This window comes from Schistocerca americana, chromosome 6 (assembly GCF_021461395.2).
Source record: "Schistocerca americana isolate TAMUIC-IGC-003095 chromosome 6, iqSchAmer2.1, whole genome shotgun sequence".
In the NCBI taxonomy this organism is placed as follows: Eukaryota; Metazoa; Arthropoda; class Insecta; order Orthoptera; family Acrididae; genus Schistocerca; species Schistocerca americana.
Window position 1 is genome coordinate 332591994 of NC_060124.1, and position 505001 is coordinate 333096994.

Genomic DNA, 505001 nt, shown 5'->3' on the forward strand with positions numbered 1-505001 from the left:
CTGCCCATCTCTAGAATGAGCTACCCAGCAATCCGCGCACAGTTCAGTATCCTGCTGCATTTGACTAGCTGAGAATCAGTGGAAATTTACTGCCTATTATTGCCATGTATCAATATGAACATTCCGTCCAGAAGGGGCGGTATCATGAGGGCTGTGACTGTTGGTAAATGCAAATACAGCAATTTCTGCGTCAGTCACTTGTTTAATTTGCCACTACACGTTTCGATGGTCCACACCATCGTCTTCTGGTGGAGACTTGCTTATTTACATAGCTGGTGATGCTGAAGAGTGCAGACGTCTTTTCTCAGTAGCAGACAAAGTGCAGTGTAGGTCATGTTGCTTCTTTTGCTAATGATAAAAACTATTTATTTAGAAAAGGCACTTTTGAGGTTAAAAAATTCATTGTCAGAAATTCATGTCTCATCCACTCCCCGCAACAGTCCAACGACTCTTAACACTGTATATTCGCTTCCGGGGAATACCCTTATCGCCTAACAAATATTGTTTCACAACAATATGGGCTATTAGGGCTAGGCCATCGTCATCAGTTGCTGCTGAAATTGGGAGTTGAATGCACGGGTCTTTGTGCTCTTAAGAGAATATTAATTTTTTGTTCTTAAGGGAAATTAAAGTATGGTGTTCTTTAAGTAAATACTGTAGCAGTGTATTCAAATATAAATAATGGAAAGTGAGAACAGTGATGTAGATTCTCCGCGGACCCCACAGAAGATATTGAGGCTGCGTGGTGAGTTGAAATTAAAACGTTTGAAACAGAAGTTCAGAAAGGAACGGTTGACTGATTTATCTTTCAAGGATTGGCTACAACCTGTTAGTGATGATACGTAGAAAGCTCGGTGTAAAGTTTGTAGAGGTGAATTCAGTGCTGAGTTGATTGTAGTGAAAAATCACGCTAATGGGAAAAAACACTTAAGTGCCGTAAAATGTATCGGGCCTCTACAAAATAAACTTAACTTTTCATCACAATCAAAGTCGTCTGATACATTTGATAAGCAGGGCAAGAGGGCTGAAATATTGCTATGTGGATTTTTGGCAGAACATAACATCTCTATTAATACAGCCAATCACTTAACAGATGTAATTAAAAGTGCCTTTCCCGATTCTAAAATAGTTGAGAACTTGCAGTTGGCTAGAACAAAAGCCACAGGGGTGATAAAGAATGTCATAGGTAAATGTCATTTGGGTGAACTGAATGAAGTTTTACGGAGACAAAAGTTCAGTTTCATAATTGATGAATCTATCGACATTTCCGCTACGAAAAATTTGTGTATTTGTGTGCGGTATTTTGATGAAGATAGCTCCAAAATACATACTAAATTTTGGCAGTTGTTACAGCTGTTTGACGAGAAAAATGCAGAGGCCGCTCATGAAGGTGCCACTGCTAATCGGTTGTACGAACTCGTACATAAAGCCTTGTCAGTACATAATATTCCTCCTGAAAATTTAGTAGGATTTGCTTCGGATAGGTGCAACACAATTATGGGGAAAGATAATTCTGTTGCCAGTCGAATAATTAGAGATTTTCCTGGTATTTTTATACAGAAATGTATATGTCACTCATTGCACCTATGTGCAAGTGAGGCTTGCAAACAATTACCAAGACTATGTGAAGACACAGCAAGGGATACATGTTCATTCTTTAAGCATAGTTCAAAAAGAATAGTCCAGTTTGTGGAATTCCAACAGTTTTGTAATGTCGAACCTCACAAGATACTGCATCCGTCTCAAACAAGATGGTTATCTTTGTTAACTGTTGTTTCACGTATTCTAGAATAATGGAATGCATTGCAATTATTTTTCACTTGCAAGTGGGAAGAAGAAAGACTGTATGCAGCTGAACAGTTAGCAAAGGCATTCAGGGACAACTTCGTACGTGTAGTTTTTATATTTCTCGAGTGGATTCTACCGAAATTTGTGTCTCTGAATCAATATTTTCAAAGCGAGAAATTAGTAATTTGCTCTTTGCATGATAGAATGTGCAAAACGTACAAAGAAATCCTTCTCTGCTAATGTCTCCCGATTATATCAATAAAACTGATTTGACAGACATAGATCCAGCAAACCCAGCCCAACTTGTGCCTTGTACGCAAATGTATTTAGGTGTAGGTGTGATGGATTTCATGAGCCAATCTGAAAACATCTCACAAAAATCTAAAGTGACTGATTTCTATTACAGAGTGCAACAGTTTCTTATAGTATCTTGTTGTGAGATAAAAAAGCGGTATGATTTCAACAATTCTGTTCTAAATATGTTGAGTTGGTTAACACCAGAAATAGCATTGTCAAAAAGTGCTGCAAGGCCGTCAACGCTTGTTCCACTTATAAAGTCGGTTCAGAGGATTTCTCCAAAAGACAAAAGACTTATGCAAATGATTGATGATCAGTGGAGAGCATTGCCACATGCAGAATTTCCCGAAAATGTACGGTCTAAAGAGGTGGACGAATTTTGGATGTTCATAAAGAACGCTAGGGACCTTCATGGTAACCAAGAGTTCCACCAAATAGGAATCTTTGTGCTAGATATATTAGTTTTACCACATTCTAGTGGTGATTGTGAGCGGGTCTTTTCAAAAATGAATCTAGTGAAGACACCATTGAGAAATAAGTTACATTCGGGTACAGTCGGTGCAGTAATGCTCACTTCCCAGCGTGTGAAGAATTGTGTACAGTTCGAACCAACCAGTGCAATGATTGCATCAATGAACACGTCGAACATTTATGCTAACAAGGGAACCTCCCCCTCGCACCCCCCTCAGATTTAGTTATAAATTGACGCAGTGGATAGGCCTTGAAAAACTGAACACAGATCAATCGAGAAAACAGGAAGAAGTTGTGTGGAACTATGAAAAAATAAGCAAAATATACAAACTGAGTAGTCCATGTGAAAGATAGGCAACATCAAGGAAAACGTGAGCTGATGAGCGCCGTGGTCCCGTGGTTAGAGTGAGCAGCTGCGGAATGAGAGGTCCTTGGTTCGAGTCCTCCCTCGAGTGAAAAGTTTACTTCCTTTATTTTCGCAAAGTTACGATCTGTCCGTTCATTCATTGACGTCTCTGTTCGCTGTAATAAGTTTAGTGTCTGTGTTTTGCGACCGCACCGCAAAACCGTGCGATTAGTAGATGAAATGACGTGCCGCTTCAATGGGAACCGAAAACATTTGATCGCAAGGTCATTGGTCAACCGATTCCTCCACAGGAAAACACGTCTGATATATTCTATACGACACTGGTGACGGCATGTGCGTCACATGACAGGAATATGTTGTCGACCCACGTAACTTGCACACTTGGCGAATGGGTAAAAAGATTCTTCTACCTTGCCCGATTTAGGTTTTCTTGTGGATGTGATAATCACTCCCAAAAAAGTGATGAAAACATAAGAGTTTGTCACATAAACTGCAACAAATGAATGCAACAGTTTCACAGTCGCACAGTTTTCCCTGTGTTCTGTCAAAACATATGTTTTTTACGTTTTCAAATGTTTCCGTGTGTAGACCGTCAAATCCTGCATATGTCCAAACAAATCTAAACATGTCCTGGAATTTTGGAGAGCGAAGTTGATTATGTGTGAGTGCCTGAACTTTAATAATTGTCTGAAAATAAAAAATTAAACTTTTTACTCGAGATAAGATTTGAACCAAACACCTTTCATTCCGCAGTTGCTTACGCTAACCACGGGACCATGGCGCTCGCAAGCTGAGAGTCTCCTAGTTGTTGCTAACCTTGCGCATGGCCTACTCAGTTTGTATATTTTGCTTATTTTTTTCATAGTTCTACACAACTTCTTCCTGTTTTCTCGATTGATCTGTGTTCAGTTTTTCAAGGCCTATCCCTGTGCCAACTTATAACTAAATCTGAGGGGGGTGCGATGGGGAGGTTCCCTTGTAAGAAGAAGGAATCTCATCGGGATAGTGACGCCGATTTCGCCGATGTGGAGTTCGACAACGATGCTTATTAGGGTGAGTTTAATTATATTATTATTTTTAATTATATTACGTACACAGTGCTACTTTTCGATCGGGGTTAGCGAATTTTCCTTGCATAAAATCTGTGATGCTTTGGACACTTCCGAGTTTATCTGGTTCTGAACGTATTTTTAGTACTTAGCATCGCGATTAGAGACGTTTTGGTTCGTAATTAGGAGGTTTTATGGATAAAAATTTTAAAAGATGAGAAGACTTTGCCATTCGCGATTGAAAACAAATATTGTGTACGTCATATTATCAGCGTTATTGTTTTTGTTTTTTTAAGATTATCAGTATACGATAATTTTGGATAAAAAACGATAATTTTAAATACAAAATGCCATAATTTTATCTTCTGCGGTTGGCAACGCTGCCTGGACGTTACAAAAGGCGGGACATGCCTCTTAGTAGGGTGTGCGTTCACCATGGACGGCAGTGTATGCTGTGCTATGTGCTCCCACGATAGCCCCAAGGTTCCTGGAGGCGGCCCGGGCAGCGATGGGATACCAACCTCACTGCCGCCCGCCATACAGCCAACCAAGAGTGATGGTCTAGAGTGCTATTTCTTTTCGTAGCAGGACCCCTTTGATCGTCATCTGCGGTGCCCATGCAGCACTGCCGTACATCAACAATAGCCTACGTCCCGTTTGTTGCTCTTCATGCAAGCTATCCTGGGGTCACATTTTAGCAAGATAATGGCTGCCCGCACACCGAGAGTCTCTACTGTTTGTCTTCATGCTTGCGAAACCCTACTTTGGCCACGAAGGTCGCCAGCTGCCTCCCCAATTGAGAACGTTTGGCGCATTATGGGTAGGGCCCTCCATTCAGCTCGAGATTTTGACGATCTAATGGGCCAGTTGAACAGAATTTGGAACGATACCCCTCAGATGGACATCCAACGACTCTGTCAATCAATGCCAGGCCGAATAGCTGCTTGCATAAGGGCCAGAGGTGGACCAAAGTGTTATGACTCGCTCAATTTGTGAAGCTCTTTCGCTTGAATAAATCATCCAATTTTTCTGAAATTGCGACCATTTGCTTGTATGTACACGTACATCACTGCCACCGATTTCCGACCCATTCGGATATATACTACTAACCATTAAAATTGCTACACCAAGAAGAAATGCAGATAATAAACAGGTATTCATTGGACAAATATATTATACTAGAACTGACATGTGATAACATTTTCACGCAATTTGGGTGCATAGATCCTGAGAAATCAGTGCCCAGAACAACCACCTCTGGCCGTAATAACAGCCTTGATACGCCTGGGCATTGAGTCAAACAGAGCTTGGATGGCATGTACAGGTACAGCTGTTTGTGCAGCTTTAACACTACACAGTTCATCAAGAGTAGTGACTGGCGATTGTGACGAGCCAGTTGCTCGACCACCATTGACCAGACGTTTTCAATTGGTGAGAGATCTGGAGAATGTGCTGGCCAGGGCAACAGTTGAACATTTTCTGTATCCAGAAAAGCCCGTACAGGACCTGCAACATGCCGTCGTGCATTATCCTGCTGAAATGTAGGGTTCACAGGGATCGAATGAAGGGTAGAACCACGGGTCGTAATACATCTGAAATGTAACGTCCACTGTTCAGAGTGCCGTCAATGCGAACAAGAGGTGACCGAGACGTGTAACCAATGGCACCCCTTACCATCAAGCCGGGTGAGACGCCAGTATGGCGATGACGAATAAAAGCTTCCAATGTGCATTCACCGCGATGTCGCCAAACACGGATGCGATCATCGTGATGCTGTCAACAGAACGTGGATTCATCCGAAAAATGACGTTTTGCCATTCGTGCACCCAGGTTCGTCGTTGAGTACACCATCGCAGGCGCTCCTGTCTGTGATGCAGCGTCAGTGGTAACCGCAGCCATGGTCTCCGAGCTGATAGTCCATGCTGATGCAAACGTCGTCGAACTGTTCGTGTAGATGGTTGTTGTCTTGCAAACGTCCCCATCTGTTGACTCAGGGATCGAGACGTGGCTGCTCCGTTACAGCCATGCGGATAAGATGCCTGTCATCTCGACTGCTAGTTGGGATCCAGCACGGCGTTTCGTATTACCCCCCTGAACCCACCGATTCCATATTCTGCTAACAGTCATTGGATCTAGACCAACGCGAGTTGCAATATCGCGATACGATAAACCGCAATCGCGATAGGCTACAATCCGACCTTTATAAAAGTCGGAAACGTGATGGTACGCATTTCTCCTCCTTACACGAGGCATCACAACAACGTTTCACCAGGCAACGCCGGTCAAGTGCTGTTTGTGTACGAGAAATCGGTTGGAAACTTTCCTCATGTCAGCACGTTGTAGGTGTCGCTACCGGCGCCAACCTTGTGTGAATGCTCTGAAAACTTAATCATATCACAGCATCTTCTTCCTGTCAGTTAAATTTCGCGTCTCAAGCACGTCATCTTCGTGCTGTAGCAATTTTAATGGCCAGTGGCGTATATATCCAATCTTGCTTAGTGCTGGCTTGCCATCTGATCTCTTGATATTCATATAGGCACAGGCACTTCTTTATTCCGCAAGGATTTCTATAATTTTCCTACAGGTGGCATCTATAAGTCTCCTAGTTATGCATGCATTTGTTCTCTTGCCGTTCCTGGTTTTAGACGTCTGTATTCTGCTTCTATGTTGTATTTTCTTCTTTCGTCAATTAAGTTCAGCATCTCCTACGTTACTAAGGATTTCTAAACGCTACCAATTCGTCCTCTATTGTATTCCCTTCCCTTGTTTCAGTCCATTAATGATCTGAAATTACATCATCATGCAATTAAATCCAGCGTATTCAACAAGTTTACCGAGTGAGATGGTGCAGCGGTAAGATACAAGACTAGCATTTAGGGCATCAGTTTCCACGATTTCACTTAACAGCTCAAAGCGAATGTCGGAATAGTTTCTTTGAAAGGATATGATCGATTTTCTTCCAATCCTTTCCCAAACCAATCTTGTTCTCCGTCTCTAATGACACGTCTTCATCGATTGGACATTAAACCTTAACCTTCTTTCCTACCGAGTCAGGAACTAAAGCTAGAAAATCTTCAGAAAAAATTAACGCAATAAACAGTAATAGAAAACAAGATCACAGAGCAAGTAGATTAATTTAAATTTTTTGAGACGATACTAACAAACAAATGAAACCAATATCAAAAAGACGAAACGGAGAAGTACCATTAGGGTACCTAAAGGGCACCATTCGAAGATCTCTCCAAAATAAGATAAGAACAGAAACTTGTCTTAAATTTTGAGTCATGTCGGTGTCAACATTGTTCTGTGGGGGTGAATCTTGGATAATGAAAAAAAAGGTGAAATAAGATTATAGGCCATTGAAGTGAAATTCCTCATAGCAGGGTATACAAAGTTAGATTATAAAGGAAATATCAGTAGGAAGGACTGAAAATGTTTGATACGAACGAAAAGTTTGAATAAAATCGGTAAAGATGGGCATCCCATCTGTTGCGAATGGAGGAGTCAAGATTACCACTACAACTTTGGCAAAATATTTCGCAAGGTAAAATACGCTTAGAAGACCAGCAAAGAGATGAAAGGATCAAATGTAGCAGCAATAAGCCGAGAAAGATCTAACGCATGACAAAAGGAGAAGATCGTTATTCATGTCTTGTCCCTACTGACAAACACGATGTACAAGAGTGTACATTTCTGAGTTTTGTTTAGCTTTCCTTTGTGTCCATATCAATGTCATTCTCTCAAAATTGCCTCATTTCCACTCGCCAGACCAAGATGTACAGCTCTTTTTGGGTTTTTGTGACAGGTCAGCTGTCCAGTTCTGAGTATTTTTTTATATTCCAATAATGTTAAGCTGACACTGAAAATTAAAAATCGAAATATACAAAAAGAATCAGATCGATTGAGGATACTGTGTACCAGCAAAGCAGATTCCTCAAAGTGAAGAAATAGAAAATGAACTCTAAAAAACCGTTATTCAACTCTTGATGCTATCTATAACATTTTTTGCTTCCGAAATTTGACGTCTGATCTGATTAATTGCATTTTTTCATGTCTTTTATTTTCTAACGTCGATCTGCGTGATAAAAGTTGAACAAAGTGTGTTCTGAAAGCTGCATTTTTTGGGTTATTTGGATGACTTGTAAGCCAGCGCCAGTATTTGAGATAAATGTGGGAAAACATCTACAATAACCCTCAAATTGTCCGATATAATCTGATCTTAAGAGCCTATAACTGAACCAAGACGATGCTGAACTATCCAATTTGAGATATTATTGCGCACTCATGCCCATATGGCTACAGAATCCGTAAATTAGTCTGCATATAGCCCTGCGTTACACTTCCCAACAGTCTGACATGGGCCCAGCTCCTGAGGAGAACATCTTTTCGCTCTTGAAATTCCACACTTTCTTTTTCTCACTTCAAGAAGATATAATGATGTTTATTTTTTTTAGACTGACAAATCTCTGTTTGCAATGCGAATTTTGTCAGACATAGGGGATATAAAAATGAAAAAGCTGGCATACTATGCTTACTTTCATTCCATAATGTCATATGGGATTATTTTCTGGGGTAATTCATCAAGCCAAGCTAAAGTTTTCCGGGCACAAAAACGTGCAGTAAGAATTATATGTGGTGTGAACTCAAGAACATCCTGCAGAAGCCTGTTTAGGGAACTAGGGATACTAACTACAGCTTCCCAATATATTTATTCCTTAATGAAATTTGTCATTAAAAATATATCACTTTTTCAAACCAACAGCTCAATTCATGGAATCAATACTAGAAATAAGAATAATCTTCACAAGGATTTAAAGTCACTTAGTCTTGTACAAAAAGGTGTGCATTATTCAGGAACACACATTTTCAATAACTTGCCAGCAGCCATAAAAAGCTTAACAACCAATGAAATTCAGTTTAAGAGAAGCCTAAAGGATTTATTGGTGGCCAACTCCTTCTACTCCATTGATGAATTTCTTAGGAAAACCAACTGATTTGTATATAAGTACAACATAACTTCTGCACAATTTCAGTGCAGTAATGTGTTCACTGAAAATTTGTGTGTGTGTGTGTGTGTGTGTGTGTGTGTGTGTGTGTGTGTGTGTGTGCTTGGGTGTGTGTAAGTGTGTAAGTATAATCTAACTTCTGCACCATTTCAGTGCAGTAATGTGTTCATTGTAAATAAGTATTACAGTAGTTGTATTACATGTTTCTTACCTTATAAATAAAAAAAAAACTTTTTTATTTTAAATTCAGTGCAATAGTATTTATAAAATGACTCTTAGTGTTCATTAAAAAATGACGATCATTCCACTTGGGACCTGTGGAATGGTACATTAGCTTATTTGTTTTAGTTGTAAATATTTGTCATGTATTGTTGTTTTTCTGACATGTTCCACATCCTGGAGGACCTCCTCACTACGGATCAATTGGAATGAAAGTAAATCTAATCTAATCTAATTAGGGTCCATAGATGAAGTACAGACGAATACACTCACAGTACAGCACTGTTGTATTTTCAGAGTCTAATACAATCGCATGCCGTGTTGGACTGTATATAGGCTCAGCAGCCTAGATGTATCTTCTTTCTTTATGGACAAATTGTAAATTACTGTCGAGGTCAAGCTGTGCAGCAGAGGAAGGGGTTATCCTCATGGGAATTGACATTTGAGAATGAATGTCGCGCAGGAATACTGCAACAGTGACGTATTTTGCGCTACGTTTTGAAACTGCAGCTGGGTGACGACTGCAGAAGGAAGCGACCGAGGAAAGATTGGTAAGTACTTTGCCAATGTTCACTTGCGCCAAAACTGTAGAGTAGAGTAGCGCCGAATCCGCCGTCGCGCCAAGGAAACTATATTTTACTGTGGATAGCCTGACCCCATACACGCTCAAGCTATGCAGTATTTGCTAAGCCTCAATGTTCCCCGTCGCACTCGGGAGTGCTAAATATACAGTTTAGACAACGATTTCTAGAAATGCGTGAGAATTCTGTAAAGAATAAAAACACTACACTCAGATTTCTGGAGGAGGTATGTGCTAGCTCTTATTCTCTCCTACTCTTCCATGGACGTTATGCCACACGTAATTGTTATTTATCTGCCATTAAGATAAAGCCATAACTATCGATATATGACAGCTATCTCGTTTCATTTGAAATACCATCGCAAAGAATATGTGTTACACAGTAAAGAATTCGATCTGTTGAAAAGCAGGTTTAGCTGCGATGGATAGCTTTTTTACATATAACTATCGATATTTATTTGGATGGGTGACACGACATTAATGATTGCTTTTTTTTTATTTAACTTCGAATCGGATACCTCCGTTGTTTTATTTCTGTATTAATGTAAGGTAACACCTACTTAAAAATAGTATATTATTTTAGGATCTGTTTGTTCTCCTTATACCATATCGATAGAAAATTGTTTCTTCCTGAGAACGCAGTGCCAATGTTCTTGCACCGGTGATTATGACTTCCCTTTTCTCCTTATCTTTTTCTACATAATATACATAGATCTACTGTTTAGACATTCTAGTTATTTTTACACTCGATACAATTGCGTCACGTTATGTGTCAATCTTTCCGTAAAAAAAAAAAAAAAAAAAAAAAAAAAAAAACTTTTTATGCTTTCACAGGAGAGTAAATAAGTTAAAAATCGAACTTGTTGCTGCAGCAGCCCTTCTGAGACTCAGCAAATTTACTCTTCATATTACAGCTGAAGTCATCACTGTATGCAACCACAAAGAAAATCACATTGAATCACCGTAAAATCTCGCTCTGGCGAATGCTATAGGTACCATAATAGTTACACATACGTTCCAAAAACTTGGCAGTAAATAGAAAGCTTACTTCTTCATTGACAGTGCAGAAATTATTTCGTAAATGTTGCTCATATCGGAATGCAAATAGAACATTGAAACCAGATAGACTTTAACAGCTAAGTACACTATATATTGGGAAGCGTATTGGTATGTGGGTGCTCGACCACTATCTAGCCAGTATGAGGCAAGTAACACAAATCTATTCACATGTCACGTAGTAATGCTGTTTACAGAAATAGTTGCTTACCGCATATTGTTGATGAAGGTATTCACAGACTCCATGTTCAGCTTCCAACAATCTCCACAGCGTTCTAACTGAACTGACAAGAGACAGGGCTCTTGCGCGACTGTCTGAATGTAGGTCTTGCGCGTGTGTAACTTAACCTACTTAGCGTGCACCTTCACGAACAGAATATGAACACCGAGGAAAAGGGAAATCTAGAGTGATTAAATATAATTTATACGTTCACAGGCAAGGAAAGCGTTGGCTATTATTAAGTATTTACCGATAAAACATTCCAGCTGATAGCCTACGGAGACCCTCATTTTTTCGAGGTCTGTTTGGTGTCGGTCGTTTCCGAAGATGTGCGTGTAATCAAACAGTTGAAAGTCATTTGGTCAAGAGCGACGAAGGGGAATTTATTGTGATTGCACCGCAGTTTCTCGGGTTTATTTCCTCTGTGTTTAGTTGAGAAATTACGTATATTTGTTATGTCTGACGCATTCTTGAAAGGTTTTCGAATGAAGGGAATTATGTTAACACGTTATTCATAAGAGTATTTTGGAGAATCTGTGGACGTTGTAGATAGGTATAAAAGTATATATTTGTCGGTGTCAATTTCATAGGTCAAAACATCGTCGTAAACTCTGTCAGTGAGTTTAATTACAATATAGTATTTGCATCGCTGCAATCGAATAAATACAAAAAGACGTTAAGCTGGCGAGTGATCAACAGGTCAGGAACAAAAGTGAGGGTTACCAAATTTTCTTCCTCTGTCGCCTCATGAGCACGTTAGAATGAAAATGTTTTCAATTGGAATGGATTTGTCTTTCAGATTTAGGGGCTTAAAACCTGAGAATTTTAGTAAGAAGCAGTTATTACAAAAGCAATGAAGAGGTGTTCCAAGTAGCCGTTATAAAAACTTTTGCATGGGACATGTCAGCATTAACTAATGCTAATTTCAGTTTGTGTACGACAAAAGTTGTGCCCTGTACTAATTACATAGCCTATTATGTATACCCAACTAACAAATATTTTACGCACAATTGTTGATCATTGTAATATAGTGTGTTACCACTGAATTACGGATACAATTGTTTATGCGTCTCATGAAGTGAGGGCATAAGGCACTGTTGATGGTGATGCGTCTGTCGGATAGTGTCCTTGATGCTATTTGAGAGGAGTAGGCTATGGGCAGCAATGGATTTCACCCTTCCTTTCTCTGATCACCACCATACGACACAAACATAATGCTACACTATACACATATCCATTACATTCACCTAAACTCTACAAATACACATGATGATTCTCACATATCTGCAAGGATAGGGGCCAGTGTGTGCAGAGGAAGAACACCATTTCGGACAGGTGGCTGAACCTACCATGTGGGATATCCCAGACAACAGTGCATTATGACATTTACATTTACCACCATATATGGTGATGTATGACAGCTCTCTCATATCTGCAAGAACTGGGGCCAGTGGGTGCGGAGGAAGAACACCCTTTCTGACTGGTGGTTGATCCTATGGTGTGGGATATCTCAGACAACAATGCAATACAACATTTACATTTACAACTATTTATAGTGACAATGTCACACTGAACTTGGATGAGGGTACTGTAGATATGTGGTGCATTAAAAACCAAAGGATTCAAAGATTAGTGTTAACCCCATCACTGTTATTATTAATTCAGTTTATTGCAATAGAAGCTTCATACATTTGAGCTGGTGGAACATTTTTAAATACACAGATTATAAAAAATCACTGAACAGAGTTTTTCCTCTTTGAAATTAATGTAGTGTCTCAGGTCAGGGGATTAAGATCTCTTGTGGTAACCTGTTGTACTTCCTTCTACCTACACATATCAGAAAAATTGGCCAGTAACTCATTGCAGTGTAGCACATGTATTTCATGAGCAAGGTGTAGCCTTTGGCTTTCCTTCCATTTGTCACATTCACCTTGTTTTTACTATCAGCCCATGAACTGCAACTTCCGTATCTCTGAAATTTCTCCTGACTTTTAGAGAGCCCAAGTTCATGTCCTTTATCATTTCAGTGACTCTAGTAGGCTTACCACTCTTAAAATTTCTAGTAGTAAATCTTGCCACTCTGAAATGATTTTCTGGTAGCTACAGAACATTTTAATATTTCTGTAAGAAGTGACTTCAACAAACTGTTGAATCCATGCTACGCTGTAGTCAATGAGCAATATGAATTTTATAAGTACGTAGTATCTACCAGAACCACTTCTTGAAAACTGGCACATTGGAAATGGATAACATTTTTTGTATCCCTTAAAGCCAACTTCTCTTTCTTCAAATGTCTCCACAATCCTTACAACTCTGTGTAATTTAACACTTATTCATTTGAATCAGATCTGAAACACAGCAGTTAGTTAAGTACACAGTAACATGCACTGGGAAGAAAATTGCTTTGACTTTTTCAAAGAAACTATTCCAGTGTTCATCTTAAGCATTTTAGGAAAAACAATTTTTTTCCCTTTATTTACTAATGAGATTCAAATTTAAGCATATCAATGCAAATGACATCATTATTTTGTGTACATACACACATACATGTAGAAATACATTTCAAGAGAAATATGATAAAATATTTATTCACTCATTCACCCTCAGGGAAGTGGAACAAGTCAAAGTATACATTAATATTGGCATTCAGGGATGTAGGAACAAGTCAAAGAACACATTAACAAAGAAAAAGAAATCATAGGCTTAATCTGTATGTACTGTATTCTCAACACACTTTCTCTATACTATATGCGATTCATGTTTATGCTATCTAGATTTAAGTGAGTAAATTTTAAAGAAAGCTGCTACTTTGAATGAAGCTGTGGATGCCTTCTCAGTTTTACTGTCATTTATTAGAAGCTTACGTTACTAGACTGCAATGGTATTTTTCAAAGAAAGTATTTTCTTACATCTGTAACTGCCGAGTCATATTTACAACACACTACTACTTGTCATGCAGCTTTGTAACAATACTACTACTTGCTATGAAATTAATAGAACTTCTCAGTTGCACAGTGTGCATGTTCGGATAATTTATTAGAAAGAGTGGCTAATGAACTAATGATGTATGTTATTAATATTCTTTTGAAGCTGTAGAGATTCCCATTTTTTTTTATTTTATGTCAGATGGAAGCTTGTTAGAAATCTCCCCACCAGAGGATGTAACTCCATTCTGAACCCTAGACAAGGAAGCAAAGTCTACATGAAAATAATTTTTGTTGCTTGTATTGAGCCTGTGTAAATCATAATTCAAGTGAAACTAATTTTTTCTATCAACAACAAAAACCATTAAAGAATAAATTTATTGTGAAGTGAGTAAAAGAAATCCAAGATCTTCAAAAAGGATTCCACAAGACGTTCAGTTATCAGCGATACACAATATTGCCACCGCTTGCTTCTACTAAATAAGCATTTTATTAACTTTAGATGCACTGCCTGAGAAGATAATTTCATAAGACAACATATACAATCGTCCCTTACTGCTACTGATCAATATACAATTTTTACTCTAGATCAGAATGTTTGCAGATTTTATGCATCCTGGCAGACAAAAACTTTGTGTCTGACTGGGATTCGAACCTGGGACCTTTGCCTTTGGTAGAAAGAAGAGAGGTATACTGGAAAAAAATGAACCTCTGAGGGCAGGCCATGAGTTGTATGTGGAAAGCTGTCAGTTGAGTGCATACAAACCAAAAGCAACAGTCACAGGTTTGAATCTCGGTTTAGCATACAGTTTTAGTTAGCTAAGAAGTTTCAATACATGACATATTCATTACATATACACGTACGTATACCACATAAATGAAACAGTATTAGTACTTAAGATCATGTTTAGGACATCACATGAATTTTTCTGTTGAATAAAACACCTTTTCTCTAAGGCATTTCTCGTATGGTGTTTCTGAAAACACTAAATGACTCGCCAAATGCCTGTGCTGGCAACACATTAAATTATTGTACACCCATGTGTGTGTAACTGTCCTGAGATTTATTAAGCTTGGCTGCTTGAATTTCAATCTGCTGTCTTTGGAGTGTGTCATGTTGATGAGCAGTGTTATGCTCCTGTTATTTTTGCTTACAATAAAATGGGCCATAATTATTGGTATTCTGGGATGGTAATGAGAAGAACAGTGTAACCAAAACAGTTTCCAAATCAAGGGAAAAGGTTTGCAGAAAACAACAATATATCAATAAGGTGTAAGTTGATGTTAGATAGTTGGCAAGAAATAAGAGCATGCTAGGTATCATTTATTCTTAACACTATTTACTCCTTCTTATCTCTGGCTCAATCAGTTTCCTCCTTCACTACATTAAATATATACTTTATTTTGTTCCCTGAGTTGAATTTTGCCTTCTCATGATGTGCTTGCTTCACTGTGTAGAATACTTTCTTCAGCATTCTGCAGTATGCCTTAGCATGAGTTACATTCCCAACACCAAATTCTTGACTAATACAATTTCCTTTCTGAAACAAAAGGCACTGTCATCCCTTAAATTATTCCATTTATTCTATATATATTTGTGCTATTATTATCTTTTTGTATACCAAAAGGAATTATTTGAGGGAAACCATTTTGTTCACACATGATACAAGGAACAAAGAGAACTTTATGCTTTCCACCTATTGCCTCAGACCTGTATGCTCAGGCACCTCAATATGTGGGAATGAACATTAAAATGGAACAAGTTAATGCAGATGGATTTAGGCCCACTTAAAAGGGAGCTATACAAGGTGCTGATACTGGAATGCTATTACTCAGTAGGTGAATTCATGCAGGACAAACTGGTAATTTGAGATAGATACAAATTGTTACATATACAACTAATATATATGTAATCATTTTACTGTTATATTATTTGTGTAAAAATCATTTTAATTGTGATGTTAGTTTTTGACATGACTCCTGTATGCAAACCATATGGATTTCAAAGGTATGAGATGAATAAACCGCAGTTCACAATACTAGGTAATAACACGATAAGCCTTATATAGTCAGGAATGAGCAAAAATTTAAAGACACTGTCTCTGTTTATTGTGTTTAAAATATAAACAAAATTTATGTTTAGGACTCTCTAAATAAATTTTTCATGTCTTATGAGTAATGCATAAAGAAACATGAGACTTCAACAGGAAGTTTAGAATAATTAATAATACATTTATCTGCTATATACAATTGACTAATAAAGTAAAAGTAAATCAGTTATCAATCCAAAGATTGTTTTGGATATTACAATGCGTTGCTAGGGATGGTCCTGTTGTACGTAGGATGCTGTTGCCTTCCTCCGACCTTTGAACTGACTTACCAAGCCAGTTATAGGGGACTTACAGTTTGTTGTGGATCCCAAACCACGATGCAACTCGGCATTTCTCACATCACCAAAGATTGACAGAGGGGAAAGAAGTGATACGTGACAGATAAAAATCCCAGAATTATACTGGGGATCGAACCTGAAACTTTCGGATTTGTAGCCTGCCATTATATCCTTCTGCTCTATACAATTCACTAATATATTTGTTGCTATGTTCTAATAACCTACTTACCCCAACAAGAATACAGAAGCATGACCCAAATATCAAAGAAAGAATTTGAAGGCAGCATATGTTCTGTATTTCATAGAGGTTGGAAGGGTGCAGGAAAATTGCTCTAGATAGAATGGAGAGAATTGTGGATAGGGTGGGCCCCATTTTTAGGTTACTTCAGGAAGGTGCACTGTCACAATTGACAAATGTCCCATGAATATTGATGTGCATCACAATTTGAAAGAAAGGTCTGAGTGAGGCCTATACTTCCTTTTCAGTGTTACCCGAACTATCCCTCTTTCCTCCGTGATGAAGGAACCAATCATTCTGAAAGCTAGATAGTGTGTCTATTTGACTTTCATATGTGTCCGTCGGCAGTGCTACACATTTCACCTTCTGAAAGTAAGTACCTGCGGCCAGAAATTCTGTCTCATAATTTATTAGAAAAAAAAGAGTCAGCCTGATATAGACATAAATGTCCCTGGAACTGAAAAATAATTAAAAGTAGCTCAACTGAAAAAAGGTCATTAGATCTGGGATGCTATCGTATGGATCCTGTATTGCTTGCACAGAACTGACCATTTTTCTAAATGCAGTTTATAATAAATAGATCTTTGAAAGGGATTCACTCAAGATTGAACAGCCGGCCGGGGTGGCTGAGCAGTTCTAGGCGCTACAGTCTGGAACCGCGCGACTGCTACGGTCGCAGGTTTGAATCCTGCCTCGGGCATGGATGTGTTTGATGTCCTTAGGTTAGTTAGGTTTAAGTAGTTCTAAGTTCTAGGGGACTGATGACCTCAGATGTTAAGTCCCATAGTGCTCAGAGCCATTTGAACCAAGATTGAACACAAATTCAGATGGATAAAAAGGGGGACGGAGATCAGCTGCTTTCGCTTTGAAGGAAACACTTTGGGATCTATCTGCATTCACTGATCCAGGGACACCACAAAAAACTTAAATCTGGGTGGTCAGTGTCATAATCACTATGCCATGGTTCAAATGGCTCTGAGCACTATGGGACTCAACTTCTGAGGTCATTAGTCCCCTTCACTATGCCATCACACTTGCTCATACTTTTCTGGTACAATGGAGTGGCCCACACAACTGCCTAGGGACATTGGTTCATCCAGCTTCTTAACATAAAATGGAAACGGGAGCATGTGCATACAAGTTGAATCCATGATGATGTTACAATCTTTCAGGGATGATGGGAAGGGTAAATGTGTCAAAGTGAGGTAAGGGATCCTGGTCTGGAAACGACTGACTTTAAGGTTGTAAGAAAAAATCATTCTTATACCTCTGACAGTGGAATACATGTGCTAGTACTGTTGTTGCTAAGATTGTATGGTAGGTAACTTTCAGAGGACCCAAGCAAGAAGAAAAAATATAGTAAACCTGGGCTCTGAAACGCATACCTCAACAGCTATGACCACTTGTTCATCTTCAATAATGTGATACACATCTCTTCTGCTGCACACTCTTTGGTTTGCACATTTTAGTGGTGGTAGTATGGCCCAAAACAAGAAAAAAAGTCAAGTAAGTATGGGCTGTAAATGCATACCTTAAGGGTTATGGGTACTTGTTCAGCAGAAGAGATGTGTGTCACAGGAGTGTAGATAAACAACTGCTCATAGCTCTTGCGGTATGCACTTTAGAGCCCATATTTCCTAGACTTTTTTTCTTTTTTTGGTCCATACTGCTTCAAAAAATATGGAAACCAAAGAGCTTCCAGTAGAAGAGATGTGTTTTACAGTAGTGAAGATGAACAAGTGCTCATAGCTCTTAAGGTATACATTATAGATCCCATTTTTACTAGACACATTTTTCTTATTTTGGTCTATACTACCAATGCTGAAAGTTGCCCGTCTTGCAATCTTAGCAACAACAGTATCATTACATGTATTACACTTTGAGTATGTCCATTATGGATAACAAACTGTAACTGTGATTTAAACAGGTGATTTATTTGGGTGTAAATATGCAGCCAGTCACTTTTTTGGATCTTAGATATGATTTATTGTACCATTCTCTAGTTTTTGAGACATTGCAGACACATTATCAGATGGAGATGTTGCTTTAACACCTCCATTCATAATGAGCCTGCAGTGGCCTGAAAAGTAGTTAATTGTACAATAAATCGTAGTACCTAAAATCCAGAAAAGTGACTGGTTACATACTTATACCTGGATACATTGCCACTGTATTCCACTGTCAGAAGTATCACAATGATTTTTGTGAATAATTGTAAACTCAGTCATGGTTCCTTCCCTCAATTGATACCCTCTGCATCTTCCATCATCACTGAAAGTTAGTAACATCATCATGGAATCACCCTGTAGTTTAGAATTATGGCACTTGCTTATGATGACTTTGTTTAGAGAACAGGTAAGTCCACAAGAATTTAAGTCTTGGAAGACTGTACAAAGCATGACACAAGTTGATATGGTGTTTGTTGACTTTTCAACATTTGATGCTGTTCTACCCTTCGGTGAATAAAACATGCTTAGGTGATGACATAACAAGTATGTGAAAGGATGGAAATCTTAGCAAACAGTACTCAGTTCACAATTCTCAACAGAGAAATCCTCAAAAGTGAAAGCATTACAAACATTCTTCAGGTAAGTATCATAGAGTTATAATTGGCCTGTAAGATACCGTCAATAGCTTTCAGATGCTGTTCATGGATAGTGCAGTTTTTTAGGGGAAGCTCATCTCATTAGATAACTGTGCAATTCAAGAAAACCTGCACAGGATCAAAATTTGTTACACCACAGACTGACAGTTGACACTGAACATAGCTTATCATGTATTACATACAAATGGATGAAAAAAATCACTTGACTATGGAATCAGAAAGACAAACAAGTACATATTAGTATCTGTATGGGATGGGGGTATTAGGAGAATCACCACATAAATATAGATGTACGGAACTGTACACCAAACAAATTTATTCAAAGACTCCTGTGGAAGAGTAAATCATTCACTAATTACATTCCATAGAAAATTCTTGTTTGACCTATTCTTGAATTTTTTGTTTGTTTGTTTGTTAATCTGGTATCTTTACTAACAAGTAATGATGCTTCTGTTCACATAATTCACATGTAATGATCATGATGAAATCAGATAAATTTTGGATTACATCCAGATATATGGACAACTGTTCACCGACTGTAAATGAAACGGGTAAAATAACACTGGTGCACTATGTATCTACACTACATACCTTGTGGTTGCTTAAGAGTACAATGCACAAGGAGGCAGTGGTAATTTCCCTATCCTCCAATTTCATCTTTTGGTACAACACTGCTCTAAAGCAATTACAATTTTTTTACGTTTGTGCACACAAAAATGACAACAAATTATCTTGAGTCTTCCTGAGGTGCCCATCGCGCCTAGAATAGCTTTTCATCACCGTCCCAATCTGCACAATATTCTTGCCAGACCGTATAATCCTTCTGCACCCATGTCTGTACCTATAGTTCCTACCCCTGTGACCATCCCCTCTGCAAAACTTGCCCTATGCACCCTCCTACCTTCACATATAATAGCCCTGTAACTGGCAAAACATATACTATCCAAGGGGGAGTCATCTGCAAAACAACACGTCATGTACTGGCATTATGAAACACTGTTCAGCCTTCTACATCGGCATGACTATCACCATATTAATTAGGATGATTTGGCACAGGTAGAGGGTATATACTGGCAACTCACAATATCCTGTTGCAGAGCATGCTCTACAACATGAGATTCATGACCTCAGTGTCTGTTTCACAAAATGTGCCATCTGGATTCTTCCCCCAGACACCAGTTTCTCACAACTCCACAGGTGGGAACTAGCACTGCAACATATCCTTGGTTCTTGCCACCCACCTGGCCTTAATTTATATTAATTTCTTTCGTCTCAGTGTTTCTTCACTGTAACTACTCTTTGCTTCACTCCGTTTTAGTTTTCTACATCTTTCATTGTCTTTCCCGTCTATTTTTCACCACCACCTCCCACCTCTGTTATGTACAATGCTCTTATCTTCACACTCTTATTAACTCGTGCACTATGTTTTGTAGTAATCTCTGTTTTGCTTATTACTCTGTCTTCCTCCTTTAAGTTCTCAGGTTTTCAAATCGTGTCCAATGCACTCCCCAACAATCAGTCTTTCCTTCTCATCCTGTACGGTAACTCTCCCCTGACCCATGGTTCTGGGAGACTTTCCCAAAATCTACCCCTTTTCCTAGACCTCTCCAGTCCTATTCCTTCACCCTTCTTCCTTCCCCTTCAACACTTCTGCCTGAAGGAGGAGCCACTGGCTCTGAAAGCTTGCCAATCACAACAGTCTTTTATGTGTATGTTCTGCCACCGCTTGGTGAGCAGATTCTTTATCTATCCCGTTAAATAATATTATCAATAATTGTTTTCTTTTATTTATTTATACTTAATCACTTGAATAAATATCAGTCACTGACTTTTTCCTTAGGTTTCCCAGATAATCTTCAGTTGATTACATTAGGGCATAATGTAGCAGTGTACTACAATACCCCTATGACTATAAATGAGACATCTAGGTTGCACTCGCCCTATGGTGGATGTGCAGTTGTAGAAAGTTACCAAAACCCAACCCCCAGGTATGTGGCAATGAGATTTATAGAACCCAATGTGTATGAATGCACAAAAGAACTGAGAATAAAGTGGAACCAAAAAGCCACGATGATTGTTCAACTAGGAGGGGAAAACGGGGTGGGTGGAAGCTAATTTCACTACTGTTCAGTGGGTTCTAAAGTAGAATGTCAGATTCTTTATGTAAAAGAACATAAAAGAATTGGCACTAATTTTTATTAGGGTCAGGAACAAAGTCTTTATACCTAAAACAGTATCGTGACTATGGTTTTGTGATTAAGGCCTTTAAGTTGCATATGTTTACTGTGTACAAAAAATTGTGATCCATCAAGCCATGTAGTACCACATATGACCTCTGATGCCCAACATTTGGAATGGTATGTCTCTTAGCAAAGACAGGAGCCTATCAGCAGATGACTGATTGAGGGATCATAGTCGTGTGTAACAGATTAGCATATTGTACTAGGCTTATTTTTGTACATTCACTTAAGCAGCTGCAGTGACATTGTCTGTTTATGAGCAGTTGTTTTGTCAGACCTCTGTGTGTGATGTTTTGGAGGAGAGGGTGGGGGGCTGATAGCAGAAGATGCGAGGAAGCAAGACATGCAGGAAAAAAAATGAGATGATTCAGAAATACTGGGAAGCAGGAGAGGAGGAGACAGATGGCACATGGCAGCAGTGGATTTATCTTGGCCAGGCAGTCAACAAATACCTGTTTCAGACAGTCTTTTGTTTCCATGACACCAACAAATCAATATACTCCTTACCGCTCAGAACTTTTAAAACCTCAACTACATTATTTATCTGTGTTCAGAGTGCTACTTGTTTTGTCCTGAAAATGCCCTACCAAAATCCTTTCCTCATTCCACAAAGAACTACATGAGAATCCACCTCTGTGCCACTCATGCTCCTAGTTCTGCACCACATAGGTCACTTCTGTGGGAACAACACAGGTGCAAGACCTGGACCCACATGCATATCCATCACTTCCTATTGCTGTATTAACACACACACATTTTCCATCTGATCAAAAGTCCCAAAGACTGAAATTACCCAAGCTATATTATGGGTGTGCTGCATTTACTTAGAAATGTCCTAAGTGCATATGTCAGTTAATAAGCAGTCAACACACATGAATGGTCAGTGGCTAACTGCACTTTTATCACCTAGTTGCTGAATATGCTGTGTTGCCCACAACAATGCCAACTCCCTCCAGCGTATCCTCCATTCCCACAACCCTCTGGCTTAAACTTCAGTTATGTGTCTGTCACCGGGATTAATCCACATTTTTCTGCTTCCAATGAGAATTTCTCTGCTCCCACTAAGAGAAACCTGTTTCCCCTTTATCTGCCTCCCAGTATTTCCCTGCTTCTTCCCAGCTGCAATAATCCTTCCATCTCTCCTACAGCTGGCTGCCTGGACTCATGAGCAGCCTGTGTTGTTACAGCCATGAACAAGTGAACTTGAATAGGTATATGTACTTATACTAGCAAAGGGTAAAACCATAGGTCAAAAGCTAGTGCAACTTTCTATTTTTTTTCTTTCTAGAGATTGTATTAACATGATAATTGTATATAAATGCTATGTGTGTTCTCAGACCAGCCTTTATCTACAAAATAATGTCCTGTTTTTAAGTGGCACCAATGGCCAGATCATTACATTCAAGATACTTAATATGCGCATGCAATGGATAAATTGTAACATGCTTCTACATGGCATACTCTAAAAATTTTTTGACGATAGATTCTCTGTTGTTCAAGATAACTCAAAATTAAGTTATTGTTACAACATTACACTGACACAACCAAAGCATTATGACCACTGCCCACTGCAATGTTGGATGCCATCCTGGTGACGCTGTAGGCATGTGACACAGTAAAATACGGATGTAAGCGGAGCAGACACAGATGGGGGAACATATGGGCTGCAAATGGGTAATCCATTGAGATAAGTGACTCTGACAAAGGGCAGGTTATTATTATGCCAAGCTTGTGAATAAATATACAAAAAACGGTGAAGCTGGTTGAATGTTCATGTTCTACAGTGGTGAGCATCTGTGGAAAGAGGTAGGTGGGCAGTTAAACTACAACCAAGCAGTAGATGTCTACACAGGTTAAGTAATCTGCATAAATAATGGGCCACTAATTTGCATATGCGGCGATGGCATCCGACAGTGACCCAACTGGGTCACGTCTACGACTTCAAAGAACGCAGGGTTCAGACGCTGGTCTGCTCTGTAAAGTAGGATAGATGGTGGTCTGTGACAATTGTGCCAAAAGAGCACAATGTTGATACACGCACAAGTGTTTCGCAGTACGCCGTTCATCATATGTTGTTCAACATGCGGTTCTGCAGCGGACCACCCCTAAGTGTTCACATGTTGACCAAACGACATTGTCGGTTATGATTTCAGTGGACACGGGACTATCGGCATTTGATCATCGAACAATGGAAACATGCTGGCTCTTTGTTTGAGTCACAGTTTAGCTACTCTAGGCCATTACTGAGGTAAGTGGTGGCTCAAACGTTGCAGTGTGCCATGGACGCAGGCTGGTGGGAGTCATTCTCCTGTGCTTGCATGGGACCTGCGGTAGCAACCAAAGACATGCTGATAGCTGGTAACCACCTGCATTCCTTCATGCTTGATATCTTCCCCAACAGTGATGTTATCTTTCAGCAGTATAATTGTCCATGTCTTGGAGCCAGAACCATGCTGCAGCGGTTTGGGAACCACTATAGTGAACACATGTTGATGTCTTGGTGGCCAAATTTGCCTGAAGTAAATCTTATGGAACCCAGCTGTGTCACTGTCGGATGCCATCGCTGCATATGCAAATTAATGGCCCATTATTTATGCAGATTACATAACTTGTGTGTAGACATCTACTGCCACATACCTCCACAAATCTATTAACAAACTGTTGGATCCCTGATAAGCAGAATCAGTGATGTGTTTCGTTCCAAAGATGAACAAACAAGCTATTAAGCAGGTGGTCATTATGTCTTGGCCCACCTGTTTATATGCCTGTTACAAGTCATTTTCAAATTTCATTCACATTTTTTGGCACAATTTATTCACGAATAATTATCTTGATGTAAATTTTCACAAACTTATGTTCATTATCTTTGTTGAAGATGCTACTGTCATTAACTGTTTGTATGAAATGGAGAGGAAAAGGGCACTGAACCAACATTTTTTCTGTCATAAACATGGCAGTATCATATCTAATAAAACTGGTTATATAAAATCAGTTTTAATATTACACAGAACACAAAATTGTGTGCTGCTGGTGTAATCAAAAAGGTGTTTACAATGATAACACATACATAAAATTTAATTTGTGAGACACAGTCTTATCATCAAAGGGCCACTACTATACATTGTTCTGAATAATAACATTTCAATACTTAGTGCAAAAATAAAACGATTCTTACTGCTATAAATACACTATGTCATTTGTAGCACAAAATGTTCTTTACCGAACACGAACACAGTAAGTAAATTGAAATAACATCAACAATAAGGACAGGTTAATTGATTACAATTTGAATCATAAAACGATTCTGGGGACCTATACACGTGACACTGCAGTCACATGAGAAATTGTCTTTTAATACAGTCACAGCCTGTTGATGGACACATAATGCTGTAAAATACCAACAACAAAACAGCTGGAAATTATATCATACACATTCTACTGAATTTGTATCACACATATTCCACTACAGATTTCACATAGTTTGGGAGGGGGAATTGGGGGGGGGGGGGGGGGGGGGGCAATAAGGGAATGCTTGGCACCGACAATACACGGACGGAAATAGTCAATCCACTTTGTTATGTACATGTCTGTCACTTTTAACAACTAATCATTTACACACAAACACTTGTGATGTTACATTAGGAATACTACTTCAATAGACATGTAAATATTATCACAGTCCTTTCTACTGCATTACAACAATACTGATAAAGCCTGTAGTAAGTTTAACTGAAAATATGGACAGAATTGAAATAACATTAGAAAAATATATTTCTTACATAATAATTGAAATCACATGAGAAACATATATTTCTTACTTGATGATCAATGTAGTTTCTCCTTTCCAGGTGTACTTTATTTTTAAATGTTGCCAAGTTAAATTGTCATTAAAAGTTCTTGAACACAGAAAACACTTGTTGCATGGGTACTTCCATGCAAGGACAATTTCATTAAATTTGTATTCATTAGAACTTCCACTTCATGCAAAATTAATTTTATATTGCATGTCACAGTTGTAGCATAGAATTCCACATTAGCCACTATTAACTAATACTATTGACATAATAAAAAATCATGTCTTTCCTGATAATCACTAGTCAGGAGACAATTACAATTATTTCCACTTTAATATAAAGTATATTAAACGATTTTCTGATTTCTTGCCTTACAATAAAGGGACTGAGCATGTAAAATATTATATTTGTAAAAGCCAAGATAGTTGACTTACAATAGATGTTCTTTGGTACATAAGTATATGAAAATAATTTTAATTTAAAAAAGTATGATCCTCCATCAACAACATATGTTGTAACAGAAAGCTGCCTCACATCACTGTTCTCCTTCTAAATACGCGTTTAGAGTATTTACACAGTAATCACGGTGATCTGATACAGTCTTCTCAAAACCCATTCATTAAAAATCTATCAATTAATAACATTCACAACACAAGCTGAAAAAATTGTGGAGTCCACCAAGCACAATACCAGTGTGAGCAAAATGTTACCTTATTACACAAGAATATCAGCTACGATGACTAGCAAGGGAACATAACCTCCTCTGGTGTGCTTTCTGAAATGCCGGAAAACCTCTGTATATCATTCATAAATTTGAGTTTCTCTCTCAATCTGTATAAACATATTTGTGTACTTATAAACACAAATGGTTGTTCAGGCTAGGTACTGATACACATGACCATGAACAACCAAGTTAAAAAACTAAAGGCAATGATGTAGAACATATGGAAGTACACATGGCAGTGATATGAAATCCTGAAGAAAGAGAGAGAAGTAGGCACACTATTTTTCACTTGTGGGACAAACACCCCTTTTCATGAAGAAGAAGAAACCATTGCTGAATATTCTTGCTGAACATGTCTTCACATTGCTGTCTCCAATGGCTGGCTGTGGGCGCGTGCCAGCGATTCTGTGTACTGTGGCACTTCTTCAAGGAGTGCAGCCTCACTGCGTGAACGCGGTGGTGGTGGTGGCAAGACTGCATCTAAATCTGTTTCAAGAAGTAGAGGAGTTGGCTGGACTGTGTATGTATGTGGCAGTGGTAGAGTTTGCGTGTGTAATGGCAGAGGGCGTGGTTCTGAAATAGGCAGTACTTTTACAGGTTCCAGTGGAAGAGATTGTGTATGTGGTAAGGGTAATTGTTCTGTATCAGCTGGCTGTGTGCTGTGTACTTCTGATAATGGTAAGGTCGGTGAACGTGAAAGTGGTAAAGTTGCTGTTTCTGAATATGGCAGTGAATGTAGCTCTGACACTGGTGTCAGTTTTGGCTGTGACAGTGTCACAAGCTGTGGATCTTGTCGGGGCAGGGGCTCTGGTGTTGATGGAGGAAAGCCACTGGAGTCCGAGTCGTGGTCTGCTGCCCGGAAAGGAGGTAGTGATCTGTCATGGAAGCCTTCATTACGGTACATGAGGCCACCGGGGCCACTATTTGAGTGATTTAGGAATGCGAGGCTAGGATTGCTAGCTTCATAAATGTCATAACTGTAACTGCGTGAGTCATCAACTGAAGACTCTAGTCGAGACTTTTCAACAGAATCGAGGCTGCCACTGTCTTCTTGCATCTTGTGATATTCAGCTGCAGGAACCTATAAAATGAAATGGTTTCATTAAATATACAAATTCATGATGGTTTCTTTTTTCTGAAATTCTATATTTAAATTTGAACTGTTGAACTTGGGACTTTTTTAAGTACAGAAAGTTCGCTTTTTACCAAGGAAAGTGTTCACAAACAAGCTATACAACACAAAAGGGAAAATAATGTTTGTATAACATCTGTTAATTGTGTACGTGTACTTGTAAACACTGACAGAGGAATTTACACAACAGAATTATCACGAGGAAATTGATACTTGAAGTTTTAGTATCTGGACATTTAATGCCTGACATGTAGCACTGATGAAAACTGAAGCAACAGAAACAGGGAAAAGAGAGCTGTGATGACCACCTTTGTGAGAAATAGATTAATGAAACAAGACAAAACTTGGAAAGGAGATAAATAAAGTCAACTCAAATCAAAAGCGTAAAAGACAATTTGAAGAAATGAATGGAAATGATGTAGTTTAGTACTTACAGAGAAATTAATTGCTACTGAATTATTTATACACATATATTCATTTTACAAGCAGTGCTGATACGTACAATGGCTGGTCTTGGATCAAGCTCAGTAGTGGAGGACATGCCAACAGATCGTAAGGACCTAAGAGACTGCCGGATGGAGTTGCGACGTTCCAGGCGTTCGACCCGGCGATGGCGAGATTTGGCCCACCAGCATGCAGCTGCCAGCATTACCAACAGCAATGCTACACACACAGCACCCAGGACAGATACAGCTAGTGCATCACGTCGCCAGCTTAAAGGGTCTACATGAACCTTTGGATCTGTTACAAAACAAATCACAAATTTTAATTACAAATTAATATCAAATTTCATTTTGTAACACAATAATGGGATCTTATAAAAAAAATACATGCATAGAGATTGGAATTAATAATAGGTAGGAGCACTGATTACGTATGGAATTTATGCCTGACATTGTTACTGAAATTAACACAACTAAGGAGCTTTATCTATGAATCCAAATGTTACAAAATTAAGCCTGTCAATTCTCTTATTTCAATATCATATGTTTCCAGAACACTGAGTTCTAGTTGAAGATATGAGGGGCGTTGTACATGAAACTGGATAGTAGTGCAATGGAAACATTTCTTCAAAAATAATTACACTGATAGTAACAGTACATTAATTCAAACTGAATGTAAGGTAATTGCGGCAACCAATTAAAACAATACTGCATTGTGCTACAAATTTCTGTTGTACGAGAAGACGAAAAATTTTGTTACGTACCAATCTCACAAAGAAACGGACTGGAATAATCACAGTCATCTACTGTCACACGCTGGAAGGCAAAAACTGTGCATTTTCCAATGCTGTCAAGATGCTGCACCCATGCTCTGTCATAGTACTGGAACGTTGGCTGCTGTGATCTTATGAATTGGTACAATGAAAAGTAGTCGCCCGAAATATAGGGCATGGAAGCATTCAGCAGCTGCAACAGAATAATTTCTAGTAACTCCAAGGAGACTGTGAAGATTTATCAACAGTATATCAGATAAGCCAATCCACCAGTCATCATCATCATCATCATTTATTGCATTAAAAAGCTTTTACGGCCTACAGCAGAAAAGAAAAGAAAAACCATGCTACACAAAGAAAATACAAAAACTGCAGACTATAAAAAATATTATAAAGAAACACATTCAAAAAGCACAATAAAAAGGGGAAATCAGTTAGTCACAACAGAGGAGGTATCTATTGCAGATGGAAGTTAATCATTGCCAGTCTCTAGCTTCACCTTCCATCCTTGTCAGCTTCAATTGTTTAAGGGTTGTTAATACTTTATCCCCTTGGGCATTTTCCAGAAGGTTGAGAATTTAGGAGTCAGGGAGGGATCCATTAGATCAAAAGATGTGGCCAAACCACTGTAGCTTCTTTCTGCTCTGATATTCGGCCAATGTGTGGCTTTCTAAACCACTAGTACAGGTCTTCTTTCGTTCTTCATTCCCATTTACCTTCCATGATATTGCAAATGGGACCACAGATCTTTCAAAATACTTTCCTCTCTAAGGCACAGATTGCTTCTTCAGTTGTTGCTGATGTCACCCAGGTTTCACAATGATATAAAACTATTGGCCAAACAAAACAAGATTAGAATGGACTCCAAGTAGTCCAACTGCTGTTTAATCACTTCAAAGGACTACCAACTGTACTTCAGAAGCAGAAATGTGAAAATGGTGCAGGGAACTGTTTTAATAAATTAATTTAATTTCATTTAATTTTTTTTTTTTTTTTTTTTGCAAAATCTTAAGTGGGTATTATGGGAACTTTCTTTTCACAAACATGCACTAGCAAATAAAAAAAGGAGATTCACTGATCAGGACTTCTTGTATTAATCTAAATATATAATTATAACAAAATTAAATTACTGGTTGTGGATGATGAACGCCATACACAAGCAACCACAAGTTGAGGTTTCAAGAAAAGCTTGCAACTGAACAAGAACAGGTGAACATAATGAACAAAACAACTAAATGAAGAGCAATGGAGCTGTAATGAAAAATGAGTGACCATCTGCAAAAGAACAAAACTAACTGAATGAGACTGAGGTGTGAATGAGGCCGATGTGATGGAAATGGTGAATGACAGTTCCTCAGAAGTCATTCCTTGGTCTTTCTGTTCAGTTTAATGAAAAGTTCATTTGAACCCGTTACTTCACAAACAACCCATCTCTACCAGCTAGCATTTCTAATGAAAGAGCAACATTCAGAGAACAAAAGAAATCCATTTCCTTCAGACACTGATTTTCACAAAATCAGTTCAAAAAGTACAACTATTGTCCCTGTATGTGTGCAAGCACATTTCTCTGGACCAACTACAAAATAAATTATGTACATGGCTATATATGTGACTAAGGATGGGTGTAATGACGTTTCTAATTTTCAAAATATGAACTGCAAACAACAGTAACACATAACTCCAAAAATTAATAGGGGAGAACTCACCTTGCAGAATGAGCGAGCCTCCTGGAATGTGAGTGGGGCTCCAATATATGCAAGGCATGTTGTTGCATGCAGCCCCCATCCAGGAGGACACTTGCCACCACCCAGAAGGCTCGTATTACTGGTGTAGAAGGGCTGGTAGTCAACCTGTATCAGCTGCGGGTCATCCTGGATGTCCTTGATACGAGCACTGACAGCTGCACTCACATTTGTTCCCCACCAGTTATAACGAGCATCAATCGGTGCTTCCCACCAGTTGTTGGGACGTATGTCTCCAGGAAAATCTTGTACATCACTTGTTCTGTTAAACAGAGAAAGAAATTGGATGAACATAAATGATAAAAATTGGATTATAAATTACAATTTTATTTAAGAGAGACAGAGGGAGGAAGGAGGGAAGAGAGAATGTCACTCACTCATTTAGTGATAGATGTTAAAATAATTCTGTTGCTTTCATTGCACGTTTCATGTAAGAGTTATAAATCAACTGCAGTGCTAGCACAAGTTTCTTTCTCCATCATCTGACTACTTTGATGCAGCCTACCATGGATTCCTCTCCTATGCCAAACTCTTCATCTGAGAGTAGCACCTGCACATTACATTCTCAATTATTGCTGCATGTATTTCAGCTCTGTCTTCCCCTACAGTTTTTACCCTCTACAGCTCCTTCTAACTACAGCTAAAAGAAAAAAAAGAAAGCTTATTCAATTTGTTTATGTGTCTCTTGGTGGTTCGGTCCTCTACTGTTTGGTGAGTTGTTATCTTTATTCCTTAAATTATTTACATTCCACCACAACCTGCCATTACTATTTTTGTCATTTAATTCCAATTTCTATTCCCTTGCATGACATGTTTGGTGATTAATCAGCATTGTTCTGAATGGCATTTTTTGGTATATTTTCTTTGGTTATTTCCTCTGTAATTATCAGTATTGGGGCTTTCAATCATTTTCAGAATTGTTATTCATATATTTTTCATCACTACAGTGGTGAAAACTGTAGCATCTCACTGTGTTATCTCCTTCAGTTATAGTTTCAACACCTATTAAATTAAGAGTTTATTAATTATATGTGATTCTGTATTTTAGCTGCCAGCATAGAACTTCCCAGCACTTCAGGGAATGAAACACAGCAATAAACAATGCATTTTGGAAAGATCTTTGACGTACAGCAACATGTACAATGCATATTTTGTATTACAAAAGTATAAACAGGAATTCTACCAATAACGCAACAGTAGTTTTCATAGCACTGACATCGAGATTGTGATGCGCGTTTGTCAGCCAATCATAGCTCATGATATGTGATTCACCAGCCAACGACATCAGGTATTCAGAGTATAGGACTTGTGATATAGTCAGCCAATAGCAACATCACTGTTAAGTAGCACAATCAGACAAACAGGGGACATAAATGGTTTAAATTAATATACATTCCACACGACAAGGTTTCACCTGTAATACTGGTATTAATATACATTCTACACGACAAGGTTTCACCTGTAATACTGGTCATCACAATCCCCCCCCCCCCCCCCCTCCCCCTCCCCCCGAGAGCGTGGTTTGGCAGGATTGTAAGAGCACACTTAAATTGCAACAGCTCAATATTTCTGACAAGCACTAATATAAATTTCATTGTTGTGCACTGAACATTTTGTGTGGTACCCGACTGAATATATGTTCTGGCAAGCCCTTCGACTTTTCCATAGAAAAGGCAGTTGCACATGAAATTCCTCAAGAATTTACCTCACACTTTTTTTTTAAGGATAATGACAGTTTTTGCCATTGTTATTGCTTAATTTGTAATCTTACAAAAAACGAATGTTAAAGCTTGATCTTCTTTTAGCCATGTTACTCTTTAAGATAATAAATGAAAAGCACCAGTTTGCTTTTGTTCTACAGTATTACTTTCATTGTGTTAACCGGATTTTGGCCTACAAGGACTTCTTCAGACATTTACAGAGTATAGTCACCAAAGGAGTAACAATGTTTGTAAACAACATTGGAAGAGAAGTTACACATATAGATTGAAGCAGAAACATACAGTAAGTAACATCTTTGACAGTGTGGTGGTAATGCGATGAAAAAGTAAAAAATTGAACAGTAATTTACTTTTGTAAATTGTAATTGAACTGTAAATTGTAATTGAACAGTAATTTACTGTTCAATTTTTTACTTTTTCATTGCATTACCACCACACTGTCAAAGATGTTACTTATTGTATGTTTCTGCTTCAATCTAGACATGTAACTTCTCTTCCAATGTTATTTACAAACATTGTAACTTCTTTGGTGACAATACTCAGCAAATTTATGAAGATGGCCTTGTAAGCTGAAAACCAGTTAACACAATAAAAGCAATACTGTAGAACAAAAGCAAACTGGTGCTTTTCATTTATTATTATGTTGTTCTACCAAGAACCAACAGAAGATTCAGTTACTCTTTAATATATGAACTCCAAATATGCCGTTAAGTTTTAAATAATGGCATAAATCGTTGGGCTTCTGGGCCTCAAATTTTTCTAAGCAGCTGGTCCTCAAAGTGTTAAGTTTCAAAAGAGACTCAATTGCTCTGTGATTTAAAAAATTAATTTCACATTCCCACATGTAACATAATTCATCTTGCGTAAAAGGAAATTTACTTTGAATGTAACGCTTCCCAAACCACCAATCACAATATTTTCCTATGAGCTGTTATAAGTGTGAACAGTTGTGACCTCACATTCATCGAAAGCAGTTTGTTACAAAGTACTGCACAGTCTCCGTCTTAAAGCCTTTGACACATTTCGCAATCGGCAGATGCTTGTGTGCGCAGTTAGTTTTCTTTACAACTAAAATTTTATTTTGGTGTTATTCTCTTGTTTATGTTTTCTTGCTGCAGTATTACACTGCAGTAGCAGGACAAAGTAGCTTTCTTTGTTAGTGTATCAGTTCTTACCAGCTAAAATTACAAAAATTCAACTGGAAACTAAAACAATAAAAAATTTCCAGAAGTCTAAAAAATAACAGGGTTGTTCTAGTATTATTCTCACATAAAAAAATTCCCAGGTTTTTCCCAGATTTTCCACGGCATATGCACCCTTTACTTACTGTACAGAAGACATGTTAAGTTGCAGACAAGCACAATTAAAAGACATTTACATAAAGCTTCCGGCCACAGCCTTCATCATTAAAAATGAGGCACACACCATTCATGCACACAAGCAAGCACACCCCATGCACACATGACCACCAACTCCAGCATCTCGGGCTGGAATGCCAATTCCGTAATAACAAATACAAATTGTCTTTAGGTGACAGTCATACTTTGACACAATTTGGGGATATAATGAATTCTCTTGCAGAGGAAATTTTTAATGGTCAAGTGGACGGGGTGGGGAGGGGAGAGGAGGAAAGAAACTAACAGAAAGAGCGAGAGAGAGAGAGAGAGAGAGAGAGAGAGAGAAAGAGAGAGAGAGAGAGATGTTGCACAGAAGCCTGCATATGTGAATAGCCTGACACTTAACTCATCCACTAATGAAAAAGTAGCCCTGTCAAAAGACAGTAGAATTTTTTTGCTTATAGTAATATTATGAAGACTGAGAGGATGAAGATGGACCTAATTCAGGTCATGACTTTAGTACTATTAGGCAAAATCTTACTCAGCTACCTACGCAGTACCTGCATTAAAAATAATAATCGTGAGATATGTAGACAATAAATCCATTACCCAAAGGGTGATGTAATAATAGTGGACAAAGACACTGGCAGTGTCAGTGGTTTAGTTTAGAGATTTTTGTCTCAGGACAAATCATATAGCATGATACCGATAATAGTATTCTGTAGACAAAGGAATCTCAACAACGGAGCTATGATAAAATGAGAATTACAAAATTTCTGCATTTCACCCCTTAGTAGACACATACATTAAATGTACTGCCATCTGTGAATCAGAAGTATTATTCTATATTCACTAAAAATAATGATGCTGTGTTCACCCAATTTGTTACATTTAGTAATATGATGATTGCTGTTAACTTGGAGATGATATTTTAGGATAGAGATGATATTTTAAGACACAGTGAGGTGCTTACAGTACAATGAAGCAAATTTTATATGAATGCATGGTGTCTGTTCTTTCGGACATGTCGGAATTTTCTCAATTCAGTGCTCCATGTCTGAAAGAACAGAAACCACACATTCATATAAGTGATTGACCTATCTGGACAATGGGCAGATGCACAAATATGTCCAACCTCCTGTGGGAATCTCAGAGTAGTGAACATGGAGGAAATGGACAGATTTGTGGCACTTGATGGGAATGTGGATCGGCTGTGAGGCCTGCCAAGATAGTACTCGCAGTTGCAATGGTGCTGTGTCCCGGATGGGACAGTGGTTAATGCACCTGCCAAATAAGCAGGAGATTCCAGGTTTGAATACTGACCCAGTACACGTTTTCACTCATTGCCGCTGATTCCACATAATGTCCCGATGCAACTGACAGCAGTGATCCCCCTTTCCTTTCTTTTCTCCCTTCTCCAATTTAAATATGAAGTAAATGTTATATGGAAAGTGAATATATGCATTATTAAACAGAATACCTCCAATTTCAACCAACAAAGTCACTGTAACAAAGCCAATTATGTGGTTTAAACAATACTCACAATGATCTGTTAACAGTAATAAGCTCGTAATCATTGTCAGGATTCCAGAAAACATTGTCGACATAATGCTGTCCAGCAGTTGCAGCAACAACTGTACTTCTTGATTCTCGTTTTGTAGCAGCATTCCTGTAATAAAAACATTTATAATGAAAGAAACCATACACACAGTACATTAACTACAATCAGGCACCAAGTAGTGGTTAATAACTGGTTTGTGTGATCTGAACTGGTTTCTTTTCTCTTCCTGCATTCTCTTACCTTATCTTGTTCTTTGTCTTGAGTTCCTTAATCCTACAGCATAAATATAATTAGTTACTAACCATGAAATTTTGCTTTTAATCTGTAAATCTTAGTAGTAATTTGGTTTATATCCTCTCACCATTCTTATTACCCATGTTTCTATTACTATGAAATGTCATTATTAATGCTTTTACCATTTTCTTAATTCAGTGCCCCAAATCAATAGGTGCTGTGTCAGCTTCTAAAATTGACAAAGTGACAGTATTGTCAGTATTTATTTTCAGGGGGTGTAGTTTCTACTACACCTACCATAGCAGATACTATGCATTCCAGCCCTAAGGGCCAAGTAATGCTAACTGGCTGCCATGTCTTCCTCTGCCAATGGAGTCACTTGGATGTGGTATGGAAGAGCATGTGTCATCCTAACCCATTATCAGCTTTCCATACCTTGGAACTGCTACTTTTCATTCAAGTAGCTCCTCACTTGACATCACAAAGCTGGATACTCCCCAATCCAGTCCTCCCATGAAGGAAAAGGCCACTTGTAAAAGTGGAAGTTATTTACAAAAAAATATTACTTTCTCATTCTTCAGACAAAAATTGAAACTGATCCTTTTTTTCCTATCACTGGTTAATTTGTAATTCACGTGTTGAAATGCCCATAGAACATGCTTGATCAGTTGATAAAAGGGTTTTTTCACTATTTCTAACTCTTGAATGTTTTAAAATACCTCTTGAACTTTTCAAATAATTTTTGGCTTTATTTATGACTGCTGTGTGATGGCAGGCATGTGAAAAGTAACACTACATCTATCAACGAATTTGCCACTTCACTTTGTTCACTTGATGCATTAGTATATTTCCTCTCTGAATCATACTTTCTTTAAATTAAATGTGTTTTAAGAAACAGTGTGATTAATAACTGTGAGAAAAATTCAAATTAAATATACCCTATTTACCCAATTATAACACAAGGTTTTTTCCCAAATACATCATTCGAAAAATACGAGACCATCTTATATTCACAGATTAAACTGTGAGGTCAATGTTTTTATTGTTTAATAGATTATTATAGAGGTTGTCTTACATTCACAATGAAGCTTTGGCTATTAAGGTTTGGTATAAATTTATTTTGAACAATCCTGAAAGGAAGGTCATGCCAAGCCATCGGCCTTGCCGCAGTGGTAACACCGGTTCCCGTCAGATCACCGAAGTTAAATGCTGTCGGGCTGGGCTAGCACTTGGATGGGTGACCATCCAGTCTGCTGAGTGCTGTTGGCAAGCGGGGTACACTCTGACCTTGTGAGGCAAACTAAGGAAATACTTGATTGAGAAGTAGTGGTTCCGGGCTCGGAAACTGTCATATGGCTGGGAGAGTGGTGTGCTGACCACATACCCCTCCATATCCTAATCCAGAGACGACACCTGTGGGCTGAGGATGACATGGTGGCCAGTGGGTACCTTTGGGCCTTCATGGTCTGTGCGAGAGGAATTTAGTTAGGTTGTGCCAAACAAAACTTGGTTTTACTTGCATTTGGATAGGCTCGAGATTTCCCAATACACCAAAGCGCTCTCGATACAGTATCAACCTCGGTCGAGCAGTCACATGATATTTGACTCATGACACTAGAGCAAGGGATACATGAGGAATATGAACTAGCCACTACAAGTGTCTAATGCTCTGCTTAAAAATTGACAGTTGTGTGAAACACAAGAGCAAATAACATTAAATTATATCAACTTGCAAACTTTTGTTGTATTTCAAAGGATTTGCAATAAAAGTTCTCATAAATGAATGGATACCATATACCTACAATTCTGCTGCTTTTTAAGTAAAGGCAACATACAAAGGTGAAAATCTTATCCTTCAAAAACCAGTACTTGATTATGAACGCAAGGCAATATTTTCTTTGGTTATGAGAAACTAATGATTTACCCAGTCGGCTGCAAATGAGAAATTCGGTCACTGTAAATGTATTAGAATATCAGAGAAAATCATTACCAGCTTTTAATCAGCTTTAGAACAAAATGACGACACATTCAGATGAAACGAGAAGGAAAATTAATCCAGAATGAAATGTCTAACAAAATAAATCAGATTAAACTGACTGTAACTGTTGTCGTGAGAATAAAGCACAGTGGAAAGACCCCAATTTGGAGACAGTACAGACGTCACTAGATTGCGGGAGAAAGTTCAAGAACTGGACTGAATAGTAGCTGCGATCTTTTATTTATATATTATTTGCTGTTGATACATATGACCTGCACTCTATAAGATATTGCTGTCCATTTTTCACTGTTGCTCAAGTGCAGAACTATGGAAAGTTGGCTGATAAATACCATGAGTGTGGAGAGGACAGTGTTGTGCAGGCATAAATTTCATCGTGCAGCCAACCACGGGAATGTATACTGCGTACTTTGGCTCTTTATGAACATCTACCATCTGTTTACCTGAATCCATTTGCAATCAGAATCAAATAGACTTAAAAATTGGACAAATACTCAACAATAGCATACATTTCTGCAGGAGATGTTAAAACCCTAGATGAGGGCCAGTAGTGTACTTCCATTTAGTGCAACAACATTGTTGACATTTACTCTTTGACGTATAACAGGAATGATTTTTTTTTTTTTTTTTTTGTGGGGGGGGGGGGGGGTGGGGGGTGACAGGCAGTGAGGGAGCGGCAGGCAGACAATACATTTTGAAGCAAGAGACGTGCCCAACATTCTCATGTCAGTATGGAAGCGAAATATGCTCTGTGTTTAAAAAAAAAACCACACCTGTGTTCTCGGGTCCTACGGTGACCAGCACTTCAGAACTCGCAACACATTCAGAAGAAACAGCCAAATATTTGCGACAACAGAGATAAAGTTTCACAGTTTTCCTGTTAGGATGAAAGACAAAGATCAAAAGTGGTGGTGATACAACAGACAACAAGCTAAGTAAACAAAGAAGGCTGTGAAACAAAAATTGATGTAAACAATTTCTTTTTGTTTATTTTATTTCTCCTTGCATTATCAAAATGAGGCAACCAATAAACAGCATAAATTTAGAATAGATGTAATGTTAACTTCTTAGACAGGTCCCTTACATCAATAAAAGTTTGGAATTTTAATGAGTCAGAATATGTTAAAAAATAAATTTTCTCAAGGAGCCTCTTAAAAAAAGGGGGTCGTCTTATATTCAGGGTCATCTTATACTCAGGAAAATATGATCCCTCCCCATTATCTGATTCGAGTGCATAGTTCTTAATGATTTTATCACAGTTAGCTTGTAACTTTTGTAATGTTATCTTCTGATCTGCTTGTCCTTTATTTCCTATCTCTGCAGTCATTTCATTCATTTTCTTCCACAAGATCCCTTGAGTCTGAAAGACAAAAAATTTGATATGAATGCTTCATTTTCCATTATAGAGTACTGTTTATACCTATGGTGTGTAATCTCTTGTGTAACTTCGTAGAGGAATAACTTTCATTTCTTAATGCCATTTTTACATGTTACGATGTGTGTCCAGTTTCCTCCAGAGGCACTATTTCCCATACCTAACAGAAGTAAAAACGTTGCAACAAAACAATAAAAAAGTGAGGCACTAAAAGTATGTCGCAAGATCCATATATCTATTGGGCAACTTTTCTGTTTTCCTCAAATTACGTTTCAAAGGAACTATTATCCAAACATTGCCTGCATATTACACTTTGTTATTAAAGGCTACAGTGGCTATGCTTTCTAAATTTATAGTGTTCCACTCTTTAAAAATGAGTATGTGAGATTTTAACATTCCTGAATTTCCTATTGTTCTTACCTTTTGCTACTTTATTCCACTCTAATTACAATGGGTTCTGTAATACACATGACTGAAAACAGGTGATAAGGTGTTCTGTTGCCAGACAGTATTTAAGCCAGCACTCTGTCATCCATCTGCTGTTCACTCTGAGCCAGGGCTCCAATTCAGACATCCAGCTCACGCAGCTGCCACTACGGACAATGCCCTGGGGCACCACATTGCCATGACGGTTCTGTCTTAGTAGTTGTGGAAGTCATAAACTTTGCCTAAATTATTCTTGTAGTACATTTACCATAGACTGTACCAAGAGGACTTTTAATTCCATACCTAGATTGAAGAACTTAAACCTTCTGTGAAATTTTAACTCTGTGCACTGATGGAAGAACTAATGTTTAGTTGAACTTTGCTTCAAGACAGTCTCCATGAGACCTACCATTTTCATTATGTGTGACCAATTTGTTTGTTTCTAAATTATGACTTTCAGCCAGTGACTTTCAACCTGCCAATCTTGTGTTATTATTTGTTGGAGAAGACAAACAGTGTTTCTTAGTTTTTGTGACAAACCTTTTGAAGAAATTTTGACATTGATTGTTCTTCAGTTAGTGTGTGGTCTCCTTATTGTGCTTAAGGAAATGCTAAATGCGGAAGGATATGAACACATTGCACAGCAATGTGTACTGTGTACAATAAAGGAGCAGTTAGGAGATAATGACAGTATCATTATGACTATGCCTCCTGTCATAAAAGGAGCATCACTGAGGCAATGGTTAGTGAACAATATCATTTCTGAAATGGACTGGTCTGCCCGGAGCCCCAATCTGAACTCAATGAAACACATTTGTGATGAGTTACAACGTTGATATCATATCAGAATCTGTTGCCCGACATCCCTACCATCTCTGGTTTCGGCTCTTGAGGAAGAAGTGTCTGCCCATCCTACACAGACTTTCAGGCACCACTAACAAATGAAAAGATTCCATCAGTCTGAACTTCTACTACTTTAGATGCAGTTCTAGGTGTAAATTTAGAAGATCCAATAAGTTCTAACAATATGAAAACATTTTTATTCCAGGCTGTATGAGTATTAAACTGTTAATTATGCCTGTGTTGATGTATTTTCAACAAATACTTATGGGACAGTGGGTCAGCAACCTGAGCTTAAGAAAAGAGTTAAAGCAAGAGATGAAAAGCTCATCAAAATAACATACATATTGTACGTTTTTACGCGTGATTAACAGCAAGCAAGGAAATAACACCATTATCCTGACAGCTGGAGAACTATTAGTGAGGGGCAAAAATCTGTCCTACATTGCACAGAATTCTCATGAGCTATCGTTAAATCTGTAAGTAATAACTGTTTAGTGAACATTTCATTTACACTCAAATATCTCACTTTATTAAATTTTCAAACAACGTGTTATCAAAAAATTTTCAAACAACATGTTTACAAAATTTCACTGTCCGAATGCATCAGAAATGCAGAACCAACTATGGAATATTAAGCTATTAGTATCTTGTATGAAATACTGAGGTATTACGGGCTTGCATAAGGAAAGCATGGTTTCTAATCACGGTGATTCATCATAAACAACTGCATTTTTATCTGTCACCTACAATATGGAATGAATTTGTGTAAACATTTCTAAGCATATCAGAAATGAAAATTCTTACAAAAGAAGTATTTTTTAATTATTAATGCCTACAAAAATAACATTTAATATCAAAAATCAAATGTATCTGTATAGCCAGGAATTTGGTAGCAAGAAGGAGAGTGTACACACTTACCAATAAAAGCTGTTATTGTATGTTATCTGATAAATTGGAAGTCGGACCTTCTCAAAACCAGACACTTCTAATATATGACAGCCAATATTATTTTGCACAAAGTTATATGAGAAGTTTGTCACAACCTGCAAGAAATACAAATAGTAATTACCAAATTTATTACAAATGACAAACACAAATAATTATTCAACATGTATCACAAACAGCTTTCATGACTGCAAATCACATTCACTAAGAGTATATGTAAGATGATAACATGCTGGTGGTGAACACAATACGAAAAATCCACATAAAAGAAATAAACATTTGAAAAGGAAACGTTCTTGTGTGTGTGTGTGTGTGCGTGTGTGTGTGTGTGTGTGTGTGTGTGTGTGTGTGTGATGACACGTTCATGCTGGGATCTTTCTTAACAAATGAGATATCACATAATTAGAGATCATTTTAAGTGATACAATATTTTGATTTTCTGATGATTTGTTAAAATGCTACAGGTCTCTCTAAATGAGAATATATGTGAAAATGTCATGACGAAAGGGAAAACTGAAAAATTGTAATAAGGAAACTGAAAGTGACAGATCTGAATTTATTTTCAAGAAATATTTGTTCCCAATACTATGAGACATGATTAATACACACACACTTCTGAGCTCTTTTCCATTTTTTTAAAAAATAAACTGTGTAAATTTGTAGCTTTTTGCGAATTTCAAAATTATGTTTTGAAAACGAATGGTCACAGGATGTTAACTGTCTTGAGAAATGATAAAGTGGAAGGACTGCTAACTGTCAGCTATGACATTAATGCATGAAATTCTTAAACTGTCAAAATACTTGTACATAAACAGAGTGTATACGCGAACAAGGGAAAAAAAAATTCCGGATATCCCGGTTAAAAAATAGTCCCTTTCCCGTGAGAAAATACACTTTTGCCATGTTAAGTGGCAGTAGATTTTTCCCTTGGAACTGTAAAACTTGTCAATCTTTTGAATGGTTGATGTTTCGTTTCCCTGCGTCAAATTTCCCGGCACTTAAAAAAACACGGATGGAAAGACCTTTGATGTGCAGCAACATATATGCTGGATATTTTCATATTATGAAAGTATAAATTCAAGTTCCACGAAACACACCACATTAGATTCTGAAGCATTGACATCGAAATTGCAATGCCCGTTCGTAAGCCAATCATAGCTCATGTCACGTGATCTCTCCAGCCAATGACAGCAGATATTCGGAGCATAGTACACGTGATGTAGTCAGCCAGTAGCAAGATCACTGTTAAGTAGCATGAACACACAAAGAGGAAAAGTTGTGGTTTACAGTAATATTCATAGTGTAGCTACAAGAAAAGATAAGCTTATACATATAGTATTGGTATCAAAGATTAATAAGCTACAAGGGAATTTAAGTTTTCATATGTAATACTGGTCTTTTTTTTGCATGTGTTACACTTTAAGACACATCACACAAATGTGCCAGTAAAACTTAAAATAATGACTTAAATGTATGGTCTTATGGGCTCAACATTCTTCTATGGGACTGGTCCTCAAAGTGTTAAGTTTTAAATGAGAGTCAAATGCTCTGTGATTTAATAAATTCATCCCACATTTTCACAGGTAACATAATTCATCTTGTGTAAAAAGAAATTTATTTTGAAAGTCATGCTTTTCAAACCATCATTCGCAATATTTCCCCGTGGCCTGTTGGAAATAGGTTCATTTTAGCAGGTGCCAGAGAGCGCCAGAAAACAGGCATTATTGCACATGCATTGCTACGATGATGTAAGAAGCCCATATGTTCATCTGTATAAAGCTTTAAGAGAAACTCCAAGAACATTGGAATTTCGTAAACCTTACCAAAATTCATAATTCGGCTTGAAGTGCACACTGGCTTGTCCAGATTCACAATGAAGTAAGTCCCACCTGATATTAAGCTTTTCTATGTGGTTTTTGGGGTGTGAATTTTCTTGAAGTATTGGTACTTTACTATCTCATGTGTGGTTCTTTATTACAGCATTATGCCATACATATGCCAGAAAATGAAAACGTGCACTTGAAAGTAAGTGAACAACTGGAACTAGCCAAACTGTGAAATGAAGCACTTTGTTTCAAATAAATTGACTGCCTCAGTGTAAAAGATTAATAAAAGCCAAATTTCTTTAGCAAACCAACAAAAATAACTTCATTGTTCTGCAAGGCGATTAATGCCTGACTGCCAAAAACGAGGAAATAAAATAAAATCAGAAAACCGAAACTAGTAATATAGTCTTGCCTTATGTAATTATGTGAATGTATTTTAACTTACTCTAGCTCCCAGCTACAGAAATCCATTTTGTTTTCATTTGACATGGGAGCCGTAAACGAAGAGGAAACAGTGAAATCACTAAACATAAACACGGGTCATTTGGAGACTACTCCCCTCCCCACTACAACTCAGACATCTCTGCGCATGTGCGAATCTGGCAGCTAGGGTACGCCAGAAAAATTTTTCTCGTTGCATCTGGCTGCTTGCTGCTAATGCTGATATAGCTAGCAACCACACTCCAAGTAGCTGCAAGTGGGAGAAGGTACAGCTCCTATGTGACTCAGCTGCACATGCACATGAGTCAGCTGGCAACTGCTCAAACGAACCTATCGTAAACAGTTTTGATGTCATGCTAATAGCAGTTTATTGTTACGAAGTACTGCATAGTCTTCGTCCTAAGGCCTTTGACATATTTTGCTGTTGGCAGACACTTGTGTGTGCATGGTGTTTTGTTGTAGTAAATGGTGCATTTCCTTTGCAACTCAAGTTTTATTTTGGTTTTTTTCTCTTGTTTATGTTTTATTGCTGCAATATTATTCTGCAGTAGTGGGATGCAGTAATATTCTTTATCAGAGTAACAGTTTTTAACCAGTCAAAAATACAAAAATTTAACTGAAAACTAAAACAATAAACAATACTCAAAATTCTGAAAAATTTCCAGGTTCTTTCCAGTTTTCTCCTGGGTGAAAAATTTCCCGGGTTTTTCCCAGATTTCCCGGGGCATATATGCCCTGATAAAGCTAAAAAAAAATCTCATTTTTTTTGGTTATTTAGAAATTATTTTCTCCAAAACCTCCATCCTAAATGTTCTAAAAATTTCATGGTATGTTAGTTGGTCACTGTACTTAGGGAATGTACAATCAGAGTGGGCAATACTTGTCTGTACAAAATGTGACAAATTTTTTAGGTAGACCTAGCTGTACTCTCAAGATCAAAAAATCATGGACACTTAAATATTTAAATTGATTGCTGAGTTTAAGTAAATGTCATGCAAAACTGATATTTCTGAATCAAAATAATTACTATGCAACACTATACATGAATTGGAAAACAATTCATAATTTTGTTCAAAACCATTTTATAACAAAAATGAGATACAGAATATTTATACCCTTTTTTTCCACCTGCTCTCATTGAATTTGTATGAGTGAGCTGAATTTGCACATGGACAAAGATGATGCAACAACGGCAGTACTTGGGAAATGGGAATTGCACACTGATCTTTTGATGATGGCCATCTGAAAGCATTAGCAGGACCATGAGGTGTCCTAAAGGAGATGGGTATATATTGCAACTCATGAGTGACACTTATTATCTGTCTCACCCACCACTGATTGTCATACACACAAGAAATGAAGTGGCTCACTAAAAAGTCTTCTAATGTATACTGTGGTCTCTGCATTTCACACACAGTAATAGGCTGCATTTCGTGGAGAACTGTTCTTGCAATGTATGTGCCACTCTGGGATGCAACCCAGTAGTGACTTGATTGAATTCCTACCACAGGCTTCATAACACACCACTCTTCTCTCTTTTTTAAGCAGAACTCCCTTAATGTACTTTCAACAGAATTAAGAGTTTCACATTTGTTACTAATGGTGATATGGTGTGTACAAATCCAGTAGCATCTCTTATAGCATCAACAGGTTCATGCCGGAGATTAAATCTTGTTGCAAGTTGTTTACGGAGGTCTCCTACCCTGTCACATGCACTTTTTCCATGACCTGTTGCTGAAAATATCCATTTTTTTTGTCTTAATTCCTGTACTACAGTATTGACCAAGTTCATAAAGCTGAAAGTGGTTTTTAAAATGAGATGCTGCACCATCAGTCACATACACAAGTCTAGGAAATGCATGGCCTCTAGATGCTAGGCTTATGTCATCAATTATCATGCTGACAGTATAGCATGCATGTGCACTGCCATGAATGAGATCATCACTGCCAATAGTAATATAGTGTGATGTTCCAAGGAAGTGAGAAACACATGTGAATATTGATATCTGTTGTGGGTGTCAGTGGTAAATTTTGAATTTTGTTCTGCAAAGCAACAGACCAGGTCTCAGCAAAGTCTAAATGAAGAACTAATGTGGTTGATTTTACTTCTGCTATGGCCTGTCTCTCAATCCTTTGGATATGATGGTGAGCTATTCCTTTCATGACCCAAAGCCTAACCTCTGTAACAAACTTCTCTGGCTCTACTGTCTTCATAACCAACTTTCCTCCCTCCCCCAACACTTAGGTTACATCACTGTCAGTATCCTGAAGATGTTATGCTTCCACAGTCATCACTTCAGCACCAGGACACATCACACATTCCTGCAACCAACATTTATCTTGCGGCTCTTGACACATACTCAAAAGCATCAGGTCCATTTCTGTGTACTGTGACACTGCTTATGGCAAAACAAACAAGTTTCAAATTAGTGCAGTAAATACATGTGCATACTTCCTTCAACGGCTGGCATTTTACTCATTTTGGTCATAAGGAGTATAATTTTGTGAGACCAATTTTTAAATTTTGGTTCTCCTTTTTCATTACGAGATATGCTTCTCTTATTGATCTTGTCATATATCTTTTTCCTTATTAACTTTTTCATCATTTTTGCTAATAGAGATAATATCAGCCTGATTAGGACTTTGCCTGCTGCAATCTTTGCCGTCAAATAAGTAATATTCCAGAACAACAGTAAGTGAATCATCTTGCAACAGATGCCCACAGTAAGAATCTGGGCATGCCCAAATACATTTCCATCCTGGATTTTCCATTGTTTGATTTTTACCTTTCTCATTCTATATTTTATGAGCTTTTGAAATTGAATAACATGAGGAAGTGGGTATGTAGTTCTGTATCTGCTGCTTAGAGTAGCTACCTGGTATCAGTGTCCGTTAATGTGCCTTCTCAGTATAGGTGGTTGCTGAGATAGCAGTATTTAGGTTTTGAAACCACACATCACATTTCATGCGCATATCACTATCTTGAGATTCTGCACCAAGTGCATCTACATTATACACTTCGCAAACTTTTGAAGATGTTGCTTATGTAAAATTTGTTTCAATTTCTTCCACTTTTCTTTTTACATACTGTCTTCTTCTTGTGCTTTTTACCTTTCCTGGATGTTTAAGGTGGGATATAGTAGAGGCTACAGCAGAAATGCTAATATTCAACACATCAACAACATCACACCCAGGAATATAAACATATGCACTGTCTTGTTGTTTCACATACGGGTGATGGTGATCGTTCAGGTGGGTTGTCACTAAAGTCCTTCTTGTAGTGAGTCCAGCAATTCCTGCACAATGGGTGTGATGCTAATACCGTTACTTAAGGACCGATATATTTCTGCAATACATCTGACAGTTTCCAACAACTGTGAAGTGTTTCTTACTCTTCTTAAACACCACCTTCTTGTGTTTTTTTTCATAGTCCACCCACTTCACTCTTTCTTTACTGTTATTTCATTACTGGCATTGTACCTAACAAAAAGTTCAAACCAAACACAAAACTCAATGCAGAGTAGTTTATGTGCAAGTTCTCACTCATTTGTTATAAACAGAAGAGTGCTGGAAACAGTGTTGCCAACATGTATATTTTGCACTAGAAATTCAGTGACACGAAATATGCAGAATGATGAAAAATTTTTAACACTTTACACAGAAAAATATTGCCCACTGTGTTTGCACTGACTACTAACACATTAACCAAACAATATTTTTTGTAATTCTCAAAAGTTTTTGAATGGGGGTTTTTGAATTGTGGGAACAAGAGACTGACCAGTGACATGCATTGTTTGTTCCTTGGATGAGTAGCTGATTTCAATGGTTTGATGTTTATTCTTTGTTCTTCATTTTTGTTCCGGTGTTACTCCAAGTATATAAATGTCTCTTAGTATATATGGGTTTGGTTTCTGACCTACATAATTGGTGACCCCAAAAACAACACCAGTTTAAGTTGCAACAACATTTTTTCGGATTACATTTGCTACAACAACATTTTTTCGGATTACATTTGCTACTCATGGAAGGCGTAAATAATTTTTCACAAACCATTGGTGATGAGATCCTGCAGCTGCATCAAGAGATTGAAGTTTTAGAACAGTCGGTACTGAGAAATGACAGCAAGACGGACACAACGAGATCACAAACTCCAGCGATAACTACAGTGCTGAGAGCACACACCCATGATAAAAATTTTCTGCATGCAGATTCATTCATGCCAACTGCACCGCACCTACAATGGATAAATTCAATGGATAAATTCCTGCAAGTAGCTGATACAGCATGTGCCACATTGGAGTCAACCACTGTGACAGGCGTAGTGGCCACAAATACAAGCATCAGAACAGAAGGTGACAAACACGCATTGCAGTTTTTTTTGGAGCCGATGCTGAATCATGCCACAACATCTTGTCAATAATCACCAGACATCGTTGGGCAACTCCGAGAGTTACGGACCACAATGGGATGAACTATCACGCAGTTAAAGAACTTGGAGTTACAGACGGTCGCTGATAAGAGGACGTAGTGATCCCGTTCATCCAATCTACAGCCATCAGACACCATTCGAGGTCAAACTACTGCCGATGCTATCTGCTGGAACCACAGATGGCTCAGCACCCGTGCTACAAAGTGCATGAAACCATGTAAATGCCCAAATGGCAGCAAGGGCAGTTAGAATTAGGCGTCACGGGCTGTAGCACTCACAAACAGTGCTGTCGATATAACTAGGGTCAAATTGCAGCAATGCACAGATGGACACATGGGAAAGGTAAGGCCCATGATGGCATGCTTATTACTTTTCCGATGAGTCATGGCATGACATCGCATCGGTTGCACATGATTGATAAGGTTTCAGGCTTAAGATTTTTAATAGACACTGGTTCAGAGGTCAGCACCCTTCCAGTCACAGGCACAGCTAAGACAACAATGCTGAAGCCCTTACAGTTCATAGCTGTGAACAACTTCAGCATCAAAATGTATGGGCGCAAAGATATAATGATAGACATTGGTTTTCCTACTCCATACAATCGGAATTTCAAGGTGGCAAACATTACTCAACCCATATTAGGTGCTGATTTTCTGTCACACTTCGCACAGGCTGTAGACTCGGCAAATGCCTGCCTTATAAGTGGTACACAATATGAAAGGGTAAAGGTAATTAAGAGAGGTTCTTTGGACAAGGTAATAGGAGTAATTAATGATGCAAGTAAACAGTGGAGCCCGGATACGTTGGTGCAGCCAGTGTTAGGCATCATACAGTGCATTATATACCCACAACACGAGGTCCACCGGTTTCACAACGCATTCATAGAATAGCTCCAGAATGGTTGGCTGAGACTAAGGCGATATTTGAGGATGTGCTCCGTGCTGGTGTTATACGAAGGTCAGACAGCCCACGGTCATTCCCATTACACATAGTGCACAAAAAGGATGGCACATGGTGCCCCTGTGGCAATTACCATAGGCTGAACGCAAGAACAGTCCCAGATAAGTACCCGATTCCTAATATCTAAGAATTTACCTATTCTCTGTCTGCCCCGATAGCTGAATGGTCAGCGTGATAGACTGCTGTCCTAAGGGGCCCGGGTTCGATTCCCGGCTGGGTCGGGGATTTTCTCTGCTCAGGGACTGGGTGGTGTGTTGTCTTCATCATTTCATCCCCATCTGGTGCGCAGGTTACACAGCACAAGAGAGAGATCAAGAGTTGCAAGACTTACTAACAGACTGACACGCAGGATTGCGGCTGGAACACATAGAAGTGCCAGGAAGCAAGATCAAAATATGGTGCAACGTATCGCAAAAGATGCTGGAGTTGTTCACGGCTATGAACCATAAGGGCTTCTGCATTGTCGTCTTAGCTGTGCCCGTGACTAGAAGGGTGCTGACCTCTGAACCAGTGTCTATTAAAAATCTTAAGCCTGAAATCTTATCAATCATGTGCAACCGATGCGATGTCATGCCATGACTCATCAGAAAAGTAGTAAGCATGCTATCATGGGCCTTACCTTTCCCATGTGTCCATCTGTGCATTGCTGCAATTTGACTCTAGTTACATCAATGGCGCTGTTTGTAAGTGCCACAGCCCATGGCTCCTAATTCAAACTGCCCTTGCTGCCACTTGGGCATTTACATGGTTTCATGCACTTTGCAGCATGGGCGCCGAGCCATCTGTGGTACTAGCAGATATCATCGGCAGTAGTTTGACCTCGAATGGTGTCTGATGGCTAGATTGGATGAATGAGATTACTGCATCCCCTTATCAGCGACTGTCTGTAACTCCAAGTTCTTGAACTGTGTGATAGTTCATCTCATTGTGGTCTGTAACTCTTGGAGTTCCCCCCAGCGATGCCTGGTGGTTATTGACAAGATGTAGTGGCACAATTCGGCATCGGCTCCACAAAAAACTGCGATGTGTGTTTGTCACCGTCTGTTGTGATGCTTGTATTTGTGGCCGCAACGCCTGTCACAGTGGTTGACTCAATGTGGCACATGCTCTATCAGCTACTTGCAGGAATTTATCCAGTGATGTCCTTCATATGCTATTAATGTCAACTGTACTTGAGACAGAAGCTGTTGTCACCAGATATGTAGCAGCAACTCATTAGATATTACTCTGCAAACCACTATCACTCGCAAATGTCTCCAAAATTACGACGCGTTTCTGTCCCCACATTTCTCCTGGTAAAGCACTTGTGAAAGCCTCTGCTCGGGTAGCTTTATGCAGTGAGCGATTAGTGAAGTCTTCAGGGTGAGGTATGCTTGCTGAAGGGGGAATCACATCGAAAACTATTGTCACTCAAACACTACACAGCGATTCCACAAAGTGGCTTTTGACAGTGTCCACAACTTAGCACACCCAGGTGCAAACACCACTATCAAGTTGCTAACTGAGTGGTTTGTGTCGCCATTGATTAAAAAGGACGTCAGGAGTTGGAGTCGCTCATGCTTTCAATGCCAGTATTGTAAAGTAGGACAACATGTTCATGCAGAGGTCGGAAATTTTGCAGGTTCACCTGCAAGGTTTGGTCACATTCACCTCGACATAGTGGATCCACTTCCACCCTCAGAGGGTTATAAATACTTGCTCACGGCAGTAGACGGATGCACAAGATGGGCAGAGGCTATACTAGTGACAGACATAGCAGCCGAGACAATAGCAAAGACATTTGTTGCATATTGGTTAGCACTTTCTGGATGCCCCCTTCATATTATATCAGATCAGGGTCAACAATCTGAATCCAATCTGTTCAATGAACTGGCCAGACTATGTGGATTCCAGCGTCACCACACAACCAGTTATCACCCGGCAAGCAACAGGATGGTGGCACATGGCACAGAAGGCGGCCCTCATGTGTCAGCGAGAGAGTTGGACAGAGGCGCTATCACTAGTAGTACTAGGTTCACGGACTGCGTATAAGGCAGATATTGGCACATCAGTGGCGGAGATGGTTTACAGAGAACCACTGAGAATATCGGCATCCCGCCATGGTAAACATCTGGTCTTCATGCACAAAGTGTTGGCGGATTGCTTGCACGTCATGTTGTGCACAGACATCATACAGGCTCCCCTACAGCCTCCTTATACTGGGCCCTGCCAAGTACTGTGATGTAATGCCCATACTATACACATCTTGCAAAATGGAAAAACTGTCAGTGTGTCCATTGAAAGAGTGAAACCAGCATGGACCTTACCATCACCGAAGCACAAAAGCACTCTTCCAGTTCAGGGTGATTGAGGGTCAGGCGAGCCTACACCTAGTCGAACTGAAGGGGCAACATCAAGATGCCAGAGGACTATAGAACAGCCAGTCACACATGTGCTCACACTAGCACATCAACCGGTCGTCCGTACAAGAGCTGGATGACAAGTCAAATTCAGGTACCCCTACATCTCAGGTGTTTCGCACTTTAAGGGGGGGGGGGGGGGGGAGGCTGTGTGGTAACAAGAGGCCGACCAGTGAAGTGCATTGTTTGTTCCTTGGATGAGTAGCTGAGTTTGATGTTTACTCTTTGCTTTTTGTTTTTGTTTAGAGCTGCCCTTCCGATGTTACTCCAAGTAAATAAATGTTTCTAAGTATATGTGGGTTTGATTTCTGACCAACAGAATAAATGATTCATAAAAACTCATAAAAGTGCACTTTCCTACATTTTTAATAATAAGTATTAATGTAATATAAACAGCTGGAGCAGAGAAGATACTGTTTATAATAACATAAGTAGTATCTGGTAATATAACAGAAACGATAGTGTTCTGTGACTTTCCAAATTAGGAAAAAAAAAGTGGGAAAATTAACTTAAATTTAATATATTCATCTTAAATATTCAAATTAAAGGAAGCCTGTAAGTTAAATTAACACTTATGATATAGAGATCTAATATATATTGTTTCCAGAGAAATGCATGACCACAAGTTGACATGACCTGTATGATTTGAGACGAAGTCAACCAACAGTACCCAAAGGCATTTGAAATGTCTACGGCCCACAGAGAGAAACAGGAAAAGCAGTGCTACCAGATGAAGGAAAGTATGAATATGCTTGCCACCTCACAGCAAGAAACACAATTATCAATGCCAGCACGATCGTGTTAGTGCAATCAATGGGTGAATGTGTCAGTGTCAAAATCAAGAGTTATCTTGCAGTGTCCTGCTAATGATTTAGAAGGTGGAACCCTGCATACTATTCCATTTTCCATCTTTTGTGGATAACCTCTATGTACACTCTTTCTCTCTTTTCCCTCCTCCTCCTTCTTCTACAGAAAAAAACTAAGAATGCTGTCTTTATCATCATTACATACAATACATATAATCATTGTAGTATTTAGCTAAACAATTTTGCTAAGTATGAAGTTAATAGTGAACAGTCTTTAGCTTATGTTTTTCAAATAATTAACGATCCATAGCAAACACAAGCAATGCCTATAGGGAAACTGGTGAAATAAATCAAATTATGTGCAACTTACAGCAGTTTATCTGTACCCTGATTTCAACAGTCTCTGTTTTTATATGTTTCTTGTAGCAGTTTATCCATTCACTAATTACGAGGTCTACAGAGACTGTTGTAATTAGTGTACAGATAAACTGCTACAAATCACATATAATTTGATTTATTTGACCTGTTTCACTTGTCAGATGTAAACATCCTCAGATCTTCATTGCCTTGGTGGCAACAAGTTAGAGGTTTAAAACACTGCTCCGCACCATTGTCAACACAGAGAGGTATGCACAGGATCTAATGAGTGGAACTAATCAAATATATCAAATAATACATGCCCTGTGGCAATATTAATTAAAGATTCTGATTTCCTGATTATGTAGCCCAATAACAAGAATGGTACCAGTATATAAATATTAATATGCAGGGACTTACATTAAGACATGTAGAGTTAATACCTTTACAATCAAAGAAAGTCTGTGGTTTTGTACAAAACCCATTTATGATGTGCTATGTAAATTTCAAGGCTTCACTTCCTCACTATAATTTTTTACCTGACAAAAATAAATCCATTTCAAGAAAATCTGACAGTTTGTAGCCATTATTTGCAACAGTAAGTTCTGCACAGATAGGTAATGAAGATCTCACCTGGCGGAGAAGGATGAAATCCCTATAAGGCACTTCATTACGGGAAAAATAGTTTCTATAAATTGTGAGTTGCTGGTACGGACTACTCTGCCTGCCCTCCGCTCTCAGAGTTGGTTGTTGCTTGTTGTGTGCAAAGGCGTTGTGACCCACAAAACCACGCAGTGCTGTTGCAGAGCCACGTGAGTCTGCACTAACTGACAGGCCACCCACATTGCCAAGGACTGCATTGTTCTGTGAACATTAGTACAGCATTGTTAAACAGTTACATACATATGGAATGATAATGGGGAAAAAAGTAGATGAAAAAAGATAGGCCAACAGCTTATTGTCAATAAATAATAGTAACATCTGCTCTAAGAAGGATAATGAAATTTGCAAACAGCTTGTGGACAAAAACAAAAGCAAAGCACAATAAAAAAATACAAGTGTTCTACAAGCTAACAGAAAAAGTCTACTGATAATAAACTTTATGAACAGTGTGAAGAAAACTGCTACTACATAGAAAATTAATATTGATATGTGGGTTCACTTGCACACAATGAAAATGAACAATAATATTCACATTGGCAATGTGTTGAAGAGTCAAACTAGAGCAAAAATCATAATTGAACACTTGGAATTAGAAGGCAAGATGTTGCATGGAAGTAACTTCATTATCTGTATAACTGGTATAAATGATGTGGCCTGTAATGAAGCTGCTGTTTGTATTGGAGGTTTGACAAATTTTCTAGATCAAAACAAACTGAAAAATGCTATTGTTGATACAGTTACAAATTGGCATGATTTAGTTTATAATTCATGTGTTACCAAAGGCATGAGAAGCAAATACTGGAAGTAGAATATGTTAATAAGTAAAGCTGCCTTCGCCACATGACAGCATAACATGAGTTGACAACACCACACAAACAAACAAAATTAAAATAAATTTCAGATTGTTTCGTACAATAACAACAAAATAGAATAAACTGATGAATATTGAAAAAAAAAAAAAGCAATCTCATATTTATATACTGTTAGTGACATTGGGCGCAATACTGAAGAGACTTATTACATCATTATAAAATACACTGTAGAAAAATACACAAGGGTGAAGGTATTGGCATCTGTCTTAGAAATGTTTAGTATGAAGTGAATGACTGCATACCTGGACTTTCTGTGACCGACAACAGGAAAAAGAAAGCTATCCAAGAACAGTTTGATTATAGGAGGCCTGTAGAGGTTACCAAAGGTAGTACACTGTTGAATTTTTATGACTAGAGGAACTAGGCTACTCGATAAACTAACAACAAAATTATAGTAACAGCAGATGTGAACTCATACCCTTTAAGCTAAAGCAAATTATCTCCGGCATTTTAAGATGCTACAGTCATTCAACCATATCCACATCAATTCATCACCACCAAGAATAACACCTTGTGCACAGACTTGCATTGACTACATCCTAACAAATTTACGAAGGGAAAAAATTTGTTGTCAGAAGTATAGAAAACAAATTCTTTGATTGTAGAGCTATATTAATGGAAATTAATACTGATCAAAAATATGTACCATACAGTAACTCACTAATTCATAAAAGAAAATCTGACTTAAATAATTTAAGGAGACCCTTGCACATATAGAAACCCTTGGATACACAAAAAAGCTGCAAGTATAAAAGCAAAAGTGGGGACTTTTTTGTTTAATATTTAATCATAGTTTAAACCATATCGCTCTCCTGGTCATATGTCAGTTTACAAGACCAGAGCCACTACATCTCAATCAAGTAGCTCCTCAGTTTGCCTCCCAAGGGCTGAGTGCACCCCACTTGACAACAGTGTGCAGCAGACGGGATTGTTACCCATCAAAGTGCTTAGTCCAGCCTGACAGCGCTTAACTTCAGTGATCTGACAGGAACCGGTGTTACCACCGCAGCAAGGCTGTTGTCTCATATTAAATAAGCATTTTACAATTGTTATGAATGCAAGGTCAGAACACCAGAATGATGTCAAGCTTGGGATCATAGCGCTCCAGCTTTCCATACATCACTAGGGCCACATTGCTCCTCTGGACTTGGAAGATAAATGGGTTATGGCTTAGAGCATTGGGAACTCTGATTACAGTTACTAAGAGCCACACTTCACAGATTCTCAAAACCTTGGGCTATCAGTTGTCTGCTCAAGGCAACATGACTATGCACAAATATGGTAAGTATTATTTGCTCTGTGATAGATTTTGTGTTTGCTAATGAAGACTGTGTACCATATCACACAGGAGTGATAGCTATTAATTCTTTTTGTAAAATGTAATGGTACCCTATCACAGGGAAATCAGATTAAGACAACTATTTAAAATTTCAAAACATTCAACTTTATTTTATAGCACAGTTGTCTTATTGCTTCTGAGCCAAAAAGAGAGAGAGGACGGGTGCTGGTAGCGGTGGTGGTGAGAATGTGCCTGTTTTGTGTGTGTGTGTGTGTGTGGGCGGGGGGGGGGGGGGGGGGGGAGAAGAAGAAGCAGAATTTGTAGCTGCTTACCCTGGTATGAGTTAGTTCTTACCTTAAAATATAGGCCTTCCATATTTTGCACATCAATTTCAACAGCAGACTGACAAGTAGAGAAATTCCCATAAAGTTGCAAGCAATTGTTCAGAATACGACACTTGTCTATTGCCAGAAGTGGATTGACTTCACCAGCACTCTGGTAACGTATTGCTCCTAATCGGCAGCCTGCCAAAACTGATCCTGTTATGTTGTGCTGTGCATCACGGTCTGTAACATTTAAAATATGTTTAGAGTTCATTCAAGCAACAGTGATTACAACTGTGGTACAACATATTTATCAAAATAAGCTACCCATTACATATTTCCTGAATGATATTTTTCTTATGGAAACTGCTTTTGAATTTTTCTACTACAAAAACAACAATAAGTAAGGGGTATTGGCATGAGTTAAAGAACAGGTAAACTGTAATTCTTCTACATTATGCATGCTATGAGTTTTAAACATACATTGAAGTAAGAGTAGCCCTGAAGAAATGTTCACAATACACTTTAGTATTTATCTCTGTTATGCGGTTACATTTCATTCAATTAGGTAAGTGGGAGCATTATTCACCCGAAAGTCAATTTTTTTAGTATTATCATAATACCTGATCGTTCATTTATATGATGTATTTAGCATGCAACAGATAGTCAATAAGTGCCGAGAATATACTTTCAAGACAGACATTGCAGTCACTGACTTAGACAAAGCATTCAATAGATTTATAAGACAAAAGCTACAGCAAATACTTTCTGACAAGGGCGATCCAAGCCACTTTATAAATAAGCAATACAGTCTGAGTGTGGAAAGCAGAACTATTTGCTGGGATTCAGCTATATCAACCAACAGTGAATACCATCTTATCTGCAGACAATTGAGCAATAGCAACATATAGAAATCCCTTTACATGCTAAACAAAATTTCTGGAACATATAAATGCAATTTCTGATGGGAGCCTAACTTTATGACATTTCATGGAGAAAACTACATCAGATTAAAAATCTGTATCAATAATATGTTATAGATAGAAGTCATACAAAGTATGACTGAGACTATGAAAATAAAGTTGTGATTTTTTATAAAATCTATAGTGCAAGGCGTAACGTACTGAATAATGGAAGCACTACAGAAGAGAAATAATGGCTGCCCATCTCTGTTGTAAGGCAGTGAGACACAGATGAAAACCACAGAAATTAGTCTCAGATCAAAACAATAGAAATGAGATTCCTGTGTGAAAATAAGGGCTGCTCCAACATAAACTACAAAATAAATAAGGATATCATAAAAGAACTAGAGATAAGAGAATTCTGTGGTAATGTGGCATTGCTTAGAGGGACAGTTGCCATCTGCATAGATCAGAGAGGCTACTGCTAGAGCTGTAGTGTGATGCGCATCATGTAAGCAAACAGTTGTCTAAGTCTTCAGTTGTCAACAGGTTGTGACAGTTGCCATTCATGCTTGTAGGCAATTGATTGGCTTTTGTAGCCATGTAGAAAACTCCAAAGCAACTGTAACGCAGCTGGTATATGACACCACTGGTTTCAAACACTGTCCTAAATTTGATTGGATAGGAAGTAGGACTGTTGACATTTTTAAAAATATCAGGAATCCAAAATATCGCAGTTTTAGAGTTGTATATTTAAGTATACTGATTTATTATTAGATACTCTGTAAATCAACAAGCCAGCAGCCTGCTTATCCCCCTTAGAGCAAGAATTGGAAGGAAAACAATGCATATTCACACTTGGTGATAACCACTTTACTAATAATTGTAACTGCATGTAAGTGGCACAATAAAAGGTGTCCGATGGGCCTGTCATTCTGTTTCGTCACTTATCAGATTTGTCCAGAACACTTCATGTCTACTCCCTGTTTCATCATTTTTGCAAATGTCAGCAAACTACCAACTGTAGTATCAAAATTTCATGCTAAAGTTAAATGTTACAGTTTTTGTTGATAGCGCCGATTACGTCAGCATGCATGGTGAAGTTAAACATTGCAGTTTCTGTTGATAGCGTCGATTACATCAGCATTTCCCCTCATACGTCTCCCCCATCACAAAAGCCAATCTTGTCATTTAGATTTTTATTCATCATTTTTCGCAACTGTATTTGAAGAATGCCATTGTGGAGAAATAGCACACCAGTTGTGCTAAAAATTGTTTTATAATGCAACTGGTGTGCTATTTCTTCACATTGGAAATCCTGTTATTCCATTCACACTGTCACCCCCCCCCCCCCCCCCCCCCCCCACCAGTGTAGTCGGACTTCTTCATGCCACCTATACTTGCTTCACACAGTCAAAGAGAAAGACTGGATGTGGTGAAAGCTCAAAAAGTAGAAAGACTCCTTCACACAGTGAAAGAAAAATTATTTTTGGAAAAAATATTGATATATTGATATTTTATCAACAGCCTAATAGGAACAGCCTCTGAGTGAAACAAAGAAGCAGGTGGTGGCTTGTTGTGTGGGGCATGTATTGCACCTGTATCTTCCATACCAATGAATTGTGGGGCACTGGGTTAGGAGAAGATTTGACAGAATGGTGCATCAATACATTGTAAAGGTTATGAGGCTGACAGAATATTTCTTTGCATGGTGAGGGCAGAATTGTTGACAGAATATTCCTCATTTCAGGACATTAAAATATGTAGCTAAAGATCTGGCAATGGATGTCATTAAGTTTCTCAAGGCCTGGACAGTAAAGGGGTGCATGTCTCATTCACAATTACGAGTTTTTTGTCATCACACTAAGAAATGGATGGGCACAATTGTGTTTGTGACAATAATATGTTATCAGAATATAAAAAAAAGGTAGACTGATTTATTATTTGGGACAGATTATTCCCTGTGGCCCCTGTTAGTTATGGGTTTGTTAAAAGTTTTCTTCGAATATGATTCTGAATACACAATTTGCAATCAGTTATAAACAGACTTGGTGCTAGGTACTGTGTCAGATAATTTTTCTCAAACTTACCAAAACCAACTGCTGAAACCGGCAATGTGATAATTTCAGCAATGAATCCATAGTCGCCACCACCGCCTGCTGATACCATGTGCAACCCTAGAACAGCTCCTCTGGTGCGATACAAATGACGCCACCTTGAGGGCTCCGTTGTAGCCAACAAAGTTGCTAATGGTGCAGTTCCGTTAACATATCCCTCAAAAAGAGTCAGAGAGTCGGGCCGGACCACAGATCCATTTTGTAAATTCACCTCCAAAAACCTGAACAAGAAATTTTATCAAATGTTATGGTAGACAACCCCTTGTAATTATTGTGTCATATCTACTGCACAGATTGTATGGATGAGTAATTTATGAAGTAGTACTCTCTTTTCTATTATCAGAACAGGGCATAAAATAACAAACACCCCTGCACATATATTTCTTTATGATACTGTTTACTTGTCTTCCTTATACTCTATAGGTATATAAAATAAAACATACCTGAAACCAAACGGTTTTGAGTAGTAAACACTGGAAAAGACCTTAACACAACTGACTGGTCTGTTGTCGTACTTGAAGTATACAAGTACACGCTCTTCGACTGTGATATGCTTGTCTGGTCCACAGACATCAATAGCACCAAAAAGATGTCGTGGTAGAGATGAGGCGTCGGCAAGTGGAGCAAAGGAACTTGCACCTTCATCTCGGGCCTCTCCAGTCAAGGACAACACTGTGACACCCACTCCAAGGACATTATTCACTCTGAAATGTAACAAAACAATAAATGAATTCAATGAAACCTGAAGTCAACTGTTAAATTCAATGTTTTTCTGGAAATGTGTAGCTGAAGCTCTTGGCTCCTTATCTTTCTGAAAGGGCCCCAAAAAGAAAGTGTGTCTGTACAGAATTCCTCCATAGAATGTAATGCCTTGCGTGAAAATTACATCATAGCAATTACCTAACTGTCAAAGTTTAAAGATCCCCCCCCCCCCCCCTCCCACACACACACACACATATGCACACACTAGAGACCAGCAAACTCATTCACTTTGTGAACTAGTTCACTGTTGACCGGCCCTTTTTGGGAACCATTCACTTTTACTCATTCGCCATTGCTTTTCCTTTTTCTAATTATGTAATACTCTACATCTCCACAAAAATACGAGCACACAAGGCAAGCATACCTCATCCACACAAGACTACCATCTTCAGTATCTCGAGCCAGAATGCAACATCATGTGGGATGCGAGCAGCAATCTGGAGAGGGTGGGGAAGGGCAAGGGAAAGGGATAGTAGAGTACAGGTGGGGAGAGAGATGAACGCTGTCTGGTGGAGTGTGCAGGGACTAGGCTGCCACCAGGTGCAGCATCAGGAGGTTGTGGAGCAGAGAGGTGAGCAAAACAGAACAGAAAAGGAGAGGAGCAAGGAAAGGCAGGTGGATGCATTAGCAGAGAGCTGCAAATAAACAAGATGGTAGACAAGAATGGGGAGGAGATGATCAGACAGAGGGTCAGTGAGAGAGCACCTCGTGTTCCTAGTGCCAAAAAGGCGAGTACGTCATTCGTTTATTACATATTTTTATGAGCTTCCAACAGGAGAGACTTATTTACAGATAACTGTGTAGTTACTATATTATTTTTGTAATTTCTTGCGTATTCGAGTGCTTACTAGGCACAAGCTTTTATTTTAATAACAGTGTAGTGTATAGTACTGCCATTGCTATCAACCCTCATATTGTACAGGCTTTTGTTTGTTTTGGTTAGTATAGATCAGTGTCGCGTAGTCTGTCAGTGAGAGAGCACCTTGTGTTCCTCTGCTGCTAAGAAGATGAGTACACTGGTTGGTTTTTTTTTTTTTTTTTTTTTTTTTTTTTTTTTTTTTTTTTTTTTTTTTTTAGTGACTGCAGTAATGGATAGGAACTGTGATCGCTGTGTACAGACATGAGATGAGTTGGCGACCCTTCATTCGCAGCTCCAGGCTGCGTTGGCTTCTGTCACACAGCTTTAGGCTGCTGCCAAGGGGCATCACTGTGGGGGGTCAGATGTGGGGATGCGAGGGACGTTTAGCACATCCCACGTGTCGCCCGTTTGGTCCACTGTTGTGGCCTTTACTGAAGTTGACCCCTCACCCAAGGTCAGTTGGGAGATAATTCCAAAGTCTGGCAGGCAGCAAAAAACATACAGAGGGGCCAATTGTAGGTCCCCCCCCCCCCCCCCCCCCCCCCCCAGTTCGTTTGATGAACAGGTTTTGGGCATTGGCCGTGGCTGACAATGTCTCTGAGCCACATGCAGTCGTCCACCCTGTTCCAGAGGAAGCTTCTCGGCCCGCAAAGTCGGGGCGTTCACAGAGGGTGGGTTTGCTGGTAGTTGGTAGCTCCAACGTTAGGCACATAATGGGGTCCCTTAGAAACATGGCTGCCAAGGAGGGGAAGGAAGTTAGCGTGCACTCCGTATGTGTACCAGAGAGAGTCATTCGGGATGTGGAAAGGCTGCTTCCGGATGCCAAGAAGAGTACAGGGTGCAGCCAACTACAGGTGGTGGCTTGTGTCAGTACCAGTGAGGTGTGTCACTTTGGATCGGAGGTAATTCTCTCTGGTTCTGGGCAACTAGCAGAAATGGTAAAGACTGCCAGTCTTGCTTGCAAGCTAAGGCAAAGTTCACTATCTGCAGCATCGTTGATAGAACCGACTGTGGTCCTTTGGTGCAGAGAAGAGTGGGGGGTTTGAATCAGATGCTCGGGCAGTTCTGTGACCATGTAGGCTGCAGATTCCATGACTTGCACCATTGGGTGGTGAGTTTCTGGATTCTGCTTAATAGGTCAGGAGTCCACTACACACAGGAAATGGCTACAAGGGTAGCGGGGTCTGTGTGGATGGAACTGGGTGGGTTTTAGGTTAGAGGGCCTCAAGGAAGCACAGGAAGGGTGTCTGACTAAAAGAGGGCAGGTAAAACACAGTAAGTTAGTTGTAGAAACAATTGGTATTGTAGTTGTAAATTGTCATAGCAGTGTTGGTAAAGAACCAGAACTCCAAGCCCTAATAGAAAGTACTGAAGCACAAATAGTTATAAGTACAGGAAGCTGGCTGAAGCCGGAAATAAGTTCTGCAGAAATTTTTTCAGACGATCTAACAGTGTTCAGAAAGGATAGATTAAATACAATTGGTGGTGGAATATTTATTGCTGTCAGAAGTAGTTTGCCTTGTAGTGAAATTGAAGTAGATAGTTCCAGCAAAATAGTGTGGATAGAAGTTATACTTGACAATCGGACTAAACTATTGGAAATGAAATGAGCGTTTGGTGTCATTGGCCAGGAGGTCGCTGACAGGGCAGGTCTGGCCGTCTCGGTGCAGGTCATATTACATTCGATGCCACATTGAGTGACCTGCACACCGGATGGGGATAAAATGATGATGAAGACAACACAACACCCAGTCCCTGAGTGGAGAAAATCCCCGATCCAGCCGGGAATCAAACCCGGGCCCAGAGGATGGCAATGCATCATGCTGACCACTCAGCTATTGCGGCAGACACTAAACTATTAATTGAATCATTTTACCAACCCCTCGACTCAGAAGATATAGCTGCTGAACACTTCAAAGAAAACTTGAGTCTCATTTCAAATAGGTACCCCACTCATACAATTATAGTCAGTGGTGACTTTAACCTACCCTCGATATGCTGGAAAAATTATACGATTAAAGCCGGCAGCAGGCATAAAACGTCATCTGAAATTGTAGTGAATGCTTTCTCAGAAAATTATTTTGAACAATTAGTTCATGAGCCCACTCGAAGGGTAAATGGTTGCGAAAGTATACTTGACCTCTTAGCAAGAAATAAACCTGGACAAATAGTGAGTATTGTAACAAATACAGGGATCAGCAACCACAAGACAGTAGTAGCTAGGCTTAATACTGTAACTCCTACAACCATCAAAAAGAAACGCAAAGTATATCTATTTAAAAAAGGTGATAAAATGGTCTTAACACCATTTTAAGAGACCGTCTGCACTCCTTCTGATCTGATCATGTAAGCGTAGAAAAGCTGTGGAATGATTTCAAAGAGATAGTATTGACAGCAGTTTGAGAGATATATACCACATAAATTAATAAGTGATGGTACTGATCCCCCATGGTACAGAAAATGGGTCAGATCGCTGTTGCAGATGCAGTGTAAAAAGCATGCCAAATTTAAAAGAACGCAAAATCCCCAAGACTGGCAAAGTTTTGCAGAAGTTTGAAATATAGCGCGTACTTCAATGCAAGATGCTTTTAATAATTTCCACAACGAAACTCTGTCTCGAAATCTGGCAGAAAACCCAAAGAGAGACTGGTCATACATAAAGCACACCAATGGCAAAAGCGCAATCAGTACCTTCACTGTGCAATAACAACGGTGCCACTACAGCAGAGTTATTAAATACAGATTTCCGAAACTCCTTCACCAAAGAAGATGAAGTAAATATTCCTGAATTCCAATCAAGAACAACTGCCAAGATGAGAAACATAGAAACAGATATCATCTGTATCACAAAGCAGCTTAAATCACTTAATAAAGGTAAGGCTTCCGGTCCAGATTGTATACCAGTCAGGTTCCTCTCAGAGTACGCTGATACAATAGCTCCATATTTATCAATTATGTACAACCACTCATTCACAGAAAGATCCATACCTAAAGACTGGAAAATTCCTCAAGTCACACCAATACCCAAAAAAGGAAGTAAGAGTAATCCGTTGAATTAAAGGACCATATCACTAACATCGATTTGCAGTAGGGTTTTGGAACATATACTGTATTCGAACATTATGAAGTACCTCGAAGAAAACGATTTATTGACACATAGTCAGCATGGATTCAGAAAATATCGTTCTTGCAAAACACAACTAGCTCTTTATACTCACGAAGTAATGAGTGCTATCAACAGTGGATGTCTAATTGATTCTATATTTTTAGATTTCTAGAAGGCTTTCGTCACCGTTCCTCACAAGGATCTTCTAACCAAACTGCATGCCTATGGAATATCGCCTCAGTTGTGTGACTGGGTTCATGATTTCCTGTTAGAAAGGACACAGTTCATAGTAATAGATGGGAAGTCTTCAAGTAAAACAGAAGTAATATCCGGCGTTCCCCAAGGAAATGTTATAGGCCCGCTATTGTTCCTGATCTATATTAACAACATGGGAGAAGATCTCAGTAGCTGTCTTCGATTGTTTGCAGATGATGCTGCTATTTACTGTCTTGTAAAGTCATCAGATGATCAAAATGACTTGCAAAATGATTTAGATAAGATATCCATATGATGCGAAAAGTGGCAATTGACCCTGAATAAGGAAAAAGTGTGAAGTTATTCACATGAGTACTAAAAGAAATACACTAAATTTCAATTATGCGATAAGTCACACAAATCTGAACGCTGTAAATTCAACTAAATACTTAGGGATTACAATTACAAATACCCTAAACTGGAACGATCACATAGATAATGTAGTGGGTAAAGCAAACCAAAGACTGCAATTCATTGGCAGAACACTTAGAGGGTGCATCAAATCTACTAGATTGCTTACACCACGCCTGTCTGCCCTTTTCTGGAATATTGCTGAGCGTTGTGGGATCCACATCAGATGAGACTGATGGATGACACTGAAAAGGTACAAAGAAGAGCAGCTCGTTTTGTTTTATCATGAAGTAGGGGAGATAGTGCCACAGACATGATATGTGAATTGGAATGGCCATCATTAAAACAAAGGCTTTTTCATTGCGACGGGATCTTCCCATGAGATTTCAATAACCAGTTTTCTCCTCCGATTACGAAAACATTCTGATGACACCCACACACATATGGAGAAATGATCATCATGATAAAATAAGAGAAATCAGGGCTCGCACAGAAAAATTTAAGTGCTCAATTTTCCCGCGCGCCATTCAAGAGTGGAATGGTAGAGAGACAGCCTGAAGATGGTTCATTGAACCCTCTGCCAGGCACTTTATTGTGAATAGCAGGGTAATCACGTAGATGTAGGTTTGGATGTAGATGAGGGTGTGGGGACAGTATGTTACCGTAGGTTGATGCCAAGATAATTTTGGGAATGGAGAATGTGTTGTAGTGATAACTTCCATCTATGGAGTTCAGAAAAGCTGGTGGTGGAGGGAAGGATCCAGATGGCTCGGATAGAGAAGTATCCATTGAAATCAAGTGTGTTATGTTCAGCTGCATGTTGTACCACAGGGTGGTCCACTTCGCCCTTGGCCACAGATTGGCAGTGGCCATCCTGGTGGACAGCTGGTTGATAGTCATACCAATATAAAAAGCTGTGCAATGATTGCATCAGAGCTGGTAAATAACATGGCTGCTTTCACAGGTGGCCCAGTCCCTGATGGGGTAGGATAAACCTGTGACAGGACTGGAATAGGAAGTGCTGGGTGAGTGGATTGAGCAGGTTTTGCACCTGGGTCTCCCACAGGGATATGATCCTTGTGGCAAGGGGTTGGGATTGGGAGTGGAATAGGGATGGACTAAGATGTTGTGGAGAATGGGTGGAGGACAGAACACCACTTTAGGAAGGGTGCGAAGTAACTCAGGTAGGATGTCCCTCATTTCAGGGCACAATGGTAGATTATTAAAGCTCTGGTAACGGATGTGGTTCAGTTGTTCCACTCCAGGGTTGTATTGGGTGGCGAAGGGGACACTCCTTTATGGCTAGTTTTTGGGGGTGGTGGGAGGATTGCAGTTGTGAGGGGAAATGATGTAGGAGATCTCTTTGTGGACTAGGTTTGGGGGATAGTGCCTGTCTGTGATGGCCTTGGTGAGCATGCTCGGCAAGGGGGTTTTGCCACTGCAGACACATTGTCTTCAGGTATATATAGCCTGGCTACAAGGGGACAGCTGAGTGTCTCACCACACCCTCCACCCAACAGCTTCCACCCCCTCTGTCCCATCACCTCCTTCCCATTCTCGTCTCTCACCTTGTTTTTTTGCAGCCCCCTGCCAATGCATCTGCCCGTCTTTCCCCACTCCTCTATTTTTATGTTCGATTTCTCCTCACCTCCATGACCCACAACCTTCTGATGCTGCACCAGTTGGCAGTCAACTTCCTGCACACTCTACCAGACACTATTCATCTCTCTCCCCACCCATAAACTACTATCCCTTCCACTTCGTCACCCGATCCTGATGGCTGCTTGCATCCCATGTGATGTTGCATTCCAGCCCGAGATGTGTGTGTGTGTGTGTGTGTGTTTGTGTGTGTGTGTGTGTGTGTGTCTTTATTGACAAAGGCTGTGGCCAAAAGCTATATGTGAGTGTCTTTTAAGCAACTTGTCATGTCTTCTTTACAGTAAGTAGCAATCCGTCTCTTCCTAGAGTGTTCAAACTTGATTTCAATTATGTTTCCTCATCATCAGGCGAGCTTCCAAAATCAAATATTGGTTTGTAAGGTATGCCTAATAGTAGATAAAGACTCAGATCACAATTTCATAATGATGAAGAGCAGGCTGACATTTAAGAGACTAGTCAGGAAGAATGATTGCAAGGAAGTGTGTTACAGAGTACTACAGAGTGAATCAAGAGACACTCTTGGAAGTTCTCCAGGGCTACAGATAATGCGGTAATGAAAAGCTCACTAGGCAGTATAGTTGAAGAGGAATGTACATCTCTAAAGAGGGCAATCACAGAAGTTGGAAAGAAAAATGTAGGTACAAAGAAGGCATCTGTGAAGAAACCATGGATAACAGCTGAAATACTTCAGCAGATCGACGAAAGAAGAAAGTACAAAAATGTTCAGGGAAGTTCAGGAAAACGGAAATACATGTCACTTAGAAACTGAATAAACAGGAAGTACAAGGAAGCTAAGGCAAAATGGCTGTATGAAAAATGTGAAGAAATCGAAAAAGAAATGGTTGTCGGAAGGACGCACTCAGCATATAGAAAAGTAAAAAACACATTCAGTGAAGTTAAAAGTATGGATGGTAACATTAACAGTTCAATGGGAATCCCACTGTTAAGCATAGAGGACAGAGTGGATACGTGGCAAGAGTACACTAAAGGCCTCTGCGAGAGGGATGACTTGTCTGATGGCGTGGATAGAAGAAGAAACAGGAGTCGACAGGGACAACATAGGGGATCAAGTATTAGAATCAGAATTCAAAACATCTTTGAAAGACTTAAGATCAAATAAAGTAGAAGGGATAGATAATATTCCATTGGAAATTACTGGAGAAAGGGGCAGCAAAATGGCTACTGACGTTGGTGTGTAGAATGTATGAGACTGGCAATAGACCATCAGACTTTCGTAAAAACATTATCCACACAATTACTGAGACAGCAAGATCCAACAAGTGTGAGAATTATTGCACAATCAGCTTAATAGCTCATGCATCCAAGGTGCTGACAAGAATAATATACAGGAGAACAGGAAAAAATTGAGGATCTGTTGCATGACAATCGGTTTGGCTTTGGGAAAGGTAAAGGCATCAGAGAGGCAGTTCTGATGCTACTGTCAATAACTGAACCAAGACTGAAGAAAAATCGAAATACAGTCATTGGATTTGCCCACCTGGAAAAAGCGTTTGATGATGTCAGATGGTGCAAGAGGTTCAAAATTCTGAGAGAAACAGGGATAAGCTGTAGGGAAAGTTGAGTACTATACAATATGTACAAGAACTAAGGGGGTACAATATGACTGGAAAACAAAGAACAAAGTGCCTGGATGCTAAAGGGTGTAAGGCTTGGATGTAGCCTTTCACCCCTACTGTTGAATCTATACATCGGAGAAGCAATATGGGAAATAAAAGAAAGATTCAAGAGTGGGGTGAAAGGATATCAATGATAAGATTTGCTGATGATATTGCTATCCTCAGTGAAAGTGGAGAGGAATTACAGGATGTGTTGACTGGAATAAACGGACTAATGAGTACAGGATATGGCCTGAGAGTAAACCAAAGAAAGCAATAGTAATCATCGTAAGACTGACGACTCAAAAAGGGACTGTATTTGTTAATATACGTGGAAAAAAAAAAAGTTGCTGCTAGTGAAATTCGAACCAGCAGCTTTTGGTTAAAAAACTACTGAGCTACACACTCTGCTATTGACAAACGTGGAATTGTTTTCTACTTAATATAGCTCAGGAGTTTTCCGATAATTAGTCAAATTATCGAGCTTTTCTGAGAATTGCACTATGCTCCTTCAGAAAATTGATGTCGAGGCACTGACCTTCAATTCCTATAAGGATGAACAAAAATTGAAAACGGCCAGTTGTATGGTCCCCTTGTTAAATACTGTATATATGTCAAACTGCAATGGTATCAGAAATTTTCAAAACTTTAACTAAAAAAGTTGGTGATTCGAGTGACCAAAACACATCATAATGAACACCACCTAGTCCACCTGCTGTTCAGTACCTTCAAAAGATTGCCAACCATGTCTCAAAAGCTGAAAAGTGAAAATAGTGCAGGAAACTGTTCAATTAATTTATTTAGTTTCATTTTTAAATTTTATTTTTAACATCTTTTAGAAGATATTTATACAAAAACTTATATATTGCCACTGACAAAAGTTATTTGTGAAAGTTGGCACGACAATTATGAGCACTTTGGTCTCAAACACTAGCATATTAAAAAATGAGTTCTAGCAAATCAAACCTTCTTGTGATAAATTTAATCTGTAATTATTATAAAGTTATAAATTTCTGGTTGTGGATGCTGAAAAGCCTAAGCAAAGAACTAGAAACAGAGATTTTCACAACAGTTGGAAACGGAACAAGAACAGATGAAATGGATCAAGAACAGATAAATGCAATGAACAAAAGAAACTACCACTGAATGAAAAATGATGGAGCTGATAATAAGGAACAGGTGTCCACATGAAAAAGAATGAGACAGCATGAACAAAGTCAAGGTGGGAACTACAGAACTGGAACAAGACCAACCAAACGAGACCAATGCAGGAATGAGCAACAGTGGAAACAGAATACGGAATAAGACAGTGGAAACAGAATACGGAATAAGACTGACCGTACAAGGCGAAGGCAGGAATGAGACCGACCATAAGGGAATTGTGAATGACTGTTCCTTAAAAGGTGTTTGTTGGTCTTTCCATTTGTATTAATGAACCATTTGGACCTGTTCTTTCGCAAACAACTCACCTTTAACACAGACAAACACACGCACACAACACCACCAAATCATTAATATGGTGAAGTTGAGCGAACACAGACATTCAAAGAGAGGGTTGTTGGCACTGTGTCACTCCCGCAATAAATATTAAAGCATTTTTTTTTTTTTGCTGTTGGTTTGATACTGTTATGGCTGAATTAATATCTTTATGGGACAAAGATTGCTGGAAACTGGAATGTGAACTGACAAATATCTATTACATCATTTTCTTTTAAATAGAAAACTATATGCATAAACAAGAAGATATACTTTCAAACCCAGTCCTGGTGAAAGAATAGACTCAGTATTGATTTACTAACATTTACAAGGAAAAGACTTTATAATGTAGTAAAATACTTTTCAAGTCTCAAGTTGCAAGAGAGTCTCAAGTATAAAACCCTTTGCAAGTGATTCATTTATTATAAAAGGTGAAGCTACTAAAGTTTCCAGTCTTAGCAGTTGGGATGTTGTTATTTTCACTGAACAGTCTTTACCAGAAATAGCACACCCACTGAGGTTTCAACTTAAATGGAATCTGCAATGTATAATTCAAAAGTTCATATACTTCTTTTCATTTTCTGTATTACTGCCCTTTTTTTACAAGACTTTAACAGGTGCTTGCCACCATAAATCAGGAAGTTGCTGTTTTACTTCTTATTTTAGTATTATTATAATCCATACTAGTCTTATGAGAGTTTTGATATTTGGATCAAAGTTCTGGAACAAGCTGTGGAACAAAGAATGAGCGGAAGAAACAAGAAGAAGGATAAAATTCGGTCTTTTGCACCCTATTTATTTTGTTTCTCCATGACTTTATTTTCATTTGTAATGTACAGTATAGTTGAGTCCCATTAATCCGAACTAATAGGAGCTGGACCTTGTTTGGATTACCGATTTGTTTGGGTTAGCTGGAATTACGGTGACGAGTTTTTAGAATGAAGTACACCAAGCAGATAAGTAGGTACACCATGGTAACAAATGGGAACAAGAGTGGGAACAATGGCTCACTCTCACTCCTTGCCCTTGTTCTTGTGCATTGTTGAGACCTTTGTAGTGTCTGAGGTCACTGCACTGCCAGTTGGCTCGCAGAGCACTTGGTTATGTTAGTTATCGATCGCTAGCACGCATAACAGTGGTATTGTATTCGTTCAGGTTTAGTGGTGTACGTATTTTCGTCACGAGTAAATGAAAAACATACAAAGTTAACCCTCAAACAAAAACTGAATGCCTTTAAGCAGACAGACAATGGTGAGAATGTATCTAAACTGGCAACGGAACTAGGTGTTCGTGAAACAACCATTTGTGATTGGAAGAAGAACCAAGTGAAGCTTGAACAGTCCTGTGCAACGTCTTCGGGTAAAACACTCGAAATTTGGCAGACTTTGAAAGAGTCCCAGTATGATAAAGCGAATGACGCTCTTTTCCTTTGGTTTACGTGGGAAAGAGAAAGGGGAACTCCTTTGAGTGGAACACTGGTTCAGGAGAAGGCTGTTTACCTGAACAAGTTAATGAATGGTGATCAGTCTTTTAGTGCGAGTATGGGTTGGTTGGACAGATTCAAAAAACGTCATGGAATCCATCAGCTAACAATTACTGGAGAGAAGCTTTCTTCTGACTGTGATGCAGTGAAGGAATACTTGGGTGAGTTTGAAGAAATGATAAGAGTATTCTCCCCAACAAATTTATAACACTGACGAGACTCACCTTAAGTTTAGGGCATTGCCAAAAAAAAGCTTGGCATCAAAAGCAGGAGACCACGCTCGTGGTTTTAAAATGCGCAAAGATCGTGTGACTTTATTAGCGTGCAGCAATACTGCAGGTAATCACAAACTGCCTTTAATGCAGGTCAGCAAATCTGCTAGGCCCAGCGCTTTTAAAAACTCCAACATGAAGTCCCTGCCTGTATATTATCACAACCAGAAAAAAGCAAAGATGGATAGTAAGCTGTTCAAAGAATGGTTTCACGGCCAGTTTGTTCTCTCTGTGCAATGGTTTTCTAAGGTAAATAATTTGTTTCCCCGTGCAATCCTTTTGATTGATAACGTGCCGTCTCACCCCAGCACTGAGGAATTATGTGATGGAGAAATTGTGGCAAAGTTTTTGCCGCCAAATGTTACACCACTTCTATAGCTGATGGACCAGGGTATACTGCAAACATTAAAACTGATTTACAGGAAACAATTTTTAAGAATGCTGATCCAAGATGATAGTATTCCTTTAGTGGACAAAATAAAAATGACAAATGTGAAGGATGTTGTTTATTGGGCCGCTGAGGTGTGGCAGAAACTTTCAGAAAATACTCAGAAAATCATGGAGAAAACTGTGGATATCTCTTGAATTTCAGGACACCCTAGTGGAAAATGAAGAGGAAAATCCACTGGAAAATCTGAAGGAGACGTAGATGAGTGAATGGCAGCGGATGGGGCATATGTGGAGAATCTTACTGATGCTGATTTAGTTGCTACTGTGATTCAAGACCAGGAAGAAGTGGACTGCTGTGATGGAAGTGACAGTGAGTCTTAAGGTGACAAAGGAGAGCTGGTGTCATACACTGACACAACAGTAGCCTTTGACCTCGCGCTACGTTACTTGGAGCAACAGCCCACTGCTACCCTGCTGATTTGATGTTTATGAGACGATGGCACAACTATGCATCATATAGGCAACAAAGGACTGTCTCCATTACACCAAAAAGCAATGACTGAGTTTTTGTCATCTAAAATGTATGGATAAAATATCCGCTGTATTTTAGTAAGTTTGACAGCTTTTCTTTCATTGTTATGCATTGTTTAAACCTAATGTTTTCTTGCCAATTTTTCTAATACATGTTTACTGGACTGCGTAAATTAAAACAGTGTGTATATGCAGCAGTTTACTGCACAGTTTTCCTTACTTAGACTAACATTTTTCATGTTCGGATTAGCCAAACGTTTGGATTACCGGGGTTCAGATTGGTGGGACTCTGCTATACTTTCATGTACCCCTTTTCCATAAGTATTCACCCATTTCAATCTCACGGTATCAAAATTAGCATTTTTATAAACAGCTCTGTCACAATAAATCTCCAGTCTAAGTAAAATAGTTACATGAAACTTTGCTGAAATCTATTGTTACTGTTGAAGACTGGCCAGACACAAGGAAGAATCAGATATGAAACTATTCTTTCTCTTTATGTCTGTGCTGGAACTTCAAAAACTTGTGCAGACTCCAACCAAAATCACATAGACAACAAAAGTGAGTATCTATCCTTCACAAGTGTAGTTTAGCCAAAATATCCTCAGAAAGTGCACCAGTGCTTTTTCTCACATGAAACGTATAGGGGAAAGAAAACAGTCAACTTACCACGAGACACCCTTGTTAAAGACAATACACATTGAAACACATAAAATACATTGTACAGGTTAATCACAAGTAACTATTGAAAAATATAAGCAAAATAATCAAACTAATTTGAATTGCAGAATCTGGTTGGCTGTACAACTGGGTTCTCATTCAATCCACCTGTTACAGCTGTGTTATGCAGGAACTAGGATATAAATTACATATGAAGCCTGTCTAGCACTAATAACGTACTTAGCACGCAACAAGAGGCACTTCTTATAGGAGCATTTTAAGTAATTTTTACGAAGAGAAGTGGAAATAACAATCATTGCAAAACGTCATTGGAAACGATTATTATCAAAGAAGTGATCACTTGTAATGCACCAAGATACTTTTACAGGGAATCAGTTTGATATCAGTCCTGGGAAATGTTAAGCCGCCACAGTCCAGAAGTTGTTCACCACACCTTTACTTTTATGGGTTAAACAACGTTGTTTGTTAATCCAGAACAGTAAATCCATTTGTGAAGTTTTCAGAGTTAGTTAGGGATGATGATCTGTATGGCCAAAGGAAACATTTCAAATGTACCTAAAGATCCTGTATTAACATGTTTTCATAATAACATCAACAAACCTTCCAGCAAAATGGGAAAAAAAGGGAAACAGCATATGTGCCCTTGAAAACATACTCACAAATAGTTTCTATGATTCTGCCACTCTCAAAACTCACGACATATTTACAAAATCCTTAGGTGAGCTCATTTAATGACTTACGTAGCATGCTGAAGACGAGCAGATGAGGCAGGTGCAATCAAAGAAATTCCATCAGAAGCCGATCTCTCTACTGTGACATGTGCCATTGAAGGTGTTCTACCAATGGCAAGTATTGCAGGTGATAATTCTCCATGTAGCAACCCTGCACCAGTCAAATTGACACCTTCTAAATAAGACTCTTCACGTGGTGAATGAGTCCATTCTAAATCAGGATTTGCAAATCTGAAACATACAGCCAGCCATTTAAATGTTTATATTAAAATTATGAACTTTATACAGTTTTGAACAAGTCACACAAGAGAATAGACATTCTTTAAATTCTGAAAATAAAGCTTTAAATAAGTCTAAAAAAAAGTAAGGAATTAAAAAGATTTTGTTGCCAAAATGAGACAAGACAAGGACACACAAAATGAAATTTAATATTCTATATCATATTGTGACTTGAAAACATTTGAACTAAACCAAATGCTAACTACCTATTTACATTTCTGAAAATAAATGTTAAAGATATAGTGCCTATCGAATGTCGTCACCAGTTAAAAATATACAGCAGGGCACACAATGAAGAGCCATGACACATAAAATCATGGGTATTATTGCCTACCTGCTATTTTTAACTATGGTGTAATTTTGTTCTGTATCCTGCAGGTATTTTTTAAATCTTTCTGTAATTACAATATCTTAAGTACATAATGAGACATAACAAGTAACTTGCATCTAGCATGTAACTTGGAATAAATGATACTAATAAAGGAACCATCACACACTGGACTGATATAAAACAACTATTACACACACAGTACTGTGCTGATGTCATTTAGCACACTCCACCTTCTGTCACATATCACTTCCATGATGGACAAAGGCAAGAAAAGTTAGTTTTTATACCTTTATTTTGTGAACTTAAGTTTGCTGTTATGAACACTAGGGACAATCTTGACAACAATATTAATTAAACCAGTCTAGCACATGAGTATATGTAGATTTATGAGCCACCAGGCTCATAACTGCATCACAAATGATGAAGGTGAATCAAAGAGCCTTTGCACATATTCTTCGTACAATGTAATTTTGTTCTGTATTCAGCAGATATTTAATAAATCCTTCTGTAATCACAATATCATGAGTAAATAATGCGACGTAACATGTAACTTGTGTCTAGCATGTAACCTTGGAGTAAATTGGATTTTTATGTTTTTCCCAGTTTTTGCCTTGCTCTTCTTCTGTTTTGCTGTCTTTTCCACCCTCTGCTTATTTATTTATTTTTTTGCCACTCCCTTAATTCCTAAGTCTTCAAAATGTCCTCTCTTGCCATGATGAATCCTATCTCATATTACATCCGTTCTTTTTGAAAACATGCTTTTGCATTATCAAAACTAAGGTCCCACATTCTGTTTCTTGGAACCTGCTTGTCCCTTGGAGTTACTCCAAAAGACCTAACATTGGAAGTCCCTGTTTCTGGATGTAATCCTACTCTACACCAGGCTCTTTTACAGTTTCAAATACAGCAATCTCTTGCTCTTACCTGACTAATCTGTGACCTATATGCCTCATCAGCCAATTTCCACTTCATCAGACTTCTCTCCTTCTACAAAATCCTGCTTGTATCTGACCCTCATGTTTTCTTGGATGGTATCATCCAAGAAGCCAACTTCAAACTGCAACAACGTACCAGACTTCACCTCAAAAAGCTATCCCAACTTCTTGTAAACAATCTGAACAGTGGTGTTTCCCTTCCTGCCCTTTGCAGCTCCCTAAACAGCCATACCATCAACCACCATTCCTATCCTACAAGCCGAGCTTGGCCAACCTCTGTAACATCCCACATCCTTCACCACTGCCTCCCAGACCAAGAATTACCCATAATCACAAGAACCAGTCACAACAGTACAGTGTTCTTAACCTCTCATCTAAAGCACTCTCCCCTCCTGAAGTATCTGTGTTATACAAGGGTCTCACTTTCAGCCCTAAACATGCATTTGGTCATGCAGCTTTGGTGAAGGACCTACTATCTTCACATGTAATATCAATGGATATATCACTTTGCAACACATCCCAAAACTTTTCCAACAGCAAATCTGACATTGAACATTGCCTTGAACAGCTCAAACCACAATCCCAACTTGATCCACCACCACTGCCTCAAAATCAGCCTTCGAAGAATTCCTCACACGCAGCATTGCTTCACAACCCTTCCTCAGGTCCCTATAACATGTTAGTGAAGGTCTATGCCAGCTCTCTGACACCTCTACACACAGCGTCTGCCACCAAGATCCCATCCCTGTGACTCAAACTGACCTGCAGTCCCTCCTTAAAACCTCAGGCTCTTCAGAAGGACTAACACTTCAATCCATAGAACTTCTCACCCCACCCAAATCACGCACCCCCGCCTTTTACCTTATTCCTAAGATCCACAAACCCAATCATCCTGGCCGTCCTATAGTTGCTGGCTTCAAAGCACCCATCAAACATGATAGTGCAAAGCCTCACCTCCTATATCAAAGATACCACAATTCCTTGATCATCAGAAACACATACCCATCCCACTCCCACCACACACCTTGCTTGTCATCACTGATGCCATTTCCCTCTATACCAACATCCCCCATGTACATGGTCTGTCTCCTGCTGAATATTTCCTCAGTCAGCACCCACCTGATTCCAACCCTATGACATCCTTCCTACTCAGCTTAATCAACTTTATACTTACTAACAACTACTTCATCTTTGGCGGGCAGATCAGGGGTACGGCCATGGGAACCAGCATGTATCCTTCCTATCCAAACCTTTTCATGGATCGGTTGGAGAGGGCTTTCCTGGGATCCGTGAGCCTTTGGCCCCTGGTTTGGTTTAGATACATTGATGACCTCTTTACCGTATGGACTCATGGTGAGACTGACCTGTTAAAATTCCTGGAATCTCTGAATACCTTTTCCCAACTAAATTTCACATGATCCTATTCTGAATCCCATGTCCCTTTCCTTGATGTTGATCTCGTCCTCACCGAATGTCAGCTACACACTTCTGTCCACATTAAACCTACCAACAAATAACAGTACTTACATTTTGACAGTTGTCATTCTTTCTATGTTAAACATTCCCTTCTGTACAGCCTTGGCATTCGAGGCAAACGTATTTGTTCTGATGCAGACTTTACAGCAATACACCACCATTCTCACCTCAGCCTTCACTGCACGTAATTACCCCACCAGCTCAAAGCAGATTTCCCAGGCCATCACATCCAATCTTTTACTGCTGATCCCTCCAAAACAACAACTTCGCAGGACACCATTGGTGACTCAGTATTATTCTGGTCTGGAATGTATTAATCAGCTACTTCAACATGGCCACGACTTCATAAAATCATGCCCTGAAATGAGATCCATTCTGTCTGAAATTTTGCTCACCACTCTTAGAATAGCTTTTCATTGTCGTCCCAACCTCTGCAATATTCTTGTCAGAACCTACGCTCCTTCTGCACCCATCTCCCTACCCTATGGCTCCTATCCATGTGACCATCCCTGCTGCAAGCCCTATGCACCCTCCTACCACCACCTACAGCAGCCCTGTAACTAGCAAGACATATACTATCAAAGGGAGAGCCACCTGTGAAACAACACATGGCATATATCAGCTGTTATGTAAACACTGTTCAGCCTTCTACAATGGCATGACTACCACCAAATTATCAATTAGAATGAATGGGCATAGGCAAAGGGTGTATACTGGCAGCACAAAACATCCTGTTGCAGAGCATGCTCTACAACATGACAATCATGACCTTGGTGCCTGTTTCACCACACACGCCATCTGGATTCTTCCCCCAGATACCAGTTCCTCAGAACTCCGCATATGGGATCTAGCACTACAACACGTCCTTGGTTCTCACCACCCATCTGGCCTTAATTTATGTTAATTTCTTCTGCCTCAGCATTTCTTCACAGTAAATACTCTTTCCTTCATTCTGTTTTAGTTTTCTGCATCTTTCATTGTCTTATCCATCTACTTTTTACCACCCCCCTTCCACCTGTTACGTACAATGCATTTGGCTTTTCACTCTTATTAACTCATGCATGATGTTTAAGCAGTTATCTCTGTTATGCATATTTCCCTGTCTTCCACCTGTAAGCTCTCAGGTTTTCTAATCTTGTCCGATGCAGTCCCCAACAATCAGTCTTTCCTTCTCATAAGGTTGCATTAAGTCTCCCCTGACCCTCAGTTCTGGTGACTTTCCCAATATATAACCCTTTTCCTATACCTCTCCAGTCCTTTTCGTTCACCCCTCTTCCCTCCACTTCAACCCTTCTGCCTGAAGGAGCCACTGGCTCTGAAAGCTTGCCTAATTACAACCTTCTTTTATGTATGTGTTCTGCCGTCACTTGGTGAGTAGATTTTTTATTTATCCAATTAAAGTGATTTATAGTACATAAGACAGAATGCTATTTCTCTGTGGTAATGGTCTGCTTTCATGCAATGAAACTATACATCATATTTTTTAGCACACATGTTGTGTTTGGAAGATCAATGAGTGTTTTGTTGTCCATGGATGGATCAAAAACTTGAACTTTGAAGGAATCATCGAGAGTGCTTGGATTTTGTGTCACATATGAATAATGGTGACAAAGTTATGATTTATACCTGTACAACCAAATAAATGTCACAAAATCTCTATTTTGAGAAGATATGATGAGTTGAAATAATTTTTTTTTTACAGGTCATGACATCAACTCGAAGGTAGGTTTCATGTCTCTCTGATGTATTGCTTGTCAAACTGTTTCAACACATCTCTACATTTCTATTGATGAAAAGTGATTGACCATTGCCAAGCAGCTACAAATTCCTCATGTGCATTTACTGACGTATATCACAAATTCTGAAGTTGTAGGAGAAGCATTTTCTAATGTGAAAGGTGTGAGCATTCTGAAGATGTGTAATTGGATGTTTTCTAGTCGGAATTTGGTGTCAATAGTTTTCTGATGAAAGGATGGATATGACTTCAGTAATTTCTGTTGGACTATCCACAATTTGTAACAGTCATGACTAAAGGTGATGCTAAGTCGCATGCTCCACATGACGTGCTGTGCTGTTGGGTACTTCAGATTCCAATAAATGTCAACAATCAGTGACACTTGGACTGACAACATACCACAATATACTATAAGTTTTATTTATGGTAAGTTAGAATCATGCCCACAAATGTAACAGGTGACCAGTACAAATCGAAATCAATTTTGGAGGCTCACCTAGATGCATAGCACATTTGACAATCCAAATATCAGAATCAATATAAACTATTGCAAAGTTACTCAAATCAACAGGTATATCTGGGAAGTTCCAGCAATGGTAGAAGTCAAGTCATTCTTCCAGCAACTGTTGAGCCCATATTCTGCAAAGCCAACACCAAATATTGCCTGAAGTGTGGAAGTCTCCTTCTCTAGATTGTATATTGGTCTGATACCGAACAGACAGTAAAATGCTTAATGTAAGTTCACCAAAGAGTTGCAACCAGAAGAGAGTACTAGTAAATTTACCTGATGTAAAGAATGCCCTGTTGCAAATGTTCACTTCACCACAAAACCATTAGGGTCCAGTATACAGTGTTGATGAGGTGTCCATGCGGAATCAGTGCGCAGCAGAAATGCGAACAATCTGTTAGCGCCTTGTGCAAGACAACAGGGTGTGAACCACTATGCGCAGCCATAGCCTGTCAGATCTTTGGCATGTGATCCTGAATCCTCTGTACCAACAAGGGTAACTCCGTTTTGTCTGGCAACAGCACAGAGGTCAGAAACTCTACTGGGATCCTTAACAAGTCTCCGTATACCATCTCAGCCACTGAGGTGCCAATATCAATCTTGTAAACTGTTCATAACCCCCAACAGTACCACAGGCAGCACTTCAGTCCAACGTTCTTGGTGGCACATGAGGGCTGCTTTCGGTGTGCAATGCCACTTTTCCACCATACCACTGCTGGCTGGGTGGTAGCTGGTAGTGTGGTGGTGCTGGAATCTGCATAGTTTAGCCATCTCACTGAACAGGGTAGATTCAAACTTCCTACCTTGGTCTGTCATAATGTCCAGGGGACAGCTGAAGTGTTCCAGCCAGTGTCTGACAAATTCCTCTGCAACCGTCTCAGGTGAAATGTTTGGCAGTGGTACAGACTCTGCCCATCTTGTGCACCTATATGTCAATATGAGTATCTGTACGCATCAGAAGGCAGTAGGGGACCCATCATATCAAGGTGGATATGTCCAAATTTCACTGGTAGACCTGAGAAATGCCCAACCTCAGCATGGACATGATATCCCACTTCACATCACTAACAGTGGAAGCAGGTGTAGGCCCAGTTGTGAGCGTCTTTCTTAACTGTCGGCCACACAAAATGCTCCATTATCATTTTGACAGTGGTGTTCGCCTCTGGATGTGCCAGACTGTACCTGCTGTTGGAACTTTATCTTATGAAACTGTGGTGTGATAAAGGCCCGTGGCACGTGCTGAGAGATGTTGCACCACAACTTTACACCGCAACCTGGTACTTCAATCTGCTGGAATCGCAGACTTGAAAACTGATCCACCAGTAAGTCTTGCAGCTGATGATCTGCCATTTGTGCCTTAGTGAGATCTTCATACTTCTGAATGGAAACCACACTACACCCACAGGAGAGGTAGAAGGCCACTATGTTTTCAGCACCTCGAATATGCCGAATATCCGTCATGAACGGTCTAACAAACTCTGATGTACCTGAACTGTTGAGGTGAAAACTTATCCCTTGGGTTCTGAAATGCAGGTACAATTGGATTGTGATTCATGTAAATGGTCACTAGATGGGCTCTGACATGAGGCCAGAAGTGCTTCACACTCTCATAAATTGTCCACAATTCCCTATCATAGGTGCTCCAGTTCATTTGCAATGGCAGTAGCTTCTTTGAAAAAAGCTTAAAGGCAGGACACAATTGTTGACTGTCTGGTGTAGTGTGGCTCCAATTGCAGTCTGACTGGCAGTGATGGTGCAGATGATATTGGATGGGCAAGTGACACTCCTTGATCGAGACTGTTCTGCAAAGTACGGAAGGCCTTATTCATCTCTAAAGTCCACTTCAGTACATGCTTCCCTTTAATGAAGTGTCCAGCAAATGGGTCTGTAAGAGGTGTCTGAATAGCCACTGTTGCTGGTAAATTGTGGCGAAAAAAATTCACCCCGTCTAACATCCATTGCAGTTGTCAACAATACCTTGATGTGGCAGGTCTTGCAACATAGCCAACTTTTCCGTCGATGGGGAGATTCTATCTTGTGAAACTCTATAACGGAGAAAGGTCACTTCACTTTCATCCATCATGCATTTGTCTTCATTCAGTACCACACTGTAGTCTTGCAACCTTTGCTGTACCTAAGCCAAATGCCTAACATGTGATTGTGCATCAGCAGAGTATAACAAAATTTCTTTGAGGTCAGCAAACGCAAAATGGCAATCCCTGCAGCACTTCATTGATGAACCTTTACCACGCCTGAGCCATATTTTGAAGTCTGAAAGGCATGTGCAAGACCTCAAAAAGGATGAAAGGCATGATCACTGCTGTCTTGGGAACATCCATAGGTGCTACAGGAACCTGGTTATAGGCCTTCTGGCAATCCAGGACAGTAAAAACTGTTGCACCAGCCAAAGCATATGTGAATTCTTGAATATGTGGAATAGGATATTGTCTGGAATGGTCCTGCTATTTAATCCCCAGTAAACCCTGCAAGGACACCATGTGCCATCAGTTTTCCTTAGCAAATGTAGTGGGGACGCACAGTGATTGTCTGAAATCCATATGATACTGGAAAGCAACATCTCTTCAAAAACTGCTTTAATTTTCAGCATTTCATCTGGCACAATTCTACAAATGAGCTGTGCAAGCAGCAGCCCTGGGATCTCATGTATGTAGTATACCATCTTGTGCTTTATACTGTGCAGTGGTGTCGATAATGGTAGAACAGGCTGTTGATGTATATTGCAAACACAACATTCCTACCATTTGACTTTGCTGCTGCTGGGGCCACTAAGAGCCATGCCTTAGACAAATCCACGGACTGCCTAAAATGTACAAGGAAATCTGCTCCTAAGATAGATGGGAAAATGTCTGCCGCTATCAACTCCCACTTGAAAGGACTAGCACAACCCAGGTCAGTTGGCAGCTCCTTACGACCCAGTATCCTGAAACTAGAATTATTAATGGCTAACAGCTCCAGCGGCTCTGGAGCTGCCATGTCTGTTGTGTACGAGGTCGTCAGAGTGCTGACTTCCAAACCAGTGTCCACCAGAAGTACTAATGCAGATCTTCTGTTGGCAATGTGCAACCAGTTCGATATCCCCATACATTTCTGTTGAACCACCAATTGATTTGCGATGGCAGTTGGTTATACCATCTCCACGGGTATATTAATATTGCACTGTAGCGTGGGAACTATGGCCAGTTAACGTTTCATACACTGTTGGTGCTGCTTGGAGATGGCATGGTCTGTGGTGCCTATTGTGGACCACTTTTGCCGTTTGGGTAATCGCAATAATGCACTTCATAGTCTGCAACCCAAAGCAGCTCACACCAATAGTGCTCGACATGGTGTCTTGAGTTTGGGCATTGCAGTCCAGAGCTGGCAGATTACTAGAACGTCATGCCTGTAGCCATCTGTCTGAACCCATCCAAAGCTTCAATGCTTGCAATCAATCGGCAATCTTTTGCAGTGTGGTTTGTAAATCTTGATGAGATCTGGTCTTATACTCGGCATTTGCCAAAATGACAATGTAACACAACATTGTGTATGTTCTTCTGGCATCTCCGATGGCTCACTACTACATGTGGCATTAATGTGCACTGGCATTACAGCCGCTACGACTGCTAAGTCTACTGTGCTGTGTGAGCAATCAGCTACCCACAACAAATTATCCAGGGGTTGTCACTCATGCGCTATCAGAGTTAACTGCACCTGTGGAGATAGCTGGTGTAGCCAAATGTGGAGTAACAATTCTTCGGAGACCATACTAACTTTCACCATAGCCTGTAAATGTCTCCAGAATTACAGTGGGGTTCTATCACCTCTTTGTCCATGATACAGCGCCTGCTTAAGAGTTTGTTCAGATGACTTAATGCAAGTTATCAGTGCCATCTTGAGTGCATGGTAGATAGATTGGTGTAGAAGTTGTGGCATAATATCTATAACCAACATGGTTGTTCTCTCGTGTAAATTACTGACTGCCAACAAAAATTGCTCCTGGTGCTCTATGATCCTCTTCTTGGAGAAAAAACTTTCTAAAATCGCAAACCAAACGCCTAGTTGTGCTGACAAAATGGCAAAGCCCTTAACTGTAACCATGGCACAGATGATGCTAATGAGATGGCTGACGGGCAGCAAGCAATGTATGGATGCAATCACAGCATTGAAGCTATCTCTGGAGCTGGTAAGCTGTCTGTACCTGTGCTGTCATCATTCCTCTGTAACTGTTGGATCTCCCAGCCACCCGTAAATAACAATTTCACCATATCTTCCCTGACTATGAAAATATAGTACAAAACTCGACCATGCTTTATGTTCATGGACTATTTTTGTCTTAGGGTCACCTATTATGTGAGCAAATAACAATACCCACATATAAGATACCTCAGCTTTATTGTCAACACAAAGCACCTGATTGTGTAATCAAAGAACAATTACAGTTCATCACTGGCACGTTCCAAAGAGTATCTATTGCATTTCACTTGTGGAGATAGCTATTGCCACAATATAATAGTATGGGAATAGGGATTAAATATACTTAGCATTGTATTCATTATGTTGAATTGTAGTATGTAGAATACAGGGTATACATAAAGTCCAGGAACACTTTCAATTATTTATTGTGCAAGAACTAAACATTGTACAGATGTCATACATGTTGCATTTTGAAGAGAAACTCTGAAAGTTTGTTTTTACAAACATTCAATATGCAAACCATGAGTGACCTGGCAGATGTCAATATGGTAATCAAATTCTTGTCATACCCGTCCCAGCATGGCATCGTTAACTGTGGCAGTCACTTCCTGTATTCTCTCCCAGAGCTCTGCTACATCACGCAGTAAAGGTAGTACATACAGCAGATCTTCAATGTGTCCCCACAGAAAAAAGTCACACTAAGTGAGATCTGGTGATCAGGGAGATCATTTCATGAAACAGCTGTCCCCTTCTGTAGCATGGCCAATCCATTGATGTGGCAGCTTCGTGTTCAGGTACCCACAAACTTCATGATGAAAATGAGGTGGAGCCACATTCTGTTGAAGGATGAATAGAAAGTCTGATTGCATTTGAGGCATCAGCCATTGCTGCAAAATGTCCAAGTAGGAATATCCAGTGAGAGTGCTCTCGGCGAAGGAGAATGGTCTGACAAGGCACAAAAAACATTTACCTTTGAGGAATATGTTGTGCCAGAGGTAAATGGCCTTCCTCATTGGTGGCTTCTTACCGTACTTGGTTCTAAACATTCACTGAACAGCTGTAGCACACTTGTTTTTGTCAAACTCCAACACACAGGAAGCTCGCTCTGCACCTAAACCTGCCATGTTTGCGACTAGCACTGCTGTGGCAGTATACATGGAAAAAAAAACTTTCAGTTTCTCTTCAAAATGACATATGTATGATATCTGTACAATGTTTGGTTCTTGTGCAATAAGTACTTGAAAGTGTTTCCGGACTTTGTACACACCCTGTATATCAATCAATAAAAGCATTTTCACAAACATGATAAAGTCAACAAGTTGAAGAGAAATATATTTTTGAAATAGTAAATATTTTCTGTAATTCGCATAATATTCTTCAAGTCAATAAATATCTCGTACTATCCACTTTCTAAAGTAGTCTATATTCTTCCTTAGTGCTCAACCTATTCCATAGCTAATTTCATCAAAATCAGCACCGTGGTTTAGTTGTGAAAAGGAAACAGTTGAACACATTTTTGCATTTATAAAACTTTAAATTATAATATATTTTAGAATGATCCCATTTTGATGAAATCAGACCTGTTTGTTGCACCAAGCTACGCTCACGTTACCTGTGAAAACCCCATGGAAAGTCATCAAGTAATTTTGGAGAGTGTCGTATTCAATCAGATACACAATGGTTTTACAGTTGTATTATTAGTATAATTTGGCTACCTGACTGCTATTATTTTTTATTTGGTTCTTTCTTTTAATAACATAGTCCTCACATTCCTTAACTGATTGCCCCACTTCTCTTTTGACTACTGCCCATATACATTTAATTTTACTATTTGAATTATTAACACACTCCACACTGCTATGTATGCGCCTCGAGTGTGCAGGTGCACTGTCAATTTTTCAAGCAACTTTAATTAATAATATTACAATAACTAATGGCCTCGAAGGTGCATTTCTAGCATCACATGAAACACCATACTTTATAGATTAGGTAAAATGTAAGCTCATACATACGCTTGCATCGGTGGAGGTGTACCAGAATTTCCCAAAATCATGAGAAACCTTCACCCGCAAAAAACTTTTACATTTCCTAACATGATTTCTGGTGTCCATAACAAAAAGAATTTGGTTCAAGAGGTTTTTTATTTAATATTTTATGACATAAAATGTTTACATATATATTTATACATAAACACTTTCAAGTGGTAATTCTGAAAGCACTGAGGTACACAGTCCTATGTTGCAGTCTTTGCACCGCCATCTGCTTTTTTTCTTATCCACTTGCCAGTCTCTTTCTTCCCTTTATCAGAGCAAACTTTGCAGTAACACATAGTATTTACTTTGCTGGTAGTAGAAGGTGCTTTTTCTGGAAAGTAACAACCAAAATTTCTGTCCAGGCTAGTGCTTGGGGCTGGTTGTAAAGATCAAAAGGGTCCTCCCATTTCTACCAATTTCAAACCAACTTTTTTTATAAATTCCACAAGAGAGATTTTCTGTTTACTGACATCTTTGCACAAAATAAAACTGTTCACGACAGACATTACAAAAACATGAAAGAAAAGTTTTTTCCACCACTTCATTGTTTTTCGTGCGAATGGGTAGTAACTGTATAGCTGGTGCATATTGTTCATATTGTCTTGTTCATATTGTAGCCAATTACAACATCTGGTTTCATTACTGTTGTAATACCACTTTTTAAACACACTGGGATGTCTTTGGTGGTAGCCTGATGTTTTGTGGATAGACAGTATACATCACGCTTATTTTTCCACTTCAGCATTAGAATGGTCCCATTCCTCAAAAATATCATTTCATTTTGCTTCAGCTTCTTTGTTTTGAAGCTTGTTGGAAAGCCTTTTCTGTTTTTCATTATGTAATGCTGGAATACGGTTGACAGTTGTCCCTGCTGATCATCTGTAAACACTGCAGTTCAGGACATAGCCTGTTGCAGCATCACAAAGTGCATAAAGCTTCATGCCATATTTATTGGGTTTATTTTTCCTGTAAACCCTAAAGCCAACACGTCCACAAAATGGATAAATAGCTTCATCTATAGTCAAATTTTCGTATGGCATGAAACTGGATCTACATTTGTCGGCAAAAAAGTTGTACACAGGCCTATTTTATGAAGAGGATCATGGTTTTTCTCTTCCTTTTTTATGTACGTTGAGTTGTCATTGGCATGCAGCATTAACATAATACTGGAAAACCTATCATGGTCCAGCAATCTATTTGCAAAGCCTATTTATAAAAATGGATCAGTTGACCATTAGTCACTAAGCTTCGGTAACTTAATGACACACATATGCAGAACTGTTTCAAAAAATCAATGTATTTCATGTAGTTTTACCGGATCCCATTTGTGCCACATAGAGTTCTTTTTTATTTCATTTCGCTGTTCCAGTGCGGCAATTTTTGTATCTGCATATCAGTTTGTCTCAGTCTCTATGTTTTGGAAAACACTGTCACTAAAAAATGTCAAGAAACAGTCATAAACATTAGTTCCTGTTCACAAACAAGTGGCTCCATACACTGACTGAAATATGGAAGCTGAGGCTGTGCACCATGCTCCTGCCAGTCATCAGCATTGTGCTGAGTAAGACCTACCGTCACATTTATTGGTCGTTGCAGCTCCTCATCTAATTGAACTCCATAATTCAAATTAGATAAAAAAAGATAGTGTGTTTTCTTTACAAATTCTCCACATACATTAGCAACAAAATTGAGGAAAAAAAAACTATTACCCGATTCATCACTTAAAACACTTTCTCGCTTGTAATTACTGTTGTCATCACTGACATCAATATCAGAGTCATTTTCACTGAATAAAATGTCAGAACTTCACTTTCCCAGAGGCCTCTAGCTGTCATTTTCACTCAAAATGCCCATACACAGTCGCAGATTTATGGTTGAGTGCCAAGCGAAAATGTCATCATAGAACCAATCACTATACTGACAGACATTCTACTCATACAACTGATACACAGAACTCATCGACTGCTGCTGCATCTAGTGGACATAGCTGCCAGCTATGTAGCGTGGTGAAAAACACCTTTTAGGGACTGTGAAAGTGCCACCTGCATGGGATACGAGCGCCGTCCACACAGCCGAAAAATGCATGCCTGTATGGCCTACGGGCATAGTGTTGAATGTATTAATTTCAGACATTATACAAAAGCTTTTTTTTAAATTTATAATCACTTTCCTTAAGATAGCACAGTATTTCTTGTAAAATGAACTCAATGCTACTTTTCTGTCTGGTCTAGCCATTTCATGTATCTTCTTTTGTGCACACGATATTTTGAGTCATTTTGTAATCCATGATTTTTTCAGTGCCTTATTAGTACCAGTCTTCATTTTCTTGGGAACCACATGTTAAAGATTTATTGAAAACCATCTATAATTACATTAAATTTGGAACTGACACATGCTGCATTATGTACTTCCCTCAGTCAGCTTCCTGTAACGTTGCTGTAGAACTTTAAGTTGCCTGTTTAGTAGTGACTTTCCCTCCGGTTTCCATGACATCGCTTCACTGCAATCAATAATACCACTTCTCTGCAATCACATAAGTTATTAAATACGGCCAATCGTCTATCACAGCTGGAGAGGCATTCGCTGCTGGATAAGCATTTATATCAATGATGAAGTGTTTATCTATAAGTGTGATGTCTATTAGAGTGCTGCTTACCTGCGTAAATCTGGTGGGAAAACAAACAATAGAACCCGGGTTGCAAGTATTTAGTATCATTTCTAAACCACTTATTTTGTAAGACTCTTTCAGGGAATTAATATTAAACCCTCCAGAGACCACAATTTATTTTCTTTTGTTACCTAGGTGGCAAAATATTGTCTCAAACTGCTCTAAAACTATTTTAAAATTTCCCAGTGGAGATCTACATACTATAATAACCATAAATGACTTTCCTGTGAGTAACAATTTGCAAGCACAGGCTTCCAATTATTGACCTCAGCAGAAACTATTGGCTCTAGTAGATATGAATGTGATATTATTCTTAACACACATGACAAATCATCTTTTCTCCATATTTTCCCTACAGAAATAGGATGCTAATTTATAGGTATCAATTCAAGTAGTTATAATGGTACTCGGACAGACATTTCTCATTCACTTCCCTTTGGCATTATAGATCATGTGATGAGACAAGAAATTTACTAACTTTGGTTTGTTTCTCCCCCTCTCCCTCCAGTGTTTTGATGCATAATGATAAGCTATCACAGCACTGATATGAGCCACACCTGAAGTTAAGACCAATCCAGTTTCTTCCCAGTTAGTTTCCCTTAAATGGAATTGTAACATGGATGCTACACACTGTGCATGAGAAGGGAACACAAACTTTTGAAATGTGGTGCTCCCGAAAAATGCTGAAGATTGAAATTCAGCTTGACTACAGTATGCAGGTACATAAGGGGATAGGATGCAGCACTTGTGCAAAAATGGAGATGTTTTAATGAGATACACTAATGTGAAAAGAGCTGCATCAAACCAGTCTTTGGGCTGTACACATGTGGAGTACTACACCTAAAAACCAAAATGTGGGAAATTACAGTGTACACATTGTTTTGATTTGATTTCAGAAGAAAGTTTGGCATATGTCATGCACAGTAGGTCTCTTGAAAAAGTATATGAACGTTTCACCTAAACAAAATGCAACCTTTACCCTTAATATTACATTTATGGATATTAAAATAACAATGTAGGGAAAAATAGACTGCTGCTTACAATAAAGATGAAATGTTGAGTTGCAAGCAGGCGCAATTAAATGACACTTACACAAAGAGCTTTCAGCCACAGCCTTCATCAGAAAAAGGGAAACACACACCATTCATATACACAAGTAAGCATACCTCACGCACTCATGACCGCCTACTCTGGCAGCTCGAGCCACAATGCCGGAGCTGGCGTCATGTGTGCATGAAGTGTGCTTGCATATGTGTATGAGTGGTGTGTGTTTCTCTTTTTCTGAAGTAGCAATTTTTCCTACATTTTTGGTATTCCTACCTGGAGTTTCCATTGTTACATATTATAATACTTTGACATAATAAAACAGCAAAACCATTTGTGCTGCTATTATATTTGAATTTATACACTGCTAGTGTCCTATTAACAGGACTGTTTTAAATGGAAAGTTTATAGTCTTAGAGAAGGAAATTACCCACAAAACATCCACATACAGTGATGTACTTTTGCATGTATCTAGTTATATGCCAATATCCTACCTGATGCCACCCCAGTATGTCAGGCCTGCCTGCAAATTACGCTGACCACAGTGTAGAAACACAAAGTCACCATCCCAGCTACAGCGATGTTCTGCAGCTCCTGGGGCTCTGCCATCCAAATGAATTCGACAGTCCTCATAATGAAGTTCATCACCTAACAAACACAAAGGGAAAACATAAAATTTCATTTAAACATTTCTATTGTTTTAATTCACTCTACAGCCTTATTTCGTGAAATAAGAGCTTGATATTTCTTTTTAAAACATTATGGAAACCTTGAAAATTGTTCTTGTTTCTTCATCCTGTCTGTAGGCTTGTGGGGGCAAATTCAATGAAACATAGAAGAAATGAAGTGATAAGTGATAGAAGTTAACTAACTGACAGAGATAAAAAAAGAAAGACAACACTTGATTTCTCCAAAAGAGAAGAGATTTATAAATGCTGTACTTTCATGAATCATAGTGCATCTCATTATTATGGCAGCATTTTGAACTGATGAACTATTATCAAACTATCAGTCAAAATCATTGGCCACAGACAAGTTGTTTATACTCGGAAATTCAATACCCTATTTCCGAACATATTACAGGGCACAACAGCAAATATAAAATTTGGGCTTAAAATACATTTTTATAAGTAATTTGTGGATACTGATCATTTGATAATGACCACAGAGGCCAGAATTACTGAGTTAGAGATTTAGAGTTTTATGTAATAAATTCAGCTTAGTTAAGGATAAATTATGTCATTTAATAATTTTCTACTGATTCTGTTCTAATAAATTATTAAAAACTGTGAAAACTAGTTTTGAGCCAGATTTAGCACTTACTCTCTTCCAAATAGTCTTAACTCTAGCTTTCCTTTCCTTCCTTAATTTTTTGTTCATTCAAAAATCTTTCTTTTTCTTTTTTCCATTTATATTGTGCATTATCATTCTCTGTTTTTCTCTGACTACATTATTTTTCTTTTCAACAATATGAAAGGATAAATTGCTACTCACTATATGGAGAAGATGTTGAGTCATAGGCAGACAAATGAAAACACTTCTATACATTTTAACTTTTGGCCAAACAGCCTTCTTCGGAAGTAGAAAACACAAACACATTCACAACTCACACACACACAGTCTATGGCTGGCCACAGCAACCAGACAAAGTGATCCTGTGCTTGTGTGAATGAGTGTGTGTGTGTGTGTGTGTGTGTGTGTGTGTTCTATTTCAGAAGAAGGCCTTTTGGCCAAAAGCTAAAATGTATAGCAGTTTTTTCGTTGTTCATGCCTGTGACTCAATGTCTCCTCTACATGGCATGGTGAGTAGCAGTGTACCCTCTTGTTATTCCATCCTGGACTTTCCATTGCTTTATTTTTCCTTTCAGTTATTTCCTTAACATTATTTCTTCCTTCATCTATTTTGTATCAGCTAATAAGGACTACATTCCAACTTCAAGTCCTTAATTTTCCTTGTTATTTTATGTTTCTCCAATATTCTTTTATTTTCCTCTTCAAATTTTTTTTCCTCCACTAGCTTATACTGTTCTTAATTCCGTTTTTTATGCCACCTTATAAATTTAGTATTATGTTCCTAGAATTTCTCTTTGTTATTCATGGTTCTTGAGTGTCATTTGTTTCCAGACATTTTTACATTTCTGTAATACAAGCTAGATTTTATTTGCCCCCTTCCACAGCCAGAAGAAATTCCCATAATTAGGGCTACTTATAATAAGCTGTTAGTTAGTTACTTCTTGTTTTGTGGTCTTCAATTCTAAGATTAGCTTGATGCAGCTCAATGCTAGTCTATCCTGTGCAAGTACCTCTGCATCCATTTGAACCTGCATACTGTATTCAAGCCTTGGGCTTCCCCCACCCTTCTTCCCTCACTTCTTGCCATTACCAAAGTGATGGCTCCTTGATGCTTTGGACGTATTCTATCATCTGATTCTTCTTTTGGTCCAACTGTGCCACAAATTTTTTCCACACAGTAATTCAGTACCTCTTCATTAGTTATTCGACCTAACACTGTAATCTTCAGCATTTTTCTGTAGCATGGTTCTTAGTACAGCCTGTGAAAGGAAGCAGCAGTGGATGTATAACTTCTGTTGTTTCACACTTTTAACAGGTCTCCTTCATGACAGAATCGGCATAATATGATGTCTAACTCAACTAATTAATGTACCTGTTCTCTGCCTTTGTTTACATTCTGTTTCCACTCACATCCTATTATTTCTTGCATGAATGTTAGCCAGTAGTTCATTCCTATTTCCGAATCTGTGTCTGCCCTTGTCCAGAGTATCTTTATACACCCTTTCAGTTCCTGATCACATCATCCTGTTGCTTTTGTTTCCACATTTCTGTTCTCTTGATTAAGAATTTTTAAAAAATCTGATCGTTAGAAATTCTATTTTGTAGCTAGTAGTAGACACTGCTTTCCACACAAATATTGCTTGATTAGGTTTACACAGTTAATAGTTCAATTGGTAGGTACTCAGAAATAAGGAAAGGGTATTTTACAAAAGGTCAGATTTACTGAACTTTCAGTTGTATCCTTACCAGTTAGGACTGACAGATGAAATCAATTCAAAAAAGAGCAGCTCATTTTTGTATTATTGTGAAATAGGAGTGTGGCACAGGTGTCATGGAATGATTAGTGAGTTGCGGTGGCATTAATTAAACCAAAAGCATTTTTCATTGCAGGAAGATCTCTTCATGAAATTTCAATTGCCAACATTGTCCCCTAAACATGAAAATATTTTGTTGGCACCCACTGAGTAATAACCATTATAATAAGATGAGAGAAATCAGAGCTTGCATGAAAAGATTTTAAGTGTTCATTTTTCCCAGACACTGTTTGGGAATGGAATAGTAGAGAAATAGTCTCAAGATAGTTCGACGAACCCTTCATCATGCAGTTAAGTGTGAATTGCAAAAGAGCCATGTTGATACAGATGTAGATAACAAATTGTAAAAAATGCTTCTTTTAGCATTATAAATTTAATTTTACAGCATTTTTAAGAGTATAATGGTACATTCCTCTAATCGTCAATGTTCATCAATTCCAACAAGCCTGTTCTCCCATAAATGGGATGTTTGTTTCCTCTAGTGTTGGGGAGTTGAGTGACCAGGTGAGCTGGTATTCTTGGGAAACCCCTAAGTGGTTGGTCCCCCCCCTCCCGCCCACAACACTGTCTGCCTGGGTAGGTTTTGAACATGAGATTTTTTTCACATCCTATTACAGTCTTACTGTTATGCTATGTATTTGATACTCCCACATTTGTATCCTAACAAAAAATTTTGTTAATGCTGAATGAATGTGTGATTGGAACATACATGTGAAATCTTTCAAAGAAATGATTTTCTACTTCCATGCAGCAGGTCATTTTAACCAGGTTAAGAGTGTACATCTGCACTACCAGGACATGACCAGCCTAAAACACAAAATGGATCCCCAGGGATTTCACAAATTCACAGCTGAAGGCTACTTAACTACTTGTGGCACTGAAAAATTCTGGTTGGACATCTAATCAGACATGATCATAGAGTATTTCCCAATTACTACAGTGAGGAGTTATAGACAACAGCCTCACAGTCACGGCATAATGGATAGTGTGCTACGTAGATGGATCTTGGGCATGCTGTGAATCCAACACATATGTATATAAATAAACAAACTCCTTACTAAAACTCATTTCCAGCTAATGTATGCTAGGGCATACCACAGAGGTGACCAGCTCCAAAAAACAAGATTCTGGTGCTCTGTCATTTATATAAATTGTTGTGGCAATGCATATGAGAATTCTCCCAACCTCAAGAAGGAGGATACTAATGTGGATTACAATGACGAGAAAACCCTTACTGATGACATCATCACTGAGGAGGAAGAAGCCGGTGCCTTTAACTTAACCATATGGACAAAAGAGGTCAAGGTGTTAACTTTCTTTGTATGATTCTGTATTCTGTTACATGTTTTTTTATTTGTAGTAATTTTCTATTTTTAAATATACCTTTAGCTTGTAAAAAATGGTATTCTATTAGACATGATGGGGAAATTTTTATGAAATATACATTGTACAGATAAAAAATTGTATTTTTGTTTCTGGTTATATACCTGTAATGAATGAAGTACTCACCGAAGGCAGGGAAGATAGAGGCATTGTGGTTGTTAAGCACTGACACTTACATGCACCTACCATGAAAAACCACGATTTGTTTTGCAACTTTTACACAACCTTAGCAGAAATGTGCACCCCACTGAGTATAGGGAGCAGTTTACTTGTGGCACTGACTGTTAAAGGCAATTACCATTATCCTCTTGAAAAATATGTAAAATAACATTACAATGTTAAAACCTGAGGTTCTTACAGCCTTTTGATAATTTTATAATACTACCATTCGTTTGGATCTCTGTATTGTGATAAATATATGTTGTAGAAATATGTTTCAGCAGTAAAAACTACAGAAACTTTTATTTTTGGGGGATCCACTAGAAAAAATTGTAGGGAAAAGACTGGCAAAATTTCATGGTCTTTTGGCTCCTCTAAGTTAGTACATGATTCTCAAGATCAAAAGCTTGGATTCTGCACTACACATCATCTACATACAACACAGTAAAAGTTCATAAAATTCTGACCTTTTGTAAGGTCCACTGTACCGGCCAACTGCAATATAAAAGCAAATATCATGTGCATAAAGAAAGTGCAAATGATTGAATACCTCGACACTGCAGTGGTTCAGGCCAGGCAGCGATGTGTGCTACTGAACCAGCATGATAGCTATATTGTCTTCCATGACTGACAAACACCACATTAGAGTCAAATCCCAGTTCTCGGCACACAACCTGTGCATCACGTTCACAAAAATGTGGATCACATATAGGAACCCATTGCAGTGATGTTCGATTATAACGCTCCAAAAAGCCCTCTGCAGTTCTTGCTTGCATTGACCCTGTAAAAAAGATTCATTATACATACGAATTTCTCATTTAAGAAAGAGCCTAGGTTTATTGGCGTTTAGTTTTTAAAAAAGATTTATATAAAAATGGTTACAGTTTAAGAACAAAGCAATCTGCTAAAAAAAATGTCACTGTGTGTGTGTGTGTGTGTGTGTGTGTGTGTGTGTGTGAAGTGCAAACACGTGCATGTATGCATGTGTGTAATTTTTCATATTCTTAAACTTATTTCCCCACAACATTAGTTTTACTTTTAGAAGTACGAGGGTAATCCCAAAAGTAAGGTTACTATTTTTTATAAGTACAGAACTCTGTTTGCGTGACAGTTGATCACACTGTTATGAAGAGTGCTTCAGGCACTGTGTGTAAACATGCGCACGCCGCGCTGAGGCGCTCAGTCTTGGAAGCATGCGTGAAGATCGGCGGATCACCCTGGATGATCTCTGCACGTTGGTTCCTGAGGTGTCCCGAAGCCCTGCTCACAGAATTTTAACGGAAACATTGAACTACCGGAAGGTGTGCGCAAGATGGGTGCCACGCATGCTGACTGAGGACCACATGCAGCAATGAGTTGCTGCTTCTCGCGCATTTCTTCACCGCCTTGCAGCCGAACAGGACAACTTTCTGGACTCAATTGTCATGGGTGACGAAACCTGGCCACACCACTGTACATCTGAGACCAAGCAACAATCATGCTAGTGACGGCATCCTTCTTCGCCAAAGTTGTGAAAATTCAAACAAACACAGTCTGCTGGTAAAGTCATGACAACCGTTTTTTGGGATCAGAAAGGGGTATTGTTGATCGACTTTATGCCCACTGGGACCACAATCAATGCTAACAGGTACTGTGAGACTCTGAAAAAACTAAAACGGAGAAGAGGAATGTTGAGCAAGGGCGCACACATTCTCCATGACAATGCTCGCCCACACATTGCTCGGCAAACCGTTGCTCTCCTGCAACAGTTTCAGTGGAACATATTCACCGACCCACCCTATAGTCCTGACTTGGTGCCCAGTGACTATCATCTGTTCCCTACATTAAAAGAACATTTGGCCGGAAAGTGATTCAGCTCTGACAACGAGGTGAAAGAAGAGGTTCATAACTTTCTGAACAGCATGGCGGCGAGCTAGTATGACATGGGCATACAAAAACTGCCACAGTGTTTACAAAAATGCATCGACAGAAACAGTGATTATGTCAAAAAATAGCTAAATGTTCAAGCTGTAAACTGATGTAAACCACTGTAGAAATAAACAGGTCTATGTGCTTATAAAAAAATAGGAGACCTTACTTTTGGGATTATCCTCATATTATAAGTAAGGAATAAATTGCACTGATGAGAAATTAAACTACAACCAGATCAATAAGGAAGAATCCTACAGAATCAATATAAATAACACACTAAAATATTTGAAAACAGTGTTTTAATTAGTTAAGCAGGTAGGTGAAGAATAATTGATGGTGGAAAGGGGGGCAGAGAGCCAGTGTTATGAAATAGTAACAAAAGAGATATGTAAAGATACAGTGATAGAAACTCAAATATATACCTGTGACCAATCTCCTAGAAACATTACTCATGCTTCAAGAAAGAAATTTCAGCAGAAAAAAAACTGAGAAACAACAATTTAAAAAATGAAACTGGCAAGAACACAGAGAATCATGTTCTTTATTTTGGTGCATGCACTCTCATCTATTATTCTGCATAACAGAACTAAATGGTAGTGTTTCTTGGGGTCTTTGCTAGTGTAACAGTCAGTGATGAACATAAATGAATATTTTAAGATTTCCAATGATGCAGCTGCTGTTAAAGAAGTCTTGTACTTTCATTAAGTTTATACCGACAACTTTCACGATATGACTGAAGAAAAAAACAATCAGACATGATTTGGATTAGTGGTATCTTTTGTGTAATGAAGCAGAATCTACATTAAAGATAATGACATTACAATAATTGAAATTACATTGAAATTACAGGCTGGAAAAAATAATAAAAAATGAGAATAGTCAATTACTCATGTGTAGGCAGTTATAGTTATATGTGGTATGAAGACATACATAAAATAACAGATTTGTTCATTAACTTTCAAGCTAATACTTTCTTCCAGTTTAAACACACACACACACACACACACACACTCACTCACTCACACACACACACACCTGACAGAAAAGATATATCTTACAATATTTTGAAATTATTAAAGACACAAGTTTTATACCTAGGATGAAATATTCTCCAACTTCACTGAAAAATTTATTATCTATTCAGGCAAAAATTACTAATTTTAGCAGATACTCTAACTGAGCCAGCAGATAAGATTCACAGAAGATTTTTGCTTAGTCATAGTGTTTCAGAAGAGATGTGAACCAACTATGGTCAAACTGATTGGTCAGTTGAGTGCCTAGTGGAATTGACTCAGATTTTAAATTTCCGATATCAGAATTGCTCTCATTCAGTAAGTTATAAAGTCTGCTTGAAGGAGAAGATGTTATGGGAGAGGATATAAATTGTAGACCCAGCAAAACCTTTGATCTCTACTCTAATCCCCAGGACCATCCCAGAACCTTCCTCCAAATTCAAATCTCTCCTCATGCCAATTACCTCTCACATGTTCACCTTTTATATGCTACCAAACATTCTTAAACCTAACTATCTTATATGTTCCACTGTGGATGGCTGGCTACAGTGCTCCCACAGAAAGAATCTTGGCTCTTGTTAACCAACACCTCAAACCTGTTGCCTACAGCCTAACCTCTCACATCAAGGAAGGAAACCATTTCCTTAACCATCTGTCAATGATTTGCACACCATTACCGGTGGGATCCCTACTCATCACTATTGACACCACTTCCCTGTACACAAACATTCTCCATGTTCTTGAACCTACATTTATAAAAAAAGTATCTCTCCCTATTGATTCTGTGCCCACCACATCTTCATTCCTTATACTCACGATAAATTATATCATTATCAGTAAATTCTTCTTCTTCTTCAAGGGAAAAAACAGCAACAAAGTCAAAGCACAGTCATGAGCTCTCACATTCAAATGAAAAGCATCGCCATTCTCACCACAAACTGGTCAATCTGAATGCAGTATGGAGTAGTGTGGGGTCAGCACACTGCACTCTTGAATTATCAGACCTTGATTGCACAATTTCTCATTGAAATAGTTCCTCAACAGACATCATGAACCTGAGTGGACACCATTCCAGTCCCCCTACCAAAGAAAAATCACTGGCAGGACTGGAGATTGAACCCATATCCAGCCATGCTGACCAGTCAGCTAGTTAGGTGGACTGTGAGCTCTCGCATGACACTCTCATATAGTAACCTTTTCATGACTCATCTAGAGGCAATCCCAGATTCTGAGCCCCTTCATCTGCTTTTGGTTCATGGTCTTGGCCCAGGACCACAACAGTCTATCATCATTCCTCCACAGCCTTTTCTCCCAGCAGCTTCATGTGATTTCCCCAAGCCCACTGTTCGTCTTCCTCGACAACAACCTCCACCTCTCCAATGGCCTCATAAAAACCTCTGCCTGTATGAAGCTCACTATAACTAGGAAGCAGAAACCTGATTGTGAGGGAAAGTCATCTGTCCCACCCCTCGTCTTCCCTTTGAATGATGAGAAGCCTCCAGCCTTGTCTGGCTTGATCTGTGATTCCTAAGTGTGTTGTCATAGCGCCACTTCTGCCACAGCTTTGCAACCGAGTTGCTGCCAATCATTCACTTAAGCATTCACTCTATGGAAGTGTTGAACATTTGTAAAGAGAGTCCTGATTTTCACTGTGCACTACTGCTAATCATGTTTGCTATTTAAGACCATTCAGTTACCAGACATAAAGAGCAAAACAAAGGGCATCATATACAGTGTATATGAATCTCTTCATGATCTTATATATAATCCAAAAAAAAAAAAAAAGAAGCAAAATCTTATCAGCACTACAGACTGCAACAGCAAAAGGGGAGGTGTTTCACTCCAAATAGTAAAGAGAATATTGCAGAGTTGGTCAAGTAATGAAGTCACAGTCTCCGAGGAAAGATATTAGTGAAAGAAGAAGTCACTGATTTGTAAAATTTCCAGGACATGGTAAATCATACTGTTATCAGATTTTATGACTGTGGAAAGTACCCCACAAGGCAAAAAGTTGCAGATGCATTAGATGACTAGCTTTGTTTCATAGGGGACTGCCATTCATTTCTTAATCTTTTGAGCTTAAGGAACAAAAAATGTAATGATAGAAGACTAATTCTGATGGAGAGATCTGACATTGTAGCAACTAGGGAAATTTTTCTGAGAAAAATTCACATCACTGAGGAAGAAACTCATCACCACCCTGATATTTACCTCAATAACTCATTCCAGGAAGCACATCTGGTAGGATTTGAAAGGTAATGGGGGTTTGAAAGTGCTGACTAGCAAAAGAAACAGACTTGTTGTCAGCCATGCAGGATAACCTGAACATGGCTTCATCTAAAATTCACTTCCAGTGATTATCATGAAGCGACGAATAGTGATGTGTCCTTTTAGACTGTCATTGCTGCAAATGACTTGTAGATCCTGTGTTTTGTGATGCATTTAGTTCTCCAGAAGAGAGCAATAAATTAACATTACCTGGTATGCTTCTTGTCATAACACTCTTTCCTCTCTTGCACTCTCTCCTGTCACTTCCCCTTTTCTCTCTCCTTCCAAAACTTTTCAGTACAAGGCAGGATGGCCGCCAACAATACAGCATTTGTGCTGGCATCCGTGAAATTTAACAAATGAGCAGTAATAACATATTTAGCTACAATATACATTATAATTTACATGAGAATACATTAACATGTAAAGACCCAAGAAGGGAGCTATGGCTGCTATTTCCCCACAGTGTATTCAAAACATTTTCTTGATATATGGTACTACAGTCATAAAAAATTGTTTAAAGGAAACCACTGTTTGCATCTGAGTGTAAATTTTTTATTGTAATGTATTGTCTACAGATTTCGTCACTCATGCCATTTTCATGTGAGTCTTATGTAAGCACAGGTGTCTGACAGGACTGTTCAAGGGCACAGTATGCTGGATATGATTCGACTGGCGCAGGCCTCTAGACTTGCAACTTTGATGAAAGAAATATACACTGAGAATAGGAATGGGGGGTGGGGGGGAGGAGATTGTGCATAAAACGAGGAGGGGTTTACCTTCTATATCTGCCATTCCAACTGCCAGTCTCATTGCTCTGTAGTATAAACACCAATAGTAACAACACTTTGATTGCTGTTATCCTTTTGCATTGAGGAGTCTCTTTCATAAAATCTGGCCATCCACAGGTGGCACATTTGCCATGATGAACAAAAGGTCTTACCAAGGCTTTTGCAGACAGAGGCAACCCTCCAAACCTTATCCACAAAGAGATGCCCCAAGCCGTATCCACACATACTGCTAATCCTCCAGTCACTTGCAAATGAGCAGTCCTCTCACCACCCAGTATCATCCTGGACTGGAACAACAATCAGGGCTTCAACTGCCTACCTTCATCCAACAAATGAGAAACATCTAAGTCATAATCCTTCCCAGCTCTCTGAGTCTGCTGTCCACCCAGTCTATGAAATAACTTGGTGCACACTTCTGGCACACCTCTTTACACATAAATCACCTCTTGGTGGAAGGCCCAAGGGCAAGATCTGTCTGTCAGCACATCCCATCCCACTCCCATCAAAGGTACAACCCTTGTTAGAGGCAAGATGACCACCAATCACCTATCTACCTGCATGAATGGCCACTGCCAAACTGTGACAAAGAGCAGAGTTGACCACACAAAGGCTGAACACAATGCTGAGCAGAAAGCATTCAACTTCAATGGTTTCTTCAGAACCTGGGCCATCTGGATATTCCCCCTCCCAACTGCAGCTTCTCTGAATTATGTAGATGAGAACTGTACTTACAACACATTTTTCAACCCCACAATTGTCTTCAATCTTCAGTAGGCCCTGTTCCACAGCCACACCAATCCACATGGCTCCCATCTCACTCATACTCTCCTCATTTTCCTTCTTCCTCTGTTGTATCTCCACCTTCAAGTCCATTCCTCCAGTCCTTGTGTGCAACATACACCAGCTGCCTGCACCAGAGTGAGCTCACTGTCCCACATTTCTATCCAAACCCCTTTCTGGCTCTTTTTGCCATTTGCCATACATCCCTCTCTCCATCCCTCCGACTTTCAACCCATCTCCTTTCTCTTTGTATCAAACCTACTTGACTCAACCCTACATTCCTATTGAACAACAGCACCAGTATAATTTCATTAGCTGTGACTGTGTAGACAAGTATGTGTGTGTGTGTGTGTGTGTGTGTGTGTGTGTGTGTGTGTGTGTGTGTGTGTCTTCTGTATCGGTTAGCTCTGTTGGAGAACACTGCCTCAAGCTGTCTTCATATGAAGTTATCAACTTCTGCTTCCTCTCTATTTCGTTCAATGTGTCTTGCTCACCTTGCATATTTGCTTCCCCTGTGCAATTATTTGGCAATGTGCACAGGCGAACTGTAGGCTGACCTTGTACCAGCACAGAAGCCATCTGAGTTTTCACGTCTGAAGAAGTCTGATGTGTCAGAGGACGCAGTATAACTTCTTGACCTGGTCTACCATTTGCCTTAAGTGAGCCCAGAACCAGTATCCCCACATTTGGTGCAAATTCAATCACCACACCTGGAGATAGTGACAGGGTTACCTGTGGACAAACAAGGTATTTAAAGGAAAGATACTAGCAGAAACAGCTTCATTATGAAATCCTTTACACAGTGTGGGAAACATTTCACTACTGTCACAATGTGTGTGGGTGATTACAATTATATTTAAAAAAAAATAGTTTTCCATCTTTTCACACAAATGCATATCACACTTGAACATAATTGATGGTAATTATACTTCTTCATATATCTGATAACATTAAATGTTTTCTACTGAGACACCATAACGCACAAACCTGTGTGAGTAAATGCAAGATATTCGCAAAAGACTGTAAAAGCAAAAGTAACAGGGAATTGGAAGGTTGTATGTCTACTAATGGACTTATATGTTTTAGCAACAGATAAAGAAAGAGATAACAGTAATAAAGCTTCTACATGAGAGGAGAGTGAAGAGATGTGCAAATGAACAAAATTTACACAAAAAAATGCTCAGCAAAATGGAACTACCCATTTAACAGTTTTTTTGCTCTTGTTCCTTCCTTCTAATACCACATAGTCATCTTTGTCCCTTGTTGCTGCAGCCTGATTGGAGTGAGTAAAGACCTTGGGTACGTGGATGATGAGAACACATTTGGGATATAATGTAGAAAAACAGAGGAATAGGTCAGGAACGGTTTAGAAAAAATTCTGGTAGTGTAGTTCATGTAGATGTATGAAAGGGAGGCATCTGATCATACAGTCATACAAGAATGCCATATTGTGCTACATGAAACATATACAGAATTGTTTGGTACTTTATGAAATTAAAGGAAGCTACATAATACTTGTCATTTTTTTGCGTAAAATAAGCCAAAGGAAACCACTCACCTGTAGCAGATCAATCTGCGGATCACAGTAACGTATAAGTAGCATTCGCACCCACTTTCGAGCACTAGCTCTTCTTCTAGCAATAGTAAACACATTCATACAGGCACCCAAACACACACATCTGTAAAATCCTGCCATGGCCACAGGAGTGTGCATTTGGGTGTGTGTGGTTATGTGAGTGAATGTGTGTACTATTGCTACAAAAAGAGCTACTGCTTGAAAGCTAGTGTGAATCCTGTTTTCTGTTGTGTTACTATGCTCCGCGCATCGATCCACTATAGGTGAGTGGTTACCTTTTCCTCATTTTACATACTGCTTCATCCAGGAATTTCATCTTTCATAGCCCAAGGATAGGCCATTTTTATTGCTGACTGGTACACGTAACAGCACAATTGTCAATACCTGAAGAAGATGACTAGTTCAGTCATCAAAATATTGTGCATGAAATGGAAATAATAACTTGGCTGAACACCTGGGAACACAAGCAATGTAACTGGTTGGAGTCTATGCATTGACTGCATGTAACAGCAAAATTGTCAGCACCTGAAGAAGACGTCTGAGTTGGCCATCAAAATACAGGGTGATTTAAAAAGATGGACACCACTTCAGTTGGCTATATTTCCTACACTATACACTGTACTTGAATTCTGCCAAGTATATTTGTATATTTGAAAGACGATATCGTAAAGTTTCAGATGCTACCACTGGAGCACTTCAGCACCATATTGTCTGCAGCATATACTGCATCAGTTGAAAGCAAGATGGCTACTACGTAACACAGGATTTTTATATTCATATGTTCAGTAACAGCAAGTCTGTGACTGCAGTGCAATGAGAATTTTGCCATAAGTTGCACCACCAGTGAAAGAGAGCACTGGTTGTTGGAATAAACAATTTTGATGAAACTGGCTCTCTATGTAATGGTAAAAGCCCAGGCCAACCATATGTATTGGAGTAACATGTGGAGCACATTCCAGTGAGCTTGGAACATAGCTTGTTCCTCAAATGAATGAAGGTTCAAGAGATTAAATTTTAGAGCAGGGTGAAACTCCATCCCATTGGCGTCTGAATGTTCGATGTTTCCTGAACGAATATGTACCTCAACAATGGATAAGTCTCACAGGGAATGGAGACTTAGTACTTCACTTCTGGCCACTGGTGCCTCCTGATCTCACACCCTGAAATTTTTTCTTATTGCTGTTTGTGAAAGATGGAGAATACATACTATCTATTCCCACAGATTTGAAAGACCTCAGAAAACATATCACAGCTGTGGTGATCTCTAAGACAGTCATCATCTAGTGTGGGATAAATTCAGCTACCTTCTGCATCAGGGGTTCCCAGATACTGGTACACGTACCACCGACAGTGCACAAGTACATTTCAGGTGATATGCGTACAAGTAAACAAAACATGAACTGATACAAGTAAATTTTTCTCTTACTTTATTCTTGAAGTAAAATGATAGTGAGAAATTTTTAAACTAAAATGATAGTGGGAAAACTGATTGATAAAGAGTAGAATATACAGGGTGATTCAAAAAGAATACCACAACTTTAGGAATTTAAAACTCTGCAACGACAAAAGGCAGAGCTAAGCACTATCTGTCGCCGAATTAAGGGAGCTATAAAGTTTCATTTAGTTGTACATTTGTTCGCTTGAGGCGCTGTTGACTAGGCGTCAGCGACAGTTGATGCTAAGATGGCGACCACTCAACAGAAAGCTTTTTGTGTTATTGAGTACGGCAGAAGTGAATCGACGACAGTTGTTCAGCGTGCATTTCGAACGAAGTATGGTGTTAAACCTCCTGATAGGTGGTGTATTAAACATTGGTATAAACAGTTTACAGAGAATGGGTGTTTGTGCAAAGGGAAAAGTTCTGGACGGCCGAGAACGAGTGATGAAAATGTAGCACGCATCCAGCAAGCATTTGTTCGCAGCCCAGGAAAATCGACTTGCAGAGCTAGCAGAGAGCTCGAACAAGAAGCACAACAATTCATATTTCAGCAGGATGGAGCGCTACCACATTGGCACTTATCTGTCCGTAACTACCCGAGGCGATGGATCGGCCGCCAGACAGAGCACTTCATCACTGGCCTCCAAGAAGCCCTGATCTTACCCCCTGCGATTTTTTCTTATGGGGGTATGTTAAGGATATGGTGTTTCGGCCACCTCTCCCAGCCACCATTGATGATTTGAAACGAGAAATAACAGCAGCTATCCAAACTGTTACGCCTGATATGCTACAGAGAGTGTGGAACGAGTTGGAGTATCGGGTTGATATTGCTCGAGTGTCTGGAGGGGGCCATATTGAACATCTCTGAACTTGTTTTTGAGTGAAAAAAAAACCTTTTTAAATAGTCTTTGTAATTATGTATAACAGAAGGTTATATTATGTTTCTTTCATTAAATACACATTTTTAAAGTTGTGGTATTCTTTTTGAATCACCCTGTATATAATGTTAAAGAAAACAAATTTGCTGCAGAATGTTTGTTCCGGATTGCATGCAGGACACAGGAAGATCTGAATGTACCCTCCTCACCCCCTCCCTTCACTAGCCATCACTTCCTTGGACGGGAATGATTAATCTTATTTTGATGTTGGCAATATTTTGATAAAGTCTTGTTGCTTATTTGAAAGTTTTTGTGCCACTTTGCAACTGCTGCCAGTGTAATAAGGTGTACCAATTTTTTGTTGTTATCGTTGCTTTGTTGGGTGTTACATTACAGTGACGAAGGGGCAAAAATTATTGCTCCCATATCATTCCTCACTCCTGCGGCAGTCATTGCTCAGCATTTTGCAGACCCCCCTCCCCTTCTCCTCCTCCCCCACCTCAGGATTCATTAAAAGGTGAACAAGCTATAGTGGTGTGACCAATTTTCTAAAAATGTCAAGTGGTAGACAATGGCAAAAAGTCTGGAAATCCCTGGTCTAGATGTTACTGGTGCAGCCTGAGGAGCCCACATTGAATATCCAAGAACTTCCATGTATGTGGAGCCAAATGTAATTTACAGAATTAAAACACAACATATAGTTCAGGAAATATAGGCAAGTTCAGCTGAGCACATCATTAACTTACATTTGTCCCTGGAGCTTTGCCATATGAGTTAGTCAAAACCACATGTGAAAAAATAAAACAATCAAGGTAAACTATGAAAATATGATGACCAGGGCTATTTTAATATTCATGGTAACTTACATCTGAGAAGTGACTGAATAGTAGTTAGTAAGCACCTTAACTTTTGATACTGGCCAAAATATTGGTAAAAGAGTTACATGAGATATTTCAATCTAGTTTTAAAAGCCGGATAGCTTTTAGACTACGTGTAGAACGTGGTAGAAATATAACTGAGTTGGCTTTTTCTCTGGATGACAAACAGATGAATGTGGCACAAAAATTTCAAAGATATTCCAGTCAGTGTAAGCAAATTTACTTCATTATTATTCAGTTTATGTAGAGAACTTATCATTTAATGTACTCTTATGAAGCTACAATATTTTTGGACAAATATAAATTCCACTAATCTTATGTGTTATAACCTGCACTTTGCTATAAATTTTGCTACAATCTTTCCTCTCTCTAAATAGATTGTATGTCCTCCTTGTCCTTTCACTTTCTGTACTAACCAGTGTATAGGTTTGAGTACCACATGTAACATAAACAATGAATAATCAATAAACAGGTATAACCTGTTACTGACCTGTGGTAAAATTGTGAGATCGGATCGTACAATGTATGGTTGTTCTCTGTAATTCAGTGTCATTGATTTATCAAGTCGACCATGCAGGTTGTCTGTGTCAACAGGAACTGGTGTTTCCCATGACACTGATACCGATGAGTCCAGTGAGTCTTCAGTAAGAAATGGTCTGAAAGAAAAAAATCACAAAAACTGATATATAAATTAAGGTAATGTAGATGCAAACAATTTAAGAACCTTTAGATTGAAGGCATTCATGGAGTATATCAAATATCACAAAACTTTTTGGATATTTGCAATGTCATTTCTTCAACTATCTTCTACTAATGTTTTGACAGTGATGCTGCTGAATGAGCTCAGGAACATCGCGTTATTTTTTCTGTTCCACATTTGGTAAGCCAATGAAAATCTGAGACTTCTGTGTGTGTAGGGGGGGCTGGTACCACATTGTTCCATTTAATAATTATTATGTGATATGTCAAGAATACACAGATATTCTTCATATGGTTCAGATTCACTGATGACATCTTCATGTTCTGGACCAAGAATGAGCACACCCAGGACCTCCATACCTTCACCTTCATTCACTTCATCTGGTCCTCCCCAGCCCAACAAGCCACCTTCCTCAATGTCAACCTCCAGCTCAAGGATTGCTATATCAGTACCTCCATCCACATTACGCCTACAAACGACCAACAATATCTCCTCTTTGATATGTGCCACCTATTCCACAGTAATAAGTACTTTCCATACAGCATAGCCACCTTTTGTTGTCACAACTGTAGTGATGATCAGTCCCTCTCCAAGGGCAGTGGTGTCACTAAGGCCTTCAAAAACCAATATTACCCTCCCGACAATGGTATTCTGCTGCCCATCCAACTTATGCAATATCATTATCTGACTTATTCCAGTAAGACCAGTACCACACATCCTCCCACCATCACCTATTCCAGGCCAATCACAGGCATCTCCTAGCCCATCTAAGGCACGGCTGCCTGTGAAAGCACCTGTGAGATCTATTAACTTAGCTCCAAACCACTGAATGGCATTTTATTGGGCATGACCAATAACAAGTTGTCTGTCCATTTGCATGGCCACTGCCAAACTGTGGCCAAGAGACAGATGGACCACCCAGTTGCTGAGCATGCCACTCAACACAATGTGCTTGATTTCAATGACTACTTCACAGCCTATGTCATCTGAATTCCTCCCACCAACACCAGCTTTTCTGAACTGTTTGTGCTAACTCACGATGCAACACGTCTTTAGTTCCTGTAAACCCCTGGCCTCAATGTTCACTAGTCTCTGTCCTCTACCTGCCTCTATCCCATTCCCTGCTCCCACTCCAAACCCACAGTCCTTCATCCTTGCAGCACTCCTGCATAGCTCTTTCCCTTTCTCTAGCTCTCTCCTCACCATTTTCCATTTTGCCCCCCCCCCCCCCCCCAACCTCTCCTGAGGTGCTGCACCTGGCAGCCCACTATCCTATGGAGAGTAGATCCTCCAGACCTAACACCTCAGTAGAGTGTTTATATTTTGTGGCGTACAGGTGCAGCTGTAATTGTTATAAAGCTAAGTACTGACAAAGTTATTTGTGCACTGTTATACAGTTATTAAATTTAATAGTTTTCAGTGGTGTTTCATGCTGTTTGTGGCAAAATAACGATTTAATAAACTTTTGGAAATGTTCATTCACTATGTTTTTTAGAGTTGTCTGTGTATGGAAGTTGTTTAGTAAATTTTGTGCTTCAGTTTTCAGCTGATGTTTCTTATTGTTTCTATTGAAATATTTCAGTAAAATTTTCAGTCAGGGTTTTAACTTCGTTGAGTGTTGAATTTTTGGTTTTAGCTAATAATTTTTTGAATTTTTGTTGGTATTGGTATTAGCTGTGGTGTAGTAGTATTAATACAGGTAGTTGCTTTCTTAGTAGACAGAGAATTTTGAGACCACTATTGTTAGTTCTATAAATAGTTCTACTGGCATAACTGAACTTAGGTAACAAAGACATACAGTTTTTTTCCTGTGACTGTAAAATTTTACCATGAGTGAGCAGTGTGGGTTTCTGTAAAGAATTAATGTTAGTATTTTGCAGCTGTGACTTATTAAACTGATAGTTCGGTAATTTTCACATCTGTCAACACCTGCTTTCTTTTGTATTGGAATTATTATATTCTTCTTGAAGTCTGAGGGTATTTCACCTGTCTCACACATCTTGCTCACCAGATGGTTGAGTTTTGTCATGGATGGCTTTTACGAGGCTATCACTACTTTTAATGGAATGGTGTCTACTCCCGGGGCCTTGTTGTGACTTAGGTCTTTCAGTGCTCTGTCAAATTATTCATGCAGTATCATCTACATCCTGTTCAATTTCTATAATATTGCTCTCAAGTACATCGCCCTTGTACAGACCCTCTATATACTCTCTCAAACTATCTGCTTTCCCTTCTTTGCTTAGGACTGGCTTTCCATCTGAGCTCTTGATATTCATACAGGTGGTTCTCTTTTCTCCAAAGGTCTCTTTAATTTTCCTGTAGGCAGCATCTACCTTACCCCTCGTGAGATATGCCTCTACATCCTTGCATTTGTCCTCTAACCATCCCTGCTTAGCCATTTTGCACTTCCTGTTGATCTCATTTTTGAGATGTTTGTATTCCTTTTTATCTGCTTCATTTACTGCATTTTTATATTTTCTCCTTTCATCAATTAAATTCAATATCTCTTCTGTTACTCAAGGATTTCTACTAGCCCTCTCCTTTTTACACATTTGATCCTCTGCTGCCTTCACTATTTCATCTCCCAAAGCTACCCATTCTTCTACAGTATTTCTTTCCCCTGTTCTTGTCAATCATTCCCTAATGTTCTCCCAGAAACTCTCTAGAACCTCTGGTTCTTTCAGTTTATCCAGGTCCCACCTCCTTAAATTCCCACCTTTTTGCAGTTTCTTCAGTTTTAATCTACAATTCATAACCAATAAATTGTGGTCAGTGTCCACATTTGTCCCTGGAAATGCCTTACAATTTAAAACCTGGTTCCTAAATCTCTGTCTTACCATTATATAATCTATCTGAAACCTTCCAGTGTCTCCAGGCCTCTCCCACATATACAACGTTCTTTCATGATTCTTAAACCAAGTGTTAGCAATGATTAGGTTATGCTCTGTGCAAAATTCTACCAGGCGGCTTCTTCTTTGCCCCCAAGTCCATATTCACCTACTACTTTTCTTTTTCATCCTTTTCCTACTATTGAATTCCAGTCCCCCGTGACCATTAAATTTTCGTCTCCCTTAACTATCTGAATAATTTCTTTTATTGCATCATACATTTCTTCAATCTCTTGATCATCTGCAGAGCTAGTTGGCATATAAACTTGTACGACTGTGGTAGGCATGGGCTTCGTGTCTATCTTGGCTACAATAATGCGTTCACTACGCAGTTATAAGAGTCGAGGAGCACGAAAGGGAACAGTGGTTCGGAGGGAAGTGAGACTGGGTTGTAGCCTACCCCCAATGTTACTCAATCTATACACTGAGCAAACAGTAAAGGAACCAAAAGAAAAATTTGGAGTAGCAATTAAAATCCATGGAGAAGAAATAAAAACTTTGAGGTTTTCCAATGATGTAATTCTGTCAGAGACAGCAAAGGACCTGGAAGAGCAGTTGGCAGTTGAACAGAATGGACAGTGTCTTGAAAGGAGGCTATAAGATGAACATCAACAAAAGCAAAACGAGGATAATGGAATGTAGTCGAATTAAATTGGGTGATGTTGAGGGTATTATATTACAAAATGAGACACTTAAAGTAGTAAATGAGTTTTGCTATTTGGGGAGCAAAATAACTGATGATGGTCGAAGTACAGAGGATATAAAATGTACACAGGCAATGGCAAGGAAAGCGTTTCTGAAGAAGAGAAATTTGTTATTATCGAGTATAGATTTAAGTGGCAGGAAATGTTTTCTCAAAGTATTTGTATGGAGTGTAGCCATGTATGGATGTGAAATGTGGACAATGAATAGTTTGGACAAGAAGAGAATAGAACCTTTCAAAATGTGGTGCTACAGAAGAATGCTGAGGATTAGATGGGTAGATCATGCAACTAATGAGGAGGTACTGAACAGAACTGGGGAGAAGAGGAATTTATGGCCCAACTTGTCTAGAGGAAGCGATCAGTTGGTAGGATCAGTTGGTAGGACTAAGCAGATTCAGAAGAATGTAGGGTGCAGTAGTTACTTGGAAATGAAGAAGCTTGCAAAGGATAGAGTAGCATGGAGAGCTGCATCAAACCAGTCTCTAGACTGAGGACCACAACAACATGCTGTTCATAGTATCTTATGCGCATTCCTATTTTTTATTCATTATTAAACCAACTCCGGCATTACCCCTATTTGATTTTGTATTTATAACCCTGTATTCACTTGACCAGAAGTCTTGTTCCTCCTGCCACTAAACTTCACTAATTCTCACTATATCTAACTGTAATCTATCCATTTCACTTTTTAAATTTTCTAACCTATCTGTCCAATTAAGGGATCTGACATTCCATGCTCTGATCCGTAGAATGCCAATTTTCTTTCTTCTGATAATGATGTCCTCCTGAGTAGTCCGAAAGGAGGACTATTTTACCAAAGAGAACGCCCTCATCATTTAACCATACTGTACGGCTGTGGTTTATCATTGCTTTCAGCTGTTCACAGTACCAGCACAGCAAGGCTGTTTTGGTTGATGTTACAAGGCCAGACCAGTCAATCATCCAGACTGTTGCCCCTGCAGCTACTGAAAAGGCTGCTGCCCCTCCCTCTTCAGAAACGACATGTTTGTCTGACCTCTGAACAAATACCCCTCCTTTGTGGTGGCACCTACAGTATGGCTATCTATTTCGCTCAGGCATGCAAGCCTCCCCACCAAAGGCAAGGTCCATCGTTCATGGGGGTAGGAAGCTCAAATGCATAGCAGCCTTTTTGTTCTGTTGATCTGCGACTCAACGTCTGCTTTATAGGGTATGAGTAGTAATCTATTCTTTTCATGACGTTGTCAAATGACTTAATCAAATTGTAATTAATGTTAAAAATAGAAAAGAAACGCAAAAAAATCACAGTGAATGTGTATACTGACAAGAACAGAAAAAAAAAAAAAAATCACTGTGAATGCATATATTGAGAAGTGTGTTCCTATTGTCAGTTTATTTTTCCTCATTTTATACACGTGTTACTCATTTTTAACTTCCATCTCTGCTTTTATCAACTTTTGAAAAATTTGGAAACTTTCTCCTTCTGCTCTGATGTAAAAAAATTCTAAAGTGTTCCAATGATAATTGTTTTCCTTTTTTTCCTTGTTTTATGAATGTGTTAGTTGTTCTTTCCACTATGTCTACATTTTATTTATTCTGCAAGCAAGGGTACACTCTCAAGTATGTTGGTGATCTTTATACAATACAATTCTGTGATTTGTGAAACATACACACATCAATTGTTACAAATGGATTACTGCTTCAGAACAGGATAGTGCAGTGTTCTGAGAATTTCCGCAAAAATTCGAGAACCACTCAGCCTTCTACCATCTCAAACACACAATATTTTAAATAGAAGTGTGAGAGAGTCTATTTACTGCGCATCACCTGTCTGTGTGTGCAGGTTTGTAGTTTATCGTGAGACGACTATTGACGAGGTGGTCGAACGGCACCGAGAAGTGTTTGGCAGTCGCGCAATGGAAGCCGTAGTGAAAGAACAAGGAGTGTTTATGTATTCTGTGCTGTTTTATATAACTTTGACGACTGTAGTGGAAAAAAAAGAACAGTTGAGATATTGTCAATTAATGATCAGTTTGGACTTAGAAAGGGTAAGATATGTATTCAGATTCATATTGAAAAAGGACATGGTTATCAAGCCAACCCTACCTTATGTGTAAATGAACTTTGTTTCTACATCTACGTTTACATCTACATACATATCTCACAATCCACCATACGGTGCGTGGCAGAGGGTACCTCGTACCACAACTAGCATCTTCCCTCCCTGTTCCACTCCCAAACAGAATGAGGGAAAAATGACTGCCTATATGCCTCTGTAAGAGCCCTAATCTCTCTTATCTTATCTTTGTGGTCTTTCCGTGAAATATAAGATGGCGGGAGTAAAACTGTACTGCAGTCAGCCTCAAATGCTGGTTCTCTAAATTTCCTCAGTATCGATTCACGAAAAGAACGCCTCCAGAGACTCCCACCCGAGTTCCAGAAGCATTTCCATAACACTCGCGTGATGATCAGACCTACCAGTAACAAATCTAGCAGCCCGCCTCTGATTCCTTCTATGTCCTCCCTCAATCCGACCTGATAGGGATCCCAAACGCTCGAGCAGTACTCAAGAATGTGAAGAGACTTACCTGATAGTGTTTGTTTATGTGGAGAATGAGTTTTGTAAAAGTTTGATGTTCAAATATACATAGTGAAGTTAGGCAAAAGAAACTGCGTACATCTGCTTATTTTTATAAGTAGAAAGAGTCTTGAGAAATTCCTGTTCCTAGTAGATATACTTCAGAGAGAAAGAGGAAAGGAGGTTGGATCAACTGAAACATTTCATGTATTTTGACTTGGCAGGACATTAAAAAAATTAAAAGGTGGCAACATTAACACCTGGTATGAAGGATTATCACTAGTATATGATTACATGAAATTAAATATTACAAAGTATTACTTACAGAAAATGAGCAAGAGCATGGTTGTTCCAGTCATCAAAATCAAAGATCCGTTCTCGAATCTCAGTAGCATTTGTTGTTCCCCACCAATTCTCTGCCACATCCACTTCACTTTCCAGATGAGCAGTTTGCACTCCAGCAACCAGCTCAAAGTCCACTGTGTTGTCCCCAAGTAAATTCCGTCTCACTTGTACCTTCTGCACGCCACGAAATCCAATAGCAAATGATGGGTTGCTATCAGTGTTCTGTAAAAAAATAATGACATCCTTTCTATCACTGAAATTCTAACAGCTGTCTAGTTTCATACTGTCCTTTGACCCTTTAGAATTAATATTCATATCTCACAATTATAGCAAAATGGAAAGTACTGCTTAATTCTTAAATTTCAAGCTTTTTGGTAGTCAAAGTTTCTATTATATGTCCAGAGACTGCCACTTCATGCAGACACAGGCTTTATGAATATATCATAAATCTAATTTTATTGATGTTTTTGAAGTACATTCATTTTTTAGATATTTATTTTCAACCTTTTTCTGTAATTTCTATTCACATTGTGTGAAATGTGCACCTAATTTTAGTACTGTGTGACTGTTAGACCACCATATGCAAAGAGCTGATAACGCTGTTAACAGTATTGAATTTATTGTGAAGCTGCTCCTTTGCTTTGTGATTATGTTCTCCCCCAATTACGGTGAGATTTTTGGGTTCTGCTGATGACAGAACAATGATGTCAAAAATTATCTGGGTGAGTACAAGAAAAAAATGGGATTGTGATTCACAATCTTCTGAACAAACGTTCAATATAAACATGCAAATACTGACAAATATTGTGGTAACTCAAGTCCAATATAAATGTGTAGTCTGATAATAATCACTGCAAGAAATTAGTATGTGGTACTATCTCACAGTTGAAGACAACAGATGATCTAAAAATTTTTCATTTAATTCCAAGCTTCAAAATCAGTTCTTATGTTTGTTAATCAAACACCATGTCCCTATTTACTCTTCGCCATTATAAATGGTTGTGAGTTTCAGTATTAACATCCCCTTCTTCGTTAATCTTACTGACTACAAATTCAACCTCTATTCTTTTAGATACTGCTGATGCTAACAATGCATATTTTTTAACAGCTATGTAAAGTATGTGTTACTTAATAGATGGATAACTGCCAAACAGATAATGAAGATTTGGACACCTATCATAATATATACCTCTGATGAAACTTGATACGTAAGTGAAAACCTCCAAGTTGTGCCTTGATACAGATTTCGTATCCAGTAGTAAGTCTCTCAATACCTGGTTGTGCCAGTTCTCAGGATCAGAGGGAGGCATGATCATGTTTAAATGAATCTCTGTGTTGCAATCAAAGAAATAGTTCAAAACGTTTTTAATGTCAAGAGCTGTAAGTACCAGCATTTCCATTTAAAGAAAACAGTCAAAATGTTATAAATTATGAGCATGAGAAATAGAGGCTATGGTTACCGTAAGTCCTGAGAAGGGATATAGGTGAGAAGCGGAAAGAAAATTAAGCTGCTTGAATAGTTTGTTACCTTAACATCAAGAAGAGAAAGGAAAAATGGATGATGAAGGGAAAAAAATAGTTAATTGTAAACAACAAAGCAGAACAATAAAACAATAAATTGAGTAACAACTAACAGACTGTACTACTGAGTGCTGTAATATAGTCCAGTCCAACAACAAAGAGAAAAGAAAATCACAGTTTTTAAAGTAGTACACTTCAGCCTTTCCGAGGAGATTCGTTAAGTATATGGCACTCAGAACTGCTTCAAGATTACACACTGCAAATTCCATCAATACTCAATTGAGCTATCTGTTTGAGTGGTGACTGATGGTATGCAGAAACTACCAGGGTTCAGACCAGAGTTGTCTCATTATGAAGGCTATATGAACAAGTTGGGCAGAGATAAAGATGCTGCTACATGATGGTGGTAGTAATATTTTGAGAGATCTCTACTGGAGCTGAACTTAAGCTTCTGCACATGTAGAAGATCACTTCTACTTCCACCTGAAACCAAACCAAAATTGGCTGCTATGTGAATTCTGTACAATCCTATGTCGAGAACACCATTACAACTTTCTGTCATGCATCTGGTAGCAGTGCCTAGGTCCACACATAACTAGTTAGAAAAAATCCATTGTTGTTTTGCCAATATAATAGAAGAATATATTAGAGAGTGTAATTTACAAAGTCTGGAAGGTGGAGCTGCCTTTCCAAAATGAATTAATTTAATAATAAAATTGTTTCACTCTTTATAATTAGAAATTTTACACACTTTAGTACATTTTTTTGCCCAAATTTCAGTTTCTAGGACACAGTTTTCTAGTATTAGGAGCATGTACTTAAGCCGCAAAAACAAGTTTTATTGCAATTACAGCAGCAAGACACAGCAACAGACACATAAGAAAAAAAATTTGCATTGCCTTGGTTCCGAGAGTTCTGGAACCTGTACAGAAAATTGGAATAGAGATCAACATAAACATCATTTCCACCCTTTTTATTGCTGATTAAGACCACACATTGCATGTTGTACGACCATACAACAAGATCTTCAGAGGTAGTGGTCCAGATTGCTGTACATCTATACCCCGTAGCACGTCCTCTTGCATTGATGCATGCCTGTTTTCATCATGGCATACTATTCCTAAATTCATCAAGACTGTTGGTCCAGATTGTCCCACTCCTCAATGGCAATTTGGTGTAGATCCCTCAGAGTAGTTGGTGGGTCATGTCGTCTATAAACAGCCCTTTTCAATCTATCCCAGGCCTGTTTGATAGGGTTCATGTCTGGAGAACATGCTGGCCAGTCAAGTCGAGCGATGTCATTATCCTGAAGAAAGTAATTCACAAGATGTGCAAGATGGGGACATGAATTGCCATCCATGAAGATGAATGCCTCGCCAATATGCTGCCAATATGGTTGTACTATCGGTCGGAGGATGGCATTCACGTGTCGTACAGCCGTTATGGTGCCTTCCATGACCACCAACGGTGTATGTCGGCCCCACATAATGCCACCCCAAAACAGGTGGGAACCTCCACCTTGCTGCACTTACTGGACAGTGTGTCTAAGGCATTCAGCCTAATTGTGTTGCCTCCAAACACGTCTCTGATGATTGTCTGGTTGAAGGCATATGTGACACTCATTGGTGAAGAGAGCGTGATGTCAATCCTGAGCAATCCATTCGGCATGTTTTTGGGCCCATCTGTATCGCGCTGCCTGGTGTCATGGTTGCAAAGATGGACCTCGCCATGGACATCGGGAGTGAAGTTGCGCATCATGCAGCATATTGCGCACAGTTTGAGTCATAACACAACATCCTGTGGCTGCACTAAAAGCATTATTCAACATGGTGGCATTGCAGTCAGGGTTTCTCCGAGCCATAATCCATAGGTAGCGGTCATCCACTGCAATAGTAGCCCTTGGGCGGCCTGAACGGGGTGTGTCATCGACAGTTCCTGTCTCTCTGTATCTTCTCCACGTCCGAACAACATCAATTTGGTTCACTCCGAGATGCCCGGACACTTCACTTGTTGTGAGCCCTTCCGAACACAAAGTAACAATCCAGACACGATCAATCCCTGGTATTGACCGTCTAGGCATGGTTGAACTGCAGACAACATGAGCCATGTACCTCCTTCCTGGTGGATGACTGGAACTGATCAGCTGTCGGACCCCCTCCGTCTAATAGGTGCTGCTCATGCATGGTAGTTTACATCTTTGGGCGAGTTTAGTGACATCTCCGACCAGTCAAAGGGACTGTGTCTGTGATGCAATATCCACAGTGAACACCTATCTTCAGATGTGTGTGTGTGTGTGTGTGTGTGTGTGTGTGTGTGTCTCTCTCTATATATATGGCTGACAAAAACGCGAAGCACACAGAAGACATGGCCAGATGTCATTGTAACTTCTTACCCATAATTGGCAGGTATGTAAACGATTAAAGTTGCAATTCTCTGTGACAGGCAGAACAGCCACCAGAGTGCATTAGTATTGTTTGTGTTCAGTTCTGTTACCAGACCTGGTATGGTATATAGTGGGAGTGAAGAGTGTCGGATGTTGAGTGATCACCGCAAAGGACACAGAGATGCCAGTGTTTACTTGTATGAGACAGAGTTATCAGAAAGTGACACAAGTTTGAAAGAAGTCTCATTGTGGGTCTCCACTTGGCTAACTATTCAAATTATCCAGATTTGTGGGACATTCTGTTGTGACAGCACCTTGAAGTTGAATTGCATGGGGACGTGAGGGCAGGCATACTTGTCACCAAGGTTCTGGTCAACCATGTCTGACCACCACAAAGGAGAATCGCCATATTGCGCACCAAGCACACTGTAACCCCTTCACGGCCAAGCTTTCCGTATGAGGACAAGTACTGGACTGCCTGCAATATTCATGTCATCCCCCACCAAAGGTCAGAGACTAGTAGAGGCTGGACCTGGGAACTGCAGTCCCATGAACAGGCTGCTCTTAACACTACAACACAAACGACTATGTCCAGAGTGGTGCCATGATCAGGAAGCATGGATTGCTGATGAATGGCATTGCACTGTGTTCAGCGATGAAGTGTGTTTGTGCACTACCTCAGATGACAATTGTCAGTAAATATGGCAGCGTCCTGGGGAGAGGCCCCATTCTTCTGTCTGGAGAGATACAGCTGTGTTACTCCGGGTGTCACTGTGTAGGGAGCCATTGGGTATGGCTTCAGGTCACAGCTGGTATCATTGAGGGAAATCTGACAGCACACAGAAGGTCATAAACATCCTGTGTCCTCATGACAGTATCATGGTGCCGTTTTTCAACAGGACAATGCTCATCTGCATATGGCAAATACCTCTATGAAGTGTCTGCATGGTGCTGAGGTAGTCCTGTGGACAACTGGATTCCCAGGAGTCTTGAGAGTGCTGCTGGATCAAACAATGAAACTGGAGCAGAGCAACATAGTGCTGCAAGAAGTAAGGTGGACTGGAAGCGAAGGCATAGAAAAGAGAGAAGTTAACATATTTTACAGCTACAGTGGGAGGAAGCACGAGTTTGGCACAGGTTTCGTGGTACATCACCAACAAAAACATTTAGTAATCAGGTTTAGACCTAGTAGTCCAGGCCTGGCCAAACAGCACTCTGGAAGTGAAAGTTTTCTAGCTGCGCTCCTGGCTAGTGCTCTGAGAGTAGTGGTGAATTTGTACTAAGGGGTGAGGAGCAGATACAGCTGGACATCACTAAAACAACACAGTCGGCTGGTTACAGTTCACTAACAAGACCAATTATGTTAAATTAGATTGAGATCTACATTAAGAATACCATTGTGTCTGTACACTTATCCAGAAAAAGAAAAAGTGGAGAGACCACATCATTCAACACTGAATGGTAGTTTGAAGGCTTAATACGTCACTGCACTGTTATACTTTCATTAGAACATCCTTACAACACCAGCCACACAGATGATATAATGCACTTGCCTTTCGATGAATGATAGTGAATGCTGGCTGAACTTAATGCAAGGGGAATATCATTTGGTAACAGATATCATGGACAAGATTGATGCTATTAAATAAAAATGAAATGAAAAAAATCAGCTTCAAGTTCATGACATGGAACATTTATGGAACACGAGGCAGTCATTTATGGACAAGACATGACTGACTGTGTTTCAATAACTGAAACATTTAATTATGAGTTCTCAGGAGCTTCTAAGAATTTTAACATTGAAGAACGATTCTGATTTACTTGTCAGACCATTCTCGCTTTTGGTTGCTGAAGTACCTCCATATTATCTCCAGTTTTAGCTGGTAGACACACAGTGTAGCACTTGGCTCAATGATCAGTTTGTACAATCTATATATTTACAAGGCTCTTATAAAATATTACCCCAAGAGTAAAATTCTTGACTGCACAGACAAGCCACTATAGTCATTTCATGTTTTGTTCAATGTATGTGTGCAAATAGGTATTTTCTGTTGTGAAACTGACAAGATCCTGCCAATCTTCAGATCTGGAAGATTTTAATATGCATAAGTCCACATGTTTGCCTGTATAATACACCATAGTTCTACCAATGTACTTATTGCATTAAGAAGTAAAGTTGCTGATTTAGTAGAAAAATAAAATGTTGAAAATAAACTCTAGTGATAAAATGCTGCTTACAAAATATGCTGCAACATTTGCCCCTTAAAAGTAGTTCGATTACACTGCAAATACATCTTCCTAAGTTTCCTGCATCTGCAACCTTCAGCATATAACTGACACACACACACACACACACACACACACATGTGCATGGAATAGTGAAGTGGTTGAAGTGCTGAGCAGACTCTGCTGCACTTGCAGAGTGCGAGCGCACTCTGGGAGTGCAAATCTTGGCCAGGTCTGTATTATTCTGAAATTATCAACACTCAGAATAAAGGAAAAATTCTTTAATTATTCTATAATTAATGCCCATGTATCAATGGAAGAATCTGAGGAAGGAGAAAAGAAGTAATCCATGAACTTTCAGAAAGAACATACCATGGTTGTCCAGAACACAAGATTAAAATAATAGCTGGTGGCCCAAATGCTAGAATGGGGAAAGAACAGTTCTTTAGACCAACAATTGGATTTCACAGTAAATCATGAGCAATGATTATGCAATATGACTTACATTATTTGCAGCACCTATAAATATGGTGGTGGGTTCAACACTGTTCCCAAATAAAGTCATACACAGAGAAACATGGACATCACAAGTCGGAAACTTAAAAAATGAAATTGACAGTATTTTGAGAGGGATAGACTGCTACTCACCATACAGCGGAGATTTTGAGTCGCAGACGGGCACAGCAAAAAGACTACTGAAAATGTAAACTGTCAGCCAGAAGGCTTTCTTCTTATATAGATTCTCTCTCTTTCTCTCTCTCCCTCTCTCTCTCTCACACACACATACACAAAAGCAGGTCACACACATAACCTGTCAGGGACGGGGGCGGTAAGGGGTGTGGAGGGGGGAGAGCAAGCTGATAGATGCAAGGCACAAATCAGAACTACTGGATGTGTGGAGCCTTAGAGATACATACGGGGTTATTACAAATGATTGAAGCGGTTTCACAGCTCTACAATAACTTTATTATTTGAGATATTTTCACAATGCTTTGCACACACATACAAAAACTCAAAAAGTTTTTTTAGGCATTCACAAATGTTCGATATGTGCCCCTTTAGTGATTCGGCAGATATCAAGCCCATAATCAAGTTCCTCCCACACTCGGCGCAGCATGTCCCCATCAATGAGTTCTAAAGCATCGTTGATGGGAGCTCGCAGTTCTGGCACGTTTCTTGGCGGAGGAGGTTTAAACACTGAATCTTTCACATAACCCCACAGAAAGAAATCGCATGGGGTTAAGTCGGGAGAGCGTGGAGGCCATGACATGAATTGCTGATCATGATCTCCACCACGACCGATCCATCGGTTTTCCAATCTCCTGTTTAAGAAATGCCGAACATCATGATGGAAGTGCGGTGGAGCACCATCCTCTTGAAAGATGAAGATGGCTCTGTCAGTCTCCAGTTGTGGCATGAGCCAATTTTCCAGTATGTCCAGATACACGTGTCCTGTAACGTTTTTTCGCAGAAGAAAAAGGGGCCATAAACTTTAAACCATGAGATTGCACAAAATACGTTAACTTTTGGTGAATTGCGAATTTGCTGCACGAATGCGTGAGGATTCTCTACTGCCCAGATTCGCACATTGTGTCTGTTCACTCCACCATTAAGAAAAAATGTTGCTTCAGCACTGAATACAAGTTTCGCAATGAACGCATCCTCTTCCATGAGCTGTTGCAACCGCGCCGAAAATTCAAAGCGTTTGACCTTGTCATCGGGTGTCAGGGCTTGTAGCAATTGTAAACGGTAAGGATTCTGCTTTAGCCTTTACCATAAGATTTTCCAAACCGTTGGCTGTGGTACGTTTTGCTCCCTGCTTGCTTTATTCGTCGACTTCTGTGGGCTACGCGTGAAACTTGCCCGCACGCGTTCAACCGTTTCTTCACTCACTGCAGGCCGACCCATTGATTTCCCCTTACAGAGGCATCCAAAAGCTTTAAACTGCGCATACCATTGCTGAATGGAGTTAGCAGTTGGTGGATCTTCGTTGAACTTCGTTCTGAAGTGTCGTTGCACTGTTATGACTGACTGATGTGAGTGCATTTCAAGCACGACATACGCTTTCTCGGCTCCTGTCACCATTTTGTCTCACTGCGCTCTCGAGCGCTCTGGCGGCAGAAACCGGAAGTGCGGCTTCAGCCAAACAAAACTTTATGAGTTTTTCTACGTATCTGTAGTGTGTCGTGACCATATGTCAATGAATGGAGCTACAGTGAATTTATGAAATCGCTTCAATCATTTGAAATAGCACTGTATATCAATCACTTTCTCATCTAGGCATAAGTGAGGGCTAGGATCTCCAACAAAGTGCAAGGAACACAACCCAGTAGTCCTAAATATGATATAGCAGCTTTAGAATCAGCTGAAATTACAGAACAGTATGAGCAAAGGATAACACAGTGACATCAGGAAATGAAACAAAGTTAAGTAAGGCACATGAGATCTCCATGGTTTGACCCTGAGTGCAAAACTGAAATGGAAGAAGAGAATAAGGCATATAAAAGGAGACATCAATCACAGTGTACAAGAAGGATGGTATAAGATATATATATATATATATATATATATATATATATATATATCGAAAACGAAAGATGATGAAACTTACCAAACAAAAGCGCTGGCAGGTCGATAGACACACAAACAAACACAAACATACACACAAAATTCTAGCTTTCGCAACCAATGGTTGCCTCGTCAGGAAAGAGGGAAGGAGAAGGAAAGACAAAAGGATATGGGTTTTAAGGGAGAGGGTAAGGAGTCATTCCAATCCCGGGAGCGGAAAGACTTACCTTAGGGGGAAAAAAGGACAGGTATACACTCGCACACACACACATATCCATCCACACATACACAGACACAAGCAGACATTTGTAAAGGCAAAGAGTTTGGGCAGAGATGTCAGTCGGGGCAGATGTACAGAGGCAAAGATGAAGTTGAAAGACAGGTGAGGTATGAGCGGCGGCAAATTGAAATTAGAAATTAGCGGAGATTGAGGCCTGGCGGATAGCGAGAAGAAAGGATATGCTGAAGGGCAAGTTCCCATCTCCGGAGTTCTGACAGGTTGGTGTTAGTGGGAAGTATCCAGATAACCCGGACGGTGTAACACTGTGCCAAGATGTGCTGGCCGTGCACCAAGGCATGTTTAGCCACAGGGTGATCCTCATTACCAACAAACACTGTCTGCCTGTGTCCATTCATGCGAATGGACAGTTTGTTGCTGGTCATTCCCACATAGAACGCTTCACAGTGTAGGCAGGTCAGTTGGTAAATCACGTGGGTGCTTTCACACGTGGCTCTGCCTTTGATCGTGTACACCTTCCGGGTTACAGGACTGGAATAGGTGGTGGTGGGAGGGTGCATGGGACAGGTTTTACACCGGGGGCGGTTACAGGGGTAGGAGCCAGAGGGTAGGGAAGGTGGTTTGGGGATTTCACAGGGATGAACTAAGAGGTTGCGAAGGTTAGGTGGACGGCGGAAAGACACTCTTGGTGGAGTGGGGAGAATTTCATGAAGGATGGATCTCATTTCAGGGCAGGATTTGAGGAAGTCGTATCCCTGCTGGAGAGCCACATTCAGAATCTGATCCAGTCCCGGAAAGTATCCCGTCACAAGTGGGGCACTTTTGGGGTTCTTCTGTGGAAGGTTCCGGGTTTGAGGAGATGAGGATGTGGCTCTGGTTATTTGCTTCTGTACCAGGTCGGGAGGGTAGTTACGGGATGCAAAAGCTGTTTTCAGGTTGTTGGTGTAATGGTTCAAGGATTCCGGACTGGAGCAGATTCATTTGCCACGAAGACCAAGGCTGTAGGGAAGGGACCGTTTGATGTGGAATGGGTGGCAGCTGTCATAATGGAGGTACTGTTGCTTGTTGGTGATCTGGACTCACAGTGAAGAAGAACTCCAGAATTTCCTCTCCAACCTTAACTCCTTTGGTTCCATCAGATTCACCTGGTCCTACTCCAAATCCCATGCCACTTTCCTTGACGTCGACCTCCACCTGTCCAATGGCCAGCTTCACACGTCCGTCCACATCGCTGCGATGGAGCACTTCCTTTCACGCCGATCACCTGCCGCCCTACCTAAAACCTCTTTCCTCATTACCTTAGCCAGCTTCATCCTGACCCACAACTTCTTCACTTTTGAAGGCCAGACATACCAACAATTAAAGGGAACAGCCATGGGTACCAGGATGGCCCCCTCGTATGCCAACCTATTCATGGGTCGCTTAGAGGAAGCCTTCCTGGTTACCCAGGCCTGCCAACCCGAAGTTTGGTACAGATTTATTGATGACATTTTCGTGATCTGGACTCACAGTGAAGAAGAACTCCAGAATTTCCTCTCCAACCTTAACTCCTTTGGTTCCATCAGATTCACCTGGTCCTACTCCAAATCCCATGCCACTTTCCTTGACGTTGACCTCCACCTGTCCAATGGCCAGCTTCACACGTCCGTCCACATCCAGGGCCTCGCTGCGATGGAGCACTTCCTTTCACGCCGATCACCTGCCGCCCTACCTAAAACCTCTTTCCTCATTACCTTAGCCAGCTTCATCCTGACCCACAACTTCTTCACTTTTGAAGGCCAGACATACCAACAATTAAAGGGAACAGCCATGGGTACCAGGATGGCCCCCTCGTATGCCAACCTATTCATGGGTCGCTTAGAGGAAGCCTTCCTGGTTACCCAGGCCTGCCAACCCGAAGTTTGGTACAGATTTATTGATGACATTTTCGTGATCTGGACTCACAGTGAAGAAGAACTCCAGAATTTCCTCTCCAACCTTAACTCCTTTGGTTCCATCAGATTCACCTGGTCCTACTCCAAATCCCATGCCACTTTCCTTGACGTTGACCTCCACCTGTCCAATGGCCAGCTTCACACGTCCGTCCACATTAAACATTGCACATCAAACGGTCCCTTCCCTACAGCCTTGGTCTTCGTGGCAAACGAATCTGCTCCAGTCCGGAATCCTTGAACCATTACACCAACAACCTGAAAACAGCTTTTGCATCCCGTAACTACCCTCCCGACCTGGTACAGAAGCAAATAACCAGAGCCACATCCTCATCTCCTCAAACCCGGAACCTTCCACAGAAGAACCCCAAAAGTGCCCCACTTGTGACGGGATACTTTCCGGGACTGGATCAGATTCTGAATGTGGCTCTCCAGCAGGGATACGACTTCCTCAAATCCTGCCCTGAAATGAGATCCATCCTTCATGAAATTCTCCCCACTCCACCAAGAGTGTCTTTCCGCCGTCCACCTAACCTTCGCAACCTCTTAGTTCATCCCTATGAAATCCCCAAACCACCTTCCCTACCCTCTGGCTCCTACCCCTGTAACCGCCCCCGGTGTAAAACCTGTCCCATGCACCCTCCCACCACCACCTATTCCAGTCCTGTAACCCGGAAGGTGTACACGATCAAAGGCAGAGCCACGTGTGAAAGCACCCACGTGATTTACCAACTGACCTGCCTACACTGTGAAGCGTTCTATGTGGGAATGACCAGCAACAAACTGTCCATTCGCATGAATGGACACAGGCAGACAGTGTTTGTTGGTAATGAGGATCACCCTGTGGCTAAACATGCCTTGGTGCACGGCCAGCACATCTTGGCACAGTGTTACACCGTCCGGGTTATCTGGATACTTCCCACTAACACCAACCTGTCAGAACTCCGGAGATGGGAACTTGCCCTTCAGCATATCCTTTCTTCTCGCTATCCGCCAGGCCTCAATCTCCGCTAATTTCTAATTTCAATTTGCCGCCGCTCATACCTCACCTGTCTTTCAACTTCATCTTTGCCTCTGTACATCTGCCCCGACTGACATCTCTGCCCAAACTCTTTGCCTTTACAAATGTCTGCTTGTGTCTGTGTATGTGTGGATGGATATGTGTGTGTGTGCGAGTGTATACCTGTCCTTTTTTCCCCCTAAGGTAAGTCTTTCCGCTCCCGGGATTGGAATGACTCCTTACCCTCTCCCTTAAAACCCATATCCTTTTGTCTTTCCTTCTCCTTCCCTCTTTCCTGACGAGGCAACCATTGGTTGCGAAAGCTAGAATTTTGTGTGTATGTTTGTGTTTGTTTGTGTGTCTATCGACCTGCCAGCGCTTTTGTTTGGTAAGTTTCATCATCTTTCTTTTTCGATATATTTTTCCCACGTGGAATGTTTCCCTCTATTATATATATATATATATATATATATATATATATATATATATATATATATATATATATATATATATATATATATATAAAAATAAAATAAAAAACAGTGGATTGAGAAGAGGACCCATCCAAGAAGCAAGATAAAGTGGATGAGAGCAAACATTGAAGAATGGAGCTTTTGAGGAATAAGGATAAGGTAAGGAAATATTATAGAGAAGTAAATGCACCACAGAAACACTTTGGTGGTGAACAAATCTGATAAAAGATGAAACAGAAAAAATTACAAGTGAGGAGAATGAGATATGTGAAAGATAGTGCCAACACTTTGACAAACTCCTCAATCCCACAATAATAACATCAAGACATCTAACGGACGTACATGGAGAAAATTACTCTGGGAGTATAGATCCACCAAATTATAGTACGAAGGTCCTGGTAGAATGTAATCATTTCAGGAGTAAAGGAGACCACTCACTGAAAAATAGAAGCACTGAGTTGACTTTTATATGTACACAATCTGAAAAATGAAGGCAATGTATCTCCCATTAGCACCACCTGTCTGCTACCCCTTGTATTTCTGTAAGCTTTTGAGCCTGTTGTCAGCAGACACCCTCCTTAGGCAAAGGTTTCAGTGAAACTGCCACTGACTTGTACAAGTTCTAATTTTGATTAGTGAGTATGCAATTTTTTAAACTTTTTAATATTTATCTTTTGTCACCTGGTAATGTATAACTAATAACTCTTCCTTCACTTTTGATGGCTGAAACTGAAACACTGTTAAGAGTTAAAGATATATATTAACTCTGTAAGTGGACATGATAGACATATCCATTCATAGTCCAATTTTTCTCAGTGGATTTGACGGATGTATTCGTCAGCAGCATTCCGTGGCTTGCAGCTAATGGGAATGATGAATTTCAGGCCAAGAGGTGTTACAGTGCTATTAGTTCGTGCTTCCTCTAACAGTTGGTATCCCTTATCAGCCAAAATAATGTATTCTTGGAGAGTTATAACATCTGTCCCATGAGTGCATTTTTTGCGTCAAGTGACAGTAAATCATGATTTTTGTGCTGTTAGCTTTGAGTTTACAAGTTGGTTACCTTTCGTAATGGTAAAAAGAAGCCATTTGTGGGTATCAGAAATAGAACAGCTGCCTTAAGCTAGTAACAATAACTATTAACGGCTCTGATACTTGGCAAAACACAGATGGTGAAAAAAATTACAGTTATATGCATCATTCAGAAGCATGTGAGAATGATGCAGCACTGTAACAGATGCTTTTGCATGTCAGTTCAGCCCACTAGCACTTTTTGTTTACTGGTAAGAATGGCATAAATGAATAGTTTTCAATGTTGTGTAGAGGACTGTTTTTGCAAAACAATAGCTAACCAAACAAACTTATATGCACATTAGTACACAGCTTCTCATCCCAATTTAGCAGCAATATCTGGGGTTCACTGCTGTTAAGGCACAACAAGTGATGAGGTGAAAATACTGACTGGAATATTCATTCTTCAGGGAATTTTGCACAAGTGAGAACACAAACTGTACTTTTCCAAGAGGAAATCACTTGATACACACACTGTTTAAGAAATTTACAAATTAAAGAACATTACATATTTTGTCACAATTTCTCCATTTTGTAGATAATAAATCGTATGATCCCTTAGATGCCATGAACAGAAACGTATTCGAAGCTTAGCAGATTACGGAAGTGCAGTCACAAAGGGACATTACTGTTGATGATTTTCTGTTGCTCTAGAAACTTCATCTTGGATGAAAGGAGTTCCTTGACTTCATAAAAAAGAAAAAACTGAAGAGCAAATATGCCACAGTGTGGAGAAACAAGCAGAGGTCAATGAAATGGAAGGACAAGTGAGGTGTTGTGATAGTCAGCATATACATTTCAGGAAGTACATCCAGAGAATGGCATCATACAAAAGCCAAGTGTTCTCATCACCTACAAGATGAATACAGGAGGCATGGATAAGAGTGATACCCAATTGCAATGCTACCAAATGGTAAGGAGCAGAATGCAAAAACATTATCAGAAGATTTTCCCCATTTATTAGACATTACATGCTTCAGAGCACACTTTCTTTACAGAAAACGTGGCAGCAAAAAAAGTAATTAGTAGTCATGATTAGTCTCTGGCAATAACTACGGGAAAAATAAAATTTCATTTTCTTCTGTAATACATTGGTCCAAAAACTAAAATCAACAGAAAAATGTTTTAATGAGTGAGCAAGGCATGTGGCGCAACTGCATCAGCCAGAGCTAGGGGAAATAATCCACTGATAAAGAGTGCGCATAAAAAATACCCACTTAAGGGTTAAGCAATCCAGACAGCTTTAATCACAAAAATTTACATTTATGCTGCAATAACCAGCGGCAAATATATTTCCAAATGTGTAAGCTATGTTTCATAGTCATGTGTTGTGACAAGTATGCTAATCCAACTTTGGTCTCATTCAAGTAATTAACTGTGTAGGCAACTGATGTGCTAAAAAGACAGTAATGGATTAGTACAAGAAATGAAAACAGATTATGTAATTTGCTTGTAAGTAGATGCAGTTCAAATAACCTGCTGCGGTGGTGCTGTATTTCGTCGAACTTCATTGAATATAAAAAATGCTGGAACAGTGCCCAAAATCTCTGACTGGCTATTAGCTCCAAATTCTACCAGATAATGGCAGCGATTTCCCTCAATCAGGTTACGATTCAGCAGCATAAGTTTTTCCATTCCTCTAACTGACAGGAGGCCTTCACTTGCATGACATACATTTTCACGGAACATGTTCTTGGATACATTCAGCCTGAAAACACAATTAAAACCAAAGTACACGTCTGTTGCTTACCAAAACATATCTACATCATACCAGTTAAAAGCAAAAAATTCTGTTCATAATTTTTTATTGCTTCTTATATCATTTATTATAATTCACCTTACAATCTAAAAGTTTCAAAAGGATGTACCGTTTACAGTTTAAGACTCAAAAGAGGAAATAAGGAGTTATAATTAAGAGGAAATAAGGAGTTATAATTACCCTACACGTCACTAGAGATTTGAGCACAATGTAAATATGACCACGAAATTTTGGTAAGTAAAGCTAATTCAGTGTAGATTCAGGTTTGTAAAGGAAGACTTATCCATGTAATAGATAACTTTATCACAGCCTCCCAGCACCTGAAGGACATGTGACACAATTAGACCCTTAGGCAGTTAGGAATGGATACTGTCAGAGACCCATGAGAAGTAACACCATAATCATATGACACTACAGGCAATTTAATGACAAAATGTTCTAGTATGTATGATGAGGAACATACTGTCTCATTGTCCTTAGCTGTGCCAGAAGTAATGATGAGGTTGAAACTTCAGAAACTTTTCCATTGTCCATGCACAACTCTCCAGAGCCCTTGGTGCATAAAACTATCATCTCCGGTAAAAGGTAAACATTACATGAATGTGCAAACATTGGTGATACAGTAAGAGACTAATACGCATCAAACAGATTATAGCAATAATAAACAATGAAAGACACATCAGTTACCATTGATGTATATATTTTAACTTTTCATCTATTTGATTTACGCTCAGGGACTAAAGGTTTAAGATTTAACTTCATTCTATACTCCAAAAAACTTAACCAGGATGAGGGGAAGAAAAAACTTCTTACCTGGCAAAATGACCTCCAATTTCAACAGCAAAATTAAAGTTGTTTCGCCACGTATTGTTCATCAACACAACAGAATGTGTGAAGTTTTCATTGTATTGCCAAACATATGGCAGCTCAATAACAAAACCACCAGCTTTATTGCGTTCTACTGAACTGTCCTTCACTTGCCAGTGGAATAAATTTGCCGAGCCTCTTAGGTCTCTGAAATAAAATCAGCACACAGTTAACTGCTGAAGCTATTACTATTTCTTACCGTTAAGAAAAGTGCTGCACTTCCTAATACACCACATTAGTAGAATTACACTGTGTTTAAGTAACAGTGATCTAGAAAAAACATTAACCAATACTACAGAGACTCAAAAGTAATGTACTGAACATCTAACAAATTACAGGCTATTGGTATTTTCTCCATGAGATATAATAAAAAAACACTGCATGAATTTCCTATCAAATCTCCACCCACTTTAGGCTTTTTATCATTTCCTGAAATCACTTCTGGCATATGTCACTTAGGCTCCCGAAAAGGGTCACAGTTGATTTTTTTCTTCATTCTTGACAAGCTGGTGTTCCATCTCTAATAATGTCATCGGGCTATGACACACAAACCTATCTTTCTTCACTTTAGGTATGATTTTTTCAGAAACTAATGTTCAATATCACGAACAAGAACACAATTAAAAAAGGTTAAATACAAATCACATTGTCTTGTTGGGCATAAAAAGATATGCTTAATATTAAATTACATACTTGCCGTGCTGGTGTATTCCTGCTCCATTATCAGTCAACAGTGTTGAATCAATGGTGATGTTGACTTCTGCCAAAGGTGCTGTATCTGTTTGCTCAGCAGTGCTATTCCTCAAGAACCTTGGAGAATCAACCAAAACAGCTTCACGTTTATTGAAAGTCACCTCACTTGACATAACTTCCATGGTTTCATTTCCTGTGCGTAAGTACAGTTCTCCCACATCACCTACAAGTCTGAAAAATATCATTATGTATAAGTTGCTTGCAATTTAGGCAAAACTGCATATAACATTACCTCTCACTGCAATGACAATAATGTATGTCTGCTCCAGACTGCTACTGTGCTGGAATGTTGCTTTGGATCACTGTGTTGTGGTGTTAACTTTTTGTGCAGAAATGCATAACACAGCTTTCTTTCAATTTGTCTACTAGATGAAATAAATGTAAAATTAATATTATGTGAAACAGCAGAGGAGGTTTGAACACCAGATCCATAACTAGAGCAAGGTTTACAAATAAACAAACAGAAGTATGCTGTGGCACTACATTGGAACATTTGTAAATACAATTCTCACCAGGAGGGAAAAGCTTACAGGAATAGGAGACATATGGGAGAAAGTAACAACTGAAGGAATAAACAGTAATACAAGGAACAATGCTTTCATCTCATTGAGGTTTGTTCCAGTTATCCAAGCGTACTGACAAATATGCCTTTTTCTGCTGTCCCCATAATGTTTGGTTGGATTTTCTTTTTCTAAAAAATTTAAGATAATTTAATTTATATGATACAATTAAATAACAGCTGGATATGTGAAGAATGTGAGAAATTGAAGTCAACTGGTGCATAATATGGCTGGAGCCAGTTGCTGGTGTGTAAACATCATTGCAAAAAAAAATAACTGTGAAGACATGTTTTTGTTTCTGTTTTTGTGTTCAGTGTACCAGAAGTTGATGAAACACTCTCATATTGTGTAATTTATAGTGCATAAATCATCCAAACTGAAAGATGATGTAAATTAATTTGTATTAAATATTTCTGATCAGAGGTTACAGTCTGCCTCCTAACCTAACTGGTATATCCATAAAAACCTTATTTGAAAGGATTGTATACTGCACAAAATAATGTACCATATCAATAACATATGGATGTCTGAAGATAGCAGCATGCTGGCAAAACAAGCTGCGCTAAACTATTATTGGAAATAAAAAAGTTGTTAAAACAGGAAATATTCTATAGCTAGTAAATTTTTTAAGACGGTTACAGAATTCAACCAATTTCATAGGGATAATTTTAAGTGTCACAGCCAGTGTTCACCATTTCACCTCATGTAGGAAGTCAATGATCATATTTCCCTTTCTGTCGCAGAATACTGTAAACATCCAATTCTCCACTGACACAATCTGCCCGAATTTAGTCTTGCACAAGAGTAGACTGATGCCAATTTATTGACTTCTGCATGGTTGGAAGAGAAAGTGAACATAATATATACGCAAATAGTCTGCACCATCGAATAGTCTGCATGCCCTACTTTTAAGGAAGACGGGGAAAAAAAGAAACGTTGGCTTTAATGTGTGTTTGTTTTATTTACAAAAATATTATTGTAACATAATAATTCTATTCATCTTCACTTTTATTGTCATCACTAGTAGAAGAATCATTGTTGTTGTCCCCATCTCCACATAGAACTTCGTCCTTGGTTCTGTCCGGTTATAACGATACAGCCTTCCCCAGGATTTATATGAAATGTCTGATGCCACCTTCTTTTATATGCATCCGGATAGTTATTTTAAAGACATCACTTTTAAATATGTCTGCTTGTGTCTGTATATGTGTGGATGGATATGTGTGTGTGTGCGAATGTATACCCGTCCTTTTTTCCCCCTAAGGTAAGTCTTTCCGCTCCCGGGATTGGAATGACTCCTTACCCTCTCCCTTAAAACCCACATCCTTTCGTCTTTCCCTCTCCTTCCCTCTTTCCTGATGAGGCAACAGTTTGTTGCGAAAGCTTGAATTTTGTGTGTATGTTTGTGTTTGTTAGTGTGTCTGTCGACCTGCCAGCACTTTCATTTGGTAAGTCACATCATCTTTGTATATATATGGTTATAATAGAGGGAAACATTCCACATAGGAAAAATATATCTAAAAACAAAGATGATGTGACTTACCAAATGAAAGTGCTGGCAGGTCGACAGACACACAAACAAACACAAAGATACACACAAAATTCAAGCTTTCGCAACAAACTGTTGCTCTTTCCTGATGAGGCAACAGTTTGTTGCGAAAGCTTGAATTTTGTGTGTATGTTTGTTTGTGTGTCTGTCGACCTGCCAGCACTTTCATTTGGTAAGTCACATCATCTTTGTTTTTATATATATATAACACACACACACACAAGACACGCATACAAGACCTTATATATAATAGAGGGAAACATTCCATGTGGGAAAAATGCATCTAAAAACAAAGATGATGTGACTTACCAAACAAAAGCACTGGCAGGTCGATAGACACACAAACAAACACACAAAATTCAAGCTTTCGCAACAAACGGTTGCTTCATCAGGAAAGAGGGAAGGAGAGGGAAAGACAAAAGGATGTGGGTTTTAAGGGAGAGGGTAAGGAGTCATTCCAATCCCGGCAGTGGAAAGACTTACCTTAGGGGGAAAAAAGGACAGGTATACACTCGCATACACACACATATCCATCCGCACATACACAGACACAAGCAGACATTCTTTTATATATATAAAAAAACAAAGATGATGTGACTTACCAAATGAAAGCGCTGGCAGGTTTATAGACACACAAACAAACACTAACATACACACAAAATTCAAGCTATCGCAACCAACGGTTGCTTCATCAGGAAAGAGGGAAGGAGAGGGAAAGACGAAAGTATGTGGGTTTTAAGGGAGAGGGTAAGGAGTCATTCCAATCCCGGGAGTGGAAAGACTTACCTTAGGGGGAAAAAAAGGACAGATATACACTCGCACACACACACATATCCATTGTAAAGGCCAGACAAATGTCTGCTTGTGTCTGTGTATGTGCGGATCAAGAAATTGAACTAATAAGTCCTTAGAAATAAATAACTAGAGACTGTAGAGATGTTAGCATGAAAAATAAATACTTCTAATTAACAAAATGGTAACCTAAAAACCCAGTAACAGAATACCTCACTATCTTGAGAAACAGCTTAAAAATTATTAGCAAGTGATGTATTTTTATTTGTTATTTATTTTTATGCCTTCCTCTATAATTAATATTCTCTGTAATTACATTTCTAATTAACTCTCCAATTGTTTACATCTCATAGTTTCCCAATTTCCAGAATTTGAGGCCTTATTTGTGCATTTTATATATGTAATTTTGTGAAGCATGAAAATTTCGCATTCATTCATCAATGGACCAGGCAGGAGAAACTTAAGTTAAGTAACATCCACATGAATCGTTACACAGTGAATCTGTAATACCACTTTTTTTTGAAGGATTTTTCCACCACTGGCAGCAGAATGGAGTCCCATGCACGTTTTATCCATCCACAAAATCTGCGTCAAATCTAGCCATTTAATTCTTCCACTCGGTGTGAACTTGTGGTTTTCATCAGCCATCCATTGCGTGTATCACTGTTTAAGTGCAGCTCTGAATGGCCGATTTATACATGCATCTAATTTTTGCAGGATGGATGTTAGGTCTCCAGGGATAATGACCATGTCAGTTTCTTCTTTTGGTAACTTGTCTTCCACTTCCTCAGCTGTATGTCTTCAGAATCTATCCAGGACCAACATATTATGTAAATTGAGTAATGCATCAGGGAAACGTTACCAAACATGTGCCACCCAATCAACCACAAGTTTATTGTTCATCCAACCCTTTTGATTCGCTCTCACCAAAATCCTTTTCTCAGATATTTTTGGAATAATTTTCCTTTTAAATATCATGTAAGACAGCAGCTTTCACGCATCACCAGTTACAAACATCACTGTACACCTTTGCTTCTCACTGCCACCAGTTTCTATGATGACACTGGATTCCCCTTTTCTGGTCACCATGTTGTTGAGCGGCATCTCAAAATAGACTGACATTTAAGCCGCGTTACCAATTTTGCGATAATATACAGGACTGTCCATGGTGCAAATTTATCACATAGTGATGAAAATTTACTGTTTTTGCCTTGTAATCACCTGAAAGCCATTGAATGATGGTAGCTTTCCTCTGGGAACCTAATCTGTTTCAACTGAAAAATCTTGATAGCCAGCTCTGGCTAGCTTCAAAGCTGGTGATGACTAGTTCTTTTGCTAAACCCAATGCTTTGAGTGAGCACATTTAACTAGTCACCACACATCCCTATTGTCACTTCTCATGTATGTCAGTGGAAAGCTTTCTTTTTGAGGACTAGATGCTTTGTTTTTTGGCTGCAAAATGCCCGGCAATTACTGTTCATTCTTGAAGCCATCTTTTATTTTTTCATCAATCGCGAATACAACCCTCACTCACATAGTACATTCTTCTCACTGCACAGTTTTCAATGTTGTCTGCTTTTTCAATAATTTTTTTAAAAATTTTCCTTTAGTTGCATATGAGTAACAATGAGAATTTGTTACCATAATTAGCAAGTTAACAAGTAGTTAATACTTGGCTTCTAATGTGCTACTGGTGCATCACAGTCTAAGATCGCAACACTACTCTAGAGTAATGGGATCTATTTCTGAAGATGGAGCAGTGTACCGACCTTCTTACAATTAATAAAAGGACCCCAGTTTTTCATCGTTAAATTCAAGAAAAACTATGTGTATGTTATACAAGTTAATCTTCATTTCACTGCCTGTAATGATCCTACCCAAGAACTCTTCATCATTATCATATGACTGCAACAAAAATTCAATAACCAGTTTCTCCATAATGAGGATGTGAGTTACTACAAAATTGTAGAACAATAATGAAGAACCAAACAACTCCATTCTTGACGAAGGTCTTTGTGCCAAGCATGTTCTATTGCTACTTGGAAATGGCTGTACTGAAGGTTGAAAGGAATCTGTTAACACTCAGAACTGAATGTGCTTTGATCTTCATTGGAAATCTCTTTACTGTTTCTATGTATTAGTTTTGGCCCTAGTAAAAGGTTTTCAGCACCACGTGGCACACAGTTTCTAGAAAGAAAAGTGCTTCACAATAATGTTGTGCAAGGACGGGGATGCCTGTGGCTGCTAATTACTTCACAAAGTTATCATTGATAAGGAGTTGGAAAATAGCTACACAAATAATGCTCATGTTCTTGACCAGCAAGTATAGCATAGCATAGCACACACTGTGCTAGCTTGCGAGACAGGTAGGTGAGTCAGGACTGAATCAAATCTGTGCAGTGGATTGATGACTATGGGTGGTGCACTGACCAGTCTGAGTGTGGTTTTTAGGCAGTTTCCGACACTTGTTCAGGCAAATGCTGGTCTTGTCCCCAATTTTGACCTCAGAAATCACAACAACAAAACAGTTAAAACACAGTACAGTATAAAGTTCACATAATTCACAGACAGGTGGCACACACAACTTACCTCCCTCAGGTAGCTGACAACAGCAGCGACAGGAAGGGCATCTGGCCACAAAGTTAAATAAAGTAAATTTCCCAAATATTGAGTACAGTGACCCCATATTAGACAGGATTAATGCTAGGAATGAGAAGGAGAATGTTCACTGCTGTTTGCCATGATGTACTAAACATCAGGTGCTGACAGCAGCATCTTCTACATCATCTGGGTTGCTGTGAGCTCCGCCCCCCAAGTATCAGACACCAAAGGAACTCTGAACTCCACAAACAGACCAGAAGGTGACAACAATAGCATTCCAGCCACGCCACCAAGTGGCGTTCATGGTGACGGCAGGGGTTGTTGATGTACCGTACCTTCTCCTACATCCGCAGGGTCACGAGCCTATAATAGGCCTGCATGTATCCTTCCACAAAGCAGTTAGTTAGGCTGGCATGTGAACTTAGCAGAACAGTTCCACTGCAGTGAGGAACTGACTAGAAGATCTCCACTATGCCTTGCTCTGAACTCTGCCACCATCTTCATGGACAGCATGCCATCTCCTCTGTATGGACTCTCAGTGTGATCGGCGAAATGGCAGCTGGGACTTGGCATAATTTCTACTGTTTGTTTTCTTCACTGACAAGATAGTGCCAAAACTTGACTTTATGCTTCCATCCTTGCTGGACTTAGAAATTTTTCTAAACTGTTTGACCGATAGTGCCTTTCCTGTGAAGAACTTCCGTCTCCGCAGCTTAAGCTAGAGTGTGGACTTTGTTTTCAAACCCAAGAATTGAGGAACCTGCTTCATGCTGAAATTAACTTTATTCACATTTCAAGATCTGGCTCATCTTTAAAAGTGGATGTCTCTGTGGACCAAGATATATCACTGTTCAGCACATACACAAAACAGGGCTGACAGTAAGTTCCACTGTGCTATACTTAGTGAATTCAAAATCCTTCAGATTGGAGGGAGAATAAAACAGAGTTTTCCTTTTCAGTCGCTATAAACATAACACAGTGTGGAATTGAGAACTGCTACAGGTTACACACAAGAACAATATCCTGAATCCTTTATTTATGCAACCTTGTCTTTCACATTCAGGGTGTATACGTGGACAAGGAAAAAAATTCCTGGATTTTTCCCGGATTTCCCGGTTAAAAATACACTTTCTCCCAGATGAAAATACACTTTTTCCATGTTAAGTGACAGTATACTCTTCCTCAGCACTGTAAAAGTCATCAATCCTTTGAATGTTTATGGTTTCATATACCGATGTAGAATTTCCCAGCACTTTAAAAAACGAAACTCAGGGGGAGAAGCACGTTTTGAAAGACCTTTGATGTGCAGCAACATGTACACTACATATTTTCGTATTACGAAGGTATAAATTTGAATTCCACCAAATAACGCATGTCACTTTCCGAAGCATTGAAATTGAGATTGCGATCTTTTGTAAGCGTCATAGCTCATTCACGTGATCTCGCCAGCTGATGACAGCAATAGGACACGTGATGTAGTCAGCCAATAGCAAGATCACTCTTAAGTAGCGCGAATACACAAATAAGAAAAGGTAATGAATTAAATTAATGTACATAGCATTCACATATAATATTGGTCTCGAAGGTTAATAAGTTGGAAGAGAAACTAAGCTACCACATATAATGTTGATCTTTTTTGCGCGTGTTGCACTTTAAGATACACACACAAATGTGCCAGTAAAATTTTTAATAACGACACAAATGTCTCCTCTTCTGGGCTCAAAATACTTCTAAATGGTCATCCTCAAAGAGCTGATTTTTAAATGAGAGTCAAAGGCTTTGTGATTTAAGAAATTCATCGTACATTCTCGCACATAATTCATCTTGCGTAAAAGGAAATCTGCTTTGAATGTAATGCTTTTCAAACCACCATTCGCAATATTTTCCCGCGACCTGTTAGAAATAGGTTCGTTTTAGCAGTTGCAAGAAAGTGCCAGAGAACTGGCATCACCGCGCTTGCGCAGCTACGATGACGCAGGAAGCCCATATGTTCGTACGTGTAAAACATTAAAAGATCTTACACTATGTCACAAAAGAAACAAGACATCAAAAGATACTTCAAGAGCATCAGGATTTCGCGAACCATACTAAAGTGCATAATTCGGCTTAAAATGCACATCCGTATGTAAATTTTCTTGGAGTACGAGTACTCATGTTTGGTTCTTTATTATAGCATAATGCCATACCTGCACTTGAAATGCAGCAAACAGTTGAAACTAGCCAATAGTGTGAAATTAAACACTTTGTTTCAAATAAATTGACTGCCTCAGTAGAAAGGATTAATAAAAGCCAAATCTCTTTAGCAAACCAGCAAAAATAACTTCATTGTTCTGTAAGGCGATTAATGCTTGACTGTCAAAGGTGGAAATAAAATAAATATTTTAGCCTGCCATAATTATGCAAACATATTTTAATTCATTTGATAGCTCCCGGCCACAAAAATCCGTTTTGTTATCATTTAATGTGAGAGCAATAAATGAAGAGGAAACAACAAAATCGCTGAATGTAAACACAGGTCACGTGGAGACGACTCACTCCCTACCACAACTCGGACTGCTCTGTGCATCAGCCCCGGATCTACAATATTTCCGAACCGGGAAAATATTAAGTAGTGGCGCCCAGCCACACTTCCGTAACCAGAAGCGGGAGGAGGTACTACTCATATGCGACTCAACTGCGCATGCGCAAGAGCCCGCCCGCAACTGCTCAAATGAATCTAATTTAAACAGTTGTCACGTCACGCTCATCGGAAGCAATTTGTTGTTATGAAGCATTGCATAGTGTTCCTAAAGACTTTGACACACTTTACTGTTGGCAGACGCTTGTATGAGCAATGTTTTGCGGTTCTATATGGTGCATTTCCTTTGCAACTTAAGTTTTCTTTTTTTTTTTTCTTTTTCATGTTTTGTTGCTGCAGTATCATTCTGCAGTAGCGGGATACAATAGAGTATTAGTTCTTACCAATCAAAAATCACAAAAATTTAACTGAAAACTAAAACAATGAAAAATTCCTGGAATTCTAAACAATTCCCGGGTTTTTCCCGGTTTTCTCCCGGATGGAAAAATTCCCGGGTTTTTCCCGGACCTCCCGGTTGTCCCGGGTCGTATACACCCTGACATTATATCGCCCAACACATTTTGACAGTTTGGGAAACTATCTTTCTAGACAGGCTTCATGTATAACAACTTCTCACTGAAACATCACAAAAAGTAAGGGACAGAAATCGTGTTTATACACTCCGCCTTACAAAAACAACAACAGCTACCTCCATTGCTGAACACTTTTACAAAGCACTGTGACTGAAGCACAAAAATGTTGTCTTCATTGGTAAGATCTGACATTGTAGAAAGAAATGTGAGTGCACGTAATACCTGCTATAATATGATAGATGTAATCCATTGGCATTGTGACGAATCCGTGAGGCAACAATTGTCAGCGTCGGTGGTGGGCCACGACGATTAACAGCTGTGGCAGCTGGCGCCCTCACAGCTGACACTGCCAGGACCATTCCTCCCAGAGCGGCTTCACCACTTCGATACTCAAGAACAACAGCAGATGACGATGACAGCATGGGAAAGTGTGTGCGGTCTTCTCTCAGATCCAAAATATCAGCAGCCAGTACTCGACTGGGTCCGTCCACCAAAGATAGACGTTCTGTGCTGCGCTCCAAAGGCATGTTCAGCAACTGTAGGCCTAATACGTAACCCTCTAAGACCTAAAATCAAAATTTCAAAATAATGTGTTTCATGACAATTGGTACCACATCCAAACACACAAATGACATCTCCATCTCTGAACAACATAAACAACTGTGATACAATCATAAAATATGGGTCGAGCAAGACGGCGCAGTGATAAACGGCACTGAACGTGTATTGGGGAAAAGCAGGTTTCCAATCCATATCTAATTACCTTGACTTAAGTTTCTGTAATTCACTTAAACTCTCTCAAGCGAATGTTCAGCTGAATCCTTCTACAACACCACAGGCAGATCCTTCCTTCAGCCTCGTGGAATTGAGTTAATGCTTCATCTCCAACAACTTTGCAAGTAATGGAATTGCACACGTTCTTTTTGTATTCTATTACTTGGCGGATAACAATTACAAGGAATTCTTAGGTCTTCCTGACATATAACTACTTAAATGCTTCTTGGGAGAAACAAAAGAATTAGTAGCAATTGAACAATATTTCTACAAGCCAGTTGCTCCTTGTCTTAGAGTGTTAATGTTGTGATGAATAGATTTAAATAAATATGCTAGCTCATTAGCTATCCAGACTCACCTCCTGGAGAAACATCTACATCTAGATGGCTACTCTGCAAATCACAGCTAAGTACCTGGCAGAGGGTTCACCGTACCACCTTTGCAATAATTCTCTGTTATTCCACTCTCAATTAGGGCTTGAAAAAAACGGATACCTATATCTTTCTATGCAGCTCTGATTTCCCTTATTTTATTATGATAATTGTTTCTCCCTGTGTAAGTCGGTGTCAACAAAATATTTTCACATTCAGAGGAGGAAACTGACGATCGAAATTTTGTGAGAAGATCCCACCGCAACGACAAACGCTTTTGTTTTAATGATGTCTACCCAAAATCCTGCAGCATGTCTGTGACACTCTGTCCCATATTTCTTGATAATACAAAACATACTGCCATTCTTTGAACTTTCTCTATGTACTCCATTAATTCTGTATGGTAAGGATCCCACACCACACAGCTGTACTCCAAAAGAGGACAGCCAAGCGTAGTGTCTGCAGGTTCTTTAGTAGATCTGTTGAACGTGTCCTGCCACTAAAATGCAGTCTTTGGTTCACCTTCCCCATGACATATTCTATGTGCTTTCCAATTCAAGTTGTTTGTAATTGTAATTCCCAGGTATTTAGTTGAATTTATGCCCTTTAAATTCAATTAATTTATCGTGTAACTGAAGTTTAATGGATTTCTTTTAGTGCTCATGTGGATGACCTCACACTTTTCATTATTTAGGGTCAACTGCCAATTTTCGCATCAAACAGATATCTCATCTAAATTGTTCTGCAATTGGTTTTGATCTTCTGATGACTTTACTAGACGATAAATAACAGCATCATCCGGACAGCTGCTGAGATTGTTTATATAGATAAAGAACAACAAAGGGCCTGTAACCTCGGGGAATGCCAGAAATCACTTTGGTCTTACTCAATGATTTTCCATCAATTAATACAAACTGCAATCTCTCTGACCCCAGTCACATACGGTGGACATTGAGTGGTGCAGAGAATGTGCAAAGTGCATAGTCACTGCCTAACCCAGCTGTCCTGGCTTTCAGTGTCATTAGCAAGTTCTCAGAAAATTCATGTTTCTGCAACTGTTGTTGTCTTAGCACTGTCAGTGCTGGTTCCCATTATTTAATATGGTGGTATCTGACATTCCTGTTCATTAAGCCATATGCTACGATCTTGGTTTCTTCACACTACAGACACTGCCCCCAGTCCAGAGACTGGTCAGCAACAGCACATTTTTGTCAGTGACCTAATATAATGTGATGTTGATATTCATGACAACTGTCATTAAGCATATGTTATGTGAGGTCAATGTATGACTTCCCGTGTTAACGCGGAATCTTGTATACACCTTGCTTTCTTACATTTTGACTGGCTTCTTTTGGAAATTGTATTAACACTTACAGCACGGTGCCTGTACGCCATACGGGCGCGGCCGTCTTGACGTTGACGACGGCGCCCGTATACCGTACGGGTGAGACTTTATTTGGCTCCGTAAGCACGTTTAGCGCGTCTCCGAATCAGTTTCGTCAACTAATGTGGAGGTATTTCATTCTTCTTCTGCAAGAGGCAAGCACTTATCGGCTATCTCATCCTGAGAGCAGCTGTGAGCACTGCCAAGACGAAGTTACCTGCAGTTCATTCACAGGTGTTTACGATCGTGAAAATATCGCGCATTGAGTTGAGGGAGGCAGAGATCTTAGATATTCCTTATGGAGATGCAAGATCTGAAATTGACGATTCTGACAAAGAGGATTCGTACTCTCCAGGCGAAAGTACAAGTGATGATTCAGGTGTGTATGTCTCAATTGCCCATAAAGTGAAGAGTTCATTACTGCATTTTGTATTGTGAGTAATGTCCATTACTTCAATTGCATTTAGTACCTTTTAGGAGCAATCTTAGCATTATTTTTTTTTCTATGCAGACACTGGTACAGACCATCAGTCACCATCTGTGGTACCTGGTCGTGTGTGGCTCACTGACCACAAAGAGCATGATTGGTCGGAACTAGACGATCAGCCAGTACTGCCGGATTTCCAGAAAGCAGTCGGCGTAGCATCGCGTTTTTTAGATGCCACTGAGGAGCTTTGGTGTTTTAGTTATTTCTTTGATGACGACCTTATTCGGCTCATCAAAAGTGAAACGAGTCTGTACGCTGGTAACGTTATTACGACAATGAAATGCAAAGGTAGCCTCAAAATAAACTCTGTCTGGTATAAGTGGTCTGCAGTAAAATTGCAAGAGATTTACTGGTCTCTCTGTATTATTTTGCATATGTGCATCGTCAGATTGCCGAAAATCAGTGATTATTGGTCAACAGACCCGTTTCTGCAGACAGGATTTGCGATTAAATTGTTGAGTCGCAGTCGATTTCGTGCTACATTGTCAATGTTACACTTGAATGACAATGCTACGTTCATTAGCAGGGGCGAAGAAAAGCACGACCCACTTCACAAAGTGAGCCCTTTGTTTGATTTCTTTGTGAATAAAAGCAAAATTAGTTTTCGTCCACGCATGAATCTGGCAATAGATGAGGCAATGTGTCCCTTTCATGGTAGAACAAGCTTCAGAGTATACACGAAAAACAAACCCAATAAATGTGGAATAAAATTGTATGCTCTCTGCGATTCATCAACTGGTTATATGCTAAACTGTGTTGTATATACAAGTTCTGCAGGCAGTGTTCACAATAGTATCCAGGGCCTTGTAAAAAGGTTGTACCTGCAGTTAGACAGTCCAGTGATATTTAGTTTTAAATTTAGATACAGTAATAATGGCATTACTCCGGAGAGAGATCATGTAAAATCTTTTTATCCACGATATTTTTGTGTTTCCTTTTTTTAATTATAACACCCATTTGTATTTTATATTGTAAAATAAACTCACATTCTTGTAAAGCCCTTACTTTTACCTTTTAAATGATGAGAGAACCATATTCCTATCATTTTTCTGTTCTTTGCAAACTAGTTTCAAACATCCATTAAATATGCCAGTTCACAGCCAAGTGCCGGGTGTAAAGAGGGCAGTGTTGAAAGTGTTTAAAAACACATTCCATTTGGTGTTTCCTGTAATTTTTCCTAGCATTTAATGAGACACTTTCAACATAGGGCAAGAAATCCATTGTAATTAGGTTCAACCATATCTTCAGGCTGCTCATATCATCTAGGGCACGAGTGACAAAATGTACAGCAAATTTGCTTTCTAGAATACCCATTCAGAACAAATACAGAACAGAGATGGCTGAGCTCTGTTAACGAGCTTTCAGGATTTACTAGAGATCGTGCTCTGGGAATGTGCTCCTGCAATACCCTCTAGTATTGAGATGAAGTAAGACGTCAGGTGAGTGTGTGTTCATTTGCAATTCAAACCGTCTTCTTTTTTATGAATCCCAACACCAACTCAACCAAGTGCAGGAACAGCATTGGCAACAGAAAGACATCGTCAGTCACACAACAATGCATCTGGTAGAAAACTCTGACTAAAGCTCAAAGAGAGGACAGCTTTGCTGGGCACTAAATATTTTCCCTGTTGTCTTCTGCTAGCAGTTTGGTTTTGGATACACTGTAGCACACGGTTGGCAATTCACACTTCAGCATGAGGGTCTGGATATATACTTCCCTTGTGGCTACATTACTACCGCTCCTCTCCTACATGTGAATTTGCTTTTTTAGCAAGATACCGTATAAACTGGACTGTCATTACAGCTCTCTATAGTCACATTAGCATCTCAAAGTGTCAGGCAGTTAATTCAGAGAATTATGGTGCAGTTACAACAATAACAACAACTCTTTATGTTCGAGAGGCATTTCATCAATTTGAAGAAATGAACCAAAAGAAACTGCGATCAAATACAATAAACAATGAAAAGTCCAGGTTAGAAAATCAACAATATGGTTTGGACTGTTGTTATTCTGATTGATTACAACATTTAAATAGCATTTACAGTCAATATTCTCACAAAACACCTGTTATTTTTTTGTAATTGAGGCTTAAAAATCATTAAATATAAAAATCTGGTCACGTGATCAAAAATGCTCTGTTATTTGGCTGATGCTCTGGTAAAGTCACAGACTAGGAGTAAGACAAAGCTATACATATGTTATAGGAGTGTCAGCTGAAGCTAAGATGTTTTTATGTACTTTTTCTGGAAACAGTTTACCTGTTTAGTGATGGAAAACACAATTACAGATTTTAAGTAACAATAGAAAGGAATTTTGTGAGTGCTGATAGTGGAAGCCTTGTGAAAGTTAATGTGTTTTGCTCCACCCATTTAGAGCAGTGATATGTGCACTCAAAACTAAGGTATTGTATAACTTTTGCAAATGGGTCCATATATTGTAACTAGATTGTTGACTATGAGTCATGAGTTACAACTGAAAGCACAATGAAATTATTCTTGGCAAAACTTAGAGCTGCTTTCCTTTCTACAAGACACACACAAGAGAAAATGCATCCAGTAGACATTTGGTAGCACAATGGATTACGCAACCAACTGAAGATATAGAGCTCACGTCTTCAAATCCTGCAGGGGACATATATTTTTAAAAGTTTTACACGAAATACAGTGTTAATAAGAACTGATTGCAGCAGTTTTTTTGATTATGCGGTGTACTATATATAGCTTCACATTAGTGTTAGTCTGAGAAATGAACACAAAACATAACCAATTCATTTTTTTGGAAAGTATTGCTAGTACTGAAGATATCACCATTCTCCCACACTACAATGAGGTGTACAATGATGAGGTTGTACAGAGAGATATAAAGCATGTGCAACATGCAGGTGACACAAATGTAAGGGCTGTGATTTTTGTGAGTGTAAATTAACATTAGTGTCTGAAGCAGACTTACTTCATCTTTGTGTAAGGTGATGACACTGCGAACATTTAAACAATATTGGTCCTAGCTGGACAGTATAAAAATAAAAACATTGTTTCTGATAAAGTAAAAAAGTGTGGACTCACAGTAACTAGAAAATACCTTTTTGAATGTGACATGTGTGAACAGTGGTTGCAAATGTATGCAATTGTAAACAGCAAGGAAAACACAATAATATTCTGTTTCTGTTTTGTAATTGTGATTTGGTTTTCATATGAGAGGACTGTTGTCATTCTACAAATAAGTTAAAATGTTCTTTCATCTTATAATATTCGACAATCTATTGCTCTGATAACTGAGCTACCAAATAAATGAGGCGTAGTTGGGTAAAATGACAATTTTCACTAGGAGTTTAATTTCGTTGAATGATGCTATCCTTTGTTGTAACAGGGGGAGAGCATATCTCAGAGGTAAGTTAATGTTAACTTCACAGTGCAACATATTTTTGACTACATTAGTGAACTTGTGCATTGACATGGTGGCAATTTGCTGGTACAGTGAAACCACATTTTACACATCTTCTCATTCTTTGAGACACTCAAAAACAACTTTTCAGGAGTTAGAGAAGTATTTGTACAGTATGGTACCACAAGCCTCTTGTAACCCCTTTTCCAAAACATAAATTTCAAAACAAGACATCACTGTGAATTAGCTGTATGACAGTATAAACAATGACCTAGTCAGTGACATCATAGGCATCACATGACTCAAATGTAGCATTTTAGTAGGCTTTCAAATTATTTGATTTTCATTCCTGTTTTTATAAAAGAATACTGAAATTCAAGAGGAAGAAAAGCATGTTAGGAGCATAAAATGACATAATTTATCATTTAAGATAATTTCCAGAAAACAATCAAATACCCTATTATTAAAAGGATAGATTTCCATTCATCATAAAGATGACATGTTGAGCTGCAGACAGGCACAACAAAAAGACTGTTACACTCTAAGCATTTGGCCAAAGCTTTCTTCGGAAAAAAAGGAAAATACACACACAGTCACACAAGCAGGCACTCTTCATGCACATGATTGCTATCTTTGGCCAATTCAGCCAGAAACTGCAACTGTTGTGCTGAATGAAGGCAGCAATCAGGAGTGGGGCAGGGAAGGGGAAGACATAGCAGAGTATGGGCAGGGAGACACAAGAAAGATTGGTGGATGTTTTGGCAGAGAGCAAGCACTATGTGGGTGAGGGGATGTGAATTGGAAGGATGTTATACGATAGAGGGGACAGAAACTGTTGGGTGGATGATATGGGGACACTATGTTATAATACATTCAGGCTGCGATAATTTTTGAACGGAGAATGTGTTGTAAGGGTAAATCCCATTTCCACAGTTCAGAAAAGCTCGTTGTGTGGGGAGTATCCACACAGGTCATGAAGTAGCCATTAAAATCAAGCATGTTATGTTCAGCTGCATGTTGTGCCACGTTCAGCTGCATGTTGTGCCACAGGGTGGTCCACTTTGCTCTTGGACATAGTTTGGTGGTGGCCATTCATCCTGGTGAACAGTTAGTCAGTAGTCACACCAATCTAAAAAGTTATGCAACAACTACAGCAGAGCTATGGCAGCTTTCACAGGTGGCCCAGCCTCAGATGGGGTAGGACAATCTTGTGACACGACATGAATTGGAAGTGCTTGGTGGATTGTTTGGGCAGGTCTTGCACATGGGTTTCCACATGGATTGGGAATGGCATAAAGATGGACTAGGATGTTGTGAAAGCTGGGTGAGTGATGGAACACTGTACACAATCAGCTGTCTACCAGGGTGAATGGCCATTGCTGAACTGCAGCCAAAACAAAGTGAGCCATCCTGTAGCACAACACCCAGCTGAATATAACATGTTTGATTTTAATGGCTGCCTCACAGTAGGGACATCTGGATCCTCTCCTCCACCACCAGCTTGTCAGAACTGTACAGATGGGAGTTATCCTTTCAACATATTCTCTGCTCCCAAAATTATCCCAGCTCCAACCTACAGCAATCTATTGTTCCCAAACCCTTCACCCAACAGTTTCCACCCCCTCTGTCCTATACATTCTCCCAATTCACATCCCTTCACCCTTATTGTACACTGCTCTCTGTCAATGAACCCACTGGCCCTTTTCCCCTTCTCCGCACCTCTCCTTTACCACTCCCCACCCCCCTCTTCCCTCCCCCATAGACTCCTGACAATGCACCTGGCAGCCACATCCTGCCCCCCCCCCCCCCCCCATAGACTCCCGACACTGCACCTGGCAGCCACAATCTAATCCTTGCACTCTCCACCAGCAAGTGTTCTTCTCTCTTCCTACCTGTCACCAGCTATCCTTTCCCCTTCCCTGCCCCACTCTGTGTAGCTGCTTTCATTCAACGTGATTTTCTTTCTGACCAGAGCAGATGGATATAGCTGACATGCGTGCATTAGGTGTGCTTGCTTGTGTGAATATGTGTATGTTTTCATCCTCAAGAAGGCTTTGACAGAAAGCTAAATGTATAACAGTCTTTTCATTGTGCTTGTCTGCAGCTCAGCATTTCATCAGTGAGTAGCAATCTCTCCTTTGCATAACATTTTTGATATTCCTACCTGGATTTCCCATTGTTTTATCATAATAATATGAAGAAATAAAACAGTTTCTTTTAATGCACTCGTAAAGCAGCAATATTTTATGGCAAATAGTACTTACTTTTATAGTAAAATTCGCATCCACAGAATCACCAACTGGCACTTTTGTTGTAACAAAAACTTTTGTTTCATCATTTTCCAGCAAGTGGGTGCGAGCTGCTGCAGGCAAAACTATAGGTGCATAGTCTGGGTGGGGAGGCTGAGGGGGCATCAACCAACCCGCAAGGTCACGTCGATCTTGCAGTGATACAACGGGTTCATGTCGAAGGCCTGCTGCATCATTCTTCTCTAAGGTGCACCCTGCACAGGTAAACATAATTTCAAAACATGAATGACCCTGCAGCACAACGTACGTACTTGTATATTTCATCTCCATAACAGATATTTTCTCCAGAATATGAATATAACTAACAAATATAGTTTATAAAGTACTACAATCAAATACCTTGTCCTGTTTCTGGTGGGAGGGGGCAAAAGAAACAGGGGAAAGTATCAAGAGGAACAATGACTTAGCAGCAAATACGTTACATGTACTTCACATGTAGCAAGATAGAAGAAGGGGGAACAACAACAAAATGTCCAAAAAAACAAAGTTACAAAGCCTTGAAGTTATAAGTAGAAAGAGAGCTTACCTGCCAACTTTTGAAAAGGACTATTAGTAAAACTCACACACGACAAAATATCCAACAATTTTCGACATACCCCGGCATTACAAAAATAATAGTACTTCTGGACTACAAAATATAATAATTCATGCTTCAAACAGGATACTTCAATGAAATCACATCTACTTGTAGAATGATTTGTAGAAGAACATAACAATCTTGAAGAAATTCATGTTAAACAGCAGCAGGCATGGTGAGCATACATACCACGACTTTCTTAATAAATTCAGCAGATATGCAATAATAGAAAAAGGCTTTGCACAACAAAACTTGTTTAAAGTAACACAGGCAAGAAGTAATAAAGTACATACTGCAAATCACATGCTAGTTCGATTTTATGAAGTCACAGTTGTGCCCTTTTTGGCTTCCTGCAAAAAGTCTTGAGAAAATGTTTTGTCATAAGAGGGACCAAACTCCTGCTCTTCAAAATAGAAATACACTCCAGAGATTCACTGGACATGGTTGATCTGAATCCTGTTCTATTTTTCTTCACAAGACAGAAAAGACTTTCACATTCTGCATTGCTATGGGGTATGGTGAGGATAGAGAGCATTACTCCAGAAATTCAGTTATACTTAAGAACTCCATCAGCTCCACGAATTCTTGATATTTGTACCCAACTGGAATCACTTGCAGCATCTTGATTTGCAGCCAAAGTGTCATCCACCTGAAGAGCTGTGAACTGCCTCTGAAGCTCATTTAAACCTCATCTGTAGTTTCATTCTCTTCCTTGCATAACATTTTAGGAAACTTTTCCAAGAAAAAATGAATGGAAGATAACTGTGTGTCTTTAATTTTTTCTAACCTAGCAACATGAGCATGCTTTAACACATCATTCTTGAGTGGAAACTTCTTGATGATGTAGTCACAGGCAGTACAAAAATAGTTTCTCACTGTTGAAAAGAAAAGTGATTTATCTGTATCCTGGAGATCATTCACTATGTTCTAAGTCTGAATGCCAATAACTAACTCATCATCACTTCTTTGATTTTGAATCAAATTGTACTCAACTTAAAGAATTGAGGAGCTTTTGATGATTTTGGGCTTAACAAACTTGGTGAACAACTGCTTTAGCAAATCCATTAGAAGTTCTAATAAAAAGTGAGCTTGTGGGGGGAAAAGTCTGAAGGGCAACATTCAATTTGCCAAATACAAGAATAGTCACATGAAGGAAAGTGCAAAAGGCCTTGTTCAAGTTTGAGGACAGGAATATATACAATTTTTCCTCACGTGTTGTAGCAGAAGTCTTACTTTTTAGGGTGGGTTTGTCACATCTGGAAGAATATGCTATTCTTTTAGGGGCATGTGTAGTAGCAGAATCAATAATTCTCTTCTTCTGATGCTCTTTGGATCGACTTTGTTCAACTCTGGGTGTTCCGAAACATGTCAAGCTTGTGGAAATGGTTTGGGTACATAGTATTACTTTCTCCTTGAAAAAAGAAAGAAGGAAATCCCACTGTTCCAGTAGTCTATCCAAATATCTGCCTAAAGATAACCACCTAGCACATACAAACTGCAGAATTTTCTTTGTCTCTTTATTGTACAAGTTCTGAAATTTCTGAAGGCCTTTCTTCTTTTGACACTCTTCTCTAAGAAATAAAATATATCAACAAGGATATCATCCACTGTAGGTGGTTATCTTCCAGCACCTTTTTCAGTTGCTAGGTTGATCGGGTGGCAAATACAACCTATAATGGCAATACTTGGTTGAACTTCCTTCAGAACTGCTGAAACCTCATTTCCATGTCTTATCATAATAGGAGCATTGTTGGAGCAGAAAGCCACACAGTTTTCGATTGGTACATTACGAGAATTCAGCTGTGATACCATCAGGTTACCTAGATTTCACCCTCTTGAGTTGCCATCTAACGCTGGTATGGACGGCACAGTGCTCACTACTTTTTCCCGTGGAATATCAGAGAATGTAACAACAACAGGCTACAACTTGCCATTCATATCATTGCTTCCATCCACTGCCAAAGAAAATTGTCCAATCTGAAGGCACTTAATAACTTCAGATGATGCATTTTTTGCCATTTTATTTACAATGCATGTCATTTTTGTGGAACCATAGCTATATTTCTTTGCAACTTCTGATGTGGGAAACATCTCCTTAAATAAAGACCAGCTAATCAGCCACACTTAAGGGCACATTGTGTTCCACCAAAAAGGAAGTAAACAGACACTCAGCCCTAATTGCGTCAGTGTCAACATTTCCAGATTTGGCATAAAGGCTGTTGATTTTCTCGTTATCTTCCTTCGATTTAACATGACTTATGTATTTACTACACTTCACATGATTACTTAAATCTTTTCTTCTATCATGTGCAATATTAATATCACACCCACATACTGTGCAAAAGGCAAATTCTTCTCCCTTTCTTGATTTTACTATGCACGGAAAATCAACAGACTATGATAACATAAACACTCAAGACACTCAAATACTTCATTGAAACATGTCAAAGCTCATGGAAGAACTGTTAGCCTGGCTTTGAATTCAGTTCCAATGATGACACAAACATCACACAGTTAAAAGTACCAAGCATATCAAAGAATGAGTTATCTACTATCATATTTTTGACCCACAATTGTACAGAAATGGGATGATTATCGAATGTTAATCTTTCAAATTTTTGTGCAAGAAGTCATAAAATGACACCACTGATCCGTAAACCATAAAATGCTGCAATTAAACATACACCTGGCAGGTCTGAAAGAGTAATCAACGAGTCATAGATAACCACTGGAGTGTCTGAGGACAGAACCACAGATAAAACAAAAAAAGAAGATGAGGGAAAGGAGAGTAAAATATTGGATAGGCTAAATAGTATCAAAGAAAATAATAAAAGTCAACTCCCTTGCAGAATGTATAACACAAACAGATAGAAACAGGAAGGAGAGTATGAAAATAAATGCATGTGATGTTTGGCTGAGAAATTAACACAGAGGTGGAAAAGAGAGTAATATATTCAAGGTCTTTGCTGCTGGGAATTGAATGCTACAAAAGTTTAGCATATAACCTTAAGCTAATTATTTAAATCAGATAAGACAGAGAAAGATGGTAATCACAGGAGTTTTCAGGCACAATGATTACCAAGAGTACAGTAATTGTGTCATGTTGAGAACAGAACAATGGAATATCACCAATATCCAGAATTTGAATGAGTAATGTCTGTCACTATTAGCACCAGAGGGGGAGGGGGGGGGGAGGGGGGGGGAGGGGGGGGGACAGAGTGCAAAATGTACAAGATCTCTGCTGCTAGGAATTGAATACTATAAAATTTTAGCATGTAAACTTAAGCTAATTATGTGAACTGGAAAAACTGAAAGTGTGCCAATGGTAACACAGAAAGGCAATTAGTAAACATAGTTGATGAAATAAAGCTTACAAATGAAGTATGCACTTCATATGGCCTGTTCCAAACACTGTTTATTATTACAGACTTCTATTATTCTCTAAAAGGAGATCACATAATGACAAACATCTGCAATATGTGCCACAATGTTGCAAAGATTTTGAGGTAAAGGAAATTTCACTACTGCCAAACATGTTACAATCACAATTAAATCAAAACCTTACCTGAGACTTTAAGCCCAAACTGCCGAATACTGATACCATTTCCGTGGTTGGCACGAAATTCACTGTTCTTCACAGTACGTGCAGCTCCCGTTGAATACAAATCAGAATAAATGACACCAAGGCCATCCTGCAAACTATTCTCCACCCGGATGCTCTCCATTGCATGGCGCCATAGATCCACTTGCAGTCCTGTAATCACACCATGAACAGTGAATAAAAAATCAGTACTGTACATCTGTAGATAGTTAATGTGTGACCACAGTATTAGCAGATTAGCACTAGTTGTAACTGATTGTTAGTGTGCTCTAGTGAAGTAATTTTTAGTGGCAACTTGGGCTTGTTAATGTATAACTGGACTCATATCACGTTGCTGAAAGTACTCAAATATGATGGGATTTGCAGAAAATGGTGACTGAATTAATTAATTAATGTACATGCTATGATGCACATAATAAAAACAACAAATCCTGGAACGTGTGATATACTTGCAACTGAACAAACATTCTAAATATATGGTGTGGTGGTATAAAAAAGAAGAAAACAGTATCTTCCAGAGCAGACCATGTTTTAGATGTGGATTTCTGAAGAGATCAATAACTGACAATTGAATATAAAATTGTCAGTAGTACTCTAACAACAAATTGCAACATAAGCCTCAAAATAATGTTACACACTCTTCGCGAGGACATGAGCCAAGTTAGTTGATACACATATCTGTTGTATTTGAAGATTTCTCAATACCTGTAGGGTCATTACTATGTGATAATGTTGCACACATATCAATGGTGAGCATAGTGTAAGTTGTTATTAATATAAGGACTGATGACCTTGTTACCCTTAAGTATTGAGTTCAAGAGCTCTGTTACAGACAAGCATTTTCCTTATAACAGAATTATTCCTTCTCCTCACTCCATAGAATGATAACTATGATGGCTGTCAACAATCACAGAATTATTCCTTCTCCTCACTCCATAGAATGATAACTCTATGATGGCTGTCAACGAAGTCCAGCCACAATTATTCAGGGTACATTTTTAGGTGACAGAAACTATTGTTACAGGGATAAGGACTGGCAAGTGATATTTCCATATTATGTTTAAATTGTGTTCTGATGTACCCCAATCTGTTTTAAAGGTGTTGAAACACAAATGAGAAAGGACACATGAATGGAAATGTAGCACACTTAAAGTAGCCTACTACTTCAGTAACAAACAGAGCAGCTCTATATTAGGGAGAGGAAACCAATGGGGAAAACAGTATATTAGTGCATTGGACTTTGGCTAAAATGTACTGAAACTTGATATCATTTTTTAGTTTCTGTGTAGCTATGAAGTCTAACTGTGTATTTCACAATGGTTTGCTTTAAACATAGATGTTGCAGGAACTAGCTGGAGCACAGTGGATGTATTTATTTCGTACCACTGGTGAGCACTTGTAAATCAAAATATTATGAATAACTGGTTTACACTGGTTAGTGTAAAGTTTGCAACTGTCAATCTACATATCTTTCAACATGTGATGCAGTAAGAACTAAAGTGTGCAGTAATCTGCAGAATACTTAATGACACAACGTTAACACCTTAAATGAACTTTTTAAATTTTTTTTTTCAAGTTATGTTCCAAAAAATATTTTTTAATTAAAAAATGACATCCTATAATGAATGACATTACATACAGAAGTACAACACAGCTTTTAAAGTTCAAGACTTCGACTAAAGTAGCCTGAAACTTGAAGTCATTTTTTAGTTTCTGTGTAGCTGTGAAACCATGTATTTCTAGCAACCAACCACTTAACTATCAGTGCTGATATGATATATAAGGGGATTTTATTTTTTCAGAGGTATTTTCTTAAGTTTCCTGAGTATACACAGGATTTTAAGTTTCTGTCAAAATAATAAAAATGATATAACTCGGAGTTTTAAGTTAAGGGATTAAAGGGCGTTTAGTGGGAAATGGTGCACCAAACAAACTAAAGACACACACAATAATGAATCTTTTATCTTCTCCATCAATCCTGAAATTTTGTAAACAATTTTTAACTCTATTTTTAAAGTCATTTTAGAGGGTGCAACAGGTCTCTGCATGTTCTCTAAGAAAGATGCCATCCCAAATGAATGCTTTTTCGCTTGCATATTGGTCACTTCCAGTGTGGAAAAGCACTACCCTCATTCACCAAAGGAACTTCTTCCAATGTGAATGTACTGCTAAAGGGCAAACATTCAATTATCTTGCAACATCGATCTGCCTCAAGCTTGCTGTCAATGTTTCACTTCATGTCACTAGACAAATGTTGGCTCTTAGCTATTCCACCTGATTTCACCAACAACACATTAAACAAACACTCTGAGAGAATTGTGCAGTACTTTTGACTGCATGGCCTGTAAAACTTAATACTAAACTTGAGCAGTACAGCACTATTACAAGACTTCTAAAAATTTTTGTCATTCATTAGTTTGTGTTTGTTTTATATTACATTTCTGTTTGTAGATCTTTTCAACTCTGGAAGTACTTGGTTTCATTCCTTAATATACACAAGATTGAGATTTTTTGCTAAAGTACATTCTTCACTTTTAACACCAAATCATAATAACAGAAAGCTGCACGATCCGTACAACTATGTGTCACTTACTAATTGCATCGTACGCTTAACAGAAATAGAGTGCAACTTTCTTGCAAGATAACCAAAAGATTACATAATTTATCACCTGAGCAAGCAATGCACAGGGTATCCACACGAAGCCAATTTCCAAAAGCAATAAAAAACTATGAAATATAGCAACGCAACTCAAAAAGTTTTGAGTTGCTTTTTTCTAAATGATTCCTTTTGTTTCATTTCAGGTGCTAAATAATTATCAAAAATGACAACACACCAAGAGTGAGTCCAATGTGTGGTGTGGTAAGCGGAAACAAAATAACCCATTGCTGTCCAAAGAAATTTCTGACATGAATTTCAAAGTAAAGAAAAAGGAAGACTGGTGTTTAACATTCCATCGATAATGAGGTCGTTAAGACATGGAGCTCAACCTCAGATCAGGGAAGGACTGGGAAGAAAATTGGCTGTGGCTTTGAAATTTCAAAGGGAGCAATCTGACATTAAGACACAAGTCGCTAGCCACTGAGAGGAATAGATAGATAGGCTCTGGCTGAAAATGCACATCTGATGAAATTGTACAGGAGATCAGAGACACCTTCCACAAAGGCCCACCAAAGTCAGTTCACTGAGCATCATGACAGCTAAATATGCCACACTCAACATCTCACAAGGTGCTTCACAAACTTCTTCACTTGCATGCTTACAGAGTTCACATTGTGCATGCTTACAGAGTTCACATTGTGCAAGCACTGAAGTGAAATGACATGCAGCTTCACCACAAATTTGTTTTCAAAATGTTGGAACAGATTGGGCAAAACTCTAACTACCTACGAAATGTTGTTTTCTCTGACAAATCAAACTGTCACAGATACTGCAAGGTTAATTGGCACAACAATCACATTTGGGTCTCAGATAACCCCCACATTTTTTGGGAACCTGTCAGAGAAAGTGAAAAGGTGATTGTGTGGTGTGCACAGATGAAAGACAGTATAAATGGACCATTTCTGTAAATTGGACAAACAGTCACAGGAACTTTTTATCTGGACATACGTGAGCCATTTTCTGTCCCTCAGATTCTTCCCTTTCAGCCAAATGTGATTTAGCAAGACACTGTACCACTGCAGAGGATTTACAAGTTTGGACTTCCTGGACTGAACATTTCCACAGCAATGCATAGGATGTGATTGACTAACCAAGTGACCGACCAGGATCTACGACTAAACTCTTCTGGATTTCTTCCTGTGGGATTATATGAAAGACAATATCTATAACTCACCCGTACATGACCTTGGCAATGTTAGTAGAAGAATTGTGGCTGCAATAGTGTCCCATCATTTCAGACATGCTTGTGCACATACAGGCTGAGATGGTGTATCACCTAGACATTTTATTGGTTACGAAAGGAACCCGTGTACAAGTGTGTTAAGTTTTTTTCTCAAAACTTTTTGAGTTACTTTAAATGATGCCATAAATAGCATTTTTTAAATTTATTTAACTGACTCTGGAAATCAGGAAGGTTTCATGTGGACACTCTGCATGTATCTGAGGACCACCACTACGATTTTCAATTGAAGTGTTAGTAAGTTGGCCAGTAATTTGTTCTGAATTACAACAGTGTGCATACAACTGTACAAGTCATCAGTCAACAAGAATGAAAGAGTTCATTTTAGTGTCACTGTTATTGTATTTTTTGATAGTATATTATTATCTTATGTCAACTAACAACAGATTTGTTCTTTACACATTTGTATTTCTTCTTTGCAAAAGAGAGTAAAACCAACAACAAGCTATTATTATTATTACAGCTGCATTTTCTGTTAATATAAGAGTCCCTTCTCTCAGACCACACAACATTACAACACAGAACAATGTTGACTGATGAATCATACATTTTTTTGGCTGTGTTATACGATTTCATTACATACTGTGTATCACTGAAAAGAAACTTGTGGGACCAAACATCTAAAACTCACAAAATCTTTGCCAGCATCTCACATGCAACGTATCTCCTTCAGGTAATCTTCATAAAAAATAGGTCTTGCCAAACTAAAATTGAATGTTACTGTTCTGCTGTGGATGCCACTGTGCAGATAATACACGCACACTGCCTAAAAGAAAGAGAAGTTCCTTTACCTGGCTTCAGCGTTGGTCCATTGAAGTCTAGCAACCCCGCATGTTCTATTGTAACAAACTGAAGGTCAGAGCGACGAGCAGTTGGTGCCAGGCGCACACCAGCCCACGCTGGCCGAAGGCAACGCAGACCGACATCCTGTTGATGGGTACATGCTCCGTACATGTCTCCGGCAACAGTGTGCTCTGCTCGGCATTGAGTTATGTCTACGTCTTCTTCTCCACACCGCACATTACTGTGGTAAAAACGGGGAAATTGCTGTTATTTTTACTACTTATTTGTTCTAAAGTGTCGCTTTTACTTTGCACTGAAACTACATCTAGCATTAAACTTTCTAAGAAAGAAGTAGAGTAGGATAATAAAATCATAAAAAGATAACAATAATAACACAATGCACATCAGACAACTCAAACAATGATGAAGACAAGCCATCTGAGAAAGATGAGAAAAGTACTATTGGTTAATCAATATAAAGCTGAAAGGTTGAGAGGTGTGTATACAAGAAATTGTTGTCTGTTTTTTTGGGAAAAGGGAGGAGAGATGAGCTACCTGATCTTCATTCTTCATCACCTTTTCCATCTATGCTTCAACAGGACATAATTACCCCCACCCCCACCTCTGATATTTATTTTACACCACTTACTGTCACAGTATTCACAATTACTTGGGTCTCGTGTACAACTAGTTACTTCAGATCAATAGAAATAATTGTCTTTCTGATCTAGTCAGCTCAGACAAGTGACCTGGTACACTATTTGCACAAAAGCAAATGTTTCCATTCTACAAAAATGTGTCCCACAGTACCTTCCATAAAAGCCATGCGCGTTTACTACTCTCATGATTTTTCTATAATTAATTATTTCAGCCTACCCCCATGAACCATGGACCTTGCCATTGGTGGGGAGGCTTGCGAGCCTCAGCGATACAGATGGCCGTACCGTAGGTGCAACCATAACGAAGGGGTATCTGTTGAGAGGCCCGACAAACGTGTGGGTCCTGAAGAGGGGCAGCAGCCTTTTCAGTAGTTGCAGGGGCAACAGTCTGAATGATTGACTGATCTGGCCTTGCTACACTAACCAAACGGCCTTGCTGTGCTGGTACTGTGAACGGCTGAAAGCAAGGGGAAACTACAGCCGTAATTTTTCCCAAGGGCATGCAGCTTTACTGTATGGTTAAATGAGGATGGCGTCCTCTTGGGTAAAATATTTTGGAGGTAAAATAGTCCCCCATTCGGATCTCCAGGCGGGGACTACTCAAGAGGACATCGTTATCAGGAGAAAGAAAACTGGCGTTCTACGGATCGGATGTGGAATGTCAGATCCCTTAACCGGTCAGGTAGGTTAGAAAATTTAAAAAGGAAAATGGATAAGTTGAAGTTAGATATAGTGGGAATTAGTGAAGTTTGGTGGCAGGAGGAACAAGACTTTTAGTCAGGTGAATACAGGGTTATAAATACAAAATCAAATAGGGCTAATGCAGGAGTAGGTTTAATAATGAATAAAAAAAAATAGGAGTGCGGGTAAGCTACTACCAACAGCATAGTGAACGCATTATTGTGGCCAAGATAGACACGAAGCCCATGCCTACTACAGTAGTACAAGTTTATATGCCAACTAGCTCTACAGATGATGAAGAAATTGATGAAATGTATGATGAGATAAAAAAATTATTCAGGTAGTGAAGGGAGACGAAAATTTAATAGTCATGGGTGACTGGAATTCGAGAGTAGGAAAAGGGAGAGAAGGAAACATAGTGGGTGAATATGGATTGGGGGAGAGAAATGAAAGAGGAAGACGTCTGGCAGAATTTTGCACAGAGCATAACTTAATCATAGCTAACACTTGGTTCAAGAATCATAAAAGAAGGCTGTATACATGGAAGAATCCTGGAGATACTAGAAGGTATCAGATAGATTATATAATGGTAAGACAGAGATTTAGGAACCAGGTTTTAAATTGTAAGACATTTCCAGGGGCAGATGTGGACTCTGACCACAATCTATTGGTTATGAACTGTAGATTAAAACTGAAGAAACTGCAAAAAGGTGGGAATTTAAGGAGATGGCACCTGGATAAACTGACTAAACCAGAGGTTGTACAGAGTTTCAGGGAGAGCATAATGGAGCAATTGACAGGAATGGGGGCAAGAAATACAGTAGAAGAAGAATGGGTAGCTCTGAGGGATGAAGTAGAGAAGGCAGCAGAGGATCAAGTAGGTAAAAAGACGAGGGCTATTAGAAATCCTTGGGTAACAGAAGAAATATTGAATTTAATTGATGAAAGGAGAAAATATAAAAACGCAGTAAATGAAGCAGGCAAAAGGGAATACAAGTGTCTCAAAAATGAGATCAACAGGAAGTGCAAAATGGCTAAGCAGGGATGGCTAGAGGACAAATGTAAGGATGTGGAGGATTATTTCACTAGGGGTAAGATAAATAATGCCTACAGGAAAATTAAAGAGATCTTTGTAGAAAAGAGAACCACTTGTATGAATATCAAGAGCTCAGATGGAAACCCAGTTCTAAGCAAAGAAGGGAAAACAGAAAGGTGGAAGGAGTATATAGAGAGTCTATACAAGGGCGATGTACTTGAGGACAATATTATGGAAATGGAAGAGGATGTAGATGAAGATGAAATGAGAGATACAATACTGCGTGAAGCGTTTGAGAAAGCACTGAAAGACCTGAGTCGAAACAAGGCCCGGGGAGTAGACAACATTCCATTGGAACTACTGATGGCCTTGGGAGAGCCAGTCTTTACAAAACTCTACCATCTGGTGAGCAAGACGTATGAGACAGGCGAAATACCCTCAGACTTCACGAAGAATATAATAATCCCAATCCAAAAGAAAGCAGGTGTTGACAGATGTGAAAATTACTGAACTATCAGTTTAATAAGTCACAGCTGCAAAATACTAACACGAATTCTTTACAGACGAATGGAAAAACTGGTAGAAGCCGACCTCGGCGAAGATCAGTTTGGATTCCGCAGAAATGTTGGAATACGTGAGGCAATACTGACCCTACAACTTATCTTAGAAAATAGATTAAGGAAAAGCAAACCTACATTTTTAGCATTTGCGGACTCAGAGAAAGTTTTTGACAATGTTGACTGGAATACTTTCTTTCAAATTCTAAAGGTGGCAGGGGTAAAATACAGGGAGCGAAAGGCTATTTACAATTTGTACAGAAACCAGATGGCAGTTATAAGAGTTGAGGGGCATGAAAGAGAAGCAGCGGTTGGGAAGGAAGTGAGACACGGTTGTAGCCTGTCCCTGATGTTATTCAATCTGTATATTGAGCAGGCAGTAAAGGAAACAAAAGAAAAATTCAGAGTAGGTATTAAAGTCCATGGAGAAGAAATAAAAACATTGTGGTTTGCCGATGACATTGTAATTCTGTCAGAGACAGTAAAGGACTTGGAAGAGCAGTTGAACGGAATGGACAGTGTCTTGAAAGGAGGATAGAAGATGAACATCAACAAAAGCAAAATGAGGATAATGGAATGTAGTCGAATTAAGTTGGGTGATGCTGAGGGAATTGGATTAGGAAATGAGACACTTAAAGTAGTAAAGGAGTTTTGCTATTTGGGGAGCAAAATAACTGATGATGCTCGAAGTAGAGAGGATATAAAATGTAGACTGGCAATGGCAAGGAAAGCGTTTCTGAAGAAGAGAAATTTGTTAACATCGAGTATAGATTTAAGTGTCAGGAAGTCGTTGCTGAAAGTATTTGTATGGAGTGTAGCCATGTATGGAAGTGAAACATGGAAGATAAATAGTTTGGACAAGAAGAAAATAGAAACTTTCGAAATGTGGTGCTACAGAAGAATGCTGAAGATTAGCTGGGTAGATCACATAACTAATGAGGAGGTATTGAATAGAATTAGGGAGAAGAGGAGTTTGTGGCACAACTTGACAAGAAGAAGGGACCGGTTGGTAGGACATGTTCTTAGGCATCAAGGGATCACAAATTTAGCAGTGGAGGGCAGCGGGTAGGGTAAAAATCGTAGAGGGAGACCAAGAGATGAATACACTAAGCAGATTCAGAAGGATGTAGGTTGCAGTTAAGTACTGGGAGGTGAAGAAGCTTGCACAGGATAGAGTAGCATGGAGAGCTGCATCAAACCAGTTTCAGGACTGAAGACAACAACAACAACAATTATTTCAGCATGTTGTTTTCAAGATACAGAAACAAAATGAAACAATTATGTAATGTCAACTGGTTACACATATCTTACCTGTCAGTTCAACACAAACAAGTATGAGTTTATATAATGGAGAGATTACGGGTAACAACTCACATATAGCTAAGACTAGAAGCCCAGCTTTGTATTGTTCCCTGGAATGCCCAAGGGAGGTCCATTGATCACTATGGTTTTTATTGCAATTTAGGCTTTTTTACAAAATGTAACAATAATTCATATTTACTGCTTTTAATATTGTTTTTATTATTTTTTCTTGTATAATAATAATGTGGCAAATTTTTATTTGAAATTCTTAAATTTTACTGTTATATTAAACCATACAAAAATTATTGCTACTGTATTAGAGGTACATAAAATGGCTTATATTTCTAGTGTTTGTGGGTTACATCATATAACAATAGGTGACAAATGTTATTATCATAGATTTGCTTAGCTGTCCACTAATTAAGCATTTATCTTGTAACAAATAAGTAGAGTTTTACTAGACACATTTTTATGGAGAACTCTGTACACTCAAAGAGTCACAACTGCACTATTTGCATGTCCTTTTGCTTAGACATGAACTGCAAGGAAATTTTTACATATAACACAGTTCTCTCTGGTTTTGTTTTTCTTGAACAATCCAGTTTAACACTTTTCTCCCCCTTCTCTGACGGCAATCAAAATAAATGGAGTCTGGAATTGCTGAAGGTGTTACCACTAATTCATCTGTGTTTTCATTATAAAAGACCATTAAGAGATGGCAGAGCCAGTTATCAACTTGTACAAGGTATGCAGATTGATCACAACCATATCTAGAATGTTATACAAAACATGTACAAGTCAGCACCTTGTCATGACTCTTACACTACCTTTGTGTGACATTTCACTACCACATCTACACCAAATTCAGTGTTATAACAACTGACTGTTTCCGGGGTTTTATTTTTGCTATCTAGTCATCTGTTACAATGGAGTGCACAGAACTAATAACAAGCAAACTTTTTTAGTCTTGCTCTAGTAAGATGTCATTTTTCTTAGTCTTCCCTTGGTAAGATGTTAGAGGAATGTCATCAACCTTGTCAGTAATACTTGAATGAAGCATAACTTTGCTTTTCTCTAAGATTGTGACTTTTCCCATCTGCTCCTGTTCAAAGTGCCAACAATGATTGTATCCATCTGTTTCAGGTCTTTTGCCAGCTTAAAAGAAGTGAAGAAGCTATCTGACGTAACAGTTCTCCCCTTTCATAAGTAAGACTCATGAGACATTGGGTAATACTTTCTTCCAGGATAGAATCCACATGTCTCATTTCACATTTTCCCAAATAACAAAAATCATTCAAAACACCTAGCATGTTTGAGCAGCCAATGCTTCATTTTCAGGTCCAGAAAGACCACAACTGTGATAGCAGTCCGTTATAGTTTCCAGCCCAACTGCTAGTGATGACAAACATATGCGCAAAAGTTCATCATTGTTGGCTAAAAAAAAGTGCCAAATAAAACACGTAAAATGCATTTTTGTGAAAAACGGTCAACTGACCAATTTTGGAAACCAATGGTAAGTCAGCAATTATCTTAAGAGTTTGCAATTACAAAGTAAAACAATTTAGGCAAATCAGACCTTCTCTAAAACAATTAAAATTCACAGAAACAGGGCCCGCAACTCGTGGTCGTGAGGTAGCGTTCTCGCTTCCCACGCCCGGGTTCCCGGGTTCGATTCCCGGCGGGGTCAGGGATTTTCTCTGCCTCGTGATGGCTGGGTGTTGTGTGATGTCCTTAGTTTAGTTAGGTTTAAGTATTCTAAGTTCTAGGGGACTGATGACCATAGATGTTAAGTCCCATAGTGCTCAGAGCCATTCGAACCATTCACAGAAACAGACTATTTTAAACACCAAATACATTTGCGTCTCAAAATAAAAAATGATCCTCTGACCTCCGCCGTACATACTAGTGTTAAGAATTTGACTGCTTGATAGATACACAAAAAAGACGGAAAACATTGCTACAGCTATTGGGTGAGTACTTCTTCAGTGAAGAAGAACTTCTCCGAAAGGTTAAAACAATTTTCCATCTTGTTTATATGGCCACTGAGCATCCTCAACATCTCAACTCTACAATGAGTTTTACTTGCACTCCTTTCATTATTTGTATTCAACAAAGGCCTTCCATTACCACATGTTCATAAAGAGGTATTCAGAATGAAATGTCCAAAATATGTACTAAGTGGAAAGAGTAATCAAGAAAATACTGTGTTTTTCTAAGGGAGGAATCCTCAAATAAATTTTATGAATTTGCAATTTTCTCAGTCTGTTAAGAGGTGGTTGCAAGTTTCTTAAAGTAATCAATTGGGAAAATACATACTTATATGACAGCCAGAGTTTTCTGCTCGAGTTTTCAGTTATTTATGTAGCACCAACTTAATTCCTTTCTCAGAACATGATCAACACTGAATCTTCAGCAACAAGGAAACCTTTAACAAGTGGTGTAGTGGTACTCTTTAATACAATATTAATAACTGCAAATTCTGTGTACTTTACATACCTCATTAATATGTTTTCACCAGTCCCAGCCTGAGGTAACTCTGCAGGCGCCATGAGCCAACCGTCAGGATCCGGTGCCAGCCCCAACTGACGGCATACTATTACTGAATTATGTTGAGTCCACCCGTAACTGCACACAGTGCCCCATGTCCCATTTACACGTATCTGCAGAAAATTATAATAATTTTTGACCCACGTGCAACTGCTCAAAAATTTTAACAGTAGAAGGTTTTAAAATGGACTTATATGAAATTCTTCACCAAGTAAATGTACCATCACTCTCAATACTGCACAGAAGGTATCATACACTTGTATAATTGAATTACAAAAATATCTGAGAGGAGAGAACAAAATTTATCTTACAAATGAACTAATGGGTTAAGCAGAGAGGCACCAGAAGTGAAGTGCTTATTGCTGAGATGGGAAACTTTCATACATCTACAGAGTAGAGAGGAATTGTTGCCGACACACTCTTTGGATGCCTCAAAATAATTGTGTGATTGGCTGTGAGGAGAGAGTAGGAAAGAGGAATACTGAAGGAGGGAAAGGTGGAGGAAAGCTGAACAGACAAGTGCCATGGTTCATAATTGCGACCTCTCACTATGATGTGGAGTCTGTTTTATAGTTACAGTAGTACACTCTCCCAGTGACAAATATTGCAACATGCTGACCATTAACATGGTTCCTTTGGTAACTGTGACATTGATTTAAAGGCAACCGTGTATACCATAAAGATATATGACCAGACAGAAAAGAGAGAGATCGAGGAGGAAAAAAATTAGGTGATAGGGAAGAACAAACGAGAGTGGAAGAGATAAGTGGAGGAGCTAGGCCAGACCAGGAAAGTGCAAAAGGAGTACAGGCAAGAGGCCAGACACTAATGATGTTTGTATCAAAAAATATACCACAGCCACAGTTGCCAGAGAATCTAATGCATAAGGTCAAATCTTAAAGAAGGTGCAAACATAAATCACACTGTAATGGGCAGAGTAGCCTGTAATCAGAATATCCCTTTCATCTTTGGTGATGGTATGGTGTTGATTATACTTGCAAGTCAACAACTTGTTCATTGTGCTGTTTGAGGCTTTCTCGATGTGACAACTGGTTGAAAGACTTTCAGCATTGTGTCGTTTGGTGTAATGAAAACGGCATTGTGTTGTTTGGTGTAATGAAAACTGCAGAATATTGCAATGAGATCAGACTTTCTCATGCTGCACATGTGATGTCCACAATGCATCACTAAGAAAGGGAGGTCTGGATGTCATCATTCCCTGGATGTTATTGTAGCCACAGCTCTTGGCACCTGTGTTTTTCTAACAAACCACCGTATACATGACCCAGTCACATTAATATGACCATCCCCCATGTTCGATGTCAACATGCAGTAATCACTCAGTCAGCAGGTGGTAGCACTAGCACTGGAGGGAACATAAAACATGACTGGGGGAACATGGAAGAGTGCAATAGTCATAGTAATGCAACAGTGGAGTGATTTATCTGACGTCGAAAAGGGCATGATCATTGGCTTTCGGGCCGAGGATGGAAGCATTTCTGAAACGGCTGAGTCTGTATACTGTTTACCTGTCACTGTGGTTAAAGTATACTGTGCATGGCAAAATGGCACTATCCACAACTGGCACTGAGGCAACTGCAGTGGATCATGGGTCATAGATGACGGGGGTGAAAAATGGCTCCAGAGATGTGTACGGGCAAACGTGTGCAACTGTTGAGCAACTGACCACGCAGATGAGCAAAGGGGCTACCAACAGTGCCTGCTCAACAACCATTTGGCCAACCTCCCTGTGTATAGGCCTCCACAGCACCAGCCATGTGAATCACATTTTACACTCCATCAGAGTTTATGGCTTGAAACATCTGAAAGCAAACACCCTGCAACCAGGCAGGAGCATTTTGGTCTGGAAATGTTCTCTTGACATTTCATGGGTGATCTCATCATTCTGGACAGCACAATTATGTATCTACCCCTGGGGACCAGTCCACCCCTACATGCAGTTTGTTTCTCATCAGCACGATGGTATCCACCATGCGGAAGGATATTTATATTGTCATTTCTTAAAACTATTCTGAATATGATAATTCAGATTAAAAACTAAGCTGCTTTCTAAATGAATAATAGCACGCCCATTTATATAATATTAAATTATGAAAGACATGATAGGCCAAGTAAAGTCTGGGAAAAACTAATGGCTCCTTTTTGTACCTTCCAACATATGATTCTAGTGCTTCAAAAAGAAATCCAGGAATAATGTGCACTTCTCCAGCAACAAACACCCTTCCCATTCCACAAATAAACATTTTTTTTAATGTAGCGCAGATACTGACTAAAATATTGACAACAAATACTTTTCTAGACAACAGAAAATAAACTGCCACCTAAGGACAGCAACAACTCAGATAAAAACCACAGGGTAATAAACACAATGTGTTGTTTTTGGCAGACAGTCCTGGCAGGAAATTAACTAGTGCATTAACTGACATAAATAATGACAATGCAGCTATTGGAATCATGAAACTGGAGCAAAAACAACTGTTGTCCTAGAAGACATCAGCCAAAATAAAATAATGTTGCAAGAAACTGACCACATTGTGGTTAGAACAGTGTGGTGTGTGATGAAGCAGATGCTTTTGTTACGTTCTTCGACACAACCAATCTAAAAGTACAACTGTTGTTACAATGTCCCACAAACAAAATTTTGTTAGGTTCACGCGTTAAAAGATAAATACAAAAAACAAACATCCAGATCACACAGCTATGTTCAGAGTTTGATAAATGTGATGTTATAGATATTGGTGATATTGATACATATGGGTTTCTATAGTTTTAATATTCGACACACATGGTTTGAGTTACGCCAAAATAAAATTCCATACCTTATTACTGACTCGAAGTAGCTGTGATGTACTACTTTTCTCATGTCCATGTTGGTAGCATTGTGCAATTTGATACGTATTTTTCTTTTCTCATCTTTCTAAATAAACAGACACCCATTTAACTCACTTAGGAAGTGAGTTAGACATTATTACTTCAATGTTAATGTTATTCATGCAAGGGACAGGTTGTGTCAAGGCTGACTGTTATAATTGACATTTGTTGTTTACATATAATAGCCACTGTTCCAGAGCTGGTTTGTTTAAATAAACCATCGTTTATTGTTGTCAGAAGTTTTTAAACTTCAAAATACGGTGGAACCTTATTAACAAGCACCTCCCATACCATGCAATTCACATAATGAGCAAAACAAATTGTAAAAAAAAAATGACTCACTTAACGAGCGATGACAAGTGACGATGATTTAGTGAGACATCACTAGCCATTCACACACAGCAGGAGAAACATTCAACAATATAAACCTCTTTCATTGTCGACAGTGGCATACGAACAATGTCTTTAGCATGTACTGCAGTCTGAGTTCTTTCTGCTACTATCTTGGTGCAGTTTGTGATCACATATTTTTCTAAACTTGTGTTCACACTGTGTTTTTTTGTGTGCATATTTTAATAAGCCTCGTAGAAATGCCTCTGAACATTAAACTGCAAGAAGACAACAATAAAAGAAAGAAAATTACCTTAGAAATGAAACATAAAATCAATGAAAAACACAAATGTCGTGTGAACACTGCTGATTTAGCATGCACATACAATCTGTCTACATCAACTATTTGCTCTGTACTCAAGAACAGTCAAAAGATTAAGGAGATGGATGCTTCAAAGGAGTGACATGAGTATCTGAACAATGGTATCATATTCTCAATGATGTCAAAAATTTGCTCTTTATATGGATAAATGAAAAGCAATTGCAGGGCAACACTATTAGTGAGAACACCATTTGTGAGAAGGCAAGAACAATTTTCACTGACCTCATTAAGAAGACGCCAGAATCTTCTGTGCTCATAGAAGTGTTTAAGGGAAGCTGTGAGTGGTTCAAGAAGTTTAAGCTAAGAACCAGCATCCACAGTGTTGTGACGCACGGCAAAGCAGCCACCTCTGACTCAAAGGCAGCAGAGAACTTCATGAACAACTTCAAGATGCTCACAGATTCTGAGGGTTATCTGCCACAACAGGTTTATAATTATGATGAGATGGGTCTATTTCGGAAAAAGACCTTTTTAACAGAATAGGAGAATACACTGCCTGGTCACAATCCAGTGAAAGACCATCTTCTGTGCCAATGCAAGCGATGAACTGTTGACTGTTCAACATTCAGAAATTTCATGAGCCTTCAAGAAGTGTTGAGTCCAGAAGAGCAGGTTAAATGTGATGTTGAGGTCCAACAATAAGCCTTGGGAGAAACATGATCTTTTTTCTGACCAGATCAATGAAGTTTTTGGTCCTACGGTGAAAAAATATTTGATTAAGATAAATCTCAGGGTGTATACGTGGACGAGGAAAAAAAATTCCCGGATTTTTCCCTGATTTCCCAGTTAAAAATACACTTTCTCCCGGATGAAAGTACACTTAATTCCGTGTTACGTAACAGTATACTTATCCTCAGAACTATGAAACTTATCAATCCTTTCAATGGTAGTGGTTTTATACACCGGCGTATAATTTCCCGGCACTTTAAAAAATGAAAGTCAGGGGAAAATACACGTTTTGGAAAGATGTCTGATGTGCAGCAACATGTACACTGCATATTTTCATATTAGGAAAGTATAAATTCGAATTCCACCAAACACCGCATGTTACTTTCCGAAGGATTGAAGTCAAGATTGCAATGCACTTTTGTAAGCCAGTCGTAGCTCATGTCAAGCAATCTCGTCAGCCGATGTCAGCGGATATTCAGAGCATAAGACATGTGATGTAGTCAGCCAATAGCAACATCACTGTTAAGAAGCGCAAACACACAAATAGGAAAAGGTAATGGTTTAAATTAATATACATAGTGTTGCTACAAGAAAAGAAAAGCTTTCACGTATAATATTGGTCTCTAAGATTAATAAGCTGCAAGAGGAGCTATGCTGTCACACATAAAGTTGATCTTTTTTGCGCGAGTTACACTTTACGATAGATCACACAAATGTGCAAGTAAAATTTTTAACAACGACATAAGTGTCTGATCTTTTGGGCTCAAAAATATTCTAAATGGTCATCCTCAAAGATCTGATTTTTGAATGAGAGTCAAACGCTCTGTGATTTTAGAAATTTGTGGGACATTCGAGTACAGAGTTTATCTTGCAAAATATGAGATTTACTTTGAAAGTAACGCTTTTCAAACAAGTATTCGGAATATATTCCCACAACCTGTTAGAAATAGATTCTTTTCAGCAGTTGCCAGAGAGCTGTGCTTGCGCAGCTATGATGACGCAGGAAGCCCATACATTCCTAGGTATAAAACATTAAAAGATCTTACATTATGTCATAAAAGAAACAAGACATGGGAATTTTGTGAACCATACTAAAACGCATAATTCTGCTTAAAGTGCACATTCGTATGTCCAGATTCAGATGTAAATTTTCTTGGAGTACCAGTACTGTATTATCTCATGTTTCGTTCTTTATTATGGCATAATATCATACGTGCTAGAAGATGAAAACATGAACTTGAAACGCAGCGAACAGTTGAAACTAGCCAAAAGTGCTGAATTAAACACTTCGTTTCAAATAAACTGACTGCCTCAGCAGAAAAGATTAATAAAAGTCAAATTCCTTTAACAAACCGACAAAAATAACTTCACTGTTCTGCAAGGCGATTAACACTTGACTGTCAGAAAGGTTGAAACAAAATAAAATCTGAAACTAATAACAAATTTTACCCTTCCATAATTATGTGAATGTATTTTAATTCACTTGATAGCTCCTGGCCACAGAAATCTGTTTTGTTTTCATTTGATGTGAGAGCAACGAAGAGGAACCAGCAAAACCACTTAACATAAACACAGGTCACGTGGAGACTACCACCTCCTCACTACAACTCAGATTGCTCTGTGCATCAGGTCCAGATCTACAATATTTCTGAACCGGGGCAATATTAGAGAGTGGCACTCCCCTCCCTCGAGCATTTGAGGTAAGATGCCAAAAATTTTAAAAAAATCGACTTTTCAAAGATACCTTCATTTTTTAGCACTCATCTTTCTGAAGAGTCTGTTACATAAAACATATATGTTCAAGGGAACGTTATACATGTCATTTGGTCTTAAGTGTGCCGAAGTGCAGTGCCACGCCTCTTTACACAGCATTCTTCCATCGCACGTCTCTGTATTTCGCTCTGTGGAATTCAAACATGTAATATTTTGTAAAGGGGCCATCAAACCATAATAAGGCAAGTGGAAATTAAAATGTCCTACGGTGCCTCTCCTGCTCCCAGTCAGCCAGTTTGACATCCTGCCCCTCTTCAAAAAAATCTTGCACTTAATACTTGATGAGATTATTTGCAATTGGCAGAACAAGACCTCTTCAGATAATCTGGGGTCTTTACTGACTGTTAGCTAATAACTGTTTTGTGTGACATAAAATTAAATATAGGATACATAAAACGAATAAAAACAAGAGACAAGAAAGACAGTACACATTTCTTCAATCTTTAAGTCCTAACTTTTTTGTCTCTCTAATCTTGCCACAGCTTTATATGGCATACTTTCCTTTCTGGGAAAGAATCTATTACCCCATCAAAGTTCGTCAACATTTTGCTACATGAAAAAACGAAATGTTGTCTAATACTAGAAACTCTGTTAATACAAATAGTACCCAAGACTGGTGTGGTTTCCCGATCTGATTATGTGTATTTTGTCACTGTCTGCTAGATAAAACGAAACAGGCCTGGCTAATATTGCAGCAATTGTTACACACACCAAATAAACGAGACTGTTTTGGCATAAATTGTCATTTTTATAACACGACAGAATATAATTCACGAAGCACCAATATCAAATGCCTATTAGGCCTACTACAAGCAAAAATTTTTATGTTAGGAAATAGTTTCACATTTCATTCATACTCTCTAGCTTCTGAAGCATGAGATCGAAAAGTAGTAGTACGAAATTTTTATATAAATTTTGAATCGTCATATTCTTCCGTAATTTGTGTGGGTCCCCTTTGCTTCTCTTTCCTCGTTCTAACAAACAATCTTGTCATCACTAACTCTGTAACTATTCCTGCCAGTGTCAAAACTTATTCTCTGGTTAACTTCACTAACCCTGCCACAATCACCGGTTTAGTTATCCCACATTTATTCTCCAGTTAGAAGTTATTACGTGTTCGTACAACTCGTTTTCCGCGCGACTCCCAGAATAGAACTTTGGCAGCTGTTAACTGGGGACTGTATAACTGGCCCTTAGTAGTGTAGCGGTCTGGCCAAACATTTTCTGTCAAAAATTCATTTCCTTGGATACCCGCAGTAGACAAGATATAATCTTTGTTGCCTGTTATTCCTGTTAGTCATTTATTTCCACTCTGGTAGTGTGAATCTATGGAATTCGCTAGAAATTATAACAATGCTGATCATTTGCAAACCCAGTCAACCACATAAACAGTGAGTGATTGGCATTCACCCATTCGGCTCGTATAGCCTCGTCCTCTTTTGTCTGCAGGAAAGTTTATTTCTAGATGCGACGGGGATTCCCCTGGCAGAGACATCACGTACACTATGCACGCATTCAAAAATCAACTTACGATTCATTCAGAAATCAACTTAGAATTTGATCAAAAATGTTAAAAAACCAACAGGGATGCATTCAAAATCATATGAGTAATCGATAGACCAACGTGCGCTGGATGGTAGGTGCGTTGTGAAACAAGATCTTTTTCCTCGAGAATATGAATTTGGCGTCCCCACCCCACTTGAAACTGCCATCCAGGGTAGATACCCTCGTTTGCCCTTGCCCCCTACCCCTAGTTCCGGGCCTATTGTGCATATGTGAATGGTGGTGGTGGTTAGTGGTTAACGTCCCATCGACAACGAGGTCATTAGAGACGGAGCGCAAGCTCGGGTTAGGGAAGGATTGGGAAGGAAATCGGCCGTGCCCTTTCAAAGGAACCATCCCGGCATTTGCCTGAAACGATTTAGGGAAATCACGGAAAACCTAAATCAGGATGGCCGGAGACGGGATTGAACCGTCGTCCTCCCGAATGCGAGTCCAGTGTGCTAACCACTGCGCCACCTCGCTCGGTCGCATATGTGAATCTGGCAGCTTAGGCGCACCAGTAAAATTTTTCCGTATAGCATCTGACTGCTTGCTGCTATTGCTTATACAGCTAACTGTCACACTTCTGTAGCCAGAAGCGGGAGCAAGGTACTACTGTTATGCGACTCAACTGCACATGCACATAAGCTCGCTCGCAACCACTCAAATGAATCTAAGGTAAACAGTTGAAATGTCATGCTCATCGGAGGCAATTTGTTGTTATGAAACATTGCATAGTCTTCCTAAAGCCTTTGACACATGTTGCTGTCAGTATTGTTCTGCAGTAGTGAGATGCAGTAATATTTTTCGTTGGAGTATTGGTTCTTACCAGTCAAAGTTACGAAAAGTTAACTGAATAATAAAACAATAAAAACTTCCCAGAATTCTAAAATGTTTCTGGGTTTTTCCCAGTTTTCTCCCAGATTAAAAAATTCCTGGGTTTTTCCCGGATCTCCCAGTTGTCCAGGGTCGTATACACCCTGAATCTACCACTCCATGTCTTGTTTATTTTGGACAATGCTCCTGCCCATTCTCCAGGCCTACACGACCACCACCTTGAAGAATTTCAGTTCATCAAGATCCAATTTCTGCCTCCGAACACCACTCCATTACTTCAGCCTGTGGATCAGCAGATTATTTCTAACTTTAAGAATCTCTACACTAAAGCACTCTTAGAGCTTTGCTTTGAGTTGACTGAAGCTACCAATCTCATTCTCATAGAGTTTTGGAAATATCACTTCAACAAAGTGCCTGTGTCAAGATGTCCAAAAAGGCATGAGAACGGGCTAGCAAGAGAACTCTGACTTCTGCTTGGAAGAAGCTTTACCCGGAGTGCATTGTTGCATGTGACTCTTAAGGTATCTGAGTCAGTACCAGTGGAACCTTAGTCAACAAGATTATGTCTTTGGCCAAGAGCATGGGACTAGAAGTGGATAACAATTATATCGATGAGCTTGTGGAAGATCACAGCCTAGAAATGACCACCAAAGAGCTTATGGAGTTGCAGTTTGTTTCACAGCATGAAATTGTCGACAGGAGTTCTTCAGAGGGGCAGCAGGAGGTGGTAACAGCAAAGCAGCAATCTTTCAGCACAATAAGAGAAATACTGAAAGCATGGGAATCGGTTGCATCGTATACTGAAAATCATCAGCCCAATAGAGCAGTGGCTATGTGCGCTACAAATTTATTTGACGATAATGCTGTGTCGCATTTTCGCCAAGTGTTGAAGCATCGGCAGAAACAAATGACTATAGATAGCTTCCTAGTAAAAAAGAATTAGTTATGTATTGTGAATAATGAAGTACATAATACTGTATGTATAATTTTCTTTCAATAAATGGCATGGAACACATTATCATATTTTACATTATTTTATACGGAATAAATTGTTTCATTTAACGAGTGTTTCACACTGCAAGTAAGATTCTGGAACAAATTATGCTCACTATGTGAGGTTCCACTGTATCGTTCAGTAATACATTGAATGTACTATGTAAGTTACTTTGATAAGTGACTTACACTTACACAAATTCGAACTTAACTGCACTGTCTAACAATAAACAAGTAATGTGGTGTACCATACTGTGATTCCAATCAATGTGTTACAAGATAAGTTCATTATCTTCATTATCTTGATCAGTATATATATGTGTAATATTGGTGTAATTTCAACAAATGAGTTACAAGAATAAGATAAATTACTGGAAAGACAGTAAATATGGAATTTTTGCATCCCATATGAGGTCCATATGGGTTAATTTTTTTAATCCTCAAATACAGGAAATCCCTTACAATATGGGACTGTTGGCAACCCTAGTCAAGACAGACAAATCAGGTAACCAACGGGAGTCAAAATGAAAACACATGCTTTAATGTGTAGGTGCTTACAGTTAAGTATATTAACTACTGTTGTTTATGAAACTAGGATCACTTCAAGCAAAATGTAAATTCTACCCTCATGTTACAATGACGTTTTACAAAACATGAACAAATGAATGATAAAGTGATGTACTGGAGAAAAAAATACCTAGAACAAAGCATCAGTACATCTTCTACATATAAGGTGCTGTCAAATGAAATCTGAACACCCACCACAACAGAATCATGGAACATCTCCATTCAAGAGTAATCACCACACGCATTACAACATTTGTCCTACTGGGAGATGAGACAGTTAATTCCTGTTTTGCAGAACACAGTCATCTGCTGATGGATCCACAACCACACCCATTCTTGCTCTTCCTCGTCTGACTGAAACCGGCATCCAGAATGGTCCGAGATGCCAGAGATGATGGTCATGTGTGCATTAGGCGTACTTGCTTATGTGAATGTATGTGTGTGTGTGTGTGTGTGTGTGTGTGTGTGTGTGTGTGTGTGTGTGTGTGTATTTCTCTTTCTTTTTCTGAGAAAGGCTATGGCCAAAAGTTAATTTGTAAGTGTATTTTAATTGTGCCTGTCTGAAAATTAGCATGTCATCTTCACAGTAAGTAGCAATCTATCTTTTCCTTACATTGTTGATATTCACCCTGGAGTTTCCATTGTTTCATATATTTCTTCAGTTTGCCAAAGATGTGAAAATCTGGGCTGTATGGAGGATGTTGCAGTGTGTGTGTGTGTGTGTGTGTGTGTGTGTGTGTGTGTGCAGAGGGGGTATGGCTGTATCGTGCAACAGAATGATTCTGTCCGACAGCATTCTTAGATGTCAGTTTCAGTCAAACAAGGAAGTGCACGTTTGGGAGTGGTTATGGATCCATCAGCAGCCAACGACATTCTATGAAAAAAGGCATTGAACATCTCGTCCCCCAATGGGATAAGTGTCTTCAACGCATGTGGTGATTACTTCTCATCTTGTATCCACTCCAACTATTTGCTGAGTTTTGGCATTAACAACTGCAATTGTCACAGTATATGAAGGACAGCAATAAAATTTTAACTGTCACTATGAAAACAGAAGTTATGTCATTGTTTTTGCATGAACATGAGTGCACTCCCAAAACACACTGAAATCACCTCACCACAGTACTACAGCATGGCGCTACAGAGTGAAAACAAAATGTCGCGACCCATCTCCACTTTATCAGTGGGCTGTAGCATTTCATTTTGCGGCATGCTACTGTACTTTGGTATGGGTATTTCATTGTGTTCCAGCACTGCAGACATTTATTTGCAAACAAACAAAAACTTGATTGCATAACTATTTTTTAATGAGTACCCGTCATGTAGTTACTCTGCCTAAGATGGTTACTTTTTACAGTTCCCAGTAAATTCCCTGATTATTTTTTAATAGTACCCACTTCCAAAGCTAGTATGTGAAGTAATCAAGAGCATTAAAGTTGAACTCACCTGAAGCCTCCCTTCTGTTTCAGTCGTACCACCGAGGAGTCGAACTGGACGTTCATCTACTTCAGCTGTGATGGTGCCAAGTGTGTTTCCTGAATCCGTGTCTGTCTCAGGTCCAGTTACAGGGTCTGCCACTTCCAGTAATCCTAGTCTGATATCACCTGGGCGTGTCCCACGAGCCTCCAGCTGTCCAGCAACCATCACACCCAGTGCTGGAGGGAATCGTAGGACGGCTCCACGTCGCAATTCTAAGAGCCCGCCCGGACGTACTGTGATATCAGCACGCACTTCATATTCCCCAGCTGCTAGGACCTCACGACCATCCACTTCTCCCCCAATAATGCCCGCTGAACGTATAAAAGGTGCAATGTACGTGTGATGCCTGACATACGCAGTTGCTGCAGGGTTGCTTGGATGCAAAAGATACGGGAGGTAGCGAAGCCGTGAGAGATTGTAGCGGTCCTTCCTGAAACAATTTGATATTAAATATAACTCAGTGGTATGTTTGCCACATAATGGCAACTACAATAAAATTAAATGCACATGCACATACATAGTAAAAAACTAAGTCATCTGAGGGCGAATGAGCCTTTCCATTGAGAAAATGGATATGTCTAGATGTGAGGCTTCACAGGCCAGTAGCAGTTGCTCTGATGCTTGCACTCCACATATAGTCATGGCAATCGGCAAAGTGAGCTTGGAATTTGTATGTAGTAAACACAGTAATATCACACACTGGAGGTTTGAAAAAGCATACTGTAAGATGGTATTTAATCACTGGAAATCAGTCAGAAGATGATATTTATTGCTATATTCCTGCAAATTACAGCAAGTATTTGATGTCAATGACAACAATAAAACAATTATAAATGGAATAGAAGTTTTGGACTAGTTATGTGCACAAATTTCTGGAAAAATCAATTTGGTGTGGTCATCAGAAAGTAAACGCATTTCTTTCTCATATCCATCACTGACCTGAGATTCATTGGAAGAATCCTAAGGAAATGCAATCTGAAAACAAAGGAAGTAGGTTACAGTACGCTTGTTCGCCCACTGCTTGAATACTGCTCAGCACTGTGGAATCCGTACCAGATAGGGTTGATAGAAGAGATAGAGAAGATCCAACGGAGAGCAGCACGCTTCATTACAGGATCATTTAGTAATCGCGAAAGCATTACGGAGATGATAGATAAACTCCAATGGAAGACTCTGCAGGAGAGATGCTCAGTAGCTCGGTACGGGCTTTTGTTAAAGTTTCGAGAACATACCTTAACTGAAGAGTCAAGCAGTATATTGCTCCCTCCTACGTATATCTCGCGAAGAGACCATGAGGATAAAATCAGAGAGATTAGAGCCCACACAGAAGCATACCGACAATCCTTCTTTCCGCGAACAATACGAGACTGGAATAGAAGGGAGAACCGATAGAGGTACGCAAGGTACCCTCCGCCACACACCGTCAGTGGCTTGCAGAGTATGGATGTAGATGTAGATGTAGACCTAATATTGCGTTGTCACCATTATGAATGTGAGATATTACATCAAAACAAACATAGTTAATGGAGGTACATGCATATGGAATAGGTTCACAGATATGTGAGTGACTTGAAGGCTTTGTAAGTCATAGAACCCGGTATGCTGTCCTTAATAGCAAGTATTCATCAGAGACATGAGTGCCCCAGGGAAGTGTGATAGGACCAGTGTTGTTCTCTATATACATAAATGATTTGCCAGACAGGGTGAACAGCAATCTGCTGTTGTTTGCTGATGATGCTATGGTGTACAGCAAGTCGGCAAAGTTGAGGGATTGCAGGAGAATACAAGATGACTTAGACAAAATTTCTAGTTGGTGTGATGAATGGTGGCCATCTCATAATGTTGAAAAATGTAAGTTAATGTGGATGCTTAGGAAAAACAAACCAAAAATGTTTGAACACAGCATTAGTAGTGTCCTGCCTGACACACTCATTCATTTAAATATCTGCATGTAACATTGCAAAGCGATATGAAATGGAAATGGCTTGTGAGGACTGTGGTAGGGTAGGCAAATGGTCGACTTCAGTTTATTGGGAGAATTTTAAGAAAGTGTGGTTCATCTGTAAAGGAAACCACATATAGGATACTTGTGTGACCTATTCTTGAGTGCTGCTAGAGTGTTTTGTATCTGTACCATATCAGATTAAAGGAAGACATCGACACAGTTCAGTGACAGGCTTCTAGATTTGTTACCAGTAGGTTCACACAACACCCAAATGTTCAGGAGATGTTTCAGGAACTTAAATGGGGATCCCTGGAGGGAAAGAGACATTCTTTTTGAGGAACACTATTAAGAAAATTCAGAGAAACGGCATTTGAAGCTGACTGCACAATGATTCTACTGCCGCCAACATAAAATTGCACATATGGACCATGAAGGTACGATACGAAAAATTAGGGCACATATGGAGGCATACAGACAGTCATTTTCCCCATACAGACAGTCATTTTCCCCTCACTCTGTTTGCAAGTGGAACTGGAAAAGAAATGACTACTGTGTGCACGGCAAGAGAAGAGCCCTGACAGTTGGCGCGGCCTTGGCGCACGTGCTTGGCGCATCCACAACGGCCAGTCAGATTGTGAGCTTTTGTTCACATTACCGTGGCAACACCCCAGTTTTGCCATAGTACTGGGCAACCGCTGCTGGCCCACTGCCTGTCCGTGTCGAATACCGGCAACTGCGCTGCCAGCTGTCAGCGCTCTTCTCTTGGCATATGGAGTATAGTACAGGGTATCCTTGGCCATGTATCCTATGGCGGTTTGCGGAGTATAAACTTTGATGCAGATGTAGACTGCATAATGCTCTGGTGTTCTCCCCTCCCTAAAGAGGAAGATAGGGTTGAGTGGAACTGGCATTTTATTTTAACTTCTAGAACTATATCTAGATCTACATTCATAATATGCAAACCACCAAGAAGTGGATGGCAGAGGGTGTGTCCCATTTTACCAGTCATTATGGTTTCATCCCATTCCATTCACGCATGGAGAGTGGGAAGAATGTTTAAATGCCACTGTGTGTGCATTAGGTTGGGACTTAAATAGTGGCAACACTGCTGTGGAGACACTATGCAATGGAATCTACTATTGTCGCTGATAGCACACGTTGTTGACATACCCAACTTACCTCCGAAGCAAATGGACTTGCCCGTCCCATGACACAGCCATGCGCACAATCGAGGGAAACACAGTCACTTGTGAGCAAGTGGTCTAACGTAATGGTGTCACTATGTTTTCGAAACAGGAACAATGGAGTTGGATCAAGATTGAATATGCCAGTATTACTGTTTGTTTTTGGAGCATCACCTGCGACCCGCTTTGCAAAAGAAGCGGCATTTTCTGCACAATCCATCCATCATTTTGCACGACAATGCGTGGAAGCATACAGCGCATGCTGTGGCTGCTGCTCGATGGGACTGGGAAGTACTGCACCATCCACCACACTCCCCAGACTTAGGTCTTGTGACTTTGATTTGATTCCAAAGGTGAAGGAACAACTCATGGCATTCGTTTCGGTACTGTTTCAGAGATTAGACAGGAAGTAGATTGCTCCATTCACACCATCAACAGAACAGGCTCTGCTAACGGTATAGTACGCTTTCCACATCGCTGGCAATGGGTTCTACACAACGTTGGTGACTACTTTAAAGAACAGTAACAGGTGCAAACATGTAACTCTTTTTTATCGGTTGTGAATAAATAGTTGCCACTATTTAAGTTCCAACCCTCATATATATTCTGAGGCATTATTTACAGCTGATTCTTGAAACTTTGCTAGTAGACTTTCTTGGGATAGTTATGTTTATCTTCAAGAGTCTGCCAGTTCAGTTTCTTCAGTGTCTCTGTGACTGTTTCTCATGGATCAGACAAACCTGTGACCATTCGCACTGCCCTTCTCTGTATATGTTCAGTATCCTCTGTTAGTCCTACTTCGTACAGGTCCCACACACTTGAGCAACATTCTAGAACTGGTTGCAGGAGTGATTTTCAAGCAATCTCCTTTGTAGACTGATTGCACTTCCCCAATATTCTGGCAATAAACTGAAGTCTACCACATGATTTACCCACAACTGAGCCTATGTGATCATTCCATTTCATATCCCTACAAAGCATTACAACTAGATATTTCTATCAGTTGGCCAATTGCAATAGTTAATTATAGTCAAAGGACACTATGTATTTTCATTTTGTGAAGTGCACAATTTTACATTTCTGAACATTTAAAGCAAGTTGCCAATCTTTGCCTCAATTTGAAACTATATCAAGTTCTGACTGAATATTTATGCAGCTTCTTTCAGGCAGTACTTTATTATATATACACTCCTGGAAATTGAAATAAGAACACCGTGAATTCATTGTCCCAGAAAGGGGAAACTTTATTGACACATTCCTGGGGTCAGATACATCACATGATCACACTGACAGAACCACAGGCACATAGACACAGGCAACAGAGCATGCACAATGTCGGCACTAGTACAGTGTATATCCTCCTTTCGCAGCAATGCAGGCTGCTATTCTCCCATGGAGACGATCGTAGAGATGCTGGATGTAGTCCTGTGGAACGGCTTGCCATGCCGTTTCCACCTGGCGCCTTAGTTGGACCAGCGTTCGTGCTGGACGTGCAGACCGCGTGAGACGACGCTTCTTCCAGTCCGAAACATGCTCAATGGGGGACAGATCCGGAGATCTTGCTGGCCAGGGTAGTTGACTTACACCTTCTAGAGCACGTTGGGTGGCACGGGATACATGCGGACGTGCATTGTCCTGTTGGAACAGCAAGTTCCCTTGCCGGTCTAGGAATGGTAGAACGATGGGTTCGATGACGGTTTGGATGTACCGTGCACTATTAAGTGTCCCCTCGACTATCACCAGTGGTGTACGGCCAGTGTAGGAGATCGCTCCCCACACCATGATGCCGGGTGTTGGCCCTGTGTGCCTCGGTCGTATGCAGTCCTGATTGTGACGCTCACCTGCACAGCGCCAAACACGCATACGACCATCATTGGCACCAAGGCAGAAGCGACTCTCATCGCTGAAAACGACACGTCTCCATTCATCCCTCCATTCACGCCTGTCGCGACACCACTGGAGGCGGGCTGCACGATGTTGGGGCGTGAGCGGAAGACGGCCTAACGGTGTGCGGGACCGTAACCCAGCTTCATGGAGACGGTTGCGAATGGTCCTCGCCGACACCCCAGGAGTAACAGTGTCCCCAATTTGCTGGGAAGTGGCGGTGCGGTCCCCTACGGCACTGCGTAGGATCCTACGGTCTTGGCGTGCATCCGTGCGTCGCTGCGGTCCGGTCCCAGGTCGACAGGCACGTGCACCTTCCGCCGACCACTGGCGACAACATCGATGTACTGTGGAGACCTCACGCCCCACGTGTTGAGCAATTCGGCGGTACGTCCACCCGGCCTCCCGCATGCCCACTATACGCCCTCGCTCAAAGTCCGTCAACTGCACATACGGTTCACGTCCACGCTGTCGCGGCATGCTACCAGTGTTAAAGACTGCGATGGAGCTCCGTATGCCACGGCAAACTGGCTTACACTGACGGCGGCGTTGCACAAATGCTGCGCAGCTAGCGCCATTTGACGGCCAACATCGCGGTTCCTGGTGTGCCTGCTGTGCCGTGCGTGTGATCATTGCTTGTACAGCCCTCTCGCAGTGTCCGGAGCAAGTATGGTGGGTCTGAAACACCGGTGTCAATGTGTTCTTTTTTCCATTTCCAGGAGTGTAGTTGGATCATCTGCAAAAAGTATGAATTTACTATTAAAATTGTCTGCAAGAGTCCCAACTCACTTCTCTGAAGCATCTGAAATACTTCTACACCTGACGATAACTCTCCAAGATAATGTGCTATGTCCTCTCTATCAAAAAGTCCTGATTCCAGTCACACATTTCACTTGATACTTGATATGATCATATTTCTGATAATATGTATAGGTGTGGTACTGAGTCAAATGCTTTTTGAATATCAAGAAATACAGCATCTACCTGACTACCTTGATTCAAATCTTTCAGAATGTTTTGTGAGAAAAGTGCAAGTTGGGTTTCACATGATCGACATTTTCGGAATCCATGCTGGCTGGTACTGAGGAGGTCCTTCTGCTCAAGATACCTCATTAAGTTTGAGCTCAGAATACATTCTAAGACTCTACAACAGATCAATGTTAAGGATATTGGACAGTAGTTGTGGATCACTTCTACTGCCCATCTTGTACATGGGTGTGACCTATGCTTTTTTTTCAAAAACTTGCCACAGTTTTTTGTTCAAGGGATCTACAATAGGTTACTGTTCAAAGAGAGGTAACTCAGCTGCAAATTCAGTACAGAATGTGACAGCGATTCCATCAGGCCCTGGAGCTCTGTTCACTTTAATGACTACACTATTTCTGAATGTCACTGGCAACCACTTCATTCATCTTTTCTGGGATTAAATTGGGACACCTCTCCCAGATTTTCCTTTAAAGGAACATTTGAAAATGGAGTTAAGCATTTCAGCTTTTGCTTTGCTAACCTCAATTTCAGCTCCTGTCTCATTTGTTTGGGACTGGACACTAACTTTGGTGTCACTAACAGCCTTTCATATGACCAGGATTTCTTCACATTTTGTGAAATATCATTTGACAATACTCTGCTATGGTAATCATTGAAGGCATCACACTTTGCTCTCTTGACAGCCAGACGTATTTCAGTCAGCATCTTTCTATCTATAGTTCTATGCTTTGTTTTAAGCCTATTATGCAGCAATCTCTGTTTCTTTACAGTGAGTATATGCTGCGGAGGTTCCCTCCCATTATGAACTGTTCTACTAGGTACATATCTTTCCAGTGCATGCTCAAGTATTTTTTTAAACTTGAGCCATAGTTCCTCTATAAGCTCCTGGACTGTGCTAAAAGATTCAAGTTCCTCAGTGAGATATGATAATACTTATATTTTTGTCTAGTTTACTGAACATATGTGGTTCATGGTGTGGGTTCCTGTAGTCATGTCCTAGTTCATGAACCACGGGCAACGTATGAGTGGCCAAGTAAGTGGTCCCGACAGTCGGGATACCAGTTACTTTGGAATAAGGATGGGCATCTCAGACATATTCTGAGTCGTGGTCACCTTTGTGCTCATACGGCAAAGACTACCAAATCCACCGGTTAGTCCCTCAACCGTTAGGGGTAAAACTCAATGGGACTCGGGACAAGTAAGGCCAGCAATCAGAGCAAAATGCCTCGGACCTTTGGAGGTGACGGAGTCCCACCTCTAACTGACAAACCAGGGACTCCTAAGATACGACGTGGCAAACAAATGGTAATGAGATGGGGAGCTATTAATATCAATGGGGGCTACTCTGGGAAGAAGGTAGAGCTGGCAGAGGCTGCAAGTAAGATGGGGCTGGACGTTTTAGCCATTAGTGACATTCGGGTAAGGGGTGAGAAAGAAGAGGAAGTGGGAGAATACAAGGTCTACCTGTCAGGAGTCAAAGCAGGAATAGCACAATGGGCTTTACATCAGGACATAAATGGAACCCAGCGTAGTTGCAATAAGGTATGTAAATGAACGATTGATGTGGACAGATTTGACAGTGTCTAGCAAGAAAATTAGGATTGTGTCAGTATATTCGCACTGTGAAGGGGCAGATCAAGATAAGATGGATAGTTTTTATGAGGCACTCAGTGATGTAGTTGTTAGAGTAAAGGAAAAGGACAGTGTTCTGCTCATGGATGATTTTAATGCCAGGATTGGAAATCAAACAGAAGGGTATGAAAAGGTTATGGGTAAATTTGGAGAGGATATGGAGGCCAACAGGAACGGGTAGCAACTCTTGGATTTCTGTGCCAGTATGGGCTTAATAATCACAAAATCCTTTTTTAAACATAAGAACATTCACCGGTATACTTGGGAAGGCAGGGGAACCAGATCTGTCATTGACTATATAATAACAGATCAGGAATTCAGGAAGGCTGTGAGGGACACACGTGTATTCAGGGGATTCTTTGATGACACTGATCATTATTTAATCTGCAGTGAAATTGGGATTATAAGGCCGAAAGTGCAGGAGGTCAGGTCCATATGTAGGAGGATAAGAGTGGAGAAACTTCAGGATAAGGAAATCAGGCACAAGTACATAACAATGATCTCAGAAAGGTACCAGTTAGTTGAATGTAGTCAATTACAGTCATTGGAAAAGGAATGGACAAGGTACAGGGACACAGTACTAGAAGTAGCTAAAGAATGTCTTGGAACAGTAGTGTGTAAAGGTAGGACGAAGCAAACAGCTTGGTAATATGACACAGTCAATGCAGCCTGTAAAAGGAAAAAGAAGGCGTATCAAAAATGGCTACATACTAGAACTCAGGTAGACAGAGAAAGTTATGTTGAAGAAAGAAACAAAGCCAAACAGATAATTGTAGCATCCAAGAAGAAATCTTGGGAAGACTTTGGAAACAGGTTGGAGACTTTGGGTCAAGCTCCTGGAAAACAATTCTGGAGTGTAATTAGCAGTCTTCGAAAGGGAGGTAAGAAGGAAATGACAAGTATTTTGGACAGGTCAGGAAAACTGCTGGTGAATCCTGTGGATTCCTTGGGCAGATGGAGGGAATATTTCGAAGAGTTGCTCAATGTAGGTGAAAATGCGATCAGTAATGTTTCAGATTTCGAGGTACAGTGGGATAGGAATGATGATGGAAATAGGATCACACTTGAGGAAATGGAGAAAATGGTAAATAGATTGCAGTGCAATAAAGCAGCTGGGGTGGATGAAATTAAGTCGGAACTCATCAAATACAGTGGAATGTCAGGTCTTAAATGGCTACACAGGATAATTGAAATGGCCTGGGAGTTGGGACAGGTTCCATCAGACTGGACAAAAGCAGTAATCACACCTATCTTTAAACATGGAAACAGAAAAGATTGTAACAACTACAGAGGTATCTCTTTAATCAGCGTTGTGGGTAAAATCTTCTCAGGTATTGTTGAAAGGAAAGTGCGAGTATTAGTTGAGGACCAATTGGATGAAAATCAGTGTGGGTTTAGGCCTCTTAGAGGTTGTCAGGACCAGATCTTTACCTTACGGCAAATAATGGAGAAGTGTTATGAGTGGAACAGGGAATTGTATCTATGCTTTATAGATCTAGAAAAGGCATATGACCGGGTTCCTAGGAGGAAGTTATTGTCTGTTCTACGAGATTATGGAATAGGAGGTAAACTTTTGCAAGCAATTAAAGATCTTTACATGGATAGTCAGGCAGCAGTTAGAGTTGACAGTAAATTGAGTTCATGGTTCAGAGTAGTTTCAGGGGTAAGACAAGGCTGCAACCTGTCTCCACTGTTGTTCATATTATTTATGGATCATATGTTGAAAACAATAGACTGGCTGGGTGAGATTAAGATAAGTGAACACAAAAATAAGCAGTCTTGCATATGCGGATGACTTAGTTGTGATGGCAGATTCAATTGAAAGTTTGCAAAGTAATATTTCAGAGCTAGATCAGAAATGTAAGGACTATGGTATGAAGATTAGCATCTCCAAAACGAAAGTAATGTCAGTGGGAAAGAGATATAAACGGATTGAGTGCCAAATAGGAGGAACAAAGTTAGAACAGGTGGACGGTTTCAAGTACTTAGGATGCATATTCTCACAGGATGGCAACATAGTGAAAGAACTGGAAGCGAGGCTTAGCAAAGCTAATGCAGTGAGCGCTCAGCTACGATCTACTCTCTTCTGCAAGAAGGAAGTCAGTACCAAGACAAAAGTTATCTGTGTACCGTTCAATCTTTCGACCAACTTTGTTGTATGGGAGCGAAAGCTGGGTGGATTCAGGTTACCTTATCAACAAGGTTGAGGTTACGGATATGAAAGTAGCTAGGATGATTGCAGGTACTAGTAGATGGGAACAATGGCAGGAGGGTGTCCACAATGAGGAAATCAAAGAAAAACTGGGAATGAACTCTATAGATGTAGCAGTCAGGGCGAACAGGCTTAGATGGTGGGGTCATGTTACACGCATGGGAGAAGCAAGGTTACCCAAGAGACTCATGGGTTCAGCAGTAGAGGGCAGGAGGAGCTGGGGCAGACCAAGGAGAAGGTACCTGGATTCGGTTAAGAATGATTTTGAAGTAATAGGCTTAACATCAGAAGAGGCACCAATGTTAGCACTGAATAGGGGATCATGGAGGAATTTTATAAGGGGGACTATGCTCCGGACTGAACGCTGAAAGGCATAATCAGTCTTAAATGATGATGATGATGATACTGAACATATATAACTTTCTGCTGGGTTTAGGTGTTCTTTGTACTTTAATCATTGTTGCCACATCAGGTCGTGCACCTTATACTAGTTTCGATGTGGACATCTTCAAAGAGGTCTGGTCTATTTGTTGCCATTAGATCCAATATATTTCCATCAAGAGAGGTGTTCCTAACTATCTGTTCTAAGTAGTTTTCAGCCATTTAGTAATGTTTCACAGGATGTAGTACCACACTCACCACTTCCAGGTTCTCTCTTTGCCAATCAAATGTACAGCTGCAAATCACTGTTCTAGAACTGTAGATATACTTCCATTAAGAGTGGTGTTCGTCACTATCTGTTCTAGGTAGTTTTCACACAGGGCATTTAGTAATGTTTCACAGGAAGTTGTAACGCCCTCACCATTTCCAGGTTCTCTCTTTGCCAATCAAATGTACAGCTGCAAATCACACAGTGTGTGTGTGTGTGTGTGTGTGTGTGTGTGTGTGTGTGTGTGTGTATTTTATATTCTCATGCCCTCTGCATATATGTTTATTTGTTTACACAAATATTCCGTAGATCCATTCACGCACTTGTGAGGTATTAGAATGTGGAACAAGTAAAACAAAATATAAATGTAAATTACACTGAACATGTAACAAAGCGAATATTATCCTTAAGATGCATGTGGCTGTCCCATTTCTTACTGCTTGGAGCATTAGTGTCACTCCAGCTGTCAAACAGTAACAACTTCTGGAGCACAGAGCTGTCAGGACTGCATGTATTAGACAGTGATTATACATCACAACAGCCAACACAAAGCCTTGGAGAGTACTACAAATATTAAACTTTACTGTCTCTTCTGATTTGATGAAGTAATCATCGGTCCTGCAGCCTTGAACGTGTTAAAATGCTTTTACCTTTCTTTGTATTGGGAATAATTTCTGCACTGATTGGATTCAATATGTGGGCAAACATTTAATACTACAAAGCCAGATGGAGCAGGATATATGGTTGTCCTCAACCATGAACAACTATGAACAGACTGTTACAGAGCAGACAGCAATGCAAGAAAATGTGAAATAGAAACATGATAATGTTACAAGACATAACAGACAGAAAGCACCTCATACCTGTGAAAGAGACGGTAGAATATAACATCTTCACTAGCATTTCCAAGCCAATTATATGTGCAGTTTATAGACCGACTTTGATCAGATAAGTGACTAGCAATCTCAAAAGCTGATTCAGGATTCTGGAAGATGTTGCGGAATATGTCAATGTTATCAGATGCAACAGTGAGAGCTGCAGCTGCAGATCCACGAGGTGGTTGATCTAGCCCCCATGGCTCCGTGATGTGGTTGTTCCGTAAGAAATTCCATGTGAACAGAAGATGCTGGTTGATGCTGTCCTGGCAGAGCCCCAAATTTGCAACATACATCTACAAACATAACAGAAAATTCATATTATCAACTATTATTTTGGGCATCAGCATTTAGCTTCATATGTCTACTTTACTGATGATAAATTAGTGCATCAAACAAGCAATGCATTTAACAACGAAATGTACTAATGATGGATACCAACAAGCAATCAAGCTGCTTAAAAAATTATAAAAATGAAAGAAACAAGTTTTGGAGGCAGAATGCACAGTTAATCAGTGAGCTTACCATCTTCCTGTGAGTTAGCAAAGAAAGCAGTGGCTACCATTTTGTGTAGTTACGGCCTTGCCTTTACATTCTTACACAAAGATCTTATGTACAAATACATTCTATGTGAGACAAAATAACATACGTACTCCCCTGTTTTCTTCAAAGTAATTATTTGCCACAAGAAGACGGACTGGCATAGCGGCAAGACGCTCTTGCACAGCAGTTGACATCCTCAGTGACATTGCACCAAACTCATGCTGCCGGAAGTTGTTGTATTCTATACGACCATCAATATTGGCTGGTGGATTTATTCTGTTGGAGGAAAAAGGGCAATGAGTTATAAAATACATAAATGCACCTTTGCTATGATGAACCCATTCAAAAGATGATGTTTGATGTGAACACTTTAATTTTCAAAATTATGAAATGTTTAAATGGTCTCGTGCCCACAAGATGTTATACCAGCTAAGTTTATTCCCATTATTATTAATACTAACAGCACATGTCCAGCAAGCTTACCATGTATAAGGGGGTCCACACACACCCCCCCCCCCACGGACAAAAAAAAAAAAAAAAAAAAAAAAAAACAGGACAGCATTACCACGGCCGGAGCTTGTGTTGCATTTCTACCTCTAGGCATCTGTAGCACAACTCACTGCCAGTTTAGTGCTGCCTGTGTTGTTAACCTGGCTTGTTCTATTCATCTGCAGTGATTGTTTTCGCTAGTGCTGTTTTGTTCTTGTTTCGTTCTTTATGATGGCAAGTTTAAGTGAACAAGGTGCAGCTGTGAAATTTTGTTTTCTACCTGGTAAAAATGCTGATCAAACTGTTTCAGTGTTGAAAAAAGCTTACCAAGGTGACGCTATGGGAAAAACCCAAGTGTATGAGGGTTTGCTCATTTTAAAAATGGCAACATTGTGACTGATGACAAACCTCATTCTGGATGTCCATCAAGTCCCCAAATCATTCATAGTTTGTTCCCTCAGGGCAGACCATCAATCAAACCTTTTATTTGGAAGTTTTAAGAAGATTGCACAACAATGTTCATCAAAAAAGACCCAATTTGTGGCAAACAGGAGATTGGTTCTTCCACCACGATAACACATCTGCACACACAGCCATCTCTGTTACACAGTTTTTGGGTAAAAATGGCATGATTCCACTGACCCATGCACCTTACTCACCCAACCTGGCTCCATGCAACTTCTTATTTCTACGCATGAAAAGAGTCTTGAAAGGACTCCGATTTGACAACATTAAAGAAGTCAAGAAAAAAATGAGGGAGGAGCTGTCAGCCAATTCTAAAGATGACTGCAAAAAATGTTTCTGACAGTGGAAGCACTGGTAGGATTAATGTAATAGTTGTAATGGAGAGTGTTTTGATGGGGATAAGGTTGTTTTGTAAACAATTTGAAAATATTTAGCTTTTAAAAAGTAATTCCAACACCCCTCATAATGTTCTGTAAACATAGAGATCACTGGAAATGGAGTACTAAGGCCATGTCCTATGTGAGCGACAGAAGCAACCGATAGTGAGCAACTTCTGGATATGCGACACTCCAGCGACATGCAGCAACATCGGATGAGAAGCTCGGGTGTCATGCGTGCGAGTGACCATGTTGCGCTACAAGCTGGCTGCTTAGATCCAACCAGCTGTTTCTATAAAACGGCGCCCCTAAACTGTAGAATATTGTAGCTGGAGAGTAAGGCTACAAAATTAGGTGTCATGCATGCGAGTCACCATGTCGCGCTACAAGATGGCTGCTTAGAGCCAACCAGATGTTTCTATAAAATGGCGCCCCTAAACTGTAGAATATTGTAGCTGGAGAGTAAGGCTACAAAATTAGGTTTACTTAAGAAAATAAAGCGAAAAGGAATGTTGTGCATGAAATTTACAAAGGGAGGAATCTCCATGGAGAATTTCATAAATATCATCAACTACAAAGATCACCAGACAAATTCTTCAAATACACAGGAATGAGCAGAGAAGCATTCGACTATCTCATCAATAAATTAAATACGAATGTTTTTTATATGATCAAGAACTTTTAACAGCCAATAAATGTGGAAGAATGACTTACTACCTGACTAACCACCCTAAATGCATACATAAATACACAGACTGATAACTGGAAATAATAGCTAGCTGTGGTGTAGCGGTAGCGTTACACTTCATGATTACTTGCTTCTTATATTTTAACTGACTCAGTTACGGTTCTGTATACTGAGTTTTATGTACACGGTTTACACTGTATCGCTAAGTATATTTTTAAGGTCTTGCCAAAGAACTTGATCTTTAAGTGTGTACACACCTATCCCAGTATATCACACACATTAAATTCCTAATAAATTACAACGAACCATGAACCCCCCCCCCATTACCCTAAAGTCACAAGTGACTGCTAATATGAAACCTGGCGAGGTGGAATAGTATGTGAGGTGAATAAGTTTCAAATACCCCCCCCCCCCTCATCCTAACATACTTTTTCGATGGTTTCCCTACACTTATTTTGGTCAATCTCAAGATTGTTCCTTTAATAGGATATTACTAATTCCTACATTCATACTTCTGCATCCAAGTTAGAATGGGCACTAATATATCCTTCTTCCAATCCTGCCATATAAAATTCACAGAAAACTTTTATGACATAAGGTTTTATAGGAATTTCTACAATGGAGTTTTCTATTTGTTATACAATATTAAATAGTAGTTCTGACTTAGTTCTGATAAAATTCTATAAATAATATTCATTTATTTTCACTGCATCTGAAATGTTAGAAAGTCAAAAAGACACTTGCAGTAGTCAAAAAGAGACTTGCAGTATTACCTGAAACCAAGACGATTATGAGTAAATGTGTTGTGCCCGACCTGCAGCCAAAGCATACTGTTGGTTTGTTGCCAACATGAAAGAATTTCCAATGCAACAGTATTACTTTCATTAAACCAGTTGCCTGTTATGTTTACAAACGACTCTCTGCAGAAGTTTCCAATGAGAGCACCAACCTGTGAAAAACAAAGAAAAAAAAAGACAAATGACTCACAAGCATAAACTTTTTCACATTTGCGTAGTTTACAGAAAGCAAGAGCAGTTAATACTCCCAAGTTGTATACATGGTGGTTGCCTTACAGGCTAAACAACTCATCCCTTTAATTAACCATGGTTTATAAAAACAATCATATTAAATTTAGATCACATCCATCATTCATGGCATGTGGAAGGCTACAGATAATTGTATATGGCAGGTTGGAGAAAGAGTTTGGGGGATATCCTTTCTATTCCTTTTTGATTTTAAGAATTATCTGACTTGAATTTTCCTTTTTACGGCTTTTAATGGCAGTACAGCACACATAAGTGGCTCTAATGTTTCATTACTACAGCTTTTACTACAATTCAGGGGTATCGTTCAATAAATAGGATTTCATTCCTGTGGAATTCTTGCACATACATTATAATATCAAATGTTTTTTTTCATTTATTTTTGTTTCTGAGGGCAGATTAATCATCAAATATGAATGTAAAATCTGACATTTTACAGAACCACAACTCTTCAGAAGTTTTCTACACATACAAATGATGTCTTCAGTTACGAAGAGGTTATGCACCAGAACCATTTTTATCAAATTCAAAAGACTTCCACAAAATTTGAGTGTTTGGTGCAGCTATCAGTAAACACAAAATATGCACAGCTAATTAAAATTTTAGAACATTATTACAGAAAATGCACTGGAGTTAGCAACACTGACTGATCTTTAATGAAAAAGGGCAGATGGATTGCCATGAGAGAAATCTGAGGAGATATACCTTTTCTATTGGAGAAATAGCTTACAAGGCATTTACAAAATGCTTCTCACAGAAATTTTCACACATTTTTCTGGAACTTTCACAATGAATAAAAAACTGATATCTTCAGAGAAAGGGCACAGTCTGCCAATTTGTAAAAGGTTTCTTTGGTTGGTATGAAACTGGTACTGAGATAATGTATCAACCAAGGAGAGAATATATATCATGGGTAAAATACATCACACTGTGAACTACCTTGTAATTCTCCAGGCACTAACTACAGATGATTGTAATAATATACTTCCAAAGGACTCTTTACAAACATGTCACACAAGGATCACAGAGGCATAAAATGCTCAATAATAGTTTTGGACCACCCTCATGATTCACACAGTTTGTACACATCTAGCCGAAAACCTATTTCTCGATACTCTTTTGCCCGCAGGAAACTGTGTATTGGTGTTAAAAATAAACTTGCATTCTCACTGCAGTTCACGTTAGCATCCTATGTCTCCAATAGTGTACAGCACAATGAGGGTGTACACTATTTAGTCTTGCGACATGTGTCAGAGAGTCATTTCAAGTTTACATTAATGCACACATTGTCACTTTATGGCAGAAAGGGGAGTATGATGCCTGCCGAGAACGTATACCGCATAGTGATGTATCTGAACATTCAGCTGCTAGTATGTGACACAAAACATTAAAGACCAGCTTCGTAGTGGTCACCAGTGGCCAACAATCCAAGCTGATCACTGTGCCTACAAATTATAGCTCCTATATGTCCTGGTGAGACTGCAAAACAGCTGTGTTCTGCCTTTTTGGAGGCAACTAGGAGGACTGTGATGAGCCAGACGATATGCTACAATTTTCACATAGTCAATTTGGCCTCTAAGTGTTCTTTATTCTCCCAACACTGTCAAGCACAAAAAAAGCTGAGCAAGGAAGCATTTGGAATATAGCCTGTATCAATGACATTAAGTTCCATTCATTGTGGGGTACAGGATTTTTCTGATGCCTGATGATGTCATAGAAGAGTGTGGAAACAGCTAGGTACCAATGCTCCTCTCATGTAGACAGTCCCTTGAGTTCAGCAGGGAAGTGGATCAGTCATGTTTTGGGCCAATATCGTGTACAGTTGTCCAACACCTCTAACTACTATTTTGGGTAATTTGAGGGCTGTGTAGCATCTAAACAAGATCCTTCTATCTCCCAACCAACCATATAGTCAACATTTCAGCAATCGGTTGTCTTTCAAGATGATAATACATGAGCAAAAAATCCCCACCTGTAAACACATCTCCCTAATGCAGGAATTAAGCAAATGGAATGGCCTGTGGTATCTGCTGACATTAACTTGACTGAGAATGCTCGGGATCAGTTGAAACATAAGTGCATTGTTACACAAACCTTCTCACACACTTGATCTTACCGATGAATGGTTTTGAACAGACTGCCTTGAGTTTGGTTATCATTTTGTTTTTATTTCACAGTGCAGTTTTTTTCCCTCTAAGGCTTATTCTTTCATTACTTGGTCCCCTGGAATTCAACTCTTTAAGTGACAAAATGTTTTTTTTTTCCTTAACTATAAAATAAATGACAGCATGTACTCTGCAAATAGTAATGAATAAAATTGGTCAATTTATTATTTATTTCTATGTCCAGCATGAAGTATGGGGTGGCACCAATTAATCAGGAGAAGAAAAGTTATACATCGTAGTTACGGTGATAGATATATTTACCAGTGTCACTTGGAGGAGTTGAGCCCACACAAGTACGCATGTGTCAGAAAACTTTTTTCAGCAGTTTTGAAACATAGACATACAAAAAAATGAAATACTCAGAATTAATGTTGCATAACAATATTTATTTTGTATTTTACCGTGAACAGGTTTTTGGCTTTTCAGGCAATCATTAAACCCTTATAGAAGTAAATAACAATGGTACAAACTTAATTTCAGCAAATGATGGTTCACGGAATATAACTGTGCATATAGGGCTTTCCAACTGTAAATACTCAATTGTCTCAAACTCAGGCCCATGCTTCTACATATAATGAAATGGTTAGTAATATCTTTAGTGGGCAGTCTTTATGCTATAACAACAATAAAGTATGAACCTGACATTTTTAATCTGATGTTGCTGGTTCACCGGCACGGGAGTGTGGGGTGCAGAGACCACCACAGATTTACTAACATCCATTAGTTTGTTGAAAACTCATTCAAAAATTGTATTATCTGCTTGTAAAATTATTTACACTGTGTGATATAAATGAAAAATACCTACAAAAATTTGACACACTATGCATTTTATAATGCTTCATATATTTATATTATTCAGACTGATGTTGATTAGCAAGCTACACAAAATGATCTCTCTTGTATAACCTACTTGATAAAAGTAATATTCAAAGCTACTTACCTCTTGGTTCCTGAAGATTTCTGAATATTCAAGGATGACAGTACGTTGCAGTCCAGTATAGCTCAAGGCTGGATCCATTTCATTCCACACAGAAAGACCAGTACGACTGTTAGAGGATATGGATGAACGCGAAATGTTTACAATGCCTCCGCAGTGTGACACATTCACGCCATCACCACGATTGAAGGCAATACGGCTGTTTGAGACATTAATAGCAGCTGCACCCCCAACGATGCGTAGGCCTGCTGTGCCACTATTACCAGACACTGAGGTACTTCCCAGTATGACTGCAGAGCGTGCTTCATCTACTGCAATGCCACTCCCTCCATTGTCAGCAATAGTGCTGCTTGTAATGAGAAGATCAGCTCGACGTTCTGCAACAGAAGTGTTCATCTTTGTAAGAAGACCTGGAGTTCTTACAGGAGTTGGGCAAAAGATACAAATTCCCACCTTACATGGTGCAGAGCCACCTTTGACAATCAGAACTATAAGAATCCTGTTTGTGCTCAGATAAATAAATTCTAGACAATGGTGAATGAAATGTTACACCATTCCAGAGGCATTGTAACAGTTCCTTGAGAGACACTAGGAGAAGTTAATGGACTTCAATGACTCGATAAAATTAAAATCTTGTAATTGCGAATACCAAGAAAGACTAGTCCAGTCATCACCATGTGCATTAAATAAATCTTGAACATTTATATTCATAATAAACAGTGCATCATCATCTTGGAATGACAAAATTCCTTGCCGGACACAGTTTACTTACAGCACTGAATGAACAAGATCACCTTAAATGGTTTCATAAACCTTACCAGTTGCATAGGACCCATTTAAAACCAACAGTCATTATCGAACCATGTGTCACAGGTATTGTGAAACAACCTGGATTGTGCAGTTCCTCTGGAGTTCTCCATATATTAACACATCCTTAGTGAGCAATAGTCTAAAAATATACTGACACTTCATCACATGTTTCCAATGATCAGTAGTCCATGTTTCTTGTACCCTACACCTCATCTTCCAATCTTAAGGTTTACAATATGTCTGCCAGTAAAAGCATGCCATGAATGTTTTCTTCCTGCAGTCCTTGTCAGAATGATTCTGCTGACACTGCATTCTTTAGATGCACAGTAAGTAGTCATTGTCCTGGAGGGGCTCTTCTTATTAGAAGTGACAATTGCATTTCATGTGTTCCTGTCTCTAGGTTTAGCTTTTCCTCCAGTATTGTATTAGCAGGTGATGAACTTGGTATGATTAAATTCAATTCAATTTATTGCTCATAACATGTAATTTTACATGCATGTGCATTTTCAGCTAAGTATAAAGTCTTTGATGAATACACTAAGCAGATTCAGAAGGATGTAGGTTGCAGTAAGTACTGGGAGATGAAGAAGCTTGCACAGGATAGGGTAGCATGGAGCATGGAGAGCTGCATCAAACCAATCTCTGGACTGAAGGCTACAACAACAACAGCATAAAGTTTTTACAATTAAATTTTTCTTTTAGTTTACATTTTTCTTATTGCATTATAATTCAAGATAAATTTAAGTTATAAGGACATTTTCAGATAAGCCACTGCTTGACTTGCTGTTTAAAAGTATCCCCTGTCAATATCTTAACTTCATTTTGCAACAAGTTATTAAAAACAGCTCCTTTGATATAGGCCTGGGGGCTTTTCACTGTTAAGTTAATCTTCAGTTAACCATATGGCCTCGTCTCATGAGTGTGACTATCCATGTTTATTTTTGTGATCTTAATGTCTTTTTTCACTAGCTTTATAGTTTCTATTATATACATGGCATAAACTGTGAGAATATTGAGTCTAATAAATAGGGGTTTGCAAGAAGTTCTTGGTTTTACTTTTGCTATGATCCTCAAGGCTCACTTCTGCAGTATGAAAACCCTTTTCATATTAGTTTGGCATGTCCCACCCCACAGTATCATTCCATAAGTCAATAAAGGATACATTAATCCATACTATACAGTCCTCAGGGTTTCAGAATTAAGATATAGTGATAATCTTCTTAATACACAGAGGCTGGGTATTTTTTTTTTTTTATAGACATAATCAGCTTGCTGCTTCCATGAAAGTTGATCTTCTATGCATAAACCCAAGAATTTAGACTCTATACAGATTTTTGGTAGAATTTCATCAGTCACAATATTTTGTCTGTTTGGACCACTTGGTTTAAAATGAATAATATTAGTTTTTTATGTTTACTTTTAGGTTGTCTCAAAGTGAGCTCTTGCTTTTTCAATAAAGCTATGTATCTCTTCAACTAGGCTGGGCTCACTGTCTGCATAGCAGACACCAAATGTATCATCTGCATACATAGTGATCAATTGCTTATTGTCAAGAGAACTTGGGAAATCATTTACATAGCACATGAATAGGACTGGGGCCAAAATGGAGCCCTGAGGAACACCAAAATGTGTATTTCTTATACTTGAACTTCTTCTCTCCAGAATTCCTCCATTACAGTACATAATCTCTGTGGATTGTTGTCTACCTTTTAAATGTGTTTCTAGCAATTGCATGAGTTTTCTAGTGACATCACTCTTCATAATTTTTGATAAGAGCACATCATGATGTACTCTGCCAAAAGCCCTTGAGAAGTTCAGGAATGATCTTGCTGCTTGGGATTTTTCATTCATTTTTTCAAGTACATGATGGACAACTTCTACTGCTGCTGACGTGGTACTTCGACCTCTTCTGCAACCATGCTTGATATCACTGAATATGTCAGCACTGTTGTAATGTTCCAGGATTTTTTTAAATATTATTTTCTCTATTAAGTTTGTTGAAAGTTGAGATTAGGGCAATGGGTCTGTAGTTCTGTACATACTTTGTTTCCTCCTTTTTTGTGTATTGGTTTAACTACAGTCAGTTTCCACTTGTCAGGGAACACACCATCTTTGAGAACACAGTTTATTAGATGAACTAGTGGTTTCATTAGTTCATGTTTGAATTTCAATAGATAGGCAGTAATTTTTTTTATGCTATCAATAAGCTGCAGAATGTCACATGTGCTTACTGCAGGTAGTGTACTGCAGTTCTGTTTGTTACTGCACTCAAATGTGTGCTGTATATCCTGTTTCATAGAGACATCATTTTCGACGGCATCTATGAACTATTTACTAACAATATTGCTGACTAGAAGGGGATCAGAGATATCTCCATTATTTGCAGTTAATTGTACATTATTACTTTTGTTTCTGTTTTTATTTACAATTGACCAGCAAGTCTTTGAAACATTATCGGAACCTCATATCTGTTGGCTGATTCTTTCTGATTTTAATCTCCTGACTTATTTGACAACAAAAGTATGGAAACACCAAAAACAAATCACATTATCATGCCTAATGTGGTGTAGGAAACTTGCTGGCATTCGAAACAGCTTCCAGTCTTCTCTGAATGGATAAATACAGGTCCTGTGTGGTTTCCAGGGAGTCTTATACCATTTTTCCTGGAAAACAGTGACTAGTTTAGGTAACAACAGTGGAGGTGTATAGCGATCACACAGCTTTTTCTCCAAAGTAGATCACGAAGACTCAATAATATTGTGATCTGGTGACTAGTGGAAAGGGGAGATATGACAATTCATCATCGTGCTCATAAAACCAGTTCTGGACAATGGGAGCTGTGTGAACATGGGGCCCAATACCTTGGGATAGAGCATTACCACTGGGAAATGAATATTGTACCACAGGATGGACATGATCAACCAAAATGGTCATGTAATCATTGGCAATAATGTGACTTTGCATAGTAATCATGGGGCCCATGGAATACCACAATTTGACTGCCCAAATTAACACTGAACCCCCGACAAGTTTCACTCTTGTCATGTAAATTCGGCCGTAAGTTGAAAACAGTATGAAATAAGACTCATCTGACCAAATGAGTTTCTTCCACTGCTTCATAGTCCAGGTATTATGGCTTTGGTACCACAATTTCCTGTTAGAGATATTTGCATCACTGATGAGTGGTTTTGGAATCCCAGCTCTGAACACTGCTTCATGTTGTTTTGGTGCCAAGAGGGTTTGCAAGTGTGACACCTAGGTCTGCAGTGAGTTCTGCAGCTGTTGTCCTCTTATTTTTTGTCACAATCCTCTTGAACGGCTACCTGTTACTAATGCTCAACATGCACTTTCATCCACATTGTGATTTAGTGGATGATGTTTTTTCCATAAATGTTCAATATGGTGCCTCTTGAAACACCAAACACTTTGGATACCTTAGTTACAGAAGCATCTACCATATGAGCATCAACAAATTGACCATGTTTAAATTCACTTGACTCCAACGGAATGCACTCACAATTACACAAAACAATGTTCTGGCCATGACTGACACTTGCAACATACAGAGGACATTGCACAGATTCCATTTGTGGTCACACACTACAGCACAATCTACAGGAATGGCTAGCATCTCCATTTCTTGCAGTGTTTCCATATTTTTCTCCAACCCCTATGTGTGTATTCTGTTAGCTCTGGGGAAGGATTAGTCCCAAAGCTCAGTAATGCTCTCAGTCTTCTTTATGTGTTTCTCAATGCCTCAACTACACAGGTGGATATTAAAAGCACTCATCTGATACTTTTTAATATGAATGTGAATTTTTAACGCCTTTGGTTGCCTCATACAGAATCTACAAGTAAATATAAAGACTCCTGAATGAGTGTTTGTTCAGAAACAGAGGCCAGCAAAAGACCAGGCAGATAGCGGTGTGAAGAATTCCAAATTTTTTGTGTAAATCTGACATACAATTTAAGATGAAGGTAAACTATACTACATCATGTGAACAAATAATTGTTTTTTGAAGAATTCTAACCAGCCGTGATCTTATGGGAAATATTTTTTCCCTATGCAGAAACAATGAGTTTTCAAAGAGCCACCAGTCTGCAAATAATTACTACAGTGAATATAGTAAAAAATTAATGCAGTGATATGAAATTTAATGCCCACTATACTTATGTCAATATGCAATTTTTGTTAAAGTCCTTTATATATGAAGAGGCAAGGATTAAAAAATGTGTAACACATGTAAAACAATGGTGACAGTTATCATCATAAGAAGACATATCTTTATACTGATACAATAAAATTTCTCACACAAATGCAAATATGGTGAAGTCAGCTATTCAGCGAACAAACCAAATGAAGATTACCACACAAAATAAAAGAACCAACTGGAATTTTCAAGACATTTGATGACATAATGTGATGAATTACAACAATAACTGCTGCTTATTCCAGCCTAGTTACATAACACAGCCCAACAGAGTTTTAAGTAGTTGTAAAAGTATTAACTGTCAGAAGAATTTTAGAAGTATTTCCTATTTTAGTGACAAAAATACATTTGTCAGAGTACGCTGATGGAAAAAAATCACAACACCAAACAATAATTAATCTACAGTAACGAAATTTTGAGAATGCATTTGCCTAGGTGACATATTTAAGCGATTAACACTGCAGGATCACAGATAAGCCACTGAAAATGTGAAATGCTGGCACATTAATAACCGGTGTACCTGCCAAAATGTTTAATGCAAGCATGTAAACATACAGGCCCTGTGTTGTACAGGTGATAGACAACAGTTTGCACGATGGAGTTCCATGCCTGTTGGACTCGGTCGGTCAATACAGGGACTGTTAATGCTGGCTGTGGATGTCGGAATTGTCATCTGATGACATCTCATATGTGGTCAATTGGAGACATATCTGGTGATTGAGCAGGCCAAGGCAACATGCCAATACTCTGTAGAACATGTTGGCCTACAACAGCGGTATGTGGGTTGACAGTTATCCTCTTGGAAAAGTTCCACATGGAATGCTGTTCATGAATGGCAGCCCATCAGGCCGAATCCCCAGACTGATGTACAATTTGCAGTCAGGGTGCATGGGATAACCACGAGAATGTTCCACCTACCATACATAATCGCATCCCAGACAATAACAGGTGCAGGTCCAGTGTGTGTAGCACACAGACATGTTGGTTGCAGGCCCTCAACTGGCCTCCTACTAACCAGCACAGGGCCACCACTGGCACTGAGGCAGAATCAGCTTTCATCAGAAAACACAATAGACCTCCACCTTGCCCTCCAATGAGCTCTTGTTTGACAGCATTGAAGTCACAAACTGCAGTAGTTTTGGGTAAGTGAAATGCACGCTACTGGGTGTCTGGCTTGGAGCTGTCCTTGAAGTAACCGACTTGTAGCAGTTCGCTGTGTCACTGTGGTGCCAAATGCTCCTCAAATTGCTACTGCAGATGCAGTATGATCTGAAACAGCATGGGCTTCCCTGTCAGCAGTGCCACATGACCGTCTGGAGCCCAGTCTTCTTGTGACCACAGATTCCCTTGACCACTGCTGCCAGCAATCATGTAGAGTGACTACATTCCTGCCAAGTCTTTCCACAATATCACCTTCTCATAGCTCTCTTACACAACCTCGTTCAAACTCAGTGAATTGCTGATAATGGAATCTTTGTTGCCTTAAAGGTATTCTTGACCAACATCAACTCACCACATTCAGTCTCAAAAGTAGCTAACACTCACGACCATTACAGCATGTATTTAAAGCAAACCTGATTTGCATCCTCATAGAGGCACTATTAGTGCCACTCTTATGCGACTGGCATGAAATCTGAATAGACATCACCTTCCAGATGTAGAAACACCCCTACCACTACCAACTTTAGTTTATCTCACACAACTACTTTTTGGTGCTGCAGTTCGTTTTTTCCGTCAGTGCATTAGCAACACAACATATGAATTCTATGCTGAAGTGTACTACTGATCTGTACCAAATAAAGTAGCCGATAAAGCTCAAAAACTTGTACAAAAAATACATGACACATAGCCTTTAGCTGCATTTTACGAGGTGCGATAATCTTTGCAAGATGTGACAACCCTGCAGGCTTGCGTAGGCACAATATCTTTGACCTTGGTCTATAAGTTGCTTCTAGTTCAAGCGGCACATCAATGCAACTGCTCAGTTGTGAGTTGTGCTGTAATAAGTTAACACGTGTTAGTGCCTCGCGTCACAGAAATGGAACTGCATACTATTGCGCATCGGCATGCCATTTCTTTTTGCGTTAAATTGGGTGAAAACGTGACGACAACTTACAGTAAGTTTCAGAAGGCTTTTGGAGAGGAGGTTATGTAAAGAGCTCAAGTTTTTCCTTGGCATAAAATGTTTAGTGACGGCAGAACGAATGTTGAAGATGAAGACCGCAGTGGACGACAATCAACCTCACGGACGGATGTCAACTTGGCCAGGGTGCATGAACTCGTACGATCTGATTGAAGATTATCCATGAAAACGATTGCCGAAGAACTGAACATCAATCGAGAAACGGTTCGTCTAATAATAACTGAATATCTTGGTATGAGAAAGATTTGTGCAAAAATGGTCCCCAAAAGTCTCACACCACAACAGCAAGAAACACGGATAAATGTGGCAGCCGATCTGTTAAAGCAAACGGAAATCAATCCAGAATTGCTGAGCCATGTTATCACTGGTGATGAAAGTTGGTTTTTTCAGTACGATCCAGAGACAAAACGCCAAAGTTCGCAATGATGCTCAAAGGGATCACCCAGACCAAAAGAAGCTCGCATGTCAAAGTCAAAAGGGAAATGCATGCTTGCGTGCTTCTTTGATTCCAAGGGAATTGTTCATAAAGAGTGGGTGCCTCCTGGACAAACAGTTAACCAATATCACCACAAATAAATTTTACAAAGACTTCGTAAAAGAGTTCTTTGTCTCTGTGCCAACATTGCTGATAATTGGATTCTGCATCACGATAATGTGCCATCCCATACTGCTCTGTCAGTACAGCAATTTTTAACCCCAAAACAAATTTCAGTACTACCACAGCCACCTTTTTCACCAGATATCACTCTGCGCGACTTTTTTCTATTTCGAAGAGCCGAAACGGCGGTCAAGGGACACCATTTTCAAACAACACAAGATATCCAAAAAACTGTGATGAGGGTCTTGGAGGATATTACAGAAGATGAGTTCTAGAAATGTTACCATCTATGGCAGAAGTGTTGGAAAAAGTTGTGCAATCAGAAGGGAACTACTTTGAAGGAGACAACGGTAAATGTGACTAAAGCAGTAAGCAACATTTTTTTTCACATAAGTCTCATTACTTTATTGTCGTACCTCGTATATGTAAATCTCCAAGTGCTAGCAAATTGTAAATACCATAGTTTAACAATGTCATACCTCGCCCAGCAGTGACTCTCAGAAAGGCAACAGTAGGTACTGGATCACGTGTTGGAGCCCGAAATTGGACATACAAGCGATTACCAGTAGTGACTGTGCTCTGAGGTAGTGATCCTTGATACAACAAAGTATCAGCTAGCAGGTTGTCTCCCGAACCAGATCCATCTCGAAGGAAAATATGTGCTGCCCCACTCCCAGATGACACAGCAACCACTTCAGCAGTCAGCACATATCCCATCTTTGTGTAGAATGCCTGTTGGGCAGAGCAGTTTGTACAATAAATAAAGTTCAAAATAAACATAGAGTACAAAAGTAGAAGTACAAGAAAACAGCTACGAAATCTTTATTCATAACATAAATCCCATAAGTCATTACACACTGATCATCAACAAAATTTATCATTTGTCATAAGAACATAAAAATTACTGTAACTCATTTTCAGTTCTCTGTTTAGTATTTCAAGTTGCACATTCACAATAAGCAAACAGATATGTAACAAACATGCACTAGCTTCAAATTGCTGCCTAGCCATCCTGATTTATGCTTTTTGAAGCTAAACTAAATCTCTGTAGAAAAATGTTTTCCACCATGCTTTCCATAAGAAGACACACATTCCTTGCTAGCTCTTTTAAAAGTTGACTAATCAATTACTAAACAGTCTCTGACAGCGAGACTGAGTGACAAATTAACTTGCAATATTATCAGTATTGCTGCAGCAGGTCTGACAAGACACACACTGAAAGAAAGAGATAGACTGAGAAGAGATACAAGAAAACTGGAAGCAAGGAAACATCAAAGCAAGTTTTATTAAAAAAAAAAAGTCAAAGCCTTTCTGGTAAAGCATACAAGGCCTAGCAGGTACCGGACAATAAATCAGGTGCTTCTGCTTTTTTGGAATTGGAAATGATATTTATTGATCGTTGACAGAAGAAGACTACCTGATATATTTGTTTGTGGACAAGATTTATGGGATAGTTGTGGGAGATGAAGAGGTTGTTGCTATAGGTGTTGTTTGTTGCTATAGGTGTTGAGAGATTAGGATTGGAGCAGGTATGGAAAGCTAGTTGAAACCTGAATTTGATAGCTTTGAGACTTTTAGGGAAAATTTAACTGTATATCGAAAGAATAGACAAATGGTAAATGGAGGTAGTGTATTTGTTGCAGTGGACAAGAAATCAAATCCACCAAGATAGAAATTGAAGGTGCATGTGAGATTGTTTGAGCAAGACTCAGTATCAGGGGTGAGCATAAAATGACAACTGGATCCTTCCATCACCCAACAGACTCATCTCCTGATGTAACTGAAAACTTTAGAGAAACCTCAGTTCACTAGTACATAAGTTTCTCAATCATACTGTAATCATCAGTGTAGATTTTAATCATCCAGCAATCAATTGGGAAAATTACAGTTTTGTTAGTGGTGGGTGTGATAAGGCATCCTGTGGAACATTACTAAATGGCTTCTCTGAAAACTACCTAGGACAGATAGAAACACCACTCATGATGGAAATATATTGACCTAAGGGCAACAAATGGACTGACATATTTGAAGATGTCTACATTGAAACTAGTATCAGTGACGATGTCGTGGTTGTGGCAACAATGATTACCAAAGTACAAAGGATAGCTAAAACAAGCAGGAAGATACATATTTTCAGTAAACTAAATGAAAAATCAGTAGTGTCATATCTCAATGAGGAACTTGAAACTTCTAGCACAGGGCACGAGCAAGTACAGGAACTATGACTCAAGTTTAAAAGAACAACTGACCATGCACTGCATAGATATGTACCCAATAAAACAATTAATAATGGGAGGGAACCACCATGGCATACAGTCACTGTACAGAAACTTCTAAAGAAACAAAGCATAGAGCTACAGATAGAGAGATGCTGAATGAAACACATTTAGCTGTCAAGAGAGTAATACATGAAGCCTTTAATTACCACTGCAGCAAAATATCATCAAACGATCTTTCAAAAAACCCAAAGAAATTCTGGTCACATGTAAAGACTAATAGTGATGCCAAAGTTAGTGTCCAGTCCCTAGCAAATGAGACAGGAACTGAAACTGAGGGTAGCAAAGCAAAAGCTAAAATGCTTAAATCCATTTTCAAATGTTCCTTTACAAAGGAAGATCCAGGACAGGTGCCCCAGTTTAATTCTTGTACCCCTAAAAAGATGACCAAAATAAGAATTAGTGTCAGTGGTATCGAGATACAACTGAAATCGTTAAAATGGAACAAGCTCCAGAGCCCAATGAAATCCCTATCAGACTATATACTGAATCTTCAGCTGAGTTAGCCCCTCTTCTAACTATAACCTACTGTAGGTCCCTCACATAGGGATCATGAGGGTAAGATTACAATAATTACAGCAAACACAGAAGTATTTCGACAGTCATTCTTCCTGCACTTCATACATGAACAACATACATAACAACTGGTAAAATGGGACACACCCTCTGCCATGCACTTCACGGTGTTTACAGAGTGTAGATGTAAATGTAGAAATGTTTGCCACTGACACCTAAGAATCTGCTCCAATAGTGTCAAAATATGTTTCAGACGATTCAAGATAAACAATAAAGAATTTATTTTACTATGTGACAATATCTGCCTGCACAATATGTGTAGCATACATGTTGTAATATCTATATGAATAATATGTGTAGCATATAGCAATCTCTGTACTCCAACAAATGGAATTTCTGGCACATCTAGTGACTTTGGTTCACATGGTTCAAATGGCTCTGAGCACTATGGGACTTAACATCGGAGGTCATCAGTCCCCTATAACTTAGAACTACTTAAACCTAACTAACCTAAGGACATCACACACATCCATGCCCGAGGCAGGATTCGAACCTGCGACCGTATCAGTCGCGTGGTTCCGGACTGAAGCGCCTAGAACCGCTCGGCCACCGTGGCCGGCTCTAGGGACACAAATGATGTTTCCAAAACTGAAAGAATACCAGGGAGAAAGACTTTTCCAAATGAAGATGGAGTTCAAGAAGGTATGATAAAGTGGTTGGTCACAAAACATATGTACATGGTGGTGATTATGTGCAAAGCTAACTAAATTAATGTGCTAAATATATACATAAAATTGATATAAACAAATTGCACTCCAGGAATATTTTAAGTTCCTTATTATTCAACTTTCTTAATAATTCTATAATCCTTCAAAATGCAATTTACACATTATTGTGGCAGACCAAGTACAGTAATTTTTATTGACTGCTGAATTAGACATCAAAATGACATTATTTTTCCACATAGTCTATGTCTATGTAAACAAGTCAGTGTAAACAATGGTTGGGATGTCCTACCACTAGTTGAATTTCTCGATGAAAGAAATCTGTTCCTTGGTCACCCACAGAGCCATTTGAGAACCAATGTGTGAAAATCAGCATCACTGGAGAATCCCTTTCCCTCCAAATCTTTTTTCAGCTTGCCAAAAAGATTGAAATCACATGGTGCAAGATATGGACTGTATGGCAGATCAGCATCACCCACATCTATACGGCCTTCGTCAGAGAGTTGTCAACATTATATTTCGGCTGGATGCTACACTGCATTTCATCTATATACTGCCAGAATTTCACAGTGATTTTTTTGTGAATTTAGATATTTTATACACAAGAATCATACTGTCCCACATATCTCAACTATGGAATATATTTCCAGTTGTCATGTCACTCTTGTTGCATAATGGTCTTAGCACACAGAGAAAAAGAAGAAGAAGAAGAAGAAGAAGCTTTACTTACACTTGATGCTTTCAACAACTTGTCCAGCACTTCTCATGCATTCATGCTCTCAAAATAGTTATAAACTGTCAATAATAATAAATTCTGATGCCATGAAAAGTATTAAGGGGATTGTATACTATCTGTTAATACCATTGCAGCCACAATGAGGAGGAGTAATGAGGTATTTCCTATCCAAAGACCATCCAAAACAAACACAATGCCAATATTTTTCTGCATAAAAGGTTACTTCAACAATAAGCTCATAGGTACTACCATACAGCTTTTCTGATGTTGTTTTAGTGACTTTTATTTTAGTTAGCGAATCACAATATGTCATAAAAAAATTAAGGCTGTAAGAAACTGGCACTAGTAATATTTTACAAGGAAAAATTAAATTAATTCAGACAATCCTTAATTTTTTTATCTTACATAATGCTGTAATATAGGTAACTCAGATCAGATAAGGATCTACTGTTCCAGGACAAGCCTCACCTTGGAGCAGTCACGCTGACTGACAGAATTTTTTGGCTGTTCGAGGCGTACAAGAAGTGGGTATATCTGTGACGTAGTGGTGGACAAAGTGCAGAAGTCAAGTGCTACAGCGAGAGGGTCTGGCTGTGCCTGCAGCTGTGCCATACCCTCTGCCTGCAGGCCAGGTCTGGGATCATGGCTGACGTAATGTACTCCGTCTCCTCCATTTTCTGATATGGTGCAGCTCTCCAGCAATACTTGACCACCACTGCCCGGCGTCACATTTGCAAACAAACCGTAACCTGGGGAAGAGAAGATGATAAGAACAGTATTAAAACTGTGTTCTCAGATGTTTAGCCAGCAACATTTCTGTTAGAAATACACTGATAAGTGAAATGAAAAGGAGCCAAAATATTTTGCACATAGCAAAAGCGGAATATTTACACTCACAGTTTACATGAAAGTGCAAATACACAAATACATACACTGTTGTTAAAGAGACGTATGTTGTGCAACAGTAAATTTGACATCACGAGTACTAAAGAGAAACTTAAGAATATAATTTTCATGATTTTGGTACGCTCATAAGACATAATGAATTACCAGACAATGCTTTTTATTTCAATGAACGTGTTCTCAATCAGGCCAACAACAAATATCCAGCTACATACGCTATGTCATCTTTCCACATTTACACAAGACAACCGGATATCAACCACAAACAGCAAAATATGAAGAAATCAAGAAACAATAAATCAGTTTCAACTCAGTGCAGTTAGTAACGAAATCCTTTTGACAAAATTATTACAAAAAGAGCAAAAATGTTCAATGACCAATGGAAGTCAAATGGAACCTGTTTAGGTAAAAAAACTTGATGTGTTTTGTTATAAAATTACACCAATATACTGTCTGTAAGTTAAATGAATAAATCAATATGAGTTTTCAGAGTTGTAAAGTCCTTTTTGATACACCCGATATACGACAATGAGAACAATACAGTCCTAATTTAAAAGGAAGAAATAGGTGAACAATTTAACATTTGAATATGACTCAAGAAAGGAGATCCAATTTCACCAAAATTTACAGCAACTTTAGAACATGCCTACAGAAAACTACACTGGGAGAAGACAGGAATCATAATTGCTTTAAAGAAATTAAACCTGTGACTTGTAGAGAGCTCTTCACAGATAGCCAAAGTGATCTGCAGAATATGCTAGCAAGACTGAGTATTCATCAAAAACAGCAAGCATGACTGATAACCTGCAATAAGTACTGATACAGGTAAATATCATTCACCCTGATTATACAAAGTATATATCCTTGGAAAAGTTGAACAAGCAACAATCAGCAAGTGGAAATTGATATCTGACTAAGAGTAATAAGTACTGAAGCTTGAGGTTTCTTGTGGTGGGTGACCTATCAGTAAACATGAAAAGAAAAATTTTGAATTCATGTATCACCTCCACCCTCTATCAGTTCCTAGCCTCCAATACATAAACAGGAAAACATAATCAAACTGACACAGAGGGAACTGGAACTAAGTATGTTAATTACAACACAAAGAGATAAAGCCATAAATAAAGACTTAAGAAATATAGGACAAGTAAAAGATGCACTGACTCAAGCGAAAACACTAAAACTAAAATGGGTAGGAAATGTCATGAAAAGATCTGATGAGAGATGGAGCAAATCATCGACAGAATGATTGCCCCTAGAAAAAAAAGGCACCAGGGGAAGACAGTGAAGAAGATGGCAAGGTCGAGCTGGGATCTTGTCCAACAACTGTGAGAGACAGATACCAATGGAAAAAGTTGGGAGAGCGTTTTGCTGAACAGTGAGAAGCTAACAGCTGACAAAAACAAGCAGAACAAACATAAGATTCAGGGCCAGGTCATCTACAGAAAAGAGTCATAAATGAGAGAGAGAGAGAGAGAGAGAGAGAGAGAGAGAGAGTGAGTGACAGCGAGAAGGGAAGAGGAGCAGAGAGGGGTGCAGATGGGGGGGGGGGGGGGAGGGGGGGGAGCAAAAGACAGAGTAGAGAGACTGAAAAACAGAGGTATAGAACAAACATCAATGCTGTGCATAGGAAGAAACTTCAATATGTACAGTACAATGAAGGATTACTGCAAAAACATTAATAAAATACAGTATCAGCTAGACGATTCTAGCTATGCGAATCACATAACTCCCTGGATAAGAAAGTGCTCAGTCACAACGCATTCCCCTTAATTTTGTATCATTACAGGATAAATTATGTGATTAAAATTCATAATTCCATCCCATACTCTGTGTTCAAGTTTGAAACGTTAGCAAAAGCACCTTACAGAATTGTTGCAAGAGGACCTTAGGCATTGCTTGGGATGCTGTTGCTGAAACTATGAAGTATTTCAACACAGTAAGTACTTGCTTATCATATGCATATGATGATGTCGACTGTTGTGGAAGACAAGCAGAGGACATTTATTGCCAAGGTGAAATACTGAGTGTACAGGTGCCAAGCAAGTCCTCACCACTGACACAATGGGTAAAACTGTACTCTGCCAAATGTGAAGACATTGCCCATCCAGTAGCTTATTTTTGCTGTCTTTCAACAGAATGTGGTATCATCAAGATGCTGTACCTTAAGTCTTCTGTTTGACACCATGGTCTTCTGTATTTAATTTTCCCCTGACAGCCATCACTGCCCCCAGAAACTGACGAGCAGTTATTTTAAAAAAATGTTTCAGGCTCTACAACATTAACAGTGTCACTATGACCTTAAGTGGCAAATCTCATAAAATTGTTCTACTATTTTCTAGTATAGAAGTAAGATCAATCCCTAACCTGTCACAGTTCAAATTTTGAGTTATAAGTGTGCCTTTGCAGAAAATACCAGACTAGTTATTTTTCCAAGCATAAATTGTGGCTCACCTTTGTTACCATGGAGTGTGCAGTTGTTGAGCTGCAGAGGAGCTTCCAGGCTTGTAGCGTTGATACCATCACGGGCTGAATAGAGGACAGCAACAGATGTCATATGTGGAGGGACACCATTCACAAAGAGTGCTGCACCACTAGGGCCCGCACCAGCATACCTAAATAGGGAATACGGCATTTTCATATACATATAAGCTGGTGAACTCTAATAGCTAAGCTTATGTTATAAAATTCATTTTTGCAATCATGCGTTACCATAACCATTGCCATAAAATTTAAAATGCACTGAATGGATTTTTCTGTCTAGCACCCAATAGTTCTATCTGTCCTCAAATCTGTCTCCTCTTTGTTGCTCTGTTCTATCAGCCATCAAATGTTTTGTCTTCCTGTAGCCATTTCAAAAAGAGAGTTTGTAAGGAATGCAACTGCCAAGTATTATATTATCTGTTTATGACACTTAATATTGTTTGAAATGACAAAACATTTCATAATTTCCACTTTTAAATCATAACCTGAAATCATAATGTTAATTCTGTATATGTCAAGTGCAATGTGCAAAGTGAAAATTAGGTTACGATATTGACTTTTGGAATACAAATACAGATAGTAATCCTTTGTACTTTAAAAATTGGATCTATATACTAAGCAAATGAAAAACTGCCCCAGGAGAAAGATGCTTTAAATAAGCACACAAGGAAGCATCTCAGTTATTAATCTCATAAACAATGATAAACCAAAAATTCACTGCGTATTGAACTCGTTGGGTGACAGAGCAAAATGTTCCTGATCTGTGAGTTGGAGGTTCCCAGTTTAACTCTTGTACTTAGCAATATTCTTTTTCAATTATTTAAGTGAGTGTTAACCACTAAACACTTAAAATTTAAAAAGAAATAAGCAACTACATTTCTCTCTGAACTCCATGTTCTCTAAAAGTTGTGAATATACACATCGCTTACACAATTTCGTATTTTTTGTGTTGGTATTTGAAAACTGATCCTAAGCTGAATTTTCCAGACCACATCTTCTCTTGTGAATGTCACAGAAATGATTGTCTGGAACTACATTATTTATATAGGCTGTTGGAACTGTGAAGAAATGGAATATGTCAAGCAGTTGTACTCTACAATCAATTATAATTTCATGTTTTGCTGTTATTACCTCCTGTCTTACACCACTCATTAGGGTATCCCAAAAGAATACCGACAATGCTTAGTATGTTATGTGAGAGGCAAACTGATTGGTTTTCAAGAAGGACACAATGTCCCAAAATGTACAGCTTAGGCACTGGGGGGCGTCAAAGTCTGACGTCAATAAACCCAGCGTGAGTAGTAACACACTGCGCTTTCTACATTACAAACAGACTTCAAAACTCCTACATTAATGTACAGCCCACATCATTGGTGCTGAAGTTCACATACAGTTGCAGTTGTCTTTGAATTATTTCAGTCATTCCCTGGACTCGAGCTATAAGGTCCTCTGCTGACATTACATGTGTGTCATATGCCACATTCTTCACACTAACCCACACAAAACAGTCAAGAGGTATCATATCAGGTGACTGTGCTGGCAATGGGACTGGTCCACACTTACCAATCCAACAACTGGGATATACAATGCTGAGATGATTCCACACATCGACATCAAAGTGTGCCAGAGCTCCATTGTGTTGCAGCCACATGTCCATCTGAACATTTTGTGACACAACATCTAACAGGGTATGCAAAACATCTCTAATAAATGTGAGGTGGATCAGTCCTGTTAGTCTGTTTGGCAGTAGATATGGCCCAATGATGTGGTCACCAATTATCCCAGCACAGATGTTAACACTGTCCCTGTGTTGGTGATTTTGAATCACCTGCACACGCAGATTTTCACCCAGTCAAACATGCATGCTGTGCAAGTTCAATACACCATCTTTAGTAAACATGCATTCATACATCAGTGCAAACTGTACTCATCATGGCTAGCCCTCCTCCTGTAACACCTGGACTTTCTGCAGATGCCGTGGATGGACAACACACCACACGACACTTCTACCCGTGTGCAGCATCTGTGTCTCGAGCTGAGTAGTGGTGGCTGGGTCCTCTCTGAACACCGTCAGCACATCCACCTCCAACTGTAGTGTTTGAGCCAAGCTTGGATTACCCACATCACATTTTGGCACCTACCACAGGATAAACAGTAGACTGGGGATACTATTCACAAGTACCAAGCACAAAGTGCTACTACTTTACTGTACAATGTACATACATCAGGCAACATATGTACAACTTACTTGACTCTCTGAGGGGTCTCTCACGACTGCAAACATGGAATTATGTGGGGTACATCTGTTTGGAAACTGTTCTGCATAAAATCTTGCAGCAGCTCTCCCGTTGCAATCTGCTTTGGCACTTGCAAGCACAAAGTCAGTCATTTCCACAGCTGTGTACTGGTACATGTCGCACTGCTGTCAACAACATTACTGTTCTGACAGGCCACACAAGATCAGCAGTAAGATGAACACAATGGTTGTGGAGGAATGCAGCACATGAGCAGGAATGTCATTAGGCCCAAGTCATCTATCTGCAGTACACAGATGGCTAAAGGGTTGCATACCTTTTGTATTCAGACACCAAAACAAATCAGAAGAAACCATCACAACTATTTGATCTCAGACTTTGACGCCTCCAACGCCCAAACCATACATTTCCAGGTATGGGTTCCTTCTTAAAAACCTATCAGTTTGCCATACTAAGTGCTTTTTACACCTTGTTTATGCTATAGCTAAAGGAAGTGTGCCAGACTGTTATCTATCTTGCTTCACAGCTGTCACAGTGCTGCCTCCCTATTGAATTCCATCTCTTTGATGCAAACCTATTATTTGGACATGTTTCTTCCTTCACCATAAACTAAGCATGAGAGAGAAGTGGAACACTTGTTAAGGCAGCAGACATGTATATTTGTGGAACAAGTTTCAAAATACCATTCAGCCATCAAGATTTAGATTGCGTACGATCTCTAAATACTTTTAGTGCAATTCTTCTTCAACAAACCAACTGCAGATTCCCCCTCCCTGTCCATCTTACTTAATGTTCCATCTCCAATGACATCACTATCAACAAAATATGCAACTCCAACATTTTAGCTGTTTTCCCTTACAGGGTATGTTATTATTGATTTGTATTTTTATATTTATTTTTTGTGTGGTTTGATGGATCAGTGGATAAATGTCAGACTACAAGTCCAAACATTTATCCTCAGTCAGTCCCAGGATTTTTTTTTTTTCTATCACTTGCTACTTGTTTCACTCTCCAATTTCACTTATATATAAAAAAGAAGGGAAGTTTCAAGCTGCACAGTGATCTACATCTACATCTACTCTCTGCAAACCACCAAGAAATTACTCTATAACTGGCTACATAAGTTGGTTCAAAGGTCGGAAGAAGGCAAGTTATACCACCTTGAATTGGGCCACACATAGTAAAACATGAGACATCGATTGTTCAGTTATGGAGGTGGACTAGTACTCAGTCCCTATACAAAATATCCAAATACAGTTAAGAAAACCAGGAAGACAAGGAGAAAATCATCAATTTTATCGAAAACTAATACTAAGACTTGAGTAATGTGAATTGATACTCGGAAGAAAGCATTTTGTACCTTAAGTGCCTTTTCACAATTAATAATTACCTGGGTCCTCTTCCCAGCAGGCAAGCTGATAAAGGAGTTAAGATATTTTCACAGTGAAGTTACATTTTCCTAATGGCATTTCTCTTTTGTCACAAATTATTCATCAACAAATGGTCATGGACATGATATGGGCATTGATAACTGCACTGAAGAATTTATACAATAAGAAGATGTTACCTTAAGAATTACACATTACATTCAGTTTTACTTTAAAAAGAATACATTAGGTTTAGGATACTATGCTAGTACGATTTTTCTACCTCACAAACACAGTTGTTGATTAATGTGTTTTGTAGGTACTTCTTAAAGGAATTGTATGGTTGATCTCTTACTGCCACAGGTAGTTTATTATGCAAGTATACCTAAAACTATTTTCAGACTTACTCAATCAAGTATATTCTAAATAATGTTATTTATGTTAATTGATCTGTAATTGTGGATAGAATATCTGTATATTAAAGTCTCTAGCTGCTTTTTAATTGGGTGAAGACAGGCTTTTGAAACAGAAGGAAGATACAGTTAATATGAAATGTGTGTTCAGAGTGATTCCCCATCCATCAAAGCCCATGGATCAGCAATTAATTTTAAGATTTAGAAAGTTTTACACTAATGTACTTTTTAGAGGTGTTGTAGAGTAAACTTTTACAGAGAATTAACAATCAGTGGCTTTACTTCACTGATGAAGATGAACAAATTACTTACAGAATCATAAACTGATTCGGTGGAAACGGTTTCTAGAAGTTGATGGAGTATAGACTTTGCAGGTGCTGACAACAAATATTCTAAAGTAGTTACAAGAGGATAAATGTGAAAGGAATGTTTTCAGATGAAGTAGAAAGAAAAGAAGATATTCCTCCTTCTTTATTCTGTGCAAACAAGTAGAAATGCAAAGTTTCATAGAATGATATCATCCCAATACAGTAGTAGCAAGCCACTGCAAAATAATTATGAATGATTTGCCGTGTGTCATTTTAGAAATAATTTCAATCACAAAAAATGTGGGAGAAGAAAAAAAAGTTGGGCTACTTTTAAGTGAAACACCAGCTCAGTTGTGCCAAGAGGCAGCAAAAGGGTAAAGAAGCCCCTTCCAAACAATAGTTCACTTCACCTCCACCTTCCACTCCCAATAAAACATGCACGCCATCACCATCATTATCAATGCCTTTCACTTAGAAATGGTGATGACTGTCCTACATTGTTGGTTACAAATGCAATCTCTGTTGAGTAGAGAGGACAATTGTTGAAGCAAAATCTCTTCTACAATATTGGCATTTGCTGGTTGTCCTGCTAAAGTCACGGCAAAAATACCTGAATTTAACCTGCTTTTTTTGTTGTGATTATATTTCTTCTTGGATTAAATAGTTTCCACAGACTTCACATTAACAACCTACACACATAATACTGCTGTAAAAATTTAGATAATTAATAGTATCACAGTAGGACCTTGACAATCCAGCATGCTCGGGGACCTGTCAGTTACAATCAAATATGCTGTGATCATGGGAATACATGTTTGTGTGTCTTTGTGATTGATTGTGTGAATCTGTGTACTAATGCTACAAAAAGAGCTAGTACTTGAAAGCTTGTGTGAATGCTGTTTTCTGTTGTGTGTTTCTGTGGTCCATACATTGATCTGCTATACATGAGTGGCTGTCTCTCCCTTATTTTCCGATTTAGAAAACCATCTTTAAAAAGGAATATAAGCAAAATCTATAGTTCTAATGTACAAAAGCAAGTAACGGTTATTTGTTAAACACAGCAGGAGAGATAACAGTATAAAAAAATCAAAAGTATTTATTGCTTTTCTGTAAAAACAAAACTGAATGCCGTACTGCTGTATTACATCAGTTTAAGGATCAAAGTTTTAGTAAAGTTCAATATACATAAATAATTTTTTGTACAGCAGTTCCACAACAAAATAAGCATCACTGACTTGGAACGATCAGGGTGTGAAATATGTTGGATCGGTATCATCACTGATGGTTTAGCTGAAATTTTCTTTCTCAGGAAGCCTCCAGAAATGCTAACTTGTTTCTTAGATTCAATTCTTTTCTGACAAAAATTATTTTGTGTGATGGGTACTCTCAATAAATTTCAAAAAATTGTTTAAGGCTTCTGAAGCCTCAGCCCAAGAGATGTGAACTGTAGGTGTTTCTTCTTCATCACTCTCAGTTTATGATGCCTCCTGTGGGTTACAAACACTTTGTAGTATCACATCAGTCAGTTCTTCTTCGACAGCTAAAGTTGTGTCAATGTTGATCCTTTCATCAACTTCTTCTGCTGAAAATGCACTTAGTTCCTTAGTGTATGCAGAATTTATCACTCTTGTAATTACACAGCAATCATATGTTGACTCATCACCATTTACACTATTTCTGATCTCATCTTCTTTGACCAGTTTAGGCCACAGGTTTCTCCAGACCCTGTGCAATATTGTATTTTTCACATAGATCAAAGTAACTGTACCCATGAAAACATGGTCTGCAATGTTAAAACTGCTGAATATTGATACAGTACAATGTCTTTAATAAAAACTGCTCAGTACTGATGCAAATATAAGTACTACATATTTAGATCTAGTGAATGAAGAATCGTTGATACTAGTTCAAAGCTAACAATACAACTGACGTATCTTGAAGAGAATATAATTACTCAGTGAGACATAAATTTGCTACCAATGAAGCACAAAACCAAATGGTTCCAATGTTCTCGAAGATGTCCTACTATACTGGCAACACCACTGAGCTAAAAATACGGAAAATTTTCTGAAATGTGTCAGACTATCAGGTCTGCTGGATTATTGGGTGCCAGGCTATCACGGTCTTATTGTAATTCACTTTACAACAATTGTTAGTGGAAAATCAGGCTCTCTCTACAAGCATTTCAATTTACAAATGATCTTCAAAAGCAAATAAAGTGCATAAACTGAGATTTGGCTTCACCTGTTTAACCCTATCACCCACAAAATTCATGACACGATACATTTATGCATACAAACCTGATATCAACATATGACAGCTGTGACGAAGATCGCATTACATATAATGTATTCTCCTGGGTGAGTACTCTTGAGGCAAGGGCATATTCAAAGTGCAGGCCTTCCCAATGTTGTGTTACTACAAATGGGTCAAGCACTGGTGAACAGCTTATTGCTAGGTCTGGATGAAAATCTGAAAATAATGTCAAACCGATATTATCAATCTATCAAGCCATGAATTAAGTCAAGTGAAATTGTAGATTTACATACTAAAAAATCTCGTAGTGCATATTTTCCTTCGATTAATATGCTTTTCTTGTTACTGCCTTCTGAGAACTCTTAGGAACATTTGTGAACCACTAGGACTCTTCATAACCATATAAGCTAATGCAATAACGAATGTGAGAATAAATATTACATTTTTAACTACGAAAAAGTTCACTGAGACATTTGCAACAGATTGCAAGCCATTCCTATACGACTTTTTCAACATTTTTACAAAGCTAGTTTTCGGTATTTGTGTACATACCGAGTCACACATGAACCCTAAAGTGATAAATGGCTTGTCTGAATTTTTTATCCAGCATTATCTGCAGCACCATCCCTCGCATACAGTGGTAAACTGCGAGAAGTCTTTCTCTATGCTCTTTCTCTATCAACTGCATACTTCCGTGCTTGCTAAGTGCATAGCCAGTGTCTCTATTGAAGTTGTTTTCATGTAGTCTAATTTCAACTGCTTCCTTCATCATAGGGTTTCTTTAGTTTTCTGGGTGTCCAGAAGACATGCTGAATTCCTTGCAGATTTAGGGCTCTACCTATCTTACTAGTTGTTCCACTGAACAATGGAAATCGTGTTGCTGAGAAAATAATTATTGCAGTCTACAATTAAGTAATGTGAACATATCACACACTTGAAAAGTATGGATTAAAACATACAGAGATTCATTCTCTCTTAACAGCTCCCATACACTACATGAGGCAACACATAATGCCAAAAAAAGTTAGTGACTTGGTTCCAATCAGAAGAAAAAGCATCAATGGTCAGCCACTTCTGTGGACAAATCAGTTTCCATATTGTACACATTTGGCCATATATATTAGTCTTGGCACACTGTGGCACAGTCTCCATGCTGGAAGAAATGAACAAGGAAAAGCCTGACACAAGTTAAAGCTCTAGGTAGCACAACAGATAGTACACTGCCTGCAAAAGTCAGGCATCCATATTCTAGTCTCAGGCCAGAGCAGAGTATCAACCTGACACATATAATCAGCATAAAGATTGTTTCAAACAAGAGTAAAAGGATTAAATATCAGTAACAACCCAGAGTCCAATGAGAAATCACAATGCATGTTACATTTATTTTCTTGGAGATGCTAGTCCCATATCATCATGTCAGAGATTCCATTGGTGTTCTAAAGGAATAGAGAGTTGTTTGCGGAAAGCTGAAGGTTTGAATCAGTCCCTAAGGTGTAGCTGGGTTGTGCAGTTAGAAGCACACTGCCTGCAAAAAGTAAACATCGGCTATGAGCCCAGTCTGGAATGTAATTTTGGGCTATCTTATCAAAAACAGACATACAGAAATAAATGTGGCTGCATACAAGTATAAAAATTATTACTTAGAAACAGCAAATAACCAGAATGAAATTTTCATGGTTTGTTTAAATGTCATCATAATCATTTTTATATTCGAAAAGTCCATCTTCATTTGGCTATTCCATGTTCTTCACTTTTTTTTTTTTACTCCTCTTGGGGTTAATGAATTATATGATCTCACTGATATTTACCAGCATAAGTTCTATAATTCCTCATTACCAGGGACATTCTGTTCAAAGGCATTAATACCATTTCTAAAGTGCCATATTGGTAGTGAGTCCTAAATTAATTTCAAACAGTAGTACGCACTCACCACACGTTCCAGCACCAATGCGCCGTTGTGCCCAGCCCGCACAGTCTTGCAGCTGTGTTTCAGTGCCTGAGCACATAGGCTGCTCGAGTAACATCCTCGGTCTAGGACCCAGCAGCCAGCTTGGCTCTGCTTCCATCCATCTCCACCAAGCACCTCCGTCATTAAATCCCAGTTGCCGACATGCAACTGATACATCTGCCGCTGTCCAGCTAATTAGAAAACAGACGGTCATTTTAATTATACCACAAATCAAAAGATGAGTTGCAAATGAAAAGTGAGAGACTGCACACCTACATGTGTCATCTGAAGCCTCTGATTTAAACATTACACAAGTAGAATTTTTAGAATCATCAGTAAACTTTTCCAGGTATGTAGCCAAGTTATCATGTAATTATATCGATCGATATTTTGGCCACTACTGCAAATGGTTTTCATAAAGGTTAATGTGCCAGTGCCATTAGACCTTACGCTGGTGAGGCAGCTAAGACAAGATACCCCAAATATTTCAAGAATTAGGAAATATATCAAACTGTAGTAGACAATGTGGCAATTTCTTTTTATTTTTCTGTTTTTGATGTTGTACTAGTCTTCAAACTGGACTTCAGTGGTATAATGTGAGTGGAACTTGATCAAACAGTAACAAGATGACAGCACCACAACCCGCCAAGCAGAGAAGAGGGAAATGCAAGTGAACACATAACTCAGATTCAGTTTGTGTGTTCACTTGTGTGCCTGATATGCTTCAGTCTGTATTCTGTGACCTGCACGTGAAACTATCCACATTTTCACACCGTGTATAAGAGTTGACAAACTCAAAATGTTTTTTTTTTGTTTATGATGGATGTTACGAAATTATTAGAGCAGCAACACAGTTCTATGCTGAAAGTAACACTGTTGGGCCAAGCCTTCAGTCTTTGCAAATATTATTAAAAAAAATGATGAAACTAGAAGTGTGAAGAACAAAATACGCTAGCAAAAAAGAACAGCAACAGTTGCAGACAGGCACAGTGAAAAAGACTGTTACACATTTAGCTTTCAGCCAAAGCAATCTTCAGAAAAAGAAACACACACATTCATTCACACAAGCAAGCACACCTCATGACCATATAACTACTGTTTCCCGCATCTCAGACCAGTCCAAATTGTAATGCCTCGAGAATTTCAGGGTAGAGGCACTCAGTCTTCCACCATCTCGAACACTCAATATTTTAAGTATGAGTACGGGAGAGTGGGGATGTGTCTACCACACAACCGGTTTTTATGTGTGCAGGATGGACATGTATCAGGAGAATACTGCAACCGTGGTGGTTGATCGGAACAGACAAGTGTTTGCCGCTCATGCCATAGAAGCTGTATGTGACATACAAGGAGCAAGCATGCATTATTCTTTGACGGTGTAATGATTGTAATTGTTATGAACAAATTAAATACAATTTGACTAGGACTCTTAATTTAGGTGTTAGACTTACTAAAAGCAAGAATTGTCTTTGAATTTCTGGGGATTATTAAACTCACCACACTGTAAATATACTTAATTGTATGACAGTTACACATTGTAAATACACTTAATTGTATCTGATGGTTAAAGATGCAATTGACGTGGAAGAATTTGTGTACTTATGTACGACTTGTGGAAACAGAAATATACCAGAACTGAAACGAAAGTATTAAGAGGGTACCTAGTTATTTCAAGAGCCGAGAGAGAGAGAGAGAGAGAGAGAGCGAGAGAGTTTTTTTTTAAATCCCTCTAACCAGCATTATTTCTTCGGAGAAGAAGTTGTGGAGATCGATGCAGGCATGTATCCAGAGAAGAGGATCGGCTAAATGTTTCAAGTAAGTAATAAGAGAAAAGGAAAGTGCGCAATCCTGTTTTGCACCACTTCTCTTGTCGCCAAACCATTAGAAATTGCCAGAGACTGCATTATTTATCAATGCAACATTTTAGCATCATTACACACAACCTATGCATTATGACATGGCAGCTTGAATGTGTGAGTGAAATCAGCCAAAGAAGTGTTCTACAGATACTACAGTCCAATGCATTTCACTCAATCAACAGCTTCATGGCAACTACTTTCAAAATCAGTTACTGATACTTGAGTCCCATCAATTAAACATGGAGCAATGATGTGATGTTTGAAAAGCCTGCACCACTTGCTTATGGGTCAAGATTGTTGTTTATTGTCTTCTCTCAGCCAGCAAAGATTGACTTGTCAAAAAATGAAAACTCCAGGTTGGGATATCAACAATATAAGGAAAAGGATAGATTGCTACTCATCTTAAAGATGACATGCTGAGTTGCAGACAGGCACAATGAAAATATTGCTACACATTTAGCTTTCAATGAGTCTTCTTCAGAAAAGGAAACGCACACACATTCACTCACACAAGTAAACACACCTAATGCACACACAAATGCAGTCTCCAGCGCTCGGACTGGTCTGAGCTGCCAGAAACAGTAGTCACGTGGTCATGAGGAGTGCTTGCTTGTGTGAATGAATGTATATGTATGTGTGTGTGTGTGTGTGTGTGTTTCCTTTTCTGAAGAAGGCTTTGGCTGAAAGCTAAATGTGTGACAGTCTTTTTTATTGTGCATGTCTGCAACTCATTGTGTCATCTTTATGGTGAGTATCAGTCTATCCTTTTCTTTATATTGTAAAGACTGATTTGTCAGTGCTTTGAAAATGATATTTCGTCTGTGACAGAATCTTGCTTAGAAATGTAGCATAACTTCGCACATTCTGTAGACGACATTCAAAGACTTTTAATTAGAATAAATAATTCATTTATTTAAATAAATAAATTAAAGTCTTTGAATGTTGTCTACAAAACCTGCAAAGTTATGTGGTATTACTACATAGGATTTTGCTTGCAGATGAAATATCATTTACAAACTATGGAAAAATGAATCTTCACAACATGCAGTACAGGTCAGCTGAAAATCTACACTGGTTGGGAGAAATCAATAAGCAATTGCTTTGGTCTGTATGGCGTGTCTTTTGAAGAACTGCATCATTGCTCCCTGTTTTACTAGCAGGAATCAATCATCTGCAGTTCCATTCACATCACACGTTCATATGCAAATATGGCTACATGCTGATGAAATAATTTCTTTTAAATATCAGTCCAAGTTACTAGTTTGCTGCTCACTACCTTTAACACATTACAAAAATAAAAATTCTTCAACAGTACAGAAGGAGTAGTTACGGAGAAACATTTTCAGTTGGTTTTCAAATTTAACTTTGCTATCTGTTGGTCATTTTATATCACTGGGTAAGTGATAAAAAATTTTGGTAGCACCATTGGGCACCCATTTTTGTGCTCAATACAAACATAAGGTGGAGTAAGAATGCCATTTTTCTTGTGGTATTGTCATTGTGTGTATCTTTGTTCATTTTGAATTACAATGGATTGTTCACAAGACTTCATAAGGGAATAAAATATATAATGTGAGGCAGTAGGTATAATGACAAACTTCTTAAACAGATGTCTACAAGATGACTGTGACGAGCCCACATATTATTCCTACATCATGTTTTTAACAATGAACATTTCTTTCTTAGAGAGGAGTTACCCCAAAACATTACTCTATATAACATTAAAATACAGAAAATATGCCAACATATTGATTTGTCTTGCCCAAGATTTGCAATGATTTGAAGTGAAAATGTGGCTGAACTAAGTTCTTTCCTTTTTTTATTTAAGGAGTTCCCAAATGAGTTTTTTCCATTTTCAATTCTCATCAATATGGAGACCTAAAAATTTTGCATTTTAAATTCTCATCAATATGGAATACAAACGTCTCAAAAATGATATCGACAGGAAGTGCAAAATGGCTAAGCAGGGATGGCTAGAGGACAAGGATGTAGAGGCTTATCTCACTAGGGGTAAGATAGATACTGCCTACATGAAAATTAAAGAGACCTTTGGAGAAAAGAGAACCACTGGTATGAACATCAAGAGCTCAGATGGAAACCCAGTTCTAAGCAAAGAAGGGAAAGCAGAAAGGTGGAAGGGGTATATAGAGGGTCTATACAAGGGCGACGTACTTGAGGACAATATTATGGAAATGGAAGAGGATGTAGATGAAGATGAAATGGGAGATGTGATAGTGCGCGAAGAGTCTGACAGAGCACTGAAAGACCTGAGTCGAAACAAGGCCCCTGGAGTAGACAACATTCCATTAGAACTACTGACAGCCTTGGGAGGGCCAGCCCTGACAAAACTCTACCATCTGGTGAGCAAGATGTATGAGACAGGTGAAATGCCATCAGACTTCAAGAAGAATATAATAATTCCAAACCCAAAGAAAGCAGGTGTTGACAGATGTGAAAATTACCGAACAATCAGTTTAATAAGCCACAGCTGCAAAATACTGATAGAAGCCAACCTTGGAGAAGAACTGTTGGAACACGTGAGGCAATATTGACCCTACAACTTATCTTAGAAGAAAGATTAAGGAAAGGCAAACCTATGTTTCTAGCATTTGTGGACTTGAAGAAAGCTATTGACAATGTTGATTGGAATACTCTCTTTCAAATTCTGAAGGTGGCAGGGGTAAAATACAGGGAGCGAAAGGCTATTTACAATTTGTACAGAAAGCAGATGACAGTTATAAGAGTCGAGGGGTATGAAAGGGAAGCAATGGTTGGGAAGGGAGTGAGACAGGGTTGTAGCCTATCCCTGATGTTATTCAATCTGTATATTGAGCAAGCAATAAAGGAAACAAGAGAAAAGTTTGGAGTACATATTAAAATCCATGGAGAAGAAATAAAAACTTTGAGGTTCGCTGATGACATTGTAATTCTGTCAGAGACAGCAAAGGACTTGGAAGAGCAGGTGAACGAAATGGACAGTGTCTTGAAAGGAGGGTATAAGATGAACATCAACAAAAGCAAAACAAGGATAATGGAATGTAGTCGAATTAAGTCGGGTGATGCTGAGGGAATTAGACTAGAAAATGAGACACTTAAAGTAGTAAAGGAGTTTTACTATTTGGTGAGCAAAATAACTGATGATGGTCGAAGTAGAGAGGATATAAAATGTAGACTGGCAATCGCAAGGAAAGCGTTATTGAAGACGAAAAATTTGTTAACATTGAGTATAGATTTCAATGTCAGGAAGTCATTTCTGAAAGTATTTGTATCGAGTGTAGCCATGTATGGAAGTGAAACGTGGACGATAAGTAGTTTACACAAGAAGAGAATAGAAGCTTTCGAAATGTGGTGCTACAGAAAAATTCTGAAGATTAGATGGATAGATCACATAACTAATGAGGAGGTATTGAATAGAATTGGGGAGAAGAGGAGCTTGTAGCACAACTTGACTAGAAGAAGGGATCGGTTGGTAGGACATGTTCTGAGACATCGAGGGATCACCAATTTAGTATTGGAGGGCAGCGTGGATGGTAAAAATCGTAGAGGGAGACCAAGAAATGAATACACTAAGCAGATTCAGAAGGATGTAGGCTGCAGTAGGTACTGGGAGATGAAGAAGCTTGCACAGGATAGAGTAGCATGGAGAGCTGCATCAAACCAGTCTCAGGACTGAAGACCACAACAACAACAACAACAATGGACACCTAAAAACTTTTGATGTTTCCACACTAGTTATTGTTTCCTCACCATGTGTTACATTTGTCATTGTTGTTGTACCTCTAGATGTGCAGAACTGAATATGTTGTGTCATTCTGAAATTGAGAGTGAGACCACTGGAGATCAAACATGGGGACTTCCATAACAATAATCAATCATACTAACCTTTCAGCCATGGAGGTGGTCTTAATTGTCAAAATTAAAGCAACTCTCATATCTTGGATACTTTGAATCTCATCATTATTTGATGTACGGTAGAAGACCTATATACTGTGATCCGATATACCGCAGATTTGGATATAATGTGGTATAAAGTACATCCCCAAAATAAAATATCATTTATGAATGATTTTTGCACTGTCAGTATATTTTATAAACTTGAAAAAGAACTTATTACATTCTGCCTTTCTACAGTGTAATGTACTGCTGCAACCTCCAAGATTCCTAAACAATAACCAAAATAGATGGATTTAATTAAATTCAACACTTGGTTGTCTTATCATCATATCAGGATGGTGGAAGCTTTGATGCATATCTCATGGTTATCATTGTGACACAATCAATAAAGGGTCCATGCAACAGTGCTTCACAACAGTTGAAATGAGCACAACCATCACGTGGCTGATACACTATTCATTCTTTTTCTAGATTTCCGTGTACTTGTTACTATGTCACAGAAACAGTAAGCTTATTCTGTCAGTGATAAACTAAAATTATTGATCATGTGAAGAATGGTGAAACTAAAGCAATTTATCACATGAGTGTGGTACACCTGAAGGAACAATCATGGTGTGGGTGAAAGAAGAGAACAGACTTAGAAATTTTGGAAACACAGTTGAAAGTGATGTGAGAACAGACAGAAAACGGACTAAACTAGGAAAAGACAGTAAACTTGACAAATGCATTTATAGGTGGTTTTTAATAATAAAGAGAAGTGAAGGTTTGCCACTTTCTGGGCCATATGGGAGATATGAAACTATGAGAAGAATGTAACACAGTACCGAAAGATTTAAACCAAGACAAGGCCTCTGGAGTACGTGAAATTCATTCCAAATTACTGAGATATCGTGAAAGACAACAATGACAAAGCTATTCCACCTGGTATGCAAAATATATCAGATAGGCAAAATACCCATACACTGCCAACATGAATGTAATAATTCCAGTTCCAAAGAAGAAAGGTGCTGACAAGTGTAAATATTACCAAATCATCAGCTTAATACGGCATGACTGCAAAATACTAAGGCAAATCATTTACAGCAGTATGAAAATACTGATAGAAGCTCATTTATGTGAAGATCAGTTTGAATTTTGGAGTAATAAAAGAACATGCGTGGAAATACTGATCCTACAACTAATCTTAGAAATATACAAAAAGAAACCAAACCTATGTTTATAACATTCGTACATTTATAAAAAGATTTGGTGACTGTAACACAGTCTTTGAAATTCTAATGATAGCAGGATTGAAATAGAGGAAGTGTGACATGGTCTACAACTTGTACAGAAGCCAGACTGCAGTCACAGGACATGAAAGGGAAGTAGTAATTGAGAACTAGGTTGTACCTATCCCCCAGGTTGTACCTATCACCCATTTCATTCATATCATACACTGATCAAGCAGCAAATAAAAACAAAGAGAAATATAGAAAGGAAATTAAAATTCAGGGAAAAGGAATGAAAATTTTACAATTTTTCAATGGAACTGTAATCCTGTCCAGCACAATAAAGAACTATGAAAATACAATGAATAGACTGGACACTGTTTTGAAAACGTGTTATAAGATGAACATCAACAAAAGTAAAATAAGGATAACAGAATGCAGAATGTAGTCAAAATTAATCACGTGATGCCGAGGGAATCAGATTACGAAATGAGACACTGGAAGACAATATTTGCTATTTGGTTGTACAAGGAACTGGTGGTGGCCAAAGTAGGCACAATATAAAATGCACACTGGTAATAGCAAGAAAAATATGTGTGAGAGAAATTTGTTAATGTCTAATACCATTTCTAGAATTTTTAGTGTTAGGAAGTCTTTTCTGTATGCATTTATATGGAGTGTAGTCTTGTGGTGTGGATGCGAAACAAGAGCGTCAAGCAGTACAGACAAGAAGTGAACAGAATACTAAAGAATACTGCTCAATATTAAATCGGTAGATGATAGATCATATAACTAACGAAGAAGTGCTGAATCAAATTGGTGAGAAAAGGAATTTATGGAACAACTTGGCTAAAAGAAGAGATCAGTTGTTAAGATACGTCCTGAGGTGAGGGAAGTTTGGAAGACCACTGTTTTACAGTAAGCAGGTTCAAGTGAATGTAGGTTGCAGATATGAAGAGGCTTGCACAGGATAGACTAGTGAGGAGACTTACATCAAACCAGTATTTAGACTGAAGACCACAATAACATCTCTAAACAAAACTTCTACATTATAATAGAATACTGGCTGAGCAGACTAGCCTCAAGTAAAGAAATTCTAGGTTTGCCAAACTCAGATCCAACCATTGTTGGCAAAACGGCCTAAGGTGTTCACCATTAGAAACATGTTCACGGAGCACGTTTAGTTTAAGAAGTACTACAAATACAGAGAACACAGTTCTACTTGTTGATTTGGTAAATTGTCTCAAGTACTTCGGAGTGCGGCAGCAAAGTACCAGTGATGATGTATCTGAAAAGTTACTTCAGCAAGGTTATGAAAATCCTTATAGGTCTACTTACGTTCACGGGTTTTAGACTTATTTTAAGTATGTATGAATTTGTTATCTGTGGCCACACAGAACAATGGTTCATTATCTGATAAATTATCTAAAATGATTCAACATGAAAGAACCATAAGAGCCAAAATCAATAAAAATATGAAACAGATCAAATAACAAAATGTCTATACATTGTTGTGCAGTCTGTCATTCACCATTTTGAGGAATCCATTTACATGCTGAAATAGCGAAATGCTTTATGCTCATACTGTGCCTCAGTAGCTCAATGTATAAGTGTCATTCTATAAGAATTGGCCCTATGATATTGTTCTGCCACTTATTGCTTCTTTCACCTTAGATAATGAGATAATGACTGTGAATCTGAAAAATACCGAATTTCACCATGGATCAATGTCCATGTTGAACAACAGGTTCCCATTTAACGGACTCCCTATGTCAGTCCAAAACTCTGAGGAAGTTAAGATGCACCACCTTCAAGTGTACCATGATTACTAAAGCACTGTGGTGTTACCCAAAAAAAAAAAAAAAAAAAAAAAAAAAAAAAAAAAAAAAAAAAAAAAAAAAAAAACTCTGTTCAATATTAATTTAATACTGATAACTATTCCTACCCTCAACTCTTTTTATTTTAGTTAAGAAAAAAGTATGTCAGAGACGCTGGTTCTATTTCTCTCCATTGTTCTTCTGTACACTTAGCCCCCTACCCCCACCAATAATTCCTCACTTTCTTCCTCCCTTCCTTGTTCACACAAATGTGCATTGAAAATCTCTGCCAGTGTGTCAATGTACAAGGGGTTGTCACTACACATACATATAATGACTTTCTTATGGCACTTACTTGCGTGAATTTGTGCAGACAGATCTCCATTTGTTGCCATGCTTGGCCTGCACCCTCCCTACAGCAGTTGTGGGTCCATCCACCAGTCGTAGTGTGGCTGGCTCTCCAAAGGGCGCTGCATCTTGTACAGGGCCCTCGAGCACTATGCGAGAGTCCCAGATTCCCTGTTAATAACACCACAGAATATAAGGCACTGTCAGCATACATTAATAACAGATGATTTCAGTAAATAAACATTAAGTAATTAAATGTTAATGAGAAAAGTTATCACAGTCCCAACAATTTGCAAACAATCATCATCTTTTAATAAATTCCACTCCATCTAACAGTGTTGCAAACTCAGACAAAAATGATGTTCAGTGATTTCCAAGACATGTTTTTTGATAAGTCATAATGACTGATACATACAACAACAATGTGACAAAACTGCAGCTGTAATGTCTTTTAATCAGTCTATTATATACAAAATATTCCACACAATACTAAAACATTATGGGAGCTATGACCATTTCATGGGAGCTATGACCATTTCATTTTAGCTGGCACTCTTTGTGTACAGAAATAAGCTTCTCTAAAACCTATGATTTAGTCACAAATACTGTGCCACTGCACAGAACATAACAGTCAGTGATCAAATCATGTAACACTGAATATCAGTCAATTCTGATCTGTCAGTTGATGATAGTTTAGTGCAGATGAAAATCCTACAGCTACTGAAAAAGATTTCATTGTAAGTGCTGTGCAAGAAGACATGCCTGGCAAAACTAGATGGAAAGGATCTGCTGTTTCCAACAAATAAAAAAAAGAGAGAACTGTAAGTTCAATAACATTCCATAACAGCCCTTTTTTCTCAAAACAGTATGTTAGAATTTCATACAGTAAAATGTATTTCTCGCAAATAATTAATGATAAAGTGAATGAATAAAGAGACACAAATTGCCTGGAATCTGTTGGAAGCTATATCAGTCGTGTAACTGGCATGAGAGAATGGTCCAAAATTATTATGCTTGAAGGCTCTCAAAATTTCATATTTTTTTCCTTGGAAGTGTTTTGGTACATTACGCATACTGGATGTCATGAAAACAATCTTTCTAGTGATGACTGCTTTAACAATGCTTGGAAGAAGGGAATTAGGGTGGGAGGCGGGGGGGGGGGGGGGAGAGATCTTATTTAATTTTTAATAAGAAGATAAATGACCAAGTAACACGAAATGGGAAAAAATAGTATATAAAACATCACAATATCGGACTGATAACTGGTACATAATGGGAAGTGCAGAGGCTTTTTCTAATCATCTGCCTAATTCAGTAAAGGAAAGAAAAGAAATTACGCTCTTGAGAAATAGATTAAAAGTATATCTGATAAAAAAAAAATTACATGCATTACAAATACTTGTACAGTAACTAAATCTGGGACATACCTGTAGGATGGTTACAAAACGTATGTATCATGTAAATAAACCCTTTTATTGTAGTTTTTTAATACGATCCTATATTTAGATTCACTGTAATTATGCTTCAATATGTTTTTAAAGGATAAATGGAATCGAAATATACTGTAACCTGCCTGTCCATAAAATTACATGACGCATCGGATACTCTCAAGCTGTCATAAGGCAGGTAGAGCTCACAGGCGACGCATAAATAAAGTCGTGGTTTTTATTTAATCGCAAATGTTCATTCTTTTTTAACACACTAAATACATTATAATAAACCACTATTTTTTACTAATGGCAGATGTTTTTCTCTTTAATATTTTAAGAATCATAATGAGTAAAATTGTGGAGTCATTCTTTCAGTATTCACTCTGCATCCAATAGCTGTAGGAATATTTCACGTTTTGAACTGAAATTCGAAACACATTACACGGTAACATGACGGTACAGTCACTGTCGTATCCACGAAAAGAATACGGGATGCAACAATGGCAACTACTGTCGGCGCCGACAGAACTGGCGGTTTTTAGTGATTCAAAATTAGGAGCTCAGAAACAAAGGAAAAAACGTACGCACTTACTCGTTCAAAAATGTACTAGGCTTACTAAATCGCCATTTCGTTAGATGCTGAGACTGATGCGGACCGCCATTTATGACGCCCAAATCCACGAAGAAGACTCACTAGCTTTCAACAAATTCGGATCCTGTCATAGGTAAAAAAAAAAAGAAAAAAAACCTTCAAGAGTTGAAACTATAAATCATCGCAATGTCCAGATATCGGTTTATCGTCTCCTGGTGTTTGCAGCTTATCGCATTCGACGTAATTGCTAAAAGTTACGACGGAGTTCGTAGTGCCAGAACATACATTAACCGACCAATCTAAATAACATACTGTGTCTGGGAAAATCGGTAATTACCGCAATATTTATTTAGAGGAACTATTTAGAACCTTAAATCATGTCAACAACTGTAACAGGAACACATAGTGCCTAATGTTTAATGATACGGTACAGGGATAACAATGTTATGCGGAACTTTTGCAGCGCATTATATCACGCGTAAAAAAGTATAAAGACTAAACAACACATCTAGAGCCTGGTCAAGCTAGGTAATTACCTAGCAGGATGACTGTTCATTTTTTTAAAATACTTAATTACGCTGTTATGCTGTAATCTTGGCCCAACATTCTTCCGCATTACTTCTCTGGATACAAACGTATTGTGGTAATACTTTGTTTTTTATTTGTAATCTACCCCGAGCACACAGACAGCTGAATTTGTTTCTCTCCGAAGCATCCTTTCATCACGTCATCCACCGTCCTCTACATGTCTAATGACAGCGCTGGCGATGAGACATTAAACTATAACCCGCCCACTTCCACCATCCTCTAGTCCTCCAGTTAGACTCTTCAGTAATATAGCACACGTGTTGTCCTTTCATATTATATTGCCGCGCGGGATTAGCCGAGCGGTCTAAAAGGCGCTGCAGTCATGGACTGTGCGGCTGGTCCCGGCGGAGGTTCGAGTCCTCCCTCGGGCATGGGTGTGTGTGTTTGTCCTTAGGATAATTTAGGTTAAGTAGTGTGTAAGCTTAGGGACTGATGACCTTAGCAGTTAAGTCCCATAAGATTTCACACATATTTGAACATACTATATTAACTGCCATCAGACCTTTCCTCCCGTTACTTTCTCTCTTAATATCCGGCGGCAAAGAACTTCGTTGATTCGGTAATATCACAGTAATATGTATGCAATGCCCGTGGCTACAGAGGAGTCACCCGCGTAGGTGCTGTGATCGCTGAGACGGAGAAAGGCGACCTCTGCCACAGGGAGGGGCAGCGCTCGGCTTAACGGTTCTGGAAGGCGGAGAGAGCGGACAGTCAGCAAACTGCAACCTGCTTCCCGATATATGCGAATCTCCAGCACAATTATAACACGTACCACGCGATCGTGCATTATTTGTACATGTCGACGAAACATGCAAAATGTGCGTTCCTCATAATAGGCAACTTGAGTGGCCGAAAGTCATAGGGAAGGTTGTCCCATTTGACCAACACAATCCGGATGACACCGGATTGTTTCAGCTAGATGCAGCGTACGGCGCTATTGTAACAGTATGCTACGAATAGGTGTGTAGTTATCATTCCATCGCGAGTTGGTCGACTATGAAGGTGGGATCGTAAGCGATTCACGACGTGTGGGGGATAATACACACGGAGGTAATTCAAAAATTTGGTCTTCCAGTTCACAGGTCTAGGGTGCATTTTCAAAATTGCAGCAGACACAATGTTTCTACACTTATAAACCGCTGCACAGGATACACGTCTCGTCGTCTGTACTTAACCATATGGAGCGATCGACGATCTGATGTAAATCAGATCTGAATGTGAAGCGGCAGGGTCCCATTTCTACTACGACTGTAAGGAGACGGAGACAAACAGATAACATACTTCAGTATCCAACCACAGACTTGTCCCGCTTTACATTTCGATTATTCTGTGTATTTCGACTACAAAACGCGTCTTCATGGACTGTCTTGGTATTATTTTTTTCAACGCTTTCGGGCCATCTGTGGACCACCGTGCTTGTGTTTTTGCTGTGCTACAGTCCTCTGCCACTTCTGTTGTTCTTGATTAAGTTTATTAGCTGTTATTCTTAATATTCTAAGCTTTGCTGTTAGCCAGGCATTTCTTTATTTTCCGCAGAGCATTTCCTAATCTCATGGTGGCTTACTCCTGTAACGGATGTTGGGAAGGGTTTGGTTTCAATAGCTAAATGGTAGTCACCCTTGTTAGTCTTGCCTAATATGTTCTGCAAGGCTTTTATCTATTTACTTGCTCCACGGGGATCCAGTTGCTTTACTCTTGTTGGCTGCTTTGAAGATCTTACTGGACAGCCTAGAGTTCACGGTTAGGTTTGTACCATCGTCTCCATCTTCACCAGGGACTGACGGACCATACATGACAGGGCTGAACGACGGCTGCGGATGTGTGTACGGACGAAAAGACGTGCAACTGTTGAGCAACTAACCGCCACGATGTACCGGCGGTCTAACAGCAGTGTCTCCTCAACGACCGTTGATGCATATGCGCCTCCGCAGCAGGCGTCTGGTTCATGCACCCATGCTGACTGCTGTTCACCGGCGACGAAGGGTGGAACTTGTACAACAAACCGAAACTGCACGTCCACTGATAAGCCACCGCCAGAATTTTCAGATGACTCATGTTTTATACTCCATCGGAGAGATGGCTGTTTGCACGTAAGGCGTGAAACGTCTGAGTGCAAAAACCCTGCAACAATCATCTGAAGGGGCCAGGTCGCAGGAGGGAGTGTTACAGTGTTGGAAATGTTTTCGTGGCATTCCTGGGGACTCTCACCATTCTGAAAGACACAATGAATCAATATCAGCACACATATCAAGAGCTCAGATAGACACCCAGTTCCCAGCAAAGAAGGGAAAGCAGAAAGGTGGAAGGAGTGTACAGAAGGTCTATACAAGGGCGATGTTCTTGAGGACAATATTATGGAAATGGAAGAGGATGTAGATGAAGATGAAATGGGAGATATGATACTGCATGAAGTGTTTGACAGAGCACTGAAATACTTAAGTCGAAACAAGGCCCCAGGAGTAAACAACATTCCATTAGAACTACTGACAGCCTTGGGAGAGCCAGCCCTGACAAAACTCTACCATCTGGTGAGCAAGATGTATGAGACAGGCGAAATACCCTAAGACTTTAAGAAGAATATAATAATTCCAAACCCAAAGAAAGCAGGTGTTGACAGTTGTGAAAATTACCGAACTATCAGTTTAATAAGTCACAGCTGTGAAATACTAACACGAATTATTTACAGACGAATGAAAAAACTGATAGAAGCTGACCTCGGAGAAGATCAGTTTGGATTCTGTAGAAATGCTGGAACACGTGAGGCAATACTGAGCCTACAACTTATCTTAGAAAATAGATTAAGGAAAGGCAAACCTACGTTTCTAGCATTTGTAGACTTGGAGAAAGCTATTGTCAATATTGACTGGAATACTCTCTTTCAAACTCTGAAGGTGGCAGGGATAAAATACAGGGTGCGAAAGGCTATTTACAATTTGTACAGAAACCAGATGACAGTTATAAGAGTCGAGGGGCATGAAAGGGAACCAGTGGTTGGGAAGGGAGTGAGACAGGGTTGTAGCATATCGCTGATGTTATTCAATCTGTATATTGAGCAAGCAGTACAGGAAACAAAAGAAAAATTCGGAGTAGGAATTAAAATCCATGGAGAAGAAACAAAAACTTTGAGGTTCGCTGATGACATTGTAATTCTGTCAGAGACAGCAAAGGACTTGGAAGAGCAGCTAAACGGAATGGACAGTGTCTTGAAAGGAGGATATAAGATGAACACCAACAAAAGCAAAACAAGGATAATGGAATGTAGTCGAATTAAGTCGGGTGTTGCTAAGGGAATTAGATTAGGAAATGAGACGTTTAAAGTAGCAAATAAGTTTTGCTATTTGGGGAGCAAAATGACTGATGATGGTCGAAGTAGAGAGGATATAAAATGTAGACTGGCAATGGCAAGGAAAGCGTTTCTGAAGAAGATAAATTTGTTAACATCGAGTATAGATTTAAGTGTCAGGAAGTCCTTTCTGAAAGTATTTGTATGGAGTGTAGCCATGTATGGAAGTGAAACATGGACGATAAATAGTTTAGACAAGAAGAGAACAGAATTTTCGAAATGTGGTGCTACAGGAGAATGCTGAAGATTAGATGGGCAGATCACATAACTAATGAGGAGGTATAGAATAGAATTGGGGAGAAGAGAAATTTGTGGCACAACTTGACTAGAAGAAGGGGTCGGTTGGTAGGACATATTCTGAGGCATCAAGGGTTCACCAGATTAATATTGGAGGGCAGCAGGGAGGGTAAAAATCGTAGAGGGAGACCAAGAGATGAATACACTAAACAGATTCAGAAGGATGTGGGTTGCAGTAAGTACTGGGAGATGAAGAAGCTTGCACAAGATAGAGCAGGATGGAGAGCTGCATCAAACCAGTCTCTGGACTGAAGACCACAACAACAACAACAACAACAAGCACGTATTTATCCTTGGGGACCATGTCCACCCGTACGTGCAGTTTGTTTTTCCTCGGCAAGATGGCATCTACCAGCAGGACAATGCAAAGTGTCACACAGTTCACAGTGTATGTGCGTGGTTCGAAGAGCACCAGGATGAGTTGGTCGTACTCCTCCTGTTGCCAGTCTTCCAGGATTTAAACCCAATCGATAATCTGTGGACTGCCTCGATCGAACTGTACGCACCATGGATACTCAATCGAGAAACCTAGCGCAGCTGGCCACGGCACTGGAGTTGTCAAGGCTCCACACCACTGTTGGTACCTTCTAGAACCTCACTGTCACTTCTCCTGCACGCCTCGCAGCGGTCTGCGCTGCAAAAAGGTGGTTATTCAGGCTTTTGACAGGTAATCACATTAATGTAATGTAACAGTGTATGAATCTTAAGGCTTGAGTAATGTACCCTTTTGTGTTTCATGCTGAGGCAGCTTCTTTCTCTCTAGATTATTTTGTGTATCGTGTTGATAATGTGCACTCATCTATCAGTAATATGTTTTATTCTTTTACAACAAAAGAACTGGCAAGAGAGTGTGTATGCTACAGCACTGTGTCGCTTGCCAACTGTTAGAATAAATCCCTGCAGTAAAGCCTGGGATGTTCTCTCATCACGATTCAAATGACCTTCTTTTGAAAAGTTTAAACTCTCTGTGATTGAAGCTGATTACCCACAATATAATGTCGCAAATCGTAAGTGAATGGAAATAACAGCAGTACGCCACTCTGGTTGCCTCTTTTTCACAAATAGGCGCGATTATACGAGGTGTGTTTTTTAAGTAAGGTCCGTTTGAACATAAGTACACAACAAAAGGTTATTTCGAAAAAGTAAATTTATTTTCAGAAAGTACATACTTCAGTCTATTTTTCTACACAGTTGGCAAGTTTGTTGAAACACGTATCATACCTCTCAACCAATTTTAAAATACCCTCTTCATAAAAACTTTCCATCTGCTCCGATAACCAAGAGTTCACTGCCGTTTTCACGTCGTCGTGATCACTGTAACGGTTGCCACTGCGGTGTAGTTTGAGGTGGAGGAACAGATGGTAATCGCTCGGCGCAAGATCAGGACTGTAGGGTGGGTGGTCCAAAACTTCCCAGCGAGAACTGTCCAATAAATCTCTGGTCTGACCTACAGTTTGAGGCCATGTCTGTCACGGAGAAGGGCAATTCCCTTTGTCAGCATGCCGCGTCTTTTGTTTTTAATCGCTCTGCACGGTTTGGCAGTATGCTTCTGCATTAATAGTGGTTCCTCATTGCATGAAAACACGATGCCTATCCCAAAACACCGGCGCCATGATTTTGTGCTGGGACAGAGTCTGTTTTGCCTTCACCTTTACAGGCGAGTGTGTGCATCTCCATTCCACACTCTGTTACTTCGATTTGGGAGCGATATGCAAAAATCTTTCGTCTCCAGTTACGATCTAACTCAAGAAGTCGTCACCTTCTTCGTGATAACGAGTCAAGAACCTCATCGCACACTCAGATCTTTAGTTTTTGTGGTCCTCTGTTAGGAGTTTCGCGACCGAACGGGAACACAGTTTCCTAAACTTTAGGCGTTCAGAAACAATGTTGTAAAGCAATGATCTCGACACGTCAGGATATTCCTTTGAGAGACCTGTTATTGTGAAGCGGCCATTCTCACGAATCCTCGCTTCAACTGAAGCCACAAAATCATCTGTAATCAAAGAAGGGCGACCGGAGTGGTCCTCATCATGGACGTTGTCACGGTCATCTTTGAATTCTCGTACTCACTTACACACTTCGCTTTTACTCATAACAGTATCACCGGACACATGGCAAATCTGTCGATGAACTTCTGCAGCAGACAGGTTCCTTGCTGACAAAAACCGTATCACTGAGCGAACCTCACACGGGGCGGGCGAGTTGATAGTCTTAAACATTTTGAAAGCACAGGACAGAAACCCACAGGTTAGCTACAGAGCTGAAACTGAGCACAGTTATTCCCGAGGGATGTCGATACACGACCCACGCGCTCGTTGCGGTATGTGCGCGAACTACTAGTGTCTACAACAGAACGGACCGTAATTCAAAAAACACGCCTAGTATCAACAGCAAGTGCTACTGCGCTCAATCTTATAGGTAATTCTAGTACGTTAACGTCATTTGTCCAACCTCAGTTGTACAGTCATCTGATACAGTGAGACGTGCTGAATCTTATATCAAGGTCTCCTCGATGTGCCGTGGTGCTCATTAAACGGAGGTCAACCTAATCAGAAGGAAAGCAACGAGCATCGCAGGCTGCTTGATTTGGCCTGCTCAACTCCCAACATCTCCTCCCGCCTGCGTCGCCATTTTGGCAACCAGAGCACTTTGACCTCCCGCTCTCATTGCTCGCACTCAGTCCTGCTCGAATTTTTGGTGTTGTTTCTGACAGAAAGAAACCCACCAAATTCTACATCATCATTTTCAAGAACTTCATCAAAATTAGTCGTTTTTCATAAGAAAAATACGATTCTTTTTTAAGGCAACAAATTAACATTCACTACAGGCACCATCATTTTCAAAAAATTCATGAAAATCGCCCATTAGTATGGTTTTTGTTAGTAACAGATTGAATTTCTCTACCAAAATTAACCCACAAAATCGCATCTAATCCGGCACTTCCATATCCATGCACTTTCATTGAGAAAAATAATATTATCTGGGTACAACCGTAAAACATAGTACCGAAAAATCTTCGACATATTGACCAGACCAACGCTTGTACTACCTAACCTCATAGAAACTACGAGCGCAACGAAATCCGACAATGAAAAATGGAAACTTCAAAATAATCAGATCTGCAGAAGTAGCTGCTCTCTGAACTGTGATAAAAGTTCTTCACTGAACAATTGCCAAGAAAATTCAGTATTACGTGGTTCAAATGGCTCTGAGCACTATGAGAGTTAACTGCTGAGGTCATCAGTCACCTAGAACTTAGAACTACTTAAACCTAACTAACCTAAGGACATCACACACATCCATGCTCGAGGCAGGATTCGAACCTGCGACAGTAGCGGTCGCACGGTTCCAGACTGTAGCGCCTAGAACCGCTCGGTCACACCGGCCGGCTCAGTATTACTCTTGGAATTTGCATGTTTCATATCTTCAGTCTTTTGAAAAACAATATTGTCACTCACCTGTTTATTTAACGTATAAAGTATTGGAGGTTATGAAAAATGCAAAATTCGATGAACAATGCTGAATTTTCTTGAGGATTTTTAACACAAACGAATACCAAATGCCTCATAGATCTAATTTTTTCGTGTTTTTTCAGAGCAGGAGTTCGATGGCTTGTAGTTTTATGAGCTGAGGTCGTGCAGGAATTCATCTGGTCTATTCGTTCTATTCGTGCATGATTTTTGCATACTGGATGTTATTTTATTCGCAAAATTCGTACCGGTATTTTTCTATATAAAAAACAGTTGATTACGGTGATACACCAATGACGGGTTTTGCTGGTCAATTTTTGTAGTGTATTTTATCATGGTTGTGCACGAAAAAATATCTTCCTTAAGAAAAATATATAGTTTATATGAATTTCTTCTTGAAACTATAGAACTGGTTGCACCTGCTAACCCTATTTTACTTTACCGTTACCTTTTTCGTTGACTACGTTTGCCTTGTCAGTGTCGCAGGGCGTTACTGGGATGGCAGAAGCCTCTACATAAAACATGTAGAGAAGTGAAAGGCTCCCTAACATCTAATCCATAAGAAAATCTCCTCCAAAACTGCCCAAAATCTGAGAAGTAACTGAGAAACTTCCGATAACCACTGAAGTGAATAGGAAGCTTCCACAGAACATAAGAGGCACTAAGAAGACTATATGAATTCTATGGGAGATGGCTGACAACTGTCAAGCGCCCACTACGTGAGTACGTAATTTTAGGCCATGATTCGGAAGACCAAGGGGCTCACGTAGAGACGGATCTGGTTCACAAATTGATGCTATTCGAAAATTTGCGAGTCCATGTTTGTTTATTCCGTACCTCTCTTTGCTGTTACCGGAAATGGAACACCAATCCTTCGTGTGGCTGTTGGTCTGTTTCACATACTACGGTTTCTGCCGTACAGTATACCGTCAGATTTTCATTCTATCTAAAATTTTATTCTTAAAAGTTCGTCCATGGGTACTTAACATTGTTTACTTGGAAACTGAGTGCACTTAACATTAGTTTGCATTGTTTTACCATTGTTTACTTACTGGCTTAATTAACGAAACATTACTGGAAACCCCTTAAAAAGTTTTAAAAAATTGTAAAGGTCCAAATTGTTTCAGTCTATGATACTAAAATTTGTATTACCAATTTCTGCAATAATAAAGTATAACACCTCAAAAATTAATCTATGATTCAGCACAATATAAAATTAATTTTAATCTCACTATAGCACGTAAGCAATGTTATGGATTGCCCTTAACAATTGTGCTATCACACTGTCACGTAGATCCACGTAAACTACGGTAACATTGTTTAAAAAAAATGGTTCAAATGGCTCTGAGCACTATGCGACTTAACTTCTGAGGTCATCAGTCGCCTAGAACTTAGAACTAATTAAACCTAACTAACCTAAGGACATCACACACATCCATGCCCGAGGCAGGATTCGAACCTGCCACCATAGCGGTCGCTCGGCTCCAGACTGTAGCGCCTAGAACCGCACGACCACTCCAGCTGGCGGTAACATTGTTTACGTGACTGGCAATAACTTTTTAAGCGCATCTGCATTCTCCTGAATGTGGTCTTTCTCTGAGTCGTAGTTATCCACATCATCCTTGGATTGTATCTGAAAAGCATTTTCGTGGCACGAATGCTACACACGTTACTACTACTGGCAGCTATGTTTTTGGCACTTACCACTATTTACATGTACGTATCCCGACAAAGATGCCATTAGTGCAAATCTGTAATTACGGATAGAGCTGCCATGTCTCGGTTTATAGTGGAATTATCAACTAATACGAAAGAATCATATCAGCCGCCTTGTTTTACATGCAGTAACGCTACTGTCCCTTAACACTGTTAACAGGTGTCCAATTAGTTTCCAGTTTACCGTCTACGTTGTGAAGTACCGCTCCCACAGGCTAGCTTGTGCAACGTGACATGTGGCGTACGAACGTGAGGATCTCCTCTCCGCCAATTCATTTGGTGCCAGCTGACTCACAGAATTCCTAATGTACTATCGATCGCAGAAAATCAATACCACAAGCAGGTGTACGAACTTCATTCTCAGGGCAGTACCATCGACATCCACTAAAAACAATGTCTTGTTTATGTTTTCGTCCTGCTGCCTCTTGCCTTGTCTGGTGTACATCTGGAACTGGTGCATTTCATTACATTGATTACGCTACGCATTTTCCAGGATGCCCCTTTGTATTCTACTCAGATCTGTTCCTTCCAAGACGTTATTTATAAAGTCGTTGCAGCTTTCAGCTATCCAATCAATCTGTAGTTTTTATTTCATCTATAGTGTCCATTAATGACTTTCATTTTTTGTAATATTCCATCATCGAATTTTCTTTCAATTTACAATATTTATGTGACTTCTTGATATCTAATAGTCTATTGATCCTATTTCCTTCCCTGTGCTTTATGCTGAGAGTACAGCTTTCATAAGTACTCCTAATATATGCCTTCACAAATTTCGTACAACTTTCACCATTAGGGTGACTGTTTTTTAAGATATTAATTTTATTTGTGAAGGCTAATTTTGTCATGCAATACTGTCTTTAACATCGATCAGACTTATCACCAGTTACTGTACCACCGAAGCAGCAGAATTTGCTTACTAGTTTCAGTTCTCTTTCTTATAATTTTTATTGCCACAAGCCTGTTCTACACACAGGTTGTCGCAGGAGGAATGGCCAACATTCAGGGATGTGACACATCCGATCATTAAAAAAAAAAAAAAAAAAAAAAAAAAAAGAACCCTAGTAAACATAGGCTCTAAAATGCATATCTTAAGAGCTATGAGAACTTCTTTCATCTTCGATACTTTGAAACAAAACTCTTCTACTGCAAGCTCTCTCCATATTTTGAGAGGTCGCTATATGGACAAAAAAAAATGCCTAGTTTATTTGGGCTCTAAAGTACATACCTTAAGAGCTATGAGCATTTGTTCAAGCTACTGGATGCTAGACTTTTTTTTTTTTTTTCGTCCGGACTACAATCTGTCTCAATATAGAAAGCAAAGAGATTGCAAGAGAAGCGGTTTGTTTTACAGTATGGAAGGCGAGAAGTGCTCATCGCTCTTTAGATATGCGTTTTATAGCCCATGTTCACTAGACTTTTCTTGCTCCGAATGATCGTTCCTGTCACATCCGTGAATACTGACGATTCCTCCAGGACATCCTGTATCTATCATCGTTGGTTTTATTTTTTGTGCGCTTATCCTTACTTCTGGTTGACCATGGCATCAACCAATATTTTCATATGTTATTCATGTCATTCTATGAATCTGTAAAGACTAGAATATAATTCAAAGATTTGATGTAATATATTAACTATTAATCATTTTATGTAAGTTTAATTGCTACTATATCCCCATCTGTAAACACCGAATAAATATAGAGACGAAAGCTGTATGTGTTTCATATTCTTCGATTCATTATTTATTAAATAAACAGGTGAATGAGACTACTGTCTTTTGACGCATAAAAGATTGATGATATGAAACTAGGAAATTGTAGGCGTAAAATTGTATTTTCTTGGCAACTGTTCAGTGAAGAATTTTTATAACAGTTCAGAGATCAGCTGCTTTTGCAGATCTGACTATTTCGTAATTTTCAATTTTTCATTGTAGGATTTCGCTGCGCTCGTAGCTTTTATGAGATGAGGTCAGGCAAGGGTTGATCTGCCCAATCAACCCTCTTTCTCTGGCCTCTTTCTTAATGGAATTAACGTCTGCTTCTGTAAATCGTATCTCTCTGGAAAGTGAATGTGCAAATTTGGTTATGTAGTCCCCATTTTTTTAAACAATTTTCTACAACATTTTTCACTATTCGCTACATTTACTCTCTGCTGAAACTGTTCATATTATTGTCGAAACTGTTCATATTATCGTCGAGAACTTTCTTGGTTAGCATTAGGGAACAATCTATTTGACAGCTGCAGTTAAACATTCCATGGAAAAAATGGAGACGCTCTATGCTGTTGCTACCAGTCAGGCAGAAAGATTTGTAGGACGAACTGCAGCTTATGCTGTATGAGAGTGTCATGCTTTTGGTCAAAGCCGTAATGCGATACAATCAAGGGGCTGTGACATTGTTCTCGCGAATGACTGCCAGTAAGTGACAAACGAAGGTAAACCGAAACAAGAAGTTCTAAATAGTTTCAAGAAATTTGTGCCCAGACTACCTTCTTTCTCTACTGACTACCATGGGAAACCAGTACCTCTCAACAGCCTCCACCCGCATCACGTATTTGGCATAATGGGGTGAACAAAGACGGCTTGTATTTCTCTATGATGGGTTGCTGCGTTAATGGTTGTTGGTAAAGTGAAATTCTGACAGCAACACGCGATGTAAGCTTTATGGAGTACCTGGCACTACTCCAGTTCCACAAAAATGCCCATCCTGTGACGTGTACGTCAGGGCGCCGCGACAAAGAGCTACAGGGAAGGTCGTTCCCCAGCACGGCCTGGGCCCAGGTGTCCACACATTCCAGAGAAACCACGTGACCGGGGGCTACTGATGTGAGAGCAGCCCAGGAAGCAGGTAAAAGCTGGAAGCTTCCGATTCTAACAAAGCATCCATTAGTTCGCGTCGTGTAGTCTCATCTGTGCATAGGCTTGCAGCATTATGCCCAACACAATACCAACACTATGTCAACATCTCTCAAACAATACCTGTTAGGCTCTTTGAACAGAAAACTGTACCTGGTGGTTGGACTAAACCACGGGTCACTTCCGTCTACAAGAAGGGTAGCATTGTGATCGACAATATTACTCACAGCCATCCATTACTGATCTGTACAGGAAAATTTCGCGAAAATGATAACGCGAAAAATAACGCAAAATTACCGGGTTTTTGGCGAAATAACACGAAATCGGCGATTTTGACGAAATATCACGAAATCTGTAATTTTGCCGTTAAAACATGTTATAATTTGAAGACGGCAGTTTACTAATAATCGTAACTGACAGTTACTGAATGTTTAAATTACATTTTGTCTTCTTATCTCCTTAAGGCTGAGGATCGTGGATAATCTCAAAGCAACGGTTCAACTACAGAGTAACAAACTATGATGTGACGATGGAAATAGCAAAATGGCAAAAAGCAACACCGAATTTGGCAAAAAAAAAAAAAAACAAACATCGACTTTGGCAATAAAGCCGAGTTGAGCAAATAATCACTTCGCATTTGGCAAAAAATAACACCAAAGCAGACAAAAATAACGTTGAAATTGTCACAAATACAAAATTTGCAAAATATAGCACTGGATTTAGCAAAAAATAACACAGAGTTCCGTAAAAAATACCATTTAATATGAAAAAACACCGAATTTGAGAAAAATTCTAGGCGCTTCAGTCCGGAACCGCGCGACTGCTGCGGTCGCAGGTTCGAATCCTGCCTCGGACATAGATGTGTGTGATGTCCTTAGGTTAGTTAGGTTTAAGTAGTTCTAAGTTATAGGGGACTGATGACCTCAGATGTTAAGTCCCATAGTGTTCAGAACCAGTTGAACTTCAAAATACGCCAAAATGCGGCATCCTGACAAATCAGTGAGTCACAAAGTTCGTCAACTAGTGCAAACACCGGTCTTTAATAGTTTGTGGGTGTATGAAAGGGAATGATCATATACAGTAGGCCAAAGGGTAGGTAAGGCATGTAGCAGAAGCAGTTTATTGGTAGGATACTGGGAAAATGCGGTCAGTCGACAAAGGAGATGGCCTACCCATCCTAGAGTATTGCGGGCAGCAAAATAACTGACGACGACCGAAATAGACAGGATACTAAAATGTAGACCGACAATGGCAAGAAAATTGTTTCTTAAACGGTAAAAAACAAACATAAATTTACATGTTATGAAGTGTTTTCCGAAGGCGGAGTGTAGCCTTGTACGCATGCGAAACGTGGACGATAAACCCTACATATTAGTGCGAAGTTACTTGCTGAGTAGAGATAAATGAATTTATTATAGACGCTCCGTGAGATATTTATTCTTTGCCATTAGGAAAACCAGAATGTTTTTGTTTTGGATGGATATGGGTTCGAATAGAGCTCTGTCTGAAAAAAATATTGATTTCTGTACTAAGACGTTCGTAAAACTGGAAAAAGATTGTAAGAAAAAAGAATTACGCCAATGTTCCCTTAGAAATTATTTCGAATCAAGAACTAAATGCCCAATCAACTGTCCTTTGCTGGTGACGAAAAATTTCAATTCTACATTTACTCATTTCATTAATTAGTAATAAAGGTTCCACATCGCCACATCGAGGGCACGGGAGAAGTCAATTCAGCGGGCGAGCCTGCGGCATACGGTGAATTGCATTTCTCCACTCCTCTTTGAGAACGAAGACTTTCATATCGGGACACAGTGCACTGTGTGTACGCCAATGGTCAATCAATGTTTCCATTTCAGGAACTCTGAGAAAAGGATAATTCATTTTATTTCGTGACTGGAAATTGATTTAGTGTGTAGTGTAGGTAGGGTATTTTAATGCACAGTATTTGGTCTTTAGACGCTTGTTTTCAGATGAATTTTGCGCATGCGTAATTTCTTCTAATTGGAGGGCGTGCGTGTGTCATAGCGCGTTGCTTCCCGGGTTCACTAGGAATCCCTTGCACTGTTAAGCAGACGACAAGTAGCTGGAACCCGCGGGTGTGCTTCGTTTAGCTTATGCTTTGAAGCGATTTGTGTGCAATAATGTTTGTTGACTCCAATGAAAGAAAGAAGAAAATTTGAAAGTGATTACAGATAAAACGAAGTCATATTCCACGCTGCTTCAAGAAATTCTTTGAATATAAATTTGAGATGTGATGGCCCTCGGCGTCCAGTATAATTTGGAAATTTGTGGTAAGTTCCTATGGGGCGAAGCTGCCGAGGTCATCGGTCCGTACGCTTACATACTGTTTCATCTAACTTAAACTAACTTACGCCGAGGACAACACACACACACACACACACACACACACACACACACACACACACCTATACCCGAAGGAGGATTCGAACCTCTGAAAGAGGGGGAGGGGGGAGGGGAGGGGGGAGCCGCGCGAACCATTTCAAGGTGCCGCAGGCCGCCCGGCGTCCAATATAAGATAAAAAGTCTCCGATCATATTACTATAAAGAATAAGATAAGTCTCGAAGTAGAAAAACAAAGACCAAGTCAATAAATTTGTGAAGAGTGGGTATGAAAGCTGTGGACAAATATTTATGTTGTGGCGACTTAATAGCACAATTGAAGAACCTGACATCAGAACAAAAGAAAAGATGTTATAGGTGGAGCTCCTCGAAAAACTACTAGAAGATGAAATGATGGACACCGATGATGCGAAAAAAAAACACAAAACTGGAAAACACAACCTCCATTCTAACGGATTTTGGGGTGTATGACATTCCTGAATTTGTCGAGTCTGGGGATCATTTATGACTGAAGTTGTGTCAATATTTTTTTACAAAATGAAATACAAATGACGTATTGAATGTCAATAACCTTCACATAACGACTAAGAACCTCCTTATGAATTTCTCAGTTTTAGGAATAATCATTGAAGTGCTTTGTTTTGAAATGTGAAATAAATATTTCAAACTTGTTCTAGCTAAGGAAATGTTATTGGCAGTCTTATCACAGCAGTTTCCCAAGCAGAAAATCTAAAATCTCTCTGTGACTCTTCTGAAATTTGCAAACAAAACGTCCCGCCACTCTGCATTTCTCGTACCTCTGTTATTTTTATATCGTTTTACCTATAGTCGCCGTGTGTTTTATTTTTCTGACGCCTTCCATCACAATGAAAGCATCACAAACTGTCGAGCAAAGAAATGGATGCGGAGCAGACTCCTCGAACAATGAGGAAACGTGTGGACCTGGAAAAACGCTTGCCTACGTGTGTCTTTCTATTAAGTTTTGTGCATGCGCCTTTTTTCCCTTTCGTTTGAGATTGCGCGCGAGGAGAAAGACATCGTGTAGGCATACCTTTTTAGAGACCTAGCGTCCACCGACAGGTTAGCAGTTTTTATATGGTTACCGGTGTTTTCAGTTTTGCTGTGGGTTGATGTCCTTGTTGCGTATTCTGCCAACATCACCATTTTACTGTTTCTCAGTATCAGCTCTTTAACATTTTACATTGTGGTCTCCAACGGTTTTATTCGAGTAGAGATGGTCTTAACCCTGTGAGGTGGGGCCTACATTTCGTCGGAGCCTTCTACTTGTTCCTGAAGGTGAGGTTCAGGGTCACCGGGCGTTCTCGTCCTTCCTTGTGTAGTCCAAGGTCGGCCGACAGATGTTCCTGTTGGAAGGATTCCTGCGCATTCACTGCTTGCGGGTCGGTAAAAAGAGGGTCCGGATTTCAAACAAATACCTTAATTCTGAAACATAACAAAATATCCATCTCTGAAAATACTAGACACAAGTATTAAACGACAGGCCACCATCTCGGATGAAATTCAATCTGTCAGTGTCTTGGGCGTTATACATGTAGGTAGTGTGTTATCAACGTCACCATCATTATCAGATCCGCAAGACTTTCATATACCAGTATTGTGGTCTTCAGCGAGCAGCATCCACGTGCTCCTGCATGTTTCGTATTTTGAGTTAGTGACGTCTACTGCTCTTCCATAAAAGAATTTCATCTAGTTATTAAGAACTACCCCTCTGGAAAAGTATGACGTACTACAAGCACACTACAGTGATTCGAAAGTACTTAAGCGGTTTATATTACACTCTAAGGATAAAAAAGGAGGTATCACGAATGAATTATTTAAATTGGTCAGAAGTTGATGTTCACACAGGTTTCGACGAAAAATGCAAAATTGTAAACTTAACGCGGCCGATAGATGAATGTGTGACGCTGCCGCACAATTTTACCGCGCAGCTGGCAAGGACACTAAACGGGGGACATGTTCGATAACAGAGCACAAATTCTTTGTGATTTTCATTCCGTATACTCAGCTGGATAGTAACTATGCCTCGCAGACAGGCGCGTAAACAATGAACGCAGTTGTTAGCATTTGAGAGATGACGTGTCGTGGGCTCAGAGAAGTAATCGGCGAATCGCTCGACATTTGAATAGGAGCATGACACTATTCGACGACGTTGACAGGAATGGATGAACATGGCCGAACACATTGTCAAAAAAAGGAAGCGGTCGACAAAGAGGGACAACAGAACCTGAGGACACCGAGCGAAGTGGCGCAGTGGTTAGCACACAGGACGCGCAATAGGGAGGACGATGGTTCAAATCCGCATCCGGTCATCCAGATTTAGGTTTTCCGTTATTTCCCTAAATAGTTTCAGGCAAATGCCGGGATGGTTCCTTTGAAAGCGCACGGCCGACTTCCTTCCCCATCCCTAATCCGATGGGACCGATGACCTGGCTGTTTGGTCCCCTCCCCCAAATCAATCAAATACCCAACCAAGCCATCAGTCGTCAGAGAGGCACTCACAGCCTCGTATTCATCATTATCATCGATTCGACATGCACCTGGTGTTTCAGTGATCACAAGGACCGTTATTAGCTGCTCACAGAAATGGACCTGAGCTCACGGTACCTCTTGCACCGAGTACCATTGACCTCGGTACATCAATAAGCCCGCGCGCAGAGGTATCGGACACATTCTACGTTGAATCTCATTGAAAGGAGTAGAATTGTCTTCTCCGACAACCAGGCGTGATGGTCTGGGGTGCCATTTCATTTCATAGCAGGTTAGATTAGATTAGATTAGTACTTGTTCCATAGATCATGAATACGACACTTAGTAATGATGGGGAACGTGTCAGGTTAATAAAAGGTGTCTATACAAGATATTACATTACACAGGGTGTTACATGACACTTAATGTTTTTAATATTTTTTGTGGAGGTTGGGGAAATTACCCACTTACTATATCCAAAAATTCATCTAATGAGTAGAAGGAGTTTCCATTAAGAAATTCTTTTAATTTCCTTTTAAATGCTTTATGGCCATCTATCAGACTTTTCATCCTATTAGATAAGTGACCAAGGACTTTCGTGGCAGCATAATTTACCCCCTTCTGAGCCAAAGTTAAATTTATCCTTGAGTAAAGATCATCCTTTCTCCAGGATCCCTTTGGTTGTTATTTGTGGCACCCTTAACAACATTGCAGTATGTCGGCGATATTATACGCCCGTTGGGTCGCCCTTCATGGCAAGCCAAAGATCTCCCCCCAGTTGAGAACGTTCGGAACATTATGGGCAGGACCCTCCAACCACGTCGGGATTTTGACGATCTAACACTCCAGTTGGACATAATTTAGCACGATATCCCTCAGGTGGACATCCAACAACTCTGCTAATCAGTGCCAACCGGAATAGCTGCTTGCTTAAGGGGCAGAGATGGACCATCACGTTATTGGCTCTGTCAGAGACAGCAAAGGACTTGGAAGAGCAGTTGAACGGAATGGACAGTGACTTCAAAGCAGGGTATAAGATGAACATCAACAAAGGCAAAACAAGGATAATGTATTGTAGTCGAATTAAGTCGGATGATGCTGAGGGAATTAAATTAGGAAATGAGACACTTAAAGTAGTGAAGGAGTTTTGCTATTTAGGGAGCAAAATAACTGATGATGGTCGAAGTAGCGAGGATATAAAATGTAGACTGGCAATGGCAAGGAAAGCGTTTCTGAAAAAGAGAAATTTGTTAACATCGAGTATAGATTTAAGTGTCAGGAAGTCGTTTCTGAAAGTATTTGTATGGAGCGTAGCCATGTATGGAAGCGAAACATGGACGATAACTAGTTTGGACAAGAAGAGAATAGAAGCTTACGAAATGTGGTGCTACAGAAGAATGCTGAAGATTAGATGGGTAGATCACATAACTAATGAGAAGGTATTGAATAGAATTGGGGAAAAGAGGAGTTTGTGGCACAACTTGACTAGAAGAAGGGATCGGTTGGTAGGACGTGTTCTGAGGCATCAAGGGATCACCAATTTAACACTGGAGGGCAGCGTGGAGGGTAAAAATCGTAGAAGGAGACCAAGAGATGAATACACTAAGCAGATTCAGAAGGATGTAGGCTGCAGTAGGTACTGGGAGATGAAGAAGCTTGCACGGGATAGAGTAGCATGAATAGCTGCATCAAACCAGTCACAGGACTGAAGACCACAACAACAACAATTTGTGAAGCTCTTTGTCTTGAACAAATCATCCAGTTTTTCAGAAATTGAAATCGTTTCGTTGTCTATACGTGCATAGAACATCTACCGCCTTCCGTCCCGTTAAGGTAATTTCTTCGTGGTGCGTCGTCTCGTTTTGTCTTAGAGTGTGTTTGTTAACACTACATACAAATACAAGCAGTAATCTTTCCTGGTGGTGTTTGTATGGAGTGTAGCAACCTGTACGAAAGTGAAACTTGGACGATAATCAGTCCAGACAAGAAGGCAGTAGGAGCTTTTCAAATGTGGTGTTGTTGTGGTCGAGCGGTTCTAGGCGCTTCAGTCTGGAACCACGCGGCCGCTACGGTCGCAGGTTCGAATCCTGCCTCGGGCATGGATGTGTGTGATGTCCTTAGATTAGTTAGGTTTAAGTAGTTCTAAGTTCTAGGGGACTGATGAGCTCAGATGTTAAGTCCCATAGTGCTCAGAGCCATTTGAACAATTTTTTTCAAATGTGGTGTCACAGGAGAATGTTGCAAATTAGATGGGTGGATCGAAGTAAGGAGGGTGTAAAAACGCAGGCTCGCAATAACAAGGACAGCATTCCTTATTCTAAACAAGACAATGCGAACCATAACTGGAACTATTAAAACAACCCCGCTCCTATGGATACCATTACTGTGTAATATCGCACCTCTCGAAGCTGGACGATTGGCACCCCTCAAATCGCAGTTGAAAAATGTAATGCGAAATCATCCATTCCCATTCATGTCGATGCAGATTTCCTTACACGGCAGCAACTGACACTAAAATCAAGACATCCACCTGTAACAGTCGCCAAACTACTCAACGACTTCAACACCAATTTATCCTGGCAAAATCATGATGTCACGAACTCCTACCTCGTGACAGATCCATCTTTGAAGGTATCAGAATTTTCCCTTGTCGGAAGACAATGGTCAACATCAGCTACTGAAATTCCAAAGAGTACGTTCCAGGAAGAAAATGTTCAAATGTGTGTGAATTCCTAAGGGACCAAACTGCTGAGGTCATCGGTCTCTAGACTTACACACTACTTAAACTAACTTAGGCTAAGAACAACACACACACCCATGCCCGAGGAAGGACTCGAACCTCTGGTGGGAGGGGCCACGCAATCCGCGACATGGTGCTTCTAACCGCGCGGTCACTCCACGCGGCTCCAGGAAGAACCGAGGAACAAATTGCTATCTCTCGCACACGTCTCGCGAAATTACCACAGGAACGGGGAAAGGTGAGTAGGAGGATGAAAGGGGGGGAGGGGGGGGGGGGGAAGATAGTGGTAACAGAAGTATTCTCTGCCACACACCGTAAGACGGTTTGCATGGCACAGAAGTGGGTGCACAGAACTGACTAGCTTGGAGAACGGCATCTCACCGGTCTTTAGACTGCAAACAACAGCAGTTACTGCAACATACGTATCTGCCACTGATGATCAAACAGTCCTTAACGTATATTTCACAAGACATTAAGTATATCTATTATTATTACTGTGACGGGCCTGGTGGTCTAGTAGTAAAACGTGCGCCTGGAACCTGAGAGGTCATGGGATCGAAACGCGGTCGAACCATGGAAATTGACTTAGCTTTCACCTCTCATTGATGTGAAGATTCACCGAGAACGACACCTGGCACGGATTTCACGTTGAACTGTACCCTTTCCGTTATTTTATGCAGTGTCGCAAACGACTGAGGCACTGTTCAAATGGCTCTGAGCACTATGGGACTCAACTTCTGAGGTCATTAGTCCCCTAGGACTTAGAACTAGTTAAACCTAACTAACCTAAGGACAACACACACATGCATGCCCGAGGGAGGATTCGAACCTGCGACCGTAGCGGTCTCGCGGTTCCAGACTGCAGCGCCAGAACCGCACGGCCACTTCGGCCGGCTGAGGCACTGTTCTGTTCATCCATCTTATATTCGTATTTTTCTTCTCTGGCTTACCGATATACAGGCTGAGTCGGAAAGAACGTCCTTTTCTTCAGTTAGCTTTTGTGACTGTGGATGCGCGCTTCAGTAGTCGGTAAAGCGCTAGCAGCGTTGGAAGGGAGTGAGAAATTAAGTTACGACGGAGAAGTGTAGTGTGAGAGATCGTGTCCGTGTGGTAGAGCTTTCCATTGAAACGAAGTCAATAGTAGCGATCCTACCAGCTTTCCGCTGACTGTATCATGGCAGACACGTCCCGGATGGTCATACCATATGGCGTTGGATAGCTTGGTGACGCAGGGATGGGTCAGTGCACTGTAGCAAACCTCCTGGATGACCCGATATGTGAGAACAGGGGAAAACATGGTCTGTGTACGAGCATCAGTTCACCCGATGCGACGGAGCCCGATTTCTTCCTCTGGAGGTACCTTAAGTCCAGAGTTTTCGAAAATTATCCTGCAAACCTCCAGGCGCTGGAGGCCAAACGCCGTAGGGACGACAAATTTTGCATAACAGCTTCATAGCTCGTCTACATGAGTGCTCCGACAAAGGCAGTGCTCATCTGAGTGACGCGATTTTAAGAAGTGAGTTCTATACAAAGTATGAAAGTCTAAAGACCCACCAACATATCTGAATTTGTAAATCATTAAGACTTGTGTTAATAATTTTTTTTAAAACAGTTGATAAGGGGCATTCTTTCTGGATCACCCTGTGTTTCCTGTCAGTTCCTTCTCGAGTTTACAGTGTTACTTCGCTTCTCTGTGTTCTGGTCACCTTTCTCTCACAGTGAAATACTGAAATCCGTTGACGTTACCAGCAGCGTTCGAAGAGATAGCACATTACACAGTGGGCAGATTTAGAGGGCAACAGGATGGAACACAAAAAAGAGAGAGTGTCGAGTTAACTGGATTTCCGTGGTGAGTGCGTGCGAGGGCGGAGCAGAGGTCTCCTGGCAGTTAACCCACACCGCGACACCCGACCCTGCTGAGTCGGCCTTACTCCTTCCTGCTCAAGGCGCCGCCGCTGCCGCTTACCGAAACATTGTCGCCTCTGGCTGTCCCCTCACATACAAGAGACCTTTTGGAAGATGAAACTCGAATTTCGATAATTGGAGTCGTATTTACTTGTGTGCCCTACAACGAGTTCACATTGAATTTAAAACTGTCAAATGTCTTTCGCGAATTATGTCTGTGAATTAATTTTTCCAGTGTAATGAGTACCATGAAGTGAGGCTGCAGCAGAAAGGTGAACCTGACCATAGCCCGAAGGCGTACTTCAAGTTTAGATTTTGAACACAATAGTGAATCATTTGTTTGTATGTACATGGTCGGCCGAGGTGGCCGAGCGGTTCTAGACGCTACAGTCTGGAGCTGTACGACCACCACGGTCGCAGGTTCGAATCCTGCCTCGGGCATGGATGTGTGCGATGTCCTTAGGTTAGTTAGGTTTAAGTAGTTCTAAGTTCTAGGGGACTGATGACCTCAGCAGTTAAGTCCCATAGTGCTCAGAGCCATTTGAACACAATAGTACACTTCTTACATTTATTTCATTGTTGTTTCCGGTCGAAGATGAATGTTTTACCAATATTTCCTTCACCTCCCATTCGGTGCGATAAGGTGATCAAATTTGCCGTTAATTATTGTGCGGCAGAACGCTAGGCACGGTGCTGCTACAGGTGATATGCCCTTGCCTTCCTTCCGCTGACGTTCCAGATGACTTACTCGGCCATTTATGGAGGAATCTACAGTCTCAAGTGGAGTCCGAAAAATGACGCACCACGTAGGAATTCTCCGAATAGGACAGAAATCGGTAGCTGTGATGTACATGTACATACAAATGGTTCAAATGGCTCTGAGCACTATGGGACTTAACTTCTGAGGTCATCAGTCCCCTAGAACTTAGAACTACTTAAACCTAACTAACCTAAGGACATCACACACATCCATGCCCGAGGCAGGATTCGAACCTGGGACCGTAGCGGTCGCACCGTTCCAGACTGTAGCGCCTAGAACCGCTCGGCCACCCCGGCCGGCCATGTACATACAAACAAATGATTACAATTTCAGAAAAATTGAGTGACGTATTCAAGAGAAGAGCTTCACAAACTGAGCAAGTCGATAATACGTTGGTCCACTTCTGGCAGCAGTTTTTCGGCTTGCTGTCAATGGATAAAGTTGTTTGATGTCCTTCTTAGGGATATTGTGCCAGCTGACGCGTTAGATCGTCAAACTCCCGAGGTGATTGGAGGACCCCGACCAGAATGTTCAAGATGCTCGCAACCGGTGAGAAATCTGGCGACCTTGCTGGGCAAGGTAGGGTGTGACAAGTACGAAAACAAACAGTAGAAACTACAGCCGTGTGCGGAAGGGCATTATCTTGTTGAAATTTAAGTCCAGGATCGCTTGCCTGGAAGGGCTGTAAGGGGGACGAGAACCAAAGGGGTCCTGCTATGAAAAGAAAAGCATCCCAGACCATCACTTCTGACTGTCGAGCCGTATGGTGGGTGACAGGCAGGCTCGTAGCCCACCGCTGCCCTGAGCGTCTCCAGACACGTCCTCGGCCTGGAATCTCATTGACTGGAGCACAATTGTCTTCAGTGATGAACTCCACTTCGAACTCATTCCCGATGACCAAGGCATGTCTGGAGACGCCCCAGACAGCGCTGGGATACCAACCTGACTGTCGCGAGCCATACAGCCCGAAAACCAGGAGTGGTGACCTGGGATGCCATTTCGCTTCATAGCAGGACCCCTTTGGCTGCGGTACCGTTACAGCACAGCTGTTCGTCGAAGATATTCTACACCCTGTTTTGTTGCCCTTCATGCCTAGCCATCCTGGGCTTACATTTCAGTAAGTTTCTACTGCTTGCCTTCGTGCTTGTCAAACCCTACCTTGGCCAGTTAGATCACCGAATCTCTCCCCATTTGAGAACGTTTGAACAGGGCCCTCCAACCATTTCGGCATTTTGGCGATCTGGCGCGCCAGTTGGTCAGAAATCGGCATCATATCCCTCAGGAGGACATCAAACACCTATATCAATAAATGCCAATCCGAATAGCTGTTTGCATAAGGGCCAAAAGTGATCCAACGCGTTACTGATTAGCTCAATTTGTGAAGCTCTTTCTCTTGAATAAAACATCCATTTTTTTCTGAATTTGTAATCATTTGTTTGTCTGTACATGTATGTCACACCTGCCGATTTCTTCCTTTTTTTTTTGAGTTAGCGCAACAGGATTGAAGGATTACTTTTTCGATAACCAGTAATTACTCACGTTGTGACGCGGAAGTTTGAAATTTGAATCAGAGGTGCTACAACATTCTTCTGTAATGCTGCAAAAGCATAACGCCCTGCGACGTAACCCTCGGACTCGACGATGTTTCGAACTGCAACGAGTCGATACATGCGAAAAAAGATCCAGAGCGCAGCAGTTCATGTGACGTGTAAGGTCGGTTAATGATGTCACAACGGCTCCAAATTCCACCACAATTCTGCTCAACACCACCGTGAACGTGTCACACCTCGTCTTACTCACGTTTCATCTCCTCTTTTGACGCCTCTGCGATGGAGGTCAGAACCGCGACGCCTAGCGTTGAAATCACGTGGTTTTCTTATGGATGTGCTAGGAAAACATCCAGACACACCGCCGTTCGGGACAGACACGAGAAGGCCTCTAGGAATGGCACTAAGGGCGTCAATAAAACCACCTCTTTCCTTGGGGCGTTGATTCTCATACATTTCACGGACGATAACGATAGTTCACGTGCGATGAGTAAGTAATAGGGCAACGTTCTTGGCAACCCATTACACTGCTAACACCAATGGACGTTTCAAGGACATTGTGGGGCTACACCCGCAATGAACGTGATTGCACGGCTTTGGAATGCAGTGCGACCACAATGTTTGCTCACTTATGCAAGCAACATGTGTTTCTCGTCGTTTTTCCAAAATTCTCCTGCTGTTAAAAATATTGTCGCTGCATGAGTGTCCTTTGGCAAACCCACTTTGCTCTTCTGTCAAACAGGCGTCTGTTATTACTTTGAAGTAATTGTTTATAATTTTTGTGTATACTTTATAAACTGTATTCCTGAGACTTGCACCCCTGTAACTGTCACATGTATTTCTTTGGCCATGTTTGAAAACAGAAATTACTTCGAAGGTTTTGCAGTCTTGTTACAATTGAGTGCTAGGTATTTTGTATTTATTGCAGCGGTTGCACGATACATTAATTACGTTAATTCTACCATACTCTATTTCTAACTGATTTAAATTCTTTAATATTTATGCAGGGTGTTCCCGTAAGAGCGTGCAAAAATGTAACAGGATATAGGGAATGCTCCACTGAACAATTTGAGCTAGGGAATCTGGGGTCGAAGAAGCCAGTTTAAGGAGATAATACGCCTAAGTTCGTACCGACTAAGGTCCAAAGCGAGGGGAAAGATCCACCGTGGTATAACAATCATGTACGAAAGGTACTACGGAAACAAAGAAAGCTTCATCATAGGTTTAAGAGTAGTCGAATCATAGCTGATAAGGAAAAGCTGAACGAAGCGAAAAAGAGCGTAAAGAGAGCAATGAGAGAAGCATTCAACGAATTCGAACATAAAACATTGGCAAACAATCTAAACAAGAACCCTAAAAAGTTTTGGTCGTATGTAAAATCGGTAAGCGGATCTAAATCCCCTATTCAGTCACTCGTTGACCACGATGGCACCGAAACAGAGGACGACCGAAGAAAGGCAGAAATACTGAATTCAGTGTTCCGAAACTGTTTCACTGCGGAAAATCGTAACACGGTCCCTGACTTCAGCCGTCGCACGGACGCCAAAATGGAAAATATTGAAATAAACGATATCGGAATTGAAAAACAACTGCTATCACTTAGTAGCGGAAAAGCATCCGGACCAGACGAGATACCCTTAAGATTCTACAGTGATTATGCTAAAGAACTTGCCCCCTTTCTATCAGCAATTTATCGTAGATCGCTGGAAGAACGTAAAGTACCTAGCGACTGGAAGAAAGCGCAGGTCGTTCCCATTTTCAAGAAGGGTCATAAATCAGATGCGAATAATTATAGGCCTATTTCGCTTACGTCAATCTGTTGTAGAATAATGGAACATGTTTTGTGTTCTCGTATTATGACGTTCTTAGATAATACAAATCTCCTTCATCATAACCAACATGGATTCCGCAAACAGAGATCATGTGAAACTCAGCTCGCCCTATTTGCCCAAGAAATTCACAGTGCCGTAGACACTGGCGAGCAGATTGATGCCGTATTCCTGGACTTCAGGAAGGCATTTGATACGGTTCCGCACTTACGTTTAGTGAAAAAAATACGAGCTTACGGAATATCGGACCAGGTTTGTGATTGGATTCAGGATTTCCTAGAAGAAAGAACACAACATGTCATTCTTAACGGTTCAAAATCTGCAGATGTAGAGGTAATTTCGGGAGTACCGCAGGGAAGCGTGATAGGACCTTTATTGTTTACAATATACATAAATGACTTAGTTGACAACATCGGTAGCTCCGTGAGGCTATTTGCAGATGACACGGTTGTCTACAAGAAAGTAGCAACATCAGAAGACTCGTACGTACTCCAGGAGGACCTGCAGAGGATTAATGCATGGTGCGACAGCTGGCAGCTTTCCCTAAACGTAGACAAATGTAATATAATGCGCATACATAGGGGCTGAAATCCATTCCAGTACGATTATGCCATAGGTGGTAAATCATTGGAAGCGGTAACGACCGTAAAATACTTAGGAGTTACTATCCGGAGCGATCTGAAGTGGAATGATCACATAAAACAAATAGTGGGAAAAGCAGGCGCCAGGTTGAGATTCATAGGAAGAATTCTAAGAAAATGTGACTCATCGACGAAAGAAGTAGCTTACAAAACGCTTGTTCGTCCGATTCTTGAGTATTGCTCATCAGTATGGGACCCTTACCAGGTTGGATTAATAGAAGAGATAGACATGATCCAGCGAAAAGCAGCGCGATTCGTCATGGGGACATTTAGTCAGCGCGAGAGCGTTACGGAGATGCTGAACAAGCTCCAGTGGCGGACACTTCAAGAAAGGCGTTACGCAATACGGAGAGGTTTATTATCGAAATTACGAGAGAGCACATTCCGGGAAGAGATGGGCAACATATTACTACCGCCCACATATATCTCGCGTAATGATCACAACGAAAAGATCCGAGAAATTAGAGCAAATACGGAGACTTACAAGCAGTCGTTCTTCCCACGCACAATTCGTGAATGGAACAGGGAAGGGGGGATCAGATAGTGGTACAATAAGTACCCTCCGCCACACACCGTAAGGTGGCTCGCGGAGTATAGATGTAGATGTAGATGTAAAATCACGGCACTGTGTACTTTTTTATCTACATTAGTTACAGCTGAATACGAATACCATCATTTACACAAATAAAGCACCATTTGTACTGTACCTTACAAAATGTGCTGAAACTGATGGCCATCAACGTCAATGTAAGCATGACATCGGCGATCAAGATTCTGACGCACCCTGACAAATATCTCTGGTGCGTTTCAAATCAGGTCAGCAGCTACAATTCTGGCAAGTAATTCCATCTCTGTATCCACTGGGGTTCATACACTAGTGACTTTAGATATCTCCATAGGAAATAATGAATGGGATTCAGGGCAAGTGATTTCGCAGGCTGGAATAGCATCTCCCCTTCCAATCCAGCGATCAGGGAGTACTCCGTAATAATCACACTCGTCTTCCACTTTTCCTTGCAGGAAATAAAGAATGTACGTGTAAATAAACAGCACAGTACATGTAAACATGTACGGATGTTAGTTGTAAACAATCTGGAAAACAGTAATGCTAGACAAAGTGGTAGGCAAGCTTACTTTCATATCACCTTAAGCTGGCTTCTCCGACCCCAGATTCCCTACCTCAAATTGTTCAGTAGAGCATTCTCTATGTCCTGTTACATTTTTGCACTCTTTTATGGAAACACCCTGTATGCACAGTTCTGTTTTCAATGTAATATTGTTCGACATATGTAATTAATTTGTCTTGATAAGCTTTTGTTATTATCTGCTTAGCATGACTGTGGCATTAATTAATATAACTACATGTTGATATCTTTCACTACGAAAATAAAATGTGGTGAAAGGGATACTTTTTGTGGGCACGAACTGAAATAAACTTTATAGTCACTCATTTTCGGATCCTGTAGTGCCTGTGTAGTTTTGGTCCTAATGGTACAGGGCAGCCTGTATGTGGGACCACGACACGTGTTCTGGCTGGAGGGAGCGCAGCGTGGGCGTCGGAAGTGTCCATCTGGAGCAGGCCGGCACGCATGACCTGAGCGCGCCGAGGTCGCGGCAGCGCCACGCCGTAACTCGCCCCGGCACTGCCTGGCCCTCCTTCACTACCTGGAAGGCCGTCGTCACACGAGACGAGACAGCTAACGTTGACGGAAAATCGGTCATCGACGAGACATAGAGCCGTCGGCACACGAGACGAGCTGATTTAAGTGATTTAGCGCTCTCCAGTGGCAGCTGTCGGCTTCATTTGTCTCGCAAACCACGGTTTGTTTACGAGAATGGATGCGCGTAAGATTCCTACGTTAGCTCTCCTAAAACGCACGTTTACTTCCTGTTCATTTGCTGGTCACGTAGTTCTGTCTGTAGCATACATGACTAACAGCTTCAGCATCCACGAACATATATAATAAGTCAGAAAGAGAAGATGTCCGGTCAGTAAGGACAGCAGCTTATAAAAAGTCACAAAATGGTACAAACTCACTTCTGGGAGAGAGAGCGCTTATGTTTACATAACATCAAATGTTACTGAAATTATTTATATTAATTTAATAACTAACTCCAATGACATTTTAGAAAACGCGAAGGAGGAGGGACAAAAAGTACATACAGTAGGACACGAACACACTACCCACTTTTTCTTGACTTGGCGTCCCTACCAGCTACACTACGCTGACGTTCTACTGCTTGCGAACTACTACGAGTACTGTTCAAAAATATCAGACCTTATTTTTTATTGAAACCAGCAACGATATCAAGGAGGGGGGGGGGGGGGCGCTCTCTACGTTTGTAGGCATACGTAGCGCGCATGCCTGATTTTTTTCACGACTTGTTTTAAGCTCGGTGAATCTCAAATTGAAACAATCCCCAAGACTCAACTGGTGTTTGGGGACGAAGAAATGGGTACCACGAAGATAAAGGAGTGGTACTACTGCTTCAAAGATGGCCGCCCGTCAGTGAAGAGTGAAGCACGTTCATGTAGGTCCTCAACATCCGCGAGTGAGGTTGTTATTGATCACGTAACGACACTGGTGATGTTCAAATGGCTCTGAGCACGGTTCCAGACTGAAGCGGCTAGAACCGCTCGGCCACACCGGCCGGCTCCTCCACTGCTAGTGCTGCTACCTGGTTATTGTACGTTGACGTTGAACACAAACTTTGGTCACATTAATGAGTGTGGACCGAGTGGATTGTGAACACAGGTCTGCATGCTGTGGTTATGCGAGCGTGTAAATGATGGGAACTGCTGTTTGTTTCTGTCGTTTCCGTTTGGGAAAAGTCAGACTTCTTCAATGTCTTGCGGCTTGTCGATTCTACTTGTGCTTTCACGAACGGTCTCGGATTTGTTGTTGGGAGCCGTAATGGTAAGCTTCTGAACGGGCACTCATTCCTAGCTGGAATGTTTTCCACATGCGGTCAAGCCACAGCCTCATCCACGTGGGCTAGCCCTCAGGCAAGCAACTAGAAAGTACCCTTGGTTAAACACAGCTTGTAATATTGTAGAATCCTTGCCGTTTCCGAGACTTTACTGTCCGAATGTTGGCTGAGAAATTTTTAAATTGTTATACGTATAAAAAGAAGGGATTTTAGTTAAATGTCATTCGGGAAGGGGGGCGAGGGAGAAGCACTCGCCCCAAGGACCCACCGCATCCGCATCCCCCTCCCCTCAGGTCACGACCTGATGGAAAGTGGGCAAATGGCATCAAAAAAGTCTATACGAGACTTTTATCCATTAGGGAATGTCGAATCGTTACTGATGATAATGATGAGCTGTTGCAAAACTTATCAGATGAAGTCGTCATGTGCTCAGTATGTTGTTCACACACCGTTCACAATATGGGCATTTCGTTTTGTGCCTTTGTTGTCTTGTGTCAGCGTTCCTGTGAAACTACAGTGTTCCTGTGTCATTTCTTTGGAGGTGTTCATTTTTCATTTTCCACCAGCACAGGGATTCGCGAAAGTTTCCCCTGACTCTACACTTTGAAATCCTGGTACTTAGATGGAACGTCTTTTTAATTTTGAAGATCAATAAAATTTTAGGAAATGAGAAAACTTGTATTATTCAATGATTACTTCAGTTATAATTCATAACTAATAAAACAGAACCCATCATAAAATATTGAATTGATTATCATCAAAATATCGAAAAATGGGGTGTTATTAATAGTTTTTCCCGGATCATTTGTTTACTTTCCGCGGAACACAATTTAGAAAACCCTGCTCTACTGTACACGTTACAGAAAGCCAGTAGGTGGCGACTCACTTTTACTCCAGACCTGATCAGCATGTGACAGGTCTCACAACAGAAATATTTATTCCAGCACATTTATTCAACACTCCATAATAAGGATCTCCAAAATCCTTTAAAATTTATTCTGTAATAACGTTGTTACGATGTACATTCTTTGTACTTCTTTGTTTATCTTCTGCTATATGATCCTTTGTTTACAACACATGACAGTACACATGTGATGTGTTACGGTTGTGAAAGGAACCTGTGACCACTGGAGGTATTCTAGTTTTACTTATTTTATGTTTACCATTAGATATACGTTTGGTTTTTTGTCAGCAGAAACCCAAAACCATGTTCTGAAATAGTTTTATTTCTCCCACTAGACAGTGCCTCAAGTTCTTCCACAAAATCATAACACAACACACACACATGTTATACTAACCAGTGTAAATCCACCTGATGATGGAGGTTTAAAAGTTTGAAACGCGTCGTGGAGATAAACAAACAGCGACTGGTAACACTAAACTTGTTGTTTCATTTAATGTCAATAGCAGTCACGGTGAAGGCTAACCTAAAATGTTCGCATTTGAACTCAGAACATAAGCTGGGAGCAGCGATATGACGCAGCTGTTTTAAGATCCACGTGAGCCACGCCGTGTGGGCGTCGGAAGCGACCACTGGAGGCGGCTGATCCCAAGCGTGGAGGTGGGGGAGGGGCAGGGCGGACAACCCACATACAGCGAGCTGCGCACTGTACGTTGCATCGTCCGCTGAACTGTTGTTGAGGAGACACTGCTGGTAGCCTCTTGGTTTCTTCTGGGCGGTCCTTTGCTCAACAGTTACACGTCTATTCGCCGGTACACATCTCCGCAGCCCTCGTTCACCCGTATGAACAATGGCCCATGGTGCACCACAGATGATCGGCGTCGGTTTTGCACAGCGCCCTTTTGCCCTGCACGGTATACTTTAAGCAGGCAGTGGCCAACTGTTTACAAACTTAGCCGTTTCGGAAATGGTCCAAATGGCTGTGAGCACTATGGGACTTAACTTCTAAGGTCATCAGTCCCCTAGAACTTAGAACTACTTAAACCTAACTAACCTAAGGACAGCACACACATCCATGCCCGAGGCAGGATTCGAACCTGCGACCGTAGCGGTCGCGCGGTTCCAGACTGTAGCGCCTAGAAATGCTTTCATTCTTGTCCCGAAATGATCATGTTCTTTTGGCCGTCAGATGCATTGCTCCGTGTCCGCATTACGACAATGACTGCACTGCTTACCGCATCCCCCCCGACACGTGTTGTATACCCCGCCACCTGCGACCTGTTATTGGTTCTTTCTGGCTGACGTCGAACATAGGCGGTGGTCACATTAATGAGTCTGGCCCGGAAAAAGATTCCCATGGACGTGTTACGATAGGCAACCCAGGTGCGAATGTTGGACGTTGGGTTGCCTAACTTGAGTTACATGAAATCTTTTGCAAGCCAGTTTTATTTTGCCCACCTTGTACACTCTGTATATAAGGAAAGATTACGGAGCGGGTTCTTCAGTTACGTTGAGACGTTATCTGAACTCCGATCTTGTGATTGGCAGTTCGCGTTTCTCGTCTGTAGAACACAAAGAGGAGAAGACAGTATTAGAATATATTAGTCAGAGGGCCGCCCTCTGCCGTCCTATTGTTTGACAGAGTTTATTTGTGGCTCCAGTTCTTCCATCGTTGCAGCCGAGTACGAGAATCATCACTTCGACGCACCGGACGCAATACGTACGGCGATGTCGCAAATTGCCTCGGCTTATTATGGCTATAAAAGCTAAACAGCTGTGATCACTTTAGTTTATTTCCACAGAGGTTCCACACTACCGTAGATCATCTTTGAAAGTAGTGTCTTCTAGTGTTTGGTACGTAGATGATGTCAGTCATTTCGCGTTATTGATATTAGATAGCATAATAAGGGGCAGAGTTGGGCAATTGATTAGTAATTTTACTTAAGAAATTCAAACTTTGTAATATAAGTTTTTTTTAAAATCTACAATAAATATATAAGCAGGAACAACGTTTATCATTTAGTAGGATTAGTTGCCTTCATCATTCATTAATGTTTAGATTGTCGTTTATAGAATTAAGAGATCCTAAGACCTGCTTCAGGCCGGCCGATGTGGCCGAGCGGTTCTAGGCGCTTCACTCTGGAACTGCGTGGCCGCTACGGTCGCAGGTTCGAATCCTGCCTCGGGCATGGATGTGTGTGATGTCCTTAGGTTAGTTAGGTTCAAGTAGTTCTAAGTTCTAGGGGACTGATGACCTCAGCAGTTAAGTCCCATAGTGCTCAGAGCCATTTGAACCTTTTTTTTAAATCTGCTTCAGGGGGTAGTCAGACAGGGACAAATCTTCATTTTAATATTCTCCGTTGCGCACATTCATTTTACACCCGTCTGGAATAGCATCTTGGAAGATCTCAACAGCAGCTTGCTATCGCTGAACAGGGCATTGTTCGATCGCCTTTATAGGATCTTAGAGTCACGTTACGTGAGTTGTGTCAGAAATGGGGTTGTTTGCAGCAAGAAAAACGACCGCACGGTCGGTGCGACTATGTCTGCAACACAAAGACTGTCAGTGCGGCGACCATTAGATGGCCACACACGGGCGGCTTTCACCAGGGGGGCCACAGATATTTCCAACGGATCCTTCAACACCTGCAGTCCCCGCCAGTGCGTTTGTGGAGACACGACCCTCTCAGACTGTTAGCCGCAGTTCTCGGAACCGGTGATCCGGGCTCTTGGTTGCGGCTTCCTTTAACGCGGTAGCAGAGAGAGAGGCACGCAGCAGTGGTGCGCCCACCATTTTCTTTCTCTTTTTTTTCTTAGGACTGCCACGCCAGGTGATGGCGGCTGTTTAGGTCTCACGTCCTTGTGTGCCTGGGGTGGCGGTGTTCTGTTGGGGCACCATTTATTTTTCAATTAGGGGGAAATTCTGCCTAATTTGTTTCTCTGTTTCGGCTCAAGCCATTTCACTTGTTTTCTACGAGGGTCACTCTAAAAGAAATGCATGCATTTTTTTTAAACCCATCTTTTATTCTACACGTTTGAAAGTTTTACAGTGTGTAGATACATCCTTTAGGAACAATATTTTCATTTCTCCACATAATTTCCATCCCTCTCAACTGCCTTGCGCCATCTTGGAACCAGCGCCTGTATACCCGCACGGTAATATTCTGGGCCAATCTGTTGGAGCCACTGTTTGGCAGTGTGCACAAGGGAGTCATCATGTTCAAACCTTGTTCCACGAAGAGATTCTTTCAGTTTCCCAAAGAGACGTTAGTCACATGGAGCCAGGTCAGGACTGTAAGGCGGGTGTTTCAGTGTTATCCATCCGAGTTTTGTGATCGCTTCCATGGTTTTTTGACCGACATGTGGCCATGTATTGTCGTGCAACAGCAAAACATCCTGCTTTTGCCGATGTGGTCGAACACGACTCAGTCGAGCTTGAAGTTTCTTCAGTGTCGTCACATATGCACCAGAATTTATGGTGGTTCCACTTGGCATGATGTCCACAAGCAAGAGTCCTTCGGAATCGAAAAACACCGTAGCCATAACTTTTCTAACAGAAAGTGTGGTTTTGAATTTTTTGTCTTGGGTGAATTTTCATGATGCCACTCCATTGATTGCCTCTTTGTCTCTGGTAAAAACTGAAGGAGCCATGATTCATTACCTGTCACAATTCTTCCAAGAAATTAATCCCCACCATTCTCGTACTGTTCCAAAAGTTCACTGCACTCCGTTTTTCTTGTTTCTTTGTGAGCCACTGTCAACATCCTGGGAACCCACTTAGCACGAACCTTTTTTAACGCCAACACTTTCAGTACTCTGCAAACACTTCCTTCCCCTATCCCAACGTAGCGTGACAATTCGTTCACTGTGATGCGTCTGTCAGCAGTCACCAGTTCGTTAACTCTCTGCACATTGTCTGGAGTGTGTGCAGCACGAGGCCTGCCACTGCGAGGACAATCCTCACTCGATATTGCCGTGCCCACTTTCATCACGTAACCTGCTTGCCCACCGACTAACTGTACTGTGATCGATAACAGCATCTCCAAACACATTTTACAACTTCTTGTGGATGTTTCCCACTGTCTCGGTTTCACAGCACAGGAATTCTATGACAGCACGTTGCTTCTGACGAACGTCAAGTGTAGCAACCATCTTGAAGACATGCTGTGATGTCGCCACTCACGGGAACAGGTTGAACTAAATTTGAAAATAAGAGGGAAGGATGTATCTATACACTGTAAAACTTTCAGACATGCAGAATGAAAACTGTATTTTTACAAAAATCTTTTGGAGTGACCCTCTTATCTCTTGCACATTCCGGTATTCACCTTACGACTAGGGGAAACCACCGAAACCACGGTCCGGATGGAATCTAGGTTTCTCAAGCTTTCATTTGAAGTAATTTTCTAATTCATAGTTAGAGGTTGATTCCTATGTTATCTAGCGGCCCGGTTGTATTGCATGTGCTTGGTTTGTCTATGTCTACTTATGAAAAGTTAATGTAATTTCTTCGTTAAATTGTATGTCATTATCCTAGGTGTGACTGGGTCGATTATAACCTACATGTAATTCTTACCTAAATAAAATGTAACCAATGTATTGGAGCTCGACAGGTGCGATGTTGCACAGGAGTATCACGACGCTCTCTATTCGGACGACTCCCTGTTCTGAATACAGAACCAAAGTTGGAGGTATCCTCGTGGGAAGGCTCCGAGGAGAACGAACGTCGCCACGGTGCATTCGCCATCGTCATCTTGCCCGGCACCTGGCGTGATATAAGTTGCTGTTGGTTACACAACACTGTCACCTATGGTTCGCATAGTCGGTATTTTGAGCAGCAGCCGTTACATTTCAGACGTGTGAAGACCGGTAGCTGTGTCTTCGAGGTCTCCGTGAAGTTATTTTAGATGGTAAATGATATTTTCCAAAGAATTATAAACTGTTTTTCATAACATGGACTCTCCCAAAATTTTGAGAAAAACCACAATATATTCAGCTCTGTACAACAAATAGGTACTAAAATGTAGACTTTCACGGCCGGAAGAATCATGTCCATTATAATTATCCGGGCTGTTATGCCGTGGTCGGTTGATGAATTCTGTGTCGATTCCCACGTTTCGTCTCCGACTGCGGGAGACATCTTCAAGGGGGTCCGTAGCTCAATGGAAGGTCCAACACACCCACTGGGTCGCTACTGACTGCCGCTAAATCCCGTGTCCGCGCGCTCCCACGCCGCGGCGTGACGTCACGTGTTTTGAAAACGTCAGTGCAATAGGCCGCTGTCCGCTACCGTCGATCGCCGTTGCCATCACCCAGTAGTGGACAGGTGGTACACATCTTCTTTAACACCGGCATCCGTATGCCGTTTAATTTCACACCCTCCTCCTTACGGTTGAAATTATTAGGGTGTTAAGTGATTTCGATTGCCTCCCTGTAGAGCCTTTCGTAATATCCGCTTGTGGCCGCTAGTACTTGCGTCTCCTCGAAACGAATATTGTGGTTCCCTGGCTGGAAAGCATGCTCCGCAACAGCTGATCGTTCCGTTTCTCCTCTTCTGCAATTTGCCTTATGCTCTTCCAAACGTTTAGAAACAGTTCTTTTAGTGGTACCCACGTAAACATCACCACAGCTGCATGGGATCCTATACACTCCAGCTTTTTCCAGTGGTTTGCGAGCGTCCTTGGCAGGCTTGAGGTATTCCTGTATCTTCCTGGTGGGCTTGTAAATTACGGTAATATTTCGCTTCGTCAAGATCCTTCCTATTCTTTCCGTTACATTTTTAACAAATGGCAGGAAAACCTTAGATTTTGCAGTAGCCTGTACGTCAGTATGATTTCTGCGTGGGTGCCTCAACGCACGTTTTATTTCGGCGGACGAATATCCGTTCTTCATTAGTGCATTGTGGAGATGTTCCATCTCAGCGTCGAGCAACTCAGAATCGACACAGAATTCATCAACCGACCACGGCATAACAGCCCGGATAATTATAATGGACACAACAAATAGGGTTTACCAACTATTTGTGTAGCACATGAACAAGAGTCAGTAAATAGGGTAATGGGCTACAAATTATAGAGTGTACATACCATGATAATTGGAACAGGGAGAAGTATATTACGGAGCTTCTCAAACAATTAATTTCAGCTACCTTTGCTCTTCGTAAACTGCTAATCTTGGAAACAGACGAATCAACATCCTGTCATGTTTTGCATATTACCACTCAATAATGTTTTATGGAATAATTCTGTATCACTTAGAAAAAGAGTATTGATTGCAAAGAAGCGAACAGTAAGAATAAATTGTGGTATTCACTCCCGTAAACGTGACGTCAAGTAGGTGCCTCTTCTACGCGAGTATTTTAACTGTGCCGCCACAATACGTATGAAGACATGCGCGGAAAAACGGGCTAACCCACAAATGTAAAAGATTAGTGTTGAGATCTGTTGATGGGTATGAGTACTACCAAAATTAACATTGGTCTCACCCCTAAATATCACTTATATATTTAGGGGTGAGACCAATGTCAATTTTTGTAGTTGCCGTACCCAGCAACAAATGGCAACACTTATCTCTAAGCTTTTACGTTTGAGGTTAGCCCGTTTTCCCGCGCATGTCTTCATATATTCCATAGTAGAATTCGTCATAATCCGCCACAATTTCAGAACAATATTAATGTCCATATTTACAACACTAGACGGTAAACTGATCTTTATTACTCTTATTAAAGGAGTTCAGTATGCAGAAGCAAACATTTTTGATCATTTACTCAGTAACATAAAATGTCTGACAGGTAGCATAGGAAGTTTTACACCTAACTTAAAATCGTTGCTCTTGGAAAACTCATTCATCTGCCCCTCCCTATGGCTTTTATGTAACCTACTACGTTTTCAAAAATCACGAGCAAGATTTTCATTTTCTCTCGCTCGCAAAACGCAAACTATTAGTTCTACAAATTGTTTCCCACAGCTAAACTTTCATGCAGTCTTCAAAATGTCTAACGATGTCTGTAACGGTTAAGTCACGTGGCGGTCATCTTCGATCATGTTGTACACAACAAACCATTTTAGTCGACGTTCTCGAAATTCATTGCTGGCGGAAGCACAGCTAAGACGAAATTCTACAAGACCAATAGCAAAGTTTTTTTCTGAAGATGCTTGGTTATCAAAAGTTGAATGGAGCAATTCCATGGATTATAGATGAGCTAAGCCCTCATGAAAACCATAAAAAATTATGCAAAGAAAATCTTTATGTGAAATTTTAATTTTTTTTCACAAGGCTGTTTGTTCAAATGCTTACCGTACAAAAATTACTCGCCCAATATTCGAGCCGCCATTGTTTTATCAATAACAAATGAAAAATTTTGAAACAATTGTGTCACATCTCAGTATCGCCATATACTTACTTATTTACTTACTGATCGAGCGGTCTTCAAACATGTAGACCATGCGCTGCATCAACGATCAGTCTTCACTGCATTCTGGTCTATCCAAGGGTCTTTTTGTTGTAATGTGGGCAGTGAAAGCTGGCTGAGAAATTCGGGTTTCTGACATACGGATTATATCACCTACCCACTAGAGGTGTCTGCTCTCCTGATATCGTTAAACGTTGGAGTGGTTCATGATCCCACAAATTTCATTATTCTTTCTTGCTCTCCAAGTGTCTCTGTCTCTCCCCGCATCCCATATTCCTCTCATTGCGAGCTTTTGCGTTTCCCTCTTAGCTACCAGTATTCTGAACCACAGACAATGAGGCGTATAACGGCGTTGTAGATATTCATTTTCGCAGAAGGTGACATGGCTTTGGACTTGAATGTATCTCGATACTCATAGAATATAGTCGTATAGTCTGTAAAAGCTGAAACGTCTTAAATAGCTTCTCCCAACCCAGAGCCCGCGGTCCGCTGAAAGGACGTGCTGCTCGCTGCAGCCTCCCGCCAAGACAATGGCTGCCCGCACGCCCTGATAGTTTACGTAACGAGGTGCGCTCCCACACACCAGGTCTGCGCTAACCGCGGCAAAATGTCAGCTCAGCCCGCCACAGCAGTCTGCAGAGTCTGAGGACAGCTGTGCTCTCGACAATTAGGAAACATTGGCTGCTCACTCAGTTCCTTTTCTTAAAAAAGCTACACATGTAGTGCTCTTCCCGGTCATAATAACCTGGTTAGTAGTTAAACGCATAATACTCATAAATATCTAAGTTATTACAATTTTAAATTTAGGTTCCATTTGCTCGTCTACGGTCACATTTGTGCCAGGATTACATAAGGTGTTCAATTTACCTGAACGCATTAAAATATCTCGATAAAAACACAGTGGATCCAAAAAAAAAATGTAATTAAAATTTGTTCATCACGGAGTGGGACATCTATCTATACCATCTACATACATGCTCCGCAATCCACCATACGGTGCATGGTGGAGGGTACCTCGTACCACAACTAGAATCTTCTCTCCCTGTTCCACTCCCAAACAGAACGAGGGGAAAATGACTGCCTATATGCCTCTGTACGAGCCCTAATCCCTCTTATCTTTGTGGTCTTTCCGTGAAATGTAACTTGCCAACAGCAAAATTGTACTGCAGTCAGCCTCAAATGCTGGTTCTCTAAATTTCCTCTAGAGACTCCCACCCGAGTTCCTGAAGCATTTCCGTAACACTCGCGTGACGATCAAACCTACCAGTAACAAATCTAGCAGCTCGCCTCTGAATTGCTTCTATGTCCTCCCTCAATCCGACCTGATAGGGATCCCAAACGCTCGAGCAGTACTCAAGAATAGGTCGTATTAGTGTTTTATAAGCGGTCTCTTTTACAGATGAACCACACCTTCCCAGAATTCTACCAATGAACCGAAGACGACTATCCGCCTTCCCCACAACTGCCATTACATGCTTGTCCCACTTCATATCGCTCTGCAATGTTACGCCCAAATATTTAATCGACGTGACTGTGTCAAGCGCTACACTACTAATGGAGTATTCAAACATTTCAGTATTCTTTTTCCTATTCATCTGCATTCATTTACATTTATCTATATTTAGAGTTAGCTGCCATTCTTTACACCAATCACAAATCCTGTCCAAGTCATCTTGTATCATCCTACAGTCACTCAACGACGACACCTTCCCGTACACTACAGCATCATCAGCAAACAGCCGCACATTGCTATCCACCCTATCCAAAAGATCATTTGTGTAGATAGAAAACAACAGCGGACCTACCACACTTCCCTGGGGCACTCCAGATGATACCCTCACCTCCGATGAATACTCACCATCGAGGACAACGTACTGGTTTCTGTTACTTAGGAAGTCTTCGAGCCACTCAAACCTACTGTGTGGTCCAAACCAGACACAGCCAGGGCAAAAACACCACAGGCGCAAAGATGCGAGCTGGTGCCGGTGCTATAGAGCCTCGCCACTTGCGCGAGTTACAGCAGCGCCACGGGCGGCGCTGTGGATGAAGATATCGACTTCGCCTCGGCCAACTGCCGGCCGAGTACTATCCGGGAATGACCGGACGACAAAAGAACAGAAGCCTACTCGGAACATAAAAGAGCAGCTCTCGCCCACTCGGTTATAGATCATCGTCCAGGACTGACTCAGACAGGCAACGTCATTTAATGAACTCTTAGAAGTGGACAGACAGTTATTGTAAATTGCATTAGCTATGAACTGTGAAGTTTACCTACGTTTATTTGCACTTAGCCACTGAGGGCCTTTTTTGTGTTATATTACAGTGTTGCAGACTTCATTATTCAACAAGTCACAAAGATAAATAAACCTTTGTAACTCATTTCAGTGACTTCATTACTAATTTGTTGGAATGTTTTAGAACCTTAATTCTCCTATCCTGTTACCTGACGCTAGGGCGTAGCTGTGTAATAGTAGCAGGGAGAAATTGTCTTAGCGGTGTACTGGACCAGAAGCAGTTTCACGAACTCAAGTCAGCAGCTCGTGGTCTAGTGGCTAGCGTTGCTGCCTCTGGATCAGGAGTCCCGGGTTCGATTCCCGGCCGGGTTGGGGATTTTTCTCTGCCCGAAGACTGGGTGTTTGTGTTGTCCTCATCATTTCATCTTCATGCTCATTCGTGACAGTGGCTAGATTCGACTGTGAAAAAAAATTGGATTGTGTAAAAATTGGGACTTTGTACGGACGCTGATGACCGCGCAGTTGAACGCTCCACTAGCCAATCATCACGAACTCACAAACTCGGCCTACCGTAACAACAGGGTAACTCGGCCTCCACAGCAGTGGCGACGAGATCTTTGCACGACTGGCGACGAGGGTTTACAAAACAACCCCCCCCCCCCAACCCACCCCGAGTGTGGGGGCGGGGAGGGGGAGCAATTTTGAAATGTTAAATGGAAAATTCCATTTTTTATTGAAAATTCGCATTCCACAGAAAAAATACATAAGTTTTGTCTGCAACATTTTTTTCGTTTCGCGACGATGACGCTGTAATCTGAAAACCAAAATGGATAGAAAGTCGTGTTTCAAAATGCTACCCAATGAGACTTATATAAATCCCCCACCTCCATGGTGTGAGGGTGGGAGAGGAAATTATTTCGCAACTTTTAATGTGACTGCGTTGCCTGTTGAGGTAAGTCGTAGTTCACGGCACGGCCACAGTCAAGCGTTAAGAATGCCTGTCCTACCCTCGCAGCGTGGAGGTAGGGTTAACTCAAGTATCGTAGGATAGCATTTTGAAACATACGATTTTCTACCCATTTTCATTTTTCCGATTACAGCGCCATTGGTCGCGAACCGAAAAAAAAAATTTCAGACAAAACATATGTATTTTTCTGTAGAATACGAATCTTTAATAAAAATGGGGGATTCCATTTAAGATTTGGAAGTTTTCCACCGATCCTCACACATGAGTCGAGTCGAGTTTGGTATCATTGGAGGTCCTCCTCCGAGACGAAACAAATTTTGACTGTAAATTGTTTGGATCCGACTGTGTAGTTTTCGAGATATTTCAATGCCTTTAGACAAACTGAGCACCGTATACAGTATTTCCACCCATTTTTCCCTACATAATTATTATAGGTTTGTCGTTTGCTCTTTGTGTTCTCCGACAACACTTGTCATTAAACTGTTACACACGTGAGATGCAACGGTAGAACGTGCGGTAAGACGTCAGGTACTAAATGGTATTGCAGAGGGACGACAGGGATTGGAATACATCCAACAAATAATTAATAACGTCAAGGTGCAAGTGCTACTTAAAACGCTGGTATTGTTGACACTGAAGAGAATGTGAACGTCAGTGACAGGTACTGTCTGGGCGATGGTGGTGAGAAGTGGCTGGTCGGCGCTTCCCTCAGAGACTGCGACCTGTGCAGCACTTGGCAGTGGGGTGTCGATGGCACAGGTTAGCGTTAGCGGCTCGCAGCATCCTTGACCCAATAGGCGGCCGGTAGCTGTGCTTTCGCCAGGTTAGCTGGGGAAAGTGCCGCCGCAGGGGACTGCCAGCACACGCGGAACACTCACCGCTCTGTCAGGCGAAACCGAAAGGAACGCTTCCTTCCGGACGACACACGAATACGGGTGTAGTGGTGCGGCCGTTTTGATTCGCTACCACATAGTCGCACACGTGCTAATTACCCAGCATTATATACTTAGCGCTATCTAATATGTTCCAAAACGCCGCGCATAAAACCGGGATATTTCCGGGGCTCATACCTCGGGTAATAGAAGGCAGGGTCGTTTTGGATAGCGGTTGGGCGTTTTGCATATCCAACAGAACGATCATCTTACTGTAACTATCCTCCAGTACAGGGAAATAGTTTGAATATTACACACTTCCTCCAGCTTAGACAAATGAAGCAGATCGATTAATGTTTTTTTTTTTTTTTTTTTCATTATATGTGGTCTGTCGTGCGCCTTAAGGGACTTACGGAGGCACCATTTAGTTCATGGATGTTGCGTAAGAAAATCCGAAAACCTTTGCTTCTGGGTACTAAAAAAACCGAGCTGTAGATTGATTCGAAGAGGGCTACGTACAGTGAATGACTGAAATTTTTACGATATAGTTCTCAGATTCCGATCTTGAACAACCTTGAAAATATTCTCGATATCTTTATCCGTTTCCATGATACAGACGCCCAAGCATTACCCTACACCTACACGTAAAATATGCACGTAAAATCCGGTATGAGACGAAATTTAAATAATAAATAACAGCAGCAAATTGATGAAATTTTAACGGTGCATTCTGCAGGCATCTATTTACAAGTACCATTTTCCTGTTTTCAAAAATATTTATCCGTTATCGAGAAACACCTCAAAACCGAGCCGCGGATTCCAAGACGCCTTTGCACATCAAATGACTGAAATTTTTCCGATGTAATCCTAGGGTCACGATCTCGAACAACATGTCAAATTTTCTTGATATGTTTATCCGTTTTTGAGATACAGAGGTTCAAAGTTAGACTTCTTGTACGCGTAAAACACGCACGTAAAATACAGTGTGCAGCGAAAACGCAGTTCATGAAGAGACGTAGCCCGTAGAAATGTGCTGTTAAGTGTCTCCGTTATCAACAGAATTATTCTAGGAACGCAATGTTGTAGTACTGAAGCACATGTAAAATATTTGTGCACGTACAATCCTTTCTCAGGTATAAAATTAGTTTTGAATTATTTCAATTTCACATAAGTAATCTATCACAATTTTTCTTACCCATAAAGTCCTTTTCATGTGATTGACATGCCCTGCTGCGTTTGGGAAAAGATAAAAAGCGAAAAAATGCTCATATTGAAGCACAGAAAAGGCGAATATGCTTCATTCTGCCTTCCTCAGAACCTTTAAAAACGTTTCGAAGATTTTTCGCATGCGAATATACTCGCACTTTTTTATGCTGAGGGAACTGGAGACAGTGGCAATGGGAGAAGGAGAAGTGATAAATACTGGTATACACGATAGTAGACTCTAGTAGTGGTGCAGAAAGAGTGAAGAAGACAATGGCAGTGTGAGAAAAAGAAAGGGACGCAGTGGCAGTTGAACATAGTTGACAGTTGACAGAACAGTGCGAGGGAAAGGGTGAAGGAGACAGTGTCAGTGGGAGAGGAATAAAGAGGAGGAGAAAGTGGGCGAGAGCCAGTGATAGTAAGAAAGAGTCAATGATAATGACAACGAGAAAGAGAGAGATAGTGACAGTAGGAAAAGACAGACGCAATGGCAGTGGGAAGGAATGAGCGAGACAGTAGCAGTAAGAGGTAGCAAGAGGGAGACAATGAGAGTGAGAAGAGACAGGGGTAGTAGGACAGAACGAAGGAGACTGCGGCTGTGAGAGTGGAGGCAGTGACACATATAGAGACACAAAGGGATAGTGACAATGAGTTGGGCTGAATGAGTGAGTGAGTGCGGGCAAGAGGGTGTGGCTGGGTATGAGCGACTTACAACAGTGGACTAGTGGGTGTGAGCGAGCTACAGTTACGGGAGATCGTGCGAGTTAGAGGTGAGTTGCATGTTAAAAAGAGCGCGAATACAAATGCTAAATTTTTCGAGAAAACTTTTAAAGATACTGAGGAGGGAAGAATGAGGCAGCTGGTACCCCACTTTTCAGACAGTCTTCTACACAGCAGCATATTCGCCTTGTTTGGTGTTCCAATAGGGGAATTTTTCCGCTAGTAAATATAGTTTACAGTCACTGACACAGCGAGCGAGACAAGGAAGGAATATCCCCGTGCGCACTTGGTGACACATGATCCTTGGTTGGTACAATTTTGCACGGTAGCTGCTGCTTAGGCCAGGAAGTGGAAGCGACGCCGTTAACTTCATACCCAGCCAAGAAGACAGAGAAGACGTCAGCCACAGGCCGAAAGCTGTATTTCTGAAAAAAAAAAAAGAGAAATCCTTCTACAAAGCTGTCAAGTCCGTGCTTGGGCAACCAAGACCTTTTCCGGGGAAAGGATCGATGGATCACTGCGATAAGGTAGCGCCGGGTGGTGAATCACTCCAGCCCAGGTTCGTCCTGATAAGCTCTGCTATATCCCAGCCTGTGATAGCACACCGCACGAGTGCCTGCTTTTATCGCTGAGCGCGACTAAAGCAAACAGTTTTATCCGACCGCTATCGACTGACGCCGTACCGTAGCGTAGTGCTAAATAAAAAGGTCATTGAAGAGCACAAGATTCTAAAAAGTTCAGTGGTTCAGGTGGTAGCGCACCCACGTTGCGCAAAGGCGGTAAAGACGAGCAGAACGAGCGTTCACAGGCTCGCTATTAGTCCCCAGAAAGCATCGCTGATGTGATGTAAGGCAGTGCCATTCGCTCACATTACATCAGTCACTGCACGGCTCCTGCTGAGAGCGGTCTCTGGGATATGGAAACGAGACAAAAACATTTTTTTTTATTTAAGTATACTACAGTGAAATGAATTAATATTGTCCTATTGAGTTCAATGATCGAAAGACAAGAAATGTTGCATTAAAAAAAAAATGTTGAAATGTATGTGAAATCTTATGGGACTTAACTGCTAAGGTCATCAGCCCCTAAGCCAGAGGTTCACAAACTGGGGGGCGCGCCCCCCTGGGAGGGGGGGGGGGGGGCGTGATGATGTTGCAAGGGGGGTGCGGGTGGAGTTAGCGGTATAAACCTAATATTTCTTTTTAATATCGATATTTTAATAAAAATTAATGATAGATTATGGTGCTAAATGCAATCGTTTGGCGTCCCACTTCCCGCAATCCTATCTCAATAACCTATCCTAGAACATACAGCTTTTGAAGATCACGTTTAGAATGTCACACACAGAAACTCTCAAAATTATGAAGGCGATATGTGTTAATTCTAATATATCAGATTTGTAAACAACTTACTTCTGACAATTGGAAAACAGAAAAGTCAGGTATTAACCATTCCGTACATTTGTACACATGAACTGAACGTAATCATGTTATAACTTTTAGCCGTAGTAGGCTATGTTCATCAGAGTAATAATCACTTATACTGCGTAACTGCAAAAATGCCGTTTTATTACCCTGTCAACCCGCGGATCCCCATGTGATGCGATTACAGTGACTTTAATAGACTGTATATGCTTCAAATGAACTGGCGGGTTCGTAATTTGAACGCCAGGGTTATGCCCTTTGTCACCAGTAAAATGTGCACGACGTGAATGCGAAACTAGTACAAGTGTTCGTTCTGAGCAGAGTACTTCACGCCGTTCTGGAAACATTGTCGTGAGTGCTAACAATGAAACATAACCCAGGTAGGTAGACAATGAAGTCCATTAGTGAGGCTATTTTTTTTTTTTTTCGAACGGTCACTACTACAGCTCTTTCATTCGGATTACTTATCTGACAAAACAGTTATTTAGCTTCTGCCTTTTTGATATACGGCATAATTTCGTTTCAGATTGGTGTACGTTCTTTGCTGCGACAATGGCTTCTTTTGGTACGAGTACAGAGATAACTGCTTGGCACTGTGCACAGTTTCCAGCGATGTGTGAGGTGTATCCATGACCTTACTTAATTACTGTGAAATTTGACCATCAATTCGTTGATGTTATCTCAAAACTTATAAGGTTTCGTTTATAAGTAACGAAAGATAGGGGCACGAAAACGATTTTCGCATAAAACCCCAGGCTGCACTGCTCAGAACAGCACCGCAGAACAGGTAGCAAATTCTTAGGGTGCCTGTGGGCTGTTTCCGCCCTAATCTGGGAAAAGCCCGTTTCTCCCAGCAAGAGCCCTGCTCGGCCTCCAGGTCGCAGGCAGACAGTGCACTGACTACCTGCGCTGCGGCTGGGCTTCCCCGTTCTTCGCCCCACTCCTCACAGGCAGTCATCTGAGGTGCCGACAGACGACAGTAGCTTTCCTTTATTTCAGTTGGTTGCTTGCAGTTGTTGACACATCTGATGTATTGGATTTTGCTGAAATCGCGTTGAATCTTTCACAGTTGTGCCTCAGTAAAAGCAGTGTTAGTGCGAAATTAAACTGCTAACTTCTTGTTTCCTTTTTACTTCACCATGAGTGTCGTGAAAAGACGTAAATATAATGATTATATATATATATATATATATATATATATATATATATATATATATATATATATATATAAAATGATGATTCTATACAAAAAATGGTGTTGACCAGCTGCAATGTGTTATTTGCTATGAGGTATTGAGCAATGATTCCATGAGACCTTCTCGTCTGGAACGCCATTTGTGGACAAAGCATGGTGCATTGAAAGAGAAGCCGAAGGAATTTTTTGCCGCAAAATGTGATAATTTGAAATCGATGAAGTTGGACACTGCTGGATCCTTCGCTCAGACATCAGAAAAGGTACTGGAAGCCTCGTATGAGTTATCACTACTTATTTCAAGGACCAAGAAAAGTCATATTATCGGAGAGACACTAGTCAAACCCTGTTTGTTGAAAGCTGCTGATATTGTTCTTGGGTCAGAAAGTAAACAAAAACTTTCACAAATACCGCTTTCTGACAATACTGTGAAACGTCGGATTGATGGTATGGCTGAAGACATACAAAAACAATTAGTTACGGCCGTCAAACAATCGTAGTTTTTCGTAATACAGTTAGACGAGAGTGCCGATGTTGCGAATTGTTGCCAACTGCTAGCTTTCGTTCGCTATATAGAAAATGAAGCAATTAAAGAAGAGTTGCTGTTCTCTACAGAGTTAGAGACAACTTCAAAACCAATTCATATGATGGCAGTCGTCTCTGAATTATTTTGTAAAAATGAGTTATCATGGCAGAAACTGATAGGCGTATGCACAGACGGCGCCCCATCAATGCTTGGATGTCGCTCAGGGTTCGTGCAGATGGTCAGAGGAAAAAACCCTAGTGTTACTGCTATCCACTGTGTAATACACCGTCGAGCATTGGCAGCTAAGACACTTCCAAAGGAGCTCAATGATGTCTTGAAATTGTGCATCAAAATCGTGAATCATATTAAAAAAGAGTGCGTTAAATTCCAGGTTATTTACGGCTATTTGTGAAGACTTGGGAGCAGAGTATAAAACACTTTTATTTCATACAGAAGTACGGTGGCTCTCAAAAGGAAATATGCTAGGAAGATTATTTGAGCTTCGAGACGAAGTGATGCAGTTTTTGGAAAATAACAAACAAACTGAATTGTATGTGGAATTTAGAAAGCTCGGTGTTCATGTCGCATTGGCTTATCTGTCAGATATTTTCGAATCTTTAAACACATTGAATTTGAAATTACAAGGTGGAGAGTCAAACATAATTTTTCATCGGGATGCCATCAAAGCGTTTACTGATAAGTTGCAACTATGGAAACGTAAAATTTTAGCCTGCAATTATTCCTGCTTTCCCAGATTGTCTGGAATCTTGGAAGAAGCCCGATTTCACAACGATTTTAAGGACACTGATACTAAGAGTAAAATATTGAACCATTTGCAGCACCTCATTGATGAATTCGAACGATACTTCCCTGACAGTTGTTATGATAAAATTTATTATACGTTAGCGTTGACGTGGATGTGTTGCCAGACAGACTACAAGAGGAAGTCTTAGAAATTAAAAATGATTCTGCAGCGAAGTATGACTTTGAGAAGGTGGATAAGCCTTTATTTTGGGTGAAATATCTCACGGTGTATCCCAGCACAGCAGAACAAGCACTGAAACTGTATTTACCATTTTCATGCACTTATTTGTGCGAAAGAGCATTTTCAGCGGTAGTGGCGATAAAAAATAAGCTTAGAAGCAAACTCAGTATTGCCAATGATTTACGTTGCGCAGTTTCTACTATTCAGCCGAGAATTCAAAATCTTGTAAAAAATATGCAAGCTCATCCTTCACATTGATTTATTTGTTTGTTTCTTGCCATATGTGTGTGGAAATAATGTTTTTATAATAAATACGTCACATTTTAAGAGAACTTGTTATTTTGCTCCTAACTATCCTTACATGTAGGTAATACTGTAAAATTATAAAAAATTATTTCGAAGAAACAATATAAAACATAGTGAATCTGATTTAAATATAAATACTGCGTGTGATCTTTATGGATTCTGATGTTACGTGTGGTATGTTATTTCAACTAATAATAGCATTTCTTCTGGATGAAGACACAGCGAAATTTTATCCTAGATATGGCAAGCGAAGAGTAGTCCTAAAATCGTATACTGGTGAAGAAATGGTGTGCAGCAAGGGAATGTAATCAAGGTAAGGAAGTTGTTTTATTCATATTTTTTAAAGTTCTGTGTAGTCTGCAAAATTATTTCGTAAAGCGTATTTTTTATTTTTTGTCTGGTTCTGGGAACTGGGCATTTGTCGCCGTTCGGTAACTGTCGTCGTTGACATAAATGCCAACATATGCGCAATGACAATGGGGAGCGCTATAGGCGAACAAATTAGTGATGTTCGTCAACACCGTGACTGAGTGACTATTTTTGATAATGAGTGAAAGTAATAAGCTACGCTCAACTTAAAATAATGGCCCGCATCCACTAATCTGCAAAGGTCGCAAATATTTTTCCTTGTTTACCAAGGACTTCCTTTACTTTAGGAGTGGCTCATAATCACTAGACTAGACTGATGACGTAATAACTGCGACTCGATACATTAATAGCTCACCAAGTTACATGACGTCACCATCACAAATTTTTCGCCGGCCGGAGTGGCCAAGCGGTTCTAGGCGCTGCAGTCTGGAACCGCGTGACCGCTACAGTCGCAGGTTCGAATCCTGCTTCGGGCATGAATGTGTGTGTTGTCCTTAGGTTAGTTAGGCGTAAGTAGTTCTAAGTTCTAGGGAACTGATGACCTCAGAAGTTAAGCCCCATAGTGCTCAGAGCCATTTGAACCAATCACAAATTTTTCAATAGTTTCTTGATAATTAATAAAAATATTTTTTTTAGGGAAGGGGGGGAGGGCACGGAAGTTTTCTTTTCGGCAGAAGGGGGGCGTGACAAACAAAAGTTTGGGAACCGCTGCCCTAAGCTTATACACTACTTAACCCAAATTATCCTAAGGACAAACACACACCCATGCCCGAGGGAGGAGTCGAACCTCCGCCGGGACCAGCCGCACAGTCCATGACTGCAGCGCCTGAGACCGCTCGGCTAATACCGTGTTGCATTCAACTGACTGTCTCGATCACGTCATATCTTTCAGGAAGAATTGTTGGAAGAACATGAGTTGGGTTTCGCACGACCGATGTTTTCAGAAGCCTAGGTGGTTGAAGGTGAAGAGTTAATTCTGTCAGACAAAGCTGTGACAATATGTGCCACCCTTCTTTGTACATGTTGAACATCCCCTGTCAATCGTATTTGCTACAGATCCTACGCAGTTGAGAAGTGTTATAGGATGGGTCACACGAATGTTTTGTAATTAGTCTGCTTTCTAGACTGAGAGCATCTTCTCAATATACTATCAGTGAATCAAAGTCTGCCACCTGTTTTACCTACGACAGAGCCTATGTGACCATACTATTTCATCACCCTACTAATTCTCATACCCAAGTACGTACTTGTATCAGTTGACTGTGATTCACTGAAATGGTTCAAATGGCTCTGAGCACTATGGGACTTAACTTCTGAGGTCATCAGTCCCCTAGAACTTAAAACTACTTAAACCTAACTCACCTAAGGACAACACACACATCCATGCCTGAGGCAGGATTCGAACCTGCGACCGTAGCAGTTACGCGGTTCCGGACTGAAACGCCTAGAACCGCTCGGCCACCGCGGCCGGCTGTGATTCACTGATACTGTAGTCAAGGGATCCTACATTTTTTCGTTTTGTGAAGTGCACAGTTTTACATTTCTGAAGATTTAAAACTCATTATAAATCTTCGCCCTGTTACAAATGATTTCAGGATATGAATTTATAGATATGCAGCTATTTTCACATATAATTCGTTATAGATAACTAACACATCTGCAAAAAATATGGGGTAACTAATAATGCTGTCTTCCAGATCGCCAGTATACAACATGAATAGCAAGGGTCCCAATACACCTGAGGCACACCTGAAGCTACTTCTACATCAGTTGAAGACGCTCCATCAAAAATACGAAGGACGTTTCGAAAGTAAGATTCCTCACTGTTTTTGAAATAAGAATGACGCATCCACAGAATGCCGAAGTTGAGAGTAGCAGCAGACTGACGTCCCCGATGTTATCGGAGTACGCGTCACGATGGCAGACAGACGTGTACTGACAATTTGGTCTTGTATGGAAGTACGTGCTGATATTCAGTAAGAATGGGCACGTGGGACTAACGTGTCCGTTCACGAAAGCCTACAGACCGTGTATGGTGAAGAGGTCATGTCTTGTAAAATGGTTGGTCGCTGGTGTTGCATGTTCAAAGAAGAAAGGCAGAGTGTGGAGGATAAAGGTCGAAGTGTGCGTCCCTCGACATCCAAGAATAACAACAACACTGCTAGAGTACAGGTTTAGCGGACAGGCACATAACGGCGTCAGGCGCAGCGTCCATACTGCATACTGACTCTCACTAAACTCAAGTCCGACATTCGACGAAAGAGACCAGGGCTCGTGAGTGAAGGTGTTGTGCTGTTGGACAACCACGCAAAACCACACACAGCAAGGCTCACACAGAATCAGATTCGTCGTTTCGGATGGGAGAGACTAGATCAGCTGGCCTACAGGCCCGATCTTACCACATCGAACTTTCACCTGTTCCCTGAATTGAAAGCTGCATTCTCGGTATGACACTTCTAAATCAGTGCTACGATAGAGCAGACTGTGCGACAATTCATTGCTGCGCAAGGCACCGAGTTTGATCTGAGTGGTTTCTAAAAACTGATTGCAAGCTACAACAAGTGTTACAATGCCAATGGCGACTATGTCGAAAATCGCTGCTAGGTGTATAGTTAATGACGCCATGGTGTATTTGTTTTTGGCAATGAAGTGTCCTTATAAAAAACAATGACGAAACTTAATATCGGAACGTCCCTCTTAGAATGTAGCGTTCTCCCTACTCTGTAAAAAAATTACTGGTATCCCATATGATTGTACTTACACTGATAAGCATATCTGTGGTACTGCGCCAAATGCTTTTTGTGAATACGTACTGGATGTGCCTGCTTTGATCCATGGCTTTCAGGATGGCATGTGAGAAAATTGCTAGTTGGTTTTTGTGGTGTCACCGCCAGACACCACACTTGCTAGGTGGTAGCATTTAAATCGGCCGCGGTCCATTAGTATACGCCGGACCCGCGTGTCGCCACTGTCAGTGATCGCAGACCGAGCGCCACCACACGGCAGGTCAAGAGAGACGTCCTGGCACTCGCTCCAGTTGTACAGCCGACTTTGCAAGGAAAGGTTCACTGACAAATACGCTCTCATTTGCCGAGACGATAGTTAGCAAAGCCTTCAGCTACATTTGCTACGACCTAGCAAGGCGCCGTATTCAATTGATATTTATTATGTGAAGCATGTATCATCAAGAGCGATGTTCTACAATTGTGGATCAAAGTTAAGTATTATATCAACTACTTACTTTATTTGCTACTATTAATTCCTTTAACTGTCCCAGACCTCACACCAGTCTGCGTGTAATTAAACGCGTGCATTTCGGCCTCCTCTAGAAAAACAGTGTTGGCTCTTCTGCCAACACTACAGTTTTCGTGTACATGTAGATGTGGATCCGTGACTGAATTCTGTCGTAAGCAGTGAGCCCTTTCGTTATGCCTCTTTTACTGCAGACTAAGGTGAGAATTCGGGGTAAGAAATGTGGCAGTTCTGAACTTGGCTGGAAACTTGTCAGCTAGTGGCGCACATAGAACGAGCTGTGTGGAGTCGTGACGCAGTGTGCTGCGACAGGGTGAGCTTCCGGCCAGAGCAGCAAGTGCTTTTCGCGGAACCCGCGTGGCTGGGACGGTGCGAGCACACGCTAACGGTTGCGGCAGACGCCGTGATTCACACGCTGGCTAGCTGACGCGCCACGCCTCTGAGCTGGCCGCCAGCTGTGTTTTACGCAACCGCTGTCACCCAGCGCTACTCTGCCATTGTTTCGTTCACAGCGCTCTGCCCAGTTGTATGCTAAAGCTTCGGACGGGCCCGCCAGTTTTTCAGTGGGCAACGACAACTCTTACGCGCCCTACAGACCATACGTTTTGGTCAGCCCAACGAAGTCTGACGCGGCAGCCAGACGCCAATTGTAGTGCCTTATTTTATTTGCTTATGTGAAAGACAGACGCGAGTATGCCTCGAGTTTTATGGAAAGAAAAGAGAACGAGAATTGCGCTGATAACACTGCTAGACGCACGTAACGGTGTGCATTCACTAGCGAGTAACTTCCCGTAAGTAACTTCTGCAAGCACTTGCGGATGTGTGTGCATCACGACAAAAACTTGCGCAACTTTACTTCTGCAGGTCCCTTGGGCAAGTCAACCCAAGGAGCTGGCTGCAAGTGCTTGCAGAAGTGTTTCCATTAGAGTTTCGTTGTGAGACACGCAACTGGAAGTTAACAGTATCTTGCTTAAAAATCAGAGCAGGCGCCGCTGTTGTATTATTATTAATGAAGAAAAATCGCGACGAAAAACAAAAAGTTAAGAAGAAAGAAATGTTTCGGTGAAGAAATGGATACATAGGCGCACATATTCAAGTTCTCAAGAAACACTATTGAATGAAGTAAAATCAGAGGTCTCCGCTCAGATTAAAAACTTTCTGAGAATGTTGTACGCAGCTCTCGAATATATCTTATCTATTTTACAATAAAATATACGGAAACAGAATAGAAACATGCTGAAAGCTGTATCGGCGTTACTAAACCTCGAACCCGGTTCATCGAGCAAGATCTAGTTACAGGTTGCCTATCTTCAGTTTGCAGGAGCAACAAAAATTTAATTTTCGGTATTTCATATAATTACTGAACAAATTTAAAAATTTGAAATGCTGTCATAAGCTACTCATTAAGAGATACAACAATATGCTAAACGTTTAACGCAATAAGTAAAGTATAAAATGGCTCTGAGCACTATGGGACTTAACATCTGAGGTCCACTACACTACTTAAACTTAACTAACCTAACGACATCACACACGTCCATGCCCGAGGCAGGATTCGAACCGGCGACTGTAGCAGCAGCGCGGTTCCGGACTGAAACTCCTAGAACTGCTCGGCCACAACGGCCGGCTAAGTGAAGTATAAAAGTTAGAAACTGTTTATACAGGGTATTAGGTATGTAAGTGCAGATATTGTGATGATTGGTACCTTAATATGTACCCATTTCGGTGTGTTAGTTATATTTGCTCTGAGTCTGTCTTCCCGTAAAAGCAACACATAATATACTAACTTATCTTTTCTGCACGTTCGTAACTACACCTCTAAGCTGACTACGTGTGTCAGTATAGATCACCCGTTTTGCGTCAATGTGTCCACACTTCAACATCTTACCGGCTGCCCAGGGGAATATAAGCATTAATGGCTGGCTCTTGCCACATGTACTTTGAGGTGTTAACCAACCCAAAAACATACTGTCCCTAATAGTTATAATTATTAGTCTGCAAATGAAGTAAATACTTATGTAATGGTGTTCAGTACACTGTCCTCAGTCACCAATAAAAATATCTGCGCTTACCCCCCAACGCCCTATATGTCTTGAGGAGAGTAACCCATGGCAGCAAATTCACACACACTATATTCATCTGATATTTGAGAATGGGAACACTTAGCAACTTCCAAAACCTGACATTTAATTTCAAACTCTACGAAACGTTTTCTCGCTGTCAACCCCCCCCCCCCCCCAAAAAAAAAACCAATGAAAGAAAAACAATTTATCGCTTACTACAGTTTATCCCACCACTGTCTGGGTGTCTTCAGACACGTCTTTGCAAGTCATTGGGGCCCAGTCGAAGAAGGATTCAATAATGAAGACAATGAAATTCCATGTCTAAGACGTTTCTGGAGATGCCCTGGACAGCGGTGGGATACCAACCAGATTGGCGCCCGCCATACGTCCCGACAATCAGGGGTGATGGTCCGGGGAGCCATTTCTGTTCATAGCAGAGCCCCCTTGGTTGTCATCCGCGCCACCCTTACAGCGCAGCGGTAAGTGACGATATTCTATACTGCGTTTTTTTTTTTTTTTTTTTTTTTTTGGGATGACAAGCCATCATGGACTTGAGAATGTTTGGAGGATTATGGGAAGGGCCCTCCAAGTGTCTCGGCATTTTGACGATCTAGCGCGCCAATAAGACAGAATCTGGCACGATATCTCTCAGGAAGACGTCCAACAACGCTATCAATCAACGCCAAGCCGAATAACTACTTGTATTATGGCCAAAGGTGGAGTATCGGGTTATTTACACTCCTGGAAATTGAAATAAGAACACCGTGAATTCATTGTCCCAGGAAGGGGAAACTTTATTGACACATTCCTGGGGTCAGATACATCACATGATCACACTGACAGAACCACAGGCACATAGACACAGGCAACAGAGCATGCACAATGTCGGCACTAGTACAGTGTATATCCACCTTTCGCAGCAATGCAGGCTGCTATTCTCCCATGGAGACGATCGTAGAGATGCTGGATGTAGTCCTGTGGAACGGCTTGCCATGCCATTTCCACCTGGCGCCTCAGTTGGACCAGCGTTCGTGCTGGACGTGCAGACCGCGTGAGACGACGCTTCATCCAGTCCCAAACATGCTCAACGGGGGACAGATCCGGAGATCTTGCTGGCCAGGGTAGTTACACCTTCTAGAGCACGTTGGGTGGCACGGGATACATTTGGACGTGCATTGTCCTGTTGGAACAGCAAGTTCCCTTGCCGGTCTAGGAATGGTAGAACGATGGGTTCGATGACGGTTTGGATGTACCGTGCACTATTCAGTGTCCCCTCGACGATCACCAGTGGTGTACGGCCAGTGTAGGAGATCGCTCCCCACACCATGATGCCGGGTGTTGGCCCTGTGTGCCTCGGTCGTATGCAGTCCTGATTGTGGCGCTCACCTGCACGGCGCCAAACACGCATACGACCATCACTGGCACCAAGGCAGAAGCGACTCTCATCGCTGAAGACGACACGTCTCCATTCGTCCCTCCATTCACGCCTGTCGCGACGCCACTGGAGGCGGGCTGCACGATGTTGGGGCGTGAGCGGAAGACGGCCTAACGGTGTGCGGGACCGTAGCCCAGCTTCATGGAGACGGTTGCGAATGGTCCTCGCCGATACCCCAGGAGCAACAGTGTCCCTAATTTGCTGGGAAGTGGCGGTGCGGTCCCCTACGGCACTGCGTAGGATCCTACGGTCTTGGCGTGCATCCGTGCGTCGTTGCGGTCCGGTCCCAGGTCGACGGGCACGTGCACCTTCCGCCGACCACTGGCGACAACATCGATGTACTGTGGAGACCTCACGCCCCACGTGTTGAGCAATTCGGCGGTACGTCCACCCGGCCTCCCGCATGCGCACTATACGCCCTCGCTCAAAGTCCGGCAACTGCACATGCGGTTCACGTCCACGCTGTCGCGGCATGCTACCAGTGTTAAAGATTGCGATGGAGCTCCGTATGCCACGGCAAACTGGCTGACACTGACGGCGGCGGTGCACAAATGCTGCGCAGCTAGCGCCATTCGACGGCCAACACCGCGGTTCCTGGTGTGTCCGCTGTGCCGTGCTTGTGATCATTGCTTGTACAGCCCTCTCGCAGTGTCCGGAGCAAGTATGGTGGGTCTGACACACCAGTGTCAATGTGTTCTTTTTTCCATTTCCAGGAGTGTATTTGCTCAATTTCTGAAGCTCTCTCTGGAGGATAAATGTCTGTCCCCTTAGTTGGGCGGAGGGAAAAAAAATGTGGTCAGCGCGTCTAACAGCTATGAAGCGGGCTCGGGTTCGATTCCCGACCGGGGCGGAGGAAATTTTCTCTGCTCGAACACTGGTGTTGTGTTGTGCTTATCATCATATCATCATCATCGACACGCAAGTCGCCTATTGTGGCGTCAGCTGAAAAGACCATCAACGCCGTACGATCATTTCTTGAATTAATCATCCAGTTTTTCTGATATTGTAATCATTTGTTTGTCTGTACATGTACATCACATCTATAAATTTCTGTCCCATCGGACAATTCATTCGTTGCGCGTTGTTGTGGTTTCTTTAAATTTTTTTAGTATATTTAACACATTAACTCATTTACGAAGTAGGCCTAATCAGTGTCTTGAAGCTGTTTTGCACATGTGAGGTCGCTGGTGGAGCTTTACTAACAGTCTCCAGTTTCCTTTACGCCGATTGCCGCATTAGCTTCAGATTTTTTTTTACCTCCACTTTTGCTGTTAGGTAGTCGAAAGCTTTATTCTCCGCATTCTTACTGCTATAATACTTATCTGATTCATTCCACAAACAAGGGAAACCTTTATATTCAAAATATATAGTTTTGTTCCCAAACCTTCATCCTGGACGAAATTAACTATTTGTAAAATTCTAAGTCCCGAGCAGAGAGATTATTTTCTGGAATTGAATTACTCGAAATCTATACAAAATAAAGGAAAGAATTTTATAAACCGTACGTTATCTGCAAGACGCAGGCATAAAACTGCGAAGCACAAACACTGTAGATTGTAAAGTCACACATGTTTAAAAAATTGTATCCTTTAGATTTCATTCTCTTAATTAAACCTCAATAAAAATTAATATTCAGTTTTTAAGTATAAAGAAGTAGAAAGTTGCCATCTTTTTATTTTGAATGACCATGTAAAGTAAAAATGTCAACGTTAATTCATTTGTAAATCAGTGGATTAAATTTAACCAGAAATATATGATATTCCAATACGACACGGCATGGTGTAGACTTTTGCGCCTACATTTAACAAAAAAGAATAGTCTTGGGCAGAGCCCACAGGGCAACACTCTCATAAGGCGGTACACTATCCAAAAAGCCGAAAGACATAGATCAGTTAGAAGAAACAGATGAATCCAAATGCATAAAAAATGTTAAATTTCGTCAGCTGAAAACTGAACATTATATTTTGTAATGTGAGAATAAATATTTTTGTGTAAATGTTTCCTAGGCGCCCACATTTCTCCGTATCGCAAATGTTTTTACATTAACAATTCCACGGTGTCAGCGACTGTTTGAATAGTGTGTTATCCGTCGTATTAGAAAGTTTCTGAGATCAAACCCGATGATTTTTTAAAATTCTAAGCTCAAAAAACCGAATCACACCGTGTCACATAAGAGCTTGGCCTGTTACCGAGACAATTTAGTCCCCCGACTTAGCGTCTGGAAATTCAGACAGGAGCATTCATTCTTGAATGCCACACCACGTTTTGTGTCTACTCGTACATTCCCCTATTAGCAAACTTACATTCTCGTCTCACCATTCCATCGCTCGCGCAATTCCGTTCTGTACAAAAGCAATTCGCGCGAAAAACCGGAGACTGCGAAAGCTAATGATCTGTATGCTTTTCACACCGAGGCGAGTGCCGAAGCTGAGGGCACACGAACTTCTTAGATAATCTGCCGAAAGAACGGAACGCCAGCAAGCATCCGTGAATGTCAACCGAACGCGATCGAATACTCTTCGCTCGTGCTCCCATCCATACCTTTGCAACCGACAGAAAAACTCTCTAAGCCAGATGGTTGTTCGAATTTACAGAATCGACAGAAATAGAAGCATATTCACTGGTATTGAATTCTTTCTGAACGTTACCAATTTTAGCTAGCAGACGAAACAGTACTTAAAAGCATCTGGCACATGAACAGATTTTTTAAATTTTAGTTACATAGAACATTTCTGCGATCGTTAAGTAAGCATGTCATCACTTTTGTATTTGTAGACATCGACGCACTAAAATTAGTGTCCTCTGCTAGCTAACGATGTCAGCGACCAAAAATCAATTAATAATGGTTGGTAACAATCGATTTCTATCGACTGAAATGTTCCTATCACTCCCCTCGCTGGCAGTTTTTCTAGAGTGTGCGTACACTAGTTGCTTGGTCTTTCGTCACGTACGAATCACACGAATTTATTGGTATCGTTGCCGATGGGATGTTGAACTCGTATCTTACTTATTTCCCTCGTCGTTGCACGTGTCTTCACCCAATTTTAGAAGCATGTTCTCACAACAGTATGCTTTATCGATAACATATCCCTTCATTTTGTATGCGTCCCCATTTTCACATGCTTACGCTGTTCAAATGTTCTTTATCCGCATGTACTGCTCCCAGACGTACGTGCTCAAGGCTCACATAAATCCCTGTTGTTCTTCAGGAAATTCCTCATTTTAGTCAAGTCCATATTCCAGTTGTAATATTTTACTACTTACTCTCTCTGCGCCCGCAAGTGTAAGGAATTATTCATGGACTACCTAATCGTAGCCTTAAACACAGCCTTGAAAAAAACTGTGACGAATGACAATAACCACGCCGGCCAACAAACAGTTTAACAGCAATACAAACCGACGGGCTCCTACCAACACCAGAACACAGCAACACAGCGCGTAAAGGCCTGGGAAGAAGGTTGCACTACTAGGCACACCTCTATACCATGAATTCCCAAACTGTGTTCTGCGGAACAAATGTGTGTCCGCAGGAGGCGAATAATGCTCCGCGAAATACTATTCGTAACGTGGCATTTTTATAGTATTAAATCATGTTATGATTTCTGTATTATTAGCTATGTTTTAAAATTGAAGTAATCACTGAATAAAACAAGTTTTTCTCACTTTTTAAAATGTTATTATCCTTCGAAATAAAGAAGGCATTCCATCAACGTACCAGGATTATCACAGTGTTTCGTCATAGAAAAAGTTTCGGAACCCCTGCTCTATACGGATTCGGCTTCTCACGAACACCCATCCACAATGGAACACTGTCCGCCAACGGACAGATACTGAACATGGAATTTGAAAGACTGCTCATAAGTGAAATCGACACAACATGTTCATTTTTTGAGATCTCTTTGATTATCCCTTTTATGTCACCACTGTCTCAGAACATTTCCATTGCATAATTAACTATAAAAGTTATAAGATGATTATGAAAGCTAAAAAAAATGCTCCAGTGGTCAGCGTTTAGCCTAGTGACGTGGTGGTTCCGGGTTTGTTTCCCAGTGACCATCTCAAATATTTATTTGGTGGAATGGTCTGGAAGGAGATCCACCCTGCCTCATGAGGCCGAAAGAAGAGCTGCTGCAACATAAAAACAGTGAAACTAATGCACAATTCGCCGAAGTAGCGTCACGTCGGATAAAAAACACCGTTACACTGCGTCATGCTCGTCACATTTTGTAGCGTCTTTATTTGGGTTCCACGGACTTCCCCCGTCGTTTTATACGCGTGAAACGCATTCCTCTATGTATTTAGGGAAGTATCACTGATAAACCGGATAAAGGAACACGTCAAATATGTGAATATCTCGCATTACGAGGGCAAAAGCGAGATTTCGTAGAACAACAGTCGCGTCTGCTAAGAGCTCCTTACACAGGAGGTGGTCGCGGTCAGCGACCTCGAAGGATTTCGGCAGCAGTGGTGGGGCGTCTCGAGGAAGCGTACGGCGGGCCTGCATTTCAGCGCCTACAGCCCCACACACAGATGGCAAGAATATTATGAAGCGTCGATAAAGCGCATCAATAACATCGATGCTGACGCTAAATTGAAAGTGAAATGACGACATTTTCAAAACACCCAAAAATGCGAGTGATTCTTACTCGAATAAACAATTATTTAAATTTGTCATAGAAGATGAAAATGATGCTTTTTTCACAGACGAGTTTTGTCAACAAAGTTGTTTAATTTTGATAACAAAACGTTTTATGATTTTCACTGCTTTCAAATGAAAGAAAATTAATAGAATTGGTTATTTATTTACTTATTTATTCCAATAAGCATTTAAAGAGGGCACGATAAATCAACTTTGTTTTGTGTTTAATTTTCGTTGCTTCCAGACTTCCTCTCTCCTCTTCTACATGGCGGACAAACTGCGACCTGGAAAATGGTGCGAAAGTTTCGTTCTCTAGGCGCATGGCACCGCCTACTGGTGCATGTACGGCGCCATAGATCGAGGATGCGAAAAGAACAGCAGGTAATTACATTCCAAAACTAGAACAATGGATGGCTAAATGGCCTCTAAAGCCGAATCCAACGAAAAGTCAAGTGCTACCAAATCTCACACACAAGACTCAAGACAAAAACCTAAATGTAACACTTTGGCAACAAAGAGAGCAACCAATAGAAAGTGCCAAGTACCTGACAGTCGTATCAGACAACAACCTTTCTTGGAAACTGCGCACAGACGCAACCATCAGCAAAGCAAAACAGAGAATGAATCTAGTCAAAATGCTACGATCACGACGCGGAGGCGCCAGCCTAGAATCTGTGATCCATAAATATCAAGCCTTAGTACAGGCTCTATTGGAATATGGCGCTTGTCTCTGGTCGGCATTCCAGTATGACAGAGAAGCGTCAATCGACCGCCGGAACTTAAGGATAGCTGGAAGGCTGCACCACGCCACAGCAAATGACCCTATGTGCGACGATACAAACATTCAGCAATTGAGCAGTAACCATAAAGTTACAACATCGAAAGAAACAAATACAAACCAGGACTTAACACATTCACATATGATAATAGCTAATAAAAAGAATAATACGACCAAAAACCATCCCGACTGAAGCTTGCACTGGTTGTCTCCGTCAGTTATAAGGTGAATACCTGGATGTGGAATTCCGCCAGGCAGAGCTAAGAGGCAAATGCAATGGTCTGAACTAAACAGAGGATGACACTAAGGGACGTTTCAGACTAAACATAAAGTGAACTCTCAGCAAGACGAAGAAAACCCCGGTACGGTATAATCTTCCTCTTCGTTCGGTATCAGACGTGCGGGGTAGCGTAAAAGGTAGTGCTGGATCAATACCAATTACGTTGGGAACGGAAACGGAGGGCTAAATTCAGACCTACAGCCGTTCATTTGGGTTCCATGCTACACGTTTTACAAGCATGCCAAAATCATTGGTCCGAGTTGACTGCACCTTCCGCATTATACCCACAATGTTAAATGGAAGTTTAGTTGGTTCGTAGACAATCATTGTTAGGTATTAGCGAGAATTCTATAACGAACATATCCCGTACTAGGATTTCTGAGAGATAGAGAGAGAGAAAGAAAGAGAGAGAGAGAGAGAGAGGGGGGGGAGAACACGTGGCCCCTCTTGCCCTCCCCCCCCCCCCCCAGGTCCCGGAAACACTCCACCCTGGAGGACTCAATGGGAACAAACGAGATACGAACCACATATCTTCGCATTACTTAACCACAAGAACCACCAATTACTTTATTGTTAGTTATGAAATTAGATAATTTGAGGAGCAGAATTTTTAGATCGACTAGTACATACGTTTTGTTAATTGACCCACACTCATCAATAACCATCACTTTGATTTTGTTTGCGTTCATTCAGTTTCTTACTTATTGCTAATAATATTAAGTTGGTGCATCACATGGCAACGTTTTTCAATAAGTTTAATAAACACAAAGATACAAATAACAGAGACTTTAGTCGTCAATAATATATTCTCCTTCACTTTTTTCAACATTCTGGCAAAGCTGAAGTAGCTTTTCGATTCCACAACTGTAGAAATCATGTGGTTTTAAGGAGAAGAAGTTGTCGAGTCATGTTTGGAGCGAATTTTCACCCGGAAAGAAATGTCCTTGAAGACTGTTCGATAAAGAGCGAAAAAGGCGAAAATCTGAGGGTGCAAGATCAGGTGAATAAGGTGGGTGCGGAATGACTTCCCAACCCAGCCCCTGTGTAATGTTTTTGTCAGTCTAGCGGAATGCAGGCGGGTGCTATCGTGGAATAGCATCTCTTCCCGCAGACTTCCTGGTCGTTGTTCTTGGATTGCGTCTGCAAGACGTCTCATTTGTTGACAGTAAATGGCCGGCCGAAGTGGCCGCGCGGTTCTGGCGCTGCAGTCTGGAACCGCGAGACCGCTACGGTCGCAGGTTCGAATCCTGCCTCGGGCATGGATGTGTGTGATGTCCTTAGGTTAGTTAGGTTTAACTAGTTCTAAGGTCTAGGGGACTGATGACCTCGGCAGTTGAGTCCCATAGTGCTCAGAGCCATTTTGACAATAAATGCGAGCAGTGATGGTTACACCTCGGGGAAGCATATCGTAGTAAACACACCGTTGCTGTTCCACCAGATGCATAACATTATCTTTTATGGATGCGTGCAGATCTTTGTACGGGGAGTTGCTGCTTTGTTTGAGCTAAACCATTCTTACTTTTCCTTATGTTAGCATAAAGACGCCATACTCGTCACCAGTAACGATGTAGGATAGGAATGGTCGGCTTTGTTCACCAGGCAACTGATGACGAGCAGGAAGAGATGTATGTACACATGGGAAGCCTCTGATTTGTGTGATTTCGACTAAGAATATGCGGTACCCACATACCCGATTTTTGAACCTACCCCATTGCTTGCAAACGTCGCAGGATGGTGGTATGACCATAGTTTATAATATTTGCCACTGATGTGGATCACTGTGGATTAATGCGCTTAAACGATCTTCGTCAAACCCTGAAGGTCTTCCTGAACGTGGAGAGTCACTAATGTCAAAACGATCCTCATTAAAACGAGAAAACCGTTTCTTGTCGTGCTCTGTTCAATGGCATTATTCCCAGTCACGACGCAAAGGTTTCCGACTGCCTCCCCTGATGTCAACGCTCTCTTGAACTCAAACAGAAGAATATCTCGGCAATGTTCCGATTTCTTCACTTGGCACTTTTGTAGCGTCCACGGCTCCATACAGTATCTCCAAATGACAAAATGACAATATGTAAACTCAAATAGCAACAGTGAACTACAGATAAAAGATGACAGTCCATAAATAGACCCATAGCAACCGGAATACCAACTTGCAATACAAAAACGCTACGAACTTACGCACCGACCTAATAGTTCTCTCTCCACTTGCTGCGTACGCTGTCTGCGATGTCTTTGAAGAGGCCACAGGTTTAAATTGGAGCAGTATTTCAAGCAGAAAGCGCAACGCCACTGACCTCGCAGGTCGGTAAATCTCCGTGGGAAAGACCATCGCAGTCGTGCTGTTCAGTGGGTTTGTCGCCTGGCGAAACTAAGTAAAGCGGTCATGTTCCGCAGAGAGAGCCTCGCTGTTTCCTCTAGCGGAAGTGCGCTGTCCGGTGTCATCGTATACGCTCTGTGCGTCCACTCACTCGTCGCTAGCAGATCCCTAATGCCCCTTTTACAAAAGCGACTTGCTTGTCTCAACCGCCTATTCGTGAAGACTGTTTCCTACACCGGCCCTCGCGTATCATTCCTGCACTGACAAGTGAGACTCGCTCTGTTTACGGATCGGCATCAAAATTGGGTGTTAATGTTCATCGCGAGAGGAGAGACCAACGAGTGAGTTGGCGCAACGGTTAGCACACTGCATTCGGGAGGACGACGGTTCAAACCCGCGTCCAGCCATACTGTCGTAGGAACATCCGCAATTGAGCATTATACCTGAGATTGAAAATATCGCTACATTTTTAGGACGTACGTCCTGTACTAGTGCACCGCGGCGTTCGGAGTCACAGCACGAACTAATAACACCTGAAGATGGGGGTATAAGATCCCGAAACAGGTCGTCGTCTAAATAAAACAATCTTACAACTGTAGCGGTATTTTCAACCTCTGGTATCCTGATTTGGGTTTTCCATGATTTCCCTAAATCGCTTTAGGCAAATGCTGGGATAGTTCTTTTGAAAGGGCACGACTAACTTCCTTCCCCATCCTTCCCTAATCCGCTGCGACCGATGACCCTACTGTTTGACCCCCTCCCCCGAATCAACCAACCAACTATGAGGCACCGTCCTTTTTACACAAAGATAGAATATATTGACAGAAATTCTGGAGCTCGCAGTTGTAGAAGAGTTTATTAATGTCTAAATCAAAATCAATAGTGCTGAAACCGAAGGAAATGTATCGTCAAAAAATCAACATTATTTGCTCGTGAAACTACATACATACCATCATATCAAATAATATTTACACTGAAGTACCAAAGAAATGACCGAGCGAAATGGCGCAGTGGTTAGCACACTGGACTTGCATTCGGGAGGACGACGGTTCAATCCCGCGTCCGGCCATCCTGATTTAGGTTTTCCGTGATTTCCCTAAATCGTTCCAGGTTAATGCTGGGATGGCTCCTTTGAAAGGGCACGGCCGATTTCCTTCCCCGTCCTTCCCTAAGCCAATGAGACCGATGATCTTGCAGTTTGGTCTCTTCCCCCAAACAACCCAACGCAAACCAAAGAAACTGGTATGGGCATGCGTATTCAGATATAGAGATATGTAAACAGGCTGAATACGGCATCTCCGAGGTAGCGATGAAGTGGGAATTTTCTCGTTCGACATTTCACGAGTGTTCTGTGAATATCAGGAATCCGGTAAAACATCAAATCTCCGACATCGCTACGGCCGGAAAAAGATCCTGCAAGAACGGGACCAACGACGACTGAAGAGAATCGTTCAATGTGACGGAGGTGCAACCCTTCCGCAAATTGCGGCAGATTTCAATGCTGGGCCATTAACAAGCGTCAGCGTGCGAACCATTCAACGAAATATCATCAATATCGGCTTTCGGAGCCGAAGGCCCCCTGGTGTATCCTTGATGACTGCATGACACAAAGCTTTACGCCTCGCCTGGGCCAGTCAACACCGGTATTGGATTGTTGACGACTGGAAACATGTTGCCTAGTCGGTCGAGCGGATGAACGTGGATGCGTACAGACAACCTCATGAATTCATGGACCCTGGGCCTATCAACACCAACACTGGACTGTTGATAAATTGAAATATGTTGCCTGGTCGGACGAGTCGCGTTTCAAATTGTATCTAGCGGAAGGACGTGTACGGATATGGAGACAACCTCATGAATCCATGGACCCTGCCTGTCAGCAGGGGACTGTGATGGCGTGGGGCGTGAGCGATTGGAGTGACACAGGACCCCTGATACGTCTAGGTACGACTCTGACAGATGACACGTACGTAAGCATCCTGTCTAATCTCCTGCGTCCATTCATGTCCATTGTGCATTCCGACGGACTTGGATAATTCCAGCAGGAGAATGCGACGTCCCACACGTCCACAATTGCTACAGAGTGGCTCCAGGAACACTGTTCTGAGTTTAAACACTTCCTCTGGCCAACAAACTCCCTAGACATGAACATTATGGAGCATATCTGGGATGGTCTAGCAACGTACTCTTACGGATTTACAGACAGCCCTGCAGGATTCATATTGTCATTTCCCTCCAGCACTACTTCAGACGTCAGTCGAGTCCATACCACGTCGTTTTGCTGCACTTTTGCGTGCTCGCGGGGGCCCTACATCAGATTGGGCAGGTGTACCAGTTTCTTTGGCTCTTCACTGTATAAGAACAAAACCTTTTTTTTACCTCATTCTTTGTGTTTTGTTTTATTTTCAAGTGCCAATAACGCTTAAACGCAGGGTGTCCCAAACTGTGTTTCACGGAAAGCTGGTGTTCCGTGAAAAGTGAATGAGTGGCCTGAGAAAATCTGTTATTGACATGGCGTTTTCTTTCTCTCGACATTTTGACGATACTAACTTCGAGACATGGTTCAGTAAGTAAGGGAACACATTTATCATTTGAAAGCAGGTTGGTTTTATTCAGGATTCCAATACGATATTATTCTCCACTCTTTTGGCTACAAAAACCTGTTTTTCAACACAATCTCCGTTCAATGCGACGGCCTTACGCCACCTTGCTTGGATGGCCTGTACCCCGCACTGGTCGACGTCGGAGCCAACGTATTGCCGCATAAGTAAACTCGCCTTCATCACCGCTCTATTTCCCGTGTAGTGCGTCCTTCGCTGTGCCAGTCAGATGGGAATCGGAAGGTGCGAGTTCAGGACTACTCCGGCGCGCAGGTGTGTGTCAGGCCTCGCGTTGTCGCGGAGAAGGAGAAGATCGTTTGCATTTTTTGTGGCGGCGAACACGGTGAAGTAGTTTCTCCAATTTCCTGAAGGTAAGAACATTACACTTCAGAGTTTATCGTTGAACCATGAGGCGGACTTCAAACTGAATAATCCCTTCAGAGAGTCAAGAAGTCCGTCGCCATCACTTTACTAGCTGAGGGTGCGGCTTTGAACTCTTCTTCGGAGGAGAGGTGATGTGCCACGACTCCATGGGTTACCGTTTTTGTTTCCGGTTCGAAGTGATGAACCCATGTTTCATCGCCTGTGACGATGTTCGACAAAAAAAGTATCACTATCAGCCTCGTACCGCGTCAGTAGTTCCGCACAGATAGTCCTTCGTTGCTCTTTATGGTCTTCTGTCAGACAACGAGAAACCCCGCGGATATATACCTTTGAGCACCCCAAAAGGTGCACGAGTGTTTCAGCACTACCAACAGAGGCGTCCAATTGAGCAGCGAGGTGAGGTGTTTGTGACCTGCCGAACACCTATAATCAGAGTGTCCGCACGTTCCAACAGTGCAGAATTCACAACCGTCTGGTGATCGGACAGGTTTGCGCTACCTTGTTGCGATGATGACAAAAGACTCGCCCAGCGGCTCGCCGTGCTTTTGTTCACTGCCAGCTCTACGTACACATTCTTCAGGCGCCTATGAAAATCTGCAATGCTCTGGTTTTCCGCGAAAAGAAGCTCAATGACAGCTCTCTGTTTGGAACGCATCTCTATTACAGACGCCATTTTGAAGGCTATGCAAATTCTGCATTTTTTTCAGTCGAAAGTGGCCGAGAAATGTGTTGCATTACTTATCGAACGCCCCACATAGTTTCTCAAAATTTTGTTTAGACTTAAAATTTTACTGACGTTCTGAACAAACACTGTGTTCAGCGAAGTTCCAGGATTTTCAAATTTTTCCGTCAGAGGAAAAATTTGAGATCTCCTAATGTAGAGCTACTTTCACCCTACAATAGAGCTGACGTTCAATTTTCATTAAAATGATAGTTTGTATATTTTGTTCTTCAGAATGAGATTTTCACTCTGCAGCGGAGTGTGCGCTGATATGAAACTTCCTGGCAGATTAAAACTGTATGCCGGACCGAAATTCGAACTCGGGACCTTTGCCTGTCGCGGGCAAGTGCTCTATCATCGGAGCTACCCAAGCACGACTCAAGCCCCGTCCTCACAGCTTTACTTCTAACTTTACAGAAGCTCTCCTGCGAACCTGTAAAGTTTGAAAGGTAGGAGACGAGGTACTGGCAGAAGTAAAGCAGTGAGGACGGGGCGTGAGTCGTGCTTGGGTAGCTCCGATGGTAGAGCACTTGCCCGCGAAAGGCAAAGGTCCCGAGTTCGAGCCTCGGTCCGGCCACAGTTTTAATCTGCCAGGAAGTTTCATATTTTGTTCTTATTTATATGCCTTCAGCTACTTGATCTCTCTTCTGAGGAAACACTGTTAAGAAAAACAACGGTGTGTCACGAAAACAAAGTAAATAACGAAACAGAATTCCAAAAGTATGAAAACCATTGTAATAAGGTCACTGAGAATTGGTTGTCTCCCTATGTCAGCAAACCACGGCATAATCCTCCGTTTCTGAATTCTTGCAGCCTCCAGCGTACTCAGGCTTTTAGATGTCACGTGGCTGGCAGCTGGTTTACTCGCTGGCGCGTGAGGCGCACAAGTCATGAGTAGTCAATTTCGACCAGAAAGTAGCTCGTATGAGGCAGGCTTGAAACAGAACGTACCCTGGGTCGTATCTGACTAGTTAAGTATGCTATCGGCTCTCAACAGTGCAGCAATACAATGTGATAACGCTCATCTTACAGGTGTAATGCAGACGGTGGCTGAGCTGAGGGCGAATGGAACTCCCACGAACTTTCTCCCGAATACCAGCTCGTCAAGGCATGTACTTGAGAAACCTCGCAAAGGTCGCGACGGACAATGTGCAATTGCCTATCACCGGTTCCAAAGTCCCCACCGACAACACTCCTGAGCATAAAGCGATGACACACAGGACGTGGAATGAAACCCGACGGCAATGCCTCCAGCAGTGATACAACGAGCAACCTCGTACATGCACGTCACACACCTTGAGTCGGGAAGATAAGCAAGGTAAGAATCGGTCATGTTTATTTCCTACACTAAGTTACAAGCAAAGCTCACTATCTAAACAACAATTTCTATGGTCTGTTGGTATTACTGGAGAATGCTATTTTAGTATTATGGAACTAATCTATTAATAGCGTGGTACTTTACACGTACATTTCTGGTACTTTATACGAGTTATTGGCCACCAGCCTCCCAAGGCTGGCTCTGGAGTGTTTCCATCTCTTCCACGTGGAGCCCGCTGTCTACTGCTAACAGCCCTCCCCCATTCCCCCTCCAGCACTTTGAACACTACACAACTAAAAATAGAACTACATGAAACTAACGCAACACTGCTTTAAAAGCACTTGTTTCGCAACTAGCTTATACTACTTAATAATACTGTCCAGGCCCAGGCACATTAAAGTGACTACCGCATATGCTCGACGTCAACATGCAATCACCACTCACTGACGGCTAGCGGCAGTGCTAGCAATGGAGTGTTTCGGGGGGTCGCGGACCACAGCAGGGTCTTTTTCGTAACGTGGAAACGAAGGGATTTATCTGACGTCCAAAAGGGCGTGATCATTGACTGTCGGGTCAAGGGTGGAAGCATTTCCTAAACGGCTAAGTTTGTAAACTATTCGTGCGACGCCGTGGTTAAAGTATACTGTGCATGACAAAATGGCACTATCCAAGACTGGCACCAAGGCAACTGTGGTGCACCACAGTTCATAGATGACAGGAGTGAACGACGGCTGCAGAGACGTGTACGGGGGAATGGGTGTGCAAATCCTGAGCAAGTGACCGCCCAGATGAACCAATGGGCTACCAACAGCGTCCCCTCAACGATCGTTGAGCGACATTGCTGCGGGTGGGCCTGAGCACCAGGCGCCTGGTTCTCGCACACACGCTGGCTGCTGTTTATGGGCGACAAAGACTGCAATTTGTGCAACTGTATGTCCACTGAGTGGCGACAGGTGGCCTTTACAGGTGAATCATGTTTTATACTCCATCGGACAGATAGCCGTTGGCGTTAACGCGGTGAAATGTCTGAAGACAAACGCGCTGCAACAATAATTGGAAAGGTCCAGGCCAGTGGTGTTTTCGTGGTATTCCCTGTGTGATCTCCTCATTTTGGAAGGCAAAATCAACAGAAGTGTCGACCACTCCTACATGCAGTTTGTTTTTCCTCAGCACAAGGCATTTACCAGTAGAACAGTGCAACGTGTCACACGGCTCGTACTGTACGTATGTTTACAATACTCCCCAGGCCACCAAACTCCCCGGATTTAAATATATTCGAGAGGCAGTGGGACCAGCTAGATCGGGCTGTTCGCTCCATGGACCCTCAACCGAGAAATCTAACGCAGCTGGCCACAACACTTGAGTCGGCATGGCTCTATATCCCTATCGGTACCTTCCAGAACCTCATTGACTCTCTTTCTGCACGTTCGCAACGGTCCGCGCTGCCAAATTTGGTTCAAATGGCTCTGAGCACTATGGGACTTAACATCTGAGGTCATCAGTCCCCTAGAACTCAGAACTACTGAAACCTAACTTAACCTAACGACATCACACACATCCATGCCCGAGGTAGGATTCGAACCTGCGACTGTACCGGTCGCGCGGTTCCACGCTGAAGCGCCTAGAACCGCTCGGCCAAGGCGGTCGGCGCCAAATTTGGTTATTTAGGCTTTTGACAGGTGGTCACATTAATGTGAGTGGACAGTGTGTGTGATAAAATGACAAGTCTCTTGTTAGGCGCCTGAGCCGCATTAAGATCACGACTGGGTAACAAGTGTGGATCAGTGAAGAGGCGGTTACCATCAAGGCTCCGTACAGAGACTCCATGTCCGACTTTCGATAGATAGGGAACCTCCCTTCACTTCAACCTTGTCCCCAGAGGGTATGGTAAACTAATCCCTTTGCTCTTCGTACCACGCGCGTACACTGCGAGCCGCGGGATTAGCCGAGCGGTCTCAGGCACTGCAGTCATGTACTATACGGCTGGTCCCGGCGAAGGCTCGAGTCCTCCCTCGGGCATGGGTGTGTGTGTGTGTGTGTTTGTCCTTAGGATAATTTAGGTTAAGTAGTGTGTAAGCTTAGGGACTGATGACGTTAGCAGTTAAGTCCCTCACTCCAGGCAAATGCCGGGATGGTTCCTCTGAAAGGGCACGGCCGACTTCCTTCCCCATCCTTCCCTAATCCGATGAGACCGATGACCACGCTGTCTGGTCTCCTTCCCCAAAACCAACCAACCAACCAACCAGTTAAGTCCCATAAGATTTCACACGCATTTTACACACTGCGAGTCGTGTGGCAAGTTGCACTGTCCGGCTGGTAGATGCCATCGTGGCGACGAAAAACAAACTGTATTTAGGGGTGGTCGGGGTCCCTGAAGATAGATGCATACTGGTGTTGATCCATTGTGCCTTCCAAAATGACGACATCCCCCACAGAATACTACGAAAACGTTCCCCAGGTCATAAGCTTCCTTCTCCGGCCTGGACGCTTCCGATGATTTCTGCAGGGCGTTTGCTTCCAAATGTTTCACTTCCGCATACACTAAATACCCTCCATCCGATGGAGCATAAAATGGAATTCATCTGAAAGGCCACCTGTCGCCACACAATGGATGCCCAGCTGCGGTAGTGGCGTGGAGTTTCATCGCCGATACGAACGACAGCATGGGTGCAATGAACCAAGACCTTTCTGCGGACGCCTGGAAGCAGCAACCTTCGCTGAACTCCCCTTGGTTCATCTGGGTGGACATTTAATTAACAGGTGCACGTGTTTCCACGCGTGCACCTTTCCGCAGCCGTCGTTTACCCCTGACATCTATGACCCGTGATGCACCACTCAGCGCCGTTTTTGGATAGCGCCAAACACGACATACTTTAACTATAGCGACACGCGAACAGTTTAGAAACTTAGCCGTTTCGGAAATGCTTTCACCCCTGGCCCGAAAGCCCATTATGAAGCCCTTTTGGACTTCACATGAATCGCTCAGTTTCCAAATCACGACAACGACTGTACTGTTTTCCGCGTCACGGGGACAGGATTTACACTCGACTGCTAGTTCTGCCACTGGGAAACGGCCTTACCGCAGTCGATACACCGGTTCCCGTCAGATCACCGAAGTTAAGCGCCGTAGGGCGTGGCCGGCACTGGGATGGGTGACCGTCCGGGCTGCCATGCGGTGTTGCCATTTTTCGGGGTGCACTCAGCCTCGTGATGCCAATTGAGGGGCTACTCGACCGAATAGTAGCGGCTCCAGTCAAAGAAAACCATCATAACGACCAGAAGAGCGGTGTGCTGACCACACGCCCCTCCTATCCGCATCCTCAGTGAGGATGATACGGCGGTCGGATGATCTCGATGGGCCACTTGTGGCCTGAAGACGGAGTGCTAGTGCTGCCACCTGTGAGTGGTTATTGCACTTCGAACAAACGAGTTGGTCACATTAATGCGACAGGACCGTGTATATACAGACAATAACTAAAATTTGGTTATTTGCTATCCTTCCAGGTGTCGCTGTTTTAATGGCCAGAAGGAGTGAACAAGAATACGGAAACACTAAAAACACTACATATTACTATGCCTAAACGGTGTATGAAAGCCGTTGACGTTCAAACGAGCTTCCAGTCGTCTCGAAATGGATAAATACAGGACCTGTACGCTGCGCGGAGTGGCCGCGAAGTTAGAGGCGCCATGTCACAGACTGCGCGGCACCTCCCGCCGGAGGTTCGAGTCCTCCCTCGGGCATGGGTGTGTTTGTGTATTTCTTAGCATAGGCTAGTTTAAGTTAGTTTAAGTAGTGTGTAAGCCTAGGGACCTATGACCTCTGCACTTTGGCCCCTTAAGAACTCACACACACACACACACACACACACACACACACACACACACGCACGCAGGATCTGTACGGTTTTCAAGGGAATCTCATGCTACTCTTTCTACGAAATAAGCTACGATGGAGCTAGATACCAATCACGTACACCTCTCTCCAAAGTAGGACACAAAAGCACAATACCACAGTGATCTGGTGATTTTGGTGGCCAGGGGAGATGTGACAATTCATCCAGGTGTTCACAAAACCAGTCCTGGACGATGCGAGCTGTGTGAATACGGGCCCTGTCGTCTTGGAACTTAGCAAAATAGTGACAAAATCATTAAAAATATTCGACCATGCTGATTAACCACGGGGCTCATCGAATACCATAACATGGCTGTCCAAATAATCAAAAAAATGGTTCAAATGGCTCTGAGCACTATGGGACTTAACATCTATGATCATCAGTCCCCTAGAACTTAGAACTACTTAAACCTAACAAACCTAAGAACATCACGCACACCCACGCCCGAGGCAGTATTCGAACCTGCGACCGTAGCGGTCACGCGGTTCCAGACTGAAGCGCCTAGAACCGCACGGCCACACCGGCCGGCTCCAAATAATCGTCGAACCTCCGCCATGTATCACTCTTCGGACATGAACTAGGTCTGAAGTTGGAAACAGGATGAAATATCACTCGTCCGACCGGACGACTTTGTTCCATTGCTCCACTGCTTCCACTGTCCACGTTTTTTTGGCTTCAGCACCATGCTTTCCTGTTACGGGCATTTGCATCACTCATGAGTAGTTTTGGAGTTCCAGCTCGCCCTGCAATTCTGTACTTACTTCGTGTTTTGTCGGTGCTGATAGTGTTCGCGAATGCGACATTCAGTTCTGTAGTGGCTTTTGCAGCTGTCGTCCTCTTATTTTTCGTCAGAATGCTCTTCAACGGCCGTCTGACACGATAGCTCAACACACATTTTCATCCGAGTTGTCACTTAGCGGATCATGCTTTTTCGCTTTCCTTGCATGCAGTATAAACCTTCGATACGTTGCCTCCTGAAGCATCAAACACTTCGGCTAGTCTGGTTGCGAAGAAAACCACCACAAGACCACCAGCAATTTGCCCACGTTCGAATTCACTTAGCTGTGACGTTATGCACTCGCAACTACACAGAACGCTTCTGACCGCGACTGACACTTGCAACGTGTTGAGGACAATGCGCAGGTGCCGTTCGTAGTCAAATACAACAGCGCAACCTGCAGACTTGGCTAGCATCTGCATTTATGATCCAGCATGCATTTCTCGCGGTGTTTCCATTTTTGTGCTGTACACAGGGTGGTCCATTGATAGTGATCGGGCCAAATATCTCACGAAATAAGCATCAAACGAAAAAACTACAAAGAACGAAACTCGTCTAGCTTGAAGGGGGAAACCAGATGGCGCTATGATTGGCCCGCTAGATGGCGCTGCCATACGTCAAACGGATATCAACTGCGGTTTTTTTTTTTCCTTAAGTAGGAACCCCCGTTTTTATTACATATTCGTGTAGTACGTAAAGAAATATGAATGTTTTAGTTGGACCACTTTTTTCGCTTTGTGATAGATGGCGCTGTAATAGTCACAAACGTGTAAGTACGTGGTATCACGTAACATTACGCCAGTGCGGACGGTATTTGCTTCGTGATACATTACACGTGTTAAAATGGACCGTTTACCAATTGCGGAAAAGATCGATATCGTGTTTATGTATGGCTATTGTGATCAAAATACCCAACGGGCATGTGCTATGTATGCTGCTCGGTATCCTGGACGACATCATCCAAGTGTCCGGACCGTTCGCCGGATAGTTAGGTTATTTAAGGAAACAGGAAGTGTTCAGTCTCACGTGAAACGTCAACCACGACCTGCAACAAATGATGATGCCCAAGTAGGTGTTTTAGCTGCTGTCGCGGCTAATAGGCACATCAGTAGCTGACAAATTGTGCGAGAATCGGGAATCTCAAAAACGTCGGTGTTGCGAATGCGACATCAACATCAATTGCACCCGTACCATATTTCTATGCACCAGGAATTGCATGGCGACGACTTTGAACGTCATGTACAGTTCTCTCACTGGGCACAAGAGAAATTACGGGACGACGACAGATTTTTTGCACGCGTTCTATTTAGCGACGAAGCGTCATTCACCAACAGCGGTAACGTAAACCAGCATAATATGCACTATTGGTCAACGGAAAATCCACGATAGCTGCGACAAGTGGAACATCAGCGACCTTGGCGGGTTAATGTATGGTGCGGCATTATGGGAGGAAGGATAATTGTCCCCCATTTTGTCGATGGCAATCTAAATAGTGCAATGTATGCTGATTTCCTACGTAATATCCTACCGATGTTACTACAAGATGTTTCGCTGCATGACAGAATGGCGATGTACTTCCAACATGATGGATGACCGGCACACAGCTCGCGTGCGGTTGAAGCGGTATTGAATAGCATATTTCATGACAGGTGGATTGGTCGTCGAAGCACCATACCATGACCCGCACGTTCACCGGATCTGACGTCCCGGGATTTCTTTCTGTGGGGAAAGTTGAAGGATATTTGCTATCGTGATCCACCGACAACGCCTGACAACATGCGTCAGCGCATTGTCAATCCATGTGCGAACATTACGGAAGGCGACTACTCGCTGTTGAGAGGAATGTCGTTACACGTATTGCCAAATGCATTGAGGTTGACAGACATCATTTTGAGCATTTATTGCATTAATGTGGTATTTACAGGTAATCACGCTGTAACAGCATGCGTTCTCAGAAATGATAAGTTCACAAAGGTACATGTATCACGTTGGAACAACCGAAATAAAATGTTCAAACGTACCTACGTTCTGTATTTTAATTTAAAAAACCTACCTGTTGCCAACTGTTCGTCTAAAATCGTGAGCAATATGTTTGTGACTATTACAGCGCCATCTATCACAAAGCGAAAAAAGTGGTCCAACTAAAACACTCATATTTCTTTACGTACTACACGAATATGTAATAAAAAATGCAGTTGATACCCTTTTGACCAATGGCAGCGCCATCTAGCGGGCCAACCATAGCGCCATCTGGTTTCCCCCTTCAAGCTAGACAAGTTTCGTTCTTTTTAATTTTCTCGTTTGACGCTTATTTTGTGAGATATTTGGCCCGGTCACGGTCAATGGACCATCCTGTATAGTGTAATAACGCCGCGGTGTGCCGCGAGGTGCACGGTTTAAGTTAGTGGCTGGTGGCCTGTGCGCATTCTATACACATGAGATGCAAACATCAGTCGCCTCATTGTGATCGTGGTAAGTGACCAGTGTTGGTAGTTCAGGCTGTGGCGTCGTCGCCTACTGACGTGCCTTCAAGCTGTTCCGGCTTCTAGCGTGGGTAGAATGGTGGTACCTGCATCTTGCTGACTCTCGTCGCACTGCTGACGAGCAAACGTTAGCAGCGTGGCTTCCAGCAGCCAACGACTGCCCTGTCAGCAGCCGCTGACTTCTGTAAACAGCCCCGCAATCGTTCCGAGTTCTTGCGACAATGGTTGCCGACGACTTTGTGCCAACCAGTACCGGTATCGAACTAGCGTAGTCTTTTCCCTGACGCCAAAAATTTAAAAATCAGAATATTATCTGCGCTATGATGAGAATTCTGGTTCTGAGATCCTAGCAATTCCTCGGGGTGCGTGGTGACATTCACGGTCTAAAAGTTCCACATTACAGCGACAGAGGAGAAAAACTGTTCCACAGTCTCTATGTCCGCGCGTTCGGTCTCGGTCCATGTTTTCAGTTGAACCTAAGAAAGTCAAATTTAATTTTTTTCATGAAGAGTTTTTATCTGAATGGCAAATAGGCAAAAAAGTATAAAAAACACTACCAAAATAATTTTATTCTCACAAAGGAAAAAAACATGAAATATCACTGACAGATTTCAACAAAAACTTCAGTTTGGGTCTGACATATCACCTATTAATGTTTTCTACATTCTACGAAGTGTGCTGGGGCATATAGCTCCCACTGACCGCAAATTATGAACAAATCCGCAGAATCAGTGAGGAATGTAGTGGTGTTTTAACAGTGTGTATGTCCGCCCCTGGTAGCTGTCAGCGCGACGGAATATCATACCTCATTCTCTCCGCTCAGGGACTGGGTGTTGTATTCTCCTTATCACCATCATTTCATCCCCATAGACAGGCAACTCGCCGGAGTGGCGTCAACTCGAAAGACTTGCACCAGGCGAACGGTCTACCCGACGGGAGGCCCTAGCCACACGGAATTCCCATTTTCCAACAGTGTCTATGATGTACAAGAAAACATAACTAGTTACTTCAGACATTCTTGTGGCGGAGAAGTTGCTCTTCGACTGAGATATCCAAGCACGACTCACGACCCGTCATCACAGCTTTACTCCCGCCAGTGCATCATCTCCTACCTTCTAATGTATGCAGAAGTACTTCTGTGAAGTCGGAAAGGTAGGAGATGAGGTATTTGCGAAGTAAAAGTGTCTGCTTGGGTTGCTTTATCGGTAGAGCACTCGCCCGCGTAAGGTAAGGATCAAGTTCGAGTCCCGGTCCGCTAAACAGCTTTGATCGGCCAGGATGTTTCACTTGGGACAGTTACACTTCCACATCCGTATATACTCTCGATTGCGGAACACAAAATCTTCTCAGAGAAGTTATGCCAATCTACTACGTTCATGATCTGATTTTCGTGGTGCAGATGCCCTGTACCAGCTACGAAGACACGCCGCCCCTGTTTGTCCACCATAGGCTTCTAAACATGCACATTACGAAAGCTTCTCGCTAGATGGTAGCACTAGACAAATATGGGATATACAGGGTGGTCCATTGATCGTGTCCGGTCCAAATATCTCAAGAAATAAGCGTCAAACGAATAAACGACAAAGAACGAAACTTGTCTAGCTTGAAGGGGGAAACCAGATGGCGCTATGGTTGACCCGCTAGATGGCTCTGCCATAGGTCAAACGGATTTCAACTGCGTTTTTTTCGTGTAGTACGTAAAGAAATGTGAATGTTTTAGTTGGACCACTTTTTACTCTTTGTGATAGATGGCGCTGTAATAGTCGCAAACATATGGCTCACAGTTTTAGACGAGCTATTGGTAACGGGTAGGTTTTTTTAAATTAAAATGCAGTACGTAGGTACGTTTGAACATTTTATTTCGGTTGTTCCAATGTGATACATGTACCTTTGTGAACTTATCATTTCTGAGAACGCATGCTGTTGCAGCGTGATTACCTGTAAATATCATATTAATGCAATAAATGCTCAAAATGATCTCCGTCAACCTCAATGCATTTGGCAATACGTGTAACGACATTCCTCTCAACAGCGAGTAGTTCGCCTTCCGTAATGTTCGCATATGCATTGACAATGCGCTGACGCATGTTGTCAGGCGTTGTCGGTGGATCACGATAGCAAATATCCTTCAACTTTCCCCACAGAAAGAAATCCGGAGACGTCAGATCCACTGAACGTGCGGGCCAATCCACCTGTCATGAAATATGCTATTCAAAACCGCTTCAACCGCACGCGAGCTATGTGCCGGACATCCATCATTTTGGAAGTACATCGCCATTCTGTCATGCAGCGAAATATCTTGCAGTAACATCGGTAGGACATTACGTAGGAAATCAGCATACATTGCACTATTTAGATTGCCATCGATAAAATGGGGGCCAATTATCCTTCCTCCCATAATGCCGCACCATACATTAACACGCCAAGGTCGCTGATGTTCCACTTGTCGCAGCCATCGTGGATTTTCCATTGCCCAATAGTGCATATTATGCCGGTTTACGTTACCGCTGTTGGTGATTGACGCTTCGTCACTAAATAGTGCAAAAATTCTGTCATCGTCCCGTAATTTCTCTTGCGTCCAGTTGCGGAACTGTACATGACGTTCAAAGTCGTCGCCATGCAATTCCTGGTGCATAGAAATATGGTACGGGTGCAATCGATGTTGATGTAGCATTCTCAACACCGACGTTTTGAGATTCCCGATTCTAGCGCAATTTGTCTGCTACTGATGTGCGCAGTAGCCGCGACAGCAGCTGAAACATCTACTTGGGCATCATCATTTGTTGCAGGTCGTGGTTGACGTTTCACACGTGGCTGAACACTTCCTATTTCCCTAAATAACATAACTATCTGGCGAACGGTCCGGACATTTGGATGATGTCGTTCAGGATACCGAGCAGCATACATACCACACGCCCGTTGGGCATTTTGATCACAATATCCATACATCAACACGATATCGCCCTTATCCGCAATTGGTAAACGGCCCATTTTAACACGGTTAATGTATCACGAAGCAAATACCCATCCGCACTGGCGGAATGTTGCGTTATGCCACGTACATATGCGTTTGCGACTATTACAGCGTCATCTATCACAAAGCGAAAAAAGTGGTCCAACTAAAACATTCATATTTCTTTTCGTACTACACGAATATGTAATAAAAAAATGGGGATTCCTATTTTTAAAAAACGCAGTTGATATCCGTTTGACGTATGGCAGCGCCATCTAGCGGGCCAACCATAGCGCCATCTGGTTTCCCCCTTCAAGCTAGACGAATTTCGATCTTGGCAGTCTTTTCGTTTGGTGCTTATTTCGTGAGATATTTGGGCCTGTCACTATCAATGGACCACCCTGTATATACGTCCCACTGCTCAAAACTGTTTGTTTCGTTAGAGAAACATACGTATCCCACATCCACGAAAGGATTAGTGACCGTTCTATGTTCTTAGAAAATGGACAGTATGTCATAAACGGTGCCTGCCCCACACGAAGCAGCTGGTCTCTCGTTATCGAATTCACAAGTTCAACAATGCGATGTCGCAGGTTTTCAAGAGTGTAAGGAATAGGTGGGATAAAAATGTGGTCTTCTACGTAACTCCACAGAGAAAAGTCACGAGGTGATCGGTCTGTGGACCTGGGAGGCCACCGGCGACGATGTTCATCTGCTGTTCACTTCACATCTTGTGACTTTTATTTGTGGGATTACGTAAAAGACCACGTTTTTATCCCCCCTACGCCTGACACTCTTGAAAGTCTGCGACATCGCATTGCTGAAGCTGTGAATTCAATAACGAGAGACCAGCTCCTTCGTGGGTGATAGGAAATGAGCCACCGTTTTGATATCTGTCGTGTAATACATGGTGCTCACACTGAATGTACAAAAAATTTGATCTTTTCTATTTCCAGGAACGTTGGAATTGTATTTCTGTCCTTTGTAGTTTGGAAGCAATAAATGTTTGAAGTCTGTTCCTTCTTTTTGGATAGCCCTGTATATGTCCCTGCCTTCGTCTCTACTTCCCATCGAGTGCCGAATCCAATTCCTTCTCGTGGCGTAACGTCGTCATTCTGCCCTTTCTCTAATGACAAGGCGTACACTGTCATTGCAAATGGTGCATAGCTTAATTGGCTCCTCCAAGTCTAACATACTGTGCAACATACACATAGATAATCATCTGCCTGTAATAGCATGACATAAAACGAACGCTTTAGTCCTTGATTCTGTGTAATCAGAACGTTATTTCATGATAGCTACAACACAAGAGATCAATAACTGCTAAATAAACATGAACCTAGACCTCTCAGAAGTTTTAATATGAGTAAACAGCAGCTTTACAAAAATATCAACTTTCGCACTCAACGACGTAAACAAGCTTTTGTTTCTTGCGCTTTCCAGCTCTGGGATTTTACATTACATTTATTTTATTTTTCTTGCTATACAGTACAATTTTCTTTGGATATTTTTTCTATTTTATAATACCACTTATTTGGTAATTTTACAAAAATTCAATGCACAGTTTTATCAGTTTATTATACAATTTATTTGGTAATTTTACAAGTACAACAATTCACATGGAGTATTTTGGAAATGAAGATACAATATACAATGGTGTGGTTTTTTTCTACTTGTTGCATTTGTTTATATACTTACTACAATTACAATTTATATTTACAATATTTCATTTGCAAGTCGTTGAGAGAGTCATGTCTCTGGGGGATGGTAGTTGTGGAAGTAAACATGCCCGTCGTTCCGAATATGTACCCTTCGGCTGTTGGTGCGGAGTTCCACGAAGTGTGTCGTGTAATGAGGCTAACAAAAAAGTTGGCAGTTCCAGACTAGTATGCTTGAAGCGCGGGTGCAGACTAGAGTACGATCATTGACTTAGAGTGGTGTGACGTGTAATACCGGCTTTGTACCACACGTTATTGTGTCTTTCCGTTCCAATCGCATACGGCGAGCGGGAAGAACGATTGCTTAAGTGTCCCTGTGCGCGCTGTAGTAAATAATCTTGTCTTCACAGGTCCCCACAGGTGCTTTAGATAGTGGGCGGTAGTGTATTCCAAGATTCTTCCCTTAGCACCGGTTCTTGAAACTTCGTAAGCAGGCATTCGCACGATAACTGCCGACTTATCTTCAAGGGCTTTCTGCCCATTAAGGATTTTTAGTATCTGCTTGACGCTCTGCCACAGTATGGGTCCCGCACGCGTGATCAGTATTCTACGTAGGAGTGCTTTGCAAGCAGTTCCATTTGTAGACTGTATTCTTCCCAGTATCCCACCAATGATCTGGAGTCTGTCATCTGCTTTACCTACGATTGAATTTATGTGATCATTTCACATCATATCACCACAAAGTGTTACACACAGGTATTTACATCTATACGTTACATGCCACCTTGTGGTGTGTGGCGAATCGGACCTCTGATACCACAATTATCTCTCGCTTCTCTGTTCCGTTCGAGAACGATGCATGAGAGGAACAAGAGTCGATAAACTTCCGCATGAGCTCCAACTTATTCTTTCTTGTGATCATTCCGCGAGACATATGTGGGAGGAAGTAATATGTTGCCCGATTCGTGTTGGAACGTACGCTCTTGGAATTTCGACTGTAGCCTTCTCCGCGATATACAACGCCTCTCTTGTAGCGTCTGCTACTTGAGTTTGTTGAGCATTTTCGAAATACTCTCTCCCCGATTAAACGATTCCGTGACGAGGCGCGCCGCTCTTCGTTGGTGCTGCTCTACCTCTTCTGTTAATCCTACTTGGTAAGTGCCCCAGACTGATGAACAACACTCAAGGATCAGTGAAGGAAACGTTTGGCAAGCGATTTCATTCGTGGGTGAATTAAATTTCTTTAAGTTTCTTCCAACGAACCTCACCCCGCCAGCTGCTTTTCCTACAAATTGTTTAATGTTGAAATTCAAATTTAGGTGGCTCCGAACGGTTACCCCTACATATCTGACAGTTGTTACTTTTTCCAGCGATTTTTCACCCATAGCGGAATCGAACAGTAATGAATTTCTTCGCCTGTTCGTAAGCAGTACGTTACATTTCCTTAGGTTCAGCATCCCTGCACCAATCATCCATCTTCAGTAGGTCTTTCTGCGTTTCGCTGCTGTCTCCTGGCGTTAAGGTATTTCCACACTGTGCCTCTTTCATCGGGCGCATTCGCAGACGCACGGGAATAAAAAGGCATGCATAAACATTTGTGGAAAGAACGCATGTTCGCATGGGTGTTCTCGTTTCCACACGTTGCCTCTTTGTGCAAACTGTGAGTCTCCTTCTTTGCTTGAGACGTTGTGCTGCGGTTGTAGTGACGGAGAGGTGAAAGAAAAAAAATGGTTCAAATGGCTATGAGCACTATGGGACTTAACATCTGAGGTCATTAGTCCCCTAGAACTTAGAACTACTTAAACCTAACCTACCTAAGGACATCACACACATCCATGCCCGAGGCGGGATTCGAACCTGCGACCGTAGCGGTCGCGCGGTTCCATACTGAAGCGCCGGCGGTGAAAGAAAAGGAAACCCGAAAGCAACTTTAGGTAAAGAAGAATCTCAGTGGTACGAAAAATACAGTATGACGACAACGTTTTGTTTGCAAATTTCAGGTCACAGCGAGATTTTAGATTTTCTACTTGAGAAAATATAACAAGAAGGCTGGCATTGACATTTCGATAGTTAGTAACCGTCTACTTACATACCACTTTGAACGATTTATTTCACAATTCAAAACAAAGGATATCAGTGATTTTTTCTGAAACTGAGAAATGCTTAAGGGTGGTTCTTAGTCGTTACGTGGAGGTTAATCAACTTTCAATGCGTCATTTGTATTTTATTTTATAAAAAAACGTTCTTTAGAGAACATTAATGATGAAATATTATGTATAGATTAATATCCTAAGACTCGACAAATCGGTGGTTGCCACCCTGGACTCGCATTCGGGAGGACGACGGTTCAAACCCGCGTCCGACCATTCTGATTTAGGTTTTCCGTGATTTCCCTAAATCGCTTCAGGCAAATGCCGGTATGGTTACCTTGAAAGGGCACGGTCGACTTCCTTCCCCATTCTTCCCAAATCCGATGGGACCGATGACTTCGCTGTTTGGTCCCTCCAACCAACGAACTCGACAAGTTGGGGAATTGCACAGAAACCAAAATCCACCTGAAGGAAGGTTGTGTTTTCCAATTGCCATTTTTTTGCATCATCAGTACTCTTCATTTCCATTTCTTAGTACTTTCTTGAGGAGATACACCTACCCCATCATTTCTTTTATTCGCAGGACACGCTCCTTAGTTGTGCTATTAATTCGTCGTAACATGAGTATTCGTCCACAATTTTCATGAACACTTTTCATAACTGAGAGTCTAGTGTCCTTTTAGAACACTTTATTGCCTAGGTCGCGTGTTTTACTCGTATTACGTAGATAGTCAATTTCAGCCAGTTCAATGGCTATCTTCAGATCTGTAAAGTTTAAAACGAAATACAGGTCACTACGTCTTACCCATACCAAAAGCGTTGTAATACAATTAAGTAGAGTAAATAAGCTATATGGTAATATCAGTGCCGTTAAGTAACTACTGGCATATCTGTGTACAACACATAAAAATATAATAATTTACGGAACTAATCTGAAGTCATCATTAAGATTACTCCGTTGTGCTATATGTATATTACCTGCCCATAATCACAGAACTCGCAACACACAAGAGCATGCTCGCATAGTGCATAAAAACTGGGCAGAATCCCATGTGTATGACGATTGCACTTTCTTACATAACAACCATAAGCAATATACACATCAGCCTGCATGACATTTGAGGTAATCATAACTTTTCATAAAGTTCTTGCTTATTCTTCTCTGCTTTCCTACTTCGAAACTTATGGTATCTTATTTTTTACAGTAATGTAATAGGACACTTTCTATCTAATACTTGACGCTCAGGGCATCACACCTCAAATTTTTATTCAAATAATGTTCAGAAGCAGCATTCCATACGACTTTTCTTTGTCTGTAATCAATTACAAATTTAAGTGTACTTTCTTTGGCATCAACAGACCTTAAATTGCACACAAATCACTTCACAGCATAACCTCAAAATACCATACAGTTAAAAAACACTTGGGCCCCAGCTGTCTGTCGTCTGCTAAAAAAGAGGAACGATTCCCTCCGAAGTCAGGAAGCAATGCGCTTAGCGCACAGCCATCATTCCCAGGAAATTACGCATGTGGAAATGCGCATGGATAACTGTGCTATTGAAAATTTATGCACATTCGCAAAGTTTAACAGAAGAAAGGCTTTGTGTGGATTGACCTTAAACAACCTTCCCGTTGACAACAACATCGTCTGCAGAAAGCAGCATAGAGCTTACGATGTTATATACTAGACCATTTATGTATACGACAGTTAGTAATGGCCCTGTAATACTTGCTTGCGGTTCTCCAGATATTACCTTACACCTGACAGTTTCATCTCCTTAAGAAAAACGTACTGCGTTCCATCTCCTAGAAAGTTCTCTATCCAGACACAAATCTGGTTCGATACTCCGTTAAGCTGGTCTTTTGTTCGTTAAACGGCAGTGCGGAACTGTGTCGAATGCTTTCTGGCAGTCATGGAACACTGCATCGGTCTGGCCGCATTTACCTACGATGTTGTGGTTTTCACGGACGAATCTAGTCAGCTGTGTTTCGCAAGATCTCTGTCGGTTGTTATAAAGGAGATTTTCGTTTTCCAGGAACGTCATAATGCATGAGCAACAGACTGATGTCGGCGACATAGGCCTATAATTATATGTGTCATTTCGATGATCCTTCGCAGAAAGAGGAATGATCTGCGCTTTTTCTGCCAATCACTTGGTACCCTTCATCGTTTCACCAACCTAAAATATTCTAGAAGAGGGCAAGTTTTTCGCATAATGTCTGTAGAATCTCACAAACAACGCATCCGCAAGGGTCATTCAAGAAAAGGAACGAAAATTTTTTTCGAAGAAGCTATTACGAGATTGGAATACAAGACTGATTCACTTTTCAAAGTGACGCTCCTCAAGTTCTACGGACTTCTTCCAGCGGTGGACAAGTTTCTCAGTTCCAAGCGCAGAGAATTGTTGGGGCTATGTGCGTAACAAGTTATGCATTGCTGCCTGGGCTTTATCATCAGCGAAACTTCAGCCACTTCTTTCGGTGGGTTAAAAATGTGATAGAATGAGATTTTCACTCTGCAGCGGAGTGTGCGCTGATATGAAACTTCCTGGCAGATTAAAACTGTGTGCCCGACCGAGACTCGAACTCGGGACCTTTGCCTTTCGCGGGCAAGTGCTCTACCATCTGAGCTACCCAAGCACGACTCACGCCCCGTCCTCACAGCTTTACTTCTGCCAGTACCTCGTCTCCTACTTTCCAAACTTTACAGAAGCTCTCCTGCCAACCATGCAGAACTAGCACTCCTGAAAGACACGATATTGCTGAGACATGGCTTAGCCACAGCCTGGGGGATGTTTCCAGGATGAGATTTTCACTCTGCAGCGGAGTGTTCGCTGATATGAAATGTGCGCTGATATGAAACTTACTGGCAGATTAAAACTGTGTGCCGGACCGAGACTCGAACTCGGGACCTTTGCCTTTCGCAGGCAAGTGCTCTACCAACTTTTTTTCTTTTTTTTCATTTTTTTCGTTATTGACCATTGTGTTTGGTTGTTGCGGACGTCACATGACATCCGTTCAAGTTCGTTTGTTGATCCTTCCACTCAGTTTTTTATTACAGAGGCCAACCGGCTCTCTGACCGAACACGCTGAGGTACCGTGCCGGCCCAACTGAGCTACCCAAACACGACTTACGCCCCGTCCTCACAGCTTTACTTCTGCCAGTAAGCTTGGTTCGCAGGAGAGCTTCTGTAACGTTTTGAAAGTAGGAGACGAGGTACTGGCAGAAGTAAAGCTGTGAGGACGGGGCGTGAGTCGTGCTTGGGTAGCTCAGTTGGTTTGCCGGCACGGTAGCTCAGCGTGTTCGGTTAGAGGGTTAGCATCCTCTGTACTAAAAAAAACTGAGTTAATCGATCAACAACGAACTTAAACGGATGTCTTACGACGTCCCGACCCGAGTAAATGCAACGAACAAAATTGAACAAAATGAGGAAAAAAAAAAAGTTGGTAGAACACTTGCCCGCAAAAGCAAAGCTCCAGAGTTCGAGTCTCGGTCCGGCACACAGTTTTAATCTGCCAGGAAGTTTCAAAAATGTGATAGTCTGAATGTGCCTGATCCGGAAGTGTGACAAAAAGACGAATTTCACACATCCACGCGTCTTTCTTTCATTTATAACGTCAAATGTTTTGTAACCCACCTCGCACTCACTTTCTTGAACATCAGTACGTCATGAACTATTTCATAGGCTGATCCGACACTAATGTTCATCGTTGCTGCAATATCTATCACTCACAGTAATACCCCTGTTTTGCCGTACCAGCTCATCAACTCTCGCTAAGTTGTTCTCCGTGACTGCATAGACAGAGCGCCCAGGGTGGTTAGAAACTTCAACATTTACAGCCCGTATGAGCTTAACTGGCAACTCGTACAATTGTGTTCGACTCAAATAACTTTCACCAGATTTCGCTGCCGGCCGCTGTGGCCGAGCGGGTCTAGGCGCTTCACTCCGGAACCGCGCGACTCCTACGCACGCAGGTTCGAATCCTGTCTAGGGCATGGATGCGTGTGATGTCCTTATGTTATGTTATGTTATGTTAACCGGGGACCTAGAAACGACGGAGAGGTTCCGTCCCCGCCGCAGCCGCACTGTTCCGCAACCCCACGACGACTACCGCAGTCCACTTCACCCCTCCGCCGCCCCACACCGAACCCACGGTTATTGTGCGGTTCGGCCCCCGATGGACCGCCCAGGGAACGTCTCACACCAGACGAGTGTAACCCCTATGTTTGCGTGGTAGAGTAATGGTGGTGTACGCGTACGTGGAGAACTTGTTTGCGCAGCAATCGCCGACAGAGTGTAGCTGAGGCGGAATAAGGTGGAGGGGGGGGGGGGACCAGCCAGCATTCGCCGAGGCAGATGGAAAACCGCCTAAAAACCATCCACAGACAGGCCGGCTAACTGGACCTCGACACTAATCCGCCGGGCGGATTCGCGCCGGGGACCAGGCGCTCCTTCCCGCCCGGAAAGCCGTGCGTTAGACTGCACGGCCAACCGGGCGGGCTTCGTCCTTAGGTTAGTTAGGTTTAATTAGTTCTAAGTTCTAGGGGACTGATGACCTCAGATGTTGAGTCCCATAGTGCTCAGAGCCATTTGAACATTTGAACCAGATTGCGCTACCGTCCGACGGTGAATTTTGATTGGTCTGAACCTTCACCTACGAGAAATCTAATGACACTCCGTTGCCCCACGTTGGTGCAAACCTGCAAAGGCGCCGCCGTCTTTTTCACTGATCCCCGGCAACTCGTTCACGAGGCAAGTGACTATAGTTCTAGGACACAAAAAAACACAAACTTCATCGAATTTTTGTATTTTGTATACAACTTTTCCGGTTATTTATTAAATGGAGTTTGCATTTGTATGATTTGACTGAGTCTAATAGAAACTAGTTGGTACTGTAGTCATAGGATACAACTTTTCTGTATTTTGTGAAGTTTGGAAGTAAGCATTCTTAGTTGGAACGATTTTCTTTTACCATTAAAATTAGTGTAGATAATTCCTGCAGATGACAAAGCTAGGTAGGGCATCCAGTATTTTATGTCACACGACGGGGTCTATTTTGAATTTGTCTTCGTGGCGAAATACCCTCAGACGAAGAATAATAATTCCAATCCCAAAGAAAGTAAGTGGTGACAGCTTAATAAATCACGGTTGCAAAATATTAACACGAATTGTTTACAGACGAATGGAAAAACTGGTAGAAGCCGACTTCGGGGAAGATCAGTTTGGATTCCGTAGAAATGTTGCAACACGAGAGGCAATATTGACCCTACGAATTATCTTAGAAGATAGGTTAAGAAAAGGTAAACCTATGTTTCTAGCATTTGTAGACTTAGAGAAAGCTTTTGACTACGTTGACTGGAATACACTTGAAATTCTGAAGGTGGCAGGGGTAAAATACAGGGAGCGAAAGGTTGTTTACAATTTGTACAAAAAAAAGATGGCAGTTATAAGAGTCGAGGGCCACGAAAGGGAAGCAGTGAATAAGAATTGAGACAGGGTTGTAGCCTATCGCCGATGTTATTCAATCTGTATACTGAGCAAGCAGTGAAAGAAACAAAAGAAAAATTTGGAGTAGGAATCAAAATCCATGGAGAAAAAATAAAAACTTTGAGGTTTGTAATTCTGTCAGCGACAGCAAAGGACCTGAAAGAGTAGTTGAAAGGATTGGATAGTCCTTTGAAAGGAGAATATAAGATGAACATAAACAAAAGCAAAACGAGGATAACGGAATGTAGTCTAATTAAATCAGGTGACGCTGAGGGAATTAGATTAGGAAATCAGACACTTCACATACTAGATAAGTTTTGCTATCTGGGAAGAAAAATAACAGATGATGGTCGAATTAGAGAAGATAATGTAGGCTGGTTATGTCAAGGAAAGCGTTTATGAAGAGAAATTTGTTAATGTCGAGTATAGATTTAAGTATCAGGAAGTCCTTTCTGAAAGTATTTGTATGGAGTGTAGCCACGTATGGAAGTAAAATATGGTCGATAAACAATTTATACAAGACGAGAATAGAAGCTTTCAAAATCTTGTGCTACAGAAGAATGCCGACGGTTAGCCGGTTAGATGACGTAACTAATGAGGAGGTACTGTATTGAAAGGGGGGAAAAGGAATCTGTGGCACACCTTGACTAGAAGAAGGGATCGGTTGGTAGGACACGTTCTGAGGCATCAAGGGATCACCAGTTTAGTATTGGAAGGAAGTGTGGAGGGTAAAAATCGTAGAGGGAGACAAAGACATACACTAAGCAGATTCAGAAGGATGTAGGTTGCAGTAGCTACTAGGAGATGAAGAAGCTTGCACACGATAGAGTAGCATCGAGAGCTGCATCAGACCAGTCTCTGGACTGAAGACAACAGCGTAATTATTACCATAACGCTTAAAGGTCTCTTCATGGGATTCACTGTTCATAGAAGAGGAGGAATGTATGCGTGCGTTTCATCTAGTTCACACACTTTCCGATGTTCTCGGTGTTCAATAATTTTGTGGCACCGTTTCCCGCGAGCTAATAGGCGGATCGCCGCTTCTTTAGAGAAAAATAACAGGGCTGGACAGAGGGTAGCATAGTTTGGTGGCAGCGTTGTGCGACAGCGGACACGCAATACACGCAGCCCGCCCCACGCGGAAGGGCTTCCAGCAACAACGGGCCGGAAGCGACAGAGCTGGTGGAACACCTGGAATGCGAGCGCGACATCTCGACTGCCGCTGCCGCTGCCCACCACAATCGATTCTCCGCAACTAACTGGCGAGAACAGCCGGCTCACGTAACGTCCGGCGCTAAGGCAACCGGAAACTGTAACCTTCCCGAATTGACAGTTGCTGAATCCTGATCTGTTTGTCGCCGATTTCCTCGCCTTTAAGATCTTTTTACACGAGCTACTTTCCGGTCTCGATCGGCAATTCGTTGCGACTGAGCCTGCTGCAACACGTCTCGAGTATTATTTCTGCACTGAGATACATCTTTATGTGCATGCTTACTATGCAGTTCACACTTAAGTGACTAACTGATTGTTCATCGATCAATTTTTAAGCTGTTTCTCTGTCTATTCATTCTCTAACGCGTGGCACAAACGAACACTTTAATCATTCCGTGCGAGCTGTGATTTCTCATATTTCGCCCTATGTAGGTGGGTCTTAAAAAACTTATTTTCGCACTCGGAGGAGAATGTTGGAGTTTGAAAATTCGTGAAAAGATCTCGCCACAATGAAAAACGGCTTTATTTTGATGATTGCCACCTTAATTCGCGTATCACATCCGGGACACTGTCTTCCTTATTTCGCGATACTACAAAACGAGCCACCCTTGTTTGAACTTTTTCGATGTCCTCGGTCAATGTTGCCTGGTAAGGTTCCAATACCGCACAGCAATATTCTAGCATACGGCGGACGAGCGTAGTATAGGCAGTCTCTTTACTAGATTTGTTGCATCTTCTGAATGTTCTGCCAATAACCCGTAGTCTTTGGTTTGTCTTCCCTACAACATTATCTATGTGATCGTTCTAGTTTAAGTCTTTCGTAATTGTAATTCCTAGGTATTTAGTTGAATTGACAGCCTTCAGATTTGTGTGATGTATTGTGTAACCGAAATTCAACAGTCCTTTTATTACCCATGTGTATGACCTCACCTTTTTCATTATTTCTGGTCAATTGCAGCTTTTTCGCCCCATAAAAATATCTTGGAAAATAATTTTGCAATTGGTTTTGATCTTCTGATGACTTTACTGGACGACAGATGACACCGTCATCTGCAAACAATCTTAGAGGGCTGCTTAGATTGTCTCCTAAATCGTTTATATAGATTAGGAACAGCGGAGGCCTACAATACTTCCTCGGGGAACGCCAGATATCACCGTCATTTTAGTCGATGACTTTCCGTCAGTTAGGAAGAACTGTGACCTGACAGGAAATTAAGAGTTTAGTAGCACAACTGGGATGATACTACACAAGCAAGCAATCTGCTTAGAAGGCGGTTGGAGGGACAGTATCAAAAGCCTTTTCGAAACCTATAGATATGGAATCAGTTTCAGATACCTGGCCAATAGAACTCGAAACGTCATGAGAATTAGTAGCTAGTCGTGTTTCATAAGAAACCGTATACGTGCTGACCATGTGTCAAAAGATCATTTCCCATCTGATTAGTCCTGTTTCCTTGCTTGAGTATTGATGTGGCTAGTGCGATTTTCCATCTTTGGGTACGGATCTTTCGTCATGCGAGCGGTTGTATCTGATTATTAATTAGGAAGCTATTATACCAGCCTACCCTGAAAGAATCTAACTGGTATACAATCTGAACCAGAGGCCTTAGCTTTATTAAGTGATTTAAGCTGCTCTCTACACCGACAATTCGGGAATATTTGCTTCATTTTCTTTGGCGAAGGAGTCCGGAAAAACGTACGTATTTAGAAACTTCGCTTTAGTAGCACTGTCATCGGTATCAATACAATCTCTGTCGCGCAGTGAGGGTACTGATTGTCTTGCCGCTGATATACTTCACACATGACCAGAATCTCTTCGAATTTTCTGTCAGATTTCGAGACAGAGTTTCTGATTCAGTCCCTCCACTCGGTTCTGTGCCAGAGGTCTGCAATCGGCCCAGTCGACGATGCTGCATATCGTGAGCTCTGCCTTCATCTCCCACGCAAGACATTTCTTCAGTAGTTCAGCTAGTCGCCCGAAACCAGAGACAGTCTCATCCGATCCAAAGTGGCACACATCATTAGTATGGACATGAGCCACCACCTGCAGTTGGCTCCACTCTATGCTCTTCATGGCATCCGGGAGGATCCGTTCCACATCTTGGATGACTCTCCCAGTAGGCATACTGGATTTCTTCCTCTCCTTGGCAGCCATGTTCCTAAGGGGCTTCATTATGCGCCTAACATTGGAGCTCCCAACTACCAATAATCACATCTCTATGACTGCCCGGATCCTAGCAGAGAGCTTCCTCTAAAACAGGACAAGGTAGTCTTTTTTGTTCACATGAGACCGCCAAAATAGGGTATTTGACTGTTCTCTGGCAATTGTCTTAAATGATTAATTATATCATTTTATGTTCCTAACATGCTTTTTCCTCTCTAATTGCAGTATTCTTATATAAAAATGGAAATGAAATTCAAATAATTTGAAAGCCCGCTAAAACGCTCAATTCGAATCATGTGATGCCTGTGACGTCACTGGCTAGCTCGCTACTCCTACTGTCATAATGCTAATTCATATTAATGTTTTGTTTCCGAATTTACGCTTCGGGAAATGGATTACAAAATTTTGTGTGGTATCGTACTGTACAAATACGTGTATAAAGACTCCTGAGAAGTTTATTTGAGTGTTCCAGGGTATAATAAGACGCATAAAATGTGGTTGCACTATACCGGGAAATTGCCACCACGTCGACGAACAAGTTCACTAACTTAATTAAAAATGTGTTGCACTGTGAAGTTAACATTAACTTACCTGTGAGATACGCTCTCCCACTGTTAGAACGAGTGATAGAGCCATTCAACGAAATTAAACTCTTAGTGAAAATTATCGTTTTACCGAAACACCTTGGTTATTCGGTAGCTCAGGTGTTAATGTGGTAGAGAGTCGAATTTTATAATACGGTGTCCACAGATCGCTGGTTCGAATCTAACCCGACAGAACATGTTAATTTATTTGTAAAAGGACTCGACAGTCCTCTCACATGAAAACCAAATGACAATTATTCAAAAAGATTTTTTTAGCTAATGTCTCCACACACTTTTTGCTTTATTACAAACAATATTTTTATCTTCTTACTGTCGAGATAGGACCCTTATTGTTTAAATATTTGCAGTTTCATCATCTTACATAAAGATGAAGTAAGTGTGCTAATTCACAAACATCTCAGCCCTTACGTCTGTGTCACATGTACATTGTACACGCTTTACATCTTTCCGTATAACCTCATCGTCCTACACCTCGTTGTACTGTGGGGATATGGTAATATATTCGTTACTAGCAATGCTTTCGAAAAAAGTGAACTGTTTGTTCGCAAAGTACATGGATTTATCTTCTGTTGTCCATTTCTCAGCTCAAGACTAATGTGTAGGCATATATAATACATCCCATAATCAAAACAACTGCTACAATCAGTTCCTTGTAACGCTATTTTCGCATTTCATGTAAAACTTTTAAAAATTCATGACTCTACCAGTATTCGGACACATTACCTATTCAGCTGCACTCATGGGTTATCGGTTGCGCCACCGATCGCCTGCTAGGGACAGGATATCTGCTAAGCGCGTTCTACACAACAAATCTGAAGTAAGTGTTGTCACGAATGATTTTATTGTACATTGGGTCGTAGCTCATGACAGATGGTCGGCACTCTAGTTATAATATACGGGTCCATTTGCAATGTTCTAGAATTTCTTATCTTTGAGCGAGTTTAATGATGTTGCAGGGAGCAGGGAAACGAATGTCCGTCTTTGCACATATCTCCGCTCTAAATGGGTGAATCATAAACGCATCAACTTTCGCAAGGCTTCCACTATCAGCACTCATAAAATTCCTTTCTATTTTACTTAAAAGTTGTAATTGCGTTTTTCATCACTAAATAGTTAAACTGCTGGTAGAAAAAGTACGTAAAAACTTCGTAAGTTAAGCTAACGCTTCTATACCACACGTATAGCTTCGTATTACTCCTAGCCAGTGACGTCACCAGAGAGTCAGCCATTAACAGAGCGTTTTCGATCATGTGACCAGGTATTGATATTTAATGATTTTTATGCTCTAATTAAATAAAAATAACAATTTTTATGAGAATATTGAGCGTAAACGCTATTTAAATGCTATAATCAATCAAAATAACAACAATTCAAACTATGTTTTTAACACACGAAAATATCCTATTGCGAGTGCTGTATGCTGTCCAGTTTGGCACATGAACGGTAAAATTAATAATTTGAGAGACCCGATTTCAAAATGAAAATCGAAGTACTGCCTGTTAAGTAATTAAGTATTGCCTATTAAGTTACGGCATAATGTACAGGTGAACCGGAATGTGTGTATAATAAAAACAGCGCAGGTGAATTCGTCTATGCTGTCGACCGGAGGATAATCGAAATTGTTTGTTACCGCGTAAATGTTCAGACTGGAGCGAGTGTGCACGTCACCGGTACATGTTTCAGGTCTAGGGCTTTCAGTTCCCCTTATGCCATCGCGTCATCAAAGTTCAGAAGTGAATGCCGTTGTTTGCGTTCTGCTAGTTTGTAGCGCAGTTAGTAGAGTACTTTGTCTTTTTATTTTTTTTATATATATAGTCCCTCATTTAGAACAGGACAAATTGTAAAAGGCATAACACTGCCGACTGATCAATTGAAATTTATACACTGAGACATCACTGATCGAGTGTAAGAAACAAGAAGTACCACGATAGAGGAAAGCGAGAAACAACTTTAACAAAACTGGCGAAAAATAATGTAGCTAGCAAATTAACTATGGCCGATGTCTTTTCCTCATTCGAATCACACTGACAACCGTCGTTGCCAACCTCCGCAGCGTACGCATTGATGCGCCAAATCTGTGCAGATAAACGTGTGGTTGAAATCTGGAACGTGTGCGGCGTCCTCCCCATTTTTACAGCTCGGAATAACTCAACGCATTAACTTTATTTTACGTCAATTTATTATCAAATAGAGGAAGGAGCATCGGATATATAGCGCTATAAGGTTACGGAGTGGAAGACGTAATAACGATTGGAGCCAACTACTCTGCATATTGTGCCCCCTTTCCATTTTTACACGTAATTTACGATGTAGGTGGTAGCAAGGTAATCACCTGTAATGTACATTCCGACGTGCAGTATTTAATGACAATCATATGGCTACAACAAAAGTTCATTATGTTTGAATTAAGTTCCTTCTTACAGTCAAATCTGTACAGACTTCAAGCAGGAGTAAATTATTCTACGTGTATCTAATAGCAAGAATTACAGAATGTGCTGGGTGGTTATAATTCAAGTGCAGCTATTCACAGAGGTTGATGCAAATCCGATTTACGTTGGAAAAAAAGTAGTTCCAATTTTGGCGACCAGGTGCAAATCTGGCGCAGTGACTGCAACAAAGACGTACATGTAAGGGATTACGAACGGAACGTGGGCAGAAAAGATCAAACGAGTGAGGAAGTCATAGCGTCGATTTTATTACTAACCATCAATCACACAATTCATGCAATATGTGCAATGGAGCCGTCGACGAGATGTTGCCCGCGACAGATATGCACTTGCTGGCTAAAATTGCAACTAAATTTTTTCCAGCATATATCGGTGCCGCATTAACGCATTGGAATGTCTACCACATTTCGCTGTCATAGGATAATTACAACCAATACTAGACCTGTGTGAGTAGCTGCACTTTAATTGTAACCACCCGAAAGTGGATAAATGTGGAACTCCGAATCTTCAGTCCGCCTCATTAAGTTTTTTCTGGTATTGTTGCTTCTTTCACCTCTAACATTTGCGAAAATGACAAGTTACGACGTGTTTCGGAGCCCTCGATGAAATGTAGGATCCCCCAAACCCATGGAATAAGTCTTTACAAAGGTTGGACGAAGGCAAGTGCAATGAACTACCTGAGAGAGGGATATACGTCGTCAAGTAACGCAGTATCAAGTATCAAATCAAACTTCATTTGCGGAAGGGAGGGGGGGCAGTTTTATTTAGGTATCGAATGTGACCAATTATATCTCGAAACCGGCCATACGTGAAACAAACCAACAAACGCAGCCTGACGACTGGAGATCGGTTACTGTAAAAGTGCTATCTCTGGGGAAGTTGTTTGACTGAGTAGTACTACACCACTCGATTTAAAGGGAAACGTGCGCCTGACTTCCGTAGCCGTCGCGGGTGGCTGCCCTGTGCAGCATCGTGCTCTCCTGGACGCAAACACCGTGACCGGCTCAGGGGCCAACGGACGATATTCGAGCACGCTGCCTCCACGCCGTGAGGTTGGCGACACTGCACCGTTGCCGCACAGCCTCGCGTGCGCTCCAGCTAGCGAGAATAAACTTTTTGTGTACCTCCTTAATTTGCGAGTGTTCCACCGCGCACTGTCTGGCAGTTGCGTCTCTTGAATAAATTTTCAAGGTAGACGAGTACTGCTGTTGTGTCAGGCCCACAAATACTTCGGTTATTTTATCTTGAGTCGAGGGACATGAAAGGGAAGCAGTGGTTGGGAAGGGAGTGAGACAGGGTTGTAGCCTCTCTCCGATGTTATTCAATCTGTATATTGAGCAAGCAGTAAAGGAAGCAAAAGAAAAATTCGGAGTAATTCTGTCAGAGACAGCAAAGGACTTGGAAGAGCAGTTGAACGGAATGGACAGTGTCTTGAAAGAAGGATATAACACGAGCATCAACAAAAGCAAAACGATGATAATGGAATGTAGTCGAATTAAGTCGGATGATGCTGAGGGAAATAGATTAGGAAATGAGACACTTAAAGTAGTAAAGGAGTTTTGCTATTTGGGGAGCAAAATAACTGATGATGGTCGAAGTAGAGAGGATATAAAATGTAGACTGGCAATGGCAAGGAAAGCGTTTCTGAAGAACAGAAATTTGTTACCATCGCGTATTGATTTAAGTGTCAGGAAGTCATTTCTGAAAGTATTTGTATGGAGTGTAGCCATGTATGGAAGTGAAACATGGACGATAACTAGTATGGACAAGAAGAGAATAGAAGCTTTCGAAATGTGGTGCTACAGAAGAATGCTGAAGATAAGGTGGGTAGATCACATAACTAATGAGGAGGTATTGAATAGGATTGGGGAGAAGAGAAGTTTGTGGCACAACTTGACTAGAAGAAGGGATCGGTTGGTAGGACATGTTTTGAGGCATCAAGGGATCACCAATTTAGTATTTGAGGGTAGCGCGGAGGGTAAAAATCGTAGAGGGAGACCAAGAGATGAATACACTAAGCAGATTCAGAAGGATGTAGGTTGCAGTAGGTACTGGGAGATGAAGAAGCTTGCACAGGATAGAGTAGCATGGAGAGCTGCATCAAACCAGTCTCAGGACTGAAGACCATAACAACAACAACAACGCCATCTGTATTCTGGTTATCGTGTAGTCATTTGCCGTCGACCTGCACCTAGCATTATTATATGCGTAAGTATTCCTTTCTTTTCCCTTAACACTGTTCTACCACCAGTACACGAAAGATCTGTTAATGTTTTTACCGCTTATGCTAGCACAAATGATATAATCAGAGAGATATGCTGACTTTGGTGTAGATTTTCAGGAGGAAACGGACACGAATACAACCTTAGACGAGTATCTTTTCGCCTACTGAACCAAACTGTATTCCGTAAGACGTTTGTAATGTTTCTGGATTAGATCTCGGAGATGTCATTAGCTTATCGATAAGTGACGATTACTTAAGTTTCTCTCGGGCAACCACGAAGCTTGTTAAGTTAAACAGAATTACATATGGTAGTTTCTCGCCTTGTTGGTATCTCAAGTCCACATAGACGAGTAACAGAAGCAAAGCGTCTGTCTGGCGGTAAACCCCTTTCTCCAATCGGTGCGAATGCTGGAAGAGAAAGAAATTTTAATCCCCAGAATTTGGTTTTCAGTCCTTGTGGTTTCTAAACTATGCTCCAACACCTTTGTTAAAATTCACACTTCTCCGCATAAAACAAAAGTACAGGGAGTGAGATGCTGTTGAAGCACTATGCACACACATGCGCGCGCGCGTCAGTTTTTCGTGCGAAGCGGTTACTCTCCAATACAACACACACAGCAAAGGAACTCATTGCAGATGCCTAGAAATAATGCGGTAAGAGTTCCAATGAACCACAAGAAGAGAAGAATGAACATCTTAGTAGCTGCAGGCACTCATACCTAAAATCTAGCAAAACGTAACCAATGTACTTAATAAAAACGTGCAACATTAATGAGAGATATGATTCCATCCCCTGACACGTGGGAAAATTACCGCACTTCCAGTTTAATAAGTCATGGTTGCAAATTCTAACACGAATTCTTTACAGTTAATGGAAGAACTGGTAGAAGCCGACCTCGGGGAATAGCAGTTGTGGATTCCGAAGAAATGTAGGAACGTGTGAGGCAATACTGGCCCTTTGACTTATCTTAGAAGATAGGTTAAGGAAAGGCAAACCTATGCTTATAGGACTTGTACACCTAGAGAACGATTTTGACAATGTTAACTAGAATACTCTTTTCGATGTTCTGAAGGTAGCAGGGGCAAAATACAGGGAGCGAAGGCTATTCACAATCTGTATAGAAATCAGACGGCAGTTAATAAAGAGTCGAGGGACACGAAAGGAAACAGTGTTTTAGAAGAGAGTGAGACGGGGTTGTAGCCTATCCCAGGTGTTATTCAATCTGTACATTGAGCAAGCAGTAAAGGAAACCAAAGAAAAATTTGGGGTTGGAATGTCAGAGACAGCAAAGGACTTTGAAGAGCAACTGAAGGGAATGGACAGTGTCATGAAAGGAGGATATAAGATGAACATCAACAAAAGCAAAACAAGGATAATGGAACATAGTGGAATTAAATAAAGTGGTGCTGAGGGAATTACATTAGGAAACGAGACTCAGAGCAGTAGATGCGTTTTGCTATTTGCGTAGCAAAATAACTGATAATGGTCAAATTAGAAGCTAGAAAACATAGACTGACAATAACAAGAGAAACATTCCTGAAGAAGAGAAATTTGTTATCATAGAATATAGACTTAAGTGTTAGGAAGTATTTTCTGAAGTTATTTGTCTGGAGTGTAGCCATGTATGGAAGTGAAACATGGACGTTAAACAGTTTAGACAAGAAGAGAATAGAAGCTTTTGAAACGTGGTGCTACAGGAGAATGCCGAAGATTAGATGGGTGGATCAACTAATTAGGAGATACTAAATAGAATTGGGAGGACAAGAAATTTGCGGCACAACCTGACTAAAAGGAGGAATCGGTTGATAGGACACATTCTGAGACATCAACAGATAACTAAGTACTGGAGGGAAATGTGGTGGGTAAAAATCGTAAAGGGAGACGAAGAGATGAATACAGCAAGCAGATTCAGAAGGATGTTGCGGTAGTTATTCAGACATGAAGAGGTTCGCACAGGATAGAGTAGCATGGACAGGTGCATCAAACCACACTTCGGACCGAAGACCACAACAACAACACGATTCCATCGCTTGTAGTCTGTAAATAAGGGTGTCACCTCTCTCTCTCTCTCTCTCTCTCTCTCTCGGACCCCCTCCCCCCCCCCCCTCCTGTGTATATGAAAACATACCGGGACAGTAATGACCAGAATCAAATTCATATATTTTCGATATTGTCTGTATGAATCTAGCAAACTTAGTCGAAAGAAAGGGTATAAATCACAAAAAAACAAGCAAATCTAACAAAAGAAAGTATATTTAAAGAAAACAAGTTATGAAAAAAATCAAACTTAGAAATAGATGACCTGCTGCAGGAATGGCGCAAGCCTAACCAATAAATAAATGAAATAAATATCAACAATGACGATTTTCAAAGAGACGTGCATTTATTTCACTAATGATCAAAATGTATTTGACAATTACAGTTTTAGTAACCCTAGAAGTTTAGAGCAAGGTCAGTCTGACCCCGGAGTTGTTTGTTTGTTACTGTGCATGCGACACTACACATACACAGCCTGCTGCCACCAACGTAAAGTCAGCATTGAGTAAGACCTAACAGATGACGGAGGTTCGATGTTGTCCGCAGCTCGTGGTCGTGCGGTAGCGTTCTCGCTTCCCGCGCCCGGGTTCGATTCCCGGCGGGGTCAGGGATGTTCTCTGCCTCGTGATGACTGGGTGTTGTGTTATGTCCTTAGGTTAGTTAGGTTTAAGTAGTTCTAAGTTCTAGGGGACTGATGACCATAGATGTTAAGTCCCATAGTGCTCAGAGCCATTTGAACCATTTGAAGTTCGATGTTGTTGAGAAATTGTTGTTTAATTAATCTGACAGAAATGTTTTTTGAAGGGTCACACTGATCCTGGAGCACACATTGTGTAACTGTTCTATCGCTGAGTATCAAGGATATTAAAGTGTAAATGGCGCGTAGAAGTGATATGTTACTAACGGAGGACGCTATGCGGCAACCATTATAAAAGGAACTCTATCGTGAAAGTGAGACTAGTGACATTCCTGATGAAAATGATGCTGAAGCTGATGCTCCTGCAGCACTTACGAAGGTTGAAACTTAAGTAGTGGCAACACTGCAGTGCAGACACTGTGCAATGGAATCTACTATTGCCCCTGATAGCACACGTTGTTGACAAACCTACCTAACCTCCGAGCAAATGGACTCGCTCGTCCTACGTCACCGGCGTGCGCACAATCGAGGGAGACACAGTCCCTTGTGAGCGTGCAGTCTAACGCAACGGTGTCACTATGTCTTCGAAACAGGAACAACGGAGTTGGATCAAGATTGAATGTGCCAGGGATCGTACAGCACGACAGTGTCATCAAGGTCTTTAAGAGGCGTGCGGGGAATCGGCATTGCCGTACAGAACAGTGGCACGTTGGATAAAAGCCTTCAACGAACGTCGGCAAACTGTGGCAGACATGCAACAGGCAGGTCGTCCTAGCGTCTCTGAAGAAGAAGCGCATGCTGTCGCCGCGTTAGTGGACAGTGATCGACGCCATACGATTCGTGAGCTCGCCCACGAAACCGGATTAGTGCGTACGACTGTGCTTCGCATCCTGAAGGAACGCCTGGGCAACCGAAAAACTGCATGACGATGGGCTTCGCTTGACGACGGAAATGCAGAAATGGATGCGTTACGACGCTGTTCAGACGCACTTGGAGCGCTATGAGCGCGAAGGAGAGGCTTTCTTACGCCGTATCGTAAAACTGGATGAGACATGGGCCACATCGTACGAGCCAAAACTGAAACGGCAAACCAACGAATGGCGTCATTATATGTCGCCGCGAAAGTCGAAAGTGCGTCAGAGCCCCAGTATGGTTAAAGTTATGGTGATTCTCGTGTAGAACTGAGATGGTGTTATCCTAATTAATTACGTTCCTCCACGGCAGACCGCCAATGCACAGTACTACTGTTCATTTTTGGAGCATCACCTGTGACCAGCTTTGCGAAACAAGCGGCGACACTTTCTGCGCAACCCACCCATCACAGTGCAAGCTCTGGCTGCTCTGTTCGGTCGATGGGACTGTGAAGTACTGTACCATCCTCCATACTCCCTGGTTGGTAAGTTTGTGGGATTGGAAATGTCGTGTGGCTAGGGCCTCCCGTCGGGTAGACCGTTCGCCTGGTGCAGGTCTTTCGATCTGACGCCACTTCGGCGAACTGCGCGTCGATGGTGATGAAGGGACCAGACTGCTACGGTCATCGGTCCCATACTCCCTGGACTTAAGTCCTTGTGACATTGATGATTCCCAAGATGAAGGAACCACTTAGTGGCATTCGTTTCAGAACTGTTCCAGAGACTCGACAGGCTGTAGACCGCTCCGTTCGCACCATGAACAGAACAGGCTCTGCTAACGGTATACTACGCCTTCCACATCGCTGGCAACGGGTTCTACACAACGCTGGTGACTACTTTGAAGGACAGTAACAGGTCCAAACATGTAACACTTTTGTATCGGTTGCGAATAAATAGTTGCCACTATTTAAGCTCCAACCCTCGTATGTACAAAGGTAAAAACCGATCACTCTGCAGAATCTTCAGACAGCGACTAGGAAAATACAGTTGTCCACTGTTGGAATACCGATCTCCCCAATAGAAGAAGCCGGCCAGCTGCTGATAACATTGCAGTCAATATCCCAAGAATGTGGAAATAATGAATGAATGGATTTGTTAATACCTGGGAATGCCTCAAAATATTTGTGTAATATGTGCATTCCATTAAATGAATAGCATCTTCATCATCTAAACAAACTGAAAAGAAAAAGCCTTTAGATCCGGATCACTTTCAAGTTACATCGCTGAAAAGTGTCCACGACAATTTTTATTTAGTTCCGAATTTTGGATGTATTAATACTAATATTGACTGAAAAAGTACACAGTTGGGGAAATAAAATACGTTTAGTACACGAGAGCCCAATTTCATTATGAAATATTGTGTGTTCAGTCAGTTTCTCCAGCAAATAACTGAGGGTCAATGTGACTCTGGTGTACTGTTTGTATGACAATTTAAGAGGTCTACACTACTAGTGTCAATAACCAAAATGTATTGCCAGAATAGATACGTTTTCACTGTCAGGTGTGCCATAACGGCGGCAGAACGAGTGCATGTTGTTTTTTAAACCTATGTAAAACAGCACTGCGCAAATCACTGACTTAGATGGTGAGTTCAAAACAAGAAATGACTAGAAAGCTCATTAACACAAAAAAACGAAAAAACACACACACGGCGCACGCGCTCACGCATACACATAACAATTTCAATAGTAGCATTCAGTCACGCCAGTACGTGTTCTCAGCACGTGACCGGGCCAAATATCTCACGAAATAAGCATCAAACGAAAGAACTACAAAGAACGAAACTCATCTAGCTTGAAGGGGGAAACCAGATGGCGCTATGGTTGGCCCGCTAGATGGCGCTGCCATAGGTCAGACGGATATCAACTGCGTATTTTTTTTTTAATAGGAACCCCCATTTTTATTACATATTCGTGTAGTACGTAAAGAAATATGAATGATTTAGTTGGACCACTTTTTGCGCTTTGTGATAGATGGCACCGTAATAGTCACAAACGTATAAGTACGTGGTATCACGTAACATTCCGCCAGTGCGGACGGTATTTGCTTCGTGATACATTACTCGTGTTAAAATGGACCGTTTATCAATTGCGGAAAAGGTCGATATCGTGTTGATGTATGGCTATTGTGATCAAAATGCCCAACGGGCGTGTGTTATGTATGCTGCTCGGTATCCTGGACGACATCATCCAAGTGTTCGGACCGTTCGCCGGATAGATACGTTATTTACGGAAACAGGAAGTGTTCAGCCACATGTGAAACGTCAACCACGACCTGCAACAAATAATGATGCCCAAGTAGGTGTTTTAGCTGCTGTCGTGGCTAATCTGCACATCAGTAGCAGACAAATCTGCGAGAATCGAGAACCTCAAAAACGTCGGTGTTGAGAATGTTACATCAACATCGATTGCACCCGTACCATATTTCTGTGCACCAGAAATTGCATGGCGACGACTTTGAACGCCGTGTACCTTTCTGCCACTGGGACAAAAGAAATTACGGGACGATGACAGATTTTTTGCAGCGTTCTATTTAGCGACGAAGCGTCATTCACCAACAGCGGTAACGTGAACCGGCATAATATGCGTTATTGGGCAATGGAAAATCCACGAAGGCTGCGCCAAGTGGAACATCAGCGACCTTGGCGGGTTAATGTACGGTTCGGCGTTATGGGAGGAAGGATAATTGGCCCCCATTTTATCGATGGCAATCTAAATGGTGCAATGTATGCTGATTTCCTACGTAGTGTTCTACCGATGTTACTACAAGATGTTTCACTGCATGACAGACTGGCGATGTACTTCCAACATGATGGATGTCCGGCACATAGTTCGCGTGCGGTTGAAGTGGTATTGAATAGCATATTTCATGACAGGTGGACTGGTCGTCGAAGAACCATACCATAGCCCGCACGTTCACCGGATCTGACTCCCCGGATTTATTTCTGTGGGGAAAGTTGCAGGATATTTGCTATCGTGATCCACCGTCAACGCCTGACAACATGCGTCAGCGCATTGTCAATCCATGTGCGAACATTACGGAAGGCGAACTACTCGCTGTTGAGAGGAATGTCGTTACTCGTATTGCCAAATGCATTGAGGTTGACAGACATCATGTTGAGCAATTATTACGTTAATGTGGTAATAGGTAATCACGCTGTAACAGCATGCGTTCTCGGAAATGATAAGTTCACAAATGTACATGTCTCATATTGGAACAACCGAAATAAAATGTTCAAACGTACCTATGTTCTGTATTTTAATTTAAAAACCCTACCAGTTACGAACTGTTTGTCTAAAACTGTGAGCCATATGTTCGTGACTATTACAGCGCCATCTATCACAAAGCGAAAAAAGTGGTCCAACTAAAACATTCATATTTCTTTACGTACTACACGAATATGTAATTAAAAATGGGGGTTCTTATTTTCAAAAAACGCAGTTGATATCCGTTTGACCTATGGCAGCGCCATCTTGCAGGCTAAACATAGCGCCACTGGTTCCCCCCTTCAAGCTAGACAAGTTTCGTTCTTTGTAGTTTTTCCGTTTGACGCTTATTTCGTGAGATATTTGGCCCGGTCACGATCAATGGGCCACCCTGTATATTCGACATACAACGAACATAATCGTACAACTCATCGCCATGCAGACGTCACCTTAAACGAGTATACGGGAACATACTATTTCGTCACGAAGAGTTCGCTTACAGGGCGTTGTTTTCACTGTCTGAATTGTCGCTCGATGCTTGGCAAAACGCAAAAAATAAAAATTATTGCAGAACATCACACGAGTGTTTTTCTCTGTGACCTTACTTAGTTCTTGTATGATGCAAAAGACGGTTTCAAGTGAGACTCAGCTAGGAGCGTTGTTGAGCCAGCGCCGGTGTGGGCTGCAGGAGAAGTAATTAAAACACGAAGGCTGCGCTGCAAGGCTCCTGAGAACGAAGTGTATCGTACACAAAACGAGCAACAAACCGCACTGGGCTTGTTCCGAGGCACCTACAGCGCCACAGCTGCTTTCAATCAGATGCGACGCGCCGCTCTGATTACTACTGCAAGCGATCATCATCTCTCTGGTGAGACAAGGACACTACAGACAAGGTCAAAGTACACTAACTCTTGTGAAACCTGCAACACCAAGGAGGATGCGAGTGACTAAAACGGACGTATGCCATAACAACGCAGTGGAAAAAGGGCCCACACACACGAGTGTCAGATGGCAACAATCGGTCGCTAGGTTGAGCGATCAGTCTTTGATCTCACATGTGGATTGCGCCGATGGATCGCCGATCGCTCAAAATCCTCAAGCAATCCGATGAATCACCGACGATGGCGACTTGTTTATCGAATAAGCGTTGGTGTGTAGTTCAGTTTCGTTTCGTTTCCTTATGGCCAAATGGAGTAAGTACATTTATGGAATTATTTTGGGAACAGGAATCAGTCTGAAAAGTGAAGCCGAAGCCAGAGTTGTCACGTTATGATGGGATATTTTGTTGAGATTAGCGTTCTGAGTCTCGTGTCCTAGAAGTAAAAATTAGTGGAAAATTAACACTATATCCTCTTTAGTCAAATACTGAGAACCTGTATGTGATAAAGTATGTTGATAAAAGTCCAGTGATACCAGGCACGATATGATGTTGGTTTACCTTATTGAATATGCAAACCGTTACCAGCTTGGAATTTACACATTCATCCTCAGGAGGTCTGCGTGCTTTTATCATCAAAACACATGACACATTTTTACTGGTGAGCCACAGTGAAACGAGCTGCTGGGGCATTCCTTTTATCTCCAACGAATAACAGTAACATTGTTCTTGAGATTTCGATTTATTCACAGTCGTCATTCTTATTCGCGTTTGTTGGACAAATACACACATTATACAGACGAACAACGTGCAATCAAAACAACAACTTAGCGCCCGCTGCTTCTCTCGCGTAGACTGCCTGCAGAGATCTTTTTTTACTTAATCGAATTTTTATGTTGTCCACAAATTGCAACACCTTCTAAGCTTTTCACGCTAAGTAAGGCCATATATGCATGGTCTTTTCCGAATGCACTTCTGACCAAAAAGCGATTATGGCAGCTGGAATCCAAAGTTTTTGTTAATCATGCCTTTTCCGTTTTTGTGGAGATATTTCTATAGCGACTTTCATCCCCTAACAAATACTCCTTTATACGTAACCGAGAAGTGAAGTACCAATTTTCATAGATTTAGCTTTGAAACTTTTTTTTTAATGTGACGAAATAGCTTCTTAAAAATTATCATCCCCTATGCACTCCCTTATGGGTTGAATTTCCAGAAACACTGAAATGCCTTTTTTAAAAAAAAGTTCCAATCGAGAAGCTAAATGCCAACTGTCATAGATGCAGCCTTAAAAATCCTTTAGTAGTAATTGTTTATTGCCCTCAGTGGTTGAATTTCCAAAAATGCTGAAACACATATTTTTTATTTTCTGATCGGGAGACCAAATACATGTTTTCGTAGTACTAGCTTCAAAATTCCCTTAATAGCGACATACTTACAAAAAGCCTTCAATCCCCTATTTACCCCTCCAAGAGTGGAATTTCGGGCACCCCTTCTTAAACGATGCCTACAGTATAAGATCCACACCGTTTCCTAACTTCAAGTTTCTATCCTTAGTAGTCTGGACTGGGCGATGATAATAAGTCAGTGAATCTGTCTAGCCCTACTTCACCCCCTTAGGGGTTGAATTTCGAAAAATAGTGAAACATATATTTTTCCATAAGGAACACAGAAGCCAGATATTAATTTGAAAAGATTTAGCTTTAAAAATGCTTTCGAAATGAAATACTTTCATAAGACGTTTCACCATAATTTCATCCCCTTAGGGATTGAACTGCCAAAAACATTGACATATGTATGTTTTATTTCTAACAGAGAAGCCAAATACAAATTTTCATAGATTTAGCTTCACAAATGCTTGTACTGCGAAATTTTTCCGTAGAAACTCTCAACCCCTTGTCACCCCATAGGTGTTGAATTTCCAAAAACAGTGAAACTTAAATTTTTTGTTTCTAACTGAGACGCCGAATTTAAATTTTCATAGATTTAGCTTTAAAAATGCTTTCATAATAAAATATTTTCATCACCTATTTCACCCCCTTGGGGGTTCAACTTCCACAAACCACGTATTTTTTTATTTGTAACCCATAAGTCAAATACCAATGTTCATAGTTGTAGCTTTAAAAATATTTGAGCAGTTCTTTAATAACGCTATATTTAAAAAAAAAAACTTTCACTCACTATTTCACCCCCATAGAGCAAAGTTTCCAAGGATACTGGAACACATATTTCTTTACGTCTGGCCGAGAAATTAAATACCAATTTTCGTAGGTCTAGCTTCTAAATTGCCTTTCCAGCGACATTTTTCAGAAAAACCCTTCATCCTCTATTTCAATCCCTTATGGTTGGAATTTCTAAAAAAATTGTTCTTAAACGGCCTCTACAGTATAGGATCCACACCTTCTCCAAATTTCAAGTTCCTACTCATAGCAGTTTGGGCTGGGCGATGATGAGTCAGCCAGTCGGTCAGGATACTGCCTTTCATATACAGAGAAGAGTAGCACCCGAGGATCACAGATCAACAACTACAGAGAGAACCAGAAGTCCACCGCCATTTTGGTATAACAGTATTTCGTATGATTTCTTGCCTCATTTGCTTTGTACCGCGATTCTTTAAAGAATCGAATTCCCATATACAAAAAATGATTTAATATGTTCATTTTTTTCCGTTATGTGAGAAAAGTTTAAGAAGGATTTGAAATTATTCGTAAAATTGGTTAGAAAACCGCTAAGCTCTCTTATACTGACACTCTTGATGAATATATAAATTGGGTAATTTACGCTCCATTCTAAGCAATAGCTGCTTTTTACCAGTAACACTGTTTTCCTTCGAAATCATTCCGTGGAACTCGTGACAGGATAATACTCAATACAGAATAATTACACAATTCGAGCTGCAAACAAAAAATATAGGACAGATATAACAAAGGCGTCGGTTACTATGTCTCCTTAGTCCTCTTCATACTAATTTCTCGCATTTATGTAGTTAGCTCGGAACTGGTCTTCCCTGCTTCAACCCTTAAAAGGCTTATAAAAGCTCGACAGGCCGGTCTTGCAAATATTTGGTCGCACATTACCATAAAACCCTGGGCATGTCCGGCTCAACCCTAGCCCGAACAACCTCTGACAGCTTGTCGGTGGAGTTCTGATTCATCCTGTATGAAAAGTAACTTGACCTTCGTTCGTGTTGATTTTGGCTTTTGAGACATTGCACGATTTTGTTTAGGTACCTAGTGGTTGTGCCTTAACAAATCATTAAGGTTGTACACGATAGTGAAATCTTAACTATCTGGAATCCGAACAAGGTGCATTTTTTTTTACACGAATGAAAATTGTCACCGAGTAAAGTCTAGTAAACTGACGAGAAAAAAATAACATTTTAAATAAATGCTGATCGAAATTCGGGCCCCAGGATTAGAATTCTTAACATTCGTGCAGCCACACCCACGTATGACGCTTGTTCTGAAACAGTGAATTTGAGGAGTGGCAGCTGTAAACGCATGGTAATTTCGAAATAGAATGGCATTCTCTACGAACTGTTGTGAGTGGATTCCGCTGCTGCTGTTGGAGGGAGACATGCCACTCCTGACGCTTTTACAGCGGTGGGTTTTCCGTTGACGACCGTTGCTGCTTGTAGTGCCAGGCAGGCCAGCTCGCGCACGCCCCCTCTACCCCCCCCCCCCCCCTTCCCCCTTCCTTCTTCCCACCTGACGCCGCGGCCGCACGCCAGGCAGGACAGGACAGGTATCCCAAGGTCACCGGGGCCAGAGCCCCTCCCCTACGTTGCTCCGCCACATCTGGCCCCTCCACAACCGCAACACAACACAGCCCAACTCTCCTGCTGTTCCACAGACGGATGCGAAAACCAAGCTCTATGAAAGCCGTACACTTTGTGCTCTCTCCTTGCTTTCCACAGTATTACATTTTTACAGATTTTAGATCCATAAATATTGCGGTCTTCAGTCCGAAGACTGGTTTGAAGCAGCTCTCCAAGCTACTCTACGCTGTGCAAGCCTTTTCATCTCCGAGTAACAACTGCAGTCTCCATCCTTTTAAACCTGCTAACTGTGTTCACCTCTGATCTCCCTTTGTAATTTCACCTCTTTCCCCTACACTTCCCTCCAAATAGCAATTCTTTAATGTGTATGAAAGTGTCCTATCAATCGGCCCTTGGCTCTGAGCACTATGGGACTCAACTTCTGAGGTCATTAGTCCCCTAGAACTTAGAACTAGTTAAACCTAACTAACCTAAGGACATCACAAACATCCATGCCCGAAGCAGGATTCGAACCTGCGACCGTAGCGGTCTTGCGGTTCCAGACTGCAGCGCCTTTAACCGCACGGCCACTTCGGCCGGCTAATCATCGGCCCTTCTTTTAGTCATGTTGCGCCATACTTTTATTTTCTCCCTAATTCTATTCAATAATCCTCGTTGTTTACATTACCTACCCATCTAATCTTTATGATTCTTCTGTAGCACCACATTTCAGAAGCTTCTAATCTCCTCTTGAGCGGACAGTTTATCGTCCACGTTTCAGTTCCGTAAAAGTAGTAATGGCCTTTAATAGGTTCCACAACGAAACATTGTCTCGAAATTTGGTAGAAAATCCGAAGAAATTCTGGTCCTATGTAAAGTACACAAGCGGCAAGTCGCAGTCAATACCTTCGCTGCGCAGTGCCGATGGTACTGTTACCGACGACTGTGCCGCTAAAGCGGAGTTATTGAACGCAGTTTTCCGAAATTTCTTCACCAGGGAAGACGAATGGAATATTCCAGAATTTGAAACACGAACAGCTGTTAGAGTTTCTTAGAAGTAGATACCTTAGGGGTTGCGAAGCAACTCAAATCGCTTGATACCCGCAAGTCTTCAGGTCCAGATTGTATACCGATTAGGATCCTTTCAGATTACGCTGATACAATAATTCCCTACTTAGCAATCATATACAACTGCTCGCTCACCGATAGATCTGTACCTACAGATTGGAAAATTGCGCAGGTCACACCAGTGTTTAAGAAGGGTAGTAGAAGTAATCCATCGAACTACAGACCTATATCATTGACGTCGGTTTGCAGTAGGGATTTTGGAGCATATACTGTATTCAAACATTATGAATCACCTCGATGGGAACGATCTATTGATACGTAATCAGCATGGTTTCAGAAAACATCGTTCTTGTGCAACGCAGCTAGCTCTTTATTCGCACGAAGTAATGGCCGCTATCGACAGAGGATCTCAGGTTGATTCCGTATTTCTGGATTTCCGGAAAGCTTTTGACACTGTTCCTCACAAGCGACTTCTAATCAAGCTGCGGGCCTATGGGGTATCGTCTCAGTTGTGCGACTGGATTCGTGATTTCCTGTCAGTTCGTAAGTGATATCAGGTGTTCCCCAGGGAAGCGTCCTGGGACCTCTGCTGTTCCTGATCTATATAAAAGACCTGGGTGACAATCTGAGCAGTTCTCTTAGGTTGTTCGCAGATGATGCTATAATTTACCGTCTAGTAAGGTCATCCGAAGACCAGTATCAGTTGCAAAGCGATTTAGAAAAGATTGCTGTATGGTGTGGCAGGTGGCAGTTGACGCTAAATAACGAAAAGTGTGAGGTGATCCACATGAGTTCCAAAAGAAATCCGTTGGAATTCGATTACTCGATAAATAGTACAATTCTCAAGGCTGTCAATTCAACTAAGTACCTGGGTGTTAAAATTACGAACAACTTCAGTTGGAAAGACCACATAGATAATATTGAGGGGAAGGCGAGCCAAAGGTTGCTTTTCATTGGCAGGACACTTAGAAGATGCAACAAGTCCACTAAAGAGACAGCTTACACTACACTGCCGGCCGAAGTGGCCGTGCGGTTAAAGGCGCTGCAGTCTGGAACCGCGAGACCGCTACGGTCGCAGGTTCGAATCCTGCCACGGGCATGGATGTTTGTGATGTCCTTAGGTTGGTTAGGTTTAACTAGTTCTAAGTTCTAAGGGACTAATGACCTCAGCAGTTGAGTCCCATAGTGCTCAGAGCCATTTGAACCATTTTACACTACACTCGTTCGTCCTCTGTTAGAATATTGCTGCGCGGTGTGGGATCCCTATCAGGTGGGATTGACGGAGGACATCGAAAGGGTGCAAAAAAGGGCAGCTCGTTTTGTATTATCACGTAATAGGGGAGAGAGTGTGGCAGATACGATACGCGAGTTGGGATGGAAGTCATTGAAGCAAAGACGTTTTTCGTCGCGGCGAGATCTATTTACGAAATTTCGGTCACCAACTTTTTCTTCCGAATGCGAAAATATTTTGTTGAGCCCAACCTACATAGGTAGGAATTATCATCAAAATAAAATAAGAGAAGTCAGAACTCGAACAGAAAGGTTTAGGTGTTCGTTTTTCCCGCGCGCTGTTCGGGAGTGGAATGGTAGAGAGATAGTATGATTGTGGTTCGATGAACCCTCTACCAAGCACTTAAATGTGAATTGCAGAGTAGTCATGTAGATGTAGATGTAGAAGTCTGCATACCAAAAAAGTTTACCTGACACTTATTTCTATTCTCGATGATAGCAAATTTCTCTTTTTCAGAAACGCTTTTCTTGTCATTACCAATCTACATTTTATATACTTTCCACTTCGGCCATCATCAGTCATTGTACTGCCCAAATAACAGAACTCATCAAATACTTTTAGTGTCTTGTTTACTCGTTTAATTCTCTGAGCATCCACTGATTTAATATGGCTCTGAGCATTATGGGACTTAGCAGCTGTGGTCATCAGTCCTCTAGAACTTAAACCTAACTAACCTAAGGACATCACACACATCCATGCCAGAGGCAGGTTTCGAACCTGTGACCGTAGCAGTCACGCGGTTTCAGACTGAAGCGCCTAGAACCGCACGGCCACACCGACCGGCCCTGATTTAATACTACATTTCATTATTCTTGTTTTGCTTTTGTTGATGTTTATCTCATAGCCTCCTTTCAAGACAATGTCAACTCCGCGCAATCGATTTTCCTAGTCCTTTGCTGCCTCTGAAAGAATTACAATGTCATCGGCAAACCTCCAGGTTTATTATTTCTTCTCCCTGAACTATCATCTGTATGTGAAAACGTTAAGTTATGCTCTGTGTGCCAGACAACTAAACTTAGAACAAAACTATAAGTAAATGCACTAATGAAATGAACTAAACTTGCAACCCACTTAGAGTACACAGTAAAATTCACTGAAGAGCCAAAGAATCCGGTACACCTGCCAATTGTCGTGTAGGGCCCCCGCGAGCACGCAGAAATGCCGCAACACGACGTGGCATGGACTCGACTAATGTCTGAAGCAGTGCTGGAGGGAATTGGCGCCATGAATCCTGCAGGGCTGTCCATAAATCCACAAGATTACGAAGGGGTGGAGGTCTGTTTTGAGCAGCACGTTGCAAGGCATCCCAGATATGCTCAATAATGTTCATGTCTGGGTAGTTTGGTGGCCAGCGAAAGTGTTGAATCTCAGAAGAGTGTTCCTGGAGCCACTCTGTAGCAATTCTGCTCGTGTGGGGTGTCGTATTGTCCTGCTGGAATTGCCCAAGTCCGTCGGAATGCACAATGGACATCAATGGATGCAGGTGACCAGACAGGATGCTTACGTACGTGTCACCTGTCAGAGTTGTATCTAGACGTATCAGGGGTCCCATATCATTCCAACTGCACATGTCCTACACCAATAGAGCATCCACCAGCTTGGACAGCTCCCTATTGACATGCAGGGTCCATGGATTCACGAGGTTGTCTCCATACCCGTACATGTCCATCCGCTCGATGCGGTATGAAACGAGACTCGTCCGACCAGGCAACATGTTTCCAATCATCAACAGTGCAACGTCGGTGTTGACGGGCCGTTGCGAGGCTTTGTGTCGTGCACTCATCAAGGGTACACAGATGGGCCTTCGGCTCTGAAAGCCCGTATCGCTAATGTTTTGTTGAATGGTCCACACGCTGACACTTGTTGATGGCCCAGCATTGAAATCTGCAGCAATTTGCGGAAGGGTTGCACTTCTGTCACGCTGAACGATTCTCTTCAGTCATCGTTTGTCCCGTTCTAGCAGGATCTTTTACCGGCCGCAGCGATGTAGGAAATTTGATATTTTACCAGAGTCCTGATATTCACGGTACACTCGTGAAATGGTTGTACGGGAAAATCCCCACTTCATCGCTACCTCGGAGATGCTGTGTCCCATCGCTCGTGCGCCGACTATAACACCACGCTCAAACTCACTTAAATCTTGGTAACCTGCCATTGTAGCAGCAGTAACCGATCTAACAACTGCACCAGACATTTGTTGTCTTATATAGGCGTTGGCAACCGCAGCGCCGTATTCTGCCTGTTTACATATCTCTGTATTTGAATACGTGTGCCTATACCAGTTTCTTTGGCGCTTCAGTGTATATGTCTTTTGTAGAGCATTCTATTTTGATGCATAACGTGAATGGCACATAGAAGCAAATGAACTTGATCATACCTCAGGTTAATATAATGTACGTGTAACTGGTAAACACCTGAAGAAGGCAGCATGCCGTCCAAAGGCCTCATATTTATTACATATAAATAAAAAAGTGAATGCAGCAGTTGAAATTATTTCATACAATTACAACGCAGTCGCGGTCCTCAAAACATTCCATATAATTGGCACGAGCATTGGTAAGACCGGAACCAACACTGAAGACTGTATACCAGTTTTCAACCTATTGGTCTTCACCTTTCAGTTTCTGGCTGCTGACGCTTCATGGACAAGTTTACTGCAGCTCTTAAAGCACTTTCCACCGATATGCCCTTTGGTACAAGGCGTTTGTTACGCTTTGATGAAAAGTCTTAGGGAATTAATGAAGTTGGAAACAACAGTCAAACGTCAATGTTAACATGTTACTGTGGTTCATGAGTACAATGAGTAAACAATCAATTTCACAAACGCCACACATCTACGGCCAGAAAATAAGTTGGCAAGTTGCTGCTTATAACCATGGGAATAAAATTGCTCACTACAGCAGGTCTTTTACAACGACGGTAGCAACGAGAACGGCCTTTCTCAGATCACTGTATTTGTACAGCGTACAGATTGTCCCAGGAGGAATGGTCAATGTTCAGGGATATAGTAGGAACGATCATTTGAAGCAAAAAAGTGTAGTAAACATGGGCTCTAAAATGCATCCCTTACGAGCTAGACCACTGTTCAGTAGAGGAGATGTTTTTCACAGAACGAAGATGAAGAAATAGCTCTTAAGGCATGCAGTTTAGAGCCCATATTTATTTGATTTCTTTGCTTCGAATGATCGTTCCTGCCATATTCCTCAATATTGACCATTCCTCCTGCGTCCCCCTGTATATTACATGCAGTGTTCTATAGCTGTTGCCGTAGATGTACGTATCACATTAGCGCACTTCTACGTTTTTGTAGCCAGCAAACAAATGGAATGCCTGCGCCAACTTTCGAACTGAAACGAAATATTACTGTTTGTCAGCACAGATTACATGAGTTAACGCTGCAGCGCTGTCGAGATGAGAAACAGGAAGCAAGGCTAGAGAGAGCGTCCCGTTTACAGAAAGGGAGAGAGGTAGATGCAGTCTGGCTATCAGAAACATTCTTTACCCCAAGTGGATAACACCAGCGGCAACAACTCGGCAATTACAAGAGCTGGATCCATCAGCAACATTGCCAAGCTGTACATATTGCTGAGCATGGGACCAGTCTTGACTGTCACACCTTAAGGACGTGAAAACACGCAGTGAGGATGTTGTTTACTAGATCTTCGTTCTACATGTACATCTACGTCAATGCTCCGCAAGCCAAGTGACGGTGTGTGGTAGAGGTTACTTCTGGTATCAGTAATTGATCTATTCTTCCCTGTTTCACTCGCTAGTGGCGCGTGGGAAGACCGACTGTCGGTAAGCCTCTCCGTTAGCTCCAATTTCTTGAATTTTTTCACCGTGGTCATTTCGCGATATGTATGTGGGAGGAAGTCATATGTTGTCTGACTATTTCCGGAAAGTACTCTCCCGAAATGGTTCAAATGGCTCTGAGCACTATGGGACTTAACATCTATGGTCATTAGTCCCCTAGAACTTAGAACTACTTAAACCTAACTAACCTAAGGACATCACACACATCCATGCCCGAGGCAGGATTCGAACCTGCGACCGTAGTGGTCACGCGGTTCCAGACTGAAGCGCCTAGAACCGAACGGCCACAACGGCCGGGTGCTTCAGCGAACTATGATAAACTGCTGTTAGATGAGAAGCAAGTTCTTTCGCATAATCTTCGTAATCTTCCTGGAATTAACTCTTCCCACCTCTGGGGTGGGTTAAGGAAAACACTGCAGAGGAAACTGGAGAAAAATTGTCTGTATCTTGGATTGCGGACAACTGCACACTGGCGTTCATTAAGGAACTGCCAAAAGTAAAGGACATATTTCTCGCCATCAGCAAACAAGTAGTGTGCTGCATGTCCACAAATCCACCTCAAAGAGCTCGTCTTTGATTGCGGGATGTATCCCGCGTCCGGAAAGAGTAGCAGTTGAGTAGGTATCTGATGAGGAGTCGTGCGGGTTATTACCGCGACGCCACGGTCACGTACGTTCGCTCGATGTTACACATATTGATCTCGGACCGCTCTATTTTGCTTTTTTTATAGTTTAGTACACCTTCTTCCTGTTTTCATGCTTGATCCATGTTTTAGGCGGGCTATCGAATGAGCCATGCGAAATCATTCGTTAAATGACTTTGTTTATAAGAATAATGAGTTGTAATAATTTTCACACAGCAAATTTACAGGTCGGTTTTCAAATTTAACTATGTATATTGCAAGTTGTTTTATATGTAGTAAAAAGCAAAAACGACTTACTTCGCATAGAGTACTTGGTTGGTTTCCACAAGGCTCCTGTTTGATTTATGTCAGCCCTGTTGACTGCGTCTGCCCACTGCTTTCGTCTTTCTTCATTGCGTGGAAATGCTAACATGCGAAATCCACCTTTGCCTCTATTGGAACAACCAAATGCAGCACAACCTGGCATCGTTTACGAACGTCTGCAGAACGAATTACAGATGTCAAAAACAATACTGTACAATTACTAACGTGTTTACTTCAAACATGTAGGCCTACCGACTTCATCACAAAACGCTTCATTATTTCAACTCGTATTTAAGATCGCAAACGCTAATTACGTACTAAAAACGATATACAACCAAATCGAACATGCATGCACAACGCATAACAAGTCTCTCAATAATTGAAATACCTTTTAATCGTTTCTAAAAGTCCTCTGAACTTCAATTCAACTCAAAAGCACGGCGAACGTAGGAAGCGCGAGAGAAGTTTGGCGCCATTTTTCTGCCAAAGCTAATCAACCAATCACGGGCAACAACACCTATGGCCACTCTCTCTGTATACGGGCTCTCTAGGCTTGGTTTATCACTTCCCACCGCCGCCTCCAGGGTGCAGCTCTGTTGGCTCGGAGCGGTGGCTGGACGCCTGTGGTGACGCCTGGGAGCCGAAACGAGAGCGCGGGTACCGCTAGGTGAGGCGGGTGTCGTAGCGCAACCACGGGCCAGCCGCTGCCGCTGACTCGACGGTGAGTCCCCCAGTGCGCCGGCGGGCAGAAGAGTCGGGAAGTGCGCTCGGCTGGCGACCGCCCCCGCAGGCAAGCGGCGCGAGGTGCCGTTAACGGCTCGCCACGCGCTTCCTGGGTTCAACTCACGCCGTGGCACGCAGATTTAAATCAGAGTCCGACTAAGAATAACAGCTTATGTCTTAGAGGTTATTATTTATTTCTTTTACAAACAGAATACAACCGTGCGAACAAATGTAACTCCTTTAGAGTAGGTGGTACGTGAGTACCACCATTCCTCCTTGCTGTTTTCATGCAACACGAAGGTATTTTGCCGAACTACCCATCGTGTGTTTTGGTGTTGCCGCAACGACCGAGACAAGTCAGAAGTCGCACTGCTCCATGTAGTCAGTCTGTTGCGATTGTTATTTACCACGGTGTCCACCGTGTTGCTACTTCTCGCCCACTGCGACCGAGAGCGTAATTGTTTCTGTCTTTATGTGATATAGTGTGGATTCATCGTTTTGTTACAGATAAGATAATGACTTATACACAATCAGAATCGCAATGGAATTCACGGGTCTTACATGTATTCTGCAGAAAACGACGGTTTCATGTACAATTCAGAGTTAAAATATGCGGACACTATATCGTGGCAGTTCAGGTAGAGGGTGTTTTGAAGTATGATTGCATAAGAGACGTAGAGGTCGGGCGCGAACTATCACTGCCAACCGCAACAAACAATTGCGGTGTAGCAACAAACACATATTTCGTGTACTCCAATTTGCTTTGTGTTGTGGATTGCTTTTTTTTCTGATTTTGTAATCAGTGGTGCATAAAAGGATTCGAATGCGACTCTCACCACAACAAAAGGAATTAGCGATCACTATGATCGTTGTGTCAGTTCTGCTTTCGTGGAAGCATTGAATGCAGACGTAGGATGGCAGCCGTACTAGAGGGAGGCGGGGCTTATTCCCCTGCACCGCTCTTCTCTCTCGGGCAGTCCAAGTTCTCTTTTGTTTAAGGTCGCGGCCGACTGCCACGGTATACCGTCCGCGTAATACCACCATGCACCAACGTTCCTCCACTACGTTAGATACTATGTGGAACATCGAATAGTGTTACACACTTGGTGCATTGTTGGTGCTGTAAAATTGCGTGAGAGGGTAAATGAACTTCATATACATAATTCGAGACATTACTTTCAATTACATTTTGTAATGAATCGCTGTAGAGAAGTATTAACAATACTCCATTCTGAAATACCTCTAGGTTAGCGTTCATCGGACGAAGACACACATTGTAGTGACGGTGACCCAGATTACATGCCAGCTGCAAACAAAAGCAGGGTGTGAAGAGTTATGATAAACTGTACAGGTTACGAACATTTTTGTCAACGGTGGGTGACAATTTCAAAGTCCCTATCATCCAAGTGAATGTTTTGTGTATCACGTCCCTCTCAACTTAGGAAACAACAAGTTTTGCTTCCAAGACTATCACGCTGCTTGAGTTGTTACACGTTCTTCTATTTCTGCAAGGATATGTCTTGCTCCCATACTGACCTAAACGGCACTGGATATCGAACTATGGAACTATGCTTGAAGCTCCACGAAGGCCCTAAAGGACACACTGTAACCAGATATACACAAATGATCAAGAGTTACAAGTTGGTTAATAAGCAAACAAAAGATATGGTGTAATAATGACAGACAAAACTGTACCAACATAGTGAAAAGAACATTAAAATATGAAGATTCGTAAATGCATACCAAAGTAACAACCACCCAGGAACATTGGAAACCCAAGGAGGATACAACTGAAAGAAACTACATAGATCATGCATTTCCTCAACTTTAGGAGACAGAGAGAGAGAAAATGATAATCGAGGGCTAGCAAACACTTGTCTTCGTTAATCTGATTAAGTAACCAATGTTGGCGATCCATTGTCAAACCCATTCACCACAGACATTTATGTAGGATGACTTGTGTATACACGGTTTGTGTTGGTGTGAGATGAGATGCTCAATAAGACATAGCAAAACTGTTTGCTGAATGTTTCCAGAGTTGGAACAATAGCAAAATTATTCTCCTTCGCAAGAAAGGGGACAGCAGAGACGTACGAAACTATGGACCTGTTACCTCCTATCCGTATTGTAAACAAATTCAATAAAATTATCAACAACCACACGGAAAAAAGTGGATTCCAATCAGGCAACGAAGCAAGATGGCTAGATGGCTGCAGAAGTGGATACAGCGCAAAGGCCTATTTGTAAGTCGTGAACGAAACTAAGGGATGAAACTATGAGTGTGAATTACCAATTTGTCTGCTATTAACAGATCACGAGAAACTTTTTGACTCGGTATCAAAAAGATTTATACAGACAGCCCTTGATAAAAACGGCGTTGACTCGCCATCTTAGTATACTGAAGAGACCATAGGCCAATGCTACAGCTTCTATTAGTCATCGGGAACCATTAAAAAACTGAGGGTTTCTCCGCAAGCAATGGAGAGATACTTGTTGGAGATTACAAGGAGGCATGAAAAAAAAGATCAAGGAGACATGAGTAAGGCAGTAAAAATGGAGGCGGATGGTACATGAAAAATTGGATGGCATATTGTCTCGAAATACGATGTCGGGAGATGATACCATTATCAAATGTAGGCATTAATTCCAAGTGGTAACGAAAAGCTGTTTTCAGAAAGCAGCGGATGCATTGCCTATTCGTATACTCAACAAGCGTCAGCCTGATGCAGGGCAAACAGACTACGCACTCAAGGTAAGGGCAGTGTTCACCGACCGCGTGACCACCATCCCGACATTCTCAGCGTGCCAACACAGGCTGCACCTCGGAATATCCCCAAATATGGTCAGGTTCAAGCAAGTGACCCCCTAATGTGGGAGTCTAAGGAGTGACGGGTGTAAAAGGCGGTACCCGCCACCAAGTTAGGGGAACATCACGGTAGGCACCTGTGACGTTACTCCTGTGACGCGCAAACACCAGACTGCAGGTTTCTTGGAAGCAGCAGACTTGAAGTGCTGCGAAGTCGGAGTTCGTGGCAGGGATCACTGAGGTAGAGGCTGTCAGTCACTAGTGCCAAGAATAGACTTCCACAGTTATGAGGTAATTATGACTTATATTTTCCATGGCCTTCCTTGAAAATTGCACCGCTGTGTCCCTGAGAGCACTTTCTTGCAGTTGGATCGCAATTGGAGTTCTACAAGCTATCTGACCCTCATCGAATGTGTCGATCGAGGTAAGATCTCTGTCATCCACAAAGTCTCTTTCTTTTTCCCTTTCGGAACACGATAAGATGAGCCAAGACATTTATTTGCTGGATACCAAAAGGTAAGAAAAGACCGACTGGACAACTAGATGGTTGATAGACAGGTTCCATTGAAAAACATACAGGAGCAACACATATGAGTGTAGCTGAAGACTGATGGCCTTTGTCCAGCAATGGAAATCAAATAGCTGAGGATCATATACACTGGCGAACCAAAACATTATGGCCAGCTGCTTAATAGCGTGTTGGTCCACCTCCGGATGCAGCAGAGACACTGTGACGCACGAATTCGACAAATCTTTCCGGAGGTATGTCGCACCAGATGTCTAAGCACAGGTCACGCAAGAATGAGATTTTCACTCTGCAGCGGAGTGTGCGCTGATATGAAACTTCCTGGAAGATTAAAACTGTGTGCCGGACCGAGACTCGAACTCGGGACCTTTGCCTTTCGCGGGCAAGTGCTCTACCAACTGAGCTACCCAAGCACGACTCACGACCCGCCCTCACAGTTTGGAAGGTAGGAGACGATGTACTGGCGGAATTAAAGCTGTGAGGACGGGTCGTGAGTCGTGCTTGGGTAGCTCAGTTGGTAGAGCACTTGCCCGCGAAAGGCAAAGGTCCCGAGTTCGAGTCTCGGTCCGGCACACAGTTTTAATCTGCCAGGAAGTTTCACAGATCACACAATTCTCGTAAATTACGGGCAGGTGGTTTGTGGGCGCAGAGATAGCGCCCAGTAGCGTCCCAGATGGGTTCTGCCAAATTCACATCAGACCGTTTTGATGACCAAGACATTATAGTGAGATCACTATCATGCTCCTCAAAGTACTATTCTGGCCTTGAGATACGGCCAGTTGACCTGCTGGAAGATGCCACTGCTGCCGGCGAAGACATCTAGCACGAAGGGATACGGGTGCACCATGTCCATGTTCACGTAGTTCGCAGATACCATGCTGCCTTCGATAACTACCACACGTCCCGCTGAAATCCAGGTGATGACGTCGTATCTAGACACAACCATTGACCTGGTGTAACGAGAAACATGATTTATCATACCGGGGACACGATTTCATTGATTAAAGGAACACTCTTGATGATTTCGTGCCCACTGCAATACTGACTGACGATGTCGTTGAGACAGCATGAAAACACGTACGGGTCGTCTGCTGCGGTGCCACATCTTCAACTATGTTCTTCGAAACACTTGTGTCTATGTTCAACTATGTGCTTCGTAACACTTGTGTCTTCACCTCATTGTAATCTATAGTCAGATCTGCCGCAGATCGCCCCCTATCCTGCTTTACAGGGCGTGAAACCCTCCGACCTCCACGGTCTGTGATGTAATGTAGGCGTTCATCACCTTGTCACCGCTCGCGGTTTCGCCACCGTCCAACCACTTCCCATAGATGCTCACGCCAGTAGCACGCCAACGGCAGACCAGCTTCGTTCCCGAGATGCTCCTTCCCAAGCGCTGGTTCATAAAAAACTGCTATTTATCGAAGCTGTTTGTGTCAGTGGGCCGGCCGTGGTGGCCAAGCGGTTCTAGGCGCTACAGTCTGGAACCGCGCGACCGCTACGATCGCAGGTTCGAATCCTGCCTCGGGCATGGATGTGTGTGATGTCCTTAGGTTAGTTAGGTTTAAGTAGTTCTAAGTTCTAGGGGACTGATGACCTCAGAAGTTAAGTCCCATAGTGCTCAGAGCCATTTGAACCATTTTGTGTCAGTGGATTCGCACATTTGCAACTGGTACCATTTTTTTCTTCTCCGCTTATATACTTCTGAGCGCAAGTCCATGACCGGGTCATTGGCCTGACTGTACTTCGCCACGAGGAGGGGGTTGTTGGAAAGAGGGGAGGGGTGGGGGACGTCATCAGAGCCGCCCTTAACCCTAACCGTCGGGAAAGATCTTCGGTACTGATACGATGACAGGCTGACTAGACCTTGGGCCATCCTGGAGGAACTGGAACAAATTCCGTCCCTATCCAGTACTGAACCCAGGACCTCTAGGGTTGGAATCGAGCACCACGGCTGCATTACACCATATACTGTCCAGTCACATTAATGTGACCACCTGTCAAATGCCTGAATAACATCCTTTTGGAGTGCGGATCGCTGCGCTGCGAGACGTGCAGGAAGAGATTCAGAAATGTTCTGGAAGGTACCTACAGGGACGTGCAGCCATGCCGACTCCAAAGCCATGGCCAGCTGCGCTAGACTCATCGGCTGAGGATCAATGGCGCGAACAGCCCGATCGAGGTGGTCCCACAGATTCTCGATTGGGTTCAGATCTGGGGGGAGTCTAGTGGCCAGTGGAGTACGGTTAACTCATCCTGGCGCTCTACAAACCGCACGTGTACCTTGCGAGATGTGTGACACGTTCCACTGTCCTGCTGACAGATGCCATCTTGCCGAGGAAAAACAAACTGCCTGTAGGGGTGAACATGGTTCCCAAGGATGAATGCATACGTGTGTTGATCACTGTGCCTTCCAGAATGACGATATCACCCAGAAAACGCCGCAGAAAAGATTGGTCAGACCATAACGCTCTCTCCTTCGTCCTGGACCTTTCCGACGATTGTCACAGGGTGTTTGCTTTCATATGTGTCGAGCATTGTCCGATGGAACATAAAACGTGATTCATCTGAAAAGGCCACCTGTCGCTATTCTGTGGACGTCCAGTTGCCTTACTGGCGTGGAAAATTCTGCCTTCGTGACTGGACCAGGCGCCTGCTGCAGAGGCCCACACGCAGCAACGTTCGCTGAACCATCGTTCAGGGGACACTATTGTCAGCCACTTGGTTCATCTGGATAGTCAGTTGCTCAACAGTTACACATCTATTCGCCTGTACCCCAGACTTCATCGCACATGCAGTCCAAAAAACGTTCCCCAACAATAAGGAGCTTATCGAAAAAATCAGAAAAAGAAGAATCCACTGAAGTGAAGTGCACCACACAACTTCCCCCTATCCTCTCCAGTCACACCAGTGAAGTGAAGTGCAACGATCGATCGCGTCTTCGCCCTGACCAACCTCCTCACACACTAGAGTCTAGGAACAGAGTTATCCAAAACAAACTACAAGTTAGAAACATACACAGTCAATATAGCGTATAGCGTGGGCACAATCTTCAATCTAGAACACAAGTCCATAAACAGAAAATATAGTCCATATAACAGTAGAATATCAATTAGACTAGAAAATTAAATTAGAAACTCACAGAGATCAGATATAATCCACCTATCACTAGAATATCAACTAGAATGGAAACCTAAAATAGAAACTCACAGAGACCAGAGATCAAATCCAGAGCCATCCCGACTGGGGTTTTGGTGGTTTCCCCAGTTGTTCAAAATGGCTCTGAGCACTATGGGACTCAACATCTGAGGTCATCAGTCCCCTAGACTTAGAACTACTTAAACCTAAGGATATCACCGACACCCCCGGGATAACAAGGCCGTCCAGCAGTGTTAGTGACGTCACACTAAGCGGCCCATAGCCGACGCAGCAGTCCACGGACACCTCCGTACAGACGCGCCTGATGCTAACGATCTTCTGTCCGTCATATAGAAAGGAGCGAACTATAATTCGAACCAAAGACCAAATTGTATATATTCTTGTAAACAGCATAAAGGTTCATAACGAAATACCGATTACATACACGGGCTTGTTTATCTTCAGTGCCAGAATGAACATCAAATTGTCAGGTTTTCTAAATAGAAAAGCACTTTGTTAGTAACAGACAGCAATAATGAGACTTGCAGTTGGTGATTTCTACGTGGAAAAGCTGTAGAGAGATTGAAAATGGCAAGTAAAGAGAGCCTCAGCCTTTTGCTCACATTCTTACATGTAATGCACTTGGTTGTTTTTCATTTTCTTACCTTTCATAACATTTTTAATATTGTTCCAAGAAGTGTATCTTCAATAGCAGAGTGAACTTCAAATTGTCAGGCTTTTCTTAAAGGAAAGAGCAGTCCCTTAGTATCACAGTGCAAGACAGAATCTTGTGTTCAGTGATGTCTATGTTAAAAGGAGAATATTTGATATCTGTCTTTTGTTTCCATTCTTTATTACTGGGGATACACTTGTAAAAATTCTTGAAAAGAGCTGTCACCATGAACATATGAGTAAATTCACAATAGTCATGTGTTTTATGAGATAAAGCGAACTCTTGTTACCTTATTGTAAACGAAAGTTGTGAGGGTTTTGCTATGTATGACAGTGTTTAAGATAATTTACTTTGAGTGTAATAGCTTGAAAATGTTAAGTCCTGCTGTCAGTTGGCATTTGTCACCACCTGTATGCGAGTTTTAAAGCTAAATAGTGTTCTGACAATTATAAAATAGTGGCAAAGTTCCTCAATCGATTAAATTTATTCCTGCCCGTATATGTAATCGGTATTTCGTTATGAACCTTTATGCTGTTTACAAGAATATATATAATTTGGTCTTTGGTTCGAATTATAGTTCGCTCCTTTCTGTATGACGGACAGAAGATCGTTAGCATCAGGCGCGTCTGTACGGAGGTGTCCGTGTACTGCTGCGTCGGCTATGGGCCGCTTAGTGTGACGTCACTAACACTGCTGGACGGCCTTGTTATCCCGGGGGTGTCGATATCACACACATCCATGCCCGAGGCAGGATTCGAACCTGCGACCGTAGCAGCAGCGCGGTTCCGAACTGTAGCGTCTAGAACCGCACGGCCACTGCGGCCCCCAGTTGTAAGGTGACTACCGGGATAAGGAATTCCACCACATAGATTTAGCAAAATCTGACTATAAAATGGCATGAGCCAGCACAATATTAACAATCAAATAGGCAGGACTCCCCCATGAAATAAATAAATGGTGCCCCAACAGCATAAATCAACCCCAGGCTGAGAAGGACTTGGGTCCCTAACAAACGCCACTACCCGCGAAGGTATAGCATCTTTTTTTTTTTTTTAAAGAAAAGGAAAAAAGTACGTATCACCGCAGCCGCCGTTCATTTCTGTCATCTACAGTCCGTGGTGCACCACCGTTGGCTTTGGTGCCGGCTTTGCGTAGCGCTGTTTCGTCATGCACTGTATACTTTAAATACGGTGGCATGCGAACAGTTTACAAGCCAAGCCGTTTCAGAAATGCTTCCACCATTCGCCCGAAAGGCAATGATCATGCCCTTTTGGACTCTAGATAAATCGCTTCGTTTTCGCTTTACAACGACTACAATGTCGGCTGTCGGCCGCGTCTATTCCCCCCCCCCCCCCCCCCCCCCCCCGCCCTTCCCACCCTCCGTCAACCAAGCAACCAGCAGGCTTTATATATCTCCTACTGCCCACTGTGAGTGGTTACTATACGTCGACATCGAAGGTAGGTGGTGGTCACGTGTTAATACACTCCTGGAAATGGAAAAAAGAACACATTGACACCGGTGTGTCAGACCCACCATACTTGCTCCGGACACTGCGATAGGGCTGTACAAGCAATGATCACACGCACGGCACAGCGGACACACCAGGAACCGCGGTGTTGGCCGTCGAATGGCGCTAGCTGCGCAGCATTTGTGCACCGCCGCCGTCAGTGTCAGCCAGTTTGCCGTGGCATACGGAGCTCCATCGCAGTCTTTAACACTGGTAGCATGCCGCGACAGCGTGGACGTGAACCGTATGTGCAGTTGACGGACTTTGAGCGAGGGCGTATAGTGGGCATGCGGGAGGCCGGGTGGACGTACCGCCGAATTGCTCAACACGTGGGGCGTGAGGTCTCCACAGTACATCGATGTTGTCGCCAGTAGTCGGCGGAAGGCGCACGTGCCCGTCGACCTGGGACCGGACCGCAGCGACGCACGGATGCACGCCAAGACCGTAGGATCCTACGCAGTGCCGTAGGGGACCGCACCGCCACTTCCCAGCAAAGTAGGGACACTGTTGCTCCTGGGGTATCGGCGAGGACCACTCGCAACCGTCTCCATGAAGCTGGGCTACGGTCCCGCACACCGTTAGGCCGTCTTCCGCTCACGCCCCAACATCGTGCAGCCCGCCTCCAGTGGTGTCGCGACAGGCGTGAATGGAGGGACGAATAGAGACGTGTCGTCTTCAGCGATAAGAGTCGCTTCTGCCTTGGTGCCAATGATGGTCATATGCGTGTTTAGCGCCGTGCAGGTGAGCGCCACAATCAGGACTGCATACGACCGAGGCACACAGGGCCAACACCCGGCATCATGGTGTGGGGAGCGATCTCCTACACTGGCCGTACACCACTGGTGATCGCCGAGGGGACACTGAATAGTGCACGGTACATCGAAGCCGTCATCGAACCCATCGTTCTACCATTCCTAGACCGGCAAGGGAACTTGCTGTTCCAACAGGACAATGCACGTCCGCATGTATCCCGTGCCACCCAACGTGCTCTAGAAGGTGTAAGTCAACTACCCTGGCCAGCAAGATCTCCGGATCTGTCCCCCATTGAGCATGTTTGGGACTGGATGAAGCGTCGTCTCACGCGGTCTGCACGTCCAGCACGAACGCTGGTCCAACTGAGGCGCCAGGTGGAAATGGCATGGCAAGCCGTTCCACAGGACTACATCCAGCACCTCTACGATCGTCTCCATGGGAGAATAGCAGCCTGCATTGCTGCGAAAGGTGGATATACACTGTACTAGTGACGACATTGTGCATGCTCTGTTGCCTGTGTCTATGTGCCTGTGGTTCTGTCAGCGTGATCATGTGATGTATCTGACCCCAGGAATGTGTCAATAAAGTTTCCCCTTCCTGGGACAATGAATTCACGGTGTTCTTATTTCAATTTCCAGGAGTGTATGACTGAATCGCGCACTCTCCTTACGGAGCCACAACAACGTGTCTTTTGTCAACGTTGCTTTCGTCAGCAGGTGTCCCAATTTGCAGCCAGAACCGTCCCTACAGTGATTGCCCAATCGTCTTTTCTCTGCTTACGTAGCGTTTCCGCAGTGGACGACGTCTAGAGTCAGTTCTTGCCTTATCGAGTCAAGGGCACGGACGCGGGGAAAGCAACTATGGTACAATTAGAGTGGTGGAGATGTCAGCCAGTCAGGATAACGCGGAACAACGCGGAAGTAGCGAGGCCGAAGCTCATGGCGTGCATTCTGCGCTTGGGAAAGGTGTAGTAGTCAGCAGAAGCCGCTGCAACGGTTTGCGCAGTAGCGCCTCAGCAGGGGGCCTTGCAGGGAAGCTGGCACCCAACCAAAGGTGCAATACGTTACATGGTTATTACCACCCTTCAGCACTCAGATTAATGTGGTTCAAACAAGTACGAGTAAAAATAAAAATGGATAAAATTCAACCCCAATTATAACGAGATAATAAGCAATAAGTTGCATATAAGAAATCTAATTTCTTTGCCGGTTTCTGGCAGTTAGTGCCCTTCTTCAGTAGGTTATACATATCACATTAACTGCGAGTGTCAACAATATGATGCATACAGCAAAATGCCGTGGTCATGCCGTTCACAGTGTCTGTACAAAATTAGTGTAAAAAAGCGAAACAACAAGTACAGGAATCTTGTGAGAACAGGAGGTAATCAGCTGATTAACTCCTGTTCTCACTTGTTGTTTCGCTTTTTTCACTAATTTTGTACAGACACTGTGAACGGTATGACCACGGCATTTTGCTGTATGCATCATATTGTTGACATTCGCGAATAGTGCCTTCTGAAGAAGGGCACCAAGAGCCCGAAACAGGTAAAGAAATTAGATTTCCTGTATGCAACTTGTTGTTTATTATCTCGTTATATAAGACTACATTTGCTGAGGATGGGTGAAGTATTAAACAGCCCAAATCAATAACTCGCCCCCTCTACAACTACGAAATATCTGCCATCACTTCTGTCTCTAAGCTGGTCGTAGGCTGTGTTGCAAAAATGAAGTGAAGACACTTTCTGCAGAACCTGACCATCATTTTGCAGGACAATGCTAAAGCACGTACAGTGCAAGCTGTTACTGGTTTGTTTGACTGATGGGGCTGTGCTATACCACCTACTGTACTCCCCTGACTTAAGCCATCGTAAGTTCAACTCGATTTCTAAACTGAAGGAAACACTTTACGGCATTTGCTTCAGAACTGCCACTATTAAAGCTCCAACCCACGTAATTGCATTCAAAGTTTCGATTGCATCTACCTGTGTAACGCGAAAAAATCGGCCATGTGCAAGTAGGTCTCGCCCTCTGAGTGTTCCGTACAGACTTAATTATATAAACACACTGTTCGTCCATTTCGGGAGTCGGGAACCTCGACAATTTTTGCCTGTCTCGACATTGATACTGAAAGGATATCTGTCCTGGGATTTCCGAGACTTCAGAGAATGCTTAGACTTCAAGCTTCAAGTCGGATAACAGACGGAAAAAGAAATATTTTAGTGTGATCTAATCGAACAATTAACATTTTTTATTTTTTCATTTACTTGCGCTATGAAACCTTACTTGTTGGCAAATTTCATGATTCTAGGTCAACGGGAAGTATCTTATAGTTTTTGATGAGTGAGTTTACGAGTGTCATGAGTGAATTTACGAGTGTCAAAATACGTGACTTAAATGACCGTATGTTTTGATTGCATTGACTTACAAGCGTCAGTTTTTTACACTGCCAAGGGACCACAGACCTCAATATGTAACATAAATTTCAATTTCATACCTCTACCCGTTCCTGAGAAAAAGATTTTTAACGCCCGGACAGACAGACAAAGTGATCCTACGCAGTTTCACTTTTCACTGACTGAGGCACGGAACCTTGAAAATGATCGCAAATTCCTTGAGCCGGTAGCCCTGTTTTACATTTTGCCTGGCGCTGCTAAGGCACACAATATGGAAACTCGCAGAACGTAACTAACGCCAAACGTGGCCCTGCAGGAGTAGTACCGTGCGCTGAGTGCGTGGCATGACGAAAGGTGTGGACGGAGAGCCAAGGAGGCTGAACCCGTCTGATGGCATGACGTCACCACCAGGTTCGCGCAGCGCTGCAAGGCCTTTCTGCTGCGGCGAGCTGTTTTCCGCCACTGCTCGTTACCTGCCACCTACGCAAGCTCCACCAGTCCTGCTTACAGAACGCGGAAGTGCACAATGGCTATTTCATTTCTGCTCAGTTCAATCGTCTCGAAATGCATCAGCTTCGCTGGTTATCCATAGTTTATCGACTAGAGAACTTGATTTCAGCAAGGCAGTTTACATCTGGTGAACCGCCACTAAGTCAGCGTGTATTTACTACAACCGAGATAAGAGTCTAAAACTGACTTTCAGTTAGTTACTTCCAAGTTCCATAGATCATTTGAATGATTCTTATATCGAATTGACGTGGAACGATCTGGCTTAACACAATGATATTGGTAGTCACATTCATCACAATGACAGTTCAGTTAGTGAAGCCTCGACCGACAAGAACTGTCAGTGCTATTCTGCAATTAATAGCGAATGTTTCCTCGAAAAGTTATCTCACATCGAAAATTCATTTTTTCATTAAGAGCCGAGGTCCCTACATAGATGAATAGATGACGAAGTCGTAACGAACATTATTCTTGGAAAAATGCTCTGGGGTCCGAAAAAGCCTTAGACATGATATAAAAATCGACAATCAACTTCATACATTCCAAAATGGTAAGAATGCTACCATCTGGCAGAAACAAACGCTCAATGAAAGTAGCACACACATGGATAATTTCGGATTTAACGATGGAAATCACGGAGAAGGATCTCTACATCTACATCTACATCCATACTCCGCAAGCCACCTGACGGCGTGTGGCGGAGGGTACCTTGAGTACCTCTATCGGTCCTCCCTTCTGTTCCAGTCTCGTATTGTTCGTGGAAAGAAGGATTGTCGGTATGCCTCTGTGTGGGCTCTAACCTCTCTGATTTTATCCTCATGGTCTCTTCGCGAGATATACGTAGGAGGAAGAAATATACTGCTTGACTCCTCGGTGAAGGTATGTTCTCAAAACTTCAACAAAAGCCCGTACCGAGCTACTGAGCGTCTCTCCTGCAGAGTCTTCCACTGGAGTTTATCTATCATCTCCGTAACGCTTTCGCGATTACTAAATGATCCTGTAACTAAGCGCGCTGCTCGCCGTTGGATCTTCTCTATCTCTTCTATCAACCCTATCTGGTACGGATCCCACACTGCTGAGCAGTATTCAAGCAGTGGGCGAACAAGCGTACTGTATCCTACTTCCTTTGTTTTCGGATTGCATTTCCTTAGGATTCTTCCAATGAATCTCAGTCTGGCATCAGCTTTACCGACGATCAACTTTATATGATCATTCCATTTTAAATCACTCCTAATGCCTACTCCCAGATAATTTATGGAATTAACTGCTTCCAGTTGCTGAACTGCTATATTGTAGCTAAATGATAAGGGATCTTTCTTTCTACGTATTTGCAGCAAATTACACTTGTCTACATTGCGATTCAATTGCCACTCCCTGCACCATGCACCAATTCGCTGCAGATCCTCCTGCATTTCAGTACAATTTTCCGTTGTTACGACCTCTCGATATACCACAGCATTATCCGCAAAAAGCCTCAGTGAACTTCCGACGTCATCCACAAGGCCATTTATGTATATTGTGAATAGCAACGGTCCTACGACACTCCCCTGCGGCACGCCTGAAATCACTCTTACTTCGAAAGACTTCTCTCCATTGAGAATGACATGCTGCGTTCTGTTATCTAGGAACTCTTCAATCCAATCACACAAGTGGTCTGATAGTCCATATGCTCTTACTTTGTTCATTAAAAGACTGTGGGGAACTGTATCGAACGCCTTGCGGAAGTCAAGAAACACGGCATCTACCTGGGAACCCGTGTCTGTAGCCCTCTGAGTCTCGTGGACGAATAGCGCGAGCTGGATTTCACACGATCGTCTTTTTCGAAACCCATGCTGATGAATTAGCAAATGCGAATAGAAATGTTCTATGTGAAATATAGGTTTAACATTGATATCGCAGATAACTGGACAACATCGAATGTACATTTTGCATTAATATCGGGAGTAAAACAAAAACCGTCCGAACAGGCGTTGAAAGCCCGACGGCACCGACCGGCCGCCGAGTCATCCTCAGCCCTTAGGCATCACCGGATGTGGGTACGGAGGCGCATGTGGCCAGCACACCGCTCTCCCGGCCGTTGTCAGTTTTCGTGTTCACTGTCGCTGTTGTCAGTTTTCGTGTTCACTGTCGCTTCTTCTCATTCAAGTAGCTCCTCAATTAGCCTCACAAGGGCTGGGTACACCCCGCTTGCCTGCCAACAGCACTCGGTAGAGCCGGACGAGGACCCATCCCAGTGCTAGCCAAGCAATAACGTAAGTAGCCTTCGATAATACCAACACAGCACTTCACATGAACGTCAGACTTGAGAAATGGTATATTCCGAACAACGGTTAGAGTTATCGCTCGGTTAGATTGAAGTTTTAAAGCTGCCAAATACGTTTCCTATAGCTTTCTCTACAAATTATACGAGAGCCAGTTAATAAATAAATAATGTCCATTTTTAAAGTCGTTGATAAATATAGGAAAACGCACTCTTAAGTCCTCCAAATTTAATGTCTCTTCTGGGCGTGTGCGAAGTTTCGAACAGTTCAAACAGATGGAAGAGCCGTAGTGAACTATCAAAATGGCGTCTACGCAAGGCATTGCTTATAAGCAACGCGCTGTAATTAAATCACAGGTTACCGAAAAAGAAACGGTGGTGAACATACATAAACGTCAGTGTGCAGTGCATGGTAATGATGCAGTTGTTAGGAGTACTCTTGGGCGATGTATAAATAAAGGTAAAGCGCAGAAGTGCAGAAACTGAGCCCCATGATCGGTGACGTTCGGGACGCCGTTATTCGTGCATAGCGGTGTATCACAACTCGACAAGTGTCTTCACAGCTACCGATGAACATTTGAAATGAGTGTGAAATGACCGGGACTCTTAGATATTTAAAACTGTGCTCAAGATGGGTTCCACGAATGCTCACAAAAGACAACAAGAATGATAAGAAAGGCCATTTCAACTGAACTGTTGGAGCAGTTTGAGGCCACTGGAAGGTCTTCCTGATATCGATCGTTACAGGTGATGAAGCTTGGGTTGCTCGCTTTGACCTTTTACCAACAGTGAATATGGGTCCTTACACAGCACTGGCGAAAGGCCGCATAACGTGATGAAAAATACGTAGCAAAATAGTACATGTAAAAGAAATGTTGACTGATATTGTCTCCAAATTCTAACTCTTAACGATAAATATGTTCTGAGGCTAAAATTGTGAGGCATTACTTATTGAAAGATCCTCGTACTATTATTTTCTCAGGCGCAATCAATTTTTAAAAAAATGTTACGTTAACAGTGTGCAGAAAAGTTATCGACGCCAGTTTTTGAAAAGTTTCCAATTTCTTAGCTGTAGTTTATAAATCGTCACCTCAACAAAGTGTATAGGCTAAATTAATTTTCAGTGCCATATACACAACAAAGTCGCATAGTAAGTGGTTCCAAAATGAAATTTTCATTCTGCAGCAGGACTGTGCACTGATATAAAACTTCCTGGCGGACTAAAACGGTTTTCTCGACCGGGACTCGAACTCAGGAACTTTGCCTTTCGTGGGCATGTGCAATACCGACTGAGCTACCCAAGCGCGACTCACGGGTAACGACATATCGTCGCAGCCTGGAAGGTATAAGACGAGATAGTGGCCGAAGTAAAGCTGTAAGAACTGGGCCTGAGTCGTGCTTGGGTAGCTCAGTTAGTAGACCACTTATATGCGAAAGGCAAAGTCCCGAGCTCGAGTCTCGGTCTTAAGGCGTAGCAATCGTCACCAGATTACAAAACTGTTTTAAGAAATGGACTACAAAATGACATCATGCAAAAATGTCTACATATAGACATCAAAAGGTAGGATTTTTCATTTGAAGAAAAAAGAAAAAGAAAGAAAAAACTAGCTACACCTTCCTACAGATCCTGTCCATTAGTGGATATATCATTGGAAGAATGGCCTCTTGAATACGTGTTTAAAAGCTGCTAATTTTCTAATTTTATGTGCGTGATTTCCATGGGTTAAGTCTTAGAGGGCTGATGTGTTTCTGTAGTTTCTGCCTAAGAGACGAGTCTTGAAGTTTGTAAACATGCGGGGTGTACGGCGTTAAGGTTTTTCTCACAAATCCTCTCTCCATTAAAAGAAGCACGTGGCCATTCGCAATGGCCTTCTTTGTCTTCTCTCGGTGTCTTCTGTTAGACTACCTAATATAGGCCCCATACAGGACCGTGTAAGTGTTTTCTATGCAATCTCTCTTGTATACAAATTGCAGTTTCCCACTATCCTACCGATGAATCCCCCAGTCTACTATTTGCTTTATCTAAAACTGTTCCTGTATAGTTGATCCGATTCATCTCTCCAATTATGTTTGCCCCAAGTGCAGTATCTGATCAAAAGTATCCGGACACGTGTTAATTGGGCGTGTCCAGCCTTCGCGTTTATGACGGCATGGACTCTGCTGCGTAGACCTACACTGGGGTGTCTAAATATCTGTGCAGTGACAGCAGCCCACTCTTTCTCAAGAGCAGAAATTACAAAAGGTAGTAATGTTGGACGTAATGGACAGCAGCGAAGTCAACGTTCTGATCGCCCCAAGGTTTGTTATGTTGGGTTCAGCTTCGAGACTTTGGACACGTCAGTCCATTTCAGGATGTTACTGTCCGCAAATCACTGCCTCACAAAAATGGTTCAAATGGCTCTGAGCCCTATGGGATTTAACATCTGAGATCATCAGTCCCCTAAAACGTATAACTACTTAAACCTAACTAACCTAAGGACATCACACACATCCATGCTCGAGGCAGGATTTGAACCTGCGACCGTAGCGCCACTGCCTCACAGACGCTGCTTTATGACAGGGTGCGATGCCATCCTGATATGAACAATCATCAGCTCCGAACTGTTCCTCTAATTTACGCAGTACACAGTGCTGTGAAATGTATTCAAATCTTTCCACATTTAGTGTTTTCTTAAGCGCAGTAAGGGTATCGCACGCTACACACGAAAACCACCCCTATACCGTAACACCAGCTCCTCGGTATTTCACATGATGGCATGTAATTTTCTCCACGCATTCGTCAAATCCAAACCCTCCCATTGGATTGCCACAGGACATAGCGTCATTCATCACTCCAAATCACTCGTTGCCAGCCATGCACTCTCCAGTGGCGTGGCTCTTTACATCACCTACTGAAACCATTCCTTTTAAATAAATACGCACAGTAGTTACGCTAGCAGGAGTGCCGGTAGCACTTTGGAACTCTCGAGTGATTCTTTCCGCTGACCTCGTGCAATATTTTGCAGTCACCCTGCATAATACTCTACGGTACGTCAGTACAAGAGATCTGCCTGGTCTCGCTTCACCTGTGGTTGTTCCTTCGCGTTTCAACTTCATAATCACATCACCAGAAATCGACTTGGGTAAGAAGGGTTGAAAAGCCCCCAATGGATTTGTTAGTCAGGTGACATCCAATGACTAGGTTACATTGGAAGTCACTGACCGATACATTCTGCTGTTAGTACTGCTCTGCTGACAACACAGTACTTCCTGCCTCCTTTTACGCTGGCACGTCCGTGACTAGTGACATCTAGTGGCCAATTCCAAATTACATAGTGGTGTCCTGGTATCACAGACTGGTTTTGTGTGAGGTGACTGACTGGCTAGCTATAACTTATTAATCAGGTAGTCAAACATACTACACTCTTACGCTTCCTGATGTGCACAACTGTGGCTTTGTCTACATTATGAGTAAGTTGCTAATTTTTGCACCAGGCTGATAATTTATTGAGATTTTACTTCATATTACTGTAAAGTTTATCGGATTAAATATCGACACATATATAACAGCATTATCTGCGAAAAGCCTGAGGTACGGGTAAGTCAGTAGCAGCGTTGCGGTCCACCTTCACACTCCCCTAGGACAAACGGCGGATATTACTTGAGTGTCTGTGGATGACTCTCCATCAAGGATAATGGTCTGCGCCTTGCCTGTTAGGAAATTTTGGATCCAGTCCAAACCGGATAAGATACCCCACATCTTTAGTAGGTGTCGATATGGAACTTAATAAAAAGCATTTCCAAAGTCTAGATCTCTAGTTAAATTGCTATTTCCGCACATGTTTTCGTTTGTAAAGGGAGAAGAGCATGACGTCAAGCACACGGAATGGCTTGAAAGACATGTACTAGTTTTACTGGTGCCTTCAAGGCGCCTCGGTGGGTTAGTGGAGCACGTGCGCTGACGCGTGCGCGAACAGCTGATAACGGCGATAAGTGAGAGCAACCTGCGCCGTCTCACACCTGTGGTGAGTCAAGATACGGGCGCGCACGCGCACACACAACACACCTCTATTCACTAGCCGGCGAGGGCTTCCGCCTTGCCTTAACGTCCTCGCCACAGACAAGTGGACAGGCTACGATTCCCACATCAGTGTGTGAGATATTGTGCGACGAAAGTTACTGAACTGTAGACCGTGCCCAGCCCGCGGCTCGCGGGCAATATGCCCGCCAAAAGCAAGGCTCAAGAAGTAAATTTCGTTTACGTAAACTTACAACAAATGAAATATTTTCAATATGAAACTCTCGCCACACGACGCTGTTCTCTCATTAGTCCACGCCGTTCTTAATATTGCCCTTGAACCACACAGTCTCGTTTTCATAAACGGCCAATCCGTCAGATGCGCTGGCCTGTAGTCTTCCAGGTACTTTAGTCGCAACTGCGGAACTAGAGATTTAGAGACGTGTAATGAAATTAATTTATGGTTCAAATGACTCTGAGCACTATGGGACTTAACTTCTGAGGTCATCAGTCCTCTAGAACTTAGAACTACTTAAACGTAACTAACCTAAGGACATCACACACATCCATGCCCGAGGCAGCATTCGAACCTGCGACCGTAGTGGTCGCGCGGTTCCAGACTGTAGCGCCTAGAACCGCTATTTCTGTACAGTTGTGGTAAATAACGTTTTTCATCGTAGTTATGATCAATACAAGTCGGTAGAAGTTAGAAATCTTCACGTGGATTGTAATTACTGTCGATGTTTGCTGTCTAACAGTACCGTAATTTTGTTACAGCACGTTTAATTTGGTATCATGTATATTGTTACAAATAAGAACCACATTTTAACATGAACGTCTCTATAATGGGCTTTCACGAAATCTTTTTAGTTTCCTGTGCGATTTCTACTATGGCAGATGATCGGTACAAATCGTGTTTAAAACTGCACGTGATGGCGGAAGCTGCTTCTCTCGCCATTCGTCGCCCCGCAGCAATCATCATGCTCATTCCCCTCCCACCCTCCGACAGTAGAGAAAATTCTTTATAACGTGGTTACACTGTACTGCCTGGTCGGAACAACTTGGTCGGGAGTCATCGTATTGAAACTACTGTCACCCGATGGTGTGAGCTAACAGTATACATCCTACGTTCGACCAAACAACTCCCCAACTCCCCCCCCCCCCCCCCTCCACCATCCCGACATCTCAGCTTTTTTCCTCCCTCAACGCTTACTTTTAACTACTGTACATTATGTGCGGCTTGAAGATACTCGTCTTCTCCCACAGTCGCTCACGTAACTTAAAAGGCTGGACATCTACTGCTCCAGAAAGTGGGAACTAACTTGATCAAGGTTTTATACACAGCCACGCATAGGACTGAAAATCGCCGACAATGATACAAAAATAACCACCTCTACGTATTGTACAGTGCACTGCTGAATTTATAGGAGTTCCACTATTTTAGGTACAGCCGAATAGAGAACAATATACGAGGGGCATCCTGAAAGTAATGAGCAACAATTTTTTATCTTTATTTTTCAGGCAAACGAAGTACACAATCTTAATTTACATACTTTCTGTCACTTTTCAACAGAATCTCTATTTTTTGCCCACATTTTCCACATCGTTCTGCAAGTTTGAAAATGTCCTTACGATGTAACTCCGTTTCAGCTTCAGGAAGCCACTGAGACACGACTTGCCGAACATCTTACACCGTCTCGTAGCGTTGGCCTTGCGTCTGTTCCTTAACTGAACCGAAAAGACAGCAGACGGAGGGTACCAAATCGACACTAGCGAGAATGTGAGGAGTTTCCCCACCCAATTGTCTTGAACTTCACCATAGGGACACGGCCAGATCGGGGACGCATGAGCTGCTTCACATGGCGTTTATCGCGCAACGCACGGTGGTGCTTCAAGAGCATCTATATATAATGGGCTGTATTTATGATTTGTGCAGGTTCAAGAAAATCAGTCAGAATGCAACCGTGGATCCCAGAGGACAGGGTATATAACTTTCCAAGGAGATGGCACTTTCTTACTTGCGGTGATACCTGTGTATACTCCGCTGGCCCGTTGTCCTTCTGGCAGCCTTTACACGAGGTGTTGGTGCAAGGCTGTTGGAAACTTATCGCAGAGCTTATGGCTTCGTTATGTTTATAGTTGGTGGAGAAGAGGCAGATAAGACGAGTCGGGGCGCACGACATGAAACGGTTCGTCAGATTGCCGCAGCTCTGAGACAGCCGGTCTTCTTCGCCACGGTTGCCCTCGCCGAGATGTAATGCTCGTCCTATTTTGGTAGTGAAGAGAGTTTTCACTGCTTTTATTCTACGAACGAAATCAGCGACGACCATGTCCAGTTTCTTAAAGACAGTTTGCTTACGAAGATTACTGTGGAACTCTTTAAGAAGTTGTAGCGCTACCTGTGCTCATTCGTTCAATGGATTCACAAAAGACTGCTTGTGTTCCTTTTTCAGTTATGACGGTTACGATAACTGAGAGCGAAATCTGAATCACTGTGCTAGTTCTCTCTTTTTTTCACACAAGACGCTGGTAGAGATGAAACACGCCTAAACTGTAAGGAAAAAAGAAAAATGCTAATTCTAGCAGCTAGGACGACTTGGGACTGCTAGAATTTTATCGCCCCATCACCACCTACGGAAACAAGTGATGCGCTACGGAACAATTGGTACAAAATTTCTCTCAAACACAATTCGCGAGACTGATACCTATCCATTCAGCTAGAAATAACTGCCGCGCAGCAAACAAAAAGTCAGTCTTGTTTGTATATTTCGTGTTGGCGCAATTTTGATACCATCTGTAGCTTTTCGTTTTGCAACGTATTCTCAGAAATGCGAACGATAGAGGAGAAAACTGACTCCGTTAACGCAAAAATCTTCTTTAAACATGCTGTTTTCTAGATACACTCTGTAAATATTTACCGATGCGTTATCGGCGAGACAGGAGTGAAGATAAGGCGTATGTCGACAGACTTAGCTCTTTGCGATTGCGTCTCCAGGTAACGTTTACTCAGACGATAGCTCGAAGTGAATCAGATGATGATCTGTGTACTCCGATTGAGACAAGAGCTGTAGGTTCGAGAATCAAAAATTTCATATCGATAATGTTCCATTAGTTCCCGGGAAAATATGTATATTACCGGTAGGTCAGCAGTTTATCATTCAAATACCTATCTATTATTTTACCTCGTGGAACAGCGTAGCTTTAAATCTATACTATTGCTGGAAATTGAAATAAGGACACTGAAGACATTTTTTTCTGCCTGCAGCGTTTCTGACAAGGAGTCCCTTGGATGCGAAGTCGCAAGTTCGATCTTCAGTAACGCTCGTTTGAAAGTGTTGTGTTAACAGTTATGACAGGACAAATATTAGCTGCTAGTGACTCACCGTGTGTATCAGGAGGACGACAGAAAATGAGTGTCCGGGAGGTTGAATCCCGCACTGTGGTTGTGGTACAGAAAGAAAAAAGAAGACAATGGAAGTGTGAGAAAAAGAAAGGGACACGGTGGCAGGGAAACTTAGCTGACAGTGGCGGAACAGTGTTCAGAAAAGAGTGAAGGAGACAGTGCCAGTGGGACAGGAATAATGAGAAGGAGAGAGGGGAGAAGTAGGTGACAACCAGTGATAACGAGAGACAGAGTCTATGGCTATGACCACGAGGAAGAGAGAGACAGTGATATTGAGAAGAGACAGCAGCGGTGGAAAGGAATGAATGAGATAGTAGTAGCAAGAGAGAGCAAAAGGGAGAGGAAGACGGCGACAGCGTGAGGAGAAGGTAGTGGTAGAACAGAACGAAGCAGGCTGGCTATGACACAGGAGACAATGACAGTTAGAGAGAACAAAGAGATAATGATAATGAGTTGAGCTAAATGAGTGAGTGAGAATGGGCAAGTGGGAGTGAATGGATATGAGCGACTTACAAATGGTTCAAATGGCTCTGAGCACTATGGGACTTAACATCTGAGGTCATCAGTCCCCTAGAACTTAGAACTACTTAAACCTAACTAACCTAAGGACATCACACACATCCATGCCCGAGGCAGGATTCGAACCTGCGACTGTAGCGGTCGCGCAGTTCCAGACTGAAGCGCCTAGAACCGCTCGGCCACACAGCGACTTACACCGACGGACTAGTGGATGTGAGCGAGTTATAGTTAGACCAGATATGGCTCAAATTCAAAGATACAGTATAGACACCAGTAGATAGATTCATACCGCATAAGTTGATAAGAGACGGGACTGATCCACTATGGTACACAAAACACGTCAGAACACTGTTGCAGAAGCAACGAAAAAAGCATAACAAATTCAGAAGAACGCAAAATTCCCAAGACTGGCTAAATTTCACGGAAGCTCGAAATTTAGTGCGGACGTCAATGCGAGATGCTTTTAATAGTTTCCACAATGAAACATTGTCTCAAAATATGGTAGGAACGCCCCCCCCCCCCAAAAAAAAACCGGAAATATTTAGATGTTCCTTTTTCCCACGCTCCTTTCGAGAGTGGAATGGTAGAGAAGTAGTATGAAAATGGTTCGATGAACCCTCTGCCAGGCACTTAAGTGTGAATTGCAGAGTAACCATGTAGATGTAGATGAAGGAGTTAGAGGTGAGTTGCATGTTAAAAAGGGCGCGAGTATGTTCACATGCCGACGTTTTTGGGATAAATTTTAAAAGTACTGCGACAGGTGGAAGGTGACAGCTGGTACCCCTCTTCTCAGTCAGTCTTTTGAACAGGAGCATATTCGCCTTATTTGTGCTTCGATAGGAGCGTTTTACCGCTGGTCTTATTTATATTTAATTAATGGTCGTATGTTCTACAACAGCCAAAGCGGATAGACCTGATTTCCAAGCTGCGGCTAATGTGAGGTGGCGTAGATGGTGCCACATATTGTACAGCAATGTAACTTGCTTGCTTATGCCAAATACCGGGAAGGCCTGTAGCAAGATGGCATCGAACCAAACAAAACGTTTGTTCTTTAATTGATTTTTTTATATATAGTTATGGAGACTATTCAAAATCGCTAAATTTTAAAGTATTGAATCTATGTAAATAAAATGTGGAATACTAAGTATAAGGTGGATTCACACTTGTCGGAACGTAACCGTCACGGTTTTGAGCGTCGACAGTCAGAGGAACTCTCGAGCATTCACACTACACAGCACGTCAACGGTGAAAGAACGTTGTGGCGTTACAGCTGATTCATAAAATACCCACCAGAGGTGCTATTTCGTATTTCATGGTAGATCGTCATAAAATGTCGAAGTTTAGTTTGAGCAGCTTGCAATGATTGTTGCTGCACTTGATGACGAGGAACAGAAACAGCGAGCAAAAAAGAGTGTGTTAGAAAAATGTTAAACAATCGAGATTGTGAAGGAGAGTTCCACATTCTTTATATGGAGCTTGAACAGAAAGAGTAAAAAAAAACTTAACATCATCAGTGCCCTAGAACTTAGAACTACTTAAACCTAACTAACCTAAGGACATCACACACACCCATGCCCGAGGCAGGATTCGAAGCTGCGACCGTATCGGTCACATGGTTCCAGACTGTAGCGCCTAGAACCGCTCGGCCAGACCGGCCGGCGAGGAGGAGTCGTCTTTCTATAAATGGAAGATGAGTCATCGTTCTATAAATATTTCAGGATTTCTAAACAACATTTTTTTATCTCTTAACCAAGATACAAATAAAAATTACGAGGAGAATCCAATTCACCACGGAGGAAGATGGTGGTTTGCGTAAGATGTGTCTACATGGGCCGTTTTTCCGAACTAACGAAACAAATATGGAGGTGCTACTTGCTGGCAGTAACAGAGAACTATCACGTGACTCCGTCAATGGCCCGTCGAAACATTCTTCCCGAGAAACCTTGACGTGACGTGTTGATGACGTTCCGTTGACGGCGTCTGTGAATGTCATTTGAACTACAGAGGAGAATAATCTGACGTGACGGGGACGTTCCGTCAAGTGTAAATCCACCTTAAATTCTTACAGTCCACATCTGTATCACAAAAGGGTCACCCTGTAGCCAGCCCAGCTGCAGGCTGCCTGTGTAACTGTTTACAGAGGCAACAGAAATCTGATTTCCAGTATTTTGTTTAATTATTGCCCGAATTAAAGAAATGTAACAACTGAAATAATCAATTCATTAAAAGGCATCTGTTACGTTAAAGTTTTAAAACAGTAAGTATTACACTCAGAAACTGTGCCCTGAGGCAGCCTATCTCACGGCTGAAATTAACCACACAATATTCATCCAGAATTGGAAGAGAGCACTTAAACAGTTTCAAGAAACTTCACACGTAATTCTGAAACTTTTTCTCCTCGACACCCCCAGAAAATAATGAAAGTACCAAAAGTTTATGTCCACGCAGCAAAACTTCGGCGCCAGGCCGACGTTTTAATTTATTACTTCAGTGCTACTAACGGTAGTCGCAACAAATTTTGCAGACGGTGTCCATATATACCACTGAATGTATCTGCAAAACTATATCATTGTACGACACGTAGTTCGGGTGGTATGACGTCATAAAATCGGGGATATTTTTGGGAAAGTGTTACTGTTAATCCTAGTACTTGAAAAGGGGATAAATTTAATAAGGAACAAAGGCATACTAGACATGCAGCACGTCAAACAGTTCCTTCCCGGTACGCACTTTATTACGTTGCCGCACTGTACTGGAGACGGTCGGGAACAGCCATTTCCCGCCCGAGACCGCTTCTTGTTCGGTCTCAAAGGCTTCATTTCCAGTAGCAACGGTCGTCAGTGGGTCATTAACAAGCAGTTGGCGAACGAACGTCCTGGGATAGCTCGTCACTGAGTCACTGCCCGCTGCTGCCGCGACTACTGAGTAGATGCAGCCAGACGGTAGCAGAGCTGGACAAAGCGCGGGTCACTGCCTCTCTGCCAGAACGCGCCCACTATTATATAAGGCGTTCAAAACGAAACGAGCCGAAGGCATAATTACAGAACCAGTACCTGTGTTTTAGAAGTATTGACCCTGGCTGTTGAGACACTTGTCCCGCTGTGACACAAGGCGGTGAATGGCTGTCTCCCAGAGCTGCGATGTTAACCAGTTCCGCACGTACAGCTGCACGTCGACCTCCTGAGTGAACCGGAAAGGTTATGATGACGTTCTTCTTTGACCAAGATGGCCCCCTTCTGATTGACTTCCTACAGCACGGGACAACAGAGAATGCCCACCGTTACTCGTAAACCATGACCACCTTTCGCCAAGCGATCAAATCAAATCGACCAGACAATCTCACCCGTGGTGTTATTCAGCTCCACAGCAATGCAAAGCCTCATACGGTCAACACAGTCGCGGCACTCTTGCAGAAATTCAAGTGGGAGGTTCTCGGTCACCCTCCATGCAGTCCGGACCTCTCTCCCTGTGATTACGCCATTTTTGGTCCCCTTAAAAACGCTCTGAGGGAGCAAACGATTCACCTCGGACGACGATGTCCAGCTGTAAGTGCGGAACTGGTTAACATCGCAGCCCCGGGAGTTTTATGAGACAACCATTTACCGCCTTGTGCCACAGTGGGACAAGTGTCTCAACAGCCAGGGTCAACTACTAACATACAGGTACTGGTTTCTGTAATTACGCCTTCGGCTACTTTCTTTTTGAACGCCCCTTTTACACTACTGGCCATTAAAATTGCTACACCAAGAAGAAATGCAAATGATAAACGGGTATTCATTGGACAAATATATTATACTAGAACTGACATGTAATTACATCTTCACGCAATTTGGACGCATAGATCCTGAGAACAACCACCTCTGGCCGTAATAACGGCCTTGATACGCCTGAGCATTTAGTCAAACAGAGCTTGGGTGGCGCATACAGGTACAGCTGCCGATGCAGCTTCAACACAATACCACAGTTCATCACGAGTAGTGACTGGCGTATTGTGAAGAGCCAGTTGCTCGGACACTATTGACCAGACGTTTTCAGTTGGAGAGAGATCTGGAAATGTGCCGGCCAGGGCAGCAGTCGAATATTTTCTGTGTCCAGAAAGGCCCATACAGGACCCGCAACATGCGGTCGTGCATTATCCTGCTGAAATGTAGGGTTTCGCAGGGATCGAATGAAGGGTAGAGCCACGGGTCGTAACACATCTGAAATGTAACGTCCACTGTTCAATGTGCCGCCAATGCGAACAAGAGGTGACCGAGACGTGTAACCAGTGGCACCCCATACCATCACGCCGGGTGATACGCCAGTATGGCGATGACGAATACACGCTCCCAATGTGCGTTCACCGCGATGTCGTCAAACACGGATGCGACCATCATGATGCTGTAAACAGAACCTGGATTAATCCGAAAAAATGACGTTTTGCCATTCGTGCACCCAAGTTCGTCGTTGAGTACACCATCGCAGGCGCTCCTGTCTGTGATGCAGCGTCAAGGGTAACTGCAGCCATGGTCTCCGAGCTGATAGTTCATGCTGCAGCAAAGCCTCGTCGAACTGTTCGTGCAGATGGTTGTTGTCTTGCAAACTCCCCATCTGTTGACTCAGGGCTGCACGATCCGTTACAGCCATGCGGATAAGATGACTGTCATCTCGACTGCTAGTGATACGAGGCCGTTGGGATCCAGCACGGCGTTCCGTATTATCCTCTTGAACCCACCGATTCCATATTCTGCTAACACTCATTGGATCTCGACCAACGCGAGCAGCAATGTCGCGATACGATAAACCGCAACCGCGATAGGCTACAATCCGACCTTTATCAAAGTCGGAAACGTGATGGTACGCATTTCTCCTCCTTACACGAGGCATCACAACAACGTTTCACCAGGCAACGCCGGTCAACTGCTGTTTGTGTATGAGAAATCGGTTGGAAACTTTCCTCATGTCAGCACGTTGTAGGTGTCGCCACCGGCACCAACCTTGTGTGAATGCTCTAAAAAGCTAATCATTTGCATACCACACAGCATCTTTTTCCTGTCGGTTAAATTTCGCGTCTGTAGCACGTCATCTTCGTGGTGTAGCAATTTTAATGGCCAGTAGTGTACATAGAAGGTACTGCACGCCCACACCACGCCCTGTTCTTGCGAACTAGCGCAATAGTATGGCAACATAAGGGCACGAGTCATAAGTCCGTTTTACGCGAGCGACTTTCTGGTCAGAATCGTCTACTCGTGGTGGGTGTGCGTCACGTGCTTGCTTGTAAATCGGCCGCCAACCACATCGCGAGTGGGTCTGTAATTTCAGTGGCAAATTGATTATGCAGACTGTATAGTTCTAAAATACTGTGTATACTGACGACAACCAATGCGCGGAAACAGTAGCCTGTGGTGTCGTCTGTTAACGTATAAAGTTAACCGATTCTCGCCTCGTTCACTCATGTTATGGTTGTGGATTTTGTAGTTCACGAGGTCTACCTGGTCGAGTAAAACGCTTGTAGTGTGCACAAGTATGTAAATTTTTAAATACTACTGTTAACTCTTCTTATTTGGCGGTGAATGGCGAAATAGTTTTCAGATCTCACGGCTGATTGATCTTAATAAACTTGTTACTACCAATGTCTGTTACATACCAGTAACTTCCCCACCCCCTATTCTATAAAACCTCTAACTCCCTTGCACAGAACAACTTCAAACGTCTGATTGCTTTACAAATGAGTTAACGGGTTAAATATTTGGTGTCAAATATGTGAAACCAGTATGCAAGAAAATTTTGGAAAAGTTTTAAAATTATGTTTAAAGTTTGCTGGAAATCGCCAAGTGCTGTCATTATCAAACACTACAAGAGCATAGTATGGATAACTTACGCTCCGTTATAAGAAAAGCTAGTTTTTCACGTTTCTCAATGTTTACGGCGTCGTGTTCCCTGAGCTGATGTGGATGGAATGGAAAAAGTGAATCTCTAATACTCTATATTTTGATCGAGAAACAACTGGAAAATAGACTTATGAATGTTAAAATGGTTTCTAGTGTTTCCTTGGAAAGGGAACAAAGACTCCTACTTGGCCGTTTCAGGTTCAGGGCACAGGCGAAAAAACTCGGACAAGGTCAGTAATAAAGTGGGAGGAGCCCAAGACAACATCAAAACTGCACTGCCAAGAAATGATACAAAAACAGTTGCGGAAAATTGGAAGGGTTCGAAAGAAATCCGTTCTTGTGCAATAAATAATTGTAGGTGTTCCCGGGCTTTATGTACACCCTGTATATAATAGTGTGGTATCTTCTGCTGTTGGTGGGCTTGCTTTTAAATTGGTGGCTCTATGAAGCTGCGAGGGACTCCTCGTAGTGGAACGTCTTGGGTTTGCTTGTGCCAATATTTCTTAGGTGTCTGCTGTTTTCTCTGCAGTTGTCTAGCTTTTTGCATACTGTTGTCGCCAGCTTCTTCACTATTGTTTCTATTGTGTCCGTCTCCAAGGCTTTGAGGAGGGTTGTTATTTTTGTCCATACGGGAGCGTCTAAGATCCAGCGAACGGCTTTATTCTGGAGTCCGTGTTTTTTGGCTTCGCTGGTCATTCCCCATGATATGGGGCCGTAGGTTATGGTGGGGAGGAAAGTTGTTTTATGTAGGTTGTTCTTGGTTTCTTGTCTCATGTTTTCACTCCTAAAGATTGAGCGCTTTGGTTTTCTTCTCGTTGATGTGTTGATGGTAAGTTAACTTTCAATCTATTGTAACACCTAGGTATTTGACTTCTTTCTTCCAGGGCAATTCTTGTGGGTTGAGGTGTAGTGGTTCTAGGTGTGTGGGTCGTTTACTAGTGAAGTAGACGGCTGTCGTCTTTCCTGCGTTGAGTGTCATCTTGTTCAGGCGGCACCAGTTTTCCACTGCATCGAGTGGTCGTTGAAGTTTCCTGGTGTTAGCCAGATGTGTTTTGCCGCCTGTGTAAAAGGCGGTATCGTCCGCGAATTGGGCGATGCCACAAAAGTAGTGCTTTTACCCCCCCTAAAACTGCGATCTGAACCCGACAGAATTGGCACAGGCCAAAATAAAAGACCGTTTCAGGGAGAAAACTCTCACTAGTGAGATGTCAAATGAAAGGCTGCAGAATCTTGTTATGTTGCTTTCCTTTCAGTTACTTACTGCAGGAATATTCAGCAGCTGGAGAAAGTGTGTTGTGTAAACATTACTGCTGTGCTGCGTTCAATAAACGCAATATGTAAACAGATTCAAAAAATCAGTTTTTGACGTTCAGTTCATAGTGTCGTAAGTTGTACATTCATCTAGTTTCATTTTCATTGTTTTTGAAAAATAAATACGCAAATTGTATGTAAAACTCTCGAGCAGGAAGTGCTACTGAAGCGAGAAATATTTCCGCGAATGCTGCCTCCGATTTCATGTTAAGCACGAAACGCAAACAGCCGACACTGCCCTCTCCTCGCCCTTCGGCAATCCGAATACGAGGGCACTGTCGTTCCCGACATCCACTGCACCAATCGTCAACTTATCTTGGACAAATATGTTGTTCTCTTCCAGATATGCCCCCTTCTTACCACAAACTATTAGTGCTCTACAATACTGCACAATCTACTGCAGATCTAAAGTTTAGATAATCCACAATTTGGGTTTATAGCGATAAATATGAAATTGTTCTACCAATGAGGAATGCATGAATCTGTCGATATATAGTCTTATTTTCAACATGACGTTGCCCAGTACACTGATACTGTTTAAAGAACACGCTGGTAATTTTCAACATCTTCTCTGGGCTGCCACAACAGTATCGTTGTCCGAAAAAATCCTGTGAAATTTTACTTTTTTCCCAGCAAGGGCTGAGCCGTTACATCTTATAAGGTATGACACAAAACACTTCTGGAGACATTCGCTAGTTGTACAGTCCCACTGGAGGACGATCAGATATTCGACAAAAAGGATAAATATCGTTCCTGTAATAGCAGTTCAACAGTTTCTATTACTTCTTAATTCAATATCTCACAAAGGTATTATTGTCACCACTGTAGTAAAAAATTCGGAATTTAGCGGATGTTCAATATTTCTATTTACATAATTCTAGCTTCTGCTGTAAATTCCAAATTAAATCTGCGAAGGTGAATCGTCTTTCCACAACAGGAACAGCATACTTTTGCTAGCGCAGAAGGGCGTGCGGAAAGCAAGGTTCGCCCCAAAATATTGACTGCAGTGGGGATAGAAGCGATGCGGTAGACGCCAAGCCTCCCTCATGCAGAGCAGCCGGAAATGTCCGGGAACTAACTTGAGTTTCGTACCGAGCAATGCTTAAATGAAAGCGACGGAACAATCAGCAATAAACGATGTAGAAGTTTCCTTGCTGAGTGTCACATAACTCCAAATAAAGAAAGAGATGTACTGTTAGTGATAGCAATAATCACTGAATTAATAAATGATCCATCGCACCGTCAGAAATTAACAAGGACACCCACTTATTGGAATTGGTGTGGGAAGGGTTAAAGTGTGTGTGTGTGTGTGTGTGTGTGTGTGTGTGTGTGTGTGTGTGTGCGGGGGGGGGGGGGGGGCTAGATTTCCAAACGAAAGTGATCTTGGGGATGAAACTTCTTGGAATCTGACGCTGGCATTACAGGTGATAACCGATGACGCTGTTACAACGTGAGTTTTCGCCTGTTTCTGTAGTTCATAACAGAGTAATACCGAGAGGCACTTTCTACTACGGGTTGATAGTAGCAATCCCTGCCCATCACCAATTTTACGATGACAAACCTTGACACGTAACTAACCTCCCGAGTTCTTGAGTTTCGGCGACGAGGAAAGCATTAGAGAGAGACAGCAAGCGCCTTGTTACAACGCGAAGAAAATTATACTCATTATTTACGTCTAAAGAAAATGGATTATTGGCAAAAAACTTTACACATTCTTTCATTTCACAATATTCGCTCATATCTTTGGGAAGATAATACCCCTGATACTGAGACTTACATTCTGAAAGTATTTGTATGGAGTGTAGCCATGTATGGAAGTGAAATGTGGACGATAAATAGTTTAGACAAGAAAAGAATAGAAGCTTTCGAAATGTGGCGCTACAGAAGAATGCTGAAGATCAGATGGGTAGATCACATAACTAATGAGGATGTATTGAATAGAACTGGGGAGACGAGAAATTAGTGGCACAACTTGACTAGAAGAAGGGATCAGTTGGTACGACATGTTCTGAAGCATCAAGGGATCACCAGGGCAGCGTGGAGGGTAAAAATCGTAGAGGGAGGCCAAGTAGATTCAGAAGGATGTAGGTTGCAGTAAGTACTGGGAAATGAAGAAGCTTGCACAGGATAGAGTAGCATGGGGAGTTGCATCAAACCAGTCTCTGGACTGACGATCACAACAACAATAAATATTACAAGGGAAACGCCCCATCGCAGATCCCTCAGATTTTGTGATAAGATGGCCTAATGGATAGCCTGTCAAAAATTAAACACAGATCAGGTATGAGAATAGGAAGAAGGTGTACTTGAACTGTGAAAAAAGAAACAAAATAGTCAACGGTCGAAGCTTGAGATCTGCAACATCGAGTGAATTGCAAGAACAAAGGAGTCGTGGCTGTGTGGTCACCGTGTTGGACTGTAACTACATGTTGGAAGCCACTGAGAATTGTGTGTGTGTGTGTGTGTGTGTGTGTGAACGACCTCCCTCGAGTCCCTTTTCTTTTCACAAAATTATGAACGTTCCGTCCGGTCATTTGACGCGTCTGTTCTCCTTCTGCAGTCTTGGCAATTGTCATACTATACACTTAGAATATGAGTAATGTGGTAAGAATACATTACTGTGGCAAGTAAATGTTATAAATAGTGAGACCAGGTAAGATGCTGCATAGACCCCTCTCAGATATGAAAAAAACGAAAACAATAAATTAAAAACAAAAAAAAAAAAAACGGATGTGAACTATTTTCCAACAAAGGAATGTAAGAGAGAAAACTTCCGAATCGGGACACGAGTCATAACACGCGATAAAATTGCTCAAATGGCTCTGAGCACTATGAGACTCAACTTCTGAGGTCATTAGTCCCCTAGAACTTAGAACTACTTAAACCTAACAAACCTAAGGACGTCACACACATCCATGCCCGAGGCAGGATTCGAACCTGCGACCGTAGCGGTCTCGCGGTTCCAGACTGCAGCGCCTAGAACCGCACGGCCACTTCGGCCGGCAACACGCGATACTTCTGCATAACAAATAGGAGGTTAGTATGTCTGGAGGTCCCTTCCTTACACCACACGTCACGGACACAAATTTGAATGAAGCGAACAGACGCGTCAATGACCGGACGGACAGTTCATAATTTTGTGAAAACTGCGTCGTCCACCGCACAACCACGAAGCCGTGCTATTCAACTGCGCTATGTAGCACGCCTTAAGCTTGGACCGTTCACTGTTTCTTTTTTCACTGTCCAGTACACCTTCTTCCCGTTTTCACGGCTGATCTACGTTCAGTTTTTGACGGGCTATCCATTGGGCCCATCTTACTACAAAACCTGAGGGCGGTGCGATGGGGAGTTTCCTTTGCCAGTCACGGCCCTAGGCGGAAAGTGAACCGCTTTTGCTAACAACTATGCTACCAAACCACGCATGCCAGCCTCCATAAGTGATTTCTAAAAACAAACGGCAATTTATTTTATATTCTCTCTGTTCAACGTAGCTTCCGCTTTTCTTGAAGCGAATAAGTATTTTGTTATACAGGATATTTCAGGATAAGGCTGACGTCGGTTGACGACACACACACACACATAATTCTCAGTGGCTTCCAACATGTAGATAACTGAAACTGACAGGAGTGAGTGAGATGGATGCTATCGTAAATAATCACGGCAATACTTCTTGTATTTTATTGTTACTTTGCGTTCAGGAATTATGTCCTTCAATTGAAAAGGCTAACTGGACGCAATTTATTTTATAGTTCGTGTAGGCACTGCTACGTGGTAACTAAACCTGGAGTGCACAGTCCTTTTAAACATAAAGTTGGGTTAAGAACTAAGAAACAAAACTCAACATAAATGGCAATCTGTCAGTAAATTAACACCTACATGGTCTCGTTCCCTGACGGCTGTATTTCGGAAACCGTTGACATTAGAACAAATGCGTGTCTGATGTTTCGCTTTCAACGTGGTCCAGACGTCAGTTTTTATTGTACGTCTCTCTCTCAAAACGGAGTGCGCCCGTCGCAATCTTGTTTTTGTGCTTCATGTCGTCTTTGGTAGGTTTTTATTCCCACCCCAGTAGAGACACGTCAATACTCGGTGAATGAATTTGCAGAAATTTGTCTTCATTCGTGTACTTCGCGTTCCAGTGTTTTATGTCACTGCAGTGATTCGGCCTTTTAATTTTTTTTTATTGCCATGTATTGTATAACTAACGCTATGGGTGTTGAAGCCTCGCTTGTCTAGTGAAATTTCTGTATTTCTGCTAATAATCTAACGGGCACTAATCTAAAACTTAACCATCCATTCTGATAGGATGAATAGTTTAATATGTACCATATTGGTTAGTATTGTCTGGACTGCTCAGGATCGAGCGATTTTGGCAACTCGCAAAGTTGTTGTGCCAACCGATTTTCTGCCAGTGTTAAACGAGTCAAATACAGTCTCATGATTTAAGTTTTTGACTGTTTTGTTCTCTTATAATGGCGCAACTTGAAGTTTTAAAATTATTTGTCCGTTCAGGACGGACAGATTTCTTAGTAATGTACCTCTTTTAAATGTTCATCATCCATAACGAACTTGACTGAAAGAAGAAATACGTTGATGACACACATCACGATACATCAGGAAATAGTTAATATGGTATCAGAGGGAAATGTGTGTGAGCGGGAGGGGGGCGTAGCGGCTAAAATTGTAGAGGAAGAGCAAGACTTGGATGCAGTAAGCAGATCCAAATAGAAGTAGTTGTTATTCAAATATTAAAAGACTTGAGGGGAGAGCTGCATCAAACCCGTCTACAGACTACAACATCGGTAATGTCACAATTAGGTCAGTGTGAATATGCCACTAATAAAAGAGAATGCTTCGTAATGATCGCAAACCACGAGGAAAGTCTGTTAGCGTTGGTGTGGTTTGGCAGACTTGAGCTCTCCCTACAACCTGATCTTGAGGAACGCCGCCCACACAGCGTGTTGACACTGCCAGGCATTCTCAAACTGCTGCCTGTAGGCCTTCGCCACAGGCATTTTCTTTTGAGGGAAGATTATATTGCCCGCATCTCGTGGTCGTGCGGTAGCGTTCTCGCTTCCCACGCCCGGGTTCCCGGGTTCGATTCCCGGCGGAGTCAGGGATTTTCTCTGCCTCGTGATGGCTGGGTGTTGTGTGCTGTCCTTAGGTTAGTTATGTTTAAGTAGTTCTAAGTTCTAGGGGACTGATGACCATAGATGTTAAGTCCCATAGTGCTCAGAGCCATTTGAACCATTTTTTGAAGATTATATTCTTATTCAGCAAGAGCGCTGATAATCACAATGTTGAGCACCGTAAAACTACTATCATAAAACAATTGTCTTCTGCTCAGTGTAGCCTTGCGACGAGAGCGTGTGATGTCCACTATGCCTTGCCGACATACCCGCTACGCTATCACAGTGGCGACACTGCCCTTTAAAAGAGAACGGGTGCTCCGGCGGCCGGCGCGCGCTGACGCCACCTACCTGTGCGCGCAGGACGCCGCCTCTGCGGACGACGAGCGCAGTGCCGGAGGCGAAGCGGATGCTGACGCCCGGCTGCACCACGAGCGCGCCGCGCACCTCGAGCGTCGCCCGCGCCTCGTAGCGCCTTCCCGCGGCCAGCACCAGCTCGGCACCAGCCGCCACCTCGGCGGGAAGCAGCTCGGCCTCCGGCTGCTGGGCGCCGCAACCGGCTACCAGAACCACCAAGCACCACAGCACACGATGACTGCGACGGCACCGTTGCGCCATCGTCACACACCCACCGCGTCCTTACTCACTCGTCTACTGGAGAGAACGGCCGCGCCTGAGGACGACTGCGGATCGCACCTTTCCCCCTCCAGCACTGCCGCTTGACCCCCACCCACTCCCACAGGTGCGCGCGCAGCCGGCTACCGGTAAATTACGGGGTCTGCGACGCGCAACAGAGAGCGCGTAGATTTAGGCGGTATTAAAAGATAGTACATCGACGATAAGACTGTGTTGAAATTACCTTTGTCGACGTATTCGCATTTCATATCTGTCACACACGTTCATTGTTTGTCAACAGCACACTACACAATGTGCTGAAGTCGGATGACTGAACTGACATCTGTCTGTTAGAAGCTACAGCGCAATATTATCGTAAGCTCAAACAGTACGGCGGTTATGAGGAAAAGGAGTTTCTCTCGCACAATCAGCACGGATTCAGAAAAAAAGGTCATCCGTGTGAAAATCAAGTCTCTATTAACATACGAGATCGCTCAACATTTGATGGAAGTGAACAAATTCCGTATTCTTCGATAACCGAAAGGCGTTCGACAATGTACAGAACTGACGGATTCTAAACAATCACTGTTGTGCCCCAAAGGAAGCGCAATAGAACCACAACGATCTCACTACACATAAATAATATACAATGAACGATCAGTAGTAATGTAAGATTGATCGCTGACTGCTGTTGGCGACAAGAAAGCTTCGTCATAGAACAGTCTCAAGGAAATCCAGACAGACATTAAAAAAATTCCAGTTGATCTAATGAGTTGTAGTTATCTTCAAATGAGATTAACAGAAGGATAATGCCTATAACGAATAGATATAACCCAAAAGTATCCGATTACATTAGTGAAGAGTCTTGGGTACGTCACATAGTATAAATACCTAGGGGTAACACTACGAAGCAATATGAAATGGGGCAACCGTAAGAAATCAGTGTTAGGCAAAGCGAATGAAACTTATTGAATATTTTTGAAGGATCCTGTAACAGACTGCGATATTTTTGCAAACAGGAGTGACCAGAAAAAATAGCAGACGCCATGTGAAATACAGGGTCACCATAAATTATCTTTGAACTTAAGGCTTTAATAACTTTAAAACTCTACTAGAAATTAGAAAATGGTTTTCAACATGTAATCAGTTTTTATGGCTTCCAGGTAATGCAAACTTAAACCTGATAAAAAGTGGACGCCACAAGAGGAAGCTCAGTGAGCGGCCGGGTTCATAGTGATGTCAGCCGATTGCCAAGTGCAACGAAACTTTCGAGCACGGTATGGAAGGTAACTACGGTCCCGACCAACTGTTCGGGCATGGCATACGTCATTTTTGGAAACTGTTCTCCATAAAAAGGGGGCGTGTCGCCAATCTGTTTCAGGCGCCAATGTGGACAAGGTGCGACACGCGTTTGCAAGTAGTACAACAAAATCGGTGCGTAAGGCGGCCAGAGTGTTGGAAATAAGACGGTCAACAGTAGTGCACAATGTTTTTGCATAAGAGGTTGCGGCTATATCCCTACAGTGTGCAGCTGCTTCAGGCATTAAAGCCTAAAGACAAACCTCAGTTCGAACAGTCTGCGGTGGACATGCTGAGCAAGACTGGCGCGAACAACGCCGTTTTAGAAAATGTATATTTCTTCGATGAGGCAACGTTTCATGTATCCGGCAAACAGAATCGTCTTAATGTTCGTATAAGAGCTCACAGCATCCTTATGTTACACGTGAAATGGAAAGAGAGCGTCCCAAGGTCAATGTTTGGTGCAGACTGATGCACAGTTGCATCATTGTTCCATTGAGTCTGCCATTAACAGTGTTTATGTGGACATGTTACAAGAGTTTGCTGTGCCTTGATTGGAATACCTGCAACCTGATGTCATATTCCAGCTGAATGGGTCACCACCCCACTGGTCATTAAATGTCTATCAATTTCTACACGAAAATTTTCTGGATAGGTGGGTTGGGCAAGGTGCTCCAATTTGACAGCTGCCAAGATCCCCTGGCCGCACATCACTAGACTTCTTCCTGTGAGGTTTTGGAAATGATCTGGTGTACTGAACCATGGTTAGACTTGATGGCACAGGTTCACAATGTCACTGTGGAAATTTTGAGTCATACGTGGAGAGAAATGGAATTCTAACTAGACATTATCCATGCCACTAATGGTGCACACATGATGTGTATGAATGAGGAAATGGAACTTTATGATTTATCACATTTTGAAAACCACTTGTTAATTTCTCGTATAGTTTTGAAGGTATTAAACTGTTAAGTTGAAAGATGATTTATTGACACCCTGTATATTAGAAGCACTACATTCAGGAAAATAAGATCAACACAGGTAACGAGAAAGACTACACAGCAACAGGTCAAACACCACCATGCCAACAAGCAGGGTCGTGTGAAACCCAACTCACAATTCTCACACACAGAATCCTGAAAGCCATGTATCAAGACAATTGTTTGCAGTATTTTTTGACTTGCAAAGTGAATCAGACTCTGGTTTCTTGAAAGTTTATAATGAGGCTTTCACAGGATAGTACTGTTCAAGTGTGTGGGATCCACACCATGTCAGATTAAAGGAATAAATCGAAGTAGTTAAGAAGTGTTTTTGTTTGATTTGTAACTAGAAGATTTGATCAGCATATGAGTATTATGGAGATGCTTCATGAACTCATATGGAATTCCTGGGGTAAAGAAACATTCTTTCCCTAACACACAGCTGAAAAATTTAGAGAATCAGCATTTGCAACTTACCGCAGAGCAATTCTATGGCTACCAACATACGTGTCATGTAAGGACTATATAGAAAAAGAAAAGAAAAATTAGGGCTTGTACAGAGGCATATAATCAGTCTTTTTCCCTTGTTCCATTTGAGAGAGGAACAAGAGAGGAAATGACTGGTAGTATGTACGAGGTACCCTCTGCCATACATCATATGGCGGTTTGTGGAGTATGTGTGTGGATGTAGATCATTATTGTCTATCATCAAGCATCTGCAAGTTCAGGTTTATAAGCATCTGTATGGTGCCCTCCCTTGCACTAAACAAACCTACAACTATTTGGGCTGTCCACCTTTATATACATTTAATACCCCTGTTAGTTCTATTTGGTATGGGTCCCACAGGTGTTTGGGAATCAGTCTTCTTTGTAGACTGACGATAATTGTGACTCATTGATATTGCAGTATAGGAAACTGTGTGTCTTTTTGTTAAGTGAAGTACACAATCTTAAAATTCTGAACACTGAAAGTGAGCTACTAATCTTCGAAACACTTAAATTTTGTTGGAATCTGATTGAACATTTTTGAAGTCTTTTAGACAGTACTAAATTATTAAGAACTACATCACCAGCAAACATTTAATAGTAAGAATTCCAAACACACTTTCCTGGGGCACATCTGAAGTTTTTTGTACGTCTATCAATGAATCTCCATCCGAGGTAACATTCTGTGACCTCCATACCAAGAAATCCTCAATGCGGTCATTAACTTTCTTTGGTACCCATATGATTGTACTTTCATTAATAAGTGTCAGTTTGGTGATAAGCTAAATGCCTTTTGGAAGTAAAGAAACACTGCAGCTACCCAACTGCCATGTTTCGTGATTTTCAGGGCGTCATGTACGGAACGTTCAAGTTGAGTTTCACGTGACCGAGGTTCCTGGAATCATAGCTGGTAACTGTCACCGCATCTGCAATTCTGTGGATTTTGTAAAACAGCTTGACAACTTCTGGGTGAAAGACTCAAACATCCTGGTGAGTTTTGACATCGTTTCGTTATTCACCAGGATGCCTCTACAAGAGACACTGGAGCTTGTTGGTCAGTAATTTGATGAGAAGACCAACCTTTCCAGGCATGTCCTGACCTCCATATATTTTCTGTTTAACGGAGAATACTATGAACAAATGGAAGGAGTCATAATGGGCAGCCCAATCTCACCTGTGGCCGTGAATTTGCATGTGGTGTACGTCAAGGAGGAAACCCTTGTGTCATCCAAATGCAAACGCACATTTTTTTTCTGTTATATGGATGACACGGTTGTCATCTGGCCCCATGGAAGGGACAAATTTCTTTACTTCCTTACACATTTAAAAACCACACATGCCAACATCAAAATTACAATGAAGATCAAAGCAGAAGGAATATCACCATTCTTGGATGTCATGGTCAAGAGAAGAGCTGATAGCACCCTGGGCTACAGTGTGTATCAGGATAAAATGCACACTGTTTGCACGCAGACAGCTGCCACCACCCTATACAGAGGAATGGGGTACTAAAAACACTAGTACACAGGGCTCACACTATCTCAGAGGCAGAGTGTCTGTGCCATAGTACCCAAGATGGCAGTTTAGGCACACTCTCTGCCCGATCACAACAGTGAGATGGAAGAGTTCATGGAGGAAGAGGCAACCACTACTCTTGTACCATACACTGGCACACTGCAAGGAAAAATTGGACACATACTGAAGAAGCAGCGAGTAAAAAATGTCTTTTGCACACCCAATAAAACAAGTCATTATTGGAGACCACCAAAGATGAAGACGGTTGCGGAAGGCAGGCATACACAAGATTCTGTGCCAGTATGGAAAGACATATATTGGACAAACAGTGCGCACCATCGATTGTTGGCAAGAAGACCGGACGCACACTCGGCTGACGTACCCCAACAAGTCAGCAATAGTAGAGTGCAGTTTGAGAATCGCACAATGAATTACAAATGTACTACAACCTTGGCATAGACTTAAAAGTACCGAGACAGCATTATTAGAGAGGCCATTGAAATTTTAACCATGGATGATTTCATCAGCCAAGATTGCAGTTATAATCTTAGCAAGGCTAGAGAACAAGCACTGAGTTTAACTTAAAAGAGACACTCAGCAAAAAAAAAAAAAACAATCTGGTGGCCTTGGCAGACAGAGCAACTACATCAACACTGCCACAGAAGCAAACACTAGCGCCACCGGTACAGCCGACACTCGGAGGGGACGGCTCTCGCGCGCGCGCGTGTGTGTGTGTGTGTGTGTGTGTGTGTGTGTGTGTGTGTGTGTGTGTGTGTGTGTGTGTGTGTGTGGGGGGGGGGGGGGGGGGGATATAATACAGGTATGCACACCTTCAAGAGCTCAGTATGTCAGTGCATCTGATGATGGAGACATGTCTCATCACTGAATATTGTGCTTGCTGGACACTATGAACTGGCAGTACACTCGCGGTCTGTTTGCTAGACAAATATACCAGGAGAAACTGAATCACATCTTCTAGTTCATCCAACATACCGACAACCTGCTTACATCTTAACAGGTAGTTGACAAGATTCTGCAATTGAAATGCTTTGAGGATTCTCAGGTATATGAAATGCAAAAAGAAAATCCTTTGTCCACCTTCAGTATCTTTCATTTATTATTAAAAATACACTGAGGTAAAGAATTCTGCCAAAATTCCAACAGAAGTAAGAATTTATTTTCCTTCGATTTCTTACTCCTTTTCTTTCTTCAAAGGAACATCAGTGATGAGTTTTAGGTAATACATAACTTCTCTTGTTGCCATGTTAAAATCCACTTCTTTTGCCATAAGAGAGCAGAGTTTATGAATATTCATCTCACTAACATTCGTTTGCAATTGAAATTGCGACAGAATCCTGAAAACACTTATATTATTAAACCAGCAGCTGAGGGCAAGACAAGTACATAGTTTATGAAAAAGCCCATTCTTGGCATAATAATAATGTGTAATTTCAGCAGCAATTGATGGCCCTTAAAAATCACATTATTGCACAGAAAAAATCTGTAGTTGCTTGAATATTGTGGCAGGGATGGAAGTTTTGCTTATTAATAATATGGCAAAATACTCTCCTCTTTGCATGCTATCATTTGCCAAAATCTTTCTCTGATATCATAAACTGTTTATGAGATGCAAGGGATGTTACAAATATTCCTTCTGGCTTTTTGCATAGTTTTCGCATTTGGGAATGGAGCACTTCACACACTATCCATTTTCTTGAGACTGTAAATAGGAAGCAACATCCTTGCAAGTTTAAAGAACAATTCAATATTTTAGCTACATTTCCTATGCAGTAACATATGACCTAGCACGCACCAAACACAAATTCATAGTGACTCCCATTTTTCAATACAAACCTTTCGAATTTCTTGTGGTATTTTACTTAATCTTATCACAAAAACTATTAGTATTATCAAAATGACAGGCAGTTCATCATGAAGTTGTTGAATAAGTTATGAGATATGTGAGAATTTTTTTTTTTTACCAAATAGTCTCTTTAAAATCATTCGAGAAAGATTTCAGATTGGTCAACTTGCATGCCTTACCAATCACACAATCTAACGAGTCTGCTAGCTTCCACCCCGACTCATTCACCGTGTGAGAGTTTGTGCATGCAAGATAGCCTCTGCAATCCCTGCAAGCCAACAATCATGTGCACCATCTAGATAACTTACAATGAAACTTACTACAGAGGTCCGAGCAGAGGAATCTGAAGTGTCAACAATGATAACAAAACATTATCGGAGTTCAGTTACATATTCACAATGATTAAAAGTAATCGTTCTTTTGCACCAGCCTCAGCTGTTGCTCATTCCGCTGTGTGCTGGATTCTACTTTATGTCTGTTCAGTCAGCTCAGTGTTTGTACGTCCAGGAGATGTCAGCAAATCTGGCACAACAGTGGAGTGCCGGCGAGCAGTGCGGTCATTTCAGGCTGGCTGCTGGAGAGTACTCGGTCCCACTCTGAATTCTATGATGACCCATCTGCTATGTAACTGGTGCCACTAGTTGTGTGGTTGCTTGACCTCCTCCCTAACCCTGGTAGGTTTCAGCACTGAGGGCACCTGATTGCTGAACAGGAACATGAATCCCCATCAGGCCTTGCTGCTGGCTTCTGTGTTGAAGTCCGCTATTGGCAGCACTCTGCAATGTGGTGTTGTTGCTAGACAGTTGGTTTCTGGATCAGTGATGGTAAGTAGTGGGCAACATGAAGCTCATCAGATGAAGGCCATCATCTTGAGTACATCTTAGGCTGTGGTACTTTACAGACAATGACACACTTTTCTTTGGAAAATTGCCTCCAAAATTCAGGTGTGTGTTATGCTTGAAATTAACATAAAAATGTCCAATGTTTGATTTAAAACTCCCACTAGTCTTAAAAATGGCCATATATTCGATGCCATAGGAAACCTATCTCTGTCTGGCAATTATGGATTCAACTGGCAGTAGCAATGCACCGATGTGGTGAACATGAGTTGTGGGGATTCACAAGCTTGCTAACACTGTCTTCCTCCCACTCAGCCATTACAAACCATTCTACAGTGCCAGTGAATTTGAATTTAAAGTGATTTTTGTTATAGGTATCAGTACAATATTTTTGTTAGTAATGGAAAAAAAATAAAAGGTATTGACTTGATGTAGGTCACAAATTGAAAGTAACAGCATAGCCAAAAGAACAAAGAAACTGAGCATCTGAGTGGCATTTAGGCCCTACACCAACAGAAAAAACCATACTGAAATGGATTTAAGGACACTGTCAAAATGGCAATGGAATTAACACAAAAATTATTCAAATACAATCTAGTAAGCTTGATCTACAGTGGTACTTAACAGACTTTAAGGGTGGAATTGGTTAGTGCTGCACTTTTACGAAGCAACATGGACTTAGCAAGTGAACCAAAACCAAAATAACTCAGAAAATGCCACAAGAGTATGAGGAGAAAACATTATCTTTCCATCGATTTATTATTCAACATTGAAAGAAAAACAGTGCGTAACTAAGGCTAATAGCAAATATAGACGAAACTCTTCTGACATTCGTTGTGCCAAGTAACAGAACTGTTGCCATGAAAGGAGCTAAAACTTTAACTACAAAAACAAGTGGATATAAAAAAATGTCATATGCCATTGTCCTTTCATGATGTGCTGATGATACTAAGCTTAATCCAATGATCATTTTGAAGTCCAAAACAATGCCAAAATCTTCTGAAATACATCATCACATACATGACAAGGATTGGATGCATGAGGCTGGTATGAAATTTTGGATTAACAGAGTGTGGAAGGAAGAAAAGGTGTTTTAATGAAGAAGAGTTCTCTTCTTGTGCTAGATCAGTTTAGCAGTCATATGAAAAATTCTGTGAAAAAGAAACTGAGACATGGAAACAAAGAGCTTGCTGTTATTCCGGGAGGACTTACTTCAAAACTGCAACCTCTTCATGTTTCAATAAATAAACCATTCAAAGTGTAGATGAGATAGGAATGGAACAGATGAATTATGGACGAAACCCAACATGAATTCACACCAAAGTGAGCTTTAAAACAACCTACAATCAAACAAATGTGTCAGTGAATGAAACAACTGTGGTCTAGAGTGGGAGAAGATATTAATGTTAAATCTTTCAAGAAGTGTGACATAAGTAATGTTCTCGATGGTAGTGAAGACCATGTTATACATGAAGAGGACGAGGAGGAGGAGGAGGAGGAGGAGGAGGAGGAGGAGGAAGATGAAGAAAGAAGAATGTTCGTTCAGATGATGATTTTCAGGAATTTTAAAGGTCAGTTCAGTTTAATTAACTAAGAATTTTTTTAGTCTGGCTTTGTAATCTAAAAACAAAAATGGTAAAAATGTTATTTTTTTAAAAGCATTGCTTAAAAATTAAGGTGCATCTAACAGGCCACAAAATAATGTAGTTCACAGACTTTGCTCGAGCATCAGGACATAAATCCACTGCAGTATCATAATCATGGAAGCAAGTGCTCATGAAAAGTGCTGGAGCATTTAAAAAGAGCTAGCATGAGACTACGACACAAGACTTGGTTCGTAATGACCGAATGTGTCGTCCTCATTCTGCAACATTCACTTAACAGGCTGTTAACTGCTGTGTCGTTCCCTCAAAATGGGCTCTTATGAAACAGATACAGTTTCTTGCAGTTGTCTTACATCTAATAAATATGCTTGTCTTTCTATCGCAGTCTCCTATTTTTCTAAATGCATATCCTTACTTAGCAGACAGTGTCATCAACATGATCCACTTGCGGCATATGGCTTCCTTCCTGCTTCTGCCCCAGTCTCTGGCATGACTGAATTTGCCTGTGGCAGTGTGAGTTTTAATAAAATTTTTCTAATTTCTGCCTCTTACTGTTCTGTGCATTACATTACTCTACTCTGTGTGAGATGGGCTTAAGGAAATCTCTGACTCTTTGAGAGGGTTCTGGCAAAGTGCAGAGCATATAATATGCTGGTGCTACAAATTCTAAAATACAGCTCCAGTGTTAGTAGTCTGTATCAAGCAGGCTTAACAGTACACATATAACAAATTCAGAGACTTGGTGCACAAATATTAACACACATCCAGACAAACAATACAGAAATGTAACAGAGGTTTTCAGGAACGTGAAATGGAAATCTTCTGGAGAAAGACAACATTGAACCAGTATTCAATGTAGTCTGTACAACAATGCTCTTGCCTCCTATTATGTTTCATGTAGGAACCAATAGAATAAGATGAGCAAAATTAGGTAAAACAGGGATGTAATGCAAATGAAATAGCATAAAGTCTCTAAAATTGGTGTTATGTACCATCCACGACTCGCTGGAAAGTGGCTTGCAGACTATATATAAATTTGTAGATATTAAAAATCTGTAAATGGCAGTTATGATCACATCATATATGAAAACAATCTTTTATTCCAATACAACAAGTTTATTCTCAACAATTTCAGTCATCACAGCTGTGAGTAATATTCTTACAGAATTAAATAGAAAGATACAGTCCTTCGAGGAAAGTGATTCACGCATTAGAAACAGTCAGTAGCACATTAACAAATTTAGGCTTCATACTTCAGGCACACATTTATTAATTATTGATTGGAGTTCCAAGGAACTTTCACCATTCATGCAATGTATGAGTGTATTCAATAAAACACATAATATGATTTCATGTTTTCGTGAGCTGAATTCGCAACAGTTTACACACTCTGACTTTCACAAACATCACTGATTAAATTATTTTACAGCTGTACTGCACTGGAATGTGCACTTTTGCATTTTCATCTGTTTTACTCTGCCTTTGTCTTTGTGTCTTCCCGATAGTGCAGGAAAACTATACTGAAGAGAAATACCCCTCCCATCATTGAGAATGCACTGAAGTAGTAGGGGTATGCGCTTGGGATGAAACGTTCATATTCTGTGTGTTGTAATGGCCTGACAGACACCTGCAAAAGAAGAAAGTTTGTTTAATGTACTCCTCCTGTATCAGGAAAGCAGAACCCAATAGCTTACATTTCAAATTGAAAGGAAATTTGATTTAGTTTGGTGAAAGATACTACAGATATTTATGTGTAACTGTTGTTTCAGTTTTCAAATCAATTTCTTCAGTTTTTGGATTTAGCTGCATCATTGATGATAAAAGGCTGCTGCTCACAGTACAATGAGCGGCTGGCAGGTTACAATTCTGATACTTACTCGCCCTTGTCAGTTATCTCATATTATGTTACAATTAACAGACTGTACATGCATCCATTACAGTCACCTACACTCCAAATACATGTAAAACACAACCCTCAGAAACCAGCAAAGAATTAAACCAATGCTCACAGAGGATGAACACCCTTCCCAACAGACTGCTGAACGCACCCCCGCAGGATATCCCAGCCAATTATACCACGTGACATCCGCATTTTTTAATACACTACAGTATCAACCATCCACATGCAATACAAATACAGAGCAGAGACAAGGACAGTTATTGTTTTTATTATACCCCATTACTGCATAAATATTCAGCACATTAATGCTGTAAAACTTTACAAATACACATTTTTCTGATTAAAATGTATTAAAGTTAACTATTGTAGCAATTCAAGAATTTCTGTGTAAATTCTAGAACCACACAGCCTTCTACTGACTCGAACACACGATATTCTGGATATGAGTGTGGGATGGTAGAATCCTACCTACTCCGAGTCACATGTTTGAGTGTGCAGGTGTAAAAATCAGCCGTGGAAAGAAAGCAGACGCAGTGGACAAACGGCACCGACAAGTACCTGACGGGCAATCCATAGACGTTTTAGTGAGTGTGTAAGGAAGAACCATGGAGCTCATATGCAGCTCTGTGCTTACTGGGTCATTGACTATTTTTATTAAAACAAAGACAGTTGAAAAAGAACTCTTGAAGTAACCTTGCTATAGACAAGACTTATTTTCTGATTTATGTTAAGAAAAGTTATGGTATCAAAGCCAACTTTCTTTTAACTGTAATTTAATTTGTTTCCGACATTTGACTGTACAAGGGACGTACTGGAAGTTATATATTTATGTCGAAAGTGAGAGTTTTATTTATATGAAAGTCAAATACATTAACTGACGAAAAGCAAAGTCTGTACGTCTACTTATTTCATAAGTAGAAAGAGTCAAAAAATTCCTGTACCTAGCATTATTTGCTGGAGAAGAAGTCAAGGATTTCCAGCAGCCGGATAACCAGTGAAGAAGAGTGGCTGCAAATTCCAAGTAAGTCACCTCATAAAGAAGTGGAAGTTGGTTTGGGGGAATAAACCAGATTCACACACACACACACACACACACACACACACACACACATTAAGTTGGAAACATTAGATTATGTATCGCTGCACAGGGACAAGAGCATATGGACTATCTGACCAATTGTGTGATTGGATTGAAGAGTTCCTAAAAAACAGAACGCAGCATGTCATTCTCAATGGAGAGAAGTCTTCCGAAGTAAGAGTGATTTCAGGTGTGCCACAGGGGAGTGTCATAGGACCGTTGCTATTCACAATGTACATAAATAACATTGTGGATGACATCGGAAGTTCACTGAGGCTTTTTGCAGATGATACTGTGCTGTATCGGGAGGTTGTAACAATGGAAAATTGTACTGAAATGCAGGAGAATCTGCAACGAATTAATGCATGGTGCAGGGAATGGCAACTGAATCTCAATGTAGACAAGTGTAATGTGCTGCGAATACATAGAAAGATAGATCCCTTATCATTTAGCTACAAAATAGCAGGTCAGCAACTGGAAGCAGTTAATTCCATAAATTATCTGGGAGTACGCATTAGGAGTGATTTAAAATGGAATGATCATATAAAGTTGATCGTCGGTAAAGCAGATGCCAGACTGAGATTCATTGGAAGAATCCTAAGGAAAGGCAATCCGAAAACAAAGGAAGTAGGTTACACTACGCTTGTTCGCCCACCGCTTGAATACTGCTCAGCAGTGTGGGATCCGTACCAGATAGGGTTGATAGAAGAGATAGAGAAGATCCAATGGAGAGCAGCAAGCTTCGCTACAGGATCATTTAGTAATCGTGAAAGCATTACGGAGATGATAGATAAACTCCAGTGGAAGACTCTGCAGGAGAGACACTTAGTAGCTCGGTATGGGCTTTTGTTGAAGTTTCGAGAAAATACCTTCACCGAAGAGTCAAGCAGTATATTGCTCCCTCCTACGTATATCTCGCGAAGAGACCATGAGGATAAAATCAGAGAGATTAGAGCCCACACAGAAACATACCGACAATCCTTCTTTCCATGAACAATACGAGACTGGAATAGAAGGAGAACCAATAGAGGTACTCAAGGTACCCTCTGCCACATACCGTGAGGTGGCTTGCGGAGTATGGATGTAGATCTGTTGTTGTTGTTGTGGTCTTCATCCCTGAGACTGGTTTGATGCAGCTCTCCATGCTACTCTACCCTGTGCAAGCTTCATCATCTCCCAGTACCCACTGCAACCTATATCCTTCTGAATCTGCTTAGTGTATTGATCTCTTGGTCTCCCTCTATGATTTTTACCCTCCACGCTGCCCTCCAATGCTAAATTAGTGATTCCTTGATGCCTCAAAACATGTCCTACCAACCGATCCCTTCTTCTAGTCAAGTTGTGCCACAAACTTCTCAAGTTGTGCCCAATCCTATTCAATACCTCCTCATTAGTTACGTGATCTACCCACCTTATCTTCAGCATTCTTCTGTAGCACCACATTTCAAAAGCTTCTATTCTCTTCTTGTCCAAACTGGTTATCGTCCATGTTTCACTTCCATACATGGCTACATTCCATACAAATACTTTCAGAAACGACTTCCTGACACTTAAATCTATACTCGATGTTAACAGAAACGATTTCCTTGCGATTGCCAGTCTACATTTTATATCCTCTCCACTTCGACCATCATCAGTTATTTTGCTTCCTAAATAGCAAAACTCCTTTACTACTTTAAGTGTCTCATTTCCTAATCTAATCCCCTCAGCATCACCCGATTTAATTTGACTACATTCCATTATCCTCGTTTTGCTTTTGTTGATGTTCATCTTATATCCTTCTTTCAAGACGCTGTCCATTCCGTTCAACTGCTCTTCCAAGTCCTTTGCTGTCTCTGACAGAATCGCAATGCCATCGGCGAACCTCAAAGTGTTTACTTCTTCTACATGAATTTTAATACCTACTCCGAATTTTACTTTTGTTTCCTTTACTGCTTGCTCAATATACAGATTGAATAACATCAGGGACAGGCTACAACCATGTCTCACTCCCTTCCCAACCGCTGCTTCCCTTTCATGCCCCTCGACTCTTATAACTGCCATCTGGTTTCTGTACAAATTGTAAATAGCCTTTTGCTCCCTGTATTTTACCCCTGCCACCTTCAGAATTTGAAAGAGAGTATTCCAGTTAACGTTGTCAAAAGCTTTCTCTAAGTCTACAAATGCTAGAAACGTAGGTTTGCCTTTCCTTAATCTTTCTTCTAAGATAAGTCGTAAGGTTAGTATTGCCTCACGTGTTCCAACATTTCTACGGAATCCCAACTGATCTTCCCCGAGGTCCGCTTCTACCAATTTTTCCATACGTCTGTAAAGAATTCGCATTAGTATTTTGCAGCTGTGACTTATTAAACTGATAGTCCGGTAATTTTCACATCTGTCAACACCTGCTTTCTTTGGGATTGGAATTATTATATTCTTCTTGAAGTCTGTGGGTATTTCGCCTGTCTCATACATCTTGCTCACCAGATGGTAGAGTTTTGTCATGACTGGCTCTCCCAAGGCCATCAGTGGTTCTAATGGAATGTTGTCTACTCCCGGGGCCTTGTTTTGACTCAGGTCTTTCAGTGCTCTGTCAAACTCTTCACGCAGTATCTTATCTCCCATTTCATCTTCATCTACATCCTCTTCCATTTCCATAATATTGTCTTCAAGTACATCGCCCTTGTATAAACCCTCTATATACTCCTTCCACCTTCCTGCCTTCCCTTCTTTGCTTAGAACTGGGTTGCCATCTGAGTTCTTGATATTCATACAAGTGGTTCTCTTCTCTCCAAAGGTCTCTTTAATTTTCCTGTAGGCAGTATCTATCTTACCCCTAGTGAGACAAGCCTCTACATCCTTACATTTGTCCTCTAGCCATCCCTGCTTAGCCATTTTGCACTTCCCGTCGATCTCATTTTTGAGACGTTTGTATTCCTTTTTGCCTGCTGCATTTACTGCATTTTTATATTTTCTTCTTTCATCAATTAAATTCAATATTTCTTCTGTTACCCAAGGATTTCTACTGGCCTTCACCTTTTTACCTACTTGATCCTCTGCTGCCTTCACTACTTCATCCCTCAAAGCTACCCATTCTTCTTCTACTGTATTTCTTTCCCCCATTCCTGTCAATTGTTCCCTTATGCTCTCCCTGAAACTCTGTACAACCTCTGGTTTAGTCAGTTTATCCAGGTCCCATCTCCTTAAATTCCCACCTTATTTAATTTCTTCAGTTTTAATTTACAGTTCATAACCAATAGATTGTGGTCAGAGTCCACATCTGCCCCTGGAAATGTCTTACCATTTAAAACCTGGTGCCTAAATCTCTATCTTACCATTATATAATCTATCTGCTACCTTCTAGTACCTCCAGGCTTCTTCCATGTATACAACCTTCTTTCGTGGTTCTTGAACAAAGTGTTAGCTATGATTAAGTTATGCTCTGTGCAAAATTCTACCAGGCGGCTTCCTCTTTCATTTCATACCCCCAATCAATACTCACCTACTACGTTTCCTTCTCTCCCTTTTCCTACTATCGAAGTCCAGTCACCCATGACTATTAAATTTTCATCTCTCTTCACTATCTGAATAATTTCTTTTATCTCATCATACATTTCATCAATTTCATCATCACCTGCTGAGCTAGTTGGCATATAAACTTGTACTACTGTAGTAGGTGTGGGCTTCGTGCCTATCTTGGCCACAATAATGCGTTCAGTATGCTGTTTGTAGTAGCTTACCTGCATTCCTATTTTTTTATTTATTATTAAACCTACTCCTGCATTACCCCTATTTGATTTTGTATTTATAACCCTGTAATCACCTGACCAAAAGTCTTGTTCCTCCTGCCACCGAACTTCACTAATTCCCACTATATCTAACTTTAACCTATCCATTTCTCTTTTTAAATTTTCTAACCTACCTGCCCGATTAAGGGATCTGACATTCCACGTCCCGATCCGTAGAATGCCAGTTTTCTTTCTCCTGATAACGACGTCCTCTTGAGTAGTCCCCGCCCGGAGATCCGATTAGGGGACTATTTTACCTCCGGAATATTTTACCCAAGAGGACGCCATCATCATTTAATCATACAGTAAAGCTGCATGTCCTCGGGAAAAATCTAGATCTACCAAGCTTAAAATGCAGTTCGCCTGAATCCATTGGTAGTAGAAATTGAACTGATTTCAAAACTGGACAAAAACTCAATAACAGTATATTATTTTGCATAAGGTGGTAAAATCTAGACAGAGGCCAGAGGTGTACTTACATGTTTCATCCAGAAATGTTGTCAATGTTGACTATGAGGTATGATGGGAACAAAAGGCAGTCTGCCAGTTGATGGTTCTACATATCAACGAGACAGCAGTGTGTAGACATGTTTGCAAGCAAGAGACAAAGGAATATTATTGGTCTCTCGCATTTATATATATGCCAAATCCGCTTTTAAACAGCTGTGTTCTCAGGCCAAACCACAAAAATAGCCTCAGTAATCGCAACATTTTTGGATGAAACAACTAAATATTTCTGACAACCAAGATCATAAATTTCATTGCTGCTTGTATGTACAAATATTGTTTGTTCATAATGCCTTGAGCAAGGGCTCAATAGTTCCGCGTTTGCAGATGTCGAATGACTTTGGCCTGCTCGTGGTTTGTATCTGGCCACTGCCAACATTATCAATACAATACAGTACAACTAGTTTATACAGTTAGCAAAAATGAAGTAGAGATAAAAATAATTTGTTTTTGTTTATTTTATTTCTCCTTGTACTATGAAAATGAAAATAATCAATGAATAACGTAAGTTTAGAAATAGGTGTGATGTTAACTTTTTGATATCAATAAAACAGTTTGTAATTTTGATTAGTCAGCGTATCTTATAAATAAGGTTTTCTCATTAGGTCTCTTGAAAGGGAGTTGCCTTATATTCGAGGCTGCCTTATGCTCGGGTAAATATGGTACATGTGACACCTCTGGGTATGGAAGGGTAAGACAAAATGTGAAAGCTACAAATCCGACTGTTTGTTAAGTTTTGCAGGAGTTTTAATTACTAGCCAGAACAAAGTGATTTATGCTGGGTGCAACTAGAAACCTATTACCAGAAACTTGATGTGCACACACGTTTCATCAGCTGCGATAGTAGATGAAAGGATAACTAACACCAGAGGAAAAACATTTCTACAACTTCTTTAAGTATTCTTTTTTCCCCCCAAGAGGTGACTAATGCAGTTAATAAAAAGAAAATGATATTCTCCAAGTAATATCAGTTATGGTGCATAAGACTGGGGTATGAAGGAAGGATGGGCACTACAAGAGGAGGATATTTCAATTGAAATGGTCAAAACTGAAAGCAAAGTAATACAAAAGGAGCTTGTGAAACTGTTTACAGAATATTTGCAGCAGAAATAATTTGCCATAATTAGAACACTGCTGTAATTATTCTCCTCCACAAAGAGAGAGAAAGACAAGACAAAAGTAACTGCATTCCTATCAGCCTTCTCTCTATAGTGTACGAGATTCACGTATCACCCATGTCATAGAAAAAAATATTGTGTTTTAATCATCCAGAGGAACAAGCTGGCTTTAGAATTGGATACAGTACAAAATACGATATGCGAGTTGTGAATGAACTACTGCTGCCCCTGTGATTTGTAAATATTGAGAAAAGTTCTGAATCGATTTTAACAAAATACCTATTAACAACTGTTGAAAACCAATGTGCTGATTCAGCCTATGTTAGTATATTCAAGTACACACACATAAGGGTTACAGCTTCTATTAAACTTCATGCGACAGCGGAAAATTCAGAATTGAAAGAGAAGTTGGGCAAGGATTTGCTCCACCACTGATTTTCCTCGAAGATTAAAACGGAAACTGTAACAAAGTTATCAATTGTATTTGGAATGGGACAAGACTTGGGTGAAGCATGTCAATTGTGAAACAAAAAGGCAGTCGATGGAATGGGGACACACACATTCTCCCAAGAACCAAGTAAATGTTTGCAAATGCAAACGCTGTCAGCAAGAAAGATCATGACTACCATGCTTTGGGACTCTAAGGGAGTGATTCTCAGTGATTTCCTCGAATTCGGCACAAGAATTAACTCTGAGAGATATCGTCAAACATCACCCAAGCTAAGGCGGGTGATATAAAACAAGCATCAGGGAAAGCAGCGCAAACAATGCACATCTACACACAGCCAATCGTACCTGAGAGCTCCTACAGGGTTCTGGATGGGAGGTGTTTGATCATCCATCATACAGCCCTGATTTTATGCCGAGTGACTACCAACTATTCCCAGCAACGAAGACATAGCTTGAGACACAGTGCTTTTATACTGATGCTGGTTGCAAACAGGCAGCAAATTTCTACAGGGATGGTAATGAAAAGCTTGTGCCACAGTATAAGTGCCTTGGTTTTAGTGGTGGTTATGTAGGAAAACAGCTTAACAGCATACCATTAAAATTTATATAATAAAATTTGGTTTTTCCATACTGTTAATTCTTTATACCAAACAGTTTGTTACTTTATGGATATCCCTAATATTTATTAATATTAAGGTTTAAACTGTATCACAGGCACATGTAAACCAGTTATTAAATCTACTTAAATTATTTCACGATCAAGACAGAAAAATGAAACTGTAGTTTAATACAGTGCTCACTGCATTTTTCACTGGCCATGTATCATTGGCAACAGATTATTGATCTACAAAGTAAATACTGTCATCAGCTATCTATCATTTATCATGAGGAGACGAATAGTGACATATTAATCACTGGTTTAGAGGAGGGGGTAGGGGTCATGTCACTGTCATGGATGACCTCAGTTACCGTAAGGCAAAAATTGCTAATTCAAACTCAAGAAAGGAAGAAACGGTGAAGAGGTTGGAAGAGAATATTAATTCAATTTCTGGCTGAATTACAGTCAGTTAAATGCCACAAGAACCTTAACAATCATTTTGAATTTTACAACTTATCAACAGAAACTGGTTGTAAGGTGTCAGTGCAACCCCCTTATCACTGCTTTAACATAAGTAACAATTAACCATGTCACTTTGGAAGAGCAGATTAAGTATGTATGATAAATTGAAAATTTATGAGATGAATTCTTTCAAAAGACCCCTGACAATCTTGTAGACCACATTATTACTGCTGCAAACAGATGCTCAGGTATGAAATATCTGTATACCCTTGTCAGCTCTCTCTCTCTCTCTCTCTCTCTCTCTCTCTCTTTCTCTCTCTCTCCCCCCCCCCCTCTCCCCTCCCCACCCCTCTCCTACAGTTTCTCAACTCACTAATGAAGAGCCACCAAATGCACAATGCCTGGGCTGGTATGGTTCTTGATTTTATATTGTGTGAGCAGCAACCTGTTTTTGCACTTTGTACAAAAGTTAAAGCTGACATGCTTAAATGATCATTTTATCAACACTGAAATAGATTTGTACATTGATAGGGATGTGCATTAATAGTATATTTTGCTATGACATATCACAACTTTCACAAAAATACCAGTTTTAACACTGAAATTGTAGTTGCTATTGAATTAAAATATTGTTTGATTACAAAGTTTCTTGGGTTTCACTTTCTCCTCCTCCTGCTTCTTCTTCTTTCCAAGTCTTTAAATTTTCTTTGTTCACTTGCAGATAGTGTTGCAAGATTGGTACGACACACCAAAAGTGTCAGTTCATCATGCATGGACACCAACATAAGTTTGGGAAACTCCAGAAAAAGGAAGGGGCGAGTTTCTCTCATCGAAAGTGGGCAATGAAAACCTCGTAACACCAGTTTGTTACATTTTGTAGGTGAAGCAAACATCGTGTCTTAAAAAATTATATAAAGTGATACAGAAAGCTGCTACACATGGAACTGTATAGTAGAAGTCTAGTTATTGATAGTGAAGATAAATCCATGCATTTACAAATCTCTCTCTGATTATGGAGTTACTGGAATTATGAGTTTTTCATAATCAGATGGGAGTTATGAGGTTCTCATAGCCTACCATCGATATCCCTTTCTACCCCATCAGTATCGTTGTTCCCTAACACAGCAAACCTTCAGGAAACCTAATGCAAGCACATGCTTAAAACCTATATTCTTTGAATAACAGTGCATCTTACAGTTCCAAAACCTAAACAATTTGAACTGATGGGAGATTTCTCCATAGTGGTCAATAGATTTAGTATCAGAACAGATGTGATAGCTTCCAATAATAAGAGTCAGACGGGGAACACTTGATATGGAAGTAACTATATCATTTGAATATAATAGAGGGAAACATTCCACGTGGGAAAAAATATATCTAAAAAAGAAAGATGATGAACCCGGAAGGTGTACACGATCAAAGGCAGAGCCACGTGTGAAAGCACCCACGTGATTTACCAACTGACCTGCCTACACTGTGAAGCGTTCTATGTGGGAATGACCAGCAACAAACTGTCCATTCGCATGAATGGACACAGGCAGACAGTGTTTGTTGGTAATGAGGATCACCCTGTGGCTAAACATGCCTTGGTGCACGGCCAGCACATCTTGGCACAGTGTTACACCGTCCGGGTTATCTGGATACTTCCCACTAACACCAACCTGTCAGAACTCCGGAGATGGGAACTTGCCCTTCAGCATATCCTTTCTTCTCGCTATCCGCCAGGCCTCAATCTCCGCTAATTTCTAATTTCAATTTGCCGCCGCTCATACCTCACCTGTCTTTCAACTTCATCTTTGCCTCTGTACATCCGCCCCGACTGACATCTCTGCCCAAAAAATGCCCAAACTCTTTGCCTTTACAAATGTCTGCTTGTGTCTGTGTATGTGTGGATGGATATGTGTGTGTGTGCGAGTGTATACCTGTCCTTTTTTCCCCCTAGGGTGGGTCTTTCCGCTCCCGGGATTGGGGTGGCTCCTTGCCCTCTCCCTTGGAGCCCATATCCTTTTGTCTTTCCTTCTCCTTCCCTCTTTCCTGACGGGGCGGCCGTTGGTTGCGAGAGCTGGAATTTTGTGTGTGTGTTTGTGTTTGTTTGTGTGTCTGTCGACCTGCCAGCGCTTTTGTTTGGTGGGTTTCATCATCTTTCTTTTTTAGATATATATATATATATATATATATATATAAAAAAACAAGGATGGGGTGACTTGCCGAACGGAAGCGCTGGCGGGTCGATGGACGCACGGACGGGCGCAGGCATGCACACAAGATTCAAGCTTTCGCGGCAGACTGTTGCCTCGTCGGGAGGGAGGGAGGGGGGGGGGGGAGGGCGAAGGGAGGTGGGTTTTGGGGGAGAGGGTGGGGAGTCGTTCCGGTCCCGGGAGTGGAGGGACTTGCCTTGGGGGGAGGGAGGGACGGGTGTAAGCTCGCACACACGCACGCACATATCCATCCACACATACAGTCTGCTTGTGTCTGTATGTGTGGATGGATATGTGCGTGTGTGCGAGTGTATACCTGTCCTTTTTTCCCCCTAAGGTAAGTCTTTCCACTCCCGGGATTGGAATGACTCCTTACCCTCTCCTTTAAAACCCACTTCCTTTCGTCTTCCCCTCTCCTTCCCTCTTTCCTGATGAGGCAACAGTTTGTTGCGAAAGCTTGAATTTTGTGTGTATGTTTGTGTTTGTTTGTGTGTCTATCGACCTGCCAGCGCTTTTGTTTGGTAAGTTCATCATCTTTCTTTTTTAGATATATAACTATATCATTTAGCAGATATTATTGTTCAGTGACACATTTGACAAACAAGAAATATAAATTGGCTTCTGTTGGGATAAAAATTATCATTTAAGCTAACTCATAAATTTAATATGTATGAAATGGTGTAGGTTGCTGGAGTTCTGCAGTATTTAACTGCATAAACTAAACACAGATGGAGTGGACATTACATAACACAAACTCAAGTGTAAACAGAAAGCAATAATTCAAATTAAGGTATCAGTTACTTTAAATTGTAATAGATGTTTTTAATACCTGTGTAGTAGAAAAGAGATGTGTCCATCCTATGCGGTTATAGTCAACCTTAAACTGGAAAACACCATAAACATCAGGTATACGAAACCTAGCTTCATACCGACCACCAGTTCCCCTTTTCAAAGTAGTTCTCACAAATGGATCAATGCGAACAAACTCAAGCTGCACGTCATCTGCATCAAATGGTACCCATCTTCCATCCTGTAATTTCTCAATTTCAATTGTATAAACCTGTAACAAGAAGACAAATATATATCTTTGTTAATGAAGTATGAAACTTTGATTAAAATGAAGAAGTGATTAACATATAATGCCACTGAGACAATATAGCTTCCTAACATCACAATACAGAAAAAATTGCACAGCACTGAAAACTACTTGCAACCAGAAAAATAGGTATATATTGGGGAATCTTTCTACTAACAAAGGGACATTTATCTAACTTTGCTTAGATAATTGATTTAGGTCAGTAAACTATGTAGTGTGTGAATGCTGTTGGTGTGATACTAACCTACAAGCAGAGACATAAAGGCCAGTTTCCAAAGATACACAAAGACACTAAATATTAGCAATGAAAGTTTTATTCTCCATTAAACTGAGGTATGCTGATTGGTTATTCTGAAGAAAACAGCAACAAAGTCAACCAAAACCACAATTTCCGAAACAAGTGAATGTGAAACCTGTAATCATTATTATGTGAAACAAGCAATTCAGTTAAAATGTTTCCAGAATATTTCATGTGATTCTCCTCATCTACTTTTTTTCTTTTATTAACCTTATTTTTCCTTAAAAATTACTGGGCCAATGTGTTCTAGCAGCTAACTTTCTATGTGCCTTATCTTTCTCTAATTACCAACTTCCATTCACAATTTACTCTTTACACTTTTTGTTTTTATATTCGATTTCTGAAACAGTAGCCTATGGAACAATAAAGCTGGTTGCAGACAAAAATGTTTTCAGTTGTACAGTCATCATCAACAGCCCATTTGATAAAGTCTTTGAGAGTGGCTGTGTCATGCAAGGCTCCCACCAATGTGTCTACTGACAGAACATCACCATGTCACATGCTTGACACTTCCTGACACAGACGCTGGCCAAGATTCATCAGACAGGCTGTAGGTAAGTACTGTACAATCAAAACCAATATTATTTTGCAGGTTTCTGACTGCATTAAAATTCATTGTTCCAACTGTCATACTGTTGCCCTCACCTAAAATAGCAAACAAGACTAGCCGCCAACTGTTCAGAAAACTTAAGATGCAGTATCAACTTCATCATGATGATGTTGGATGTGTAAAATCTTACAAGTCTATTGTAAAACTGTTTTACATATTCTTATGTAATTATCATCAGCTTATTTATTTGAACCTTTCGATAACTTTCAATCCTAAGAAGCCTTTTAAGCAAGCTACAGGAAACCTGGTGATATAGCGATTTGAAATCTGCTCCAAAAATTAGTTCACTTCCTTAAACATTGCATCATCTTGCTAGGAAATGAGAAAGTTCGTAGAAGAAGGAGTGAGAAGTACGTAAAAACCATTTTGAGCAAAGTGATTTTGCTTCTATGTCCCATAATTTTTCAGTGAATATATTTTGATAATGTCCTCAGTGAAAGAGAGATGTCCAAATGTTCGGAATTTTTTTTATGATTAGTTACTATTTTGCTGTTCACACCAAATTTGTGAAATTCTTGTTAAGGTCAGCATGCTACAAGCATCATTGACAGAGCACATGAAGAACTCAAACTGAAATAAGCTCTTTATTACGGTGAGTGCACAATACAATATTTTCTGTTAGTACAGTTTTTTTCTATTAGCCAGTTTTGAACTGCATTCTTTCTTTGTTAGTGTACTTAGGACCCTCTGCGATTCCATTTGAATCTCCTCCACTGTGTTAATTCTCGCTCCTTCAACCTTCCATTTCAACCTTGGGGAAGAGAAAGAAGTCCCTCCGAGCTAAGTCTGCCGAGCATGAGGTGTGGGGAACAATTGTTATCTTGCTTTTAGCAAAAAATACCTGAATTATGTAAACTGCTTGTGGTCACGCATTGTCATGGTGGAGTATCCGGTGGTTCTGTATGTCGCTTCTGCGGCTGATTTCTGATTTCTCAATATCCTCCCCCAAACCAACATCTTAGAGCATGCAGACTGAATGGTTTATTGATCATTAGACTGTGAGGATGAACACACTATAATTTTAGTCTTGAATTTTGAGAGTTTTTTGATCAAGGCAAAGGACTCTGCTATTGCGACAACTATTCCTTAGTCTCTAGGCCACAGCCATAAACCTATCTTTCAGCAAAAGTTTTGATTGTTCTGAAATGGTTCACTGCAGTCTTTCTCATGTTCAACCGTTCTGACGGAATACATTCACGTATACCATAACTTATTTCCAAGGCATTGCAGATGCTTTGGATGGTATGCCTATTGTCTGGCAGATTCAGATGCATCATCTTCTGAACATTTTCTGGTGTGATGCCAGTTTATGGCTGACCGTAACAGTTATCATCAATGTTCAGCTTGTTTTGAAAGGCTCATACCTGTCTCACGTCTGTGAGCCACTTGCCACACAGAGAAAAAGAAGAATAACACGGAGACATCTAGTGGTATTTTAAGGTACCCTTAACCATTTGGCAAAAAATTCAAATTTCAGGAACTTTTGCATACCAAACTGTAAAAATAGTATTCTATAACTTAGCTACCACTTATTTTTCAAGAGTTTGTGTAACATGTCAATGTAGTATGTAATATACTGTGCACAATATACTTACAACATTGTCCATGATTGTGTATGCAGGCGGGGGTGAACGTTCTCCTTCACGATGATGAGAGACTGAGCGCACTCTCAGTACACCGCTCTCTCGGAACACCCATGAACTCAAAGCCAGTGCCACTTGCTTGTTTCCTGATACAGAAAACCTCTGTCCACCCTTTAAAATTAAATAACTTTAAGTAAGCACATGAAGCCTCCCAACAAGACAGCAGTAACAAATAAATTAGGGCAGCAAATGTTTTTATGGTTGTCAACCTAGAAATACAAAAGTAAGGCACATGTGGGGGAAAACACTCAACATTATGTGGTCTAAGGGTATCAACACATCACTTACTGTAGCTTTCTGCACAGGTGATGTGAAAGCCTCGTCTGAGAAGAAATACAATGAACCTGAGAAGATGACCCTTGCATTGTTCCTTGCCTGTAGGGCAGCAATCAGAAGTGTATTCCGTCCAACAGCATGAGGATACTGAAAGGGAAAAAGAAAAATTTTATTGCAAATAATTGAAAAAAGTTAATATTTATGATATTCAGATTGTTAAAAAAGATGTCCTCTGCACTACGATGGATGATTTCAAACTGCTTCTGAATTAAAGACAAAACCTGGACACAGTTACAAACATTTCAATGGTGAAGTGAATAGCATGCGGAGACAGAGCTGAATGAGAGTGGGTGCAGGGTAGCGACTGCCTACATAGATTCGTGTGGCAGGTAGTGCGTGGCACTGAATGCGCATATGCAGTCATCGTGCAGTGTTACTCAGCCACTGTGCCTCCTCCTAGCGGCCACAGTTGGAGGCATTGGATGGTGCCTGATGCCTATGTGGTCATCTGCACAGTAGTTAGCTGAGATGATATTGCATTTGACGGCAGTTGTCAGTTAGAACACCACCAATTTGTATAAATAATCATCCAGCAGACAAAAGCTCATTGAACACCTACATAATTCTCAATAGTTTGTAGCAAATGTGGTAAACACAGAGATCAAATGCCACTGGCCTCTGGCTCATAAAAAAGAAAAATAGGAGACTGTATAAGTGATAGCAAGATGTGAATTGCGATTGTCCACATCAACAGTCAACGATTACAACACTGTGCCTATTTACGGAATAGCAGACACGAGTCACATGTTTGGAGTTGCAACATGGAACAGTTACGTCATGTTTGGGGAAGAGTGCTGGCTTAGTGGCAGAAGCTTAACTCAGTATGCAATCTATGGCACCACACTGTTACCTGTTGCCTGATGCACCACAGCAGTTTCAGTCCAGTACAGCTAATCTCTGAGATCTAATTAAGAGGTGTCGCTGATAAACTGTGTCCAGAGTTAGAATTGTTAATAGTAGTGATTTCAGGAGTTTGATTTTAGTAACAGTCTATGTCAGTTACCATGCAACTGGAGCACATTGAGTCTATAACACAGTTCTATTTGTTAAATTAGGGGAGATTCTCAAGGTACAAGTGAACAATAATAATAACAAAATTAGAGGAAACCCTTAACGTATAGAAGGAAACATTAAGTAATAAAATAAAGGAAACAATAAATGATGTTATGTGACAAAGCACTAGGATTACTACTTTAGAAAATGTCAAATAATTTGCCAAAGAATTTACAAACTGAAATGAATGTGCAATGTGACTCAGTATGTAAGGAAGTAGATGATGATCTTAAAGAAATCTATTATGATTTAAAAATAATCAATAAAGAAATCTCAGATACTAAGGGAAGAGTAGATATATTTGAACAAGGCAGGGCATTTAATGAAATTCTGAGTCCACATATTACACTGCCTAGTTTGGAAGAGCAGTTGCAGAAATTCGTATAACAAAATGTACAGGAGAGGATTGATTCCACTAGTATTACTCCCAATTCTACAGGTGAATCTGCTATTAAACAGCAAGACTTACAGAGATTATGGAGAATGTAATATACATGATACATAAAATATCTACTCACTAACTGGCAGCAAGGAAACACACAAACAAATTGGTTTAACTTTTACAAGCTTTCAGAGCCAGTGGCTCCTTCTTCTGAAAGAAGAGTTGAAAGGGAAGGAAGAGGGGTGAAAGAAAAGGACTGGAGAGGTTTCGGGAAAGGGGTACAGTTCAGAAAAGTCACCCAGAATCCCAGGTCACGGGAGAGTTACCGGACGGGATGGGAAGAAAAGAGAGAGTGTTGGGGACTGCATCAGACGAGATTTGAAAGCCTGAGAGCTTACATGTGGAAGACAGGGCAACATGCAAGACAGATTACTACCAAAACATCGTTAATCCTTCTGCTTCAGCATTTCTTCACAGTAACTACTCCTTTTTTCACTCCATTTTAGTTTTCTACATCTTTCATTTTCTGACCTATTTATTTTTCACTGCCCCCCCCCATCTCTGTCACATATCCTGCATGATGTTTTAATAGTAATTTCTGTCTTGCATACTACCCTGTCTTCCACCTTTAAGCTCTCAGGTTTTCAAATCCCATCCAGTGTAGCTCCCAACAATCGGTCTTTCCTTCTCATCCCATCCGGTACGTCTCCCCTGACCCGGGGTTCAAAGTGACTTTTCTGAACTGTACCCCTTTTCCTAAACCTCTGAGTACTTTTCCTTCATCCCTCTTCCTTTCCTTTCAACTCTTCTGCCAGAAGAAGGAGCCACTGGCTGTGAATGCTTGTAAAGTTAAACACCTTTGTTTGTGTGTTCCCCTGATGCCACTTGGTGGGCAGATTTTTTATTTATCCTTTTACATTATATTGTCAATGAGAGATTATGGACAAAAGACACAAGATAAACAGGAAAACTGATGTAGCTAGTGAAAGTAGATCAGGTGTGGCTGGAAGAACTACAGTTAGGAATTTGCCAAAACAATTTCCAAATTTTAAGCCAGATGGGGACAAGCATCCCATTTACTTTTTATGTGTATTTTCCATACCTTTACCTAAGAATTGGGAAGACCATATGAAATTAAATATTACACCCAAAAAACAATCAGATGAAATAAGAAAGACAGTAGAGCAGGGTTCACAAAGAGATGCAGATTGAAGAGTACATAAGTTTAACAGACATGCATATACTACAATATTTAATATACATGAGGTAATTCTAGTTCAAGATCATCATCACAGTTCAAATATCAAGAATGAAACTAGCAAATTTTTCCAGAGACATTGTGGACCACACAAAATAACTGATATTCCACTTCGCAAGGCAGATCCTATAACAGGGCAAAATAAGACCTGAACAATACAGACATAAACCCCCAGGTGAGCTCGCACTCTTCGCAGGTTCGGTGGAGTGATGTTCACTAGGTACCAAGTTAACAGTTTCATTATTTCTGTGAAACTGTTTCTTCCCTCTTTTTCTATCCCGTCGTCTTTCTGATATTGTTTACTATCCTATCCCAAAAGTGAGTGAAAGGCTATGACTGTTGGTGCGAAGACAGTGACATACTCTCTTAACATATTGCAGTTGCATTCACTGGTAATGTGTTTCTGAAACCATCTTCAAAGTAGTACTGCCCAATTACACCCTCAGCCCATATTTCACACAACACAGTCACTTGTTGTGGATGTAATGGCTTCTCCGTAATTACTTGGGGGGGGGGGGGGGGGGGGGGGTGTCTGTGCTCCAAGTACTGTAATTCAGCTTGTTCACAAACCCATTTGACAGAAAGTGTGCCTAGTCACTAAGTCATCAAAAACACACAAACAAGACAGAGAAATTTGTTACCTTCCAGAAAAACTATAAAAAGCACACCACCAAACTACTTTATTCACTCCCTTTCACATATTAATTCTGTCACAAACTTTGTTATTTCTGATTCGTAACCATCAAGTTTGTGATACAACAGACTAATAATATTTTGGAAAGCAGATTTGCTATCTGCATTAACTATAATTGTGTTTTTTCATGTCTTCCACATGATATCGTACTCTGCTTTACTATATTTAGGGTTGATAAAGCTCTCTATCTCAGATCACCATAGAAAATGAACTGTTGTCAAGTTGAAATCTGTTTTGCACAGCTGCACAGGTTTCGCGTGCGTGCAGAGGGGGAGGGTCCTGTGCATGCCCTTCTACTCCTTAAATTGTTTACATTCCACCAGAATTACCATAAAGATAAAATGTTGTACTTTATAACAAAATAGTGAAACCTCCAGTGCGCAATATCAACCAAGGCCTCCTCAGAGACGTAAAAAAGCAGTTGCACAAGGAAGAATACTTTGCACTTACTATTTCTCAAATTGCCACAAATTACGTTTCTTGGCTTGGCTTTGCTAGTGTGAAGTAAAATCACAGCTGCCTCTCTAAAACTTGCTATGGTGAAAGGAGACAATGCATGGAGTGCTTTATGAACTGCATCATGGTTCTTCAGTTTATTTTCTAATTTTTAAATTAGCTGATGTGGACGTATAAGTCTCTTTTTTAATTTTTTGATCAAGTTAGATTTTTCATATTTGTATTGTGAAACAATAAGTGTGCTCTCACAATAAATTTTAACCGAATTTTTAGCTGAAATAAACACTACCACCGCATTGAAACATACCAATATATGATCATTAGGACACGTGAGACATGGAGTGTTGATCTCAGGACCAGCCTGCCATGTTCACAGACTCATGTAAATTTTGCAACAATCTGATTTCATTTATCTGATCATTTTAGAACTACATTTATTATACTGATTCAAATTTTGTCATTAATTTCATTTCAACTTTAGCAAGCATACATATACCTCCATGGTGGTTTGTTTCAATTTTAGCAAGCATACATATCCCTCTGAGCTGTTCAACTGTTATTAATCGATACTTGAACATAAAACAAACAACTCTCATTTTGTAGCTGCAGGATACCTTTCAGAGGAAGTAAAACAATGTTTTCATTAGTATTTATGGAATGAACACTGCAAATGTTAGGAACATCTTCCAACTAATAATCTTCACGATATAAGCAACTTTATAAAAAGTGTTGTTATTGAACATATTTTATGAATTTCTATGCTAAAAACTATGTAAAACTTTATGTTGCAGTGAGAGGAGCAAACTAAGACATAATTCCATGATGTCGTCCTGTAAATGCCATCATGTTTTTGAAGGTAATCCACAAATTTTCTGTTTCTAATAATGGATGACTTAACCAGTATTTGTTGGCAAATCAGCCATCAGGGTCTCAGTTTTCCGCCAGTTTTTGTCAGGCAGTTTCGTTACAGTTTTGTAACTATATTACACAGCAAACATGTAATTCTGAAAGAGAAATGTTGTGTCAAACTTAATTTCTTGAAATTTCTCTTGCAACTAACAAATCCTTAGCTACACTGTCAAGAACTCAGCAAGTTGCAGTATGATTTTAGTGGAACAGACACTTGCAAATTCTTTTATACCCACTGCAACATCAGAGATCACTGAGAAACGAAGATGAGTATTTGCTGGTAATTGTTAGACCGTGTTGCATTTCAACATGTAAGAACACACAATTATCTAATGTGTTTTTACAATAAAATCGCTCATTGAGAAGGCATGTAAGCTACAAATTATGACCTCACTGTAGCACCTTTTGAATGTTAGCGACAGTAACCTGAAAGTGAGCAAACATCTTTAACAGCTACACTACGATGAGTACCAGAACATTCACGCTCAAGTTTTCTTTAATAGATAAGCACATTCTCTTAGTTTTTACCTGCTGCTTATGCTTAGCATAATAAAAAACTGATGAGATTAATTTTTGAGAACTGTAAAACACCTTTACTCACACTCTTGAGAACATACCTCACGTAACTGCTGATCAGGTGAATATGAATATGCAGAGGAGCTGGCATGCAGAATTGGCAAAACCAAAGGATTCTCTCTGTCAGCCACCAGGCCAGTACCCTGGAATAATAGTGGAGGCAGGTCTTTCACAGGGCCTGTGATAGTAGGTGCTTCAATCAAGTTTGCTGGCTCTGCTACAATCAGTGTGTGCTGAAAAATTTATTACAGAATTTAGAATTTAAAGAAGACTTATGTGCTACAGTTTATGTGTTGTACTACATATACCACGAATGAAATATATGTATTAAGAGCACTTTTAGCTATTTTTCAATAACTGCCTCAACTCTTTATCCATTTGAGGACTTTTATAGGTGATAAAAGTGTCAGGCCTGATAATCGAGGGGCCAAGATCGTGACAACTGTACACACAATATTAGGCAGACTTATGAGTTGCTATTTCACTTTAGCTGTATCCTCCCTTCATCTTCTGTACATGAACTTAAACAGGCTGTAACAAACTACACTTTTTTTGTTGCTACATTGATGACAATGTAATATTGTCTCCAACTGAGAGTGTGTCAGATTATTTAACAAGTCTACGTAAACAGTATCCACATTCCTATGTAAGCAATCTTATTCCCTCCTGTGTTTCAATTTAACCTCAAATGTCAAGTACAGAATGATAAGTCACGAACTTGAGTTCATGTTCATAAGTTTAACCAAGGGTAAATTTGGTTATCAAACTAGAGGAAGGAGTGTCATCGTAATGGTTGATTTTATAACTTCTTTTTTCCATTCAATTCTTACAAGAAGTGAAGAATGTGACATTTCTTACCATGTGGAGCATGTATGACAGTTTGGGGAGACATGGAACCATGACAAGCAGCTTCTAGAACACACTTGCCAGAAAATGTGAGTGAATAAGCGAACACCCTTCTCGGAAGAATGGACTTAACCAAAAAATGCAAGCAAGCAAATAGTATGTCCCTTTGAAGTGTATTTTAAAAAATGTTTCCACAAGAAACTTGGCTATTATAAATATGCTATTGATTCTGACATCAGCAGAAACTAATAAAGAATTGGGAGGCCACCAAGTAAAAAGTAAATATGAAAATGTAATTCATTACAGGAAGGACATGGCATTTCTATACACTGAAGAGCCACCCCAACCTCTGTACTACAAGTGGGGCTGTGCCAATAGAGTGCACCTTGCTGACAGCTTACCACTTTGATGTCACTATGCAGTGGTATTGTGCCACCTATCTAGGTACTGTTAAGTGTCTCTCAATAGCTGTGCAGTCTTTCATGGTTTCCATGTCGCCTCTGCCATGCTATTAGTTAAGCCTCAACTACGCTACATACAAGTCCAGCAGGTTGCATCAACTGACAAAGATCATGAGGGCTAAATGGTTTCAATCAATGAATGCAGTGTTTATTAAATTTGTTGGGAAAGTGTTTGAACAGCAAATTGCACGATGATTTAGCACTGTATCTATTAAAGCTCTACATAGTAGTAGCAACAGTACAAAATATTATTAAGTGTAATTGAGCTTTATAATGACAAACTCACTCTGCTATTTAAATGGCTACAATAATAGTTAGAAAATTTAAAATAAATAAGTTATGGCAATTAGTATCAATGTAACTTAAAGGGTGATATACCTCCATTCCATTCTCAACCTTGCGCAATTATTTTGACTGTATTTTGCAAAAAGGAAGCACACCTCCATGGCATACCTGCACTGACAGCAGAAAAAGTGGGTGAAATTGACCAACAGTCAGCTCATCTTCAGGCAGCATTATTGCTCCTGATAACCGCTCACAAGTAAAAGCAAATGATTTCCCTCTGGCTCATGTGCATTTCTTTTGTTACATCACGATAAACTAATTTCACATTCTTGCTTCCATTAGAACACAAACTTCCCATCACGCACAACTTTAAACATTGTCAGGTCAATAGTTTTGTATGCTGATATGCGCGTGTACCAGTGGTCTAGGGGTAGCATCTTTGATTCATAATCAGAACATCTTCGGTCCCAGGTTCGATCCCCGCCACTGCCTAAATTTTGATAAATAATCAGCATTGGCGGCCGAAGACTTCCGGCATAAGAAGTCAGCCTTATTCTGCCAACGGCCTTGTCAAAGAGGGCGGAGGAGCGGATAAAGGTTCAGGGCACTCTTGTCCTAGGGGTGGGAAATTGCCCCTAAAGGCGGAAGAATCAGCAATGATCAACGACACGAGGACGCAGAAGGCAATGGAAACCACTGCATTAAAGACACGTAACATGTATCCACAGGACATGTGGCCTGTAATTGAAGAAGTGCCATGATGATCTCTCCATTGGAAAAAGATTCTCGAATAGTCTCCCATTCGGATCTCTGGGAGGGGACTGCCAAGGGGGAGGTTACCATGAGAAAAAGATTGAATAATCAATGAAAGGATAACGTTCTACGAGTCGGGGCGTGGAATGTCAGAAGGTTGAACGTGGTAGGGAAACTATAAAATCTGAAAAGGGAAATGTGAAGGCTCAATCTAGATATAGTAGGGGTCAGTGAAGTAAAGTGGAAGGAAGACAAGGATTTCTGGTCAGATGAGTATCAGGTAATATCAACAGCAGCAGAAAATGGTAAAACAGGTGTAGGATTCGTTATGAATAGGAAGGTAGGGCAGAGGGTGTGTTACTGTGAACAGTTCAGTGACTGGGTTGTTCTAATCAGAATCGACAGCAGACCAACACCGACAACGATAGTTCAGGTATACATGCCGACGTCGCAAGCTGAAGATCAACAGGTAGAGAAAGTGTATGAGGATATTGAAAGGGTAATGCAGTATGTAAAGGGGGACGAAAATCTAATAGTCATGGGCGACTGGAATGCAGTTGTAGGGGAAGGAGTAGAAGAAAAGGTTACAGGAGAATATGGGCTTGGGACAAGGAATGAAAGAGGAGAAAGACTCATTGAGTTCTGTAACAAGTTTCAGCTAGTAATAGCGAATACCCTGTTCAAGAATCACAAGAGGAGGAGGTATACTTGGAAAAGGCCGGGAGATACGGGAAGATTTCAATTAGATTACATCATGGTCAGGCAGAGATTCCGAAATCAGATACTGGATTGTAAGGCGTACCCAGGAGCAGATATAGACTCAGATCACAATGATGAAGAGTAGGCTGAAGTTCAAGACATTAGTCAGGAAGAATCAATACGCAAAGAAGTGGGATACGGAAGTACTAAGGAATGACGAGATACGTTTGAAGTTCTCTAACGCTATAGATACAGCAATAAGGAATAGCGCAGTAGGCAGTACGGTTGAAGAGGAATGGACATCTCTAAAAAGGGCCATCACAGAAGTTGGGAAGGAAAACATAGGTACAAAGAAGGTAGCTGCAAAGAAACCATGGGTAACAGAAGAAATACTTCAGTTGATTGATGAAAGGAGGAAGTACAAACATGTTCCGGGAAAATCAGGAATACAGAAATACAAGTCGCTGAGGAATGAAATAAATAGGAAGTGCAGGGAAGCTAAGACGAAATGGCTGCAGGAAAAATGTGAAGACATTGAAAAAGATATGATTGTCGGAAGGACAGACTCAGCATACAGGAAAGTCAAAACAACCTTTCGTGACATTAAAAGCAACGATGGTAACATTAAGAGTGCAACGGGAATTCCACTGTTAAATGCAGAGGAGAGAGCATATAGGTGGAAAGAATACATTGAAAGCCTCTATGAGGGTGAAGATTTGTCTGATGTGATAGAAGAAGAAACAGGAGTCGATTTAGAAGAGACTGGGGATCCAGTATTAGAATCGGAATTTAAAACAGCTTCGGAGGACTTACGGTCAAATAAGGCAGAAGGGATAGATAACATTCCATCAGAATTTCTAAAATCATTGGGGGAAGTGGCAACAAAATGACTATTCACGTTGGTGTGTAGAATATATGAGTCTGGCGATATACCATCTGACTTTCGGAAAAGCATCATCCACACAATTCCGAAGACAGCAAGAGCTGACAAGTGCGAGAATTATCGCACAATCAGCTTAACAGCTCATGTATCGATGCTGCTTACAAGAATAATATACAGAAGAACGAAAAAGAAAATTGAGAATGCGCTGGGTGAAGATCAGTTTGGCTTTAGGAAAAGTAAAGGGACGAGAGAGGCAATTCTGACGTTACGGCTAATAATGGAAGCAAGGCTAAAGAAAAATCAAGACACTTTCATAGGATTTGTTGACCTGGAAAAAGCGTTCGACAATATAAAATGGTGCAAGCTGTTCGAGAGTCTGAAAAAAGTAGGGGTAAGCTCTAGGGAGAGATGGGTCATATACAATATGTACAACAAGCAAGAGGGAATAATAAGAGTGGACGATCAAGAACGAAGTGCTCGTATTAAGAAGCGTGTAAGACAAGGCTGTAGCCTTTCGCCCCTACTCTTCAATCTGTACATCGAGGAAGCAATGATGGAAATAAAAGAAAGGTTCAGGAGTGGAATTAAAATACAAGGTGAAAGGATATCAATGATACGATTCGCTGATGACATTGCTACCCTGAGTGAAAGTGAAGAAGAATTAAATGATCTGCTGAACGGAATCAACAGTCTAATGAGTACACAGTATGGTTTGAGAGTAAATCGGAGAAAGACGAAGATAATGAGAAGTAGTAGAAATGAGAACAGTGAGAAACTTAACATCAGGATTGATGGTCACGAAGTCAATGAAGTTAAAGAATTCTGCTACCTAGGCAGTAAAATAACCAATGACGGACGGAGCAAGAAGGACATCAAAAGCAGACTCGCTATGGCAAAAAAGGCATTTCTAGCCAAGAGAAGTCTACTAATATCAAATACCGGCCTTAATTTGAGGAAGAAATTTCTGAGGATGTACGTCTGGAGTACAGCATTGTATGGTAGTGAAACATGGACTGTGGGAAAACTGGAACAGAAGAGAATCGAAGCATTTGAGATGTGGTGCTATAGACGAATGTTGAAAATTAGGTGGACTGATAAGGTAAGGAATGAGGAGGTTCTACGCAGAATCGGAGAGGAAAGGAATATGTGGAAAACACTGATAAGGAGAAGGGACAGGATGACAGGACATCTGCTAAGACATGAGGGAATAACTTCCATGGTACTAGAGGGAGCTGTAGAGGGCAAAAACTGTAGAGGAAGACAGAGATTGGAATACGTTAAGCAAATAATTGAGGACGTAGGTTGCAAGTGCTACTCTGAGATGAAGAGGTTAGCACAGGAAAGGAATTTGTGGCGGGCCGCATCAAACCAGTCAGTAGACCGATGAAAAAAAAATTTTGCACTGAAAGCATTGTAAGCCATCTGGATCAAGCTGAACGGACTTTGTAATTTTAACGTTTTGTCTGGCATCCAAGTGAAATTTTAGAAAATCTAAAACATTCTACTTCATGATAAATTTTACTATTGTCATTAGTAATATTAGGGACATGGCAAGAACTTTGATTTCACAATCAATCATGATGGCTGTAGAACAGCTCATAGCCCCGTGAGAGTTATGGATATGACTGTTACCTCACTTCCAACTTCACTAACATGCCTTCTTTTGAGTTGCTAGCACCCGCCAACTAACAGGGAGGAATGGTTGGGAGTCAGGCCATTTGGTTTGGTTGGAGTTCCAACCTGCCTACACACATCATAAAAATGTGACACAACATGTCGGATCCAATACTGGTTAATACAAATTGTAGCACCCATAAAGCCAGTACCTAATTTTTAAAACTTTGCTTTTTGTTGCAAATTACAACTAACGTTAATAATGTTTATACACCCATTATTTGTATCATAGGCAGTTGGTGATACCTAATATGACAGCTTTTGTTCTATTTTGTTGTTCTTTAACATGTTTTTCCCTGCAGCTTCCCTATTCAAAGATTAATCCTTTAACTGCTCTGGACGTGTTAACGCGCGCGCCTTTCTACCTGTCCCTGTGTACTCTGAACGTGTTTTTGTGCGCCACCAGTCCTTCTACTTGGTACTCTGAATGTGTCTACGCATAGAACAACTGTTGTCAATGGACTTAAATTCTGAGAAAGTGAAGAAGATTATAGATGGTTTCCATTTTCAAGAAGGGGAATAGGAGAGAGACTAACTGCTACACAAGTATTAGTGTGAAATGCAAGATACTCCACTTATTTGACAAAACTATGTGTAAGAACCCCTCCCCCATGGACCTTGCCATTGGTGGGGAGGCTTGCTTGCCTCAGTGATACAGATAGCCATAACGTAGGTGCAACCACAACGGAGAGGTATCTGTTGAGAGGCCAGACAAATGTTTTGTTCCTGAAAAGGGCGAGCAGCCTTTTCAGTAGTTCTGGGGACAACAGACTGGATGATTGACTAATGTGGCCTCGTAATACTAACCAAAACGGCCTTGCTGTGCTGGTACTGCGAATGGCTGAAAGCAAGGGGAAACTAAAGCCGTAATTTTTCCCGGGGGCATGCAGCATGGTTGAATGATGATGGCGTCCTCTTAGGTAAAATATTCCGGAGGTAAAATAGTCCCCCATTTGGATCTCCGGACAGGGACTACTCAAAAGGACTTCGATATCACGAGAAAGAAAACAGGCATTCTACGGATCGGAGCATGGAATGTCAGATCCCTTTTTTGGGCAGGTAGGTCAGAAAATTCAAAAAGGGAAATTGACAGGTTAAAGTTAGATATAGTGGGAATTAGTGAATTTCGGTGGCAGGAGGAACAAGACTTTTGGTCAGGAGAATACAGGGTTATAAATACAAAATCAAATAGGGGTAATGCAGGAGTAGGTTTAATAATGAATTAAAAAAAATAGGAATGCAGGTAAGCTAATACAAACAGCATACTGAACGCATTATTGTGGCCAAGATAGGCACGAAGCCCACACCTACTACAGTAGTACAAGTTTATATGCCAACTAGCTCAGCAGGTGATGATGAAATGTATGATGAGATAAAAGAAATTATTCAGATAGTGAAGAGAGATGAAAATTTAATAGTCATGGGTGACTGGACTTCGATAGTAGGAAAAGGGAGAGAAGGAAACGTAGTAGGTGAATATTGATTGGGGGTATGAAATGAAAGAGGAAGCCGCCTGGTAGAATTTTGCACAGAGCATAACTTAATCATAGCTAACACTTGGTTCAAGAACCATGAAAGAAGGTTGTATACATGGAAGAAGCCTGGAGGTACTAGAAGGTATCAGATAGATTATATAATGGTAAGATAGAGATTTAGGCACCAGGTTTTAAATGGTAAGACATTTCCAGGGGCAGATGTGGACTCTGACCACAATCTATTGGTTATGAACTGTAAATTAAAACTGAAGAAATTAAATAAGGTGGGAATTTAAGGAGATGGGACCTGGATAAACTGACTAAACCAGAGGTTGTACAGAGTTTCAGGGAGAGCATAAGGGAACAATTGACAGGAATGGGGGAAAGAAATACAGTAGAAGAAGAATGGGTAGCTTTGAGGGATGAAGTAGTGAAGGCAGCAGAGGATCAAGTAGGTAAAAAGGTGAAGGCCAGTAGAAATCCTTGGGTAACAGAAGAAATATTGAATTTAATTGATGAAAGAAGAAAATACAAAAATGCAGTAAATGACGCAGGCAAAAAGGAATACAAACGTCTCAAAAATGAGATCGACAGGAAGTGCAAAATGGCTAAGCAGGGATGGAGAAAAAGAGAACTACTTGTATGAATATCAAGAGCTCAGATGGAAACTCAGTTCTTAGCAAAAAAGGAAAAGCAGAAAGGTGGAAGGAGTATATAGAGGGTCTATACAAGGGTGATGTACTTGAGGACAATATTATGGAAATGGAAGAGGATGTAGATGAAATGGGAGATATGATACTGCATGAAGAGTTTGACAGAGCACTGAAAGACCTGCGTCGAAACACGACCTCGGGAGTAAACAACATTCTATTAGAACTACTGACACCCTTGGGAGAGCCAGTCCTGATAAAACTGGTGAGCAAGATGTATGAGACAGGCAAAATACCCTCAGACTTCAAGAAGAATATAATAATTCTAATCCCAAAGAAAGCAGGTGTTGACAGACATGAAAATTACCAAACTATCAGTTTAATAAGTCACAGCTGCAAAATACTAACGCGAATTCTTTACAGACAAATGGAAAAACTGGAAGAAGCCGACCTCGAGGATGGTCAGTTTGGATTCCATAGAAATGTTGGAACACGTGAGGCAAAACTGACCCTACGACTAATCTTAGAAAATAGGTTAAGGAAAGGCAAACCTATGTTTCTAGCATTTGTAGACTTAGAGAAATCTTTTGACAAGGTTGACAAATACTCTCTTTCAAATTCTGAAGGCGGCAGAGGTAAAATACAGTGAGTGAAAGGCTATTTACAACTTGTACAGAAACCAAATGGCAGTTATAAGAGTCGAGGGTCATGAAAGGGAAGCAATGGTTGGGAAGGGAGTGAGATGGGGTTGTAGCCTCTCCCCGATGTTATTCAATCTGCATATTGAGCAAGCAGTAAAGGAAACAAAAGAAAAACTTGGAGTAGGTATTAAAATCCATGGAGAAGAAATAAAAACTTTGAGGTTCGCTGATGACATTGTAATTCTGTCAGAGACAGCATAGGACTTGGAAGAACAGTTGAACGGAATGGACAGTGTCTTGAAAGGAGGATATAAGATGAACAACAACAAAAGCAAAACGAGGATAATGGAATGAAGTCGAATTAAGTCGGGTGATGCTGAGGGAATTAGATTAGGAAATGAGACACTTAAAGTAGTAAAGGAGTTTTGCTATTTGGGGAGCAAAATAACTGATGACAGTCGAAGTAGAGAGGATATAAAATGTAGACTGGCAATGGCAAGGAAAGCGTTTCTGAAGAAGAGAAATTTGTTAACATCGAGTATAGATTTAAGTGTCAGGAAGTCATTTCTGAAAGTATTTGTATGGAGTGTAGCCATGTATGGAAGTGAAACGCGGACGATAAATAGTTTGGACAAGAAGAGAATAGAAGCATTCGAAATGTGGTGCTACAGAAGAATGCTGAAGATTAGATGGGTAGATCACATAACTAATGAGGAAGTATTGAACAGGATTGGGGAGAAGAGAAGTTTGTGGCACAACTTGACCAGAAGACGGGATCGGTTGGTAGGACATGTTCTGAGGCATCAAGGGATCACCAATTTAGTATTGGAGGGCAGCGTGGAGGGTAAAAATCGTAGAGGGAGACCAAGAGATGGATACACTAAGCAGATTCAGAAGGATGTAGATTGCAGTAGGTACTGGGAGATGAAGAAGCTTGCACAGGATAGAGTAGCATGGAGAGCTGCATCAAACCAGTCTCAGGACTGAAGACCACAACAACAACAACAACAACCACTAGAATAAAAAATCTTGTAAGTACTCCACACACTTCCAAATTGAAACTGAAGAGTTTCCTCATGGGTCACTCATCTTATTCCGCCGAGGAGTTCCTTGAAAAATTAAGCTGATTCTTCTTGTATTGTTGATTGCATTTATTTAAACTTATTGCTTGACTTTATTCGGATCATAAACATTTTATTTTTATTTGTTGTTACTTTTATATTGTAATTTCATGTACTGACATGTTCCATGACCTCGATGATTTGCCCCTTGATTTGGTCCTATGACATTTGACGTGTAAATAAAATAAGAATAGAATGGAGCAGAAAAGTAATAGGGGGTATGAACTCTTGACCAATGGTTGAATCTGTTCTATGCTATAGATTAGAACTGACATCAAAAGAAGACAAATAGCTGCAGAAATGAGTGCCAAATTATCAAGAACTGAGATGAAAACTTATGATGAAACAACAGCTACAATGAGGGCAAATGAAACACTGATACACAGAATTGAAAGAAAACAGCTGAAGGGGTATGGGCATTTGTTGAGAATGTCAAGTCACTGGCGGACAAAGATAATTTTTGAATGGAGACCACCAGACAGATGTAAATGAAGTAGGCCACAAAATTCTTGGAAAGACCAAACAACAAAATAATGGCGTGTGCAAGAGGGATGCCCTGAATAGTGAGGGCCGGCAGAAGATAATACGAATACAGCAAAATGTTGTTATTAATTAATCCTTGTATTAATTAATCCTGTAACAACATCATTTTTAAATACAGATTCTATACGCTTTTAGCAATAGTGTGTTACACTGGTTGATTTGAAGATTTTGTGTTTAGTGACTTACTGCTCATTTCATTTTATGTTTGCGACAGTACTTTATTTTTGTCTGAGGCAGCTTTAAACGCTTTTTGCTTACAATGCTTACTCAAGGCACTTCCATACGTTCTCTATTATTTTCTTTGTGTTTAGAAACACTAGTATTTGAAAATTAGAATCACTAGCATTTGAAAATTTAAAGCAGCAATGCAAATTTGTTTTATTTATTATTGAATTTCATGGCTTTTAGATTGGCTTGTGTTTAGAATTTCTTTCCCTACGTGGCTTGAATTTAAATTTGTCTTTCTTAAATGGAAATGGCATTTTCCCACTCAGCCTGAATTTATACAGGCCTCTCCTTTATTATACATCTAATCCCTTCTTTTTACACCTATTATTGAGTGTTTAGCCTGACGAAGGTGCCATATGCATGAAGGTGGCAGGATTCTCTTAGGCTGTACCATTTTTCGCTTTGGTTCACAATCCATACCATTCTTGATTCTTTGACAGATATTCAAAAACTGCTGTCTCTATTTAATAAATTTTATGGCTATGGTACCCCCAAATAACATGTTGTATCTTGGTAACTGAGTTTAGGCATATTACAGGCATTCCTTGTTTCTTTAGTTTTGCTGTCAAATTGGGATCTCTCATAAGGCATGATTTCAGATTCCCTTTTGCTCTAGATATATCACTTTAATATGTGCTTATTCTCATTACTTTATTACTAACAGCTTATAATCATAAGCAAGAGCACACAAGAGTCTAATTAGATTCCTTCGAATTACTTGTTTTCGTTGCCTTTATGGTTGATGGTTCTTATGAATTATTAAAATTTTGCCTTTTCAAGTTTCTTGCCTCTGTATATTTCTTCATAATATACTAAATATAGTCATAGCATCTGAATCTACACTATGTGCAATGCAGAAAGATATGTTACATGTCTGTTTTCAACCAGTAACAAAGAAGTTTGTGTGTGTGTGTGTGTGTGTGTGTGTGTGTGTGTGTCCTCTGTAAAAACAGTTGAGTTATTCACTGCTCTAGCATGTTGCAAACATTTTTTGGCTCCAAATTTTCATTATCCGTTCAGGAATGACTTAATTTGTTACTGAAAAATGTGAGTTGTGTTACATACACTTCTGTAGAAACCGTTAGCCTTTGTGAAGGTAGACATCTCACTGAAAGCTATTTTATGTTCACTTTCCAATGCAGCTTCCATTATTGTCAATTTCTCGGTATCTCTTGATCAATCCAGTGTTGTTCTACTGTGTAAATTGTCTGCTTCAAGTATTAGACAATATTTAAACAGAGCCTTGTAAACAATGGGAGTTCGATGCTCAGATTACCATTCACAGGCCACATGAATTCACAAATTTTAGCTGTAAGGCTGAGACTGACTTCAGGACCCAGCTAATCTTCAACGTCACTGAACCACAGAGACGACAAATAAAGCCAGCTTTTACTCTCTTTGTCAGTGGTATTCCACATCTAGTTATCTCTGAAATTGCATGCAATATTTATTTTTTGTTGTAGCCATTCTCACAAAAGACTTTTCATAGGTGGTTCAGTTCTCGTGGCAAGTTTTCAGCATCAGAGACAGTTTCCACTGTATGAATCAACATCCTCAGAACAGTATGCTTTTGGGCCGAGCAATAGTGCCCAAAAACATGCAGATACCTGCCTGTATGAGTAGTCTTCTGCATTCATTGTGTTGGAATATGCACTGGGATTTTTCCAGGTAAGTATATCAAGAAAGAGCTACTCAGTTTTCAACCTTCATGAACTTAATGTGGTTATGAAACAGTGGCAGCTGGTGGTAATTTTCTTTGATGGGGCCCAGATAAGAAGCCAATAAACTTTATAACATAATTGTTCCAAATGATTGTTATAAAACCTTCATTTTTGTCACTTATGTCAAAGGAAAGGACTCTCTCAACAGGATTCTTCCCCTCAATATACTGCAGCAAAATGAAAAACTGACTTACACATAATATTTGTTGTTTCATTTGCCTGCACATAAACAAAGACCCAGTAATAATGTCTTTAATTAGTTCTTCAATGTTATCTTGGTATATTAGTATGTTTCTGCACTGACATTTTACATGCTGAATCAATCTGAGCAACAATGTTAATGTTGCCAGACATTTTGTATTTACAAGCATTTTCTAAATGTATCCCACCTTCTTCACATTTCTTAACTTGATCACTTAAATGCTTCAAATCCTTCCATCCGACTGTTGCCCAAAATCATTTATCACCAAACACAAAAAATAAACAAAATAACTTGTGTTAAGCATTAATGCACATGAGAGTGGCTGCAGGTAGGTGTGTTAAGTGATGCAGTTGAAAATTTGTGCTACAGGCCAAAAAATTGTGCTACAGGCCAAAGCTGGTGATCCTAAACATCGTGTAGACCTGCGTAAAGGTGGGAGAGTGGTGATGTGACAGAGACGGAAGGGTCTGCTGTTGTGTGGACAAAGAGGGGTACGCATGAGCATGTCTGTCCTCTGGGCCTGCCTGATAAGGCTCTAAGCTATGCCACAGTGAGGTGTGAGCCAGAGAAAAAGAGACAGCTTTGTCATGTCACTACAACTGCAGTTTCCACAGCCAGGGCACTGGAGGTGGTGCGGTCACCTGAAGCTGGCCCTTGGTATTCACTGAACGAGATGGGGAAATGAAAACAGGCACATCACTGTGGAATGATGTGCCAAGAGGAAGGGTGAGGAGAAGTAGCAGCAAGATATGGCCCATCTTCTGGGAGCTCAGAGTATGGTGAGGCCAAGTCTATCTGGCCCTTAGGTCAGTATTACACTAACAAATTTCTTTTACAAAGACATCTGACAAAATATTCATCATATTTCTTTAACAAAGATATCTGACATGGCACAAAAATGGGGTATTATACTGTCATCAAATATCCCATCTTAGTTTCCTCAGAATGGCTGGCATGTAGTAACAGAAGAACTGCATGCATGCATTTTGATGGTGTTAGTTTTATAGTGCCCAGTCACTAAACGAGGCAGTTATTTTTCCAACACAAATACAAAATGTAATTAAACTAACATCCCTCTTCATGTTAATGTTAACATATAATAAAATCTGAGTGCAATGTAAAGTATACAGTAACTGAGTAATAACTGTGTCATCAAGAATCCTTTAACATGAGAAATGAATTTAGACCTAATTATGAGTATATTCGCATGCTTGTGACATACTTTGGCTTCAACATTTAGTCCTCTAACATGTCCACCTGTGCAACATTTGATCCAACAAATTTGACAAAAGGTGACATTTGAAAAATTTCCCTATTACACTATGTCAAATATACTTGACAAAGCAACTTTGTCAAAGAAATTTGATAGTGTAATGCTGGCCTTAAGAACAAACCGCCCCTGTTATGAACAATATTCAACTGTTCCAAGAAATCTCCCATTTTTTCAAAATACTGTTGGAGTGCAGACAATATTAGGTCGGCCAGACTATGAACATGTAAAACAATGCCATACTCAACATGATAGTCATCTGCTATTACATTACCCAAAGAAATCAGCAGTAGATGCACTCAAAAATGTTGATAAAACTGCAATCAACACCTCTGTAGTTACGAAAAGTAGTGATTTTTTGGGATACCATAATTAAAAAAAACTATAGAGAGAGAAATATCTCCTACCACCATCAACAGAAGTGCCAATTTTGCATACATTATAAGTTGAAGTGAGCACAGCAGATGCAGGAAAAAACTAGGGACTAGTGCAGCAGGGGATACAACCCGTCGGCTTTGGACAATGACGTCACAAGTGGCCAATCGAGAAGCGATTCTTCTTAGTGTTGTAGCTCCCTTCAGTGGCTGATAAGTGTTTTTTGGCTTTTTAAAAAAAAAAATCTCACGAGATAGAATAAACAGATCCACTTTATTAAGCAATCAGTAATAAAACGAAACTGAAACATAACAGCAAAAACGAAAATGGTAAACTGCTCTCTGGCGACTTGTGACGTCATTGTCCAAAGCCGACGGGTTGTATCCCCTGCTACACTAGACCCAAAAACTATCGCCTTATACAAGGAAGCACTGAGCACAGGCTGACATCACAGCCAGTAAAATGATGAATAATGGCCAGTTGGATGGAGTGAAAGGGAATAAACTGCAAAGTCATCAGACCCTTCATTCGTTAAGGGGAAAACCAGGAGTAGTCATTAAAGGAAGGAGGTGAAAGGTACATCCCGGAAAGCCGAAGTGTAACACAATAAAAAACAGATGAAAGCCCAGAAAAAAGACATCATGCACAAGTCATTAAAAGATCAGTCGAAACAGGGCATTAAAAAGAATAACGAGAGAAAAAAAGGTGGAAAGGGTAGAGGCCAGGCTGGGCCATCCAGCAAGGTCCACATGAATATTGACAGGGTCAGTAAACACAAGGTAGGTAGTTACCAGACAATGGCAAAGAGCACTCAGCCAAAAGCTTATGGATGGACAGAAGTCACTAGATGTGGCTGGAAGGCAAATAACATTTTATTCAGTTCAAGAATTACTTAGAGAAATACTATTAGCAGGAAGGCAGGACAACCATTGACAATGCCCACATTTAGGCCAAAGGCCAACCATTTGCTCCAGCACTGGAGTACCTGAAAAACAACTGAAAGAGTGGCTTAGAACTTGTGAAATTTGGTGGCAAGTCAGAAGCCTTCCAAGGTGTAACAGGTAAGCCATTGGCCTTCTGGTGCTGACTTGATGGTGTTACTGGTTTCTGAATCATATGCGGAAGCCTCATTTTTGATTTTTTAACCAGTTTGAGGTAGTGTCTGATGGAATACACACACTTGCTGTGGTTTTATTAACACTAATAAAACATATTTGTTACAGGGGAAACTGTATTAATTTTGCTGCAATATTTGACCTACACAGATTTAAACTGTTCCTCTGTTTTGCCTTTGTATAGTTTCATGTGGAAATTGAAAGAATTCAGTTGAAGGGGTCCACTGGCCAGTCCAGAGGGTAATCTAGGAATTTTTCTGAATGCAGTTAGATTGTGAAAGGAAACCAATTTGTCATCAGTGTTGGAGTAGTGACAATTTTAATTCTGCCTTGTAGACAAAGCAAGGCTGGAAACCCTTATTAAGACGGTTTCAACAGTGCAGCAGAGCAGAGAATTGCTCTATGTCTGACAACAAAGACTTTTCTTCACTACTCAGTGGTGCCACAACTTATATAATTTGCATTGTGCTGCACACCACTAGGAGCACATGGAGTATGATTGCAGACACATGTGGCACTGAATGATGCCATGATGTTTTGGAGGATCAGTTGAAAGAATATTTCCCACTGCCAAAACCTTCCTCAGGAAGGAGGCACATTCCCACCCCCCTTACAGACAGACAGACAGACAGACAGACACACACACACACACACACACACACACACACACACAGAGAGAGAGACAGAAGTGCACCTCACGCACACATCATGACTGCTACCTCCAGCCAGAATGGCACTATCAAGCAGAGGCAGTTATCTGGTTTGGTGGGGAAGGACAGCAGGGAAAGGGTGGGGGAGGGAAGTGAGCACTGGCTGATGGACCATGCAAGGAACAGTGTCAGGAGTCTGTGGGTGAGGGAAGCAGGTGGAAATGGGAAGCAGAAAATGGGAAAGACCAGTGGGTGCATTGGCAGAGAGTGGCGCGTAGTAAGGGTGAGGGGACAAGAATTAGGAGGAGGTGAACATAACATGCTTGAATTCAATGGCTACTTCACAACCCTGGCCACCTGGATCCTCCCCTCAACAACCAGCTTTTCTGAACAGGTGGGGTTATCCCTACAACAAATTATCTGCTCTCAAAATCATTCCAGCTGCAACCTATGGTAACCTGCTGTCCTCAAACCATCCATCCAATGGTTCCCACCCCTCTGTCCTACCATCTCATCTCAAGTCACATCCCCTTAACCTCATTGTGTGCTGCTCTCTGCTGACACACCACTGATCTTTTTTTCTTTTTCTACTCCCTTTCTTTTGCACTCCCTCCCCCACCCCTCCCACCTACACAGTCTAACCACACTGAACCTAGCAGCCTTGTCTTGCCACCAAGAAGTCCCTGCATGTTCCACCAGGCAGCAATCGCTTCTTTCCCTCCACCAGTATCCTGCCGTCGCTGTACCTTCCCCACCCTACTCCAGACTCCTGCTTCTGTTTGACATAATTGCACTGTGGCCAGAGATAATGGTCAAGTGAGCATGGGGGTGTGTTTTCTTCCTGAAGGAGGCTTTGGTCAGAAGCTTAATGTGTAACAGTATTTTCATTGCAGCTGCCTGCAACTCACTGTCATCTTTAGGGTGAGTAGCAATCTATCCTTTTCATAATATTGTCAGTCACTGAATTACCCATATGACATAATGTGTACTCAAACTTCCTTGGATGAGGTAGTTACCCACGGAGGTCCTGAACAGCTCATCAGTCTTCAGCACCATACAATGTCTAGTACGAAGAGTGCACTACTATTTCCAATGAAATAGATAATAAGTCAGTAACTCCTGGTAACTCTTGTAATTTTTTTCTATACCATAAACATTGGATCCTAAAGGATTTGAAGTTCCTAATCCAAATCCTGCCTTACTGTTATCTGACAAATTCCTTCACTCAGTGAGAAAATCCTTTATCACATGGTATCTGTTGCTTAGATTATATGTATAAATGCATGATGTGGTGCAGGGCTGACTTGTCATCAAGCTTCCTTTTTGTGTTTGATACCTGAAGTCCCAATTACTTCAGAACATCGAAACTATGTTCCTGAAATAATTTTTCCCATTTCAGGAACTGTGCATCAACAGCAGGGATTGCTGTGCTCATCCCCACATGACTGTAGATTGTAACACAGCTCTCACCTTTCCCTGGTCATTGACATCATAGTTGAGGTGGTCGATGACAGAAGCACCCTCCTCATCCATCTCAAAGCCCACCTCTGAGGCCAACTCCCTTAGCACATCCCCAGAACTGGAACTGCCAGCCACCAATACATTTCCTAGAAATGAAGATCCACATTAAGTTGTTCATCACACTAACACTGAATCACTTTCATACTGTACGCAAATTTAGTAAATATTGCCAGAGATTAATAACAATGGAAAATGATAAAGTCATGAAAAACAATCATTAATCAGTGGCCACTGACAGAAGCACAATAGATAAATATGCACAGCTGATGAAAGATCGTAATTCGCATCTGCTTAGGTTTTAAACATTAAATTAAGAATTCAGTTGGCATGAATCACATTTACCCTCAGGAAATGTACAGTACAGAACTACTACTGATTTTATTATGAAACAGGCCTGGTAATACCAGATATGTAAATGATCAAAACCAGACCTCAAAATAATCTTAAAATTGGAATACAAGGCCTTCACAGCAAAAATGACTTATGACCTGATACTATTGTGATCATAAGAGCTGGTTCTTGCTTATTTTTTCTACGATGATAATCACACATTGAGAACACATGAAAGTGCATTCTCTTCTTTAGGTATGTTGTAACATAAAAGAGTCAGTTTTGTAAAAAAAAAAAAATACTTACCCCCACCATCTATGAATTCAGTTATTGATTCAACACTTAGTGATCCACCAAATTCCTCAACAGAGGGTGCAAAGATAATCAAGTGCTTATACAGAAATTCCCCATACTTTGACAAGACCAATCCAGCATCATCGGCTGACTTGAATGTTAAAGTGTACCCACGTTCTGTGGAGAAAAAAACAGATTAGAGAAAAATGAGAGGGAAACATTTATGTCAATTTCAACACACAATTTCGTGCTCAAATATACAAATTAAAATGATTCAGTTACTTGAATTAAACTTAGAATATGGTGCATGTTTAATGCTATGTTTACCACTTTTCTAATGGCATAGGCAGAACTTACAGCAAATCAACAAAAATGAGAAAAGGCAAACACTCACCTATAGACTGACAAGTGGTGCACAGACACATGTACAGGGCAAAAACTTAACTAGTTTCCGAGCCATCCATCTCTCTGTAGTGCAAGTACATACACCCCCCACCCCCAAGCCCCAACCCCCCTCCCCGGCCTCCGAGAGAGAGAGAGAGAGAGAGAGAGAGAGAGAGAGAGACTAGAGCACTATGCTGGAAAGAATGGTTTCTGTACACAAGACAAAGAGAAAGAGAAGAGTTATTTTTTATTATTATTATTTCAGGTTTGAAAGGGTAATAGTCCCTTGTTCCACTGGGAATTCGCGTAAAATGAGAAAAACAAAAATGGTCCCCTTCAGAGCCTTCTGGCCTGGTTTTTGTGGTTGAAAATTTGTGTGATAGTATCTTAAGGCAGATGGCTAAAAATGAGATGAAACCAGGCCACTTAAAACAGTAGCTGGTCATGGGTAACGAATGTCAGTGTGGAAGAAGCCCCACCGGGAGACTCCCCACAGCAGATATTTGTGGAGGGAAGTGCACTTTTCAATCGTCCCACATCAACATAATCAAAGTACACACTAAGCAGCTCATCAGACTCAGTACGACTAGAGTTGAGTGACGAAATGAAGATTTGTATGGGCTAGAGAGGTAATTATCTTAAACTGTTAGATAAATAGTAAATAATAATTTAAAAACACATGACAACGCAGGAGGAGAAGGTAGTCTGAGGCCTTTCAGGGCACAGGCCACAGTGGGAGGTGCTCCTTCTACACCCACCACTGAATATAACATTTAGGTGCATTAAACTGTGTTGTAATAGCCATTTTCCCCTCAGGAAATGTACAAAATTTTGAGCTGCTACCCCATTGTCGTCAAGTGCCTGGACAGGAAGGTAGACAGGTTCATGGCTTGTGTGGGAATATGTACTATCAGAGGACTACCACAGGCGCAATGGGTAAGTCCTCTTACCATGAAAGGAACTTGTTGGTAAGTCTGGTATGGCCAAAATGTAGGCAGCACATTACAAATACATCTTTTCGAGAGGCTTGGAAAGAAATGTTCCGTGACCTGGTGGTCCCCTTGACCACCCTCGGCTTGCTGAGAGTTGCGGTAGCCTGCCATTACATTTCCCTGGCTTTCAAAATTTGATGTCACAGTTGCAACTGTAGTTCTGCCTGCCACCATAGCTGAATGGACAGCATGCCAGATTGTCATGCCGGGGGGCCCGGGTTCAATTCCCGGCTGGGTTGGAGATTCTCTCCACTCAGGAACTGGATGTTTGTGTAATCATCATCATCATCATCATCCTCATCAACGCTCAAGTCGCTGAAGTGGCGTCACCTCAAAACACTTGCACTAGGCGATCAGGTCTACCCGCTGGGAGGCCCTCACCACAAGACATTTCATTTCAACTGTAGTTCTGTGCTTGGTACTCAAAGTTCAGGTCTTTTCTCCTGTGCAGTAAGTTTCTTTCCCAATAAACCAAAGTGGCTCAGTGTCCACATAAATTTTACGATCATTCCGGAGTTGTGAATGTCAATTAATATGTCTTGAATGTTAGCAATCAAAAATTTCTGCAATAGCACCGATATAACTCCCTTGTATAAAGTTCATGAAGTCACTACACACCATGATATACTTTGTTGTGAGAGTTTTAATGAGTGACTGCCATGCTGAAGGACTGGAAGATGACCACAGGACAGGTCAAATGAGCAAGTTAAATTTGAACGTGACTGTTGTGAATTACCAGGTCAATTGGGGAAGAGTGAACCACTTGCATCGTGTGATGTTCCTGATACAGTAGAAGCCTGAGAGATGAGAGAAAGCCCATTGCATCTAATGTCTGTAGAATCTTAAATGATATTTCTCACACATAATTATGCAAAACACAGCTTGCTTTGATAATGTCAATTGCAAACTGTTCTCGAATATCCACCAGGTAAACAAAATTTCTCCACTTATCTGGTAGAATGCCAAACAAGCATTCTATGGACCTAAACCACCTAGCCCGAGACAGTTGATACAGATTCTTTTTTTATTTGTTGTACTCATTCCTCGATAAGGACGTATTAAATTTTCAGAAATACCAAATGCCTCATTTCCAACAATGATGTATGGCATCAGTACTCCGTTGTTTGACATGGGGCTTCTCTCAGGTATCCATAAACTTTCATTGAGACTTTTTCATTCAAAACTGATTGCTTAAAAACAGGTAATGCACAACGTTTTCTGTATACAACACCCATGTAAGTGAACTTATAATCATGGAAAAATAATTATTATAGCAAAATGAGCCTGTATACTGTGGCTTTGCATTTCTAGAAGACAAAGGGTAAACAATTATTGTATCTTCCACATCCTTCTTGCTGAGCTGATCTGTCACTACCGATTGTCAGCTGGCTGCCCAACATTTTGGCTGCCCCAGCCAGGCTAATGAAACAATGTTCTCCAGGGCATGATAGACCTTATTCCTTCCAAATGTGTCCATTTTATCACTGCTGAACAGCAGTGATGTCACTCATTACATGCAGCACAAATTTAAACCACAGATAGTGAATGATTACAGTCTAACTGTTCTTGCAGTTTACATTCACAATGGGAAAAAAAATGCTAATAATGATAGCTCATGTGACAAGTACACTGGTGCAAAAACTGGTCTTTGAATTTTTATCATATCATTATATACAACAAGAATAATAAAACGGTACAGAAGTGCAACTTTTAGTGAGAATAAGTCCCAGACAATGCCATTAGGCCTAGACAATATGCATAATATTAAGTAATCTGTATGGTAGCTGGACACAAAAAAATTAATTGCTTAAAAGCTTTCAAACTCTATCGATTCAGGATTAGGGAGCCAAGATACCAAGTTTGATAAATGCAAGCATTGCTCACAAGTTTTGAGCAGTCACCAGAAAAACCACACTGGTGTCAGACAGGCACAGTATAAAAACACTCTGATATGATCTCCCATCTGAATTTTTAAAATACAGAACTAATATAAAAAAGTGATGGAATGGTTGCATGTCTGTACGCACAACAAAAAAGCAATTATTTATGCCCTTTTTGCACAAAAAGACTGTTTCCGCAGTTCGTACTATGAGGGCGTAGAATGAAGAGTTGTCATCCCATTCATGAACTGATCCACATACTTTAAACGAACTGTGTGTATATCTAGTTTCACAAGTGTCAATTTTAAGTTTAATCTTGCTGCAACATTTCCTGCAATTTGTGACAGCTATGACTATGGTACGTGTCCCACGTAAAGTGATTGAATATGACAAGGCAAGAATAATGGATCCTACGATCCAAGAACCAAGATCCTCATGAAAACATCTTACGTACTGGCTCTGTATCGCATCGGCTTCTTTATATACACTGCATTTACAGCGCATTTCATATTGAGACTAAAATGTGTCCTCTTTCCTAACGCAACTAAAATTTATAAATTTCCAGACTCCTGAAGTACCTGTACGTAATATTTCTCCCAATCTCATACATTTTCGCCTTTCAGGCGTGATCAGACAGATATAATACTGACGATGCCGGTTAACTCACCCTGCAATGATTTAAAGAACATAGAATGTGTTTCCTTTATTGCAAGATTATCCAACAGCACAAGAGTTTCCCCGCCAGCATTTGCGTAGGCAAATAAAGCCGACGCGCCAATAATTAACAGGTTAAGAAGTCTACCGCCCATCCTTGTGGAACTGCTACACAACCACAACATACACGTCTACTGCACGCAGCAAAGATAATACTACTTCAGCGTGTTTGCGACACGTGGTTCTCCCGGCCCGACTACCCGCAACGATGTCTGCGCATCCAACAGATACCTACAAATGTGCTGTGTTCACACGACACAAGTCCCAATCTACTGTTCGCCCACTATTTATCAGCGTAGAAAAGAAATCACAGAGCCAAGCAACTAAGTTCTCGTAATCTCAAACTTTATTTCATTTCTTTATAAATAGAGGAAATTCTGCTATGGTCTTCGTTTACAACTTGCGTTGTAAAACCACTGCAAACAAAATGCAAGAAACAGAAAGACCGATCAAAATTGTCTAGGCATGGCTGCTTAAAGGCCCGTCCACACGCAACGATCTGTCTGCGCAAATATCCGCGCACATAACATCTGCGCAGACAGATCGTTGCGTGTGGACAGAAGATTTGCACCAACCTAAGGTGTGCGCAAACCTGGAAGTTGGAGTTGAGGTTTGAGCGAAGCCTCTCAAATCTGTGGGTTCAAACTACATCTGCGCAGACAAGTTGGAGCGTGTGAACAGGAGATCGCCGCAAATCTGGGGCGAAACAGCTGTTTGCTCAGTATTTGTACGCACAGGTCATTAAAATGGCTGATACTCGTCAGTCTTCTCGAGAGTTTGTAAGTGAATTCATTGAAATATATAGAAACCACCCATGTTTGTGTAAGATTAAAAGTAAAGAATATAGTGACCGAGACAAAAAGACAGCAGCGTACAATGCTCTAATTGAAAAATTGCGGGCAGTTTACACCTCGGCAAACAGAGAAACAGTAATAATAATAAAAATTCGGTGCTAACTCTGTCTAGAATTCAGAGTGGAGTTTTGTATCCTGTAACAAAAGTTTGTAACAGGTTGCTTCTACACAGTAGCGAACTGAAAATGCCTACTCAGAAACAAAGTAAGCCATAGCTCATTGGCTATGTAGGTATATAATCTCCAATAATATAGGCCTACTGTTTTTCAAACACGTCTACAACACCAAAAATATTATCTGTAACTTGGCAGACTTAATTTACTTGACTTGCCTTCATGAACTCATCCTTCAGGACAGCGTAAATATACTCCTGGAAATGGAAAAAAGAACACATTGACACCGGTGTGTCAGACCCACCATACTTGCTCCGGACACTGCGAGAGGGCTGTACAAGCAATGATCACACGCACGGCACAGCGGACACACCAGGAACCACGGTGTTGGCCGTCGAATGGCGCTAGCTGCGCAGCATTTGTGCACCGCCGCCGTCAGTGTCAGCCAGTTTGCCGTGGCATACGGAGCTCCATCGCAGTCTTTAACACTGGTAGCATGCCGCGACAGCGTGGACGTGAACCGTATGTGCAGTTGACGGACTTCGAGCGAGGGCGTATAGTGGGCATGCGGGAGGCCGGATGGACGTACCGCCGAATTGCTCAACACGTGGGGCGTGAGGTCTCCACAGTACATCGATGTTGTCGCCAGTGGTCGGCGGAAGGTGCACGTGCCCGTCGACCTGGGACCGGACCGCAGCGACGCACGGATGCATCAGCACGGATGCATCAGCAACCGTAGTAGTTGAGCGCCTCAGAGAGAACCTGCAGAACGTCGTGAAGAAGTTTCGTGATCATACTATTGTAATAGGGGGAGACTTCAATCTACCAGGTATAGAATGGGATAGTCACACAATCAGAACTGGAGCCAGGGACAGAGACTCTTGTGACATTATCCTGACTGCCTTGTCCGAGAATTACTTCGAGCAGATAGTTAGAGAACCAACTCGTGAAGCTAACGTTTTAGACCTCATAGCAACAAATAGACCGGAACTTTTCGACTCCGTGAATGTAGAAGAGGGTATCAGTGATCATAAGTCAGTGGTTGCATCAATGACTACAAGTGTAATAAGAAATGCCAAGAAAGGAAGGAAAATATATTTGCTTAACAAGAGTGATAGGGCACAAATCGCAGAATATCTGAGTGACCACCATCAAACGTTCATTTCTGAGGAAGAGGATGTGGAACAAAAATGGAAAAAATTCAGGAACATCGTCCAGTACGCCTTAGATAAGTTCGTACCAACTAAGGTCCAAAGCGAGGGGAAAGATCCACCGTGGTATAACAATCATGTACGAAAGGTACTACGGAAACAAAGAAAGCTTCATCATAGGTTTAAGAGTAGTCGAATCATAGCTGATAAGGAAAAGCTGAACGAAGCGAAAAAGAGCGTAAAGAGAGCAATGAGAGAAGCATTCAACGAATTCGAACATAAAACATTGGCAAACAATCTAAACAAGAACCCTAAAAAGTTTTGGTCATATGTAAAATCGGTAAGCGGATCTAAATCCCCTATTCAGTCACTCGTTGACCACAATGGCACCGAAACAGAGGACGACCGAAGAAAGGCAGAAATACTGAATTCAGTGTTCCGAAACTGTTTCACTGCGGAAAATCGTAACACGGTCCCTGACTTCAGCCGTCGCACGGACGCCAAAATGGAAAATATTGAAATAAACGATATCGGAATTGAAAAACAACTGCTATCACTTAGTAGCGGAAAAGCATCCGGACCAGACGAGATACCCTTAAGATTCTACAGTGATTATGCTAAAGAACTTGCCCCCTTTCTATCAGCAATTTATCGTAGATCGCTGGAAGAACGTAAAGTACCTAGCGACTGGAAGAAAGCGCAGGTCGTTCCCATTTTCAAGAAGGGTCATAAATCAGATGCGAATAATTATAGGCCTATTTCGCTTACGTCAATCTGTTGTAGAATAATGGAACATGTTTTGTGTTCTCGTATTATGACGTTCTTAGATAATACAAATCTCCTTCATCATAACCAACATGGATTCCGCAAACAGAGATCATGTGAAACTCAACTCGCCCTATTTGCCCAAGAAATTCGCAGTGCCGTAGACACTGGCGAGCAGATTGATGCCGTATTCCTGGACTTCAGGAAGGCATTTGATACGGTTCCGCACTTACGTTTAGTGAAAAAAATACGAGCTTACGGAATATCGGACCAGGTTTGTGATTGGATTCAGGATTTCCTAGAAGAAAGAACACAACATGTCAGTCTTAACGGTTCAAAATCTGCAGATGTAGAGGTAATTTCAGGAGTACCGCAGGGAAGCGTGATAGGACCTTTATTGTTTACAATATACATAAATGACTTAGTTGACAACATCGGTAGCTCCGTGAGGCTATTTGCAGATGACACGGTTGTCTACAAGAAAGTAGCAACATCAGAAGACTCGTACGTACTCCAGGAGGACCTGCAGAGGATTAATGCATGGTGCGACAGCTGGCAGCTTTCCCTAAACGTAGATAAATGTAATATAATGCGCATACATAGGGGCAGAAATCCATTCCAGTACGATTATGCCATAGGTGGTAAATCATTGGAAGCGGTAACGACCGTAAAATACTTAGGAGTTACTATCCGGAGCGATCTGAAGTGGAATGATCACATAAAACAAATAGTGGGAAAAGCAGGCGCCAGGTTGAGATTCATAGGAAGAATTCTAAGAAAATGTGACTCATCGACGAAAGAAGTAGCTTACAAAACGCTTGTTCGTCCGATTCTTGAGTATTGCTCATCAGTATGGGACCCTTACCAGGTTGGATTAATAGAAGAGATAGACATGATCCAGCGAAAAGCAGCGCGATTCGTCATGGGGACATTTAGTCAGCGCGAGAGCGTTACGGAGATGCTGAACAAGCTCCAGTGGCGGACACTTCAAGAAAGGCGTTACGCAATACGGAGAGGTTTATTATCGAAATTACGAGAGAGCACATTCCGGGAAGAGATGGGCAACATATTACTACCGCCCACATATATCTCGCGTAATGATCACAACGAAAAGATCCGAGAAATTAGAGCAAATACGGAGACTTACAAGCAGTCGTTCTTCCCACGCACAATTCGTGAATGGAACAGGGAAGGGGGGATCAGATAGTGGTACAATAAGTACCCTCCGCCACACACCGTAAGGTGGCTCGCGGAGTATAGATGTAGATGTAGATGTAGAAGACCGTAGGATCCTACGCAGTGCCGTAGGGGACCGCACCGCCACTTCCCAGCAAATTAGGGACGCTGTTGCTCCTGGGGTATCGGCGAGGACCATTCGCAACCGTCTCCATGAAGCTGGGCTACGGTCCCGCACACCGTTAGGCCGTCTTCCGCTCACGCCCTAACATCGTGCCGCCTGCCTCCAGTGGTGTCGCGACAGGCGTGAATGGAGGGACGAATGGAGACGTGTCGTCTTCAGCGATGAGAGTCGCTTCTGCCTTGGTGCCAATGATGGTCGTATGCGTGTTTGGCGCCGTGCAGGTGAGCGCCACAATCAGGACTGCATACGACCGAGGCACACAGGGCCAACACCCGGCATCATGGTGTGGGGAGTGATCTCCTACACTGGCCGTACACCACTGGTGATCGTCGAGGGGACACTGAATAGTGCACGGTACATCCAAACCGTCATCGAACCCATCGTTCTACCATTCCTAGACCGGCAAGGGAACTTGCTGTTCCAACAGGACAATGCACGTCCGCATGTATCCCGTGCCAACCAACGTGCTCTAGAAGGTGTAAGTCAACTACCCTGGCCAGCAAGATCTCCGGATCTGTCCCCCATTGAGCATGTTTGGGACTGGATGAAGCGTCGTCTCACGCGGTCTGCACGTCCAGCACGAACGCTGGTCCAACTGAGGCGCCAGGTGGAAATGGCATGGCAAGCCGTTCCACAGGACTACATCCAGCATCTCTACGATCGTCTCCATGGGAGAATAGCAGCCTGCATTGCTGCGAAAGGTGGATATACACTGTACTAGTGCCGACATTGTGCATGCTCTGTTGCCTGTGTCTATGTGCCTGTGGTTCTGTCAGTGTGATCATGTGATGTATCTGACCCCAGGAATGTGTCAATAAAGTTTCCCCTTCCTGGGACAATGAATTCACGGTGTTCTTATTTCAATTTCCAGGAGTGTAGCTTCACATGTGCTGGGTATTATTTCACCCAACGCTTGTTTCGATATTGCAGTTGAAAATTTCAAATCATTGTAGCTCCTTCCTGTTGCTAGGAAGCTTAATGTTACCGCCAGCCGTTCATGAGGAGAAATTGCCCTTCTCATACAAGTATTTTCTCTCATAATATGAGGGGTTACAAGCTTTAAGAGATAATTATAAGTTTCGACAGCCATCCGCAAATAATTTCGCCAGTCGTTGGGTTCGCCCTGCAACTCTCGCAGTAAATTTACGTGAGAAAACTGTTTTCGCTTTAGCAGCCACTGTCTACACCATTTTTACCGCTTTCTCTGTTTCCTGCGGTTGGTCTGAATGTTTTTTGCAACACAAGTTGCGAACACAGACCACAACAGAACTTCCTCCATTTCTGTATTTAAAAATAACTGAGTTAAATTTTTGACGTTTACGGGGAGCGTAATCGCTTGCCACTGATATTTCTTTTCTACACCGACAGATGGCGGGCGAGTAGTAGATTGGAGTTTGTGTCGTGTGAACACACCACATTTGCAGCGATCTTTTGCATGTACAGATATCTGCGCCGATGTCTGCGCAGACAGATCGTTGCGTGTGGACTGGGCTTAAGCGTAGGCAGTTTCGGCATATAAATTTACTTTACGTGTTGTAGGGAGAATTCGACGAGTGGTTTAATTATTTTCGGATGGATTTGGAAACGTATAATTATTTATGACGCTCGTAACTCCTCGTATAATACGGCAAAATACTTGCGTTTGATATCATTTTCTCCACAGCAGCGGCTGATGGCGACGTTCTGATTCAAGTCAACTCAAAGAGCTACAAGAACCTAGAATTTGCTACTGCAACTTCGAAACAAGCACTGAGTGAAATCATACCCAACACGTGCAAAGTTATTTACCCTGTCTTGAAGGATGATTTCACGAAAGCAATAAAGTATTGTACCTCATTTCTAACAAAGTTACAGATAATATTTTTACAGTTTTAGATGTTTTCGAAATGATCTACGGTTTAATCTGTTTCTACCTGCCTGAGGTCTTACAGCAACCTATTAAAGACTTTTACACCAGAACATAAAACTCCATTCTTAATTGTAGACAGGGATTCAAAGTTTCTCTGAAAAGTTTTACTTCTAATACTGTGGTAGTGAATTCTACAGTTCACCTCAAAATCACTCTTGTTATGAAGGCACTGTTTCTTCTATTATCAGCTGAATACAATATTCATACTGTACTCTTCTTTAGAGCAAAAATGGTCTACTCTTTTTTGCTACAGTGTTACATAAGATTCTGGTATATGACAGAACTAAGTGAAAGTATGCTAGCAAGTCCCCAACATCAACACATAGCTCTTTGCGATAAACAGTCAGCAACGACTTTTTTAAAATTATAACTTCCTTGTTTACTGTAGGGTCAACCGCTCGTAATTTGTCTATTAAAGAATTATGAGTAGCTGCCTTCTTGTTTCTATCTCTGTATTCCCTCTGTTCGACAATGGACTCCATAGACGACTGGTATGTATCTGCTATTCTAAAATTCATTATGCACACACAGAGAAACGCTAGAGGTAACAAACAGCTAACTCAGACACATTTAGTCAGCCAGATTTGCGGCGATCACCAGACCACACGCTCCAATGAGCAAGTTTCCTCAAAAGTCCTACTTCACCTTCCAAGTTTGCTCACATCTGCACAAATCTGATGTTCACAAGCAACGACCTGTCTGTGCAGACAGATCGTTGCTTGTGGATGGACCTTAACATGCCGGTGTTTGAGCACACCTTCTGTATTGATAAGGGGCGATCGTGATCGGAGCCCATATGGAAACAACACACATAATAGTCATTAAGAATAACGAAGCGCTTAAAGGGACACTAATTAAAAGAATACAGTATCCCCTCGCTTATATCGACTAGTAGAGCTACGTGGATGTGGAATGGAAAAAACAAGCATTTCGTACAAAATTAACCTGCACAAGGTATTAAACATAAATGACCATTACACTGGTTAGTACTGTTATAGCTATAAAAGCAGTATTTGGAATACAGAAGAATTTGTTGCTGTGTTAAGTAAAACACAACACAACACTTAACAAACGAACTCTCTATTTTGTATGCTGATGAGTACAGCAAGATTTCCACAAGAAATATGTTGGTAACGCTTATAAAGGATAAGAGCATTTTTCCAGGTACTTATAAACTGTCCTCCCTTATTATATACATCTCTTCTGCTACAGCATCTTTCCTGGAGCGTATAAAAACATACCTGAGGAATGCAGTTTTGGAAGAGATACTTTGTTATGTAGCGAATATTTCAATACAGAAAAAAAGTTCCAGTACAGTTAATGAAAACGCAACTGTTCTATGCAGACATTACCTACAAGTCCACAGCCTTAAAGTACCAAAGCATTTATCTGGTGCACAAGAGATAGGTAAGTTCTATCACTGAGAAAAGCATGTGATATCTCTACACCTAAATTCCCAACCACGAACGCCACACCTACTATGCTAGCAAATGTAAACCATCAAAACAGTTCTATTGATGCCAGTCAACTGCAGGCGATTATGGTCGACATGTGGGACAGAGCCGATTTCAGTATCCTGAACGAGGTCGCTCCACAACGTGCCATAACCATTTCTCATCGGTTTACAGAAGTACCAGTCGTTTACATAGCGATGTAGTTCAGGAAAACTAAGTAAGGCGACTATCTACAGAGATGGAACCACCACAGATGCAAATCCTGCACATACAACATACACCAATATGTCAGGAAATCTTATTGATGTCATAACTGGTGACCAAAATTTCAGGGTGCTATTCGACTCTTCTACTTCCTTTTCTGTAATATTTAATGCTTATCTTCATCAGCTTGATGTGAAAACAATTGTGCTGATAGTCACAAATGGGAACTATGTCCAACCCACATGTACATGTATTGGAAGGATAACTCTCAATGACACAATGCAGATCTTCGAAGTTGCCATTGTAGCAGTATCTAGTCACAGTGTTATTCTTGGATGGAAATTTGACAGGCGTCACAAGCAATTATGGACCGTGGAGGATTGAAGCCCAAGATTGATGATCCTATTAAAAAGAGAAACAACTAACAAAGATTGCTCTGGGAAGCTGCATGACATTGAAAATGTTGTTATCCCAATATCATGAATGACATGTGTTCCAGACATTAGTCGATATGCTCAGTTAAAATTTGAGGTTTTTGTCAGTTGCAAAATACTATTCATGCTCTCAGAGGAAATATAGATGCCAATGCCGATCATAAGCATTGTAGCTGATCATGGAGAACTTTGGATCAGTAATAATCGTCATGAGCAGCCACAAGTAACACAATGTGTGTAGGGACAGCTGAAACAGTTCGGGAGAGTAGCTTATTGACGTCGACGAAAAATCAAGCTCTATTGCCACTATAGACAACACAGGAGAAGAAGCTACTATCAAACTGTCAATAGGATCTGGCATAACTGAGGAACAACGTCGTTGTGTGACAGCTCTTCTGTGTCAGTTGTAAGATGCTTTCAGATCTGAAGTGGTGAAAAGATAGACCAAGTGGCCCATTGTAAAAACTGATGACCACAGATGTTAAGTCCCATAGTGCTCAGAGCCATTTGAACCATTTGAACCCATTGTAAAACATCATATCACATTGGGGATCATCCAGGAGTTTGCCAGCACTCATTAGAGTGTTTCCAGCTCAACGATAGATGATCTGTGAGGAAATGGAAAGTTACTGCAAGGTGCCATCATTGAACCTTCAGAGAGACTTTGGTCCATTCCTGTAGTCCTTGTGATGAAGAAGGATGGGACATGGCGTTTCTGCGATGACTGGTGACGACTGAACGAAATCATGAAGATAGATGCCTATCCATTGCCACACGTTGATGACACCCTAAACTGATTCAAAGAAGAGAACTATTTCTCAGCTATGGATGTGAAGGCAGAGTACTGGCAAATCAAGATTAATAAGGCTGACAGGGAAAAGTTTGTGTCTGTAACTCCTGATGGTCTGTATGACTTAAGTTATGCCATTTTGTCTATATAATATACTGACCACCTTCAAATGTGTGATGGGCAAAGTACTTCGACACCTTAAATGGTCAATGTGTCTTTGCTATCTAGATGACACTTATGTTTTTTCGAATAGATTTGAAGAACATTTAAGCAGGCTGGCCACTGTGCTGAAATGTGTTCAGACTGCAGGCCTCAACCTGATTCCGAAATTCTGCTTCTTCTCCACCTAAGAAATAAAGATATGCGGCATCCAGCAAGTTGCAATGGAGTCAATCCTGATCAAGAGAAAATAAGAGCAGTCACAGCTTTCACAACTCCTCAGCACATTTCTGATGTGAGAAGATTTTTCAGAATGTGACTTTTGAATTAAGATACGTTTCTTTCCAGGAACTACAGAGGCAAATGCCGAAGTCACACTGACGTTAGTAGTTGTGGGATAGATGCAGTTCTAGTGCAAATTCGGGAAGGTGCTGAAAAGGTGATATGTTTCCAGAGTACTCTCCCTGGCCGCAATGAACCACTCTACAACTGTGTGAAGATATTCTTGCAGTTATTTGGGTCAGCAAGAAGTTTGGGGGAGTTTGTTTGGCGAACTATTCATCATTTTGATGGACCACCATTCTCTATGCTGGCTGACTAGTCCAAAGGAACCGTTGGATCTGATGATGAGATGAACACTGATGCTTCAAGATAAGGACGACACAGTGTTATACAAAAACAGACGCAAACACAGCTATGCTGACTGCCTTTCAAGGAATCCTTTGGCACAACACAGTAGCATGGATGAAATCTCAGTCATCGCTACATTAAATGATGTTGCTGCTGAAAATAAAGAAGATACTGCACTGCTGAAAACCATATAAGGCTTGAAGAAAGAGGACCTGACCAAACGACAACTAAAATTAATAAACAAAGCATTGAATTAGATAAACTATGATCCAATGGGGCAGAAATGGTTGAAAAGTGTTTCCATGATGACACAACATCTGGTCACTGGGATTTGTGAAATCTCTAAACAGAATCAGACGCAGATATCAATGGACAGGTCTCTATGGATCCGTTAGATAATGTGTTAGCCACTTTCAGGAGCGCGAATAAGAGAAGCACATGTCACAGTTACCGCCAGATCATCTGGTACCAAACCCAATTACAGCTGTGCCATTCTGCAGAACTGCATTATCCAACATCTTGGCGATATTCCCAAATTCGACGAACGAGAATCGATGCATAATTATCTGCACTGACTATCTCACCAGCTAGGCTGTCACCGAAACTGTGCCAACAGTTGAGGCTCTGAGAATTACAGGGTTCCTTGTAGAGACATAAATTTGAAGCATGGACGGTCTCTGAATATGAAAAAGTTTTCCAATTGTGACATCACCCACAGGATGACAGCTGCTACCATCAACAATCGAATAGCCTCACAGAAAACTTTAATATAACATTGACTGATGTGCTCCTGAAGCATGCTGATGTCAAACAGAGTGACTGGGATACAATACTGCCCATTGTAACATTCACACACAGCAGAACAAAGTGAGAGGCTTCACACAGTTCCTTCTGCTCAATGGTCGTGAGGCTGATACGAGAATGGATAAACTGTCCCTGTTACATCTGGAAGATATTCAGGATGACTATGTGAGACACCTCATCACCAGGAGTGGAGAAGCTAGGCAGCTGGCACTCATATAGACCCTGGACACCCAGGAGAAAGAATGAGAGCTTTATAATGGCAAGCAGCAGTGAAAAGCAGTCCCAGTGACATGATATTGATTTTTATGGTTGTACAAAAATTGGGACTATCCGAGAAGTTATTATGGGCCTTACAGTATCCTTCGTTGCCTGTGGAGGTCAAATATGAAGTCTAGGGTTTGGCCCTAGAAGACAATAGCACTTAAACAACTTCCATTTCTTCCATATGAAGCCTTACTACAGTTATATAAACCACATATGAACAGTGAATGTATGTATGGCTACGCAGTTCTGTTATTTTTCTGTTGATGTTTCATTACAGGGTACACAGATTTATATTTTGTATCATTATGTGACTTTCTAAATTACATATTTTATGCAATTTTGATTCTTTCGATGTTTAATACAGTACAACTTTTTTAAGAAGAAAAACAAAGAATTCTGTTCATAGGGGACATCCTTGTCACTGTTGGCAGCAATTTACATCTGCTTAAAGCTTAGCATTGACTTTCGATTTTTTATGCACTTACTTGGGAAGCAAACAGGACATATGAGTGCGAAGGGTAAGGGCCTACCTACTTAGTTTAGGCTTCTGCTCTACACAAAGGTTTGTTTTTATAGAGAAAAAGTAGTTTGTAAATAATTATAATAATTCTTACATTATTATAACCATGTATTGTAATTGTTTAATCATTGGATGGCCTGAGGAAGTGTACCAAAACCGATAGCCAGTAGGAAAAATGAAAAACTGCAGCTATAGACCAAAAAATAATAATTTTTTTCTGGTTCATACTTCTCTGGTTCGCATAAGTTTCCATTCAGAGGCTGCAGCGACTCTTCCATTATATTGTGGCGTGTTCTTTTCACAATATATTTTTTACCAACACATTTTCTCACACCGGCCATCTGTCACTGCAATGATCAGAGTCAGCAATATCAGCAGCTTCATCTAAATATGTCTTTAAATAACACACTCTGTTACAATGAAGATGATGTGCATAATGCAAAGATCTTTAATAGCCCTATTTACATGGACAGTTTTTACTACACTTTTAGATCGTATATGCAAGTGCAATCAGTACTGTGCTTGTAAATACAAGACATAACAAATGGAAAGAGTGCAGCCGGCCGAAGTAGCCGCGCGGTTCTGGCGCTGCAGTCTGGAACCGCGAGACCGCTACGGTCGCAGGTTCGAATCCTGCCTCGGGCATGGATGTGTGTGATGTCCTTAGGTTAGTTAGGTTTAACTAGTTCTAAGTTCTAGGGGACTAATGACCTCAGCAGTTGAGTCCCATAGTGCTCAGAGCCATTTGAACCATTTTGAAAGAGTGCACTTTTGACTTAGACACACACAAAAAACAGAAATATGAAAAGTCAAGTTACCAGGAATTAACTTATTTCTGTAAGACTTTTACCTATGCAGATGCACCAAAGGACTTTGTGATGAAAAAGATTCAGAGTTTAAAGCTAATACACACCAGCCACCATGTCAGGCAGTCTTTTGGCAGGGTGTATCCACTCAGTCCATCACATTACATCACTTGAATTTGCTTAGTCCAGAACTGTATTGTAAAAGTGAGGTTATGATTTGTCATCCATGATATAGAAAGTCAGAGTGTAGCATCAAAATTAAGGAACTAACAATGGTAAAATTTATTAATGGCCAAAGCAAACTTCAGAACATATGTTCTGGATTAGTTTTTTGTGGTTAAGGGTTGAGAAGTGGAATGACATTTCACAACATCGACATTTATTTGCTAGCTGAAATGTATATACACAAACACATCAAACAATATTTATAAAGGAATAAAGGAAACCTATATACCTTATCCATTGTATTTCTTTTTTGTTACATAACTAAACTGCACATTTTTGCTTAAAATTGTGTTTAATGAAAACTGATTCATCAATTTATATTCTTATCTGCAGACAGCGTGGGTGCCATCTCCGTATTTTTTAAAGAGTCACCGACAGCTAGTGAAAAGAGAATTTGATGGGATGAAATTTCTTCTCTTTAAATTGACACAATGAAACTTGCCAAAGGATTTTCTTTCTACTCTTCAGTTATCTTTGACATATGAAAAATCACGATACATAGCATACCCTCTTTCTGTTCCTATCCCTGTATGTAGTGAGGGGGTGAATCTTCTTACTACAAATATCTCTTAATTCATCATTGAAAGTGATTTTGACGAATAATTGTCAAGATTCTACAGGTTGTTAGTTTCTTCGCAGCCTCAGAGTTATGAAATAGTTTTACTGTGTCAGTTCTAGACTGTAGGAAAAAAGCAGAATAGTTCTGTTAGAAATAACTAATTTGATGCCTGTTTATCTGTGGTTAACTAGGTTACAAAAACACGATAGTCATTACTTTCTGAACCGCTTGAGACAGTTCATTGAAGTTAAAATAGGTTTTATTTGTTCTTTAACACATCAAAGGATAATTAGTGTGAAGGAATCCACCATCCTGAATGGCGATAGGAGCGAGGTAATATTACTATCATAATAGAAAACAGAACATTGTTAGTAGAAAATTAAATCCAGTTTGACCCATGTGATTCTTGAGCTTACATCTTCTGTACAAGTTCGGTGATTCTGGGGATAATATTATTGCTCAGAATTACTCAACTGGTCTAAGAAGAACTTTTTGTACCTGAATATGATGGCTGCAAAGCCAGAAATATTACAACATGCATATCATTACTTACTTTCAACCAATTCCTGGACTTGTTTCTCACTACCAGCAAAGCAGAAAACCATTAGTCATGTAAATAAATTGAGGAGAAAAGCATAGGATAGCGCAAGGTGATTTCTCTAATTTTAGTGGAAATTTTTTTATGCCAAACCTGTTCAGGAGAATCCGATTTAAATGCGTCCTTGCAATTTCTGTCACATCGGCTTTTGAAACTTCTCTATCATCACTGCTAAAATGGTTTTCATCAACTTTAATTTTTTCTGTTGTATTCTGGGAAGTAACGCTTAAATTTATTGGCAAACGTTTACAGATGACCCTTGATGTTTTCTTGTATGTTCTCCCTAATCATGTCATACTTTTTATCTTCAAGTGTTTTAAATGCTGTCAGTGCAAGATAATTGTTTTCACCAGTTTTACTCACATGTCGATGAAGTCTGCAATTAAAGGCAAGAAGTTAATCTTCAAAGATAAATGTATTTTCAATGCCTCCAAAATGTCGGTTTCTGAAACCTTGCAAATGCAATTTCAACTTGCTCAAGTGTATGAAATTATCTGTAAGATAAGCCAAATGCATGTGAGATGTTGGATCAGAACATAACACTACTGTGTACAATTAAATTACAATACACTGATAACGTTACTGCTGCAAAAGTGTTTTAATTTGAAATTAATCGTGTGCATACTGGTTAAGTTAGCTGACCAAATTATTTTCTCTAAATATTTTTATCGAAGGGAAAAATCTATTTCAAATGCAGCTCAAATATCTGAGCACTTCATAAATGTAGCAAAATACTATTTAGGTGTAGCAGATTATGAGCGGAAAGAAAAATTCTTTTGGGTTGAAAGGCAATATTAGTGATGTCTTAAGAAATTCAACACCGTCTCAACAAAATTTGTTGAAAATATCATACTCTCCTTATAAAAACAGACTCTGCAGGTTGGGATGTGATACCCACCAAAGTAATTAAAATGTTTACAACATATTAGCTCATCCACTCTGTCTCGTAATAAACAAATCAATTGAGGAAGCTTGCTTACCTGATCTCTTCAAATATGCAGAAGTAAAAGCATTGTTTAAAAAAGGTTATGGGAAACTATCTCCCCATTCCTACACTTCCAGTCTATCTAAAATATTGCAAAAAATTGCTGCTTTACAGATACAAAGCTTCATCACACATTATGATATCATTTCAAATTTGGCTTCCAGCAAGGTAAAAACACAGTAGTTGCGATAATGAGTTTACTGAAAAAAAATTGCTTCATCGTTAGGTAGGAACACTAAAGTTGCAGGAATATTCCTAGATCTTAAAACAGCATTCGACTCTGTAAACCATACCCTGCTGTTTTTCAAAGTCAAAGGGTACGGAATGAGGGATATTGATTTGAAACGGTTTAAATCATATTGCATGGAGAGGAAACAAAGGGTAATAATAACATCAAATACAGCAGTTTACGTCTCTAGAGTGGAAAACTGTGTCACAAGTGTTCCTCAAGGCACTATCCTTGGACCAATTTTATTCCTGATCTATGTAAATGTCTTGCCTCTCAATATAAATACACATCTAACCTTGTTTGCAGATGGTATTTCTGTCCTAACTGAAAATTAACACTCTGAAAATATACCACAGAGTGTCGTGAATATGTTAAGTAACTTAGAAACATGGTTCAATGTAAATGGCTTAAAACTAAACATTTCAAAAACCTATATGATGAGTTTTAAAACCAAGCAGTCAAAAACTGAAGAAATCTGTATTGCTCACAATAATCAAAGAATGGAAGAACCTGACTCAGTCAGATTCCTATGAATAAACTTAGATAGAAATTTGAGTTGAAATTCACATATAGAAGTCCAGCAAATTCACACATCAAAAAAAGTTTTGCATCACCTCTGTTCCAAGAGATACAAAACCTGTACAGAAAATTGGAATAGAGATCAACATGAACATCATTTCCACCATTTTTATTTCTCATGAAAACCACACATTGCATGTTGTACCACCATACAGCAGGACCTTCAGAGGTGGTGGTCCAGATTGTTGTACACATCGGTATCTCTAGCATCCAGTAGCACATCCTCTTGGATTGATGCATTCCTGTATTCGTCGAAGCATACTATCCACAATTTCATGAAGGCACTGTTGGTCCAGATTGTCCCACTACTCAACGGCGATTCGGCGCAAATCCCATAGAGTGGTTGCGGGGTCACATTGTCTATAAAAGGCCCTTTTCAATCTATCACAGGCATGTTCGATAGGCTTCATGTCTGGAGAACATGCTGGCCACTCTAGTCGAGCGATGTCGTTATCGTGAAGGAAGTCACTCACAACATGTGCACCATGGGGGTGCGAATTGTTGTCCACGAAGACGAATGCCTCGCTAATATGCTGCCGATATGGTTCTACTATTGGTCAGAGAGTGGCATTCAAGTATCGTACAGCCTTTACAGTCCAGTCCATGACCACCAGTGGTGTATGTCGGCCCCACATAATGCCACCCCGAAATATCAGGAAACCTCCACCTTGCTGCACTCGCTGGACAGTATGTATAAGGCGTTCAGCCTGACTGGGTTGCCTCCAAACACGTCTCTGACGATTGTCTGATTGAAGGCATATGCCACACTCATCTGTGAAGATAACGTGATGCCGATCCAGAGCGGTCCATTCGGCATGTTGTTGGGCCCATCTGTGCCACACTGCTTGATGTTGTGGTAGCAAAGATGGACCTCGCCATTGACGTCGGGAATGAAGTTGCGCACCATGCAGTGTATTGTGCGACGTCCTGTGGCTGCACAAAAAGCATTATTCAACATGGTGTCGTTACTGTCAGGGTTTCTCCGAACCATAATCCATAGGTAGCGGTCATCCACTGCAGTTGTAGCCCTTGGGCGGCCTGAGCGAGGCATGTCATCGACAGTTCTTGTCTCTGTATCTGCTCCATGTCGAACAAAATCGCTTTGGTTCACTCCGAGACACCTCACCTGGACTCTTCCCGTGTTTCTGGCACAAAGTAACAATGCAGACTTGATCGAACCACGGTATTGACCATCTAGGTATGGTTGAAGTACAGACAACACAAGCCATGTATCTCCTTCCTGGTGGAATTACTGGAGTTGATGAGCTGTCGAACCCCCTCCATCTAACAGGCACTGCTCATGCATGGTTGTTTACATCATCGGGCGGGTTTAGTGGAATCTCTGAATAGTCTAAGGGACTGTGCCTGTGATGCAGTATCCACAGTCAACATCTATGTTCAGAGTTCTGGGAATTGGGATGATGCAAAACTTTTTTCCATTTGAGTAAATCAAGCAGCCTTGCATGTGCTGTTGAAATTTTAGCCAGTGCCATTCATATAGACAGTAGGAAAATAGCGTATTATAGCTACTTTGAATCTGTTATTTGGGGAAACTCAGGAAACATTACACAGATTTTAAAGTTGCAATAAAGAATCCTTTATAACATGTGCACCACACAACTGAGCGTGTCATGTCTACCATTATTTAAAGACCTAAAAATATTAACTGTTCCGTCTTTATACATCTACATCTACATCCATACTCCGCAAGCCACCTGACGTTGTGTGGCGGAGGGTACCTTGAGTACCTCTATCGGTTCTCCCTTCTATTCCAGTCTCGTATTGTTCGTGAAAAGAAGGATTGTCAGTATGCCTCTGTGTGGGCTCTAATCTCTCTGATTTTATCCTCATAGTCTCTTCGAGAGATATACGTAGGAGGGAGCAATATACTGCTTGACTCCTTGGTGAGACAGACATCTTTCAGGTGATACTTCTGCTACACAACAGAGTTGACCTATTAGAGAAAACCATGTTGAACACTCATATAACAGTAGACATAAAGAACACTTTATGCTCACCTCACATTGCTTAAAATTGTATGCTCAGCCTCCCCCATATATGGCCATGTAAATTCACATAAAACTAAAAGTGTGTGACATAATGAAAACGAAGATAAATATTTTAAAAAAGAAATTGCGTGATTTTCTAATTGAAAGATGGTACTACTTACAAGTCAGTGGGAGAGTTCATGATGGACAAAGTGATACTTTTAGCTGGATCCCTAAAATGGAATAAAAAATTTATGATAGTTATAGTGGACATCAATTGTTCATGAAGTAATATTGCAAGTGTGACAAAATTCAAACAAGTGAACTGTAACCTTGACATGTCTCCTGTACATCAGACATATGTTCTGAAATTCTGTGCATTATGAGATGAATAAAACACATTTTACATATTACACATTTCACCACAGCAGCATAAACGGAAATCAAACCTGGGTTCTATTAGTAGTTAAGTAAACTGTAATTATGTAAGAGGAAACGGTAGCCAGACTAATTAGGCGAAGTTGTACCAAGTTCATAGAGGAAGTTAGCCACTGGCACTGATCTAACTTGATACCAAAATTATGTTATGCAATGTGTGAACCAATGTAACAGTAGTCTGGCAAGAGCAAGACAATTTATGTTTACATGACTCTCCCAAATCTGGATTTCGTAAACTGATTTCACAATATAAATAAAGTGACATTGAACATATAGAAAACTAATGCCACGAATTTCAGTTTGAAGAGAAAAAATGAAAATGTTAAATTAAATGTAGGTGCACCTCTATAGACTGTGTGACAAATGCAAAATTTCTAGTAATGAATATTGATTCTCAGTTGAAGTGGTGTGAACACACAAAGGTACTCGCAAACAGAATGTCATCAGCATGTTATGTCCTTAGAATCCTATCATCAGTGTGTAACATGCAGTGACTTTTAGTTACATATTATTCATATGTACACTCAGTTCTTAGCTATGGCATTCATTTTTGGGGAACAAATGCACAAAATATGAACACAATTTTCGAACTTCAGAGAAGAGCCATAAAAAAGAATAATAACCAAAAATACTAGTTGGGCTCATTGTAAAGATTTGTTCAGAACACAGGGGATTTTGGCTGCTCCATGTGAATGCATTTACCAGTCAGTTGTACACATCAAAAATAATATTGGGAATTACTGCACAAACAGGTCTGTCCATGACCATGCAACAAGATAGACTCAACTTACATTTACCAAGAAAAAATAAACATGAAACTCAAAACAGCGTTTTCTACCAAGGAATAAAACTGTGCAATAAATTACTAAAATAGATTAAAGAAATTGCAAAAACACACTTATTTAAAAGGGCAGCTAAAAAGTACCTATTATGCAATACATTTTATACATTGAAGGATTACTTAGCTGAAACAGACTAGGGGTTTGATAAAAATGTTACACAAATAAATAATAATAATAATAATGATTATAAAATATCCAACATTCCACATGACACCTTCACTTAATGATTTTTCCTTCTTTTTTTCTTTGTAGAAATACTTACTCCAAGCTATGCACAGCACAGTACTAACACCTCTTCCTCTTTCTGAGCTCAACATCTCACTCATTATGGAGGGATGCTGACTCTTTTTTTCAGGATAGCAAATGGGAAGTTGCAGTACACAAAATGGACCAGGGATCACCAGTGTGTGTGTGTGTGTGTGTGTGTGTGTGTGTGTGTGTGTGTGTGTGTGTGTGTGTGTGTCTGTGTAGCGAGTGAAGTGTATGAAACAATGTGTGTATAGTGTGTACAGTAACTGATAGTGAGATATGAGTGAACAATGAGGCATTACATTATTTAATAAGTTATATGTAAAAAAAGTATTGTATACCAGGAGTAAATCTAATGATTGTCTATAAGTCTGTAAATGTTTGTGTGCAAGAATTAGCTTATTTTAAATTGATCTAATTTTGTAAATACTTTGACATGTCCTATATCCTTGTAAAAAGAGATCTATGGATGAATAAAACTACTACTACTACTACTATTACAATATCGGATCTGGTTTGTCACATATACCTACAAAATCTGTTCTGTAAATCCGCTTCTAGCTTCGACATTCACAATAGATTTTCACTCTCACATAAACGCATAACCGTTTTAGAAGTGGGTTAGGGTTTTTAGGTTATGTCTTGTTCTCAAAATGTACAGCTAATACGGATGGAGTGACTTACTGTTCAGTGAAGGTCAAGCAGAAATATTGCACTGAGCTTGCAGCTGTCTATCTTTAACAACTAAGTGAAGAGAAACAGCGATTGTAATAACTAAATCGTAAACTGGAACAGATATTTTCCATATGCCATATTTAACTGAGCTACCAAATCCACTTTAGACCTTAACATATGAACACGACAGCGAAAAACAATGTCCAAAATTCGGTTTTCATCATTCAGATGATGTGTCGCATTGAAACATAGTGAATGAAGGATTATTAACAGTTTTTGCAACAACTGGTCTCAATAAAACTTATTATCTCTATATTAAAGCAGCAAACTAAAGATAATTACCAGTAAATGATTTGCTGATGGTGGGGAACTAGTAATGTGGACTTGAACTTCTTTAGTCAGTATAATTATTGGAAAATACTGTCACTGAAGTGGTTTTCCGATAGTTATATTATTTCTTCTGAAAATTATTTATATTCTCAAGGAGCACTAACTTCCTTATACTTTTTAGCTCAAATGGTTGTAATACAGTTTAAATAGTCATAATCACTTGCTTATTATAGCACACAAGTGTTAGAGAACTGACAAGTGCACTTCATTGACGCTGGTACTATAATATGGAACATAAATCTGGCTCAAAAATTAGCATGGGGACCAGGAACTAATCTCTCAGTAAACTCAGATCAAGGCTGAACGTTTCAGCCACAACATAATGTGAGAAATACTATTAAATATATGTATGTGAAATTATAAACACTGTTACTTCCGAACTTGCACAGTAATTAAACCTCGTGCTAGCCCTTCAAACTCTACTAGCCAGTAACCATTATGAATCATCACAGTTTTTGTAGATAACTGTATACTGTACTGAGATTTCAATAAGAGCAATCTATAAGCTGAATATTTTTAATATTTTCTTGTCAGTTGAAATATGATGAAACTATAACTGTATTTTTATGAAAAATACTTGGAGTATTTGAAAACTTATGGTCACTGAATAATTATGAGCTTTATTATTCGACAAAGTTTATTAATTGCAGCGAAAGTTTACTAAAATGTCTTTTCATCACAGTACAACTGGATACTTAGAAATATTACAATACTTGATATAGGATCCCATCTAGGTAAACTATTATCGATAAAATAGTGATGCTCAACACAAAGTTTACAGAACAGAAAGTCATTATTGAAAAAGAAGTTGCACAACTGGTCCATTTAGTAATCCGGTACTCGACTAATAACTTTAGATGAAGATGGTGATAGTGTGTCGATCTCCTGTGGCTATTAAAAAAAAAGGCCATGCAACAGTCTGTGAAAATTCTCTCCTCAGTGTCGGATTTTCGTAGTGCAGTGCTAGCCAAATTTTGCCATGAATAATAAGGCAAATTACTTCAACATTGAGGGCTATGTTATATAATATTGCTGTTCTCCTTGCAAACAGTTTGCCTGTAAGCCACTGATTAACTCTTGCCCTAAACGAGCCTTGCAGTTCGACCACCAGATCAAGCTTTTTTATTCGTTGCTGAGGGTTTTGTCTCCATGTTGTATATGAGAGCAAACCTACTTTCCCTATCCATGAAACAGAGTTAAGAGTAAAAATTTAATATTTCCATTCTTTTACAAGACATTATTTTTGAAATTACATCCAAGGACTAATTACAGTTATATACATTGTCATAAATAATGAATAAAATATTGACATAGATGTCGCATCAAAGAGCATGGTTATACATAAGTGATGTTCAGTAAAAACAGACAAAAAAGTTAAACTTTAGATAACTATAGGAAATATCGATATAGTCTTATAGAAAACTGCTGTAGTAAGTTTTCCACTTTTTTATCACATAAAAACAAATCAACCTTTCCTCAAAGTTAGTAAGTTTTCCACTTTTTTATCACATAAAAACAAATCAACCATTCCTCAAAGTTAGTAAATTTCTCCAGCATGCTACTTTTCGACAGCCAGCTAACTTATATGTAAAAGAGAAGGGTCACAGGATTGGTTTCCATTTCAGTAGACAGTCTTTTTAAAAAAGATGGGTATTTAATGCACTGCTTTCGATACTATTTCGCAAATTTATGGCGAATTGCATTATTTTATTAAGGCATTCAGGAAGAATCTTGGAAGCTAAGTCCCTAGCAAAGTATGATACAGTGCACTTTTAATGCTAAAGGATTCAACTGTTTTATTATTGTTGCTGCGTTGGAAAATGATCTTAACATAACTGTAACGAGATCTGTACAGAAATCGCCCAGCTTTCCCCCCCACATAATGTTATGTTTCTGACAACATTCAGTTTTATTATTTTCGTGATGCCCACGCTTTTGACGCCATCTACAGTTCATGTGGAATCAATAATTCTTTGATTCACCGAGCGAGGTGGCGCAGTGGTTAGCACACTGGACTCGCATTCGGGAGGACGACGGTTCAATCCCGTCTCCGGCCATCCTGATTTAGGTTTTCCGTGATTTCCCTAAATCGTTTCAGGCAAATGCCGGGATGGTTCCCTTGAAAGGGCACGGCCGATTTCCTTCCCAATCCTTCCCTAACCCGAGCTTGCGCTCCGTCTCTAATGACCTCGTTGTCGACGGGACGTTAAACACTAACAACCACCACCAATAATTCTTTGATTATGTTGTCATCGTCTAAAAAGTGGAAAAACCAAAGTAACTCACAAAATTTAGAAATGTCAGTAGATTCACCACACTGCATGTGAAACATGGCATTTTTTTAACTTTTGAAAAAAGGTGGTCTTCGTATCATTTAACATTAGTTCAATTCAAGCTGTTACTGAATTAGTGGATAGAGGTTCTTCCTCTCATCTAACCACAAACTTTTTTGACAGCTCATTTTCTTTTTCTTATCCTAAAGCTTATTCTACAATTCTGATAAGACAAGGTTTCATGAGTGTCTCCCCTATTGTGTAGGCTTATTGTATTCTGTTTCGATATCTCAAACGGCGCTACTAGTGTTTTCTTCGATGATGCAAATCTTGTACTTCTAGGTTAGAGTTTCATTGTTTTCAGAATCTCTAACTTTCCTTCAAAGAATTCTGATGTTGATTCAGAGAAATTAGGATGGGCTGCTCTAAGTGGCATTTTAAATCCGCTAGCTTGAAAGAATCATTCACGAGAATGGTTGCACATAGTAGAGTTGCGCATATACAACATTGTGGTTTTATTTCTCCATTACTATCCATCGAAGGAAACCAAATTTAATGTAACTACTGTCCTATTTTCTCTTATGCTCCATTCACTGAAAATAAAATGTGAATGCAGTCCAGTATAAGCATAACAAGCAAAAGGATAAAACAATTGTATTTCCTATAACAAAATGAATAAATACACTAATTTTTTTAAATTTTTTTTTACAATCGTATTGATCAACTAGGATCATGTTAACAACTTCAGTTCCTCTTCTTCCTTTGTTGTTGTTTCCTATTGTTCCAGTATTCCCTCATTTTCTCCCCATGAAGTCTCTTCCTTTCTTCTGCCCATGTTGATCCCGATTTTTTATTTCTTCTGCTTTGAAACCCTTCCAAATTTAGCATTTTGTTTTTAAAACGGTTTCTTTCTGCTATTTCTGATTCTTTGATGTTGTTTCTTTCAAGATCTTTTCTTACTTCTGCAATCCATGCTATTGTCAATTTCTTCTTCCAGAAATATAGGAGTATTTGTTTTGTTAGTCTATTTCCATCCATTCGGTAGAGATGTCCAAAAAAGGTTAATCTTCGTTTGGCCATTACTTCAGATATATATTTTTGTAGATCTCATTACTTCTTATTTTCCAACCATCTGCAGTTTTCATTGCATCCATTATTTTTCTAATAATCCTTCTTTCCAGTCCTCTAGTTTGTCCATCTTATAGTTCATCGTTAGGCATTCAGATCCATATAAACATTCTGGTTGTACCACTGTGCTGTAGTGTTTTAGTTTTGATTTTCTAGATATACATTTCTTGTTGTATATATTTTTGGTCAAACCATATGCTCTTTCCATTTTGTTAATTCTTACATCTATTGCAGATTTTTCTAGTCCTTTCTGTTGTATAGTTTCTCCAAGATATTTAAATTTATTTATTCGCTCTATTTTACCTATTTGTGTTTCCATGTATTTTGGTACATTTTTTATATTTGTCATGAATTTTGTTTTTTCAGTTGAAATTTTGAGACCAGTTCTGTTTGCTAATTTTTCCAGAATGTTAATCTGAGTAACTGCTTCTGTCAGGTTTTCTGAAAGTATTGCGAAATCATCTGCAAAACCCAAGCAGTTTACATTATTCCATTTGTTTTCCTTTCCAGATTTACTGGTTCAATTTTGTGATTTTTTAGCTCTGAATTCCAGATCCTTACAATTTTTCCTAGAACAGTTTTACTATCTTTATTTTTAATTGCATAAAGCTATGTAATGTGATATTCTAATTAGTTAGTCAACGAAATGTACCTAACTGTTGTGAACTTTTCGTGATACATGGATACATTGATGAGCCAAAATATTATCTCCACCTGTTTAATAACGTGTTGTTCCAGTTTACAAGAACAGTACAACAGATATTCTGCTTGTCATGGATTCTACAAGTTCTTGACAGGATTCAGAAATATGTAGCACGAAATGTCTATGCACAGGTTAAGCAATTCCCACAAATTACGGGATGGTGGTTTGTCAGCACACAGCTGGTGTCTGGTGTCTGTTCCAGTGGGTACAGATCAGGCATATTTGCTAGCCAAGACATCAATGTGAATTCACTATAAAACCCTTCAAACATTGTAGTACGATTCTGACGTTGCCAGATAGACAGTTATCCTCTTGCAAGATGGCATTGCCATAGGGGAGACTTCAAGCATGAAGCAATGCAGGTGGGCCGCAATAATGTTCACATAGCTCACTGCTGTCATGATGCCTTCGATTACCACCACAAATCCCACGTAAACCCAACTCAGTGTAACCAGTAGCATATTTCTGCCTGCATAGACACAACAATCGACGTGATGTAACAAGAAATGTGAGTCATTCGACAGATGACACTTTTCTAATGATCGACGGTGAAAACTCAGTTATGCTGAACACATATAGTCATGTGATTTGGAGCTCCACGCTCAACAATTTCCTTTGAATGGTATGCTCTGAAGCACTTGTGCCTGCACCAGCAATGTTCTCTGTTGTAAGATTTACCACAGATAGCTGCATGTCCTGGATTACACAATGGGGGATCGTCCTCTACGTTTTGTGATGAGATGTGGTCTTCCTACTCTTTAACAGGTGACCAGCTTCGCTGTTAAAGAGATTCTCCTTTCCAGTCGCAGCACCACAACATTTCGTCCTTTGTCAAAACCGCTTATAGCAGTACCTTTTCGCACTTGCAGCTCATATATTCTCTGTAATGAATCCCCATTCTTCTCTCTTTCGGTTACGTTCTTTCTTTACCATATCACATGCGTGCAACATCATCAGGAGGCATTCAATCTCGCGGTGGACAGTGGTCATAACTTTAAGTTCACCTTACGTGGAACAAGGATCTGAAAACAGAACATTTAGTAGCAAAGAGGTGATCTGTTGCGTAATGTATTACAAGACCCTTATTATTCTATTCCAAACTTGATACTGCATAGTTAATCGATGAGTTGAGCTTTTTTCAGTATATCCTGAGCATGTAATTACCACACGCCATAACCCAAATATTATAGACAAAGACTGGAACAGTAAATATAGCCTACCACAACCTATTCAAAACTCACTATTGCAGAAAACTTCTGTATACAGTGGGAACTGTAGAAGGCCTGTGACTGGATTACACAATGATGAAAGAATATGAATCAAGAAATTAGTATCTAAATCCTATCTTGTCCCTTGTGCTAAGTCACAATTTAAATTTAGTCTTAAAGATCCTGTAGAGGCTGGTCAAGAAGCACCCTGTATATCGAAATAATTGAGAATACTTACAAATATTTTGCCCCAATATGTTACTGAGGACTTTTTCTGTTAGTACTTCCTAGGTAACTCCACTAACCAAATGAGGTGGGCTGAGAGGCAAGGGAAGATTTGTTGATGATCTAAACACTCTGATGAACATAACTCTTATAAGTAAGAAATTTAACAAACGGTCTGTCAGGATAGACCGTAGAAAATTCTGCCCTAGAGCTTTGTTACTCAGTTAGTAATTCAATGTAAAGTAATAAAACAATCATTATAGCTCCACCGCCTTGCAGTCTGTGGGTACATTTATTGTCGCTGCATATGAACTTTTAGGAACATTGTTGTCAGAAACTGCAAACATCAAAGAACTATTCAACTTACTGCTTAACAAAGTTTTCAACATCTGTGACAGATGGAGCTTTTCTATTTTTTTGAGTCATCAGTTTTCTGGCTGGTTTGATGCAGCCCACCACGAGTTCCTCTCCTGCGCCACCCTCTTTTTCTCAGAGTAGCACTTGCAACCTGTGTCCTGTCCTCTATTATTTGCGGAATGTATTCCAATCTCTGTCTTCCTCTACAGTTTTAGCGTTCTACAGCTCCCTCTAGTACCATGGAGGTCATTCCCTGATGTCTTAACAGATGTTCTATCGTCCTGTTCCTTCTCCTCGTCAGTGTTTTCCACATATTCCTTTCCTCTTTGATTCTGCGCAGAACCTCCTCATTCCTCATCTTATCAGTGCACCTAATTTTCAACATTCGTCTGTTACACCATACATCAACTACTTCGATTCTCTTCTGTTCCAGTTTTCCCTCAGTCCATCTTTCACTGCCATACAATGCTGTGTTCCTAATATACTTTCTCACAAATTTATTCCTCAAATTAGGGCCTATATTTGATACTAGTAGACTTCTCTTGGCCAAGGATTTCCTTTTTGTCAGTGCTAGTCTGCTTTTGATGTCCTCTTTGCTGCATCCTTCACTAGTTATTTTGCTTCCTAAGTAGCAGAATTTGTTAACTTCATTTACTTCACGACAATCATTCCTGATGTTAAGTTTCTCGCTGTTCTCATTTCTTTTACTCCTCATTACTTTCGTCTTCCTTCGATTTACTCTCAATCCATATTCTGTACTCATTAGACTGTTCATTCCATTCAGCAGATCACGTAATTCTTCTTCACTTTCAATCAGGATAGCAATGTCTTCACCAAATCATATCACTGATATTCTTTTACTTAGGATTTTAATTCCACTCCTGAACCTTTCTTTTATTTCCATCATTGCTTCTTCGATGTACATATTGAACAGTAAGGGCGAAAGACTACATCTCTGTCTTAACCCCTTTAAAGCCAAACACTACGTTCTTGTTCATCCAGTCTTATTATTCCATCTTAGCTCCTGTAGATATTGTACATTACCTGTCTCTCCCTATAGCTTACCCGTATCTTTCTCAGAATTTCGAACATCTTGCACCGTTTTACATTGTCGAACGTTTTTTCCAGGTTGACAAATCCTATGAATGTGTCTTGATTTTTCTTTAATCTTTCTTCCATTATCAACTGCAGCGTCGGAATTGCCTATCTGATGCATTTACGTACTCTAAAGGCAAACTGATCGTCATCTAATACATCCTCAACTTTCTTTTCCATTGTTCTACATATTATTCTTGTAAGCAACTTGGATGCATGAGCTGTTAAGTTGACTGTGCGATAATTCGCGCACTTTCCGGCTCTTGTAGTCCTTGGAATTATGTGGATGACATTTTTCCGAAAGTCAGATGGCATGTCGCCAGACCTGTATATTCTACACAAACGTGAATAATCGTTTTGTTGCCACTTCCCCCCAAATTATTTTAGAAATTTTGATGAAATGTTATCTATCCCTTCTGTCTTATTTCATCTTAAGTCCCCCAAAGCTTTCTTAAATTCTGATTCTAATACAGGATCCCCTATCCCTCGTATATCGACTCCTGTTTCTTCTTCTATTGCATCAAACAAATCTTCCCCCTCATAGAGGCCTTCAATGTACTCTTTCCACCTATCCGCTCTGTCCTTTGCATTTAACAGTGGAATTCCCTTTGCACTCTTAATATTACCACCTTTGCTTTTAATGTTACTGAAGGTTGTTTCAACTTTCCTATACACTGACTCAGTCCTTCCAACAATAATTTCTTTTTCGATTTCTTCACATTTTTCATACAGCTATTTCTTCTTAGCTTCCCCACACTTCCTATTTAATTCGTTCCTCGGCGACTTGTATTTCTGTATTTCTGAATTTCCCTGAACATTTTTGTACTTTCTTCTTTCGTTGATCAACTGACTTATTTCTCTTATTGCTCATGGTCTCGTTGCAGGTATTTTCTTTCTACCTATGTTTTTGTTTCCAACTTCCGTGATTGCCCTTTTTAGATATGTCCATTCCTGTTCAACTGTGCTGTCTATTGAGCTGTTCGTTATTGCTGTATCTATAGCCTTAGAGAGCTTCAAGCATATTCCTTAGTATGTCCATATCCCACTTCTTTGTGCATTGACTCTTCCCGACTAATCTCTTAAACTTCAGCCTACTCTTCATCATTACTACATTGTGATCTGAATCTATATCTGTTCCTGGGGACACCTTACAATCCAGTACCTGATTTCGGAATCTCTGTCTCCCCATGATGTAATCTGACTGAAATCTTGCTGTATCATTCGGCCTCTTCGAAATATACCTCCTACAATTGTGATTCCTGAAAAGAGTATTTGCTATTACTATCTGAAATTTATTACAGAACTCAATTAGTCTTTCCCCTCTCTCATTCCTTGTCCCAAACCCATATTCTCCTGTAACCTTTTTTTCTACTCTTTTCTTTACAATTGCATTCCAGTCCCCCATGACTATTAGATTTCCATCTCTCTTTACATAGTGTATTATCCTTTCAATATCCTCATATACTTTCTCTTTGTACAGATGGTTTTTTTTTTTTTTTTTTTGGTCATCAGTCTACCGACTGGTTTGATGCAGCCCGCCACGAATTCCTTTCCTGTGCTAACCTCTTCATCTCAGAGTAGCACTTGCAACCTACATCCTCAATTATTTGCTTGACGTATTCCAATCTCTCTCTTCCTCTACAGTTTTTGCCCTCTACAGCTCCCTCTAGTACCATGGAAGTCATTCCCTCATGTCTTACCAGATGTCCTATCATCCTGTCCCTTCTCCTTATCAGTGTTTTCCACATATTCCTTTCCTCTCCGATTCTGCGTAGAACCTCCTCATTCCTTACCTTATCAGTCCACCTAATTTTCAACATTCGTCTATAGCCCCACATCTCAAATGCTTCGATTCCCTTCTGTTCCGGTTTTCCCACAGTCCATGTTTCACTACCATACAATGCTGTTCTCCAGACGTACATCCTCAGAAATTTCTTCCTCAAATTAAGGCCGGTATTTGATATTAGTAGACTTCTCTTGGCCAGAAATGCCTTTTTTGCCATAGCGAGTCTGCTTTTGATGTCCTTCTTGCTCCGTCCGTCATTGGTTATTTTACTGCCTAGGTAGCAGAATTCCTTAACTTCATTGACTTCGTGACCATCAATCCTGATGTTAAGTTTCTCGCTGTTCTCATTTCTACTACTTCTCATTACCTTCGTCTTTCTCCGATTTACTCTCAAACCATACTGTGTACTCATTAGAATGTTCATTCCATTCAGCAGATCATTTAATTCTTCTTCACTTTCACTCAGGATAGCAATGTCATCAGTGAATCGTATCATTGATATCCTTTCACCTTGTATTTTAATTCCACTCCTGAACCTTTCTTTTATTTCCATCATTGCTTCCTCGATGTACAGATTGAAGAGTAGGGCGAAAGGCTACAGCTTAGTCTTACACACTTCTTAATATGAGCACTTCGTTCTTGATCGTCCACTCTTATTATTCCCTCTTGGTTGTTGTACATATTGTATATGACCCATCTCTCCCTAAAGCTTACCCCTACTTTTTTCAGAATCTCGAACAGCTTGCACCATTTTATATTGTCGAACGCTTTTTCCAGGTCGACAAATCCTATGAAAGTGTCTTGATTTTTCTTTAGCCTTGCTTCCATTATTAGCCGTAACGTCAGAATTGCCTCTCTCGTCCCTTTACTTTTCCTAAAGCCAAACTGATCGTCACCTAGTGCATTCTCAATTTTCTTTTCCATTCTTCTGTATATTATTCTTGTAACCAGCTTCGATGCATGAGCTGTTAAGCTGATTGTGCGATAATTCTCGCACTTGTCAGCTCTTGCCGTCTTCGGAACTGTGTGGATGATGCTTTTCCGAAAGTCAGATGGTATGTCGCCAGACTCATATATTCTACACACCAACGTGAATAGTCGTTTTGTTGCCACTTCCCCCAATGATTTTAGAAATTCTGATGGAATGTTATCTATCCCTTCTGCCTTATTTGACAGTAAGTCCTCCAAAGCTCTTTTAAATTCCGATTCTAATACGGGATCCCCTATCTCTTCTAAATCGACTCCTGTTTTTTCTTCTATCACATCAGACAAATCTTCACCCTCATAGAGGCTCTCAATGTATTCTTTCCACCTATCTGCTCTCTCCTCTGCATTTAACAGTGGAATTCCCGTTGCACTCTTAATGTTACCACCGTTGCTTTTTTTAATGTCACGAAAGGTTGTTTTGACTTTCCTGTATGCTGAGTCTGTCCTTCCGACAATCATATCTTTTTCAATGTCTTCACATTTTTCCTGCAGCCATTTCGTCTTAGCTTCCCTGCATTTCCTATTTATTTCATTCCTCTGTGACTTGTATTTTTGTATTCCTGATTTTCCCGGAACATGTTTGTACTTCCTCCTTTCATCAATCAACTGAAGTATTTCTTCTGTTACCCGTGGTTTCTTCGCAGCTACCTTCGTTGTACCTATGTTTTCCTTCCCAACTTCTGTGATGGCCCTTTTTAAAGATGTCCATTCCTCTTCAACTGTACTGCCTACTGCGCTATTCCTTATTGCTGTATCTATAGCGTTAGAGAACTTCAAATGTATCTCGTCATTCCTTAGTACTTCCGTATCCCACTTCTTTGCATATTGATTCTTCCTGACTAATGTCTTGAACTTTAGCCTACTCTTCATCACTACTATATTGTGATCTGAGTCTATATCTGCTCCTGGGTACGCCTTACAATCCAGTGTCTGATTTCGGAATCTCTGTCTGACCATGATGTAATCTAATTGAAATCTTCCCGTATCTCCCGGCCTTTTCCAAGTATACCTCCTCCTCTTGTGATTCTTGAACAGGGTATTCGCTATTACTAGCTGAAACTTGTTATAGAACTCAATTAGTCTTTCTCCTCTTTCATTCCTTGTCCCAAGCCCATATTCTCCTGTAACCTTTTCTTCTACTCCTTCCCCTACAACTGCATTCCAGTCGCCCATGACTATTAGATTTTCGTCCCCCTTTACATACTGCATTACTCTTTCAATATCCTCATAAACTTTCTCTATCTGTTCATCTCAGTTTGCGACGTCGGCATGTATACCTGAACTATCGTTGTCGGTGTTCGTCTGCTGTCGATTCTGATTAGAACAACCCGGTCATTGAACTGTTCACAGTAACACACCCTCTGCCCTACCTTCCTATTCATAACGAATCCTACACCTGTTATACCATTTTCTGCTGCTGTTGATATTACCTGATACTCATCTGACCAGAAATCCTTGTCTTCCTTCCACTTCACTTCACTGACCCCTACTATATCTAGATTGAGCCTTTGCATTTCCCTTTTCAGATTTTCTAGTTTCCCTACCACGTTCAAGCTTCTGACATTCCACGCCCCGACTCGTAGAACGTTATCCTTTCGTTGATTATTCAATCTTTTTCTCATGGTAACCTCCCCCTTGGCAGTCCCCTCCCAGAGATCCGAATGGGGGACTATTCTGGAACCTTTTGGCAATGGAGAGATCATCATGACACTTTTTCAATTACAGGCCACATGTCCTGTGGATACACGTTACGTGTCTTTAATGCAGTGGTTTCCAGTGCCTTCTGCATCCTCATGTCGTTAATCATTGCTGATTCTTCCGCCTTTAGGGGCAATTTCCCACCCCTAGGACAAGAGAGTGCCCTGAACCTCTATCCGCTCCTCCGCCCTCTTTGACAAGGCCGTTGGCAGAATAAGGCTGACTTCTTATGCCGGAAGTCTTCGGCCGCCAATGCTGATAATTTATCAAACTTTAGGCAGTGGCGGGGATCGAACCTGGGACCGAAGACGTTCTGATTATGAATCAAAGACGCTACCCCTAGACCATGGGTACCAATACAGATGACTATCGATTGTAAATTCCATGGGTAATAAAAAACAAGGAACTTTAATGAGCTTTTTAAGGTTGGCCTATTCAGTAATTAGATGTAGTGTGACAATTTTTTAGGCAGGGATTGGCACAATTTGTTCCAAACTAATTATACAATTTCAAGTAGTGGAGGAAGCTTAAAGAGCGATGTAATATTAATACATACCTGATCTCCTGTGACAAAGACCTTCAAAATGAAGCAATCAAGTTTACGCTGACATTTCATGGTGACATTTATACTGAGCTTACAACAGAGTTAATGTTGGCAAAAATTTATTTTAAAATACAAATGTCGTAACCATCTGGTGTACAGGACTTATCAGAGCTCTTATTATTAAAACATAAATAAAAGATATGGCTCTAATGTCACATATACAGAATGAGACTGAAGTGTCTAGCTACACCTATGACTTTTCCAAAAGATGAATCTTATTTTTCCAAGATATAAAATAATAAAAATAAACCATTTGCACCTTACAGTTCTACCCATCCATTGTTCAGTGCTTTTAGAATGTGATAAATAAAAAATAGGTGAGAATGAAATACTGATTTTTCTCAAATAATAGACTTTTACGTGCCTACAACTGTAAGGAAATTTTTTTTAACGTTAGACAAACGTTTTTATCACAAAGTTTGTATTTTAGATCAGAATACTTTTAATTTTTTAAAAAATTTTTAAATTAAAAGTAAGATAGCCTGTTTTATTAATAAGACATGTTTACTTGTTTTAATTATTGATTCAAGAGGACGGAGAAACATAATGGAAAGATAATGAAGGAGGACATTAAGTCAAATATTCTTTGTCTCAATTTGGTGAGCCATGATTTAAACAAGATACTTCATTCCAAGGATTTTATTTCAAAAGACATATTACTCTGTTAGATTAAGAGACTGTATAATTTTGAGGACTTCAAGAAAAAAATGTTTTCCGCCAAATCAAAAGCTGATGGTCAAAGTAGAGAGGATATAAAATGTCGACTGGCAATGGCAAGGAAAGCGTTTCTGAAGAAGAAAAATTTGTTAACATCGAGTATAGATTTAAATGTCAGGAAGTCGTTTCTGAAAGTATTTGTATGGAGTGTAGCCATGTATGGAAGTGAAACGTGGGCGATAAATAGTTTAGACAAGAAGAGAATAGAAGCTTTCGAAATATGGCGCTACAGAAGAATGCTGAAGATTGGATGGGTGGATCACACAACTAATGAGGAGGTATTGAATAGAATTTGGAAGAAGAGGAGCTTGTGGCACAACTTGACTAGAAGAAGCGATCGGTTGGTAGGACATGTTCTGAGACCTCGAGGGATCACCAATTTAGTATTGGAGGGCAGCGTGGAGGGTAAAAATCGTAGAGGGAGACCAAGAGATGAATACACTAAGCAGATTCAGTAGGTTGTAGGATGCAGTAGGTACTGGGAGATGAAGAAGCTTGCACAGGATAGATTAGCATGGAGAGCTGCATCAAACCAGTCTCAGGACTGAAGACCACAACAACAACAACATACAGTGACATACGCTGATGAGCCTAAATGTTATAAGCACCTACTTAATAGCTTGTTTGTTCGTGTTTGGAACGAAATACATCACTGATTCTGCGTATCAGGGATGCGACCTTTGTTTGGTAAGTTTGTAGAGGCATGTAGCATTATATGACTATCCCAAGGTCACATAATTAACTTAAATAACGCGTGCGCTGTGAAGGCGCCCGATAGCGACGACCAAGATGGGTCCCACAGAATTTACATCAGGCGAATTTGGCTTCCGAGACATCAACATGAGTTCACTATAATCCTCCTCAAACCACTGTAGCACGGTTCTGGCTCTGAAACACAGAAAATTATACTGCTGAAAGATGACATTGCCGCCGGGTAAGGCATCAAGCATGAAGGGGCGCAGGTGGTTCATAGCTGTCAGCGTGTCTTCGATTTCTACCACAGGTCCCGTGCAAGTGCAGGAGAATGTCTCCCACAGCATAATACTGCTCCCAGCAGCGTGATCCATGGTGTTCTGCGCGTTTCGAGCCGCTGTTCACCCCGATGATGGCGTTTGTGGAGACAACCATCGACCTACTGTAGCAAATATTTGATTCACCCGAAGATCCGACAAGTTTACATTGATCAATGGTTCAATGCCGACGTTTCCGTGCCCGCTACAATCATAAATGACATGCCATGGGTCAACATCTGAACACGTAGTGGTGGTCTACATCAGAGCTCCATGTTCAACAATATAAGATTAACAGTGTGCTTCGAAACACCTGTGACTACTCCAGCATTGTGCTCTTTCGGCAGAAATGCCACAGATCACCATCTATCCTACTTTACAGACCGGAAAGTATCCAAATCCCACGTTCTGTGAAGAGTCGTGGGCGCCTAACCATTTAGGGCCTAGTGTAGTTTCACTGCCCTTCTCTTTCTTTCCTTAGATGTTCACGATAGTAGCACGCGAACATTCGAGCAACTTCGCTGTTTTTGAGATACTCGTTGACAGGCTCTGCGTAATAATAATATTCCCTTTGTCATAGTCGCTTATCTCAATGGATTTTCCCTTTTGCAGCCCATATCTTTGCTAGTGATCCACCTTCCACGTCTGCTGCGCTTGCATACTTTTGTTACTGCATCACGTGACGCAAATCCTCAAGGTGGCATCCAATTTCGCAGTGGGCAGTTGGCATAATGTTTAGGCTCGTGAGAGTATGTTTCCTCTTGGGGGTTTGTACTAGTTAGTTATTCTTTGGTCTTAAATGATAAATGCTGTACACTATGTGGATACATTGCTTTACCGGTATTAATGTCCTAGTATAGTGCAAATACGCAACATTATTGGTGACACTGACATGACTGGAATATGTAACATGATTGGAAGGAGCCACTCCATATCGTTTTGAACGGCAAATGTATGTGAAACAAGCATGCCAGCCTCGTCACGTTGCACATTTCTCACAGATCCCTTTGTCATATTCCTATGATCGACACACCACTTACAATCGAGCGTCCTATACGTGCAATAATCAATAAAGCCTCGATTAAACCTCCACCTTTCTGGCAGCAAAGCCCAGTTTTACAGTTATTGTAGTTAGAAAGTCAGTTTGTGTTCACACAGGCGACAATGGATGAAAGACTAAGTGTAGCTATGTCATCACAGCACTGAGCGAGGACATGGCTATGGGCATACAAGACTTTCTGGCTGCGTCGCTGTGCGCTGATCAGTATTCGACAATCAAGAATGCTCTAATCGTGCCCCTGTCGTAATTCGAGACGAAAAGGCTTCATAAATTGCTGCAAGCAGAGAAGTTCAGATACCGCACGCCCTCGCAGTTTCTTCATCTCCTGTGGATCCTTGCAAGCAATGCCACCAACGATGATATACTACAGAACATCTGGATGTCACTCCTACCACCTGATATGCAAAAAATATTAACAAAGTGCGCTGTTGATTTAGACGCATTCATCTAAGACTGTGGACCACATTTCAGGATGTATCCTGCCGCAAGAGTTGCAGTTGCTGACCCACATATGGACAACACCCCTATAGTGGCTCTCACATCTATACAAGCGTAAATCGCCGTGCTTATGGCACAAATAGCGGCTATGCAAATGTCACGTCGTTGTCGACACACACTCTCGGCGAGCAGATGCAGTCGATCACCATCAGTAACAAAAATCTGTTGATAGTACAAGCGCGGAAGTACAACCCCACTGTGTCAGATGGGAAACGTTGGTGGAGAGTCAGTGAGAGGGCGGCAGCCGTCGCTTATTTGTCATAGAGCGATACACGAACCAACAGTTTTGGTAGAAACAGGAGCAGAGTTGTCAGTGTATCCAGCTACTTGTTTGCTACACCGCCACATTTTCGCCGCCAACGGATCTTCGATTCAAACGTACGGTTTGGTAACAATGTTTCTCACTTCACTTCCATGGTGAAAGTTAGAGTTGCAGTTCATAGTGGCAGACGTGGGACACCTCATTCTCGGGACCAATTTCTTGTCGTTTTATACACTTTTATTAGATCTGCGGCATCACCATCTCCTTGACACTACTGCCAGTTTAACAAGCCATTGAAGGTTATGCTGTGTCACTGGTACTACTATACATACTGCCATGCATGAATTGCTATATGTAGAGCTTCTCAAGCAGTTATCAGAACTTACCTGATAAATGGCCATACTAACACCTATATACTCACTGCCACTATATACTCACTGCCACAGGACCCCCAATCCATGTGTAGCCCAGTTTACACTACTGGCCATTAAAATTGCTACACCTAGAACAAATGCAGATGATAAATTGGTATTCATTGGACAAATATATTATACTAGAACTGACATGTGATTACGTTTTCACGCAATTTGGGTGCATAGATCCTGAGAAATCAGTACAACAACCACCTCTGGCCATAATAACGGTCGTGATATGCCTGGCCATTGAGTCAAACAGAACTTGGATGGCGTGTACAGGTACAGCTGCCCATACAGCTTCAACACAATACCACAGTTCATCAAGAGTAGTGACTGGCGTATTGTGACGAGCCAGTTGCTCGGCCACCATTGACCAGATGTTTTCAATTGGTGAGAGATCTGGAGAATGTGCTGGCCAGGGCAGCAGTCGAACATTGTATGTATCCAGAAAGGCCCGTACAGGAACTGCAACATGCGGTCGAGAATTATCCTGCTGAAATGTAGGGTTTCACAGGGATCGAATAAAGGGTAGAGCCACAGGTCGTAACACATCTGAAATGTAACGTCCACTGTTCAAAGTGCCGTCAATGCGAACAAGAGGTGACCGAGACGTGTAACCAGTGCCACACCATACCATTACGCCAGGTGATACGCCAGTATGGCGATGACGAATACACGATTCCAATGTGCGGTCACCGCGATGTCGCCAAACACGGATGCGACAATCATGATGCTGTAAACAGAACCTGGATTCATCCGAAAAAATGACGTTTTGCCATTCGTACACCCAGGTTCGTCGTTCAATACACCATCGCAGGTGCTCCTGTCTGTGATGCAGCATCAAGGGTAACCGCAGCCATGGTCTCCGAGCTGATAGTCCATGCTGCTGCAAACGTCGTCGAACTGTTCGTGCAGATAGTTGTTGTCTTGCAAACGTCCCCATCTGTTGACTCAGGGATCGAGACGTGGCTGCACGATCCGTTACAGCCATGTGGATAAGACGCCTGTCATCTCGACTGCAAGTAATACGAGGCCGTTGGGATCCAGCACGGCGTTCCGTATTACCCTCCTGAACCCACCGATTCCATATCCTGCTGACAGTCATTGGATCTCGACCAACGCGAGCAGCAATGTCGCGATACGATAAACCGAAATCGCGATAGGCTACAATCCGACCTTTATCGAAGTCGGAAACGTATTGGTACGCATTTCTCCTCCTTACACGAGGCATCACAACAACGTTTCACCAGGCAACGCCGGTCAACTGCTGTTTGTGTATGAGAAATCGGTTGGAAACTTTCCTCACGTCAGCACGTTGTAGGTGTCGCCACCGGCGCCAACGTTGTGTGGAAGCTCTGTAAAGCGCTTCATTTACATATCACAGCATCTTCTTCCTGTCGGTTAAATTTCGCGTCTGTAGTACGTCACCTTCGTGGTGTAGCAATTTTAATGGCCAGTAGTGTATTAACACTTGAGACGATAGGGGCAGTGAAGCAAGAGCTTTCGTGCATGTTGGCACAAGGAATTTGTCGACCCTCAAACAGTAGCTAGGCTGTGCTATTACATGTTGTGCCAAAAAGGAAGAATGGTCGGCGTCATGTGATGAATACTGTCATCTCTGTGTGAGGATAATCCCAGACAGATATCCAGTTCCACGCATTGAGGAGTATGTATGCAGCATACATGGCAGATGCATCATATCTACCATTGCTTTAGTGCATGTATATCATCAGATACCTGTTGCTTCTAAAGACACAGACAAGACTGCCATTAGTACTCTGTTCAGCCTCTTCAAGTTCATGAGAAAGCCATTTCAACTATTCAGTGGTGCACGAGTCGTTTGATGGACGAATTAATGCTTGACCTTGATTTCTGTTACATATATATTGGTGATATTTTGGCGCTGCCTGTTCTACAATCAGAGCATGTGGAACACTTGCGCCAAATCTTCAACTGCCTTCGTTCACACGGACTGATTATTAACCCTTTGCAATGTGTATTCGGTGCAACATAAGTGCATTTCCTAAGATACACCATTCATGCCCAAGCAATCTGTCAGCCGCAAGAGAAAGTGGAATCCCTACTCATATACTCTTGGCGGTCACAGTCTCGGAATTGTGACGATTTATTGGCGTTATAAATTTCCACCATCGTACATAATAATGCACAGTTGACAGCCCCATTAAACGACTTGTTGAGAGGTGCTCCGAAACTGAAGGATGGAATCTTGTTGACCACTGAGTCTGAAGTAGCTTTCGCAAAAGCGAGATCCACGATCACTGAAGTTACATTGTTGTTGTTGTGGTCTTCAGTCCAGAGACTGGTTTCATGGAACTCTCCGTGCTACTCTATCCTGTGCAAGCTTTTCACCTCCCAGTACCTACTGCAACCTACATCCTTCTGAAACTGCTTAGTGTATTCATCTCTTGGTCTCCCTCTACGATTTTTACCCTCCACGCTGCCATCCAGTTCTAAATTGGTGATCCCTTAATGCCTCAGAACATGTCCTACCAACCGATCCCTTCCTCTAGTCAAGGTGTGTCACAAATTTCTCCCTAATTCAATTCAATACCTCCTCATCAGTTATGTGGTCTACCCATCTAATCTTCAGAATTCTTCTGTAGCACCACATTTCTAAAGCCTTTATTCTCTTCTTGTCCAAACTATATATATTCCACATTTCACTTCCATGGTCACGTTTCATACAAATACTTTCAGAAACGACTTGCTGATACTTAAATCTATACTCGATGTTAATAAATTTTTCTTCTTCAGAAACGTTTTTCCTTGCCATTGCCAGTCGACATTTTATATCCTTTGTACTTCGACCATCATCAGTTATTTTGCTCCCCAAATACCAAAACTCATTTACTACTTTCAGCATCTCATTTCGTAATATAATACTCTCGGCATCACCCAATTTAATTCGACTACATTCCATTATCCTCGTTTTGCTACTGTTGATGTTCATCTTATATTCTCCTTTCAAGACACTGTACATTCCGTTCAGCTGCTCTTCCAGGTCCTTTGTTGTCTCTGACAGAATTACAATGTCATTGGTGAACCTCAAAGTTTTTATTTCTTCTCCATGGATTTTAATTCCTATCCGAATTTTTCTTTTGTTTCCTTTACTGCTTGCTCAATATACAGATTGAATAACATCTGGGATAGGCTGCAACCCTGTCCACTCCCCTCCCAACCACTGCTCCCCTTTCATGCCCCTCGACTCTTATAATTGCCATCTAGTTTCTGTACAAATTGTAAATAGCCTTTCGCTCCCTGTATTTTACCCATGCCACCTTCAGAATTTGAAAGAGAGTATTCCAGTCAACATTGTCAAAAGCTTTCTCTAAGTCTACAAATGCTAGAAACGCAGGTTTGCCTTTCCTTACTCTATTTTCTAAGATAAGTTATAGGGTCAGTATTGCCTCGCGTGTTCCAACATTTCTATGGAATCCAGATGTTACAATGTTAGTGCATCCGATAGTCCAGGTCCACTTGCTTAGATGGTAGATGCATTAGCAACAGTGATAAGCGCCATACTATAGCAACAAATGTAGCGGTATTGGCAACCTTCTGGGTTTTCTGTGAAAAGTTTTCATAAGTACAACAAGGCTGATTACCATATGATCGTAAGCTTTACATGGCGTGTGCTGCCATAAAAACGCTTCTCATTGTGATCAAAGGACAGCATTTCTCTCTGAGTACCAACCACGAATCACTGCCATTTGCTTTTTGTCAGAAGCCAGAACAAGCATCACTGCAACAGCTATGCTGCTTAGATTATATCAGCCAATCTTAGATTATATCAGCCGATCCATGTTCAGGGTGAGTTGAATATTCCAGTGGACACTTTCTCTAACAACCACAAACGACTACAATACACATGGGTGGTCATAACATATTGATCCAGAGCTGTGCACTACTGCAGAAATCAGCTGGCCTGTGCCCACAACACACCCTAGTAACATCAGATGCAGAAGTACTGTGTTGTTTCGATGGCGGGAATGTTTGTTCACCTGCAATTTCGACAGCAAGCCATGGCGTCATTGCATAACTTAGCACATCTGGGGGTCAGCGGCATGGTTAATCTTTTGAAGAGCGCATTTGTGTAGCTGAGTAAGAACAAGGATTGCAGCCCCTGTATGCGAGACACTGCCTTGCTTGCCACAGAAATAAAATCACTAGACATGCCAAGGCAGCAATTCGCACATTTATCCCAGGTTTTCAGTAGATGCAGTTGCAACAGTCTGGATGATTGAATGATCTGGCCTTATAACAGTAACCAAAACAGCCTTGCTGTGCTGGTACTGCAAACGGCTGAAAACAAGGGGGAACTAGAGTCGTAATTTTTCTGGACAGCATGCAGCCTTACTGTATGGTTAAATGATGATGGCGTCCTCTTGGATAAAATATTCTGGAGGTAAAATAGTCCCCCATTCGGATCTCCGGGTGGGGACTACTCAGGAGGACGTCTTTATCAGGAGAAAGAAAACTGGCGTTCTATGGATTGGAGCGTGGAATGTCAGATCCCTTAATCGGGCAGGTAGGTTAGAAAATTTGAAGAGGGAAATGGATAGGTTAAAGTAAGATGTAGTGGGAATTTGCGAAGTTCATTGGCACGAGGAACAAGACTTCTGGTCAGGTGAATACAGGGTTATAAAAACAAAATAAAATAGGGGTAATGCAGGAGTAGGTTTAATAATGAATAGAAAAATAGGTGTGCACGTAAGCTACTGCAAACAGGATAGTGAACACATTACTGTGGCCAAGATAGACACGAAGCCCACGCCTACCACAGTAGTTCAAGTTTATGTGCGAACTAGCTTCGCAGATGACGAAGAGATTGATGAAATGTATGATGACATAAAAGAAATTAATCAGATAGTGAAAGGAGACGAAAATTTGATAGTGATGGGGGACTGGAATGCGATAATAGGAAAAGGAAGAGAAGGAAACGTAGTAGATGGATATGGAATGGGGATAAGAAATGAAAGAAGAAGCCACCTGGTAGAATTTTGCACAGAGTATAACGTAATCATGGCTAACACTTGGTTCAAGAATCAGGAAAGTAGATTGTATACATGGAAGAGACCTGGAGATACTAGAAGGTATCAGATAGATTATATAATGGTAAGACAGAGATTTAGGAACCCGGTTTTAAATTGTAAGACATTTCCAGGAGCAGATGTGGACTCTGACCACAATCTATTGGTTATGAACTGTAGATTAAAACTGAAGAAACGGCAAAAACGAGGGAATTTAAGGAGATGGGATCTGGATCAGCTTAAAGAACCAGAGGATGTAGAGAATTTCAGGGAGAGCATTAGAGAACGATTGACAGGAATGTGGGAAAGAAGTGTAGTAGAAGAAGAGTGGGTAGCTTTGAGGGATGAAATAGTAAAGGCAGCAGAGGATCAAGTAGGTAAAAAGACGAGGGCTAGTAGAACCAAAAGAGATATTGAATTTAATTGATGAAAGGAGAAAATATAAAAATGCAGTAAAGAAGCAGGCAAAAAGGAATACAAACACCTAAAAAATGAGATCGACAGGAAGTGCAAAATGGCTAAGCAGGGATGGCTAGAGGACAAGAGGCTTATCTAACTAGGGGTAAGATAGATACTTCTTACAGGAAAGTTAAAGAGACCTTTGGAGAAAAGAGATCCACTTGTACGAATGTCAAGAGCTCAGATGAAACTCAGTTCTAAGGAAAGAAGGCAAAGCAGAAAGGTGGAAGGAGTATATAGAGTGTGTATACAAGGGCGATGTACTTGGGCACAGTAGTATGGAAATGGAAGTGGATGTAGGTGAAGATGGAATGGGAGATATGATATCACATGAAGAGTTTGACAGAGCACTGAAAGACCTATGTCGAAACAGGGCCCCGGGGTTAGACAACATTCCACTAGAACTACTGACAGCCTTGGGAGAGCCAGCCCTGACAAATCTCTACCTGCTCTGGTGAGCAAGATCTATGAGACAGGCGAAATACCCTCAAACTTCCAGAGGAATATAATAATTCCAATCTCAAAGAAAGCAGGTCTTGACAGATGTGAAAATTACCGAACTATCAGTTTAATAAGTCACAGCTGCAAAATACTAACGCGAATTCTTTACAGACAAATGGAAAAACTAGTAGAAGCTGAGTTCAGGGAAGATCAGTTTGGATTCCATAGAAATGTTGGAACACGTGAGGCAATACTAACCCTACGATATATGTTACAAGGTAGATTAAGGAAAGGCAAACCTACATTTCTAGCATTTGTAGACTTAGAGAAAGCTTTTGACAATGTTGACTGGAATACTCTCTTTGAGATTCTGAAGGTGGCAGGGGTAAAATACAGGGAGCGAAAGGCTTTTTACAATTTGTACAGAAACCAGATGGCAATTATAAGAGTCGAGGGACAAGAAAGGGATTCAGTGGCTGTGTAGGGAGTGAGACAGTGTTATACCCTATCCCTGATGTTATTCAATCTGTGCATTGAGCAAGCAATAAAGGAAACAAAACAAAAATTCGGAGTAGGAATTAAAATCCATGGAGAAGAAATAATAACTTTGAGGTTCGCCGATGACATTGTATTTCTGTTAGAGACAGCAAAGGATATGAAAGAGCAGTTGAACGGAATGGACAATGTCTTGAAAGGAGGATACAAGATGAGCATCATCAAAAGCTAACTGAGGGTGATGGAATGTGGTTGAATGAAGTCGGGTGATGCTGATGGAATTAGTTTAGGAAATTAGAGATTTAAAGTAGTAGATGACTTTTGCTATTTGGGGAGCAAAATAACTGATGATGGTCAAAGTACAGAGGATATAAAGTGTAGTCTGGCAATGGCAAGGAAAGCGTTTCTGAAGAAGAGAAATTTATTAACATCGAGTATAAATTTAGGTGTCAGGAAGTCGTTTCTGAAAGTAATTGTATGGAGTGTGGCCATATATGGAAGTGAAATGTGGCCGAAAAATAGTTTGGACAAAAAGAGAATAAAAGATTTCGATATGTGGCAGTACAGAAGAATGCTGAAGATTGGATGGGTAGACCATATAGCTAATTAGGAGGTATTGAACAGAATTAGGGAGAAGAGAAATTTTGTGGCACACCTTGACTAGGAGAAGGGATCGGTTGGTAGGACATATTCTGAGGCATCAAGGGATCACCAATTTAGTACTGGATGGCAGCGTGGAGGATAAAAATCGTAGAGGGAGACCGGAGATGAATATACTAAGTAGTTTCAGAAGGATATAGGCTGCAGTAGGTACTGGGAGGTGAAGAAGATTGCACAGGATAGAGTAGCATGGAGAGCTGCATCAAACCAGTCTCTGGACTGAAGACCACAACAACAACATCCCAGCTAATCAAAGATTCGAGCACTTCCGTTTAGACATAATCTAATAGTCACCACCATCTGAAGATTCCACTTACTGCCTCACGACCATCGACCGCTTTTTGAGCTGGTCAGAAGCCTTTCCTATGAATAATATAACCGCTGCAACAGTGTCAACCACGTTCTCTCGAGGATTGAGTGCCAATTTCGGTGTGCCTCTTCATGTAGCCACAGATCAAGGCCACGAATTTGAGTAGTATTTTTAAAGCACTCTCTAATCTGTAAGGCATGAAGCATATCTCCACTACAGCTTACCAATCGGCATCTAACGGACTTGTGGTATGAGTGCACCAGCAATTGAGGTCAACATTGTCACGAGTCCAGTTGTTGGACCGAAGCATTACTCATTTTGCGTCCCAGCCTCCATGCATCCATTAAAGAAGACCTCAAGGCTACAGCAGCTGATCTCGTATATGGCCAAGTAATATGGCTATTGTTCGAATTCCTCAAGAATACACGAAATGACTATACTGATGCATCAGACTTTGTCTCCACGCTAAAGGTACAAATCCAGCAAGTCCGCGCTATTGAACTGCAGGGCCAACTCAGTCTTCCTTTCGTTTTCAAGGATGTAGCAACATGTGACCAAGTCTTTATTCGGCACAACGTGGTACGCAAACTACGCAGACCCCTGTACAACAGACTCTACACGGTCCTTGACATAGGTGAAAAGATGTTCAAGGTCGACATTATGGCTACTCCCATTACAGTCTTTGTGGATCGCCTGAAGCCTGCATTTTGCAGTTCACCCATTGGCACAGGCAGTGCAGATCCTACACCTACTTGAAATACTGCACCCTCAGCTACTGGAAATGAGCCAGGGACGACAATCAGTGAATGACAAACTCACGGATATTACAGCAGATGTGACTCAATCACACTGTGTCATAAATGGCAGTTCACAAAATACAACACCGGGCTTCACAGAGCAAGTGATCACACGAACAAGATGTCACAGTAGATTCAGATATCGTTGATATTAGTGGGGGAGTGATGTAGTGATCAGGTGTTGCAGTGATGGCTGCAGTGCATAGAATTTGAAGTATTTATACTGAAAGAGGAGTCTAGTGATACTTACATACTCTTTGGACCTATAGTAGTTAGTTATTCCTTGGTCTTACGTAATAAATGTTGTATGCTATGTGGATATGTTGTTTTATCAGTGCTACTGTCCTACAGCCCATGTCATGTAGGAAGGCGCTTCAAAGCATAGAGGCGGAGCGGTAGGGAAGCGTAAGGGGACGAGGTCTGCACATGCATGATGGCAGAGAGCAGGAAAACAAAGTTCGCATTACTGAACTGTGTTGCCTATGGTACATCGTATTGTATGTTGATATCTATCAGGGATATAATTCATTTTAATATTCTGAATTCGATTAGGCATCTAAATGAGAGAAATCTTGTTTCAGCTCTTGACATTGTGTCCCCTGCTCCACAGCTACAGTCCTTCTGACGTCGGAAGGAAATGTAGTATGCAAGATGGCGGCAAGTGATGTTCGATCATGTGATGCATGCAAAAATGTTATTAAAATGACAGATATAGTGCTAGTTTGTGGATTATGGTGTAATAAATCCTTTCACAACGAGTGTGTAGGCGTTAGTAACAGTGAAGCTCGTACAGTAGCATGTTCTAAAGATCGAATTCAGTTTCACTGTGTGTCCTGTGAAAAGAGGTTAAGTAGCGAAAATTTACATGAACCTGAAGTGCAGAAACACAAAGGTGATATTGAAGTGAACGGTGATGTAAAATTATTAGAATACTTGCAAAATACACTCAAGTTAACAAATAAAATATTGGAAGATAACCTATCAATGAATAAAAAGCTGGATACAATTATCAGTGCTGATTCTAAGATTGAAGAATTGCAGTCTCCAAAATATAATGTAAACATATGTGAAAAACCACTTGTAAACGGTGCTGACTCCTTGGAAAGTGGTTATAGCAAAGTAAGTGAATTTGTCCAGGAAAACATTGATACTGCAAATGGTAAACAAACGGATTTGGCGGCAGATAAACATAAACACCATATTGTGGTTAATGTGCTGTGCAACCCGACTCACACATCCAAAACAACTGTTGGTGATCGAGAAAACGGCGCTGATGAATGCTGTAATAATGTAAGTAGTGACAGAAACTGTTCAAATCCCTTTCTACAACAAGGAAAACAGATCATTCCAGACGAAAAATCTCCAACCGTAAATTGTAATCAAACTGATATCATGGAATCAAATGAGAGTTTTGATATAAACAATGTATCGGTCAACAAAACAGGATCTGGCGTTAATAAAGACAGTGACTATCAGATCAACTTCTCCAACCAATGCCATCTCAGAAGTTCGAAATTCAAGTGTTAGTGACAGGAAAAATAAAATAATAGGCACTGGTGATGACCAAGGAATGCTGTATGGGAAAAAGAGAGCATGGTTTCATTTAGGAAAGATGAAGAGTGGAACGACAGCAGAAAACGTAATTAACTTTTTGAAGAAAATCCTACCAGGTCATAGCAACTTTCACGTAGAAAAATTGGAATCTAAGGGTGTAAATAGTAGTTTTAAGATTGGTGTAGACTTTCATCTAAAAGACAAGCTAATGGACACTGCTGTATGGCCCAAAAATGTTGCAATTAAGCGTTTTTTGTTCCGGAGACCATCTGTTACGCCAATAAAATAGATTATGAAGTTAAAATCAAGGATCACTGTACAAGAATGTTTCTAGTACTGAAAACAATATGCCTATAATCATTGCGAGTGTAAATGCGCAGTGAATAAGAACCAAAATGGATCTCCTATCATTTTTTATAGAAGAAATTAAACCAGATTTTTATGTATTTGTGAACACTGGCTAGCTGAAGCAGAAGGTGACTTCTATAAATCTGTTGAATACTTAGACATGGCCAGTGCTTGGTTTCGAAGAACTGCAACCCACGGTGGGGTCTCTGTGTATGCCAACAGAGATCATAGCATCAAGGAAATTGATTTAAGCAGTTTTTGTGTGGATTTTGATCTTGAATTAGCTGCACTGTTATTAACAAATATTGATTTAGTTGTTGTTTCTGTGTACCATTCACCAGATGGTGACTTTGAGAATTTTATTGGACATATGGAGAACTGTTTGTGTTACCTAACACGCCTAAAGTCAAAAATCGCACTGTGTGGAGATTTTAACGTACACATAGGTGATGGAGATGCCAGAGAGAGGGTCTTTATGAGATTAATTACCAGTTATGGGTTGTTTATTGCAAATAAGCTCCCAACAAGGGGTGGTGCATGCCTGGACACCATAATCACCAACCTCAACATCTGGAATTATAAACTCAGTGTAGTTGAACCTACGATAGCAGATCACTGTGCACTAGTAATGGAAACCAGTATGAGGAGCAAACCGCAGATAAGCACATGGCATTCAAATTACACATTCAAAAGAAGATTTGTTAAAGAAGAGAGACAAAATGATCTCAAAGCAGCTCTATCTTGTGTAAACTGGCAGCAGAAAATTGCAGAGTTAGTAGGCAGTGATTCTTTCTTATGTCTGTTCCAAACCTTAAAAGCAATATTTGATGACACATTTCCGGTAAGATCAGTGAAGAATCCTCTGGACAAATCACAAGGCAGGCAGAAAGTTATCAATGTGAAATAATGGTACACCGCCGAGCTCAATAAATTGAAGTGTATTGTAACAATGTGCAAGGACCGAATGAAATCAGCTTTAGACAATCCAGCTACAGAATTACATCACCGCAACTACCTAAAAGCCAAAAAAGCTTATAGGAAGGCAGTAGAGGAAGCAAAAAAGAAATATAATGATACATACATTAAAGAGGCCCAAAATCCTTGTAAAGCTGCCTGGAATCTTGTAAATGAGAACAGAAAGAAGACTACCTCCTGCTTAAATTCGTGTAGCCCTGATAACTTCAATGAATATTTTGTCAGAATAGTGGAAAAGATAGTGAGTGAAATTCCACACTCTGACCTAGATCCAACTGCAAACATAAGAAATGCAGACAGTTGCAGTATTCAAAACTGGAAGGAAGTACACCCTGAAGACATGATAAAAATTGTGAACTCCTACAAACACTCAGAAAGTGTAGACATCTATGGCGTGTCCTGCACACTGCTAAAGAAAATTATTGCAGAATTAGCTCAGCCACCGGCCATAGCAATAAACAAATGTCTATCTTCTGGTGTCTTCCCAGACTTCCTTAAACTGGAGCGCACAGTACCAATATATAAGAAGGGGGATCCTTGTGAGGTGTCCAGCTTCAGACCAATCTCAGTGGTACCAGTACTAGCCAAAGTTACTGAGTCTGTGATGCACCGCCAGGTACTGAATTACTTTGAGGAAAACAACTTATTCCAAAACACACAGCTCGGATTCCGCAAAGGGAGATCAACAGTGACAGCCACACTGGACTTATTAAAAACAAGAGAGAGATTGTGGCACTGACACTCTGTGACCTCAGCAAAGCCTTTGACTGCATCTCACGCACAACACTAACAGCCAAGTTAAGATGCTATGGTGTAGGAGGTGTTGTTCTATCAACACTCCAATCTTATTTGGAAAACCGAAAGCAGGTAGTATCAGTGCATGGAGCAACTTCTCTTGAACAAAAACTGGAACATGGAGTGCCCCAAGGATCAGTCTTAGGACCTCTCCTATTCCTCATATATGTCAATGATATGAGCTGTAATAGCCAAATGTTGCAGTTTGCAGATGACTCTACCCTTATTGCCAAAGGACATACAGCCGCAGAAGCTCTTGGTGCATCAAATTTGATGTTTGAAGAAATAAAAGAACGGTTCGTAATAAACAAAATGAAAATCAATGAAGAAAAAACCCAACATTTGATATGTAGTCTAACCAACATTGAAGACCAAGAAAACATGGAGACTGTCAGACTACTGGGCTTCAAGATTGACAGCAAACTCTCCATGAATGATCACACTGCATATGTATGCACCAAACTTTCTCGTGCGATATACCTCCTGAGGAAGCTGAAGAGGGTAATAACTGACCAGTGTCTCACAATAGTCTACCATGCACTCTTCCACAGCCACATTAGCTATGGACTGTTGTTGTGGGGACACTCCTCAGGCAGCAAAGATGTGTTGCTATTACAAAAAAAAGCCATCAGGATCATATCCTCTAGTAAAAGACTGGACCACTGTAAGCCTATTTTCACCAGGCTGGGCATAATGACTGTCTTTAGCCAGTATGTGTATTTCTGCCTCATGCATATAAAAGAAAATCAAGCGAATTTTAGCATAAGACAAGAAATACATAATCATGACACTCGCTGTAAGAGGAACATTGAAGTGCCAAGGTATCGCCTATCAAGTACACAAGACAGCTTTCCAACAGTCGCCCTAAAAATGTACAATCAACTGCCTCCAGAAGTGAAATCCCTGCCACCATAATTATTTCGGAAAAAAATTGCTCAGGACTTGAAACAACATCCACTATATTCATTGGAAGAGTTTTTCAACAGCGGTTCTACTGAATGGAGAAAATAATAAATATTGTTGTTTTATATATAATTTTGCCCAAATTTAATCTTCTTCTTATGTTAACTACACATTTAATTTTGTGTTTTACTTAAAGTACATATTTTGCCAAAATGAAACTTTGTGTGTGTGACATTTTGCTTTATGGTATTTTCATTTGCTGCTATGAAGTTTTACTTTCCTGTTTAGTTATATTTCATTCCCGCTATGTTCTATGTGTTTTTGTGAACTGTATAAATATTTTCTTTTATTTGTAATATAAATTTTGTATATGGTGTTGTATAAATGTTAGTTGATAAACATCGTATTTGTGACGCAGTCTGTCCAGCCATGGCTGGTAAATGACGAAGATATAGTAAAGTAAAGTAAAGTAGAGAGCAGCTGACGCAGCTTTGTGAAGAAGTCAAGCACGATTTTTCTCAGAATGACGAATGGCTAACGAAGAGATAATCGAAACTTGTTGTAATAAATGTCATAATTTGAATCTCAGACCGAACACATTGTAGTTGGTTGACTACAACCTGTACTCCATATAATTTTTTAAAATGTGTATAATGTGTGTATATGGATGTGCTTGCCTTTAGTTAAGTGTAAATCACTGTGTAAGAAAGAACTACTTGTAGGAAAGACTAGTGCAAAAGACGATCGTAAAAATTTGTATGTTATCAAATTTTTTTCTGTCAGTGGACATTCTGAGTGTAAACTAACTTGTTTGACATTAAAATGAAACACTGCAGTTATGATACATAGAACAAGCAAACAATTAACTGTCTTCTGTGAATAACTCAAGGAAATGCTGACCGATAACGTCGAAAACGTCGGATATAACAACAGGAAACCCTTCCTGTCATTTTAAGGCATTTTCCAATTTGTGCCTCGAAAATTGCAGGTGTTTACGTGTTGAAATAACGAAGTTTTTGGCAAATTTATGTGGCCGCATTCTCGCGAGTAATTAGGGCATAATAATGCTGGGAAAACTTAACTTCTCCTAGGGCAATATGTTGAATGTTACAGCCTGCATACTTCATATGATACAAATTCCTAATTAATAAAGGCTAGGAAGTTCTCATATACTGTGTATGCAACTGATACGTCGAGAAAAAGATTTTGTAAGCCATGAGGCTTCAAAACCAAGAACTATTATAACTTTACTTTGTTCCAAAGTCTACATCGTAATTCCAGCGTCAGAGCTACCTGAGTGCACGTCTGAACTATCTGATCGTATATTTAGGATGATAAATTCAAGGTTTTTCTCCTTTTCCTCTCTCTATCGAAGGCTGCTTTCTAAAGTTTTTCAGCGTTGAAGGGGGGATGTTGTTTGTTGCTTCATGTACAAGTGGTCCAGCGTCTGTGATCCTGAATGTTTTGTTTTTGTCCCCTATATCTTTTAACTTGTGCTCAAATTAATTCTATCGGATCGTACTGACAATGTTGTGAGTACAGGCGCAAAATTCGGTGACCACATTCATGTGCACGAAAGTCAAATTTGTACATTCTGTATATTCTGTACGTTCTTGTATATATTAACCAACTGCAGAAGTTCGGCATGAGTCTGGATTATTCTGTGCGGAATATTTTTATTTTTAAGCCAGACAAAATATCCACTTTCCTCATGTTTGTACTTGTTGTTTTCTCTGTATTAGATGAATGATAACTGACAAGGTAATTGTAGTGACCCACTTTGAAGCAAGGCACGATAAGAACTGTTCAGTGAATTACTTCTGGAAAGTGACAGCGTTTATTTCCGAATGGTAGTCACAGTTGTTTATCTTATACCTAAATCCAAGTTTAGCCTCAGAAACAAAACCAGAAGAAGTCAGCATGCAGAATAATTATCTGAGAACCTATTGCTATGGGAACTTTAAAACTGTCAGTACCATCACTCATTTTCGTGCAGTTACTCATGGAATGATCATGATTCACCCATGTTTCAACAAGGTAATGCAATTTTGAACCACCTCCTTCTTTTGTATTGTGCACCTTTATAAGGGATGTGACTCACGCTGCAACAATGTCACTTCTTTCAATTAAAAACTCTATTGTCAACATATTTCAAGCCAACATCTTTTTAAACATGGAACTCTGTAAAATATAGTTGTCAAAATGATCCAGTTGTGTTACCAGCTTCTTGCGATTTCGATGTTTCCCAGGCAACATGAAACCAAATTTTACTTCAGTTTCTACAGCGCTGACAATCCTTGTACACTTCTCTTGTCGACACACGCTTCTGCAGTGTGTTCTTGTGTCAGAAAGTCAAAAATAGAAGTTCCACTCTTAGATTCATGTTTGAAAAAGTTGTAAATGTCGCAAATAAACATCCTCGCCTGCTTGTGAAGCACTTCACATTTATTGCTGTCACATGGTATATTTATTTGGAAATCGCACTATCACATTTACACATACACATTCACAGCTACACTGCTAGAAGAAAATAACATCGACATCTGAATGAAGAATTCAGTCGCTCTGTGAATTAAACTGCATTATTGTGAAGTAAGGCAACAGCATAGTTTGCAGGAGAGAGATTCTCGCAGTCTAATTGTAACTTATGTCTAGCCCCTTGGAGAGAGAATGAATCTTGTTGGCTGCTAGCAATTAATGGATGGGGATGTGAGGAACAGCTAAAAATTGGCCACCTTCTTACATAAAGCATATTATATGCAGCAAGTATGCAACATTTACATTTTTTTATTTAATTTACTTACTTATTCATTTAACCTGTTCTGATTAGGGTCATCAGGCCCTCTCTTAAATCAGAGTTTCACACATTTATCTTTTCTTACATCATAGTAATCATAGTAATAACAATCGTTATAGGACAAATAGCATTAAATAATTTGAGTGTCTGTTGTGACAATGTTACATTACATTAATATTTCTTCCATAGACCATGAATATGACATTTTGTAATGATGTGGAACATGTCAATTTAATGTAAGTTTTCATTACACATTTTTTTGTTTTTTACAGTTATTTCTTCATATCTAAAAAGTCATCTACTGAGTGCGAGTCGTCATTCAGAAATTCTTTTAATTTGTTTGTAAATATTGGTTGGCTATCTGTTAGACTTTTAACGCTCTTTGGCAAATGACCAAATATTTTTGTGGCAGTATAACTCCCCCTCTCTGTGCCTAAGTGAGATTTAACCCACAATAGGGAAGATCAGTCTTTGTTTCTAGTGATGTAGCTATGCACTTCGCTATTATTTTTGAATTGGGATGTGTTATTAATAACAAATTTCATAAGTGAATATATGTATTGCGAAGGTATCCCGAATTCCTTAAATAAATGTCTACAAGGTGATATTGGGTGGACTATTATTCTGATTACAAGCTTCTGTGCAATTAATGCTTTTTCTCTTAATTATGTATTACCCCAAAATATGATGTCACGTGAAGCCATTGAATGAAAGTAGACATAGTACACTAATTTACTGATATGTTTATCATAAAAATTTGCAATAACCCTAATAACATAAGTAGCTGAACCCAGTCATTTCAGCAGATCATCAATGTGTTTCTTCCACTTCAATTTCTCATCAGTGCACACATCCAGATATTTCGAACGTTCTGCTTTAGCAAGAGACTTCCGTTCAAAGCCTGTGTTTATCAATGGTGTTATGCCCCTTACTGTACAGAATTGTATGTACTGTGTTTTCTCAAAATTGAGTAAGAGTCCACTTGCTGAGAACCACTTAAAATGAATGACATTATTTTCAGTTTCCTCAGATAATTCTTGTTTGTTGGGCATGATTACTATACATGTACTATCAGCAAAAAGAACTAGATTTGCATCTTCATGAATATAGAGTGGCAAGTCATTAACGTATATTAAGGACAATAAAGGACCCAAGACTTAATCCCATGGGACACCATTCTTGATACCTCCCTAGCTAGAGGACTCTGATGATTTTTCCAAACTATCTGTACTGTTAATCTCAACTTTCTATGTTCTTCCAGTTAAATACGAATTAAACCATTTGTGCACTGTCCCACTCATACCACAATACTTAAGTTTATCTAGAAGAATTACATGATTCGCACAGTCAAAAGCCTTTAAGAGATCACAAAATGTCCCAATGGGTGATGTTAGGTTATTTGAGCATTTAAAATTTGATCAGTGAAATCATATGTAGTATTTTCTGTTGGAAAGCGTTTCTGAAAACCAAACTGACATTTTGTTAATACCTCATTTTTACAATTATGTGAAGCTACTCTTGAATATATTACTTTTTTAGAATTTTGGGTAAAGCTATCAGAAGTGAGATTGGGCAGTAGTTGTTAGCAACATGACCTATCCCCTTTTTTATGCAATGGTTTAACAATAGCTTATTTCAGTCTATTGGGAAAAATGCCCTGTTTCAATGAGCTGCTACATATGTGGCTGAGAATCCTACTTATCTGTTGGAAACAAGCTCTTAATACTCTTTTTGGAAATTCCATCAATTCCATGCAAATCTTTTACTCTTTTGTGAATTTATTATTTCCGAATTTCAGTAAGAGAGGTGAGTTGAATTTCAATGTTATCTAATTGCATAGGTACTGCCTCTTCCATATAAAGCAGTGAGTGAATAGTGGGATCCTATTTTCTCTACAACACTTAAAAATGTTTATTAAAAATATTTTCTATTTCTTTTCATTGAGTTTGATAGAAATACACCCTTGAAGTACTCTTGGTTCCCCTATTTCCCTTTTAACAATATTCCAAATTGTTTTAATTTTATTATCAGAGGTGCTAATCTCACACATAATTCATATATTTCTGGACATATTAGTAACTTTTCTCAGTACAGTGGAGTAGTGTTTATAACATTTGACTGTTTCTGTTTCCCTAAAACTTGCAATTGTTAAATCGTTAACTGAACATACTATTTTGTGGGACTGTTTTGCATTACTGTATGGAGCTATGTCATATACTGTAACTAGCTGTGCATCATGATCAGACAGACCATTCTTAATGGGAAAAATTATTATTTGATTAAATTTATCTTGGTCTATAAAAATATTACCTATCAATGTGCTGCTCTTCTGTAGCATCCGAATAGGAAAATCAATAACTTATGTCAAATTGCATACTTGGAGGTCAGCTTTCTTTTGGACTCTTTTAGAAAATCTACATTGAAATCCCCATAAGCAATAATTTGCTTCCCTCTGTCTGACAAACAGCAGAACAAAGAATCCAAGTTTTTCTAAAATAGCTGAAAATTTCCCAGTGGGGCTCTATACACAGCTACAATTATAGAAGTACCATTGTTTAGTTTAATCTCACACATACATTCTTCTGTATGTTGCTCTACAGAAAAATTTTTAGTTTCTAAGTTTTTCAACTGTGATAAATTTTAACATACATGGCAATTCCTCCTCTCTCCATAGTGTCTCTAGTTAAATGTGCTATAGCTTATATCCACCTGCATTTAGATTTTCCATATCTGTGACTATATGATGTTCAGACAGGCATAGTAGATCTACTCTGCCCTCATTTTGTAAATCTTCTGTACAAACAAGTGGCTCAAATACTTTGTTTTTTAATCCCCTGATATTCTGATGCAATATACTAACATTATTTTTCACTGTGTTTTTATGAGACTCTTGTGACACATTAACATTAGTTTTCATTGTACTTATATAAGAATCTTATGATATCTTAAAATCTCTAGTACCTGTCTGTCTGAGCTTCTCATTAAGCTTCACTTTGTTTAATGTTGAATCATTTAACTCTGATCTAAGCGTAAAAATGAGGTACTCCCATGAGTTCCAGTGCCCCCCCCCCTCCCATTAAAGATTTTGCTATCATCCTAGCCAATTTACCCTTCCCTTTTCTATTGAGATGCAGGCCATTCCTTGTGAAGTACCACCCACCAATAGCATCAACAGAAACCAAAACAATGCCTGACAAAGTAGCTGCCCAAAGCAGCTGATCCAGTGATAAAAGCTCCATATTGAACCTCCTGACAGAGATGTTCGCTGTGAGTAAATAATACTGAACTAATAACGCTATTACTGGCCGAACTTCTACTACAGCTGCTGCCATTGCCACTTATAATGATAGTAGTAATACTACTACTACTACTACTACTACTACTAATAATAATAATGATAGCAATAATAATGATAGTGGCAGATGTAAAAAGAATTTATAGATGTACAAAACAGATTTTGTCTGATTATTGAGTTCTGGAGAAAGGAAATTTAAGGAGACTGGACCATTAAGAATACTGGGAAATGAGGAAGAGCTGGCTGAGCAGAAGGATGTACAGAGGCGATGACTACATACAGAGACAATGGTTATCATTATTGTTGCTTTAATAGAAATGTCATTATCTGCCGTTTGAAGATGGGGATGTTACACAATTCTGCTATACAATGTGGTATGTTATTGCTGAGAGAGATTACTGTTACTGAGAAGGACTTAATTTTTCTTTAGCCAATCAAGTCCTTCTCAGTAACAGTAATCTGACTCAGCAATAACTAAAGAAAAATCAAGACACTTTCATAGGATTTGTCGACCTGGAAAAAGCGTTCGACAATATAAAATGGTGCAAGCTGTTCGAAATTCTGAAAAAAGTAGAGGTAAGCTATAGGGAGAGACGGGTCATATACAATATGTACAACAACCAAGAGGGAATAATAAGAGTGGACGATCAAGAACGAAGTGCTCGTATTAAGAAGGGTGTAAGACAAGGCTGTAGCCTTTCGCCCCTACTCTTCAATCTGTACATCGAGGAAGCAATGATGGAAATAAAAGAAAGGTTCAGGAGTGGAATTAAAATACAAGGTGAAAGGATATCAATGATCTGCTGAACGGAATGAACAGTCTAATGAGTACACAGTATGGTTTGAGAGTAAATCGGAGAAAGACGAAGCCAATGAGAAGTAGTAGAAATGAGAACAGCGAGAAACTTAACATCAGGATTGATGGTCACGAAGTCAATGAAGTTAAGGAATCTGCTACCTAGGCAGTACAATAACCAATAACGGAGGGAGCAAGGAGGACATCAAAAGCAGACTTGCTATGGCAAAAAAGGCATTTCTGGCCAAGAGAAGTCTACTAATATCAAATACCGGCCTTAATTTGAGGAAGAAATTTCTGAGGATGTACGTCTGGAGTACAGCATTGTATGCTAGTGAAACATGGACTGTGGGAAAACTGGAAGAGAAGAGAAGCGAAGCATTTGCGATGTGGTGCTATAGACGAATGTTGAAAATTAGGACGACTGATAAGGTAAGGAATGAGGAGGTTCTACGCAGAATCGGAGAGGAAAGGAATATGTGGAAAACACTGATAAGGAGAAGGGACAGGATGATAGGACATCTGCTAAGACATGAGGGAATGACTTCCATGGTATTAGAGGGAGCTGTAGAAGGCAAAAACTGTAGAGGAAGACAGAGATCGGAATACGTTAAGCAAATAATTGAGGACGTAGGTTGCAAGTGCTACTCTGAGATGAAGAGGTTAGCACAGGAAAGGAATTCGTGGCGGGCCGCATCAAACCAGTCAGTAGACTGATGACCAAAAAAAAAAAAAAAAAAAAAAAAAAAAAAAAAAAAAAAAAAAAAAAAAAAAAAAAAAAGAGGAGGACTTCAAGAAAGTGGCTGAACGATGGAGTGCGACAGAAAGGATTTCGCTCTGATGGGAATAGATGTTGCTATATTGTTGTTCAGTTAAGGGGCTCCGGAACGCCCTATACTTGCAATGTTAAAATAATGTTTATAAATTACATCTTTCCTCACAAAGTATTTGAGGTAGGAAGTTGAACTTTTTACAGATTATTTATTGGAATATGGGCTACAACTTAACACAGGGATTTTACAAAATTTTAGTTCAGTTATTAAAGATGATTTTTTTTCAATTGTAGTGAAAATTCACAACATTTTTTTGCAATTTTTTATTTATATATTCAAAAATATACAGTTTTTTGGAAAAAGGCTGTGTTAAATTATGCAGAAGGTACTGTGTAACATTTACTGAAAGTTTGAAACAAATATGTTTGGAAGATCCTTAGAAAACATGTAATTAGTATGAGAAAATAAAAGTTTTGGGAATCGAGCGACAAAGATCGAATTAACATTTTAGTGCGTTCCAAGTCCATAGGATGGATTACCTTCATCCTCTGCAAACTCCTCCTCCAGCTTCCTCTTGTTCCTCCTCCTGTTTACTCTTGCTTGTATTTCTAGACTCTTTACAGCCCTGTCTGCAGCCCGAAGGCGTTCCTTGTCTAAAGCAAGCATCGCTCGTACCATGTTAGAACCTATCTTCATTCCCATATTTCTAAATACCTTGCAACTTACAATGTTGCCATCATTGAAAGTCGCAACAGCATCATACACACCAAAGTGAAGTGTTTCTATTCCAACAAATACAGTCTTGGGGATTCTCGACCATATAACACTATTTAAACTTTCATTGTGGTTTTGAGTTTTTCCGTGAATACACTTTTTCAACAGTTCAGGTGCTGCTAAGTCTCTGAAAATAGGTTTTATCACCTCCATTATTGCATGAGGCAGACTATGCTTATGAGTGTACACTTCACCAGTTAGCAATCCTTTGTTATATTTACACCAACTGTCTTCTTCTTTGGGACACAAGCTATGTTGGGGATTTTCATCGGTTGAAGAAGTATGAAAAAAAAGAGCCCAAACAGCCTTCTTCATTTCGTCGACCCTTTGTGTATTTTGCCTAATAGCCATTCCATAATAGTTCTGTATTTTGTCAATTACACTGTCAGTTAACCTTCCCTTCCCATCCAACCCTTTACCATCACTGAGTTTTTGTTTTTTGTACAAAGCTTTCAGTCGCCGAAGTCTTGTTCCCATTCGCTTCTGTACGTGTCCAATACACTCAAATTTCTGCACTACAACATCATCACCATAGGGCTTCAGTCCTTGAACATGTTTGAAACTTTTAGAATCACCGTCACCAAGGTAATTAACATATCGCACTTTATCACACGCCTCAGAAAGCTGGAATATACTAGCAACACCAGCCACTTCCATTCCTCCACTACTACCACTATAGTTAGCTTTGCAATTATTTTCATGTGTACCTTTATATTTTTGTGGACATCTACAATACTTTGATATTACTGCTACATCTAAAACTTTCCCTGTATACATACTGGTGGCAGATACTACACCATGAAGAGATGTGTGTCCCCGTTTATGCCAGGTACCATCGAACCATCGAACGAAGGGAACAATTGACAGGAATGGGGGAAAGAAATACAGTAGAAGAAGAATGGGTAGCTTTGAGGGATGAAGTAGTGAAGGCAGCAGAGGATCAAGTAGGTAAAAAGACGAGGGCTAGTAGAAATCCTTGGGTAACAGAAGAAATATTGAATTTAATTGATGAAAGGAGAAAATATAAAAATGCAGTAAATGAAGCAGGCAAAAAGGAGTACAAACGTCTCAAAAATGAGATCGACAGGAAGTGCAAAATGGCTAAGCAGCGGACAAATGTAAGGATGTAGAGGCTTATCTCACTAGGGGTAAGATGGATACTGCTTACAGGAAAATTAAAAAGACCTTTGGAGATAAGAGAACCACTTGTATGAACATCAAGAGCTCAGATGGAAACCCAGTTCTAAGCAAAGAAGCGAAAGCAGAAAGGTGGAAGGAGTAAATAGAGGGTCTATACAAGGGCGATGCACTTGAGGACAATATTATGGAAATGGAAGAGGATGTAGATGAAGATGAAATGGGAGATACAATACTGCGTGAAGAGTTTGACAGAGCACTGAAGGACCTGAGTCGAAACAAGGCCCCCGGAGTAGACAACATTCCATTGGAACTACTGACGGCCTTGGGAGAGCCACTCCTGACAAAACTCTACCATCTGGTGAGCAAGATGTATGAAACAGGCGAAATACCTTCAGACTTCAAGAAGAATATAATAATTCCAATCCCAAAGAAAGCAGGTGTTGACAGATGTGAAAATTACCGAACTATCAGTTTAATAAGTTACAGCTGCAAAATACTAACTCGAATTATTTACAGACGAATGGAAAAACTAGTAGAAGCCGACCTTGGGGAAAGATCAGTTTGGATTCCGTGTAAATACAGGAACACGTGAGGCAATACTGACCTTACGACTTATCTTGGAAGAAAGATTAAGGAAAGGCAAACCTACGTTTCTAGCATTTGTAGACTTAGAGAAAGTTTTTGACAATGTTGACTGGAATACTCTCTTTCAAACTCTAAAGGTGGCTGGGGTAAAATACGGGGACCGAAAGGCTATTTACAATTTGTACAGAAACCAGATGGCAGTTATAAGAGTCGAGGGACAAGAAAGGGAAGCAGTGGTTGGGAAGGGAGTAAGACAGGGTAGTAGCCTCTCCCCGATGTTATTCAATCTGTATATTGAGCAAGCAGTAAAGGAAACAAAAGAAAAATTCGGAGTAGGTATTAAAATCCATGGAGAAGAAATAAAAGTGTTGAGGTTCGCCGATGACATTGTAATTCTGTCAGAGACAGCAAAGGACTTGGAAGTGCAGTTGAACGGAATGGATGGTGTCTTGAAAGGAGGATATAAGATGAACATCAACAAAAGCAAAACGAGGATAATGGAATATAGTCGAATTAAGTCGGGTGATGTTGAGGGTATTAGATTAGGAAATGAGACACTTAAAGTAGTAAAGGAGTTTTGCTATTTGGGGAGCAAAATAACTGATGATGGTCGAAGTAGAGAGGATATCAAATGTAGACTGGCAATGGCAAGGAAAGCGTTTCTGAAGAAGAGAAATTTGTTAATATCGAGTATAGATTTTAGTGTCAGGAAGTCATTTCTGAAAGTATTTGTATGGAGTGTAGCCATGTATGGAAGTGAAGCAGGGACGATAAATAGTTTGGACAAGAAGAGAATAGAAGCTTTCGAAATGTGGTGCTACAGAAGAATGCTGAAGATTAGATGGGTAGATCACATAACTAATGAGGAAGTATTGAATAGGATTGGTGAGAAGAGAAGTTTGTGGCACAACTTGACCAGAAGAAGGGATCGGTTGGTAGGACATGTTCTGAGACATCAAGGGATCATCAATTTAGTATTGGAGGGCAGCGTGGAGGGTAAAAATCGTAGGGGGAGACCAAGAGATGAATACACTAAGCAGATTCAGAAGGATGTAGGTTGCAGTAGGTACTGGGAGATGAAGAAGCTTGCACAGAATAGAGTAGCATGGAGAGCTGCATCAAACCAGTCTCAGGACTGAAGACCACAACAACAACAACCATCGAACGCTGCAGTCAAATCTCTGTTACCATTATTTTCCATTACTGCCTCTTCCACAGCGTTCTTCATAGATTCTATACAGACATCTTCTACTTTAGACCCTATTAATTTATTATAGGTCGTAAACTTGGTTGGGGGATTTGGAAGATTCATGATGCCACAGAAAATTGCACCTGCAGTAGCACCCTTACCAACTGAACGCAAGAAATAAACAAATCTAATGTTGTGTTCGTAGATTTTGCTACCATTTTCTTCAGTTGCAGTTACTGCAACACTGTTCCAAAGGGTGGTCATGTATGAACACTTACCACATTTCAGTTGTATTTCACTAGCAAGTCCTACGTGCTTTATTATGGAGAGTTCCAGACCAACTTCACTACAATGAATACATCTGACACAGTTTGAAAAAATTCCTTTGAGAACCGACATATCAAATATTTCATTCACATCCGATTCGCCCATAAAACATTCATAGTTTTCACTCATTGAACCAAGCTTCTTCTGTGAAGTATTTTCTTTCCCACTTTGACTGCTATGGGCAGGTGTACTTGAGAGGTTAGGTTCACTCACTTGGTTATCGTCTTTATTGTTTACAGTAATAACACATACCTTTGGCTTTCCAACATTTCTCCTTTTCTTAAAAGCCTTCAGAGGATTTCTAATAACTTTACTTTTACTCATTATTATACTTCAACAAAACAGAGACTCAAGAAACAGAATTAATTACGAATATTTTCGAGATAACGACAGAGTAAATAAACATGAAACAATCGACAATCACACCAGCGATATATATTGAACCATCACAGGTTAGCCACAACACATACTTTATCTCACATCACTAAAATGTACCTGATGAACACGGACGTTAATAATAACACCATTTGACAGCAGTTTAACAGCGCTACAGTGGGTGACGCCCATGTAGAACACATTTCAAAAAAAATTTAAGAATAGTTGTAGTCTTCGGAACTGAATAAATTATATATCTATTAAAAGGTAATAGTCTGCAGATTCAGAAAACGCAAAAAAGTAAAAATTGAACTTTTCATGATTTTGAGCCTTTCCGGAGCCCCTTGAGAGCATTAGGCTCGTTTCACACTGGGACACAGGTGATGCTCACCAGTGATGGTCACCGACAGAGATACATTCATTTGAACTGGGGGATTCACACAGGGACCTTACACTGCCTCACTGGGCCACTGTGACGCAGCAGTGACTCACCCTCGCCACGTGTGATGGGCAAGGTGACTTTTTTCACAGCAGTCACCGCCAGACATGCATTAGTTTGAATTAGAGTGCTCCCACACCCGAACAGCATTCATGGCCACATCAAGTTTATGATGGATGTCGAGACAGATGGTGCATTGCTCTTCCTTGACGTCCTCGTTCGACAGAAAACCAATGGGCACCTCATCCACAGTGTCTACAGGAAACCGACACACACAGATGGGTATCTGCACGCTCTCAGCCACCACCATCCGCCATAAAATCGTGGCGTTCTGAATACCCTCGTCCATCGTGCTAAACGCGTCTCAGACGCTGAAAGTCTGCCTCTAGAACTGAGCCACCTCCGAAAAGTCTTCCAGGAAAACGGGTACAGCCACAGACAGGTGTCACAGGCTATATATGGTGTGACACCCAAGAAACACACCAACAGAGGAGAGAACACCACCAAAGAAGATGGCAAGAAACTTGTGGTTTTGCCTTTCTGTGGTACAGTGTCGGGAAAGATTATCCAGCTCCTGAAGATTTCATCGGTGTTCAGGCCCCCAGCTCATGAGGCCTGTGGAGGACGATCTAAGGCTTAGAACGCCTGGAGTGTACAAGATTGCATGTCAGTGTGGCTGTTACTACAATGGCCAAACAGTACGCACTGTGGAGCAACGCTGGACGAAACACGAGAGGTGCTTACACCTACGCTTTCCAGAAAAATCAGCCGTGGCAGAACACGCCTTAGAAAATGGACACCGAGTTCTATTCGACGAAACATGTCGTTATGAGGATGAAGGGATTTTGGGATAGCGTCATAAAAGAAGCTGTTGAAATGAAAACCTCTGAAAACACCATCAACAAGGACAGTGGTTTGCAGCTCAGCACAGCCAGGGGCCCGGCCATCGCGAGGTTAAAACGGTCGCGACGGACGCGGGATGAAAACCATATATGGCGAGGAAAAGAGCACTAGTGACGTCAGATCCAGCAGTGCGGTTATATAACGGCGCGGGCACGGCGACACAGCAGTCATACTTACCACTTGACAACGACTAAGGAGAGTTCGGTCGAAAGCTCATGGGATTTTAACCACCTGACGGCGGCTGGAAGAACGAGAAAATTTTATTAATTCATATCGCCACGAAACCATGCATTCTTCTCATCTTGTCTCAGATCGGCATAAAGAGTATAAAACAATATTTTCTCCAGCCGACCTGGCAGCAGTGGTTGTAAGTGTAGTGAACGTTTTGTCTCCATTCTCCTCCTCCTCCTCTTGTTTAGAAGTACTAACAAAAGTTCCTCCTAATTCGAGTCCATTTCACTAACTAATCAGTTGGTAATACCTGTGGTGTCGGACACCGGTGATCCAGGAGTGTTCATCACAATTACCGGTGGCCGTCACTGGTGACCGTCACCAGTGTTCCAGTGTGAAACGGGTCTTTGACTTCTTTTTACACCATACGGCAGAGCAAACGTCTCATATAATATACGAGATAGTTAATACACCAATTCTGTACCGAAACTGTAAGTTTATCATAGATGATCCGGCCCCCAAGTATCTGTAACAAAAAATTGAAGCGTATGAAGTAAAACTACAAAAGTATACGGTTTACAGACATGCATTCACATGTACACACTAAGGATAATATTACAATATTATGGTGGTTTTTATTGTTTCAGGGACAATCCTTCAAAGGAAATGGAAGAGCTTAAGGGCCAGTTATACCTGAGAGTTATTAAGGCAAAAGACCGAAAAGAGTGGTTCTGCAGCAACTGGTAGGAAGAAGGACATCTACTTCGATCAGCTGCGATTCTTAACAACTGACTGTAAGAGCGCTACCTCTAGTATTGAGAATGATGATGATCGTGACAGATACGAATTTGGTGGAGGAGAACATTTAGACCAAGAGGCATGTGAAAAAAACTGCTGTACAACCGCAAAAAAGGCCACATGAAAAGAAGAGTCTTGAAGAAGAAGATGATATGCTATACAACATTTTGAAGGAAAAGTACGCTGCAAAAGACAGTTCAACACAACAAGCAGATGAAGATAGCTTGTTCGTGGAGTCTTTAGTGCCTGTATTTAAAAAAAATTCCCAGTCATGCAAGACTGAAAGTGAAACCTGATTTGCTGAATGTCATTATTAATGCCCAACAATATTACGTTGCTTCCGCTTCGTCGCGAACAGGACAACCGTGCACATCGTGGAACAGTTCGTGGTTACACTGGAGGACAGTTCAGGTTGTCTGATCAGTTACCATCTGTGTGTTCGCCAACGGCCTCTGAGTACAGTGACGAATCCTTAGCATACTTTTCAGCAGCACAGGCAGAGCAACAATGAAAGTTGACTATCCATGATAATTTACAATAATTTGTTATGTGTACTAATACCAGCTGTAATCTGTGAAATACGTAACTTAATATTACAGTACCTACCCTAATGTGAGACCGTTCCTGTGATTTCTTCTTTCATTTCTCTTAGCAGTTCATCAAATGAAGTTTTCGACATTCGAAAATAGTGAAAAAATTTCTTCTCATCTTATCTCAGATCGACATAAAGAGTGGAAACAATCCTTTCTCCAGCCGATCAGGTAGCATTGGATGTACGTGTAATGAACGTTTTGTCTTCATTCTCCTCCTCCTCCTCTTCCTCCTGCTTAGAAATACTAACAAAAGTTCCTCCTCTCTCGAGTCCATTTTACTAACTAATCAGTTTTCAATACCTGCAGTGCCAGACACTGGTAATCCAGGAGTGTTCACCACAATTACTGGTGTCCGACACCAGTGTCCCAGTGTGAAACGGGCCTTAAGGTCGAGAAGAGGTGTGAGGCACAGTGTATGTTGATATGGACACTAAAGGGGACAATGAGTATGGAAATCTCTGCACTTGTGTGTATGCAGCCAGGATAGCTGTGCATATGACAGTGGAATATGATCAAATAGTCGAACATGACAGACAATAAAAATCAGTTCCAGTTGCCATGAGCTTTCCTGAGAAAGACCTCGCAGAATAATATAGCGGTAATCAATAATTGGAAGTGTAAGTGTTTGTACAAGTTTCTTTTTCAGGTCAACAGAGAAGAGAGATCTACATTTTCGTAGGGCATGGTGAAATGCTGATACCTTCTCGCACATCACAGTTACATGCTCAGTCGACTTTAGATTGTCATCTGTTATTAGGCATAGGCCCTTTACTGAGGGAGCAAAGTTGATGTTTGTCTCATTTAGGGTTAAATATCGTAGGTATTCTTGATATTCGAGCAGTAAGCCTAGAATGAGCAACGTGGAGAGGTTGAATTTAACCATATACCGTATATAATGGAATGTAGTCGAATTAAATCGGATGATGCTGCAGGAATTAGATTAGGAAATGAGATGCTGAAAGTAGTAAATGAGTTTTGCTATTTGGGGAGCAAAATAACTGATGATGGTCGAAGTAGAGAGGATATAAAATGTATACTGGCAATGGCAAGGAAAGCGTTTCTGAAGAAGAGAAATTTGTTAACATCGAGTATAGAGTTAGGTGTCAGGAAGTCGTTTCTGAAAGTATTTGTATGGAGTGTAGCCATGTATGGAGATGAAACATGGACGATAAATAGTTTGGACAAGAAGAGAATAGAAGCTTTCGAAATGTGGTGCTACAAAAGAATGCTGAAGATTAGATGGGTAGATCACACAGCTAACGAGGAGATATTGCATAGAATTGGGGAGAGGAGAGATTTGTGGCACAACTTGACTAGAAGAAGGGATCGGTTGGTAGGGCATGTTCTGAGGCATCAAGGGATCACAAGTTTAGCATTGGAGGGCAGCGTGGAGGGTAAAAATCGTAGAGGGAGACCAAGAGATGAATACACAAAATAAATTCAAAAGGATGTAGGTTTCAGTAGGTACTGAGAGATAGAGTAGCATGTAGAGCTGCATGAAACCAGTTCCTGGACTGAAGACCACAACAACAACTTATATATTGAGATTCTCAATAGCTGTCTTCAGCTATACCGGTTTTGTACTTAGATACAACTCGAGGTCATCAGCGTATATGTGTATTGTAACCTCCCCACAAAAATATGAAAATGAAAAGAATTGAATAGAATTGCAAATACTGCCAAATGTTAGCTTCCCGCAGTAATAAAACTCAATGATAATAAAAACGTGCAAAAATGTTAAGTCCCCACAAAATTAACATTAAGGTGAACCTGATAAATTTTATAAGGGCAGCTGTGCTGACCTTAGGCCCTGAGCAATAATTAATCTGATAAATTGATTCAGGGAGGAAAAGCATAGGAAATATTGTTTCAATTGGAATGATTATTTTCTTAAAACGATTGCTTTGAAAACAAAATTATTATTCGGGCATTTCTTGGACAAATTAATTATAATTAACAGATGTTATTGGCTGAGTGCAATGCTGCTTCATTACCTTATTTAACAATATACCTCGTCCCGAACCTTGACCAGAGACCCATGTCGACCCCCGCCAACTCCTGACACACAACTCCGACTGAGTACAACTCGCAACTGAACACTCGCGCAGTCAACCGCAGACTAGCAACGATAAATAACTCTCTGGTCAGAGATTCTGTCATGCCTCGCTATCGCTGGTACTGTTTCATAACCCTCCACTGGGGGGGGGGGGGGGGGGGGGCAAAAATTTGGCAGCGATGGTGAGTCATTTGGACTTGCCATGAGCAACAAATTTTTTCTTAACTAATTAACTTTACAAGCACAAAATATAAGTATAGGTGTAGAACATGAAGTAAATGTGGTGCACATGCACCAAGTACAAAATATATATACAATGAGTACAAAACAAATGACATAAGGGCACACGCACTGAAAAACTCTTTAGCATTTTCACAACAAATAAACATAATGGCAAAAAAATCATGTTGACAAGTGACATAAGTGCACATGCACTGCAGTTCAGAACATATCACCAAATCAATATGTACATACAATGAGTAGTAATCATGTTAGAAAAAGTGCACACGCACTGAAAAACTCTTTAGCATTTTCACAACAAATAAACGTAATGGCAAAAAATCATGTTGACAAGTGACATAAGTGAACATGCACTGTAGTTCAGAACATATCAGTAAATCAAAATGTACATACAATGAGTAGTAATCATGTTAGAAAATAACAAAAGTGCACAAGCACTGAAATTCAGAATATATCAGCAAATCACAAAATATATATACAGTAAGTAGAAATCATGTTAGAAAAATGACAAAAGTGCACACGCACTGAAATTCAGACTATATCAGCAAATCACAAAATGTATATACAATAAGTGGAAATCATGTTAGAAAATGACAAAAATGCACACGCACTGAAATTCACAACATGTCGAAAAAAATGTATAGGCCATGAATACAAATGATGTTAGGAAAAAATGATTTGCATTATGTTACAAGAATTAGGAAAGGGAAGGATTGCATCATGGTTGTAACACTTTAGGTTGCACACAGCTGCACTGAAAGTCCATATCTTTCCACAGAAGTACAACACCAAGTGAGACAATCTGAAGTTCTTTTCCCAAGAGTATTAATCAGCGTACCCAAGACACTGAAATGTCGTAGTAATATTCCATGTTATCATTTTTGCAGGTACACCAAACAGTGGGACCATAGCAACGTCTCCATCGCTCACGGTGGTGGACAGCATGTCGTGTCAACACCACGCTCTTACAAGGCACACCAACGTAGAATTAGTGCAAAAACCAAATATAGTGCTCCATGATCAAGAGGATATACAGGACAAATGGATATTGCAGTAATTCAGGGTAGTTAGGTCAGAAGGTGAAGGACATTAAGTCACATACTAGTCTTCATTGGGAATTACATTAGTAGTTTGCGGCATTCATAGCCCAGTTATTGAACATTTCTGTACCATATATGTAGTATTACAGAAAAATGTTCATTAATTGTTTTACAGACAACTTTGGCACTCCTTACAAATCATCAGAAGTCATTACTCAAAATAGGAGGTAGTCAATATTACAGAATAATGTTGAAAATTAATCATTGGTCAACCCAATACAGTAATCAGTAGCATTCATTTCCCAGTTACAAAGCATAATTAGTAGCATTCATTTCCTAGTTACAAGGCATTATCAGTAGCATTCATTTCCTAGTTACAAAGCATAATTAGTAGCATTCATTTCCTTGTTACAAAGCATAATTAGTAGCATTCATTTCCTAGTTACAAAGCATTATTAATCATTGGCCATTTCAATACCGTAATCAGTAGCATTCATTTCCCAGTTACAAAGCATAATCAGTAGCATTAATTTCCTTGTTACAAAGCATAATTAGTAGCATTCATTTCCTAGTTACAAAGCATTATTATCATTGGTCATTTCAATACCGTAATCAGTAGCATTCATTATTCAAGTTACATATTATTCATAGCTGATCAGCATTACTCAAAACTCTCTTAAACTGGTATCATTATTTGGGACTGGTAATACATTTTTTTGTTAGCAATGCATTGCTTAGGGTAATTATAGGGGAAAGCAAGAAAAAAAATTTGCTTCTGGGTTGTTGCTGTAAATGAAAATGTGTAACGTCATTCGTCATGAGTCCACTGTTGCAAGATTATGAAACAAGTCGAGTATATGTAATCACATTCATAAATGACATAGATTTAATGAACAACTGCTTATAGCACATTAATTTCATAAATAATTTCTCCTGCAAAAATATACAAAAAATGGATTATTAAGCTGAAAGAAGAAATGCATTTTATGCTGAAAAGTAGTGAACTTCGAATTAACAGGTAGTGAAAAGTGTATAAAATGTGTTCCATAGCTGTCCTTTCCAAAACCTTCCGTCATTATGCTATGCAATATAACACCTGCTGTCAAAGCAAACTGCAATAAATACTTAAATAACTACATAGCATAAATACATAACTTCAACAATATCCTCATCTGTAAAGAAAAAACTTCATTATCCATCACTTCATTACCATAACTCCATTATTATCATCACCTGTAAAGAAAAACTTCATTATCCATAGTAGCATATTCTTCATCATTATTCATCAGCATTCATTATCATCTGCAAAAAAAATCATTTCATTACTCATTACATAACTATTCCTTATCTCTATCATATTCCATCACTAAAACTAAGATGTGTAGTTCTGTCTGACAGCCTGCATCAATCGCCTTGTATTCTGAAAGAAAAAATTTAGTTAAGACTGCTTTTCTACGATGTGTATAGTATATTCTTGTTAATGCTTGTTAATCCTGATCCATTTACTCTTCATCACGAGGTTTGCATCTTCTTTCGGTTATTCCGAAGGTGAAATTCCCATTTCTGTTTAATTTATTTCTTTTATGCATCATTTCTTTCTGAAATGGATGAACAAAGATTAATGTCTTGCATTTACATCATATACTCACTAAATAATGACTAGTTTATGATAACATAATTAAGCATACAGCAAACCATGACAGAAAACGTAATGTGAAAAGAAAATAGACAGTGTTCAAATGCAAAAATGTACACAGAATATCACAATGCAGCAGCAAAAAATGTAAAACAGTTACGATGTTGAGATATCATAGGCCAAATGTCAAAGTCATCTGGTGTGTGTTATATCTTAATTATTTCACAGTGCATATAAACAAATTATGAAAACAATTGTACATACATAAAAAAAATGATGACAAGAAATGTGACCTTCTTTGAGTTCACCTTGTATGTTGTGTAGTTAGTAGAGGCGAGAATTAAAGACTTTAATGGAGAGAGAATTTAATAAAATTAATATGTCACTAGATAAAATTGCATAATTATTCATAAGATACTTAAGTTTCTCTGGAAAAAATGTGCACAGTCTGATATGTAACGACAAGAAGAGCAACCTGCTAACCTTACCTTGCTGGGCACTTGCCAAGAAAAAATACGATAATCATCAATAATTAGTCATGTGAATATAATTGCATAAGTGATCATAAAAATTAGTAAATGGCATCATAGTATGTTAAATCATAAAGTGTCTTCATTCAATAAAGGGTTTAATATTGGAGACATGGTGGTTGCCTTTACTTTTTCTGGTTCTCAAAGTTTCGACGTGTACAACATTGGGGTGAGGAATGCTGCGAATCCGATATGGACCTGCGTATAGAAGTTCAAATTTACTGCACTTACCTTTTGTTCTGCTGGATAAATAGTGTGTACGTACTAATATCTCCTGTCCAGTGTGAAAGTCACGGCGTATACAAACTTGTTTTTGCTGTCTTCTCCGTCGCTCTGCGGCACGTTTGATGTTGTTCAGCGCAATGTTAATTATTTCCTGGTGTCGTAGTCGAGATGTAGGAAAGTTTACTAATTCTGTAATTTTGTTAGGTGGTTCAACATTTTTCAGTATAACAGACGGAGATAGCATAGTAGATTCATTTGGTACGGAATTAATTACGTCTTGGAATGAGAATATGTGTGTGTCCCAATCAATATGTCTTTTGTGGCATTATATTCTACACAGTTTACCAATTTCTTTCATTAATCGTTCACAAGGGTTCGAAGAAGCATGGTACTTGGATATATAGATCGGAGAAGTGTTTCTAGTTCGTAACATACGTGTCCATATAGCAGAACGAAATTGTGATCCATTGTCAGAAATTACTTTCAACACATGCCCTACATGAAATAGAAAGTGCTTTACAAATGCTTTCGAAACAGTTTTAGCAGTAGCTTTGCGTAATGGAGTGAAAGTAAAAAATTTTGAAGTGAGCTCAACAGCGACAAAGATGTAGCAAGAACCTCTATTAGTTCTCGGAATTGGACCAAAAATGTCTACAGCGGCCATATGTCTCAATTTAACAGGTACAATGGGATATAATGGAGGAATACGTGAAGTCGTGTCTGACTTAGCTTTCTGGCAAATTTTACATGACGCTAAAACTCGTCGTATACGTTTTTCCATGTTGGTAAAAGAACAGTTCTGTCTCAGTACAAGAAAACATTTTCTGGCTCCGTAATGTGCGTAACTTAAATGAGTATACCAGATTAATTTGTTAACCAGTTCGTGAGGAATGCATAATAACCAATTGTTGCTGTCAGGATGAGAGCGGCGAAACAGAATGTCATTGCGTACAGTGTACTTGTTTCTAATCGTAACATTATTCTTATCTTGCCATAGGTGTTTAATTTCTTTCCACACGTTGTCTTTATTCTGCTCTTGTGCTATGTCCTGTAATGACGACGAAATAAAATTTTCAAATGCAACTTGTTGAATGTACATAACGCTAAAATTTGCTTTGCAGAGGTTGGTTGCGATGTCTTGCTGATTGTTGCTGAGAGAACGAGATAGTGCGTCTGCTACAATATTTTGTGTGCCGGGAATGTGAACTATTGTGAAATTAAATTCCTGTAAATAAAGTTTCCATCTACTTAGTCTGTCGTGTGTGAATTTAGCTGAAAGTAAAAATTGTATCGCTCTGTGATCTGTGTAAAGGGTGGAATGTCTTCCATAAAGAAAGTGCCTAAGTCTCGTAAAAGCCCAAACAACACATAATGTTTCCAGTTCTGTAACAGAATAATTTCGTTCAGCAGGTGGCAGAATGCGACTTGCAGATGCGATGTTTTTAATTACTGTTGAGCCATCTTCTTTAATTTCCTGAAAAATATGTACGCCTAAAGCGGTGTTAGAACTATCGGTGGCAATGTAAAAATTTTCTGGTAAGATCTGGGTGCGATAAAAGTGGTGCATTCAACAAAGCATGTTTCAGGTTCATAAATTCAGAATGTGCTGGCTTATCCCAGGACCAAATAGTGTTTTTACCTGTCAATTGGCATAATCTAGGTGTGTCTAAAGCAGAGTGATGAATAAATTTACGAAAAAAGTTAATTAATCCCAAAAAACTGCGTAGTTGTTTTTTCGTTGTAGGAACAGTAATGTCACGTAGAGCTTGAAGTTTTTCCGGATCAGGCGCAATGCCTTCTGCTGAAATTACATGTCCAAGAAATTTTATAGAAGTTTTACCAAAGTGCGATTTACTAAGATTAACTGTGAGTCCTTGTGCATGAAAAGTTTGCAACAGTCGTTCTAAAATCACATTGTGTTCAGACCAGTTAGCTTCTGCAATAAGAATGTCTACGTACGTTGTGATAATGTCTTTCATGCAAACGTGTGTCGGATGGCGTTAAAATTAATAACATTTTCATGAACAAGATTCTGCGTGTTAAAATTATTGCTTACGTTACGTGTCATTATGGTCAGGACGATTCAGTGGCATTTCGACTATTTGAACTGTTCTATTATTTCTTCCAGACGTATTACGCTCTGGATGATACCTACTGTCGGGTTCATTCACGAGAATATGTTGTTGCTGATCATTTTGTTGCTGGTAAGACCGACTGTTATTAAACGTACGCTGCAAATTGTCCTCATTATTATTATGTCTGTCGTAATAGTCATTCCCATACGGTGCATTGCGATAGGAATTGAAATACTGTGTTTTCTGTACGTAGTTGTTCCTTTGCTGCCGTACGTTACTATTTGTTGTACCTGGGACTATACGTGCACGCAGCGAAACATTAAAGTTAGGTTGACCTTGTGGATTACATTGTTGGTTAGGTATGCTAACCGGCTGGTTTTGTTGCTGTTGTTGTGAAAAACCTCTATTGTTACTACAATATGGTTCTTGATGCTGATAATTTTGTCGATACTGATAATCAAAATTTTGTCTGCTATTAAAGTTCTGTTGGTAGTCATTCCTAAAGCGTCTGTTACCTTTCCTATTGAAATTACGTGCATGATCATAATTGCTGTATGTTTGTTGACCTAGGTTATTATGTGAAAAGTTTTTGTTTACGAAGGAATAATCAGATTGTTGTACTTCCAAGAGCTGTAACAGATCTCTGAACGCTGAAATATCTTCTTTTTGCTGACCCGTTAGAAGTGACACTCTTAATGATCGTGGTAATTTGGAAATGCATAATTGTATAAGTGCAGATTTACTGTACGGTTCACTTAGGTACTGGTTTTGTTGCACCATGTGCTCAAAAAATTGCCTCACACTGGGAAAATTTGAGTTCTCATAATTTGGTAAACTAATTAACTGATCTTTAATTCCGCGATGTGTCGTCTTCGACCAATACGCTGACAGAAAAGCATTCTCAAACTCTTCTACAGAGTAACATTGTCTCGCGATCGGCCTCATACGAGTTGCCAGTTCGCCTTCCATAAAACTGCAAATAAATTCTAGTTTGTGTGTTACGGGCCAAGTCGGTTGAAAAGCAAAGCTAAATTGTTGTATCCAATCCAGTGGGTGAATCTGTGTTCTGTCATTTTTAAACACTTTACATTTTCTTACTGACAGAAAATATTTGTAATCGAAATTATCGTCTCTGTATGACGGAACAGGTTCAGGATTGTAAGAGAATCTATTCGTTTGTGCCTGTTCGGAATCTAAGTCCCGTACTCTCTGTAGATTAGCCAAATTATACGCGCTGCGTGAGTCTGAAAAATGTTCGTAAAGTGGCGTCTGCTGTGATGTGTTATTAACTGAAATATTTTTCATCTCTGTTACTTCTTGCTGTAAACTTGACAATTTTCTACGTAAGGTGTTATTAGATGAATCGATCTCATTGATTGTCTGTTGTAGATTTTGGAATTCAGGTGTTTGGTTAAACGAAATCGGTGCAGTATCGTCTGACCTATTGTCATTATTACTTTCGATAACATCATTACGACTGGCCAATTCATCATATTTTTCAGTCAGTATTTTTGCCTGATCATCGATTTTACTGTGAGAAGCATTAATCTGTTTTTGTAATTTACGTGTAGTTTCGTTTAATGTTTGAACGTCAGCTTTCACGACATCGGAATCCTGTGTTAGTTCTAATTGTTCGAGTCTGTCGGCCACTGTTTGAAAATCTGTTGTGTATGTGTCTGTTTTCGATTTAAGATCGGAAATTTCGTCACGTAATTCTGTGTTCGACTGTTTGATGATATTAATTTCATCGGACACTGCAGCAATATTGCTGTCCAAGTATATTTTTGCCTTCGCGAACAATTTGCGTTTGTCTTCTTGACTCTGTGCCGTGATTGTTTCCATGACTTGACGTTTTACTTTATTTTGATCCTGTATAAATTTGCGGAAACGCGTATCACTGTTTTGTATGTGGTGATTAAAACGTTCGTCAATCTGAGTGTTCTGTTGGTCAAATTTCGCGTCTATCTTTGCATCCATTGTGCGCGAAAGTTCTGCTGTCATTGCTTTAAACTCGTCGCGTAATTGTGTAGCTTTTTCAGAGCATTGTTTACCGATTGTGCTGATTTCCTCTCTAAGTGTTTCTGTTGTAGCTGTTTGCATATCCCTTAATTCTTGGGCAACAGATCTAATTTCTTCGCTACTTTTCCTAGCACAAGCCTCAATTTCCACACGTAATTGTTCCTTAGTATCATGACACTGCGCGGCAATGTCTCTAATTTGTTCACTAAGCTGTCTGTAATTGTTGTCTAATTTTTCATTAAAGTACTGCTTGAGTTTTTCATTATCTTGTTTGTTATCTTCACTCTGTTGTCTGACCTGTTCACTAAGTTGTCTGAAATTTTCATTATTGTTGTCTAATTTTTCATTAAGGTTATCTTGATTTTCGTTAACTTCGTTCTTAAACTGTAGCAATACTGCCAAAATTTGACCCCAGCCCAAATTATCGGCTCTATTCACCGTGCTGTGTGACAGTGAATCTGCAATTGTCACGCTTTGTGCGACCAATTGGTCATTCTGTAATTTACAAAAAGGTTTGACAGTCGGATGCACATTGTTGGTCACTATTTCGGAATTAAATAAATCTGTCATGTTTTGAGTATCCTGTTCATTTTCATTAGAAAAATTTATCTGTTCGTCACGTAAATCCTGCAAACCGGGTGTGTTAATCTGGGCTGCACTCATTGCAACAGAGCGCCCCGCGTCATCATTTGTCGTCAAATTAACAGAGGACACAATTGAGTTCGCTTGTTCATCATTAGGATGATTGTCAGTAAACGGTGAATTGTCATCATTATATTGCGTGTCGCAATTACTATCGGTCAAGTTGTTTAATTCGGTTATTTCACTCATTATACCTCGCGATGCACTGTTAATAGTCTTTCGCGGCATTTTTACAATAGTCACAATTATTCACAAATGAAATAAGCACAATGTAAAAAGCAACAAACACAAATACAACAGAGAGCAACGAATTGCCGATGACCAGTGGAAAGAAAGTCACAAAATTAGTAAAAGCGTTGCGCCAAATGCTAATTATATTTTAGTAAATAAGAACAGATATCTGACTACTTTTCAGAAGATTCTCAAAGAAATACGATCCTGGTCCGGATGTCGCCAAGTGTAACCTCCCCACAAAAAGATGAAAATGAAAAGAATTGAAAATACTGCCAAATGTTAGCTTCCCGCAGTAATAAAACTCAATGATAATAAAAACATGCAAAAATGTTAAGTCCCCACAAAATTAACGTTAAGGTGAACCCGATAAATTTTATAAGGGCAGCTGTGCTGACCTTAGGCCCTGTGCAATAATTAATCTGATAAATTGATTCAGGGAGGAAAAGCATAGGAAATATTGTTTCAATTGGAATGATTATTTTCTTAAAACGATTGCTTTGAAAACAAAATTATTATTCGGGCATTTCTTGAACAAATTAATTACAATTAACAGATGTTACTGGCTGAGCGCAATGCTGCTTCATTACCTTATTTAACAATATACCTCGTCCCGAACCTTGACCAGAGACCCATGTTGACCCCCGCCGACTCCTGACACACAACTCCGACTGAGTACAACTCGCAACTGAACACTCGCGCGGTCAAGTGCAGACCAGCAACGATAAATAACTCTCTGGTCAGAGATTCTGTCATGCCTCGCCATCGCTGGCACTGTTCAGTATTTGAAATGGACAAAACTGATGACATATCACTGACATACAATGAAAACAGTATCGGACCTAATACTGAACCCCAGGGAATGCCTGATATGACCCAACTGTTCTATTGTTACTGTATGGTGCTGGATGTGATGCATTGCTGGCGAGATGTCAGCTATGAGCAAAACCATTGCACCCCACTTGGCAAGAAATTTAGGTTGCTAAGTCAGACAAGTAACATGTCAAAGTCGATAGAGTCAAAGGCTTCGCTTAATCTAATCTAGTCACCATAGTACGCTTCAGGTCATCTGTTACCCTTACTAAGGCAGCTGATGTGCTGTGATAAGTACAAAAACCTGATTGGTATTTGTCTAGTAGGTTGTTTGAAGTTAGGTAGTTTGTTAGCTGGTTGTGAACTAAATATTCTACAATCACATTGAGTGATTTATGATCATAGCAAACAGATGACATAAAGTAATTAATTATGAATATAGCTATTGTGGAAGGTTAGCTCAGTAATTTTTAAAGGTGTGATAGACTTGTTTCATAATTTCCATAATTAAAGTATGAAGAAATTAATACTCGTCAAATTTCTCATTATATATAATTTCATTGTAATCAGATTTTCTGTACTTACATCATGTAACTATCATATAATGTGACTATAAATACTTTAGCATATTCACAATGAAAGTCTATGATAGAACCTGAAATTGCAAAACTCCCTTTGATGCAAGTGTGGGAACTGCTGCATATAAGATAAAGAGTAGTTTACAATAAATAAGAATGTAATTTGTTTTCATTTTTCTCTGTGCCAATGATGTGCTGTGAGCCACAGTAAAAATTCTTTCCTATCACATCCAAACTAGAAATCACACTTCGATGTTTTTATATGTTGTTGTTGTTGCGGTCTTCAGTCCTGAGACTGGTTTGATGCAGCTCTCCATGCTACCCTATAATGTGCAAGCTTCTTCATCTCCCAGTACTTACTGCAACCCACATCCTTCTGAATCTGCTTAGTGTATTCATCTCTTGGTCTCCCTCTATGATTTTTACCCTACACGCTGCCCTCCAATGCTAAATTTGTGATCCCTTGATGCCTCAGAACATGTCCTACCAACCGGTACCTCCTCCTTGTCAAGTTGTGCCACAAACTCCTCTTCTCCCCAATTCTATTCAATACCTCCTCATTAGTTATGTGATCTACCCATCTAATCTTCAGCATTCTTCTGTAGCAACACATTTCGAAAGCTTCTACTCTTTTCTTGTCAAAAATATTTATCGTCCATCTTTCACTTCCATACATGGCTAAACTATACACAAATACATTCAGAAAAGACTTCCTGACACTTAAATCTATACTCGATGTTAACAAATTTCTCTTCTTCAGAAAAGCTTCCCTTGCCATTGCAGTCTACATTTTATATCCTCTCCACTTTGATCATCATCAGTTATTTTGCTCCTCAAATAGCAACACTCCTTTACTACGTTAAGTGTCTCATTTCCTAATCTAATTCCCTCAGCATCACACGACTTAATTCGACTACATTCCATTATCCTCGTTTCGCTTTTGTTGATTTTCATCTTATATCCTCCTTTCAAGACACTGCCCATTCCTTTCAACTGCTCTTCCAAGTCCTTTGCTGTCTCTGACAGAATTGCAATGTCACTGGCAAACCTCAAAGTTTTTATTCCTTCTCCGTGGATTTAATACCTACTCCGAATTTTTCTTTTGTTTCCTTTACTGCTTGCTCAATATACAGATTGAATAACATCAGGGAGAGGCTACAACCCTGTCTCACTACCTTCCCAACCACTGCTTCCCTTTCGTGCCCCTCGACTCTTATAACTGGCATCTGCTTTCTGTACAAATTGTAAATAGCCTTTTGCTCCCTGTATTTTACCCCTGCCACCTTTAGAATGTGAAAGAGAGTATTCCAGTCAACATTGTCAAAAGCTTTCTCTCAGTCTACAAATGCTAGAAACGTAGGTTTGCCTTTCCTTAATCTTTCTTCTAAGATAAGTCGTAAGGT

At 40.7% G+C, this 505001-nt stretch overlaps 3 protein-coding genes and 2 pseudogenes across 3 annotated transcripts in view; 2 read left to right on the forward strand and 3 right to left on the reverse strand.

Annotated features, from left to right (window-relative positions):
• The window catches only part of LOC124619256 (ATP-binding cassette subfamily G member 4-like), a 333746-nt gene extending 322481 nt beyond the window's left edge, over positions 1-11265 (reverse strand). The window contains exon 1 of the mRNA XM_047145521.1: positions 11045-11265. Within this exon, the coding sequence (XP_047001477.1) occupies positions 11045-11079 (35 nt within the window). The 5' untranslated portion in view covers positions 11080-11265. The remainder of the gene's footprint in view (positions 1-11044) is intronic.
• Positions 11266-24934: 13669 nt separating this feature from the next.
• LOC124620119 (protein bark beetle) lies at positions 24935-376092 on the reverse strand. Its single transcript, XM_047146790.1, has 36 exons — positions 375826-376092; positions 223033-223196; positions 213882-214090; positions 211996-212167; positions 205323-205483; positions 202434-202714; positions 198192-198444; positions 189954-190327; positions 186579-186754; positions 183897-184062; positions 183232-183539; positions 171843-172305; positions 160361-160524; positions 153638-153870; positions 148912-149100; positions 144725-144963; positions 136285-136628; positions 127351-127581; positions 126604-126804; positions 125508-125739; positions 110601-110842; positions 103917-104082; positions 99151-99388; positions 92444-92674; positions 87739-87892; positions 72051-72272; positions 58313-58573; positions 57843-58090; positions 54882-55093; positions 52347-52577; positions 40469-40593; positions 34659-34784; positions 30022-30319; positions 28307-28508; positions 27602-27840; positions 24935-27048 (listed from the first exon to the last, which is right to left on the reverse strand). Exons 1-36 carry the CDS (start codon positions 376090-376092, stop codon positions 26326-26328), a joined length of 8745 nt encoding a protein of 2914 aa, XP_047002746.1. The 3' UTR covers positions 24935-26325.
• Positions 36062-36179, forward strand: LOC124620607 (annotated as a pseudogene).
• On the forward strand, positions 296486-296603 carry LOC124621185 (annotated as a pseudogene).
• Positions 376093-385771: 9679 nt separating the features above from the next.
• On the reverse strand, positions 385772-427919 carry LOC124619408 (dolichyl-diphosphooligosaccharide--protein glycosyltransferase 48 kDa subunit). The gene is made up of 8 exons (XM_047145766.1): positions 427726-427919; positions 423815-423979; positions 423128-423264; positions 406107-406298; positions 400690-400824; positions 400354-400512; positions 397584-397814; positions 385772-386303 (listed from the first exon to the last, which is right to left on the reverse strand). The coding sequence occupies exons 1-8, from the start codon at positions 427895-427897 to the stop codon at positions 386148-386150; spliced, it is 1347 nt and encodes a 448-aa protein (XP_047001722.1). The 5' UTR covers positions 427898-427919; the 3' UTR covers positions 385772-386147.
• Positions 427920-505001: the final 77082 nt, after the last annotated feature.

Bases quoted from the DNA above. Each gene is read 5' to 3' on its own strand.
- LOC124620119 (XM_047146790.1), bottom strand. From the start codon at position 376,092: ATGGCGCAACGGTGCCGTCGCAGTCATCGTGTGCTGTGGTGCTTGGTG. The intron at 99,389-103,916 runs GTCAGTAACAGG...GTTTGTCCACAG, and splicing joins ATCTCACAATTTTACCACAG to GTAACCCTGTCACTATCTCC. The intron at 28,509-30,021 runs GTGAGTTCTCCC...ATTCTGTTGCAG, and splicing joins AGGCTCGCTCATTCTGCAAG to CTGCTGAATGCTTCCATGCC.
- LOC124619408 (XM_047145766.1), bottom strand. From the start codon at position 427,897: ATGTTGTGGTTGTGTAGCAGTTCCACAAGGATGGGCGGTAGACTTCTT. The intron at 423,980-427,725 runs GTGAGTTAACCG...TTTTCTCCACAG, and splicing joins GTTCTTTAAATCATTGCAGG to AACGTGGGTACACTTTAACA. The intron at 406,299-423,127 runs GTGAGAGCTGTG...TAAATTTTTCAG, and splicing joins ATGTCAATGACCAGGGAAAG to CACACACTGATTGTAGCAGA.